Source organism: Agelaius tricolor, unplaced genomic scaffold (assembly GCF_023055355.1).
Source record: "Agelaius tricolor isolate 1412-34295 unplaced genomic scaffold, bAgeTri1.0.p SCAF_19, whole genome shotgun sequence".
Classification (NCBI taxonomy): domain Eukaryota; kingdom Metazoa; phylum Chordata; class Aves; order Passeriformes; family Icteridae; genus Agelaius; species Agelaius tricolor.
Window position 1 is genome coordinate 14,047,300 of NW_027269279.1, and position 415,201 is coordinate 14,462,500.

Consider the following 415,201-nt stretch of genomic DNA (forward strand, 5'->3'; position numbering starts at 1 on the left):
TTGATGGAAACATTGAAATTTCACGGTGAGCAGTGGCATAACTCAAGCTGTTCTGTCAAAAGAGCATTGCCTTTTTTTTTTTTTGGTACTTTTTTCTGCCTGGAGTTGAGCAGGAAAACAAGTGCTCTACTCACTACATTTAGCTTCTCAGGGCTCAGGATCCTCAGTGAGTATCACCTTGGAGTCAGGATAAACAATAATTTCCTCCAAATCATTAGCTAATTGTAGCCAGAGGTTTGCAGGTATAAAATCACCTCAGATGGGGTGGGAGGGTTCATATGCTGGATCTGCATTTTGAATGTGTGATTGAAATTAGGATTTCAGTGTTGAAATCAGAACTTCTTTCTCAATACTCAGTGTGGCTCTGGCAAGAACCAAAATCACTCCTGAGCAGCACTTCCTAAGAGGCCAGGAGGCAGAGGAAAGAGGTTTAGTGGTACACAGAACATGCAGGAGCTTGAAAAGATCAAGGCAGGCACTTCACTAATAACTACAAATCAGTTCTAATGGTGAACAATGTGATGTCTCCTTTACACATAACATTGTCCCATAATTACATCTCACTCCATAATTTGACATCACCAAAAGAAACTGAGGCTGTCATGGCATTGCCTGTTTGGAAACTTTAAGAAAAAAGAATCAACTACAACTTTTAGAATGAAATAAGCTCTTGAGGCACTGTGAGTTTTTACTTCCAGCAAAGCAATTTAATTTTTAACCTGTCCAAACCATTTTAGCTGGAAACCCTTGAATTTTAAGCAAAGAATGGTTATTTTGGCAGAACTGAGGGGTGTATTTTCTGCATTGAATCTCCCCCAGAGGTTCAACATGTCCCTGTCAAAATTGATGAGAAGAAATCCTTTGGTTTGTGTCTTTCAACACTTCTGCTGGTTTATTCCAGTTGTTGCTCAAGTTGCTGCACTGGTGGGAATTGGGAGCCCTCAGAAGAAAATCCTGCAAGGACTTGCAAGTGCCCATTGCACAAACAGACTGAAAATACTCCAGTTCTGAACCAAGACACAGGAGCTACACCAAGGCACAAGAACATCTCCTTGCACAATGCCCTAAAGTGAACTCACAAGCACTCAAAAGCCAAGTGAATTGTGGTATTCCCAGTGAAGTGCATCCAAAAGCACTGGCATTAATGATCCATCCTGGCCCCAAATGGCATCTATTTCACAGCACACTTCAAGGCCATTCCTAAAGGCACCAAGGACGTGGTTCTCTGGTCACAGTTTGTACCCAATATCACCTGGAGGATGCAGCACCAGGGACAGGTGCAGCAAGGAGAAGCAGCCCTCCCAAAATCAGGCTGCTGATCTGACTTGCACTCCCAATTTTTTAATAATTATCTTTTCTTCCCCCCCACCAAGGGAACTGCTCTGTATCAGATAGGGCTCAGGGCTCCAGTGTTTTAGGCTCCAGAATGAAAATTTTGGTTTAATTTAATGTGTACTAACTCTTGAATTACAGCACTTGGGACACACTGAGAGAGGCAGGGGATTTACTGTCACCCTGGGGCTTTGGGTTGTCTCTGCAGAAAACAACCATTATGGGACTTGTGAACACCATTGCTGACATCCAAAGGTTTTCAAAATAACTGCTAGAATTGGCAGTGCAGTGGGATTTATAGTAAATATTGTTATCTACATATCTATGGCACACAAATTACCTATTGCACAGAATGTGCATATTCATCCCCAGTGTGCTGCAGTCAGCATTGCTCAAAATTTCTGCTTCACTTTCTGCTCAGTTTAAGAGCAGATCCCCTGCTTTCTGTTAAGACTTGTAACACTGGTGGCTCTTTGGCATGTTCAGGTAAACTTTTTTAAACTTTTCATACAAATTGATTCAATCCAGGTCAGCAGTGATCACAGAAGCAGCCACCGAGGCCAATTGCAATGAGAAAGTTTTGGGTTTGCATCAATTTATTGTGTAAATCTCCCTTCTGGATGACAGCTCAGTGCAAACTCAGCACAGAGACTTGAAAGGGCCAAACAAAGAAAAATGCAGCATTTTCCTCAAGAGCAGCTTGGTTTGTATTCCTCTCAAGTGTGAATTTTGGGATGGTACAGGCCACTGTATCCATCTCCTGTTGTAACCTGCCAGGAAAACAAGCCTGTTTCCATTCAGTAACTCACATGGCACGAGTTTGAGTGGTATAAACCAAAATCCATCTGGTTCTCCTGGGCAGTGAAATGAATTATCATTTCCAAGAAGAATCACCATCATTCAGCCTGGGCACTGGGCATTAAAGAATCTCTGAACACATTAAAACCACAGTTCCCATCTAAAACCCCTAACCCCTGTCCTTTGATTTCCTGAAGCATGGTGCAAGGTAGCTTTGAACACTTGTTTTATAAAATACCTGCTAAACTACTTGGGGCAGAACAAGTCCAGGGATTGAGGAACAAAACTGTAGCTGAATCTCCCTCTGCCTCCTGCCTCAGCTCTGACTGAGGATTCCTGGGATTCAGAGGATTTAATGTGGCCCAGTTCCATGAAGGACTGGTTTATTGATCTAGTTCTGGACTGGGTTTTAACCCCAGTTATGCCTCTTTTACTTGGGCTGCAGAAGGAGAACGAGCTCTGCTTGGCTCCTCAGACTGGATGAACTGACCCCAAATCCCCTGCAGATCCTGCCATGGCATTTGGAATAACACTGGATGGATGTTTAATGCACAACTCATTACAATCCCTTTTGCTATGTGGATTTGAAATGAAAAGGAAACTACTTCTTTCCCTAATTTTTCATCTTTCCTGCCACTGTAAATAGATTTAACAATGAGACCATCAGGAATCTTTACAAATGTAAGTACTCACTGAAGCTTTTGGTCCCTGTGCTCCTGCCAGCTCTTGCATTTCAGCCAGGACTTAATGGCAGACTTTACTTATTCCCACTTGTTTGCATGTCAAACCAGTTCCAGGAGGGATGAGATGGGAAGGATTTTGTGACTTGCTAGAAGGAGCTCCAGGACCAAGGAACACTGTTTATCCTGGGAGAATGAGGAAATGAGTGTCCAGACAGAGAAAATCCTCCCCTGGGCTGGGCTGCATGGAACCACAGCATCAGCCATGGGAAGATGCAGGTGAAGTGTAAAGAGGGAGGTAACAGAGAAACAAAAGATGAATCTGAGAACAGAGGGAGAACAAATGACCTTTTTTTTCCCTTCCTGCTGATGAAATAAGAGGAAAACCCGTGTTTCACTCACTCCAGAAGCATCAGGAGGTGAGCAGTTCTGAGTAGAGACCAAGACGGATTTTAGCATCCTTTTCTTCCCAAACAATAGGGCAGAAAAGCAGCTGGAAAGGACTTGGTACAGGATAATTGCAATAAGCAGCCAAGCTTCCATAGATTCTCTGAAATCTCAGGAGTTTTTGAACCCAGGAGTTACTGGGAAACAACATGATTTCAATGGGCAGGGTTTGGGCAGACCTAGAACTGCCCTGGAAGAACTTTCAGCTGAGCAGGGTTGGGCAGAGCCCCTTGAAGGTGCTCTAAGTTTGTGCTTACTGCCTCATCCAAATCCATGTTTTTCATGCCTCTGGATCCTGGAGGGGTCTGTTTCACTTAGTGCTGGGATTCTGGAGTCCTGTGCTGTGTCCTTAATGCAGATTGACTGTGTCTCTTAAGGAAATCTATTTAAGCTCCATGCAGACCTTATTTGTACAGTAAGAATAATTCTGACTCAGTTCACAACAAGAGCAGGAGGATTAATTAATAACTGCAGAAGTGCTAAACATTATTAACGGCTCCCAAGTTTTCTTTTGGAAACAGTGGCCATTTCTTCCCATAATGTTTTAAACAGTTGCTGCTCAAGGAGCTTAGAGTGCAGATTCCTGGCTTGTGGTTTGTCCATAAATCACAGACCTGGAGCCTAGCCAAGACACTCTCGATGGTCTCAGCAGGAAGCCTGGACAAGAGAAAACTGTTCTGAGTCTGGCCCCTGATCCTCTTTATGGCCAGTCCACTTTCAACATCCCACACCAGACATGAGAGGGATTCTGTCCAAGTCTGAGAGCACGAGCTCTCTGGAATGTCCTTTCAAACTGCATTTCACTCTCCATAAATATTTTCCATCTTCTGCCCTGGAGAATATAGGTTTGACTTCACAGCTGATGAGTCTGGGAGGGCAGGAGAGGAAGCCACGCTGTTCATCACCAATGGCTTTTCAGCACACAGAGTTTAACTTGTAGTGAAAAATGAAAAACCCCCCACAAAACCCCAGGAACCTACCACAAGATAAAGTCAGGCAGCTGTAAATGAGATCCCAGAAAAAAAAAATTAAATCCAGTAGATCAATTTTCTGCACAAAGCAGCATTGCTTACAGGAAAATATTTACCAAAGAGCCTCTGTTGCCTTGTCAGACACAGAATCATCATCCAGACTCCAGCTGGAGAGCAGCTTCCCCGTGTTCCTATCAGCTCTTCAGTTTGTGCTCATCAACATGATGCCATACATCCACCTTTTCCCACCAGGATCTGCTCTGTTAGCCAGGAATATCATCCTCACACACCAGCACTCACTCCCTGTAGGTATTTGCAAAATAAAAGGAAGAGCTGAGGTGGGGTGAGGATCCAGTGGCTCAGACAAAGCAGTGATAGAACATGTGAGGTTTGGGCCAAAGCACCCTCCTGATCCTGCTGCTGTGGCTCCTTCCAGCATCCCAGCACCATCACCACCTCTCCCCATGTTCAGTGGGCACAGGGACACAGGGTAGGTGTGCACTCCAGTAGCAGACATCTTATTTGACATTTTAGTCACAAATCCTTTGTGGCAAAAAATGAGTACCTGAGGGGCTGCTGGGATTCCTGGAGGATTCAGAGGATGGGGAGGTTAGAGATGTGTCAGGCAGTTCATGGCCAGCTCCAAGCACATTCTGCTTCTCAGTGCAGCAAAGGTCACAAACCAGCATCCAGCCTCAGCTCATTGTATCAACACTCCTATCTTTAGGCACTTTATCAGGTGTGCAGCTTGCAGGATTCCACACTCACCTGCTGTGCTGCTCCCAGCACAAATCACCAGAGGTTTGAATTGCTTCAGTCCATGTTACAATCACAGAATCATTTGGGTTGGAAAAGATCCTCAAGTCCAACCATTAATGCAGCACTAGCCCATGTCCCAAGTGCCACATCCACATGGCTTTTGAATCTCTCCAGGGATGGTGACTCCACCACTGCCCCAGGCAGCTGTGCCAGTGCCTGACCACTGGCACACTTCACTTTCAGTGAAGAATTTTTCCCAATAACTGATCTGACATAACTTGAGGCTGTTCCCTCTCATCCTGTCCGTTGTTCCCTGGGAGCAGAACCTGACTCCCACCTGGCTGTCCCCTCCTGTCAGGAGTTGTGCAGAGCCAAAGGTTCCCCCTGAGCCTCCTTTTCTCCAGGCTGAGCTCCCCCAGCTGCTCCTGGTGCTCCAGTCCCTTCCCCAGTTCTGTTCCCTTCTGTGAACATGCTCCAGCCCCTCAGTGTCTTTCTTGCTGGAGAGGACCACGAGTGCCCCCAGGACTAGAGGAGCCTCAGCGATGCCCATGGGGACAGTCACTGTCCTGGTCCTGCCACAATGTTCCTGACAGGATTTATCACCAGCTGTAGGATGGAAAAGGTGACTCCTTGACTGTCTCAGCACTCTCTAAACTGTCCCTATTCTTTTCCTCTTCCATATCTGAACAAAAATGAAATGTTAGGTGATGTTAATAAAACTTCTCAAATGGTCCCCCAAACAGCAGGAATTTTTCTCTCCTCTGTGCACAGCCAGGCTTCCTGTAGCTTAAAGAGCTGGAGGTTGTCCTGCCCAGCACAGCACCCAAAGAGTTAACCAAACCCAGTCCCAGCATCTTGATCTGGCAATTTAAAGATAAGCTAAACAAATACCAGGGCTGCTCAGAGCCCCACTGAGCAGGAGAAAGGATTCTTATAAACCATTTGCATGGTGTAAAGCAGACACAGAGGGAATCTAGCATGGCATTTCTGTCTGAACAGCCACTGCTCCTTCATTCAAACCAAGGGCTAATCCCATTTTCAGACACAAAACTAACAGGGTTCACAGCTACAGATTCCCCTGCTTTTCCCTCTACACTCTCTTGTTTTCATGGCCACCATGTCCAGTGCTTGATGTCCTGAAGAACCAAACAGCATCCAAAGAGAGACAAACCAACATCACCAGCTGGAAGACATAAAGACCAAAAAAATAAAGAGGAGACTGAAGGTGGGGGATGTCTAGAAAATAAGAACTGTTTATTTATCATAAATACACATCAGCTAGGCATGCAGTTTATCCCACAGACTCTCCAGAAAGCCACACAGTACAAAGCTGCCTCCCAGTTACTTCCCCTTTTCCACAAGACCAGGATGAACTTCCTTAGCCAGCAGCTCAGTGATCTTTTCTGCCATGTTCCACCAACAGATCTGTGTCTGCCAAAGGCAGCAAGCTGTCTCCATGCCAGCAAACTGCTCCTGCCTGGGCAGACCTGGAGGTTTCTTAACTAATTAATTGATTTTTCCAGTGCTTGTTCAGAGCACAAAGGTGAGCAGGGATTTTGTGGATAGGGGGGTGTATTCACAGACCTAACTGGGGATCTTGCTGCCAACATCTGTTTTAAGAAAGGCCATTTTAAGAAACAGTATGAAATGAGGCTCTTCAGGCTCATGTCAGAAATTTGGGCACATTATTTAAGCAGCAACCTCTGGATTTTGTCCCCACTAAGAGCACTGCACTTTGAACAAGCTGATGATGTGGGATCTGATAATTACAGGTGGCTCCTCCCCGTGCAGGGAGGGCTGGATGTCCCCAGCACTGTCCCTGCCCTCTGCCCATGAACCTGTGCTGGACAGTGCCTGCAAGCAGCTGCTGAGAGTGGCTGTGCCTGAGGCACGAGGTCAGCACAGAGTTCATCCCTCAGTCCTTGGGGCTCAGTTCTTCTCCAGGATTCTGGTGAGGAGTTCATTCAGCCGGTTCACCATTGGCCTGGGGTCCTCATTCAGTCCTGCTGCAATCATGGCATTCTCATAAATCTGAAAAAGAGAAGAAAGCACTAAATAAGCACCAAAGCAACCTGCCTGAGGGAGGAAGGGAACGTTACTCCCAGGACCTGCATGCTGAAACCAAGAATGTCTTCTAGGGCACCTGCTAGGAAAACATCGACCACAAGTCCCAGAAATACCCAGGGGCCACAGAAGGCTGTGACTCCTGCCCACTGTAATGGTTCACCCTGTTCCCTGCCATGCCTGGTCTGCAAGCTGGTTCTGGGAAGGATGGTGCTGCTTTTGGAGAAGGTCCAACTCTCACCTGGTCGAGCAACATCTGGGCCAGATCAGGCTGACTGTCCTTCAGCTCGCTGAGCCTCTTAATCAGAGCATGCCTGTAAGAGAGAGATCAACACTGAAACTTGCTGATTTAGGACACAGTGAGAAATTTATTTCCAGAATGAGCAGCTAAGTCACAGTGGATCACCAAAGTCAACTTCCTTGCTCCTGTTCTGGGGGCTTCTCTCTTCTCTCCTATCTGTCCCTACAACCCCCATGGTCCCCAGAGGGCTGCACACTGTGTGTGGGGGGCTCACATTGAAGGTGCCACTCAGTGTCACAGATGAAGGCTCTGTGGCACTGACTGCACATACTGGGGAGGACTCTGCTACTTGGCAGCCTTTACACGGCCTCCTCTCCGCCTCCACTGCTGAGAGGCTGCTGTGCCCCAGGCCTAGTGCTGCTGCTGTCCCCCCTTACCCTGTGTTGATCTCCAGGGTGGGCTGCAGGAGCTGGGCTCGCTCCTCCTGGGTCTTGGCCAGCTGCTGCATGCGCAGGAAGTGGCGGGCAGCGCCCATCTCCAGCACGGTGATCATGGCAGGGTGCGTGTCCAGCCGCGGGGTCACCTGCGGCACAAGCACCGGTCAGGGCTGCCATGGACAGTGCACATCCAGAATGGAAAAGGTCACCCAAGGCTTGCAAATCCCAATCCTGCCTTGGCCCAAATGATAGAGCCTGCAGTAAAATTGGCAGCCCTCAACACATAGCTACCATTCAAGCAAACACTCTGAAAAGCTTTCACAAATCAAGCAGAAGGATGACAAACTTGCAAAAAACCCTTGATGTCCTCAACTCAGCATTTCAGCAGAACAATATCAGACACTGCAAAATAAGACTTCCAAAAGACTCTTATTGATGTGGAAAGCCTGGACATGTGGGGAAAGTCTGAGGGCTTGGAGTCTCCTCAGCACAGGTCTACACCAAGATGATTCATTCCCATCTCACAGGAGCTGCCTAAACCAGCAGGAAAGATGGGGGCTCAAATGGCTCCACAGTCCACAGGCAGTGGCTGCAGCTGGACCCAAAGCATTCCTTGCCAATACACCTTTCCACACCACTTACAGGAGGCACAGAGAAGAATGTCTTCCCACAGTGTCCAAAGAAAACTCTGTGGCAGCAGATCCCCAACCACCTCTCATCTTTTTCCCCTAGATCGTTACCTCCATGGATCTCCTGTACTCAGCTACCCAGACACAGAATACCCACCTTCACCCCAGTGACTCGAGAGCCTAAGGCATTCCTCATCCAGGCCATCAGATCCTCAGCCTCCTTCTCTGTCAGACGTTCTCCAGCTGGCAGGGAAAGAGGGCACATCTGAGTGTGCATCTATAGTGTGCAATGGACAATGAGCTGAGTTTCCACTCTTCCATTTCACACTTTCATTTATCAGTTCTCTTGTGGGAGTGGGAGTGCAGCACCACTCAGCACACACCTACATATCCTCATCCCAGACTGTGCCACACCTGGAGAGGGCAGGCTCATGCCTTGCCAGGGGCTGCCTGCCTCTGCCTGGGCACCAGATATATGCATGGGGTTGAAATAAAATCATGGCAACTCCACACATGACATTCCATTTAACTTTGATCATGTGAGACGAATCCAGTCTGCAAAAACTCTAAGCTACCTCAGACCATGAGAATGGGAGGGTGGAAGGCTCTTGCTCAGGAGCTGCAAGAACAGGGGAGGAAGGTGTCCCCTCACTGCTTGCTCAGGGTAGCAGGGCAGTGTGCAGCAGGAGGGGACGGGGGAGGCTCACGGTACCTGGGCGGCTCTCCTCAAACTTCTCTTCCTTATAGTGATCAACAACAATGTCTGTCTCCACAGAGATCAGCTTCTTCTTGTCAAACTCCCGGAGGTGCAAGAGTGTCAGCTCATCAAACTGCTCATAGCAGAACAGCACCTGTGCCAACAAAGGGACAGCAACGCATTGTTTGGGATGTAACAGCATTCCCTCCTTCCCAAGGCAGCTCTGTACCAAACAGCAGCAATATCACACAGGAAACTCACAGGTTCAACCCCACAGTGACTGTCACTCAGGGCCTGACATGAAAGCAAACCCTTGAGGGATTGGTTACCATGGGTGGCAGGTCTGCAGCTGAACAAGTTCTGCTGCCCAGGGAAAGTGAGAACCAGCACTGACTCCACACCTGAGAGGGCCACCTGCCCACAGAGGACAAATGTAACACAATTCCAGCCCTGCACAGCAGCCCCCAGCCTCCTGCTCTGGGATCCAGCAAAGGTAGGAAACAGATATAAGAACCAAGTGTCTGTACAAGTACTAAATGACAGAATATGCTGAGTTGTAGGGGACCCATCAGGATCATTGTCCCAGCTCTTCCCTGTGCAGCACACCCCAACAATCCCTGTGTCTGAGAGCATTGTCCAAATGCTTCTTGAACTCAGACAGGCTTGGTGCTGTGAGCACTTCCCTGGGGAGCCTGTCACAGTGTCTGACATCTCTGGGTGAAAACTTCTTCCTGATACCCAACCTAAACCTCCCAGCTGAGCTCCAGCCATTCCCTTGGGTCATGAGAGTGAAAAGATCGACCCCTGTCCCTCTGCTGGCCCTTGTAAGGATGTTGAAGACCACAATGAGGTCTCCCCTCAGTCTCCTTTTCTCCAGCTGAATGGACCAAGTGCCCCCACCTGCTCCTCATATGGCTTCTCCTCCATGCCCTTCACCACTCCCATGGCCCTCTTTTGGATACTCCTAACAGCTGCATGGTTTTGTTTAACCTTGTAGTTAAGAGTGTGTGACAGGTTCCTCCTGGCCTCATGTCACAGAGCAGAGGCAGAGGGGGCCAGGCAAAGGCACCATGCTGGCAGGGCTCTATCACAGGCCTCAGTGCCATGCTCAGCCCTGAGAACCAGCCCTGACCATTACTGCAGCAGCTCAGGGTGTTCCCCTGGCTGTGGCTGTTGGAATTAATACCAATAGAGTCAGATGGAACGTGCCTGGGCTCGTCTGGCCCTTGCTGCTTGACCAAAGGCAGCAGCTGTGGTGGTTTCACCTCAGAGACACCTTTGGCCAGCTGCATGTTGCAGCTGGGTGCTTGGGACAAGTCCAGGCATGCAGGAGCTCGGGTTTACCTCTGGTGGAGAAGCTTAAGGTGATGCTGAAGGAAAGGAGTTGGGTTCTTGCTGGAGGGTTTCGATCCAGAGCTTTATTCCTGGCCCATAAGCCTCTGAATGCAGCAACAGCCCTAAGAGAACCTCCCTGAACCGTGTGGTTGCTGTGTCTTTTAACCCCGGGGAAAGGGGCAGGGAAGGGGCAGGGATCCCACCAAGCAGGTAAGGGAGGGGAGTCTCAGGGGACAAATGACACCTGGCTGGCCCAATGTCCCCCAGGGCTGAAAGGCATCTTTTGAGCTCTGCCTTCTGGAATGCCAGATTGACAGACAGCACTCAGCAGGGGAAAGGGAGGGGAAGGGAGTGGTGATTGGCACCTGGGGAAGGACCGGGAAACTGAGGCAAGGTATGACATCACACTGCAACATGTGGCACCACTGCTCACCCACCTCCATGTCCTTCTTCTTCATGGCCTCGAAGTAGGGCGAGTGCTCGGCCAGGTGCCGGTTGGGGGCACACAGGTAGTAGATGTTCCTGCTGCCGGCCTTCATGCGCGAGCCGTAGTCGCTCAGGCTGGTCAGCTGCCCCGCGGGCAGCGCCGACGACTCGTAACGCAGCAGCTTTGCTATGTCCTCCTGCAGGAAATGTGCTCCTGTCAGCTCAGCTGGGTCACTGAGCTGCACCCAACCCCAAGGATTCCTGTGTCTCTTGGCAGCCATACAAAATGGCTCAGGGGATTTTGAATCCCTCCTTTTCCTGCTCCAGATATTAAAGAGGCAGAAAAGTGATCTAGAGAGGATGTAGGTCAAGCTCTTCTGGAAATGGGAATTAGGCAACAGGAGGGGAAGGCCCATCTTTATTGCCCATTGTAGTTGACATTGTCATCAGCCCTTCATGTCACCAGGAAGGGCTGACAACAGTGTGGGCACAGAGACTCTGCAGGGTCTCAAAATAAATGGGAAGCAGCACCAGTCAGAAAGAGTGAAAGATGAGGCACTAGAGAATCCATAGGTCTTGGCAGACCCAGGAACACAAGTTATGGGTGTGCAAGTTCCATGGGAAGTAGCAGTCTCCCTCATGCCAGCTCATGGTGATCTTTCCCATCAGCTGCAGTGTTTCAAGATTCATGGTACCTTGACATCCTGCTCTGCTATCGTGACAATCCCCTCTCTCATGAACACCCCGTACTCCTCAAAGAATTTGGCATATTTCTCAGGGTCCTTCTTGCTCTGGTCAATGAAGAACTTGATCAACCTCTTCTGCAAAACATCACGGAGCTTCCTGCAGGAGGAACAAGCCTTTTTTAAGACAGCTGCTAGAGCCAGACAAGACATTTTAGGTGAACATCTCTCTGTGCAGGGCTGTAGTGAGTCCACTGTCCCCTTTCCCTCATGGCTTTACATCTTTTCCTTGTATCTCAGTCCAGAGATACTCTTGCTTACCTGATCAGGGCACTCTCCTGCAGAAGCTCCCTGCTGAGATTCAGGGGTATATCCTCACTGTCCACAACACCTGGAACACAAAGCAACCCTTGAACAGTGATGCAAACACAAGGGCCAGGCTCAGGAGGGCAGCCCCTGTGGAAGCCATCGTCCATAACCTGCTATTCCTGGTGGCACACCCACCTCTAAGGAAGCGCAGCCACTTGGGCAGGATGTCTGCAGCTTTGGTTTGGATGAGGATTTTGCGGCTGTAGAGGGCAACGCTGGAGCCCATTTCCCTGCTGATGTCAAACATGGATGGCTTCTGCAGGAAAAGAGACAGGAGGTAACACCCACACTGTGCATGGTGCCCCACATCACACCGTGGTCTTCCCTACAATGCTGAACCCAACGAGAGCTGAAGTCTTGGCTCTCTTCCCTAGAGACCCAGTCAAGCCATCCCCCTGCTCCTCTCATGGCTCATTATCCCAACTACCCAGCGACACCAGCCCACTGCAGAGATGCCCCAGTGGATATTCCTCCCTGCAGCCATGTCTGCCTCCCTTCCCTAAGGAGCTCTGCCCTTCTCCCCTTTCAGAGAGGCTGGGCAGAGGTTCCAGGGCAGCGCACGTACTTGCTCGGGCACGTAGAAGATGCTGCGGATGTTGAGGGGAGCGTCGGTCTTGTAGTGCAGGACGTAGCGGGGTTTGTCATAGGCCTGCGCTATGAAGCGGTAAAACTCCTCGTGCTGCCACTCGCCGATGTCCTTGGGCTCCAGCATCCACAGGGCCTGTGCAGGAGCAGGGAGAACAGTTCCCATCAGCTCTCTGGCCTCCAGGATGCCAGAGCAGGGAAACAGAACCTTTCAAACAGACTCTTAGGCACAGCCTGGGAGCAAGATGTGGCTCAGGCACATTATCAATGAACAAGCTACTGCCCCTCATCTGGCCACCCCTCAGAGGTAACTCTTGCCCTGCAACATCTATAGGGCAGCTTTGTCTAGCCCCAAACAAATGGGATTTGGCTAACCTCCTTTGCCTCACACTGTTGGGGCTTCTAGCTGGTCAGAGTGACTCAGAGAAATGTTAGAAAGTCTCTTTTCCCAGCCCGGCGCTTGAAGAAGGAGTCAGGGCTCTTCATTTCTCGGTCTCAAGGTTGTTTATTGTATCTTATCTATAAAATTTTCTCTCCTGCCCAGCCAAGGTCTGCTCAGCACGACAGCCTGAGGCACTCTGCCTGCCCCCAGGGTGGTGTTATATCTTTATACTAAAAACTACATATACAATGTTTACAATTCCTTTCCAATAACTATCACCTATACAGTGAGCTTCTACTCTAATCTAAAAGTGCTAACATCACTGCAGAAGATGGAGGCCAAGAAGAAGAAGGAGAAAGGCAGGACATACCCAGATCTCTCCATCTTGCCCCCCTGAATCCCCATTCTAAAAACCCCAAAATCTACTTTTTCACTTTGTGATAAACTCACTATCATTCTACTTAATTTGTCGTGGCTTGCAGATCTTCATCTAAGGTTGGTAACTTGCTCCAGGAGTCATAATCAAAACCACAGGGGCATTTTGGGCTCTGTGCCAGGGTCTCTGAGACCCCTGGCAGGAGTCTTGGCTGCTCAGGACAGCCAGAGGGATGTCCTGGGTCCTGACATCACACTTGCCAATGGCCATCCTGGGCAGATCCCACAGCTCAACTGACTGGCAATACTGGTCAAGTTCTCAAGGCCTAACCAGCAAGTAAAGGAAAAGCAAAATTTTTAGTGAGCCTTTTGTAACCAACCTGCCTCTCTGAGGGAGGCCACTGTCTCAGCTAAGAGCTTGTGAAGCAGCTCCTGCACTGTTTTCTGCTGATTTGTTCTGCTGATTTGTTCAACAGTGATGCAAACACAAGTGCCAGGCTCAGGAGGGCAGCCCCTGCCTCACCCCTGTGGAGCTGGGAGCTGCTTTGTGAACCACTGCAGGGTCACTGCTCCACCACTGTTTCCCACATGAACACATGCCATGAGCTCCAGGCCCACCTGCTGCTGCTGCTCTAACTCCCCCAGTGCTTTCTGAAGCACTCAGCCCATGCTCACAGCATGTTTCAGTTTCCAGTACCTGAGCTAAAGACTCGCACCCAGCAAAGATGTGGGACTCAATGCAGAACTGTGTGTTTCCAGCTGGGTGAAGCCCCCCTCAGTCACTGCCTCTCTTTGCCACTCAAGCCCAAACAAGCGACAGGAGCGATTTCTGGGGACAACACCAACATCCAGCCCACCTCAGAGCCCAAGAGTTTCAGGTCCCTGGCAGCCCTGAAATCCTTAAGGATTCCTCTGCCTCACAGCCTTGTTCCACAGGTAACTTCCCTTCATTTCCAGCAGACACAAGTGTCCTGGAGGGTTTGCAGGATCACAGGTAGGATTATGGACTCACTGGGAGCTAAGGTGTTTACAGTAGCTGTGTTTTGGAAAGTGCTGCATTCTCAGGGGCTCACTTGTAGCTAACAGTTATCCCAGTTAGAGCAGAGAAACCCCAGCTCCATGCTGTGAGCATTCACAGGCTCATTGAGGAGAAATCCCACCAGGGAACCAACTGTGGCTCTGTTTGCAGTGAACTGATGCTGATGTGTGGAAAAGCACAAAGCCAAGATCCTGGATAAAGAAAAAGCATGAAATGGGAGCATGATGAGAATCAAGCTGTTGCTGTAACCCAAGGGAAAACAGACTTTCTGATAAGAAGATAAAAGTCCATGACTCTATTAAGGGCATTTCACCCCTTGCTCTACTACTGCTCTTCTCCAGGGAGCCTGTTCTATTGATTGTCAGGCAGAGAGAGCAAACAGCTGTCTAAAGCTATTTCTGGTTTTGTAATTTAAGGGGCACAGCTAGAAAGCCTTTGGAACAGAAACACTATCATGCAGGAATCCAAATAAATAATCAGTGACTAATAACACCAATTACAGAACCTTAGATAAATTAACATGGTAAAATGTTTAAATACAGTCTTGAGAGTCTGTGCAGTCGGTGCCACATTCCGGGAAACAAAAAGCCAAACACATGCTCTCTACCTGCTCTCTTAGGTGAGAAAGCTTTAAACAATCAGAAGAGAAGATGCTGGAGGAAAATGATTAATAGATTTCTGTTTTAAAGATAATTAATTTCTCCCAAGTGATGCCTACAATTGGGCCAAGAACATCTGAGTAAAATGGATCTGGCTGCAGTATAATGCCAGTGGTCAGAAAATGCTCAGCTAGGAGCTGGGAATAAATCAGGCTGTGAGCTGCTGAAAAACCCCAACCACTCCCTGGCAGTGGCTATTCCATGTAAAGGACAGAAAGAACTGCAGTGAGAGGTGTCAGCACACCACCAATCCCATCAGCACTAACGTGTCACATAGTTTGAACAGAATAAGCATTATAAAGCACTGAAATAATAATTCAGGACAAGGGAAGAGAACAGATCTTGCTGATCTCCAAGACTTTTCCACAATAAATGCAAAGAAGCTGTTGCAGATATGACTTCAGCTGGATTGTCTCCTTTTGTTCTAATTAACTGATCACTGCAAGATCTGAGATATCCTGGCCAATCCTCCCCTGGTTTCCAGGGACAGCTTTGTGCTGTTTCCTGTCTCCAGGGGAGCATTACAGAGGTTCACCTCCATGAGTGACCTGCCTGTGGCCTCCACCTCACCTGTAAAGTGTTAATTCTTCTCCCATTGAGGTACAGGGGGAAGCTGATGAAGTTGCTGTATTTTGTCACCACCTCTGGAATGGAAAGAAGACACAGAAGGGTCACCTTTGTGGAAACAACACAGCAGGAATTCCCTCAGTAACAGCAGGTGAAAGGAGTTGCAGGAGAGGAGAAAACCTGTAAATTCACCTCCCATCTGTGAGCACCAACAGAATTCCCAGAGCCTAGGGGGAACAGCATTCCCCTCCTCTACTCACCCTTGACTCGGTCTTCATTTGCAAATTCTTTGCAGTCTTCTTTCAGGTGTATAATAATCTTAGTCCCAGCTCTGACCCCAGATGCTTCTGCAATCTCAAACATCCCTGAACTAGGATTAGAAACAAACACTGTGTCAGTTTGTGCCTCAGGTACACTCATGATAGCACAGAGAAATTGTTCAACTGAGAGCAAACACAACACTTCAAGGCTGAGAGGAAAAGGCAAAAAAATGTCAAATACTCCTTATGCTCTGAGAAACCCCAAAAAACATGTGGCTGTTTTCCCCAGAGACCCAGACCCAGGACACACTGCTCTGCAAAAACACTAGCTACTGAAAACCCAAACCAGTCTGGTGTCTCAGTTTTCTCAAGAATTTAAATAATGTAGTAAATTCTTTATTCTCAGGAAATTTTAAGGGGATGCTGAGCTTGTCACCCTCAGAAGCTCCAATTCCAACATGTCCAGCAGCCCACAGCTTTGCCATCACAGATATTTGCAACTTGAAGCAAAAAGCAAAGGATGAGCACACAGCTGTGACCCCCAGGGAGATGTACCTGCAGCTCCCAGTGCTGCACAAGCTCTGCTCTCTGTGGTGCCCCAAGCCAAACCTCAGAGGATGATTAGACCCAGGAGGTTCAGTTTGTCCCTGTGGTGTGGCCCCCTGAGCTGGGATGAACAGCACAGGCAGGCACTCTGTCCACAGCATGTCTGCTCTGAAAAACCAACCCTGCCCTTGCAGTTCCCACACATTTGGCCGGGCTTTGTTACTGTGTATAACTAGAGCAGGACCTAAACCACTCAGCCAGGTCCTGGAAGAACACACAAGCCCTGTCTTTGCAGGGCTTTCAGGCCATGCCTGGTCTGGACACAGCCCCCCACGCTGCCAGCCCTCTTTGCAGCCTCACCCATCAGATGACCAGTGGTAGCCTGGGCTGCCTGGCTCTGCTGACTGTGAGAACACCTCCACTTTATCAGCCACCATGAAGGCTGAATAGAAACCCACTCCAAACTGGCCGATGATTTTACTGCTGGCTTCAGCTTGGCTCTGCAGAGCTTCTAGAAAAGCCTGCAGGAACAAAGGAGACACAAACCAGCACAAAGTGACTTCAGGAATTGCTGGAGGTTGTGATCAATGCCCAGCTGGGCTCCTCAGGCACTGCAGCCTGGCAGTGCAGCACCCTCACCCCATGCTCCTGCATCAATGCTCTGAGGAAGGTTCCCAAGGAAAAGGGTTTCTGCACAGGGACTGCACCTCTGGAAAAGGGGAGCACTGCTTAGAGCAGTAAAAGGAAAACAAGCAAGAGCTTGGTCTCAATCAGGAACAGGAAACCTTAAAATGGTGCCTCCAGAGATGAAAACAAAAATCAGGTACATATGTACAACACCTTGCTGTGGGGACAGAGCTGCTGCTCCCCTGGACAGGGGGCAAATGCCAAGTGGGTGGGTGCCCCTCTGTAGGGATGGCTGGGCTGGAGGGTGTTTGGAGTGAGGGCAGTGGGTGCAGCAGTGCCACACACAGGGCCCAACAGCACTGCCTGGGCTCCCTGGGCCTCCCACAGCACAGCAGGGACCACTGAAAGCCAGGAGGCTCCACAGGCAGGTTTCACCTCCCAAGAGGGGGTGTCATTTCACAGCTGGGCTGAGGGCCAAGGGACAAAACAGAATGAAAAATTACTGGGAGAACAAAAGTGGTTGCAACTGGAGAAGAGTTTTTTAAGGGAGGGAGAAGGATCCTCATCCCAAGTTACCTTTGAGCCTGATCGAGCAATGGTACCAAGGTTAGAAATGAGCTCCTCCTGGGTCATCCCAATACCTGTGTCCTGAAAAGAAACAGCAATTGCAGCTCAAATACCAGCAGGGAACCATTGCTCCAGCAAACAGCACCCAAGCAACTTCTGCCTCCAACTCCCACTGTCTCCTTCCCCTCTGAGTAGTAAATCCAACAGCAGACTTCCAGCTGTGCCTCCATCTGCCCATGGCCAGGAACACAGACTCAGAGGGCACAGAGCCCCAGGGGCAGCCACAGCTCCCTGCAAACCCCAGAAAGCTCAGAGACTCTGGCCATTTCTCAGGGAAAGACAAAACCATGCCAGGACAGGCTTGATTCTACATCCCTCTAAAAAGCACAGGATGGCAGTGCAGGAAAGAGATGTGAAGCCAGGCATGGCCCCACAGTGCCAGATGTCATGCACAGAGACAGCCTCCATTCCTGAACTGCTCTGAGGGGGAGTGAGGAGCAGAGAGAAGCAGCTTGTTTGCAGTCTGCAGATGTGGAACACTGGGAAGCAGCAGCAGAGCAGCAAAGCCCTTAACTCTCAGGTAATCCAGACCCTTCTCTGCAAGCCCTGTGCTCCATGGTGTGACTATGAAGCTGTCAATGTCCAGGAGAGCTGGGTATGGCATTCCCATGGGAACAGCAGCCAAAATCCAATGCACCAGCTACACTTTGTGATGCTCTGCCCAAGCTCCTTGTCACTCCCAGGTTATTCCAGAATTGCACTGCTGCATGCAGATAAACATCTCCCTGCAGCTCACACATCTCAGGCAGCAGAGCCTGCAGCAGCACCACCCTGAAAAGGCTGCAGTAAGGCTCAAACCTGGCTGCAACTTCAATTTGCATGACATCCCAAGCAACAAAGGTAACAGCAAACCCCAGCTAGAGATGGCCACCCTCACACAAAAAAATCTTTCCCCTTCTGTTGTCCAGTGTGTTTTCAGACTTGCTCCACACACATTTTCCACAGGAGCAAAGGGCAGGCTACTGCCCTCCAGGATGCCCCTCCCAAGAACAAAGTGCCATTCCCCCTCCCAAATCCCAGCAGCTTCTCTACCCAACACAAGCATCCCAAGAACCCACTGTTACATGTTCTGAGCCACTCTCTGAGGTGAAAAGTAGCCAAGTGAGATGTGATTCTCATTCCCATGAGGGATTCAGTGCTACCTGAGTACCTGTGAGCATGGTTATCACAGCTGACAGCAGCTGGCACATCCAGAGTGGGCTCACACATCCCCAGTGCCTTACCAGGGGTGGGATTTGGTGTGCAGGGTCAGCAAAATCAGCTGCAACAGAGCTGGCAGCTCTTAGGTGGCTCAGAGGTGAGGAGCCAGAGTGACCTCTGCCACCCATGGGGCATTTACTGGGCTTATTACCAAAGTAAGTTAATGGCACTATGGATTTCTTAATGCAGTGCTTAACTGCACTAAAGGATTGAACTGTTCAGCTTGTGAGGTGCCATGTGGGAAAGACATTTTCCTGCCCCCAAAAGTCAGGGCACAGCAATCCCCTTCTTTTGGTTAAATCCAGTGAGGCCAGTCCTGGCTGAGAACAGGGATGATGCCCAGTACGATCTCAACAGTGAGAGATGAAAAGCCAAGGAAAACAAACAGCGTATGGCAAAATCTCAGGAATCTGACATGGTCCCTCCCCCCAGGGAAGAAAAAGCCAGAAAGAACAGCTTTCAGCATCTGGTTCAGTTTTTCTTCATGCCAGACCCTGAACAGAACTCTGATCCACTTCTATTTATAGCACAGCATGTACTCCCAAATTCCAGTGTGTTAAAAAAAATACATCCTTACCCCATTAATTTATTGGCTATTGAATTCCTAATGCCCTGCCAAACTTACTGCAGAATGCTTAATGACAGTTCCTGGAGACTGCTTTGATGAGGGTGAATCTCATGAACAAAGAAAGCAGGGCTCAAACAGCCAGGATGCTGACAGGGGGAGCAGAAAGTGAAGAGCCTGGCAAAGCAGACATTCCCTCCTGCAGGAAAACACCTGGATGGATTAGGATGAAGACACCATCAAGATTCAAGCCACCCTTGCCATGTCCACATTTCCTGCAGCTCTTCTTTGGCTCCCCTCACCACATGGAGCTGCTCAGGGGAATGGGAATAAAGCAGCAGCAGAGGAGAGATGGGAGCTGAGCTCTGCAGAGCAGGAACTCTGCAGTCATGGGAGGCAACTGAACCTGCCTGTGAGCAGCCCACCTCAGGCTGGGCTCACACAAGTGCTGGCAGCTCCAGCTCCATGAACTCCAAGGAAGCAGCTGGTGGAATTTCTACTGCCCTCCTCACACTGCTCTGTGCTGCAGCAGCTGCTGCTTGGCTGCTGGGCACCAGGGTCCACCATGGCATCACCCAACTCCTGCACACTCCTTCTGCCCACCACCATCAGCACCCACAGCATTACAACTTCTCTTCCCCTGCACACGGTTCTAGCCCTCCCTTCAGCCTGCAAGAAAACCTTTATCAGGCTGACCACAGCCACAGGAGAGCTATTTGTAACAGCACAAAGCAAATTGTACCTGGGGCTTCTCAAATTACAAAATGTGAGGGATATGCTCAGAGTTCCATGTGCCAGGTGTTTCTCTACAGCTTGGAGAGACCAAGACACAGAGTTCAGTGTGCTGACCCTTCATTAGCTGAATGTTAATTACAGAAGACCTGCTGTTACCCAGCAGAATCACCACCTCCTCACCTGGGTGAATTTCTCCTCTGGTACTTCTCAGGGTGCAGAGTAAAAATCCTTCCCAAACCATCCCCAATAAAAGACAACAAAGAGGCTGCAGACCTTCAGAGTATGAAGGGCTGGTGGCCACAAGTGTTGAACTAAACTCAGTAATATTTACCCCAAAAAGACATCAGCTGAACTTTGTTTTTAGCACCTTTTTATGTGTGGAAAGCTCCAAGGTACCAAAGCTGCTGCTAACCTGCACCTTTGTGCCTTGTGAGCCCTTTGTTCTAACCCTGTGGTGGGGGTGCTGGATGTTTGCAGAGACCTGCTGTGTAAGATTAGTTTAGCTTTGCTCATTACCTGAGTCCAATTTAAAGTTTTGCAGAGCTTCCTTACACCTAACAACCTATTAAGCAGCCATTAACTGCTGCCTCTGCCATGACTGCATTGCAAGGAATGCTCCCAGTTAGAGGGACCTGGCTGAACTATTGTGTCTTTCACTTTGCTTTGTTACAAAACAAACATTGAAACATTTATTTCAGTGTAAAACCTCAACGGGGCATCAGAAGAACACTGAGTATATTATAAAGACATGCTGCTTTCACCAGTTGATAAGGTAATAAAATCCCAAAATGTCTGATTAGCAAATGTGCCCACTGTTATTTAAATACCTCGATTAAAGACTTCAGATCCACAAGACCAGGACAGCAGCTGCACTAGAGCAACATTCTGGTTTGGGATCATTAAAGCATCTGCAGCAGCAGCAACCAGCAGATGAAAAGCCAGACTAAAACTGATGCCTGTGAACACGAGGTAATCTTGGCCTAGTACATGGGAGTTGTCCAAAGCAGAGAGCCTGAGCTTTCCTTTGCAAAACCACAGGCTCAGCCTCCACCCATCCAGGTCTAAATACCCACTGTCCAGAAAAGTACTGCCTTTCATCCACTTTGAATTTCCCAGTTTTATACAGGACATGCTCTGATTCTGCCGTGAAGGGAACTAAAGGATTGTGCACTTCCTTCCTTGGGCCACAGGTTATTTGAGATGTGTTTATATTTCTGGGTTCTGGGCTTATTTGTTAAAGATGATGCAACCACTGGAAGCTGTAGCCCATCCCTGCAATCTGTGGAACATTTCTGTAGGTTTACTTGCACCTAAGACTTGCTAAAGTACAGCCAGATTTACCCCTCTATCTCCACCTGCCCATCTCCTGCTTCCCCAAGCCCAAGTGACACAGATGCTACAGTGCAGGTCACCCTCTCTGCTGCAGCCTGGTCCCACAGGGGAGGGGAACCTGCTCCCCCACCCTCCCCAAGCTTTGTGGGACACAAGGGTGCATCTGCACTGACCTGCTACAGCCCAAACATCCCAATCCTTACTGGAGCCCAGCACAGCCCAGTGCCTGTTACAGGCTGTTTGTGAGGCAGGAGAGATCTGCTCAGTGATACAGGGAGCTGTTGCAGGGAGGAGTGGTGTTTGCAGTCATTTTAACTCCTCCCAACACAGCAAACTGGTGATTTTGTGGTTTCACAGACACTGATTTTGGATGACAGCAACAGAAAGATGAAAGCCCAACAAAGGGAACGGAGCAGCCCAAGCTCTGGCTGCTCCCCCATGCTGGAAGAGCAAGCACACTCCCTCCCCCAGCAGAAGCAGCCATCAGCTCTGTAAACATTTCAAACCATTTCCTCTCAACTGTCCTAACCCTAAATTAAGCCTCAGCAAGGAGCAGGGCTGCAGCCCTGAGCTCACACATCCCCACCAGCACAGCAGAACTGCACAGCTCCAACACCACCAAGTGCCTGCCACCTCGTGCAGGTGCTGAAGGTGAGCTCAGTGCTCACAGAGCCTTGGGGTCTGTAAGAGGCCCTCTGGTCCCACCCCAAAGGGTCCAAAATCACATTGGTAAAGCCTCAGCACGCGGAACTGCAGAGCTCTGCAGAGCTGTTCTCACTGGAAACACACCCCTCACATTTTCAAATGGATTTTCTTAACCACTCTGACCTTGCAGGCTGTGGCTGCTACAGATGGAGCTGTCCTAGAAACATGAGGCAGTTTTCAAAGGGATGGAGGAAATGGTGGAATTTGCTAAAACAACAGGATTTTGGTGAAGGAAGTGAGGTGGTGGAATTCAGTCAACACGTCCCTCTTAGCAGCCACTACACTGCAATGCTTAGGTGGAATATTCCTGAATGAGGACATCATCAGAATTCTGAGTCTTGCTGTGCCTATGACTGGAATTCAGTCCTGGCAGAGAACAAGGAGAACTGCAGTCACTGAACAGAGATGAGTGCAGTCCTGTACCAGATCTACACAATCCCCCAGGAATGTGCCTGTAAGGGCCATCACACCTTACAGACCTGCCTTTTCTCAGCTCAATGAGATGCAAAGAGATGCTACAGGGCTTGGAAGAGGAAGGGAGAGATTCAGCAGATGCAGAGGCACAGAGCAGCACGAAGATCTGAGAAGGATCCAGGGGTCAGAGTGAGACAATGGGACCCTTCTAGGAATAAAAAAGGGGTGACCCTTGCCACAGGTCATGTATGAGGGACCTGCTGCCTCTTTTTTGTGGGTCCTAGTGGGTACAGAAACAAAACAGTGGCAAAGGGAAGATCCATCTCTGCCTCAATCACTGCAGCAAGCCTTCTTTCACCTTTGCATTCCTGAAAGTCAGAGAAATGTTCTGAATGATGCTTGTTCACAGTAAGCATTATATGCAGTTTGCTTCTTCAAGAAGTTATTTATAACCCCCTGACTGGAGGTAAGGAGCTTTTGGCACTCTGGAGAAGGCAAAGCTATTAAAGAGATTGGAGCAGCGTTGTTCTCACTGCTCCCCACAGCCCAGGACTGCTGCAGTTAAAAGCTTCCTTGTTAAGACTCATTTAATGGCATTAGAGAGGCACTGGCAGCCAGGCAGGGGGTTATAAAATCCCAACCCTTAACCCATCTAACTGGGATGGCATCAGAGGCACCCTGTGAGGTGGGCAAGCAGCTCTCCAGCCAAACTGCCAAACAAGGGGAGAGCTTCCACAGAGACAGGGCAGGAGAGGTAACAATGTCTTGATGGAGTCAGATGCTTTGTGTCCACTACAATCTCAAAAGGGAAAGATGAATGGCAGGAATGACCCCCTGCCTGGGGCTAAGTGAGGGCTCCTCAAGAATTGGTGTTAACTGGAGTCAGAAAACTGCAACAGAATAGCAAAGCCCCTGCACCATGGTTTGAGAATCTCTGCTTGGTGATTGTGGTGCCCACTGACAAGCACTAACTTCCCCATGGCAACTGCAGCACTTGCTCTGCAGAGGAACAGAAATATAAAATAACTGTGCAGCCTCCAGCAGCCCCCTCTGCTTTTGTCCCACATGAAAAATATCAGCCTGTGTGCTCTGTCTGTGCCACATCTCCCCTGGACCTGCCATGGTCCCTCAGGGCTGCCTGCCTCATCCTCCTCCTCCTCCTCCTCTGCTCTCCTAGGAATGTCCACAGCCACACTCATGGCTGACAGCTCCACAAGGAAAATGACCAGTTGGCCTTCTTAACATTAGGAACTCTGCCAAGAAAACACCAAAACTGAGGCTCAGCCTCCCACCCTGGCCAAGAGCCACAAGCAAGATCAAAGTACAGAGAGAAGGCCCAGCTCCACGTCCCTCCCCACACTGAGGCCCACAGGTGACTGCTCTTACAGACTGTCTCCCTCCCAGTCAGCATTTTGTCACCAGCAGGGACAACAAAACCTGGGCACAGGGGAGTGCTCTGCTACTGCCCAAATCTACAGTGCCAACTGTGCCTGAGGGCAGAAGCTGGACTCAGCCTCTCCTGGAGCAGGAACAGAGAGACAGGCAGCAATGGGAAGGTTTTCTTACCACCCTGGCATTTATTTCCCCTCACCCAGGGGAGAGAGAAGGTCTGCAAAAGCAAGCATGTAACACCTCAGACTTAAAGAGGAAGTGCATGAAAACCTCCCCAAAGGTCAGGAGGAAACCAGATTCACAACTTACCCACTAGTGAGAAACTCACACAACCAGGGAAGTGCACTAGACAGGGATACAGGGAGAAAAGCCACTGGTACTTCCCAATAGGGGAAGAAGGAGCAGCAAATTTTCCTATGGCTACAAATGGGGAGCAGACAGCATTGCTGGTTTCTCATCAAATCCTGAGGTTACAGCCTCATGAACCAGAACTGAGGACAGAATATTTGGGCAGGCTTGGGGACTGTGCTGCTGCTCAGCTGCCAGTGACTCCTCACAGGACAAAGGGCAGTGATGAGAGCAGCAGGGAATAAGACCCTACCTGGATGGTGATGGTTCCCTTTGCACTGTCTGTCTGCAGGTGGATCTCCAGCTCTGGCAGGGCCTTCCCTTCTGTCATCAGGCGGTGCCGCAGCTTCTCCAGCGCGTCGCTGCCGTTGGAGATCAGCTCCCGGATGAACACCTGGGGACAGACACAGCCTGAGCCTGCAGCCTGGCCCTGCCCTGTGACCGTGGTCACAAGGCTTGTCAGGATGAAAAAGAGACGAGAATGTTGACTCCATGATCAGAAGGCTTGATTTATTATTTTATGATATATGTTACATTAAGACTATACTAAAAAGCAATAGAAAGGAAAAGGTTTCTTCAGAAGCTAGCTAAGGTAAGAATAGACAAGAATGAATAACAAAGATCTGTGTCTCAGACAGAGAGCAAGAGTCAGCTCTGCTATGAGTGGTCAGTAAATCCAAACATCCACAGGAGACCAATCACGGGTCTACCTGTTGCATTCCACAGCAGCAGATAACCATTGGTTACCTTTGGTTGCTGAAACTGCAGCTTCTCACAAAGAAAAATCTTAAGAAAGGATTTTTCATGAAAGATGTCTGTGACACTGCCCTGCACAGCCCTCCCAGACACCTGGGAGATCACTGGCCCCCACAAACTAATTCCCAGCTCCCCAACCTGTGCTTCCCCATTATCTGCCAAGAGAACAGTTTGTCCAAACTCAGTGTGAAACTGCAGAGGCTCAAGGCTTGGAGTCACTTGGCTATACCTACAAATTGTTTCAAAAGTACATTTTCAAAGTGTTTTACAAAAACATCATTCAAGAAAGCCTGACATGAAAGCTCAGGACTCACTGGGAACTGAACAGTTCCTCTCCCAGTTCAACCATTTTGGATGTATCCCTTGACAGAGATGGGGCTTTGCCAACAGAAAATCTCCCAGCAAGCTGAGGGTGTGTTACCTCTTTCTCCGAGTACAGGGAACGGGCAACAATGTCCAGCAGTTTCTTTGTCTCAGCCTGGAACTCATGTTTAGAGGCTGCACCTGGAATAAAGGTTAGGGTTGGGGGTGCTCAGCTTGGAGAAAAGAAAGCTCAGGGAGCACTTAGAGCCCCTTCCAGTGCCTAAAGGGGCTCCAGGAGAGCTGGAGAGAGACTTTGGACAAGGGCCTGAAGTGACAGGACAAGGAGGAATGGCTTTACACTGCCAGAGGGAAGGGACAGATGGGATATTGGGAAGGAATTGTTCCCTGTGAAGGTGCTGAGGCCCTGGCACAGGGTGCTCAGAGCAGCTGTGGCTGCCCCTGGATCCCTGGCAGTGTCCAAGGCCAGGCTGGATGAACACATCTGTACAGCCAGCCCTGCAGGCAGGGAGCTGTGCCCAGGAAGAGAAACCTCCTCAGAAAAAACTAAAACTACAAAACAGCTGAAAGACCATCCTTGGCCTTTTAAAAATAGCAAGAGGCATTAGAGAACTCCTTTCTCCTGCAAGAGGCATTAGAGAACTCTGGGAAAACACAGGGAAAAGGCACAAGTCCCACATCACCTGTGCCATGCCTTGCTGGTGAGGATGTACATCCCCCAGGGATGGGGTGAAGCTGGAGCATGGGCAGCACATCAACCCCACCAGGGACTTCAGCCTGGCAGTCTCAAAAGTACCTCCAGGAAAACCACAGAGGCAGAGTTCAGATGTTATTTCTAAGCTGGACTAACTCATTGCTCAGACTGCTTTAGAGCAGCTGTCCCTGAAGCTGTGCAAAGCAATTCATTCTGGCCAAAGGGCTGACACCAGGACTCTCATCACACCTCCAGGGTGCACAGCAATGACCTGGGCAGGTACAGCTTGCTTCTGGGACAGAAAATTCTTTTCAGCCAATTCCAGTGTTTGTGGAGCCTCCACACACACACACACACGACCATCAACGGCCTGACTGTGCCATGGATGCAGTCTTGATGTCCCTTTCTCAGTAAAGGCCATGCTGACCTCCACACCCAGGTTTTGGGAGGTGATGGTGCAACACAGATGGAAAGGATGTGGTGAGCAGCACCTGCACTTCCTCCAGAGGCAGCAGCACTGCTGAGCAGGGCTCACCTTGACCCAGGAGCACCCCAAGAGCATCCCCACATGTGTGCCAGGCCCACCTTTCACGTTCTCTGTGTTGCTGATGATGGTGTGCAGGGGCTCCTCCTCCTTGCTCTCTGCTGTCTGTGTGCTGTACATCCTGACAGCAGCAATGCTGGAGGCAGGAACATTGTGCTGGAGGCTCCAGCGGTGGAGGATTTGTCTTTGCAGACATGCTGCTCCTTTTGCTAAAGACACAAATGAAGACATTTCAATACACATCACAAGTCCAGCACCAACAGGAGCACTCCCCAGAGGTCCCACCTAGATAACCCCATGGGAGTTACACTGTCTGAACAGCTCCCTCACCACCCAACACCCACCATTCCCCTCCAGAACTGCCTTCACTGCATACAAAGGGCAAGTTGCTACTTTGGCTCTTCTGAATTAAAATTTTATCCAGAAGATGACAATTAGCAGCTTTCCTACTGAATTAACCAGAAAGAGGCAGTCTGCAGCTTTCACTGCTGTTTCCTGGCTAAGTTGAAGACAACTCTCACATCACTGCCTGTGAGAATATAAATTGGCAATAGATATTTGGCCTCTGGCTGTCCAAGCACAGGGATTACACCCCCCAACAAAGCTGGGCCCAGGGCAAGCAGCACATGCAGCAGCAGCAAGGCCACCAGTCCCAAAATCAGCGGGGAAAATGAGACCAGTCAGGAAATGGCACCACCCCCTTAAGGTCAGGGATTCCCAATTCTCCTCCTTTTATTATGCCCAGGTGAACCCAACAGTTTTTTCTCTGTTGGGGATGAATCAAGACAAACCTGGTCACAAAAAGACCATTGCAGCACCACAGACCTCTGAGCAAAGCCTGTTCCCTGGAGTGATTTCTGAATTGCTGGGATAATGCCAGAGCAGGATCCCAGAGGGTGAGGACCTGACCCTGCAGCTGCCCTGGGGAAGGCAGCACCTTGGCCTCCCCCATGCTACAATGAACATCAACAGGCTGGATGGTCTGGGAAGCAGAGGAGGGGCCAGGACAGTCTGGACAGAGCCAGGAGAACATGGATAAGCAGCACAAGTGGCTGGAAGCAGTGACAAGCTCAGGTTTTTCCTTACAGCTCACTCTGTGCCTGTTGGCTGTTTCATCCAGCAAGGGAAGGAGCCAAACCCTACACCTGACATTCTCAAGGGGTCCTTTCTTCACATGACTGGGGACAAAAACAGCCAAAGACTGAACCAAACCCCATTAGTACAGTGTGAGTCCCAAAACACATCTGTGACCTCCTTGGAAACAGCTTCCTAGGCCACCTCCTGCCCTCCAGGCCAGCTGACATGCTGAGGGAGCTCAGTCCCTCCTGAACCTTCCTCCACCTTGCCACAGCCCTGGAGTGAACTCTGCATTCCAGCCTTTTCACCAACATCCCTCTCCTCTGGCTCAGGCTCACTTCACAAGTGCTCTGCAAAGCTCCTGCCCCCCACAGCAGGTCCTACAGTCAGTGTGGTCACCAAGAACAGGTCTTGCTGCTCCAGACCATCATGCTGGGCTCTCACTTGCTCCAGAGCAGGAGAACATGAACCCCTGAGCTTTAACAGCACTTCTGTCTCCTGCACCCCATCCTCAAGAGCTGACAGAGGAGGCTCTCAGTCCTCGTTCTTCCTCCTCCTCCTCCTCACAGAAAGCTTTGAATCAAGATCCACTTCTCCAGCCAGAAGCTTGAATGACTCCCCAGTCATTCTGCCCTTAAAGAAAAGAGCCCACAAATAGTTCTAAATGCATCTGAACACCTCCCACACGCATAACTGTGCTCTGCGTCACAAACAGCTCTGCTGCATTACCACAGCACACCTTCTGCAACTTCCATTCCACTGCCTGGATTGCCTAGCAAGGGGCAAACAGCCCTGGCTGAGGTGGAGAGCAGCAGAGCACTCACTGTCCAGTCCCTCATCTCCAGAGGGGAAGGGCCAGCAGATCAGGGTTTATTTTACTGCATTTTATACTCATTTTATGCTGGGTGCTGTAGGATACTGCATTGTACGTAAGCACACACACAGACACACACATATCTCCCAAACAGCAGAAATAAAAGAGAGAATTTTGCTCCCTCTCTGACTCCAGGATCCAAAAAAGACACAGAGCAGCAGCAGCTTAAAACCTTAAGTTCATTTCTATCATCAGATGTCCAGCCCATGAACACCAGCTGACTCTAGAAACTACAGCTACTTATAATTTTATTTCTGGCTATTTATAATTGTTGATGTATTCACATTTTTGCCTCCCTACCTCCAAAGCACAATAATAAATCACCACCCATCAATTCGGAAGTTCCTGTCAGATTTGTGCAATGTTTGGTTTTATCATCCTTAATTAGCAGCCTGTCCCATGCCAGGGAGCCAGAGCTCATTAAATACAAACTGCAGCACCTCCAGCCCATTTGCCTCTTGAGAGTCCTTGCCTGAAGCAAGGGAGCAGAAAAGGCTCCTGGCTATTCTGGGTATAAAAACACAATTATCAGCAGACAAGAGCTATTGAGAAGCACCTGCTGAGGTAACAGGGAATGTGCTACTCATAACGAGCCTCAGAAACAAATTCCTAAGCCCAGGTGACAAAGAAGGAATGGCTCTTGCCCCAGATATGCACTGTGATGTGTTGGGGCAAATCAGGGCTTTTGATAGTGAGTTAATCGAATGTGGAGCTTTAGCACAGCCCACACCCCTTCCTGTTCCCATCACTGCACAATCCCACATTGCACCCCAAATTCCACCTCTCTGTGATCCCAGTGTGCCCACGGCCACAGACCTGCCTCACACACTCACAGCAAAGCCCTCAGGGGCTCCTTTCAATCCAGACACCACAGTGATCCCCCAGGAAACACAGCCCAGGCTCTTCTGGAAAAAGCCCTGCAGTGAGCAGAGCCCAGGCAGAGATTTATGGTGGGAAACCCTGCACAAAGCAGTTTGTGGCTCAAAACAAAAGAGAAGAATTTGGGTCAGCAGGAGCCCGGGGAAGCTGGTGCAGGAAAAGCTCCAGCATTTACCACTCCCAGCTCAGATCTCCTCACACAAAAGGGCTCCTGAGCTGGGAACCAGATCCCCAAAAATGTGGGGAGAAGAGAATTCCCTGCCTGACCCACTCACACCAACACATCTCCCAAAAAGCTCTGCACCAGCTCCAGCCTCTGAAGTGGTGAAGCGAACACTGCAGCTGTGCCCGGTGAGGGGAGGGAGGGCTGTCCCTGCAGCCAGGACACAGCCCAAAGGAGAATCCTGCCCCTCCCTCTTATCCCCACCCCACACGGCTTCTGCTCACTGCTTCTTCCCTGAGGGCCTGAGTGACAGCTTAAGGGATAAAACTCGGGCTCTGCTCCAGTGTCTGACCCACCAGAGGCAGCAGCTTTGTTCCCAGACATGGATGCTAACAAGGCTCTGGGGATTTCTGTGGAGGAAGAGCTGGATTGCCCAGAAACACCCAAGTGGCACTCTGTGACACAATAAACCTGACAATCCGACCCTGAAAGTGACCCTATTTGTCACACAATTTCCCCTGATACATTTTCTCTTCATAACCTGCAGGGAAAGCACAGACCACAGCAACAACATGCAGATCTGTCAGTTAGGGGCCAACAAGAGATAAGGAAACAGCACAGGCTGCTGACAGGCAGGACACTGCTCACCATGCTTCAGTTAATGGCAGCTCACAGGCACATTTCCAGTGCATGAGGGCCTTGATAAGGGAGCACATCCCATAACTGAGGCCTCAGAGTTTTAATTTTCTTAGCACTTACTCCTGTCAGCTGACTGAGGTGAAACTTCAAGTGCACCCCTGGCAAACACAAACCCTTCAGGCTCATCTGTAACGTCCCCTGGTAGTGACTGGCCAGAGAACAGCAACGTTGCTGCTGCCTTCTGCCCTCATGCAGGTACTGGGCTGTGCACCGTGTGTGAGCTGGGACGTGCACCGGGACATGACGTGAATGTGCTGTGCAGCCTGTATGAGCCAGCAGGTACCCCTGGATGTCCTGCACACCTTATAAAGGCCAGGAAATGAACTGGGAGTGCTGTATGAACCAGGACATAAACATGGATATATTACACACCCCTACACGAGCCAGGGCACGAACCTCACCGTGCTACACGATCTGAGGACGCTGTACACCCTGTATGAGGCAGGACACGGCCCTGGAGCCGCTGGTGGCCCTGAGCTCGCTCCCTGCCCCACGCGAGCCCGCGCTATTCCCAGCACAGCGCCAGAAGAACTCGCCCCTCCCCGGGAAGGAGCGCTGGGCGCTCTCGGGTCAGCTCGCCGGCGCTGTGCACGCTGCTCCCGCGCTGCTCCCGCGCCCGTTCCGAGCCTGCCGGCAGCAGCCGAGAGCGATCGGGGGCTGCCAGCGGGACGCGGACCCTTCGCACCTCCAGAGGACGCGCAAGGCCGAGAGCAATTCCGGGCAGGCGCGCCCGTCCGGGCCGAGCCGTGGAGGTCCGGCCGCTCCCTCAGCGCGGGGCCCGCGCCCCTCGCGCCGCCCATCCCCCCTCACCTGCGGACGGGCGCAGCCGGGGCGCGGTCCCGGAGCGCCGCAGGGCCGCGAGCAGACACCGCCCGCCCCGCGCCGCCGCCATGCCCGCGCTGCCCTCCCGCCGCGCAACCTGATGACGTCACGGGGCGGGGGCGCGCCCAGTCCCCCGCGCGCGGGCTGCGCTTGACGCGCTCCCGGTGACGTCAGCCTGCCCCTCAGCCCGCGCGCGCTGCTTCACTCAGGGAGGGCTCCTCACGGGTCCCCTCACGGCCCGACCGAGCTCTTCAGGGGGCACCGTGCCTCGCTCCCCTCACGGCCCCGACCGAGCTCTTCAGGGGGCACCGCGCCTCGCTCCCCTCACGGCTCGGGCTCTGTTCCCTCGCGGCACGGGCTCTGTCCCCTCAGGGCCCCGCCTGGGGCCCCTCACGGGGGAGTTGCCAGGGCTCTGCCTAGAGGTCAGACGCCAAGCCGTTGCCAAACCGCTCCTCTAGTGATTGTTAAAATCCCGTTCGTGTTTCTGAGGACTTGTTAGGAAAGGAGTCAGACACAGGTTACAAAAGCACCCTGCTCTCCCTGTAGGACACCCCTTGGGGTATCTCACAGTGAACGGCTCTCACAGGGAGCCCATTCCACGGGACCGGCCGCGGCAGGAGCCCGGCAGTCACAGCCTGCAGAGCTCGGGTACCGTGGCTCTCCCCGTTCCCTCACAGAAGGGGCTGAGGGTTGAGGAGAGGCTGCGCCGGGCTGGGAGCAGCCCTCAGGAAGCCCCTGTGTGCCACATCTTGGCCGGGCACCCTGCTCGACTCTGGGCCAATTGCTTAACATCCCATTATCCATTTGTCTCAAACTCCTCATCTCCCAGGGCTCTTTTAGTGTACATCATCGAGATCTAAGGGGCCGAGGTACGGGACAAAGGCTTTGGATGAGATGCGGGTGAGCAAGGAAATGAACCACTCTGGCGAGAGCCAAATTTGGAACATGTGTGAGAGCAGAGCCTGGCCTCAACAAACACCACAGCCAAAAATAAAAGATGGAGCAGGTCTCTTTCGGTGAGCACTAACCACTTCCAGACCAAGGAGCTTTCAGGAGGGAACCGTGCCCACTGAACAGAGGCAGCTTTGTAATCCCAGGCCCGGGGCAGCTTGCTGGAAAGCTCCATGTGCAATTCACTCGTGCTTGCAGCTGATCTTTTGGGACTACGCCGAGCCGAGTGTTGTTTTGGAGGTTCATATCTAAGAAACACCCACACAGAGCGGGGTTTGTGGGGCACTCGGCGTTATGGATTAGGTGCAACAAACCCAGCACGAGCCTTTGCATCACTCCAACACCCTTCTGCTGGCTGCACTTCCACCTGGAACCAACTCCAGCCCTTCATCGAGATTCCCTGTGCTGCAGCCAAAACCAAAATGACTTCTGAGCTGGTTGCAAACGCTTCCCTCCTCTCGCTGTGCTCGCTGCTACCTCCCGCCGACCCCACGGCGCTCCCGAGAGTGGCGCTGTCAGAGCCCTTGTACCGGCTGTGAAACACCTGAATCCTCCTCCTGCCTCACCCCGGCTGTGCCTTCACCATCAGCCATGAAATGTGCTCGTGCAGGCATCGCAGGGGATCTCATACACATCCTCCCCTCTGTCCAGCCTCGTTTCAATTATCTGGGGGTTGGCTCCAACTTGCTTCAATCGCTGCCTTGGCATTTGAAATTCCTGCTCTGCATTTTAAATTCCAACTGGGGTGAAGCGCAGGGAAGCACAGATTGCCCTGCACAGCAACCTCTGTGGTGCTCCCCCAGCTCCAGGGTGGCTGCTCCAGCTTCCTTGCCCTGGAAGAACCGTGGGCTGAAATTTGCTTTGGGAGAAGCACCTGATGCACCTCCAGATCTCCCTGTAAGCCATGAACTGCTGTCACTCACTGCTGTCACTCACTGCTGTCACTCACTGCTGTCCACTGCCACCGGCTACAAGGGACAACACCACCTACTGCTGCCTGTTAACAGTGACCGAGGGGGGACCGTCCCAGCCTGCTTGGCCAGAGGGCTCCTCCTCCTCCTCCTCCTCCTCCTCCTCCCCGCTTTGCTCTAACGCATCCGGGCCGCAGACGGCCCCGGGAGCCCTCACACAAATGCTGCGGGCAGATCTGTGTCCCGGTGAGACAGGGATGAGCCATGAGGGGAGGCCGGGCTGTGTGGGCAGCGGCAGGGAGAGCTCCTGCAGGAGCCAGAGCAGAGCAGGGTGGGCAGCCCGGGAAGAGAGCAGGGAACCATCGCTGCAGCTCCACGTGCAGATTTAAGCACCTTCTTCCACTCCAGAATTCAGTGAGGGGAAGGCCTTACCCACCCTCTTCGGTGCTAAAGCTCCTGCACCGAGCTCCAGTCCACTCTGGCCTTATAAATTCCCATTTCTAGGATGCTGTTCCTTACTGATCCTACCTCCCCATCAGACAGACAGGGACTTGGAAAAGCCACGCCCATCCAGGCTTCAGATATGCTGAATTTCATATCAACACTCACAGGAGACTGGAGTGAAGGCCCCCTGGGCTGCAGGGACTGCACCCCCAGCCCCTCCTCAGCTTTGATTTCAGCTCTGCTTTTCCCTTCTTTTCCTGCTGAACCATCTGCTCTTACCTAACACACCTGGGTATCGGATCTACATCGACCCCTTGGTGCTGTGACCTCGCCACACTTCAGGCTGTACTGAAAAATTATTCCAGTATTTGCTTCCCATCCGTTGTTGTTTTCCACTCTTCCCCGGGCCTGGGCACCCAAGGGAGCTGCAGCCTGGCCACAGCAGCTCTGTGCTCCAAAGAGGACTCAGCTTATCCAAATCCGGAATTGGTGCCGCTGCCTTTAAATGGAGGCTACTTAGAGGAATTAGTGAGATTGAGCGCAGCGATCTCAGCCCGGGGCGTCAGGCTCCGCTGATCCTCGCGGCACCAGCCAAGTGGAACCATCCTTCAATCCAAGCAGTTTTACCAGCTTTTATTAGAAACACCAGCACATTTCAAGTTTCCTCTTTTTGATCACAAATATAGTGTTTTTCCTCTTTTTAAGTACACAGCATGAGACACAGCATCAGGGCTTTCCATCTTTTTTTTTTTTTTTTTCTGTTTGGTTTTTTTTTTACAGCAATTTCTTTTGGACAAACTTTGGGTTTAGTGTTCACTAACTCCACCCCAGCCCCAAATTTTGACATCTTGAATTGCTGAAGACAATTGTGTGGGCAGATGAATCCAATGGTCGTGAAAAAGGTACAAGAGTTAAAAGTTTGCAAGTAAAAGTTGAAGCAGAGACCCTCTCCAGTTAAAAAGGATGAAGTGGCGCCGCAGCGCACGATTCTCACAGTACGGGGACAAAAGCTGGGATAAAGATTCGCTCTTTTCCCCCCGTTTTCCCCCACCAGTGTCCCGATAAAAAGGTTAAGGCTGGAGGAAGCGCTAAGGGGCTGTGAACAGCCTGGCGTGGCCGGGGCTCCCTGCACCGCCCTGCCGGGCACACGGAGCCGAGCCCGGGCTCCGAGGGACGGCGCTCCCGGCTCCTCCTGCTTTGAGCTCGCACCTACGCTGGGAAATCTTCCCTGGGCTTTTGAACTCCGAGAAAGCAATTCACTGAGGGGAGGAGGAGTGAGTATCCCAGGGACGTGAGGGCATGGGGACAGGATATTAAAGGGAACATGTACATGATTTGTTATTTTTTATTCCACAGAAAACCCTCAAATCTAGACTCAGAGTTAACAGCAGAAAAATAGTGTTAAAGTCAATAGGTTCATATTTTACTGTAGACTAAATAAATTAGCCTAGAATTAACTCAATACTCTCTATTTTCCTTTCATTGGTGATCCTTCTCTAAATTAATGCAGTTTTTAAAAAGCAACGGCTATTAATAATTTATTCCAGTTAACCCTTATGGATGAACACCTGCGAAGAGTCGATGTCTGGGCACCATTCCCCTGTCCTGCCCCTCCCCTAAGGAAACAATGGCTAAGGGTGCTGTAAAACAGACATGCCAGCTAAATATCCATGGATCTGCCTCTCCTACCGCTGCCTCTGGCTGCTCCGGGTCATGAGTGAATCGTCATAGCTATGTCTTACAAAGAACATGATCGAAAAAAATATATAAATAAATAAAAACCTTAAACATTCTTACATGGATTTTAAAGAACAGAATACATGTTAAAAACTTCAGTAATTTATATCAATTTTAAGCAATACTTTATATACAATGGAAAAAAGACATGCATAGTCCAAATACAATGTTGAAAACAGCATTTTCATAACAAAAAACCCAAACACTAAGTGTTAATACCATGTACATGGATTCAAGAAGGACCACCCTTTTTGTCTGTTGCACACAGTTTATTTAACAATATGATATTATAAGTAAGAAATGAGTTTTTTTTTCTTTTTACCATTCTATACAGTGATTGAATCTTCTTGGATTTTCTTATTTATAGTAATTATAGCGCTTGCATGATTTACACTAGAATTGCTTTCCTCGTTTCAAGTTTCACACAGAAGAAAGAAAGAAAAGAATGTTTCTTCTCTATCCAGATCAGCACGGCCTAAGAGTGATCATCCCTATTTTCATCTAAGACCAGTTTTATCAGAGAAACAAAGCAACAATTTCTACATCTGCAAGACAAGGATTTTGGCGTTGGCCAATGTGTGCAAGAGTCAATTCCTATCTTCCCAGGGGTAATACTTCAAACGCCTGCAGAGTTCACTATAGAAAACAAAAATCTTCCCGCCATGTGTCAAAGTTACCGGGATACGCTATAATGTTGCATTATTTCAGGAAACAGTTTCTGAATATTATTTTTTTTTCTTCTTTTAAACTCAAATGTTTAAAGTCTTGAAAATACAAATAAAAAATATGAATATAATGAACTTGTTTTCCCCGTTAAAAAAAAGGTATGAGTCAACAGCAACAAAAAAATAAAAACCAAAAAAACCCACAAAAGAGACCAGATATTTTAACCGCCTGGCTTTAACAAAAAAATATATTCTTTGTATTGTTTTTTTTTTCTTTTTATTTTTAAACAGCAATTAATTCTTCCATCTGTAGGAAGCAGCAGTTCCATCTAGGATTCAAAACAACCCAGATGTCTGAATTTTTCAGTACAAAATATCCAAGAACACGAAAGGAAAGAAGAAACAAAAGTGATGCTCCCATAATGCTACAAACCCTCCACAAATTTCTCTAATGTGTCCCCGGTGGTGTCACCGACCAGAGACAATTCGTTAGACAACGCGCTGCGGTTGGGGGTGTTTAGTTGGGGAAGCATTGCACTCTGTTCTGGGTTGCCCAAGTGTCCCTGATCCATGGAGCTAGCCATAGTGACTGCGAGTCCTGGGTGGGGGGAACCAGTCTGGGGAGACACGTGGTGCGGTGACGGTTGGGGCTGTATCCTGGGTGACGGGCTGGAATGTGGTGGCTGGGACTGGGGACGGGGAGACTGAACGGGCGCTGGGGACCGCACCTGGTTGCTGAGGGAGGTGGCGATCTGCTGGCCGGGGAGATGAGACGCCTGCGCTTGTCCTGAGAGCATGTGCTGCTGTGGGCTCATGGGGTTGGGCTGCCCGGGGGACCCTATCTGCTGCTTCATCTGCTGCTGCTGCAGGATGCGCTGCTGCAGGGCCTGCTGGATGTTGGGAGCGCCGTCCGCCCCCAGGCCGGGCTGGCCCATCTGGTTCAGCTGTCCCATCTGAGCCATCTGTCCCATGGAACTCCCCTGTATGGATAGGTGCTGCTGCATCCGCTGCTGCTGCATGGCTTGGGGGTAACCTCCCGGGCCTTGGGGCTGCTGGAACTGGTTGTGAGCTGCCATCCCTCCTGCCATGCCGGCCCCTCCCTGCTGCTGCTGCTGCTGCTGTTGCTGCAGTAGCTGCCTCCTCAGGATCTCGCGGTACTGCGGGCTCATGTTGGCCATGCTGGGGTTGTGGCCGGGGTTCATGATGTTGATCGCCTGTCCCTGGGGGTTCATAGCTCCGATCCCTTGCTGCTGCGGGGGCACGCTCGGTCTCTGCACTCCGGCTTGCATCGCGTTCATGTTCTGCAGTCCCGCCTGCGCGTGCATGCCCGGCTGTTGCATGCCGGTCTGCGGCTGCTGCATCCCGGGCTGGGGCTGGATCCCTGCTTGCGGCTGCATCCCGGGCTGGTTCGCCACGTATTTGGCCGTTCTTTGCTTTATAAAAGCTGCCATAAGCTGAGGGTTGGATTTAAGGATATTAAGAACCTGCTGCTGCTGCTGCGGAGAACTCGGCGATTTCAAGGTCCTCAGCAAGTCCTGAAGTGCATTGGGGGTGATGCTGCGCGGCGGCTGCTGCACGCCCGGCATCCTGGGCCCGGCCACGGCTTGCGGCGTCGCCATCGGCATCACCGCTCTGGCCATTCCCGGCTGCATCGGCTGCTGCTGCGGCATCGGCGCCGACTGCCACTGCCCGGGCTGCATGTTGGACATCACGGGGCCGCTCACGGGGTTGGGCCGGGGTACATTCATGCTGACTTGCGGCATCTGGTTCACCGAGCCCACCGCGGGGTTCACGAGCCCCGGGCGGCCGGGCGGCAAACCATTGTTCATGTTGTTGACCCTGTAGAGCTGCTGCTGCTGCTGCTGGGCGGCCTCTCTCTCGATCTGCCGAGCCGCTTCCACGGCGGCCGGCGGCGGCTGGGCCGGGGGCGGCGGCGCGGACACCGGGTTCGCGGGTTTTCCTGTCGAGACGGTGGTGGGGGGCTGGGTTCTGGACACGCTGGGAAAGCTGGCCGGTGACATACTTACAGGGGAGGGCTGGGGCTGGGGCGCGGGCTGCGGCGTCTGCGGCGTGCTTGGCTGCTGCGTAGGGGTACCAGGCGTTGCTGAGGTAGGAGAAGGCAAACTTTGCTGAGGCACGTTTCGGGTGTTCATGGTGGCCATCCTTCTGCGCATGAGCTGAGCCTGCTGCAGGCGGTGCTGGATCTGCTGCTGTCGGAGCTTGTGTTTGATATTGAGACAGAATGGCACGGGGCATTTGTTCTCTTGGCAGTGTTTGGCGTGGTAGCAGCAGAGAGCTATGAGCTGTTTGCACACCGGACAGCCACCGTTGGTCTTGCGCTTGCAGCCCTTGGTGTGCTGCACAACCCGTTTCATCTTCTGGCAGGATGGCAGGGAGCAGTTTGCGTTGCGGCACTGGCAGGCGTGGACCAGGGACTGGATGCAGCGCTGGATGCTCAGCCTGCGGGACTCCTGCGGGCTCTTGGACTGCTGCTCTCCCTGGTTGTTGCTCTCATCATCCAGACCCAGGCCCCATTTAACCATCTTGTGGTCATGGCTCTTAGTGTTGTAGCAGTTGATGCAGAGGTCGTAGTCCTGCAAGAAAAGAGAACCCAGAGCTCAGGGGCTGAAGGGCACGAAGCACAGGGGCAGGGAGCAGCACCAGCCCCCTGTGCAGGCACACGCTGGGTGCTCGTGGGTCCAACCACACAGGGCACAGCAGGATGACAGCCACACACTGCCAACGGCTGCCACTTCACTTCACACCTGCACCCAGCCAGGGAAGGGGCTGCACAGCCTGTCCAGGCAGTGGGAGGGGGCTCTGGGGCAGGGAGGGCAGCAGCCTCAGCAAAGGCAGCCTGCAATCACAGCTCTTCACAGGTAACAATGCAATTGGAGCTATCATTGTGTCATTTTGTTATATGAAAAAGTCTTGCAGAAATTTTTTTTTTCCAATTTTCCCCTTTCAATGACATTAACTGTTTTTTTTTATTGTGGGTGCCAAAACCTCCAACTAGTAAGATAAATCTATGGTCACTCCTAAAAAGTAGGGTCTGGCCCTCCATTTATCTATAGTGTAATTACTGACTAATAATTACTACCCTTAAGAATTTATTTTTAAAAATCTCTAAACAAGAGCAAGTTTCATGCAAAGACAGACACTTACCTGAAAACCCCCACATTTTTGCTGCCCTGTCCCTTTTTTGGCTGGAGGAAGGGCACTCCCTTACCCAGAGGTAGCCTAAAGGCCCTGCCTCCTTCCACCACTTAATTCCCAGCGTGTGTCCTATCCATGTCCTGCAGCCTCGCCTCAAGAAGCTCTGCTCAGTGCTTTCCTCAGAGGGATTAATTAAAACTCTTCCCCCACAAACCTGGCAATAACTTGCAGTGTAAAAACGAGGCTGTACTTATTCAAACTTCTGTTCAGCTACAGCCAGAGGTGAACACAAGTCCTCCAAGAAGCCTCAAGGATGCCAGTACAGCCCCATGGATAACTTCTCTCTAACACAGGTCCTAAAATTTGAGCAGTCTGGAAATGGAAGGTGTCCCTGCCCATGGCAGAGGGGTGGAACAAGATGGTCTTTGAGATCCCTTCCAACCTAAACCATTCCAAAATTCCTAATTCTTTAAAATTAAGTTTAAAACTTGTCTATGCAGAGGAGCAGTAGCAGAATAAACAATGCAGCAGGAGCTGTTCCACAGCACTGGTGTTTTCCATGTCGAGCAACTAAAGTCACTTTTTCTACAAGAAGAGGCACCCACCTCTTCTACCCACCTGGCAGCCACCTCCCCTTAAGGCTTAGCAGCCTTTTACAAGGATGAGCTTAATTTGGAGGAACTTTGGGCAATATCCAAAAAAACCCATCAAACTCAGCTGTAGGACAAGAGAGGGCCGAGTTCTGAGGAGTCCCACCATGTATGTCACAGTCAGTGCAGTGCCACCATCCCTCAGAGAATGCAATGCCACCATCCCTCACAGTCAGTGCAGTGCCACCATCCCTGAGGGACAGTGCAGTGCCACCATCCCTCAGGGACAGTGCAGTGCCCCATGTGCCCACACATACCTCACACACAGTGCAGTGCCCCCATACCTCACACACAGTGCAGTGCCCCCTATGCCCACATACCTCACACACAGTGCAGTGCCCCCATAGCTCACACATACCTCACACACAGTGCAGTGCCCCCATACCTCACACACAGTGCAGTGCCCCCTATGCCCACATACCTCACACACAGTGCAGTGCCCCCATAGCTCACACACAGTGCAGTGCCCACATACCTCACACACAGTGCAGTGCCCCCATAGCTCACACACAGTGCAGTGCCCCCTGTGCCCACATACCTCACACACAGTGCAGTGCCCACATACCTCACACACAGTGCAGTGCCCCCATAGCTCACACACAGTGCAGTGCCCACATACCTCACACACAGTGCAGTGCCCCCTGTGCCCACACATACCTCACACACAGTGCAGTGCCCAATGCCCACACATACCTCACACACAGTGCAGTGCCCACATAGCTCACACACAGTGCAGTGCCCACATAGCTCACACACAGTGCAGTGCCCACATAGCTCACACACAGTGCAGTGCCCACATACCTCACACACAGTGCAGTGCCCACATACCTCACACACAGTGCAGTGCCCACATACCTCACACACAGTGCAGTGCCCCCATGCCCACACATCCCTCACACACAGTGCAGTGCCCACATACCTCACACACAGTGCAGTGCCCACATACCTCACACACAGTGCAGTGCCCACATACCTCACACACAGTGCAGTGCCACCTGGTCTCCACGTGGTGCTTGCACTCGTTGCAGGTGTAGACGAAGCGGTCCTGGCCCTGTGTGTGCAGCTCCACCAGCATGCACAGCGTGGACCACTTGGAGCGGCGCAGGGAGGAGAACTCCCAGTGCTTGTCCCTGGCCAGCGTCAGGAAGGCGTCGCGCCCGTCCATCAGGTCACAGCTCAGCAGAGGGTCGGGGTCCACGATGGGGTGCAGGGTGTTGATCACGGGCCCCGCGTGTAAATGGATCACAAAGAACACCTGGGGGAAAATGGGGAGGAAATAAAAGGCAAAGAGGTCAGGTAATGGTGCTCTCTGCAGTGAGAACCTCAGCTAATTAACTTAGTTTAGGCTAATCTCTTCCAATATGTTGTTATGCAACTGAAACATTCCTAGCCCAAGCACGGGGTTTATTCCTCCTGATTTTTCAGTTCTGAATATCCCTGTGCCTGCATTTACAGGAATAAACCCTTCTCTTTTTACAGCAGATTCCCTCAGTACCTCTTTATGCTTCTCCATGGTGGCATAGAGCTTCTGAGACAGGTCATTGGACACGTTTGGCATGCTGGGCTTCTTCTTGTTAGCTCTGCTGATGCTGCTCTTATTCTTGTTGGTTTTTTTGTTGTTCTTTTTCTTGGCGTTCTTGCTGTCGCCCTGGCTCCCCTGCAATACAGGCACAGGGAAGATGTTACACTTTGGAGAGCTCTCCCCATTCACTGGGCTCACAGTGACACACTTCTGCTGTCAGGAATAGAACTTTGTTCCAATGCCTGTAAATCAGCCCTCCTGTGTTAAATATATCCTATCTTTCAGGAAAAATCAAAAGCCAAACTGGCAGGCAAACAAATCCAAACACTGTTTAAAAATAAACTTTCAAAGTATGTATACATTAAAAAATTCCCATTTTACACTGATTATTTTTCCTTCTCCAACATCATACTTCAGCTTCCACTGCTTTAGATCTTGCAGCTGATGATAAAATGGCACAAACAATATGGACTTAAAATTCCAGGAGTGCAGTACTTTGCTTTACTGTGCATTTGGTGTGTCACATACTTGCGTGACCTCTGATTTTATGCTTTGTTTTTACTGAACAGATTTAGGGTTAGGACATAGATAAGAACATGCAGGATTTGAACTGAAACCAACAAAACACATTATTCTCCATCCTGCAGACTTCCAGCTGCATGTGCAGCTCCCAAAAAAATAATTTCCAAAACCTCCACTTGTGCCCAAGTTACACTACAGACCACAGTGGTCATATAGTGAATGTTAGATGGAAGTAAAGAGAGTGAAAATAGCAGATGATGCTATTTAGATGACCTGGGAAAACAGAAATAACTTTCAGAGTTCTCATGTCCTTAAAAAATCAAACCCCAAGCCCTCAGCAGGGAGGGCTCAGGAAAAACCCCTCTCCAACTTGTAGAATGTTAGTCATAAAATTAAAATAAGCTACTGAAATACTTGGATATATATAAAAATATAAATATATACAGATACACACAAGCAAGTTCCATGAACAGTATGTACAAGCAAACACAGGGTTTGTCCACAGGCATATTTATTCCAGGAAAACAAAAATATTCCAAGTGCAGAAAGCAATTCTATTTATAGACTGCTGCCATCCCTCCACTCCATTAATTGGGCTTGGACAGGAATTCCCTGACCACTCCTGGGCTCTCTCTAACTCATTTTGTGGATTTTTTGACCAAACCTGTTTGGAAATGCAAATGGAACTCTTTTATGGGATACCAGACAGAGCTCTAAGTGACTCTAAGGGATTCAGGAGTGATCTGTTTTATGTTCCCACCTTGACTGCCCCAAGATTCCTCCCACTGATGGAACTGGAGCCTGCCCTCCTTTGCCTCCACATCCTAAAGCCCCAATGAGATCTTAAAATTTAAACACCAAAAGGAAGAACAGACTAAAACTTATCAAACAAGCCAAGTCTAAGTTTTCTTTCCACTCCACCTTTAGCAAGTTTATACTTGGCAAACTGTACAAAGTATTCCAAGCTGTTTTAAGAAGTGGTAGGGTTGTGTTTGTACCATTTCATTCTGACATGCAGCCAGAGCAGCCAGAGATGCTGATGGACAATTCCTGGGAGAGCCTCACCCCTTCAGAACCTTTGCCAAGAACTCTGAATATTTCCCAGCTCTTTGCTCTCCCTTTGACTGATACCTGCAGCACATGTTCACTTGCAGGAAGCTTTGTCTTCACATATACAAAATTGAGGACAAAGAATGCAAGAGAGATTCTCTGCCATTTCAGCCCCAAGATCCATGTGGTGCTTGTACCCATGGAGATGCCCAGTGCTGGGCAGTTTCCTCCATGAAGTGACCCAGTTTAGGTCAGCCCTGCATAGGGGAAGTTCTTTTATTTTTAAATTTGCTCCTTTTCCTGGGTCTAGAGGCAAAGAGCCCAGTGTGCCATGGCTGGGTGGCAGCTCAGCAGCCTGGCTGCAGGTGGTGTCCCCTGCCCCAGGCACTAAGGGGGGCACAGGGATGTTCCCAGCCAAGGCTGCACCATCTCATTTTAGGCCACAACTTGTGTGAGCTCCCAGTGAATTGTTCTGGGCTTTTTCAAACACCTTTGACCCCCTCCTAGATGCAGAGTAAATGCTCACACCTCTGTTTTCCCTGATTTACTGGAATTGATCCTCTTAGCAAGAGAGGGCTGCTGCCTAATTCCAAGCCTTGCCTTCCACTTCTTTTTATACAGCAGTGCTTGCTGAACTATCTCAATATCCAAAGCCACATCCAGAAGGAACAAAGTGAAAGCTGTTAACTGTGTGGTTCCATTAAAACATAGCCACAAACTGTATCAGCTTTGAAAGAGCTGCTAAGGTTTAACAGAAGGAACTTTCTGACATCACAAAATTGATGGATTAAGGTGCATCCCTCCACATCAATCCATGTAACACAGACCAAAGGTAGTCACAGCATCTAAGCTTCAAGGGGGCTTTCCCCAGGTAAAGCTTGTGGTTCTACCTCAATCTATTAGACTTCAGATTCTCCAACAATATTTATTTTCAAAACATCTTGCTGTAAATCTCAAGTGAAAGAGACAATATAAAAGTACTGAGACCATTGGTTGCAGATAAAATCAAGATGGAAATAAAAATGAATGATGACATTCTGGCCAGGGCCCTGAAAAACTTGGTGGTTGTTTTTTTTTTTTTTTTTGTGGGTTGTTTTTATAGACAAAGAGAGGATGTTGCTGAAGGAACAGAACCATCAGGATCAACTTTTCCCACCAACGCAAAGGCTGCAATGAACACTTTCAAATTCCAGCCCTTTGCTGTTGCAAATGACTACAAGTACCTGTGCTTAAATAACAGCCACGTTTCATTCAGCTCTGAAAAATCCAGCACCTTTCAAAATGCAAATGCTGGGGGTGCTTTGCAAAGGTGTGAACCAGAAGCTCAGCCAAATGACTGCAAGCAAATGTAGCGTGGCAAAAGCAGCTTAACACATTTCTCTGAGAAGGGAGATGCTGAACTGCCTGAAGTGACTTCTGAGGCTGTTTAAAAACCCAAACCAAGCCATCAGTAGATTTGTTAACCAAGAAGAAAAACAGGAATGCACTTAAAGGGACCCCTGATTGAATGTCTGCTGTAAATGATCTTCTCTGCTTTCTCTGATGTGACCTCTCTATATTAAAGCATTAATTACCAGCTTTGGGAGCTAAGGGAGAACATGGCACATCCAGCTAACCCACCTCTGTTGTTTCACTAGCTGCAGTGCTCTCTTCCTTCTTCCTCTCCTCCTCCTCCTGCTCCAGCTCTTTAATGCTTTCCTCCAGCACATTAGGCCAGAAATCACCTTCAAAGTAAGGCAGCTCCTTGGCACTGGTCAGCCTGTCCTCAGTTGCTTGCTTGAAGATGTCCTGTTGAGCACATCACACCAGAGCAGGGATAAATAAATGAAGATCACTGAGGACAGAGAGGGGAGAACCAGAGACACAGCCCAGAGCTGGCCCTGCCAGGGCTCCTTTCCTTTCCTGGGGCAGCTCCAGAGCCAGCCTGGCAATCCTGGCACAGCCCCACTCCCTGCTCCACCTGAGGATCAGTGCTGAGGCTTTCCTGACCCCATCATGCCACCAGCTCATGCTCCTGACATGATGGCAGATACCAAGGGACCCCTGGGAAATGCAACTGAGCCCTCCCTGGTTTCAAAACCCCCTTATAGGGAGGCCCAGATTTCCCAGCTCTAACAAGACTTGTTAGAGGCTGTTCCTGCTCCACACATTCAGGAACTGTCACTTGCCATCAAAACATCAATTTTTTCCAGCACTGTCACTACCATTAAGGAATTCTTGTACGTTTTAGCACGAAAGGAGTGGCAAATGCTGCCTTTGCCACCTTCTACTTAATTCCTTGGGTACATGTGTGATATTCTGCAGTTATGAAAATCATTCTTTTATTTCACACTAGTGGGGTCCAGCATTTCACCTGCTCCTCCAGAATCATCAAAGAAACAGCTTCCATAAACCTTGACAAGCTCCATTTTTCCTTGCCTAGAAAATGCAGTGAAAGAAAAATACACAAAGGCAGGTTCTTGCAGATTTCCCTTCATGCAGACACCAAACCTAAGGAATTCTCAGCCTGAAAGCAGAACCTCAAGAAAATCTAAGAAAATGAAGACACTGGTTGAGAATAAACCCCTTGAACAACATTCCTCCATTTTTCAGGTGTTATGAAACAACAGTAGCTCCCTTCAAAGGAGAACACTGTAAGAATTAAAGCAGAAATTAAAAAGTAACAAACCTTGTAGTCATGAATGATTCTCTCAGCAAATGCCTTGTCCAACATCTTCTTATACCATTCTTGCAAACGTTTGGGTTTGGGTATTTTCTGGTCAGGTGGGTGGCAATGGAAGATGTAATCATCTCCTTCACTGGGGGGACAGGCCCAGATGTGCCCTGTCACATACCTGTGTCACACACAACAACATCTGTGACTCCCACCAGAAAGCCAACTCAAACCTTGTTATAAATCCAGACCTCTGGCTTTATTTTTTAAATTTTAAAGATTTTTTTCTTTGGAGCAAAGATGCTGAGGCAATAACCTGTGTTTTGATAAGGGATAAAGTCAGGGCTATAATAATGAAGCTTAAACATCAAGTGAACCTCTGACCAAAGGAGTGATGTGCTGTCAGTTTAGGAATAGTATGGAGGGGCTTGACAGCTGGCCTGCAAACAAAGCTGAGTTAATAGAACAAATAACAATTGATGATTTTCCATTGTATCCATAGGAAGGAAGAAGACAAGGCTGTCAGCATGGAAACAGATTAGAAAAGATACATGAAAACTTTTGTAAGCTAGACTGTGTGCATAAGTAGATGTGTATACATGCTTATTTAATTTCTGTAAAACTTTTGCCAATTATATTGACACTAATTGCTTTGCACCAATGAATATAATAAATTTTTGTGATGTAGTTAATCACTTCAGATCATACTTTGTTAAGAGTATATAAGCTGGAGAATATGCAGAATAAAAACTTTTTTCTTGGACCCTGATCACGTGTGTGTCACATCCAAGCTAACAGTGACATTATCCCAACAACAAAAACCACCTTAGTGACAAAATCCCAATTTCTCTTTCCACTGCACGAGAGGTGTTTGCTGTACACATCTCAGAGAGGTGAGAAGGAAACAGAGACAATCTCAAATACATCTCAAATACATCTCAGAGAGGTGAGAAGGAAACAGAGACCACCCCAGGTGAGAATCCCCTGCAGCCCAGGCTCCCTTCCCTGCCAGCTGTGACTCACCCGAGTTTCTTGACGTACTCCAGGTACCCGATGAGGATCTCGTGGTACACGGCCGTGCGCAGGCAGCGCGGCCGGAAGAAGTGGATGCTGTCCAGGTAGGAGATGTACACACGCCTGCAGGGACAGAGGGACACACTCAGGCCTGCCTCAGCACTGCCTGAACACTACTGACAGCTGCTTTCTGCACTAGATGAACATGCATAAATGCTGATGGGGTTTGAATGCATATTTATTGTCATAATGTGGTGTAAACAGTCCTCAAAAGCAAAGAGGGGCTGTATTTCTTCAGCTCTTCCCACCCTTTGGTGCCTGGCAGCAGCACCTGAACTGCAGCACCATTGGTTCCTACAGGTTATGGGAAGGGCACAGAGGTGACAATCGTGTCACTACAGCTCCAGCCCTACATGGAGACCTGGCTGAATGCAGCCAGTGAAGCACACACAGCAAGAGTATACATCAAGAGGCAAAATTAAAAGCAGAATGCAAAAAATGTAACATTTTTGTTTGTTATAACTGCACATTTTGTAATTTTTTTGGATTTGTTATTTTGGTGGATATAGGAGGTTGTGTGAGTTGATAATTAGGATAAGTATTTATCCTAATAAATTCCATTTTTTGCTATTTGTCTTTCCCTTCAAAGTCATCTGCAGTCCTACAGCAGGATGGGTTTGTGCCCCAGAACTGCAATGCATGTGCCAAGTGTCAGCAGTGGCTGTGCAGGGCTCTGGGAGGAGGCCAGGGGGTACCTGGTGTTGGGAGGGGGGCAGTCCGAGCCGTACTCCTGCACGTGCATCCCAAAGAAACAAACGTCCACACCATCGATCTCCTCAAACGCAAACAGAGCTTTGGTACGGTAAGGGAAGGATTCTGACATCTCCCCAGAGTCCACAAATCTGCAGGACAGGGCAGCAGGAGGAAAAAAACCCAAAGAAAATACCAATTATTAAAGCAGTGTCCTACCAGAAGGAGGGGATTACTGTCAACCTTATTTTTAACTCCTTAGGAACACTGAGGAACGTTTGGAGGAGCTGGGGCTGTTCAGCCTGGAGAAGAGGAGGCTCAGGGGTGACCTCATTGCTCTCTACAATTCCTGAAGGGAGGCTGAGGACAGGTGGGGTTGGTCTCTCCCACCAGGCAGCACTGACAGAACCAGAGGGCACAGTCTCCAGCTACGGCAGGGAAGGTACAGGTTGGATATTTGGAAGAAATTTTTCACCAAAAGAATAATAAAGTACTGGAATGCCCTTCCCAGGGAGGTGGTAGAATCACCATCTCTGGGTGTGTTAATAAAAAGCCTGGACATGGCACTTGGTGCTACAGTCTGGGTGAGGTGTGAGGGCACAGGTTGGACTTGAGGATCTTAGAGGTCTCTGCCAACCTCATCATTCTGTGATTCTGTGATTTTTAGGCAGGACTTAAATGGGGTCAGATCAGAGCTGTAGTAAAACAGGGAGTCCTGTTCCTGTAAATTCATGGAAAGACTGTTTCCATATAGAACACAGGGCTGAACAGGCCAGCATTGAGTACATGAATATCCTCAGAGACCACAAGCCTTTAAATAGGCACAGAGCAGAAAATGTGATGCATTAGTATGAAGTGATGTCACATAAACAGTTTTTATCAATTTAACCCAAAATACTTCACAGCTTTTAAGCTTTTCATTTATAATTAAGCAAATTAAAAATTACTCCTGAAAGCTGAAGTGCTTCTAAAAACACAACAAAATGAAGGAAGAGTAAGGAACAGAACTCAGCAACTGCTCCAAACAAATGAATTCTGAAAGCAAAATGTGGTCACTCTCAAGATGGAGTGACACAAAGTCCCAGTATTATAAGCAAAGATGTTCCCACTGCCCCCAAAACAGTCACTTCCTCTACATTTTTTAACCTTTCATAATCCTAAACGTGCCCAAATTTCAAAAACGTGCAAAGGCATTAAGGTGCAAATTGGCACAATTTTACAACAGCCCCCCAAGGAGACTTCAAAGTAAAAGAAATAAACATTATTGCATTCATTATAATGAACAGGACCAACCTGGATTTCATTCCTGGTTTAACTTCTACTGTCTTATCTGAACTCGCTACCACTCTGACAAAGACCTCTCCAGCCTCAGGATGGTTCTGACGCCGCAGGAATTTGTTCACTCTGTCTTCCAAATGGTTCCCTAAACGTGTGGTCTGCAGCCCTGCAAGGCAAGGGGACAACACAGCAAGGCAATGTTAACCCTGGAGCTGCTCAGGTCAGGCTGCTGCTGTGCTCCAGGGCTCTTGCAGCTTCCTCCCCTGGAAGGAAATAGGGGTTTTTTTTCCCCTTTTGTTTTACCTCCACGTGAAAATCAGATGGTTTGATTTATACAGACAAAATGAAGAGATGCAAACCCATCCCTGCTTTTCCCCAGAAGCAAAGCCCCTCCTGCTTTCCTCAGCCCACTGTTGCAGCTGAACCCACTGGAGTGCCACAATTACCCTGTAAGGGAGCTAACAAAGGCAGCTTTACGTAGCATTTTTCAATTTCAGCCTTATTTTATGAGCCCTGCCAATGTTTTCTCCTCCCAGCCCCACTCTGGCTGGCTGACAGAGATTACATCACTTCACAGATCTGGCTCCCTGCCACACCTTTTCAAGCAAAGCAAAGCAAATCAACAGAAATGAAAAGCCTTTTGACTTCAATGGAGATTTCATTGCTTTTGCTTTTCTTTTCAAGAGAGCTTTTGGACTGCAGTTGCAGCAATCTGCACATCAAGGTGAAATAGGTCCTGCCCAGAGATGGAGGTCTTGGGGAGTTCAAGTCCACAGATTGTCCAGATGCCCTCACTCCATCTTTACATTCACAATTGGCTTTTGTGGGGAGCTGGGTTTGTGGTCTTACATGATGTGGTGGTTTTTAAATAAATCCCCAACAAATTACATAGATCATGATGACTTTGGGTTAAATTAAGAAAGCAGAAGGACCCCACTGTTTTGACTTGAAGATTTATGACTATTTCCCTTATCATCTGTACTTATTTTACCACTCATATTTCTACTTCACTTTATGGTCAAGCTGCTATCTTTTCCAAAGTAATGGTGTAATCCACAGATGTTCATTTTAATAAAACACATTTAATTTTTGCTCTCTGTGACTTGATTTTTCAGTTGATATTTGGCTCCTGACACAAGGCCCTTGGTTCCTCCTTGACTCTGAGCCTGCACACAGAATTCTGCAGTGAAATATCTGTGCTAAAAATTACTTTGGGCTCCAATACTGGGGAAAAAACTCACTTATACTCAAAGGACTATTTCACTTTCTAAGGAATTTATACACTTAAAATTTTATTTTATAGAGCCATGGAATGGTTTGGGTTGGAAGGGGCCTTAAAGCCCATCCAGTGCCACCCCTGCCATGGCAGGGACACCTCCCACTGTCCCAGGCTGCTCCAAGCCCTGCCCAGCCTGGCCTTGGGCACTGCCAGGGATCCAGGGGCAGCCCCAGCTGCTCTGGGCACCCTGTGCCAGGGCCTGCCCACCCTTCCAGGGAACAATTCCTGATTCCCAATATCCCATCCAGCCCTGCCCTCTGGCAGTTTAATTACATCAGTTTACAGAAATTGCCAAAGGCAACAATCTTGATTTACATCTTTTAGCTTGTCCCCTTGTCCAGTGAGATTCTGTGGTCATAATCAGCACAAGACAGTCTAAGCATCATTTACCTGGGAGTAATTAATAATTTGAAGGAAAAAATGCAATTTAAAGGCAGGTTGAAGTAAAACCACCATGTCCTCTACACCAATTCCAACACACTGAGCCTTTCTCAGGTCTCCCACTCCAATACACTGTATTGGCATTTCCATATGTAACAGCAGGGGGATGACTCTAAAGGAAATTCACAAATTCTTTATGAGGGAATTGTTTTGTTCTGTTCATTTCTCTGAAGACAAACAGAAAAAGGAGAAAGGGCTCCATATTTCAGCTGATGAGTGGGAACATTTGCAGAAAGCCACTGGAGTTAACTCTACTGTCTTGTTGTGTTTGCATCTTTTCATCTTCCCAATGCTAAGCAACCAAGGAATATCTCCTTCCTTCCTTCTGCATTAAAGCTTGGAAACCAACAAACCCAAAAAGACCAGATAAGGAGATACAAGAAACAGGCAGCATTAAAATGACATGTGCTGTAAGCAAAGCATCTAAAAGGTGCATATTTTGATCTCTTAGAATGTGAGTGAAAGGTGGTTTAGAAAGCAGTTGGATTTTGGTTCTTGGACAGTTCTCACACATGCACCTCTAACAAAAGCTCAAAGCTCACTGAGAACTGCAGTGAAAACCTGGAAAAGGCATCCAAGGTGCTGAGGAGAAACCTCCAGCACGGGTCTGTGACAGCAGCAATGGCCAGACCTCTGTTAGTGCTGAGTAACTGGACAGGGAGGAAGAAACTCCAACTCCTTCTTGTCAGGAAACTACTTTGGGTGAGTTATTTGTCAGGATATCTTCTGTCTTTGAACCCCTCTGCACTGGCCACTGGTGAGGTAACATTTGTAGATTTTCTTAGCAAAATAAACACTTCAGAAGTTCAGGGATTTCCAGCAGAACCCAGCTGCACACTGGTTATATCTGGCAGGCTATCAGTTAAAATAACCAATTTTACTCACTGTACATTAGGAACATGAATGTCCCACAAGAGCTGAGGGATGTGCTGTCTTGGTTAGCAGCAGTTGTGCCATCAGGCTTGTAAGAGTGGAGAAATATTGATGGCAACTTGGGCAGTAAATGTTTTCTTTTAAAAGAAGGAACATGATAATGTTTCAAACTTTCACTGCTTGAGTTTGTTTTCAGGTCAGCAGCAGGACCAAGGTTTTGATGACAAGAACAGACTTTCCTTTCCCTTCCCCGCTCTTGCATTGCCACCAGAGCTCTGCTGAAGAAAGCTGATCTCCAGAGCTGAGCCCACCAGAGGGTTACAGCTGGACCCAGATCCCCAGGGGAGAAGGACAAACAGCAGGGACAGGAGAGGGACAGGGAGGAAAGGAAAACAGAGATATTATTTCCCTGTCCAGAACAGAGTAGCTACCTTGAGCCACATGGCTGGTTACTCAAACTTTAACCAGAGCCACAGAACAACTGCAGATATCCAGGGAATCACACACTTCTTTTAAGGAAATTTACATCAATACACGTTGTAAAGTCAGCACAGAACAGAACAGAATCCATTTAAAATGGGTGTCTAACACTACAGTTGGATTTCATCATTTTATTAATGTTCTCCTCCAATTTTAATCTGTCTTTAATGAGACTAATTTGTGCCTCTCTTGAGTGCATCAGGTTACTCCAGAGATTGTTCTGATTGCTGGAACCCACCATTCCCCACACAACATCATCATCACCTGCAAATCACCCCCCTCACATCCCCTGTTACACAATCAACCACACATGAAGTTCTCAAGAAGTCACATTTTTAATGCAAAGCCTTGCCTTTATCCCAGCCTGGAAGTTTGCAGGCACAACATCACCCAGTGAAGCCCAGAACTTTGAAGGATCAAGGAAGGGATCAAGGGAGGAATGAAATGTCCCTGCAAGTTCCTCTTGTTCAAGTGCCTGAATCACCCCCTTGGTGTCCACACTCACTTTATTTTCCTGCCCTCTGCACTGGCTCTACATTTCAACACCAGCTCCTTCTCCTGCCCCACCTGCCCTGCATGAATAAAAATGTCCCAGTTGTGTTCCCTGTGAGGATTCTGGAGGCTGAGCCAACCTGAGCTGGCATCTCCTGGGCCTCTCTCCAGTGCCCATTTCCACCAGCCCATGGCAATGGTCCCTGCCAAGAGCACCCAGAGCAAGGAGGGACTCAGTTCTTACCCCACCCCTGCTCTGGAGGCAAGAAAAGCTCTTCCCACACTCTGGTGCTTGGCAGCAGCACCTGCACTGCAGCACAGTTGATCCCTACAGGTTATGGGAAGGGCACAGAGGTGACAATGGTGTCACTGCAGCTCCAGCCCTCCATGGAGACCTGGCTGAATGCAGCAGTGAAGCACACACAGCCCTGTGCTCCTCCTATTTGTCCCTTTCTGCTTTTAACCCTAGGAAATAATGACAAAGATGTCAAACACACCGAGCAGCAACAAGACTGACCACAAACACATGAACAGCAGGGCTTTCAAATGTTGATTAAAATTCCAACAGCCTCAGGCTATGCTGCTCCCCATTTTGCAAATGTTCCTGGGCTGTCTGTCATGACAACACAAAGTCTCAATCAAAAACCCATTAGGGGTGGCAGGGAGAAGATGAAGATAAAAACAGGAATACCAAACTCACTTTTAGCACTGAATTTGTTTTCTTTGCGTGTTCTACCAGTTTTCTTCAGACAATTATCACAGACAAACCTATCGAGGAAAAAAAAAAGCCAAAAATTTAGCATAAACCCATTATTGGTGAGCTTAAACCCAATGTTTGAACATGTAATTTAAATGTCAGAGTACAATATATTTTTTCCTGGCTTTGAACAACTTATTTCACTCCATTTTTGAGGGATTTAAAGCTGGTTTAACTCTGCCAAGCAGTTACACCTGCATTTGTGTTCTGTGCACACAAACTCCCCTCCAGCCAGCTGCCCTTGGTTAAGAGTTAGAAAGAAACCACAGAAATCTGTGTGGATGAATATATCATTTTCATCTGAATATACTGAACTAAGACCCCAACCCACAAAAAAGTATTTTATTCAGAAATGCTTTGTCCCTTTGTACCCAGTTCTTTAAAAGGCTGTGCCCACATATTAAAGAACAAAGGCAGAAAGTCTTTAATTACATAAACTCCATCAGTCTCATTATACAAGGGGTAAAAAACTAACAAACATCTCTTACCCTGAAGGCCAAATAATATCATAATGTAACACACAAATCTGGTGCATCTTCCGACCACATTCTTTGCAGTCAACAAACCTGAAGAGAAAAAACCAGCAGTAAATTACCTTTGGTGTTAGGTAAGGAATTTTCCAGAATTCAGAATGAAAGAAGGAGTTGCCAATCCTCTGCTAAGAGCTGAATCAATTTCATCAGGTCCAACTTACATCTAAGTTTAAAAAAATACTCAGAATAGATTCAGATGTACATCTATCAATCCATGTGCAAGTTATACATATACATCTATACCTATATATAAATTGCAGAATGTGCTGGTTTAAAAATCTGAAAGGGGCTGTCATGCACAACTTTTTCTGGATCTTTTCTATCCTCTTCCAAGCAGAATCCCAGTTTCACAGAATTCTCAACAATACCTCCACAGATTTAATTCTGAATTGCTGCAACAACCACAAGCTGAATAAATGGTTGCTCAACTTACTGTAAATGAACTAGTCATTCATGAGCCACCCTGCCAAAAAACCATGTATTAACTTGTCTTTGCCTGCATGGCTCTGCTGTAGTCTTGTTTTTATCTTTTGTTCTCTGGTCAAAAAGTTGTATGTCTGAATTCTTTTTTTGGATGGGAAAACTGTTAGAGGCTTTCCCAGTGCAGAGTGCAGGGCAGGTTAAGGAGCCAAATGCACTGGGGTTTGTCTCAGTCCAGCCTTCCAGGCTGGGGAGGAGCTCTCTTTAGAATTTGCAAAGATAAGCAAAGGAATCAAATGTGCCTCAAACTGCCAGAGAACATGGAGCAGGCTGATAAAATCCACTGCAGGGAAAGCAGCCCCGTGTTCAGCTGGGCATCCCCAGGCTCACACAGGCTGTGCCTCGGCCTTTGGGTGGGCTCAGCACCCAGGGAAGAGAAAAATGGGGTTTAGAACCACCAGGGGAAAATGCAGAAGTGCCCCAGGATTGCAGAGTGAAAGGCTCTGGAGGAGGCAGGGCCATTCCCAGCCCTGGCAGGGCTCACCCCTGGGTTTACCCCAGTAACAGAACCAGGAACTGTCTGTGGAACAGGCTCCTGTGTTCCTCTGGGGTACAAATCCAACATCAACTTTGGGTGCTGTGCCATGAATTTTAGGGAAGGATTCTGCAGTCTGTTTGGGCAGGGATGGGGAACAGAAGAGTTCTTAAATCCCTGCCCCATTTCTGCCCTGCTGGCTGAAGGACAAGTGGAAGCACAGAGATTTTGGGAAGGAAAACAACAGCCTGGTACTCACGGCTCTGGGTCCAGGGTATCGTTTTTCTTCTTTTCAAACTGATCCTTTGAGATGGTTCTAGAGACAAAGAGTTAATATGAAAACTCAGTAGCACCTTCACATCAGAGGCTCAGACAATATCATGCTTTGCTGAATTGCAGCAAACCTCAAGTCTGAAGAAAGCATCTCAGTATTTATTTTCTGGTCAGAGCAAGCAATTCAGTTAACTGTATTTTAAGCTACAGAAAATATTTTTCCCATTTCACTTTCTGTGTAAATGAAAAGCAGGAGATACCCAAGTCTACACATAAAATTAAAATCATAAAGAACAAGGGAAGCTACTGTCAGTAAAGCAGCCACCTTCCAAACCAGCTCAGAAGCCTCAAATCTGATTTTTCTGGCCAGGTTAGAGGCAAGCCTTTGATTTTAGAAACATAAGCTGTGCTTCAAAAGGTGAGATATCAGAATTAGATGGAAGTTTTCCATTAGAAAAGGTGATGGATTAGTGACATTTATTGACACAGCTTCCACTGCTGCCCTCCAAAGCCATTATCCAGGGTCTGCCACCCCAGGAACGGGCAGCAGTGCTGGGCACAGTAACAGACCCAACAGCTCTTAATCCTGTCCCTATAAATCTCCTGCTAAGAAGGAATCAAGCATTTCCCCCCAGATCCCCCCCACTTGGGTTTTACTCCCAAACCAGGACACCCTCCCCCTGCCCCACTCCAAAATTCAGGCTGCAGAGGAAAGGAAGAGACTTACGTTTGAGGCTGGGAAGGGTCATCACCCAGGGTGACATTCTCCCCCTGGATTTCAGTGAAACACTTCTCACAGAAGTGATACCTGTCAGCAAGAAGGCCATATTTGGGTGAGCTGGTCCAGCACAAACACAGCCACCCAAGCACGGAGCCACCAACCAGGGCAGGGCAGATCACCAGGAGCACGACGGAAGGGGGGACGTTGTTGGTTGATTGATGGGTCAGTGTGGACAATGAGGAGGCACAGAGGGAGGGGAGGGCAGGATTAGAGAACAGGGGAGGGAACAAACAGCACAGACGTAAGAGGTAAGACGCAAACACCAAGACAACACAGAGCAGAAAGCCAAGGCAAAGCACAGATTAGCATTCGGTCTCATTTCACACATTGTAACAAGTGCTGGGCCTCACTGCCCAAAGCTGGGCAGGGTTTGGGCAGTAGCCACCAAGAGCTACCTTTGTACAGGCTTCAGATTTAAGAATTTGGATTTGATTTGCATCGCTCAGGGAAAAAAATTTCTCTTTGATTCCAGGCTTGTGACTGATGGAGTTTTCTTTGGGTAAAAAGGAGCCTGTCAACAAGCTTTAAGGACACATTTATTACAGATTAAAGTAATTAGGAAATATGCTGAAAGCATTTACTGATTGTGAGTCAGAACTGCAAAAGCAGAAACACTTGATATTGAAAAAAAATCTATAAAAACAACAAATTTGAAATTTGACTGTAAGATTAAATGTGACCAATTGCTCAGCTAACATTCTTTCATATAAATGAAACCAAATCCATACTCTAGACAAACATTTAACAGAAATGCAATTATGGGTCAGAGTTTCCAGCCATTTATATAAATAAATACAATATATGTATATATGTGAACAACATGAAATATTGTACATACATACAATATATTTATCAGGTACATTCAGGATGTGGAATTAATTAAGCTTTACAAATTGAACATAAGGCTAGGTACAATTTTTGGTCACCAGACCAAGAGCCAATCCAAGTCATACTCAGCAAAACCAATTCTGCAGTTTACCAAACCAAGCTGAGTAAATTGGAATACAACTCTATGAAAATACAATCTGCATTTGAAAAAATAAAATAACATCAAGGTTACATGGATTTTAGGGGGGGAAGGGGTGTGTGTTTGGTGGGGTTTTTGTTTTGGGTTTTTTTTTGGTTGTTTGTTTCAGATGAACTGGAACCAAAGTTGTCAGGGTCACTAAAATAAAAAAAAAAAATAAAAAAAAAGGAGGCTAAATGTTTGGAAAGGATATGAATTCACACATGAACAAAGGTAACAGAGAGGCCACAGCTGTAAAATGCAGGAAGGCCACAAAGGATCATCAAAATAAAGGAGCTTTATGGAGAGTGAGAGGGTGGAAGCAGCGATGGCAGCACAGAACGAGGCAGGTTTAGTACTCAGACACCAGAGCCGTGGGGTGGGAGTGTCACAGGCACCAAGGGACTCAGGGCCACAATGAACCAACAAGCCCAGGGTGGAGCCTGAGCAATGGGGCAGCTCTGCCCCCTCAGCCACCCCGGACACCTCAATGCAATCCCAGAGAGCTCCTGGCCTGCAGACAGCCCTGATGGCATGGATGGATCAGAATTCCTGCTGGGACACACTGGGGCCATCCTGGCCAGGGCAGATGCTCCACCAGCCGTCCCTGAAGCCTGGAGGCTGCTGCAGGAGCTGCAGGGGCAGGAGGAGCCCTGGGAAGGGCTGGTTCCAGTTCACCCCACCCCAGTGCCACTGCCATGGAGCCCCTGCCAGCCTGACCCCCCTTAAACTGCACCCAGCTCCTCCTAGGGCACTCCCTGGCATTAAACACATCTCCCTGCCAGGGAAAACCAGGCTCTGGGAGCTGAGAATGCAACACAGCAAGGCCAGGAGAAAAACAACTGTGTTCCACTAATTTCTCATTGGGCATGATAAATACATTGTGGTTATTAGAGAGGAGGGTTTCAGGAGTGGGCACAGACACAGAACATCTCATTTCCACTGACTTCCCTTGCCCCTCACAGCCCATCCCTAAACTGAGAACATAGTAGCTAATAATTTTTTAAAATCCAAACATAAGAGGTTCAGAGGTTTATATCCTTTTTACCCTTCACACCATTTCTCTTTTTCCTATAATGTGCTTCTTTAATTTTTTCTCAAATTAAAAACCCCCAGCACTATTTTCCTTACTAACAGAGTTGCTCATCGTTTTAAGAGTCAGATTGGGAAGGACTGAAAATCAGGAGGATCCAAATACAGGAGAGTGAAGCCAGAAAAATCCATGGCCAAGGCTCCTATTAATAATTTGCTACATTTAAACAGTCCCAGAAAATGTTAATTCTGATCCATTTTCAGAATAATTTATGGGCTTTCAAAGCACTCTAAGCTTTAATCCATGATATTAAAATGAGGAAATAAAAACTGAAGTACAGTGAAAATGAATCACCTAAAGATCATGAACATTTGTCCATAAAATAACCAAGGTGAAGCAATAGCTTTAACTTATTATGGATGTGGACCCTCAGAAACAGAGACCTGCCTTTTGCATGTCACCACAAATATTCAGCAAAACCCATAAAAAACACACAATATTGTAGTTACAGCAGCCAGAGAAACCCCAAAGAATGCACTTATTGCAACACATCAAACATGAAAAGCTTTTCAAATGCAGACTGTTCAGGGGACTCCTGTTTATTAAAGAGCAACATTATGGTTCAACACCAAAGTCCAGCAAATGCTCAATCTCACATGAACAGGTGAATTCCCCACTGTAATTAAGTGCAAAGGCAATTCTAAATTCATAACTGGATGGCAGTATTGACCTGAAGCAGCACTTGGTTTTCTCAACTGGATATTCACACATGCAGCACATTTTCTGAACACTTCAACCTGAATTTCTGCCTTATTATGGAATCTGAACAGTTCTATACCAAATAATTAACTTAATGATTGAACTGTAGTGCCTGAGCTCATTTATTCAATGGTGTCTAAATATTCTTAGTTGTAATTTAGTCATGGACTTTATGTGCATGCAATTTTGCTTGCTTGTACATGGAAAATTCAAGAACATTTGACCAATTAAAGGTCTGCTGGAAGTATGGAATTTGTTTTTCACTTGATTACTTGTTTAAGAACATGTAAGATTTGAAGATCAGTGTCCCAGGAAATCTGAGTGGTTTAGAGCTGATGAACAAGGCTTTCTATGTAAAATGGACTATTACTAAACAATATGGTGATTATCTCTAGAAATCCCTTTTTGAAATGCCCAATCATTCATCACTGCATTTAGTGGGCCTGAAAGAGGAAACTTCACACTCCTCCTGAACTCAACCCCACACCAAACCACAAACCCTTACCCCCTTCTCAAGGCAACTGGATGAGCAGAAAAATATGACTTAAATGGACTTTCCTGTTTATAATGGACAGAAAAGTGGAATATTACAGCCCCCAGTGCAGGGAACCCTCTGCTCCACTCACCCTGGACTTCTTGCTAGAGACCAACCTTGCCTTCCATGGAATAATCCAAATGATTTAACACAAACTTAAACTGGGAAGGCACTTTTGAAAGAAGAATGAGCCCTTCTTCAATTCAATCTGAAGTTACTATTCTTTCCAAATGCAGAATGAATAATATGAAAAGGATTTTAAATTTTACCAGCATTTAAGGGTATGGGTTATTTTTCCCCAATGCCAGTACTGAAGTGTCTATTTAAACACATTTTAATTGTTTTATTTCTCTTTAGCCTGACTTTTCAGAGTCCACAGTGGTTGTATAAAACCTTTTATGAGAGCTCATGAATTTTTTCCTGCCTGTCAATACTTTCTGCTTCTCCAAGGCCACCCAAGGCCCCCCACACAAGGTGGGATGACACATTTTCCTCTCCTACATTTTGCTGCTCCAGAGTGGGGATCTACAGGCTGAGAGCTTCCCAAGAGCATGTTTAGAGAGAAGGAATGGCCCAAAAATTAAATACAAGTGCTGGAAGTCTGAATTGGTTCTGAGACTTCACAGCTGGCAAGGCTTAGAGGCTGCCAAGCCTCTGGAAAGCAATTCATAACTTCCTTTTCCCTATTTAAAAAAAAGCTTTTGTCTCAGCCCATTTGTATTGTGTATTTTATTTGGGGGGGAAGACACACATCATCTAAGAAATCAAAATTAAAGCCAAGTTTTGAGTTTGCTTTGTGATTTTAACACTGGTGATTTAAGCATTAAATGGAAAATTAATCTAACAATTGTTTATTAGTAATAATAGAAACAACAAGTCCTAATATTAATTAAAAAATGAGAGAAATTTTAATTTTCACAGCTTCTCATGGAGTCTCTGCGTAGTTTTTAATGCTGTTTCCAAGCTAATTTAAATATAATGAAGCACAGACTAGGAAGGGGAAACATAAATCTTGCAATCAACTGGCACTAACTTGTAGAGAAACCTGCATATTTTCCCAATTCTCCTAGAACAAGGTAACAGGATTTCCCAGTGCCTTTTTGCAGCCCTGCTCCTCATTTTATGGAAAACATGGACAACTTGACCTGCACTGAAGCATTTCATGGGGCAGCCTGGCTAAGAGCAAGCACTGAGGAACAGAGTGCCTCACACTGCAGCACAGAAAAACAAAGAGTCACCTGCAAAAGGACAGCGTGGAAAGACTGAAAAAGAACTTCTCCCTGACTTGGCTGACAAAGGAAAGGAAAAGTTCAAGCTCCTCCTCATCCTCTGTATGTGCAGAGAACTCAAAAGAGATCTGATTTCCTGAAAAAGGGAAATCCTGGATTCAGGGACTCACCTGTTCTGGTAGCTGTAGTAGGCAGCGTCCCGGGGAATGGTACAGAGCTGCTTGCCATAGCAGCACAAGGTCTGGGGAGAGAACTCATACTGCAAAACAAGGGAGAAAAGCAGCTTCACAATGGGGGATTTTGTTCAGCAGGGGGCTACAAAGCAAACCTGATGTTGTGGCTACCAGAGGACACTGCCATGGCCATCACACTTTTGCAGCTATTGTGAATTTACCAGCACAGCCCTCTCAATCTGGTGGCAATCATCAGCTCTAAAAGCAGCTGGCCCTTTGACCTCTGCTTTATGGACATGGGAAACCAGGGAATTATTGTAATATTACTTATAACTAAAGAAGGTGTCCTCTGAGGGAGAAAAACACAACGATAATAACAGAAGGGTAGAGCTGCTATTGACCTTTTGAGCTCTGAACATATTTATAACAAAACCAAACTTTCCACAACCCTTCCATTCACTATTTCTATTTCAAAAACCAAGTGCCCCAGCTGAAGCTTTGTGTGCTAACTGCAGCTGGGCTGTTGGGAAGAACTCCCTGGGACACTGGGCACCCACCTTGCGCCCACAGCAGTAGCCCAGGGACTGCATGACTGGGTCAATCTCCTGCTCAAACACCTCTGCCAGCTTAGTGCAAAACTTGTAGACCCGGGAAGTCTTGCGGTTGTAGAGCCAGGCGTTGTTGAACATCAGCCACACATCATCCACGTACTGCCAGGGCTCCTGGTACTGCCCCGTGTCCAGCTTGCGCTTGATGGTCGACAGATCCATGGGATTCTTCACAATGTCAAAATAATCCTGTAAAAACAGCGAAAAAACCTGTTTTTTTTAAGGTGAAAAACATGAATTTTAAAATTTTATAGGTTTTTCAAGATGTTGAAAAAAGGGAAAATGTTTCTCTGAGCAAAGATAAAATAGAAGAAGACTTAAAAATAAATAAATTAATAAACAAACCAGTAGGGGAATATTTTAATAGGAGTTTTTTAATGCCAACTCACCGGAATCCCGAGAAGCTGGGGATCCACAGGCTGTCTGAAAGGAAGGGACTCTGGGTCCTGCCGGTACAAAGCCTCCAGGGTGGGCATGAGGGCCTGGCGCAGCTCCTCGGGCTTGAAAACTGGAAATGGAAGTCAGAAAGGTTAAAAAATTGCCCTCCTTGTTTCCTAATCTCTTGACTCCCCTAAAAAAACCCCAAAGAAATACATTAAGTAAAACTCTGCAAAGGGTTTTCCTGATCAGAGCAAACCCTCACTTACAAAAGGCAAACACAGCCTTGTATTCACTCAGATCACAGCAGAGATATTCCCAAAATAGGGATATGAGAACAACTCCAGCCCATGATGACACACATTCTGTAGCATTAAAAAAACCCTCAAAACTTACACAGAATCAAATTAAATCAATTGTTTCAACATGAATGAACCTTTTCTCCTCAAAGGAGAGACTGAGCAGAATTTTCCCTCCCTCCCTTCTAACCTTGCCCGCTATTTCCAAGCCAAGATTCCTCCAGCAAAACCCACTGCAGTGGGCAGGGGTGAGGAGCCAGCTCTACAGAGAGTGACCAGATGTCCTGAGAGCTGGCACAGGAATTTTCCTGGCCAGGGTGTGCAAACAGTCCTGCTCTGATGGATCCTTAATTGATTTTCAAAGTGTTAATACTTCCAGATTTCTATGCCACCACTTGGCAACAGTGGCATGGCAACAGCCATGATTCTTTCAGGAGTGGCTGACAAGGACAAAAAAAGGCAATACATTTTCTGAAAAATAATGATAACTTGGAGAGCTCTTTGAACATCTCAGCAGTGTAATTACATTTATTTCCTTAGGAACGGTGTCTTTAAATAGGGAAGAATGCCTATCATTGAGAAAAAAAGACAAGGAAGGAAAGCAGGATGGCATCTCATATTTATCTACCTGGATGAAATGAGAACAATACCAATAAAATGGAGCAATTAATTCTGCTAAAAGTACTTGAATCAACAGGGCTCAGTGACCCCTTTGAGGCTGATCATTGCTTTTCTCACTCAAATGGTATTTTGGTATGATATAAATTGCTTTTTGGGACATCTAGATCAAAATCCATGATTGTAAAGAGTACACACAAAAAAGGGGAAGACAAATTAAGCTGACACTACCCCATTGGTTGTATGATCATTTCAGCTGTTGCCACAATCTCACTCCCAACAAAATGGCAATTCTCTTCCATATTTCTCAATCCCATACATGCAGGCATTTTTCCCCACTATAGATTTCCAAAGTTTCATAAACAACTCTTGCACATCATATTATGGGATCCTCAAGAACAGAAATAAATACTAAATTCCATTAATGAGGAACAGTATTCCCTACTGCTCTGATTCATAATAGTTCATAATCTGAATTATTTCATGTAATGAAAAGTAAAGGTCAAAAAGTACCTTATAATAATCTATTCTGACTACCTGCTTGACACTGCTTTTAGAATTTTCTCCTATAATAACATAGCACTAAGCTACAGTAGCCTTCAAAGTAAATCCAATCTTATTTTAAACTCAAACTACAGAGAACCACTGTGACTTCTGCCAAGCTCCTTACAGCCTAATTATCTTTGCTGATAAAGTTTATAACCCACTTTCATTTTGAAGTTTGAATAGAAATCAAAATGAAAATTCAGTTGTTATTTCAATTTCTTACTTTACCTAAAAACATACAGAAACATTGCCTTCATCTTCAGCTGCTCTGCCTCTAAGGACTATGACTAATACCAGCACATTTGATCATAGCATCTCCCTGTACATGGATTTTACAAGGAAGTTTTGTTTTTCCCACTCTCCTTTTTCCAAAATTAAATGCTCTCAGTTCTCCTCCAGTAGCTTGAAGACCTTTGCAAGGAGCTGGCATCCAGTTATCCCATTTTGTCTTGGGTGTGTGGGTGGTAAAAAGAAAATGGGATCTTTGCCTGACTCACGATGACGTATAACCTACCAAAGAACAGTACAATGCTACCTTTTGAAGTTTTTTGCCTTTTTCAAACAAAGGCAAGTCTGCTTATGATTACTAAGGAGAAAATTCATAAAGGAAGATAAGACATTTTCAAAATTACAAGGACAGCACACACAAATACACCTCAAACCCAAGCTCCTGCAAGTTTTCCATTATGCCTTACAAAGAAGTGAAGAAACCAGTAAAACTCATCTTCAAGGTCAAATTAAAGCTGCCACAAGGAGACAGGAGCTGCCCAAAAGAGTATTATAGTGGGTTTTTGAGACTGCAAGGCAAGGAACCGTGACCTCCCTTTCTTGCTCACATTAGATTTGCAAAAAAAAGGCAAAAAAAAGGCTCTGCTTGCTGAATTATAGCACACAGTCCCCTCAGTGCCTGCTATGCCCCAGCCTGCTGTGGGATGGCCCTCAGGAATCTGCCTGCATGGGAAGGAGGAAGAATTCCCAATACTTCTGCAACCCCTTGCAAAACTCCTGATCAGTCTCTTCAGTAGTTTTAAAATATCACCTATGTCTTCAGCACACTTGGCAGTAATTACTCCCCAATACCTCTTGGTTTATTCAGCATTTTAATACCAAAGCTCAATTAACATTGAACAAACTCCTTGGTGTGAAAATGCCACCCTTTCAACTCGTGTCTGTGGTTGTACCTGCCCACACAGCACGTGCTTTGCAATACACAGTGACAAAGCTTCCAAGATAAAATTGTGTCACCAAAGGAGGAATTGGAATATGTGGTGACCCAGCCTGAACTGACTCTGCAGGAACCTTCCCTGTGCAAGCACATTCCTACCAGGCAGCAGTGACTCCTTCCACAGGGAATATCACTGGCTCAGAAATGCTAATAAGCTTTTTTTTCCACTCCCTGTGTTACATTTGGGTTGGAAAAGGCTCTGCCAGGTGGTTCTGCAGTGGGCTCTCGTTTGGGTGCCCCATTCTGCTGCCAGCTGAAAACATCAATCTGCAGGGAAATGTGTTTTATAGTGATTTATTACAAAAAGATTATGGTTAGTAACCAAATGCAACCCAAAGCACATCAAGGAGATGTAGATTTTTCTGACATTTGCAGCATGTTGAAAGCTTCCCTTTGGTTGAAAACTAAAAACTGACCACAGAAAACATCACCTCAATAAAGCAGATACTAAAAACCAGAGGTCTCAAAACTGCTAAGGTTTTTGAGTCTGAAAACTTCTCTTGCAGCCTGCCACAAAGCCTGCACTGCAAGCAGAGAAATGTATTTCTGCTTTAATAATCTTATTTATTTCTTACTAACAGAAGGCACCCAAACATTTATATAACCTGCAGCACCATGAAGTTCCCTTGAGTACAGATGCAGTCACACCTCAATCTGTGCTGACACTACAGCTTAATTTAAGAGACTGCTGAGCAAATGAACACTACACTGAAAACTTTCAAGTCCTGAAAACACAGGACTCTAAAATAGATGTTAAGCCTCTTGCAGCAGTCCAGCCTAGGAGGAACACAGGTTCAGGAGAGGTCAAGTGCCTGATTCTCAGAAAAGTGACTGGCAAAACTCAGGATAAAGGTGCTGTGTGCAGCCTCTTAACAGGAGAAGAAAAGCACTGGATATCCTTGGTTACTGAAAGCTCTCTTATCTGCACTGAGCTCTCCTCAAAGAGCACCAAGATGTACAGGGAGGGATTTATGTATTTAATTCCTCCAGCAATCACTGCCTTACTGCCTTGGCCCTTCTGGGCAGGCACTGCTGAGATCAAGGGCACAGTGACTTGCTTTTCTCACCTGATTCATGTAACATTAAAGGAATGAGGAATGCTACTTTCAAAATTAAGTTACAGAGTATTGATCTCCCAGAGCTCCACGTGCTGGAAACACAAGTGTAAAACAAACCTCCCAACAGGAGCTGAGACTGTGGAAAACAAATGTTAGTGAAAGCACAGCACACAGGGGAACTCAGTGCTCACACACGTACTTTTCTTGCGGGGCTGAGATGGTGATGTGGATTGTGAAGTGGTTCCATTAGTGCCACTCTCCTCTTCCTCTTTAGCCTCTGTTTTAATTTCAGGCTTCTTTTCTTCAATCTCCATTGGCTCTTGCTTCAGTTCCGTTCCATCTGTTTCTTCTTTTATTTGTGAAGTTCCTTGTAAGTCCTCCTCCACCTTAAGAAAGGATGCAACAAGAGGTACTGTTACATCTACAACCCAAACTTCAGCCATCAAAATATTAGTTTGAGACTGTTGAAGCACTTTCCATCCATGGCTTTCCTCAGGAGTTACTTTGCAGTAACGACCCTCCTCTCGCCCCTTAGCTCACCGAGTCAGACACATCATTAAGTGCTTTTATATCTATCACTGCTTTCAGTTAAGCTGTAGAGAATCTCATTTACCTCAGTCTTAGCTTCCACTTGTGTCTCACTAGTCTCTGGCTCAGTTTCTTCAGTTTTAACTTCTGATTTGCTTTCTAGCATTGGTGCATCTGGTCCTAGTTGCTGGGAATTCGTATCAGCACTAGCAACTGAGGCAGGGGTGGGGACCCTGTTATCAATACTAGCTGCTGCCTGGGATAGCTGTTGTAAAAACAGTACAAAAGAAAGACACTGCATATATAGAAATATTTTCCTTTACTAAAAATGAACAGCACAAAAGAGACATGAGATGATATTCTACAACAGTGCAGAACATGGATACAGGTCACTGTAGCCAAGTTTTGATATTACACATTTAATAACTCTGCTTTACAGAGGAGAAGCCAAGGAAAAATTCTGCCCCAAAGAGGCTTCTTTTACAGAGAAAACACCTGCCCAGTAAAACACTGTACATTCCTTGAAACGTGCATTTGCCCTGGCTGTATCTTAAAAGGAAAAAATCGATGCAAATCTCAGGATCAGAAAAGATTCTGATTATGGCCAAACAGAGCATTAGGCCTGTTACACCTCATCTTTCTGCACACTGCTGCCAATTTAACTTTGAGCAGTCCAGCCATTCAACCCCCCCTCCTTCACACAATGCTGAGAACATCTGAACACACACATTTGACACAGCTCTAACCAACCCCCTGGCCTAAAGCACAAGCTGCTATGGACAGCTATGGGCTCTACACATTCAGGACATGGTGCTACAGACAGGGACACTCATGGCATGTCACGACACAAGGCACGGGGGCCTGGCTGGTACTTACTGGAGTGCCAGGTGGCTGTGCCTGCACAGATGTTGGCTGCTGCTGGGCTGGCTGCGGGGTTGGCACAGACTGGGGCTGGGCAGGGGTCTGTGGCTGCGGTGTCACCTGGGCCTGGGCCGCAGTCTGCCCCGTGGGGGTGCTCTGGGTCTGCGTGGCCGTGGGAACAGAGCCCGGCGTTGGGGTCGGAGTTTGTCCCGAGGACGAGACCGGCGTGGATGGCTGGGTGGGCGCTGCTGGCTGGGGAGGAGTCATTCCCGGGGGGGTTGGGTGCTGCATGGGTGCCATCCCGGCTGCAGAGGACGCGGGAGGCGTGCTCTGGTGCAGGGGGGGCTGGCTCACCGGGGGACACGGCAGCTGCCCGCTCTGCGGCCCCAGCATGTTCATGGAGTTGGGAAGAGCAGCACTGGGAACCTGCCCCTGCTGGGGAGAGACAGAGAGTCTTACAGAGCCTGGAATTACATTTATCCCTTCAATCACAGCCCTGAAGCCTCCTCTGACAGGATGCTGTCAGTGCAAGCAGATCAGCCACAAATGCTGCTGCAAGTGACTGCTCTGATTTCTGTCATCGCTGCCATCAGCTCTCAAGGACCTTGCTCCCAGATCCAGTTGTGCTATGCAGGTCCTGCATTAATTTCACTGCCACAGAGAGGGAATCCTCCCAATGCCAGTAACACAGAAACCCACAGGCAGCCTCTCAATCGTGCCATTAGCTGGGCAAAGGTCAGGCTTTGACACAAAATGGTTTTGAGCAAATACCCATTTTTAGGCCAGGACTCTGATGCAGCTCTGCTTTAGAGGGCAGGTCAACACATTTAATGCTGGTGTTGACAGAGCAAGACTTAAGAAGAATCTTTTTGTTTTCTCTTTAATTCTAATTAAACTGCTCAAGATGCCTCAGAAAACCTGGGATTTGTTTTTCAGAGCAGCAACAATAAAGTACTCTGGATGTGTACTTAAACCTTTAAGTGATACATTTTACTGAAGATTGCATCAGATGACTGGTGATAAAAAAGAATACTCCATCCTCAAATGCAACTGTTACTCTTAGAAATACAAATCAGTTAATTTCCTGCAGATGAGGTTTCAAATTTAAAACACACTTCTATATTGTCTTTACAGAGGCAGTTTTATGGAAGTAAATACATTGGGAAAAAAAATGTTCACCACAAAGGCAGTCAAAGAACTGAGCCAGGGGCCCATGAAACTGTAGATATTGCATCCTGAACATATTCCAAACTTGACTCGACAGAGCCCTTCATAACCTGATCTAAGTAATCTCTCAGAACTCTGGAGGTTTTAACTAGCCTAAATTACTTGGGCTCTGAGTTAAACAACAAGCCTTTCCCTCTGGAAAAGTAGACACTTTGGCATCATAAGCACAGCTGCTACTTCACTGACCACTACTGCAACAGAAAAATGTTACAGGAAAAACCCAACAATTTTTTCTCCAGAAGCAAAGAAGTTAAAACAAATTTTAGAAGATCTTGCCCAAGCACTTTATTATAATCTTAGATTTAAAGTTAGCTACTCTGGTCCACACAGAGACCAAACATATGTTCATAGGCATCCCATAAACTGATTTCTGATATTTCCCCTAAAATCTCCTCAGCATGCATTTTTAAGGGATTTAAATCAGGACTAGCAGGGCGTTGCGCCCCCATTAACAGATGTCGATAAGTTATGTAAGAGCTTCTGAAGAAGGCAGATGGAACCCAGGGTCCCCCAAAATTGGGCTGACTACATCAAAAATGGATAGAGAAATACAAAGAAACAAATAAGTCAAGTAAATAAATCAGAGCAAAACAATAAAGAGCAAATAAATCTTAGAGAATCCATCTCACCTGTGCCACCCCGGCCTGGGCTGTTGACTGACCCATGCCCACATTGTTCACATTCATAGCTCCAGTGGATGCTGGGAACTGGTTTTGGGGCAGGAATTGGTTCTGGGTAGGAGCCTGACCCATCATGTTGTTGGAATGAGCTCCCATCATGTTCTGTGGCTGAGGCATTCGGGAAGGAGACATTGCCATCTGAAAATGAACACCCAGATTAACTAATTACCATTTAGTACTATGGAACAGGACAAAGGAAAAATACACTGAAAACAATCAAAAGATAGGACAAAAAAAAAAAGGAAAATTGGCTTAATTACACTAACTGGAAGTGGGCATATGCCCAAAACTTCAGCATTTGCTCCACAGCATTCACTATTTTTAACAGGTAACATTCAGAGTGCTAACTCTGTTTTGTTCCCTGGGTTGACAGAGAGAATCCAAGGAAACTAAAAATATTTTTGTTTTTCTAAAGAATAAAAACATGTTTTCATGTGGGAACAAAGAAGGTTTATATACTGCAAAGACAGGAGATGCTCTTCCACAGATTGCTGGGGATTACTGCACCTGTGGCACGGGCGGTGTTATTGGAACAAGTAAATATTGCAAACAAACTCCTCGATAAAAGCCTGTCCCACTTGCTGCATTCCCATGAAAGGATCCCACGGTTTGCAGCAGTGCCAGGGGGCTGGGGTGGGCTGGGGTGTCAGGGTGTGGGGTACGAACCGCGGGCACGGCGCCCATGTTGTTCATCTGCACCGGGTGGTTCATCGGAGACGCCGCCCGCGGTCCCAGCGGTGCTTGGGGCATCTGTACATTCCCTATGGACATGGGGTTAAACTGATTCATTCCTGCAAATGCACCCCCAAAACAACTCATTAGGAACAAGTCAGCACAATTGATGGATCTATATTCTACTAAAAAATTAACAGATATTATGACTGCAATTCGACCGCCCTGCGCTTTGTCTTTTGGTTACTTGACTTAACAGACAAATCAGGATGGAAGAAGTGTTTAGAACAATGCTAGTTAGGGTGAAATACAATTTTTGGTGTTTAAAAAAACAATTAAATGCAAGAGATGAAGAGTAGATGCTGGATGATCTGCAGAAACAGGATGCTATTTATAAATAATACCTTAAGATGGTTTCTTAAAATCAGGCATTTGCTTTGAAACAGCAATGTCTTATTCAGACATGAAATAAGGTTGTCTTATTCAACCTGAAATGGTTGAAGTAAATATGATAAAAATACATATGGGATGTATGAAGGCAACTCCAAGCCTCAAATCAGGACAAAAGTTGGCAAAATGCTTTAACAGGGGTTGTGCTTTTCATACAAACCATTGAGTCCCTCCAAAAAACTTGTCTAAAGCTGTAATTATGGAGCTATACTTGTTATCAACTTGTTCTCCTATTCAAATGAATTTTAAAATTATTTTATTTCCCAAGGACATTTCAACACAAATTTTGACTTAGTACTAACTCTGAACCAAGAAAAAATAGCTGAGGACACTTCTTTAAAGGAAGCTGAAGCACCTAAAAGAAATGGGTTTGTTTTTTGGGAAAAATCCACCCATGAGCTCACAGCAGCCTCAGTGAGTAATAACAAGTGTTGTGAACAAGCTCCAAGGCTTTTTTAGATGCACTTTCCAGCAGAAACCAAGAAAGGCTATCATTAGTTACACAGATGTTGGACTAATGTGCTGTGTTTCCAGCTACAGGTGTATTTTTGGCTAATTAACTGATGAAAACATGCCAACATCCTTCTCCCTTTATAGTCTTTTAAATGAGATTATCCACAGTATTCTTGCTTGAGCTGTCCTCTCTTTGGAAGCACTGAATTAATTCCCAATCCCCAGCAAAGTGCTGGATCCATACTGTTAGCACTGCCCTGACACAGAGCAATGCTGAAAAAAAGGCAGCCCCTGTAGTTCCTCCCTCCCAAAACCCAAAAACCCCAACATAAGATCACCTTTCCCACCCCAACAATTATTTTGAAGCCACAAATTGCAATTAGAGAGGAAAACAGATACCTTGAGAAACCTGCATACGACTGATAGGCACGGTTGGCATGGACATAGGCCCATCTGCAACACACAAACACAAGAAAGGTCAGCAAAACCAGTTTGAAACACAAGCTCAGCATTAACTGAAGTCCAGAGAGTCCTGAGAGGCAGCTCCAGCAGCACTTACTGGGTGGCCTGACGGGCTGTGCCTGGCCCATGGCAGCAGCCACCTGGGGAATCCCTGGGGGCTGGGGCCCAGGGGTCTGTAAGGCTGCTTGGTTCCCCAGCATCCCTTGTTTATGGAGACGAGACCTCCTCTTCTCTTCCAGCTCCTTTTGTATCTTATAGATCTTCTCTGCTAATAAATGATAGTATTCATCCTAAAAGGGAAAAACCAAGAGTAATCAGCAGCAGCAAAACTCATTCAGTCTACCTAAATACTATCATCTGGTTTTGAGTTTGTTTTGGTTTTTAATGTATACACCTGCCTAATTGAAAAAGAAATATTTCTTTTCAGAATCCTGTAAATTAAGACAGTCTTTTCTGCTTTAATGCAGAACAGGAAAAAACAAAAGCTTCCAGAAATTACACTTGTTTATGGCTACCCTGCATGCCTACTCTGAGTAAATTAGCAGGCAAAGGAGAAGGCTGGAAGTTCTCTGTTGCTTCAGCAAAACCCAGGAAGCTGTCATTTAGTTTCAAGGTGTTAATGATTTTTAAATGTTATTTTCATAATGAACATTTCCACTAATTCACAGACAAAAGAAGAAGATATTCCCAGCACAGTGTTACAGGACAGATGTTAAGCACAGATCAATTTTTACATAAAGAAAGGAACTGCTCTTTTCCTAAAGAGTCTATCAACAATCATGGCAAGGGATAAACAAAACCAGACAAAACCTCAAAGGAATGGAGAAAATTCAGTGAAAAATAGTTCAGGCAGAGACAAGTAAACACTATATCTGTACAAGATGAAAAATCCATTTTACTCAACCCACACTGACAACAGATCCAATAAGACAGTCACAGTGCACACCACATAGACAATTCTACCTGTCAAGAATTGCTGGACACACATCTGCCATGTGCTTATGCACCTGTTAAAGGCAAAATACCCCCACAAACCCTCAAGGCTACATTTTATTTGTGGGGCCACCATGCTCTTAGAAGCCAGGGTTACACAGAGCACAGAATTTGTTATTACAGCAGGATTTAATTAATTTCTGAAAACTTAATATGAGATATATATTCCTCAGAAGCCTTGTTAAGGAAGTCCAGTCATGCAATATAAAGCTTTGTTTTTCAGGTCACTTCTCAGTTTCTCAAAAATCAGTGCAGACATTTTGTGCTGCCCAGTTTAAAAGTTTTACACCCCTTCTCCTGCTCAAGCCACTTCAGTTGTAAGCTCCTATTTGTAAATTTAATATTGTGCTGCTTCCCCACTGCAAAGACTCCTGCAAAGGCTGTGTTCACAAGGAGCCCACACTGCTAGAACAGCATTAAACTCCTTACAGTGATGCCTCTTACTAATGTGCTTTTCAGTGTCAAAGTAGAATGGGAGCTCCTCAAAAGGAAGGATGCAATTCCTCATGGCATCGTTAACACATTCTGAATTACTGCCTTCTTCCAAGTTTGCTGCTTGCAGCCAAATACATTAGATAAATTCCAATAACAGAAACTTCTGGCCAGGAGGCTCTGACAGCTGCTTTGAGGGGTGAGGAGAAGATATTTCTAGGTGTTTGTCTGTCAGAAGGCATTTCATTTTACAATCAGGAGTTTGCTATGCTCATCCTTACTGAGAAGGCATTTAGACAGCCAGGTGTGACCATGAAATCCTCCTTCTACCTAAAATTGCTCTCCAAAGCTGCCAGGGTAACCACAGCTGAGCACACCCCAGCCCTCCTTGTAAACATTGTCTCCTCCTTGTAGCTACCAGGAGGATACAATGTGGTTACTGACCAGCACTGCAAGAATGGCCCCTGCCTCTCTGCCTCTAGGGAATAAAACCTGCATTTCCATCTCCAGCTCTTCTGGCAGCTGGGCTGAGAGAGGCAGAGGGGTCTGACTGGATCAGCTGATTATCACCAGAAATGCCACTGCTCTCTTTAGAGCTCCTCCCTTGTTTAAGAAAGGATCTCAAGTTTCTGATCAGGTAGGATCTTGCTGGCTGTTACTACTGGCACTACTATTGTTGTCTTTTCCCAATGAAAACTTCCAGGGAGTGGTTCCTTCAGGGTAGAATTACCACCATGTCATATCTTCAGCCTGTCAATCAACAGGGCTTTGCTCCCTTCAAGTAAAAGAGATCTGAGCTGACATCTCTGTGCAGACAGAGCAAAATTTGTGAGCTACAACAGCAATTCTGGGTTTTTTTCCCATCCACAAAGAAGCCAAACTGACTTCTTATGTCTTAGCCCAACTACTCCTGGTGCTGCAGAGTAGAGGAGAATTATTTCCATCAGTACAGGTGGAAGGTAAGCAGTGGAACAGCACTGGGTCCTAGAGAAAACCTCCAGTGGTAAAGAGACATTAAAAAAATTTAAAACTACTGCTTACACAGACTGCCAAAAAGGGAGGAAGTCAGTAAGGGAAACATCAAGAACTGCAAGCTGTGCTCCAAGCTTCTTGCATTTCAGGAGGATGCAAGTAGGGATGGAGGTGGTGTCTCCAGCTGAATTAGCTTGGAGTGACATAAATCACATGGCTTGGGACTACACAAACACTGTCACAGACTGAAAACACGACTTTCCCCATGAAGAGGGAAATGATTCTCTGTGGTTTTCTTTACACTTCTAAGATTTGTGATACTACTGTTCTTTGACATGTTGGACTGAACAACATACCCTACTATTAGCAGATTCATACATATCTCCTTCCACTTTCCTGGCATAAGCCACCAAGTTCTCCATGCGGCGATCCTTCAGTGCTGCTGGATCAGGAGTGGGGAAGATGGCTTGGACACTGCAAGGACACAGCAACAATAATAGAAAAAGATCTTCAGAAAAAAAACCCCAAAATCAGTATACAGCTTTATGATAATCACCCTGGATGTTTCCTTACACACCAGATATATAAAAGCATATAAAAATGGTTAAAAAATTAGTATTTTACTATTTCTCACAAGATTAAAACAAATTTAATGATGAAAATAAAGTGAGGCTTAACAGTCTGGAGTCTAAATAACTGTTCACCACAGCAGAGCAAATTTACTAGCAATAGAAACTAATTCCATGCCCACTCCTTAATGAGCACGAAGAACAAACTGAAGAGGAGAATTAAAAGTAACAACTCATCCTGAGTGGCCCAGCACCTGAGAACCACTACTGATAACTTTCTTTTCAGCTTAATAGCACAAGTACTGTATTGAAATTCTTTAAAAGCATTGAGGAAAAAGGCAGCCTTGGTGAATACTTACAGTTTATGCACTAAATGATTGCGCAGGTCCTGAGTGACATGTTCATGCCATGCTTTCCTTACCCCGGTACTCGAAGGAGGTGCAGCCGTTGGCATTGAGCTGAGGTTTCCAACATTGCCAGAGTTTGTGCCATCATTCATTAGTGGGCTGAAATAAAAAGCAAAGGGACTGTTAAAATACCAGAATGCAGAGTTTTGTTATAGGTTTGATGCCTGAAGTAATTTTTGAGTTGTTACTTTCATCATTTTTAGCTATTGCATCAAAGATTCTCTTAAATGAAATTTTGGCATCAACAAACTGCAACCCCTAAAGCAGCAAAGCTCAGGAGTTTACAAGGCACATTCACGGTGTGAATGGCAAAGAATCACAACTATGAACTTAAAAATAAAAATATTCTTCCTTTGGGACTTCATTTAAAAGCAGTAAATATTGTGGGGCTCTCAGGAGGCACAAAGTGGCAGCTCTGGAACTGAAACAGGACAGAGAGCAGAGCTGTACACGTCCATCTCCATGCCAATACCCTCACTTCTTAAAGCATGCTCTTATTTACTTTCATAAGCATGGAAATAAATGTTTAATTGAGCAAGAATGAAAATGTGTGCATTACTTATTTGTCCCAAGAGATGTTGGAAGAGCAGTTTCAGAAATTAGACCCGGTTGCTGGTCTGTTGTTATTCCTCCTGCGGGAAGGTTCATCTGGTTGGCTCCTTTGGGACAAAATTAAACATCATTGGTACACAGTTCACAATTTTGACAATAATTTGACAAAACTGCAATTTACTGACCCACCTGGCTAACTAAAGAAGCAATTTATCAGGTTAAGTATTTTTATAACAATACCTGCTGTGCTGCACATACATGGCTATTTCTGGAACCAAGTTACTTTGTCTGAACTACAAAAATGAGTCCATTAAAATTTTAAATTCATAAACTCTTAAGATTAGATCAATAAGCTATAAAGAAGGTAATACTAGCAATTAAGAAGCAAAAAATGCAAAAAAAAAAGTATTTGAGACAGAATTATCTGTTAGAACAGGGAGCAATTGTTAAACCAAAATCCTTCAGAAGTTCTGTCTCATCACGTCAGAGAATGAGCTATGGGCTATATTTTAATAGAATGAGCTGTATTTTAACAGAAACTTAAACTCCCACTATTTGTCAAAAGCACTACATTGAAAACTTTCTAATATTCAAATGTAAATGAATGGTAGGGTAAATAAATAGTGTATTTTTAACTTACTAAACAACATGAACAGACAGTCACTACTCTGACCAAACAAAATACCAGACTATCCTAAAAATTCAACATCAGTTATTTTAACTCTTTTTTTTTTTTTCTTGGTCTTTTCTCCACCTACCCAGTGCATTAATGGTCCTCATTTGCTGGTGAGCCTGAGGCTGTGCTGGCTGCTGGCCTTGGACCTGGGGCTGCAGCTGTGTTTGGGGCTGGTTGCCATATGGCAGCCCCAGGGCAGCATAGGCTCGTTGCATGGAGCTGGGGTCAATTGGGTTGGGATTGCTTAGTGCTGGAGTGCTCTGCTGGCCCGTGCCAACAGAACCGATGGAATTCTGGATTCCACCTGCTGGAGACCCTAAAAGGGCTACAGAGGAGAGAAAGGATAAGAAAAAATTAAAACTCAATGAGGAGAAGGAGTAAAACCAGTCATGCCAAGAGTCACCAGAACATGCACATATTCTATGATACAGATATTTTTCTGCCAGAGGACAGAACAACACCCGAGATGCCAAGTGGGAAAACTCAACCTTTGATTCTACAGGACAGAACCCACCCTGGCTATTAATCCATGCAGTCTAAAGAGAAGTGCTGTAAATTTCAGGCAGATAAGCCCATAATTACTTGTAACAGATATATAGTGCAGGCTCCTACATAAGGCTAAATAGGATTTTCATGCTTGGGGACAGTAAACTAAGGGGGAAAAAAATTTAATTCCTCTACTTCCCTCTTTCCCATCAATCCCATTTTAGGTCAAAATATTTGGCTCCAGAACAGAGATCCTGAGTTGAGCAGAAACACTGTGTCCTTGGACACAAAGGTAATACTGAAGATCTGTTGGTAGAAATTTTCATTGCGAGCAGTCACCAGATGAATCCTCTGAAGGCCAAATTACCTTAAACCCCAAGTTCCTCAGAGATATGAAAAACCCTGATGAGTCTCAGATTGTACTGGCTAAATCTAAAATGAGTTGGAGAGTCAGTAAGGGGTTGAACCCTGGTAAATAATTTAGATGATGTTTAGGTATTCATTAACCTATATGGCTACCACAACCAACCAACCTCTCCCACCACAGAGGTGTAGGGAAGAGTCATTTTCCTTAGACAGGAAATGGAAACAACAGGGAGAAGTAGCATTTACTTGATCCAGAAGAGAGCAAAGTTTTGCATTCTGGTTCTCATTTTAGCTGCCATTCTAAGTAATGCCATGTTCCCTGGTGAATGACCCACAGAGTACAACCCTCAGCACAGGGACACTGCCTTTTGATAGTCAGGACTCTGGTAGAAGTAACACTTCCTTCACATTTTCCCCCTCAAGTAATTAAATATATAATGTGCATTACAAATGTGTGAACTAAACTTAGCAACAGTAATGGCTCTTAATATAGGCAACAATAACTGTTTTATTGAAATATTAGTAGGGGCACGTGGTTAGATAAAAAAGTCAGGAAAACAAGCCTTCTGAGACATTAACAGCATTATCCAGGATTTCTTAAATCCTCACCCACTATGGAAACTGAATCACTGAAACAGATACACAGGCTTCCAGCTTCCACCCAAGAGAAAACACTCACATTGTAGAGTCCAGACTTTTCCCTCTCCAGATGAGAAATCAATTTGATCTCATTTGCCAAAGAACTACAAATAAATAAACTCAGATAGCTCCCTCTCCTGAATAAGCAGCCCTACAAAAAACATCCTTTTTTCCCCCAAAGGACAATCCACAGTATTTTAAATGCTGGGATTACCATGGAAATTAAGGCTTATGTATATTTACACTCTGTGGACACACTCACAATAACTTTTGAACTCCCTGATCACTTCCAAGAGAATTTAAAAACAAAGGCAGAAGCTGATTAAGATCCTATCAGCTTAATTAAAAAAAAAAAAAAAAGACCTATTAAAGAGCATCTCTATGAATTCCTCATTGGACTTGCATGTAGTACCCTGGAATCACACAGCCTAGGAGAAAGATGCCTTTACACTACTGCAAGCCAAGGAATTCCAAGGTTAAATAGCACAAAAGTTGTGGCAGCCTGGCATTTAAAAGGCTTCAGAGGTTGTTGTGACAGCACAGATTGATTCAGGAGCCAATAAGAGTTCCAGCTTGTTAGAGGATGATATTCCACCAGAAAAATTAGGACAAACCCCCCCCAGTTTTCTTTCAGTGCTGAAGTGTGGAGATGGCAGAACACCCACAGGTGATGCCAATGTTTGGGAATCTGGAAAAGGCTCAGGTCACCCCTCTGAGGAGACCCCAGCCTTCCACCACCCCTCAGGTTCTGGGGAAAAGCCACTGATTGTGTGAGACTGCAGGCTTGGCTTGGAGCTCACTTGGACAAGTTCAGCCCCTCCAGCCCAGAGCTCTGGGCTGGGCTTTGGCAGCAGCTTCAGTCACTACAAAGCACAAGTTCAGCCTTTGTGTTAGAACAGTGTTAAACTATTTGGCCTCAGCTTTTCTACCAATTCACAACTCAACAGGATCCTGTTCTGAGTATTTCCCAATATCAGGAACCTGGTTTTGAAGGAGTTTTTTTTGTCTGTTTGTTCACTGGTTTTATATGAAGGCTGACTTTATCTGTCAAACAAGAAGATGGAGGCACAGAGTATTAAATTTCTACTCTGGAGAGACCCAAGTGCAAATGCTGTCCCTTCTGTGGCAGGAAATAAAGTCAACTAAAATAAACACAGCCCTGGAACAAACACATTAGGCCACTGCTATGTGAAGCAATGTCTGCTGAAATTTATTTTTCTTAACTGGTGCTTCAGACGTTGAGGAGCCCATGACAGAAGTTACAAGTGTGAAATGAGCTTTGTAATTCACATTCTAAATGCTGTAAAGACAGCTGGCTCTGTGTGCCCCAGTGTCACTTGTGTTTAGGTACCTGAGGAGGGAAGGTTCAAACAAGCACAAGTTAAGCAGCCCCAGAACTTCCTGAGCAGCCCCAGTGACATCCCAATGCCCCAGCAGGCACCAGAACCATCAAGGAGCAGCTCACCTGCAGGATTCCTGTCTCAGGTACTGTTTAATGTCTGTCCCAGGTGCTGTTTAATGACACTGCACTCATGTCTTCTGGAGGGGAACCCCTCCAGCTAGTTAAATTTATTTTAAGCACAGATCCCTAATGCTATTTTAAGTATGAATGCCCAGCACTCCTCTAACCTGACCACTCCAGCGAACATGTTAAACCATTTTGGAGGATTTTAAATTCCTAAACTCTTAAGATTAGATCAATAAGCTAGAAAGAAGGTAATACTAACAATTAAGATGCAAAAAAAGTAGCATTTGAGACACAATTGTCTGTTAGAACAGCTGGCAATTGTTAAACCAAAATCCTTCAGCAACTCTGGCTCAACACCTCAGACAACAAGCTATGAGCTGATTTAAATTTAGCCATGCTGGTTAAAATGTTTGATTTTGCTTCTGAATTCTTTAATTGAGACTTATTCTGTCCTGTTCCTCACTCTGCTCATCTTGCAGTGGCTGGAGCAAAATTTGTGCTGGTGCCCTTGACTCACCTCAGCACAAGCCTGTCCTGCCCTCAGAATTAGGCAGGTACATGAAGATAAATGCACACAATCAGTTAATTAAAGGCTGTATCTTGAATCAAATCATGGGGTAAAGATTTTATGAAGAATTTGAAGCAGGAAGTGTCAGCTTTAAACTTCACCACCAATGCCATTTTAATTTTTATTTAAGTTAAGCATTACATCATAAGCCTTCATAAGCATTGGATCAGTCAATCAGTGGAACTCCTTAATCCAAGGACTATTATCCACCATGTGGCTCCCTGGGATAACTGATGGGTCACCATTATATGATTTCCAGCAATTGAAAAAAACAAGAGACATGTTTTGTTTGTAGATCTTACAGTGACTGACAGTAAGATTGAACAAGCTGGATTTCATTTTGTTTTCACAGGAAAAAGACTCCACTGAAGAAGTTGCTGCCTCCTCCTCCTCCTGGACACATTTCCCTGTGCATGGATGCACTCACTCCTTCCTCCTCTGCAAAGGACTGGCTCCCAAAAGCTCCACATCCAGGTTCTCTTCCATGTCCTGGGCATCAGCCAGCTAGATCATGGTCCCTGCTTCCATTTCCCTCATCAGATTCCTGCTCCTTCATCCCTGACTTCACACACACCACAATTTCTGGTGTTTTCTCTAAAATCACACTTTTAGGTGAAGATGAGTTAGCTCAAGTTTCATCTTTCTTAATCCAGCTTTCTCCTTGCTGCATTTTATTTAAAATTTTCCTACAAGAAAAGCTCCAGAGGAGATCAGCTCCAAGTTCACAACTCCTCTTTCCAGTCTCACTCATCTGAGTGTGGATCCCAGGGGTTTTCCACGGTCTCCTGAACCTGGAATGATGCACACCAAGTGCTGCACATGGGGATGGCCCAGGACATTACAAATGGGAGCAGATCCAGGAGCTGTGGCACAACACACCTGCCCAGGCCAGGAATGGAAGAATTAAGGAGCTCAAGCAAGTGGATGACAAGATGAATTTTCAAAAAAATAACTGACACAGCTACAAAACTAGGAAATATATCAACAACTGTTTGCAAAAGTTTGTGACTCATATGGTGTTGGGCCCAGCAGGGAGCAAGAAGAACTTCCTAACAGAAACAAGCCTTCAACCCCAAAATATTTCAACCAAATTTCAAGCCATTACTTCAAAACACAGGATTCACTTGCTTATTCAAAAGAAAAGCTTAATGTTTTACCATTAGTGCAAAATAATATTTGTTTTCCAGTTTCCCCTGTCTCCTCAGAGGTACATGGGACACACAATAAGAACCATGTGGAACAGAAAGAATTTGAAATTTGTCCCAATATGTCCTATTAACAAGTCAGGTCACTATCAACCATTATAGTAAAATATAGTTCAAGAGTGTTTTAAAAGAAATGAAAAAGGCAATACAAAAGAAACCTAGCACAATGTTCTTTGCAAAAAAAACCCAACACTAAAAGACCTGCACAGAAACAGCTCCAAGGCAATAACCTAAACCCCAGGACTTTCCAGATCCCCAAGGAGTGGGAACAGAAAGCTACAAAAGCACAGGAATGACTGTGCATGGAAGTGAGGCACCACCTGGCATGCTCAGCATGCTCAACTGCACAATGTTCTACAAGGTGGGCACCCTTTGGAACAGCTATGAGAGCCCAGCATGGCCACCCCAGGACTGAAATAACAACAGGGAAACAGGGATGGGCCCAGGAAGGAGGTTCTGGGCTCTCCCTGCAATAGGGGGAGGATCACCACACTCCTCATTCCTTTTCCCCTTTCTGAATATTCTCTCATTCTGCCAAATGCAGACTCCCTCCTTCTCCCAATTCAGTAGAAGCTACTCTGTATTATTCTTAAACAAGACAACATTTTCTTCCAGTCTAAAACTACTCTAGCTCTGGTTAAAATCCACCTGATCAGGCCCAACATTTAAAAATGCACATACCAATGTAAATCATTTCACAAACCCTCCTGAATGCACAAAAAGGGGTACCTTTTATAATACAGCTAAAAAAGTACTTTAAGTGCTCCTCTTTCACTTCCAATAAACCATGAGGTGTTATGTGTATGACTCAGACATAATCCAGGACAAAGAACCCTGCACCACTGGTTTATTGATTAACTGAATAGAAGGAGATTTCATATTTATCTCCCTCCATATGCAACAAGAGAGACAAATGCTACACTTATCCACTATAATTCTGTTGCAGTCAGACAATATCATATTTGATTCCATAGCAAAATTATTTTTAAGGCTTATTTATGTTCCAGTTTTTGTTCTCTTATGATCAGCTGTATGAGCAACCAAACAAATGGTGCACAAACTACTTTTCACCAGCAGCTTGTATTGAAAAATACAATTCTGTTCTGGTAGATGTTGTTAGCACTTTGATAACAACTGTGTAATAAGGATGTTAAACACAAATGGACCATGTCATATTAAAAAGCAAAGCTTTCAACACATTTTTCAAGGGTCAAACAAGTAATCACTTGCAACAAATTACTACCTTCAAAGCACAAGATTTATCTTGTTTACCATGGAGAAGTTTGGTAAAATGAAAACAAAATCCTGACTTCCAAGTAGCTCTACAGTTGTAATTTTTTCAGTTTGGAGGAGGAAAACCCCTACTTAAACCATAAAGAGAACATCCTCAATGGATAATTTTGGTAGTTTTAGCAGCTACTCCCCCCCTGCCTTAATCCCACCTAACCTAGGAGCAATTCTCCATCCTCCAAGGTTTACTGGAGCTCCCCACTTTCAGCTTAGCTGGAAATCAGCAGAATGCTTCCAATCCAATTCCAATGTACAAGCTTTGCAAGTCCTGCAGCTATTTTCCACTTCTTAACCCTTATTTAAATATACTTAGGCATAACATTACTTAAGACTTCTAGAACTTTACATTGATGCTGTAAAATGTTCCACCCTGGCATCTTTTCAAAGGACTTGATGAGAAGCAAACCTATAAGTTGAGAATTTTCTTTTTCAGAGTAAAAGGGAACAAGAAATAAACTACAAATGGACTGGCCCCAAGGATCAGTAACAGCTCAGCTATTATAAAAACCAGACATGATCTGCAGAACTACAGCTAATCTGTACCAGTGTTAAATACAATGATTAAGACACCCAGACCTTTTTACATGAGAGAATGATTTTTTTCAAATATTTTTGATTATTTTAAATCATTAGTATTTCTATTTAAGTTATTTCTAGCAAAAAGAAACACAATCAAGTAGCTGATCTCCTCCCCAGGCCCCCCTACATCCAAAACTGCTTCATAACTGGAATCTATTGAGCTGCCTCACAATGGAACACCAGTTAGGAGTTGCCACACCCTTTAGAAAAGATGCTTGAGCTCAGACTTCCCCAATTATTTGTGTATTTAAGTACACTTATGTATTTAAGTATTACTGTATTTAAGTAATGAATTGCATTCAATGATCAGAAATTGAAATTCACTGGTACATTTATCCTTGTACAAACTGTTAACAGCTACTAAGTCTGTTGGGACACTGCCAAGAGTTTATTCCTCCATTGCCCACATGATCAGCTTTGGTTTAAGAGTTTCAATGGTGACAGCAGGAAGAGAAATACTCACGTTGTTGGTTTCTTTTGTCACTGGCATTTTTCAGAGGAAGGCACACGGGACAGTCGTGCCGAGTACAATTCTTCCAGTGGGAGATGATTTGTCTCGAAGATGCACAATGAGCAACTGCAGCAAAGGAAAGCAAGAGTTAAGAGTCACTCCTTGGTTAATTGGTTTTGAATTATTTCGTTTTTTAGAGCAATTTATTCTTCAAGTGGTTTTGAGCTATTTCATTTTTTAGAGTAACTCTACTCTTTCTCCTTCACAAGCAATACTAAAACCACAAACAAGTAAATTTTTTTGTGATCCACCAGCAAATGAAGGAAACTAGTCCTAAAATTTATGACAAAGACATGGTGGATACTACACCCTCCTTGTACAACAGAGATGAAAAGGATGATTGCAAGGCTACACTGCTACCATCCTACTTCCAAAAGGCAAATATTGCAATACTGCAATACATATAACTAAATACAACTGAAATATCTTGTGATCCAAGTGCAAATGAAGGAAACTAGAACTGAAATTTAAGACAAAGACACAGTGGACATCACACTTAATACAACAGAGGAGATGAAGAAGATGCTTGCAAGGCTATACTCATACCACCCTACTTGATGAGAGCAAATGTTGCATTCTGTTTTCTAAACGGGCAGAGCTGGGAGCAGCTTAACCACAGAGCCAGTGCTGACAGTCCCTTGTGCCAGGCACAGGGGGACCCTTGGGCTGAGTAGAGCAATGTGGTATTTTTGGGGTCCCCTGTCATTGGAAAGAATGATGAATCTGACTCAATGTTCTTAGAAGGCATATTATATTATATTATATTATATTATATTATATTATATTATATTATGGCATTATATTATGGCATTATATTATGGCATTATATTATGGCATTATATTATGGCATTATATTATGGCATTATATTATGGCATTATATTATATTATATTACGGTATTATATTATGGCATTATATTATATTATATTACGGTATTATATTATGGCATTATATTATATTACATTACATTATATTATATCATATTATATTATATTATGGTATTATATTATATTATATTATATTATGGTATATTATATTACATTGTATTCTATTCTATTGAATTATATCATATTATATTGTATCATATTATATTATATTATATCATATATCATATATATTATATCATATCATGCCATATCATATTATATCATATCATATTATATAATACTATACTAAATATACTAAAGAATAGAGGAAGGATACAGACAGAAGGCTTAACAAGACAATAATGAAAAACCCTTGACTCCTTTCAGAGTCCCAACACAGCTGGCTGTGATTGGTCATTAAGTTAAAACAATTCACATTAAACCAATCAAACAATGACCAGTTGGTAAACAATGTCCAACCCACATTCCAAAGCAGCAAAACACAGGAGAAGCAAGCAGATCATTATTGTTCTCATTTTTCTCTGAGGCTTCTCAGGAGAAGAAATCCTGGTGAAGGGATTTTTTAGAAAATAGGGCAGTGCCAGAGCGAGGCTGGGGCCAGGGAGGGCTCACCTTGGCAGGCCTTGCCAGCCTGGCAGTGTGTCATGTGGTTGAGGACGTTCTTCATGGTGCGGCAGTGGGGCAGGGCGCAGGCGCGCACCTCGCCGTTGGCCTGCTCGCGCCGCTGACACTTGTGGGCGTGGAGCAGCAAGACCAGCTGCTGCTGGATCAGCTTGCGCTTCTCGGGGTCTGCCGTGGGCCCGGTGGCCATGGCCTGCGTGGGGACCATTCCCACCTGCTGCACTTGGGTTTGCATCTGGGACTGAGAGAAAAAAGGAGAGTTCAGCCTCGTGCCGGCGCGCCGCGGTTCTGTCTTCGTCTTGTTTCTTATCCCAGAAGTGTTCGCTGAGCTACAAGGGTTATTGCAACAGTCTCAAACATTTCTAATGCTCAAACAACATCAGTGTATTGAGAGTTAAACACTCTGTTAAAACACTTAAACTAGAGTTGAAATAACGAGCCATTCAAAACACTGTTTATTAGAGAGACCATCATTCCAACAGCAATGAGCTCTTATGAGCTCAGAGGTGGAACTCTTTAAGGTCCCTTCCACCCCACACCATTCTATAAATCTATAAATTCAATACTCTATTTTCATACTACAGGTCAGATTTTCATATCATACATTTTATACACATCAATCTCAGTTCCTTGTCCCTAACAAAAAGAAGTCCAATGGGAGAAGACAGTCAAAATTCTATGACTGTCTCCATGTATTACAGCAAAAGGCAGAGCTGATTTTTCAAGCCTAAATTAAACCTTTTTGGCTTCAAGTGATATCCCTTCCACAGAGAAAATTCCCAGGGCAAGCTGTATATAGTTTTCTTCTAGGAGGGGCCACCTAAATCTGGGTTGCATTATGGCTGCTGAGGAGAACTAGAGCTACCACAGGGTGACACTGGGTTCTATCAGCACTAAAATCCAATGTTTTACTTCCAGCACCCATTCTTTATGGACACACTTCTGCACCAAGGCTTGAGCTCTGCCTGACAGCTGCAAACCCACAGAGCTCTTCAGTTTAAGGCACAGCTTGTAACAGTGCAGAAGAGAAACAACCTCTTTAACATGTCAATTATTCAGCACAGATCAGGCAGCTTTTCCACCTTCCTGGACTAATGTAGAAACTTTACTTTCAAAATTAAACATATCCACAGGCTGCAATGAATCCCCTAGCAGGAACAGATATGGGACTGCAAAAGTGCTGCAATCCCTGTGATTTGTAGCCTGAATTAATCTCATGGACAAACAAGCAATTGTCTCAAGAATCAATTTGATTATGCACTGTGAAAACAGGTTACTACAGGAAAACTCACCAAATTCCAAGCTACCTAAGGAAAACCAGCCCTGAAATCCACTTTAAAATAGAATATAGGAACATTAGGATTATGCTGGGGAGGAAATAGAGGAAATGGTTCAGTACTGCCTGCAGAACTACTAACCTACAGCTGACTACAGCCTGTGTACCACATTTAAAGAAAATCAGGTTTAAGTGTCAGCATGCACCAATTCTAGCCCATTCTACTTCTGACCTTTGAGAAGGATTCCCCAGGAAATTCCACAGCCTACAAAATCCTAATTTTCTTAGATTAACAAAAAGTTCCCTGCCCAAGTTTTTCCTAGTCCAGCAGCAAGCTTTGTCCCTGCACATCAGGTTTTGGAGCTTGCTTTTCTTCTGGGGAATGAAGCACACAAGATCAAGTAGAAACCACCATGCCTGGTATTTGATGGAAGAAGTGGAGACTCCACCACTTGGTAGTGATTATAATAAGTCTTAGACAAAGAGGAATTGCTGAATCTGTCTTGAACTCTCAAGAGAAAGAACAATAAAAGGAATAAGGGGGTGAATGAAGGAAACCCATGAACATCTGCTCCCACTGCTTGCAGCTGAAATTCAGTCTTCCATTTCTCCTGTGAGCAAATCCATAGAGCAGAGAGGTTTTGCTGAAACAATTCTTGGGTCACAAATAGGAAACAATTAGTTCAGCTAATCTGCAGAAAAATACAGGGATCATGCCAAAGAAAATCTTGTTGGAAGCGATGCTTTCATCCCAGTCAAAGAATTGTTTCCCAAGCCAAGTCCTCCTTTTGTTACTACCCTTCCAGTTAACAGACACAACTGCAGCTGTATCAGCACAGATGTCCTGACCCAGGAGGGATACTTGAAGACTGAGTAACAGAAAAAGCAGAATTGCAGAGTATCAGTGGTTTGAAGAACAAAGCAGTCTCAGTCCAGATCAGTGTGTTGCTGGTAGGGCAAAACCCCCTCAGAATAGAAAACTTCTTCAGGTTGCTTCACCTGACTGACTGACAATGTTCTTGCTGAAGAAGGAAGTTCAGGCACTTCTGGACCCACAATTTAAAGAAATAATTCAGTAGTCAGATAAGGCAAAAAAGATACTTTTGTTTCTCTTGCCACTTGCTCCACCATTAACAGAGCGAATGGATCAGGGGGGGAAATGGGCTAAAGCCTCTGACGGAAATGGGAACATCAAGAATCAGTTTTCTGGAAACTGAGTTATACATACTTCTATAGGATAAGGCAGCTATTAATACCCTTTAAATTATGGAAACTCATTCAGAGAGGAAGATGGTTCTGCCCTGTCCCTATCCTAAAGGGCAAAACCTTCCTGCACGTCTGGGCAGCACAGATGCACAAGTATCTCATTCTTGTGGACTGAGATGGACTCAATGTTCCCTGGTGGTTTTACTTCACTGAAGTGACCAGTAATTCTCCATGTTTTTATGCATTTATATTCAAAAGCACTCAACACTGCTGAGATGGAACACTATGTACCTTTTCTTAGAAAAGCAGGCAGCAATCTCAGCAGCAGGGGCAATCTTACAGCAGGTAAACAATGCAATACAGAACTCTGCCTCAGCTCCACTCTACAGAGCATTATGGTTTTAAAATACTTTTCTTCTGTAATTTCTGTTTATTTCCATGTTTTTCTCCTTCTCCCTGATATAAGAATGTGACTTTCACTGTATGAGGACAAATCCTGTGTTTAAAAAATGCCTTTTAGTTCTATAAGAGAGGTTTGTAATCAACAGCAGGTTTTAGTGAGGTTATGAAGAATCCACTGCCACAAATCACCCACACAGGTACATTAAGGTGAAACACCCCTAAACTTCTTCAGCTCCCTTCCAACCAAAGGCTTAAAGTGTGATCCTGAAGGTTCCTTCCAGAGAAGGAATAGCAGGCACAAAGTGGATACACACATGAACTGTAAATGTTTCAATTGGTAATATATAAAAATATATTTATATTATATCATATATATATGTAATATATATAAAAATTGAACTTTCAATTAGCAATATTTCTATCTGAATTAAGTCTTCATAGTGTGACCAACTCCAATAATGAGTATCCCAATACTTTTCCAGTAAGATTCAAAAAAGTCTTTCCTGCCCACAGGATTGGCAGGAATGCTCTAGCAAGTGCTGAACCAGCTCTGTAGGGCCCAGGGAGCATCATTCTGTCCCAAAACTGAAGGAGAGCTCAAGCAGCAGCTACTGGGGGGCATCAAGGCCAAAGGTGTTCCCCAGTGCAGCCACCTGATGAGCAGAGCTTTGCTGGGGAAGTGACACAGAAGCTGTTTACACTTCCTGCAGTTCACATGGATGGTGGTTTTACACCAGCATGGAATGAGCAGCCTGGTCCTGTCCAAACAGGAAGGATCCTTGTGACACCAGGAACCCCAGGGTCAGCTTTGGCCCCAGAGGTTGGAGGCTCACAGGTGCACAAATGGGCTGAAACGAGCACTGCATACACAAATATTTCCATGTGTGCCCCAAAACCCTGCAGTGCTGCATTTCCTCACCCAAGGAGCAGGAGGAATCAGAATCTGAGTCTGCATGGTGGGCAGAAGGCCCCAAGGAGAGGAAAAGAGGCTTCCTGAAGTGACATGGCCTTGTCAGCCTGTGACACCAACCTGAGCATTGGCAGTGCTCTAGGAAATGAGGAGAGGTAGGAATAGGAAGATATCCAGCTCCTGAACACAAAGCCTACAGAATCCCAGAATCCCAGAACCATTTCAGGCTGGAAGAGCCCTCTGAGATCATCAAGGCCAACCTGTGCCCAATCCCCAATTTATCACCAGCACTGAGTGCAACCTCCAGGCTTTCCTTGGACACCTCCAGGGATGGGGACTCCAGCACCTCCCTGGGCAGCCAATTCCAGTGCTGACAAACCTCCCTGGGAAGAAATCCTTCCTGATGTCCAACCTGAAGCTCTCCTGGAGCAGCTTGAGGCTGTGGTCTTAATATGAAGAAAGTGTTTAGAGCTCAGGATTTATCCCAAAGCTTTGGCACTGACATGGATAAAGGCAGAGTGTTCATGTCAAGGGTAAACAGGAATATTTTCAACTTTTAACTTCCACCTCTGAGGGTGGCACTGGCAAATGAACCTGCAAGCCCATGAGAACCTCAAAGGTGGGAAGGCTCCTATGGTCAGGCCACAGAAAGAACCTGAATACTTAGTCAGTGAACTTCACTTTTAATTGCTAATGCAATTTTGTTTTAACACCAGCAAAGGTCTCAGTTCTATGCCATTGAGTCTGCTAGACATCAAGGCTGGATAAGCATCTTTCTTAAGGATACACTTGTGGAGTTTTATCTCATCTTTCTGATTTTGCAGGACCAGCAAATGCCAAGAAACATATACCCTGAAGAAGTGTTTCAAAGTAGGAAAAAGGGACAAAATACAGGAAGGTGTAGACAGATTCCAGCTCTCATATATAGGAAACTGCCTGAGCAAAATATTGAGAGGTTATATACCCTACCTAAACCTCATTATTTTAATGGGGGACAAACAGCCTGAGGAATGAGGAACATTAAAAATGTCAGACAGCAAATGCTGAATAGAAAAAAGGATAAAGCACAACTGAGAAGTTTGTAAGGGAAGGAAAGCCATGCTGCTGGAGTGCTGGCTATGGAGCACCTCAGCTGCTGGGATAGGGATAGGTAGGACACAGCAAGGGATACTCTCCACTGTTACATTTGCATATGGGGGAGGGGACAGTGGAACACGGGCCAGAGCATTGGGAAAAGATTAATTCCTCTTTGTCAGCTTTTGCCAGCCTGGCACTGTATTTACAGATGATGCAAAAGCTAAAATATTCCACCATTCAAAGCAATCCACATGCCCAGGATGAACTCCTGCATTAAGGCAAGACAGAGATGCTCTGCTCCCAACAAAACAACTTCCTTTCCCTGGCACTGAACACTATCTGCTGGATTTGTTTCCAGGTTATTAAGATCTTCTCCTTTAGACCTAAGTAGAGCATTTTCCCAGCTGTCCACTGCTGTAAATCAGGTGGGATTTTCTTGAGGAAGGGAAGGAGTGAGCTTGCCTTGAACGAGAATCTGAATTTCAGAGCGGAGGTCAGGGCAGGCACAGGGAAGGTGAGCACAGAGACAGCAAACCCAGCAGAGACTGGGAGGATGCTGAAGAGAGCAGCAAGCAGACACTCAGCATGCTGCCAATGCAAGAGCCACAGACCTTTCCACAGGGATAGAGGAGAGTGGCTGTGCTGCAAGAGAGGAAAAATCACAGAAAGGGTCAGAACACAGGCCTTCCTCCCTGGAAGGGCACTAGAGTTAAGTGATTCTTCATAAAGCCTTTTCTTTCTGGTCTCTAGAATAAAATACCAGTTGTCTATTTTAAGTAGCTACAGTTCTACTTGCTCTAATTAAACCTGGCCTCCCAGTTTAAAAGCTTTCTTCCTCTCCCTCAGAGGTCTGCAGCAAGGCACACCTGAGACATCCTCACCCCCCAGTCATTTCTTCTGTCTTCTGATCAAAATCTGTTATTACAGAAATCCTAGGAGATAAAAAGAAACAAAAAAGAACACAACAGAGAGCTCCTGATGCAGTTTAGCAAGAGATGAGGGGGGAAAAAGCACAGAAGAAGATCTGCTGCTCCAATTCTAAGTCAAGAATTGAAGAAAAATTATTTCCTTCACTCCCAAAAAGCAATATTCTCTCAACTCCATCTGCTGGTCATAGGGATAACTGTGAAACCATGCTGGTGTCTGGAAGCCAAACTTCCCCCATTGTGCTCCTAAGCCATGCAGAAATACCAGATTTACTGGTATGCCCACGAAGGAACCATTCACCAGCACCCTTGGAACGGGCAGCACTGCAGGGAGAGCAGAGCTGCAGCAGCCTTGGTGGAAAAGGCTCACAGGGCTCCCCCCTGCAGCTCCTCCCAGAGCTGCACAATCCTGAACTGGCTGCTAGCTCCCAGACTGGCTGCACACCATGAGAGCAGAGCGTGGCTGCCATCCCCAGCCCGGGGCTGGTGCATGATCTCAGCAGCACAGCCCTGCCAGCCCTGCAGCAGAGCCATTGCAGCAGCCCTGAGCCTCAGCAATGTGCCACCAAAACTTCCAACATCAGGAGCAAGGCTTTTCTTTTGGAAACAAGCATTCACTCCAGTTTTCAAGCTGCCCATTCTGCCCATCACCATTAAAAAACAAAACAAACAAACAAAATCAATCCATCCTGCTGGCACTGAAAATTAATACCTTAATGCTGACCTCTTAATCATTTTAATAGCATAAGGTTTGTTCTTCTTTTCTAATTAAAGAGATTAATCCAAACGTGCTTCTCAGGGTGTAGTGTAAGGTCATGCCTGGAGCATGGCTGCAGTGAGTTAACCCTTCAGAGACCCACTTAACTGGGGGGGATGGACAGTGCTGCTCTCAGCAGAGTGATAACCTGAATTTGGACCAAAAATCCAGATCCACAGCTGCAGCACATTTGTCCTGGCTGCCAGGGTTATGCCTGGCAGTGGGAAAAGTCCTGGTTACTGTTGGGGACAGGGGTGTCACACAGTAATGATTAGAATAACGTGGGTTAAGAAATGTAATCATCTTTTACTTTTGCAGCGCACATATAAGGTGTATGGCTAAAGACCGAAAGGAGTATTTAAAAATATTTTGTTTTTCAGGACTTAGGAGTCCTCAGACAATGACTGCACTTTTCTGCTTCCTCTTCTCTTCTTTAAACACCCCCTGTGGTAACCACAGTGCTCAGTGCCATGCTGCAATCTGGTTTCCTGCCTCACACCACCAAGTGTTCTCATTCACGTGGCTTTGTCTCTCACATGGAATAGTACTTGGGGGGCCCTTTAGATAAGGATAGCACAGAGGGCTGGTTTAGCAAGATATGTGGTTGCACTCATCCCACAAAGGACCCTGTATGGAGTTTTTGGGGTTTTTTTAAATATGCAGTTGTCTTTCACTTGCTGTAGTGGATGGAGCCTGAACTGACCCTGCACAGGTTCACTTTTGATGGATGTTAACATAACACAGTTGCCTTTTCCACAGCACTGCTGCCTCCCTCAGGGAGCAGGACAGGCCGTGTCTCCAGGCCAAGCACATGAAATAAACCATCATCTCCAGGGACCAAAGCATCCCAGGACACAGAAATGGCAATGGGATTGCAGCAAGAACACCCAGCAGGAATTGTGGATTGCAGCTCTGCTCTGGGGACCTGCCTCTGTCACCAGCTGCTTTTCACAAGAGCCACTGGGGTCACATTTTGGTTGCCCAATGTGAGTGACAGATGTCACTTAAATGTGTGTTTCTGTAACTCATGGAACTGCTGTGGATGTTATTTCACCCTAAGGTAATGCCTTAACTTATCAAATAAGGTTTAGCAAGCTAGAGCCTACAAACCTCAAGTTCTGAGTCAGCAGATTCTGCCAGTCTTACTCTCCTTGTGCCTCTGTGCTTAAAACTGGGGCAACACATCTTTATCTCAGAGAGGTGGCTGTGAAAATGAACTAATCCAAAGAATAAACCTGCTCCAGTGCTGACTGCCACAGGAAAGAGCATTTGGAAATGACCAAGTGAGATATATTACAACATTCAGCCAGCAATGCCCACAGCTGCACACTGCGCTGCAAAAATAGAACTAAATGTTGACTGTGTGCTCTTTCCAGGGGCTCTGTTCATATTGTTCACTGAATAAAGCAAAGTCCCTGTGGAAGGAATAACATATGGCCATGGATGTGCTATTACCAAATAATTACACTGCCTTACCCACTGTTGCCAAATAAAGGTTAAATTCTAACAAGTGTGACATTTCTTTTTAAGTTCTTGGCTTTGCAATAAAAATGTTTAGATGGAAATTCAGTTTTTGAAGTTACACCCCTGTCAGGACCGCCATGCCTCTAACCCCCACATGAGCTGAGCCCTTTGGGCTCCACAGTGCCAATGTCTGTTGGCTGAAATGCCCATTGCTCTCTGTGGTGGTGTGAGAGAAAAGAAGATATATTGGACATGCAAAGCTTTTGACACCTGAGAAATAAAGACAAATGGTTCTGATTGTTCTCTCAGTTGGTATTTTTGACATTTTGAAACTGCAATTGATACTACTGGGAAAGTTTCCTTTGCGTTCCTCTTTCTCTTGGACAAGATGGAAGAAAGAAAACAGTTTTTCATTTTATTTCTCTCCCATCACCTGACAAGCCTTGATGGCAAATGCCTTTTTTATTCCACCTGAATATTGACCACTACATCCTATACTGGTAAGGGAGTATATTAAGACTTAGACTTTCCCAAACCTGACTTTTAAATGAGCACAAAATTAGGCCTTAAGATCACCCAGTCCCTGAGATGAATACAGCATTTTGGGGAGACCTGCAGGTTTTCTTTGGCATCAGGATAATAACTCACTTGCTTTACACCTGATCCAAACACCTAACACAATAAGAGTAGTCATGCAGCAAATTGTCTCTTACAAATATTCTTCATGAGTGCAAGTGGTGTTCTGAACATGGTGTTAATCCAGTCACAAGCTCCTTTCCATAATCATAAACAGTAAATGATGATATTAGAGAAAGATTTCACAGCGTAACGAGAGGAAAATTAGGAAGTGATTCTCTAAAATTGAGAAAAGAGGAAGTTTATTGCATCCTCTTACCTCTCATACAGAGCTTATTAGTGACAGGCAGGTAGCAGCCACAGTGATGGAAGAGCAAGCACTGGTTGTGCCAAAAAATAGCTTTTTTGGATTTAAATGAAAAAATAAGCAATTTGCAGGTCTTACAAGTTTCTATAGTAACTGCTATCATGTATAAGAATATAAAATGCAACAAGCTGGAGTTTCCATAGAAACAACACAAGCAGTTTGATTAATACGCAACATCCTGAGACAAACGGGAATATTTAATTTAACTTTATAAAGAGAACTCTGGTAAACATCATACTATAAACTTGTAAGGTATCCTAATAAAAACTGTTCTGGCAAGTTTGTGACATGCAAGTCATGCACAGTATAAAGTGAGAAGCATCTGGGGTGTTTACCACATCAGTTTCTAAGGATATGAGGTCCTATTTAGTTTCATCAGGAAGGTGGTGATGTACCCAGCACATTTTAATTGACCCAACACGTTCTAATTGACACACAGAACCTGAAGAAGACATTTTTATCTGGTTTAAAATGAAATATACCAGCCAAAATGAAAGGATTCAATGCAGTTTTTATACTTATGATCCTTGAGAGACTATAACCACTGCATAAAAATGGACAGAAGTTTCATATACACACTACAGAGTGGAAATGAGAAACCACGGCACCACTCTGATGTTTAAATGACCATGAAGAAGTAATCTGAGAGTGTTGGATCACCCAAAAACTTTGAAAGCACTAGGAAGAGGTAAAGACTGCAGGAAGCAGCAGGTCCAACTCACCATGTTTGGCACACTGGTGACGGGAGTACTCTTGATGTCGGCAGGGAAGGGAGACAGACTGTTGGCCATGCCCGGCTTGCTCGGCAACTGAGGATTCACTCCTGCAGCTCCCATCTGCTGCCCTCCAGTTTGACTGAAAGGTTGCCCAAAGGGAGTAGTGTTACCTGTCATTCCCAGCTGGAAAAGAATGAATGAATGAAGTGATTAGAATTTTTGTGATTCCAAAGGGAGATTAAAAAAAATTTAAACATATGTCAAATATCCGTCTTTGCATTCGCAGAGGCCAAATTCCAGGGTAAATTTCTCAAAATTAAATTCTCAGTATTAGATTCACCATTTCACAACTTTTACCAAGTTAAAACATATCCTAAAAGGATGTTTTACAAATATATACTGCTGTGTGGGGCTGAAATCTTGCAATTCAATTTACAAAATGAAAGGAAAACACGAGCTCATCCTTCTCAATCCACATGAATAGAAATTACTTTTTCCAACACTACAGGAACTTTGGAAGAGCAAACAAACTTCAAATCCTGTGATACTTTGTGCATTCTGAGCACAAAGCATGACTTTGCACACAGACAGATGGGAAGGGAGGGGAATATAGAGAGGCATCGAGCAAATGGTTATCAACTTGTGTTTTGGTACTCGAGGAGAACTGTCTGAGCACAAAGATGTCTAAGACTGACAGCCTTGATAAATGACACCCCAAGAACTTCCCAAGTCTAGAAAACAGAGACACAACTCCCCCTAAATGACATGAGAGAACACTGTACACCCAAAGAGCCACTTGGCCCCCAGGAGTCTCCCCTGTGGTGAAATCTCCTCCTGGAACCACAGAACCACTGAGGTTGGAAAAGACCTCCAAGACCATTGGGTCCAACCTGAGCCCATCACACCTTGTCACCCAGCCCAGAGCCCTGGGTGCTACATCCAGGCTTTCCTTGGACTCCTCCATGCATGGGGATTCACCACCTCCCTGGGCAGCCCCTGACAATGTCTGACCACCCTTTCTGGGAAGAAATTCCTGCTGATGTCCAACCTGAAACTCCCGTGGCAGAGCATGAGGCCTTTCCCTCTCATCCTGTCCCTTGCTCTGTGGGAGCAGAGCCTGACTCCCATCAGCTGTCCCCTCCTGTCAGGGAGTTGTGGAGAGCCAGAAGGTCCCACCTGAGCCTTCTCCTCTCCAGGCTGAGCCCCCTCAGTCCCTCCCACAGGACCCACTCAACAGATCACATTTCTTCACCCTCCTGCTTCACACTGGCAGGATTTCTAACTGACTTTATGACCTGCTCCTAAATATGAACCCAACCACTGAGAAAAGTCTTTATTTGAAATAGTAAATTCTATTTTCCTCTTCCCTTTACCTCTCCAGCCTTTCCTTCCCCAACACAAAGATGAGCAGAATGGTGTTCTGGGGTCCTGGTCTCTTCCCTTCCCCTGCCAGCAGGGACTATGCCCAAAGCTGGGAGGAGGACTGCTCACAGCAGCTTATCACTGCAACAGCCTCATAATGAGGGATTATTCAGGGGTTGCTTTTTATGCTTACAGGAATGGGGCTGAACGAGCTGTTGAGGAAGCAGCAGTTACAAGCAGCAAATTACACCAGGGCAGAGTCCAATAAACACAATTTGACTGGGCCTTGTCCTCTTTGTCCCTGTACTTTGTCCCTTCTGGTTTCAGACAGCTGGCCCTGCCACTCTCCGAGCAGTTTTATGTTAGGAAATGCTCCCTTTCCCTGCATCCTGCCCAGTGACTGTTGCCAGATTTGGGCCTTTCTTCACTGTACAAGACGTTCTATCTTTACACATTAAAAAAATCCCAAAAGCTGTTACTTTGCAATATATGAGGTTATCAAATATGTGCTGTGTCCCAGAGTTAAAGCTGAATAATTCAAATAGCAAGTAAAACCAAAAATTAGCATCTAAAGTTTAGTCCCAAGACTGCCTTTAAAGAGAAGTGGTGTTAGCTGCTATCACATTGCACAAATATCAAGAATTTAATTTTCTGCATTTCCGTGTTTGTTTTGCAGCCTGCATGTTCAGAGAAATTATTTAAATGATTATTTATTACACCACAGATTTTGGCAGCTTTCTCTGAAGAATTAATAGCAAAGCATTTAATAAAATTACCCACTCAACTGACTATTTCAGACAAGGTATGAGAAAGTGTCATCTGATAATGACAGCTGTTCATTAATGCTGTAGGGGTCTATCAGATTAACAGTGAAGAAAATTTCTGAAACTAAAAGTGAGATTCTGAGAAAGCTTAGGAGAACTCCTGAAACCTTTCAGAAGCCAGAAATAGGAACATGAACTCTGGGGCTGTTAGTCAGTCCCCTCATGTCTAATTCCTAACTACAAACTTTGTTGTTGGAAGGACTTTGTCCTTCTTGCTTGAAAGTTTGGAGGAGTTTTTAGAATGGAAAAGCCACTATTACACTTCCTGCTGACCTTTACAGTCACCCCAGTACTGGGGGAGCTGTGGGGAGCCCAAAGTGGGAGACAGAAACGCTGCTCAAACCTGTGCCCATGGCTCCATGGCAAGCAGAGCCCTCCCTGGGCTGGCAGCTCATGGATGGAGCAGCCTCAGACACCAGGGAGGAGATGGAGAAGGCTCAGGGCAGGCAATGAATGCCCAATGGATGTGCTCAGCTTGGAGGACTGGTGTTAAAAGCTTCTGGCAGAATCTTATACAGCTGCATTTTCAAAGAGCAGAAGGGAGATTTTCTTTGGGCAGTGAGAACGCTGAGCAAATTACCTCAAATTTAAGTTCTTGCTCCAAAAAGAAAAGGAGAGGTGTTTTCATCTCATTATCAGGAAATATTAATGCTTTTTAAATAAAGGAAGAGGGTTTAAAAATAGGTTTTTAGGAAAAAAATAGGAACATTTTGGTCTTGAAAAACAGTTTCAAGTTTGTTAGAACTCTAAATCACTAGAAGGTCCCCAAAGCACCGAGGCTCTGCAATCCTACCAAGTACCACCACATGGTTGTTTCATTTTATTTTAACATTTCCTTTCAATAGATCTTGTTATTAGACAGATCACAACAACAAAGCAACCTTTTAAATCTTCCAAGCTGAGTGCTTAATAGGATGAGGATAATTTTTCCTACTCTAGGTGGTCATTAAGTAATAAATACTTGATTGAAATTTTAAGAAATGCTTTGCTGTTCTTTGAAATCCAGCTGGAAGCAGAGTAGCTTCCATTTGAAACTGTATTTTAGTTAACCTGCTCTCTGCCACATTGCATTTCAGTGTCCAAAGCTGTGCTTTCCTAAGGAAAAAGAACCCAAAGGTAAAGCATTACACCAGTCTGTAACTTTCACAAAGTAGCAACATTTGATAACATTGTAAAACACCAGACTTGCCTTTTAACCTACACTTCACTTTTGTAAATTACTGACAATGAAACAAAGCACTAAAGACTCATTTTTTGTTTGAAGTTCATCTTTAAAAAAAAAAAAAAAGGTTTGAATAAGTGGAAAAACCTTTCTTGGGTGGCAATCCCTGAAGTAAATATGGAGACAAAAATAAGGAGGAATCATCCACAAGATGAGTTCATTAAAACTGATAGATGTTTGTGGTTTCAGGGGGGTTTAAACTCAGCTTTTCTTGGGAAGAATTCAAATTAACAGGACTGTGATTTCCAGAGACTAAAAATGCACAACACAATGTGAGACCTGCTTGAACAAACTCTTATCCATTTTTAACAGCTTCCAACCAAGTCTGGGAGCAGCGAGGAGCTCCAGTGGCAGAACAACCTGCTGACAAACAGCACTGAGACCCAGAGCTGGTACTGGTACCCTGAGGAGCAGCTGGAATTGCTTCCAAACACAGCCAGGTAGGGACTCCAGCAAAGCAAAGCACTGCCAGCCCCTCCCTGGTGGGAAGGCAGCAAACAGGAGGGGGAAGGAGAGGGAGAATCAGGCAGATCCCTGAGCATCACACACTGAATGACACAGGCACAAACTGCAGCTCCTGGTTAATTATCTGAATGTGAGCCCAGTGACTTCTGTGGAACTTTAAACCATGGCTGACTGAAATCTCAAAAAACAACTGGTAAATATATGCAGAAGGTTGAGCCTACACATTGTAAAGAGTTTATCCTGCTTGTTTATTCTGCAAATGGAAACTGGCAGCTCCAAGCAAAGGACTCAGAAGGCTCAAACACTCCAACTCCTGCCTCTGCTTCCAGGATTTTTCCAGGCAGGTAAGGGAAGGCAGATACTCAGAAGACCTTTATTTTTATATTTCTGAAACAGAACTCTGATCCCAAAATAGATAGTTCAGGGGAAGATTACCAGGTAATTGAAAGTCACCAAAGAAGAAAAGCCAGCAAGAACACTGGAGTTTACAACCTGGTAAGAATAGACATTTTCATGGAGAACTCTGAGATTTGTATTGGGCTTAAAGTTTGTTAAATTTACTTTTGTAAAAGGAAGGGAAGCAAAGAGCAATGCAGTGTGAGCTGTTTCTTTTTCCACCCGCATGGAGCAGGTATGGATGGGCATCACAGGGCTACTCCACCTTCCCTCCAGAGCATCTCCCTGACCCAAGAGCTGAAAGCTTCTCCCTGACAATTTGGGTTATGTTGTTCACTCCCATTTTGCTCTAAACTCATGGATGTTCCCTACATGCTGCCTTTGCTTCCCTCCATCATTTCATCTCCTTTCTGCCACCGTTTTCAGCCCTCTTCCCTGCACTCCATCCCATGCACTCCTTCCATCCCACCTCATCCTCTGTAATTCATGTCTTTTACTTCTATTTCTGTGCTGCAATTTTGGGAAAATCTTGCTTCTTTTGCCCAGCTCTTTGTGGTCACAGCTGCATGAATTCTGATGGGGTAGAGCAGACTTTCCCAAGAAAGGTGTTGCTCTGTTCCACCAGCTGCAGTGGGGGAGATAAAGGGGTGTATCCCAAGTGCAAGTTAAGACTAGGGGTGCCTCAAGAAGGAACATGATTAATGCAGGACACCACCTTAAACACATTATTTCTGCTCTAAAACAGTTCTCAGAAATATGATAATGACACTCTCCTTTAATGGAAAAGAGGCATTTAATTTAATAATTCTGCTATCCCAGGAAGACAAGTAGATTCTGTTCCCTTTTTTATCACTATGGCAACTCTCTAAGATACTGGAATCTATTACTGAGTGTGGATAGGAAATAGGCTATTTCACTCGACTCTCATAAGCCAAGGAATGTACAAACTTCCAAGCTGAAAACCCCCCCAGCACTTAAAACCTTTGTTCAGCTGCCTTGGACTACAGGAGCCATCACACTGCAGTGCTCTGAGCAGCAGCTGTGGGAGGTGCTTCTCCTGTTTTACTTCTTATTCTCTTCAAAGCAGAACAGCAATTCCATTTCCTCTAGTTCCTGGAGTTTCATAGATTTCCTAGAGGAAGCCTGTGACCAAACCCACAAACCTCACCTGAGGGTGCAGCTCAGAGGTGATGTGACAGGTGAGAAGTTCACCAATCTACTCCTGCAGACACCTTTCAGAGCAGACTGGATCTCCACACTGTGCTGTTCCTTCTGCTTTTAAAGCTTCCTTTTTCCCTCCCTTCTTTAGCAACACTGGCACACCACTTCCTTCCTCCCAGCATCAGGGGATGAATTCTGCTCCCTCTTGTACACCAAGTGTTCAGGCTGTAAAGAAACTCCACCCTTCCCTCCTCCTTTAAGTTTTGCTCAACTGTCCCCTCACCTCCAGCAGCACAGCTCTCCCTCCTGCAGTCAGGGTACTCCAGCACCACATTCCTCCCAGGACATGTAAGCAACACAAACCCCACTCCCTGTTACAAGCACATCATTTCCTACTCCCTTTTTTAGCTTCCTCTCCAAGACACTGTCAGAAACCTCACAACTGCATGCAGCAATGCTCCTTGCAATCCCTTTTCCTTTGGGAAATTCTGCTCTCCTCTGTTGCCCCAGCCCACTTTTCACTCCAGGGTTTCCAAATTTAATAAAAGGTCTGGCAGGACAGACTGAGTTCAGCCTCAATTTTCCTGTGAGAGAGAAAGGACCTGCATTTGCAGGCATGTGCCAAGGAGCAGCACCCACCTCTGATAATGCTCCTGGGTTTGTATCTTATACCACCACTTCCTACCTAAGGTTAATGCCATAATTATCTTTTTTTTAAATTAGCTGGTCCAGACAGATTAGTCAAAAAACCCCAAAAACTACCCAAACCAAACACTCAAAGCAACAAACTTATCTCCAAGTTAAGTGTTGATTGTCATTAAGTTTTGAAGCACTGACTCTGTACAAAAATGGAAGAAGGTTACTCTGGCCAAGTATTTAAAACCAAAACAATACCATGAGATTTGGACTGAGCTGACAACAGAAAAAATACTAAAAGGTTGATATGAGAATCAAAGAACTCAAAGCAGCATGGGCTCAGTGGAAAATAAGCCTGGCTGAAGTAATCTGATTATGATCCAATCCTATAAAATAAAAATAGTTATCATTAATATTCAATTCAGTATCTGCTGGATTTTTTGACTAGAAAACAGCCTGGAAAGAAAGGAAGCAAACGAGACAAGCTTGGCCAGACTTTAAAAGTCATGAATCTGCAAAATGCTTGAAGAAGAACAAATGTGAGCTCTCAATATGCCAGCAGGAGGGATGAAAAGACAATTGGATAAGGGGAAAGTGCCATCATTATGTGTCTGGAGTGATGGGAATGCTGCTGCAACAAGGACCAACACGCTGTAGTAGTTCAGGAATGACAGGTAAAAATGACAGAATCCAGAGAGGCCTCAAGTAGTGTTCAAAGAACTAATGGGCATGGCCAAAGACAGGATAATTGCAATCTAATAGCCTAATTAATTTAGCTTACTATTTAAGCTTATTAATTTGCTTATGTTATTAAGGCAAGGGCTGATGTAATTCTTAAGTACTGATTTTGAGAATAAAAAGGTGATAACACAAATATTTTCTATTTAGCAAAGACAGATCAACAGGTAGGAGCTGAAGCTCTGTAGCTTCAGAGCCAAAATTAGAAAACAATGGAAGTGACTACCACTGAAATTGTTAAGATTGCATTAATGTTTTAATTAAATAGTGTGCACTTCTACTCATCAACAGGAGTTAGTCCACAAAAATCATAAGGCCTCTAATCAGAGATACCCTGTCTTTGTACCACTGTTATTTCCATATGCTCTAGTCCTTATAAAATGGAAAAGATAATTACAAATTCTCTTCTGCTTATCCAGAGACAACACCAAAAGATGAAAAGAAAAAATTATCTCTGGAAGCAAAAATAATCTGAGACTCTGACTAGAATCCATTACCCAAACTCAGGTACCAGAGTCCAGGAAGGCAGAGGTATAGGACAGAAGGCAATAAATGAATCAAACTATTGCACCCTCCTGTGTACCCCAGAACTGTCACTGAGCATGGCTGAGTGCAGCTCCAGGTGATGGCTCCTGTAAAGACATGAGATCACACACAGGATGGACTCCAGCACAGAATTCCATCCACTCACTCAATCCTGCAGCAATTAAGTTGCCTCTTCAGACTGACATTGATTGCAGGATCACAAACCAGTTATACTGTTAGTCAGGCATCCTAGGGAAACTGCACATCCTCCCCCTTCCTGAGATCAATTTTTCTCTAATCACTTTAGAAATCACTGGTCAATTTGACCCATTTTTCTTAATGGCCTCAGAGATAATTAAGTTCCCAAGATTACCGAGCAGAGATGGACAGGTAGATTATGACACAGTCCTGGTTCTGGCCAGGACAGATTTATTTTTTGCAGTAGCTGGAAGGGGGCACCTCCAGGACACAGAGGTTATTTTGTACCACTTCCCATCACAGCTGAGGGCAGGGGAAAGGGAGTTTCTCCCAGGGAGAAGGGGTTTTCTGAGCATTTTGCATGTGAATCATTCACCTCTCTTTGTTTTCTTATCTCACTGCTGTTTCTTGCTCTAATCTGAACCCGTGATCTTTGCCTTTTGTGCCTCTCTCCTCTCCAGCCCACCGCAGGGGGAGGTGGTCAGGGACAGTCTCAGCTGGAGCACAAATTGGGGAATCCCATTCTTAAAGCACAACAGCCTTATCTGGCACCCAGCGAGGCTCGAGGGTTGAGATAACAACAGATCTGCAGAATCGAGCTGGAAACAAATTTATCTGAGCATTTGCTGTATGAGGTATGGAGCCGCTGGTCACAGGGCTGCTTTGTCTGCTCGAATGGGTGTGGTACCTAACCTGCTCCCTTTAGTGCCCATCATGGTGCTCTTTTCAGAGCAGGAGAGGCAGCAGGATGCCTTTGCTGCTGTCCTGTATCAGTTTAAGGCACGATAACATCGAGAGCAATCAGGGCCATTTGGGATGGGTGTTCAGTGCTGCTCTCCTGCCCTCACCTCGGCACTGCCTTTGGGAATCCATTAATAACTGTGCACAGTCCGTGGGGGAACAGGAGAGATTGGTTTTCCCCAGCTTTCTACCCCCATTTCCGCCTTCAGGCCTGTTACAAAAGTTTTTTAGAGTTTTTCATTTCCCTCGGATGTTAAGTACACAATGCATGTGGTGGAAGTTTGCATGGAGGGCACCATGGCCATAGGCCAGCACTGGCAATGAAGTCAGTGAAATGAGAACAGGGCTTCATGGGACTCCTTAACTCTGGCAATATGAAGATCACCTTCTTCCCTCCCTACCAACCTGTGGAAGGACTGACCAAGACTGTGGACACATCAGATGGAGCAAACTAGAAAGTTCAAGTCCCACATGGACACCAGCAGGGACCAGAATCTCTGCTACTGGGAGCAAGCTGCCCCCAGCTTGAGAGGGAACACACCACAAGGTAACCTCTGCTTCTTCCTGCATGGTCACAGAGAGGACATGGAGAAGTGGGATGAAAATCCCACCTCTGCCCTGGCAGCATGAGCATGAGAGTTGAGAGGAAGAACAACCACCACAGGAAGTTCTTCAAGGATAAATGCCCCTCCAGTTTCCTGTGGGCACATCCTCAGACAGAATGAAGGGCTAATGTTATTTCACATCCTCTTAAAGAGGCCTCTGGCTCATATTCGTAACAAACAAGTACCATGATCAGAACTAGAGTGGCCCTGCTCCCCAGCCAGTGGAGAAAAGGGACTGTAGGATCTCTTGTACTGTGTGGATCCATGGCACAGCACATCAGGCACACAAGAATATAAGGCTTTAGTTGACACTGGCACACAATGTCCCCTGATGCCACTGAGGTCCATAGGGGCAGAATCAATCTCTGTGTTTGAGGAGGTGGCAGGGGGATCCCAGCAGCCAATTGTACTGAAAGCTGAAGTGAGCTTGACTGGGAAGAAATGGCAAAACACTCCATTGTGACTGGCTCAGAAGCACCAGGTATCCTTGGCATGGGTCACCTCAGGAGAGGGTATTTCAAGGTCCCAAAAGGGAATCATTGGGCTTCAAGAAGAGCTGCTATGGAGACAGAGAGAATTTGACAGCTGAATTCCTTGTCTGGTCTCTCAGAGGACCCTTCTGCTGTGAAACTGAGGAGGGATGAAGAACAACAAGCACTGATCACTACCACAACAGTGTCCTGGTGGCCACATGGCACCAGCCAGCCCTGCAGAACCCCATCCATGGAGGGGCTGTGGATTGGAGAGCTCAGCCAGACCTGCTCACCCTTCAGTAGCCCTACACAACCAGTGTGTCAGTCCAGTGCAAAGTGCAGACTGACAGAGGACTGGGGTGGCCTGAAGGAAGTCACAGCAGTACTGGGAGCTGGACATGCCCCAGGGGGAGAAACACAGCTCCACTACTTGTCACAGACTGATCCAGACTGCACTGGAAAGGGTGAGGCTCCCGAACATTTACAGCACATTGGTGACATCATAGCATGGGAGAACAGGGCACAGGGGGGTTTTGATAAAGGGGAGAAGATAATCCAAACCCTCCTGAAGGCTGGTTTTGCCATAAAGCAAGGTATGGTTAAAGGGCCTCACTGTAGGTTTTTGGAGGATGCACATCCCAGAGTACAGTCAGATTGTCAGCTCTCTCCATCTTATGATGCAGAAGAAAAATTATTTCAAGTGGAGCAACACTTGAAAGTGAACAACAACAAGCTTTGAACAGATCAAACAAGAGCTTGTTCAAGCAGTAGCCCCTGGGCCAGTCAGGACAGGACAGGATGTAAAAACCTTGCTCTGCAGTCAGGGAGAATGGTCCTTCCTGGCAAGTCTGATAAAAAGTACCTGGGGAGACTTGAGGATGACCCCATGGGTTCTGGAGTCAGGGATACAAAGATCCAAGGCCTGGGACACCCAAACTGAAAAAGATCCTGGCAGCCTATGAACAGGTTTGAGCTTCTTCCAAAGTGACTGATCCTGAAGCACAGCTTCTCCTGGAACCCTGACTACCAGTGCTGGCTTGGATGTTCAAAGGAAAAGTGCCTTTCTCACATCATGCCAAGTGAGCTCCTGATGCAGTTTGCAACTGGCCAACAGCACACCAGTCCTCCTGCCCTGGAAGACATCTAGGACTGATAGAATCCACAGCCATGGACTAAATGAACTCAACAGACATCTTGGAGGGACAGCCACTGACTACAGAAATGATATCTGTGCTTGTGGGAGATGTGTTTATATATACATATAAATACAGATGTATGTAGCTACTTGGAAGGTGTAGGAATTGAACATGAGTACATGGTATGGAATAAGGGGTAATGTCCTGGTTCCAGCCAGGACAGGGTTAATTTTTTGCAGTAGCCAGGACAGGGCAGGGCCAGGATACTGAGGTTACTCTGTAGCACCTCATGCCATTGCCAAAACCCAGGAGTCTCTTCTGGGGAGAAGGGGCTCCTCCTGATAACCCAGTGAGCCAGCAGGAGGGAGGGGGGTAATGCTGTTCTGAGCATTCTGCACGGGAATCACCTGCCTCTCTCATATACTGTTGCACAATTTTTTACAATATACTTTCATTATTAATAGCCCTTGCTGTTCTTGTTTCTTATCTAATTGCTGCTTCCAGTTAATTGTTGTTATCTCAGCCTGTGATCTCTGCCTTTTCTGCCTCCAATTCTCCCCTCCATCCCACTGCAGGGAAAGGGGGACCGAGTGAGTGGCAGCACGGGTTGGAGAATCTCAGTGGGAGCACTAAATTCAGGAATAAACCACGACAGACTTGCAGACTGACATCTCCATGAAGGAAGGCAGAGACCTCTGCCATCACTCTCTGCATTAGCAGCAGACACTCACTACCCAGGGCTCTTGAGGAGCCACCACCATTGCCAGCATTGTCTTGTCAGCACCTCAGAGATTATCTGAGGACACGGGAGGGAGCTGAAAGCTTGACAGGAAACAGTTTAGAAGACCCCCGTGGTGGGGGTGCTGTAAAGAACTGCAGCTTTGACAGTGGCAGTGTGAGGACACACAGCCCCAACCTACTGGGTTGTGCTACTCTGATCTGTTCTGACAATAGAAAAACAGGAAGGTCAGAACCACCTTTTTTTCCTCACCAAACTCTTCCCACGCCTCTGAACCTGACAAAATAACTGTAGGAGGAAGTCACAAAGTCAGCCTTTTAGTGAGCAACCACTATCCCTGTATTATTCTGGACTTAGTCTATGGTATCAAAGCTAAAAACCAATTAAAGTCCCAGATTAATAATTTAAATGATTTCAGAGAACAGAACATGCCTGTCATAGTTAAAGATGAGAGAGAGCAGAGGCATCCTAGATCTGATCTGTTTTGATAAGAGGCCAGATCTTCACAAACTAACAGCAGTGTTGAAGAGTTGCATACGTGAGAGCTTGGCTGTTCAACAGTGTAAATTGCTCTAGTAAAACACATCTGCCACTCACTACTGCTTTCTTCTAAATCCCTGGATTTGCAAGGAAGGACGTTCTCCCCACTTCCTCCTGCTGTATCATTCACACAACCCCGTGTGATACAAAACACTAAGGGCTGAGGAGACAGTAACTATTCCCACCTTCCAGGGCTGCTGTAAAATCAACTCTGATGCCATTTTCTGAATGCCTGAGCTGGAACTTCAAGGTTCCACTTCATCAATAGCCTTAGGCTGAGAGGAGCTGTGCACAAACACCCCAACCTTACACAGCCAGAGCCACTCAGCACCTCATGCTTCACCCAAAATCCCCAATTACATCACTGAGATGTTGGGGACACTTTTCTTTTCTCTCTCTCTCATTTTTATTTTAGAAAACAGATCAAGCTGGCACAAAATGGGAGTTCTGCACTTCCCACTGTGACCTATACATCCAAGCAGTATCCTCTGGGTTCAGCATGAGGAGAACGACTGGGTACAGACCCAGGTACCTGCTCCTGCCTCCAGGCAGTCACTGCCCACTTCACTACAGGACAGGGATGACTCAGAATTTCTGGACATGCCATCCCAAGCACCCTTTACTTTCTTCTTTTATGGGCCTCGCCAAAATCAGCCACTTCATACTCTGTTATTAGATTAAGCCTTTAAATCCCCTGCCATCAAATTACCACACCTACCTCAAATGTGGGCTTTCAACACACGAGTTGGTTACAATGCCCAGCATTTTGTTCCCTTTTTCTCTCTTCTCATCCACTGCAATGTTTTTACAAGCAGCACATCACCTTCCTTGGTTTAAATAGTTTTAACTTTCTTCCTTTGGATGTTTATTCTCTCTCTCAAGACAAGGAAATGGAACAGTTGGGCGTCTCAGCTGCTCAGAAGTTACAAACTGAAGTCTACAAAGTACTGTGAATGAAGGAGTCAATCTTCTCTAGGTAATGGAAGACCTAAGAAATTCAGACTGACAGGCAATTCAGCTGCTTTTAATGCTGTTAGTGACAGTGAAAGAGGACAGGACTGCTTTCAGAATGCTGACTCCTGCTTCCCAGAGAGGTAACACAGAGACAGGGACCTGTGCCCTGCCATCTGCACACTTCAGCAGCAGGTCCCAGGTGAGCAGAACACACAGAGCTCCAGAGCTGGCACCATCCCCTGGAGTTAACCCCTCCTCAGCCCCTGGGTGCTGCTGCCCCAGCTCCCAGCAGTGCTTTGCCCACAAACCCCATACCAAAGAGCAGCTTTCCACCAAGCACAGCCTGAGGACTTTGCTCTTTGGACTCTTATCTCCCTCTGGAATGAGGCCCAAGCCTGCAGCACGAAGCAAGGTCCACCCCAGTGATTAGGGCTCCAGGAGAAGCACAGAAGACAGGTCCATGAGGAATTCATGCTCACTGGGGAAGGGGAAAGACAGCCTTTCTTTACTACACTGGCATCATCTTGCATCTGTTTACTGACAAAAAAAAAGTAAGTCTCTACTAATTGCTATTTCATCCTATAGTAATGTGTTCCAAAGAAAGTCACCATGGCACTTGGAATGTATATGCCAGAGGGACAGATGGAGAGGCAAGGAAAAGATTAATCATTTTATGGCAGAAAGCCAGTGGTGTTACCAAAAAAAAAAAAAAAATTCAGTCCCAGTGCAAGAATCAAGAATGGTGGCAATGATGTTATCAGAGCTGAGGTGAGAGAGCTCACCTAAACCAACCTGCAGGTTTGGCACTTTGACAAAACATGCAGTTCAAAATACTCACTCTGAAGTCAGTAACAAGAAAGCCTTAAAATGTAACATTTCAAGAATTGGATTTGATAATTAAATCATGATCTGGCTACCACTGTCAGAGGAAGCCAAGCTCCAAGTCTCCCATCACTTTAAGCTAATTGCTATAACCAAGGCCTACCACAACAGATTCATGAAGCAATTACTGTCTTGTTCTTCAGCAGTAAATTAACTCAAATTAAAATACTCAAATGTCCAGGAATAACTGTAATTTACTTCATCCTTTATTACTAAAATTTGGTAAAACTAGAAATAAAATTTTAAAAACCCCATTAAAAAAAAGCCAGGTGTTTTATTACCACTTGTAAAAAGATGTGAAATTCTCTTCCAAGCATTTCACAGAGGCCAAAGAAGAACTTCAGTATTCCAAGGCCTTTAAAAAAAATGAACCCATGTTTCCCCACAATTACTGAAATACAAAATACAAAATTTCATGGGAAAACCTTCTTTACAAATGACTGGATATAGAGAGAACAGATTCTTAATACATTTAACTGGAAATGAACTTTTCCCAGGAAAAGAAAACCAAATGATCATATGCTTACACTGAATACATGCCTGAAGAAAGAAAATGGCTCCAAAATTCTGCACAAGCCTGAGTACAAACACAAGGAAATCTACTACAATTCCTGCACTCAGTATCACTCTTGTACTTATGAAGCAAAATAAAGCTGAGGTTTACTTTGTAATGAGTGTCACCTCTGCAAACAACAACTTCAAAGCTCTAATGAATAATTAGCCACAATTGATCAATGCATTCCAATTGCTTCAAGAGCTTTTATAAGTGCCAAGCAGAGCAAGTGGCTTTCTTCAGATAAACAAAAATTATTCTTAGTATACAAGAACAGAAACTTAACCAGAACCACAAAATTAACTGTAGATGTTTCAAAGGTTTGTTTCATCAAGAAAATCTAGTTTGGACATGAAGAATAATTCAACAATACTTGAAAAGAGAATTTTGAAAGGCTGAAATTCAGTGAAGATATGCCTCAACAGATACTCAACTGTATATTCACAGGCCAAAAGTTTTATGAGTTAATTCCAGGAGGAGCTTCAGTGTGCACTAAAACACATTTATGGTCAGACCAAAACACAGTTTTCTAACATAGGTTCCCAACTGAGTATCTCTGTCCTGCACCTCATCACCATCAAGCTGAATCAAAGTTTAGGAACAGAGTGATAGGCAAGGGGCAATGGCTTTAAACTGAAAGAGGGGGAATTTACATTAGATAACTCTGCCCTGGGAGGGTGGGCAGGCCCTGGCACAGGTGCCCAGAGCAGCTGTGGCTGCCCCTGGATCCCTGGCAGTGCCCAAGGCCAGGCTGGGCAGGGCTTGGAGCAGCCTGGGACAGTGGGAGGTGTCCCTGCCATGGCTGGGGTGGCACTGGATGGGCTCTAAGGCCCCTTCCAACCCAAACCATTCCATGATTCTGTGATTCTATAAATGCAGATTTCTGTATCAAATTCACCTCAAAGTCAGCAGACCTTCCTTTCTTTGCTGTACTGTGGATATCAGCCTTGCAGACTGCACCCATCAGAACTGCCAGCTGTGGCTGCAGCACCTCAGCAGGGCCTATAGCTGGCTGGAGACTGCCAAGGAAAGGGAGAGACCTCATGCTCCAAAAATTTGGTATTATAAGGAATAAGCTGTTTTGGTAAGAGAAAACAGTAGCACTATTTAAGAGGTTCTTTCCCCATTTATCTCCCAGAAGCTGGCCAAGGATAGATTATATTATTATACAAGGATACATTATCAGGCAGCCCATGGAATGTTATATTCCACAGAGGGGGCAGAGAAGACAACAGTAGCTCTGAGGAGGAGCAGGAAAAGTAGCTCCAAAATATAAAGAAAAGAGATATTCTGTGTCCTTCCTCTACAATGTATACTCTCCTTGACGTACATGAATCCTAAAGGAAAAGGGGAAACACTGAAGGGGAGAGGCTGTGACTCTAAAAGTAACCACAGTTTTCAATTGCAGACCAAGGAGAAAAATCAAATAGACAAGAAACAAACTCACACTACAGGTTACATTAAATACATTAAAAGAAATAAAAATCAATATTCCTTACTCCAAGCAACTACTTAGCACAAATATCACAACCTGATATTAACTATGGAGAAATGTAACTATAAATAATTCACGCTGTTAAAATAATTTTAAAATAACATTAAGAGCCAAATATGTTTGTTTTGAAACACCACAGTGACTTCAAGAGCTACTGTGACATTTCCAGTCCTATAAAACATGTTCTCCTTGCAGATTTAACAATACCCATGAAGCTCCTGAGACAATTCTGAACAGGCTTTTAAACAAGGCAAGTTCTGATGGTTGTCTTTAAACAGGATTAAAGTTGAACAGTTTAACAAACCAGGCCTGTACACACATTCCTCACTGACAGCAGCTGCACAGAGGATGATCCAGAAATGCTTTTTAACCCAAGATGCCCCATATCAGACTAAGGGGGCCACCACTGTTTGTTCCAAGAGAGAAATCTCATCTTCGACTGGTGGTGTTCCAACACTTGTCCATTAGCAGGGTACAAAGATCCTCCCATCCTAAAGGCAGTTATTTAATTAAGTCAATTTGCCAAAAGCTTCAAAGGGCATTTGTTTTGTTTCCAAAACTCCCCTGACAAGAGGAGCAGCCAGGGCAGCATTGTGCTGCAGTCACTCGGAGAACACAAATCCTCTCCATCCAAACAGCAGCAGAGTGCTAAATAATCTATTTACCACTCTTCAAAAAATCTGTTCCATTTCTTTTGGCAAGGAGGGTCCTATATTTAACATGCTGTATTTTCATTATGATTCACTCTCAAACAAAGGCACTGTTGAACCTCTTTTAGAGCACAGGACACTGTTATTTCCCCAAACCTAAACAGGATTTGTATACAGATACCAAAGAACACGTCCATCACTTTGGAATTTGAGAATTTTCAGAATATGTAAGCACAGACATTTCCAGGTGCTATTTACAGGTAGTTTTTGTAGCACCAGGAGTTCAAAAATCATCTCAAATCTTTATTAATCTAAATCTCAATTCTGCAAAGTATTCCTGGCCTTAGAATTAAAGCCATTGCTCGGATTACACATAAACAGTTAAAACACAAGCAAGCTTAGTGTGCCACTTCACAGTCACAGTAATTTCTGGAGTAAATAAAAATACTCTTTACTGTAATAGCAAGGAGGAGGAGGATGAGGAGGAGAAATGAGCACATACTATTTACAGTCCATGGACATAGTTACAGCAAAGTGATGCCACATACAAATGGACTTCAGCTTCCAAACAAAAACCAACAGGTATTTCCTCCAAACATTCACAAGAAGAAAGGAAAATGCCATTATATTCTGCCATTCCTTATTCTCAGCCCTGCAGAGTAATCTAGCAAATGTGCCAGTAAGAATTCAGAATTATTCTTGCACATATAGAGGAAAAATATGTATTGAAACACCTTTTCTAGTTTAAATCTTAATCAAGGTGAAGAATAATCTGCCCACTACAGAGTAGATTTGGGCATGCTTTGTGCTCTTTTATTGGGCTCTTTTATTTTAACCCCATTGAAATGAGTGAATTTCAAAATTCCAAAGTGCAACTTTCCAACATAATCTTATTTTTTTGTCTGATGGTTAAGTGTCCTGTTTTCCTTCAACAAAATGTTTTTCACTTGTGGAAGCTGCAAAAGGAGAATTGCCTCCTCTCACTGCTTCCACTCCTGATCCATTTCTCAGGAAGGCTGACACACTTTATCAAACTCTATGTAATCTTCCAAGTTTCCTGCACTGCCTTTTTTCTAAAGAAACAGACCACCAGCATTTAGATTCCAGACCATAGCACTGCCTGCTTTAACACATTTCTGTATGTCCTTCCAATTACAGGATTCCAATATAATCACAGCTCACTGTCAAGCACAAATATTATCTTTTAAGTAAGGGCAAGATTTGAGACCTGCTAAAAGGTCTTTTCATCAGAAAGGCTCCTGTGAAATCATATCTACATGCATGATTAGAGTCTATTAAGAAAATTACTGTGACACAGATTTCCTCCTGACTGAAGGAACCAGGCATTTCGTAACTTCTACACACCAACATTGCAGCTGGCAGGTTTTTCTCCCTCCCAACATCTGAGTCATTTTTTACCTGGGTATTAAAAACCCCAAACTACTAACAGCAGCAGGAAGATATGTGAAAGCAGTCTGAAAACTGGAATGATGTCATCTCAGTTACATCTATCAGTATCTGGGAGTTTCTGTCATTTTGACTAACCTGAAACAACACTGGAAATCCTGCTTTTAATCAATGGCTTCCAAAGGAACTGGTGAATCTGCTGGTTTCAGCCCCAAAAGCTTCTTTTAGATAAACTCAGAAATAAACCCCACTCTAACAACAAAAACTGAAGAATGACAAGACTCTCACCAACATAATTGATGGTTAGTGACTAAAAGCTTCATGTTTGTGGTAGAAGATAATGGCACAATTCTGCTCTGAGGAGATCCCATAACATTTAATTTTTGTCAGCTGGCTGATAAGCCAGTGCAAGTGCACAGAGAGGATTTTGGGTGTGAAGCAGGAGGAGAGGAAACTGAGCTGTGGTTTGTCCCCACCAAGGCTGAGTGCTCTGTTTCTTGCAGCCCTGGAGCCAAACTGAACCTTGATACCTGCATGAGCCCCAGCCAAGTGCTTATCACTGCAAAGATCTTCAATTACATTGCACAACTGCAAACAAGACTTAACTCATGTACTAGAAACAGGAAACAAGTGAATTTCGGTTGCCAGGAGTAAGAGCTGTGGGAAGTGAGCTTTTTAAGTCACTAAATCTCTTTGACGTATCAGCAAACTCATCTGTGGAGCAGCAATTTCCACGGTCATGTTTCAAAACAAAACTGCCTCAGAGACTTTCATTTTACTACAAGTCAGTGAGTTTTGCTATTATGTGTTTCTCTGTATTTACAGCTTTCTACTGTTGTATTTTTACAAAAACACATATGTCTCACCTCAGTAAAAACGCTGTTGTGGTGCTTATTATTTATCAGAGGATGGAGCAGCTATGGCTGAGTGTGTAGCATTATTAGGAGTCCCTGGAACTGGGAAGCAGCCCTGTTTGGAATATGATTTGGACTGGCTACTGGTGTTTGCCAGAGGCATGGTCTGCTAGGAGACAGGCAGCTTGGCAGCCGAGCACGGACAGCTCCGTGGATGAGAAGCAAATTAACTGCAAGTCATGTTAAAACAATTCAGGCAGAATTCAGACAGATTGAGAGCCACCACAGAAACAAACAGCACCAGCAGTTTGCTAAAACACACAGAGCTGCAAAGGAATGAGAACATCTTCAGCTGACTTAATTCACAATCAGCAAGCGTATCTAAATCTGGTGCTCAGCAAGAGCAACTGGGGGATCTGTTTAAATAAATAGTTGGCTTCATTTTTTCTCATCACAAATTTTCCCTACCACAGTTTCCTCACAACACCGAGACAAGTAACGTAACCACATACATTGTGTAAATCCTGCTCTTTAACACAGCTCATTATCATATGGAATTTACTCAAGATTAATTTCCAACACCAAAACACCACTCAGTGAACAGCACAGGGAGCAAAACTGTGAATGTGCTTGTTCAAGGCACATGTTTTACACAGACACCCTGCCTGGAAACAAAGACAGAATTCACCTCTTTTATAGCTCAACATTAAAAAGCCCCAAGACAACGGGTTATTCTCTTGGTAGAAATAAAAAATGCTTTTACTGGTTTCTGAAGTTCACTTCTGGTAAGAGTTCCTCCTCCTCTTTAATCTGACCCTGCTCTTACTGAAGCATACACTGCCATGTGGCTATTTTGACTGAAATAAAGTTGAAAACATGCACTGTCCAAACAAATTAGGCCAATACCATTTAGAGGAAAAAACTGTTCTGCACTCATAGGCAAAAATCCAGCAGACCAGATCTAGTTTTGCACAGTTAGTGATTGTTTTGAGCCTGTTCAGGTTTTGATGCCAATCCCATGCTGGTCCCAACTTCCAGTGGGGCTTAAATCCATACACAGAGGTAAGGAAAACTCATCTCTTGCACACAGCACTTGGAACTCTGGATCTAAACTCCTTACTAGCTCCTGGAATACTACACTGGAAGATCTGCCAGCCACATCAGCTTTTCCACCAGTTTCTCCCTGCACACAGGTTCTATTTCATATCAATATTAGTATTTTCCTTCACAGTTTTCAAAATATGTAGACTGACGTTACTCAAAATCTTCAATCTTCAAAAAGGTATCCTAAAAAAACCCCAAACAACCATTAATGTTGTAAACACCGTAACTAGGTATGAAAATAAACAAACATTTTCTTCTTGTCTCTTTATAGATTCAGTCTGACCAAACAATTACATCTTTTCTGAGGCATACAGAGCCCAGCAATGTTTGATTAAACTGTGCCTGCCTTTCAGAAGGAAAGCTGAACTTGGGGTAGGTTTAATGGTTCTGCAAAGAAAAACACTCAGAAAGGAGCCCCCAGCAAGCTGTATCTTCACTGCAGGTTAACAGCAATACCTTCTGCAGACTATCAGCCACACACAACTCCAGATTTTTTCCTTAATTTCTGCTGCTGGGTACCAGAATATCCTTGTTGGAGTGACAGGACTCTGAAGTCACTGAAGAAAAGGGGGTTCCTTTTACAGAATTGTATGAGGAGGTTTTAGAGCTTGGAAACACATGGAAAAGAAAACACTCAAGAGTCCTCTCATCTGAATGGGACTTTACCACTTGAGAGAAAGAGCAGAAGCACCAGGTAAAGGAATCACAGTCCAAAACTCCTAACACAGGGCAAAAAGGAAGCCTGAGAACCATACAAAACAAAAGGGAACTTCCCAACATTTTTTTCTAACTTTCCATGGGCTTTGACAGCTGTACTAGACACAGGGAATGCACCTCAGCAAGAGACTCTCTAATAACTCAATTTCCAGCCCTTGGCAGCCTCAAAGAACAGGAAGGTTTCATCTCCTCCACTTGGGAAAGAAGAGCTCCCACAGCAACAGGAGACACAAGCATGTCTCCAATGAAATGCTCATGACCATCTGCTGAGCTTTGCTACTGCTCATCACATCCAACAACCAACAAGCTTCAAAAAACACCTCTAACAAGATGTTCTAGATGGTTTGAACACGTTTTCTGGACTTAATGGACTCAACAAAAAACATGCTACAACACAAAAGGGCAATTCATTACTGCTGGAGATGACTGTGACAAGATGATCTGTTCCTCTACTCCCATCAAGTAATAATTGTTCAAAGATAAATCCTTTCCTCTTTAAAGCTGATTTCCTAAGGATCTTCAAGCCAGTCCAATAAAAATTCTCCTTGTAGTGTCATCCAAGAAAAAAGGGCCACAATGTCACAATTCCAAGCAAAATTTTTACAGGAAAGGATCTGCCAGTGAGGGGAGCAGAGACAGACACAGTATCATGGAAGAGGTAGCTCCTCAAAGGTTTCCAGGTATCTCAGCAAGAAAAATCACTGATCTTTGGAGTGTCATGTGAAATCTTTGCTCACATCTCTACAGATTGAGGAAATATTTTACTTTAATCTCTCCTTGCTAATGGAAGAATAATTGTCTTGATATCAGCACCTTCTTGCCCTCTGACACTGAGAATTAGTTATTTTCTACTTCTGTTTGAAAAGGTGAGAGGTAAGGTTTATCCCCACCTTTGGCTCATGCAAGCACAGGCACACAAACCTCAGTCACCCTGCTCAGTCCTGCCTTAAAACAGCAAGTCCAGACCAAAATTACCAATCATGGTTGATGATGATTCAGATGAAATGAATCCTTGCAATTTTTGAGATCAGGTGAAGGGACCAGATTCTGGATATTTTTCCTTCTTTTTCTCTTAATAGAAAGAATGCTTATATAAACACACCACAACAAACAAAACCAGAAAAAGGAATGGATTGATTTGTCACACACTAAAAAAGGATTAGAACCAACCACCACAGAAGCAAGGTCTTGCCTAACAAAACTGGTCCCAAACCATGAAGGGTCACAGTGCATATAAACACACTGAATTAAGAAAAATGGGCTGGAGCTGTACTTGAACAAGGTTAGTCAGAGATGCACATCACTTGTTTTTAATGTAATTAGAATAATAAATAGTTCTTTTAGGTGTTTTTTCTGCATTTGGACTTCACAGCTCTTTCTTTCCCATAGGATATTCTCTAGCCATCACCTAGAGAATTTCCTTCCAGCCTTGATACACATACAGCAGGATGGCAGCTACATTTTAAGCTGTTTAGACAAGTTGGACACTGCTCACTATTAGGTAGATCAGCTGCCTCACCACTTTTATTACAGCTCTTTAAATCTTTTAAGCCGTACACATTAAGTGGTAAACAGCAGGGAATCAGGAGGTGAAAAAACAAACTAAGCCAAATTTTCCTTCAGCAGAAATTTCAGTTTCAGAAGAACAGACAAACTCAATGAAGTTTTTCTTTGCTTTTCTTAAAAGCTTTGCTGAAGCATCAATAAGAAAAAGCTAACAAACAATCATGGTTGATAATCCTATTAAGACAATAAACTGGGGGATGGGGAGAGACTGGAAAAGGATAGCAACCCTCAAATGCCAGCTAAGAAAATGGCAAAGAGAGAGAACACTGCTGCTTGGCACAAGAAAATTCAGGGAGCAAGTCTTTGTTCCAAAATGGAAACACAACATTTTTGTGTAAAATACTCAGCTCACCTGCTCTCTTTAATAAGAGAAAAAGAAGATGTATCTAAAGTTAAACTTTTTAAAGAAACACAATGCTTTTAAGCTTAATCTTCTTCAACAAGAGATGGAGCCCTGGAAAACACCAGTTCTCCTGTTTTTCTTGGCCAAGTTTTTAAAATTATTTGAAGTGTACATTCAAAGAAACACCATTTTATCACTTATGCTCTGTCATGAAAAGTCCTTTCATTATTCTCTTCCAGTGTATTCCTTGCTCAAGCCAACTTTACTTTGCTTTTTGCACAGGTGTAAACTGAGGCAGTCTGGGTCCCTTTCCTGAGCTGGTGAATCCATTTGCAGCTGGCAACAGGCTAAGCCTGAAGTCCCTGAAATCTGGAATTTGTCTGAGATCTGGCCTGTTCTTTACCAGAGATGAGTTTGTTTAAAATAAACCAAGACCTCACAGAACCTCCCCCATCAGGCTCACACAGCAAGTCCTTTGCTTTGGGCTAATTCTACTTCAGTTGGTTCACATAAAACACAGTAGAGACTAAGAAAAACCTACTCCCAAGAACTTAGGTATCTGTAAATTCACAGAAATAAGCCAGATAAATAGAATTCCTCAGTCTTCCCACAAATTTCAAAGGAAAACAAAAGAAAGATAAGCTGACTCTCTTTCAGTGCAGACCAATCAGCTTCCACACAACAAAGTTAGCTGTCTCCAAAACAGTCATGTCAACTTTCAGAGTGCTCTGACCTTCACTCATAACACAAGTATCTCTTCCTTAAGCAGAAGCATCTCTTCAATGCAGAGAGAATGCTTTTTATGGGTTTTATTTAAAAAAAACCCCTAAAATTAACTATACAGACTCCAAAGTGATGTGAGCACCTCTTCAGAGTACAGGACACACACTTTCATGTCAGACAATGCAGTTTTTTTCCACAATACTAACACATCAATGAATTAACATTTACATGCTAATAAACTACAGTGATAACAGCTACTGATGTATGAATAGATAAAATATCAGAGATAAAAATTGACCTTTTTTCTACATATCAGAACATGGTAGGTTTGCCATCAAAGTTTCATGACTCAACTATACCAAAACAATCCAAACAAGAGATAAAGCACAGGGCAGGAGGAGCAGCAGTCAAAACACTGCTCTAAGCTCACACCTGGGAAACAAAGAACTAAAAAGCAGTAACTGTATCAAACAGGGAGCCAGAGCAGTGCCCCTTGACAGAAGCAGATACTTCCAGGTATATATTCCCTGCCCTGACCCACAAGGGCCATGAAATTAGGCTCTTGCCCTGCCCTTGCACAGTTTGCATTAGCTTGGCAATCTACATGAAATTTGACGTTTCCAGATCAGTTCCTCCATATTTAAAGACCATTTGCTGCACGGCTGCTGACAGAGGCCTTGACAAAAGGAGCAGTTGCTACACCTCTCCCTTCAATCTCCAAGTGTTCACATTGCTTTAGAAGATGGTGTTGTCTGGCAGCTAAATTGAGATCCTGCAGGATCCTTCCTTTCTGCAGGATTATGCTACTCTTTTCTAATTCACTCTGCTAAGATACTTTCCAACTTTTAGCTTCGAGGATGTCTTTTTCAACAAGTGCTTTCATTTTTGCTTACATGATAAGAACTGCTTCAATTATCTCCTTTTCACAATATCACTGGGGACTGAAATGGGGAACTACAGACTCAAGAAAGCACATCCTTTAGTTCTGTCCCACAAAAGGATCTACTGTGCTTCCTAAACACCTGTATGGAGAAAAACAAGTGCAATAAATAGAATACAGTAAATGGCATGTACATACTTTAGTAATTGCTCCTGTCTGTGCTGTGTTCAGCCCGGTGTGCCCAGCCATCTGTGGAGATACTTGGGTTAAAGTCTCTGCCAGCACACTGCCTGCATTCCCCTGCATGGCAGGGGCAGAATATTGCATTCCTGCTCCCCTTCCTCTTCCAGCTGCCCCAAGAGATCCATTCATTACCTGCCCTTGTCCTTGCTGAGGCTGATTCATTAAACTGTGACCAGAATTACTGTTGAGAAGGCTCTGGTGTGTCTGACTGAAATTAGTATTCATACATATCCCAGGTCCAGTCTGTGATGTCGCAGGGCTGCTCGTCACCATTCCCACTTGTTTTTGTGCTTGAGAGTTCAGAGTTTGGGATGCAGGTGTGGTAGGTCCAGAGGTGCTGGCTGCTTGTTTGGCCAGGCCAGGAGCAGAGGAGTCCCCTGGGTTCAGCGGGCTCTTGCCCATGGCGCCCAGGCTGCCGATGCTGGCGCTGTTTGGCTGCCCCTGCACCTGAGCAGCCACTCCCTGCTGCACGGGGCTGCTCGAGTTCACATTGCCAATTCCTGGGTTCAAGGAAGAGCCGCTGCTGCCCCTCAGGAGTTCAGAAAGTTGTTTGTGTTTGGAAGCCGCGTCTGGAACGAGGTTCCCGCTGCTATTTAAAAGGCCCAACTCGCCATTGGGGATCAGCTCATCGGGAAGATCATTTTCCAAGTCAAACAAGGATCCGAAATCTACAAGTTAAAACAGAAACACGGGTGAGAAAACACGACAAACGAGGAGCTAAAATATTTATCTTTGCTACTTTGTACCAGCACTACAGGGCATTCAGGATGCCTTTACCCAGGACTAAGAAGTGAGGGAGGGTCCCTTTCAGAGCACAGCCATCACACACTGTGCACACACAGCCACACAGGGCACAGCACTGGCCAATAAACAGGTTTTCTGGCAAGAATTTTGACAAAACGAAGCTTAAGAAAACTAAGGTGGCATGAATACAATGATCTAATCTAATGCTTAGATTTCCCTTGTTTGGGCTAAAAGATGAAGGCAGAAATAACAACAGATTTTTTTCCTATTGATTTATGCTCCCAAAAGAGCAATTACATCACCTTTTCCAACCTCCTCTGTAATCCCAAGCCACCGCATTTCACCCAGCAATTCTACCCTGTCATTTATGTGTGCACATGGCCAAAGAACATCTTCCAGCACTGCTTCAGAACTTCACCAAAGAACAACAATGATTTCCTCAGCAGTTTGATCCCAGTCTCACATATGAAGACGTTTCAGATCAGCTTCTAGTCCTTGATTTGTACCATGATCTGCTACCTCAGAAGATCCCAAAAGGGACTCAGCATTTTCTCCTTGTAATGCCTCTTGAATCGAGTCACTGCTCGATTCCTGAACAGCTCAAATAATTCAAATTGCTCTGTAAGTGCCCAGCCATCATTTATCATGCCCAATATTGACAGAGGTAATCCACACACTCTCCAGATGAGCAAAATAAATCAATCAAATCTTCATTAAGCCACTTGAAGGAACAGCTCTGCCTGGCTGCAACATCCAGACTAATAAAAAAGTGGTGGGGCTTCTTTTATTTTCCTTTAAAGGACCAACTCAGGTTCACTCAAATATTTTATTGCACATCATAAGCAGCATCTGTATAACAAGGTTATTTGAGTATGTAATTAAAAAATAGCATGTTAGTTCACTGTATACAGGTACTTCCATGTGCAAATAAAAGTTACATATTTGAAGACATAAGGACAGGCACATATTTATAAGCATCTAAGCAGACCAGCCTCAATACACCAGAGTAGCTGTTCAAACACACAACACATCTTGGAAGAGTTTTCCAATCCAAGGATGTGAACTAAAACAATCACTTCTCACTGTAACATAAATGAGTGAAAACATTATTTTGCCCCCCAAGCCAGCCCTGAGAAACCCCAGTCCTTCACACTGAGAAACAAACCACATTTTTTCCAGGTTAGAGCAAAGAAGAGTTCTTTACTTAAGAAGGATATTCCAAAGGCTTCATTGTTTTAAAGTTTAATTTGCTCTTCAACCACAAAAAAGTTGGTGCAAGATGCAGGCTGCAAAAATTATGTAAGATGGTACATTGAAAAGAAACAACAAACCTCAAGCAACACAAACTATCACAAAGCACAGATACATCACCAAGCCATCTCAGTACATTTTAATAGTGTAGTGACAGCTTTTATCAGCATGTGCATTTCCAATTCAACCTAACTGAAGAAAAATTAATAAAAATGGTCAGACAAGCAATGCCTAGTGAGTTACACAAACAGGCACAGTAAACAAAGACAAAACCATTAAATTCTGGCTGTTTTGAGGTGCTCAAAGCTCCATGTCCTTCAGGGGCCCACACTCTGCCATCATCACCTACTGAAGCTAATCCAGGATTGCATGATGTGGCTTGTGACAAGTACACCCTGCTCAGAACAGAGCCCCTGCTCCCTTCCAAGCAGGCAAGGAACAAACTAACATTCATTTAGCAAGATTCATGAAAGTATTTTTAATTTCTCTTCCCTGCTGCCTTTCATTTCAGGTCTTCAGTTCATCTTTAGTACATCTCTGCGTACCTTTGACTCCACGATCGCTTCATCTCTCCTCCACTTTCCCACACAACCCCTGGACACTGACCAGGCTGCAGTCTGCCACTTCACAGACATTTTAGTTCTACTTTCCCTCTTCCACTCTCCCAAATTTCCCTATTTAAGCTGGGAATGCTGGGAGGGGCTCTGAGAGGCTCTGCCACAGGAGCCCAACCAAATCCATTTGCTTGAGCATCACCAAGGGTGGCACATGGGGCCAGGGCTGAGGCTTTGCCTCTCTTCAACTGCTCTCATCATCCCAGCCCCCCACATTCAAGGTTTCATTCACACAATTTCTGTAAATCCCATATAAAGGTGTTCTTCCAAGCTTCTGCATCAAAATTCTTAATATTTCATGGACCATAGATGTGTGGGTGTGGGGATAGGGGCAGAGAAGAAGAGACAAAATGTCAAGGGGGATGATGTTGCTGTGGCTTAAAGAGTAGTTTTTTCCAGCTGTATTTCAAAATGGGATGCTGGAGTATAAATGCTCAATTTGTTTTTTTGCTTGGCTGGCTGGACTCTCTCAGTCTTGCCAGAGCCAAGAACTGGAAATGTTTTTGCAGTTTACAAAAAAGAGTGAAGAAAGCATTTGGGAATATTGCCACTTAAAACCTGAAATAATCTACCACTCCTAAGCTCCTGTAAGAAGGCTGTACATTTAGGTTAGACATGGAAAATGTACTGCTCTGCCAGCAGGAAAATAAAAAGCAGGTAAACAACTTAACACAATGGTCCTGTAAAAATTCACCAAGAATTCAATTGTTCATGCAATGATTAATCATCTTCTTTTATATTTCATCAGAGTCATGCACATTAAAAACAGCAACACAAGGCACATTTTACAATGGTTATAAAATACAACAGAAAACAAAAATCTACTTGAGCATGTCTGCAACAAATCCATAAAGATAAGAGATTGTCTTGGCAGTTATAAAAAGAATAAGTATATTTACACACATATAAAAATCTGCCATAATAAGAACACGGCCCATTTCTACTGACAGAGAAATGAAAAGCAACTGCAGTGCCTCCATCCTCACAAGAAGAACAGAATTGATCCCATTCTCAATGCTTCAACTGTTTCTCAAAGGCTAAAAACCAAAAAAAACCCAAGGGATGCCTTTGCCTTTCCATGCAGTTACCTGAAGCAATGGTCAGGGAACACCTTTGCTGAGAAGTCTCACCAAGTTTAACCTGCTCCATCCTCAAAGCTGCCACCATGCACCCAGCACTCAGCAGAGCAGGAAAAGTGGTCTGGATTTTAAAGGAGAACAGAATCCCTAATAAAAGGCACATACCTCTAACTCAGGGCTCCTGCAGCAGCAGAGCTGACTGAGGCTGTGCAGATTCACCTCCTTGTGTCTTGTCTCTAACACAGCACCTCTGATCCTCAACCTGATACCTTTCAGTACCTCTGTCACATAAACCCCAATGTCCTCTAAACAGCAGAGCACCAAAAAAGCAGGGATTATGTTCTCTGGAAGGCATGGAAAAGCACTAGGCAAGTACCACACCCCCACTCTTTCCAAAGGGCTCCTTCTCCAATCTGAGCATTCTGCCTTCCTCGAGCAGCTATTTTCACACATCGAAGATAACCACACTTGAGACAGTTTCTCTCCTAATTTCAGTCTTATGAGCTTAAATGTCACAGTTTTCTGCCTTCCTGGACAACACTTTCAGCAACCAGAATTAAAAAAAAAAACATGTTCTGTTTCCTTCTAAGTCTTCTCAGAAGAAAAAAACCCAAAACTCTGCTGCATCCTGAAGGCAGAACATTCTCATCTGTACAACTGCTTGTGACTGTTACTGGGAGACTTTCCTAATATACATATTCAATCAATTAACTTGTTTCAATGTCACCATTTTTTCCCCTTTAGCTCAGCCTGGAGAGGTGACAAACATCCTAAGGTGTTTCATTATGTGTCTTATTATCTCAAATGTATCTCACAGCAAGCAGGAGGAGAACTATCAAATTCAGTTTCATTTTTTTACAGCATAATCTTTGCTTGAGACGTGACTGGGAGTTGTCCTGTCACAAACTGACTGTTCATGGCATGGAGCAGACACTCAAGTCCAGCACACAAGCAGTATTTTCACCAGGCCTTTCTTTCATGCCAACATAGCTGTTACATTTCAGTGAGCCCAATTTTGTTTTGTAAGGCTTCTTTCAATCACGCCAGACCCCAGCAGACAAAGCCTCAACAGTTCAGAGCTCCAGCCATTCCCTAAAATTCACTGTCAGGTAGCTCCCCTCAATAGCCACACTGTGTGGCACAGCCAGCAATTACCATGTCCATTCCAACTTCCTTTCCAGGTTTGAGGATTCTGGAATTTATTGTTTCACAAAAGACAATTATTGCATTTAATGTTTTAGAACAATTAACGTGTTCACGGAAAATCTCAAATTTCCAGCAAGGAAACTTCAGATTTGTGTCTTTCCCTAACAAGACATGGAAAGCTTGGGAACTGACATGCATCTGACCTTGACTTTCAGCAGAGCAGCATCACTTCTTCTGAACACCATGTTTAACAACCAGGTTGAGAATGATGGTGATGAGGGACCTGGCTGGGTTAAGCAGACCCTGATGGCTGGGTGGAGGGTGATGAGAAGGAATAAGAGGATCTGGATGAGTCTCTACAATTTATGGCTTGAATAATAAGAGGTTTGAATATTTAACTAAATTTCAATGTGCCTGATCATTTAAATCACTTGCACTTGGGATGACAAAGGAATACAGTCTGGGTCGCTCATTCCTAAGTTACCAGACTGGTCAAAACTCAAATGTGTTGATATGAACATCACCTTTTGGAATCCTTGGGACTTACCTGTAGAAAACTCACTGGAATCATCATCACAGCTCCCTCTTGTTGACAGGCCCAAAGTCACTCAGGTTGGAAGGGACATCAGGTCTGACTGCAGCCCAGCCCTCCACCTCCTCTCAAAGGGCACAACTCCTGAGCAGCCCTTCCCTGAACTCACTCCAGCTCCTCCATGACCTTCCCAGAGATGGAGAGGAGGCTGAACAATCTGTAATTGACTGTATTGTCTTTTAACCCTTTTTGAAAATGGGTTTAACACTTGCCTTTGCTTGCTTTCCTGTGGCTGGGATTTTAGAGACAGCTCCGAGTATCTTCCCCAGTCCATTTTGGTAAGGCTTCAGCAACTAAGTGACTTTTCAAAACTGAAGCTTGTTACACAAACAAATTATGAAACTATTGAAAAAAATCAGCTCTCTTCTACCCTCTACTGCAGTACTACCTGTATTCCTGACTCAGCTCCTGACACCAGCTCCACCAGCAGACACACGAGCCAGGATGGGGAAAATGCACAAATCCACATCCTCTGTACCACCACCAAGGTGTGAGGACAACTACCAGCTGATACAGGAAAAGCCACCTGCTCTGTCCCTGTCCTCCTCCTCACCTCCATGAAAAGAGAGCAGTATAAACTGAGATCCTTCCTTGGTCACACCAGCTCCAGCCCCCAGCCTCTCTTTCCACTTCCATGTTTTGTATCACCTCAAGGTTCTCTCTGCTCTACTTGTCCAAGTTGTCTCCATCATCTCTCTTTTGCTGGGCTCATAGTGACAACATGACCTGTGTTAAAAATCTAGAAAAACCTGAGATACTGGTTTATTTCAGAAGTAATTGGTGGGTTTAGGGATTATTCTACCCTTTCATAAAAATAAATCACAAATTACTTGAATGTTTCCCTATCAATTACAAAGTAGTATATGAGAGCACATTAAATGGCCCTTGCACCTGGCACTAAGGCTTATATAAAGAAGCAAATATTAAAAATGTCCAGATAAGAAGCTAGTCTCTAATCTCTTCCCAGAGGGGAATAAAACCAAGGTAACCCCAAAATGTGTAGCAGAAACAGCCCAACAAGAGTGCTCACTCTGGTCTGCTCTTGGAAACATCAGGTGGCAAATGATGGATTGCCTTTGCCTTCCTCTGCCCCTCTCCAAAACCACTCTTCCTCTTAATTGCTTCCCAAGGTATCTTCACCATTTTGACACAGGTGCCACGTGTGCTCTTGTGAATTAGACCAAACCCCACCCAGCAGCATCCACAAGAACACATGGCTACTGTCCCAGTGCACATGGCTGCCAGGCTACCCCTCTCACAGACCAGAAGGCTTCAGTACATTCATTTACCATAAGAAGAGAAACCCAGACAGAAGGAAGAGGAGGCAATCTGCCTATGGGCTGGGAGACACCACACTGGGAACATCAGCTTCTCATTCACAAGATCATCCTGATGAAGATTAAATACTTTAAGGTTCTTGCAGCACATTAACATTAACAGAAGTGAGACTGCCTTCTCATCCTATCACAAACACACACATCCTGCCTCTTGCCCAAATTTAACAGCTGACAGAACATTTAAGTTCTGAATGAGCCCTTTAAAAGGAATCATCTGAGATTCTGGTAATTAATAGTGGGCACTTGCTTAAGTCAGCATGGCATGCACAGTCTGTACCAAGTTGGTATCTGCTTGTGCCTGCCTTGAGCTGGCTCCTGTGCCACCCTCACTGCCCACCAGGAAAGGGAATTGGCACATAACACATTAGGACATGAATTATCTTGACAAACAAACTTTAGTTGTGACATTCCCTGGCCAGAGGCTTCTCAGTGACTATATTGCCAACACAGGTGGTTCAGGTTGTGAAGTGTTCAGGCCCTCATGCTCCCCACAATGACTGACAGTGTCAGTGCTGAGAACTGGGCTCAGCTCTGGCTCAGGAGCTCCCTTCAGCTACACAAGTCCTTCTATGACAATTCCCACTTAACACAGCTTCTCCAACAGAACCACAGAACAGGCCTGTTCTGGGAAGAGTGAAATATATAAATATCTACTTGAAGTAATATTATGAAACAAGGAAAAAAAACTAAGCAACATTACTATGAAACAGGCAAGTCTGGGGTCTCCTCTGTGATGTATAAAAGCTGCAAAAAGTACAAATTCCATTTTTTTTAATGTCACTTTCCCCTCCCTATTTCTGATACCAAATTTAAGGGAACTGTCTTCTGCTTAGCAACTCAAATTCAGCTGTGCAAGGACATACAACCCAAACCAAACCAAACATACAGAAGGGAGTAACAGCATACAAGCACTTGAAACTAACGATTTTTGTATATTTACATTTAAAAAAGCTTCCAGCCATAACTGACAATACCAAAAAAACCCAACTCTCTCATGAATCTTTTACTTTAAAGCATTGATTTCAATGGGATGAGGCTGTTTTCAACCATTCTCATTAATACTTTCCTTTAGGGAATTTATGAACTTAGGAAAAAACTTCACAGCAATTCCAAACCAGACTCATACTCAGTACTTAACTCAAGCCACTTGGTAATTTCCCCATCTCTTGTCTCCATGAGATGATGACACTACACAAGAGATGACACACAAGTGATGTCACCAGCAGCACCCACTAACCCAGCCACCCATGGTGGCAAAGCTGGGCAGAGCAAGAGAGCAGCTCGTGCTCTCCTGGTGGCACACACACAGGGGCTGCAATGCAATGCCCTATTTTACCTCTCACTCTGCAGCACAAGGGCTCCAGCTCTGATTTCTGTCTCTGCCACGTCCAACTGCAGCAGGAAAATGACTTGTGCCCAGGAGATTGGGAGAAACAGTCACCCAGGGAAGAACAACTCCTTTTCCCAATGTTGTCTTCCCAAGGAAGCTTCCACAGCACTAAAGGTGACTGGCAGGGAAGCTGGGGATTATTTTACAGCCTTACAGATGTATAAATAAAAATATATCCACACAAACTGCAAACCAAAGATACTGTATTTATCCAGTTATCATAAATAACATCCTTATTTCTCAGTGATGGCAAATAAGAAAGCAGGAAAGGAAGAGTGTGTTAAGAGATTTAGATTAAGAGTTATAATTATCACTGCTAATAGAAGTTGCAGTTTTCTTTTAATTCACACTTATGATTCTGCAAAATACTTAATAGTATTTGTTGAAGCATCTTTATTAAAGAGTTTTCCAAATAAACAATTTAGGTTCTCTCTGTATCTTAGACATCTGAGAAGACAGATGGAAAACATAACATATGTTAAAAGCAAGATTTACAAAGCAAAAATTCTTGAAAGTGTAAACCAAATTAGGGTGGAAGTGTCAGATTTCTAAGTTATCCCTCAATTTTTTTCACTGTGTAAGAACAAACCTCAGAATTTTTCAAATTGTGTTTTTCAACTACCCTCTCCACCCTGGTTTCACATTAACCTGCAATATGTTGTCAATAGGGTGAGGGTTTTTTTTCATGTTCTTCTCTCTTAGCAGATAGCAACAGTAAGTAAAATATAATAAAGATAAACACTAAGAATATGTGGGGGGTTTTAATGTGAAGCTGCAGGTATAATAAAAAAGCACAGCATGTTGCTGTAAAAATAATTAATGGCACTGGACGATGACTCCAAGGAATGTCCAGCCAAAATAGAAAGTGAATAATCTGCAGCAGAAAACTGGGAATCATTTCACAAGCTACCAAGAGATCTCTGGAGTATAGCAAAGACACAGCCTCTATTCCTGCCTGCTGCTGGCAGGGCTTCTCCAGGAGCTCTATGGCACAGCATTTTCTAGTTAACTTTAAGTCACTGGAGGGGGAATAAGTTTGAAGTCCCCAGCACACGTGCAATTAACAAAGTATGAATTTCAAAAAATAAAAGAATGGGCAAAATGGTAAGACTGTGGACTGTCACATATGACCAGGCTAGCAGATCACCTGCTCAACTTTTCATCCCCCACAGACTTGAGTGTCAAACTCCTTGGAAAGACTTGCAAAAGCCCACAAACACTGAGAGAGTACACAATACCCTGCTATCAGCAGCACCCCAGGAACTGGTAAGAATTAGCTGTGCTAGACTCTATAAATGAGCCCATTTGTAATCTAAAAAATCTCCTGTCCCAGATCACAAATGCTGGCATCAAGTTATGCAGGTCAGTCACTTCAGGTGAAAAAAACCTAAGAGTTTGTATCAAACTTCTAGCTCAAAGTAAACACCTTGCTTGGCATCAGCCCTTCCCATCCATCACCCCCATGGTTCCATGACTCTTTAACAATATAACCATGAAGTATTCTACAAGAAACAATATAGCCATGAATATCCCACCTCATTTTCCCATCCCAGATAGTTAGGGCACAAGTACCACAAAACAAAAAAACAAAAAGGACATTCCCATGAATAATTACAACTATGCACATTCCTTCACCTACAGCTTTTCAGAAAATGAATTTCTTCCCTAAATTTTCTGCCTATAAATGAGAGTGTGTTCACTTAATGAAATTATCCTTTTCCTTGTTCCAGGGAGAGAATAAGGAAGTGAGTGTGTAACTGCGATTCTTACTGCCACAGCACACATGTGACACTCGAGTTTTGCAGGTACCACACAAAACAAGAGCAGATGGATTACACAGGCTTCCATGAGGCTTTCCAGCCACGCAGGAATGAACCCTTGAAAACATCCATACTAATGCTTTCACGTGCCCAAACAAAATCTGGGTTTAGATCACCGAGACGTCACTCCATCTGAAGACTCTGCTAAGAATGTGAACACAAGCTTAGAAAACCTTGTTGTCTTTCCTTAAGCTACTTTGCTTTTGTCCACATCTTTTCAAACTAAAACCTAAATCCAGTGCAATACACCTATCTGGTTTTTGGCAGGAGAGCAGGATCAAATCAGGCTGCGCATCGACACGAACTCCCTCCTGTGAAGTTCTGTGGCTGGCTGGGAGTCAGCCAGAGATCTACTTATCTCAGCACGTAGGGAGGCACGTGCAGCAGGGCCAGCCTTTCCCCAGTGTAAAATCCAGGCCCTGGATGCCAACACACGGGCCAGGAAGAGAACAGGAGTTATCAGGGAACTTGGCCCACAGCTTTTGCAGCAGCAGCAGCCACACGGCTTTATCTGTGCAGGATCAGAAGACACGGAGGAGAAAAGAAGTAAAAATCAACAAAAGCCCCTACACAAGGAAGTGTGAGGTGAAAACCTAGCTCTAATGGACTTTGGAAACTGCTCACCTCACCTTCTCCCCAATTTCACCTACTTTAGGAATTTGTTAACTCCTGATGCCGTCAGGGACACCCTCTGCTCTGGCCCAGATTACGCTGTGTTGTTTCTGGAACTGGCGCAGCACCACAGCAGCAGAAGCTGCAGGGAACACAATGAATGCAGACAGAAGCATGACTTTAGTGAAACTCAGGCCCTCACTGAGCCACCTGCAGAAGGGACCACAGTCCAGGGGCCCCTGAACACCTCCAGCTGTGCTGCTGCTCCATTCAGGCACATCTTTCCCAAACAGCCCGAGAGCAGCTCGAGAACGCCGCCAGGTCTGTGTACATTCTGCTGAAGGACCAATGCCAGCAATGTACAAAACAATCACAACGCTCAGCACTGAAATAACACACTGCCATAAGCAAAGTTACTGTAATTCTACTTTTTGTAGGAGTCCCTTGTTTATTCTGCGGCGCTGGATGAGAACATCTCACAACCGCCACAGAGGAGACAAATGTTTAGGTATGAAAACGCCTGTGTATCCAATAAAGCAGTAATTACACAAAAGCACTACTCCTACCTGGCTAGACAAGGAAAAATCTTTCCCACGGACATTTTACCACAGCAGTCAGCTCGTTCAATACAACACAGCAATGGCAAGCCAAGTTAACAGCCAGGAGTCTTAACCTTCCTTATTGATACAAAGAGCAGCAGGGCAACTGCGAAATGAGACTATCATGAAACTTAACGATGGTCACAGCACCCATTTCTGTTATCCTTTCATCTCTGCACCCTTCTGCAAGACCAGACACTGGATTTAGCTGCTTAGGTTTAACAGAAAAGGCCATATTTTCAGAAGGTAAACAGACCAATTTCAACGGCACAAACTTTGCCCCGGTAAGCTAAGGAGCTATTTTTATCAGAAAGATTAAAGGCAGCTAAAACTTACCCTGACAAAAGGAGTTGCTTAACATCACCGCATCAAAGCATCAAGAGAAATATAAACAAGGAGGAGAGCAGTTGCTTTCTGCCCAATGTTCAGGCCTGCCATCAGAGCCTCGGGTGTGAGCATTGGCAGGCTTGAGCCAAACTGCTCAGCCGGGCTGACACGGCGGCTGTGAAAGCACGTCCTGCTCACGGCAGCCACAGCACCCACCGTGTGGGGCCACCACTGCAATTACAATAATTCCGTTCAACTCAGGGCAAAATCCTCAGACCCATCTCCCCAGGCTCCCCCGATCACAAAGGCCACTTTCCAGGTTGCAACAGAACTTTTCCATTTAAGCCCCAGCACCAGGGAGCAGCCTGGTTTAGTTCCAGGAGCAGGCATTTGACAGCAATCACTACTCAAACTATTTGTATCGCCTGCCACAATGCACGGAAACCTTCAGCGATCCTTCAACGAGCAGCATTAACTGCTGGCAACAAACCTAGAAGTGCTTTTCCTAAAAACAACCCTCTCTTTTAAGTGCACAAACATGACCCACACCCTTGGCAGAGAGGTACTTTTGCCTATGGAACAGCAGGAGGATGACAGAACTCCTTGGACACACTTGTCCAGAATAGAACTTGGGGTTTGCCACCCCAGTGCCCCCGGGCCCCCTGAGCCCTGCAGAACTTTCTGCAGATGCTGGAGTTCACACATCCAGCAGCACACAGAGCTCCCCGAGACACACGAGAACTTGCTGAACAGGACGTAATTAAGACTGAAGCATTCCAGAACAGCCCAAGTGAACTTCAAAAAAGAAAGAAGAAAGAAAAAAAAAAAAAAACCAAACCAAGACACTGGCTACCAGGAGAGTCTAAAATGTCTCGCTGAAGAATTAAAGAACTATAAACTGTATTTGTCCTGAGTTACAAAGAGCATTTCGCAGCAACTTGTGTATCAGCCTTCCATATATTCCAGTGCTTCCACACCAGGGATTAACACGGTTCAATCACAAGACCTCACCTAGATATTCCCTGACAATTCTTACTCGATACTGTTTCTTTCTCGCTTGTTTCATTTATTTGCAGGCTGAGAAGAGAAGGTTTCCATAAAAAACCCCTAAAGGACCGAAGCATCTGTAAAGTGTTGCCAAATGCAGATTGAGCAAGACGAAAAAACCCACAGAATTTATCAGCTCAATTATAGTAATATTTTTTTTCAGTCTATGAAAACACAGCAGGCACAGCATGATTAACTTATCACTATCCCTTCCACAAGATTCATTAATCTCTGAAAGCAGAAATTCAAGTGCAACAGACTTAGACTTCGTGTTCTTCTGAAACCACTCTTTCGGGGATTGAAACAGTCGGAACACCGGGAGAGGCCGGTCCAGGCACACATGCTCTTGTGCGCACACGCGTGTATTTACAACGGGCACACACTGGCTGGAAACGAGACATTTTGATGGGTTTTATTATCTACGAACCCATCACAACTGAAGAAAAAGGCAAGCCAGAGACACTACACGACACGGACAAGTCGCAGTGACTGCCAGGCTGCCAGGCATTTCGGCATGCGAGCAACCCCACAACTTCAATTATTATCGGCAACTCGTTTGGGGTTTAAAGGAAAAATGCTTGAAACAGTTTAAGCCAAATACCTTAAAACCTCGGTCACAGATTGGGAGGTAAAAAAAAGCACAAAGTATTAAGTGGAGGGTAGAATTAGATGGTCTTCAAGGTCCTTTCCAACCCAAATCATTCCACGACTAAGAAGCTATTAAGGAGTTTTTATTCCGTAGTGTGTCACACACAGGGGCACAGTGAAAATATAGGGCTATTAGCTGTGGGTAATCTGGGGGGTTTAAGGAGTAGACAGAAACCTCAACTACCCTTCCAAGAAGGCACCTTCAGCTTTAAGCTGAAGGAGGGTAGATTTAGAATCTGTATCGGGGAGAAGAAATTCCTTCCTTTGACGATAGCGAGGCCCTCGCACAGACTGCCGAGAGAAGCTGCGGCTGCCCCATGCCTGGAAGTGTCCAAGGCCAGGCTGGACGGAGCTTGGAGCACCTCGGGATAGTGGAAGGTGTCCCTACCATGGCAGGAGATGGAACAAGACGGGCGTTAAGGTCCCTTCCAAGCCGAACCATTCCATGATTGTACAATAAGCAGGACGGTCGGTGCTTCCCATGCCTGGCCCTTCTCTTTCCCTACCCACACCCCACTCACCTGTCCACCCCCATCACCCAAACCGAGGCACTAAAAACCAGATGATGGAGGAAAAGAAGGGAAATCCAACTCAAAAAACGTCTCTTTCCAACCGCTATTTATAGCCGGGACGGTACTTGGCGTACGGGTCCCGCCCGGTAACTTCGACTGCAGGAGGCCCAACCCACCCCCGCCAGGAACCGCGGCAGGGCGGGCGGGCCCCGGGGCCCCCCCCTCCGGCGGGGCGGTAGGGGCGGGGGGGTGTGGGGGGGAGAACCGCCGTGGAGCCCCACCCGAGCCACCCCCGCGGCCTTACCTGTGCTATCGCTGGCGGAGAAGCCCGGCGAGTTGAGCTTGGCTCGCTTGGGGTTGGGCGGCCCGTCGAGTAAGTTCTCCGCCATGGTGGCCGGAGCGGCGGAGCCGGTGATCGTTGTCGGGGGGTGCTCGGGGGGGGCCGAGCTCGCTGTCCCCGCTCCTCCGCCGCACGGGAACCCAACAGCGCCGCTCAGTGCCCGGCCGGCCGCCCCCGCTCCCCCATGCCGGGCCGCCGCAGGCCGCAGGGAGGAGGGCTCGGGGCGGGGAGCGAAGGGCCCAGCGCCCCCTCCCTGCCGGCCGCGCTCCTCCCGGGCGCTCCCCCCGCCGCGGTGCCCGGATGGCGGCTCAGGCCGTCACTCGGGGCGCATTCCGCCCCCCCACACGCTCCCCTCGCCTCGCCCCGTCCCCTCCCCTCCGCGGCGGCGGCTTCGCCCCGGCCCCCGCCCGCCGCCCGCCCGCGGCCGAGGTAGGGGAGGGAGGAGGGGGGGCGGAGGAGAAGAGAAGGGAGCGGGGGGGGGGGGGGGGGGGGGGGGGGCAAAAATTAAAAAAAAGGAAAAAAAATCACCAAAAAGCGGAAAAACGCGCCGACCCCCCAAAAACGCCCCAAAACAATGAGCGCGGCGCGGCGGCGGCGGCGGCTCCCGGTGGCGGCGGCGGCGGTCGGTTGGCTCCGGGCGGCTGCGCCCCGCTGGCTCGAGCCCCCTGTGCGCGTCGGCGGCGCTCGGCGCGGCTGCCCCGTGCGGCGGCGGGGCGGCCCCGCTGCCCCGGCCCGGCCCGGCCCGGCCCGCTCCGCCCGCGCCGCGCTCCGGCTCCGCGACAAGATGGCGGCTGTTGATTCCTCAATTAAAAAAAAAAGTTTTTTTTTCTCTTCTCTTTTCCAGAGCCCTCGGGGGCGGGGCGGGGGCGGGGCCTGCGCGCTGCGTCACCGCGCTCGCGGTGCGGCCCCGCCCTGCCGGAAAGGCGCGCGCGGCGCCGGAAGCGCTCGGCGCCGTCCTCAGTTGCTCCGCTGAGGGGCTCGGGGACGGCGAGGGGGGGGGGGGGATCAGGCGGCGACCCCGCCACACACACCGTGCCTGGAGTGCCGTGTGCTCGCTCTCCCCCACTGCCTCGGTCTGCCCTGTTTGCTTCAGTCGGGGCTCCCCCCGCAGCACCCCCTCACAGCGTCCCCTCTTCGTCTGCCCTCAGGTGCCTCCTCCCGGTGCCCCCTCGTAGTCTCCCTTCAGTCTCCTCAGAGTACATTTCTCCCCCCCCCCCCCCCCCAAGTCCTCGCCTCGGTCTTTCCTGTTTGCTGCTGTCGGGGCTCCCCCTCAGGACCCTAGAGCTGCCCCCTCACAGTGTTCCGACTCCCCTCAGGTGCATGTTCCCCCCTCACAGCGTCCCCCGCAGTCTCCCCTCAGTCCCAGCAGAGTTGTCTCAGTGCTCTCCCCACAGTCCCTCTTTCTGCTCAGTCCCCTTGTAGTGACCTCCACAATCTCCCCTCGCAGTCCCACCATGGGCGGCTCATTGGCCCTTCAGATTCTCCCCTCAGTCCCTCAGAGCCCTCATTTCAGTCGTTCGCCAGTCTCCCCCCACAGGCCCCTCTCTGACTCCCCTCAGATGTTGCAGTGCCCCTCCACATCTCCCCACAATCTCCCCTTCCCCTCTCAGTCCTTTTAGAGTCATCCCCTTTCAGTCCCACCACGGATGGCTCAATGCCCCCTCACGGTCCTTCCTCCCCTCATACTCCTCAGAGCCCCCACCCCAGTCTCTCCTCTCAATCCCACCATGGATGGATGTCCCGTCTCAGTCTCTCCCTGAGCCATCCTCAGTTTTCCCTCACAGTTACATTTCCAGTCTGCCTTCTCAGTCTCATCATGGATGTCCCCTCTCAGTGCCCCCTTCACAGCCATCCCCCTCACAGTCTCCCTTCTCAGTTCCCCCTCAGTCACCTCTCAACTTCCCCTCTCAGTCGGTCCCACAGAGATGATCTCTCTCAATGTCTCCCTCTCTGTTTTTTTCTCTCAGTCACCCCCTCTCAATCCCACTGTGGACATTCCCTCTCAATGTCCCCCTCACAACATCCCCTCCCAAGCTCCCTCTCAGTGCCCCCATTTTCCCCCATGCCCTCAGAGCAGCCACACATGAAGGCAAGTGTCCCATCAGAGCTGACCCACTCTCAGGCACCAGCATCAAACCCAGTCTCACTTTACAAACACTTTCTGCTCTGTCTAGACAAACTTCCCCAGCCCAAAACAGGTTTAGAAGACTGGAGCTCATGTAGTTCCATGGATTTCCATACTGGTTCCCAACCTGAGAATCAGGTCCTATAAGCCCCAGTGACGTGTGTGGCAGCAGAGCTCCTTGTACCCAAACTGGTTGCTTGGGGCTGTTTTCATCACCTTCATGTTGGAATGTCCTCCAAGGGCAGCCACAACGGGAGGAGAGGCTGAAGAAGATCTGGACACAAGTCTGAGGATGTGTTGATGAGCGCCATAAGCTGAGATGGATTCAACAGCAATAATTTATTGGTTTAAAGGAGATCTATAATGACAGATTCCTTTGCAAAGAGTAAGTCTGCCTTTTGTTTACTGCAAAACTCGAATTCATTACATTTACATGAATTTCATTACATTAACTTGCAAATTCTGTATTTATTTACATGGTGCCTGTCCTTGCTGAGGTCTGGCTGTAATCATGTGGAGGTCTCTGTCAGGCCTCTGCTTCTATCACTGTATTACTGATTAGTTACACAAGTAAGGGCTCTCTGGTTGTGCCTACTTTAATTTCCTTCCAGAGCAGTGAGTTCCCATCTGTTTCAGGATGTCTCAGTGTGGGACAGGTTCTCACAGTGCCTCTAGATGTAAAAGCAGCAGCTCTTAAAAAAAAAAGCATTTTACTGTGATAGAAAGCATTTATCCCAGTTTAGGTTGAAGGAAAATGTGTTGCTGTTGGAGGTGAGGGGTGGGAGTCAGGTCAGACTCTAAAGCACAGCTGAGGACAGCAGTGTCTTTGGCTCCTGCTTGAACTTTTTAAGAAGTTTGGTTGGTGTATTTTGAACTGCATCTTGGATCACAATTTGTGCTTGCTTTGGTCATTACAGCCTGGGCAACCTGAGCTAGTGGAAGGTGTCCCTGCCCAGGGCAGGGAGGTGGAATGAGCTGGTGTTTAAAGTCCCTCAAACCCAAAGGAGTCTGTGCTTCCACAATTACATCACTTTGGATATGGCTGACACCAGGAGTCCTCCATAGCACTTTGCTCCCCTCATGACCCCTTCCCTGGTGCTGCACTAACTCTGCAGCTCTGGGATAAAGTCAGGATGGAGATTTACCACCAGGGACAGATCCTGAGCGGTCCCACAGCTGCTGCCCCTCTCCAGAGGATGTTCATGGTGCCTGGTGCTGGACAACACACCCACGTTACACCAGTAGTGCAGCCCTGAGCACACAGGCACTGAGGCAGGGGCCCTGAGAGCCCCAGTGCTGTGCCAGGAGCTGCTGTGTCAGTGCCTCTGAGGGAAATGCCACGTACCCACAGCTGGGAGAAAAGCAGAGGATGAATGGAGGCCATGATTGGCTGGGACAGCTCCTCTTCTTTACAGCAAGTGCCAGGCTTGCCACAGCAGTGAAGTCAGAGCGGGGCTGCGAGTCCCAGGAGCAGAGTGGGAGGGAAAGGAGGTGCTTTGGAGGGAGGGAATCCTTTACCCCAGGCAGTAGGGCAGAGGAGGAGGAGGATCCTATTGTCACTGTGTCCTGCAGCTTCTCCGTGCTGCAATGTCCCCTTAGGATGGCCCCAGCTGCCCCTCCATGGGATCAGAACAGCACTGGGTTAATGGCAGGAGGGAGAGGAAGACCTTGGCTGTTATCCAGTGCCCCTTGGAAAGAGGGCTAGGATTAAATACCCTGAAGGCCTAGGAGCAGCCTGGGTCCCACAGCCCTTTGGTGTCAGTATTGCAAGACTTGGATGGCCTCACCCAGTAGTAATGCCAAACGTGGAACAAGCTCAAACAGAGTAGGAGGATTTAATCAAGAGAAACCCTTTGAAAGACATTATATATAAAATACACCAATATTCCCAGTCTGGACCCCAGTGCATGGCTCCCTGCTCCCCTGCTGATGGGTAAGCTCTTGAAAGGATTCCTGAGACCTTCGTTTGTGGTGTTTAGGAGGGAGGGTGAAGCAGGTGCTTAATGGATAACTCCTTTATTCAGGGAGAAGTTCCAAGAGAAATTGCATAATAAAATCTGCACTGCTGCAGCCCATTGCCAGACTTCCTGTCTCCAGAACTAAGCTGCTTAAAGACACAGTTCCTGAGATCCTACCTTCCTTCCCCACCCAAAACATGGAAGTATCATTTCTATAGCTTGTGACCTCAAAACCTTACAGCCAAACAATTAGCAGAGTTTGAATAACTTCTGAGGAGCTCTGCCCTGTACCTTGTAGTCACTGTGGCACCATCAGAGGAGTTCTCATTGGGAATGGGAGTCTGTTTTTCCTGGTTGTGTTATGTCCCAGCACCTGGTGGCCTTACCATCCCCATGTGCTGCCAAAGCTGTTCCAGGATAGAAGCAAGGCCCAGAGCCTGTTGTCTCCTCTCCTCCTGGCTGCTGCAGAAGGTGCTGCCTATTCTTTCTCCAGGCACATCTGGTTACACACCCTGCACTCATGGGATTGTGGAGCAATTTTATGTGAAATCGCTGTTGTTTCTGGCTTCTGATTTTCATTGTGTGTGTGAATTCCGTGGTGTTCAGGAAGTGGTGGTAACCCAGGGACCGCAATCACAGCACTGCTCTGTGTTCAGCTGTGTGCCTGTGAACTTCTGCAAACCCTTGGCTCCTGGGGCTGCAGAGATTGACACACATCCTAAAGGGTCTCCTTGCTTCGTTTCATGCAGAAAGAGTATTTGCAGGTGGCTAAACATGTTCTGTGGTGATACCCCACAAGCACCAATCAGGTGTGATTCTGCTCTCCTTTTCATTAAGTATTCATTAATGTAAAGCCATTTCCTACCTACTTGTTGAATAGAGTCTCGTGGGGACTGGATGCACACTTGGACTTTTCAGCAAATTGCTCACAATCCTGCCCATCATCTGTCAGGACCATCTAACTCTGATGTGGAGAAATCCCCCAAGTAATGGGTAAGGCTATCTCACCAGGGCAAGAGTAGCAGTTCAGGAAAAACAGTCTTCTGTCATCAGCATAATTGAATCTGTCACTCTGAGGGGTCCTTCTTTCTTAAGTCCCAAATGTGAAGCCTTTTTGCTGAAGTTGCCTGTAACTTTGCCATGCCTGATAAACTATTAAGAGAAATCTGTATAAACCTTTGTGCTCTCACTCAGGTTTGTTGCTCAGCGAATCTCAGACTTTGTCTGAGAGACAACAGTCCACTTGCTTTATTTTTAAAGTAAACTGCTACCAAAAAATGCCTGTCTTTGGGCTGTGCTACATTATGGTCTCTCATCTCTCTGACACCAGTTTGCAACCTGCCCCACAGTCAGTTTGAAAATAATATTTCTACCCATAAAATAGTAATCTAGTTAATCCAGGCAAATTTTGTGTCTGCCAGCTCCCTTTTAGCAGTGGCAATTAGTGGTTTATGGGTGGTTTCAGCCAACATGGCCAAAAAAAAGACAGAGAACATTTTTCTGCTGCAGATTATGGTGAAGGTCCCTTCCCTGAGCACAGAGAAAAGCAGGATGCTACAGATACACTCTGGCCATTTGAGATGGGAAGATTGGGAAGATTTCAGTGTTTCCCACCTCCCTGCCTTGTGCCCTGGTTAAAGATGTGGCCTTTCCATTGCACCATCAGTAGGAGAGGGCATTCACAAGCTCTTCAGGTGCTGCCACTCCCAGCTTGGCACGAACCAAATCCCAGATGCTCAGTCTGAGCTTGGGTGCTGAGCTGTGAGCTCAGGAGTGAGCACTGCTCACACTCCCTCTGCCAAATGCACTCAGGCTCCACCTCTTGCCTGAACCCATGTCTTGGAGCAAGATCTCATCCTTCCCACCAGGGCTGGTGCTTCCCTCCATTCATTCTTCTCCCTCCACACAGCTCAGAGCAGTGGCCTCTCAGCATCTTCAGACCTGAGGGATTGGGTGATTCCTCATTCCTTGAAAGGTGTCTCCAGATTCCTCCCATGTCATTTCTGTCCTCTGCTCATTCCATGATGGCATCACAGAGACAAGGTCTTCCAGTAGCTACAGGGAACTGGAAGGAAGGATGGGACAAGATTATTTACAAGAGCATGTCGTGACAGGACAAGGGGAATGGGTTCACATTGAGAGTAGGTTTAGCTTAGCTATTAGAACAAAATTCTTCCCTAGGAGGGTGGGGAGGCCTTGATGCTCAGAGAAGCTGTGGCTGCTCCTGAATCCCTGGAGGTGTCCAAGGCCCAGCTGGATGGGGCTTGGAGCAGCCTGGTCTGGTGGAAGGTGTCCCTGCCCATGGCAGAGGGGTAGAACAAAATGAAGTTTAAGGTCCTTTCCAAACAACACTATCCTTGGTGTAATCAAGTGCTCAGCACTTTTGACCACACTAAGCATTGCTCCTTACAATTCAATGCCATCCAAGCATTTATTAACCTACTTGGACACACTGCATATGTCTTTTGTGGAAGTAATTCATTACTATAAATCTCATAGTTCTTTTTTTTTCTGTCTCTACATATAGCTTGCTTTTTTTTTTTCCTAATCAGTAGCAGTGCTCACAGCAATGCAGTGACTTCAGGTTAAGTGTCTGGGATCACATTTGGAAATGCCCTCCTTGTGTTCTGGCTGACAGTCCTGATTTTTTGCTGCAGCAAAATCTGGTGTTCCCAAGAAAACCCTGGCCAAGCTCACAGTCTCACCACCATCCTGTCAGTCACTTGTGTGCAAAACTCTGCTGAGCCACTGTCAAGCCAGGCCATGGGGACACTGGTGGCATTTTTCCCTGCTCTGCCCTTGTCCTGGTTGGTGGAGGCAGCCACAACAGCATGGCTCTGCAATTCCTCCTGCTCCATTCAGCCTTGCCTGTCCCTCTGCCTCTTCTCTTCTTGCTATCAGTCACAGCTTTAGTGCAAGACTTGCTTATTTCAAGGAGCTTCATTCCTGGGAAACTCTCTGTACCTTCTCAGGGTTAATCCTGGCTCCCACACTAGCTTTTAAGCTTTTTGCTGTGGATTCAACTCATCACAACTCTTGAAAAACTTTCTTTTTCATCAGAAACTCTGCTGAACTCCCATAGCCATCCAGAGAGCAACCCCAAGCTCTTCTGCAGCACCAGCCTCTCTCTCTCTGCTGAGTTAAAAGCCAGCTGTGAAATGTTTTGGATTTAGGTGGCAGACAGGTCCCTCACCCCCTGCATGAGGCTCCAAGAGTTAACTGTGCCCAAGTTCTTGGAGAATGGCACAGACTCAGGTGGCTGTCCTGTCCTTGCTCTGGCACTGCCATGTGCAGTCATAGAACCATGGAATGCTTTGGGTGGGAAGGGACCTTAAAGCCCCTTTGTTCCAACCTTGTGCCATGGCAGGGACACCTTCCACCGTCCCAGGCTGCTCCAAACCCCATCCAGCCTGGCCTTGGGCACCTCCAGGGATCCAGGGGCAGCCCCAGCTGCTCTGGGCACCCTGTGCCAGGCCTGCCCACCCTGCCAGGGAGGAATTTCTTCCTGCAGACTCCTGTGCACTCCTCCCATAGAGCAAAGGGCCCCCAGCGGTGACCAGGAAGCCTTTCTGGGCTGGGGCTTGGAAAACTGTCCTGCTGAACCAGTTCCAATTTGGATGAAATTCTTCAATATTCATCAGGGCAGGGAGGGCATTGAGCTGGGCTGACAAGAGGAATACATTACCCACCTGTTTGTGCCTCCAGCCTTGCTCTTCCCCCACCATAAGAGTTTTTTCCTTGTTTTGGGTAAAAAAGGAGCAACTTCTACAGGAGCTTGAAGCTCAGTGCTCACTGGTTTGGGACCAGTGGAAGGTGACAGTGGCCCAGCCCCACATAAGCTGGATAATGATGATGACTCTTTTCACCCTTTTTCTAGCAGATAAGGTGTTTGTGGAAAGCTTCACCTTCTGCAGGTAACTCTGGTGTGTTCAGGACTTCAGTAAGTACTCAGAAAACCCCTCAAAGTTTCAGCTTTCAGAATTTAGAAAGCACTGAAACCTTCTGATTTCTTAATTGGCAGTGAAAACATCTAATTTCCCTGCTGTGTGAGCAAAACTTTAAAAACAGCTTTTATCTCCAAAACTGGGAAAATAAAGGGAGTAAGAAAGGACAAAATGACTAAAACACATCAATCCACTCACCTTCTCCTTCAGCAAAATTTTCACGTTTGATTCAAACCAAATTCTTTATTTTTTCTTGTCATGGCAACAACCAGTTGAAAGGCTCCACTATTTCTCCAGCCCTGTGGTTCTCTCAGGTAGCTCCTTGGGCAGCCTGGCTCCCATGCATCCCAGTTGGATGCATCCTGCATCCCTCCTATCACCTTGTTCTGGCTGCCTGATTCATACCTGGCACTTCTTGGGTGCCCAGCACAGAGCCAAACCCAAACCTTTCCTGGTGACTCAGTCCAGGGTTTCTCCCAAACACAACATGAGGGCTTTAGCTGGAAAAACTTTTTTCAGCATTTATCACCTTTCACTGTAAGTTTGCACGAGCTCCTAAATAATGGGCTCAGGTGAAAGTAGAACTAATTATTGTCATTATGGCTTCTAGCTCAGAGATATGGAACAACAGACTGGTTTGGAAGGGACTTTGAAAACTACCCCATTCCACCCCCTGCCATGGGCAGGGACACTTCCCACTCTCCCAGGCTGCTCCAAGCCTCATCCAACCCAGCCTTGAACACTGCCAGGGCAGGGGCAGCCACAGCTTCTCTGGCACCCTGTTCAGATTAAGGGGATGACTGAGGTGGTGGTGATAATCAGCACAGGATAAAATGGGATGAAAACCTGTGAGAAAAGGATTCCAATGAGGTGCTCTGCTCTGTTGCTTTAAAGGTTATCAAAGAAATGACCACCCCCCATCAATGCCCCCCTCCAGCTGTGGTGTCCCATTCTGTTTCATTAATGACAAGAATCTCTTGGCACAGGATGTAATTTGCCTGGGGAAATTAGTTTCAAAAAGGACCAGAAAGTTAAATGCTATTGCAGAGCTTAAATGAAGGCAAATAATTTTATAGCCAAAATAATATTTTTCTATGATAAATTATGTAAAAGGCTGGAGTAATAAAATGTGATGGCTCCAGGGAATAAAACAATCCCTGTAAAGGTCAGGAAACTCTTAATGTACCTGCACATCAGTCCAGATGCATTTTAATTTGTCTGGGCTTTGTGTCCTTGGTTGGACATGATATTCTTGCCTGAGTTCCTCAAGGCCAAGCACCTCATTGGGTGGGCAGAGAAACCTTCCCCAGCTCTCTCAGGCTATTGCTCCATCCTTTGATGATGAGGCAGATGATTTCTGTTACACTCCTGTCCCATTCCTGCAAGGCTTGACACACTGCAAGGTCTTGGTGGCATCTCACCCTGTGACTCCACAATTTTGCTGTTTCAAGGCTGTCTCTAATTATATCAGGATTAACTTTTCACCCCAAGCTGTCCACCTTGGGCACCATGGTTCATTCCATTAATGGTTCATTCCTGCAGTGTGGAGTTTCATGGCTTGGCTGTTGATGTGCTCTGTGCTCCTGTCTTAGATCAGCTGAGCTTGCTTGTCTTCCTGTCTTAAGCCAGCAGCACATTAGGTGTTAAGATGAGAAATTCCTTTTTTTCCTGCTTTTCTTCCACCCCATATCAGCTTATCCCATCCTTGTGCTGGGAAATGGAGCCAGATCAGCTCTCAATCACCCAGTCTGGAGGTCCCACCATTGGCATCCTGGAGCAGAGCCTGACAAACTCCTGCACCTCATGTCAATCCCCCAGCTCCTCCACAGCTCTGCATGGTCACATCTGCTAAATCAGCCCCTTTGGCCCCTCTGCCAGGTCAGCTCCACTCCCCATGGCCCAAACCCACTTCTTCCTGCTTGTCCAAAGGCTTCTCAGCTGCATTCCAGGCTCCTCTGCCATCCACACAAGGTGACACTTGGTGCTCATTTAGGACAATTTACCAGGCTGGTTGGAATATGAGAGCTCTGAAATTTATTTCACACTTGTGAAACAAACCCAGACCCAACTTTTTCACAACGGCTGTCAGTGATGTTCACAGCATCCTGAAAGGCTCAGGTGGAATTTGCTCATGAGCTTTGGAGAATTATCCTCTGGGAGAGAGCAAATATGGGAGAATTTGAGCTAGGAAAGACAATTGACATTATTGAAGTGTTAAAACATGACAGAGCTGTTACCTCAAATCTGTATTATAAAATTACCCAAAGATTTGATAAAGTACAGGGTTTTCATAGAATCACAGACTGGTTTGGCTTGGAAGGGACCTTAAAGCCCATCCAATTCCACCCCCTGCCATGGGCAGGGACACCTCCCACTATCCCAGGGTGCTCCAAGCCCTGTCCAGCCTGGCCTTGGGCACTGCCAGGGATCCAGGGGCAGCCCCAGCTGCTCTGGGCACCCTGTGCCAGGGCCTGCCCACCCTCACAGGGAACAATTCCTGATTCCCAATATCCCATCCAGCCCTGCCCTCTGGCACTGGGAGCCATTCCCTGTGTCCTGTCCCTCCAGGCCCTGGTCTAAAGTCCCTCTCCAGCTCTCCTGGAGCCCCTTTAGGCACTGGAAGGTGCATAATGCAGATCATAACAAGACTACAGACACCTGAGACATCTCCAAAGAGGTATCCAGTAATTACTGCAGTCATTACATGGTCCTGGTTTGCCCCCAGCCTTTGATCAGAGATGTCTGGAGTGATCTCTGCTGCTTCCAGAGCACAGGCAGCTCCATCTCCTCCTTCCCCAGCTCTCCTGGAGGGAGCAGTGACCCTCTGCACTCCCACCAGTGAGAGTTCTCCCCACAACACTGGCACATCATGGCTTTGGTTATGACTTTGCACCACTGGCTGAGCCCAAACTAACAAAAAACATCCCCAAACTGTCTGGCTTTGTATTTTCCTGGACTTTAAGCCCAGTTAAAGTAATTGGATCATCTTTTCTGCATTTTTGGATGTCACAAGTCACTGCATTTCAGGTGAACATTGAGCCCTGTCACTCAGGCCAGATGAAAACCCAGCAGCCCTGGGGAGAGCAGAGCTGCTGTGGGCTGACATGGGAAGCAACAAGGTGCTAGCATGGGCCTGGCACTGCCAGGGAGGGTTTGACAGTCCACAGCAGCAGCCTGGGGCTCCAGCCTGATGAAAGGGGGATGATCCAGGCATCCTGAGCCCTCTCCCTCCCCAGCTGGCACGGGGCACTGAGCTTTCAGACCGGATGATCTCAAAGCACTTGGACAAGGCAAGAAATCCTCGTGGCTTCACCTCCCAGCTCCCTGCTTGCAGGCTGAGCCCTTCCTCCCAGTCTCTGCATTCCAACCCTGTGGCTGAAATGAGCTCATTTTGCTTGAAAGGCAGCGAGCCCCGGTGCAGGCACCGCTCCCCTCACGGGCTGTCGCGGTCCGCAGCCACCGCTCCTGCGAGAGAGCTGCGGCTCATTTCAAGGCTGAATTTGTCCAGCTTCAGTCCCTGGGATATTTACATCTCTGGAAATGATCTGGGGATGCTGCAGTCACTTAGAGCAGAGCTGCTGCTTCCCTCAGTCAGATCTCTGGGCAAGTGCTTGGATTTTAACACTGCCATGTCCCCACATACACCCTGCTCTGTACCCTGTATTTTTTTTTTAAGATTAAGGAAAACGTATTTTATTTTCAAGCTTTTTTTTGCAATTGCAAGCACCAGATACTCTTTCTAAATGACAAGAGATGAGAATCTCGTGCATTTGCATGACCCCAATGGTTTCAAAAACTCCTTTAACTAAACCATTGCCCAGATTTTACCAAAGACACGTGGGGCTGATGTACGTGAGGGCCACTGACACCCAGCACGGAGCACATGAGCCCTGAAGTACCTAAAATTATCTCATGTTGGCTTTTGAAGATAAGTCTCCACCCTCCATTCAGAATGACAACTTTTGGCAACAACAAGAAAACAGAAATGACAGATGGTAACAAAATCTGGTACACAAACATGACAGTAGGCAATATAATGAACATTTCACCCACTCCTTCATTTATGCTAATCGGTGCTTTTGAGCAACCGGAATTGTTCTGCCAGACAGCCACAGATCTGAAGCACAGCACAGCAAATCTCAGAGGGCCACCAACCTGAAACCAGGGCAAAACCCCACCAGGCAACTCCCTGTGAATGAAATTAAAGTATCACTGAACTCCAACCCTGCCAAAATCCCCCCACTCCTAAAAAGCACATCGACCTCTCCTCCTGCCCTGAAAACACCACATCCACCAAACAGAGGCAGCTTGGTTTTCCTGCTACCCAAAGCTTCACCAAAATTCAGAGGAACCAGCAGAAATGAGAAGTAGCAGCCTCGCAGTCAATGTGAATTGTGCTAAATAAATGTATTTGTTCCAGCAACAAAAATTTCCTTCCAAAAGCGTTTTTGTCTCAGACTCAGCTCTCTGGGATGGACTCTGTCCCTGCAGGAAAATGGTTACTCTTCCCTTTGAAGCCCACTTATCTCACGCTGACATTCTCAGAGGAAGGTGCTATGTCACCCACAAACCTCCTTTTATTTCCTATAAAAATGTAAATCAGCCTATTTTTTCCCCCCAACAACCTTATGTAATGAGCAGTGTCCTCGCTCAATCATCTTGAAGATGTGCTTTAGCCTCTATTTTATGCAGGAATCTGTAAGACTGAAACCATTCCTCCCTCTCCTTCCCTGATATTTCAGTGCTTGCTCCTTTGCCTGCTGATGCAAAGCCCTGTGGCCATGGGCAGGACCTAAAAACAACTCAGAGGGCAACAACAACACCCTTATATTTTCCCAAGGATATAAAATAAGTTTTCCCACAAGTAAATTGCCAGTGCTTTCAAGAAAAGAGGGGCAACCTTGAGCACTTGCCCTCAGAGCCAGCTGGGATGTGTAATTGTACAAATCTGTCTATATTTGTAATTGTAAATGAGGCTTGTTCTCCATGATCAAAATTTGAAGACACCATCCTTTACAGGACCCAATTTTCCTTTGCTTCCAGCACTGTCACACATTACCCACAGCAGGTGAAATGCTCTCTTCTGGGGGCAGAATCACAGTGAAAACACAGGAAAAATAGGGATTTTTGGTCAAAACAATTCAGTTGCTTTTAAGGGCAGAGGTCTTGGTGGGTTTCCAGTAACCAGGTCTGCAAATCCTACACTTGGTCCCAGGAGAAGATAATCTTTGTGTCAGAGATTCATCCCATAGAACCAAAAATCTCCCACTGTCCTCATGAAGATCCCCCCCAGACTTCTCTGACCTGGGGGAAACCTCACTTCTGCCTTCTGTCTTATTCACTTGCCATTTCCTGCCCTGGATGAAGCGTCCCAGCCTGTCTGGTTCTTCACTGGGTGAAAGCTACTCCAGTTCTTTAATTACCCTTGATGTCCATCTCCCCCTCTGGTTTTTCTGTGCAAAGCCACATAGCAATTGTGAGTCAAGGGGATCTCAGCACATGGAGCAGTTGGAGCAAAATCCCACTGTGGATGGAGGCATGGTAGACCAGGGTTTCCTGTTCTCCTCTCTGCTTCAGTCTCAATCATTCCTAAAAATAATTCCCAAATCAACTTCCACACTTGAAATGCTGGAGAAGCACTGACCAGTAGGGCTGGGGTCTTCCAGAGACCTCCACACTGCAGCCCCTAGGAGCCTTCATTGCACTTTTTATGGAATAGTTTGGGTTGGAAGGGACCCTAAAGCTCATCCAGTGCCACCCCTGCCATGGCAGGGACACCTCCCACTGTCCCAGGCTGCTCCCAGCCCTGCCCAGCCTGGCCTTGGGCACTGCCAGGGATCCAGGGGCAGCCCCAGCTGCTCTGGGCACCCTGTGCCAGGGCCTGCCCACCCTCACAGGGAACAATTCCTAATTCCCAAGATCCCATCCAGCCCTGCCCTCTGGCACTGGGAGCCATTCCCTGTGTCCTGTCCCTCCATGCCTTGTCCCCAGTCCCTCTCCAGCTCTTCTGGAGCCCCTTCAGGCCCTGCCAGGGGCTCTGAGGTGTCCCTGGAGCCTTCTCCTCTCCAGGTGAGCACCCCCAGCTCTCCCAGCCTGGCTCCAGCCCTTGGGGCATCTCTGTGACCTCCTCTGGACTCACTTCAGCAGCTCCACATCCTCCTGATGCTGATGCCTCAGAACTGAGGCAGCTCTGCAGGTGGGATCTCACCTGAACCCCAACCTCACCTGCTGCCCATGCTGTGGGATGAGCCCAGGATAACGCTGGGTTTCTGGGCTGCCCCTTCAATGGGGGCACCAAATGCCACCTGCTAAAAGAGAATCAAATCCTCTCCTTTTTTTTGTGTTTTGTTTGTTTTTTAAAATTGTTTTGGCTTTTGTTTCAAGTCTTTTTCCAGTCTTTACACACACAGGCTTCCCATCCCCTACCACCCCGACTCTCCCTTTCCTCTGCCTCATTTCAGAGTAGGGAAGCCACACATGATGTTTTCTCTCCAGGACATGGTGAACTGGCTGGCAGGTTGTCTGATGAGAAGGGATCTGCCCCGGACACCATGAAGAGGTGGGATCTTCTGCCTGTTGTTTGTCATGGAAAAGGGAAGATGGCTGGGTTCAGCTGCTGCTGAAACCAGGGATGCCAGCTCAAAACCGGGAACATCAGCTTGGGACAATGCTGCTGCTGTGCTGCTGGAGGAGGCTCAACCCACGTCCTTGGCCACCAGGTGGGTTCAAAGGGGTCCCGGGGGTCTGTGGGGTGCCTGGCTGTGGGGTGTGTGGGGCACAGGGGGCCGGGATGTGCTGCTGGATGCTCTCGGTTGCTTTGCTGAAGCCTGGGCCAGGACCCCCGGCAGCCTCCGGCTCTGCCGGAGCCGTCCCCATGTCCCCAGCGGGTTTTGCCCGCTCGCTGGACACGCTCAAAGTTCACGGTGCTATAAATACCCGGGCACAGGGCTGCCAGCGCCGGCGGGCGGGGGGGCTGCTAAATCCAACCGGCTTTCCTTGCAATTAACCCTGTGCGTGCACGAGTCCCCTCCGAGCGCTCTGAAAAAGGGGAATCCTCCAATTCGAAACGTGTCTAAAGCCAGAAGAGAGCAGCAAACTCCTTCAGTGGGCTGATTCCTGCTGGGAAGAGCCGGGGATTGGAACCGGGACTGGAAGAGCATAGGGCGCTGGAGGAGGCTGCCGTGGATGGGAGTTTTGTGGCCAGGCACATCCACAGCTGCTGTGGGACCCCCCAGCTTGGGCAGGTCCTTGTGCTGGGGATGCAGTGATGTGGATCCAGCATGGCTGGGGTCCCCCCATAAAGCAGAGGCTGCCTGTGCACCCCATATTCCCCACAGAGCACAGCCCCACAGCCTGCCCTGTATGCCCCCATACACCCAGCCCTGTGTCCCCAGCACCATGTGCAGGACTTTTTAGAAGCGCTAAAACGCATCGGCAAACTTGGAGGGCACCAGAAATGCACTAAATCAGCACAGGCTCCAACCCCAGCCTGGGGACAGCCCCAAACCGCGGAGTGCCCAGCGGTGCCAGGTCACCCGAGGCAGAGCGCAGCACTCACCTGCAGCACGGTGTGCAGCGGCTCCCAGGGGAGCCAAGCCGAGGAGACGCCGGTGACCCCACCCAGCTGTGCAGAGCCCTTTTGTGGTGCCAATCGTTATCTTTTTAACCATTTCCCTCCCACGCCTTACCCTGCCGGGCTGAGGGGAGAGCCAGGCTGTGAGGAAGAGCCTCTTGGCCCTTTTTCCTGCTCAAACCACGGGCGATGGGAAGCTCAGAGAGAACAGAGGAGGAGCCACAGGAGCCGAGCCCCGCGGGCTGCGTGCTACTCGCGGCTGCTGCTGAGCCCAGACACAACTCAGTGCACACATGGCTCATGACAACGCCTCAGCACTGAGCAAGGTCCTGCCGGCCGAAGGTGATCTCCAGTTCCAGGCCAGGCTGCCTCGAGCACGGGGCTGCACATCCCCATGGCCTCACAGGCAGGGGGTGACCCTGTCCCATGCCTTCAGGAATGTCACAGCTCCGAGGGACCCTTGGCTTGCTCAGGTGACAGCGCCACCAGAACAACCTTATTTCAGCCTTGGAAATGTCACCTTTTGGGTCCTTTCAGGCCAAGCAAAGGAACATTGATCACCTCACTCTCCACCATCTCCTCTCCTGCCATCACCACCGCAGCTCCTGCAATGCCAACTCCTCCTTGTTGCAGTTGGGTGTCGTGGCTCTTCCTGACGCTTACTTGAGCAGGATTTTCAGGTCATCACTCCTGTGGCCATCAGGGTCCTGCCCCACAGCTGTGCCCTGCCCCGTTCCCCACAGTCCCGGTGCTGCTCTGGGATGTGGCTGCCCCTGCCCCAGGGCTGGTCCCCTCACGCCCCAGGGCCGCTGTGAGCGGCACTGCCGGATTCTGCTCGGTGCAGCACCGGAGCAAAGGAGCCCGGCGGGTGGCACTAGGGGGAGATAAAGGCCGGGACATGCCGGGCCCTGCACCCTTGCCAGCCCCTCCTGTCCCCTTGTCCCCAAGGCCACCCTAGCCCCAGCTGCTGGCGGGGACAAAGGGGAGAACTGCAGGTTTCTGCCTATCACAATCCCTTTGCTGTGTGGGGTCTTTCCTGGCATCTTCAGTCTTTGGGAAGCATCATTGGCAACGAGGGGCCTTATGGCATTTACACCTTTATGCAGCAGGTATAAAAGCAAGAGACTGCCTTCTCCCACGTGCAGGTAGCACCATGTAGGACACCCCAAAACACCCATCCAAAAGGAGGAGAACAGATATAACTCCCAGAACGGGGGTCAGCAGGGAAGGATGAGTCCTGGTGCATGGCCTGGAAGCAGACAGTGACACATGCTGCAGACCTCAGCTGGAGGCTCAGCCTGTCACATCTGACTCCCCTTTCCCAATGCCCTTAGGTGCACTTGGCATCAGCACAGCTGTGACAGCCTTGACAGGACCCCACCACCAGCAAACTGGGCACCTTCAGGGCTGAAATCCATTTCAGGGGACCTCTGGGTCAAGGTACCATCCTGGTACCACACCAGCTCCTCTGTTCCCGTGGATGTTCCCTTCTCCACAGGCTCCCTGTGAGCCCTCTCAGCAGAGATGAGATGAGTTCAGCAGGCAGAGTTTGGGGGAGCTGAACCAGCAGGACCTGTCCCCAACAGTGTTCATGCCCAGCTGGATCACAGTGGCACCTACAGGTGCAGCTGTGGCTCCTGTGGTGTGAATCAGTGCTGGATGCTGGGGCAGGAACTGTGAACAGCAGCTCTGCAGGCAGGATCCATGTGAGGGGGGCACTTTCCCCTTGTATTTTCTATGGATTAGAAAGAAAAGTTAAATGATTTCCTCTTTTTCCAGGAAGAAGGATCCAGAGCATGGCTGGCACAGTTAACAAAAAAATGCTACTAATACATGTTTGTGCATCACTTGCAATGCTATCAAACCACTGTGCCCTGGGGGCCTGGGCTCCCCCCAAAAAACCCACACAAACTCCACACAAAAAACACCCCAAACCACCAACCTGCTGCAAAGTTATGTTTTCTCTTCAACTTCCCAGTTTGGTCACAACCACAGCACACAGAGACAATACTTGCCCTGCAGCCACATCTCTGGCTTGCTCATATTTACAATTATTTAGAGCTCCAGCTCCACAGTTTCCAACATTCTCTCTCCTAAACTTCAGGACTGCCGGCGCTGGAGGGAATGGGGCTGGTAACGTGATAGGGGGCTTGGCCTGGGCCCAGGAGGCTGGATGCAGAGGGGTGCCCAGGCTGGCATGCCATCCAAGCCCCTGCAGGAACAAGGTGTCTTTGGCTTGGGAGCTGGCACGAGTGAGAGGAGGGAAGGAGATCCTTCATCAGCACTTTGCTATGCACTGTGCTCCCTGCTCCCCACTGCCCAGACACATGGACACCACTGCTGGGCTGGCAGGACAGCTGTACCCAGGGCTGCTCATCCTGGGTCCTTTCTCCCCCTCAGGCCTGCAAAATTCCACGTTCTGCTTCAGCTTGGTTCCAAACACACGCCCAAAAAGCAGAAACAACACAACATCACTGCTGTTCCCATGCCACGAGGTGAGGGAGGCGCATGCAGCAGCACCCGAAGGGTCACCCCGTGTGCCAGGTGTCCACTGACAGAGGTGGCTCCAACACAATTCTGTTGTATAGAAGAGCTGACAGTCTGTGCCCAGACCCTGTCACAGCCCCTAAACCCTCAGGGGGCTCTGGGTAAGTCTGGGGTTTGCATTGTCCCTAACCCAGGCAGATCCATGGGTTTACAAACCAACCTAGAAGTACAGGCTCATTTTTTCTGCTATTTTTCTATAACATTAAATAAGGACAGAAGCATTCCCTGAGACTGCTCAAGGCACCCAGTGCTGTGATTGCAGCACAGTTCCCTCCTGTGAAATGCATCATGTGCCACCACAGAATCCAGTCCATGATCTTGGGCTGCAAACAGGGATTGGGCTTTGTTTCAATTGTTTCCATGCTGGTTCTGCTTTTAACAGATCATTCCCAAGATTGTGCCATTCTGCCACATGTTCTACACATCATTTCCCATCTCCCAGCTTGGACACAGCCTTTGAAAAAAGACATTTCACCTCCAGTGTGCCCCCAGCCCTAACACAGCCCCTCTGCAGGCAGAGCCAGGCCCTTCCCAAAGGTTCCCTCTCTCAGGCACCTCGTGCCAAGCCCAACGTGGTCACTGTGTCATCGAGTGTCAAGTACAAAGCATATGCAGGACAGATGGGTATGAGGTTTATAAGATAATTAAGCATGCAAATGAAGCTCATTTGCATCTAGCTCTTAAATTCCCATAAACTCTGTGAGGCTGGGAAAGGAGAAATGCTGCTTGATGTCACAGAGCAGCAGAAGTTTAGCTACCAAAAGCAAAGTAGTGATTGATGAGTGAGACCCAGTGCTGCTGTGGCCAGGCTGAGCACAGCCCTGCAGGTCCCCCTGGCAGAGCCACCACACACGAGGTCCCCCAGGCCACTGCAGGGGCCACAGCCATCAATACAAACTGCTGTGGGCTTTGCTGGACTGAAATGTCACAGAACCAGAGAGACCAGGGGGAAACCATTGCTCCAAAGAAAGATTTGACCCAGAGATGAAGGAAAAGCTCTTTTGTGTGAAAAGGAAACTCAGAGGCTGGTGTGGGAAGCCCACTGAGAGCACCCTCTCCATGGGCTGCCCCTGAAGCAGGACCAGGGCAGAGTCCTTTGATGAAGTTGTGGTGATGGCACAGCAGGGAGAGGCAGATGGGCATTCCCTGGTGTTGTCATTATATTGCAAAGGTTCCATATTGTTGTCTCCTTAATGCAAGAGTTTCATACCTCCTCCATGTTTCTCTAGGCAGCTCTTCTAAGCACTGACTCTTCCTTCTTCTCACAGCAGCCAACTGACTCCAGTTTCTCCTCAACCAACCAATCCACCCTTTTATAGCACTCTTCTTCTTATTGGCTACAGTTGTGGCCTAGTAAAGTCAGGCCTGCTCCTAATCCTTAATAATTAGCCCAGCTGCAACTCCTTAGGGGTAAGATTACTTTCTATACTACCTTTATTTTCTTATATTCTATCCCCCTACACCTGGGCAGAGATGGAGCCCAGGGCTGTGACCCAGACAGAGCTGGAGCAGCCCCAGGATAACAGGGGAATAGCTTGGATTGGAGATTCCCAAGAAACCCCCAAGAAACCCTCAGGGCAGGAGCCAGATGTGCTCCACACCCACCTGCCACAGTGCTGGAGCTGGGAGGGCACTGGGGTCCTAAAACGTGGCCAAGCCTGGGCCAGAGGTCACCTGCAAGTTCTCACCTCCATGGGAAAGCTGCAATATCACCTCTGGTTAAGCAAGGAGGGCAAAGGCTGGGCACTTTCCAGCCACCCACAGGTCACAGGCTGGGAGATAGCTCCAGGTCTGCAGCACCTCTCCATTACCCACAAGGTGATGGTGGTTCCTCAGAAGTGGAAACCCCGAGAGTGGCACAGCCAGGCAGTGCAGAACCTGGGATAACACCAATAACCTGTGGGGCTGGGTACCCCTCACCTTCCCAGCACCCAGGGCAATCCTGGAGCCTCCTTCTACCAGAGGAGGAAGAAGCCAGTGGATCCCACAGAGATCCCATTCTGCAGCAGGCCTGGGGTGCCAGATCCCCAGCAGCACCTGTAGATGACGGACATGGAACAGCCTTGGGGTGGCCCTGCTGTCCCCTGCTGTCCAGCTGGGCCAAGCACACCATGGCTGCAGGCTGAGCACCCAAGGCTCACTAGGGACAAACACAGCCCAGACTTCCAGGAACTGCTGTGAAACATCTCCCTGAGAGATCTCTGGGCTTTCCTTGTTCCACATCCCCACACAAGCTCACCACACACAGGGTGGGTCTTTCAATGCACCCAACATTGGTGTACAACACGTCCTGACCACGAACCAAAGCACAGAGAGAAAGGAAACTTTAACGTGGGCTTACCCAGGACAAGAAAAACTGAAAACAGCAAGACTGGATTAATTTGAAATACCTTGACCAGATTTATTAAAAAATATCCCTTGGCAGTTGACAATTACCACGATCCACAATCAGAACCTGACTGGACAACATTGGAACAGTTTTCACCTACAACAGAAGGCGAACACCTGGGAACACCCCAGCAAGGCCTGCACACCCCTATTGGCATTAAACACTGGGCTGGCACTGAGGAGCTCAGGGCAAACCCTGGCTGTGGTACAATTACACCACAGGTATTACTGTGTGCTCTGATACTTACCTGCCTGGTGTGTGGGGAAAAAACAAATGTTCAAAAAATGGGGGAAAAGAATCAGTCCAGAGAAGGACCAGAGAAACTGGACACTGCTTTAATTCCAGCAGCTCTTGTGCTGCTGCAGCTGAGGGAGAGCAGGGAAAGGGAAGCTGGGCAGGGTGGCTGGACACATTCAGGTGCTCTGGCTGCCTGGGGATGGGGTTTGGTGCTGCAGGACACAATGGGGGGGGTCACTGGTCATGGACAGGCAGCAGGATCCACAGGAAACCTTAACATCTGCCAGGTCAAACCCTGCCAGGGAACAGAGCCCAGGGCCTCACTAGGGCTTCCATTCCCCAGTGAAACCTGATGAACACACAGTGGGATGCTGACAAGAAACCCCGAGAGGGGTGGGGGTGTGAGACAGACAGACAGACAGACACAGGGTTTGTTCCTTTGGCCAGATTCTGGTTTTGGAACTATCAAGGTTCCTCTTCTTGCCCAGCCAGTGCCACTCAGCCAGTCCTCGCTCTGTGGACACTCACTCTGGAAAAACTGCCTCATTCCCCTTTCCAAGCAAATTAAAGGGATCTGAATAAGGCACTGGAACTCCAGAGTAAACCATCAATGCTCTCTGCCTAACAGAAAAAGAACTATTTAAAGCACATCCCCAGTTTGGGCCAACACAAGCTCCCTGTGGGGAAAAGCTCTGCCCAGCAGTGACCTAAGGTGGCTGCAGAGGTGGTGGCTGCAAGGCCCCTTCCCAATGCTCCAGAGCTGGATTAAAATGAGGAAAAATCAGGAAGGAGTTTTCTTCTCAGCCTGGGCCCTGGGAACAGGAAGGGCAATCACTGCCAACCAACATATCAAAGTGCAGCACATCTATGTGACAAACCCCTTCCGGGTTTAAGATGCCTCCTAAATATGCACCTAATCAAAAATTAACTTGGTGGCTTCATGATTATCAAAGAAACATTGCTAAAAGCCAGATCCAAACCAAAGGGCTGAAAAACCTATTCCAAACTATTCTTCTTCCAGATCATGCGCCAAGGGCTGCGGCTGAAGCAGGGTTGGAGCAAAAATACGAAAGCAAAACCAATTTGGAGTTGACACAGTGTATTGTGAATTACTTCTCAGCTTTTCTACATCTAAGAGAGCATGAAATGATCGGTACAGTGGAGCACTTTAATACACAATTGATTACAGAGCCGCAGATAATACAGGTTGGATCTATTTACACACACAGCTTAATATTTCACACATACAACTGTTTGTTTGCCATCTCGGTTTGTCCACGAAGCATTGGCAGAGTATTTACAGAGAGGCTGCTGCGAGGAAGCCCCGTCCCCCGTGCAGCCCCGGGCGAGGCTGCCCCGGCAGGGGGTGTAAACAGAGCGGTTCTGTCTTTCTGTAAGGGAGGGACAGGGTGGGAACACGGCCTGCGCTGGGCAGGAGGGAAAGGAACCAGAGATACCAGGAAAAAATAATGTCCAGCTAACCTGGAGACTTCAAACCACTTCGATTTGCCTTTTAAAATATTTTAACTGGAAACTGTTCTCAATTAGTTTTCAATTTGTAATTCAACAATGTTTCAATGGCATTTTCAATTAATGCTTTCTATCCATCTGTATTTCTATCCATCCCCACGTGTGCTTGTGCAAGGACAGGGAGTGCTGAAGCCCTGGCTCAGTGCTGAGGGGGCTTCTCAAGGAAGCAGGGGATGCTGGGGGCCTGTGCTGGCCCCCAGGCCCACTCCTTGCCCTTGGCAAACCAAAGCCAACCCTGGTTTCAGCTGATCACTCCAAAAATAACCTCCCTCCAGCTGTTTGTCATCAGCTGCCACCACCTCGATGCCCAGTGATGGCTTTTTCAGGGGGGTCACTGTGTGGGTGCCACTGAGGGTGGGCAGATCCAACCCCAACCCCAACCCCAACCCCAACCCTTACCCCAGCCCCAGCCAGGCACGGTGGGTACAGCACTGGTTCCCAGTGCCAGCTGAAATATGCTCCATGAGAAAATGGAGCCACCAGGCAGGAGGAGAGGTGCATTTACAGGGTGTCCATGGCCTGGCTGCATGCAGCAGGCAGCAGCCCAGGAGCAAAGCTCCCCAGAGCCTGGGGACAGCCCAGCTGCTGGAGCTGCTGCAGCCCAGGCACCGCTATGGGACCCACATGGCAGCTCCTCCCTGGGGCTGCCTCGGGGGCACACCCAGCTCCTTCCTCCCTGTCCCATCATTTCCATCCCTGCCTTGCCCCCTCAGTGCGGGAAGGACCAAAGGGTGAGAAAGGAGGAATCCAGCCTCTGCCACCAGCAAGACAAGGTTTGATGCTAAGTTAAGAACACTGTTCCATGGAAAGAAGGAGCTTTCCTGAGCAGTCCAACACCTAAAGCTCTCCAGCTGGCACTGGGCAGTGAGGTGACTTTCCTGAGAGCACACAGGGGAGCTTGTTTACCTGTTCCTGGGGAACTGGGTGAGGGTGGCCAAGGTCCTTGTCATCCTTGGACACTGCTGCTGCCTCCCAGCAAACCAGAGACACCTGCCATGAAGCAGGAAAAATTCCCAAATACTCAGCACAACCTTGGAACTGTACTTCTTGTCTCAGCAGGTGTTGGAGTTGTTAAGGCTCTTGGCTTTAAAGAGTTTATTACTTTGGAAGTTTAAAGCTGCACTTGCAGCAGGGTGCAGCAGGTCCCTGTCTCAGCACAGCTGTTATGTACCTCTGTATCTCAGCATGGGCTCTGAAACCAGAAGCAATGGAACTGGGGAGAGGCTCCCTGGGACCTGTGGCTCCTGGAGCATCTGCTGCTGCCAGTGGGACCATGTGCAGTGGCCAAACATTGGCTGAGGCTGTGCCACAGAGCAGAGCTGGCAGTGCTGCCACCCCCTCCTTTGACATGATGGAGTGGTACAGCCAGTACTGGAAATAAACCCTAAACACAGCTCTGGGCTCACCTGGAAAAGGCAAAGCTTCAGAGTCACTGCAGAGGCATTTCCCCTTGGGCACACCCACAGATGGACCACATGTTGTGTCCTTCCCTGCCCTGAGCTGCACCTGTCAGCACAAATCCATACAAACCATCTTCAACTCCAAAGGGGGAATGCACCAAGGTAGAAACAAGTGAGACTTGAGTAAGTGAGGGAGGAAAATGAGGACAAACTTGAGAAAGTCACTTTGATTCATCTGAATGAGGATTTGAGAATTGGTGGCCAAATCAGTGACATGCAAATGGTGGCACTGGGTCAGAGCATCACCCATGAGAGTGGGAACTTAAACTTGTACCAACTGCTCCCAACCAGGACCTTCTCTGCAGTTTTTCAATTCAGTGAATGCTGCAACTTCTGGACATTAAAATCCATTACAGGCATGGAGATGCTCCAAGGGCTGGAGCCAGGCTGGGAGAGCTGGGGGTGCTCACCTGGAGAGGAGAAGGCTCCAGGGACACCTCAGAGCCCCTTGCAGGGCCTGAAGGGGCTCCAGGAGAGCTGGAGAGGGACTGGGGACAAGGCATGGAGGGACAGGACACAGGGAATGGCTCCCAGGGCCAGAGGGCAGGGATGGATGGGATCTTGGGAATTAGGAATTGTTCCCTGGGAGGGTGGGCAGGCCCTGGCACAGGGTGCCCAGAGCAGCTGGGGCTGCCCCTGGATCCCTGGCAGTGCCCAAGGCCAGGCTGGGCAGGGCTGGGAGCAGCCTGGGACAGTGGGAGGTGTCCCTGCCATGGCAGGGGTGGCACTGGGTGGGCTTTAAGGTCCCTTCCAACCCAAACCATTCTGGGATTCTGTGCAATTGCTGCAGTGAGCCAGAGAACAGGGAGAGAATGCAGCAAAGCACAGCAAGGCAGGGACAGGAGATGCTGACAGTGGCCTGGGGCCTTTCCAGAAGTGCAGGACACCAAGGGCTGCAGCCTCAGCCACTGAAGTGCAGCGTGGGACAGCTCCTGAGGAGGGGCTGAGCTGCAGCCCTGAGCAGCAGCGTGGGAAGACACTGAGCACCTGCCTCCAAGCTGGCTTAGGGCAGCACATGTTTAGCAGCTACAATAAGGAACCAGGAAAATAAAAAGCTTTAAATATCTCCCACCAATCTTCCAAAGTAATCTTGTTTTGTCCAAAGTAATCTTCTTTCTCCCAAGCCAATATTGACTCCCAAAGGCAAGGAGCAAACAGTTCAGTACGTGCTGTACAGCCCAGCCCCTTATCAGGGCTGAGAACAAGTTCAGTTCACACCACAAAGACTTGGAAGGGATTTTATACAAAATGTTTGTATTTTTTTTCCTACCAGAGCCCTACCCAGCATCTGCAAAGCACCTCAAACCTCCTCCCCATGGCACCCTCAAACTGCACCACTGTCACGACAAGACATTCCACCCATTTTATTTTCTCCTTCAACTTCTACAGAGCCTTTCATTTAATTTTAAACAAACTCTTTAAATAAGACAAAGGCAATAAGATCCTGCTGTCTGACTTTCACCAATAAAGCTCTCTGTACAGAGTTCAGGGGGTGGTGTTAATGCAGATTTTAATAAAACCAGCCCATTTTAAGGCTCTCTGGTTCCCCATCCCCAGAAAACAAGAACAGCTTGAGAAGCCAAGGCTCTGCTTCACACCTGAGACACCTCCCTGAAGAGCACCCTGGACACACAGATCAGCCCTTGAAAGCAGCCAGGAGCTCATCCCCCATTCCCCACTCCTTGTCCCCAGTCCCAGAGCTTGAAGCACATGGAGCCAAAGGACACTGAGTCCCACCTGCAGCTCTGAACTGAGACACCTTCACACCATGGCAGCACTCACACAGCTCCAGGCCTGCAGGAATTGCTCAGAAATGGTCACCAATTCCAAGTCTTTTATAGATTTTGCAGAATCCCACTGCCACTGCCTGCACAGTTCAGTCTCAGCAATGGCAATTCAAGTTTTAGCCCAGGAAACAAACCAAGGACAGCAAGAGCCTGCAGAGAGAACTCAAAAGGAGAAAAGCATTGGAGCAAACGACTTTGCTGCCCAAACTGATGTTCCACAAGCAGCCAGTCAAATCTCAGCAGCACTCAGACTTCAGCTGGCTTTTCACAGCTGCCTGGGCATTGGGATGGCAGTGCCATGGCACTGGGTCAGCCCTGCACCTCCACCTCGACTGTCCCCACATGCAAATCATTCTGTTCTTACAGTCAAACCACCCCTCTGGCATTTCCAGCAACTGGAAAAATCACATCAAAAAACAACATCTGCATTTTTAAATTTAATTCTTAAATTTGACTGCAGGGATGTGCCTCTTCTGTATCTTCTGTGACCACCACGAGGAGGAAGGTGCAGCTGTGACCAGGCAGAATGGACCAAGGCATCAAAGCAAAGACATCTCCCCTTTGCTCAGGACACAGGGAGGCACCAGCAGCAACAGCAACACCTGGAAGGAGCCCTGAGCTCAGCTCAGTGCTGCTGTGCAATGAGAAAGACAAAGGTTCCCAAAGGTGAGGAGCAGAGGGCAACAGCCACCTGTGTGTCCCATGCAGATGGAGAGAATGAGACCACAGCAGGGAAGAAGGGAGAAAACAAATTTTTGAATTTGGCAGAACCTCCCCAAGCCAAGGTTCAGATTTAAACAGCCAAGGGTATTACAGCCAATCTCAGGCACCCTCAGCCTCTTGAGATGTGATGTGAATTAACTGCTCCCTTGCAACACCTTTTGCTTATTCAGACTGAAAGTTTTAGAAACAGGTCGGAGTTAGCAATTTTAAAATGCCAGAAACCCTAAAAACTTGGACTTTTACTCAGGAATAAACTCCTCTTTAGCTAAAAGCTGCTGGGGGTATGGGGTGCTCCCTTCAGTTTTGCTCTGGGCATGTCCTTTCTGTGTTTTAGCCCTAAAAAGAAGTATCCAAATATTTATGTTTTGTGAAAAGCCCTTGGAGCCCTTTCCTCCCCTCATTTTGTCACTCCTGGGACACAGCAGAAGCTGCAGCCAGATCATGGCACTGTCCCACTCTGCTCACATTAACCTCCAGCAAAGGGGAATGGCCCCAAATCCTGGGAAGTAACAGCAAATCCACCCTTCTCCAAATCCTGCTGGCAGAAGTTAATCAATGGGAATGCCTTTTACCTGGTTCTCACTGAGAAATCTCTCACAGGAGCACAGGGAGGAAAAAGCATCTTGGTGTGTGAGCAGCAGATTGAGACCTCACTGCTGCCAGTGCTCTGTGCACTCCTTGTCTCTCTGCACCCTGGAGCAGGGGCTGCAAGTGGCAGAGGGCAACATGGGGCTCCCAAAAACTCAGCAACCTCCCCAGGCCCCTTCTCTGGAGCATTTTAAATCACTGCCATTAAAACTCCCTGAAGATTGGAAGCACATCCACACATGGATTGTCCTTGTGGAATAACCCCTGGGGACCCAGGCAGCCCCCCACACTCCCTGACAGCACTGCTGGCACCAACAGCACACACAGCACAGGCACTGAATGGAGTGAACTCTGCCTGTGGCCTCCCACAGCACTGCTAGAAATGTCTCCAGAGTCATTTCTGTGTCAGGAGAAATCCTCAAAAGCAAAAGGGAGGTGTGAAGGTTCAGATCACACTGGTTTGCAACACAAACAGGCATCTCCTTGTACCTGGAAAACCTCCCCTGCAAACCATCCATGGAGAACTGAGCTTCTTGATTTGGTTACTACCCTGCCTTGAGGAGATTTAACCCCTGGCAGCCCCAGCTGTGGAATTCTTGCTGCTGTCCTGGCAAGGAGCAAAGGGGGCACCAGTGGTCACCCATCAGGAGCCTTTCCCAACCCAGATTAAGGCAGAGTACCATCACTGGCAGCTCCCAGAGCAGACAACAGCCCTTGATTTCTGAGTGCACCACTGCTGCTGTCCTCAGTGCCTTGATTTGCTGAGTGCCAGCAAAGAGAGGCCCTGGTGAGTTTGGAGTTTGTATTTGGATGTTCCCATAAATCCAAAGATCCCACAGACCCTTGGGAGCCTTGTGTACTTTATAGGCTGGAGGAGAAGGATTCTGCATCCTGAACAATGAAGGGGAAGGTGGTTGGGGTTCAGGGTCCCATTCCAGCACCTTCTCCTTTCGGGTTTAACCAGAGGTTGCCAGCCTCTCCTGGAGCAGGGCTGGGGCTGCTGGAGCTTTGGTTATTGTGCAGGTCTCAAGGAGCCAGTGCCTCCTGAGTGAGCTCTGCCCTTGCACACAGCTGAGCAGGGAGACAGCAAGGATGGGCAGGGTCTGTGAAACTGTGAGAAAGAGGGGTCAGGGAGAAAGGCTGGAACGACTCTAAGATGATAACACTGCAAGGCATGTAAACAATTCAGGATCATGTTAGCTCCTTGACTGTAGGAAAAGGAATACTGACACACCTTAACTGCACCAAGAACCCTAACAATGGTTTCAGGAACACATTCTTCAGATGCAAGAGGTATTTGCAGAATTACTACCTGAAAGTTGGAAGTACAACCCACTGTGGGGAGGGGCAAGTTGTAACCTCGGGAGTAGGAAGCTGCTGGAAAACTCTGCCCTCAAAACACTCACATTGCTGCTCATTGGGAACAGCCTCCAAACAGGCAACAGCATCTGTGGCACAGGGATTTGGGGGTGAGGATCCCCTGGTTTGTTGTGTGCTGGCAGATTGAGTGAGGAAGATGAATTCTGAGCAGCTTTGCTATCAAATGGAATACTGACATGGATAAACAGCAGCTTTGCAGGACCTGTGCACAGAGCTCTGTTTAACTGAGATCCAGAAATCCCACAGACTCACATCTCAGCAAGGCTTCATGGAGTGGAGATGGATCTCCACCAGCTGAACAGGAACCCCACAATGGATACATTTATTACTCATACTCCAAAATCACATGGGCATGAGAGGAAGAATCAATACATTCTGACTCGAGTTCAGATGGAAAGAGCCCCCAGCTTCCATCAGCAGCCAGTGCAGCACCACCTTTCCCCAGCTCTTCCCTGGCTGATCAGCTTGTTTTGGAATAAAAATCCTTTCACTTGATTTGGTGTCAGAGGGAGCTGGCTGCACTAGAACAGTTCAATGGTCAATAGGATCCCCAGCAGGGCATCAAATGCCAGAGAGGGAGGTGGTGGAAGCATGCAGGGGGCAGCCTGGCACAGCCCAAGCCCCCAGGCCCAGAGCTCCCTCCTGGCTCCTGCAGGCCTCTGCTCCCAGGGACCTGCACAGAGCTGTCTGCAGGGTGGGAAATGATTGTGCTTCTCAGCTCACTACAAGGACTCTGCTCCCTATTCCTGCTTGCAGCAGCAGGAAGGGAGCATTCTAATTTCCTCCCTGCTGCAAAAACACAGAGGTCTCTGTGTGTGTGTGTGTGTGTGTGTGTGTGTGTGTGTGTGTGTGTAAAAATCCTGAAAAATACTGTGCAGCACCATTGGTTCAGTCCAGAGGGAAGCTGGGATACTCAACTGTGTTTGGTGGCTTCTGAAGTGTCACCAGCTTGGAACCAAATATTGCCTAAGGTAACATCCTCACAGTGGTTGGTAGTTCAAAGAGGCTCAAACACTCACTGTCTTCTCACTCTCATTAAACCCATGAACAATTCATCTCTCCCGGTCCCTTCCATGAAAAGTCCCAAACAAAACCCAAAAAAGCAAACAGGAATAAAATAAATAAATAAATAAAGGCATTCCCAAAACATTTATTTTGCTTCTCTCTTTGTCCCTCTCCAATCAGCTCAGAGACACCGATGGCACCTACCTTCACCCACTGAGCTGCGTGCAGGAGCCCTGAACTGCAGCGCTCCCGTGGTCTCTCCTGCTTCTGGAAATCTGTCCCCAGAGCTGGCACTGTCCCAACCCTCCTTGCATTCCCAGGATCAGTAACTCATTGGCTATATGGAAAAGAAGTGTATCCAAAGCACACGATGGCACATGGAGGCTGCAGAAGCATCGGGAAAAGAGAACAGAAGGGCAGCAGCTGCTCCTCCTGCCCTAACTAAAGGCTGAGCCACGGCACAACTCCCCTCCAGCCCGGCCCAAAGGGTGCCACCCCTCGCCCAGACATTCTTGTGGTGCATTACTGGCACTTTATAGCAGTCTCATATGGTAGATACATGCACATGTCTGTGTGTTACATACAAAAGGTCTGATAACAGTAAAACATTGTTCCGAGAGATATAAAAAACCCAAGGAGTTGCATTAGCCAAAAAAAGTGTTTTGTGAGAAACGACAATAAAAATGATATAACCACAGCTTTTCTTTTCTTTAAAATTAGATAAATACCCAAAGCTATGATTTCACTTGGGGCCTCTGTACCTTGACAGGGAGTCCAATGGAGTATATCTGAAGGCACTTAATATCCTCTACTCAGCTGTAAGATGGTTGCACAGGGAGCTGGGGAGCTTGGGATGTGGTTTGGGGCATGGAGGAGAGAGATGGATGAAAACAAGCCCTGAAGAGCCATGATCCACACAGCCCCAGGTGCCGAAATGAACACAAACGTACAACCCAGGTGTGGAGAAGGTCTCTCTTGGAAAAGAAAACTGCCAATTGCAAAAGTCTGTGTGTTTCTATGGCCAGAGCACTTCATGCAACTCTGACAGTTCATCATACACTCTTAGAGATATTTAGCTTTGTCAGTTCATTGACCTCCTCAGTCCCCGTCTCCTCACAGTCATCCTTTTCCACGGCTTTGCCAAACCTGCACCTCTCCTCGGCCTTGGCCGCGTCTTTCTGGAGCTTCTTGGCGGAAGGAAGGATGTCCTTGGCTTCTGAGCTATCTGTGCCATGGGCAATCTTATCAGAGTTCTGTACAGAAGGCACCAGGTTGGCAATCTCATCCGTCGGAGACCGCCCAATGCTGCCATCCACTTGAACCCGAATGTCTGGAGATATGGACAACTGGTGGTGGGGCACGATGCCGTTGTCCATGCACTTGGGGTAAAGGTAGGTCTTCATCTGCCCCTTGCCCTTCACATTGACCGTCCCCCTGTAGTCAAAGTCATAGCCCATCTTGCTGAGGATGCGGTAGCTCTCCTCACTCACCTGGATGCGGCACTCGACGCCGGTGGTGTCCATCCTGCTGGCGATGTTCACAGTGTCCCCCCAGATGTCATAGAGCAGCTTGGTGGTGCCGATGACCCCGGCCGTGAGGGGGCCGTGGTTGAAGCCGATGCGCAGTTTGAAGTTAAACCACAGCATGTTGTTGTTGAAGTCATCCACCACCCTCATCATTTCTTTGGCAAATTCAAAAAGGGTCTGCAGGTGCCCGTGGGGATGGCTGCTGTCCTGGCACTGCGAGGTGTTCAGCCCCGAGGCCGCCATGTAGGTGGCCCCGATGGTTTTGATCTTCTCGATGCTGCTGTAGTGGGGTTGGCTCAGCAGCTCGTCGAAGTCCCCGATGAGCTCGTTCAGGACCCGGTAGCACTCCTTGCCACCCTCGTAGTTCTCCTCGTAGAACTCGCTGAAGTTGACGATGCTGGCAAAGATCACCCCGCCGCTGTCGTGGTTTTTGGAATAGCTCTGGGACACCTTCAGCTGCTCGGCCACGTGGTAGGGGATGATGTTCCTCAGCAGCCAGTCAGCCTGATCCCTCATGCTCTGGATCTTGGTGCGGTGCAGGTCGGCCTCCACGTCCCCGTGGTAGTGCAGCCGGTAACTGACCTCGAACTCGCGGTTCAGGAACCAGACGAGCAGCAGCAGCAGGAAGGACACCAGAACCACCTCCTGGCCGATCAGCTCCGCCGGCCGCCGCGCGTCGCTCGGCACCGAGCCGTTGCACGGGCTCTTTCTGGAGCTGCACGGGGCGAGAACACACAGGGGCATTTTAACTTAGGGCATGGCCATCCCTGCCCCACAGTTAGGAATGCTGGAAAAGGAAGTGTGGGAAGTACAGTCACATACTGAATTATAAAATATCCATTGAAAACTTCAGCTGCTGTTAAGGAAACGACAAAGAATTAATTTAATTCTTAAAACTCATCAAGTACTTCCATAAACCCACCAAGTATTTCTTTATCATCATGTTCAGTGGCACAGGCCAATCCTGTTTTAAGGACTTCACCAAGGAAACAGTTATTACTATATCTAAATAGATATCAGTTATTATTATATCTAATATATATATTTAGATATCTAAATATCTAAAAGCACTGTATGTAAATTTGTACCTGTGTGTGTGTTTAGGTACCTGAGTGCACTGAATGTCTGTATGTGGGGGTGTCTGTGAGTTTCGTGGAATTTATCTGGTTTTGTATTTTTTATTACCTCCAATATTCAGAACCAGCTGCTTTACACTCCTGTGCCTTTCCCTTGTGTCCTCACCAAGGACCAGGAACCTTTGCCAAGTGCCTTTAATGCTACACATGAAGGGTTTGGGAGAAGATGACCCTGCAAAAGACACATTGTGGAGAACCCCATGGCAGGAGGTTGGAACTTCATGAGCTTTAAGGCCCTTCTGAGCCAGCCCAGTCTGGGGTTCTATGAACTGCATGGAAGTGGGGAACATGGCTGTGCTGACATCTTTTCTATGATAAAACCACTTCAGCTTTTCATGGCGGAGACAGAAAGTTTCTCCAAGTGCCAAGATTACATAAAATAATCAGGAATTCCAGTCTGCCATAGATTGGGAGCAATATTTCAGATCCTCTCGACAGTTCACTGCCTGCCTGTGCAGATTATGAGGCGCTGATGGAGCAGCTGCCAGTGCCAAACCACCCTGAACGAGGAGACATCTGCACTCTCCAATCTCAACTTTCTGCTGAGATGCAAAGGCACAAACTGAATCTGAGCAGGCCCCACCTATGCACTCCCAGAAGCGCAGGCTGAGCGCAGACAGCTTGGCATGCAGTCATTTCTGCAGGGATCCAACTGCATTTTGGGATAAAATTGTGCCAAACTCGAGATCTGATATGAGCAGACACGCACTGAAGTTTTTTGAGTTAAGAGAAGGTTTGAAAAGGGAAAGCATCACATTAACCTTGCTCCTGGAGAGCCAGACAGGAATCCATACTCAGCACCTGCCTGCATTTCTCTGGGAAGGCAGGAAGGGATTAAAACTCAGCACAACTGGAGCAACAGCTCAAGAAGAGAAGGCTGAATTTGTTACTGTAACATATGAAAACATTCCTGAGTTAATTTTGTTGCTTCATGTCCATGGGGGACAGGCTTCCACTTTGGATATATTTCAGAACTGAACTTCATTACAGACACAGTTTTTTTCCTGAGTTTCATTCTCAAATACTTGATTGACAGCAAAGTGTGATGAAACAAAACCACAGCACAGCTGTGAGACAGATGAACATGCCCCACATCCAAAAACATTTCTCTGTGCCATAGTCTTTGTATCTGTTCCCTTTTCTACAGAAATCCTATGGGGAAAAAGTTTCTGGTGAGTGAAATATTTACAATACAGAGAGTGCAGGTTGAATTTCAGATGAAAGATAGGACAGATTACATTGAAAATGACTTCTTTTGTTTTCTACCATAAATACACTTCTCCCAGGAGAAGTGAAGGTGTATTCATTTATTCCCTCCTCACAAGGGGATCATGAAAGGAGGAGATGTCCCAACTCAAACAGAGCCCCACCATGGGGTTCCTGTAATTGCTGTACCAAGACACTCCTCCCTCCCTGATTCTCAACAGAACCTCTGCTATGAACCTGTTTATTTCCTGCCCTGAAAGAAAGTCAGAGACAAAGCCAAAGCCAAAGCCAAGGTTTAGTGGTGGCCTTGGTTGGGTTAATGGTTGAACTCAATGATCCTTGCTGGTCCCTTTTATTCTGTGATTCCTGATCTTGGAGGTCTTTTCCAGCCTAAATGATTCCATAATTAATGACCAGAAGGGAACAATTCCTGAAATACAATCCCTGCTAATCCCCCTATTTTGGAGGTGACAAAATGCCCTCCTGGCTTGATGGGCTAATAAAGTGATGTGGGTTAGAGAAAATATCTTGGAAAATAAGAAGAGGTGGGGGAAAGCGAGGAAGGAATCCGGATTAAGGAGCACAATTCAGGTTCTTCTCTGAATCTGAGTTTATTATTTCACACATCTTGTGGGCAGAGATCTGTTACTGACTCTGTTACTGCTCTGAGAGTTTGATCCAGATAATCCCCTCGAACATCAGACATTCCTGCCACAGGGATTTATTTAAGCCATTAAGGGCTTTTTATTTACAGTTTGCTGTACAAAACACTCCCAAGCACTTTAACTCCTCTGCAGTGAATGAGGTGAGCACCCAAATGTTCTGTGAGGAGCAGTGGAAGGCAGGATCTGCCTCCAGGGAAGGAGCTGCTGCCTCCCCCTCCCCATTCCTGGAGCTCCCCCTGAGCTGCTCAGCACAGCCTGACCTCGTGGGCTCCATCCCTGAGATGTGCATGGGCAGGGAGGGACTCACTGTGCCCTGAGCTCCTCCCATGAATGGGGAATGGGGTGGGATCCCTTCCCCAGAGCAGGACATTTGATCCCATTGTGCATCAGCATGGAAAGCTCTGATTCCAGCCTGAAGGAGAGAGCAACTGCATCAGCCTCATCTGGAATTCCACCCTGAGATGTTGCAGTGACCAGGGTACAGGAGCTGCAGGGCTGGAAAACACCTCAATCACCTCTCCCAGGCAGCAGCCATGACCTGGAGCCACCCTCTGGGATGAAAAGAAGAGAAACTCTCCCAACAGCTCCAACAGACAAAATCAACCCCCTACCCAATCTTTCTCAATTCTCCTTTTTATGAGGTGCTGCAGCAGAAAACTGACTTTAAAAATCATTCCAATTGAGATCTTGAGCTGACAATGTTTCTTTAACTCAAACTGGTGAAATGCTGCCTGGCACAGCCCCCTCACTATTAACTTGGCACCTCCATCCAGGCTGTGAACATGGAACAAGTGAGACTCCAGAGATAGAATCTCCATTGGCTTGATCACAAATCATCAAGATAATGGCTTTCCACTTACAGAACTTTCTGGAAAGCCAGTTTGCTTCTGAGCCAGTAACCCCTGTTTGCATTTGGATATCTTGCTATATTGAAAGAGGATGCCTCTGCCTGCTAAATCTGAGAAGAATGCAAGGGAGGAAAGGTGTGGAAAAGGGGATCAAACTGCTGCTGTCCATGAAAAGCCTGCAGTGGGTGCCTACAAACCCTTCCCTGCTCCCAGGTGATTGCAGTCTCCCCTCAGGGGCCAATTGCTGCTCCCCTTGAGCAGCCACACTGGCAAGTGGCACCTCCCAGCTGCTCTGAGGTGAGGAAGGAATGAAAAGGAGAAATATTTCCTGCTTCAAAGACAAAGCTCATGCTTGTATCCTTTGGGCTGAAGAACTGGGCTGCCTGGAAAACAAGGGAAACTCCACATTTTTATTTACAGACAGTCCAGAGGTGAACTCTGTGCTAAGGCTTCATTACCATCACTACTGTCTCTCTTCCCAGGCAACATTAATATTATCTCTATTCTTGATCAAGGAAAGGAATAACCTCATTACAGACAACACACAACCTTGTCTAGCCCTCTTAGAACATGGGAAAGCTTTAGTGCTGAGTGGGGTAAGCAAGGAACCTGATTGATGCAATTCTGGCAGAAAGGTGCAGCAAAAAATTTTGTTAGGCTAAGAGAGTTTCACCTTTTGTTAGTCCATTACCAGAAAAAAGGGGAAATTCTGTACTCTAGAAATGTGGTATTCAATAATATACAGCATAAGAGCCCTGAAGAAAGAAGCCAAATTCTGTTTAATGGCAGAAACAGAATAGGATTAACTCCCAGTTCTCTCTTTTAACTTCCAATGTTTGTTAATGTCCAGGTTTGGGCAGGGTCAGGCCAGGAGAACTGGACTGAAGGGCAGTGCTGAGCAGAATTAACACAAGGGTCTCTTCCTCAGCTGAAGGAGCACAGATAACATTCTAATAAAAAGTGAAAAATGAAGTTTAGGAATGTTTAACAGGTGACATTTTCTGCTCACTGCCTTACTTGGCCTTTAGGTCACAAGCCAGGCCTTGCAAAGGAGGGAAAGCCTCACTCCACAGCTGCTCACCACAGACACCTCCATGCTCTGCTCCTCAGCAGCTCTCACCTTCCCCTGCCATCAGTCAGAAGTTACATATTTATGGAAGAAAAATATCTGCAGGAAAACAATGCTTGGCAGGTGATGTTTGCAGAGATTTCTGTCACTGAGGGGAACTCCCAGCTGTCCAAGGTTTAAGGCAGGATCAATCATTGATCAGTGATCAGCAGCTGGCCAGGACCCTGCTGGGGAAGAGCTTTGGAATTCTGAGGAGCACAAAAGCTTCACAAACAAAAAACAAGGATCCAAACTAAGGCTGATCCTGAGACACTACTGGAATGATCAGCACACTGATGTTTGCCAAAAGAAAAACCAAAAAACCCAAAACCCAAAAGCCCCCTCTATTCTTTTGGCTTTAAATTTCCATTCTGGGTTCAATGAACTGGAATTCTCTTACAAAAAAGAACTTTCATTAATCAAAACTAGGAAAAGGGAAAATCCATGTAAGAAAAGCCAGAGCCCCCCCAAACCCCAACACTGCAGTAAGAGCTGAGTCCTTGGTGAAGAAATACCCAAAGAAACACTGTTCTCATCCCTCTGTACTAAACCCCATGTGTTTTCTAGAGTACCACAGCATTTGTGGAGATGAGAGTTATTAGAAAGGAATTTTGTTTTGACACATCCTCCCAGGACAAGCAACGTGCTCCTGAAAATCCCATTTACCAAAGTCACAGATCCACAGTTCAGTCAAACCCAGCATGGCCCAAAATTGCCCCCAGATTTGCAATGAGCAAACCCAGACTTGGCTAATACCAAAGGCCAGTAAAAACACTTAAACAGTACTGCAAAAACTTGCAATAAACCCATGAGAAACTCAACACTGAAATCACCAGAGTGAATCTGTAACACACTTCTTTTAAGGGGCCATTAATTACCCAGGGAGGGATTTTTGTTTGCTTTGAAAGGCTCCAGGTTAAATTTCCTTTGCTCTCAGTTTTCTGCCCCCCTGCCCTGCCCAGGGAAGGGGACAGCCAGGCCCAGACTGTCCCATCCCAGCCTGGGGAGGCAGCTGGCTGCACATCCAGCTGTTCCACAGGAAAGCACATCCAGCTGTTCCACAGGAAAGCACATCCAGCTGTTCCACAGGAAGCTCCTCTACCCCAGGGAATTCTCACCTGCCCAGCTGTGAGAGCATCCAGCTCCCACTGCTTCTGAAAGGTGCAAATCAGCCAAGGAAATCAAAGAAACAGCTCGTGGTGGACACATAATGCTCTAAAAACTGCTGCTACTGGAAAAACAGATGCTGTTTTAAATAGTTCCTCCACAGTTCTATTTCCTAGAAATCCAATTTAAGGAGAAAATATCATTACACAACTCTGTGACTGCAGCACCAGCCCTGATGAGTTTTGGTCACACCCAAGTAATCTGTAAAGGAAATTACAGGAGAAGCTTAAACACAACTTGCTGAACCGATTTGTTGAATTCCCAAGTTATTACTGTGGATGCAAAGTTTTGCTCCATGTAATTCACTGAAAATGTTTCTATCCCTAAATATAAAGATGGCAATTTTATAAAAAGCTTACCTAAAGTTCTGTGCCAAATCTAGATGAGGAGCTTCCATGGAGCTGAAATGAGAAAAGCACTGATTCAGAGGGAAAGTTAAAGCAATAAACAAACATCCTGCAGCATTCCAGACAGAATTTTCAGATTCCCTATTGCACAGACCAGGAACTGCACTGCAGAGCTGATAACTGCACACAAACTTTGTCTGAACATGACTTATCTGCCTGGGAGAGGGAACCAGCCAGAACTGCAAATCCCTGGAAAGGGAAACTGGAACTTGGTCATGCCTGGAACAAGTAATTGTTAAACAATCCCATCTTACCTGGAAATAGGGAAAAGCAATCCCAGAACTCTAAAACTCCATTATGCCTTCATCTTATGTGAGAACATAGCACAAATATTTTAAAAATAATACACAAAGAGACAAACCCCAACATCTCCAAACAAAAACCAAAACAAAAAAACCCCAAACCAAAAACAACAAAACAAACAAACCAACCAACCAAACCATCCAAAACCAAAACACCTCCCAAATCCCCAAAACCCTAACACAGAACCTATTTTTTAAGATTCCATTAGAGAAAATAAGTAATTCAAACATTTTGCTTATTTATTTGAATTACAATTTCTATATTGCAATCAAGTAGCAAGAGAGTATCAAACTCTCAGGATTAGTTACAACTGGAAAAGGAAGTCAAAGTGCAGAATGGATCAGCCTGTGGTGCAGACAGGGCTGCAACTGCCACCATGATGAAAAATATTATCAGAATCATGGTAAGAGACAAACAAAAAGATTATTATTAACAAACTGAAGTAATGGGCTTCACTGACTAAACCTGTGTGACTTTTGTTCAGGATTAATTCTATCAACCACCTTTTCAGACCTGCAGCTGAACAGCTCTATTACTTGAAATATTTATTTTTGAGGGATGAAATAACAACATATTCCATAATTTCTGAACCTTGCCCATTAATGGTCACTGCTGTTCGTACCACAGGTGGAAATTAGAGAATTATTAAGAGAATGGGGCTTCTTACCATTCACAGAGCCCATTTAGCACTCAGCAAGAGCTGATGCTGTGACCTGACACAGCAGCAAGGTCTCCACCTCCCACCTTTGGAAGAGCCATTCCCAGTCCCTTAATAAAGCTGAAATGCAGGGAAATTCCCCAGTTCTGGGTCTTTCTCTCTGCACAAAGTCTCAACTCAGAGCTTGTCCAGGAGAGTGCCCATGGCCCCTTTACCAGGCTGTGCCAGGAGCTCCAGGAACTCCTGCTGGGGGAATCAGGGAAGAGCAAGCAGGGAACCAAGAAATGGCATTGAGGGTCTGCTCTCCACTAATTCCCCTGGAAAACCAAACCTGGGTTGAGTTTGGAGCCAGGGGGGTTGGGCTCTGCTCCCCAGGAACAAGAGACACCTCAAGAGGAAACAGCCTCAGGTTGTGCCAGGGGAGGTTTGGATGGGTATCAGGGCAAAAAAAGCCTTAAGCAAAAGCCCTGGCACAGCTGCAGTGCTGGAGTCCCCTCCCCTGGGGGATTTAACAGCCCTGTGCATGTGGCACTTGGGGACATGGGGCAGTGTGGCCTTGGCAGTGCTGGGGAACACTGGACTTGGCAGTCTCAGAGGGTTTTTCCAAACTCAAGGGTTCTGTGATTCCAGGGCTCTCAGTGAATCTGAGCCAGTGCCACAAAGGGAAAAAGCACAGGGAGAGATCTTTGTGACTGGGAGAGGTCACTCAGGGCTGGGGACAGATGGGGGATCCTGAGCCCAATGGGACAAACCCATGAGGAGACCAGGGAGGCTGCAGAACCAAGCACTCCCCTCCTGCACTGCAGCTGGAGAGATGCCCCCTGCCCTCCCTGCCCAAGTCCTCTGCAGACAGACAAGAAAGGGATTTTTCTGTAGTCAGTATGATTTAGGAATCATTTGTCAACTGACTCCAGCTCCAGGATATTTTGGTCCCAGGACTTTCTCCCTTTAACCCTTACAGACACCTCAAATCACAGATGTGAACAGGTGTAAGAGGTGACTTTTATTCTCTCTGTTTTAAAATATAAATTTGATCAAGATTAAAAGAGACCAGTGAAGACACTTAAAACAGGCAATTAAGCTAAATACTCACTAAAATATATATCTGCAAACTCTTTTTGGTTTGTTTGGGGGTTTTTTCATGTTTTTCACCTTTTGATTCAGCAGGTCTCTGAAGGAGAGGAACTGACTGATTGAGGAGAAGACCTTGCTAAGTCCATCCCAAGGGGGGGTCTTAAGCCACTGAGAAGTGCAAGTTGATTATAAAATTTTGCCAATAGGAGTAGAAGGCTGGAAGGACCCCCTTGACTCTCTTGGCAAGAAAACAGGAGGAGAATACTGCAAACAAGTTCTCCTTGTAGAAAATCATTTATGAGAGGAAAACTGGAAAAATTTAAGGTTATTACACAGAAACTGCATTATCTTGATTCCTCTGGTTACAGTTCTGCAGAGTCCTCTGAAAAGGCAGGAAACTGAGAATGGAACTGGCTATTAGATCCCATTAAACCTAAGGACCTGCCTTCCACACTGGAAAATGCATTGAGGAAGGAGGTGGAAGAAGAATATGTGGATCCTAAGGGCAAAAATAAATCCAGAGGGGTGTTGGGGAGCAGTTGGGCTCTCTGGCACCACCAGATACCTGGGAAATTCCTTAATAAAACAGATTTTCAAACTAATGGTGAAAGGCAATTCTGTGGGTCTGTAACTTTGTCCTAGAAACACATCAGGAAGCACAGAGTGTCACACAGAAGAGGCACCCCTGAAATCCTTCAAAAATAAATAAACAACAAAGAAATAAAATCATGAAAGTTGAAATGCTGGAGAAAGTCCTGGCAGACAGAAAATCCTGTGCACCAGCCCCTTGTTTCCCTGGGAGGAGCCCAGCTGAGCTCCCTGCAGCCACGAGTGAGGCTCACCTGGAGGGGCACAAGGAGACGTAGAGCAGGATGAGCAGCACTGCTCCCACCACCGTTGCCAGCAGGGATCTCATCCAGGAGCTGAGCTGGCAGAAGTTACAGTACTGCACAATGGTGATGAGAATGGCACAACACATGAACATGGTGTACTGCAACAGAGAGAGAGAGGGGGTTAACAGCTGCCCAGGGCCCTGCCACACAGGCACCATGGAGAATTCCTGCTGGATGGTGGGCACAGGGAGTGATCCCACGTGCAGATGGAGATCTTCCCTTCCAGCAGCAAGAAAACCTTCAGCACTGGTGCTTTGTCACTGTTTTCCCTGGATGGAGGTTTTATCACACACCCATTATTTCAATGATTTCCAGAGCCTCCAGCTTACCTTGGTCAAAGCTCAGTGCTTCTTCTCATTCACAAAAAGGGAAAAAAAGAAGGTGAAAATTCATGGTAACCTCCTCTCCACTGCTGGGGTTAGATCCTGCCTGCTTTGAACTGAATATTGAAATTCCATTGCATTGGAAATGCAGAGTGCAATTTCACCCACTGCCTGCTTCTAGAAACATTCTCAGAGAAGTTCCCCCAGTGCCCTGTACCAGCTGAGTCCAGGAAGGAAGGATCTGCCTCAGTGACAAAAGGCAGCTTCACTCACTGCCAAAGGACAAGCTCACATTTTCTGTTCCAAATGCCTCATCTCAAAACCCCTTTACCTGTCCATAGCTTGACTGGATAAAGGAAAGAAAATGCAGATGCATTGCCCAGAGCACCTTCATTTCCCCAGCTACAACCTTACAGTGCTCAAAACTCCCAAGTGTGCCAATGATGTGCCAATTTTGGTTTCCCAAGAATATTCATGACCATCCAAGCTAAACTAGAGACTCCACATTTGGACTAAGGAGTTCTGGTCTAGCTTTATGCTGTGTTTTACAGCATGAAGTGATCATTCTCTCCCTCTCACTCTCCCTTAAGGTGTCCTGTGCAGCTGAAGTGCAGCCTCTGCAGCCTGGCAATCCTGTGGCATAACAAACAAGCATGTGATTGAGAGCAGACACAGAGCATGGGAAAAATCCTCACATCATTCACCATTTTTAAACCACAAACAACAATTGTTGGCTTTTAAAATGACTTAGAAAAGGATAAAAGGAATTTCAGAACCCCATAATTTAAACTTACTTTTTCCCCCCATTTCAGGTCTCCTAAAGTGGCAGGGCACTGGTTCTCACTCCAAGTGATGCCCCAGCATGAAGCCAGCCTATAGAGGGTCAGGATGTGCTGGATTTTACTATGGATGCATGGCTTTGGAAAGTTTTTTTTTTTTTATTTTCATGGCTGTTTTTGTTAATTTTCATTTTATAATTATTTTAAATCCAGGGAAGGTATAAAATGCTATGAATAAAAAAAAACTTTGCAAAACCATGTCATAGTAAAGGTGGAGACTTACCTGACCCTCTATAGATTGACTCCATTTCCTAGAGCTCCATCAGTGTGGGAACACTGAGCACAAGCTGAGCTGGGACATCTCTTGGAGAGTGAGCCAACAGCCCCAGGACTCTGGAGCACCTGCAAGAGGAAAGAAAGCAAAGCTCATTCTCAGTTTGGTGATGAAAATCACCATTTTACTGCTGCTGCCTGAAGTGGTTTGACTCAACCTGACCTGTACTGAGAACACACTCATAAAGTGGTTCTGATATTATCTGAAACATCTGGAGAGATGATCAAGGATGGTGAGGAATGGGATGGTATCAAAACCAATGGACAGATTTGAGAGATTTGGAGGTTTTCAGCTCCCTTCCCTTGAGGAAAACATTCCTATGGTTAGTTTACTGATAATCATGGAGGGGAAAGACCATCATTAGACTGAATGAACAAATAAATCAATTTACAGCTTAAAATTTCTTCCCTAAAGCTCCAAAAGGTAGAAGCTGCAGAATGATCTTAAGCATGGGATGGAACAGAATGTCAACCACACCCTGCTGTGACTGTGACAACCACGGGATGTGTGTTTAAATCAGCAAGGACCAGAAAATGTGTGGTCACATGTTCCCATGGAACAAACAGCCCCCAGAACCCAGGAATAAGCTGTGATAGGAAGAGTGAAGAGGATCTGGTCATTACCTACACCCAGGGCCCTGAAATAGCAAAGCTTTGTGAAATAGAATTCCCTGAAGATCCTGCAAAGGAAGGATTGCACACTGTGCTGCCTAAGAGAAACCTGCAGAGCAACCATCTTTCATCTCCAGCTTGAGGCCATTTTGTTCACAGGTTTTAAGCCTTGATTTTATGCTACAGTTGGCTTTTAAATTAAACTGTTCTCCCCCCTCCTCACTGCTGCCGCCCATGGCTGGAACAAGAGGTGCCTTCCAACCCAAACCACTCTGTGATTCTATGAATGTTTAACCCCTTGTTCTCTCCTTCTGAGTGCTTTTAATAACAGGGGCACCAAATTGTCTATGGATCTCCGTGTCTGGGTTAAACATGCCCATTTCTTTCCATTCCTTTTCAGAAGGCAGTTATTGCATTCCTTTAGCCATTCCGCAGCCCCTGCAATGGCCATTCCTGGGTACCAAGTGCTCTCTCCTTTGAGTTCCTTCATCTCACTCTGCAAAGCCAAAACACCCCCCACTAATCCTGTTCCCATTGTTGAGGTTCACTGATACAGCTTCTCTGACTCCAAACTCCAAATCCAGCCCAGGACAATAATTCTGAGATAAACCACTTGCATTATCTCAAAAATATTCCTGCAGAAGTGCTTGGTCTAAGAGAGAAAGTTATGCAGGCAGCAGGAATTTCTATGTATCCTCTCCCCTTTTGTCAGAGAGTTTTCACCATGGCTGTGTTTACATAACAGACAAGGAATTCCATCATCCACAAAGCCCCATCCCTCCAAGGGATCTCTATCAAACAGATGTAAAGCAGGAGGGAGATGGAGGAAGGCAGGAAAGCAACAAGCCTGGGTAGCTGCAAACACTCACTTTAGGGAATGGAGTTCAACAACTTACATGTATATTTGTTTCAAAATCAGAGGTGAAGTGTGAAAAAACTGCAAGAGCTGGGAGAGAAACCAGGATTGCACCGAAGAAGTGTCGAGGCAGCCAGCCAGATATCACCTCCAGGAGACGCTTGGTGCAAGTCATCACCTCCTCCAGGAAGAAAGCCATCCTGGAACACAGGAAAGCAGGGATCCAGGCATTAATGGCAGCACATCTCCCTGTACCCCTCATTTACCTGTAGGAACACACCTTCAAATCCACCACTGAGGTTCTGCGAGCAGCCAAGCCACAGCACCTGCTGGTGATTTCAGGGAATAATCCGGCCTGGCCGCCCGAGTGTTTGCTCCGGTGAGGAGGGAGGCAGAGCCTTGGCATGGTGGCTTTGAGGAAGCAAATTGAAAGCCAAACTTCACTTCCTTGGAAGCTTAAGCAGAGGGAAGACTCCTCTCCATTCATAAATAAAGCAGGCAGGGAGAGGGGAAACTTTCACAAGTTAAAGCTACTGAAAATAACAGCAGGAACGTTTGAGGAGCAGAGCAGCTCCAGTACCCATCACACTGCAACCCAAACCAGTTCTCCCAGTTGCAAGCAGCCGGTCTGCAGGCAGCTCCCTGCCATTAGGGAAGGGGAAGGGGAGCGTGGGCTGCGGGCTGGCAGGAGCCGAGCCCGGCTGGCACCGCCCCGCTGCTCCCGGCAGCCCCGCGGGGAGAAGCCGCTCTCGCCTGGAGCTGCCGAGAAAACCACGGCCCCAACCTGGGCACAGCTGAAGGAGCCAAGTGGAAAAGCTCTGGAGAGCAGCTTACCGGAGATGCTTCTCAAATGAGAGCAGCTCTAATTGCTACAATGAATAAGGGAAGGGAAAAGGATGCTCAATGCTCAAGGGCATCGCATAGAAAACGAGTATTTATCCACAGAAATAAATCTTCGGGATAACTTCATTCTCAAAGCTCAACATTAGTCACTTGAGAAAAACTGCAACTGCTGTTCAAGTGCCTAATTATTTTTAAGAAGCTGTAGAAAGGTGGTGGAGCACAGTTAGCTGCATCCAGAGCCATTAATGGCATGTGTGGAGTTATCAGACTCAGGCTGAGCAGGTGATTCTGGACTACAGAGCCCAAACAATACAGAATCACACCTTTTGTTTGGACAGACATGCTCACAGCTGAAAAAAACACTCAAAAAACACCCACTAAATAAAAAATTCCCAGTCTCCAAAGTCACATAAATTACCCCATATCACCTATATCTCCAAAAAGAGAAACTATATCTACTCATTTTTAACCCTGTTGTCTGAAATACAAGGTTTTATATGGGATAAAAGCCTGACACAAACCAAGCTGAATTTAAATTTCTATATGCCAGTTTGACACTCATTCCACACCTTTAAATATAAATTGTTTGTGAATGAGAATTTAATTCTCCAGTCTGGAATTCTGTGACTTGCAATCACAAGTATTTTGTGAAGCATAAAGAACTCTTCTCTAATTGCATGTGTTGAAATCTGAAAATTATAGTTAAATTCATGGGAAAAGAGGAATTTGGGAGGAGGAAATACACTGTAATTCATTGGGAGCCCACGAGAGGGTGCTCACAGATTTACCAGTTTAATGGACTTCACTCACACCAAAAATTCTAACTGTATTCCATCTGAAAACAGAATTTCCAGCAAAGCACAGAAATTTCAAACCTGGATAGAAAAGATTTTTTAAAAGGCTCTCTCGAGTAAGACTTGGGGTTTCTGAAGGGTTACAGAGTGTCAGAACTGTCCCTGTACCCAGGGGCAGCCCCTGGTCCAGGTCTGAAACCACCACCCAACTTCCCCTCTGAAACCAAGCCCCATTCTCCAGCAGCGATGGGCTGGGATTGGCATTGCCAGGGCTGAGGCCGGGAAGGTGAAGGGATGGCGGCCCAGGGCTCCCTGTGAAGGAAGGCAGCAGTGCCACCTGTGCCCACACTCCCAGCTGCTGGCACAGCCCCTGTGGCACACGCCCAGCTCGTGTCTCTCACCCCAACCCACGCACCAGGGACTCCACGCTTTGCATCTCCTCTGCTGCCAAACCTCCGTGCCAGGAGAAATTCCTGTGGGAACCATAGCAACAACTCCAGGGGTGAAGCTGAGGGGTTAATCCTGCCAGGAGGACACTGCTTTATTCAGGCAGGTGCAAATTGCAGGGCAATGCCACCTTTCTCCTGCTGATCTTTACCTTCTTGCACTGATTTTTACGGGATGGGATTTAGCCTGGGGCTCTGCACTCTGGAATCACACGATGGAATTCTCCTCCTTAGCAGTGAATCCAGCCCAATGCTCCCAGCACAGGAAGTCAGGGGTGCATTAAATCCAGACAGCAGTGAGAGCTGCAGACAGATTTAATGGCTACAGGGCAGTATCAGTAAATAATGCAGTGTCAGTGGGCAGCTCAACAGGGCTTAAATGCTAAAGCATCTGAGCTGTTTACACAAGCTGGAGTTCAAATTAGTAACTTTGACATAAATGATTAATGGCTAATGGAGACTGTTACCATCATTTTTGTATTTACTGGCAGTTTAAAATCAATTCCCAGAGTTCAAATCAAAAGCTTTTGGCATAGCAGCAATTTGGTGGGATATTAAATACCAGATGTTAGAAATAAATAAAGGCAAACAGACTACATTGTTTTCCTCAGCATCAATACTCTGTATCAGTTGTGTTAACAGATCTGCTTCATTAGGCTCGAGGGGCAGAAAGCAATTTCTGCTCCTGGCCATGAGGAATTTAGGAAGATCCAATGCTGGCCACAGGTCCTGGCTGTGGAGAGACAGGGGTGGCACCTCAGCAAGGCTGGGAAGGCAAAGCACCAGGAAAAGGGCAGCTCTTTGGTCAGGTAACAGCACAGCTTCCCTTCTGCTGCTGGACTGCACTTGCTTTCTTCATCCACAGGATTCTTTTCTGCTGTCTAGAAAGGTCCTTTTAAATTCACAAATCAACTGAAAGTGCTCCCACCTCTCACTTTCTTGAACAGGGCTAAACACCCACTCTTCTGCCCTCAACCCTTGCCTGAAGCACACTATCAAAAGCAACACATTTCTTGTAAATAAACTTATAAATAAGCAGTTTTATTTGAGGGCAACATATCAAAATTACCCAGTGAACAAAACTTCTATATTTACACTAAATATTGGGCAGCTGCTGGGCAGAATCTCTAACCCCTATTCCTGCAGAGCCACTCCTCAGACTCCCAAGTGGAATCTCACACATCGTTGTACATTCAATGACAACGGGTTTTTTTTAAATACCAGAACTTTAGCATCTCTTACACTTCAGCTGAGCTCCTCAAAGTAGCTACATTTCAAGTGGGCAGAAGGACATTCTCCAGAGAACATTCACAGAGGAGATGACATCTTCCACGTGCTCACAAATGAAGCACCAATTTTTGCTTGCAGCTTTATACAATTAATTTTCGAGTGGCTCTTGTGCTAACAGTGGGATGCTCATCTATAGGTACTCCAATAATTTATTATCAGACACTTCAGAGGAATCAAAACATCCTTCTCCCTCATGAGCTTTGCTCCATGAGGACTTCTGCTGCTGCAGAACTCAAGTTTTAAGGCCTTTCTCACTGCCCAGGCTGTGACAGTGCTGGGCTCTCCTCTCCCCTCCCACAGCTGGGCTGAGCCAGGGGAGCCCTTGCTAGGCTGAGCCCTGGATTTAATTACAATTTAGCTGATTTAAAGGCAGGGTGTTTAGCATCATGATAATGAAAATACAATGTGAAACTTAGGCAAGAATTTTCTGGTCTTAAAATAATCCCTTTTCCTGAAATTCTGGGATTGTGCCCAGCATTGTAGTCCAGTCTCCTCCCCAAAGATATCTCAGTGGTATTCTGTGATTGTCATTTGGGATGACATTTCTGCACAGGAAGTTCTGCACTGTTTCTGTGCATAATGAGTGGTCAGAGGGAGCAGTTTTCACTTGGAAGAGGATTTGAAGAGGAAAAAGATGATTTTCACCTCCCTGCCCAAAGGAACTGTAGAGTGTGTGCCTCAGGTAATGGAGACTGGGGTGGCCCAGAAGTGTGTTTCAGGTATTCACTATAAAGCAAATACAGAATAAAAATTCAAAACATCCCTGCTGGTTTGAAGGAGAGGACAGGGATAGGCAGTGGTCACCTGCCCCATCCAGCCATTGCTGGTTCCCAAGGTAACCAGGGCAATTTGAAGGGTCTGGAGATCCCAGGTCAGGCTGACAGCACAGAGCTGCAGTGAAGCCAAACCCCTGCACAGCCACTCACACACAAAACCACTCTGCCAACTCTATACAGACTGAAAACAACCATTTGCCTTCTCCTTAAGGAACCCATAAACCACCAATTACAGAGCAGGACTGCAATAAAACCTTATGTATCTACCTATAAATATTTCTAAGGTTATAGCAATAATTTTTTATAAATGTACAAAATAAGGCAAAAGCAATGTCCTGTGAGGAAAACAACAAATTGAAAAACACTAAAATGAAGTAAGAATTCACCTGTAAAGCAAGTGAACACAAGTTTTCTCCAAATACACCTGGACAGCAGAAAGCAGCACTTCTGGAAAGTAGTGGTTGAGCTGCTCCCAGCTGAACAAGTTCATGGCCACCAAACCCAGACCACCTGAAAGAGCTGCCTGAAAACTGCCTGAAACTTCTGCCCCACCCAAACCAAAGTACAGACACTTCTGCAAAGGGGAAAATGCATTTCTGATGCAAGAGAGAGGACACATCAATAATTAACACAGTTTAGAATGACAGCTCTACCAGTTCAACCATCTCCCATACAGCTTTTAACTCCGAATTTCTAGACTTTCTAAGAACTACTCAAATTGCAACAACCAAACACACCTGCTAAGAAATGCTATCTTTACAGCATTTCATAGATGGCTTCTCTCCACTCCACACGCCAGCTTTGATGTAAATCCACTTGCACACATTTATATGTGAAGTACAAATTCCTTCAGTGACTAAAGCATTAATTCAGTATTTTTTACCTCGACCCTGCAAAGCCAAAATGAGAGTGCAAACTGCAATCTTTTGTTTCTTTTGAAACAGCAGCAGAAATTGCTTCCAGCTCATAATTACAAAAGCATTTTGACTGACACATTCCTGACAGATCTGCAGAACTCCAGGAGAGGACACCCACTTGCAGACACCACCCTTATCCTGCTGCTGTGTCAGGGAAGGGCAGGGAACACCAGGACGAGGAGGGCAGAGTGAAGCGGCTCCCACAGGTCCAGACAAACAATCGGCTCATTCACAGGTCGATCCCCCGGGTTAATGACAGGTTACACCCAGGAGAGCAGGAGCTGCACCGAGCAAAGTGCTCTGAGTGTGTGAGTAACCCTGGGCATGGAGGAGTCACCACAGCAGTGCCCTGGAAGCCCAGAGCAGCCCAGCACTGGGGTGAGCGGGCACAAATGGGGAATGAGGAGCTGCTGTTAAAAACCTGGCACCTGCAGCCAAATCTGCTGAGGGCACAGGAGAGGCTGAGGGGCAGGACAAGGGCTCAGGTGTGGGGTTGGCACCTCTGAGCACAGCCTTGCCAAGTGTCACCCCTTCTGCAGAGACTGAACAGTGCCCCTTCCCTTCTGGGGAAACACTGGACTCCTGTTGTATGTCAGACACAGAAAACATGAACTATCTCCATGTTAACCCATGAAACTTAAAAAAAAATAAAATTCTGGGCAGACACAACGTGCCTTCAGCAATTTCTCTTCTTTCCTTCTTTGAGGGCAGCATTGCTCTTTGCAGCTCTGACACATGATGTCAGTTTTAACCCCAGAACTCTGTACTTTTATCTTGGAATTTAAAGGAGCAGTTTTCTGGGTGGGTTTGTTTGCAGGACAGATCAAAGTTTGCTGTTTGAATTCTGACAGTCCTGTGAGGAAAGAAGACATACAGTGGCACGTGGCATCCCAAGAACACTCAGAGGGGCAGGGATGGGGTGAGGATTCCATCTCCCTGTGTGACCTCTATCAGACAGAGTCCCAGTTCTGCAGGCAGAGCTCTCCCTGCACAGGCTGTGCCATGAGCCTTGGCTGCACTGCCTCTGCTCTTACAGCCCGTCCCAGGCAGCTCCTGGGATGCTGTCACAAATGTCCCTGAGCCAGGCACCAGTGCAGCCTCTCTGCAGGCTCTGTCACCCTGTCCTTACCTGATGGAGATGACGAGGGACAGCACCTCCAGCAGGATGGCGATGACGAAGACGGCGACGGCGGCGGGCGGCGGCGGGGCCGGCACCATGCCGTGCCTCAGGAAACACGTGATGGAGAGGATGAGGAAGACTGTGGTGGACAGGAACACGTCCAGGAGAGAGCTGAAGGTTGCACTGGCAAACGTCTTCACTGGAGCATTCCTTATAACCTGTGTGGAGCACAGGGATTGAGGGAGAGGATGGAAAGGAATAAAGGATATTTTGTTGAATTCAACTGGATGATGAACAGCAGCTTCTAACAAATAAAGGAATGAGGGAATTCTGGCCACTTCAATAACCCAGTGCAAGCACAGGTTGGAAACAGGGAGCAGAAGAGGTGGTTTGATGGTGTCACAGCTCTCTGAGCAGACCATGTTGAGAAGTATTGGTGGCACAACCCCCCCACCTGGGGTGGTTTTTACACACTATTATGATATAGAAATAAAACAACACGAAAATTGACTATTCTGTGCAAAGAAACATAAATATAAGTAGAAGATTAGTTATGGGATATTTTCTTCTATTATTTTATTGAAAATAATAACAGATTTTACTATAACCTTTTTGACCTTAAGAAAACCCTCCTAACACCACTCCACAGACACAACTCCTGTGGTAGAATTCACATTTCCCTTTCAGACTAGATTAAAAGCTGTGTAATCCAAATTGACCAGAGCCCAGGACATCCAGTTCTGCTCTTCCATAACCCCTCACCACACATTCCCATCCCACCCTGGCCTGGCCAGTGCTTGTGCAGCTATGCTTTGTGCTGCCATGGCCAGTCCTGCTGAAAACCAGATCATGAGCTCCACGTGCTGGCTTATGAAGGTGAGCCCAGTCCTAGGAGTGTTTGTATCTGCCCAAGTTTAGAAAGCAAGCTCCAAAGAAAACCAGAAATTCTGTTATCAATGGCACCATGAAGGCGCCCAGTTGGAGCACTCTGGTTTAATTTGGAAGTTTCTTTTGTTCCTCAGAACACTTCCTGTGCTCAGCAATACTGGGAAACAGAACTTGTTCCTCATTTGCACCTCTCTGCAACCTAACAAATCCAGCCAGCATCACTTCAGTGCCAAAATGACCTTTTAACTTGAAGAGGTGGCAGAATCCTGTTCATCCACACAAAGTCCCATCAATTGAATTAAGGGAAGCAGCACTGTGTCCCCAGGTGACAGAGTCAGAGATGCTCTAACAGTGCTAAGTAGTGCCTTCATTTCCAAATGAGAACAGATTGAGGCTCTTGGGAAGCAGAGCTGATTCCAGAGAGGGATCACAACCTGAGCCTGCAGCTGGCACTGTATAATCAGAGGTGAATTCAGGGCTGCTGAAGTCACTTTTAGCAGCATTGACTGTCAGGCCATTATAGAACCTGGACTGTGGTCAAGTCTTTTCACTCTCCAAAATATTTCATTGTTGTTTTGAACCAGAACTCTGATAACATTAAAACTTTAACAGGTTTTTGCCCCAGTGCTGCAGAGTTACTATTAGAGAGTGAAAATTCCCACTCTCAAGGAGGTTTATGTATTAATTTTCAAATTATTAGCTTGCCACTAACAAAGTGCACAGGCCACATTTCTGCTCTTTCTAGGAATTTCCTACATAGCTACATTAATAGGTCCATGTGTATATGCTTTACTATCTCTGCTTTGTTTATCTTTCCAATCTTTCCACTGGAAACTACTTCATTTACTATTTTCTTTACAGTTTGTAAATTCTGCAGGCTGCATCCCACAGGAAGTTTCTCCCTGTTGTTGCTACAGGAACTTTATGCAGAGAGACACCACAAAATTACAGTGCTGCAGGATGAGCATGGAGTCTCTCCTCACCAAAGTGAAGAGACTGAACTGCAGCACAACTGGGCTTTCCTTTGCTAAAACACAATAAATTAAGTGAGGTGTCACCTGGGAGTATTGGAAAACAAGCAAATATTGCTAAGAAGAATGTGACAACACTGCCCAGAACTGAAAGCAACAAACAGCAGGAGCAGAAATCCTGCTGCCCTCAGATGCAGGACACACTGGGAAGAAAAGAAACCCACCCCTAATTTCTCCAGATGCAGTTGTGCAGATGCATCACCCACATGAGCAGCTCATGCTGCTGGAAGGGAAGAGGCTCCACTCCCCCTCTGCTGCCGGACGCTTCTCTGCACTGCCTGGGCACTGCCAACCCCTCAGAGCTGCTGCTGCTGCTGCTTCCACCCAGCACAAAACAGCCCCAGATGGAAAGGGAAAGAGCCCCAAACAGAAAATAAAAAGAGCCCCAAACAGAAAACCAAACCATGAATATTTCATGCTAGGCCAGTAAATGAAGTGCTCAGAGCGGGGAAGGCTGAGAAGCACCAGAGCCATTAGGAGGAGCAGGGAGGAGGAGGAGGAGGAGGAGGAGGAGCAAGGGGGGCAGAGCAATTGCCTTTTCTTGGCAGCAATTTTGCAGCTCCTGGTGGAAATGCAGCTCAGTTCTAACTGACACCTAATGTCACTCTAGGTAAATTTAAACTATCTTGCCAGTTCCTATCAGTCAGGCAGGAAAATCCAGTGCTGTGGAAAGCCTGTGATATTATTAGCCCCCAAGGGAATGAAGGAGTTTTTAGACTCAGTGCAGAATCCTGAAGAAAACACCAAGTTCCTTACAATTTACTGCTCCCTACAATTCCAGTGTTTTGAGCTCCACACTTATGGAATTAGGACATTTGAATTCAGGTTTGGATTCCAGAGGGATAACCATGAAACTGTGACTAAACAAGAATCAAATTCCAAGTTGCCATTCTCAAAGTTAGAATATTTGATGAGAAGACAAGCAGCAATTGGTCCTTTACCATCTCAGCATGGTTCTCTGGCCACCCTAAAGACTTGGAACATTAACCTGAACCTGGAGATAATCAGTGTACCTCACATTTCCAGCCCAAACACTGGGCCAGACTCAGGGCATGGCAAAAGATGCTCCAAAGGCTGGAACTCCTCTGCTCTGATGTCAGGCTTGGAATGCTGGGGGTGTTCAGCCTCGAGAGGAGAAGGCTCCAGGGACACCTCAGAGCTCTTCCAGTGCCTAAAGGGACTCCAGGAGAGCTGGAGAGGGACTGGGGACAAGGCATGGAGGGACAGGACACAGGGAATGGCTCCCAGTGCCAGAGGGCAGGGCTGGATGGGATCTTGGGAATTAGGAATTGTTCCCTGGGAGGGTGGGCAGGCCCTGGCACAGGGTGCCCAGAGCAGCTGGGGCTGCCCCTGGATCCCTGGCAGTGCCCAAGGCCAGGCTGGGCAGGGCTTGGAGCAGCCTGGGACAGTGGGAGGTGTCCCTGCCATGGCAGGGGGTTGAAATGGGATGAGTTTTATGGTCCTTTCCAACCCAAACCATTCCACAGTTCTATAATAAACTGAAAGAAGACTCTTTACAGAGGCAGCAATATCAAGCAGCAAATCACATTTGACATTTCATGACCCTTGTCAGGAAACAACTGCAACAAAATGTGTTAAAAACCCCAAGGACAGACAGTGGTTTAGACAGATCACAGACAGAAAGCAATGCCAGCAGAAACACACCTCCTCCTGGTAGCTTGTCCTGTAGGCCATCTCCAAATCCTGATCCAAGAAGTTGAGGCTCAGCTTGTTAATAGGTGGTTTAAAGAAGTAATCTTTCATGAGGCTGAAGAGAGAAGACAAAATCAACATCAGTTTGTTCAGCTGTACCTCCTTCAGCCCCCCCAGACTGTGGCTGCTGTTTCCAGGGATGCTGGCACTGGGCTTTGAAGTTCCTGTGGTTTTTCTTCTTTCTTGATCACCAAAGTATCCTCTTACCCACATCACTTGCTCAGTGAAAGGAAATATTCCACAAAAAAAGCAAACTTTTATATTTCCAGGAAGAGTCTAACAAGTCCTTCCAGAGATTTACCAGATCTAACTGATGAGTACAGATAATTGTAACATAAGCCAGCAAATAGTAAAGGTTAATTGCTGCTGCAGACACACAAGCTCTGGAGACACGTGGCTGTGGGATATTTGTGTCCTGGGTGGAATTCTATGGCTCAAAGCAAGCCAAGGATGACAAAGGTGACAAATTGTTATGGGGAAAAAAAAAACCCATTGCCCATTTTAGAAAACAGCAGTTTCTTGTTATTTCAGACACTAAAATAACTCAGTAACTCAACTGGGAACATTCCCTTAATGATCTGGGCTGCAGAGAAGAGATGGAGAGTTGAGATTTTCTTCTGAGCTGGGAGATTTGGAATGACCAGCACCATCACCAAAGGCACTGCCAACTAATGATATCAGGGCTAAGGAACCCAGAGGCACCATCTCCAGAGGGTGTTTATGCCCTCCTTCACCTTCAGCTTTTCTACAGAAGGTGAGAAAATCCCACAGCAACATAAAAGAGACTTCAATCATTGGAAGTCAGGTTTATTCCCCATCCTCTGGAAGAAGCTGTCTGAGTTTTGCATCAGCAGGATGAGGTTTATGAATGAAGTGTCCTGATGGCACTTGGTGCCAGTCTTTTGTCCCTGAGCAGGTGCCAGGGAGCTGAAGGGACTCCAGAGCAGCGAGTGCTTCGTGCCCAGGGTCACAGAGCAAGGTCACACCTGTGGTGGCACTGGTGTGCCTGTCCCCCTGCTCTGAGCAGCTTCCACACACACTCATCCCTGCCTGGGAACCTCCTCTCATTCCCAACCAGCTGGCTTATTTACATGGGTTATTTCCAGGTTATTCCATGGGTTATTTACAGGGAATTGATTCTAAAATCCCTCTGAACCCACGGCTCCTTTCCCAGGGCTATTCCCACCCTGGGAGCTGCAGCACCAGAGCCACAGGCAGAGTGGGCAATTTCCAAGCTGGTGACTCTGAGCAAAAACCAGAGATGCACATGAGGTCAAATTCCAAGCTGATGAAGAAGCTGAAAGAAAGATCCTACAGAGCTTGTCTGTGCCTGAATTCTTTTTTTAAGGGGGTTTGGTTTCGGGGTTATTTTCTGTTTATTTTTATGGAACTCTTGCCTAAGAGGTTTTCTTGGAAGCTCCCAGCACAAGATGGCATGTGGGAAGCATTTTTTTTTTTAAATGAGATGCAAGATCAACCAAACACACATTCCTAGACTGATGCTAGAGAAGACAAAGGAGTCTAAGCATGAATTTGGCCAATACTTGGTAACCTTTAAACATTCTGGCCTTGGCCAATGCATTAAAAATATCAGGATACTCTCACTTGAGTCACCCCTCTCTCTTTCATCCTTGTCTTCAGTCCTCACCTTTCTTACACATTTCTAAGAGCATCTTATAATAAAAATTTTGAAAGCTTTTGGGTTGTTATTTTTTTAAGTCCTGTTGAATCCCCTTTTTTCCTGCAGGGAAGCTCAGGGGAGGTGGTGATGGTGCTGCTGTGCTGGTGAAGGGTGTAGGAGGATCAGTCCAGCTCCACATGCAGCACGAAACAGAAGGTGGAACACGATGGAGCCAGGGGAAGGCAGCATTCCTGGCCCTTCTCAGCTCCCTGTCAGCTCATTCTGCCTCCAAAAGGAAGATCCCACTTGATGAAACAGTCAAGTACAGAATCTGTTTCCCAGGAGGCCTCTGCCTCCCAGCACAGGGTGTTCCCAGATCAAGCAAGACTGGGAAGTGGGAAATGAAAGAAATGAACGAATTTTAAAATAATAAAAAACGATTTCAACAAGAAACTGCCCCAAGGAGGGGATGAAGGGCTGCACAGAACCCAGTTCTGGGGGAGCTTCAGACATCCCTGAGATTCTGCTCTGGAAGTCTGAAGAGATCATTGTGAGTAGTGCCCTGATCAGGACACCAGTACTTGCTTCTTGTACTTAAGGAGGTTTATAAGCTAAGGAATACCCAATTTTTGTTGGAAACAAAAATCCTCAAAGCAAGAATCCTTTGAGGATATTCCCAGTGAAATGAAATTCAAACATTCTAAACCTTACACTACAGTTTTCTTTTAAAGAGCACAATAATGTGCAGGTTACAATGAACAAAGAACAGGATTTTTACAGAAGTAAAGCCAGATTCGAAGCTGAAAGTATTCCCTGTTTGTCAAATATAGAGAATCAAGTTGTAAGAACTGGTAACTTTCATAAAAGAACTCTTTTGTAATGTACTAATACAAACATGCCACACTAATACTGCCTTTGTTAATATTATTTTTAAAGAACATTGGAATTGTGCCCAGGTATCAGCTCCAAGGTGAAATCTTGGCATGCAAAACCCTCTCAGGCACAGCTGAGCTCAATATCCCCAGTGTCCAGCATTTCCTCCCAGCCAGCCCCAGGCAGGTTCCTAATGCAGTCTCCAGGCTCCTGAACCCCCTCAGGGGATGTTTAACCCTTCCCAGCTCTGCAGGAAGCCTGTGGCATTAATTGATGCACTTTAGCACCATATCTGGGTTAAGTAGTTTCTGTTAACAGGAATTTATATCCAAAGTGCCCTGCAGTGGAAATCACTGCTTAGAGCTCAGGGAAGATCACTTGGCTTGGCAACAGCATCAAACCAACACAGCAGAACCCAGTGAAAATTGGGATTCCTGTAAAAGGACCATGAGGAAATTTGGTCCCCTCTCTGAGACACCTCAAATTCCCCATTCAAAAATCCTCAGAAATACTGGATTCATCAAGACCAACATTATGTTTTACAGAAGGGGACCAAGAATTTCTCATTGAGAAATGTTGAAAAAAATCAGTGTAAACTGGTAGGCTTAAAGCATTTCGCATAGATCTAATTAATCAGAAGATTATTTTTGGAAAGTTATGTTTACATGAACTGAACTCAGCAGAGAAGTTTCCCTGGCAACAAGAAATGGCCCACTTAATATGGTAATGATGATATTTAATTGGGACCAAAAAAAAGCCAGGCTTTGACTGATCTCAAATCATGGTACTCCTTCCAAATCAGAAAAAATTACCCATTTTGGGAGTGGAGGAGGAAAGCACCAGAACACAAGAACTTGAGTGAGGTATCTTCAGCAGACCAACTGCATAAATTAAGCTACTTCTGTATCTTACAGTTTGCAGAGTGCTGGTTACATTTTTTTAAATATTAAAATATTCCTATTTGTTCTGGCCGATTTCTGCCAACACCTGGACATTCCCAATCCATCTATTTTCTGATATTTGGAAATATCAGCTAAACCTCCATTCTCAGCCACTAGTGACAGACCACACACTGAGAAAAACAATAAAGAACCCGAAATTTTGACTCAAGTGGCGACAGGAGAAAGATAAACTGACAAAATCTAGGAAGAGACTGGAGAGGGACTCCTGTCCCTCCTTCTCACTTCTCCCTGCCTAAGTCATGTTTCCATAAAGGTGATGGTGTCCCTGTTCCAAGCAGCTGAGTCCACAGGAGAACACAGTTTCAAGGATATTAGATAAAATACCCTCAATCTGAGTGGAAGCAACGAAATAAAAATAAAAATAGCCATAAATAATAACAAACTCCAGCTATCTGTTTAACTGTTCCAGTCAAGTCCCTGCCATAATGGAGATACGGTTGTGTGTTGATAAAAATCCCACACTACTAAATTTTAAAGAATATTTCCTCTGCCCAAAATAAGCTTTTTTGTTTGAAACAGAGACAGAAACTCACTTTACAATATCTAAGTAGATAGAAAGTCCATGGAAATTCACTCCTATTAGTTCTGCTTCCAAGCCCAGTAGGATTTCATGATTAGCCACACGTTATCAGACATTCTTCTTTTACTATTAAAAAAGTGAGGTTTGTGGTTCAGATTTTATGTTGCACCCTAAACTGCAGAGGAAGGTACACACTACATGCATTAAGAGGACTTTGGATTATAAAATGGAGCTCAGCTTTGTGCCAAGTGATTCAAAGAGCAATTTCCCCTTCAAAGACTCAGCTGAAGGAGGACTGACAGGACTGTTCACCCTGGAAGCAATGAAAAACTGGTTTGACTTATTTTAAACAGAAAGTTTCTGACATAAGTTTCTACTGTAGTTTAAGCAGAATAAAGACTAAAATCAAGAAAGTTATGATATTATATATATTGACAACAATTACTGAAATCAGACAAAAAGCACACAAATACTAAAGATCCGAGACCCCAGTATGTCTTCTTGGGATTTTCCATTATACCTTTACAGGGTTTTCCACTGCACAGCTCCATTCTCCTTACCTGTCTTCTTTAATCACATCCACAAAGTGGGCATCTGTCTTTTCCCTGATGTTTTTGAACCTCAGGGGGAGCAGAGCTGACTGGTCCAGGCTCACGCCGCCCCAGCGCCCCTTCTCCTGCAGCATCTCATACAGAGAGGTTTGGCTGTTGCTCAGCTTCTCCTCCTGGGGAGGACTCAGGAGTCCATTCTGGGTCTTTGGGCTGTGTCCTCCTGGAGCCTGGACAGCAGAGAGCAAAACAGAGCCAGGGAATGTTAGCAAACAGACAGGAGAGGTGAAGGAACAAACACTGAGAGGAGCTTTTCCCTCAGCACCCGGAGCTCTGCCTTGGCCACAGAGACCAGGCTGCCCCTGCCCTGAACCCACTCACATTTCCTGGGCTTGTACCTCCCACACCTCCCAGGTGCCTCTTCAGGTGCCACCTTTGTGCCTTCTGTGAACCAACTCTCCAGGGAGCAGAAAACAAAGCACATTTTCACACATTACTCAATGACAACCAACCGCAAGGCCAAATTTCATTCACTTATCTTATGGAAAAGATTCTTCTAGAAAGCTTTTAAATACACATTTAAATTGTGCTGACTCTCCCTGGGTCATGAGACAGCTCACTCTGCCAGCCCTTGCTGCTTTCCCAAAGGTTCCCCCTCTTCCCCACCTGTGGGACCAGCCCTTTTGTACATCCCATCCTACAACAAAAACTCCTGCATCTCATCCTACAAATTAAACATTCTACAAATTAAACTCCTGCAAATTAAACTACATCTCCTTCTCTAAGACATACTTCTTTTTTTCTGGTTTTCTTTTGCCTTGGTGTTAGTTAAGACAGCTTTAATTTTGACAGCAGCTTGCAACATGGCTTAGGTACACATTATCACCAATCTGCTGTCATTGGAGAGCACAAATTACTTTTAAACAAAAATAATTCTATTTTTGTGGAGCCTGAAGTTCCCTCTTTTACATTTTGTTTGACCTAGACCAATATGTACTGAAGCAATTCCAAAAGAATTAGACAGCTAAGTGTGGTTAGAATGAAAATGAACTGCAGTTAGTCAGGATCATTTTCAAATGCAAACATAGAACAAACTTGGCATATTTGAGTGCTCATCTCCCCCCCTCCATATCTTATCACTTATCATGTAGCATTTATCCTCATCCTGAAGCCCACTCATGACAGAAGTTTCTCCATTCCTGCTTGTACAGAAGTGACAAGCTCCTCCAGAAGACTATTCTTGGATGCCACCACAGTGACCATAAATAAATACCATAAATATCACCACCACCCCAACCACGTGCTGAAATATGTTACTGACATTGTAAAATCAACTAAGTTAAAGTTAAAAAATATCTTCTTTCTGGCTGTCCATGCAAAATCAATTCCATTTCCTTGTGTGATCTGTCCTGTGAAGCAAAGGAGGCACATGAACACAGAGAGGTGAAGGGAAAGGTTCAGACACAGCCAAGAAAGAGGAGATTGATGGGGCAGCAGGAGAATCCTGTACAGGGAAGAGTCAGGAAACCCTTGGGCTTGGCTCCTGTCACAGCCAGGAGCTCCACTGCTAAAGCCATAACAAGGTGTGCTGGAATGGTTCCCTGGAGCTCCAGGAAAAGCAGGAGGGAGGTGGGTTGTGCTTCCCCTTCCTCCTCCCTCCCAGGGGGATGGGGATCCCCACCCTGCGGGCTGCCCTGGCCTGAGTGAGCCCCAGAGCCACGTGCTGGGAGCCAGGAGATGGAAGCAGTCCCAGTCTGGTCCCTTCTAGCCCTCACAGCAGTTGTTTTGGCAGCTTGCAGGTGCTCCCAGCACAGTGACAGCAGCTGAGGAAGGAATAGGAAATGGGGTGGTTTCCTTGGTGTGCTGCCAATGCTTTGCTGCAGACCATAATCACCAGAAGGGAAAGGGGATTGCAGCCACAGATCCCAGCAGGGGCCCACCAGGGGACACAGGGACACTCCTGAAAGGCAGAGGCACAAGAATTTCTCACATCAAATGTCACCAGGTTCTTTTCTAAGAGAAGACATCGAGCAACTCCTGAGCAAGTCCTCCTACACCTCTGCCAGGTTATCCAGCCTGCCCAGAGGGCACGGGGCTATGGAGCATCCTGCAGAGCCAGGGTGCAGCCATGATATTTTCTGAAAAATCCTTTCCTTAAGATTTTTTCTCCTGAGAAGCTGAGAAGCCTCAAGAACAAATGTAACCAATGGTTATCTGCTGCTGTGGAATGTAACAGGTGCATCTGGGATTGGTCTCATGTGGTTGTTTCTAATTAATGGCCAATCACAGCCCAGCTGGCTCAGACTCTCTGTCCGAGCCACAAGCCTTTGTTATTCATTCTTTCTTTTTCTATTCTTAGCCAGCCTTCTGATGAAATCCTTTCTTCTATTCCTTTAGTATAGTTTTAGTATAATATATATCATAAAATAATAAATCAGCCTTCTGAAACATGGAGTCAGATCCTCGTCTCTTCCCTCATCCTCGGGCCCCTGTGAACGCTGTCACACCAGGGCAGACCCCTCTGGTTTTGAGGTGAGGAGGACCAGCAAAGGGAAACCAAATCAACTGACCAAGCAGCTCTTAGTGAAGAGCCTTCATTGTTTGGTGGGTTGGTTTTTCTTAATTTTTGCTAAAGATTGTATTTGCTTAGAGCATCTCCCAGATCAACCTGAGGCCTAAAAAACCCTGAAAGTCACAGCTACCATCTTTTTTTCCTTTCTCTTGTCACCACTCCAGCCACTTGCTACTTGAAAAGCAGAAACCAAGAACTCAGTTTTTGCCATAATCACCTCAAATAAAAGATTTGGACTCCTAGGCACTGTCTGCTCTCCCTGCTGTTCCTCAAGATCATTTGAAAAATGCACTGAAAATTTCTCTCTTTCAAAGAAGGTCAGCGTGGACTTTCTCTTTAGCTTCTTGGCAAAGGCTCAAATCCCCAAGAAAATTCTTCCCTTCAGTCAGCTCAAGGTTTCTCTGTGCTCTGTAAATCTTAACAGGCAGGGATTAGAGTATGAAACTGTTTGTGTAAGAGAAAATCCCTATTTATTAAATGTTGTTAGCTCCAACGTTACTGGGACTTCTGAAGACAACAGGCTGTAGGGTTTCCCTGAGAACTTGGAGGCTTGTGTGGAGTTTCCTCTCATCAAGAGACAAGGAAGCTCCAGAGGCTGTTGGGAGCCCTGCAAGTCCAAGGATATGATTAAACATCATTAACATTCCCTAAAGACAGGGGACTTGAGTGCAGCATGGCTGTGGGAAGGGAACACACATGGGCAGGGAGAGCTTACGTCTCTTCTTCCCAAGAGAGCTGAGGCTGCAAGGAAGTCTTGGGAACCAAATGCCACAGCAACTTTGTGCATGTGGCTGTTCTCTGAGCTTCCAGTTCAACAGGCATCCCAGACTTACTGACAGCCATGACACAGCTCCCAGTTTTGGCTGAGCAAAAACTGAACCAAACCCAAGAGGGACGTGAGGTTTGGGCTCCACTGGAATTCCTCCAATGCAATTACAGACCTCTTCCTCAACTCTGTATACAAATCTACAAGGAAGGTCTGGTGATTTGCTGATTCACACACATGAAGCCCATGCAGGTACAGTAGGAAGCAATTTAAAGCAGGCAGTTGGCACCTAAGGACAATCAATCCCTCTTCAGCTGGTTCTTGGAGATCCCTGCTCGTGGGCAGAGGCCACCTGGGGAAGAAGCATCTCCTGCCTACCATCTTGGCAGCCCAGGCAGATCTCCCACATGTTCTCTGTCTTGGAGATCTCCAGCTGGTTTGAGACAAGTCCCTGCTGACACCTCCCTCAAGGCTCAAGGGATCATGATTTTATTCTTTTCTTAGGCTGTTTCCTGGAACTCTGGCACAGAACTGCTGTGTAACACACCCCTCCATCCCAGTGAGGCAGGCCCTGCTTCTGAGCTTACATTTCAGCATGAGACAACATGTCAAGTACAGAGAGGGACAAACACAGATTAATGCAGTGGCTCAGCACTGGCAAGTTTTTCAATCAGCTTTACTGGTGAAAAGAGCTGTAAGACAGACATGAAGAACAAGCTCACTGTCTCAGAGCATGTCTGCAAGTAATTCTCTCCAGGGAGGGAAAACATTATATTTATTTGAATATATAACAACCAGGTAATGAGCACTGTCCTCAGTCTGCATTTAGCTGAACATTCAGGGAGGAGTGAGGGGTGACAGGCAGAGCAGAGAGGCTGCAAAGGCCACAAGCAGGACGACAAACAGGCAGTGTCTGGCATGGCACAGGAATTAGGTGGCTTCAGTGAGAATATCAAAGCAACAGGCAAGGAAACAAGTGTGGCAGCAGCACAAGGAATATGAGAGAGGCTGTTTCTGTAGGTCAGGAAAGGATGCAAACTGATTTAAAGCTGTGAATTCTGTGTGTGAACAGGAACGGTCTCGTCTTACAGTGGTGATGCAGGAGATGCTGGAGAGACACAGAACTTGTGGTGAGGTGACCCAGCCTGCTGCTGTGAGGATGGAGAGTGTGGAGTGCTCCCTGGACCTTCCTCTTTGGGTACCAGCAGCATAGTTTAAAGAGTCCTAATCTTAGGTCCTTCTCAGAATCAAGCTGAGCTCACAAAATTACTAAAAATTTTGAAAATTGGGGCAGGGAGACTCAACTAAATTTTTGAAGACAAAAAAATAAAAATCAGAATCAGTTCTGCTGCTTAAGAGCTTGGATAAAAGAATAGTGGTGCAAAAATAAGAAAGCTGGGGGAAGCAGAAAAATAAGGGGAAAAGGGAAGTGAGAAATACTTCAATTACCTTGGTACTGTTTTTATGCTCATCCTGACAACCATTTTGGATAGCTCCTTCATCTATGCTGACATCGCAGTGGGGAGCAAGGGTGGTACTACATGAAGGGCAAGGCTGAAATGAGACAAAAGAATTTTAGCCAGGAATGTTCTGGTGTCCTTGTAGTATGATGCAATTGGTAATTCAGTCCACTTGTATACTTGCAGCACGGTTCAAAGATAAACAAAGCTACAGAATGGGAGGCAGGGAGCAAAATTTGCCTGGAACAGAATGCGCCATTTCAAAAATAAATCACAGATTTGCTGTTTGCTGGAGCTCAATCTAATCCAGGAAAGCTTCACTAGTGTAAGATCACAGATAGACTGGAATCACTGTGCACAGGCAAAGGACTTCCCCAAGAGGAATAAAACACTCTTTAGTAGGAGAAGTGCCATTTCCCTGGGTGGAACCTGCCTGTGAAGGGATCTGAATGCCATTAGGAGAGAAGACAGCACAAAATGCAGCAAAATCCAGAAAAAACATGAAACACCATGATGCATTATGAATAGTCCAGGGAAATGGAGAGCAACAAATCTGAAATGAATAAAGGCAAATGCTTTTTCATACAGAGCCCTAAGACAGGGGAGGGGAGCTCAGGCTATTGGAGCCAAACACCCAGCAAATGTCACAGGGAACAAGGAAAGCAAAACCATCAGGATTTGTACCAGTTTCAGGTTGTGTATTTTGGAAGAAACTTAAAATGCTGCATTTGAGCTTTTAAAACAAGCTAATTCCTTCAAGTTAAAATGCAACCTTCTTTAGGAGAATTAAGCCTGGAATTTTATCTTCCACGTTCTTCACTCTCTTCTCCAGTGCAGGCAGTGTTGAGGCAGGACCCTGCTCAGAGGGACCCTGAGTTCAGTTCTTTGGTGACCAGGCTCACCAAAGTCTGCTACTAAACACCACAGCAGGTTTTCCAGCAGGGACTTGAGCCTTTTGTCACAAACTCAACATCCCATTTAATTTTGTCTGTTTGCTCTGGACACGTTCAAGCCTCTCTAGTCCAAGCCCACAACTTCTGCCTCCAGGTTCACTCCCCATTTCAGAGTTAAGTCTTTTCAGAACTAACTCTTCACCTAATGCTCCTTTTCCCCCTCTGATGTCCCACCTGGAAACACCCAGCCTGTTTACTTTTCAGATGTTTCTCCCAGCCCACTCTCCCTGTGACATCTACCCACTCACCAATGCCTCTCAAAGGCTTTCATGTGGACCTGGAGCCTCCTCAGCAGCCAGCAGACGGTGCTGTCTGCTGTTCCTCAGGGACACAGTCCAGCCTGGGCACTGAGATTACTCTGAGTTTCCTAACCTGGCATCAGATAAACAATTTACATCCAGTTCTGAACCTCTGCAGTCTGAACAAATACCAACACAGCTGAAGAAACTATGGAGTTGGTTCTCAAATGGTTTTGTTTAAAAATAATCTCTGACTAACCATCACAAATGTCTTGGCCACTTGGTGGAAGGCTTTGCTAGATGGACTAAAAAATAAATTGCCAGTGGGCTACCAAGCCTTACTAAGTAACCATCTGGGAGTTAGATTTAGATTTATCCATGGCAAAAGTCAGGTAATGGTGACAAAAACAAATACCTCTAACAAAAAATGAAGAAACCACTCCCTGTTTGATCCTGCTAATAAATTAGCAAGACCACCTCCAACACTCAGCTCCCAGGGTGAAGCCAGAAGACAAAGGGCTTGGAAAAGCAGCCTGACCTTTGAGAAGAGGCAGAAGCTCCTCTGACTTTCCCCATGTGTTCAAGTCAACATCATTAACTTCCTTCTCTATGGCAGGCATTCACAGGCTCCCTGTGCTGTGACCTCAGTGCCATGAATAAAACATTAATGCACTTCCAGCAAACACTAAGACAAGCAAAGGACTTTCTGTTTTCATACCAAGCAATCATTAAAACATTTTTACAACAGCTTATGAATCCCTGTCAAGTGAGGCATGTCATAAAGATGATAGGGAAGATAAACTGACACCAAAACCACTTAAGCAGGGTAGAGTGTTTTCATTCAAAAACCCACCTGCTATTATAGATTTACTCAGAGTTCTTACCCTCTGTGTTCACCATTTCAGTAATGTAAACACATCTTATTGACATTCAAACTGCAACAAGGTTTGCAGTTAAATGCACTACAGATACACCAGAGGAGGAAATACAATTCCTTTCATGGATCAATGAGTGTTGCACTCTCCCTCCTGACTTTCCTTCACAGATTTTGTCCTCTAGAACATCCTTTTAAGCCCAAAATGTGAAAGTCATCCTTTGCATCCAATATAGCCACTTATTCCCTTTAAAATAAAAATATTTCAACTCGCTTGTAATTTTGCCTCTCCTGCTTAAGTCTCTTTTGCAGAGCTGGAGTCATCTCCTCCTACACTGACACCATTTACAGCTTTGTATTTAAAACAGTCGGCATGTAAGTCATGATTCTTTTGCAAATGATTATCTCCAGACCCTACCAGCAAGCTGCAGGCTTGAAAAAAAACCCTCACGAAAAACCCAAAAGCTGTAAAAAAGAAACCCACTCCTTTTCAAAAATTGTGCATGATCTCTGCTCAAACTGCAGTCATACCTTGTGGGGGTTTTTTAACATACATATATATTTAAAGCAAAAGAGAGGAAATTTAAATTCAATACAATGAAGAGATTTTTTACAATGGGACTGGTGAAATACTGGCACAGGTTTTCCCAATGAAGGTGGTGGCTGCTCCATCCCTGGAAGTGTCCAAGGCCAGGCTGGAGGAGGCTTGGAGCAACCTGGGATAGTGGAAGGTGGCATGGGGTGGAAGCAGATGGGCTTTAAGGTCCTTCCAACCCAAACCATCCCATGAGTCTGCGATTCTCCCCAGCAGAGAGAAGCTGGTGCACATTCCCCTCAAGAGCATGGTTTAGAGTCAGGAATCCCTGCAGCTGTGCTGGGAGAGGCAGGGATGCTCCCCACTCTCCTGTGGGCAGAGACAGGCTCAGAACAGGTTGTTAAGGCAGTGCTCACACAGTCACAGGGAAACCTGGGCTCATCCAGAATCCCCTCAGCACCAGGGCCCTGGGGCAAGGCAGGCTCAGGAGTCACAGCTGTGAGGCCACTTGGGAAATCCCTGGCCAGAGATGCAGTGCTGAGGGTGGTGAGGAAAAGCAGGCACCTCCAGACACAAAGTCTGCAGCAGCTGGAGCACAGCAGGGCAGCCCAGGCAGCTGAATCTGGGCTGGCACTTGTCTGAGATGCTCTTCTGAGCAGCTTCTTTCAGTTTCTGCTTCTCTCACTCACAGCCATGCTGGTGTTTTTGCACTCTAGAGACTTTCACTCAGCAATGAAACATCTCAAGGGCCAGGAGCTGGACTGCAATGATCCTTGTGAATCCCTTCCACTCAGGATATTCTAAATTAACACCCAGCAGCAGTTCCAGAGCAGAACATCAGGGACAAAGCATGGTGGGGCAGCAGCATGTTCCACATCACATCCCAGCTGCTCAGAAGAGTGGTGCAGCTGTAGCTGCCCTTGTGCAAGGTAAATCACCCCACAGCTCAGAAAACACAACAGAGCTGATCCTTAACACAGCCCTCATTTTGCACCCAGATCACTTTAACAAGCTCCAGCCCAGGTTTGTACACAACAATGTTACCAAGCCCCAGCTGCAGGGGGGTCAGCCCCATCCTCCAGTGCAGTTTCAGTGCTCAGTCACAGCCTCCTCTGCTGTCTGACATTCCCAAGGCATCCTCACTGTCTCTCAGAACAGCAGCCACAGCTTCACTGCTTGGCTTCATCCCTCCTCTCTCCCTTCTGCTCCACACTGGCAGCTCAGCAATCCTGCTCCACTTGGCACATTCTTCTTCCTTCACTGCTTGAAATGAAGGAGTTTCTGTCACTGCCACACCTGGACCTCTGCAGGACCACAGCCTGGGCAGCACTCACAGGTTTATCTGTACAGCTCCCCCCAGCTCTAAGATGTATTTTCCTGCCTTATTTGCCTTTGCCTTCACTGAAAGGCAAGAAGGAGCTGGAAAGCTGGTGCCAGTAGGATGCCAAATATATTCTCTCTTACACAGGAAAAGGAATAGCAACATATCACCAGTAACTTGGATGCTGTCAAACCACACTCAGTGCACATTCTGGGGAGGGATAAAGATGGCTACAGCTCCCTTCTGTGGTTAAACAGCCTGGCCTGCTCCCTAAGGAGCTCACTCCACTTTGGACCATCTCTTTGGGTCAGCCCTCCAGCTGATCTCACCTGTAACCCAGTGTTTTTACTTCAAATCTTAAAACTGGGAGCAGAGGCAGGGTAAAGGTGCCCTACTCATGCTCTTCTAATCCAGAAAAAAATGAGAAGCAGTAAAAACGAAGGAGAATGAAAATTATCCCCACATCAACTCTGTCAGCTGAGTCTCCAACCTGAGTTGAAGAGTTCCAGTCAGGACTGAGCACACTGAAGTGTAAGGACAGGGACCTGCAGATGGCCACCCCTGGCTCTGACATTTGTGCCCACCTCAGGCAGCCCAGGAGAAGGAATTCTTAGCACAAATGAAAAGAGAGAATAGACATCTGTTGTTTGGGAAATCTGTTCTGAGATGGAAGATGGAGAGTAACAGCAAAGCTCTGAAGCAATACACATTGTTTCACAGATTTCCTTGTCAAGAGATCTTGTGAGAGGTGTGAACATAACAAAGTGTCATCATTCCTCCAAGCTGAATCCATACAAATCCTTGCCCTCAGCTCCAGATATAGGTTTCTAGAGCAAGCAGATAAACCAATCTCCCAACCCACCAGAGCATTTTCTCCCATCACAAAAACAATCCAATTATCTTTTGCAGGATGTCTGTTGAATACTCATGGAAAGGCTCACAGGTACATGACCTTCATGACAGAGGAATGGCAGAAGCAGCAAAACCAGAAAATCCCAGAAGTTCCAGTAGCTGCATAAATCATATTCTTTCCCCCCCCACACAATCCAGACCATTTAAAAAGCACCATTGACCTCTCAGTCCTGAAATACAAATAGAAATATTTATGTGAAACCACCTTTGAGAAGTGCTCACCTTATTTTAGGGATTGTTTGCCAAGTGGGAAGCAAGCCATTTAACTTGGTACATTTTTCCTCCCTCAAACTCTGTTTTGTCACTCTATGTACACACACCCATACATATGTAAATATGTAAAGCAGTGCATAAACAAGCCCATAAGGTTTCCCCAGCCCTGCTATGAGATCTGTGCTGCTGGGCTTGGAGGGGACAGCTCACCTTGGGCTTTTCCACCTGTTTGGTTGTCTTGGAGGGGTCGCTGGAGCTGTCGGCTGCCGACGTTCCCGGAGTCCTGGCTCCGTCTGCAGACTCCAAGCCAGGAAGCAAAGCTTGAGAACAGCTGCACTGGGGCTCCTTCACCTTCTGACCCGAGATCAGATAGGTCTTTAAACCTACAGGAAATAGAAAAGACCAGTCAGAACTACAGAAAGGCAGAGAGAACACTCCATTGGGCTTCTCAGGCACGGTGACCACCAAAGCACTGCCATGACTCAGGAATACAGCACACAAAAAAGACAGTGGCTGGGAAAAACAACCAGGAATACAAATGTGATCTGTGCAAAGTGGTGGCAAAAAGGGTTCCCCAAATCTGCTGTTCCACACACAAGAGGTGACTCCAACATACAGCAACGTGCACCCTCTTTATTCCATTTTCACTCATGTACTGCTGAAAAACACAGCTAAGACCTTATGCATTTGCTTCTAAGTCATAATTTGAGCTTTCATTTTAACTCTTTACTTCTGGAAAGGATCTGCAGCCTGGTTCTCACTGATATCTGTATTAATATTCTACTTCTGAAAAAGCAGCATGTACTCCTTCACTTGCCAGAGAGATGTTGTGAACATTACTTAGTGCTGGTAGCACATTGAGAAAGGAAATGGCATTTAAGTGCTAGAAATTCTGATGGGTTTTCATAGTTAGTGCAGACTTCACATTTTTAAAGAACAAAATCAATCTCCCTCTCTCGCACGTACACCCACACACGCCCTCTGCAACTGGTGTATGAATTGAAGCATAATTGGAAAGCAGATCCAATATTAAAGGCCAGGCTGGTAAATAGCAGGTTGTATCAAGCTGAGCTGTATCAAAAACCTGTTCAAAAAATGAAAGATTGGAATTTCATTTAACATAGCACTTCTTTTACATCCTTGAACTTTGTGCTGCGGTGTTCTGGGCTATTTCTAGACACAAAGGCTGAGAAGGAGCTCTTAATCACAGCTTTCTGAATGCACAGGAGTGAATTTGATTGCCACTGGATGGGGCAATGTCCTGCTCAGCATGGAGGGGAACCAATGTCCCCCAAAAGGAGTGTGCACAAGGGCAAAGTGCCCCTTTTTCTGTGGTGCCAGAGCCCACGTTCCCAGGGGATGCTGCCCCAAACCCTCCCTGCCCCAGCCAACCCTGGGATGGCTGCTGGGTCCCATCTGGGTCAGCTCTGCACCCCCTCCCTAACCCTGAGCCTTGGCTCCCAGGGCTGTCCCAGCCACCGACCCATTGAGTCGGCTCCATCCACAGGCTGAGCGCTGGAAATGAATGGGTCAGGCTGCAGCCTGAGGGCAGGCCCCTGCTCCCTGGGATAAGGTCACTCTCTCCTAACCCCCTTCAGACAGAAAATCATATCCCATAAACCTTGCTTTAGGTCTGGAATACACAACACAGACTGTACGTGGCCAAAACCTTTCCAATAAAAATAGCTCAGGCACACTGAGAGCAATTTTGCAGTTTCTCTCTTTATTCCACTCGTGCTTCAGCTCCTGATCATGACAAGCAGCACAGGGAGCCACATCCCTGCCCACCATGTCCCCCTCAGGCTCCCAAGCTGCTGGGAAAGCTCTGCTGCTCTCACCCAGAGCTCCAAAGCCAGGCTCACTTGCTGGCATCTCCAGATGTTACACCATAGCCAATCTTTATTTTTATATCATTTATAGCAGTGCTCAGATTTTATTTGGCAGTGCTGCTTAATAAAATCCTGACTGCTGCTGGCTTCCAGATGTCGAGCTCTCTCCTGCAGACTTCTGCTGATGGGGGCTGTTGTTTAGGAATTCACCACAATCAGCTCACAATTATATGTTTACTGTGGTAAAGGCTGGAGCATTAACTGACTACTCCTATTTTTAAAAGCTACCTTAAAGCAACAGGAGCAATTTCCCTACTCCTATTATTCCTCCAATTTTTTTTTTCCTACACAAACATCTTTTCTTTGTTTATTGTACTTTTGAAAAGGCACTTTTCATGTCTTACTGTGCCGTGCAGGAAAATTATTTTGTCAATCTTGTTGCACGCAGTAAAATTATCTCCAGTTTGAGCTCCACGCCGAGGAAAAGGAGGAAAAGGAGGAAAGGCTACAACACACCAGACACTGCAAATGGATTTGGGAAAGCAGAATCCTGCCTGAAACATCAGCTCCTTGGCCCCACTCCCCACCTTGTCCTCTCTATCCCTGGCAAACCCAGCAGCCCACAGCACATCAACAGCCTCCAGGCTTTAAAGGTGCCTACAATGCCTGGTTGTTGGCACCACAGACTCTAAAAATCTCTTTATTCCCTCCTGGTGCTCCCCAGCCCCACCACACCCCTGCACATGGAGTGTTACTGAAAAGGGGGGAATCTGAATTGGGACAGAAAGAGAAAAACCAATATCCTGCACGTGTTTTGTGTGGAGCCAACAGGAGAGCTAGGAGGAGAAAAAAGATATTTTTGTAAAGTTTTGGAAAATGAAGAGGTGTAAAAACCTTTAATCTTTACAAAACTTTGCTAATACTTGTTTGTTATTAAATCCCTATGATGGGAAAACTCCATTTGCTTCAGTGTTCCTTGGAACTCTGTGACACTGCACAAAGCATCTGCCAGGCTGAGTCTGAAATATTTTGGTATTAAAAAGGGTCATTAGTTGAGTAGAACTGCACTGGTGTAACTAAAATGCATCATTTGAGAACAGTGCTCTTCCTCCTTTGACACTTCCAGGGAACTGGTACAACCAACACTGTCATTCTCCACACAGGCAGTGTAGGGAGTGAAAAACATCCACACCAGCACGTTTAAATCAATTGAGTAACATGACAATAAGCAATGAAGAAATAGAGGAGCTGCTATTTTCTGTGAAAATGCAATTTTTGGGCTGCGTTGCTGTGCAACCAAGTAACTCAAGACATGGCAATGCAGAAAATGATCTGAGGTGCTTGGAGTGCTATTTATAAAGGCCAAGATCAATCTTGTACTCACTTCCTTCCCCGAAATTTATCCAAAATAAATGCTGAAGCACAACCTCCAAGTGCCTGATAGCAAATCTGTCCTCTGGCAAGCTTTAACCTGCAATTCTGCTTTTTCCAGAGGTGGTTCTTGGAAGCAAAGACAGGGAACAGGCTACAACAACCCCAATAAACCAACTGAACACAGGAATATTTTCTGCCCTGGGAAAAAAAAATTCGCTCTCTCGTGTTTCTCTGAGGAACACAAACCATTCCTTTCACTGCTCTTCAAGGTCTGAGATCCTGTAACATCATAAAGAATAACAGCTCCTGCACACCGAGCCAAAACACTCATTGCTTGAAGTCATCTACTCTGAATATTGACATGGCAGTGTTTGCAAAGTGTATTTTTGACAAAATAATAACAGATGAGATCTTCACAGAACGACTGTGGCTTTCTTAGTCCTGCTCCTGTGGAATTTCAGAAGCATTAGTGAGTCTCTGTACTTGGCTCCTTCCTTCAGATTGCCTTGCTTTGATCCCTGGCATTTCTCTGAGCTTAGAAAAACAGCAAACCCACCCCAAGCACTAAAAACCACCCCTAATAACAACAAAAAATCCTGTGCATGTGCTCACACACAGATTCCTTTCCGTCTGCACAAAAATAAACAGCACTTATTATAAATAAGGCTGGGTATAAACATCCCAGGCTTCCCCCAGGTTGTGGTGGCGTGAGAAAAGCCAGGGGCAGTGAGCAGAGGGGATTCAGGAGCACAGGGAGAGCTGCAGCTCCCTCCTGCCCTGAGCTAAGGGGATTCAGGAGCACAGGGAGAGGCTGCACTCCCTCCTGCAGTGAGCAGAGGGGATTCAGGAGCACAGGGAGAGGCTGCAGCTCCCTCCTGCAGTGAGCAGAGGGGATTCAGGAGCACAGGCAGAGGCTGCACTCCCTCCTGCCCTGAGCTAAGGGGATTCAGGAGCACAGGCAGAGGCTGCACTCCCTCCTGCCCTGAGCTAAGGGGATTCAGGAGCACAGGGAGAGGCTGCAGCTCCCTCCTGCAGTGAGCAGAGGGGATTCAGGAGCACAGGGAGAGGCTGCAGCTCCCTCCTGCCCTGAGCTAAGGGGATTCAGGAGCACAGGGAGAGGCTGCACTCCCTCCTGCAGTGAGCTAAGGGGATTCAGGAGCACAGGGAGAGGCTCCACTCCCTCCTGTAGTGGGCAAAGGGGATTCAGGAGCACAGGGAGAGGCTGCAGCTCCCTCCTGCCCTGAGCTAAGGGGATTCAGGAACACAGGGAGAGGCTGCAGCTCCCTCCTGCAGTGAGCTAAGGGGATTCAGGAACACAGGGAGAGGCTGCAGCTCCCTCCTGCCCTGAGCTAAGGGGATTCAGGAGCACAGGCAGAGGCAGCAGCTCCCTCCTGCCCTGAGCTAAGGGGATTCAGGAGCACAGGGAGAGGCTGCACTCCCTCCTGCCCTGAGCTAAGGGGATTCAGGAGCACAGGCAGAGGCTGCACTCCCTCCTGCCATCCCAGGGACACCCAGAGCAGCCCTGGGTGAGTCCCCATCCCCAGCAGTGCCTGCAGAGGAGAAGCAGCCCAGGCAATCCTTGGGAAGTTACTGCAGGAAGGAACAGGAACAGGGAGAGGAAAGATTTCTGATCCTTCAAGCCCTTCATTCAGTCATTTATTCCCCCCTTTCAGCTCATTTATCCTCACTACTTCAGGTCACAAGTTGCTGTTATCCAATCCAATCTGATTTTTACATTAGGAGAGGACATCCCTCCATGCATCTGTTTAGGACAGGATGTCTTTTCCTACAGGAAATGAAGGATTAACACAAATACTGATAAGAAATTCTTGAACAAAATATTCAAGTTTCAATTTTTGATGCTTCACCTGTTTGGAACTGGAATTTTTTACCCCTCTGTTGATAGTACAAAGGAAAATTTCTTACTCTAGCAAAGGTTTTTACACTTCTCATGTCTCTGTGTAAGAAATTCCAACTCTTTTGAAACCCTTCTCAGCACTGATTTGAAGAGACACTAAAAACAGTGACAACATTTCAGTGACAGCCTTATGGATCCATTTAATAAAAATACAGTCCACATACACCCCTGTTCCTCCCTCCCTGGATCACTTCACCTTTTCAGCTGCAGTATGGGCAGTTTAACAGGTGAGCATCTATTTCTGATTAAATGTTTGCCAGTGCACAGCCCTCTGTGCTGGGAGACAGCAATATTCCTTCTATGGATGTCATAAAATCCAAATTGTATTGATTACAACCCCTTTGACCAAACAGCTTTACATTAATGCTGTTCTTTCCCTATTTAACTTTCCAACATTTCCCTTGCAGTCTCCATGCTTTAACCATTTCATCATAGCTCAGGTCTGAGCTCCTTTCTGAACTGATGGAATGCATATATATGTATTATATTTATGTAATCATACATATTACATAAAATATATATATTATATACAATACATATATATGTATTATATTTCTGTAATTATACATATTACATAATATATATATTATATACAATACATATATATGTATTATATTTATGTAATCATACACATTACATAATATATATATTATATACAATACATATATATGTATTATATTTCTGTAATTATACATATTACATAATATATATATTATATACAATACATATATATATGTATTATATTTATGTAATTATTTTATTATATATTTTAGAAATATTCTAAAATATATAACTCATTGCTGGGTTGTGCTTCTCTGCAATCCATCAGCTTTTTGCTTTCTCTTTTTACAAAGACAATAAAATGTTTTCTCCATGCCTTTCAAAGACATCTTTGCACTTTATTGTGAAAATACTGATATTTAGGCACTGCCACTCTAGGGAAAGGAAACACAGACCAATGCTGAGGTTTTCTCACACAATAAAAGGTGCTGCTACACAATTTCATTAGACTGACTTGCTCTGTAAAATAAATTACTAACTGTGATTTCTGGAATGTAACATGACTGGCAAATAGTAACTCAAAAAATCCCACCAATGTATTTACTTCTAATTGCAGGGTTTTTTGGGCATCTCACTTCTCTGTGCTGGTTGGTCTTTTCCCTTATCAAAGCTCAAACGATTTTTCAGGCACTAACCTACTGTCCATGCAAGAAATAATCCAGCACAAACCACCAGCCCAGGAGCTTCAGCATCCTTTGGGTCCAAGCTGCTGCTGAATCTGAAGATGATTTCCAGTAGCAAATATTCTCCCCCATCCTTAAAGTTCAGCAGTTGCCAAATCTGTATTTATGGGGACTGTCTTCTCACTTTATTAGAGCCAGGGAGTTCACACCAGCTTCTTCCTTCCTCCCTGCACAACACTCTCATCTACTGAACTGGGAACTGGGATTTTACACCACAACAAAAACCTGTTGTTCTGTCACTACTCAAGGTTTGGTTTGGGAATTAGGGGAAACCTTTCAGAGAAAGGGCAGTTGGGCATTGCAAGGGCTGCCCAGGGAGGTGGGGCAGTCCCCAGCCCCAGGTATTTCCAAGAATGCCTGGAATGGCACTGGATGTCTGCCCTGGGGGCTGCTCACAGACAGCACCTGGGAGCTTACTCCAACCTAACTCACGGTGTGATTGTGTCAACCCCTCCTCTCCACCCTTGTGCAGCCCCAGAGCCCACCCTGCTCCCTCCCACCTGGGCTGAGGCTCAGAGCCAGCACTGGCCAGGCTGCAGGGCCACCAGGAGCCCTTGTCCTGCCCTGCCCTTCCCCTCGTGCTCCTCACGCTCACAGCAACCTGGGCCCTGCCACCACAGCCAGCAGATTCCTTCCCACACGTTGGATTAAGTTCATTTTAGACATAGAGATGGGGTAACTGAGAGGGGTTTTAAAAATTTTTATTCTGTTTTTAGTCTCATGATTAGGGTGAGACAATACAGAGGTTATAATTCATGCTATTACACTTAGAAGCTATTTCTTAATTACTATATATATATATATATATATATATATATATAGAGTAATTATTTATTATATATTTTATTTATTATATTTCTTAATTACTATATATATTTCTCAATATATATATTAATATATATAAAATATATATTAATATATATAAAATATATTATTACTATATATATTTCTTAATTTCTTAATATATATATTTCTTAATTACTATATATATAGAGAGTAATTATTTATTATATATTTTATTTATTATATTTCTTAATTACTATATATTTCTCAATATATATATAATATATATAAAATATATATTAATATATATAAAATATATTATTACTATATATATTTCTTAATTTCTTAATATATATATATTTCTTAATTACTCTATATATATAGAGTAATTATTTATTATATATTTTATTTATTATATTTATGGAATTATTTTATTATATATTTTAGAAATATTCTAAAATATATAATAAAATAATTCCATAAATATAATACATATAATAATGAAATATTTAGAATATAAATAGAAATATAGAAAGAGATATAATTGATATAAAGATATAAATAGATATAAAGATATAATAGAAATATTCTATTTCTCTAAAGTATTTAGTTTTTTCATAAGGCTAGTTTTTGAAACTTGTTTCTAGTTCTTTTTCTCTCTCAGCAATGTCTGTCTTATTCCATAGCATTTCTCAGTCAACATTTGTCTCAAAGTTTACAGACAAATGTATACTATGTCAGCCTTCTGTCAAGAGTTAAAAATTTTCTACAAATTGTTTTCCCACAGACACATAATTAATGAAGAGTTTTATGTTAATTCTTATAACCCCATAATAACCCCATGTTTGGGGTTGTTATGAATTTATTATTATAAACAATATTATCATAATTTATTATTATTTTATTATTAAGAATGTTAATTCTTATAAGCCCAGCTTACCATTTTCTGCTCCTCCTGTGTGTGTAACATCACACACAGCAGTTCACTGAACACTTCCAGATCCCATACACCCTCAAGACCCCACATCATCAAATCCATTCCTGAAAAACAGCCAGGGAAGCACCAGTAAAGGTAAACACAATGCATCTGACTGCTCTGATGAAGGCTGTGCAAAATGACATGGAAAAAAAATTCATGAGGGTTTTTTTTTCTATTTTAAAGCCCAAAAAAAACCCCTAAGAGAATTGCAGCTTTTTATCTGCAGATATTTCAGTGATAAAGCTGGAAGCCAGAATCACACCATTGCCTTTTGTACAGCAGGCTTTGTGTCACTCCCACTGCAGGACTGCACAAAAGGACACTGGACAACTCTGTAAAAAACTGAATTTATTTTGCCCAACCTGCAAAGTAATGAAGCAAGTCCCACCCTCTAACCCACAGAAACCACTTCCAGCTCAGTGCAAACAAAAGCCTGCAACCCAAACCACTCAGATTCCAAAGAAGCCTACCTGGAAAAGCACTTTGAATGTATGGAGCAACATTTGCTGTGGCTAAAATGAGAAAGAGAATTTCTGAGCCAACTTGCTATCTTAGGTTGTTGGAAAGCAGAAACAATGATAATAAGAAACAGAACTTTATAGACTGGAAAGACAAAAGAAACTCAAAAAAGCCAAAGCCCCAAACCTATCCCCATAATCTCCAAGGCAGAGCTGCAAAGAGCCAGAGAAACCAGAGGCATCTTCTGTATTACGGTAAACTGCTGTTTGCCTTCTGCCTCCTTTGTTTAGCAAAATACTGATTTTTGATCTTTTGATCCTCTAACAGACAACAGTGGGGTTGGAAAATGCTGATCAACAACACATGTGTAATTCTGGTATTCAACATCTGCCAGTTTTAAGTGGGGAACCCTGGACCCAAACCACAATATACATTTATAGCTAAGCTGCAGAAAGGAAGTTGCAGGCTGGTAATCCATCCTCATTCAGTGTCTTTTATCTTCTTCTCACCTGGGTGAGATAAAATAACCCAGCCAAAGGAAAAATACAGCAGAAAAAGCCTTGGAAAACCCAGCACAGACATGCAGCTCAAACACACTGGTCCAGCTGCCACTGATGGCTCAGGAATATATATATAAAAAAAAATAAATATATATATTTTAAAGATATATATTATAGTATTATTAATATATATTATTTATTATTTATTATAGAATTTATTATTTATTATAGAATTAATATTATTAGTATATATTATATTATATATAATATAATATATACATAAATATATAAATATAAATAAGACATATAAAAATATATATAATAAAATATATTTATATTGATAGTTCTTTTAATATATTTTATATATTTATATATAAAATATATATTTATTATATATAATATTTATATATAATATATTATATATATTATAATAATATATAATAATATATATTATATATAAATATAATATTTTTTTAAGTGTGTATATATATATATATATATATATACACACACCTTTTTTTTTTTAAAAACTCTCCTGGGAGATGAAAGAGGCTGAAGAGAGACTGATCCCCACACTGGGTTTTATGACTGCCCTTATTTATGTTCAGCTCTGCTGGTGCCCAAGTGCCTCTGACCACAGCCTGAGAGTGCACAGCAGATGAGCCCATTCTCGGCAGTGACTCTGGGTTTTTAACTCATTTTTTCACCTCAGTACAGCTCACAGCTTGCCACCTTAATAGCAGAGAAAAGCAGCTTTAAAGAAAGGTAAACCTGGGATTTTGCAGTCTTGCCAGGGGCAAGGGAAGCTTGAAGTCCAGCAAATTTACAAACATGCCGCAGAGAAGAGATTGTGTCCTAAGGGTCCCTCACCAAACCTAGGAGATATATCGTGTTCCTCCATTGAAAGCTAAGAAGAGGCCCTAATTCCAGCTCTAGGATGTTGGGGATTAACTGGTAAAAACACTGTCTGGCTTTTAGTGACACTGCTCAGCCATCCTGTAAACTCTCCTGCAGTCTGGGTCACGAAAACAAATTCCATGATGCAATCCCACGCCTGAAAAGGCATCTGCTGTTATTTTATTGACATTATTTTTCACATTTATTGACAATCCCTTTGCCCTCTGTGTTAATTTTAACACCTGGAAAGGAATAAGCACGCTAAGAGAACCAGAAATGTTTGAACAATGCAGGTGCCAAAGCACGAGTCACCCAAGCACACAAGGGCATGGTACTTGCAGGGGGGTCCTGCAAACACTTCAAAAATGATCATATTCCTCCCACAGAATGCCTTTTCTGGAAACAGAAATGATAATGAATTAGAAACTGAACCTAATAAAGATACAGCCCATTTACAGTTCCTCATTTCACTGCTGGACTGGGAATGAGGTGCCAGAGCAGAGGTGGAAGGGCAGAAGGAGCAGCAGGGATGGGGAGCAAGAGCCTCAGCCCCAGAGCAGCCAGGGCCAAGCAGAGCCCACTCCCTCCTCAGCCCCTGCCAGCTGGGGGCTGTGGGATGCAGAGCTCCATCCCGTGGGTGTGCCTGCAGCCATGGGAACCAGGGGAAATGCACTTCAGACACACAAAATGCCACTGCTGGCAGCTCAGGACTCTGCTTCAAGGAAAATTATGAGGTCACAGCACTGTCAGGTCTTTTGAAGACATTACTGAGAATCTTTTTCTTCCAGCTTCTTGTTCAGGATGCAATGTGGGTTTGGAGTTTCTTCTCCCCCCTCATCATTGACAGGAAGGTACCTCAGAGCCCAAGCCCAGAGAGCCAAGGCCATAACCAACCCCAACAGCTCCAAAATGTCAAACCCAGGGCACAGATCAGCCCCTGGAGCTCTTCTGTAACACAAATCCATTAGACACATCCCTGTCCATAGCTGAAATCCCTGCTGCAGCATGGAAGGCAGCAGCATGACAGAGGAAACCTTTGGGAATAGTTTTCTGTGTGGCCTCTGCAATCCAAGCTTTTGGGCAGGATCTGTCCATGTTTCCCTGGTGAATTTGTACACATGGGAAGTTCTGACATTCCACATCACCCAAAGAGTGCAGCAATCCTTTGGGATATGTAGAATAAAAAACTTCCTCTTATTATAAACAAAAAAAGCATTTCCAACTTAGAGCTGCTGTGGGAGGGAAACAAGCAATCTGAACACGGCACAGGAGATATCTCCAAGGCAAGGACTTCAAACAATTTATTTAAACAGCAGTGTTATAAACCAGAGATCTACCAACAGATAAGGATTTCTCAACAAAAATTCCACTGCTCTAGACAAGACAATTATACAAAGCCACAAACATCCAGAAAGACATCATATATATTACATTTTCTTCCCACACAGTAGCTGGCATATCTCAGGAACTATGGATGGCTGCACCAGCCTCTGCTACACACAGGCAGAATTAAAAAGAACTCAAAGAAAGGCTCTAGGTGCAAGTTCTCTTAGCTCCAGGCTCTCAAGAATGGAAAATCATTCATTTTAAACTAAAAAGGCGAGGCCACAGTGAAAGCAGTTAGAAGCTTATTAGAAATCCCACCCAGGAAAATTCCACTTGGGACCAGAGGATGCCACGGATCTTTTTGATTGATATTTTAGAATTAATGAATAACAAACGTGCAGGATGGAGGAGAGGACTGCAATAAAAAACAATAGTCTGATGCAACTGGAGCCTGCTTGGCCCATGGTAACCGAGTGAGCTATTGTGGCTCTCTGGACTAACACTTTTTAATAGAATCCAGATTCAGTTTAAACAAGACTTTAGAAGCCTGTTTTGTTATACTGCTGCAATCTCTTTGTGTTGACAGGGCTACGATCAGGCAAATTCTTTCCCTGTTGCATAATGCAGGTAGCTGGATGCTTAATCAGCATTTTCTAGGGAGCAGGGCAATCCCACAGGCTGGCAGTGCCCTGGTGCTCCAGGCTTCAGAGGGAAGCAAAACCCAAATCAGTAAAATCCATGTGCAAAGCCGGTGGGCTCTGCATGGGGAACACAAGCACCTTCCATGTTGTTACCTTGAACAACAATTCATTAGCTTGATTAGCCTTAAGACATACTCAGAGAACATAAAAGATTTGCCCTTAAGGGATCAAATTAAAAGAAGTAAATCTGCATATCTTAGATAATTCATGCATTAAAAATACGTTTTTTTTTTAAAGTTGTATATGTCTGCATATCAGTGCTCCAAGCAAAGAAAAATGTCACCAGGGGTCCCCAGCCCAGGAAAAGGACATGGGCCATCATTTCCCCACCTGCCATCAGAGCCCACCAACACACTTTGAAGACTTAATATTTATACCAAATACTTGTTCAACACATTTTATTATTACATCAGTTAATAATGGTATTTCTTCCCCCATCCAAGATCTTTGGTCAGAATTGACAAGCTACACAGTGAGCAAGCACAGTTTTGACAGAGCCTGCAAAAAAATGTTGCTCATCACATGGGCTGGAGTTGAGCACTCATATTCCAACACTTGGGAAGCCAGCATTCCCCCCCAGGAGCACTGGCTGAGGGAATCATGTGAGCACCAGGGTATTTATTCAAATTGGCTGCAAGAAGCCAGCCAAACAGAAATAATGTTGCAGTAGTGAATTCAGTCATTTCACAACTCCCCCAGCGCCGAGCCTTGTGCAATCCAAACAGGCAGTTGTAATTCCAGGTAAGTTGTTATTCATAACTTACACACCACTTGTTTACATGTGGTTGACAGTTTTAAATGGTTACTAATTCAGTACTGAAAAATAAAGCTAATGCAAATAAAACTGCTGCAGGAGGCACTTCAGAATAACAATATCTCACAGTGGTATAAACACTGGGGAGGTGGTGAAGAAGAAACTCCCAAGAGCTGCCACCACCTAAGTATGTATCACTATACAGCTGTATTTTAACTGGCAGGCTTCAGCCACTGAGTATTTGCAGTGTTTCTAGCTCAAAATAAGAATAATTTCAGAGGCACTGCTCTTTTCAGAGCAGCTACATGAGTGTTGTGTCTCCCCCAGGCAGAGGATCAGCTTTTCAGTTTATTCCCCTCCTTAGGTAAAATTGTAAACAAATAATCATTTCCCAAAATAAAAACCATCTGAAAGTCCAAAACCAAGGTTTAAAAGGAAGTATTGCCAAAACTGTGTTTATTTACCCAGTCAAAACGTTTCTGAAATTCCTTCCATTTCCTCAGTGTACAACACTGAGGCAACCTCCAGTCCTGACAGGCCACATTTGAATTGTCCCCTCCTCTCTGCACGCCAGGGTGGATCCACAGCATGGATCTCTTCCACCCAGGTGACACTAAACCCATCCTGGAGATGGATCAAGTGTTGCTACACATGGGGCTGCAGTGATGGCTGGCTGCAGGCCAGCGCTGTCACCTGGTGGAAAGGACACCGTGCTCTCGGCTTGGCACTGTGGGGGGAAAGCCATGGCCAGCTCTTCACTGGAAGAGTCTGTCCAACAGCTGATTCAACCCCAGTGAAGGTTCCCACCCTGTGCTCCTCAGGCTGTGGCCTCTAAGTGTGCCAAGGCACCCAAACTCTGAGGAGTCAGGAAAGCACCACCAACTCCAACCAAGAATCAGGAATTGTGGAATAGTTTGGGTTGGAAGGCACCTTAAAAACCATCCAGTTCCAAAATCCTCCTGCCATGAGCAGGGACTTCTTCACTAGACCAGTTCCAACCTGGCCTTGACCTTCTAGGACATCTCCTACTGCTCTCTCTCTTCCACTGGATCAGTGTCCAGTGGATTTCACTGCATCTCTTATTTCAGGAGAACACCACGATGGGCAAAAAGGGTGATGACACCCCCTACCCCCAAAACTGCAAGGACAGAGAACAAACTCTCTGTCCCACAAGCAGCTGTCGAGGGTTTCAGCCCATCCTTCAAAGCTCCCTGGGTGAAGTCATCAGAGCTTCCAGAGAGATCTCATGCCAAGCCTTAAACCCTGTGTGGTGAGCCCAGGTGAACCTGTGCTCCTGTGCACTCACTGCAAATGCTGGATCACTGTAGCAGCACGTACTGCACCAAATAACACAGCATGATAGATATAACGTGATTCATGCCCATGAAGAACATAACACAGGCAATGAATCCTTTCATGTAGCCACAGAACACCCAAGGAAACAGATATGGAGATTTGTCACTTGTTACCCAACAGATTTGCCTGATCATCATTACATCATGGCAGTAAATCTATCCAGTGGGAAGGACATTAAATAACATCCAGTTAAAGAAAAATTCTCTAAATGCACATCCATTGAAACATTCTATTTGTTCTTTTGAAATGAGCCCACCCTCATATTCCCAGCAGCAAATCTCTGCCCAGTGCTGATGCTCAAACCTCTTTTTAAGAGTGGAGGAGATACCAGCACCACCAGACAAACAAGTAAAGTCCTTCAAGTGACATAAACCAGATATGGGTAAAATCAGCACTTCTGTTTCTCCAAGGTTTGAATATTCTATAAATCATCTATTATTATTCTCTGCACTTGGACCAGCCCTGGCAGTCTAGTTCATACCAGAGCAAGCCCCCAACCACCAGCTCCTCCATCAGCTCATGGCCCACATTTGATTTTTTCATCCTTTGCAAAAACATTCTCAGACTTTGTGCTAATAACTAGCTGATTACATTTCAAACCCTCGGGCTAAAAGTTATTACTGGGGAGTGCAGGAATGTGTCTGGAATGCAAAAACAACAGGGGTGAAAAATCAGTGGGCTCTGAGCTGGTATAAATAGATAGTTCCCTGTGGAAACTCATCTCCTCTCAAAAACCAAACCCAAAGACAGTGGCCCATATCTCCTCCAGTTAATCTCACTGGAGAGAACTGAGCCATCTCCCAGCCCTGAGGAAGAGGCATGTCCAATCTCCACAAATACAACATCAATAATGTTTCTGTTGTGCTTGCATGCCAGACCCAGAAGCAGCCTGCGTAATCTGCTGATAAACTCACGTAAGAGACAGTAGTTTCATGATATGCCAAATACTTCACATCTTGGAAAGAAATGGGGAAAAGTTCTTCTTAGGGAAGCTCTCTCTATGGTTGAATGATGGCAGGTTTATTGACACAAAGTTTCTGGTATGCAAACTTACTGTGGTCCAAGCAAATTCCTGCATCAGCCTCCACCTGGAAGTTGAAGCTGATATGAAACCATGAGAGCATCACTGAGGTCTGGTCTCTCTCTGCAGTCTCTGCACTCAGCCAGAGAGCAGCCCTGCTATAATCCTATAAACAGGATTTATGGCACCCATGGAAATCAGGGATCCATCCCTCCAGTTTGATTTTTGGGGCTTTGTGCTGCCCCTGTGTAACTTACATCCCTTCTCTTTTGCTGTGGAGTTATTCTCAGTCACTTTGAGGTATAGAAGACACTGGGGAAACTAAAGATTACAGGTCTCCAGAAGAAGATTGTTGTAAAAACAACCTATTTATTTGCAGCCTTTAGGCAAAAAAAAAAGCTTTAAAAAACAACCTAAAGAATTAAGATCAAATGAAAGCACAGAAACAAAGAAAATATCCCCTTTCCCATCAAACTCAAAAAAAAAAAAGCTCTTGGCTGTGCTTAGAAAAACTGAGAGAAATCCAACAAAGACTAAATATTTCCCTAACCTCTGTATTTGCCTCTCTGATGCTGCTGCCACAACTCTGTTAGAATTGGAAGAGACAACTTCATAGCCCAATTCCTTTGTACTTCCACAGAATCACTTGCCTAATGAAGTCTTTCATGGCTTATTTGAAGATTTAAGCATTCAAAAACAAAATTCCTCAATGAAGAATGAAGTGTTTTGTGGGATTACTCTTTCCCTGAGGTTAGGGATCAAGGTTTCTCAGAAACACCATGAGTCACAGTGGTTTTAGCTTACTCATCTTAAAAAGTGTGGCTTTTTTAATCTGATAACAAGCAATTTTTTTTTTTCAAAAGTATTTGAGACAACTTGTTTGAATGAGAAACAGAATATGCTTTTTGTTACCCTCACACTTGTGTAAACTATTTTATGTAAAGGGAGGGTTTTATAACCAACTTTTGACATTTTCCAGCATGACCCTGAGATAACCAGTATGAGCTCTTGCTGGTTTAGAAGCAACAGCTTATCTAGAGTGCAGCAAGGCAGCTGCACACCTCAGAGGGGCAAAGCAAAAAAGCAGAAAAAGAATACCAGTGCTAAAATCACCATTTGATTTACAATGTCTTCCCTCAAGGAAACTGAAATTCAAGACACTGATATCACAGAATGGTTTTAAACAGAGTGCATGACTTACAGGTGAGCTCACAGCTCAGTCTATCTATCCTTGGCACCAACACCAAAATCCACTCTAAGTTTTCACATCACTGTGTCTACAGAGAGATCTCTGCTCTTTATGGACATTTTGCTTTCCTGAGTGGATTTCTGACTTCATTTCACTTGTCCTGTTGCTCTTGCACACTTTCATTCCTTAATCACCAATAGATAAATCATAGATTAATTTGATGTCAAAACTAAAGGTACCCTCCTAAATGATTAAGTCTAAAAAGCTTTGTTAACAAACTTGTTTAATGTTAATACTTTTCAATAAATGAAGAAAGATGTTGTAAAAGTAGTTTTTAATATAAAGGAAGACTTGGTAGTGCTGCAGGTATCATAAGCAGGAGATTTTTCTCCCTTAAAAAGCATCAGCACAGGGTACCTCAGAAACACCAAGAAAACCAGAAGGGTAAGTATATTATGATATACAGAAACATGGAAATACACATTGCTAATACAAAGGGGTTTGTTCCACCTGGGACACTTCCCTATGCTGGCAACCTCTACTGATGGCTCTTAGGAAAATGAAGCTTCAAAATGCAGAGCATTATCTTCCTGCAGAGCACAAAACCCAACCTATACCATTTTTTTTTGGTGCTAAATCCCTCATTTTATTTTTTTTTCAGTTAGGTTCCTAGTCCAAGAAAGAACATTTCAATTTCTCATTGATCTGTGCCACTGGAATTTCATGCAAGACTTTGCTTGGGAAACTGGAATGGAACTGTATGAACTTAAAAGTGAGAAAGGAAATAATTTTCTAATAGTTCCTGGAGGGCTCTGCTAAGTCCCAGCCATCTCCCCAAGGTACTACACAACAGCTGGGTGTCCTCTTTGCAGAATACAGGGAATATACAGAATATGGAATTCATACAGTATTTCCTAGAAAGAATGCCTCATACCAAGCCTATACAGTAGTTTTAATTTTCTTTTTTTTTATTTATAAAGCTGCCACAGTGTTAAGGAGCAAGGTCTGGTTTTAAAAGGAGGTGTGCTTTTCATCTTTTCTGTCAGAAGCATAGAAGTTGTTTACTTTAGAGGAAAACTGATTATTTGAAGTCTGCTCTCCCATTAGCACCACAGCACAAGCAAAGCATTTATCTTTTCTGCTGGACTTGGATTGTGCATGCATCCAGGGAAGCTGCACTTTCTCTCCCAGGCAAACCAGCAAGCATAGAGGCCTGGGGGGAAAAAGATAATTAAAAATAAAATGTAGCTGTGCTCAGTGAATCCTGAAGCTGTTACTGCAGTGTGAAAGCTGTGCTGGCCCTGGACCCTCTGGATCTCTGGTATCTCCTCAATTTGCACATCCCTGCTGTGCCTGCAGCTGGGGCTGCCACAGGAACCCCTGGCTGGAAATGAAAACAAAAGGTGCTCCTTTCCTCCCTCCCCTGCTCGTGTGTGTGATCAGATGGATCATCTCTGCACCTCCACATTTCTGTGGTTTTATTGCCTCTGTTTCACTCCAATGAGAAGAGATGAAATCCATCTTGCAATTACATTTTGAAATGTTTCTCCTGAAAAAGAGGGGATAAAGCAAAATCTATGCTAAGGAAGAGCACAAGTCTTCCCAAAGCAGCTGAGATCCTCAGTGCAATGTGCAGGAAGGAGGTTGATTTTAGGTTGATTTTCTCTCCCAGCCTGTTCCACTGCATTTGCCTCCGCACAGATGAGCCTCAGTGGCTGTGGGGAAAGGGATCCTCTCTCCTTGTGGCTGTCTCAGCCTGAAAGCAAGATCTGAGAGCAAGGTTTGGCACTTCCCCTCCTCCTTCTGCTGGGATTTACAAAGGTCTGTTTGCTGGAAGCTGGTGAGGTGAAGCACTGGGGTCTCTCAAATGGAGTTTTAGTCACCAGTGCTGCACACAGGTTTATTGTGGCTCCCTGCCACACAGAATGAGAGCTCAGCGTGCAGATCTCAGTCTGAGCAAGATGACAACTTCATGTCACCACTGAGTTCACAGCCAAGACCAAACTGGGGTGGGGAGGGACAGGACACAATGCCAAGATGGGAGCAATCCACAGACCAGGCTGCTCTTCAGAGAGACCTCAGTCAGCCCTGAGAGCATCCAGTGAGCACTCAAAACAGCACCTGGAAACCACCTGCACCTCTGGGCTCCCTGAGATGCAGCTGGTGACACCAGGGAGGTGACACCAGGGAGGGTGACAGCAGGCAGGGCGACACCAGGGAGGGCGACACCAGGGAGGGCGACACCAGGGAGGGCGACACCAGGCAGGGCGACACCAGGCAGGGCGACACCAGGCAGGGTGACACCAGGCAGGGTGACACCAGGGAGGGCGACACCAGGGAGGGTGACACCAGGCAGGGTGACACCAGGCAGGGTGACAGCAGAGAGGTGACACCAGGCAGGGTGACACCAGGGAGGACCCCACAACGATCAGGGACTGAGGCACTTGGTGTGCATGGACAGAGCTGGATTTTGGGAGCTTTGAGAGATGAAAGCTCCTACACCTAACAGAGCAGGTTCTCCACAGAGGAGCACAGCACCAGGACAGATGTGATGAGGACAAGTTACAGTGGGAGAGATCCTAAAACCCAGCTCCAAACCTCTGCTGAGCCCTGGTTTGGGCAAGGCACCTTCAGAGGTCCCTCAAGAGCCTGTGTTATGCTGTTGAACCAAACCAATGGAAATCAAATTTGGCTGCCACGTAGAAATCTACAGGAAAAGTCAGATTTGCCTCCAAGATCTGCTGTGTGCCCCTCTGGTTTACATTGTCACTGATGCAGCAGAACACATAGGCAGGTAGAAGTTTTCCAAGTTTTTGTCATCCTTGACTTTAAAATTCCATTTCATGCTCTAATTTTCCCAGAGAAAGGTCATATTAGGTGAATTTTTTGAATTCAGGTAAATCTGAATTGCTTTCAGTTGAGATTTCAACATTTTCAGCATTTTTCCTTCAACATTCTTACTGCTGTTTCTTCAGAAACAACAAGTAGGTTAGAAATGAGAAATTCACTCTCTGTTCTGAGGAATTTCCACCATAACCTCACATGGCCTTGGAAAACACTGACCACATCACTGGGACTGCATTTATGCACCATCAGTGAGATGCCTGTGTGGGGCAAGACCTCCTGATTCACAGTGGGAAATCCAATTTTCAGCTCCTGTTGTTGAAAGGAGAAAAACTGCAGAGGTGAACTGCTTCACCTGACTCAAAGCATGAAGGTTACAGCTGAAAAGTATCCATGTGAAATGCCAAAGGAGTTATTTTTATCCCTCCCTCTCATTTAAATTTAAAGCAGGACGGCAGTAGTGATACTGTGAGGTGCTAATGTTGTTGAAATGCAAGGGGAATCAATAGTTTTTCCAGGAAGAGAGAGCTTGGAAAAGGGATGAGCAGTTTAAAGTCTGCTTCACCTCTGCCAGCAGCAGCTTCAGCCACCTCCTGGATACTCAAAACCCAAATTATCTCCAACACCTCACTTCTGCCAAACACACTAATTTTTCTCTCATCATCGAACAAGTCCTTAGCTTGCACACTCTCAACAGCTCTTCTGAGTTAACATAATGAATAAAAAATATGCAGCATATTGAATTAAAAGAAAAAAAAAAAAAAAACCTGGGAACAGCTCTGCCAGCTCTGGCTCTGGCAGGCAGATTTGATCCCTCCTGCACAGGAGGCAGAGCACACTCACAGCCACCCACCCACCTCCCTGCTCAGGAGAACACTGAGCTCCCATCAAGTGCTGCACTCCACATTTCCAGGCTGCAGGAGAGGCCAGAGCACAATGTCATGAAAAGTGCCTCCATTCTCACTCTCCATACATGCCTCTGGAAACTTCCCACTAGGGCTATACATCACAGCTTTTGGGGTTTTTTTCTTTTTTTTGGTTGAGCAAATTAATTATTGTGTTTGAATTGGCTTCCTTTAGAAACCTGCAAAATTCTTGTGTGTCGGGGCAGAAAAAAAAAGGAAAAAAAAAAAATAAGGGGAAAATGCAAACAAGTGAAGTCACATAAAGCTTCCACAGCAAAATCCTTTTGAATTCCAATTCAATTGGAATACAGCAGCCCTGGAAATGATGGTTCTAAACCACAAACAAGCAAGGGAATGTTTGGTAACCCCAAGCAAAAATCCCCTGGCCTCTGCAGCAGCCCAGCTCAAGCCTGCAGCTCTCCATCTATTTATAGACCTGGGGCACATATCACTACAATAGCTGATTGTGCTTTGCAGCTGTTTTGTATATCTAGAAGGGCAGGAAAGAACAGACTGCACTTTGATCTTGCCCTTTTTTGGAGCAAAAACAACAACAAAAAAAGGCCATTAGGAAGGACTCAATATTTGGGAATCACAAGGGTCCATGCTCCCAAAGCCACAGCTTACACTTGGCATGGAGGGCTCCCAGCATATGTCCAATTGTTTACTGGGATTAGAAATCCAGTCAATATTTATTCTAGAAGCATGCAAACTATTTCACCTTGCATGAAAACATATGTCAAACCTAATTAGAGGAATCCTTCCTCCCCAGAGCATCTGTTAAGTGATACACACATGAAATTAAGAGTCAACCTGAATGCAACTGCATCATAAATTAGCACTTTGTGTTCCTGGGGAGATAAAAGAAATTAAATATTTGCTCAAGATAACATTGTTTGATAAGAATCAACTATGTACAACCTGTACAACATGTTGGGATTAAAGCTTTATAGATTATACAAATGTATTGGAGCTAATGCTGCTGAAGACAGAAATATGTTTGATTTATAGAAGTGAAATCAGTAATCCCTAGCTCAGGAAGTGAGCTGGTCCTTCCTGAGCTCTGAAATTAGGGAGGAAGCTACTGGAAAACTCTCACCTCCAGCATTCAAATACTTGGATGATGGGCAGTACTATGAGGAGAAAATAAATCGAATTTTTTTAGCACTAAAAAGAGAATAAGCCTAAAACAAGCACCCTAAGTACCTGACTGTACCATATCCAGAATACCTGAAGAATATTTCTAATCAGTTACTGATGAATTTACAAACTGTAATAAAATATGAAATGGGATTTAAACGTGCTGCTTACAGTTACTACCTAAATGAGTTTGAGTACTTTGTTTCCTAACAGCCACATGGACTAAAGTATGTGAATATGCTTAAAACAAACACAGCAAGTGAGTCTGTAGAAGAGATTTTAAAATCACCTTTAGAAAAAAATAGAAGGTAAAAAGTGTAGATAGAAGGAAATAGAAGGGAAAAGGCTTTCACTTCTCTTAGCCCACCACAAGGCTCACCAAGGCTGAGAGAACTGGAATTGCTCAGGCTGGAGAAGAGAAGGCTCCTGAGTGATGGAACTGCCCCTTCCAGCTCCTGAAGGGAACCTGCAGGGAAGGTGACAGAGACTCTGGACAAGGCATGGAGGGACAGGACACAGGGAATGGCTCCCATGCCAGAGGGCAGGGCTGGATGGGATACTGGGAATTGGGAATTGTTCCCTGGCAGGGTGGGCAGGCCCTGGCACAGCTGGGGCTGCCCCTGGATCCCTGGCAGTGCCCAAGGCCAGGCTGGGCAGGGCTTGGAGCACCTGGGACACTGGGAGGGATGGAATGAGCTCTGAGGTCCCTTCCAACCCCACCCTGGCTGATTCTGTGATTCCAGGATGATGAGCCCTGGGTACCTCCCTGCTGCACAGCAGCTGCAGGGCAGCCTTGCTCTTCCACTGTCACACACATCTTCTATGGAAAATCCTTTCCTTGGGACTTTTCCTCCTGAGAAGCTGAGAGGCCTCAGGAACAAAATGTAACCAATGGTTATCTGCTGCTGTGGAATGCAACAGGTGCATCTGTGATTGGGCTCATGTGGTTGTTTCTAATTAATGGCCAATCACAGCCCAGCTGGCTCAGGCTCTCTGTCCGAGCCACAAGCCTTTGTTATCATTCCTTCTTTTTCTATTCTTAGCCAGCCTTCTGATGAAATCCTTTCTTCTATTCCTTTAGTATCGTTTTAATATAATATATATCATAAAATAATAAATCAGCCTTCTGAAACATGGAGTCAGATCCTCGTCTCTTCCCTCATCCTAAGATCCCTGTGAACATCATCACATTCCACAGCTCCCAAATGCTGATTCTGGAATGTCAGGGAGAGCAAATAAATGATGGAATTAGGGAGATGGAGGCTGCAAGAAATGGAGGAGAGAACAAATCTAAGAGAAGAGTTGGCAGGATTGGTCTTTTGTTAAGTGCTAAACAGCCTCTGAATTATCTGTATTGCATCATCAGCACAGCACATTTGATCATTCTGAACAAAGCTTTTAGACTTTTAAGTATGTAAGATGGGACATTAAATAGTATTCTCTAAAAGCTCATTTTGAAAGAAAATATTTAGGTATATTCCTATCCTGAATACCAATTCATTTCTGCAGTGAGCTGTATCTCTCTATCTTGTTTATTGAAATCACAATTCACAGAGATGAAGAGTTTTTTGTTTCATTTTTAGAGTACCTGGGACAATGTTCTTGATTTTGATTAACACTATTGTATAATTATATATTAGATTTGAAACTAATACATAAAGGAATAACTTATTAATTAATTATTTATATTGAGGTAATAACAAAAATGTGACTCACCTGAGAAGGGCTAGGGGAGTGCAAGAGCAACTCTTTATTGCTAAATGTTTAAGCATATTTCACATAAATTACAAAAACCAATAAATTAAATAAAAACCAACAAGAGAAAGCATGAGCTGACAAAGACAGCAGGGGTGTCTATGGGGCTCTGATAATGAGATTTAGAACCACTGACCAAGTTATTAACCTGGCCCAAGCAAACTACATTTCAGAAAAGGAATACTCTGAAAGGTTCCAGTGTCTTCACATCCTACAGGGCAATCCAACAATGAGGTTTTTTCATTTCAGACTCATTATTTTAAGAGCTGGAAAAGCTGAAATTCAGAAGATCACTCACATTATTCTCTTCCAGAAAACTTTTGGTAAAAACCTGTTTTCAGTACAAACTATAAGCAGATTTAGCTACAGTTACCAGCAGGATCACTAATACCTGTTACCACAATAACTTCTCAACAGAGGGATGCCTTCCTACAATATTATTTCTACAGCAAAACACGTTAAACATTAAGTTCAAATGTCAGGTTGGCTCAGCCTGAGCTAAACTTTAGCTCTGAGTAGTTTACAGCTCTTGTGCAATGTCACAGCACTAAAAGCTGCATTTTTGTGCCCATGTGGAAGCCACCCAGCCCTCCTGACACAGAGTGGACAGGAAAATTGTTCCTTGCTGCTGAACAGAACTGAGCTAAAACACCACTGGGCTCTTCCCTAAACCCACAAGAATGGGGATTCTAGAGGAGAGAACTCTCTCCAGAGGAGTGCCTTGACTGGGGCTGTGGGACAAGTACTCCAAGGTAGGAGAAATTCCTTGCTCTTGCAAAACACAAATGCTAAAGATCAAGTTGCAAAGAAAAGAAGAACCAAACTGCACTTGTTGAGGGAGATGTCTGGGATAAGTGAACTCCAGTATCTCTGAGGGGGAGCACACACCTCCCCCAGAGCAGCCCCAGGGAATGCTGCTCCTGCTGGAGCCAGGCAGAAACCCTGGACCTCAAACGCCTCCACACTGGCATGTGACAAAGCCAGCTCCATTACCTGACCATATTCCTCATTTTCTCACTGGACAGCACCAAATCCAGCCTGGAATAGATGGATAAACCTCCAAGAATTGTAAACTTCACTGCCCATCAATTTGTGCTGCTCTGACCTGCACTGGGGCCGAGTGACAAACACGTAAGGGATCCATGTCAGAGACGTATTTGTGACCACTCTGGGATCTACTTTCCAAAACAGAAATGCAGCTTTTGGAAAACATTCCCATTTTAACAAGCAATGGTGCACACTAATAGAGTCCTAGAAATAGTTTTACAATTGAAACATTACACACAGTAACCACTATTTATACTTCAATATGTCAGCCTTAAATATTTACTTTTCCACTCACTTAGTTTACATGTTGTGCCAGCAGAGCACTTTCTTGCATCATTTAAAGAGCTTATAGAAATTTAAAACTATCAGAGCAATGAAGAAAAGTATTATGAAGAAAGAAATCAAATGATGAGGCAAAATATATTTGCTACATTTATGCAAAAATTAATTTCATGCAGAGATGCACGATTTCTACAAGTAATTAGGTACTTCACATTATTTGTTCTGATTAAAAAAAACCAACTTTTTTTGAAAAGCAAACTGTTTTGAACTTTAAAACTCTATCCAGGCTTTCCATTGCTACATGGAGACCAGCATTATGTAATTCCCCTGCCACAAGGGCTCTGAAAAACCAACGAATGAGTTCAGAGCAAGTAAACGTTTCTAGGTAGAGCTGCACATCACACAGCTGTACCAGCAGTTACTGGACATTTTTCCCAGAAAGCAAATGGGCTGGGCAGCTGTATTTTGACAAGAAAAGTTGTTTCCTTTTATGGCCCAGAGTTGGTGGCTGTGGTCTGGGGTGGGAAGGCAGTGGGCAAACACCCCAAGCTTCATCCGACAGCGCTGCCATCCCTGGTCCAGCTGGTCCTCCCAGAGTCACCCTGATGGTTCCCTTCTAGCACTCACTTATTTTCAAGTGCAGAAGAAACACTCCAGATAGGATATTGTATTATTTACTTTCCCTTCTGCTCTATTTTAGGTCCCATAAACCCAGAGTTTAAACAAACGACTCGGACTGAAAACCGTTTATGGGCACTTCCCAGCCCACCGGATTTGGGCTCCTCTCCTGCAAAGAACCAAGGACAGGCTCAGCTGCTCTGCCACTTTTCCATTTGTATATTTAAATTTTTGTGCCATTAAAACCAGCTAAAATGGATTTTGAAGAACAAATGGCCTGGAAATTCACTGCCAATTCACCAAGACTGAGATTGCACAATGTCCCGTGTCGTGGCCGTATAAAATTAAAGGATGACTGTGACCGTTTCCAATCAGGTTTTTGGCTGTTTCCTTGGGAATTCTGAACTGATGGGCACTTAAACTGGAACAACTGCAAGGAAGAAAGCAAGAGAGCAGAGGAAGTGGGAAAGCCCTGGAGCAGATGAGCTGCAGACAGACAAGGAACACCTGTCCAGGAGCAGATCTGCTGAGCAGGATCCCAGCCATCCTCCCTGCCTACACTTACTCCCATTCCTTCATTTACTTCAGCTCTTCACTTGCATCAAACACTGGACCAGCCCTTTCTCATGGCTTTAATCTCAGTGTGGAAACCTGGAAGGAAAGACTGGAAGGAAGAAAAGGGCAATGGGGAAAAGAAAGATGCTGGAGGCATGGAAGAAAAACATTTCTATAAGGAAGATAAAACAAATTTTCCAAAGGGTAATTGGAAATTCAACAGTTCTAATCTACACGGAAAGTGGAAGGCCAAGAAATCAGGGCTGAACAGTGTCTGCATCATATCACAAACAGCAAAGCATGATTACCTCCCCTACTTAAAAATGCTTATCTAACTTCTTATCTTTTCTAAAACAAAGCAAAACTGACATTTTGATGAAGGCAAACTCAAGCAGCATTCACAACCACTGCACAAGCAGAGGGGAACCAGCCTCTTAAACTGAATGAGCTTTCCCATGTGGTTCCTTATTGAATACAAGAGAAGAAAGGGGGAAAACCAGAGTGCAAGTGAGCAGCAGGAGCCTGAGGGGCATTAGTGCTGAGCCTGGAGGCTGAGCTGTAGGGATGGAGCTTTGCTGGTCACTTATTTGCACAAGCTTTACAGGCATGGGAAAACTGCAAAGGTTGTCAGGAAACACAAAACCTCCTGTGATGGAAAATCCTGCAGGGAAACGCATCCTGGCCACTGCCTGAGCCCCAGCCTGGCTGGGCTTCTCTGCTCCTCCTGCAAACAATGTGCAACTCCAGCAATTCTGAAAAAACTGAGCTTGGAAACTGAATGGAGAAATGAAAAAACTCATCTCCTTTCTGTCAGAGGGTGCCCAGAGCAGCTGGGGCTGCCCCTGCATCCCTGGCAGTGCCCAAGGCCAGGCTGGGCAGGGCTGGGAGCAGCCTGGGACAGTGGGAGGTGTCCCTGCCATGGCAGGGGTGGCACTGGATGAGGTTTAAGGTCTCTCCAACCCAAACAAGTCTGGGATTCCATGATTCTGTGAGAAGGAGGGATTTAATTTTGGAGTAAATCTCATTTCTATTCCAATTGATCCCACAGGAGTGGGAGACTGGACAAACAGGCCATCAGTTCTCCCCATTGCTCCTTGGGAATGTGCTTATCATACCAAGGGTTTCTTCAAATGAGTGAAATTATTTATACTTTGCTTTTCTTCCCCAATTCAAATTTAAAACTCAGTTTCCACAACCTGTAGATGGAGAGATCAAAATGAGTTAGGGACACAACTCCCACTAATTCTAAATTGCAAATTTAACGCATGCCATAGCCTGGAGAAACCCGGGTCTTGTGAAAGTTCAGTGTTGTAGAAACTGTTTAAATTGTAAGAAGGTTATAATGCGAAATTTAAATAATTAGATCTGGCACTGTTACATCAGACTTGAACAAAACCAAATAAAAAATTCAAGTTTCAAACTTGGAGAGAGAACAAATGATTGAGGAAACTGGATACAAACACACACTGACAGCCTTTCATAATAAACATGGCCCTGTGCAATTTACCAGGGAAATTAAAGAGGTATAAAAATTAATAAAATAGATGCAAAGAAATCCTTACGTTAAAAGGATTATATTTTAAATATATTTATTATATTATATATTAAATTTATTAAAATTTATATATTAAATATATATTTAAATATACTTATTATATTGTATATTAAATTTATTAAAATTTATATATTAAATATATATTTAAATATATTTATTACATTATATATTTTAAAAAGGATATATTTTGCCTTGATAAAAATCTAAAAAATACAATTCCTTAAAACTTGCTGTGACCCTTAAAAATTAGTACTTCAAGGCAACAATTTTCCCAATTAAGAAAAGAAACAGAATTCATTTGAAAAAATTCCTAAAACAACAAAGAAACAAATAAAACCACCCAAAAAGGCACCACAAAACCCCAAAGTGTATGGGAGGGAGAGGGAAGACAGTCTCAAGTTTTCAGTACCTAAAAACAGCCCTTGAAGTGCTCCTCCCCTAAGGATATTTTGATCTTAGTCACATGGGTTTTTAAGGTATTTTTATTTAGTCTCCCTGTAGATAACTGCAAGGAGGAGCTGCTAACACAATATTAAATTAATGATTTGATGGTTGCCCTCATGGCTGAGAGAGGCTTTAAGTCTGAAATATTCCCAACAAACCATTAGGGCTCAGCAGCCTCAGAGAACACTCACAGACACACACACACTGCTTCCATCACTTGCCAGCTTTGTCTCAATCAAAAAATCAAATTTATTCTCTTATTCTTTGATATTTACCTGCTTGTTGATAAGCCTATATAATTGTACAGGTAGATAAGGAAAAATGAAAATAGAAAGGGAAAATATTTGAGAATGTCTTATGATACAAGTGCTCTTGTTTGCACAAGGAGGAAATGGATCTTTTCCTACTGTGGCTCATATTTTCACCCAAATCACCTATTTTTCATTTTCATCTGACCATTTGCAACATAATTTTGGAAAATCTACAGAAAGAACGACTCACACAAAAACTTTTCTCCAGATAGCTACATCTGGTTTGCTTTTGTAAGTTTAGACAGTGTGAGTGAAGTTTCCAGTTAAATGGACTTGGAAATGCAAGAACTGCAGAGCAGGGCAGAATAAATTCCAACAACAAACACACTTGTAATCACAAAAACTTATCATTCATGTGTACCCACAACAAAAGCACCTTCAGAGCAGGGATCAGCAGCTCTGCAAACCGGGCTCAGTGCACTGGGATTGGACTCAGCTGGCCAAGGATAAACATGAAAGAGAAGACACAACAGGCAGATCTGCCCTGGGCTGGCACACCCACCTGCAGGGACATGGGCTGCTCCTGCAGCTCCAGCACCAAGCATGGACAGAGACATCCAACTTCTGGCTTGGCATTTGGAAAGGCTGCAGCACCCAAAGGTTTTCACATCAAAAGCAAAACAACCCCCAAATGTTCCTTTGCGATGTATTTTTTTCAGTTCTGAACTAACTGAATCAATGGTTTTATTTATATACTTATACATGTGCACATAGAGACAAAAATTAGTGTCATTGGGTGTTGGATTTCTATCAATAGGAAAAACTTGGGTAATGAGAAGCAGAGGCTGATTGAATGCTAAAATAGAAAAGAAGAAAAAAAAGAGATTGTAACCCCCTGAAGCCCCTTGCTCTGCTCAGGGGGCAGAGGCACCTCCCTTCCAGAAATGGGTACACAGTACCAACATGCAGCTGGCACTGGGTGGGCAAACCTGGACCTGTGCAGCCCTGAGCTCCTTGGGCAACAGCCCTGGGATGGGCACCTCTATCCCAGCAGTGAGCAGAGGCACAGCTCCAGCGATGCATTGGCTCCATGTGGCTCTTGAAGATCATCTCCACCTACTTTGAGTGCAGCAATTCTCTTTCATTCCATGGCCTGGACAAGCCAGACAGTTCACAACACACAGACAAATCCCAAAACAACAACCTCAGTAAATCAGCAACAGCTCTATGCCAAATTATTCAAATTATTCAGAAAGAGGATTAAAATTCTTGCAATGCCCTCTTGCTGAAACACCGTGTGGTTATTCCCAGTGGCACAGCAGTGATCCATCCTCTGATCCATGGCTGCTCCAGTGCCTCCTGGCAGGTGCTCAGCCACCTTCTGACCACTCCAGCCCCACCTGCCCCAAGGCCACAGCCCCAAGCTGCTCCCACAGAGCTCCTGAAGCCCTGCTGGAGGTGGTGGTGTTCCCACCAAGGCACTGCTCCTGCAGCATTCCAGCACAGGGCTTCCAGCTCCTTCCCCTCCAGAGGTGACCCCTTCCTTGTCTGGAGAATGTGGCCATCTCTGCCATCTGGAGCTTCTCCCTCCAGACTGCAGGAACTGCAGTTCCTTGCTCTTTTCTAGATCTCCATCCATCATCCATCCATCCCTATCCATCCATCCATCCATCCATCCATCCATCCCTATCCATCCATCATCCATCCATCCCTATCCATCCATCCCTATCCATCCATCCATCCCTCCTCCATCCATCCATCCCTATCCATCCATCATCCATCCCTATCCATCCATCCCTATCCATCCATCCATCCATCCATCCATCCATCCATCCATCCATCCATCCATCCCTATCCATCCATCCATCCCTATCCATCCATCCATCCATCCCTATCCATCCATCCATCCCTATCCATCCATCCATCCATCCATCCCTATCCATCCATCCCTATCCATCCATCCATCCCTATCCATCCATCCATCCCTATCCATCCATCCCTATCCATCCATCCATCCCCATCCATCCATCCATCCATCCCTATCCATCATCCATCCATCCCTATCCATCCATCCATCCCACCCACTTGCTCTCTCCATTTTGTTCACATCTCTAACTGATGTTTCTTCTACTATTGAAACCATTTCTGAGATTTAAGGACTAAACAGAAAAGACCCTTCAGATTTGTTTCCTGCAAATTTCAACTTCTTACAATCTCTTCCCTCACATTGTAACCCACCATGCCTTTGGCTTTCACTTCCAGTTTTTCCAAACACCATCATGAAATTCCTCTCTAATTTACTTCTCAGAAGATACAATCTAATGAGTAATTAAAAATACAAAAGAAAATTTAGGAATAAGTATTTTCCCTTAACAGCTTCCATGCCATTAAAATATTTTGCAGTCATAATGCCTACAGGGATTATCTTCAGTTGCAAGAGAACAATGAAAACAAACACTTAAAAATTATCATAAAAAGCCACAATATTTTGAGAAAAGCTGCCCCAGTGCTATGGGACCTTGGAAACTTGCACCAAAATATGTGAGATACTGCTCAGAGGTCAGTTTTGCTCTTCAGTTCTATGGCTAGAAACAACAATATTGCTAATATCTACAAATCCCACCTTTCCTATTTCATATCAGCAAATTGCATTGGCAACACTATTACAGCTCCCACCATGAAATCCACCACTACTCGTTTATGCTTTTGAATTATTGGCAAACAAATACTGCAGAACATTGAAGTAAATAAAAAGAGGGGAATAAATGAGAGAATTAACATATAACCAACTACATGAAACTTAAAAATATGAAGTACTTTTTATCTGGGGGACAAGGACTGCGAAGTTTGTTTATAAAGGAGCCTGGTTCTCTTCCAAGCTTCATGTTCCAGCCTGAAAATAACTTCTTAAAACAGCTGTCAGGTTTTTTTGGGAGGAGGAAGAATGATCTACCAGCAAATCCGACCTTTCTTTAGAGCACATGAGTTATCATGGCTTGTGCTTCACAGAGAAAATTCAGCTCCTGTGTGGCCCCTAAAATCTGCAATCAAGAACATGGAAGAGCATCCAGAAGGAAAACCCAGCCTTAATGGAGAGCTCACAAAAAAGAGAAGCACAATGGTCTCAGTGCTCAGGAGACCATGGGAATGAATCATCCCCCACTGGGCCAAAAATCAGCTGTTAATCTCCCTTTCACTTAGATTATTTTAAAACTTTTTTTTATCAATTAACAGCTTATTTAAGTAGATTAAAAAAAAAACAAAAAGGGCAATATATTTTTAATTAAGCAATTAAAGCTCCTAATAGTATATTTTCGATTCAAACATGAAGAAATTCAACAACTTAGTGACTGTGTTGTTAATATCACTTTAGTGATGAGCTCTCAGATTTTCATGGTTTATACACATTTGCTCTCTGCTGTCTTGGCTGATAAAAGAGCAGCTAAAAACATGTGAACTTTTTTGTACAATGTACACTGATAGTTCAAAAACTCCCAATTTCTCCCCACATGGAGACACGTTGACAACAGAAGTACTCACATAAACAGTTGTGCTAAGTAGTCCCTGTATCCAAAACAAAATTATTAGCTGGATTTATTTACTCAATCAGCCACTTCCACATCTGGCACAGGTGGAGGCTCCTCCATGTTTTAAAGGTCCTGGAATTTTCTTTGGGGAGCATAAAATAACAAAAATAATCTTGGATATAATCTTGTTGCTGTTGCAGCATGTTCTTTCTATCCCAAATACCCAAAAAGTTAAATTTTGGTTCAGGAAACAGCAGGAATTACCCCAGATGCAAAGCAGCGTTTGAAAACTTTAGACCATTAAAGAATCATTTCCTTCCTCCCAAAAAGTGTCACTTAAAACCTCCCTGTCTTCTAGAGCCAGTGTGACACTGCAAAAGAAAGAGTAGTCATTAAATGCTTTGTTTTTAAACATATAAATAAACAAATTACAAAAAAAAAAAATTTCAAATGTTGCTGTGCTGAACTTGCAATCCTTCATCCCATTTTTGGAATGACAGTGCCTGGTATGCCCACAGTCCCCCATCTCTTTTCATTCTAATATCCAAAAGCAGATTTGACTTTTTATGACCTCCCATTATTTTATGAAGGATTTCTTCTGCCACAAAGTACAATTGTCCCCTTTATTCCCCCTTCAACGTGTGAATAAAAATGCAGTAGGCTGAAAATATGTGAGACTGTGATATGAGAAAATAAAAAGAATGAGACACCCTGTGTCCTATGAAACAGTAATTGTCATTTTAGCTGCTCACAATTCACTATTTAGTCTATTTAACCCTGCTCCAGGAACAAGCACCTGGATTTCTGGACAAACCTCAAATACAGCATCTTGGGAGCCACTGTCACCAAAACATTAGCACAGTTTCTTATGAATAAATGAGTTCATGTCCCTGCCTCAGCACAGAGCAGCACTTTGTGTCTCTCAGGAACCACAGGCACAGTTTAGAGGTGGACACAGGGGTGATTGCTTGGGATTTAAACCTGGCTTTAGGATTCCCACAGCACAATGAACAGGAGAAATCTCAAGCAAGGCAACATCTTCAGGATGTGTCTGGTGTCACATTAAAAATTCCTCACACTGGCAACAATTCCACTTCATGGAACAGGAAACAGCAGGGTTTTCCACAAGTTTGAAGCAGGGTTTTCCAGAAGTTTGTAAGGGCAAGCAGGAGCACCACAAAACAGCTCCTGAGACACCCAACAAGAGCTTCAAGTGGAGTTGGATCAAGGACCCACCTCCTCTGGCAGGTTATTGAACTGGCATGGCCAAAAATGACACACTCAGACAGTCAAATGTCTGGACAAGGGGGTTTTAGGAATGGGCTCCATAGCTACAGATGAGGAGTTTATTCATTAGGAAAATTAAAAGACTTTATATACAGAGTTTTTAAACCAAGCACCTGACCCACCCTCTTTTACTGCAATATCCATGCACAAATAACACACCTTTAATCCACAGCAGTTATTCAAATACCTGGTGATCTTTGCAGTACCTGTACTGTGCTAATGTGGGAGACTTTTATCCCCTGACAAAGGAAAGAGTAAATACTAAAGAGTAAAATGTCATCCTCATTTATCATGGTTCAGCTATATATTAATATGGAAATAACCAAATGTATATAAATCAAAACTTTCTTGAAAGTAAAGCATGATTTCCTTCAATTTAGGAGACAGGGTGAAGTCACACCAGGAGAAGAAGCAGCTCAGAAAATGAGAAGCATTTCTCTGTCCTGCAAGGTTCTAACAGAGCCATGAGCAGCTCCAGCACAGGGCTGGGATCCTTGCTGGATTTCCTGGACTGTGGCCCAGCCCTGAATTCAGGCTGCCTCACCTTCCTTCCTTGACAAAGCACAGCCCCTCAGTCTTGTGGAGCAGGACAGCACACATGGAGTGCCTTGTTGGGGTCCTCTGCTGCCACTGGGGGAACACAAACCTCACTGGGGCTCAGCCCCACCGGACCCTCAGCACCTGGGCAGCCCAGGCTTCATGAGCTCAGTGCTGCTCCTTGATCAGAGGTGCCTCAGTTTGCAAATGCAGTTCCAAGGATGAAGAACTCTTTCAATGATATCCAACACCAGCTACACTTCACAGCCTCACTCTCCATAAGATTATCCTCCAACAGTCATCACAGCAGAGTTGTAATTTTATAAATGCATTGGAAGGGCAATAAAACCTCTCATAAACACTGCAGGCCATCCTTCTTCTGACCCCAAAAATCTGTGCTTATACTGTAACTTTTTGTGTTCGTTGCCCAGAGAAGCTGTGGCTGCCCCTGGATCCCTGCAAGTGTCCAAGGCCAGGCTGGGATGGGGCTTGGAACAACCTGAGGCAGTGGAAAGTGTCTCTGCCCATGGCAGGGGGTGGAACTGGATGAGCTTTAAGGTCCCTTCCAACCCAAGCCCTGCTGTGATTCTCTGATTTTATAGTGAATCACCTAAATACAGCAGCAAAGACTTTTGGAGCAACATTTTGCTTTACTTATATCAGTGAGTCATAGGCTACATTTAAAGCTGTTTTATTTAGACAAGCTATAGGCATGCTCAATGTATATTAGATGCAGTTCCTGAATTGTGTTCTGTATTTCCCTCACGCAGGCTGTTGTGTTACCATAACATCCCAAAGATGACATTTAACACAAACAACCACATTATTTCCACAAATCAATAATTCTGCTATTTAAAACCAATTTAATTCAATAATTTAAAACCGACCAGCTCCTCTTTGAAGTGTCACAATTCAAACTGTAAACTTCAACAAGTGCCATTTGAATTCAGAGGATTTGGTGTTTCAAAAGCTGCCCCAAACACTGGTGGGGCATGGTCCAACTCCTGCACTAATAAGCAGCACAAGAATTAACAAATCCTTTGCTCCAAATGAGGCAGACAAATAATGCCCCGTCAGCACAATCCCACTCCATTACAGCAGCAGCACCACTCACAGTGATTTATGACCCTCTTGGCTGCACACTTGGCTGTGGCTGATATTAGGATCATACAACTCCCATCACAACCTAAATCCCAAAATACATAACTAATACCATTTCTGTAAGTGCTCTGCAAATACACTGCTTCAAAGAAACACTGGTGAGGATGGAAGCCAAGCAGGCAAATCTCCTAACTTGGAAAAACAAAATTTTAATCTGAATTTGAAGACAAATTCCAACTTTGTCACCTCCTGAAATCTTGGAAAGAATGAAATGCATAACAGATGTACTCCATTTTAAATATAGCCACATCACGCACGCGTTTTTTAGAACACACAGAAAACACTGTGCCTGATAAAAATGCCTCCCTTATGCTCTGATTCACTTTCAGTACCCCATTATGGACACAAAATCATTCCTGACTCCTAATCAGCAAACAGCCATGGCCAAACTGGCTCTACCTCCAAGCAGGGATAAGCAATAAAGCAAAAGGATCATCCCAGTGCTTCACCAGGGCTCAGAACCCAGCACCTTCCTGTCAGGATCCTCTGCCTTCCCACTCAAAAATGGCATTCTTGATGTGCTGAACCCACCTTGCACTGCCAACAGGTAAATCCTCTGATGCTCCCTATTAAATAAAGCCAAGGAAAACCTTTAGTCAGAAGTGTCACCCAGTTCATGAACATGCAGCCATTCATGCTACAAGAATTAAACACGTTTTCCAAGCTGACAAACACCATCCAAGCATCTGATTCTGGAGAAATAACAGACTGCAGCAACAACTCGGATCATTTTCATATAAAAAACATTCTAAGGGTGCACATAGTTACAGAAATGCTATCTATACACATATACATGGGGAAAGAGAGAGTAGGGAGTGACAGGAGAAGGGGGAATGGTTTCCCACTGCCAGAGGGCAGGGCTGGATGGGATATTGGGAATTAGGAATTGTTCCCTGGCAGGGTGGGCAGGCCCTGGCACAGGGTGCCCAGAGCAGCTGGGGCTGCCCCTGGATCCCTGGCAGTGCCCAAGGCCAGGCTGGGCAGGGCTGGGAGCAGCCTGGGACAGGGGAGGTGTCCCTGCCCAAGGTAGGGAAGCAGAATGATGATCTGCTTACATGGTCTTAGATGATCTTCAAGGTCCCTTCCAACCCAAACCCTTCCACAATTCTATGAACTCAACAGCTTTATGTAAAATTTTTGGACTTATTTGTGAAAAACTATCATGAAATATCAAATTAAAGCATCCGACACAGGTAAGAAAATATGACTTCAGTGAAGACTAACAGACCTTTTGTTTATTTCTGTATCCACAGAAATTTCCAGCAGCAGCAATGTTTCATAACCAAAGACATATATGTTACTTGAACATTCTCAGCAGAAAAATGCAGTTGCTGATCAAGGATTCCAGAACCTCGGGTGAGGCACGGGGTGTGTATGTTTCTCTTCAACAGTTTATTGGAATTATGAAACAACTTATAATAAATTTTCTCATCCTCACGTGGTATTTTTAAGAACACTCTCTGCTTCTAGATGATGCCACATTGCCAAGCAGCAAGTAGAACATTAAACACTACTCATATTGTCTCATTAGTAACTTACATGTGCATGAGAGAGAATCTCTTTCATAACATGGATCTTACTAGCAAGGTCAGTCCCAAAGAGGGAGTCAGACAGATGCAAACAACTTCCCAAAATCATGGAATGGTTTGGGTTGGAAGGACCTTAAAGCCCATCCAGTGCCACCCCTGCCATGGCAGGGACACCTCCCACTGTCCCAGGTGCCCCAAGCCCTGCCCAGCCTGGCCTTGGGCACTGCCAGGGATCCAGGGGCAGCCCCAGCTGCTCTGGGCACCCTGTGCCAGGGCCTGCCCACCCTCCCAGGGAACAATTCCTAATTCCCAATATCCCATCCAGCCCTGCCCTCCAGCAATCCTTGTCTTGTCCCTCCAGACCCTGGTAAATAACCTCTCTTCATGTTTCCTGTCAGCTCCCTTCAGGTACTGGAAAGCCACAACTAGGTCACCCCAAAGCCTTCTCTTCTCAGGCTGAACATTCCCCACTCCCCCAGCATTTCCTCATAGGAGAGGTGCTCCATCTCTCTAATCAACTTAGTGACCTCCTCTGGACCCTCTCCAAATAAAAGCCAAGTTTTAAAATCTGGAAAGAGATGGGAAAAGCTGGAAAAGCCTTGGATCAAAGCCTGGTTATCTGCTGGTGCACAGTCACAGTGTGTGACACCACAGGGTCCCCATCCCTGCCCTGGAAGCCTGGGGCCACTTCATCTCCAAGCACAGGCTGAGTTCAGACCTGCTGGAAACAGCTCTTCCCAAGCATCATGCTGTCTAAACAAAGGAAATTTGGAGCTGATGTTGTACCTGGTCTCTTTGCAAATAATGCCCTTCTAGAGGAACATTTCCTCATTACATCCTGCCTGTAGCACCACTCCTGTCAGGCCCTGAGCAATTCCAGGAGATTTATCTGCTGCTCGCTCGTCCAAGTCGGTCAGAGGTTAGAGACACTCAGTACCTACAGGACACACTTCAAATGTCCACTAAACACCACTTAAAGAAGCAAAGAATTTGATTCCAAGAACTACTGGAAACACCTACAAAAAAGCTTCCCAGGGAGATCTTCTGAAAACAGCACAACCAAAAATTAACTTCTACTCTATCTCTCAGGCACGTGCATCTGAGTCAAACAGCAAAGCTGCACATTTAAAACTGAAAAGATCCCATTTCTCACTCAAACATCCTCATTTATTTAATGAACTTAAAGAATTAAGCATCCAACATCAGAAGTTGTTTTCATACATTTCCCATGGTCTGTGTCAATGTTTCATAGCATGTTTTATTTCAATTATAGACTCTACCTTTTTTTGAGGTGGGTTTTGCTGAGGATTTTTTTTAGCTTATTGTGCAGTTAAATGCAGTCAAACTACAACCAATTTGTCCCTTCAAACATACAAATAATTGTTAATATCAATGGTATTGTTTATCAGCTAGTTTTGCTTTCCACTTTTCCCCCTTTGTATTGAAGGCCTTCCCACAAGGCCTAAAAATCAGTAACACTGGAAGGAAATTGAATCTTTACAAACAGAGACAGCTGGATTTGGATGCTTTTGGGCTCCTTTCTGCACAGCCCCTTTGTCCCCATTGCAGTGGCAGGACCTCTGCTTTATGGAATCATGGACCCAGCAGGTGCTCTGGGAATTCCAGCCTGTGATGGCATCCACACAAACAGATTTGAGTTAACTTCAGCTGAAGGGGAAAAAAAAACCACCAAAAGGAAGCAAACTGCTCTTTAATGAGCAGATGATCAAGATGTTACTTTTCCTTTGTTTGCATGTTCCCATACACATTAAGCAGGCAGGCAGAAGGAAAGATCCCATCACCAAGCTAGTGGGCTTGATTCAGCCAGTTCTTCTGGACTGTGCCAATTTTGGAGATTTTAGAAGTAATGCTATTTTATGACAGCAACGTGATTTCTAAATTTATCAAGTCAAGTTGAAGACAACAGTTTTATACGTGCAACAAGAGGAACATTAAGTGCTATCAGTGAAATAAAGACTTGCAATATAATCGTTATTTACATGGTTTGCCAAGAATTCCCACAGTAACTTACTGTAGCAAATAAAAACTCAAAAAATTTACAGGCAGTTCAGAGGGAGATTTTGATCCTGAGGGATGTTAGCTGAAGAAATATATCTAGAACATGTTGTTCCTCCACAAAGAAATTTCAGAACCATGAAAAAATACCAATCGCTCAAAGCAGGCTTATTGCTCAAGGTTAAAACATTTGGAGGGGCAAATGAAAGAGAATATTAATTTGGTAGAAACAATTTGGCTTGAAAGGGCAGCAAAGATTTCTGGGGTAGTCCAATACTGACAAATGCCTTCCCAGAACCACCTCAGCAGCCAAATCTGTGCTGCTGCCTAAGACAGAAGCCGTGCCCAAACACGACCTCTGAGGAAAGAACGAGCTGTAATTCCATGGTACACCCCCAATTTCGGCTTCTTTTCCAACTGCCACTTTATATTTTCACAAATTATTACTTGGAAGCAAGCAGCTACACTTTCAAACCCTGCATGGCTCCTCTTTAAATTGAGTTCCAACAATTCCCTCCAAACCTATGAAAGAGCCATCACAATAATGCAAAGTTATATAACAGAACCTGTTAAAATGTGTTAATGAGACTATATTGACTAGCTGGCTTCTCTGCAAAAGCAACTCCCACTGGAAGTTAAAAATTTAAAGGCTAGGAAATTTTTTTTTCTTCCTTTCTTTTCAAAGGACAGAAATGAGATTGAGAATCATCTAAAAATAGCTGAGAATTTTCAAGTGTCAGCTGTAACGGAAAGAGGAATGGCTGTCTCTCCTTACAGAGCCAGGATGGATGGAGGGAGCTTGTGATCCAGGATCAAGACAGAGAGCTTACACACAAACTGGAGATGGTAAGAAATAATTCCAATTTCCTCATTTTAATAATATTCCAGGACAATCTACAGCAAATTGAAATCCAGTGAAATCGTACTTTAAAACTGGTGAATGTAAATTCTTATATTCTTTGCCTACCAGCAGAAGTGAAGTACATATTGTGAAATAACAGCAAAAAGTTTTAAACAACCCATTCAAATAATGCATCCTCCTCATGACAGAAGATGAATATAAATGATATGTCTTTGACTTTGTTTTGTCTTTTCCATCAATCTTTTTCCCCAAAAAGCACCGTGTCAAGGCTCTTATTTAAAGAAGGCGATCTCTCGCATTTCAACAGTTCCCTACCTCTTGAGATTTTCTGATGTAAACAGGAGAAGAAAACTCAGATTTGCAATTGGTAGGGTACCTGTGTACATCATGCACCCAGATTTGGGGTAGCCAAAGACAGAAATACAGGTCAAAGATCTGCAGGTGATCAAGGATGCAGCAGAAGCCACGGTGTCCCTCCAGTATGCCAGGACCTGAGATTTCTGCAATGAAGCTCCACTGTGGCCATGCTCACTTCAGTTCCTGCAGGATGTAAATGTTTTAAGGTCTGTTCAAACTGTTCCTTCACCCCACAGTGTTCAGGGCTAAAGGGCTTAAACAGGCAGAGCTGCAACACCTGACAACCAGACCCTCACTATTGCATTGACTTATTTATTAACCAGTGTCAGGAGATGGGAAATTGAAATCAGAGCCCATGTTGTTAAACCAAGTGGATGGTTAGGCTCCATCCCCTTCAAAGTGAAGAACCTTACATGAGTTCTAACTATGCTTATAAATTATTTTTCACTGTGTCCAGGAAATGAGCCTGTAAATCAGTTATCAAAACTCAAAGCCTCTAATACCAACATTCAAGTTTCCCTTAAATAATAAAAGCAGCTGAAGTGTGAGTATTTTTAATGGAGAGATTTTTCTACTTGGTTTTCCACAAATAAAAGCATGAGCAACTCAAAAAAATCTTCCTCAAAATTTGGAGAAATTGTGACCTTCCTGTCCAGGTCTGGCAGTACCTGCACATAAACTCAGGCTTACTTCAAGAAAAAGTTCTGTCATTTCATCAAGTCATATTTGGAAAGCTCAATAATCACTAGGTTTTCCACTGAGTTCTTTCTTTTGTTTATAGCTGTGAAAGACATCTTCAAAGAGTGAAGACTTGACAAGAACCAGGTTGAGCAACTGCAGTCACTATTTACCTCCTTTTCTTTATGCTATTACATGGTAAAATTACAGATCATGTCAAAATGTTAAATCAATGTAGAATTTGCTTCTCCCTGGCAATATGCCTTTGTGCAAATTACCTCTAATTATTATTCTTTACCTGTCACTGAATACTTTCTATTTTTAAATTACAGGAGTGAAGTCAACCTGTGTATGATATTTTATTTTCACTGTCACACATAAAATCGTCAACCTCACAACCTGAGGTTCACTACCTTATGTCACACATAAAATCATGAACCTCACTACCTCAACAACAGTTTATAGGTCAGATTATGTAAAACTGATAAATTGACTGGTCACTACTATTTTCTGTCATGACCAGCACTCAAAATTCTGTTTGTGGGAAAGTAGAAATATATACAGATGCTTACCTAATTACCACTTTTTTAAAAAATGGACATTTGTTCTGTCTACTTTGGCCTGATCATCAGATCAGTATCAGAACACATGAAATCCAGAAGCAGTGTGTCACAAAGCCAGCTCAATAAATATAAAAATCCTGTATCTAAAGACTTACTTTTATGGAACACAATGAAACCAGAAATTGAACAGAAAGACCTGCACAGCAGCTGGCAAGACACAAGACAAGCACCTAAACCCCCTCATTGACTCCAAAACCCTCACTGGTTAAAGACTAAAGCTGCCCTTAGCCCCAGAGCAAAGCTGAATCTGCAGAGCTCTCTGCAGAGCCATCCTGCTGGCACAAGCACAAGCCTTCTAGATTTACACTGTGCCCAGCAGGCTGGGCTCAAAAAGCCAAGGCAAACTTTCATCTGATCTTTCATCTACCTCTGAACTTCCAGAAGCACATGACAGCTACAGGTTCTCTGTGCACAGAGCTGGTAAAGGACAGGGAGCCAGGGCAGGCAGGGCAGACTCCAGGGCTTGTCAGGGGTGCTCTCCTCTGCAGCTGCAGAGGGCAGGAAGGGAAGAAAAATTCAATTCTTGGTCTCTTCATAACTTCACCCAAGATTTTTGTCTTTCAGGAACACCCATGCTGTGTGTGAAGCAGCAAACATGAAGCAGCAGGGGGGTATCAAGTCACCAAGCAGAGCTGCAGCCCATGTGCCATGGGAAAAGCATCCCCTGGTCACAGGCTGCCACCCTGAAAAGAGCCAGGCTATTCATGGACTAAAGGGTTTCACCATTGAGCAGGCTGGGCTCAAAAAGCCAAGGGAAACTTTCATCTGATCTTTCATCTACCTCTGACCTCCAGAAGCACATGACAGCTACAGGCTCTCTGTGCACAGAGCTGGTAAAGGACAGGGAGCCAGGGCAGGCAGGGCAGACTCCAGGGCTTGTCAGGGGTGCTCTCCCCTGAGCAGCTGCAGAGGCCAGGAAAGGAAGAAAAATTCAATTATTTCTCTTCATAACCTGACCCAAGATTGTTGTCTCTCAGGAACACCCATGTCCTGCTCCCTGCAACCCAAACATGAAGCAGCAGTGGGGTATCAAGTCACCAAGCAGAGATGCAGCCCATGTGGCATGGGAGAAGCATCCCCTGGCTCATGGGCTGCCATCCTGAAAAGAGCCAGGCTATTCATGGACTAAAGGGTTTCACCATTGAGCAAAATGGTGATTTTTATAACCAATTTACTTATTACTACAGAAATATTTCAAATTATTAGTAAATATGAAAAGAAACACAGAGAACAGTGAAAGCAGCACATCAGCTGGAGATCTCTGAAAAGCTTTATCAGGAACTGCTGGCCACAGGTGAACTGGTGGGTGCTCCTGCAGTGAGTGCTGTGTGCCACCAGCCCTGGCTCAGCCAGGTGACAGAGAGCACAAGAATCCCTCAGCATTTTCCCCATGATGAAATAAGGGATAAAATCAGAGAGAAAAGCGTGGCTGTATTATCAAGAGTACAGCAATAAAGCCACTCCTCGAGGCAAACTTAACAAGGAGATGTCTGGCTGCAAAAAGTTTGGGAATTATTTTGGGTATCAGTGCACACAGAGAGGCTCCAAATGAAATCTTGGTTCTGCTGTGCTGTGCCCTATAAACACAGAGAAAGCATTCTTGCCCCAACATGTTTATTTTGAGCACTCAAAAAACAAGATGCTGGTGACCCTGGTATTTCTGGAAGAGTTGCTGGCTGGTAAATAGCAATATTGTGACCTTCCAAGCAACAAGAAAGAGAAATGCAAACAACCAAGAAGAACAGAGCAAAACAAAAATATTTCCATAAGCAGAAGTTTTTCTATCCCAAGAGATCTCTGCCTCCAGAGCTCGAAAGGGACACATTAACCTGTGTTATGTGACTCTCAGTACCTCATAATCCTCAATAAATTTATTTGCTAGGAAGCTCTGCAAGACAACAGAAAAAGTGAACTGTCTCAAATCCTACAGGAAAATTATTATGGAAGATATAACTGAACTGATGACTGGGGTTTATCTGTGGATCTCAAAAATGTCACTGTAAAACTGCTCTCCTGCACTCCCTTCGTATCCAAGGGGATCAGGCACTTGAAAACAGGGGTCTAAGGAATCTTAAAACATAGAGCAGTCAGAAATAGGCAAAATTTTTTTACAAGGCATCAGTGGGAAGCTCTCCTTGTTGGTTTCTCCTGGACACCATCTATTTAATTCCAAAGTCAGAAACTGGAGGGAACACACCAGGGCCTCCCTGCTTGCACTAAGGAGCCAAGGAAGCAAAGGAGGAAGAAAAGATATTCCCATCCTAAGATTCCAGAAAGAATTTAGCTTTGCCTCATCTCCAAAACCAGGAAGAGCAGCACTAGGACAACTTGGGGCACATCAAGCTGAGCATTTCAAAGGGAATGGGGAGCAGGGTTTGGAAGCAGTTTGCCCAAGTGATTGCCCCCAGCCTGGCCTGGTGCACACTGCAGAGCTGTACCTGGACTCCTTCGGGGTGAGCCCAGCCAAAGGAGCACGCCTGCCGTGCTCCAGCCACAGAGGTGCTTTTGTTCCAAGACCTGCTCCAGGAGCAGTGTGAGGTAGAAGTCCTGAAGTGTGCAGAACGTGGACATCGTGTGCTCAGCACCTCCTCCTTTTGCTCTTTGAAGAGTTTACTTGCTCCTGTTGACTCAGCCTCAAAGATAGCTCTGACTGCTGCAGCTCAGACAATTAAGAGATAATACACTAGACATACAGCATAAAAAATAGGATATAATTAAGATATCAAAGGTTGAAAGGAAGCTGAGAATTGAAGTACTGGAAGGGAAATAAAGCTTATGTCTGCTATCTGTACAGCACTTTTATACTTGAAGAGAGTACAGGGTATGAGATAATTAAACAACCACTACAAACTTCCTCTTCTCTATTGCTACTATCAACAGATTCTCAGGGAAAACAGTAAAGCAAAGCTTCCTAATAGCACCTCCATTCACAGAACTGAGCAGGTGCTTGGCAGAGATCAATTAATTAAGAGGTGAAATCGCAGTTCTCCTTATTAAATCTCAGAGCTGCTCCCTAACAAAACCCTCCCCTGCAGCAGATCCTACACACCAGCCCGTGGCACTGCTGTTTGATGGCTTTTATCATTGGCTTTGATGTGTTTTTTTTCCCCTGATGGCATTTACCTGTAAGCTGAGTAATTTGGCTGCAGAACAAAGTTCTGAGGAAACAGGAAAAAACGGGCAGCTCTGAAGCACCCACTAACAACCACATCCCCTGAGGGTCTGGGCATGGGGGGAGCAGAGTTCAGTGTGCTACAAACCTGTGCCTAAGGGCACTCATGGCAAAGGTCTGCACACAGCCTGATTTCTATAACTGCACAAGACATTGGGAAGAAATGGCAGCTGATTACAGTTCTACAAAAAAATACAGAAGGGAAATGGGGAAAAAGCAAAGCCCAACCCATATTCCTTGTTAAAGTAATTCCTACCACATGCTCCAGCTGCTTTCGTAGCTACATTTCAGGGTAAGAAGAGACCATTAAATGTCAGTTCACAAAGCAAATTTCATCTTATCTAGACTGCATGTCAGTTTGTCCATCTGTAGTACCCTGGCTGAAGCAGGAGCTGTGAAAGGCATTCAGAGCTGCAAAATCCAAACCTCTGTACTGAGGAGGCAGAGCAGCCTGTGCCCCCTCAGGATAAATGGCAACCAAGGACAGAACAGAAGTCTGAGAAAGACCATGAAAAACCCACTGCTGGCATGTGGTATAATTGCTCTACACAGTGTTCCTGTGATCTCCTAGAAAATATAAACAAATAAATAAGAATATTTAGGAGCAGTACCATCAGTCTCCACAGCTAAGTTCATGTCAGTTTGGGATTAATACTGAGAACAGTAATAAATGCAGCAAAAATACTGAATTTTATTTGTTGCTACAACACAGCCTTCACACTGCATTTGCCTGTAAAGGTACATGGAAGGGGGAAATATCACAGGGCTGTTTCTCTACAACCTGTTCAATTTACTTCCATTGGAACAGCAAAATTCATCTTAGAGTAACAACGAGGTTACATCTTGTGCTGTTTTCTTGAAAGCACACTCCCACTGAAATCCATCAGTGTCAACACTTTCCAAAGAAATCCACTGAATTTGTATTTTTAGAAGCTAAGCAGAAAGCCCAAGCCCAGGGACACACATCTGCTTCAGCCCCGTGGCTCCCGGGCACCAATGTCACAGCCGATGTCGCTGCTTGCTGGGAGGCTCTGCTGCAGCCCCGCTGCCGTATGCATGCAGACAGCTCGCTCACCAAAAATAAGTTTTTGTGTCACATCAAAACAAGCACCTGCCAGGGGCAAGCAGCTGCCACTGCCACCACTGCTCTGCAGTGCTGTCCCCACGTCCTTACTCACTGACCTTTCTACCACCATCCTGGCCTCCTTTTGTGTTTGTTGCCACAAATGTCTCCTTCCTCCATCACAATGCCAGTTTATGACTCCTTCGGGTTCTTCCACTCAGTTTTCCAGCTTACTTCATCAAAATGGGTACTTTTATAAGCAGAACAAATAAACTCACAGACCATACCAGGGTTCGTTACATATTCCACTCCCATTTAGATCCATCTGCTCCCCACCTTGGACTAGGAGCACTGCAGACAACAATCTCTCTGTGAGACAAAGGCACGGCACTGGAGAGACACAGCTTTGACAAAAGAGACAATTAAATCCTCAGCTCATACAATCCTCCTGCACGCGCCTCTAAGCGCTGCTAGAAAGCAGCCAGGAGTTTCGCTTCAAAATGAACATTGTAAAAAAATGAAAATCAGACTCTGAACCAAGGGGAACTGAAGGATCCTTCATTTTCTTCTCCAAAAGGCAAATTTGCCATTTCATCCCCAGATCCCTTGAGCTGCAGAAATGAGAGCATCTGCCAGCTCACTGAGCCACCTGAGTAACTTTTTCCAGCCTAACTCCAAACTGCAACAACTTGCCATATCAAACTGCCAAATCTACAGTGCTCATTTCTTTCTGTGAATCCAGCTGTCATTTTTCCCAAATGCCTTCTCAGTCCCAACTCTCCTGATGCCAAAAAAACCTTTTCACAGATATACATAATTTTGCAAAACACATATGCTCTCTGTATGGCACATGAAGTCAATTAACAAGTTTACTTACTGAATTAAAGGATGACACACAACAGTAAAACAAAAACCTCTTGCAGACAGCAAACACATGAACCTTCTCCTCCCTACAAAGCAACACTCTCAGAAGGAGCGCTGAGTTTCAAAGCCTATGTTGAGTACCACAGATGATCTTTCACGCTTATCTCCCTGGCATCTTTTATTCTGTAATCCCCCCGGTGTTTGTGATCATCAGCACACTGAGTTAAACGTAAATCACGGTCAGCAAGCACAGAGCAGGCACTGGGGCAACTCTGTTCCCTCACAAAAGAAAAACAAGCGCAAAATAAAAGCACGTACCTTTTAACTGGTCGGCTACCACGCTCTGACCGACGCGCTCAACCACCTTCCCATCCTCCATTTCATAGCGATCATCCAAATATTTGGCAGTAGCTTCCGAAATATGGACCTTCCCAGCCACCCCGAGCTGCTCCATCAGATTGGCCAAATTGACATCGTTGGACCACACATCGAACTTGAACCTCCTCATGCCCAAAATGCCACACAGGACTGTCCCGGTGTGAACGCCGACTCTCATGTTCACCATTTCTTTCTTCTCCTGGCAGAACTGCTCGATGGCTTTGATCATCCCCAAGCCCATCTCGATGCAGCAGTAGGCATGGTCTGCCCGGGGCTCAGGGCAGCCGGCCACGCAGTAGTAACAGTCTCCCAAAGTGCTGATCTTCTCACATTTAGTGTCCTCACACAGACGGTCAAAGCGTCCAAAGAGGTCGTTCAGGAGTCCCACCAGGGCGTGGGCTGATTTGTTGGCGCTCATTTTCGTGAAGCCAACGATATCTGCGAACAAAATGCTCACTTGCTCGATCTGCTGCATTTTAAAAGGACGGAATATTATGGGGGTTTTCTGTATGGAGGGCTTCTTCTTCCTGTTTTTGGGGCTCGAGGTGGAATGACGTTTGATGGAGTTTTCACTTTCATCATCCCCCTGCTTCATTAAGTCATCGGCTATTATTCTTGGCATAACAGAATGAATCATCCTCTCTTTCAGGGCTTTTTCCACTTCCAAGTCTTTTCCATGCATGATGGATTGCCCCACTTTCAGGAATGTGCTTCTTGATCTGACTTCGGACATGATAAATAAATGAATACCGATGGCGTGGATGCAGATGTGCAGGAAGGCTTTACTCAACAGCTCCCAGTAAACCGCACCAGCTCCCAGAGGTGTGAAACAGTTCTCATCACGGAAGTGATAACCAAAGGTCTCGAAGAGGACCGAGTACGACAGTCCCAGGAACAAGCTTAAATACAGGGGTAAGTGCATCACTGTGTAAAGCAACAGGAGCACTTCAATACACATAGAAAAACTGCCCACTTGAGAAAGACAAGTGTCCGTGGGATCTGCCGGGAGAGTCCGGTTGGACATGTCACCACTTCCTGAGACAGGCTTCAGAGCCTGGAACTGCGGAGCGAGGGTCAGAGCAAACACCAGGAGGGTGAGTATCAGCGAAGTCCATACGTAATGGCGGGCATAAGTCTTAGTGAAAGTGAACACAAAAAAAGCTACACATACCAGAAGGAAGCACAGAGCCGGCACCATGAAAACAATCTGTTTCTCTCTCATGTGTATGCCGAAGTAGATGCCCCAGAGCAGACAGGCCACGCCAATGTAGAAGAGGGCATAGCGAAACCTGCGCTGGGTCTGCGGGAAGCATCTCTCCATACAAGCCTCCTCCAGGTTATTGGAGTCGAACTTGGGGTTCCACCACTTGGAAGAGGCCCTCTCGAAGAGCTGCGGCAGCTTCTTCTGCCGGCGGAGGCCGGAGCCAGTGCCGCCCGCTCCGCCGGCTCGGCGGGCGCCCCCCGACTCCCCAGAGCTGCAGCTGGAGGAGATGCTGTACTTGCAGTGCTTGGAAGAGGTGCAGCCCTGGTGCTGCTTGGGGTTGATTTTCACCGTCACGCTGTTGCTGTCCCCGCTGGAGTCGCAGCTCACCTCGGTGCTGTGGTGATGCAGCAGCTGCTGGTGCGGTGGGGAAGCCATGTTGTCAATTCCTCCTCAAGAGCCCGCGCCGGACTTGGGTCTCTGGGGTTGCCGAAGCCACCGGGCTCCTCGCAGAGTCGCCTCTAGTCTCCTCCGGTCCCCGCCGCGTAGGGGCGGCCGGGCAGCGCCGCGGCGATCGGCCGCTCGCCGGGCTCCGCACACTGCGCGCCGGGGCAGCCCCGCATAGTCCCCTCGCCTGGGCCGAGCCGGGCCGGGGCTGCCGCCGCCCGCCGCTGGCCCCGCTCCCCCGCAGCCCTCCCGAGGCGCGGGGCGGGCGGGCCGCTGGCTCAGCCCCGCGGGGGGGACGCCGGGCCCCCGCCGGGAGGGGACCGCTCCTCCATGTCGGCTGCAGTTGCCCGCCGCTTCCTCCCCGCACAGCCGCCGACGAGGGGCCGCCTCCCGCCCTCAGCCGCCCGCCCAGCCGGGACGGCAGCAGCAGCCACTCTCCTCTGCTCCGCCCGCCCGCCCGTCTGAGGGGAGGAAGGGGAGCGCGGGGACGCGCTCAAGCGGCCGCCACCATCTTCCTCACGGCGCGGGGGGGGTCCGGGGGGGCTGCGGGAGCGCGCCCCCGCTGGCCAATTGGGCGCGGCGGCGCGGCGGGAGCGCGCCCCCCCCTACACACAAACACACACTTCCCGCCTCAGTGCGAGGGTCGCGGGCAGGAGCGGGGACGGTCCCCGCAGAGAGGGACGGGCGTGATGTCGATGGCGCTCTGCGTGAGGCAGGGACGGGACAGCGAGGGGTGGCGGGAGCCGGGCGGCACCTTAGCGGGGACAGTCAGCGGGGCCGAGCGCCGGGGCTCCCGGGCTGCCCCCGCCACCGCCCTCCCCACCGGCTGACATTTGCCATGCGCAGACAACACGCACTTCACCAAACAATTCAGCCCGAGCCCCGCTGCAAATTCGCTGGGTTATTTTTCTCCTCGTTCTCCGCTTGTTTATGGCTGACGCTATCTCGCCTGCACCGCTCCCTCGGTTTCATTATCTCTCCTCGCAGATGGACCGTAGCTTTTCTTCTTCACAGGGCTTCTCTCTGCTGGTGCTAGAGCTCCCTCTCCTCTCCCCAGCTCTGCATCCCTCACTCTTGCTCACAGGTGATGTTCCCAATTTGGTCCCACCTCATCCCCCTCAGCTCCAGCCCCAGTCCTTCCTGCCGTGGCTTCTCCTTCCCTGAATCCCATTTACTTTATTCCAGGTGAGCCTTCCCCAGTGAAGCGCTTCACTCCAGCCGTCCTTCCTCCTGCAGCAGTCCTTCCTCCTCCTCTGAAGAGCCCAGCATCCCGTAGAATAAAGCCAATGGCGCTAATGTAATGATAGTGCCATTGTGGCCATGGGAGCAGGGCAGTGACCATCCCCTGTGCTGGGGCACCTCCAATCCCGGGGTAAGATTTCAGCCCCTCAAGATAAGACAGATACTGAGGGGCTGGAGAGTGTTCTGGGAAGGGTCTGAAGCACCAGGAGGGGCTGAGGGAGCTGGGAAGGGGCTCAGCCTGGAGAAAAGGAGGCTCAGGGGGGATCCTCTGGCTCTGCACAGCTCCTGACAGGAGGGGACAGCCGGGTCAGGGTTGGGCTCTGCTCCCAGGGAACAAAGGATGAAGCAGCCTCAAATTGTGCCAAGACCAGTTCAGATCAGATATTGGGGAAAATTCTTCACTGGAAAGGTGGTCAGACACTGGCACAAGGTGCCCACGGCAGTGGTGGAGTCACCATCCCTGGAAGTGTTTAAAAAACAAATGGACATGGTACTTCACAATATAGTTTAGTGGGCACAGTAGTATTGGGCCAAAGGTTGGACTCAATGGCTTTGGAGGTCTTTTCCAGCCATAATGATCTATGACTCTCTATACTCTTTTTCAAAAATAGTAATAGAAAATCTGTGGCCACACAATTACTGAAATTGAAACCTGCCCTATTTTCCATTTCCTTTGTAAAGATGTCCTGTAACCATGCTGTAACATATGTTCTTAGTATTATTATTTAGAAGAAATTTGTATTTCCTGACGTGCTCAAATATCAAAACAATCTCTAAAAATTCCAGTCAATAGCAATAATTGTTCTGGTTTTGCTGTGATATAGTTGTCTCTTGAATTCCAGCTAATGGCTCAGCTGATCAATATTTTATAGGGAGTGCTGCTTACCATGCAGCTCTTACATAAACACTGTTGGGAAGAGAGAAATCCCTGAGCTGACAGAGCAGAAAGGCAGGATGGCCTCCTGGGCTTGGCTATTAATTGATAAATTTACTAAAACTTCTTTCCAGCCTTTTTATTGATTCATCTAAATATACTTTAAGTTACATTCTTAGTTCATACAGGATGATGAATTTATTTAATCTGCAGGATTAAAGAAGTGCAACAGTTTCCAAGGATTCAAAGGCGTGGTGGGAAAAGAAAAAAAGCTTTTTACCTCATTGGCAGAGAATTTAAGGTAAAACTACCAGTGTTTTTATTTTTTTCATGCAAACCTGTAAGATTTATATTGGGTGATTTGAATTTAGAGATTTAAGAGGTACTGAAATTCCAGCATAATTTTTTTGTCTTGGTCCCCTGGGCTCCATAAAGTGGTACTTTGTATGTTCTTAGAATAAACAGAATCACATCAAAGATACTGGCTACATCACAAGTTTTCACTGAGTGACCCACATGATGCCAAATTTTGTCTGGCTACTGGTCAGAGACAGCTTTTGATCTCCACTAATAAAATAATTCCTCTTCCCCAGCTTTTGTTTATGGGTTTGAAGGAGGGAGTTGGGATGGAAGGAGACATCTGACTTGTCAGACCCTCCTTTGGTAAGCTTCACATGGGGGTTTCAAGGTTGTGCAGGATCCTTGCTCCCCCAAGGAGCTCCCATTAGACTTTTAACCTATAGGCTCCCATCCTGCTCCTCCACTTGATCCTTTGGGTGGAACAGTCACCCAGCACTCACCAGCCCAGCCACTCCCCACCTTCCCCTGTTGTTACCAAGTTCCATGGAAACACCCTGCATGTGCAGTCAAGGAACAGTTCTCTTCAACTTCATTAGCTCTGGCTGGGACAGATCTCATGCTGTCTCCTGAAACACAGAATTTTTAATTTCACTTTGCTTTTATTGTGTAAATTTTTCTCTGTTGAATTCAAGTAGCAGATTAAATGCATGAAGCAGAAAACCACAAACACCAGTGATGCTTGGATTTATTTTAAGTGTGACTGAGATTTGTTTTAGAGAACAAGAAGTGGTTTGAGGTTGTATTTGTTATTTCCTCACCACCACCTTCTGATGGGTGTAACAGCCAGCGTGTCCCTAAGGCAGCACCTGAGTGGGCCATGTCTGTGACATCCTTTAAGGAAGATGCTTCCTCTGGATCACTTTCTTAGCCAGCACAATGAGCCATCCTGGCAGAGCTGGGAGCCTCCATCAGGCTGGATCCTGAGCCCTGGGTTCATGCTGGACTTGGTTGTGCTGCTTCCCTGTGGAGAACTCTGACCACCCTTCCAAAATACTCTGGGACTGCTTTCCTTTCTCAGAGACTGAGTTAGAGGAAATATTTCACAGAGCAATAGCTGGGCAAATGCAAATCCTCCTTGCAGAGTTCTTTTAACTTCTAGCCACTAAATACACATTTAGTCTATGGAACTGTATTTACTTCCCCTCTCAGAGGAACAAGCTTTGTCAGCTGTAATGATGAGCTGTTGTTTGACATTCATAATATTGTACTTGACTGCTTATCTGATGGAGGCATGCAAAGCTATTTAGGGGCTTCTGAAATGTGACAGCCCACATGATGCTTTTTTAGACTTCACAAACCGCCTTCAGGAGGCAGGAGAATATGGCTGGCTGGAACAACAGCCTGCCTTAATGCCAGCAGGGCTGCTGGGGCTGGGGAGCAGGAATGGGCTTTGAAAGTTTGCAGCTTTTGTTGTGTGCAGTCAAAGGAAGAACTTGCAGCCTGAAGGAGGAGCCATTGTGGATGCCATGGGTGGGGTCTGTGGGGATTATTGATCCTGCCTGGGAACAGCATAAAGATGGAGGCAAATATGTTCAAACCTGTTTGGACCATCCACAGACAGAAGGGGGCTCAAGGGAGACAGCTCAGATGCCCCATTTCATGCTATCTTGTCTTAATAAACAGAAAGATCTCACTTTCTGACAAACTTGTGTGTCTTCATCCTTACTGACATGCAGAGCAGTCATTTCAAGTTTTGTTTTGAATCCTGGAAGCCTCCAGGTGAAAGAACTCATTTAGGAAAACCCAAACTCAACAAATCTTCTGGCTTCTTTTCACAGATGAACAGGTAAACATTGGCAAATATTGTGAAAGACTGTTACTCCTTCATGGTCTTGAAAAATTATAAAGTATCACAATGTTTATCTCATTTTTCCACAGCAGAAGAGCACAAGGGTTGCCTTTGACATCTGTTCCATATGAACCCACGGAAGCTGAGTAAATGGGTGGGGCATTCTCACCTCCTTGCAGTGCCCAGGTTGGTTTTCTGTTCTCTATTTTCATCCTTCAAATTGCTATTCAATTTATTCATATCACTGAGAGGATTTCATATCCCAGATGACATGCACAGATTAAATAAGCAAGTAAGCAGTAGAAAATCTTTTTATGTGACTCAAGAGAGAGGATAAATCCCAGTCCAGATGAGTGGAAATCTCTGACTCCTCTGGGACCAGGATTTTACTTGCAGGCTTTATGGTTGTCTCATTGGAGTGGTCTTTTTGCCAAAAGCAATGCAGAAAATTCCACTTATCTGACAAAATGTCTGCCACTAGGAGGTGGCTTCACTCAAATATACATTTCTTTGAGATGAAGACAAACTTAAATTTATTGCTCATTTCATTCATAACCAGAAGTTCTCCTCACTTGCCCAACTGCTGAATCAGCTTGGGTACCTCACCCTTGAGTCAGCACAGCCCAAAATAGAAACTTGCTCCATTTCCGAAGAGAGGAAGTACCACTGTTGTCTGCAAATACAGCCACATCTGACATGCTTTTATAGCTACAAACACTCAGTGCAGGCACTTGCAAGGCACTCTGCTGCTTAAAAAAAAAAAAAAAAGGAAGTAAAAAGGCACTTTCTTATTCAAAATAGGAGTGTCAGGGTTGCTATGAGTGGGACTGTGGGGATGTGGGAGTCCCAAGGAATAAAGAGCAAGAGAAGGACTTTACAAGTGGCAGTCATTGATGTCACCTAGCCCAGCCCAGCCTCAAGCTCCCACTCCACCTGCTTGCAGTTTCTCAAGACATACTCAGGAATCAGGCAGACAACAAACAGGCCATAACCAAACTGAAGCAAAGTCTTAAGCCATTAGGAAATAATGGCAAGAAAACATGGTAGAAGCTCTAGAACACTGACTGGAGATCAGCTACGAGCATTCCCACGGTAGAGCTGAGTCAGTCCTGCTGCCATGAGGTAACTCCACTTTATAGCACAGCATAAAACAGCAAAAAACCTGGGGAAATGACCAAGAGCTGCAGTCAAATAGTGGGAAGTGACACTAAAGTCATCACAGGACTTCATGAGTAGGTGGAAGGCAGTGCAAAGGCACATAAAAATAGTCCTATGTGATACAAATGAGGGAGGATTTTCTGTGGCTCCAAGTCAGGACAAGAAGTAGAAGAATGAGGAAAATGTGAATTCCTTCGATCTGCCCTTCTCAAGCTCTGCAGTTTTTTCTCTTGCAAATGAGTATCTGTGGTATTTGGCATCCTACAAAAGGACCCCCCTTGTCCAGCAGCACTGGGGTGCCCCCTTCCCATGGGTGCTCCTGGTTTTCCTTTCCTGCATGCTGCAGGATGATGTTGTGTTCTTCCTGGTCCAAGCAAACTGGTGCTTCCATGAAATGTGTCTGAATTGGCTCTATTTTCCACAAGGAAAGGCCACTCCAGTGGGCAGACAAAAATCAGTAACCACTTTCAAACCATGGGCAGACAAGATGTGATCCTTGGCACAGGATTTTCCTGCAGTACTGTGGAAGAAACTGTAGATACTTGAAAAATTTGTCATTTCAGGTGACTTCACCTTCACAACAGATTGAAGGTTGCAACACACAATTTTACCATTTTGGGATTTTTGCAACAATGCAGTTGCAAATTGAAACATGTTTTATATTTAGTGTTTTGGATTCTTCACTTGAAAGAGGTGGGGATGAGGATTTACAGGTGTAATTACAGGATTGTGCAGTCACCTCATGCACACACTGCAGCTTTGGGAGGAAGACCTACTGCAAATCCACAGAAAACCCCAGCTGAGGAATTGCATGTGCCACAAGCAATTACACACCATAAAACTTTGTGAAACATTTGCTATGTGTGCACTAGGCCCTTTTTAAATTTAGATTTCTGGGAAGAAGAGAATTGCTGGGGCATTTCTGTGACCTGATCCCTCGTCTTGGTTGATCCGCGCTGGAAAGGTGACCCCGGGCTGAGCTGGGAATGGATCTGGTGAGAGCCATTGCTGTCTGATCCAAGCACAGTGTTCCCAACTGTATCCCTGAATAGATTCACTTGCTCTTTCCCTGGCTCTATTTTAGCCACAAATCTCTTATTCTGCCCTGTGGGTGCCAACATTTTTTTAAAACATTACCAAACTCAGTAATATTGGATTTCTGGTGCACTTTTTTTCCCCAAAAGGGTTGAAGTGAATGTTCTTTTCACCTATACCTAGGATTTCACCTGTGTGCCTGCAGCTCTGGTGACATCCAGAAAGATACATGACCTTTACTCCTTCAGTGGAGCAGATAGATCTCAGCAACTTAGCAATGTTGTGACAAGTATGAAGTGGAAGGCACTGAGAAACTATGAAATCGATTTTTAGTTTGTATTTAAGACAATTTCTGCATACTTTTGTGTTCTCAGGCTTGGGAAAAGTTCAGTTTTGTCTACAAACACAGCAACCAGTTGTTCAATTTTTTGTTGTGGTGGTAGGATTGAGACTTAGATGAAACAAGAAAGATTCACACAGGGCACTTTATAGAATCAAACAATCATGGAATGGTTTGGCTTGGAAGGGACTTTAAAGATCATCTCTTTCCAACCCCCTGCTGTGGCAGGGACACCTTCCACTAGAGCAGGTTGAATGTGAAAGCAAACACCTTCCAAAAACTCATGTTCAAAAATGAGCATGAATGCATGTTTGTGCCATGTGCCTTGTTCTGTTTCCAAAGGAAACAAAAGAAGAAAATGTTGCTGAGAACACTAAAACATGGCAGAGGTGGTTATCACATCCTCCAGGCATTTCTACCTGTGGTGCTGCCCTGACAGATGTGTTGTATTGTGGAAATAAAGTGTGAAGTCACTCAGGACAGGGTCCTGCTGGTTGTAGATAAGGCAAGGACATGAATACCTTTTGACAGAGGTAGGAGGGAAGGCTTGCTTCCACAGGGGAAGGGGAATAGTGGTTCTGAGAACTGAAAACACAGCAAATGTCTGTTAGAAGGGGGAGCTGGGGAGCAGGACAAGGTGGCACATGGAGCCCAGGGAAAGGTCACAGAGGGAGAAATGCTACAATCCAGCCTTTATTGCCTAATGGTACCAGGATTTAGGAATGGGCCCTGATCCTTTTATAAACCAGGAATCTCCTTGATTGGTGAATGGGACAACCAACAGCCAACATCAATAAGCAAAAATCACAGCCCTGTGCTTTGTGGCACACATTAAACTCTCAGTGGAACAGTCAGGGAAAATCCCTCTCCAGCAATTTCCCACCAAAGGTTTCCTCCACACTGCAGCTTCCAGAAACTCTGAATGATTTTTACCTGTGAGAACTGCTCAGAGGTTGCTTGGTAGATTTAGTGAGATGAGCTATTCACCAAAGGGAACTTGGTAATGATGGTGCTACTTTGTGTGATCTCATGCCTAAAACTGTCCCACATCTTGTCTATTTATTTGGGAAAATAATTTCTAGAGCACTTGGAAAGCAAAACCAGGAGCTGAAATTGCCTCTCAGTATTTCTTGAGTCCAAACAAAAAACCAAATAAACAAGCTCATTGTGTGTCTTACATAGTCAGTCAAAACATCTGTTACTAATGTTCAGTTCCTGGGTACCTGGAGAACCTGTTCTTGAATAAGCTGCAAAGCTGAAGCCTGGCTGAAAATATTAAAGTAAGGTATCCCACCATCTTCAGCTGAAAGATTTTTCACAATTCTGCAGTGATTTTGGGAGGCAGAGCCATGTGGCCAGAGAAGGAGAAAAGGCTCCAGCCATGCACCAGGGAAGTGGGGACTGAGAAGCAGATTGCTTGTTCTCAGTGGTTTTTTCCTGTCTGTTCATTTATCCTCTTTTACCATCCTTGTTTCCATTCCTTCCTCAGCTTGATCTCTGTTGAAGAGCAGAGAAAATATTCTGTTCCCCTTTCACAGTTGTAACATATTCATTAAGTCTCATTCCATTATAACTCAAATAACTATTGCCATGTTTGATTCTTTATTTGGACCATTTAAGCTCTTAATGAAGAATTTTCCCCTCATCTGCATCTCTTGCTTCCTTTTTTCATTGAGTTCAGTTCACAGTCTAGTCCCATGGACTGCTTTAGACACACTTTGAGTGGAGGTGTTTGGATTTTTACCTGATTTTCCCTCCTGCCCTGTCTCACCCCTCCAGCTGCACTGCTCAGACCAGGAGGCCCCAAGTCCATCACTTTGCTACAGCCTCACACTCCTTCTTCCAAGCCAGAAATGTGGGCAGAGCTCTGGGAGAGATTATCATCTTCCAACCTCAGCCTGAGTGCAAGGCAGCCCACAGCCCACCTCTGTCCCTCGATGAGCAGTTGTGCTTCTCTAACCATGGAAACTTCAGCAACACGGGGTTGCTGCCTTCATTTTCCCCCAGAAAGGCAACACACAGCAGTGACAGTTTAGTGGCAGACTATTTCTTTCTCCAACAGAACAGAGCTTCAGGTGGCCACTGCCTGGAGCCCACCACCTCTGCACTGCTCAGTGTCCTAGGAGAGGATGCAGATGTAGAATTTTTGGGCTGAGGTCTTATTTAAATTATATATTAGGCTGAAAAATGAACACACAGGAATGAAGGATGCTCCCAGTGCCTGTGGGTGCTGCAGCAGCGTGGAGCTGACAGCAAAGATGGTCTGGGCTGCTCCATCCTCCTCCTGCATCTCAAGGCAAAGATGTGGCAAACACTGTGGACTGAAAGAAGTCCCTTTTATAGGCCTCAAATCTTACAGAAAATAAAGAGATACAGGGCTGAAGAAACCTCTTAGGCTGGAAATGTATTCAGTGTTTCTGCAGAATAGGGAGAGCACAGAGCTTCACTCACAAAAGCAGCCAAATCTACAGGACTGTGGGCTTGGAAGACTTTTATGTCTAGCAAGTAATAACTGTCTTTAATTAGCTTTGTTTACATGATAGATGTCAATGTCAAGCTCTCAGTGAAAAGGGCAGAATGTCCTTAGTGGGAAATGTGAGTTTTGAAGCCTGACAGCATAAAACCAGCGGGAAGGTTTGTGCTCAGACTGCTGGGGAGAAAAATCACCTTTGGCTCAACAAAACAGGAAGGATTTCAAGCCCACAGCAGAAGTTTTTCAAGAAACTAATGAAAATGGAGGATTATAGTTTAAACTGTTTTGCAATCGCTGGCCTCAATCCTGCAGACACTTTTCACACACACTCAACTTTATATCTGTGGTTGGTTTTGCTGACCCTCATGGGATTATTGACACCTGGAGATAGAAGTGAAGGCCAGACTGTTTACAGAGCAGAGTTTAAACTATAGCATTTTAATTAAAAAAAAAAAAAAAATATATCAAGGTCTGCATAATCGGCTCATTGGGATCCTTTATGTTTGAAAAAAAAAAAACCTGAGAAATTCAGGAATTAAGATTCATGAGGTGGTCTCAGATCTGCTCCCTTGTGTGAATAGGACCTTTTGTCACAGCACTGGGCCACAAAACTTATTCAGCAAATATTGAAAAAAAAACCCACCTTCATAAAATTTGAATCTATGGCTCACATGCAAATACTGTCTGCATTTCTTTCCTCTCTAAAAAAGTATGTTTGACCACTACCTGAGACTGAAAGGTTTCCCCTCATCAACAGAGAGCAACTAATTGGGAAAAAAACCTGGTTTATAATTTTTTTTTAAATTTTGATTTTTTTCTTTTCTATCTCAGCAGTATATTGTACCTGACGTGAAAGAACTTTTTGAAATCCCTGAAACAGGAATAAATCCCCTCTGCAAGCTCTGGTTCCACCATTTATCAGGCTGTTGGTGCAGGAGCCAAGCTGCCATTGGGCTGACTCACATTTTGGCATTTGGAGTTTATGTACGTGATGACGATGTTTGCAAGCAACAGGGGAAAAACCCTGTGTTCATCAGCACCATGATCCCAGCAAAACCTTCCCTCCTGATGTGCATCAGCAGAGCCCAGGGATGTGGCCAGAGCCACAGGCTGCTGTGGGCACTGTTGTCACCACTCTTTGCCACTCAGCACCACAATCCCCATGTTGCATCCCAGACCTGCAGCTGGCCAGGCCCTGTGGCTGCAGGAGCCCCAGATCTGCCCAAATTTAGGCACACCTGGTGCCCCTTTGCCCTGCCCATCCATCCTGACCCTCTGTGATTCTGCCAGCATCCTTTGTGGCTCTGGAGAGCCAGCTTTGGCACTCAGGACACCTTTCACATGATCTTTATCCCCCCAGGTCCAATATTTTCAAGGTATTATTCCTGGCACTGGTATTGTCCTTGACACCGGGTTTATTTTTATCTCACTGGCCCTTTTTATCTCCAGCTCTGTTGCCCTAAGTCTTATCTTGTTTTTTGCCTTTTCCCAGGCTTTAAGGACCTGATGAGGACTCTGGTCACACAATGACCTGGCAGACTTGGCTGTATGTGGTTGTCACTCCCACCTGCCTCTCCTGGCATTCCCTAAGCTTTAACCACAATTTCTGGCTGCATCACAGTCCTGTTGGTCACTGGGGAGAGGCAGAATAGGTTGTCCCTTCAGGCCCTGCCACCACAGTTCCTCTAGGTGTTCTCAGGCTCAGGCTGACCCATCACCACCTGCCCCACATCCCACCTCTGACATCCTGCCTCATCCTTTTCCAGGTGAAGAACCACAGCTGGAGTAAAATGGGGACACTTCCATGGGAAAACCCTGTCCTGGGATGCAATAACCCCCACAGCCTGTTCAGTTTTGCCATGATTGTGTTTGTGGGCACAGCTCTGCCACAGAGCTTGGGCTGTGCCGGGCCCTGCAGGGTTGGAGGCCAGGCTGGCTCTCCTGGAGCCTTTGGCTGAGTCTGTCACCATTTACCTAAACAGGAGCAGGTCTCAGCTGCTGAAAATCCCATCCCGATCTGCTGCAAAGTGGATATAATTTGTTAAAAGCTTTATTGGGGCAGTAGCACCCCTTCCTCTTGCTGCAGCATTTGGATTTCTGCCCATGGAGAGGACCAAAGAGAGCATCAGGATCCAACTAGGTGAGCAGATACCCAGAGCACAGCCTTGATTTTGGCTGGGGCTGGCGCTGCAGCTGCAGCTGACATGAACTTTCTACCGGTGGCAATGGGTCAGAGGCAGCTGGGGCTCCTTTCCTTCCCTCTCCAGCCCTCGCCTTTGGGAGCTGTGGGCAGGATTAAGGAGAAAAAGCAATGTATGGGTCATGGGAAGAGGGAAAACAGCAGCAGCTCGGCCAGCCGAAGAGGAAACAGGGGACACAGATGTCTGTGGAAAGCTGAAGCCACTTACAGAGGATGCATTTACTTGTATTTCCTTCCAGAAGAGCTTAATTGCAATGTTTTTTAATGACAGGTAGGATGGGAGCTGGGCTTCTGCCTAAGCATTTCTGTGTCCTGCATAAAAGTGCTGAATTTAATATTAACAACAATTAATCACCAGGAAGCAGCCGGCAACATTCCCTGCCCGGGAGTGCTCGGTTTGCATGCTCAGCCCCACCAACCTCCATCCCCAGGCCAATGGCACTGGAAAGTCACAAGGAAGCAAGGGCATTCCCTGTGCTGCTGGATTTTGATCTGGAGCTGAAGTGGTGGTGGCACCAGCATCCTCTTCCCATTCCCACCAACAGAACACAGGTGGTTTTGGGTACCTGTTGTCTCTCCCACGGGTAGGAATTTGCCACTTGCCACCACTCTCACCCACATTTTCCCTCACTCTGCCCCAAAAGGCTACTGGGATAATTCCAGATCAGAGCAGTCCATGTGGGTTAGGGTGGATTGCAGGTTTGCCAGGATGCTGATGGATTTCTCCTGTTGTTGATACAGTGACTCGCTCTCTCATTAGCAGCACTAATTGCTCATTGCAAGTTTTGCACAGGTACATGAGTATTTTGGAACAGCTCATCTTTGCATCCTGTAATTAAATGACCACTAATTAACATGTTAGAGAAGGAGGAGCCAAATGCTCCATTCCATGCTGCCCATCCATAGAATAACTGCTGGGAATTCACCAAGTTGGTGCCTGGGCTGCAGCAGCTCCTGGTGAGGGACAGCAGTGTGTGAGCACCCTGTCATCCCTCTGCCTCTGCTCTGCTTAGAGGTACCCCCAAGCCCTGGCCCACCACCCCCCTATTTTTCAGGGGTAACATTTGCTGGACACCTCATGGAGTGAAAATTCCCATCCCAGGGCTCCAGGCTGCCCTGGCTTCTCTGATGCTTGCCCTGAATATAATATAGGAGTACTAAAGCAAGTGGTGATCCCTTGGGGCCAATATCCAGGCTTTTCCCATCTCCCTCAAGCAGACAGTCCTTTTGGACATTCCTTTTCCCAAGGCAGACAGCTCCAGAAGCAGCCTTGCTCCCCTTCCTTCACCCAGTGTCCTCCAGGAAACACCAACGTCACGTGCAAACCCCAGTTCTGGGTCTAAACCCCTTTGCAGTCTGAAAATCCTTCTCCCATGGAGACGTGTGGATGTGGCACTTGGGGACATGGTTTGGTGGTGGCCTTGAGGACATGGTTTGGTGGTGGCCTTGGCAGTTTGGGATTTGATGATCTTAGATGGCTTCTCCAACCTGTGATTCCATTGGTGTCAGCTGGGGGAAGTGCTCCCAAAGCCCCTGCACAGTCTTCAGGACAGGGCTTTACTTGCCTTCCTGGTTCAATGTCCTGCACATTTTGGGCAAAATGTGTTGATTTTGGGTTTCTCACAGACACAAACTGACGTCGGTGCTCTGCTTTGAGGCAGGAGGTATCTGTCTGACATGTCCTGAACTTCATGTTGAAACTCTTCCAGCTCCAAGCCTGAGCTAGACCATGTCCTGGGAAGGGATGCCAGAGGGCTGGGGTCTGTGGAAGCCAGGGTGCTTTTGGGGCTGCATGGAGTTCCACAGACCCAAAAAGGAGGGACTTACTTACATGGAAGAGGTGTTTTGTTTGCTCCAGGAGCTGTGAATGGCAGCTTGAACCAGTCAGGCATCTGCTGCCAGCAGGGAGAGTGACAGCCCCAGCTCTGCGATGTCCACCTGGACAGAGAGTGAGTGGCTTCATAAACATGTCACAGCCACTGGGATCTTACAATTGCAGCACAGGGAGTTTTGAGAGGAAAGGTTTGGATGGAGTTTGGCCCCAGCATTGGATGCATGGGAACAGCAGAAAACAGACTGGGTGGGGACCTCCACTGTGCAGCAGGCAGAGCACCAGGGCTCCCCCCAGCTCCCAGCAGACCTTTCCAAAAGCTTTTATTCTTTTTCTGATGATTGGATGCGGGATATTTTCATGGCTGCAAGAGATGCCACCGAGGGGCTGACGTGGTGGAGGACAACCAAAAGGGACTGTAAACCCCTTGGCTGGTGTTTGAGGAGCTTGGGGAGACCTCTGGAAAACTTGGTGGGAGCACCCTGGGCACTGGCAGGATCCAGCCGCCGCCAGGCTCTCGGCAGCACCGGCAGCTCTTCCCCAGCAATGTCACTATGATAAATGTTTGTCTTTTCCGTCCAAGAGATACAGCAGAGCCACTGCCAGCACCATGTCTCAGTGGAATTGGGGTTTGCACTGCCAGGAGCGTTACCGGCTCATGATTCACATCTTTACAGCAGCTTTGGAAAGAAAATGTGCTTCTCGCCAGGCAGACCTTCATGCACGTCGAGATGCCACAGTTTTTCCAGACTTTCCAAAGGAAGCCACAGCCAAATGAGACATTCCTTCTCTTTTTCCAGCTTTCTTGGAACAATCTTCTTTGATTAGTAAGTGAGACAGATAGTTGGAAAGAAAGACAGACAGACAGGCTGGGAAGAGGGTTATAATGAGGAGTTTGCATGAGCCCCAGTCGCCGGTGGGAAGGTATCTCCATCCGCCCCTTGCTGGGTGGCTGCTGGGAGCCCCAGCCGTACATTTTAGTCCCACACCCTTTGTTCTCCCCCATGGTACCCAGCCCCTGTCCTCCTCTATGGTACTGCCCTCCTGCCCTCCTCCATGGTCCCCAAATCCCTGTCCTCCTCCATGGTTCCCAAATCCCTGCCCTCCCCCATGGTCCCCAGCCCCTGCCCTCCTCTATGGTACTGCACTCCTGCCCTCCTCTGTGGTCCCCAACCACTTTGTCCTCCTCCATGGAGGAAAAAAGAGGAGCAGGGAGACATCCATGAAGGGGACAAACCTCCCTCTTTCCTCCATGGTCCCTGACCCCCTGCCCTCTGCAGGGATCCCAACCCCCCTGTCCTTCTCCATGCTCCTCCTCCATGCTCCTCAAATCCCTGCCTCCCTCCATGATCCCCAACCCTGCCCTCTGCTGTGATCCCCAGTCCTGAGTTCTCCTCCATGGTCCCTGACCCCTGCCTTCTGTCATGGTGCCCTAACAGCATGTGCTGAGGCAGGTGGGATCTGTCTCACCAGGGAGGATCACACTGCCCTGAGGCACAAAGCAAAGGGGTTGAGGTTTGCTTTGCCTGTATGGCACAAGGAGACAGGTTGGAAAAGCAGCCAAGTGACTCAGGCATGGCTGGCAGGTCCTGTGCGAGGGACAGAGGCCAAAGATGGGGTGTAGGGAAGAAGATGGGAGTTCCTGCCTTGCTCCCTGCAGCTGCACCCCCTCATCCACCCCAGTGCCAGTGCTCTCTCCCACACCAGGAGGAGAAACAAAACAAGCATCTCCAGGGAGTGTGTTTGGAAAATATCAGGTTTTATTAGACAGGCTGATGTTCAAGCTGACAGTTTTATCCCAATGCACATGATCACGGGCATCTACAGGGCCTGTGTCCCAGCTCCCTCCCTCCCATGAAGCTCTTAGGCAAGATGTTAAACTCCCCCAAATTCTGAGGGGGTTTGGGTTTCTCAGCAGAATGAAAATGTCTCCCTGCTCCCCATTTTTCCACTCCCAGATTCCCAGAGGTCTCCTGAGAAAGCTCTGTGAGAACTGGGCTGGGAACTGCAATCCTCTTGGGACTGACAGCCACCTGGATCCATGGGAGAGGAGGCATCTCAGCAATGGCATCTCCCTGAGGCAGCACGGAGCTGGGTCAGGGTGTGTCACAGGGAACAGACCACCAATGCCATGGCTTTGGAAGGAGAACCCAAAAGAGCCATATTGGGGGGGAAAAGGGTTTTGGCTGTCGTGGGGGAGCCCCATCCAGCACACAGGCACCAAGGCTTTGCACAGGGCATGCAGGTGCTGCAGGGAAGAGGAAGGGAGGAGAAGAGGTGATGAGGGCTGGAAAATAAAGCAAGAAAAAAGTAAACCAGAGAAAGGGTGGGGACAACGATGGGAGTGGCCTGAGAGCACTTCAGTGCCTTCAAGGTCAATACTTCTTGTGGGGCAGGGGGCCTTTCCCTGGGTACCCCATGGGCTTTAGGGTGACAGAGGAACTAGGAAAGAGATGGTGCAATACAGTGCTTGCAAACAGAAATGTTTGAAGGCCTTTGCTTTTTGTGACAATGACACACAGTGTGATAGCAGGAACAGTGACAACATCAGCCAGTTTCTGTTGGTGATTCTATTCCATTAGCTCTTAAAAAACCATGCAGACCAGTCCGACAGAGGAGAGTGAACAACAGATGGAGAGGAAAACTGATGAGCAACGGGATCATGGACAAGAAAGAAGGAACGACAGTGGAGGGGCAGCAGCACTGGGGCAGGTTTGAGACCTCACAAGCACGTCCCTTCTCTCCACACTGCTCTGGCTGCTGCTCTCTCTGACACTGCTGGCCTTCCCTTGCACCTCTGCTCCCTCTGCACTGCAGGCAAAATCCCTCTTCCTGAACCACGCCCTGCCCTGTGCTTGGACGTAGATTTCGGTCTCAGCTTCATTAGTTCAAATGTCAAGTCCTACCTTGAAGCAGAGGCCAGGAACATTCAAGTCCCTGCAGCAGCATCCCCTCAAACCCACCTGGACTCAAGGGGACCTCTTCATGGCAGTGCCTGGGGGACATGGAGCTCTCCCAGGCCTCCTGCCATAGCTCACTTCCTGTTGCATGTGTGGAGATGCCCTTTACACCCTCCCCATCACAACACAGCCTTCCATTCCCAGCTTTCTCTTTCCCTCTTTCATTCCTTTTGCCTTTTTCTTGCTTTAGCCAGCATCTCCATGTCCTCTTGCTTCTGTCCTTTTTCTCCAGAGGTTTCCTGGAGAGCAGTGCTTGCTGTGGGTGTTTGGCAGGAGGAAGGACTTTCAGCAGGTTCTTGGTGGGCTTGAAGGTGCCGATTTGCCATCCAGGACGAAACTATCACCTGGTTGGTTTGGGCTCAGCTTGGCAGACAGCGATGCTGTCCATGAGGGCTAAGTTTCAAGGTCAGCTGTCCATGGGGAACTTCACCCTGCTCGGGTGCTTCCAAAGCAATACTCCTTCAGGACTGAGCACCGATGCTCAGAGACGAGCCAACAAATGGCTAAAAAGGGAGGAGTTTGGAAAACAAGCCCCAGAAACCTGCCTGGACTGTCCTGGGGAGGACAGATCACCAGGTAGGCAAAAGGGATGTGACCTTTTTAACTTCACAGCTAATGATGCCCCTTCCTGCCTCCCTCCACAGAGTGCAAAACCACGGAGGGCTGACTGAGAAAAGAGCAACATGGACTTGAACAAAGGCAAACTGCCAAACCCTCACCCTCGGAGCGCTGCTGGTCCAAAGACAAGACTTGCTAGCATGGGTTTTGAGGTTAAGGACACACATAGGCATGAAGTGCCTTCTTCTGTGCTGGTCCAGGGAAGGAAACCCTGCTCACATCTCCTTGTGGGACCATCTGGTTTGGGGTGCTGGCCCTCCTTCTCCAGCACAGCTCAGCCAGTGATAGCTGCTCCTTTCCACCCCATTTCTTCCTTTGCCATGGACTTGCAAATCCCATCACGGCTGCCTGTCTGGAGCTACAAACGTCCCTGCAAATGCTCCTTCGTAAGTCAAACACCCACATGAAGGCTGCAGAAAATCAACTGAGCTGTCAAGTGAAAACAGAACTCACCAGGTGCCCTAGCGGTCTTGGGAATAAAAACAAGATCAATATTTGCTGAGATTTGTAGCAAGTTTGTGCCTGAAAACAACAGGACGTGGCCTCTCTTTCCTTGACCAGTGCTCCCGGTGATGCCTGGGTTAGTGTGTCACTGCTTTCCCCTGTGTTCTCAAGCTGTGCCCTTGTTATCATTCCCTCATGGCTTCAGGGATGCAGAGGTTGAAATTCCTCTTCATGCACTCTCGGCACCAGTGGAAAAGCAGCTGCAGTCCTGCCCATGCATTGCTCATACTTACAGCTTAAACATTGCCTTCTACTCAAAAGAACAAAGATAAAATGTCAGGAATTCACAGTTTTTATTCTCTTCCTTATGCCCACCCATCTTCCCCTGCCATCGATGTCAATGACTCAAAGTCCTCATCGTATGGTAGCCTTTGCCAGCGCGGCACTCAAAGGGTTAACAAACCACGGCTTCTTGGACAGATAAGACATAAGCTCATTCACCAGTAGGAACACGTGGACAGTTGGGTTTTGGATCACCTTAGGGTTTCCTGTAGCGATTCTTTGGGGTTTCGCCACAGCCGGTGACGTCACAGGAGAGGACATTGGGCTTCTTCCCCAAGCCAATGCTTCCCAAGAGATCGGGAAGCTCACGGGTGATGGCCTTCTCGATCTTCTCTAGGAAACACCCTCCCATGTAGGAACACTGCTGAGATAGCAGCTTAAAACTGGTGATGGGATTGATGCCAAAGAAGTCCTTGTAAGCCTCACGGTTGGGGAGGTCAAATTTGCTGACATTGGTCTTTGCCAGAATGGATTTAAAGATATAGAACCTGTCAGGATCTTCCACAATGTCCCTGAACACCAGTTCTCCATCGCTAAAGAAGGTCATTTTGTCCTTGTAGGTCTGTAGATAGCGATCGACCAGCAGGGCGTGGATGCGCACCCGGATGGCGTGCTGGCGGATGAAGGCAATCTTGTTTTCCATCCTGTTCTCAATCACCTGGTTGAGATCTTCCAGGAGCGATATCTCTTCTTTGAGGAACAGGTCTCTGTGGGTTTCTGGATTGTAGTCATGGGGCCAGAAGGAGCTAACGTACACCCTGGGTGGTTCTGTGACGTTGATGAGAGGAGCCAAGCTCCAGAACAAGGCGCCATAGACTCTCATCAGCTCCTGGGTAGCCAGGCTGTCAGCTTTGTTCAGGATGATTCGGATCTGAGACTCGCGGCCCTTCAGCTGACGAAACAGCATCTCCAGCTCCAAGCCCACATCCAGCTTCGTGGGGTCAAAGACAACAAAGATGAGATCGGCTCTGTCAATGAACCACTGGCACACGTCGTTGAATGGGTAACCTTGAGGAGAGGAAACAGGGAAATCCAATGCAGGATGAGTCCCTTAACCAAGGGGATTGATAAATGTGAGCCTGCTGTGCCTCAGTCCCCATTTGGTTGCATGGGTTGTGAGGCACAGTGAACTTCCCCTGTTGCCTAGAATCTCTTTCTCACTTGTTAAAAACACTTTGGAGCTTCTTGGCACAAAACCCCATCCATGGGTGTCTGGGCCTGTGACTGCCCGTCTCTCTCACCCTTATCTCCCGACCCTCCTTCTCCCTGCTCCTGACCACGGGTTCCTGATGTTCCTGTGAGCAGATACTGAATCACAGGATCAGAGAATCATTATGGTTGGGAAAGTCCTCTAAGATCGTTGAGTCCAACCATTCCCCCAGCACTGCCATGGCCACCAGTAAACCATGTCCCTAAGTGCCACATCCACACATCTTTTAAATCCTACCAAGGTATGGTGACTCCACCACTGTCCTGGGCAGCCTGTGCTGTGTCAGGACTCAATTGTGCTTCAGCCACCTTTGCCACCTCAGATCACCATGGCATCTTTTCTGGGTTCCCTTAGATGAACCCAGTGAACCCCTACCTCTTTCTTGCTGCTTGCGGTTTTCAATAATGCCCGGCGTGTCCACGAAGGTGACTCTCTCCAGCAGTTTGTGAGGGACCTCAATGCCTATCAGCTTCTCCAAGAAGTTCTGCCCAAACTTCTCCAGGGGCGAGAAGGAGCGGGCACTGTCAGCAGCCATCACGATGCCCTCGATGGTCTTCAGCTTGGGCCCGTGCATGATGACAGTGAACTCGGAGGTGGTGGGTTCTGCCCCTGTGCAGCAACGAGAGGAGCAGCAGAGGCATGAAATCCATGCCAGGCTATGGACACAACAGGGCTGGCCTGAGACTGGGAGCATTGAGAGCATTGCGTGCTTCTCAAGAGATGCAGGGACAAGACGAACAGCATGAAATTCCTGCCCTGACTTCTCTTGGGAAGATGTCATGGGGTTGTTTTCTGTGGGGACTGGTTTCTCTGGAAATGGCCTGACTGTACAAGGTGTCATGGAGAACCATCTCCTGGGAGCCCTCATTACCACAGCACTGATCTGGCCATGGACATTTGCCCTTAGCTGTGAGATGACGTCTGTGGGAGCAGGGAGGAAGGAAGGGGAATGGCATTTCTCCTGGAAGGTTGAATGAGCTGGCTGCATGTGAGGAGGGATGGGGAGAAGAGAAAGGTGAGCTGCCCTTTTGACATGACTGCTGCTCACGGGTTTGGCACTGGGAGCTGTGAGCCCTGTGCTGCAGGATGAGGATTTTGTGGGAGAGATGCTCTCCTCCACCCTTGGAAGGGTGGACAGGCTGTGATGGGGAACCTCTCCCTCCGTGGCACCACAGCCAGGTGTCATGGAGCAGATCCAACCTCCTGGCTGTATGGAGGGATTGAAGACACACGGCTGGGAATTGCTGACTGCAGGGATGTGGAAATGCAGGTGTTGGCACCCCCTTGGCAAAGCAGTGAGTGTGGTACCTGTGTAGAGCTGGTAGGGAGTGTTGTCCAGCCCCAGGAGGTAGTTTATCATGGAAGATTTGCCGACGCTCCACGGTCCCAGGAATAGCACCATAGGCTTGGAAGTGATCTCCCCATCTGCGGAGAGGGGAAATAACAAGAGGAAGTGAAGGAACAATAGCCGTCGCCGCCGTGCGATTAACTCGCGGCTGTAACGAGCATCCCATGTGAGCGGCGCGGTGCTGCTGCCGGGGAATCAGCCGCCCTGGGGCCACCAGCCATTCGCCAGCCAAGGCAGCGCCGCCGGCTGCGGGAGCGGGACGGCCCCGTGCTCTGCGGCAGAGCCCACCTCGCTGCCTCGCCACCTCCGAGCTTTAGCCCTTCTTAGACTACGGAGGACTGGAAGGTCTTTTAAGCCTTGTCTCGGTTTGTTTCTGGTTTAGGCGGGTGAGTCTGGGGCTGGCTGCGGGCTGGGGGTGTTGTTTGGAGGCAGCCGCCGCAAAGCACGGGCCATGCCGAGGAGGGGCCATGCCGGGCCCCGTGCACAGGGAGCTGCCGTGGGTTCGGGAGCAGCGGCGCAGGGCATGGAAAGCGCGGTGCGAGCCTCGAGCCAGCTGCCTGCAAGCCTTTCCACCATGCCCTCGCAGGGACCCACCCCCGGGCCGTGCCTCCTGACCCTCCGGCAGAGCAGGAGCTCATTGCCTGGGTGTGAGCTGGGTGTGAGGCTCCAGCTGGATTTGGGGAGGTCAAACAACCCCGCTTTGGGCTTGGGGAAAGGCAAAAGGAGAGTGAACTGTAGTCCCCATCCTGTGTTTTTCAAGTCACACAGTTTTCTCCACGAGGATGGTGACCTGTCCCCGTGCCATGCCATCAGTCCAGGAGCACAGAGGTCCCTGGACACACGCAGCCAGCGCCCCCAGGAGCAACCCCTGCTCAAACAGGACTCATGCAATCAGCTTGTGCCCACACTGCTCGACCCCCCAGCCCCCAGGAGCCCAGGTAGGCAGCCAGTGGAGCCAGAGGAGCCCAGGGCCTGTGCCAGCCCTCAAGCTGTGCCCGGGACACATGGGAGCCTGTGAGTCTGAAGCAGGACAAGAATAAACAGGACAAGAATGGAAGTAAAACTGGGTGAGTTCCCGTTGGTGAAAACCAACCCCATCCTATGCTCAGGGTGGGAGAGGGTCCATCCTGTTGTTGCTAGCAGGAGTTCAGCCAGGGGATGGATGACACCAGAAGAGCTGGGAGCTGTTATCTCAGCTGGAGCAGAGCCTTACCCCATGGCCCAAGGCAAGGAGATGCCCTGAGCAAGCTGTGCTGCCCCCAGCACCTTCTCTTCATCCCCATGCCTGAGGCAGAACTATTTTCCATGAGGTAGCTGAGAGCCCCTGATGCTCCATGGCTGCCACCCATGCAGGAGCCAACAGCATTCCAGCAGGCCAGGGATCCATCTCCAAGGTGGGGAAAACCACAAAGCCCCCATGGTGCTGAGCTCCTGCCCCGAGGGTGCTGGAGGGCACTGCATGGCAGCTTCACACTGAACCCATCTGGCTGTGGGAGCAGGCGCTGGGGAGAGTATTCCAACCTGCTCCTGCTGTACCTGCCCTTCACAGGCTCACTGTGTCACCTCTGGGGAAGGGAATGGGCTGGGACATCTCTCCATGAGGCACTGCTGCATCCATACAGCTCAGCCCTCCTCACAAAGCAGGGCAGCACTTCTGAAGCAGGGGATGCATGGCTCTTCCTGTACCCGACTCCCTGCCTGGCAGCTGCAGGAATCCAGCCTTGTCTTCTCACATGGGACCAAAACAAGTGTTGAAACCTTGGCCTCTCATTATTAATCATTCCTCTGCCGCTCTGTCGCCGCTGCTCTGCTCTCTTGCCAGCTTTAATTAGGTTAGGATGGTTGTTATTATTACCATTATCCCTGTGATGTTGTGCCAGAGGTTTGGGGTGGGTCCCCGTGTGCTCTTTCGTAACACATCCCTGGCCAGGTGTGACTGTGCAAATGTGGGCACCTGTGAGCTCTGGCTTTGCTGCACGGAGCCAAGGTGGGCAGCGACGTGGGCAGCCCCCCTGGCTGGTCACCCACAGCCCCTCGAGCACCTCTGTGCCCCCCACGGGCTGTGTGGGCAGTGCCAGGCACTGCAACTCTGCAGGAAGCGCAGGAGCTGCAAGGATGTGAGGCCGGGTATGGATTTCCCTGCTGCTTGCCCAGAGGGTGGGAGAGGGAGAGCATCTCCCCCCCGGGAGGGTGCTGGCCTGGCATCTGTCCGTGCCACGTCCCCGTGCCATGTCTGTCAGCAGCAGCTCGGCTCAGCCTGACGGCCAGGACAGCGGGAAGGAGCCGGGGCTCGCTGCCGGCCGGGCGGGGATGGCGGCAGCTCCATCACAGCGGCTCTCTCCAGCCACCCTGTGGCTGCTCGCTCTCAGCTCAAGCTCAGACGAGCCTCAAGCTCAGCCCTCCGCAGAGCCTGGGTCTGTTTGGGCTACTGAGCTCGGGGCATAGGAGCAGTTCGGCTGTCCAAGTAGTTTTGTTTCCTAGAGCAGTGGCGTTCTGTGAGGTTTTGCCATGTGGCAGTGCCAGGCTGCCCTCGGTTGGAAGCACTGCTGCTCTGGGGTGGAGAAGAGGCAGCTCTGGGGAGAACTTAGAGCCCCTTTCAGTGACTAAAGAAGATCCAAGAGAGCTGGAGAGGGACTTTGGATGAGGGTCTGGAGTGACAAGGCACAGGGAAATGGCCTCACACTGAGAAAGGGCAGGGTTAGATGGGATTTAGGAAGAAATTCTTCCTTGTGAGGGTGGGGAGGCCCTGGCTCAGGTTGCCCAGAGAAGCTGTGGAAATTCTTCCCTGTGAGGGTGCAGAGGCCCTGGCTCAGGTTGCCCAGAGAAGCTGTGGCTGCCCCTGGATCCATTGAATTGTCCAAGGCCAAGTTGGATGGGTTTTGGAGCAGCCTGGGATTAGGGAAAGGTGTTCCTGTCCATGGCAGAGGGTGGAACTGGGTGGGCTTTAAGGTCCTTTGCAACCCAAATCTTTCCATAGTTCTATGATTAATCCTGGGCAAGGCCTTGTCTCCTCTTGTCCTCAAGCCCAGCAGATGTGCCTGGTGTGGCCTCTCCCCCAAGTGCAAGTCTGTCCTGAGGATGCTGAGCAAAGCTGAGTACCTAGCAAAACCTCCTTCCTCTCCTGGTTCCTACTGAGCCATGGGCACCAAGCTTTTCTTTGTCCTCAAGCCACCCAGGAAGGCTGGAACACCTGGGGACACTCCCAGCATCACCCACACTTCTGTCCCACCCCTGTGCCACAAACACCACCGGCCACGTGCCCACAGCACGGATCCAGCAACCCTTGGAGGGGGCACCCCTTGCTCCCAAAGCTTCCAAATCCATGAGTACCCTGACAACACACGTGCCCACAGATGGAGAGACCAGCCCACGTGGCTGAGCCAGCCTGTGCCTCCCCCGTGTGCCCCCAGCCTGTGCCCACCCTGGCAGCACGTGTGCGAGCGCCTGAGCCCGAGATGAGATAAGGCAGCTATCGGAATATGCTATAAATAGCCCCAGCCCTCTGCACTGCTGCCACACTGGCATTGCTGGCACTGCAGGGAGCCAGAGGCTCTCCTGGCACCAGCAGGGCTCGGTGTGGCCGTGCCCAAGGGAGCCTGGCTTGGCAGGGTGTGGCAGCGTGGCCGTGGGGCAGGACAGCAGGGACACAAGATGGGATTTCCCTGCGGGAACATTGTTCTTGTGGCTGAGCACCAGGCCCAGGGGAAGGGCTGGGTGTTGGCTGGCATTTCTTGGACTGTCTCCCATCTCCTGATCCTCCTGGGGGACCTGGCAGCACACCCTGAGCAGGATAGGCAGGGAGAGGAGCCAGCTCGGGCTTCAGCTGGGCAGGGGCCAGCCCGTGTTACTGGGACAGCTGCTGTGGGATCAGGGGTGGACATTCAGGAAAGTTTCTCACGTAGGAGGGTGAAGGGTGGGAAGAGATCCCCTCTATAGGATGAGCTATCATCTGGGCTCCTCCAGTTCATGCCATGGGTGAGAGATCAACCTAAAGGTCCAACACATACAATCATGGAATACTTTAGGTTGGAAAAGCCTTCTAAGATGACCAATTCTAAATGTTCCTGCAGCACTGCCAAGGCCACCATTAACTCACGTCCCCAAGTGCCATATCCAGAGGGTTTTTAAATCCCCCTGGGATTAGGGACTCCACCACTGCCCTGGGCAGCTATGGCAGGGCCTGACAGCCCTTTCTCTGAAGAAATTTTCCCAATATATTCAGGCTTCCTCAGGCAAAACTTGAGGCCATTTCTTCTTGTCATGTCCCTTGTTCCCTGGGACGGTCCCTACCTGGCTCCACCCTCCTGTCAGGGAGTTGAGAGTGAGAAGGTCCCCCGAGGCTCCCTTTCTCCAGACTGAGCCCCCATCTCCCTCTCACAGGACTACCAGAAGCACCTTTGAACCCTGGCCAGAGGAATATTCTGCCTCTCAGTCTTAAACCAAGAGGGAAAGGTGTCAGAGCCTGTGCAAGGTGAGGATTGGAGGGAAGGGCGCTGTCGGGACACACAGAGTCAGGCTGGGACAAGTGCGGGCTCTGGAGGGGCTGGGGACGCTGTCCCGGTGGGTACAGCCCTGCTCGGTGCCTGGGCAGTGCGGCCGCATTCCCCGGGAGCCCGGGGAAGCCGCGGGGCAGCGCAGAGCGCAGGCAGTGCCGGCAGCATGCAGGGAGCAGGCGGCGATACCAACCTGTGGCCGAGGAGCCCAGGGTGCGTCCGGGGTAAGCTGTTAGCGAGGGACACGGGGAGAGAGAAAAGGAACCGTGAGTCCGAGGAGGGATGCGACAGCCCGGGAGTGGTCCACGACAAGGAGGGAACCGATGGCCACATTCCCAGCAGGAGACGAGGAGTTACAGCCTGGGAGCAGCTTGCAGCTCCCAGGACAAGCACTGAACCCCTGTCTGCCCTGCAGGGCGGGGATGTGGCTCGGGGTGCTCTGCATCCCAGCTCCTGCTCTGCGGGGTTGTTGCCTTCCCTGGCATCACCCGCCGAGCACACGGAGCCCAACAAGCCAGGGTTAGACAGCCACCAACCCAGCAAGTGTCCTGACAACCCCGGTGACAGGGTCACCTGGAGCCAGCCCCTGTGGCTGGTGATGGCATCTGGGAAGTCATTCCCTATACAGGGACACTTGCTAATTAGCATACATCAGTAATTAGGGTCACCAGCATGCACCACAACCTGGTGTGACCTCACAGCAAGCTTTCCATGGCTGGACTGGGAGAATCCCTCACCCTCAGCTAGAGATAGCCCCTCCAAGCACAGAGTTGGACCCAGCCAGAGCATGACTGCATCCACGTGGGATGGCAGAGCAGAGAGGCAGGAGGGTGGCAGGCAGGGAGAAGGAAATGGCATCTGCCAGGCTGAAGCAGAGGGTGTGTGGGAGCTTTCTGAGATGCACCCTGACAAGTCAGAATTGATGGTGACAGCCACAGCTCCCACAGGACTCCATGGGAGTTTTCACATGTTGTGGGGAGCAGGGGAGCTCTTTGGATTACACTGCAGTGAGAGGAGCTGATGGGAAGAGAGACAAAATGGAAGGCTGCCACATAATGGAGGGGCCAGGGTGCTTGCCACGGCACCCCTCTATATTGGTTTACACCTCCAAAGGTCACACATATTCCATGACAGGCCAGCCCCAAAGCTCCCCCAGCTGTCCTGCTGCTCCCAGCCAGCTGAGCCGGCAGCTCTGTACCCTCCAGCCTCCCCCCACCACGGACAGGGGGCACAGGGGGGAGCTGGGAGCACCTCCCAGCCTGCAGGGACAGCACTGATGGCATGAACCCGCCTGGGACACGGGCACTGTTCAGGGGAAGTGTTGAGAAGGCTTCCTGAGCTCCACTGTGTCCTCACCTGCCCTCCAAGGTCAAGAGAGTTCCCTGGGCCAACCCTGGAACTAATGTGCAGGTTTCTCTGATTACACTGCTAATGAGGGCTGGGGAAAGCTGGATCTGTGGGTATGAAAGGCAAACTGCTGAGCTGTAGGTTTCCAGATAGGGCTGTGCATGCCAGGGTATGGCTGGGCTGTCAGAGATCATTCAAAAAGTTTGGTGTCTAAATTTTTTGGAGGGGAGCATGGCCAGGGTGTCTCACAGCTGAGACAAGGACTGGAGGCAGTGCAGCATCCCTGTGCCCTTCCCTGGGGGCCAGGAGGGGACAGTGGGTTGCCAGATCCAGGGTCACAACACCGTGAGGATGCCCTGTAGGACACAGCAGGGTGTGCTGGGACCTGACCTGGGGACTGTCAGCCTGAGGGGTGGCTGTTCCTCACAGTGAGGTGGAACAGACCATGGAGTGTTGAGGTGAGGCCGGGAGGAACACCAGGACCTGCTGTCTGAGGTGAGTCCTGCTCAGGAGCTGGGTTTGAGAGAGGCTGGGAAAACACCAGGGTGAATGGTGAACCTCAGGAGCTGAGAAAGCCAGCAGGAGCCTGGGGAACACTTAAACACTTGTTTCCTCCCAAAAAGGGAGCAGGGAGGTGGCTGCTTGGGCATGGGATGGACTAAGGTAGGGCAGGACATCCTAAGGGCTGGAAACTGTAGCTGGGGACTACATGCTCTGGCTGTGAACAGCAAAGGGGGGTTAGAGCCCACCAGCTGCCCTGTAACCCCAAACATCCTCCTGAACTGTGGCCCAGGTTGAACTGACAGAAAACATCAAACACCAGAGCAGCTTGGAGAGGAAGTTGGGGTGTTGCCAGGGGACAGGCCAGCAGACGTGGGGTGACAATTAGGACATGTTGTGAACCTCAATTACCCTCCCACAGGGTAACTTCCCTGTGCTCCACACTGGCTCTACACTGGAGATGGCCTGGCAGGGTAGGGAGATGTCCAAGCCTGCTTAGAGAATGTCTGGCTCAGACTTAGGAGTTGCAGGAGGGATGCCTGGAAAGCAGGAGGGATGCCTGGAAAGCCAGAGTTCTGCTCTACAGGGATGTGCCCCAGCTGAGTGTGGGCCCTGTGTGCTGGTGGAGCAAGGCCAGCTGTAAAAGGAAGATCTGTGGGCAGGGTATATCCCACAGATATACCCTCACCCCAGGGTGCATCCCAGTCCTGCCTCAATAGAAGGGAGGGCATGGCTCCAGGAGGGTGGGCCTGGACACCTGGGGAGGCAGGCAGAGCTGCAGGACAAGGAGGACAACTCCAGAACCTTGGCAGAAGGGGGACATGGGCACGAAGTCCTGGGACACTGGCAGCAGGGACTCCAGCAGCACCTGGATACTCAGGAGACATCTGGCCCTGGCTCCTGTGCTTGAATAGATACTCAGAGGAGAATTACTGCAGTGAACAAGGAAGTCAGACGTGGGTTTGAGCCATCTGTGCTTGGAAAATGAGGCTGCTTGTGTTTCTTGGGTCACAAGAACTTCCTGTAACTTGTGAGCATCTTGGGACAGGGCTGCACTTTCCTCTTCTGGAGGGACATATGTGTGACCTGGCTCAGCCCACACCATGCCAGGGGCCACAGGATGGGGCTCACCCCATCCATTGTGTCTGAGATTGCCAAGGGCTGGAAACTCCAACTCTCAGGATGAGTGAAGGCTGTGGAGCTTGAGGAACACCCTGCCCACATGGCTGTGTCCTGTACCCAGCAGGAAGGATGCCAGCTCCTGCCACCCCCAGGAAGCTCATCCCAGCCTTGAGAGGTCCTGAGCTTCCTTGCCAAGCCTGTTTCATTGGGCCATGATCTGTGCTTGGCAGGGGTACAGGGCATTGATGCTGAGCAGGTGGGAGACCCGAGGCAGGCAGGGCTCAGTGCTCAGCCCACACAGATGGCCCTGACAGCAGATGGGCTGAGGCAGAGGCAGGAATTCCTGCTGCTGGGTTCACTAGGGCATGGCCTCTAAGCCCAGCATGTTCATGGACTCCCTGGGAAGCTGCAAAGGAGGACACACAATCCAAGGCTGCCCATGATCTGCTCTCTGTGCTGTTATCTGCATCCCAAGGACCTGCTGGTGCTGGAGACCCCAGTGCCCATGGCATTACCTGTGATCTCGTGCTGCCTCAGCTCGTTGTATCTGTAGGAGTGTTCCAGGGGCTTGATGGAGGAGTGGTAGATCTTCCTCAGCCGCTGCAATACTCCTGGGGGGCAAAGCATGGGGCAGGTGAGAGGCAAGCCCCACCAGGCTGGGTGAGACCCTCCTGGGGCCATGCAGGTCCCAAAGGTGGCCCAGTCATGGATCAAGAGACTTGGCTTACAGCTGAAATATTGGCCAAACTGATCCCAGCCACATTTTGCCCAGAGTTGTGGCAGCCCCTGAATCCCTGGAAGTGTTCAAGGCCAGGTTGGACAGGGCTTGGAGCAGCCTGGTCTATGGAAAATGTCCTGCTCATGGCAGAGGAGTGGGATGAGATGGTCTTCACCGTCTCTCCCAGTCCAAACTGTTCTAGGATTTTGATGCTTCTCCCCTGCTAATGTTTCCAACTGAGCACTGTCCCCATCTGCTCCCAGCAGCTGATGGGAGGAGCACCTTTCCTAAGTGCTGTTTAGCACTCAACACCCACGATCCCAAAAAGCCCTCCACCCTGGTGCCAGGGCCCCCTGGCATGGCCCCTGAGCTGCTTGCTAGAAGAAAGGAGGAGCTTTTTCCACAGTATCTCTTATCACTGCCTTTCCAGCCCAAACTGCCAACAGGGCCAGCAGAAACAAACCTTAGAGTAGCAAAACCAAATATATAATTGGAATAAAAATCCCAACCCTTTGTCACAAGTTGCTCCAGGTTTCTTTGAGCAAGGATGTGCCTGATTCACTGTCTGCATCTTCCAGCCTCTATACCTTCCTAATTCTTGTATGTCCTTGGTGATATCCTTAAAATACCTAAACTACGTTAACCCGAGACCAGCCAAAGGGCTCTTACTGAAGATCTGGCATTACTAGACCTGCAAGAAGCAAGGTTAAAATCAAAACACAAGAGAAGGAAAGTCCTGTCCATGGTCTTAGTGCAGGGCATGCGTGGCCTCCTCACCTGAGACGTCATCGGCAGGTTTCTCCTCATTGAGCTTCAGGGTGTTCTCCAAGTGGGACCGGTCGCGCTTGGTCGGCTCGCTGGCATCTTCAACCTCTTCTGGAGGAGAAAACAAGGAGACCTGTTACTGCTGGAGGGGGGAACCCACCCAGGAGCTCACACAAGCGACTGCCAGGGAGAGGGCACGGGGAGCACACACACCCCGAGCCTGCGGGCACGCCATGCCCACAGCAGCCGCTGTCACCCTTCGCGTGCCACGTGCTTTCCCTTTAGCACAGGCTCCTGGAGGCTGCCAGGGCTGTGGCTGCTGGGGGAAGCGTCATGGGCAACTGCTTGGCTCCGAGGAGGGGCTGGCTGCTCGTGGGGAATGCAAAGGATGTGCCTGGAAGCGGCTCCCGGGGTTGGGATGTAGCACGAGCACACGGCAGCTGCTGCCCAGTGGGGCCCTGGTGCTTCCCCCGGCAGCTGCGGCTCCGCGGGCCCGGCCTCGGCTGCAGGCTGGGTGCTGCTGTCTCTCTGGCTGCCCGCTCCCCCAGAAACCTGCAGGGTCAGCTGGAGACGTGGGGTCCCAGGCTGGGGCTGCCTCTGGCTCTTGGGGGACAGGCCAGCCTGCCCCACCTTTGCCAGTGGGGTTGTTCCCTCCCAGTTCTCCCACCTCTGTCCCCATGTGCCCCTGCCCTCTGCACAGCACCCTGTCCCTCATGGCTCCATGCCAGGCATGAGGAGCATGAGGCAGCTGCCTCCACTGGGGAAGGTGCCCCACTGTCCCCAAAACAGGGAGACAGGGGTGTCCTTGCCATGGAGGTGCTGGCACACCAGGAGCTTCCAAGAGCTTTTTGATATGGGAAGCTGGGTTGGACTTTAGCGGGGGCCTGGGGACAGCAGGATCAAGCAGGGCACCACTAAGCCCTGAGACTGTGTTGAGCATCTACTGAGTGTTGGGCTGAGGAAGACCTTTTGACTTGCCAAGTGAAAACACAGAGACCAAACTGGGTTTGTCTTTTGGGTAAAATGGGAGGCTTTTTGAGCTGGGACATTACAGATGAAAACAACAAAAATACTAATCTGGGTCCAAAGGTCGCTGCCCAACCTGTGGGCCAAAGTCTACAAATAATTCTAGGAAATCATGGTGGGGGGTGTCCCTTTCCCCTAGTTAGCCTTTCACTGATTGAGCGGGGCTGGTGCCTCAGCAGCTCATTGGCCTGGATTAGCTCTTCACACCTTCCCTATGAGCCAAGAACTGGTGGAGAGGAGCCCCACAATCCTGGGAGCCCCACAATCCCAGGAGCATCCTGCCCCTGCACAAGCCGAGGGCCCGGAGGACTCTGTGGGTGGTGGTTAAAGAGTCTTTAGGAGATCTGCGAGTGCTGAAAGGGGCCTGGAGGTTAAACATTTTATCCATGTCCACATCCCTGAGGAGAAATCATGGACTTGGAGTGGAGAGAGGGGAACATCAGTCAGTGTTGGCACCACTGCGATGAGTGCCCGCGTGTTGGGCATCCTGCTGCAGCCTCGCTGCCCACGCCGGGCGCTGTTAGGGCGGGCAGGGAAGCAGAAGCGTTAGGAGAGGGCCATGCACTAGGTCAGGTTTAATGTGCCAAGCTCAGCTCCGCTGGGTTGATGGGAGGTCACTCCTGCTGCTACAGCACACCCACAAGAAAAGACTCCAACCTATCTGGCTGTGCTGGGTCTCGGTGGTGCTGGGGACCTCTGTTCCTGCCAGTGGGGTCTTGTCTGCAGGGGGGTCTGCTGCTGCTGCTGCTGGGGGGGTTTCTGCCCCTGCAGGGGGGTCTGCTGCTGCTGGAGGGTCTTCCTCTGCTGTTGGTGGGTCTTCTGTTACTGGTGGGTCTTCTTTTGCTGGTGGATCTTCCACCATTGGTGGGTTTTCCACTGCTGCTGGCAGGTCTTCTGCTGGTGGTGGGTCTTCCACTGCTGCTGGTGGGTCTTCTGCTACATCCCCACAGGGTGGGTGATGGCAGCTGCCAGGGCCATCCCTGGCTTCTCCTGTGCCAGCAGCTGCTGGTGTGCTGTGGTTCTTTGTGTTGGAAGTGCCAGCTGCTTCCTTATCATTCTCTCCAGATTCATTCTCTGGCCTGTCACCATCTTCATCAGAGTCTTTCTCCTCCTCAGACTCTCCCTCTTCAGACTCTTCCTTGCCTCCATCTACCTCAGACTCCCCGTGTTCACCTTCCTCAGACTCTCCTTGCTCGTCATCTTCCTCTGAGCTCTGCTCATCCCTTTCCTCCTCTCCCTCAGGAGCAGATGCTGCTCTTGGCTCCTCTGTTTGCTCTTCCCCTGGCTGCCCTTCCTCCTCAGAGCCTCCTTGCTCTGTGCCAGGCTCCTCATCCTCCTGGGCATGGATGTCATCTTGTGTGCCAGGCCCATGGTTCCCTCCACGATGAGCTGCCATGGATTCCTCCCCTGAGCTCTGTTCTTCCTGGCCCTGCTCCTTGCTGCTCTCCTCTGTCTGGCTGTCCCCTGGCCCCCGGCCCCTCCTCAGGCCGCCCGCCGGCTCTTTCTCCCCCTCTCCGTGTCCCTCCTCGGTGACACCAGGCACGGAGGCACTGGCAGTGCCTTGTTCCTCCTCGGGGCTGCCATCGTGTGCCTTCTCCTGCAGCGGGGGCTCCGTGCCGGGCGGGGGGCTCTGGGCAGCGCCGTGCCCATGGCCCGTGCTGGGGGCGCGCGGCTCTAAACGATGAGAACAGCTCAGTCAGTCCCACACCTGCCAGGGCCCTGAGGGGCGAGCTGTGGCTCTACCAAGAGGTTTAAACTCTTCCCTAAGCCTTCTCCAGCTCCAGCTCCATTTTCTGTCCCTGTCGCAAGAAGTTGGGTGCAAAGATGTTTGTGGGGGGAAAGCGGAGCTGGCAGGGGCTCTATGGCTCCACCAGCCCTGGCTGCCTGGCACTGGGGCTGCTGCCCACCCCAAAGCACTGCAGGAAGGTGGCAAAGCTGTCCTAAAGATGGGGAAAGGAGTAAAAATGGCAAATTTTGAGGGGCTGTGGGCACTTGGCAGGTTAAAAGGGTCCTTCCCCAGCCCTGACTCGAGAGAGCATCACACCAGCCAAGGTGGGTGGTGAAGTGAGGGGGAGGAGGAGGAGGAAGGAGCTTCCTGGCATGAGGGGCTGCCCAGCATGGGATCCTGCCTAACCCTGGCCATGGGGCTTGGGAGCTATTTATTGTAAGTGTCCCTTCACTAGGAAAGCATGTGCCACGCCGTGCTGCTGCTGGGGACACAATGAGTGTGTTCTGTGGCCCAGGAGAATCCATCCGTATTTTCCATAGGCTCCAACTGCAATTTAACATCAGTCAGCGGGTGCCAAAAATAAAAGATCACGGCTATACTGTCTCCGTTACAAACAGTTGCTGCTAGTCTAAATAATCCCCCCAAACGTCTCATGCCAGGGGAGCGTTTCAGAGGAAAATAATTCCTTTGTACTCCAGCTGGCAGGCAGAAGCCAAGCAGGAAAAAAGGCCACCTCTATCCAGGCTGCAGGAGGAGAGGGGCACGGCCAGCCCTGTGCTCTGGCTCCTGCTCCATGTCCATGCAGGAGCCACAGGACTGTGTCCTGCAGGACTTTGCCAAAATTGGAGCTCACTGGGTTTGGCCACAGGGCCTGTGGTGGCCGAGCACAGGAGGAGCTGGGCTGGGGTCAGTGTGGGGCCAGCCCCAGACCCCTCAGCCCAGTTTGCCCTGGGGATGCCAGGGGGTGGTTTTAGCTCCATGGCACTGGGGCTGGTGGAGCTGTGGGCTGGGATCAGGTCGCATTGGGAGGCTCATGCCACGCCAGCAGCGGGCAGTGGGGAGGACAGGCTGCCCCCAGCCTGCCCTCATTGCCAGTGGCTCTTGGTTCCCTGGCAGAGCAGAGCTGCAGCCGCTGCCACAGCCCCTCAGCCTGCCCAAATGGGATGCACAGGTCACCCTTGCTCTGGCCTCTCTGACCTCCCTGTCCTCTGCTGGCAGCAGCTCACAGGTGCCTCCAGGCACCCAGCTCAGCTCCCAGATGGAGGCAGATAGCTGTGGGCAGCTCCCACACCCCTCCCTTCCACCCTGGTCCTTCAGGTCGCCTTCCTGAAGACCCCTGGGACCCTGCAGGAGCCTTTTGAATGGAAATATTTATATTTGACCTGCAAAGCCCTGAGTGACTGGGGCCAACATGGCCATACCTGGCCCGGTGGCCTGGGAACCAGCCTGAGTCATTAGAGGGTTCCCTCAGCTGATGGGAGCAGGGACATTCTCAGTTTGGCCCCAAAATAGCTGGTGACCTGGAGAGCTGGGAGAGGAGTGATGGTTAAAGCAGAGGAGGAGGGCAGGACCAGGCAGAGGAGACCCTGAGAGTCCTCAGGGCTTTGTCTGGGGTCTGTGTGCCCCCTCTGACCCATCACCCACCATGGCCTGGCACAACAGCAATGCCAGTGCCCACCACGAGCCATCCCTCGAGGAAAAAGGGAAATATCCCCCAGGCACTCAGATGGGGATGTCCCTGCCCCGTGCTGCTCACGGGCTTCATTTCCTGTGACCTTCAAGGTCCGACAGAAAGTCCCTGTCCCCTCTCCACCTCCTTCTCCCTGTTTCCCCTACATGGTCGCCCGATCCACGGTGAATTGTGCTGACCTGCACAAGGCGGGCCGATGAGTGCAAAATGGGCCGAAGGTTACGGGCTTAACACCCTCCGGAGGCTAAAAATACAGCACGGCAACTGTACGGGGCAGCGGGAGGAGCAGCCCCGCAGCCCAGCCCAGGGTGACGTCCCCACCTGGGGGCCCCCGTGGGTGTAAAGTGACACCGGGGCTCCCCGAGTTCACACCTTGCATTGTGCCAAGCAGATGGGTGGCATCGGAGAGGAGACCTCGCCCTTTTCCCCTCGGGGACTTGACCTCCCTGCGAGTTCCTGGCTTGAATTGCCCCTGCCACCCCTTTCTGGTGCTGGGAGTTTTATGAGCTTCCAGGGGACGCTTTTTCAGGAGGTGACAGCGGGCATGGAGACGCCAGGGCGCGGTGCTGGGTGCCACAGGATGCCGTGGCAGGTTTGCACCCAGAACAGCCTGTGCGGGAAGGAGGGGCAGGGCTGAACATCCCTGCACGGGATCGAACGGAACAGCAGCGACCTGACGGCAAAACGGGTCCTCCAGGAGGACGGTGAGAAGGGACAGATGGGCACAGGTGGCCCTGGAGGGACACTCTCCCCCTCCAGCAGAAACCGGAGCCGTGAGCGTGGGGCCGGCGATGGCAGGGCTGCGGGGATGGCTTTTCACACGCCCCCTTCCCTGCCCAGATCCCCATCCCTGCTTCCCTGGGGGTTTTATCCACTGGCTCCTGCAAGTCCTGTGCTCCCCGTGTCCTCCCGGGGGGGTCTTGGTGGGATCTTGTATCCCAAATACCCAACCCTGCCTTTGTTCTGGCAAAGCCCTTTAAAACCTCATGGAAACTGACTGGACACAAAGGAGCTGTCAGGGAGTTCCTGGGATTTTCCAGCTGGCCCTGATGCTGACCCCACCTCTCCTGTGAGACCCCTTTTGAGGGTGATGTCCCTTCCCTCCCATGGCCTCGCTCAGGGCCATCCCCCCAGGCTCCTCCAGCCCAGCACTTGGAGCAGGGGGAGCCCGGCTCCAGCTCCACTTGGGGCCAACACCTTCAGAGGGAAGTGACCCACGAGGGTTCAAGCAGCCCAGAGGACACAAGCACAAGGATGGGGCTGAGGATGGGGTTGGCTCTCCAGACCTTTGTGCACCCCAAAACCCAGGATGCCCAGACACATCATCACATCCCAGAAGCTTCATGATCCCAAAAAATCCAGCATAAAGCAAATATATTCCTGGTTCTCAATGCAGAGGGAGGTCTGGGAAACAGTTTTGTCAAACTAACTTGACCTCATTTCTACAGAAAATTTTAGGATTAGTTTAAAAAAGTTATGAAGTAATTAGATTTCTGTAAATGGTTGCATAGAACCATACAATATTTTTATTAATATATGGTAAAGAAACATCACCAGGAGCTACCAAATGGGTTAAAACCAGGCTTGGAGCTTTCTGAATAGAGATTAAAATAGGGAATCACTGCTGCAGGGCGTTTCTTCCACTGTCTCCCCACCTCAAGGTCTGTAAGGGACCCTGAACCCTGACTTGCAGAAGACACAAAGATGAGCAAGGTGGGAGATGAAGCACCTGCTTCTTCCTGGCTGAGGAGATCTGGGTCCATCAGTGAGCAGAGGGCCAGGAAACGTCAGGTATTTTGGCACAGGCAGATGTCACTCTGTACATCGAGGAACATCCACCTCTGGTGTCCCTTGCAGCTTGGGGGAGTGCTGGGGGACCCAGGGGACCTGCTGTGGCATGGCTGGGGCTGGAAGAGCTCCTTCTTCCAGAGGAAGGGCATCCAAGAGCTTTCACTGTTCCTGGCCTCCAGCCATGGGAGGCTTCACCAACCCACCCCAGGGATGTCCCCTGAGGGACACCCTCTGTCCATTCAAGGCCAGACTTCTGGCTCCTCATCCCTCCTTGGGTCATCCCAAGCATTCCTGGTCACCCCTTGGACTTGCCAGCCTGGATTCTAATGCCTGATGTCCCACAAGATCCTCAAGCCCATGGGAATGTGGGGGCAGACCCTGCCTGGCCATGCTGAGCAGGGGGGCCCAGCCCTGGGAGTGGCAGCACTGGTGACACCAGCACATGGACAGGGCCACACAGCTCTGAGCCCTTTTCTGCAGTGTACCCAGGGCTGTGTGACCCCAAGGGTGCCCAGCTGGCACCAGGGCCATGCTGCCACTGCCAGCACCCCCTCCTGGCTCGGGGTGCCTGTCCAAGCCTCCCCTGCCCCCCTGCAGCCCCCACCAGCACAGGAGCTCAGGGCTCCCTCCAGCAGGCACTAACAAGGGAAATGTCCCCATGAGCTGGAAATAGCTCAGTGGAGCCCTGCACAGCCCCGGGCTGCTGCTATTCCTGCAGAGCTCAGGGAACAGGCAATTCCAGAAGCAATCTGGTCACCCTGACCCAGTGGCCAGGCTGGGATTTCACCAGCTCGGCGAGTGGGACACAGGGGAACATGGCAAGAGTGTTTGTCCTTGGGCATGGTACAGCCCTCCCAGCCTGGTGCCAGCCCACAGAGACCTGCTGGTACCTCTGTGCCACCAGGGCCATGCACAGCCAAGGTCTCCTGGCCTTCCTGCCTTGCTGGATGTCACCTACACACTGAGATAAGGATGGCAGATGGAGAGGGTGTCACAGCAGAGCCAACCTGGCTGGCATCTGCCTTGCTTTGCTCAGCCAACACCTTGGGAGTAAGATGGGGCACCCACAGGGACCAGGTTCTCCTTGGGGTGAGGCCCCAGGGGTGTGGCAGGGATGTAGGTGGCACAAGCACCCCGCACACCCGAGGCACCCCAAGCCCCTTTCTCACACACACCCAGTGGCAGTGCTGCCCGTGGCTGTGCTGGTGCTGGAGGGTCAAACAAGTCCAGAGGGGTGTCCCTGGGACACAGAGGTCCCCAGCTCTGGGCAGGTTGGTTACTGTGGGGCCACTGGCCTGGGATGGTCAGGGTGGGTGTCCCTATGGCTGCTGTGCCCAGGGCCCTGAGCCCACACAAGGTGTCACAGTCCTGCTCCCAAGATGTTCTGGCCTGGGAGGTGGAGCCCACCCTAAAGTGACACATTCCAAGGTGGTGGAGGACACCCCAGGATGCCATGAGAACGTGGTGATGGAGCTCATCCTGAGGTGACACCTTCCAGGAAGGCAGGACAGGGACTCCCAGAAGCTGAGGCTGGCACAGACCCCTCTGCTGTCACCAGGGGGGTCTGTGCCAGCCCTGCAGTGCCTTGCAGGAGGTCACCACTGTGCCAGGGCTTTCCCCAAGTCCTCTCTCAGCTCAGAGGCGGTGATGGCACAGCCTGGAATTGCCCTCCCACTCAAACCCATGATGGCTGCAGAGCCAAGGGATGCCCAGGGCAAAGTGCCTGGGCACTGCCCTGTAGCCCATTGCTGGTGGCCACAGGGGCCACCCAGCCTGGAAGGGACGGCTGGGCTCTGCCTGAGGTGTGAGTGTGCTCCCCTGGGCAGGAGCAGATGGAGACTGGGTGAGTGCCCTCACCATGAGCCACTGCCCAGCCCCACAGTGGGTGCTGCTCCCTGCCAGGCTCCTGGCAACCCCGGGGAGCTTTGCCAGCCCCAGCCACGAGTGCAATGAGCTGTCTCAGAGGGGGCTGTAAGAGCACAGGCACAGGGCAATTCCCACCCCCAGCCTCTGGGAATGGTGGCAGGGTCCTGGTGGCCCCAGGTGCCACTAAACCCAAGGAACCACACCTTGCTGTGATGTTCAATGAAGCCCCTGGTTCTCCACTGGACTTTCACCCCTTCTCTTCCCATGGGCACCTGCAGCCCCACAGCCCCATGGGATCCCCACAGCCCCACAGGCACCAACAGGGATTGAATGGGAAAAGTTGTCCCAAAAATGGAAAAATCATCCCCTCCAAGCCACTTCCTGCACCCCAAAGGAGCCAGGTCTGAGAGTTCAGCTTGGCACCAAAGGAAAAGCAAAACTCATCCTGCAAATCCCACTGGTATCTGGGGAGCAGAAGCATGGGCAGGAGACATGCCACTGCTTAGAGCTTTTTTGGAAACTCTCAGTACTGGGGTGAAATACGTGACCCTCAATAAACAGGTGACCCTCAATAAACCCTCAATAAACTTGGGGGACCCCTCAGAGATCGTCCTGGGGCTGCCAGACCCCCATGTGCCTCCTGGCCCCAGAGCCTCCTGTGGGATGGGGGATCCCAGTGCTGTGCTGTGCCAGCCCAGCCAAACCAAGACATGGGCTGGTGGTCTCAGACAAGCTCCTGATGTCCCACAAAGCCCCCAGCCCCGCTTGGAGTGGCACCAGCCACCATCCATGCCCGCAGAACACCTTCCCAACCCCTCTCCACAGACTGCACCCGCAGCCCCATGGAGGTCACCCCACCTCTGTCAGGGTGTGTGGCTGGCCCCAAACCCCATTCATTGCCGAGAATGGCCCAAGATGCCCTTAAAAGGCCAAAACTCGGCGGGGCCGGGGGTGCCGGGCGCTGGGAGGCGGCAGCTGCGGTGCCCGCGCGGGGCCGCGGCGGTGGCCGGGGGGGTGCCGGGGCTCAGTGTCCCCTTACACGGCTGTTTCCATTCTTAGCAGCCCCGCTCCCGGCTGCGCGGCCGCCGGAGCCCGGCCAGGCAGAGAACCAGCCCAAATTAACTCAAGGGCAAGCAAGGGTACCAGCGATGCCGCGCCGCCCCGGGGACACCCGGCCGGGCAGCGCGGTGAGGAGCGGGGATGGCACAGCCCGGGGAAGGGGATCCGGGGTCCTCAGAGATCCCAGCGCCCTGGCACCCCCCCCTCACAGTCCCAAATCAAGACACCACGGCAGCCACAGGTGACACTGCCTCAAGGCATGTCAGCGGCAGCGCGGCCCCTGTGCCCAGCGTGGCTCTGTAAGAGGGACCCCAGTCTGCACCTCCCGCCTTCCCCTCCTGTCCACAGCCCCCCAACACGTTTCCCTGCGCACTTTGGGGTGGCTCTGCAGCCTTGGAAAAGCTGCTGGGGAGCCCGGACTGCTGTACCCCTGCCACCCTGTCCTGCTCCAGGGCTGGGCTCGCTTGGCGCCCCAGAGCCTCTCAGTCCCACAGGCACCCACAATTCTGTCTGCAACCCTACAGGACCCCCACAGACCCCCACAGACCCACAGGTACCTGCAGCCCTACAGGCACCCAGAGTCCCAGAGGTGCCCACAGCCCCACAGGCAGCCCCAGCCAACAGGCACCCATGGCCCCACAGGCACCCCCTGTAGGTACCCACAGCCCCATAGGCACCTACTGCCCCCGGACACCCATGGCCCCACGGGCACCTGCAGCCCTACAGGGACCCCACAGCCCTTTGGGGTGCCTACAGCCCTTTAGGAACCCACAGCCCCCAAGAGCCTGCAGCCCCATGGGGACACCCAGCTCTGTGGGGACCCCCAGCCCCATGGGGACCTGCCAGCTCCGTGGGGTTGCCACAGTCCCGAGGGCACCCACAGCCCCATAGAGACCCCATAAGCCCGGGCACCCAGAGGCACCCACAGTCCCGCAGAGTCCCCACAGCCCCAAGGGCACCCCCAGCCCCACAGGGACCCCATAGCCCTGCCAGCCCCCCCAGCCCTCGGGCACCCCCAGCCCCCGGGTGCTCCCAGCCCGGTGTGTGGCCGTACCTGCGGTGCCGAGGAGCAGCAGCGAGGCCACGCAGCAGCAGAGCAGGTTGAGGCCCTTCATGGTGGCTGCCAGGAGCTCCCTGCCGCTCGCTGCCTCTATTTATACGGGCGGCGCGGGGCAGGGCCGGCAGCTGCCCGCACAGATGCTGCTGCCGCCGCCGCTCTTCCGCTCCCAGGGGCCCTGGCCATGGGGACACAGAGGGGACACGGCAGTGGCAATGGCTCCTGCCAGGGATGCGAGGGCACGGGGCACCTGCGGGCGTGGGGGTGGCACTGCTCGTGCGGGTCACGGCCCCGTCCCAGCGAGAGCAGAAATGGGCGCCTCTCCCCTTTATCCGAATAAATTCCTGCAGGGCTCCTCTGGACTGTCCCCATCCAAATCCTGCTCGTGTGGGGTACAGGGCTCCTTGGGCTGCCTCAGCTCCTTCTGGGCTGGAGCAGGGGTTTGTGGACAGGGAGAGCTGTCCACAAACAGTGTCCTCATCTGCAGTGTCCTCCTCTGTCCCCAAGGGTGGCTGTCCCCAGGCACCTCGTCCTGGGCTGATGTCCCCTTTAGCCACCACAGGTCACCAACTCCAGGCAATGCCATAGACCCCAAAGGAAACAGGCCACGTTCCTGCCACCCTGATGGTGTCCCCACTGTCACTGCACTGGCAGTGTGGCACAGGGCACGATGTCACCAGCACCTGGCACCCTTGCTCATACAGAGCAGCCTCTCAGCGCTGTCCCCAAAGCCTGGCCATGGCACAGTGACCCTTGGGCTCCCTCAGTGCAGGAGCCATTCTGGGGGGGCTGTGACCCAGCTTTTCTCAGGGAAGGTGGCAAACAACAGTTCCCCAAGAGTGGGAGCAGGGGGAGCCCCTGAACCTGAGATGGGGGGTGGGAAGGGGGCAGTGGTGTGGAGCAGGGGGTGATGGCTCAGAGCAGGCAGGGGCCAGCCCTTGGGGCCATGGAGTGGAGGGGCAGTGGGAGGGACCCACAGCCACGGGAGGATGCTGGGAGGTGGGTGCTCCATAGGAAAAGAGGGGTGCCTCCCCCCAAAAAAACATGGAGAGAGAGGAGTGCCCCTACACCGAGTCATGAGTCAGCTCTATGGAGAGATGGATACCCCATCCCTGGGGAAGGGGGACACAAAGTCTGACCCCAGTTCCCCTCAGCTGTGTGGCCTCATTAAAAGCAGCCCAGATGTCCCCCACCTGCACCTCAGCACCGAGCTGAACCCCGATGTGCCCATCATGTGTGGGCAGCACTGGCAGGGCTGAGCCTTTAAACACAGCCTGGCTGCAGGAACCACAGCAGGGCCAGCACCAGGGCCAGCACCCTCTGCCTTTGCCTCCTGCCGTGATTCCCAGTGCAGGCAGCACTCCCTGCCCTCCCCACGAGCCCCAGAGGGACCAGGGTCCATCAGGGTGGGATCCATCCCTGTCCCCACAAATGTCAACGCCAGGACGGAGCTTCTAAAAAACCAAGTACAAACTTTATTTTGTTTCTTTACAAAGGCACGAGCCTCTTTTTTTTTTTTCAACTTTCTTAACAAAATAGAATAGCTTCTCAATCAACACAAAGACCTGAAAATTGTAAAAAAAATACAAAAAAAAAAAAAAGAAACAAAAAAACAACCAAAAAAAAAAAACAAAAGGGGAAAGGAACCGAGAAACAGCTGCAGCTGGGGGGAACCTACTGAATACCACCGAGGCTCTACACACGACTGGCCTAAAACCCTACAGCCGGGTGGGGGGCAGTGGGGCGAGGGGGGGACGCACAAAACAGGGACCCCCCACCCGCCACAACAGACCCAAGCGACACAATCACAAAATAGAAAAGCTCTTCGGAGCTGACAGACCCCACAAACCAGGTTAAGTGCTTAAAGGAGGGATGGGAACGGGGTGGGGGGACAGGAATGGGCACAGGGACAGGGATGGGGTGTAAAGATCAGCCCCCAACCTGCCATCCCTGTGCCAAGGAGGTGGGTGTTGGAAATGCCAGGGAGGGATGGCATATGCCAGCCCTCCCACCGTGCTCCAATGGCATCATCCCAGGATTATTTTACTCTCCAAGGGGGTTTTCCCTGCCCCATGTGGGGTGCAGGAGCCATGGTGGTACCCTGAAGTCAGGGATCCCTGTCCTGCCCTTGCTGCCATGTCACTTGGCATCTCCCCCCCTGCTTAAAAACAAACATTTAATTAAAAGAAAAAAAAAAAAAAAACAAGAGAAGGAAAAAAGCAAATTAAGATCCCAACCAAAGGCCCTGTCCCAAGGGAACACCATCAGGAACAGTGGGGCTGCTGCCAGCTTGCCAGGATTCCCTGTGGGTTGGCAGGTGGGGGGTGACAAACCAGGGTGGGGGGCTGTTCCCCCATCCCCATCGCCCCCCACCATGCCCCGAGCTCCCCGTGCCCCACTGTAGCCACCCCCGAGCCCCCGCCCCCCTGGGAGCTGAAGGGTGACCTTTGCCTGCCTCTAACGCTCTGCTTTACAGTATTGGAAAAAGGTCATAAAAGAGACCCAAATCACGTTGTATTTTTTAAAAATTTCAGCATATTCTCTGACGTTTCCCCCCCCTGCCCCGGCTTCCCTCCCCAGCTGCTGGCCGGGGGGTGTCAGGGCAGCTCCCCGTCCCCCGAGGGCTCCTCTTTGCTCTGGTCCATGGAGTCACTGTCGTTGCCCTCGGTGTCGGAGGCGGTGTCGGAGGCGGAGGGCTCGGGGCAGGCGCGCGCGGGCGTTACGATGACGGCGCGTCTCTGCTCCTCTTCCTGCAGCTGCTTCTCCTGCGTGCCCTCGATGTGCTGGATCGCCTGCCCAGGGCACACACCGGCTGTCAGGGCACCTCTGACCCAGCCTGGGGGTAGGGACCCCCCTGAGCCCCCCTCTGCCAAGCCCCCCGCTGCCCCCCAGCTGACCTGAACGATGGTGTCCAGGTTTTGCCGGGACGTGGAGACCGTGTTGATGACCGAGGACGGGCCCATGGTGACCACGGTGACATGATGGGAGGGAGGCGGCGCTGGAACGATCACGGTGGGGTGGTGGGTGGGCGCTGGGGGAGCGTGTGATGGCAGGAGCTGGGGACAGAAGGGAAAGCCCCGGTGAGCAGGGCACGGCACAGCGGTGTGGGGAGAGCATCGCGCTTCTTCACGGAGCCCAAGCTCCATAAAAGCTGAAGCAGCACTCGGCTGCTCCAGTTCTCCATCCCAGCGGATGCAGGAGGATGCCAGCTGAAAGCTGCTGTCAGCTCAGCTTTGCAGAGCGGAACATGAAGGATTCCCCATGTCCCAAAGGGCAATGATTTGGGCTTTAAAGCCAGCAGAGGCAAGTGCCAGCCCCTGAGTGGCCAGGAATTCCCCACACCCCTCGGAGATCCTTGTTGGAGCAGCGGATGGGAAGATCCACCCTAGCAGGAGGCTATGGAGAGTTCACCTAAAAATAGGCTGAACTTCCCTGGGAGGTGGCCGGCGGGGACCCTGCAGGGACGTGGCTCTGCAGGAGCCCCAGGAGCAGGGAAGAAGCTGCTGTTGCTCCCTTTGAAACTTCCAGGGTGGCGTGGCCCCAGGCTGGGCTTGAGGCTGGCAGTGCACAGGAACCGGTGCTGGCACAGCCCTCGCCTCCTGCCCACACCACTGGCAAACCCAGCAGTCCCAGGGGAAAGGCTGAAAGTTCCCACCCTCTCTGCCTGCCAGCTTGATACTCCCCTTTCCCAGCCTGCTGGGTGGCAGGGAGTGGTTTGGGGATCCCTGAAGTTCAGTGGGAGTCATCCAGAGAAAGGTGAAGCCCCTGAGATGAAACTCTCTCTGGCAGAGTGACCTTCCCTGTACAAACCACTCTGTGCCAGGGAACAGAGGCCTGGAAGCCATCACGGGTGCTCCAATCCACAGTCCCTCCCTGAAACTCAGGGTGCCCACAAGCACAGCCCCAAGCACTGTGGGGGCTTTGGGCCACCCCTTTCCCAGATCACTACATGTGAGAGCTTTGCTGGGACACCAGTGCCCACAGGAGGTGCCAAGTCCATCACTGAACTCACCCCCCGTGTTCCAGTACCTGGGGGTGCCTGGGGTGCACTCACCTGGGTTCGGATCTGCTGCTCACGCTCGAGCTTCTCCTGGTGCAGCAACCTCACCTGCTCCTGCTGCTGCTGGAGCTGCACCTGCTGAGCAATCACCTTCAGCTTCTCGGGGTACATGTGGGCCTCCAGGGAGCGAACCTGCGGGTCAGGGAGCCCCAGCATCAGTGGGGAGTCTGGCACAGCCCCACTGAACCCCAGCTGTCCCCTCAGTGGGACCCAGGAAGCCACAGACAAGCACGGAGAAGAGATGCCCAAAGCAGGTATTCGGTGACCCCACAGCACTGCTGGTGTCCCTGGGGTTCCCTGGGGACATGGCAGAGGCTGCAAGAGGGCACCCGGCCTCACCTGCTCCTCCAGCATCAACCTGGCCTCACCTGCTCCTCCAGCATCATGCGGACCGAGCGCTCCTTGTCCAGCTGCTGCCGGAGCTCAATCATCTCCCGGCGCAGATCCTCGGCCTTCTCATCCTCCCAGATGTCGGGCGAGCCGATCCCCTCGTCCTTGTCCTCTGCCCGTCGCCGTTTCGGGGAGGAGCCACTGAATTCCTGCCGTGGGAATGTGGTGTCAGGGAAAGGGGGATGCTCTCTCTCCCTGCCATTCAGACTTCTGGGTGCTGCCACTCCCCACCAGAGCTCCGTGCAGGAAAGGGTCTCCCTGGGGTTGGGTTTGATGCTTGGGGACAGACAGGCTCCTGCCTGTGTCCCCCATCCTGGTCTTCATCCCCAAAACCAATCTGATTCTCACACTGACACCCAGGGCAGTTCAACCAGGACACCCCAGCACCAGAACTGCCACCAGGCCATCCCCAATACCCCAAACGGGTGCAAATAATGGAAAATGGGACCCCAACCCTTCTCCCCCTGCCAGGCAAGAGATGCCAGGTTGAATGGGGCTCGCTGCCCTGCCAGGGGAATGGAAACACCTCCACTCTCCGGCTGAGCAGTGTGGAGGGTCCCACCCTGAGCCCAAGGAACGGCAATGACATCCCCCACCAGCCAGCCAGGACTGTCCCAGCCCCTCCTGTGCCATCCCTGGGGCACTACCTGGATGAACCGCTTGAGCTGGGTGTTCTGCTGCAGTAGCCGAGTCTTTTCCTGCTCCAGGGAGAAGATGTACTCTGCTGTCTGCTGGAGGATGGCTGCCTGTGGGGGAGCCAGGAGGGGCAGGCTGAGGCAGGAGACCCTGGTGTCCCCCAGGCCTCCTCCCGATGAGCTCTGCAAGCAGCACTGCTCCTTGCCTGTCCCTGGTGTGTCCTCCCAGAGTCTGCTTCACCCCAGGTTCCCCCCGCTGAAACCCTCCAATTCACCCACCTTGGGAACTCAGCAGCTGCCTCCTCACCCCCCTCCCCTCTGCACAGCTCCCCTCCTCACCCAGCAATGTGTCACCCTGCTCCTGGGGCACTGGGGGCTGTCACACACTCCCAGCCCACTCCAGGACACCAGGCTGGGGATGCACACCCACTCCTGCTGGGAAACCTCCTCAGGAGAGAGCTCCATCACCGAGTTAACACCCAAATGGCCCCAACTCCACTTTCAGCTCCTCCACGTGCAGGACCAACATGTGCATGCTGCTCACCTTGCTGAGCTTCTCCCCATCCGTGTGTGGGATGAGGGTTTTCAGGGACTGGAAGCCAGCATTGATGCTCTGCATCCGCCGCCTCTCGTTGCTGTTGGCGATTTCCCTGCGTATCCGCCGCTCCTGGTCCCGCTGGGTCTCTGGAGTCAGTGGGATGTTGGCCAAGCTGTGAGAGAGACCCAGGGTTAGGGAAGAGGGGCTGCACCCCTGCTGCCAGCTCACTGCATCCCCCCTTGCTTTGCTGTGATGGTTCTGAGCCACCAAAGGGACGGGTGACACGGAGGGGACGATGGCTGCGGTGCTGGAATCACCAAAGCGGGTGGGTGGGTTTCTCCAGCCCTGTGTCCAAATTTTGGGGGATGCACTGGCCAAACAACGGCACTGCTGCAGCCCCCTGGTTCCACCGGGCTCAGCCACACTGCCCAGCGCCCAGCCTGGGCCAGGGGACGCCCAGGTGGGCGAGGGAGGCTGCGGGCTGGCTGGCTGTGTCCCCGTGGGCCGGCCGGCGTGTGTGGCCCCGGGAAGGCGGCTCCCTCCCTCCCTCCCGCCCCGCTGATGGCTTCCAGATGACAGCTCCCAGCAGAGAAGCCCCCGTCCCACCCCAAGCCGCAGCTCCTGCCTGCTTCCTGCCGCTGCCTCCTCGCCCCTGCCCTGCAGATGGGCCGGGAAATGCCAGCATGGAGGGCGAGGGCTCCGGGCAGCCAACACCCACGGGTCCAGAGCGCCAGAGCCGAGCAAAGCTCGCTGCTGTGGGGTCCAGCTTCACCCAAACCCCACTTCTTCCCCGAGGGAAGCAGGGCAGAGGTTTGGATCACACTATGCCAAGTCTCCCCAGAGTGCAGGCACCCGCTGGCGCCGGGGATGCTGCGAGGCACCAAAGACTAAACACAGGAGCCGGCCGCCAGCATGGGTGAGATAAGACGGGCTCCAGCCGCCCGTCCAGGTGCCCGGCGGCTCCAGCACGGGGAGGTGGGAACATTCCACCCAGAGGCTTGCCAAAGCCAGGCTGGGAAGCAAAGCCCAGCATCCTGCCCTCCTGGTAAGGCCAGGGAGGAAGCACAGAGGCTTGGGAGCACAGGGATCTAAGGGATATCAGCAGCACCACCGTGTGCCCAGGCGGTGACCAGAGACTCTCAGGCCACTCATCACTGCCTGCTGCAACTGGGGAATGCACCACAACTCATCCATGGGGACGGGGAAAGATCCAGCTCACACCAGAGGGATGGCAAAGGATCCTCACTCAGCCTAAGAAGGGGATGGATTCCAGGTCTGTCCAAGGGTACAGGGAAGGATCCCAGCTGTGCCCAGCAAGACAGAGAAGAATCACAGCTCATCCCAAGCAGATAGGGAAGGATCCCAGATTACTCCAGAGGGATGGGGAAGGATCCCAGATTACTCTAGAGGGATGGGGAAGGATCCCAGATTACTCTAGAGGTATAGGAAAGGATCCCAGCGCATGGCAAGGGGATAAGGAAGGACCCCAGCTCAGCCCATGGAGGCCAGGAAGATATTTGTCCCCAACCTCTGGGGCAGTGTCCCAGCACAGGCTGATGCTGGGTGCCAAGCACACACTGTACTGGTTCCCTCACATGCAATCCTGGGGCTGTGGAACTGGGATGGGTGTCCAGGGGTCTGCCCCTCTCCCTGGGAGCAGCCTCTGCCGCATGGACCAAGAGCTGCTCGCGGCAGGATTGTGGCACAGGGCTCCCATCTGGTGGTGGCTGTCACCCACCTCCCTGCTCCTGCTGAAACCAGCCCCAAACTTGTCCCCAGAACACACCAGACCATGCAGGTCCTGGAGACATCGTCCCTGTTGGGGTAAGGAGGTGGCTGGAGCACTGCTCCAGGATGTGGGACCATCAGACACTTAAGGGGAGTGGGATGGAGAGGCCCAGGACTGGGCAGCACGGAAGTGCTTTCTTAAATACTGGGAAAGGAGGAAGAGGCTGCTTCCTCACCGGGAGACCTCCCGCAACCTGCCCCAGCTGCTCTTCCTGGGAAGAGACCTGAGAAGTGACAGCGAAATATGGAAAGGGCAAAAACCCATGGATTCAGACACCCAGCATGGCCAGGGATGGGGCAGGGGGAGCAGGTGGCACCCACTGGAGCCCCTGGGGTGTCTCCAGCCTGGTGCTGGTGCTGTGGGGTTTGTGCCAGGCAAGCAGAATTTGGTCCTTCCCACTCTGGAGAAGATATTTCTCTGGCCTGGACCTTGAGGGAAACAAATCCATGTGGGTGTTTGAGCCAGGCACAAGGCAGATGCCCCACTGTGCACTCATGTCCAACACTGATCACACCTTGTGCTGTGGGTTGTGCTGGAGGGCAAGGGAGGCACGGCCATGGGGGCAGGGTGTCCCCAGGCTCCTTGAGGTCACAGGTAGGGTGTTCTCCAGCCTCCAGGCAGGGCATCCCCAAGTTCACAGGCAGGGTATCTCCATGCTTCCATGAAGGCCACTTCTAAGCTTACAGGGTCAGGGTACACCTGAGTGTACAAGCAGGATACAGCCCCAGTTCACAGGCAGGCTGTCCCCCAGCACCCCGAGCTTGCAGGCAGGGTGTCCCTGAGCTCCCGGAGGTCACAAGCAGGGCAGCCCCGGCAGCCCGAGCTGCACGCAGGGTGTCACCCAGCGGCCTGAGCTCATGCAGGGTCTCCCGGAGCTGGGGGCAGCGGGAAGGCTGCTCCCCGTGCGGGGTCAGTGTGGGGCCGTGCAGCCCCCAGTGCCCGGGCAGGACGGCCGCAACCCTGCCCATGCAGCCACCCCCAGCCCACGGGCCCGCAGCCACCACCGCCAGGGACCCCAGAGGAGCCGCCGCCCCCCGCCCTGGGTCGCTGCACCTCCGGGGGGGCTCAGGTGCGGCCGCTCCCCGGGATGGCCGGGACGAGCCCCCCAGGCCGTGGGGCAGCACCCCGAGGGGCCGGGCCCCCAACACGTGCCCTGGGCCCGGGCCGCCCCTCAGCCCCTCAGCCCCGGCCGTTCGTGCGGCCCCGCGGCGGCCCCGGGCCCGGGGGGCTGAGCGCGCCCGGGGGCGGGAGCTGCAGGCCCGGGGAGCTCGGGGGGGCTCAGGGCCGCCCCGCGTGGCTCCGGGGCCCGCGCCCCCCCCCGCCCGCCGGCCCCCGCGGCCGCAGCCCCGGTCCCCGGCCGCCCCCCCGCCCGCCGGGGCTCCCCGCGTGTCCGCGGGCTTTGTGCCGCCGCTCCCGCACTACATGTCCCGGCAGCCCCGGCCGCGACCCGCCTCCTCCGGGCGGCTGCAGAGTCACGGCCAGGCCCGGCGGTAAACACACACCCCCGCGCCCCCCGGACCCCCGCGCCCCGCGCCCCCCGCCCCGAGCGCACCCCGCCGCACCCGCGGGGCCCGGCCGGGGCTGGGGGCGCGGCGCTCCCCGCCCGGGCCACGCGCGGCCGCCGGTCCCATGTGCGCGGCCGGGACCACGTGCGGGCGGTGGGGCCGCGGCCGCCGCGCCGCTCCCCCCGTTCTCCGCTCCCCCCTTCCCCGCCATCCCCCCGCGGTCCTCCCGAGACCCCCGAGCCCGGGATCTGCCGGCGCTCCCCCACCTGCAGAGCCCACCGATGACCTCCTTCTCGGATTTCCTGAAGTGCTGCAGGGCCGGCACCTTGGGGGCCGGCACCATGAAGTACTCCATAACGGGGGCGGGGGGCCCGGTTCAGCCCAGCCCGGCTCGTCCCGGCCCGGTTCAGCCCCTCCCGGCCCGGCTCCGGCCTCTGCCCGCGGCCCAAGGCGGGAAACAGCTGGAGCGAGCGCGGCTCCCGCCCGCCGCCGCCGCCGCTCCCCCGCCCGCCCCCGCCCGCCCGGCGCCGCCCCCGCCCCGCACCGGCCCCGCGTAAACAAAGGCGGCGGGAGGGGCCGCAGCGCGGCCGGAGCGGCACCGGGACACGGCGGCGGAACACGGCGGGGCGGGGGGCGACTGGAGCGGCCGGGACGGTACCGACCCGTGCTGGCACCGGCCCGTCACACCGCGTCGCGTCCTGACCTGGCTCCATCCTATTCTACTCTATCCTATGCTACTCTATCCTGTCCCGCTCTGTCCCATCCTACCCTCATCCCGCCCTGTCCCCAACGCATCCCACCTCATACCAGCCTGAGCTGTCCCCATGCCACTCCATACTCATCCTATCATTTCATACCAAACCCTACCCTATCCCACCCTGACCTGTCCCCCTCCCACACCACCTCATTCTATCCTGCCCTAGCTCCATCCCATCCTACCCTATCTTATCCTGCCTTATCCTACCCCATCCTTACCTGTGTCCATTCCACCCCATATCATTCCATCCTGCCCTAGCTCCATCCCATCCTACCCTATCATATGCTATCCCATCCCACCCTGGCCTGTTGTGTCTCTACCTCATCCTATCTCAATGTGACCTGTCCCCATCCCATCTTGCCAGAATTCTGTCCTATCCTGCTCTATCCTATCCCTTCTTGACCTGTCTCCACCCCATCCAGCCTTGTCCCCATCCATCCCATCCTATCCTAATCCCATCCTATCCTCATCCCATCCTGCCCTAGTCCTATGCCATCCTGACATGTCCCCATCCCATCCACATCACACCCTGTCCTCATCCCATCCTATCCCATCCTATCCCAGCCCATTCTGACCTGCCTCATCTCCATCCCATCCCATCCTATCTCATGGTATCCTAACCTGTCTTGTTCCAGTCCCATCTAATCCTATTCCATCCTGTCCTGTTCCCATTCTATCCTGCTTTATCCCCATCCCACCTCATCTGCCCTACCTTATCCTACCCTATCCTACCTTATCCTGACCTGTCTTGTCCCTATTCCATTTTATTCTGTCCCCATCCAATCCTCTCCTACACCCAGCTTGTCCCATCCCATTCTACTCTATCCCCATCCCAATCCCACCTAATCCCCTCTCCATCCTATCCTACCCTGGCCTATCCTAGTCCTGTCCCATCCTCTTCTATTCAATTTGATCCCATTCCCATCCCATCCCTCTTTCCAGCAGGGTCTGGCTTTTGGGGGGCTCAGGGGGCTGCCAGTGGCTGGGGAGGAGGGGGGATCACAGCAGCCCTGGGGAGCTGGGGGTGACAGGGATCCCATGGCTGGCAAGGGGCTTTGGGGAGGAGGCTCTGGGGGCTGCCAGAGCCATCCTGAGAGCTGATGGGGGGTTCTGGGGGCTGGTGAGGAGCTTGGGGAGCTGACTGGGGGGGCTGGGAGCTGGCAAGGGGCTGTGGGGCCTAGCTTGGGGGTTGGGGGCTGGCAGGGGCATGGAGCTCACACGAGGCATGGAGAACTCCAGGTTGGGGTTCAGGGTTTGGGGACGATGGGTTCATGTGGGCAGGGGGCTTTTAGGGGGGCTTCTGGGGGGCTGGCAGGGGGATGGGGAGACTTTGGGGGGATGAGAGAGGCTTTGGGGGACTGTGGAGGTGGCAGGAAGGTGTAGGAGGTGGCAGGGGTCACAGGGCTGGCAGGAGCCATGGGGGGCTGGCAGGGGCTGTGTGGGGGTCACAGGGGGGCACAGAGCTGGGAGGGGAGTCTGGGGGACTGGCAGGGGAGCACAGGGCTGGCAGGGGCCATGGGGAGTTGGTAGGGAGGCTTGGGGCTGGCAGGAGCCGTGTGGAACCTGAGGGACCTACCTGTGGCAGGTGACCTCGCCCCAGAGCCCCCCAGCACTGCCTGCGGGGGTCCAGGGCCACGGGAGCGGGAACGCCAGGGGGTGCTGGGGGTGGGTGTCACCCCGGAGGGGCAGGAGCTCCGCAGAGCAGGGTGGGCTCAGCCCTCCCCCTCGCACGGCCCGGCCCCGCTGGGAGCTGCAGGACAGGTTCTGCCGGGTGTCCCCTGGGCCCCCTGCCCGGCCCCCGAAGGGGCCCCTCGGCACGGGGAGCGCCGCGTCCCCCCTGCCTGGCACAGCGGGGACACACTGCGGGGACACCGCGGCTTCTGCCCCTCCCGCAGGAATCCCTCGGTCACCCGCGTGGGACGGTGCTGCCCTCCCGTGTCTCCCCTGCTTGTGGCGGGGATGTTGGGCACGCGGCGGCTCCCCCACAAAAACACCCAAACCGCGGGTAGGATGTGGCTTCGGCCGCCCGTGTGGGTCAGAACTGTGCCTCCATCCGTGTTCCCGCTCTGCTGCGCGGCTGTTGGGGACACAGCAGCTCTGTCCCCGCAAAAGAAAACCCCAAACCGCGGCTGGGATGTGGTTTCAGCTGCCCGCGTGAGAATTGTGCCCCTCACTCCGTCCCACCTTGTGTGGGGCTCGTGGGGACACGGCAGCTCCCTCTCCACCCAAAAGTCCGCATGGAACAGAGCTTCCTGCGTGTGTCCCTCCCTTTCGTAGGGAGGACACCGCATCTCCCCCTGAAAAAAAAAAAAAACAAAAAAAAAACAAACCAAAACAAAAAACAAACGGAAACAAAACATCCACGGGTGTTTTGGTGGGGTGTGACTTCAGCCACCCGCCTTGGACAGTGCTGTCCCCCACGCGTGTGTCCTCCCTTTCACAGCGGCGCTGTTGGGGACACTGCAGCTTTCCCCGCAAAAAAAAAAAAACACAAAAACCCAACCAAACAAAAAACGCGTGGGGCAGTGTCGTGTCCCCCCTCGCTGCCCCCCGTGTCGGGGGGGCGTTGGGGACACGGCAGCTGCATTGCGCCCCCAAATAAAATCACGGGTGGGGTGTGCGCAGCCACCCGCGTGGGCCCCGGGGGAGGGAGGGACCCCCCCGGCGAGGCGAGGCTGCAGCATCCGGGCCGGCCCCGCCACATCCTGCCGCCGGAAGGAGCCGCGGCCCCGGGACAACCCCCCCGCCGGTGACGTCATGCGGGGGCCCCCGCCAGGCGTGACGCCAGCCCCGCTCTGTGACGTCACGCGACGGGCGGGCGGCGCCGCTCCTGCGGGGAGGGGGATCCCCCCCAACCCCCATTTCCCCGGGGTGACCCCCACGCTCCCCCCCCCTTCCCCCCGAGCCGCCCCGGTACGGGGTGGGGGCTCCGGTGGGCGCCGCCCCCCGCCCCGCCACGTCCCCGGGGGGGGGACAGGGACACGCGGAGGGGACACGGACACGCGGGGGAGGGGGGCGGCTCTGCCGCAGCGCCGGGGTGACCTTGCGCGGGGGGGCGGCGGGTTCCCCCCCCCGGGGCGGGGCTCGGTGCCCCCCGGTGCCCCCCGCGGGGGCGGGGAGGGGCCGCCCCCGCCCCCGCCCAGCGCCGCCCGCAGCCGGGGCCGGGCCGCTCGGTGCGGGGCGGCCATAAATCACGGCGGGCAGAGCCCCCGCCCCGCCGCCGCCCCCGGGACCGGGCAGGGGGGGGCCCAGCCCCGCCGCCGCCACCCCCGCCCCCAGCCCCTGCGGATGTGGCGGAGCGGCCCGGCCGCCCCGCACCGGCCCCGGCACCGGCCCCGGGGGGCCCCGCTCCGCCGAGCCCCGCACCCCGCCCCGCTTCCCGCCCGGCGCTGAGCCCCCGCCGCAGGTACGGTCGCGCTCCGGGCTCCGCGGAGGGGAGGAGGACGATGAGGAGGATGCTGCCACCGCCGGGGGGAGGGGGGACCCTCCGGGCAGCCCCTTCCGAGCCACCCTCGGGGGTGCGGGGGGTCCCTTGGCACCTGCAGCCCCCCCCGCCCAGGGAGCGGGGTCGGGGGGGGACGCGGCCCCGCCGCACCCCCGAGGGAAATGAGGAGAGGAGGCTTCCCCGCTGCCCGGTGGGTGCCGGGGGGGGGTGGCCGTCACCCGCCGTCCCCCCGCACCCCGGGCGGGTGTCCTGACCTTGGCCGTGGGGCGGGGGCTGCGGCGGGGACGTGCTGGGTGGCTCTGCCGGGTTGCGGCCACCTCTGGGGACACACCAGTGTCCCCATGGTGCGAGAGGGGAGAAAGGGGGCATTGGGTGGGGGGTGCAGGGCGTCCCCATCCCGGTCTCACGCCGGCGGTGCCACCGCCCGGCAGCCGCCCGTCACCCCGGTCCCCTTGGCGGGGCCCTCCCGATCCCCATCGTGAGAGGTGACAGTCCCCACCGTGGGGGGTGACAATCCCACGGCCTCGTGGGGCTGAGGCGTGGGGTGGCCAAGCCCCGGCTGTGCCATTGTGGGGTGTTTTGGGGACTAGGACGGTGTGACCCCCGCCCTGAGGTGCCAGCAGCGGGGACCACGAATTGTCCCCGGTGTCCCTAGGCACTGCTGCAGGCGCTCGTTCCCTGCCCAGCATGGAGAAGCCCTGCAGCCGGTGGACACCTCCCCTTCCCCATGCCTTTGTCACCCTGCTGTCACCGCCTCCCCCAGCCCGGGTCCCCATGTGCCCCCATCCCCACGATGCTGCCGCACCCAGGGCGCTGCTCCGCTGGGTGCCGGGGACCACCCCGCTGCTGTCCCCGCCTGCTCCAGCTGTGTCCCCAGGCAGGGCTGGCGGGGGCCCTGGCGCTGGCGGCGCTGCCGTGGGGCTGCTCCCGGGGTGCCAGGGGGCTGCTGTCAGCCCTCTGCCAGGATCCCCACGGCTTCCACATGCCCGGCAAGGGGGAACCACGGCACCGGCCTCAGCTCGGGGACCACAGCCGTGTCCACTCCTGGGGACACCTTTGGCAGCTGCCGTCAGCCCGGCTGGCGCGGGGTGACGGGTGCTGGAGGGCCACAGTGACAAGATGGAGCTACCAGCAGGATGTGACCCCCCCTCCCCTCCCCCAAACCCGTCAGGCACCGGTGGGCTCCCGTCAGGAGCGGCTGTGGCAGTGCCAGCACCATCTGCAGTGGGACAAGCAGCGATGGCGGGTCCCACGGGCGCCCGCGTCCTGCCAGCAGCCGTGGGGACAATGACCCGCATCCTGCCAACCCACCCACGCTGCCCTGGCACGGGGGGCTCCGGGGAGTGCCCCCCGTCGCGGCGGTGCCAGCCTGCCGCTGCCAATTGCCACGGCGGCGGAGACCGAGCCCTGCCTGCAGCGCTGGCACCGCTCCCACTCCCCGGGCCCCGGGGTCACCGTCCCCCGGCGATGGCAGTGACATCCCGCCCCGCCGCCATCCCCGAGCCCACCGCGCCGCGGGAGCCGCTGCCCGCGCTCCCTCCGTGCTATTCCTGGCGGGTTTGGGGCTGGAGGGGGGACACACGACACCCCGGCAATGCCAGCAGCCTGGAGAGCTGGCACCCCGCCGGCCGCTCCGGGGTCACCCCGGGTCCCCCGGCCGTGCCGCCGGTCAGGCAGCGCGGGGGGCCCAGGGGATGGAGATGGGGGGGCTCCCCCCGCGCCCGGGCTCCATCCCAGCGGCCCCCACCCGGACTGGGAAGCCCCTGGGCGCAGCCCCGCGATGGACTGGTTTGAACTGGTGTGGCGGGGGGGAAGCTGGGCTGGGGCTGGGCTGGCAGCGCCTGGCGCGGGCAGGAGAGGCCATGGGGGGAGAGCAGGCAGGGGCAGGCAGGAGCGGGCAGGGGCCTCGCGCGGGGGCCGCAGGTGCTGGGGCGTCCGGCCAAGCCACCGCAGGGCTTGTCCCCGTCCCCATCCCCGCGGGGCCCCCGCGGCGCCCCGTTTCCCGAGGCCGCGTGGTTTGGCAGCCTCCTGCTCGCCCGCCCGCGGCCGCGCTGGGAGCCCTGGCGTCAGCGGCTGGAGGCCCCTTTCCCACCCGTCCCGCCCGGGGATGGCTGCGGTCCCCACCCAGCACCGCCCGCACCGGGACCCCCCCAACCTCCCAACCCCGAGGACGTGAGGACGGGACCGTCGTGGTGGGACCAGCAGTGACGCCTTGCCTGGCCCCACTGCGGGACCGCCGTGGCCGGGGCGATGCCAGCCCCTGTCCCACTCCCTGGGCTGGGGGTCCTGCTGTGCCACCCCAGCTGTGGGGTCCTGCCCCTGTGTCTGTCTGTGCCGAGCTGTGCCACCAGGCTGTGGGGCACACGGGGGTGCTGGAGCCCGAGGAGCGTGGTGGGGCTCAGGCTGGGAACAGCCCATGGGCACACCCCGCAGTGGGGCGCAGGGCGAGCCCCCCCCGCCAGAGGGGAAGGGCCCCACTGCGGGCAGGCCGGGAGAGCTCAGCGAGAGTCCCTGTCCCGGGAGATGGGGCCGCCTCCGGAGCGGCGGGAGGAGGTGGATGCTCGGGCGAGGATCCCCCCACTGAAGAGGAGGGACCCGCCTATGGGGCTGACCCCCGGCCGCGGGAGGCTCAGGGGGATGCGATGCTGTGGGGCGGCTCCTCCCACCGCGGGAGCCTGGGACAGGAACCCCCCCTGGGGCCGGCCCCTCGGCCAGCTCGGGGGTGCAGGCGGGGGGTCCCCGCCCCGCCGCCCGGGCCCCATGCCCCCCGCGGCTCCTCCGCATTCCTCAGCGTCTGAGCCGGGCTGGACCCCCGCCAGCGCGGGGGGCCCCTCCGGCGGGGCAGGGCGGGGGCCGGGCCCCCCGGGGCGGGGTGGGGATGGAGGGGCCCCCCCGCTGCCACGTGTGCTGGGTGCGCCGTGCCCCCCGACACGGCCCCTCGGCCGCCCCCAGCCTGCCCCGGGCGATGCGGGTGGCCGCGGGGGCACAGCCGGGGGACGGCATCGCCTCCGGCTCGGGCGCTCACTGCTGCACCGAGCTGCCCGTTCTCAGCTGCCCTGCCCGCCAGATGTGCGGCGGCCGAGCCGCGAGGGTGGCATTGTGTTGTGTGCCGTTCCGTGCCGTTCCGGGCCACGCCGTGCGGCCGGCAGCCCCTGCTCGGCCCCGGCAGCGGCGGCGTTGGCCGGCGGGGAAGGGGCCCCGGCGGGGGAGGAAGCTCTGCCGCCTCCGGGGCTGGGGCCAGCGGGCTCGGCCGCCCGGGTCACCGCCGGGCTGGTGGCCGCCACCGCCCTCCTCTGCCGCTGGGAAAGGCCTCGCTGGGGCAGGCCCGTGGGGACTGACGGACGGAGGGACGGACGGATGGATGGATGAACGGATTGGGGGGGGGGGGGGGGGGAGTGGAATGGGGACACCACGGCTGTAGCTCCGCGGGTGCCCAGGGGATTTGGCAATCCCCGGCAAGGTTTGGTCACGGGCCAAGGGGCTGTGCCGGCGACACGGAGAGGACACACTGGGGACACCGAAGGGCCGGGGTGGGGGGGGGGGGGGCCGGTGCCATGCCCTGCCCTTTGCCCGCTGCGGGAGGGGGCCGCGGCAGGGCGGCCGGAAGGGACGGCACGGTCTCCGTGCCAGCACCGTGTCCTCCGGGCCGGAGCAGAGCGGGCATTGCCATGGGGCCGGGCTGGGGCGATGCTCTGGGTGGCACCGGGTGACCCCTGGGTGTCCCCCGCAGAGCGCACCCCGGCACCATGCATTCCCTGGAGGAGCCCCTGGACCTCAAGCTGAGCATCTCCAAGCTGCGAGCTGCCCGCGAGAAGCGGGGCCCCTCCGGCCCCCGAGCCCGCGCTGCCCAGCGCCCGGACACCCCGCCGGCCGGGGATGGCCGAGGCGGCAGCCGGGGAGGGCGCCGGGCCGTGCCAGCCTCGCCGTCGCCCGGGCTCCTGGGACACTCCAGGCTGGTGGAGCCGCGGGACGGGCGCTTCCCGGTGCCCGTGGTGGATCTCAGCCTCTCGCCCCGCTCCGGGGGGGAGTCTCCGGCTGGCAGCGCCTCGCTGTCCCCTGAGCGCCAGGGCAGCGCCGACCTGCCCGGCCCCCTCACCCCACACGTAAGTACGGCCGTGCCCCCCCGAGGTGTCCCCAGCTGTGGGGACTGTGCCCGGCCAGTGCTCCCAAGCTCGGCAGCGTGCCCGGTGCTGCTGCTGTACACACACAGCCCGGGGTCAATGTCCTGCCTGGCCCCCCCGACCCCAGAGGTATCCCCGGGGCGGCCCCTGGGAGGTCTCTTTGGGGCGTCTCTGGGGGTCTCTGTGGGGTTTTGGGGTCCCTGAGGGGGGGATGGCAGATCTAGGGCGTTTCTGGGGAGCGAGGGGGGATCTCTGGGAGGGTCTCTGTGAGGTTCTGGGGTTTCTGGGGGGCTGGGAAGAATCTCTTGAAGGGCTCGGAGGGCGTCTCTGGGGGTCTCCATCCGGCTTGGCCCTGTCCCACACTGCTCCTCCATCTGGACTCTATTCCAGGATTTCCAGTCCCTGCGCTACATCGATGGCCTCCCCAGCTCCTTCCAGTTCTTCCTGCCTCTGGGGGCTGGGGGGGCCCTGCACCTGCCCCCCACCGCCTTCCTGCCCCCCAGCAAGGAGAAACGGCTCCCCCCCGAGCTGCCCCTGCCCAAGCAGCTCGTCTGCCGCTGGTCCAAGGTCAGCAGGGAGGGCTGGGGGCCATGGGGGGCTATGGTGGGGGTGTGTGGGAGCTTTGAGAGGATGCAGGTGGTGATGGGCCTTGCAAGGATGGGGGGCAAGCAGGGGAATTTTGGGACTGGGGAGAGGACATGGGGCTGGAAGGCCATGGCAGAGCTCTTTGGGGCTGTGGGCAAGTTTTGACTCTGGGAGGCCAACAGTAGGGCTGGGAAGGATAAGTTTTAGGGCTGGGAAGGTGGTGATGGGGAGGTGGGTGCTGTGCAGAGATGCTGGGGGGCGATGCAGGGCTGGGGGTCATGCAAAGGGCCTTTTCCATTTCCCCAAATGCTGCTGCTGCTGCTGCCCACAGGTGGGAGCTGGGATGGGGTGGGGGGCAGGTTCTGGCCGTGATGGGGGGGACTGGCCCCCCCTGTGCCCACCCTGGGCTGGGCTCCCTCACCCCCAGCCTCCTGCCCACAGTGCAACCAGTTCTTTGACCTCCTGCAAGACCTGGTGGACCACGTCAACGACTTCCACGTCAAACCCGAGAAGGACGCGGGGTACTGCTGCCACTGGGAGGGCTGTGCCCGCCATGGCAGGGGCTTCAATGCCAGGTGGGCATGGGGGGCTCTGTGGGGCTGCTGAGGGGAGGCAGGAGCCCAGCACTGGGGATGTGCAGGGGAAGTTTCCATCTGTCTCTCCCTCTCGTGCAGGGTGTGAGGTCCTGGGGGGGCTGGGTGACTGTGCTGGCCTGGATGTCCCTGTTCTCCCACCCCATAGCCAAGGCACGGGGACAACGACTTGCCCTGGAAGGCAGGGCTGACTCCCTCCCTAACATTCCCTCCCTGATGCTTCCACAAGCAGATGGTGATAGGACAAGGATGAACAGTTTTAAACTAAAAGAGGAGAAATTTAGACGGAATATTAGAAGGAAATTGTTCCCTGTGAGGGTGGGCAGGCCCTGGCACAGGGTGCCCAGAGAAGCTGGAAGTGTCCAAGGCCAGGCTGGACAGGGCCTGGGATAGTGGAAAGTGTCCCTGCCCATGGCAGCGGGGGTTTGAATTATACAAGATTTAAGGTCTTCCCAAGCCAGCCCATTCCATGATTCTGTGATTGCCCCAATCCCTCAGGTACAAGATGCTGATCCACATCCGGACGCACACCAACGAGAAGCCGCATCGCTGCCCCACCTGCAACAAGAGCTTCTCCCGCCTGGAGAACCTGAAAATCCACAACCGCTCGCACACAGGTGAGCACAGCAGCCCCCACGCTGAGCTGCTGGGGCGGCGGGGGGCCCCGGGGGGCGCGGGGGACACGGCGGGGCTGCTGCCCCCCGGCAGACGCAGTGCTGCTGTCCCGCAGGTGAGAAGCCCTACATCTGCCCCTACGAAGGCTGCAACAAGCGTTACTCCAACTCCAGCGACCGCTTCAAGCACACCCGCACGCACTACGTGGAGAAGCCCTACTCCTGCAAGATGCCGGGCTGCCACAAGCGCTACACCGACCCCAGCTCCCTCCGCAAGCACATCAAAGCCCACGGCCATTTTGTGTCCCCCGAGCACCCGGAGATGCTCAAGGTCCACCCGCCTCCCAAAACGCCCCTGGGCTCGGCGGAGGTGCCCTACGTTAACGGGGCGCAGCTCGTCATCCCCAACCCCGCCGCCCTCTTCGCTCCGCCGGGGCTGCCGGCGCTGCCCATCCCCTTGGCACCGGCGCCGCTCGACCTGAGCGCCCTGGGCTGCGGGGCTGCGGGCGCGCTGCCCGCTCTGCCCGGCCCCGTCCTGCCCCTCAACGGCGGCCCCTTGAACTTGGCCAAGAGCCCGCTGCTGCCCTCGCCCTTCGCGGCGGGGCTGGGGCTGCCCGTCATGTCGCTGCTGGCCGGCGGGGCCAAGGCCGAGGGGGAGAAGGGCGGCGGGGCTGAGGGGCGGCCGCCCAAGGCAGGCAAGGGGCTGGAGAGCCGCAAGGAGAGGGGCGAAAGGACGGAGCCGGGGCGGCCGCGGGTGCCCCCCGAGAGCCTGGCGCTGCTGCCGGGGGCCGTGCTCGACCTCTCGGCCGGTGTCAGCTCGGGGGGCAGCCCCGAGGCGCTGCCTCCAGGCTGGGTGCTCATCCCCCCCGGCTCCCTGCTGCTCAAACCCGCCGCCGTCAACTGAGGGGCCCGACGATGCCCGGGGTCAGCCGCCGGCCCCGTGGGCAGATCCCGTTCCCGTCTGGGGACGGGGGGCATGGCCCCCTCTCCCCCTGCCGCCCCGGCGGGGCCTCGCTCGTGCTTTTACCCGTCACGAAAGAAGAACGGACTCTTCTGAGAAAAGCAATAATCCCTCGGCGGCCGGAGCCGGCTGCGACCCCGTGCTGGGGGCAGGTGGGGCACAGGGGGGTCCCCCTGCCCCCTCTCCCCTCCCCCGGCCCTGGGCAGCCGGATACGCCGCTATTTATTTCTCGACCAGCCCCCTGCTCCGACAGGGTCCCGCTTGGGCTCTCCTGCTTCCGCTGACTCGGCGTCTCCCTGCCCGAGCCCTCGGTGCTGCTGTGGGGGGCCGCAGCCCCCAGGTTCTGCCGCACGGACAGCGGGGTGACAGCCGGGGGCCCGGCCGCTCCGCAGCCCCGAGCCGTGCCCGGCCGTGCCATCCCAGCCCCGGCAGCCCGTGCCGGGCCCAGCTGGCTGGGCACTCGCCGGCCCGGCGCCCGCCCGCCTCCTCCCCGCTCCGTCCCCGCCGCCTCCCCGGCCCTCCCGTGACAAGGCACACGGCCGGTGTGCCGCTAGCCGGGGCACTGCCCCCCTCTAGCTACGTTCATACCTAACCACGCACCGCGAGCGCATGCGGGCAGCGCGGGCACGGCCGGCAGCGGCCGCCGGGCACTGCTCCTGGGGCTGGATGCTCCCGGGCGAGCCCTGGCCGTGGGGCAGCGTGCCCAGCCTGAGCGCGGGCGCAGCTCGGAGCTCCCCCCGGGGTCACAGCCGCGTCCCGCTGGCTCCGAGCCATGGGGGTGCCCGCAGTCCCGCCCCGTGCCGGGGGTGCCCCGCAGGGAGCCGGTCTCCCTGCCCTCACCGCGGCCGCCCGGCGCTGCCCCAGCCCAGCATGGCTGCGGGCCCTCGACCAGGCCGCCCCGGCCGGTGAAACGTCTCCTCGCTCCTCATCGGTTTGTTGTTGCACATTCCAGGACATCAGTATTTTAACGGTCTCGAAGTGCCTTTCTATCGTAGTTTCTGGGTTGTTTTTATTTTCCTCCTGTTGGGCTCCATCGCTGTTAGCGTAGCGTGTAAGGACTGCACAAGTACGAGATAAGCTAACGACTGTAACACTATATTCGTCCAGGGGAGAGGAAGTTTATTAAGAAAACAATAAAGTGAAGTTGAAGTAAGTTCCTGTTTCAGTCCGTGGTGCCAACGGCAAGGAGCCCGCGCTGGGGACAGAGAGGTGCGGGGGGGGACGGGTGTGACCTTGGGGGCACGGCTGGCCCTGCCTGACCCCCAGCCGTGTCCCCATGCTCCTGCTCAGGCAGCCTTGGCACCAGTGACACCCTGCCAGCATCTGGGGGGTGAGCTGCAGGTGGGGACAGCCACAGGGTGTCCCCTCACAGCCCCTCACCCCAAGCCAGCAGCCATCCACGCTGGGAGGAGGTAACGGCAAAGCACTCCCAGAGTATGGAGCCAGAGGTGCACTCCATGCAAGAGCATCCAACCTCCCCACCAAAAATAGCTCCTGCAGCCTCCCCCAGTGCCATTTGAGCCCTGGCAGCCTCAATGCCCTGGGGACACCCCTTCTTCCCCAGCTGCCTCCTCCTCTTCCCCTGGGCAAGCGCAGCCCCTCGCAGGGGCCGATCCCTGCAGGGCAGCGCTGGGCAGGCAGGTCCCGCTCCCTCCCCGGGTGTGGAGCAGCCAGGCCAGGTGCTGGAGGACACGGTGTTTATTGGCTACCTATAAGTTAAGGGTGAGGGGCACGAGGGGCAGGGGTGGCAGCAGTCACGTCTCAGCTTTCCGCCCCTTCTCCTTGTCACCCTTGGCCTGGATGCGCAGCTCCTCGTCCAGCCGCTCCTTGGCTCGCACCACCTGTGGGACAAGGGACACCCAGGGATGGGGGACACCCAGGGATGGGAGACACCCAGGGATAGGGGGACACCCAGGGATGGGGGGACACCCAGGGATGGGGGACACCCAGGGATGGGGGGACACCCAGGGATAGGGGGACACCCAGGAATGGGGGGACACCCAGGGATGGGGGACACCCAGGGATGGGGGGACACCCAGGGATGGCGGGCCACTCAGGGATGGGGGGACACTCAGGGATGGGGGATACCCAGGGATGGGGGACACCCATGGATGGGGGGACACCCAGGGATGGGGGGACATCCAGGGATAGGGTGCCCCACTCCCCTCCGTGCCTCATCCCTGGGTATATCCAGGCCCTGCCTGTCCCAAAAGCCAGGCAGGGGAAGGAAGGTGCAGCCCCTGCCTGGCTCCTCCTGGCGCTCACCTTGGACTGCAGGTAGAAGGAGCCTCCCACTGATTTGTCGTTCACCTTGAACAAGTGGTCGTAGTTCTGCCGAGAGAAGCTCTGGGTCAGAGGCACCTCCAGCCTTGCCATTCCCACTCCCAAACCCTGGCACCTCCCACTCCCCAGAGCATTGCTGAAGAGTGATCCTGGGGACACGGCTGGCTCTGCCTGACACCCCTTGGGAGCCCCCATGTTCCCAGCAGGGCACCTCCAGAGCTCCCACACCCCTTCCCTGAGCAGCCCTGCTGGGCAGATGCAGAGGTGAAGCCTGGAGGGCTGCTCCAGCTGGGGCAGGGAATCCTCCAAATCCTCAAACTGTGATTAAATGAACCCAAGACAGCATGAGGGACCAGCTGCCACCCCCATGCACAGCAGCACCCTTGGAGAGGCCAGGCCCTGCCAGCACCACCCTTCCCTGGCTCCAAGGAAGCCTCTACCTTCTGGATCTCCTCAGGGTTGAGGCTGGAGACGTTGAGGATCTGCTGGGCTTCCTGGAGGCTGATGCCGATGATCCTGGAGGCAGCAGCAGACTGGGGCCTCTCGGCACGGCCCCGCGCATCGGCCGCGGCCTGGCTCGCTGGGGACACCCGGCCTCAGTCCCCTGCCACCCCGGCCACCCGGCCCTCAGGCAGCAAAGCCTGAGCACTTCCAGGTGCTCAGAGCCCAGTGTCCCCCTCTGTCCCCACCCAGCCACCCCAGGGCCACCCCATGCCGTCCCAGTGCCAGGGAGGTGGCAGGGAGCAGGCAAGGCAGGATGACACCCCAGGGATTATCCCACTCTGCCCTTTGGGGTGCCAGGATCTCTGGGAGCCTGGCAGCAGTGCCGGGGCCAGGATGGAACCCTGTGACAACCTGGCAGTGTCCCCTGCAGGCTCAGCTCGGGGATGGGGGACACTGGGGTGCCCAGGGAAGGGTGGGGATGTGGAGCAGTGCCCAGCAGGGCAGCGTGGGCACACGGAGCTCGTGGAGCAGCATCCCAGCTCCTACCTGCAAACTCCTGGCGCAGCGCCCGCATGAAGGCCCGTCCCACCACCTGGGCCCCCACCAGAATGATCTGTGCCAGGTACTTGGCCTGCGGGGACAGCCTGCTGTCACAGCCACCACGGCTCCTTTGCCCTGTCACCTCTCCCCATCCCCCGGGGGTCTGCTCTGACCCCATCTGCCTTCTGGCATGGCCGTACCTGGCCCTGTCCCCCTTTCTCTGTCCCTGTCCCCCAGCCAGGCCCTGTGATACCTTCCCCAGGCCCCCTCCCCTCTCCCCTGTCTCTGTCCCTTGTCCCCATGCCTTGTCCCCTCTCCGCTGGTCCTGTCACCCCCTCCCTGTCCCTGCTCTCCCTTCCTCTGTCCCTGTCCCCCCTCCCCACGACTTCTTCCCCCTTCCCTGGTCCTGTGACCCCTTCCCCTGTCCCTGTCCCCTCTCCAGTGGCCCTGGCCCTCCCGGAACCAGCTGCTTCGCACACTCCCGATCCCGCTGCCCCTGCCCGGGCCCTGTCCGGCCCCAGCTCTGCCCCCCGGTCCCGCTGTGCCCCCGCCGCGTCCCCCCGTCCCCTCTCACCATGTCCCCGCCGCCGCTTCCGCCCCGCCGGTCACGTGGCCGGGGCTGAGGGTCACGGCGGACACCGAGACGGCGGCGGCGCGGGCGGAGCGTCCCTTCTGCAGCCACAGCGCCCTCTGGCGGTGTCCCCGCGCCGGAGGCCCGCGGCGGGTGGGGCGCGACTTCCCCGGCCCCGGCTCCCCCTGTGCCCCCCATCCGGTCCCCGTGTGCCCCCGGTCCCTGTGCCCCCCATCCCCGATCCCTGTGTTGTCCCTGTGTCCCCCCGGTCCCCGTATTCACCCCCGCCGCGGTCCCTGGCTCTCCCTTAATCCCTGTGTTATCCCTGATTTCCGTGTCCCCCCGGTGACGGTCCCTGTGTCCTTGTGTACCCCCCGCCCCAGTCCTCATGTCCCGCTCGGTTACCGTGTTCCCCTGCTGTTGGTCCCTGTGTCACACCGATGCCTGTATCCCCCTGGAGCCTGTCCCTGTGTCGCCCCCGGTCCACATGCCCCCTCGTTCCCTGTGTCTCCCCCATTCCCGGTCCCGTGTCCAGGATCACAGCAGGACACGGTGCTGGTGCAGCGGCTTTAATAGCGGGTCCTGCCCGCGGCGGGCCCTGCGCCTCCTCCACCTCTTCTTCTTCCTCCTCCTCCTCCTCCTCGTGGTGGCCCCGCCGGGCCCGGCGGGTGCGGGGTCCCGGCTGCTCTGTCCCGGGTCCAGCCTAGTCCTGCGGGAGGCCGGGGGTGAGGGCGCGGCGGGGCCGGGCGGACCCAGCCGGGTTCGTGCGTCCCGTCCCGCACTCACCCACTCGTCCTCGTCCACGCCCTCGAAGGAGTCCTGCGGCAGCGGGTCGTCCCTGTTGCCCAGCCGGGCCACCATGGCACTGAGGAGCTGTGGGGAGAGGCGGGCAGGGCCGTGGGGCGCGGAGCATCACCCCGGGCCCGGCGCAGGGTGCTCGGCCCAGAACCCACCTCCTCCTTCTTCTGCTCGTCAGTCTTCTCCTCCAGGTACACGGACGCAGGGACGAACTTCCGAGCCGGAGCCTCTTTGGGGGCCTCACTCACTGCGAGAGCGGTGTCACCGTGGGGCGGGAGGGCTCTACCCCATTGACCAAAGCCCCCCTGAGGGCCGGGGCTCCTCGCCCAGCCCCGTACCCACCTGGCACCATGTCTGCGGGGCGCAGGCTGGCGCGGCGCTGCTGCCCGTCCTGCCCGTCCAGCCACGCACCCGCACCCAGCGCCGGCTCCCACCACACGCGGGTCGGCGGGTACAGATCGTCCTGGAAGTACTCCTTCTGCGGGGGCAAGGGGCGCTCAGGGGGTGTTGTCCCTCCTGTCCCATCCCCAAACACGGCCAGCCCCCCTGCCACCTACCTTGACGCGTGGCACGTGGAAAGCCACGGGCTCCAGGCTGCTCTGCCCCAGGCGCAGCGCCCGCGCAAACTCCACCTCCCGCACCTCGCACGCCGTTTTGGGCAGGAAGACGAAGCCCTGGTGGGGTGGGGGTGTGAGTGGGGTCTGGCAGCACAGGTAGGGGGTCAGGGACAGGCAGCATACCCCCCCTTTACCTTGTGGGGTTCATTGGAGGTGAAGCTGTTGCACTCGAGGAAATAGGGGGGCTCGGGGGTCACTTCATAGAGGAAGACTCTGGTGTCACCCTGGGGATGGAGCGAGACAGGGACTGTCAGGGGACATGGACACTGTGGGGTGCTGTAGGCAGGGAGCTCCACAGCTTTTTGGAGGGCAAGCCCTCACCTTGCCAGTGAGGAAGACGACGCTGGTGTCCTCATCATAAAAGGGCAGGAGGGTGGAAGGGGCCACGTCCAGACCAAGGACAGACAAGGGTCCTTCAGACAGGGCCTGTGCCCGGTACAGGAGGATCCTCCTCTCACTGCGGCTGTGATGAGGTGACAGTGAGAGCAAGCAGTGTCCTCAGGGACCCCTGCCCTGCTATGTGTCCCCCTCCTTACCTGTCAAAGCCGGAGACCAGGAGGTAGTCACCACCACAAACCCAAACCAGGCGCGCTCCACGTCCCCCCTCGGGACCTGGGCCCTCCTGTGTGGGGTGAAGGTCACCTGCCTGCTCTGAGAGAGCTGGGGGCGCAGTCATGTGCCCATGGGGAGGGTTTACTGCCCACAGCCCCAGCTCTCCAGCCCGTCCCCAGTGCTGGGATTGTACCTGTTGAGGCTGAGAGCTGCGCCGTGGCTCGTAGAGCCGTATCCGTCCGTCTTTGCTCACCGTTGCCAGCTTCTTCCCATCCGGGCTCCAAGCCATGCTGAAAATCTGGAGAGACAGATGTTGTGCAAATGTCCCAAAGTTGCCTCTCGGGTGTCCCTGGATTTGTCATCCCTTACCTGGTCTGTGTGTCCCTGCAGGCACAAGACTTCCCGGCCGGCGCTCAGCTCCCAGATCCGCACGGTCATGTCGTAGGAGGAGGAGACCAGGAGATCGGATGCCGTGGGATGGAAGCGGATGGAGTAAATCTTTTCCGTGTGACCTGGTGAGGTTCAGCAGTGTGTGGCTGTCCCCAGCTGTGGGTGCCACCGGGCTGGTTTGTCCCCACTGTGGGGTGCTCAGTAGTCCCCTCACCTCGGAGAACAGCTTCAGGCTCCTGCAGGGTCTCCTGCAGCCCTCCCTCAGGGATGCGCCACAGCCGGATCTTGGCGTCTTCACCCGCTGTGCCAGAAGGGATGGGCAGTGGTTACTGGGGTGATCTGGAATGCCTGGAGCTCTGGGGGACTCTCTGGGCAGGGCTGGCACACACGTACCCACAGCAAGGTGACACGGGTCGAAGGGGTCCCAGGTGAGGTCGGCCACGGCCGCGCCGTTCTGGATGGTGGGGACGGCCACGTCGGGGAGGCGGCCGGGCTTGGAGAGCTGTGGGCGAGAGCTGGGGTCAGCAGCACAGCACACGGGGCACACAGGGCACACACAGGGCACACAGGGCACACACGGAACCATGCCGACCTCCACACCTCCCTGGGCACCCCAAGCACAGCACACACGCACTGTGCCGGCCTCCACACCTCCCCGGGTACCTCGAGCACGGCGATCTGGCCGCCAGCAGAGAGCAGGGGCAGGGCCACGCGCTGCAGGTTGGCGCAGAAGCCGTCGCTCTCGCCCGGTGTGGTGAGGCTGAGCCCCCGCAGGTTGGTCAGGTGCAGGTCCCGGTGCAGCACCCGGCCCTGCGTGTGCCGGAAGCGGGAGCTGGGCCCTGCAGCGGGCGAGGGCTGAGTGAGCGCCCTGAATCCCCCCAGAGGGGCACCCCGAGCCCACCCCGCTGCCCGCTCACCCAAAATGCTCTGCAGGGACTTCTGGCTGGGGCTGCTGGCAAAGCCACTGGAGGGGCCGGTGCTGGCTGAGAGCGAGGTGGCCGCGCTGCCTGGGGAGGCCAGTGAGGATGGTGAGGAGTAGCCACTGGCTTCCTATGGGAGAGAGAGCCCAGGCAGGGGGTGCTGGTTTGTCTTGTGGGATGAGGGCAGCAGGGACCCCCCCCTTCAGCACTCAGTGCATTTTTCCAGCACCCCATGCTCACACTCTGGTCAGCGTCGGTGTGGTCAGCGTCGGTGTGGCCGGTGTCGGTGTCTGTGTGGCCGGCGTTGGTGGGGACAGTGCCAGCAATGATGGGGGATGTGAAGGTCTCCGTGGGTCTCCGTGCAGGGTGCAGGCTCACCCTCCCCACCTGCACCGAGCACAATGGTGAGCATGGGGCAGTGGCAATGCCACCAGCAAGGACACCCCTCTGGATGACACTGACCTGCTGGCTGTCCCCTGCCCACCAGCCTTGGGCATTGGTGGCTGGCAGCATCCCTGTGCAGTCAGGGAACAGATCCTCGTGGAACTCCTGGACAGACTGGGGGAGAGGGGATGGGGTGAGATGGGTGTTCCCAAAATCCCACAGCCTCTGTCCTGCTGCAGCTGGGGCACCCCTGGGCACACCCAGACACTTCCAGCACCCAAACTTCAGCTGCTTGAAGTGCCCAGCACCCACTGCCCAACAGCACCCAGCAGGTGGCACCCAGCTGTCAGCAGCCACTCTCCAGCACCCCAATCCTGCATGCAGCACCCAAATCCCCAAATCCAGCACCAAGACTCTGCAACCCACCACCAGCATCCAAGTTTGACCTCCTCTCCTGCTCCCCCCAGGCTGGGGACTGGGGTCTCCCTGCACCCAGGTCCTTTTTGTCACCCAGTGCTGGGGAGGTGTCACCAGGCACCCATGAGGCAGTGCCACCCCCAGGGCCCCCTTACCTTGCGTGGTACCAGGTAGCTGACGGGGACGAGGGCGGTGTCCGTGAGCTGCAGGACACGGAGCACCTCGCAGGCCATGACATCCAGGGCCAGGCGTGGCACGGCCCCCAGGCCCCGCGTGCTGCCCTCTGTCCTGCACTGGTTCACTGTGGGACAGGCAGGGTGGCCCTGGGCTGGGTGGCCAGGCAGCAGTGAGCCCCCCTCTGGGGGAGATATGGGTGGGAGGGGACCTGCTTACCCTGGGTGAGTGCTGGCTGCGTGGGGGCCACCTCGAAGCAGTAGAGGAGGTTTTCTCCCTGGAAGAGAGGTGGTGGGGACAGGGAATGAACAGGGCTGTAGGAAACACCCTGCTGCACCACATGCAACCTCCTGTACTCCACTGGTGCACCCACATGTACCAAGCTGCACCTCACTACACCCCCTGCATCCTCCTGTCCCCCCAGTGCCTCCCTGCACCCCCCAGTTATGGCACCTCACCTTCCCTGCCAGCACCAGCAGCCCCGTGTCGGCGTCGTAGAGCGGGATGGTGACCCTGCAAAGGAAGGGGGGTGCTGAGCCAGGGCCCCCCATGGGCACAGCACCCCCATGGGCACAGCTCTTCCATGGATGTGGGGCTGGATCCTGTTCCCCCACTGGTGCACACCCCAAACCCCATCCAGGGGCAGCGTGGGGCAGGATAAGGCTGTGCTGTGATGGCAGAGCAGCGCCGTGCCAGGGGGTACAACCCTCGCTGTCCCAGCCTGTGCTGACAGCTTGGCAGCAGGATGTCACTGCCACCTGCTTCCAGCCCCAGCTGCACAGCCGTGGGGCATCCTGCTCCCTGCCCTGCTCCCCGTGCCCGGCCATGGCACCTGGGGAAGCCTCTGGCACCCGCGGGGTGGCCCCGAGGGCGGCCGGGCCGGCTGGGCCAGTTCGGGGCGGGCGTGTGGCACTCCCGGCTCACCGCCAGCCTCACCCGGCACCGGCAGCCCCGGGAGTGCCCTGCAGGCCGGCTGTGCCAGCTGGAGCGTGTCCCTGCTCCCTGTCCTGCCCCCTGTCCCACACCGCAGCCAGGGTGCTCCATGGCCGGGGGGGGACGCTCGGTGGCAGGAGGGGACCACAGGGAATACTCGGTGGCAGGAGGGGACCATAGGGAATACTCGGTGGCAGGAGGGGACAGCGGTGACAGGAGCACAGGGGCGCTCTGTGCCCTCCCTGGCAGGGATGGAGGAGGGAGCGCCGCGGGCAGAGACCAAAGGGACAATCTATCACTTTCGGTTGATGTTTCTGTGGCTGTGCCAAGGGGAGGGAGCTTCTCCATGCCATCCCATGCCATGAAGGATAGCTGGTATGGCATGCTCCTGCCCCAGGACTGTTGGCACAACCTAGGCAAACACTGCCAGGATGCCTGGGGCAGGCAGCAGGGTCCCCTGCCCTGCTGTCACCCCAGTCACCAGCACTGCCACCACCACAGTGGTGCAGGTCTGGGACAAGGGCACCCTGAGTGCCTGGTTGTCCCAGCCCAACTCATGCCACCCTCACCATGCCAAACAGGGAGCATTGCTCTGCTGTCACAGGGGCATGGGACTGCCCTTCAAGGGCCACCCACTCTCCCCCTGTCCCCTGGCACATGGTGGCAGGAGCTCTGTGGACACCAGGGGCATGGAGGGTTTGGGGACCCCAGGGCATTGGGGCTCATTGGTGCCAGAGTCCCTGGTTACCCTGGGCACACTGGGTATGGGGGTCCCTGGGGATGCCAAGGACACCCAACACAGCCTTTTTTGTTACCAGGGTTGCCAGGGGTCCCATGGGTGCTGTGGATACAAGGGAGATACCTGTACCTGCATCTAGCCCTATACCTGTGTGTGCACACACCAGGGGTGCTGGGGTCCCAGAGACCCCAGCCCCAGGGATGCTGAAGGTACTGGGGGGCCCTGGGGTGTTTGGAAGGTCTGGGAGCTTCCAAAGGTCCTGTGGGTCCTGGGGATCCTTGTGACTCTGGGAAGCCCTGAGGTCACATGGAGTTCCCAAGGGGTCCCAGAGGTCCTTGTGACTCTGGAGGCTCCTGAAATCTCAATGTCCCTGTGAGGTCAGGAGGTCTGGAGGTCCCTGTGGAGGCCTCTGGAATCCTTGTGACTCCCAGGTCCCAGAAGTCCTGGAGATGCTGGGGGCTGCTGTGACTCAAAGGTCCTGGGTACCCCCATGGTCCCTGTCACTCTGAGGTCCCAGATGTCCTGGGTATCCCAGGGGTCCCTGTGAATCAGAGATCCTGGATATCCCCTGGGTCCCTGTGACTCTAAGGTCCGAGAGGTCCTGGGGGTCCAGGGGGTCCCTGTGACTCAGAGGTCCTGAATGTCCTGGGGACATTGTGCCTCTGGGGTCCCGATGATCCCTGTGACTCGAGGGTCCCAGAGGTGCTGGATGTCCCCGCGGTCCCCATGGCTGTAAGGTCCCAGAGGTGCTGGATGTCCCGGGGGTCCCTGTGACTCCAGGGTCCCGGAGGTGCTGGATGTCCCGGGGGTCCCCGCGGTCCTGGATGTCCCCGCGGCTCGGGGCTCCCGGGGCTCCCGGGGGTCCCCGCGGTGCCGCCCCCGTCGGGCCCCAGGTGAGCGGGGGCGGAGCCTCCGTGGAGGCCGTGCCCCGCCCCACCCCCTCCGTGCTCTCAGCCAATGGGCGCCCGGCGGGAGGACAGGCCCCTCCCCCTTGGTTTAAATGCCGCCCCCCCGCGCCCGGCGCCGCCAGAGAGGGAAGCGCTCGCCCGGCCGCCGCTGTGCTGCCGCCATGGACTGACCGCCCGCCCCGCACGGCCCCGCACCGCCCGCCACGGTGAGTCCCGCGGCCGCCGCACCGCCCGAGCCCTCCCCACGGCCACCGGGGCTCTGTGGGGCGGCAGCCCACGGGCGGGAGGGGGCTCTGCCGGGCATCCGCGGGCTCAGGGGGCGGCGGGGCCGGGGGGCCCTGGTGGGCCCGGGCCAGGCCGTGGGACGCCTGGTGTGGCCTCGGCACCCAGAGTGACAGGGTGTCACTGGGGCTCGGCCGAGGGTCGGCATGCCCTGCTCCCTGTGAGGCCTCAGCTGAGCCAGGGGCATCCGGCTGGCCCCTTCCCCGGCTGATGGTAGGGCCTCGGCTGGGCTGGGGCGGTGGCACTGCAGAGGGCTGGGACAGGGGTTCATGGAGGGCTCTCGCTTCCCTGTCCCTGCCTGTGCCTGTTTTGTCACGGGATGTGCTGGGGTCTGGCCCTGGGATCCTGGTCTGGCGCTGCATCCATCGCAGGCAAGGGGAGGGATGTACTCGGGGCTGACATGGAGCACGGCTCCATCCGGCATGGCCGAGTGGCAGTGAAGCGCTCCAAACCCACACAGGACCGGCATGGTCGTGGGTCCATCCCATGCTTGCTCTGTCCCAGCAGATGTGACGGCTGGGCTCTCCTGCTGGGGTCAGGCAGAGGTGGGAGCTGCTGGCAGCAGTGTCCACCACCACCCTCCTCAGTGGAGGGCTTGGCTGGGGTGGGGTTTGGCTGCCCTTGTTCTGCTTGTCCTCAGGGGCCGCTGTCCTGGGTCACTGACCTGCTGCGGGTCCCCATGAAGTGCTGACAAGGGTTTTCCTCTGGCTGGCACAGAGGGATGGGTGCCAGCAGGGCCACTGGCCAGCCTGGCACCGGGAGGCAGGGATACCCCACTGCTTCTCCTGCCACCAGCTCCCCACACACTTCATTGCCACCTGGTGTGAGTTCGGAGGGTGCTGGCGCCTGTCACCCTCTTTGGGTGTCACCTCTTTGTCTTTGGGTGTCACCTCTTTGGGCCACCGTGCGGTAAATGTCCCTTTCCATGCCTGGCTCCCTCCCAGCCTGGCAACGGCCACAGGAGCCAACACATGCCAGCAGAGATGCTCCAGTTCTGAGACTCTTCCCAGCCAAACCCCCAGTAATGTCCCCCCGTACAGCTCCCCTTGCCAGTGTGCCCCACGCCCACGGGTCTCACCCTGCTGGGGCTGGTGCGGCCGGACTGCCCTGACCCAGCTGTGCGGCTGCCCACACGGCCTGGGCAGTGCCGCCATCAGGGATGACACTAATTACTGTTTTCCCCCGCGCCACGCCGAGCCCGGCCGGGTGGCCCTGACGCAAGCGCTGCCTGCCCGGCTGGCTCTGCCGGCGGGACGCGGCACGAGGAAGCGCTCGGGGACAGCCGCGGCCGCCCCAGTCACTGCGGAGGAATCTGCCCGTGCCGCCCGGGCCACGCGTGGCACCATCCCCGACCTCCTCCCACCCTCCGCCGGCGTTCCGGCTCCTCCCGAGGCGCTTTGGCTGACGGCAAAGCGGCTCTGCTGGTTTTTCTCCTTGCCGGCACCTGAGATGGGGAGCGCGGCCGGGTCAAAGGGGCAGGAGCGGGATGGAGGGGCTGGCGAGCGCTCGGGGAATGCAATAACCAGGCCTGCATTCCTGCGGGGCTGCTGCGGAAACTTTAATTAAATAGGGAGGGGAGCGGGAGGAGGTGGGAGCTGCGGCGGCGCACGGTCGGTTGAAGGGGAGGAGGATTAAGGGTTTAATCCTGCACATCCCCCGGCTGGCTCGGGGAGGGGGCACGTGCTGACATCGCCTTGTTTTGAGGGGTGTGAGGCAGGGCAGCGGCGTCTGCATCCCGCCTGGCAGAGGCACCGTGTCACCTCCCTGTCACCGCACACTGCAGGGTCCCCGTCCTTCCTGCTCCGGTGCCACCGTCCAAGGTGGCAGCCCACGGGCCGGCAACAACGCTGGCTTTGTTTGTCTGCGCTTGCCGGTGCGGGAAGGAACATCCCGGCTGTGCCTGCTTCCCTGAGGTCCCCAAGCAGAGGGGAATGGCAGAACTCTGCAGCTCCTCCAGCCTGTCCTGCACAGGTGTCACCCTGCAGCACAAGGACGTGGCCTCGTCCTTAAAAACAGGAGGCGGGTGCAAAGCAGGGCATCCCTGCCGAGTGCCAGCCCTGGGCGGGCAGCGCGGTGGCCCAGCCCGGGGGGCTGCAGGCGGGGAACGGGGGTGACACGGCACTCCCACCCCAGCAGGCTGGCAGGGAAAGGCTGAGCCGGGACTGGGGGAATCTGAGCCCAGATCCTCCCCGCAGCCGGAAAATATGAATAATTCGGCAAATATCTGCGGTGCAGGCGCGGGGGAGCCCAGCCAAGGCAGCAGCAGGCCGCTGGCAGGGCGGCCCCAACACCTCCAGCAGAAACGGGGCCCCCTCTCCGCCCTTGGGGACCCTGCCAGGACCTGGGGAGGCTGTTCCCCTGCCCCCCGTTCCTGGGGCTGTGCCGGGCTGCGGGAACTCCTCTCTGCCTCGGAGCAGCATCGTGCCGGGAGGCGGGGCGCGGACGGGATGTCGGCGTGTGCCGGCGGAGCGGGCGATGCCGAGGGGCGGTGGCGGAGGCTGCGGGGCCCTGCCCGGCGCTCGTGGCCAGGCGCGGATGCGCGGCCGTGGCCGGGCTGGCCGAACCTGCCCGGAGCGGGGAGCCTGGCAGACGGGGAGGAAATGCCAGCGTAATTAAAGGGACGAGAGAGACTTGGAGTCAGCAGCTGGTTGCAGCACGGGACACGTCAGCGAAACCCGACCCTGGCATTGCAAAACCAGCCCCGGCCTCGCCAGCATCCCGCAGGCCTGGCCCCGCTCCGGCGCTGCCCACCCGGGCGGGCTGGCACGGCCGTGGCACCGCCGGCACGCCAGCACCCTGCACCCAGGTTTCTCCCACCAGCCAGCACGCTCTGGATGCTGGAGCCACCTCGAGGTGCGCTGGGTCTGCCCCAAACAGCTCTTCAAAGGGTCTCCATGTTGTGCTTTTAACTCTGCTGGCAGCCTGACTGTGATGTGGCGTGCAGGGGCAGCTGACACTGGTGAGGGGGCTGGGGGCTGAGCTGGGCTTGCTGGGGAGGGGATGCAGTGATGGTGACCCCTGGGTGACAGTGACCTCTGGGATGTGGCACAGCTCCTCCCCAGTGTCAGGGGCTGACGGCACAGGTCGTGTCAGGGCAGGGCCGGCCAGGCCAAGTGACTCAGGCGCTTGTGGTGACCCTGCCCAGCCGTGGGCTCACCCCACCCTAGGGGGGGCGGCTCGGGAAGAGGCGAAGACAGAGCTGGCTGCGTGTTAACCCTGTCCAACCCCCCGGCAGGGCGGCAAGAGGACACAGCACGGCTCCAGCCCCTCCTGGCTCAGGATGTGTTGTCCCTGCACTGCTGACGGGGCCGGGGCAGGCGGCACGTGCTGCTCTGTGACCTGCAGCCCCCCACACACAGCGGGGGCCCCTTGCGAGCCACGGGGGGGGCGTTTGCCTGGAGCTCCGACAGCTCTGAGCACGGGGGAGGTGGCAACAGATGGGGCTGGGGAAGGGTTCGCCTCTTCCTTGCCCAGGGATCCCACTCTGCCACCTCCCCCTGACCCTGAAATGGAGTGGCTGGAGACTGTGAGTCTCTGACCCAGCCCAGTGTCATTAAAGGGGCTGAAAGATGGGGCTGAGGGAGGAGCCCTGTGGGACACAGGCAGCGGCTATGACATTGGCCATGGCATCCATGGGGAGCTGGGGTTGGGGTGGTTACAGCCTTGGTCACCCCAGAGCCTCCTCCCTCCATCCCTGCTGACCCAGCCCTCAAGGGACAGGGACACAGCCCACGGTGCTGAGTCCCTGGAGTTTAACAGAGAGGGGAACAGCAAGGTGACCTGTGGGGACAGGGGCTGGGTGGGGCTGAATGAGCCCCTGGACTCTGTGGGGACACAAATGGCTCCTCCAGCCCCACACTGTGTGCCCCTGTCCCCAAGAGGGGCTGCTGTTGCTGGTGATCCGGGCAGGAGCAGCCCCTGAGGGTGCAGCTGCTGTGATGGCAGCACAAGCAAAGGGTTAAGCTGAGCTCTATGCAGGGGAGGCCGGCCAGGCTCCCACCCCTTCCCGGTGCTCTGATTCTCCACATCCCCTGTGTTTGATTTGCACCCTGCTGAGCAGCTGGGGAGGTTGGGGCCCTCGTGAGTACTGGGAAAGGTCTCGGTGCTCCATGGAAGACAGCCCCAATACCAGTGGGACGTGTCTCGTGGTAGAGCCTGGGGTGTGCAAAGGTACCACATCCCCAAATCCTGGGGGTCTGGGACGGGGGGAGCATGGAGCTGGGGTGGGCAGCCCTGGAGGCTGAGCAGGGTTCAGAGGTGCCCCTGCCAGCCCTGGGTACCCCCCAGCAGGGCCCATCCCCTCACCCTGGCTGCGCTTGTCTCTCCGCAGAGCTGACACCATGAAGCAGCTGATCCTTTGCACCCTGCTCCTCTTGGCCCGTGGGGAGCTGGCCAGGGCATGTCCTGCAGGCTGCCAGTGCCATGACCCCAAGACCATCCTGTGTGCAGCCAGGCGGGGCCAGACGGTGCCCCAGGGGCTGCCCCCCAGCACCCTCTCCCTCTATGTCTTTGAGAACGGCATCACAACGCTCAGTGAGGACAGCTTTGCAGGGCTGCCTGCCCTCCAGCTCCTGGACCTCTCACAAAACAAGATCACCAGCATCCAGAGAAACATCTTCCAGCCCCTGACGGAGCTCGTCAACTTGGACCTGTCCTCCAACCAGCTGCAGGAGATCACCAATGAGACCTTCCATGGGCTGCGGCTGCTGGAACGGCTCTACCTGCAGAGGAACAGGATCCAGCACATCCACGCTGCTGCCTTTGACACGCTGGAGAATCTGCTGGAGCTAAAGCTGCAGAACAACCAGCTCAGGGCTGTGCCCCCCCTTGACCTGCCCAACCTCCTGCTGCTGGACATCAGCTGGAACAAGATCCCTGCCATTGCACCAGGGGCTTTCCATGCCGTCAGCATTGAGTCCCTGAAGATCGCAGGGCTGGGCCTGACGAGCTTAAACGAGGAGCTCTTCCAGGTCCAAAACAACCTCCACGAGCTGGACATCTCTGACAACCTGCTGGAGCGCGTCCCGGCCGTGCTGCGGCGCCTGGGCAGCCTCACCAGGCTCAGCCTGGCCGGCAACGCCCGCATCTCCCAGCTGCCAGCTGAGGACTTCCAGAGCCTCCACAACCTCCAGGAGCTGGACATCAGCAACCTCAACATCAACACCATCCCCCGGGATTTCTCCGGCTTCTTCCCCAGGCTGCGGGCCGTGACGGCTGCCGGCAACCCCTTCAACTGTATCTGCCAGATGAGCTGGCTGGTGCAGTGGGTGAACACCAGTGGCGTGGTGCTGCGGCGCCCCGAGGAGACGCGCTGCCACTTCCCCCCCAAGAACTCTGGCAAGCTCCTCCACCACCTGCAGTACACCGACTTTGGCTGCCCCACCACCACCCCCACGCCCACCACGGCCCGCACCACCACGCTGCCACCGCCCACGCCGCCGCCCAGCACCCACCGCCCGCCGCCGCCCCCCAGCACCGCTGCACCCACCCCGAGGCCCAGAGAGCCCCAGGGCAGCTCCACCCTGATGCCCTTCCGTGGCGCCCCGGCCCCCACCAGCCCCCCAGCACCCATCTGTCCCCCCCGCACGTGTCTGAACGGCGGCACCTGCCACCTGGGTGCCCAGAACCTCCTGGAGTGCCTGTGCCCCGCAGGCTTCGCTGGCGTGTACTGCGAGGTGGAGGCGAGGGGAACGACGGCAGCCCCGGGCACGCCGGCCCTGCCACCTGCACAGCGGGTCAGCATCGCCCAGGTGGGCAGCACCTCCCTCAAAGTGGACCTGCACAGCTACATCCAGTCCAAGGCGCAGCTGAAGGGAATCCGCCTGAGCTACCGGAACCTGTCGGGGCCGGACAAGCGGGCGGTGATGCTGCGCCTGCCGGCCTCGCTCTCCGAGTACACGGTGCGGGCGCTGAAACCCAACTGCACCTACCGCGTCTGCATCGGGGCGCTGGGGGAGGCCCCCAAGGAGGAGCACTGTGCCGAGGCACACACCCTGCCCCTCAGCCTGCAGCAGCACTCCCCTGTCACCCAGAGCCAGGACCCCAACCTCGCCCTGATCCTGGTCCCTGCGCTGGCTGCCATGCTGCTGCTGCTGGTGGTGGTCACGGCCGCCATGTACTACTGCCGGCACCGCCGCGCCAAGGCACCCGCCAGCGCTGGGGTGGACTCCGGCCCGCTGGAGCTGGAAGGGGTGAAAGCCTGCCTGGAAAACGGGGATTTGAGCAGCCACGGCTGCAAGGTGCCAGAGGCAGCCATGCTTTCTGGCGGCTCTGAGTGCGAGGTGCCGCTCATGCAGTCCCACTACCCCAGCAACAACAACACCCCGGGGCTCAAACCCTCCTACTTCTGAACCCACAGGGCTTCCAGAGCCTTGGACACAGGAGGGCTGAGCTCCAGAGGCAGCACCTGGCCATGTTCCTCTGGGATACAGATTGCCAAGGAGCTGACTGAACTGAGGCAGAAACCCCCCCCCATCCCACAACGTGCAATTTCCGAGAGGCTGCCATGCTTCGGGAGGAGACATGAATTTTACTGCTCTGTGCCTTGATTTCTGTGACTCTACCTAGAACGTGCGCAGCGGAAGAGAAGGGGGGGTTAATTTGGGGGTTGGGGGGCTTTTTTGAGCTCCTGCTAAAGAGAAAGCTGCTGTGACTGGGCTGAGGGACGCCCACGTGCTGGTAACAAGGGTCCTTCAGTGGAGCACGGCCCGTGACTCAACTCCCTGGAAGCTGATGTGAGCAATACGGCCCGGCCGAGGTGCTGGGACCCTCGGGACCCCCCGGGCCAAAGGAAGTGCCGAGCAGGCAGACCGGGAATTGAAGCTTTAAGAACTCAGAGAGAATATTTATACATCGTTATTTCCCATTTCTTCTGGGAAAACTTTTTTTAGTACAGCTTTGTGTACATCTCTTTTGTAAGGCAGATCAGAAGGGTGTCTTTTTGTAAAAAAATACAACCTCAAATTAAAATAACAACAACGAAAAGTTCTGTGCAGCCCTGAGTAGCTCGGCAGGCACTGCCCGTCACAGGCAGGGGTGTGGGCAGTGTGGCGTGTCCCCTGCAGAGGAGCGGGAAGGTCAGCCGTGTCCTCCCGTTGTTGTTGGCGAGCACCGGGATGAGTCAGGGCAAGGGAGGGGGGAGTTTTCCCGACTCTGGGCGTTTTTACCCCTAGGGTGCTGCCCCCCACCTCGGGCGCTGAGGAGGTGTTCCCAAAACAGAGGCCACGGGGTTCAAATCAGCCCCTGCCCTGCGCATCATCCAGCCTTACTTCATCCCTCCCCGCCTGCCAGATGGCTGCGGGGCCAGCTGCGGGACAAACAGCCCAGCCCAACCTCCTGACGTCAACCGCGGCGGCACCGGGACCCCCAAATCGCCCGTGACAAGTGTCAGCCTGCGTGGCCCCCCAGGCCGGGGGCCGCCGCCAGAGCCCCCGCTGCCCGGCCCCAGAACAGCCGGTTTTGTGCACGGGGTGGGCTGGGAGCCGACGCTCGGCAGGTCCCCGCTGCCAAGTGGTTTCTGCTCCAACCCTCTGGTTTTAATCGTTTTCCAATCCTTTATCTTTCGGGCTGGAATTTTCCAGGTTGGGGCCCTGCCCGCCGAGGTATGTTTGATTTGGAGAGAATGAGCACAGCGCGGGGCTGCAGCCGAGGGTCACCGCCGTGCGCTCCGGGCCGGCCGCTCCGCCTCAGGGCACGGCCCTGACCCCCGGCCCCTCGGTGCCGCTCGCCCGGGGCAGGGAGCGGCTCTGGATGCAATTAGGGGCGCGGGGCGTCGGCGGGGCCGTCTGGCGCAGCCCCCCGGCTCCCAGGTGGGCTTCCGGCAGGGCTGGCTCCCATTAGGGCCGGCGCAGCGGCAGGAGGGGCCCCTCGCCGGCGCGGGCGGCTCGCTGCGATGGCCACGCTCGCCCGCTCAAAGGGCCCATTGTGGTCCTCTCCCCACAGATTTTTCAAATTAACATCCCAAATTCCTCCCAAAATTGCTGCTGTGTAAATATTTTCACTGCGAGCTTTGTATATTTTCCAGCCTCGCGAGGAGGAGAGAAGAAAAGTCCCTGGCGGAGCCGCGGCCTCGCGCCGGGTGCCCCTGGCCGGCCGCCGCCACAGCCCCTGGCGTGTCCCCGGCCTCGGGAGCCCTCCAGCCCCTCCTGGCCCCTCACTTCCCCCCTCCTTTGCCTCCATGATGTGCCCTTCCCCTAACGAAGCCGATTTCCCCACTTGCAAGTAGCTAGTAGCAAACCTAGTAGCCAAAGGTTTGCAGGGGAGCCCCCCCAATACCAAGCGTGTGCTGGGGACCCCTTGGCTCCTCAGCTGATCCCATTGCTCTGGAGGGGTTTCCAGCAGCTCCAGAGTGAGGGAGCTCCACTGGAGATGCCAGGAGGGCAGAAGCAAAGTTAGGGCTCAGCTTTGGCAGGTGCAGCACCCCTGGGACACCCTGAGACTAAGATTTTGGGGTGCCAGCTGCACAAGGGGGACAGCAGGGCTCGGAGGTGATGGGGACACTGCAGCCAGGACGGGGCTTGGCCCACACCCACGTCTGCACCCGGGCAGCCCTGCGGGAGAGCAGCAGTGCCCAAAGTGGGGCTGTCCAGCCCCTGTGGCTTCCTGAATCCCAGCACAAAATTCCCCTGGCCACTGCCAGCCCCGCCGCGCGCCAAGAGCCGCTCCAAGAGCGGCACATCGTGCGGCGCTGCTAATTCCTGCGAGCTGAATCAGCGCCGACAAGGATTGCAAAACCCCCTGAATTGGACCCAAAAAAAATCTCTCTCTCTGTGCGATCCGGCGGGGCCGGTGAGCAACAGCCCCGGCCAGAGCCACCGGCAGGATGGGGGCTCGGCAGGGAGCCACAACGGGAGGAGCCGCCGGCTTCACCGGGACAGATCCTGCCTGCACCCTGACGTGGCAGGGCTGGAGGGCTCTGGTCTCCCAAAAATCACCCCTAGTCCCAGGCATGGCCCCATGGAAACCAAAGAGAGGTCCCCTGGGTCCCCCAGGTCCCCAGGTCTGGAGCAGAGCCCAGAGGGGTCATGGCTCAGTGCCAGGGGTCTGGATGCCCAATCTCTGGGGGGAGGACAGGCGTGTGCCCATCACACAGAGCCCAGTGCTGCCAGGAAGAGCTTTGGAGCTCATCATCCTCCTGCAGAGCTGGGGAGGCCAGGAGCACCGTGTGGCCACTGAGGCTGTGGCTCATCTGGGAGTGATTTGGGCGCTGCCATCCTGCCCCAGCGCTGGGCTATTTTTACCCAGTGGAATTACGGGACAGGCCACATGGGCTGGGTGGTTGCCCTGCCTTAACCCCTTCATGTGGCTGCCCGTGGGGATGGGTCCCACTGGGGTGACACCTGATGGGGTGGGGTGGCCTCTCCCCTTCCTTGTGTCTGAGGGTGGCAGCCAAGCTAGGGCAGGACAAACCCCTTTCCCAGTGATGGCAAGCACGTGTCAACCCAGGCATCTCTGGGACCTGCAGGGGGATGGGGACAGCAATGGACCTGTCCTGCTCAGGATTCTTCCTGCTGGGGTGGGTTTTTTCACCTACCATGACCCAAAATGGCTTCTAAGCCCCAGGAAAGAGCAGTGCGGAGGGTGTCAGGCAGGACAAGAGCAGGTCCCATGGTATCTGGGGAGAGGTGGCAGCGTGGCAGTGGGAACATGTGCCTCGGTGGGGTTGGGTGCCCTGGTGCTGGGAGATGCCAGGGCTGCAAGCCTGGCCCCAGGAGCTGGCTCAGCCACAGGCTTTGGCAGAGAGTGGGTGTTAGGGACTGAGCTCCCCCTGGACAGTGCCCTCAGGGAACCACCTGGGCCCCTCCATGTCCTCCTCCAGCCCTGGGGAGCCAAACAGCCCCAAATCCCTCCACAAACATCCTGCTGTGCCAACTCCCTGCTGCAGACAGGTCCCGGCTCCGGCACCTCCCAGCTCTGTCAGACTTTGCACCATGAAGTGTGGTGGGGTCCAGCTGTCCCCATCCCTCAGCCCCACCACCATCCTGCCCTGCAGGGACATGCCCACTGCTGGAACACGCCACGGGGACCTCTGCTGACCCCAGATCTCATCCCTACTGATCCAGCCCTAGCCCTGAGCCGGCCGTGGCACCCCAGCCTCCCTGGAGACGTTTTCAGGACATTGAAAGAAGCAGTGATGCGAGGAAGGCGCTGTTCTCCTGTCACCATGGTGGTGACAGCATTGTCCCCAGGCAGTGCTGTGCTGCCTGCTGGGCGTGCGGCAGCAGGGTCTGGTCGGTGACCCCAAGTTGGAGCTGGTAACCCAACCCTGCTGGTGCTGGTTACAATTTAGGGCAACAATAACCTATTGAGAGGCCCCTTCCTGGCTCCTGCCCTGCTGCTCCTTGATCTAATTAAAGGGGGCCAGGCGGGGACAAAACCCGAGCTGAAGGAACAGCAGGTACCCAAGGGTGGCACATTGAGGACCAGAATGTGGAGAGGGGCCATGGCCACCCACACCTCTCACCTCCTGTTCCCTCAGGGTCTGGGAATTGGTGGGGTCAGCTCTTAAGCATGGCCCTGACATGCTTTGAAAATGATATTTGTGTGGTCAGAAATATCTCACCTGCTCAGGATTTGGGAACGAGAACCCCCAAAAGGCACATGCTGATGTGGAGGTCCATGGGGCTGGTGCCTCCCACTCTCTGCCCTCTTTCAGGGATGCTGGATAGGCCACAATCAGCCTGAAGGGTTTGGTGTTGTTGTGGGCACACTGGGGGTGTTGTTGTGGGCACACTGGGGGTGTCCCCCACCTTGGGGCACGCCGTGGCCCTGCTTTGGGGTGCCATGGGGACGCGCGGTGCCGGCTCGGCGGGCGCGGTGGGGATGCGGTGGGGATGCGGACTCCCCTTCCTGCCGGCCTGGCGTCAGTAATGAGTGGTATGAGTTTCCTGCCCGCCCACTGATTGCTTCCTCAAAGAGCTTCAACGAGCTGCTGCTGCTGCTGCTGCAGCTCCCCACGCCCCGCTCCCGGCCCGGCCGGCACCGCTGCACTGCCCAGCAGTGTCCGTGCCCCGCACTGGGCACCACGGAGATCCACAGTGTTATAAATGATCAAACACATATCACAACAGCCAGCCCCGCTGCTGCTCCGCCATCCCCGGGGCTCAGTCCCTGCCCCCCAGTTCCAATTCTGCCCCGAGCACATCTGGTGATCTGGTGACCCCAAGAGCATCCACCCCGTGCCCCTGCCGCGGCTCCGCAGTGTCGCGGCCGTGCTCGGGATGGCTCTGCCGGAGGGGGAGCACGGCCCCCGCTCGGCACCTCCGCCGGGAGCCAGCCCAAATCCCCCTCCGCCATTTGTCATCCCCGCCAGATTTACAGGCGGCAGCGCTTGGGGCTGGAAGCGCGGTGGCCCCGGCGCGGCTGCCTAAAAGCAGCACCTCCCCAGCACCAAGGGGGGGTCTCCGCTCGCCCCCGCCGCCCCCAGCCCCTCTCGGCTGGCCCCGCACGCAGCCGCGGGCCGGAGGGCCCCGGCGTGACGCGCAGGCAGCGCCCGCCAGCCGCATTCCTGAGCCGATAAACCCGGCAGCCAAAATAACTGCAGCCTGTGCTGAGGGGGCCGAGCACAGCAGCGCCTGCATCCCATTTACCCGGCTGGCTCGCCCCGGCCCGGCGAGGATTCGGGGTAATTCCCACTGGATTCTCTGCCAAGAGCAATAATGGATCCCAAGGTGTCCCCCTGCAGCAGCCCCAGCCTCCCCTGAGAGCGTTCACTGGACACTGATGATGATGATGATGATGGCCTTTGCTCACTGAACTGGCAGAGCTGCTGAGCAGGAGAGCTGGGAGCTGCTCCCCCGGCAGCTGGCAGGAGGCTGAGGGATGCTCAGGCAGCCTCTCCACACCAACCTCACCCCACCGTGCCCAGGGCAGGTCCTCTCCTCTCCCCTCCTGTCTGTCCTGGCTGCCCCCAGCAGTGCCCTGGAGCTGACAGCGCTGTGGGAATGCTGGCAGGGCAGCCAAGGGGCTGTCACAGCACACTCAGCCCCTCACAGAGGCCCTGGATTGGCCCTGACCCCCCAGCCTGCCCCAGCATCCCGCCCGTCATGGAGCCAGCAGGGCACACAGAGAGGGTCCCAGGGCTTTGCCTGCAGCCCTGGGAAGAGCTGGTGGCCTCCAGTGCACGCCAACAACTGTGCCCCCAGCCCTGGGAAGAGCTGGTGGCCTCCAGTGCACCCCAACAACTGTGCCCCCAGCCCCATCACCCTGAAGGCACAGCCTCCTCCTCCTCCCATTTCCTTGCCCCATGGTGACGCCAGGCCAGCTCGCTGGGCAGCGTGGGAGAGGCCAGGCCGGCTCTAGCTGGAGGCTTCCCATCCTTGGCAGCTCCCCGTGACAGGGGGCGCTGACCCCTTACACAGCCAAGGCTCCTTCTCCACTTCCCGGGGCTGCCCGGTGAGCGGGGCTGGCCACGGCTGGGCAGGCACCGCGGCACAAAGCACGGCAGGAGCGGGAGGCACCGCGGCACAAAGCACGGCAGGAGCGGGAGGCCAGGGCTGAGCCGCTCCAGCAGCGCCAAAGGGATGCACTCGCCTGCAGCATCTTGTGGTGCTGCCCCAGTGCACAAGCCCACCCGGCCAGCAGCCACCTCAGACACTGTCCCCAGCAGCGCCACCACCCACCACGGCACTACAGAACACCTCTGTGCCCTCGCCAGCCCTGCCTCTGCCTCTCATCTCCCCCAAATGGTGATGAGAATGCGGCTGCACGGTCCCCGGCTTTGTCCACAGCCTTGTGGCTGAGTGCTGCTGGTTCCAAGAGCTCTCTGCCAGCTCCTGCTCCACCACCACACTCCTGATGGGTCCCTGACCAGGACATTTCCACTGCTCACCCTCCCAGCCCATGCTGAGTCCCCATCCCTACCCAGGTGAGGTGTCCAGTGCCATGGTGAGCGTCGCCCCGCTGAGCCTCCGCGTGTCCCACAGCTTCACCTCCCGCTCCCGCATCTGCAGGGACACAGACACAGCATCAGTGGGCACTGGGGCTGCCTGGATGGCTCCATGGAGCCACCACCTTCCCCAGCCACCTTCCACCATCCCAGAGAGGGCCAGGGCACCTGGCGAGGGGACCTCCTGCTCTCACGGGGGACAGGCCACCCAAAAAGCACCTGGGGTGCTTTGGCACAGCAGCCACAGGGAGTAGGGCTGGAACATCCCAGAGGTGCCAGGGCCACCTTCCTGGCAGGGACTGTACCTGGCTGAACCCCACGGAGATGAGGCAATCGCTGGAGCCCATCCAGAGCAGCCGGGAGTCCTTGTTGTTGTCGTGTCCCAGGACACTCTGCAAGGCACAGGAGACAGGGCTGTCAGAACTGCTGCCAGCCTTGCTGGACACGCCGAGGGGACGTGTGCTTCACCAGCCGTGCTTGTGAACTGCCCTGGGGCTGAGCACGTGGAGCAAGTGCTGGCTCTGCTGAGAGCTGCCCTGGGGACAGTGCAGTGGGGACAGCCTGCAAGCAGTGACAGCCCTGACTGCCCCCCATGCCAGCGTGGTTGCCTTGTGGAGCAGCTGGCCCAGCTCCCAGCCAGGAGTGGAGGGTGGGAGCAGGTAAGGTGAGTGTGATGATGGCTCCTGTGTCCCCAGGGCTCTCCCCACACCAGGTCACCCGGGCGAGGGGGACAGAGTGCTGCGAGGAAGCTGCTCCGTGCCACAGACACAAGAGGAGGCTCTGCCATGGCGATGATGACAGAGGGACTTACTTCCCTGGCTTCATCCCCGGGCTCTTTATCCATGCTGAATCCTGGCTCCTGGAGCTGGGTGCCCCGTGTGTGCCCGGATGCTACTGAAACATGGCAAACTGAGCCTGGCCACATTCACCACACACTCTGATCCCCTGCACCCTGATTCACCTGGCTCCCTGTGGGGGTGGGACCCCCAGCCCACATCCTGTCCCCATCCTGGTCCTGCTGAGGATGGGAGGGGCTGTCAGTGGGTGTTTCCCTGCTCCCATGTGGTGCCCAGATGGGCCCTGCGGTTCAGGCACCCCAGTGGGAGCTGCAGGCAGCCCTGGCCCGCGGCACAGGCAGCACTCACAGCCCCTCGCTCTCATTGAGCAGCGCCAAGAACTGGCTGCTAACGAGTTTGGAGCTGGCAGGGAAAGTGCAGGGCTCTGCCAGAGCCAAACCTGGCACAGCGCTTCCGGGACCTCTGCACAGGGCACGGGCACCGGGCGTGGGGGCAGGAGGGGTGGGGAGGAGCCATGAGCTGTGTCCCCCTTGGTGTGAGCACTGTGACCACTGGCTACGACCACACTGTGACCACCAGCGAGGCTCTGCCACCGCAGCAGCCAGAGAGGGGCCATGGAGGGGTCACATCTCACTGGAGAAGCTCTGCTGGAGCAGCCTCCAGCCCCACAGAGATGCCACTCTCTGGAGAGAGCCAGGGTGGGAGCACGCACACGGTGCCAAGCCCGTCGTGCCCTGGCTCCATCACGGCAGCTGCCCTGCCAGCACAAACACGGCTCCCTTGGAAGAGGCAGCGCTGGCCGAGCCCAGCCCGGAGCTCCCAGCCTCAGGGCCAGGATGTGGGGCAGGAGGGGCCTGGCCCCCAGCGCCAGCACGCTGGCAATGGACCCAGCAGGGAAAGGACCTGGAGAAGGGAACGTGTCCCAGGATCGCTGCCAAGAGGGATGGAAACTCCAGGAGCTGGGGCCAGCCCGCGCGTCAGCCAGGAGAGCACTTCTGCACCTGAGCCGTGCGGCTCAACATCTGCAGATCCCATAACCGACTGACGTCGCCGGCTCCGCGGGTCCCGCGGGTGCCCCGGAGCCCCTGGCGGTGGTGGCAGCCCCTGGCGGAGGCAGGGCCGGGGAGGGCAGGGTGCTCCCAGCCCCCCGGCTGCAGGGCCATGTTTTCTGCATTAGTTCCATCCCGGCTGAGCTGTACGTATGGCAGCAAGTATGCGGGAGGCTGGGCTGCTCCGTGCTCAGCCTGTGCAGATGTTGCCAGAGGTGAGCGTGCGGACAGCAGCTCCCCCGGTGCAGAGGGTCTTGGCAGGGACGGGGCGGTGTGACCTGGCACTGAGGGTGGACGCTGGTGTGGCTCAGCCTGGGGGCACCCGTGGGGCTGCTGTGGACCCCTGGGGCTGGCAGAGCTGGGCAGAGACCCTGGCACCGTTCCCAGAGTGATGCTGGAGCCCCTGGAGCAGGGAACAGCCACAGCCCAAGGGACGGGTGTCCCTCCTGTGCCTTGTCCCCCTGGCAGGCTGCAAGGAGCCCACCAGCTCTGGGCCAGTGGGGATCCAAGGTAGCCTCCCAGCTCCCTGCCAGTGCCCAGACTCCTCCCGCTCATTGCACGGATCCAGCCCTGCCGGTTTTGGGCAGCCCAGGCTGGGGTGAGCCTGTGCCCCTTCCTCGGAGCCAGATCGGCTGCATGGGGAGAGTTTCCAGCACCGTCCCTCTCCCAGTCTCAATGATCCCTCCTAGGCAGGCTGGGGTGAGGTTGCTGCTGGTTTCAGTGGGGGTCCCCAGCCCTTCTCCCGGTGCAGTCCCGGTCTGCGGGGGCCCAGGGCCGGCGTGTCGGACGCAGCTGTTGGCAGCGATGCGCGGGGTCGGGGAGCTGGGAACAGCTGCCCGCAGGGAGCGGCCGCTCCGGCTCCGCGGCTGCCTGGGAGAGCCCCACATAAAGCCAAGGCTGCTCCGGCTCCCAGGGGCTCCCTGTTTCCCCGGGAGCCGTCAGCCTGAGCCGGATGCAGGGCAGGGAGAGCCGGAGATGGGAGTCTGGGGCAGAGCCCTGGGGCTGGACGGGCGGGAGGTGGCCGGGGGGGGGGGGGTCAAAGCTCTGCTCTTGGCAGAGCCCCCGTGGCTGGCAGGGCTGGGACAGCTCAGCCCTGCCCGTGGCTAACAGCCCATGAGCATGGCTAACAGCCCACGGACATCTGATCCCCGTGGGAAGCAACCCCAGCAGCGGGATCTGGGACCTGCGTGGGCACAGGAGGCACCAGTGCCAGGCTGAGCTGCCCCTTTGCCAGGGGGTGCCAGGGCAGGAGGGGTCTCCCCTGGCCAGGGCGCTGTGGGGGACTCTGGGGACAGACACCCACCCCGGGTCCATGCACTTGGGGAAGCTGCTGCTCCTTGCACACCCACGAGGCTGTGGGCAGCAGGAGGAATGGCTTTCCGGGAGCTGAAAGGGTTAACCACGCACCGAATCCTCCTCTCCGAACAAGAATGTGAGTGATCTCCTTCCCTTGCCAAATCCCAGTTACTCCAGAGGTAACCAGGAGAACAGAGCAGCCTCTCCCAGGCCAGCCCCACTCCTGGTCCCTGCCCGGAGCTCAAGGAGACCAGGAGCTGTCACCTGCCCCAGGGGAGTGCAGGGATCCCACAGAGCTGTGGGGTTGCTCCAGCAGCCATCACACTGCCAGCACTGGGCCTGCTCTCTGCCAGGTGTGTGCTGTGTGTGTGTCACACTGGGCAGGGACCAGGACAAGTCCCCTGCTGCCCAATCCAACTTCCCCAATCCCACTGGCCAGGGCAGCATTGCTGTGAGGCCCCTGTGCCCTGGGGAACTGGGCACCACCAGGCTCTGCCTCTCCCCCCACCACCAGCTCCATCCTTGGAGAGGCCAAGGCCATGTCCCAGAGGATGCTGTGGGCCCAGCAAGGGCAGGAAGGTGGGTGGGCTCCCAGTGAGCACAGACCCCATGAGGCTGGGATGGGAGCAGAACCTCCCTCCCCAGGCAGGAGAGGGGAACTCGCTGGCCAGGGGGGTGGGCAGGCTGCAGCAGCCAGCAGCCAGCCCTCTTCTGCTGCCTCTCCCCTCTTCCTGCAGCCACCAGCCCCACAAGCTCTGCTATGACGCCATCAAATCCCAAAACACCTCTGCCCTCTGGAGAGCAGCCTCAGCCAGGAGTCCCAGGTCTGAAATACCTTGAGGAGCCCCAGTAATGGAGATGCCAACCTGTGTGGGCCTCAGCTGCCATTCCCAGTGGGAGGGATGGGCACCAAGGCCAGGGCAAGCCAGTGCCACCACACACCCACATCTCCTGAGATGCTTCTGGCTAATTCCAGATCCTCCTCAACTTCCCCATGTCTGCCATACCAAGCAGCATTCCTGGGAAGGACGGCCGAGGGGGAAGCGGAGCAGAGGAAATATAAACAGTCCCGTGCAGCCACGCTGGGGAACAGAAGCATGAGAGCGCCGAGCGTGCGCTGCTATAAATAGGCTGCCCAGAGTCAGGCCAACTTTTTCATAGCTTCCCACGGTCTCCTTGGGAATGTGGGATGCTGTGGACCTTCCCCCAGCCCGGAGGAAGCTGCTGCCGAGGCTGGGAGTCAGGTACCCCCGGGGTGACCCCAGCGTGGGATGCTGTGATGATGGGGCAGTGGGAGGAAGGCTGGAGTCTCTCTACGTCCTGATGCACCTCCCTGATGATGACAAGGGGTCCCCAGCCAGCCCTGGGCTGACAGCTGGATCCTGGGCAGAGGTGACATGTTCTCAGAGTTCTGGCTGTGGGCCAGATCGCCCCAAACCTGGATCTCCGCCCCGCCACAGCATCATCCTGCCACCACGGCCACGCTGCCCCCAGGAACCCTCTCCATGGCGTTATCTCCCACTGGGGCACAGCTGATGCACTCCATGGGATGGTGGCCATGGTCTGGGACAGGGCCTGGAGTCCCTCTTGCCCCCGGAACCTTGAGCAGGGCTGGGACATCCCCGGCTGTGCTTGGGCTGTGATTGGGCTGCTGCCCATCACTGAACTCAGCCCCCGGCACAGCCTGCGAGCCGGGGGGACAAACCCCCGGCGGGGCCAGCCCCCAGGGACACTGTCCCAGCTGTCCCCGGGCGCCCTCAGCCCCGGCCCCGCTCATTAGCGCAGCTCATTCCGAGGCGAGCGGGGCGGCGCTGGCCCGGTGCGCAGCGGGGCCGTTCCCTCGCCCCCGGCCCTGCCCAAACGCCGGCGGAGGAAGTTTCTCGTGAGAACGGAGCCGGCTCCTCTCATCCCACTCAGCGGCTGCCCCGCAGCTCCACACGGACGGCGCCTGTCCCAGGCCTGTCCCAGGTGCTGGCCAGATGCACACACAGCCCCTCGCAGCAGCCTGGGGGCAGCAGGACGTGGCCCATGGGCTCTGTACCCAGGGGAGGGTGTGGGCAAACGGAGATGCTGCCTTAGTAGCCCAGGGCATATCTGAATCATTGCCCTACACTGCTGGAGACCCACCTGAGGCATGAGCTGGGTAGGTATGGGTATGGAGCTTCCCTGCCCAGCCTTGTGTCCCCTGTCCCACCACGGGCAGGACCCGGGGGGACACGGGAGGGACCTTTGGAGGGATTTGCACGGGGATTACAGGAGGGTGAGGGCAGGACCAGCGACACTGAGCCCCGGCAGGGCCACAGGCAAGGGAGAGGACATGACTCGCTTCCGGGGGAGGGTCAGGCGAGGAGGGCGACCACCGCCCTGTGGGAGAGGACAGGGCAGCGTGGCCTTGGGAGGGGATAAGGCAGAGCACAGAACTCACAGAACTCTCTGGAAAGACAGTGGTGCTCGGACCTGGACTCAGCCAGCAGCAGGAGCGTGGCCCCACGGGGTGGCAAGGCAGGACCCAGGGCAGCCCAGGCGTATCCACTGCCAGTTTAGGGCACTGAGAGCAGCAATAGGGTGTGAGCACAGTCCTGACGCTCACAGAGGGGCTGCAGCAAAGGGATGGGGATCCAGCAGGATGAGGCCACTGCTCTCCCAAGGGAAATCATGGCCCTGGGTACATACCAGGCACCCCACGGGGTCAGCCAGACCCCGGCCATGCTGCGTCACACTCGTCTGCCCGCTGCTGGGATATGCTCAAAATAACTGCTATGGGCGTGGCCGGGACTGGGGGGTCAGGACCTGGCGGGGATACGGCCACAGGGTGTGGGCAGCCTGCCAGTCACCCTCCTTGTCACCCACCCTCAGTGGGTGTGCCACATGGTACCTGAGAGAGCATCAGGTATGAGGAGGAGCAACCACTCCTCCCTGATCTTCTTATTTTAGCTCCCTCTCATTCTTCTCCCCTGCTCTAAACAAAGGAATGTTTAATGAGGCAGGCTTGGCAAATTAAGAAATCCAGCCGGAGGAGCAGCCTGAGGCTGGCTCTCGGCTCCACACAGGGCCCAGGGTGAGCCGGGAGCAGGACCCTGTGCTGGCTGTGAGGAAACCCAGCCCACGCTGCTGCAGGGGCCAGCACAGCTGGGAAACCCATCCTACAGCTCACCTCTGCAAGAAAACCAGGCAACTTCAAAGCCAGGAGCCTGCGAGGTGCTGGCACCGCACGGCGGCCCCAGCATCACCCGGGTCTGTAACCAGGGGGAGAAGGAGACTTTCCAACCAACCCAGCCCTCCAGCAATGGGGAAAAAAGAAAAGAACAAAACCCAGGAGCGTTATTCTTCTTGGCTAAGCAAGCCCTGCGCAAACTTCCAGAGGATTTATGGCATTTTAAAGTTTTCCCCTTCAGCAGAGCACTTCTCCAAGACTAAACATCTCCATGCACTGCGAGCTGGCCGGGCAGGGCCGCGGCAGTGAAGGTGCATATTTCTCTTGGCAAACACAGAGTGCTGGCCCCAGGCTGGATCAGACAGCAGTGGAGGGAAGTGAACTGCCTGCTTTGAACAGCCACCATCATTCACACGTTATTTTTAATAGCTCAGCGAGACAGAGTCCACCCTCCCCAGGAGACTTGGCTCGAGCCCATCGCACTCACAGCTCCGCCATCAGACAAGCCGACAGGTCTGGCAGGGGGAGGAGGGGGGCCAGGAGGGGAGGGGAACACTGAGGCCAGCAGTGGATAAATTTTGGAGTAGAGAATGGGATCTTCCAGCCATGCTGAGGCAACTGGAGCGGGACAGGATTGTGGCGGCCGCTGGAGTGCTGGGAGCACTCTGCCCCGGCTCGTCTGCACGTGTCACCGCTGGGTTTGTGTTTATTTTTTGTGGTGGGGTGTTTATAAGGCTGCCTGAAGGGTCAGGGCATCATTTGTACTGCAGGAAGCACCCAGGGGCCTTTGGGGAGCTCAGCACCTGGGTTATGTGCAGGAGCAGGTGGAAAGTCTTGGTGCAGGCCTGGAGCTCTGGCTCCCTTCCATCACTGTGCCTCGGCACTGTCACCAGAGGCCATTGGCTTCACAGGCAGCAGGAGATGCACCAGCAGGAATGACAGAGTCCACTGCAGCCCTCTCACCCTGCTCTCCACTGCATCCCTTCCTTCCCAAGGGCTTCCAGCCCCTTCTGCAGCCAGAGCCCCCAAGCCACAGGAAACCTCTAATAAGAGGCTGTTTGAACTTGACGTCAAGGCTTAAATTCTCTCCTTATTTCCTAATCACTGTTATTTGCTGAGTTGTGCAGATCCAGCTGCCCAGCCCTTGCCCTTGCTGGGTCCTCATGCCCAAGAGCCTTTGGTCCAGCTCCCACAGGGCAGGGCAGAGCCCAGGAGCCCAGAGCCCTCACATGCACAGGGCTCTCCTGGCATGTGCCACTGCACCGGGGGAGCTCCCTGGCCTGGTGGGAGGGCAGGGTTCCCCTGCTGAACCCCACCAGGGTTAAGGGGACAGCCCTATTCCCCCTGCCCTCAGCTCCTGGCATCTCCCAGCCAGGGCTGGGATGGTTTGGGGGACCAAAGCTCACCCCCTTGCAGCCTGGGCAGGGCTGCCTGCAGCACATCCAAGAGGGGACATACCTGGGAGGCAGCTGGGCCTGCTCGGGGGTCAAAGATCCGCAGTTTCTTGTCCTGGTGAGATAAAAGAAAACAGAGGAGGGTTAAGGACCTTGGGGCCAGTGGGATGTCAGGATGCAAAAGGCAGAAGGCTGGAGTGAGCAGCCCTCCCCTTCCTGCCCATCACTCTCCTGCCTGCAATGCCTATCCCTATGGATGGCTTGCACTGTGTCCTCCCACATTGTGGGCAGGGGGCACCCCCAGCACCCCACCAGGATCCTGACACACTCAAATCTGCTCCCAGAAAAGGAGGGAGGCTCCCAAGTAGGGCCAGAACTGGAGCCTGACCCTCAGATGCCATCCTGACAGTGCTGCAGGAGAACGAGTCCCTTCCTGCCTGGCACTCCTCTGCCAAAGGGGGCATGGCTGGCAGGGCACAGAGGCAGCAAGGGGGTGCCCGGGTGCCAGCCCTGCTGCCAGGGTGCTGTTTGGGGAGCACGCATTGTGCCAGCCAGAGCCACAGGGCACGGGGGCAGATCCACACCCCAGCCAGAGCCTCAGGGCACGGGGGCAGATCACACCCCAGCCAGCACGGCTTGGGCTCGTACCCCCGAGCCCGGCTCGCACGCTGGGCACGGGGCTCCATCCATGCGCTGGGACTCCGCCTCATCCCTGCACGCCGGGCCGGGCTCCAGGCTCCCCCCGGGGCTGCCCCCGCGAACCCTTCGCTCTCCCTGGGGCTGGGGCTGTGCGCTCAGAGCTGCCTGCCGGGCCTCCGGCACGGCCTGGGGGGCTCGTGGCTTGCACACTCCTCTCGCACGCTCCCCTTGCACGCTCCTTTGCACGCTCCTTTGCACGCTCCCCTCGCATACTCCTTTGCACACTCCCCTTGCACACTCCCTTGCACACTCCCCTCGCACACTCCCCTCGCACACTCCCTTGCACACTCCCCTCGCACGCTCCCCTCGCACGCTCCCCTTGCACGCTCCCCTCGCACGCTCCCCTCGCACACTCCCCTTGCACACTCCCCTCGCACACTCCCTTCGCACACTCCCCTTGCACGCTCCCCTTGCACGCTCCCCTCACACACTCCTTTGCACACTCCCTTGCACACTCCCCTCGCACGCTCCCCTCGCACGCTCCTTTGCACACTCCCTTGCACGCTCCCCTCGCACGCTCCCTTGCACGCTCCCCTTGCACGCTCCCCTCGCACGCTCCCCTTGCACGCTCCTTTGCACGCTCGCCCCGCCGCGGGGCGCGGCCCCCGCGCGTTCCCGGCGCGTCCCGCAGCGAGCGGCCGGCGCCACCTAGCGCTGCTCCCGTCCCGCCTCCCCGCGGGCTCGCTGACCCCGCTCCTGCCCTTCTCCACCCCAAAACTTCCCGTCCCTCCACGCTCCCCATGCTTGGAAGTGTTCCAGGCCAGACTGGATGGAGCTCTGAGCATCCCGGGCTAAGGTAAGGTGTCCCTGCCCATGGCAGGGGGTGGAACGAAACGAGTTTTAAGGTCCCTCCCAACCCAAACCATTCTGAGATTCTGTGAAACGGGTGCCCTCCAGGATCAGGATGCATCCAGCCCATCCCTGCTGTGCCACCCCGAGGTGCCCCCTGGCACTGCTCACCTTGCAGGAGGTGCCCAGGAGGTGCCCATCTCGCTTCCAGGTCAGGCTCTGCAGCTGGTCCCCGTGGGAATCCAGGACTGTGGGGATAAAGCACAGTCAGGGCCAGGATCAAGCAGGGTCCCTCCTGCAGACAGGGCAGGAGCCATCACTCTCTCACCCAGAATATTTCCCAGGAGAAATGACCTGGCCTTTCCAAAGGGCTGGGGGCAGCAGGATGCACTGGGACACTGCTGTGTCTGTGCAGGGAGAGTTCCTGTGCTGCTGACAGCTGGATACAAAGATCAGGAGCCCTGGGAAAGCCACAGACCCATGCTGCCACCCATCTCCTCTCCTCCTCAGGGTGGCTGAAGCCTGGGCAAGGCTGGTCAGCAAGCACCCACATCCACCCATGCCCTGGGCATGCAGAGAGAGGGACCTGTCACCCAGGGGATCCCCAGCAGAGCTCCTGCAGACACCCAGGGCAGTACCAGAGTGTTTCACACCATTGCATCAGAGTGCAGGGCAGCACAGGCACAAGGGGCTGTGGTGCCCTGCCCAAAAAAGCCACCTGAGCTGCCTGTTTGGTGACACTGAGGTCAGGCCTTGAGCCCAGGCACTGGCACGGTGAGGACACATGGAACAGACACATGGGAAGGACACAGGGGGAGGACACATGGAGGGACACACAGGAGAACACATGTCATGGGCAGCCACAGCTCTGCTTACCTGTCAGGGGGTGCTGCTGGCCCAGGTCCCACACAGTGACTCTCTTCCCTGCCCCACTGGCCAGGACAGCGTCTGCTGTGGGGTGGAACTGCAGAGTGTCCACCGGGGCCCCCCCGGGCCCCAGGGTCAGCCCTGAGCCACCAGGAATGTCCTGGCCACCCTCGGGGAGGCGCCACACCTTCACCTGCAGCCCCAGGAGAGAGGGGATCAGTGCCAGGGCAGGTGAGCAGGACCCTGCTGGCAGTGCCCCACCTGGGCTCGCTGCTTTCCCAGGGTTTGGTCCCTGAGCATTCCCAGGTGATCCCTCACTGCAGCTCGGTGGGATCAGGTCCCACATGGGAGGAGGCTGATCCCTGAGCATGTGTTCTGTCCCCTTGGGGATGTCCCACTCTGCTCTCCCAAAGCTGGTACCCTGCACCCCATGCTCCTCTCACTCCCATCACTCCAGCCCTGCAGGGACTCCCAGAGACGCCCTGGGGGTCACGAGGTGTCCCCTTGGGGGGGACCCCTGTCACTGAGCACTCACCGTCTCATCAGCAGAGCCTGTGGCCAGCAGGAGCTGATCAAAGGGGGAGAAGTCAAAGTCTGTGACCACATCTGGAAGGAGAAGGGCAGAAGTTTGTCCCCACCTTCCCCTGCAGACAGTGTGTCTTCCCCTTGCTCTTCCCAGCCTGATTCCTTCCCTACCCACTCAGCAGTGGGGGGCAGTTTCAGCCCCATCAAGGTGTTTTGGAGCAGCTCAGCTTTGCTGTGAGTGCCTGAGCCCCTCCACTCTGTCCTTCAGGGACTTGCACCCCTTTGGCAGGGATAGGAACCCTGGAGGGGCATCCCCCTGTCTGATCCATGCACCGACACCCCCACAGGGCACAGGGAACAGCAGGGACAGCCCCAGGGTGTCTGTGCCGTGTCCTGCTGGAGCCACGCTGGTGACAAGGCTCCTTTGTAACCCCCGGGCTGGCATGCCAGTGGCAGGGATGCTCCCGGCGGCAGGGCCCGGCGGGAGGAAGGCTGGCACCAGCAGCAGCAGCCCCTCGGATGCATTTGGCACGCTCAGAAAAGTAGGTCACTGTGTACTTTTCTGCTTCCAGGAGACAGGCCCCGGAGGCATGAAGAGCAGGCAGCTCGCTCGGCTGCATCCACCCGGGAGGAGGGAAAATCCATTCCTGCCACGGAGGCGTTGCTCCGGCACAGCCGGCTTCAAAGGACTCCTGCTGATCCCATTAGGGAGCCGTGGGACGGCGCTGGCTCCTGTGCACCCCTCTGGCGCTCCCCAGGGAGCAGAAGAACTCCCTGCCTGCTTTTCCAACCCGAGGAAGCTCCTGGTGCCAGGGGCTGAGGTGGCACAGGCTGGGCACCCTGTGCAGCCCTGCCAGGGCACACACGCAGGGAGGCAGCCCTGGAACCAGACCCCATCTTGCTGCTCTGGTGTAATTTTGGGGAAATGGGTGCTCAGTGCCCCTCAGGCTGCCACTGCTGCTCCAACACCAGGAGAGGGGCACCCTGAGGTGGGCACCACCCCTCCCTGTGCCTGGGCAGAGCCCTGCTTCTCTGCCACAGTGATGCTGCCACTGCCTCTTCCCTGCCACACTCACTGCCCACATCAGAGCTGCTGGTCCAGCCTGTTCCTCCTGCCACTGAAGGCAGTGATGCCTCAGTGATGCCAGCTCCAGCCTGGCACTGGGTGTACTGGGAATTTCAGGGCATGCTATGAGTAATGTGGAGAGGCTGTGCTGGAAGGGTGAGAGGAAGAGCTACCTGCAGCCTGAGAGATGAAGGAGCATGGATTGATTCCAGCCTGGCAGAGCCCCTCCTGGTGTCACCCTGCCCTCAGGTGATGGTCCCTGGCAGGTCCCCATGTCCCTTGCCTGGCAGACAGCCCACCACAGCCTGCCAGGCTTGGACTCAGCCCCCGGGGCCAAACATGTCCTGTGGAGGTGGGAGGTGGCACCTGACACCCACCTGAGTGGCAGCAGAGCTGGGATATGGTCCTCTTGCCCCCATCCTCGCACTCCAGGGGCACAATGCCCAGCACACCTGCAGGAAAGGGCACAGGAGCAGGTCAGGAATCCCCCCAGCCTGGGACACACGAGGGGCACCCAGCTTTGCAATGCAAGCCAAGAGGTGTGGGACTGCCAGCACTTTGGGGGATCTCAGGGAAAGCCTCCTCCACTCACCCTGGTGCCCCTGGGGCTGGGGGGACTCACCCACCACCCAGCCCCACAGGGACCCCTGGGACAAACCCATCCCACCCCCCAAGCAGTGCCTCACCGGTGGCCTCGGCGCTGAAGGCGATCCAGCGGCAGCTGGCCTTGACATGGCTGCCACAGGAGGGGACAGAGCCTGCTCGGATACCACTGATCCAGGCCTGGGAAACAGAGGGAAAAAACTTATCAGGGGCTGTCTTGTTATGGCAGGGCTGCAGGACCATTGGCACAGCATGGCCAGAGCCCCAGCCCCAGAGGAGCTGCCATGCCCATGGAGAGCTGGAGACTGGCGATGCCAGAGGGATTATCCCGACCTCTGGGGTGTCCCAGGGCCATGTGACTGCTCCTGCTCCTGCCACAAAGCACAGCCCCTCACTGGGGCTGGAGGGTGGGACACAGGAGCATCCCAGCTCCCACACTGTGCCATCTCTGGCTGTCTCACTGTGGGAAGTGCTCAGAGGTCTTTGCAATAAACTGGTGCCAGAGAATCTGGATGTGACGAAAGTTCTTGGGCTGTGAAGCACCACAGGGTCAAGCTGTGGCTGACTGAGGCCAATAAACACCTCCAGCAGCACACTTCCCACATGGACACACAGCCAAGGAGCTGCATTGCAGCCCCATAAGCAAACTCCCACTCTGCAGTGTTTCCCAGGGCTGAGCACTGCACTCGTGGGGCCCTGGGACAGCGTCCATCAGCCAGCCCCACTCCAGGCGACACAGACACCCCACCTCAAGGGGCCACCAGGGCCACGAGCTCCCTGACACTCCCAGGGCCAAGTCCAACCCTTGACAGTGGCAATGGCAGGTGTTTTATGGCTGGCACCAGGTCTGTGTGCCCACAGCAGCCCAGAGCTGCAGTGGGTGTCAGGAGCAGTGGATACCCCACAAACTGAGCAGATACCTGGGTAGGGAAGGGAAACCCAGAGCCCCATGTTTTCTCTCCTTGCACAACTTCCGTTTGAGGCCTGACAGGGAGCACGGGTTCCTGCAGCACTTCCTCCCTTCACAGCTGTGCAGAGCTGTTAACCCTTCTCTTGCCAAAGGCAGGTTTCTGTCCCCACACCCAGCACGTGGGCAGGGGGCTGCACTGGGCATGGGGAACAGGCCAGGAGCATGGGTAGGACCCTGGAATAAGAGTCCCACTATCTGCATCCCATCACCCTGCACTGGGCCCCCAGATGTGACACCAGCCACATCCGGCCCCCAGCAGCCAGGGGTGCCAGCAGGATCCCTGCAGTGAGGTTTCACAGAGCTGGTCCATCCTGACCCCACAGTTTCCCCAGACACAGGCAGCAGCCCTCAAGGCAGTGATCCTCCCTGCAGCGTGGCAGCATGGCCAGGAAAGCACATGCAGCCATCCTGGCTACATCCCTAGAACAAACTGTGAGCTCTCAAGGGCCATCTGGCAGCAGAGCCCTGCAGATGCTGCCTGAAGAGCATCATCAGATGTGATCCCTGATGTTTACACTGCGCTTCCTGATCCAGCCAGGTCGGGTGTCTGCTTGTGCCTCCATAAGCAGCTGCTCAGCTGGGGACACAGCAGAGCTTCCCGCTGTGACACCTGAGATGGGCTTGGTGACAAGACTTCCTTCTCCACCTGCTGCCCTACGGGGAGTGCGTGGCCTCACTTCCAAGGATATGTTTCATGCCTGAATGGGAAAAGCCTTTTGGAAGGGCCTTGCACAGCAGATCCTGCACACAGCAAGGGCATGCTGCCCCTCGGAGCTCCCCCACCACGGAACCAGCACCAGGACAGCAGTGATGGGATGTCCCTGCCTGCAGAATGCCATGTCCTGCACAGCCAGGTGTCCCAGCACCCACACTCCCCACTGCCAGTGACTGATCTGGACCCTGGGATTCACGGCCAAACATTCATCCCACAGAGATTTCGGTGACCTGAGCCACGCTGAGGCTGGCACGCCATGGGCATGGGGGCACCGTGTCCTGTCCCACAGCTGAAGCTCAGAGGATGTTTTGGGTGCTTGTTGGATTTGCAGAGGCGTGTGAGCACAGGCCATGGGTGCATGCAAGGACAGCTTGGCTGGGAAGTTACAGAGAAGGAGTGTGTGCACACCCAAGGGCTGGGAGAAGCAGCAGCCTCACTCATGGCCACGGCGCTGAGGAGGTGCTGGGTGCAGGGTACCCAGCTTGGGGAGCCCCCAAAAGGGCTGTGTGTCCTGGCAACACCCCCCATGTGACTCACCCAGTCCTGCCCCTGCATCTCTGCCCCTGCCCTGCCAAATCTGTAGGGACGGGGACCTGGGAGATTGCCCTGGCCCAGCTCTGTGGTTTGGGGCACAGCAGGGCAGGGCTACCCACTGCCAGCACCATGCCAGGATGGATTGTGACACTTGGCATGACTGGGGCTGGTTATTCATGGAGCAGAGGCCAGAGAGGGCACCACATGGCTCTGTGCTGCCCACGAGACTCCCAGAGCTGCCTGGCTCCAGCGGTGCCGAGCTCCACAGCTCATGGCCAGGGTGATGGGGCTTGGGAGCACCCGTGGGGCCCAGCCCTTCCCCCGTGCCTGCGGAAGCGGGGTGGCGGAGCAGGGTGGCAGGAGCAAGGCCCAGCTTTTCACACTCGGTGCGTGGTTCCCTGGCTGGCACAGACCAGGACGGCGAGATACCGAACGGCAGCGGGCAGCAAGGACCGGGGATGCACCGCATGTGCCAGCCGTGCCCAGCGGCAGGAGGGGAGCAGGCACCGCGGGACGGGTACCCCATGCCAGCCAGGGGGGCTGCACCGGCCCAGAGAGGGCTGGGGTTCCCTCGCAGCCCCACCTGCGGAGCGCCCCGGGGCCGGGATCCTCCGCCGACACCGGGATGAGCAGCACCGGGTGCCAAGAAGGGGCCGCCTGGGCAACGCACCCGCACCGCGGCCGGGAGACCCGGGCACGGCTTCGCCGCACCGGCGATGCCGCGGGGCCCGGAGCCGCACCCTGCCGGTGCCGCGGGGCGGGGCCGGCCCTGCCCTGTGCCCGTACCCGTCCCTGTCCCTGCCCGCCGGCAGCCCCGGCCCCGCCGCCCCCGCGATCCCGCGGTACCGGCGGGTCCCGCAGCGCTCACCTCCCTGCGGGGCAGCCGGGCCTCGGTGTGCCGGAACTTGGACGCCTTGAAGCGGTTCATGGTGCTCCGGCTGTACCGCTCCGAGCCGTGCCCAGCCCTGCCCGGCCCGGCCCGGCCCGGCCCGGCCGCTCCGCCCACCCCGAGCCCCGCCCCGGTCCCGCCCCGGCCCTGGCCCGGCCCCGCCGGACCCCCTCACGTGTGTCCCGTGTGTCCCGCGTCCCCGCTGTCACCGCGAGCGGGACACAGACCCCCCAGCCCCGGCTCCTCGGACCCCCGCCAGAGCCTCCAGCCCCAGCACCGGAGCCAGCCCTGGGGTGACTGACCGGCGGTCCCGGGGATCCCGGCCCCTTCCCCCGAGGCTCGTGGTCACCCCGCGCTGTGCCCCCGGCTGGCACCCAGCTGTCCTCCCGCGCAAGGGCAGCGGTTCCGTCGGGCTCTGGCCAGGAGGACGGGGCCAGCGGGAGGTTTGCAGTGCAGTGGGCTCGGCGTGATCGCCTCCTACTCGGCCGGCAGCCGGCGGTGAACAGAGACCTTCGTGTGCCCACGGCTGCGGGGAGGGAGGAGGAGGAGGGGGCGCTGGATCTGAGCCCTCTGGATGCGGTGGAGCCCGGCTGTCACCCACGCCGCTGGAGGCCAGGCCTCCTGCCCTGCTTTCACCCGGGCTGGGACAGCGGCGTGTGCGCAACGGGAGCGGCACGGCCCCGTCCCCGCTCAGCCTGGCGGAGCCTCCCCCGCGCCGCGGGCCCGAGCCTGGCTGCGGAGCGCTCGGAGGCGCCAGCCCCGGTGCCGAGGGCGGGAGAGAGACAAGTTTGGCACGAATCGTCCTCCCCCTCTGCAGAGGAAAGCTGCTGTGCTGCCTGGCCGTGGGTGCCGTGCCAGGCTGCTGTGCCGTGGGAGTGTGGGCGTGTGGCACTGCACCCGCTGCGCTTTCAGAGCCTTTATTCCATCCTGGGAGATATGTCACCCGCTAGGGGAGAGGAAGAGCGGCCCTGAAGGGCTGAGCAGAGGGCAGGGCTCGCACCTTGCCGCACGAGGCTGTCACGGGGGCAGTGCCCGGCTGTCCCAGCCGTGTCCTCGCGCACTCCCTGCCCGGGCCCCGCCACCGCTCAGCTCCCCCCCACCCGCCGCCATCCCCGCGGCCCTGCCGAGCACCGCGCATGCGTAACCATCGCGCAGCCACGGCCGCGGCGCCGTGCGCATGCGCGGCCCGTCCCCGCCGAAGGGTGCGCAGGCGCAGCGCCGCGCGCGGGCCAAGATGGCGGCCGGGAGCGCGTCGCGCTGGGTCGGGGCGGCCGCGGGGCGCGGGGCGGGGAACGCGCGGCCGCCGCTGCTGCTGCTGCTCCGCGGGCTCCGCGCCCCGCCCGCCCGCGCCCCGCGCCGCCTCCTGCTGCTCCGTGCCGGGCTCTGCGCCGCCGGTGAGCGTGCCGGGGCCGGGCGGGCCGGGACGGGACGGTGGGGCGCGAGTCTGTTCCCCCGGCCGTGTCCCTTCCTCCAGCCGGCCCGGCCCGGCCCTCACGGCGGCTCCTTTCCCTCCTCTCCCGCAGGGACGAAACACGCTGCCGCCGTCGCCTCCGCCGCCTTCCACAGCAGCGCGGCCCGCTCCAAGGAGGACTATTACCAGGTGCTGGGGGTGCCCCGCACCGCCACGCAGAAGGAGATCAAGAAGGCCTATTACCAGGTGCGGCGAGACCCGCCCGGCCCCAGCGCTGCCCCTCCGCTGGGGCAGGGAACAAATCCATCCTCGTGTTCGGAACCGCTGCAGACAAGGGGAGGAGGCAGTGGGGAAGCTCAGCACATGGCCTTGGGGATCGCTTCCAAAGCATGGTCTGCCTGTGCTGTCATCGCTTGTCTCCTTCCAGAAGGATCTGGGATTGATGAGAAAATCAGTAGCAGCTCCTGTAGTTCCTGATTTTGGGTTGATAAATGAAAATGAAGGGTTTTAGTTCCCGGGAATGCATCTAGTGAATGTCAGGCTCTGCCTGATGTGTTTTTCCTGGCATGTGAGATATGCTTAAGTAAATAACTCCTGCCTGTCCCTAAGAGTTGGTTTTTGTTTTTTTAGTTGGCAAAGAAATACCACCCTGACACAAACAAGGACGACCCCAAAGCGAAGGAGAAGTTCTCTCAGCTGGCAGAAGCCTACGAGGTAATAGCAGGATTTTGTTGTGATGAGAAGGAGGAAAGACTAGAGGGTAGATGAGGGCAAACATTTCCTGTAAAACCATGGCTGGTTTTTCATGCACTTCAATCTGGGGCACATCTGTCCCAAGAAATTTCTTGGTCCAAGTATCTGATTAAGCTGCTTTGGGCTTTTTCAGTTTTCCCCTTCCTTAGCAGTGACTGGCATGGATATCAGTCCCATGGAATTATTGTCAGTTTAAATAATCAAACAAAAAACCTGTCAGCAGGTTTTTGCACCAGAGGGACTTTCACTGTGCTCCCCCAGCCCTGTTTTTTGATTCCAGCTGATATAACAATGATCAGCTGTTTAATATAAGTTATATCTGCTTTTCATAAATTATCAAGATCTTGTCATTTTTTGGGCGATGAGCCAAGAATCACCAGGGCAGCAGCAGCTTGTCCCTAACTCCCGTGGTGCTGAAAGCTGGGTGAGACCTTGATGGAAGGTGTGAGCCCAGAGCCAGGGATTCTCCTGGCTCCTGCAGTGCCCGTTCTTGCCCCCAGGTGCTGAGTGACGAGGTGAAGAGGAAGCAGTACGATGCCTACGGCACTGCGAGCTTCGAGGCCGGCGCGGCCGGGGCCGGGGCTGGTGCAGGGCGGCAGTACTGGAGCAGCGGCCCCTCCATCGACCCCGAGGAGCTCTTCAGGAAGATCTTTGGGGAGTTCTCAGGATCCTCTTTCGGCGATTTTCAGAGTGTTTTTGACCAGCCACAGGAGGTAGGAGGTGCCTTTATTTAGGAATGAGAAAGTCAAAGCAGTGTCTCTCCCCAGCGTCTGTCACAGAGCGCTGTGGGAGCTTCAGCAAGGAGTTGCTTCTGGGGATGGCAGTGTGTGAGTGTCCCATAGCATGGGCAGAGTCTCATAGTTCTGCTCAGCTGTGCAGGAACACACCCCACACCTCCAGACAGGATATTTTTCTGGGCTTGAGCTACTTCTCTGGTGTTTGCTGACACCACCCAGTACTGCCGAGCAGTTCCATTGCTGGAGAGGCACAGTTTCTGCTGCAGCTTGATTTACCTATGCCTGCTTTGATCTGTAATGCTAAAACCCACAAAACACCTTGTAACTATAAACCAGGCCTTCCAGCAATATGTTTGGCTGCTTAATTGGCTTAATTTTGCAACTTAATTAGCTTCATGTTGCAGTGAGGCCCATAATAAAATCTGTCTTGTTCTTTGTGCTGCAGCTAAATGCTCCTTTAAATGTTGATGGTTCATGTGTTGTCTTCAGAAATGTTTGGTGCTTGGTACTCCTGGTTTTACTAAAAATGACACTTTTCATATAAGGAGAGATTCCTCTTTTGATCAGTCATCTTTACTGAGAATTTCTGTTTTAAGCATTTAAATGTTTGGTATTTAGCCTGGACTGTTCTCAGTCTCCTTAAGACCCTCTCACACCTCAGTCATGGCTCTATATCCATGTTTCCTGTGCAGTATATCATGGATTTGACATTCACCCAAGCTGCAAAAGGTGTCAACAAGGAGATTGTGGTGAACATCCAGGACTCCTGTGTGCGCTGTGATGGCAAAGGACACGAACCTGGCACCAAAGCTCAGCGCTGTCACTACTGCAATGGCACGGGCATGGTAAGTGCTGAGCAGGACATCAGGTCTGTGCTTTCCCTTCCTGGGGAGAATCACTTCATTCCGTGGTGAAAAATTCTCACCACACTCATCAGCTTATCTCAGGCAAAGCTGAGTTAATGTCAGCTTGATGTTAATAAGCACTAGGAAGATTTTCTTTGTGTTAAAGTGCTGTGCCCAGCTGAAAGCATGAGCCTTCAGGCTGGATCCTCTGCTGCTGCACATCCCACAAACCATATGAATATAATGTAACTCTGAATGTAACGTATATGTATGTACTCTGAATGTAATGTATATGAATGAATTTAACATAGCTCTGAAATTCCTCGGGCAATAAATGGGTATCTTTTGACTTGGGGGGTGGAGGAAGGTGGTGAAAACCCAAGGGTAATCATAAAATAAGAAGATGCAGGTGATGATGGAGCTGCAGGCTTTGGGTTTCCATGCACTGGATTCCTTATGTGCTTCAGTGCTTCAGTCCAGGGCTTAGTCACCATAAGGTTTCCTTGGACACTGGCAGTAATCCATGTAAATGGATTGTCCTTGGATTCATCAGAACATAGGCATTTGTAGCACTGTAAGGAGCTTTGTTCCTCCTTGTACATTAAAGCCTAGACTTTGAGGGTGGTGTGTTTCCCTTGCCCTCACCACCTGACACTTGTAGTACTGGTGGTGTTCAGTGGCAATCGGCATGGGATGGCGAGTGGATTTCAGAGCCAGTGTCTGAAGGGAATCTGTGTCCTGACAGGGTGTGTGTGTGATCAGAGCTCCAAGGTGCTGTGTGAGAAGCCCCATGTGAGTACTCATCATTTCCCAAGGTGTGTTTGTTCCCTCCAGGAGACGATGAACACGGGCCCGTTCGTGATGCGCTCCACGTGCCGGCGCTGCGGCGGCCGCGGCTCCATCATCACCACGCCCTGCGTCATGTGCCGGGGCACGGGGCAGACCAAGCAGAAGAAGACAGTGATGGTTCCTGTGCCAGCTGGTCAGTGTTGTACCTGTCTGCTGCTCTCTCTTAAAGAGCTGTAGTTATTTACTGCCACTACTAGGTGCAAATGGGGGAGCAGTGTAAGACCTTTTGCTGCAGAGAAATGGTCTTTAAAACAAAGCAGATTGAGAGTTTGGCAATGGAACAGGATATGTCTGTCCTCTGGCCATGGATATAAGTGTTTGCTCTGCCCTTCCTGAGCTTTGGTTCTTGCCTGGGTAATCCTAGGCAGGTTTTGAAGAGTGAATCTCCAAAAGTTTTGTTGCCTTAGGTCTTTCATTTGTTCTTGACATTTGTCAAGGTCTTTCAGACCCCCTTCTTTCAAGACCCTTGACATTTGCCATGGGTCTTTCATTTGTCCTCCCTCCTGGGGAGGGAGTGGGAATCCTGAAAGCCTTGGCTTGGCTCAGAGGGGTGTGCTGATTGCCTTCCTCACCAGAGGGGAGAATTCAGTGGTGGGAGTAAGACTTGCTTCTTTGAGACCACCCTGGGTGAGCAGCCTGTAATTTTCCTGCAGCTTGTGGAGGCTGCAGTGTTCCTTAATCCAATGCATTTCTGTAAAAAATTCTGTAGATATTGAAGTAAAAAACGTGTTGGGGGCATAGGGATCACCTCAGAGGTATAAACATGTGCTGACCCTTCCTCCTTTGGGCTGTGGTGGCCAGCTCTTGGGATTGGCAAGAGTTGTAGGCACCCATGTCACACGTGGGCTCTAACCCAAGGTCACCTTCCCTCCTGTTCTGATTGCAGGTGTTGAGGACGGGCAGACAGTTCGGATGCCTGTGGGGAAGAAAGAAATTTTCATTACGTTCAGGGTATGTATCCCAAGCTGGTTTATGATATAAGTTGGTTGTTCCCTTCTCAACTGCCTGGGAAAGGACTGCAGAATGGGCAGAGGAGGAAGAGCCAGTGATCCTTTGGAACAGCTGAGGTAACATGATCCCTGTGAACTTTGTGAGACAGCAGGAGATCTGCATTGTAGCAAGGAGGGTAACTTTGAATCTGTTCATGAAGAATTGCTGCTTGTTCCAGGACCAGGCCCTTAGGGTAGTGTGAATCAAAATGCAGAGTAGGCTTTTCATGCCTCCAGTTTTTGACTTGGAAATGTGAGGAAGCTTCCTGCTGGCAGTGGTGGCAGAGCTGAGGAGAGCTGTGGGAGGTGCTGCAGGAGGCTGCCTGGTGAAGTGTCCTTCTGCAGATCCACCTTCAGGGCTGCTGTGCACCTGTGCTGTTGCTGGGTGTCTTCTCCTGCCACACACATCCCTGTCAAGGAGAAAATGTTTTTCAGCATTTCTTTCATGGTGCAGGAGGGTTTAATTTTGTTCCAGCTTGTGAGGCCACTGCAAAGGTGCTTTATTTCCTTCTCACTTTTGGCTTGCCCCTGTTCAGAGTGCTGGACAAGGCTCTGCTGTCTCTGCAGAACCAGAGTGACATGGATGAACTAACAGCAGGAAGAGGGGAGGGAGTTCCTGAGGCAGGAAGCAGGGATCCTTCCAATCCTTTAGCTAATTCAGTTATGTTGATATCTGTGTTTCACTGGGACACCAAATATTAACTCACAGTTCTTAGCCATGCAGTTTGGGGATGGTATATTTTTTCCTGAGACCCTTGGGAGCAGTGTAGCAGGAGAACATGGTGTGCTCACTGCTCTCTGGCACCTTGCTGCCCTGCAGGTTCAGAAGAGCTCTGTGTTCCGACGAAACGGAGCCGATATCCACTCGGATCTCCCCATCTCCATAGCTCAGGCTGTGCTGGGAGGCACTGCCCGCTGTCAAGGCTTGTATGAGACAATCAACATCACGGTGAGTGCCACTGTTCTGGGCATGAATCACTGGGGCACAGCAAAGGCTTCTCCTTAGCTGCAAAGGTGGGCAAAATCTCCCAAGTCTGCCAGTATTCCGTTTCAGACTCCTTCAGGATTGAGCCTTGGGTAGTTTGTGACCTGCCTGGTCACAGCTTCTTTCCTGTTGCTGTGTAAGGACAGGGAAAGAAAGGGATTGCTAGACAAACCCCAAACTACAGGGCTACAGGCTGTGTCAGGTTCTTTACTGATTCCTTCAAAAGCTTTTCCATCCTTACTGGCTTAGCTTTGGGATGTGTCCAATGCATGAGCATACGAGAGCTCTCCCATCCTACTTTAGAGCTTGTTAGAGAAGCAGATAATTTTTATAGCTGTGTAATTATTATCTAAATGTTTAATTAGAGTAATAAATGTGACACCTTTGTGTTTATAGATACCCCCTGGTATTCAGCCAGACCAGAGAATTCGAATGAGTGGGAAAGGCATTCCCAAGGTCAACAGCTATGGCTATGGAGACCACTACATCCACATAAAGATAAAAGTTCCTCAGTAAGTAGAGCTAAAACAAGTTCCTGTGAAATCTTAAGAACTTTTCACAAAAAATGTTGTTTAAAAGTTGTGAAAATTCTATGAGGTGAAATGCAGTGAGTCCTATGTCCCCTCTTCCACTGGAGACCGTTCCTCATAGATGGCTCATTTAAAGAGCACGTGGATTCCTGGTGTATTCCTACACAATGTACTGTGGGTGCTGCTGGGGGAGGTTTGGGAGGCTGTGGGAGCCCAGGCCACCCCTGAGCCCGTGTCCTGGTGCCACAGGAGGCTGACGGATCGCCAGCGAGCCTTAATGATGAGCTACGCCGAGGACGAGACCGACGTGGAGGGCACCGTGAACGGGGTCACCAACACAGCCTCAGGTGAGCAGGGACACTGCTGCCCCTCCCCTGGGCAGCTGCTGTGGGAGTGCAGAGTGTTCCCTGAGCACTCCTGGGGAGCAGGGTGAGCCAGGGGCACCGTCAGGTCTGTGGCAGCACAGCCTGGTTAACAGAAGTAGTTCTACTGTGGTATTATTAACAGGCTGTAGCACTCAGCAGGGAGGCAGCCTCTTCCCAGGAAGCTCTATTGCAGTACTTACTGGCAAATGTGTGAACAGAGAGCAGGCTCTGAGTACTACAGGGTGCAGACAAGCTGTGCTGATGAATGCCTCCTGCTCCCTGCTTCCCCTGTGCCAGGAGTTGCCTTGAGGCAGGAAAGCAGATGTGCTTCAGGCCAATTTCCTGTGTGCTGGATCCCAATCCAGTGTGCTTCTGAGCACAGCAGGGCTGCTCCTCCTGGAATGCTGACAGGGGTTTCTGCTGGGGCTCAGTTCTGGGTGTGTGGGGAAACCTGGGCTAGGAGTGTCCACTGGTGGCAGTGACAGCTCTGGTCAGTGGACAGTGTCCAGCATGGTGGAGGAGTGAAGGCAGCTGGGAGCTTTGTGGAGCTGCTCTCCAGCTCCAGATGGAAAATTGAGATTCAGCAATTGTGTCCTAAGTTTCAGGGATGAGGTGCTTGAAGAGGCAGCAGCTAAAGGCACAACACATGGTAACATAGTAAGGAAGAAGCTCTGTCTCTCACTACTGGAAAGTAGTTTTTTCTTTGCTTAATTGAAACAATGAACTTCTTAAAGCCCATTGGATTTTGGTTTTGGTTTGAAACCAAACAGGGCATTTATGACTAGGCAAAGGTGAGAGCCTTTTGGAGCTGTTGAATGATCCCAGGATCTGCTCTCCTGTGAGGAGTATAGGCTTAAGTGCACGATCTGCCAAATACTTCCCAGTGTTCTGTTTTATAGTAATTATACATACAGAAAATATGTCTTTCCTATATTACAGTCAGCCTTGGGGGAAGAGCTGAGAGCTCTGAGCACTGAATTTGCATTCCAGCTTTTTTAAAGGCATTTGTGTGCCAAAGAGGAAAAATAACCTCTTCAAACTCATTTTTTTAAAAAGCAAACCTGCCAGTTTTTACCATGATGAAGCAGCAAGGTGAGTTAAAACAACGCCAGTAGGTTGCAGTGTAGAGACAGGCTGTGCTGAGGGAGGCGTGTCCTGCCTCGGGATTTCATCCCATTGCATCAGTCCGAGCCCAGACTCAGCCCGGGGAGGCTGGGGAGCACCAGACTCCGAGTTCTCTGTGCACAAAGAAAGCTCAAGGGGGCGTTTGGCATCTTGTTGTTGATGGTTTTGCTGTAGAAAAAAGCAGATTAGCAAACAGGTCTCCTTTGTTCTTGTTATAGCCACTTCAGAGGGACAAATTCTCAGGACCTGTTAATACAGGGCAATTTTAACATTCCTTATCTAGACAGTCAGTCTGAAATACTTGCAGCCTTTTTCATTCTACATGAGTTAATTTTCTGCTTGATACTGTCTGAGCATTGCTTGCAGTGACACAAATCAGGCTCCTGGTGTGATTTTGCACTGCTTTGCAAGGACACAACCTTGAAACAGGCAGAACCTGTTTCAGAGACCACCAGCATAGATCTTTTAACCCTGTAAAGTCCTGGCTGGCTGTGATTGAGTTCACCATTTGTTTTTAGTGGCAGACTCTTAGTTCCAAGTACTTGTTTCCAAAGCCTGTGGGGTGCCTGACTCAATTGTGCAGCACAAGAATTCCCTTGCCAGTTAGAGGGCTGGGGAGAGGGGAAGGGAACAGCTCAGCACCTGAGCTCGTGGTTGGCTTTTCCACTGCTGGGATCCAGGCTCTCCAGTGCTTCCACTGCAAGGGGTCCAGTCCTGTGGCTCGCTGCCAGCTGCAGCCCTGGACACGAGGGAGCAGCACAACCAGCTGCTTTCTCCTGGCCATTCCCTGTCCCAAGCAGCCCTCTGGTCCTGGGGGAGATGTGTCTGACTGCAGCCCTTTGCTGTTTGTGTCCAGGTGGCAGGGCCACGGCTAGCGCTGACGCAGGCGGGGATAGGCCTGAGGCTCAGGAGAACAAGGAGGGATTCCTTTCCAAACTTAAGAAAATGTTTACCTCCTGACACCCCATCCGAGGTAGGAGGTCTCTTGTGTTTCACTGTTGTCTTTCCCCCACACTGAGCACTTCTTGGGAGGTGGAAGCACAATAGCACAGCGTTGCTTCTCACTTAGCCTCAGGCCTTCCAGCCCTAGCTGTCCCCTGGGACCTGGAGCAACAAACCAGGGATTAAAGTGCATTGTTGCTGCAGCAAAGAGCAGCACGGATGCTGGGTGCTCCCTTGGGGAGGTGGCTGGCCTCCTCTGCAGCCCTGCTGCTGGAACTGTGCCCAGTTCCAAGCACTGAGCGTGTTCCCATGAGCTGGTCCCACTGGGACCGGGTTCTGCCACACAAATCCTGGGCTGCAGAGCCACTGGTGCTGGCACACTCGGGCTGGATTCACCCCTGCCATGGGCTTACAGCACCAGGGAGGAGCCAGCCTTTGTCACAGAGCACAGCAAAGCCCACCATGCATCACTGCAGTGCAACTCAGGTGCTTCAGCTGGTGCTGATCTGTCATGAGGGTGCACCAAGATTTGGAATCATCTGTGGCAGACACAGAGTCTGGGATTCCAGGGGCTCAGCTTTGCATCTTTGTAGGCTTCAAATCTGGCTGTGCTGTAGGGGTGACAGTGTGACAGCAGGTCAGGAGGGGAGGTGCTCCCAGAGTGAGCTGTGTGCTGTGTGCTGCTGATACAGCCAGGAAATTGTAACCTTCCTCTCACTCCAACTGCAGGAAAGCGTTCTACTGGGAACTAGGAGCCAGCAGCAGCAGGTCATCCGTGCAGTTGGGGGTGAATCTTTCTGGCAGCCAGGCTCTGGAGAACACAGGATGTCAGTCAGCAGCACAGCAAGAATCCCAGCTGGAGAGGCCAAGGACCACCGAGGCACCAACACCAACCCCACCCACTGTCCTAATAAATGGCAGTGAAGGAAAAAAACAGCTTAGCAGAAGTGTGGCTCTCTGGAGGCTGCTCCACAACCCTACTGCTGCTGGAAGCTTATTTGGTAAAAGCTAAAGTTGAAGTATTATTTAGAATCCAAACCAGAGGAAATGTGAAATAAATAGCCCAGCACAGAGCAGCAGTTTGCTGTATGGAGGCCAAGCCCACCAGCTGCTCACTCAGGTGCCCTTTGGAATGCCAGGTGTGCTTGGTGAACTCTCCAGGAGACTTGGTGGATCAGGAAGGTCTAACCTTGTCTTCATGACAGCCCTGCTGCCCTGCACAGCTCCAGGTGGAATCTCCCTGTGGCTGGGTGTTGTCTGAGCCCAGCTGGCCTGGCTCCCTCACAGCCCTGGGCTTTCTCTATCCTGCTGATTGCCTGCACAGAGCAGTGATGGAATCTGCACTTTGCCTCAAGTTTATCCCCCAAATAACTAAAGTTACCACACAACTGCTGTTGCTTCTGGACTGGTACAAGTCAATCACTGAGCCCTTTGCCAGTTGGGGACAAAAATCTTTTATTACTTTAGTGCAACACCCGTAGCATAAAGGATTGGTCAGAGCATCGTTGTTTTACTTGTGTGAGAGTGCAAGTGAGGTGGATCACTCCTTCCAGATGGAGCTGAGCTCTTGCAGTGAGTATTCCATGGTTACTGTAGCCTGCTGTGTTTGTGATACTGTGCAGGTACCATCAGCCCCCATACTAATCAGTTCAACACCAGTTCAACAGGGACATGCTGTAGTCTTGCCCTTCTTAATTTGCTGAAATAAAGCACGCGTTGCCTCCTGATTAAACTTCTGTAAAGTGATTCTGTACCCATGTAAATAAGATGGACTTCATAAAGATATTTAACACGTGCTGTGCCTTGCTGCCTTGTCTACTCTTCCACCTGCTCTGTCAGCCCCTTTCCCTCCCCTCCTAACAGGAATGATGAAGGTCTCTGGGACAAGGAGGGGACAGGGTTGGATGGCTCAAGCATTGCTAGGGGCTGGGATTGACTTTAAACACAAAGCTGCCCTATCTGAGCAGTACTTTAGGTACATGAGGGGGAAGGGGCTTTTCCACTGAACCTTGGACAGTCTAGAAGAAGTTGAGTTTTATCTCAGCTCCTTGGGACAGTGACTGAAATTAGCCCAGGAGCCCAAGGACTAGGGCCAGAGCTGTATGATGAGGAATCAGGCTCAGCTTTTGTGTTACACTCACAGGAAGTCACTGCAGTCCCTGCTTGCTGGGGTGACACAAAGCCTCCATCTCTCCAGTGGCTCACTTGCAGGGCCCAAACCAGATCCATGGAGAAATCCCTGTGTTCTGTTTGCTTAGGAGCCTGCCACACCCATCCCTGGCCATGGATACCTGCCCTGGCCATGGATACCTGCCCCCGAGGCACTGCCTTTGGAGTACACACCTTCAGCCTCCCACGTGCTGCCATATGCTCAGAGCTGCCTGGGAAAGGAAATGATCCCGGGAAAACAAGGCCCCACCACCCTAAAACACCCACAATGACTAAAGCAACACCTCCCTTAGGACAGAGTGCAAAGGCAGCGCTTCTGCCACCCCTCTGCCTGTACTGTCCAGCCCTTCCTCTTGTTCTAGCTGCCTAAATAGTCCCAACCACGCTGCAGGAGCACACACATGGACCAGCAAGCGGGCTGAGCTCTCCCCAGCTGGGGCAGATCAGCCTCTCCCTGAGGCACTGCTGGGAAGGCAGCACGGCCCAGGGCTTCTCACCTCCTCAGCCAGGTGCCCCTACCTGCTGCAGAAAGCAGGGAGGCAGAGGAGGGAGGGGAGGCTCAGAAGGCGTGCTTGTTGTCCCCCACCCACTGCTGGAAGGTGCGGGCCTTGGGGTTCAGCTTCATGGTCAGGGCCACGTTGCGGTCTGGCTTCAGGGCGTAGAAACGGAACATGGCAGCCAACTCCTGGGCCCCAGGGAACTCCCGCTTCTCGTACTCCTCAGGGGAGATCTGCCAACAGAATTGGGGGAAAAACTCTTTCAGAGCCTGCTGGGCTTCCCCCTCAGCCTCTGAGGGGATGTGATGAGGGCTCTGGTAGAGCAGCCTGTCACAGCATGGCCACTGGTGCGGAGGGCTCTGCAGGGCACTTCTGGGGTTGGGCAAAGGAACAGCCCAGCCAGCCTAGGGCCACCCCCAGCTCTGGCACAGCTGGCCAGGGGCTGGAGCAGCTATGAGGGAGCCCTTCCTCACACCAGAGCTATGGCTGAGGGGTTCTAGAAACTGGGTGGTCCAGGAGGCACCCCAAAACATCCCTGCCTGAATCAAAGGGTTTGGTTCACTGCACTTCTGAGAGGGCAGAACCTGCAGAGAGCAACCCAGGGGCGTTGTTTCTAATGAAATGCACTTTACCATACCCCTCATCCATTGGATTGGCTGCCTGAGGCACAAGTGAACTGCAAACAAAGATTAAAAAGAAGTCACAAAGGGCAGGGAGTGGTCAGGGGTGTTGTTAACAGTGACACTGCACAGAGGCCAGGTCTGCTGTAATGGTGACACAGCAAAGCCCTGGGGGAAGCCCTGCTGAAGGGAAGGGCACCCAGCAGAAACCTGTTGGGTAGGTGCCCATCCCTGGCTCTGCTGGAGACCTCCCAGCTCAGTTATCCCTCAGAGCCAGGCCCAGACCTGCCCAGGTACAACTGTGTGCTCCACAGGCACGAGCTCAGTGACAATACCAACAGGGCAGTGTTGCTGCTGGGCTGAACCAAAAAGAGCTGTGAGTCCCTCAGGAGCATCACCTACACCAAGGGACACTTCCTACCTTGCTGGCTGTCACAGTCTTGCCCGTCTGCTGGGAGAGGATGGCAGCGTACTCTGCCTCGGTGAGCTTGCCCGTGCTGAGTCCTATCACCCGGCCAATGTACTCCCCTGGGGACTTCAGCAGGGAAAGTACAACGGGCCCAAGGTCCTCCACAGCCATCCCATCCATGGGGGTGTCCCCCATGGGCAGCTCTGTATGGAGAGATTGATCCCAGCTGCAGTGCAGCCCAGCTCTGAGCAGGTACAGCAGAGTTTTCAGTCTCTGGGCATGAGGTGAGGGAGGGATGAGAGCACCCATCAGCACGGCAAGGCAGGAGAGCAGGGCTGAGCTGAGAGACCTTGACAGCAGAGCAGCACCGTGAGTCACCTGCAGCCCCACAACCTCCACCATCCCAAAGGCAGGCACTTGGGGCGTCCAGAGCTCCACCATCCCAAATGCAGGCACTTGGGGTGTCCAGAGCTGCTCTGGGATCTGCAGAACAGCCCTCAGCACCACAAACAGGCCCAGCATCCTGGGGATTTCCTGCAGGCCACCAAACAGGCCTGAAGACCATCATGCAGCTTGCTGTGGTCAAGCTGGGAGAGGCCTCTTCACGCTACCAGCCCATAGCCCTGGCAGTCTGTCCCAGGCACAGTGGGACAGTCACAGCACAGTGACCCACAGAGCAGAGCTCCTCCTTACCCAGCACAAAGGCGTCTCCCTGCAGGGCCTTCTGCGGCTTGAAGATGGAGAGGAAGTTCTCAAAGTAGAAGGGCAGGCGGATGATGGTGGTGGGAACCCCGATTTTCTGGAAGTGCTCCTCCACCACGCCTTTGCCATCGAAGTGCAGCACCTCCAGCTGCCCCCCTGTCAGCTGCTGCACGTTCTCCAGGCCGCTGAACACCACATGCTGCAGGCCCTGGCGCTTGGACAGATCAGCCAGGCGCCGTCCCTGAGCCAAGGGGGAAACCAGCCATGAAGAGGGGAATGGGACACCCCCATCATCCCCACAACCCCCCTGCCCTCTGGGGAGGATCCAACCCCCACCAGCTCTCAGCTGGGAGCACAGTGAGTTGTCCAGGTGGAGCTGAATTCTCTCCTTACCCCGTCCTACTTCAGAAAGGCCACACACCCTCCAGCTTTGGAGCTTGCTGCTCCACCAAACATGCAAAAAACCTGCCTGGCTAACATACCTGCCCTGAACTATCTTATTTTTGTTTGCTGCCATCCAGGCATGGCAACTGCCACCTTGCAGTATCTGTACTGGTGTGAGCACCACCCTTGGAATCTCTGATACTGCAGGGTTTTGGCCCCGAAGTTGCAAGCACAGAGAGCTACAGGTCTGCAGGCAGTGACTGTCCCAGCTCTGCCCTGGGAAGGCTCCGAGGAGCCAAGTGTTCCCACTCCTGCTACTCCAGCTCCTGGGAAGGGCTCTCTGTAACAAATTTATCAATTCCTGAAGGCATCAGACCCTGTAGCCATGCCACTATGAGGGAACAGAGAACAAGTCCTGGCTTTGCAAGAACTGGGACCTGGTGTTTGTGAGGCCTTGGGGTCTTCTGGACTAGCTACTCAAACCATCAAGGCTGCCACAGATGCTCCAAGAGCTGTCCCCACTTTGTCCCTACTGCCAGATCATTCTGCACATGGTCCCAGTTAATGTCAGGACAGGTACCTGCTCGATTTCCTTCTCCTTGCTGCAGTGTTCCCAGAAGTTGGTGACAATAAAGGCTCCGTAGGCACCGGCCAAGGCCTGCTCCAGCGATGCCTCATCGTCCTGATCTGCCTTCACCAGCTCGGCTCCCCTGCGCCTCAGCTCCTCCGCCTCCTTCTTCCTGGGGCTCCGGGTCACGGCGCGCACCTTGAAGCTCCCATCGTCCAGCAGCGCCCGGGCCACGGCGCCGCCCTGGGCCCCTGCGGGAGCAGCCGGTCAGGGCGGGCCCCGGGACGCGCTGGGGCCGCGGGACGGAGCGGCCCGACCGCCACAAGCGCCGAGCCCCGCTCGCTGCCCGCACCGCTCACCCTCCTCACCCCCGGCCGCTCGGGCATCACCGAGGCCTCCGCCCCTCGCCGGCCGCAGGCACAGCCCGGGTCTCTCCCCGCGCACTCACCGGTGGCCCCGAACACCACGATCAGCTTCTTCCCGGCCATGCAGCAGCGCGGGCGGTCCCGGGGCTCTGGCAGGGCGAGAAGCAGCGAGGTCGCACCGGTCCCGGGAGGGAGGAGGGCAGGGAGCGGGGCGGCTGCGGGGCCATCGCGGGTCCCTGGGGGCAGCGGGCGGGGAGGGAGCGGAGCGGCTGAGGGGCCATTGCGGGTCCCGGGCCACCGGGCGCGTCTTCCCTCACACGGCTCCTCACCTCGGCTCCAATCGGCTGTGCCCGGCTCGGTTCGGGTGCAGTCGGCTCCTCCCGGCTCCGTTCGGCTCGGTTCGGCTGAGCTGGAGCTGCGCGCGTTCGTCTGTTCGGCGTGACCCGATTGTGTTCGGCTTCACCCGACTACGCTCGGCCACGCCCGTCCGGGAGGGGCTCAGATGTTCATCCATTGCAGGCCCCGCCCACCAGTACCAGGCCACGCCCACAGACCTCATGAGGCTCCGCCCCCATCCCATCCCAAATTCTATCGCGTCCCATCCCCAATTCCATCCCCGATCCCATCCCATCCCTTGGCCCAGCCGCCTGCTCCTTGCTCAGAAAAGCTGTTTAAAACCCAAAAGCCACCACGTAACCCTCTGGGAGGTGGCCGGGGGTTGTGCCCCTTCCTCCCCGGGGACCCCCCAACATCCCAGACTGGTAAGGTTTCCTTGGTGTGGAAGCCAGGCTGTTCCCCAGGCTGGTCCTGCTGCTCCCTCTGGAGCTGGGGCCGTTCGTTATCCCCAGTTTCGCTGTCCCCAGGCAGGTGACTGTGCAGGTGTGAGCTGAGGAGCTGTCCCCGAGCACCCTCCTGCCAAGCAACCGCTCGAGACAACAAACAGAGTCACCCTGGACCTTTTCTCTCCTCTCCTGCCAGCTCTGGAGGGGCTGCGGGCAAACCCACACTGCCAGGAACTCTGTAGGTTGGGTTTAGTAAATAAATACATTGAGAAATTTGGGGTTGAGTCTGGTAAATGACCCAGAAAATCCGTGAAGCATGTGTAATACACAGTGGCAAAGAAATATTTCAGATGTGTTAATTCAGATCAAAGATGAATTGTGAAAGCAGGAGGAGGTACAGCTCTGACCGGGGTTTCTGCACAGTCATTTTGGATGTGAGGGATTTCAGCTACAGATTGGCTGCTGGGAATTCCCAGGTGCCAGCTCCTCTTGAAACCCTCCTCCAGACGGGGAAATTACCAACAGACCAGAGAAAAGGTTTTAACCCCGTACTGGGCACAGCCTGGGGTGGGCAGAGAGCGAGGCTGGGGGAGACATGGCCCAAAGTGGTGGCTGGAGCTCCCAATTCCTGCTTGTCCCCACCTCTCCTCCCCAAACACAGTCCATGGCCACGAGCCCACCGACCCCACCAGCTCCATCAGCCACCACTGGCCTGAATGCTACTGAAATTTTTGTAGGATTTACAAATGGAGGGTTTTGTCAAACAAAACTGGAAAATAATGACCGAGCCCACCTGGAAGGTGGGGAGTGGAGAGTGGGGAAGGGAGATCCCGCCGGTGCTGCTGCTCTGGTAGCTCTGGCTCCTGGCTGGGATGGGATCCAGCTCTGGAGACAAATCCTAATTTAGGAAGCATTTGGCAAGGGCAGGAGAACGGCTTTGGAGGAAAGGGAGGCTCTTCTTACCCTTTTATCCCACTCTTTCCAAACACAAGTTTCATTTACTCCTGGAATTATTTCGAAGGGCAGAGCTGCTGCCAGTCCAGCCTCTCCCATGGGATATTCCCAGCACTCCTGGCCAGGGCTGGGGCTGTGCAGCAAAACCTTCGGCTCTCCCAGGCCGGGCTGAGCTCATGGTTTTGCTCCAAGTGAATTCGCAGCACTCTGGGCGCTGTTGGGGACGGGTTTGTGGCTTTTGGGAGAAAGAGCCCGCGGTGGGGGAAGCGTCCCTGCATGGAGCATCCCAGCGGGGCAGCCCCGGCTGTCGCTGCGGGGCTCGGGCGGGTTTTTGGCGGATCCCTCAGCCCGATTTGCATAGCCAGAACCCCACAGGGTTCTGACAGGAAGGAAGATCTGCGAGACCCAGGGCAGGAAGGGGCGCGGAGAGAACGGAAAGAGACAGAAACCACCGCGCTGGAAGCGGCGGGGGGAAGGCGGACCCACCTTGCCCAGGTGCTGCCCGAGCATCGCCCTGCCCCAGGTGGCATCAGGGGACACCAGCGACAAGGGTGGCTTCTGCTCCAACCGGAGCAGCGCCCAGGAGGAGAAAGCCCTGGGGATACGGAGCTGAGCGGACTCGGAGCGGCTGCATCCGCCCGGGCCATGAGGATGCTCTCGGCACTGCCCTGCTGACACAGCGACCTGGGCAAGGGGCCCGAGGCCAAGGTAGGGGCTTGAGGGGGCTTGGAGGGGTGTGGGGAGAAGGGGAGAAGGGGAGAAGGGGAGAAGGGGAGAAGGGGAGAAGGGGAGAAGGGGAGAAGGGGAGGTGTCCCTTGGCTCTCCCGAGTGGGGACAAACTGCTGCAGAGCTCGTGCTGTGGTGGCCACGTGAAATGGAGTCACTGGACCAAGGCTGTGACTCAAGGCAGGGCCGGGAGCTGACAGGCAGAGGTCCCTGGCACGGCATGGCACGGTATGGCACGGCATGGCACAGCATAGCATGGCATGGCACGGCCATCAGGCTGGCAGGAGGGGGTGGAGCCCAGAGTGATGGAGATGAGCGTGGCACCCCACAGGGCGCCTGGCACATGTCACAAATCCTGTCCCCTTGCCTGCTCTGGGCACAAAGGAGCCTCAGCCAGGCTGTCCTGCCTGCCCAGAGCCTTGTGCAGCAGCTTTCCCCCCTTAATGTCATCTGCTGAACTAATTAACTTCAAAATAATCCAAAATAAACCCCAAGATGTACCTCCAATAGAAAAGGAAGAGATTAGTGACACACTCACCTGTGGCACGCTGCAAAACTGCCCCAGAGAGTGGGGCAGGGCCCTGGGGTGTGCCAGGAGCAGGGTGGGGCTGGAGCTCAGCCCTGCACCCAGGTGGGCACCGAGCACCCTGGGCTGCCTCAGGGCATCAGGCTCCACCCTGGGGTTATTTAGGCACTTGTGGGCACTGTGTAGCCATAAATGTGGGACTGCTGGGGACAGGCTGGCTGCTGTCACCCTCACTCAGGGTTTGGCCACCACATGGAAGAGTTATCCAAAGCTAGACAGGCACCATTGGGAGCCAGGGGACGCCTCCCACCCGCGGGGTTCATGTTGCACAAAAATTTCTTCCTGGAGAACCTGCAGCTGCTCTTTGGGGTGCTCTGCAAGCCCAGGAAGGCTGGGTGGGTACCACATCTGTCAGCATCCCTGGGGCTGTGGGTGGCACAGGGACGGGCTGGCAGCAGCCCCTGCCCAGTTTTCCTGCTGATATCCTGAGGTCCCGTTGGTGGGAAGGGCAGGAGCTGCTTGCTGGGAGGATCTGCTGTTCAATCAGCTGCTTGCTCAGCTGTGGTGAAGCATCCTCAGGCCATGGCCAGCTGAGGAAATGCATCAGCCTTCACTCTGCAGCTTGTGAGGTGCAGCAGTGCCCTGCAAGGGACCTCCTCTCCAAAATTAGCTTCATTTTTAGCTGTTTGGAATCACCCCTAGATCGATTTTTCCTTTTTTTCTGGTGAGATTTGGGATTGGCACTGCTGGCATCCAGCCCAGGGGCCCTCATGTTCCCTCACCTTGTATTTAACCCCTTCTGTGCCTGGGCCCTGTTATAGGGGTTGGGGCTCAAGGAAAAAAAAAAACAAAACTCAAACCTGGAAGAGATTAAATTTGACATAAAACACATTTAATTTGGCAATCAATTTTGCTGGTATTAAACCCAGACCAAAAAATTTAAGTCATATGTAAACTTAGATAACTGAGTTACTTGCCAGTCTGCAAGCCTAATAACTGAGTAATAATGCAGAAGGTATTTTATTGCCTTGTTTAATTAGCAGAAATTAACGATGTTAAGTCTCTTCCATTCTGCCAAAAGGTGGCAGCCTGCATCCTGGCTTCGGGATTTGCTCAGCTCAGGGAACAGCTGGAGCTGCTGGCCTGGGAAATGTTTTCATTCCCATGGTGGCACACGGACATGGAGATGGCCAGGCTGAGGTTTTGGTGTGTTTGGGGCATGGAGTGAGCTGGGCTGGCACCTCCCATCTCCTGCAGGTGCTGTGGGACCATGCAAAGGTCATGTAGGAAGCTTTTCACCTTATCTAAATGCTGTAGCTCATTTTCCATGTTTTCCATCTGTGGGTGCCTGCAGCCATGCAGGAGCTCTTGCCCAGCCCTCTGGTGCCTGTGTAACCTCAGCCCAGCCCTGGCAGCAGGTCGGGTCCCCAGGGCTCTGCTGGGACCTGGGAAATCCCACTGGAGGTGCCAGCCACCCCCTCCCTCCCTCCCTCCCTCCCTCCCTCCATGCTGCTGAATCTGCCCAGGAGCCCTGCAGGGGAACAAACACAGATTCCAGCTGCTGGGCGTGCCCTGATGCAGTCCTGGTGCTGCTGGGACAGCTCCTGGCCTGGGGCTCAGCAGGTTCCTGAGGCACAGCGGGGTGGGTGGGCCTGTCTGGGGCAGCAGGAAGGTCTGGAGGCAGTAAATGCTCCCTGCTGTGGCCACCTCAGGGCTGTCCCTCCATCCCAGATTCCCTGGACGCTGCTCTGGTGGTGTTGGACTGCCAGGGGTGACACTGCACGTACATAATTAGAGGCTGCACATAATTAGAGGCAGAGATGAGCAGGAGCTACATGCAGGCCTGTGTTCTGTGGGCTTGGAGTCAGGAATCCTGGAACAGACACAGTGAAAGCACAGCAGCTGTGGTGGTGGGGACCTGCCAGCACAGCCCTTGTGGCTCCCAGCACCGATGGGTTTTGGCAGGGACACTCAGGTGGGATGTGGGGTGCTGCTTCCAGCTGGATTGGAGCTGCTCAAAGAACACCTCAGTGTTGTCTGAACATCCTTAGAGGAAAGGATTTTCTCCTGGGCTGGACCTTTGGACCGCACTAAGCAAAAAATCAAAGTGTTAATGCCAAATTTTTGCCAAGAAAATCCCCTTTTCTCTCCCTGGGGCTTGCAGGTGCCATTCACAGTTTGGCTGGGCAGCCTCCCACCCTCCTGCCCCTTATTCCCATTTCCCTGGGGACACTGGCAAAGCTGCCTCCCTGCTCCTCTGGCTGCCAGTGGGACATTGTCCCTGCTGGATCCTGGCTGGGCAAAGCTGGGATGTGCAGGATGGACACCTCAGGAGGGCTCATGGCAGCTCTGGAATGAGCTGGGTCCCATCCTGGACACACCTGGGTGTCTGTAGGGGTCATGGAGCTTGGCTTTGGCCAGCTCTTACCCTTCAGACAGCTCCTGTGAGAGCTGGGAACTCCTCCAGCCCCAGGACAGCCTCCAGCAGCCCCCTGTGCTCCTAGAGCTGCCCCTGGAGCTCCTGGAACCTGAAAAAACTCACAGCCCTCCCTGCATTATCCTTCTGCTGCTTTATTCTCCTGCTGAGGTGCCTCTGCACGAGCTGCTGCTTTGTGAAGGAGCAGCAGAGGACAATCAAACCCTCTCTGGTGTTGGAGCAGGTTTCCCCCACCAAAGGGCCCTGTTTCAGAGGCAGGGCTGCAGGGGACACCTACAGCAAAACCCCTTCCATCCCTGCAGGGATCACCTACAGCAAAACCTCTTCCATCCCTTTATTCCTGCAGGGATCACCTGCAGCAAAACCCCTTCCATCCCTGCAGGGAGCAGCTGCAGCAGGAGCCCCTTCCATCCTGGCAGTGCTGCAAGGACCAGAGACACACCCTGGGACTGCAAAGGCTCAATTGAACCTTCCAGGCCAGTTAGAGACCAGAGCACATCAAAGGGTGAACATTTAGCTGTGAATTGCTCACTGAGCTCCTTTAATTGATGGTGGCTTCATTGACCAGGCCACTGCCTGGGGGTGATGAGTAAGAACTGCTGCAGCTCCCAGTGTGGAGGAAAGGGCTTTGGGATCTGTGGGATCACCACCCCTGCCCGGGCTCCTGGAGCTCTGGCACCACTGGCACAGGGGCTCAGCCAGGCTTCCATCCTGAAGGGAAGGGCGGTGGGCTCAGCCCCTGCTCCAGCAGCACCTCCCAGCCCTGCAGGGGCTCCTCAGGAGCCACCTGGGCAGGTGGGGCAGGGCTGGTGCTTTGTCACCTTCTGCCACTTCCCCCTCTCTGTGGGACATGCCCCTTGTCTCTGGGGGAGACCCAGGTGTGGGAGGGACCCAGCCCTGGGGACACTGCCAGGTCCCTCCTGCAGTCTTGTGCTTCTGGTGGGAGACACAAACCCCACATGGAGCCCTGGGAGGGAGCAGGAACAGGAGAAGTTCCAAGCACCTTGGCCTTGCACCATGGACCAGAAACCCTGCCAGGTTTGGCTGGTCCAGCTGCATCTGTGCTTTGTCCCTAGAGGAGTTTTGACCAAGGAAAGGAGTGTTACCTGTTGGTATGGCTGCATCAGAGCCCCCGCAGTGCCCACGTCCCCCTCAGGGGTGGGCTTGGCAAAGGCAAGGCTGTCTGTGGGGAGAGACCCCACTGCAGAGCCTCTGACCAGCATGGAGGTGTTCACATGGATCCAGAACACCCTGCAGGGCACGTGGAGGGGAGGAAAGATGCCAGACACAGGCCTTGCGACACTGTGTGTGCATTGCTCCTGTGATCAGACATCCCCTGGGGCTCAGGAGCTCCCACCTGGCCATGGCTGGAGCCTGGTGGAGAGGCCACAGCACAGTGCCTCCAGCACAGCTGGAGCTGGGAGCATCTCAGGCATGGAGATTGTCCTTCTCTGCCTCTGCTTGAAGAGCAACAGGGCTCCGAGCAGATACACCTCTTAAAAATAACCACCAACCCCTGAGCGTGGAGTGGCAGCAGCTGAGGGGGAGGGAGCGGTAGCTGCTCCTTCTCTGCTGATGATTCAGAGCATCCTCAGAGCTCTGCACAGGATGTGGTGCTGGCCCCGCTCAGCAAGCCCTGACAGAGGCTCTGGATGGGGCCAAGGTGGGTTTGAAACCAAAGCAGGCCCTTCATCACTGCCCCACAACTTCCTTCACAAGACAGAGGAGAAGGTGCAAGCAGCTGCCAGCCCTGGTGGCAGTGGTGACACTCAGGTGACCCACAGAGGGCACAGGGGCACTGCCAGGGCAGTTCCTGCCCCTCTGTGCTTGAGGAAGGTGGTGCTGTAAGTGCTGGTGGTGAAGGCACCACGTGTGTGGCACTGGAGGTCTGGGCCCAGCTGTGCCCCTGCCACTGAAGGGGACCCAGTGCCAGCCAAAAGCTGATGAGTGAACCCCTGGCTCACCCACAGCCAGCTCGGAGCAGGCTCCCTCCCACACTGCTCCTGATCTTCTCCTCTTCCTCCCCCAGGGCCAAGGACAGGGGCTGAGGAGCCCTGGGTGGGGCTGTGAGCTGCCAGGGGCACACGGGGTGGCCCATGGGACACTGCTGCCACCACAGCGCTCCTCGCCCAGGGAACACCCATGTCACAGGAGGCCTCTGATGGAAGGTGAGTGGTGCTGGGCAGATCTGTCACCCTGGGGGAGTGCTGGGCTCAGAAATGGCTGAGGGGGCACCAGGGTGTGGGCAGATCCAAGGCAGTGCTGCACTGGCACTGAGGAACAGCTGTGTTGGAGAGAAATGATCTTGCTCAGATGTTTTTCTGTGCATGGGTTTGGATCCCAGGAGGAAACACCATTTCATGATTGTGCTGTTCAGGCTCTTTGGCTCCAGTTTCAGGAGCTGCTGCCCTCACCCAGCAGCTCCTAACAAAGCCTCCTGCCAGGGCTTTGGGATGGCATCATCACATGGAGGGGTTGGGCAGGGCACTCTGGGGGGCTCCAGCTGGGCCTGATCCTGACCTCTCGATTGAGTTCCCACCTTGATTTCATCCCTGCCTCGTTGCCATGGACTCTCTGATGAACTGGACTCTTGGAGGAACCTGGTGGCCACCTCTGGCCCTGTCCTGCTCACCTGGCTCAGATATCACAGTGAAATTAAACCCCCCAGTAAAGGCTGGACAAGCAGGGGATGATGCTGTGAGAGATTCAGGGCTGAGGCTGGAGCCTTCCAGCCAGGAGAGAAACCAGGGAAAGCTCTCCTGGCAAGGGCTGCAGAGAGAGCCCAAAGCTGGGGCAGCCACCAGTGCATGGGGTCAGGGTCAGCCATCCTTTCCCGTTCCCAGCCTGGAGCTGGGACTGCCTGGTGTGACCTGGACATTGAGGACATTAAAAACTCCTCAGAGGTGTGCAGAGGGCAGTGAGGGGCCTGCAGAAAGGTCCCTCAGACCTGGCAGAGAGCCCTTGTCACCCCTGGCTGTGTCCTTGCAGAGTCAGAGGCAATTCTGCCCTGCTGCCTTTCCTGTCACCCACATTCCCAGGGCTGCCCCAGCACCCACCTGTCCCTCTGTCCTGTCCCACAGCGGCCTGGATCAAGCAGTACAGCAGGCAGCTGGCGAGCTGCATCTCCCCACGGTTCCTGCAGGACATCATCCCCCACCTGCTCAGGCTGGAGCTGCTGAGGGCCCAGGAGGCTGCCCAGGAGCACCTGCCCGAGCAGGTGAGGGCTGTGGGGGCTGTCCTGGCTGGCAGGGGCAGCCACACCTCGCAGTGCCTGCAGAGCCCCATAGGGACCCGCAGCTCCACCCGCTCATCGCTGTCCATGGTGGGCAGCCCAGCCCGGGGGGGCTGCACCCATGGCCTGGTGCTGGCAGCAGCTCCCTGGGGGTGCACAGAGCTGGGGGTGCACAGAGCTGGGGGTGCTGGCAGCTCTGGCACCCCCTGTGACAGTGATGGTGCCATCCTGGGGGCTCTGCTGGGCAAGGACACAGCCAGGGGTGACAAGGGCTCTCTGCCAGGTCTGAGGGACCTTTCTGCAGGCCCCTCACTGCCCTCTGCACACCTCTGAGGAGTTTTTAATGTCCTCAATGTCCAGGTCACACCAGGCAGTCCCAGCTCCAGGCTGGGAACAGGAAAGGATGGCTGACCCTGACCCCATGCACTGGTGGCTGCCCCAGCTTTGGGCTCTCTCTGCAGCCCTTGCCAGGAGAGCTTTCCCTGGTTTCTCTCCTGGCTGGAAGGCTCCAGCCTCAGCCCTGAATCTCTCACAGCATCATCCCCTGCCTGTCCAGGCTTTACTGGGGGGTTTAATTTCACTGTGATATCTGAGCCAGGTGAGCAGGACAGGGCCAGAGGTGGCCACCAGGTTCCTCCAAGAGTCCAGTTCATCAGAGAGTCCATGGCAACGAGGCAGGGATGAAATCAAGGTGGGAACTCAATCGAGAGGTCAGGATCAGGCCCAGCAAGGGCAGCCTGGTTCAGACACAGCCCAGTGGCCACCAGGCAAGGGCAAGCAATGAGGTCCAAGATCCAGCTCCTACAGCACAGCGTTAGCTGAGGCTGAAGGCCAGGGCTGAGCTTAAATGGGCTCCTGGACTGACCGTGAGGCTGACCAGGGCTCTTTAGGCCTGTTGGTGTCCTCTGAGCCCTGCCATCCTTCCCACCAGCATGGCAGGGCTCCGTGAAGTTTCCCTCTGCATGGGCACGGCAGAAAATGAAGCAGCTTCTGTCATTTGCCTTTATGCTTCCTCCTCTTCCTCCTCACCCCTGTTTCATTCCTCTGTGCAGAACTCATGGTGCAGAAGCACCTGGAGAGCCTCCAGAGCTCCTGTGGGAATGGCCTGGAGACGGGAGCCCTGCAGCGCCTCACCAACCTGCTGCTGGTGGAAGGCCTGACCGACATCCAGCAGAAGGAGCACGACATCCTGCAGGTGGAGACCACCAAGGGCCTGCCAAGCACATCCAAGAGCATCCCCCTGGAGAAGCTGTTCCTGCCTCTCTCCAAGGTCAGCATCCCCCCTCGGATCTCCGTCACCGTCGGCGTGGCCGGGATTGGCAAGAGCACTCTGGTGAAGCTGTTTGTGTGCAGCTGGGCAAAGGGGGAGATCAGCAGGGACATCCTGCTCGTGCTGCCCCTCACCTTTAAGGAGCTCAACATGCACGAGAAGCTCTCTGCTGAGCGCCTGCTGTGCTTGGCCTGCCCCCACACCACCGCGCCCGGCTCCGTCCTGGCCGGGGCTGCCCGCACCCTGCTCATCCTCGACGGCCTGGATGAGTTCAAGACCCCCTTGGATTTTTCCAACGCAGTGGTTTGCACCGATCCCAAGAAGGAGATCCAAGTGGACAACCTGATCACCAATATCATAAGGGGGAACCTGCTGCAGGAGGCCTCCGTGTGGGTCACGTCGCGGCCGGCAGCGGCCGGGCAGATTCCCAGCGGGCTGGTGGACCGCATGACGGAAATCCGAGGGCTTGGGGCTGCAGAGATGAAGGACTTCTTGGAGCAGATGTTCCTGGACAACAGAGATCTGTCCAGCCAAGTCCTGCAGCACATCAGGGCTAACAGATCACTCCAAGTCCTGTGCACCATTCCTGGTTTTTGCAGGATTTCTGCCTCCTCAATTGCTTATTTCCTCAAACACAGCAACGATCAATCCCAAGAAGCAACCGTGGTCCCCAGGACCCTGTCAGAAATCTACTCCTATTATTTTAAAATGGCTCTGAGTGGTGACTGGCTGGAAAAGCCGAGAGAAGCCCTCAAGATCGAGCAGGCTGTGAACACCAGCAAGAAGCTGGTGGGCAGCCTGGGCAGGCTGGCCTTCTACGGGCTGCTGCGGAGGAAGCACGTGTTCTACGAGCAGGACATGAAGGCCTATGGCATCGACCTCTCCCTGCTGCACAGCTGCCTCTCCACCCGCCTCCTGCTCAAGGAGGACATGCCGGCCTCCACAGCCTACTACTTCTCCCACTTGACCATCCAGGAGTTCCTGGCAGCTCTCTATTACTACACGGCGGCCAAGCGGGCCATCTTCGACCTCTTTGTGGAGAGCGGCGTGTCCTGGCCCAAGCTGGGCTTCCTCAGCCACTTCAGGAGCGCCGTGCAGAGGGCGCTGCAGGCCGAGGACGGACAGCTGGACATCTTCATGCGCTTCCTCTCGGGGCTGCTGTCCCCGCCGGTGAACCGGCTGCTCTCAGGGTGGCTGCTGCTGAAGGACGAGCACGGCGGGTGGCACAGCCAGGCCGTGGATGCTCTGCAGGGCTGCCTGCAGGCCGAGCACGCCGTGTCCTGGCGCGCCGTCAACGCCATGCGCTGCCTGCACGAGCTGCAGCACACCGACACCGCCCAGGCCGTGGAGGAGGCCATGAGGAGCGGCACCTTGGCCGGCATGCTCACCCCCACCAACTGCTCTGCCCTGGCTTATCTCCTGCAGGTGTCTGACGTCTGCCTGGAGGAGACGAACCTCTCCAACTGCCTCACCTACAATGTGTGTAAGAGGCTGCTCTCCCAGCTCCTCTTCTGCCACAGCCTCAGGTGAGTCCTGCTGGGATTGCACTGGGAGGAGCAGAGCGAGGAGAGACGCCAGGCTGTGACTGTGGAGTCACGGATTGGGTTGGGTTGGAAGAGAACTTAAAGCCCGTCAGTTCCATGGGCAGGGACAGCTTCCACTGTCCCAGGCTGCTCCAAGCCCTGTCCAACCTGGCCTTGGACACTTCCAGGGATCCAGGGGCCCTGTGCCAGGACCTTCACAGGGAACAATTTAATCCTACATTCTAATCTAAATCTCTCCTCTTTTAGTTTAAACCTGTTTCCTGTTGTAAGTCCCCTCTAATATTGGAGGCTGCAATGAGTTCTCTATCCCCTGTGACTCACAATCCCAGGTTTCATTGGAGACTTGGGTCCACCAAATGTTGTCCACCTGCAGAGAGCTGCCCTGGGGGTGGCACTGGGTCAGTTCTGCTTCTGTCCTTGAGCTTCTCCACCTGGGACAGGCAGATGTCATGGGAGGATCATCCTTTCTCCACTTTGTTCTCCAAACCCTTGCTCTGGCTCTTTCCTTGTGTGTCCTGCAGGCTGGACAATAACCAGTTTAAGGACGATGTGATGGAGCTGCTGGGCAGTGTGCTGAGTGGGAAGGACTGCCAGATCCAGAGGCTCAGGTAGGACCTGGCCAGGACATCCTGGGATGTCCTGGGGATGCAGCGTGGAGCTGGGGGCACCGCAAACCAGGGTGAGGGTCCCCCAGGAATGTGTCTGCCCCTGGATCCCCAGGGTGCCCAATGACCAGGACAGCCCCACGTGATCCCCTGAACCCAGGCACAGTAACCTTGCCCCAAGGCTGTCCTGCCCAGTCTTCCTGGAACTGCTGCCTCCTCACTGTTCCTAAAAAGCCAGTAAATCCATGGGTTATCCTAACAAACCACTTCCCAAGGTCACAGCAGATCCCTGGACACTCGAGGCTCTGCATGGAGCACCTGCTGCAGGGAGGGGACAGGCTCCTGACCCCTGTGCAGGGAGGTGCCTCATCCCAGACAGATGGGCTCCCACTTTCCCCACCTCCTCCTCTTCCTCAAGGCCGCACAGAGTCCCCCATGCTGCCATCTGAGCTCCTTCACGGGACACAAATGAATTTTATGTCCAGAAATGGTGTCCTTGCAGTCCCTGCCTGGTGTCCACCCCAGGAGAACATCCATCACTTTGGTTGTACCAAATGCTCCCCATGGCTCTTCCCTGCTCACTCATCCCAGCTGCATCCTGGGACATGCCAGGCTCTGTGCCAGTCTCTTTCTCCTCTGGAAAAACACCCGATTTTCCTTTTTCTGGGCAGCTTGGCAGAAAATCAGATCAGCAACAAGGGAGCCAAAGCTCTGGCCAGGTCACTGCTGGTGAACAGGAGCCTGATGGTGCTGGAGTAAGTGTCCCCCTGCCCAGCTCCTGTGGTGCCCCCATTCCCAGTGGGAACCATTCCCTGCCCATGACTGGCTGGATCCCACCCGGCCTCACCGAGCTGGGGTGGGTCTCCAGCCCCTAAAGCCACCACCACGAGCTGCTGGCCTGATGTGCCACCCCAGCAGTGCCATGTGGAGGCATCTGGCTTAAACTGGGCCTGTGCCAGTCTGGCTTTGCTAACCTTGGCTTTTCTGCTGCCCCACCCCAGCCTGCGGAGCAACTCCATCGGCCCCAGCGGAGCCAAAGCCTTGGCTGATGCCCTGAAAAAAAACCAAATCCTGCTCTCCCTGAAGTAAGTCTCAACCTGTGGAGCATCTCCTGAGCAGATCCCCAGGGCAGGCCCCCTTCCAGGCCTCTTCTGTCCCCCTGGGGTTTTCCCAAGCTCCAAGGGCAGCACATGGGGACAGCCTGGGAAAACACGAGTGCAGCTGGCACAGACCCAGCGACTGGGGCAGCCCTGGGCCAGGAATTTGGGATTCTCCTGCCTCTTGGGGCAGTGAAGGGAGGGGTTGGGGCTGCAGTCCAGGTCGAGGTCCTTTCTGTGCATGGGAGCTCCCAGGTGCTGTTTGGTGGAAGAAGGAAAATCCCATGGGAGAGGAGGGAAGGAGACTCCTGGTCAGGAATGCTCGGGGGCCAGACCCCTTTCTCAAGCCAGGGACAAGGGCAAGCAAACCCCAGAGCAGGTGACCACAGCCCCTGGCTCTGCTGTGGGAGCACCCATGCCTGGCCTCACCGCTGTGTCCCACAGCCTCCAGCACAACTCCATCAAGGAGGACGGCGCCGCCTTCCTGGCCGAGGCCCTGCTGACCAACCAGCGGCTGCTGACCCTGCAGTGAGTGACCCAGACGGGGTGTCCCCCCCTCCAGCCCCCCAGCAGGGTGGCTGCCACCCATGGGGATGTAGCTGTGCCATTCTCAGGTGCCTCCCTGCCTTTGCAGCCTGCAGAAGAACGCCCTGGGAGCCCAGGGCGCCCGGAACGTGGCCGAGGCGCTGAAGCAGAACCGCAGCCTGAGGGAGCTGATGTGAGCAGGGCATGAGGGGCAGGGATGGCACTGCCAGGGCCACATCCCCTGGGACCTGTGGGCAGGAAGGGCAGGAAAGGGGCAGGCCCATGTGCCAGGCAGGAGGGACACTGCTGGCTCTGCCCAGCGGGGCTGGTGTGGATAAAGAGAGCAGCGCCCTGGGAGCGGCCCTGGGGGGATGCTCTCTGCACCTCCAGGCATGCAGGAGCCACATGAAGGAAGGAGAAGCTGTCTCCCCTCTGGCAGAGGGAAGCAGCAGGGCTGCAGGCCCTGAGGAAACGTTAAAAGCTCTTCCAGCTCAAACCAGCCCTGAGAACAGAGGGGTGTGTAGGTGGGGAATGAGGTGGCAGCGAGTTCATGCTGGTTGCTGCAGCAGGAAGGGCCTGGGGGAGGTGAATTCCTGGCTGGCAGCTCCAAGCTCCCTCTTCTGTCTCAGACTCTCAAGCAACTCGGTGGGAGACAACGGCTCCATTGCCCTGGCTGAAGCTCTGAGGGTGAACCACAGCCTGCAAAGCCTGGAGTAAGTTCCCCCTCCATGCGTGGACTCCTTGACAACAGAGCCCAGCCTCCTCCTTCCAGCAAAATCTGCCGCCCCTGAAGCCCTCAGGCCCTCCCCATGTCTGTCCCACTGCACATTCCCTGGATGTGCAGGCTGGACACGATGTGGCAGCTCCAGCAGCAGCCAGGCTGGCCCTGCCTGCACCAAGGGGCACTGACAGAATCAATCCTAAAACCCAGTGATGATTTTTTATTCTGGCTTGGAGGAAATCAGTAGCTTTGGGTGTCCTCTCTCTCAAAAGTGACAGGATTGGCTGGGGCCTGGCAGAGTCAGGCTGGAATGGTGCCACCTTCACTCCCCATGGGAACAGCCCCTGGACAGGAGGGCTGATGGCTCCTGCTGATGAGTGGCTGTGCCTGGTGCTGTCCCTGTGACCAGGATCCCAAACCCATGGGAGCCTCATGCCCAGCTGAGCCAGCAGCCACAGTGACAGACAGGTGGGGACAAGGGTGCCCCAAAGTGCTGCAAGCCCTGTCCCCTCTGCTTGCTGGGGCTGGTGCTGCTGTGGCCAGCAGGAATGGCTGATCCCACCCTGGATGCTGCCAGGGCTGCTCCTTCTGCCTTGGCTGCCCCATTCCCTGTGGCTAGGAGATGCCCTGTTCTTGGTGAAATGGGCACTGTCCACCCCAGACATGGCCCTGCAGCCCAGCTGTGATGCCAGGACTGGCCCATCCTCACACCTCCCCTGTTTGTCTCAGTCTCCAGAGCAACTCCATCAGCAGTGCAGGGGTGACAGCGCTGACAGCAGCTCTCTGCTCCAACAAGGGACTCCTCAGCCTCAAGTGAGTGACAGTCCCTGCAGCCACCCTGGCCAAAGGCTGTGCTGAGACCTGGGAGCTTCTCAGCAGCCTGGGCTTGTGCCTGGTTGTCTCCAGCTCTGAGGTGCTGAAAGCAGCTTTGGTCCCTCCTCCACCTGTGAGGAACTTTCTCTCTATCTTTATCTTTCTCCCTTTGGGACAATATTCATTCAGCCACATCTTGGAATGACAGGATGGCAGCAGGGATGGGAGGCTCCAAAAACCCTGATGGGCCACCAGTGCCCACAGGGAACACAGGGAATGGAGCTGCAGGAGCTGATGGGGGTGGTCTCAGACCAACTGCTCTGCTCAGTCCATGGCCTCAGCCCCAGAGCAGGAGGGGAAGGGGCTCTGGGGCAGCAGCAGCCCCAGCCCTGCCTTGGCTGCCCCTCCCCAGCCCTGTGTCTCTCCCCAGCCTCAGGGAGAACTCCATCAGCAGGGAGGGGGGCCCTGCCATCGCCCGTGCCCTGCGCAGCAACAGCACCCTCAGGAAGCTGGAGTAAGTCCCATGGGGGCCCCAGGAGGGCACCCAGACCACCCCGTGCTGTCCCTGGAGCTGTCCTCAACTTCTCCTGTGTGACCTGAGTCCTGTGTCCCTGCAGCCTGGCGGCCAACCTGCTGCACGACGACGGGGGCCAGGCCATCGCCTGGGCCATCAGAGAGAACCAGGCTCTCACCTCCCTCCAGTGAGTGTCCCTGGGCCCTCAAACCCTGCCATGCACATGGCCAGGGACACTGCTCCTGGCCCTCAGCCCCTCCAGGCTGGGGCATGGCACCCCTGGGAGGTTTGCTGGGACATCCTGGATGGGCCCACGGGGTCCTGCACATCCCTGGATGGCTGTGGAGCCTGGCTGGATCAGGGCACGCTCACAGCCCAAGGCTTCACCTCTCATTTTCTCCTGTTTGCAGCTTGCAATGGAACTTCATCCAGGCCAGAACAGCCACAGCCCTGGCACAAGCACTACAGTCCAACAGCAGCCTGGTCAGCCTCGAGTAAGTGGGGACACAGGTGGATGGGTCCTGGGTCCTATTGATAGCTCATCCAGTGCCACCCCTGCCATGGGCAGGGACACCTTCCACTGTCCCAGGCTGCTCCAAGCCCTGCCCAGCCTGGCCTTGGGCATTGCCAGGGATCCAGGGGCAGCCCCAGCTGCTCTGGGCACCCTGTGCCAGGGCCTCCCCACCTCATTCTTCCCACTATCCCATCTAACCCTGCCCTCTGGCAGTGGGATGCCATTCCCTCTTGTGCTGCAAACCCCTGTCCTTGTGCCTGGTTGTTTCCACAAGTGCTCTGAGATGCTGAAAGCAGCTTTGGTTCCTCCTCCAGCTCTGAGGAGCTTCTCTGTGTCTTTATCTTTCTCCCTTTGGGACAATATTCATTCAGCCACATCTTGGAATGAATCTCTGCAAACCCTTGTCCCAAGTCCATCTCCAGCTCTCCTGGAGTCCCTTTAGGCCCTGTAAATCTGCTGTGTTCCCTGGCTGGGGATGCTCTCAATGCCTTGTGCTCCAGGAGCTCTCCCAAGCCATTTGGGGATGCTGGGCCCTGTGCTGGCCCTGTCCCTGTCCCTGCCCTGGTTCCCAGGCCACGGGCACACCCAGCCCCTCTGTCACAGCCTGCAGGAGAACGCCATTGGAGACGAGGGGATGGCCGCGCTCTCCGCTGCACTGAAGGTCAACACCACCCTGGCTGATCTGCAGTGAGTACCCAGGCTGCAGCAGGGCCCTGGTGTCACAGCCCAGTTACCCTCATTACCACCCCAGGGCCACCTCAGGACAGGTGCTGAAGGGTCCCTGTTCCCTTGCAGCCTGCAGGTGGCTTCAGTTGGCGCGGCCGGTGCCCAAGCCCTGGCAGAAGCCTTGATGGTCAACAAGAGCCTGCAGATCCTGGAGTAAGTGCTGGCTCTGTGGTGCCCAGGGCTGTGCCACGGGTCCCTAGGGTGTCTGAGAGCCTGGCCCTTGGCTCAGCTCTGCTCCTGCCCTCTGTGATCTCCCAGAGCTGTCCCTGGGTGCAGTCACTTCTCCCTCTCCTCCCGTCTGTGCCCCCGGGCTGTCGGGCTGTCCTTCCTCACCTTTCCCTTGTTTGCAGCCTGGGGCTGTCCTTCCTCACCTTTCCCTTGTTCGCAGCCTGGGGCTGTCCTTTCCTCACCTTTCCCTTGTTTGCAGCCTGGGGCTGTCCTTCCTCACTGCTCCCTTGTTTGCAGTTTGTTTCCTCACCGCTCCTTTCCTTGCAGCCTGCGGGGGAACTCCCTGGGCCCGGCGGGGGCCAAGGCCGTGGCCAACGCGCTCAAGGTGAACCGCAGCCTCCGCTGGCTCAAGTGAGTATCGCAGCCCCAGAACAGCCCGGCCCGACATTCCCTTGGGAACAGCGCGGGGATGGCCTCCTCCCGGTGGCCACACGTGCTGGTGCTGTCTGACCCTCCTGCCTCCCACAGCCTGCAGGAAAACTCCCTGGGCATGGACGGAGCCATCTGCATCGCCACGGCCCTCAGGGGCAACCACGGCCTCACCTATGTCAAGTAAGGGCAGCTGCAGGGGGTGGGAAAGGCAGGGATGGGGGAGACCATGGGAACCATGCAGGGACCTTCTCAGTGCCAGCCCTGCCCACTCCTGGCTGCCCCACAGGGCAGGGGCATCCCATGTGAAACCACTGCCCACACAGCTCCAGACCCTCAGCTCCCCTCCAGGGATGCCTCTGGGCCAAAGAACCACCTCAAAAGAGAAATCCTCTCCAAAGCCAGGGGAGAAGTGGCTCAGCCCCTCCTGCTGCCCAGGGCTGTGTCCAGCTCCTCCCTTAGCTGCCCCAGGGCTCTCAAACCCACAGTGCCCTTGAGCAGGGTCCTGCACAGAGGGGTGGGCACAAGGTGATGCCAGATTGTCACCAGAAGACGTGAAACAACACAACGTGCACACACTGCTGTTCTCAAGGTGAACAAGGGAAGTTTCTTTTCTGACTCCAACATTTATAGATTTCCAAAAGTGACAGTGGATTGGAGGGTGACAGTGCCACCTCTCCAATGACACTGGACAAACCAACAATCCATCAAATTTCTCCTCCTCCATAAAAGAATGCAAACCAATCAGTTATTTACAGAAAATGTGTGAGAAAATTCATTACAAGAACGTAAACATCAGAAGGCTTAGAAAAACTTAAAAACTCAGGGTGACAGCAGATGCTGGTGCAAAGCTGGGCAGCATCTGCTGTCTCCCCCAAGGATCCTGCTGTGCCTCGTGCCCCAGGCTGAGCTCTCTCTCTCCCCCCAGCCTGCAGGGGAACCTCATCGGGCACTCGGGAGCCAGGATGATCGCGGACACCATCCGGACCCACGCGCCCGACTGCGTCGTGGACGTGTGAGGGACCCTGGCTGCAGAGAGGGGACTGGGGTCCCCCTGCCCTGGGTGACTGCAGAGTGCCCATCTCAGGGATGAGGAATGGGGCAAGGACAGCTCCTGAGCTGCTGGCACGGCCCAGGAGGACTGAGGGTGTCGGAGCAGGAGCGCAGGAGGGTCAAGACTCGCGTTGAAAGCTGAGGGATGTGTGTGCCCATGTCTGTGTTCATCCAGGCCCTGGGGGAGCTTCAGGGAATGGGGGAAATGCAAAAAAGGAGTGAGGAGGGGCAGATGCCACATGCCAGACCTTGTTTTTGTGGGGGATTTATCTGCTGGTGGCAGCAACTCCTCCTGTGCTTTGTCACCCCTGGCTGGAAACAGCCCAGTCTAGCAGGGTCCCCTGAAATCCCAGCTGGACACAGAGATTTGCTGCTGCCTTGCTCAGATGGGAGTGATGCTGTGGACCTGGCACTTCCAGCAGGTCTTGGCTGGTGCTGGCCAGAGAGACCAGCCAGAAAACACCACCAGCTCTGTTTGGCAGAGCTGTTCTCTTAACAAGAGAAAGGTAACCCAAGGCACGGGAGTGGAACCATCTAGAAAGATCTTGGAAAATAAAGAGTCCTCAGGAAAATGGAGGAGTAAGAAGGGGAATGTAAGAAGAACTGCACTGCCTGAGGGTGGGATGTCTCCAGTACCTCTTGGTGCTACAACAGGACTGCCTCAGCTCCAACTGCTGCCTCTCAGCTTCAGGCTGGAGCTCTTGGATCTCCTGCTGCTCTCACGGTGTTCTGTGACCTTGGGATACGTCCTTCCAATGTCCCAGCTGCAGGGTCTGTCCCTTGCAGGTCACCTTTTGACCAGGAGAGCAGAGGTGGTGCCTTTGTGTGTGTGGCAGGGACCCAGGGACTCCCCAGAGGTGCCAGGATTGCAGGTGACCCATCAGCCAAACTGTGAACCCTCAGAGGCCCCTGAAGCCACTGTCCCCTGTCCCAGCCCAGCCAGGACACTGCCACACTCAGGGCAGCCAGTGGCTGGGTCCCTGGGGGCTGATCCCACAGACACTGGGCTGAGCCCTGGAGATGTAAATGCTTGGGAATAAATTCGTTCCTGGATGAGAAGATGCCTCGTGCAGCCTTGCTCTTGCACTGCAGGACATTTGGGATGGGCTGTGCTCCCCTGCCCTGGCCTGAGCTCAGTTCTCTGGCACAGGGGCTGCTGCTGCTGCCTGGCCCCAGCAGCTGCAATACCAGCAGGGCTCTGCCACCTGCCTGCTGGCTGTGCTGGGGGCTAGGTGGCACTGCTGCCTGGGGAGAGAGGCTCTGGCTCTGCACACCAGGTGTGGAGTCACTTTTCCATCTGGGCCTACAGTGCAGGAAATAGAAAACTGTGACTCAAACTGCAGCCCTGCTCTCAGGGGTCAGATCATCACAGAATGGTTTGGGTTGGAAGGAATCTCAAAGTTCATCAATTCCCAGCCCTGCCATGGCAGGGACACCTCCCACTATTCCTCCTAACCCTGCCCAGCCTGGCCTTGGGCACTGCCAGGGATCCAGGGGCAGCCCCAGCTGCTCTGGGCACCCTGTGCCAGGGCCTGCCCACCCTCCCAGGGAACAATTCCTAATTCCCAATATCCCATCCAGCCCTGCCCTCTGGCAGTGGGAGCCATTCCCTGTGTCCTGTCCCTCCTTCCCTTGTCCCCAGTCCCTCTCCAGCTCTCCTGGAGCCCCTTTAGGCCCTGGAAGGTCTCCCTGGAGACTTCTCCAGTTTTAACTCCACTCCTTCAGTCTCCCTGGTGCTGCTCTTTGTGCAGACAAGCCCTTGATTAAGTAAAGGATATGTTTAGGATAAATAGATTTAAGCCAGATTTAAAACCAATTGAGATGCATTCCCAGAGCAGCTTTTCATCCAGTTTTATTAAGCCAAAGAAATCTATTTGGACATAATAAAATGCAGGGAAATCAGGCACATGATGCTCACTGGAGTGAGGCTTCTGGCACTGCAGTGCACAAGAGCCAGTTTAGTGCAATTATGGAAATAAGTGCACATTACTGTGATTCTCATTATGGATAAACTGCTCATGCTTTGAGATTCACAAACCTGGCAATCCAAGTTTAATTTTCAGGTTTAATGAACATTATTTACCAACTCCTGAGTTCACACTGACACACACTTTTCAGACAGCAGGGTATTAGCTCCTGGCCTCTCCCAAATCTGTGCTTCAAGGGGCCTCCTGCTCCTGAAGGGTCAGAAGTCATTATCACTTTGCTCCAGTGGCTCTGGCTTCCTGGCTCGGAGACTGGATTTGCCTGGGGAGATTTCCATGCTGTCATCTTCCAGATCATCCTCCTCCTCATCATCTTCATCTTCATCCAGGTCAATCTCACTATCCCCTGAGTCATCCTGCAGGACAGGGAACAGGAGTCCATGACCAGCTCAGCTCTGCCCTGGCCTCTCTGCCAGCCCCACATGAGGGATGGCAGTGCTGGCATCCCCTGCACTCCCAATGGATTGCAAACCTCCTTCCCCACCCACGGGGCTGAGGAACACAAATTCCTTGACTCCTGCAGGCTCTGGGCTGTTTAACATTGAGGTGACAGCTGCTGTGAACCCACAGAGTGGAGGGAAATGGAAGAGAATGAAGCCCAGGAGAGGAACCCACCTGAGCCTTGCGCCGGCCTGGCCGTGCCGGGGCTGGGGTCCCCTGGAGAGCCAGAGTGGAGGAACACCAGAGGCAGAGCAGGAAAAAACAAAGTACAAGAACATAAAAGAAAACAGAAAGTACCCAGGCTGGAGCAGGGGAGAAGGCAGCAAAGGCAGGCACAGCTCAGGTATCACACCAGGCTGGGCACACAGCACTGGCTCTTCCTGATTCCATGAGTTCCTGGAGGGGCTCAAAGCAGCCTCACTGGCTTCAATCCCTGAGCTGGGATACACCAGCAGAGGCCTGCAAAGATCCCTGAGAAGCTGCAGGCAGAGGGCAGAGCCATGAGACAACTGCAGAGGCTGCAGCTGAGGGAAGTCACAGACTGAAGGCCTTGGCTTTCCACCCCTGGATGTGCTGGGGCTGTGCCAGCAGGGAGAGAGCTGCCAGCAGGGAGGCTAAAGGAACAGAAATCACAGAGGGTGACCATCCCCATCTGTCACTAACGTGGCCAAGGACAATCAGGCAGCACTGGGACTAAAGTGACAGCATCCTCACCCACAGCACAGCACTCTGCCCTTCCCAGAAATGGGCTGGATGTGCAGGAGGCAACAGCCCACTCTGGCAGGAGCAAAGAGCAGAGCAAGGGCTGCAAGTTCTCTCCAAGACCCAAAAGCTGTGGCTGCCCTATCCCTGAATTGTTAAGTCAGGCTGGATGGGGCTTGGAGCAACCTGGTCTAGTGGAATTGGTCTCTGGGTGGAACAAGATGGGTTTTAAGGTCCCTTCCACCTCAAACTGTTCTGGGATTCCCAGAAATGTCTGAACTCCTCTCCTTGAGGGGTTTCTGCTGGATTGAGACAGAAAGGTTCCACCCACACTGGGAATTAACAGCAGCACAGGCTCAAACACAATCCCACAGTCACCACAGCTGTATTAGTTCCTAGCCCTCCCCAAAACAGTGTTCCAGCATCACCTGGAGAGAACAGCCCCACTGCTCCTGGCAAGGCAGCAGCTTTTTGGGATGGTGGGAGAGCTAACTGCAAATGCCAACCACATCCCAGCAGCTGGCTTCAGCTTCCTGCTGCAGATGTGGCCACTCAGGTGTGCCCAGAGGCACAGACAGGCTGCCCATGGGTGCCAAAGGCTGGGCACAGACAGAGAGCAAGTGCCTCCTGTGCAAAGCTGTGTGTGCCTTTTACACTGCCCACTCACATGGAAACCACACCCAAGGGCAAGGCCAGGAGCCCTGGGGCAGCAGGAATCCCAAGGGCACAGCTCACAGTCCTGCTCTCATCCCTGCCCATCCTCCAGGGCACTGATGCTGCCAGAACAGGGCTCCAAGGAGTGACTCGAGAGCAATGAAGGGGATTTAGGTCCATGTCTTAACTCCAGCTGCACTGTACTGGTCCCTCTTCCCAGAAATCTGCCCCACAGCTCACAAGAGCATTCCTGCAGCCTGTGTGCCACTAGTTCTGCACTGCAGGATGGGTGAAAGCACATGGAGCACACAGACTCCAGGAACAAAGGAAAAATAAGGAAATATGTGTCTATGCCAAGGAGAGGAGTCAGCCATCGGAAAGGAGGGGAAAAGCAGGCCTGGGGTGTGAGGATTCAGCAGGTCAAAAGGGGTCTGTCCAGCTGAGGAGAGGGCTGGCATCTAAAGCCCTGTCAGAGAAGCTCTGCAGACACATGAGATGGTTACTCACATCATCCTCCGTGTCTCCACCTTGCATTGATCCCACGATCCGTGTGCCAACTCTTCCTGCAGGAGCAAAGAGAATCCCATCAAACCTGGCTGGAGTCACAGGAGCAAAGAGAACCCCATCAAACCTGGCTCATGGTCACAGGAGCAAAGAGAATCCCCATCAAACCTGGCTGGAGTCACAGGAGCAAAGAGAACCACATCAAACCTGGCTCATGGTCACAGGAGCAAAGAGAACCCCATCAAACCTGGCTGGTGTGACAGGAGCAAAGAGAACCCCATCAAACCTGGCTCATAGTCACAGGAGCAAAGAGAACCCCATCAAACCTGGCTGGAGTCACAGGAGCAAAGAGAATCCCATCAAACCTGGCTCATGGTCACAGGAGCAAAGAGAACCCCCTCAAACCTGGCTGGTGTCACAGGAGCAAAGAGAACCCCATCAAACCTGGCTGGAGTCACAGGAGCAAAGAGAACCCCATCAAACCTGGCTCATAGTCACAGGAGCAAAGAGAACCCCATCAAACCTGGCTGGAGTCACAGGAGCAAAGAGAACCCCATCAAACCTGGCTGGAGGTACAGGGAGGGAGGAGGAAAGGTAAAGCTCAGGGTTCATCCCTCAGGAGAAGATGAGATCCAATCCATGCATCACCAGGAGAGGGTAGGAGGGGTAAAGCTGACAGTAATTAACACTGGACTCAATGATCTTGGAGTTTTTCTCCAACATGAATGATTCTGTCATTCTAGTTCCAGTCAGGGACTATTTCTGCTATTTCCACAGCTACCTCATTCCAGCAGGATGGTTCTGGCAGGACAAGAGGCAATGGACACATTAAGAATCAGGAAATTCTATCTAACCAAGAAACCTTTTATTATGTGGGGGCAGTCAAACCCTGGAACAAGGCTGCTAAGAGGAGTTTAGGAGTCTCCATCCATGGAGATACTCAAACCCAAACTGGATGTGGTCCTGGACAAGCAGCTCAAACCTCCTGTTAGAGCAGAGAGGCTGCTCTAGATCATCTTGAGAGGCCCTTCCAACCCAAAAAAATCCATGAACTGACACATTTCTTCCTCTGCTTTGGTACACAGAGAACAAAAGCCTGTTTTTCCATGTGCTGAATGAACCCTTTTTCCTTTAGAGAGCTCAGACCCTTTCTGATATTCCAGGATGGATTGAATCTCATAGGAAACCCAGGCAAACCTCAAGAATTTCCTGATGGGAGTTTGATGAGGCTGGAGAGGGAGGTGGGGCTCTGCAGGGAGCTCACAGAGAGAGGAGCACACACTGTGCCTGCTTGGCTGCTTTTAGCTCCCCAGAGGCCATGGGAAATGCTGGCAGGTGTCCTTTGCTGGGGAGGGAAGGCTTGGGAATGGGGAGAGCAGAGCTGGGAGCAGGGAGAAGCTCCTGGGGCTGCCTGGGTGACTCAGCCCTGCTGCTGCAGCCACAGAACCCCCTCAACACTGGATCCTATTTCCAGCCCTGCTGTGTCCATCCCATCTCACCAATTGTTCATTTCCTGACATCACCAGCTTCCTCCATGCCAAATATGGATTGTTCCAATCCAGAACAATCCAATCTGTGCTGTTTTTAGCATGAAAACAAGGCAGCTTTAAAATATACCCTGGCAAACCTCTTTTTTTCTACTTCCCAAAGCACAAAAGATGACAGGTCCCTGTTGTCCCACGCAGTTTGAGCTGAGTTAGTGGTAGGAAAAAGCTGCCTAACTCATCCACACCTCACCAAAACCCCCCTGTTGTATCAAGGCAAATCACTAAAAGGATTTTACATCTTTATATAAAAAGCAGTGGCCTCTATGCAGCAGTTGCTGGTAACACAGGAAGTGGAGATGGAATGAAAAGGTTTCTGGATAGATCTGTCTTCAGGCTTTGGAGACTTTTGCTCTAATTCATGCAACACTAACTGATATAAAATTGGGCTTGATTACACCTGACATCCTTAGATGACAACAGAACCCCATTTTTGCCCAGCCTACAAATGACTCTTGAGTTTAACTGCAATTTTACTCTGTAGAAGGCTCAACAAAAAGTGTAAAATTGGGAATTACTACCTCAAAAAGGAGAAAGCTGCAGGGAGCTGCTAAAAGAAGACAAAACTGAGAGAGATTCTGAATAGAAAAGAGAATCAAGATGTCAGATAAGGAGAGCTGATGGAATAGGACAGTTCAAAATGCCATGGAGAGAATGCTCCCAGGAGGGGTGCAGGATGCTGCTCCTCCCTCAGTGGGAGCAGTGCAGACATCCCATGGACACAAACCTGCTCACACCTGGAGCAACTCCTGCATCTGCTACTGCCTGGACTTGGATCCTGCATTGTCTAAGCCAGGAGCACCTCTGTGAACCAGCAACAGGGTCAGGTCCTGCAGCAAACCCTGGGGCTCTCCCAGGAGAGACCCCAGCATCCAGAGGGGCTGCAGCAAAGCCTGGGACATTCCCAGCATCCAGAGGGGCTGCAGCAAACCCTGGGACATTCCCAGCATCCAGAGGGGCTGCAGCAAACCCTGGGACTCTCCCAGGATGCAGAGGGGCTGCAGCAAACCCTGGGAGACTCCCAAGAGAGACCCCAGCATGCAGTGGGACTGCAGCAAACCCTGGGACTCTCCCAGCATCCAGAGGGGCTGCAGCAAACCCTGTGAGACTCTCAAGAGAGACCCCAGCATGCAGTGGGACTGCAGCAAACCCTGGGACTCTCCCAGCATCCAGAGGGGCTGCAGCAAAGCCTGGGACTCTCCCAGCATCCAGAGGGGCTGCAGCAAACCCTGTGAGACTCTCAAGAGAGACCCCAGCATGCAGAGGGGCTGCAGCAAACCCTGGGACTCTCCCAGGATGCAGAGGGGCTGGGATTTCACCTGAGCACTAAACTGTAAGGAGGAGATGAATCAGATTTTCCATGGAGCATTATTTTCACCCCCAGCCCATAAACCCCACATTTCCCTGTAGGGGAATGGTCCTGGGGTGTTCCTGTGGGTGCTGGGGACAGGCAGGAAGCAGAGGAGTGCCCTGCATGGCACAGGGAGAGCTGGGATGTTGTCATTTGGTTTCCTGGGTTCAGTTCAGCTGGGCTCACACAGCTGCCAAGAGGAGAGGGCCTGTGGTGCCTCCTTCCAGCCAATGTGACTCCAGCTGGGACAGGCTGCACAGAGCAGTAAGTAGGGAAGATGCTGGTAATGAACAGGCTGTGACTCACTGCACCTTTGGAATCAAATCTTCTCCCTCCCTGTGCATGGCCATGGTTTGTAGGCACCTCAGAGAGCAGAAGGCAGTGTGCAGCCCTGCTGTGGAGCTGTGAGCTGTTGCCATTTTCCCCCTGTGTGATGCTCCCCATTTTACCAAGCTGTGCAGCTGCCCAGGATGGAGCCAGAGGGCTGGGATGATTTCCAGCTCCTCAGCCAGCAGTGGGTACAGGTGAACCCTGTGCCTCACAGCAAGGAGTGACACACAAACTGAGAGTCTGGACAGCCTGGGAGGGGGGCAGGTGGGTTTGGACACATTTTGCTCCAGTCTGGAGATCTGCAGTCAGTCTCCAGTGCTGAATGTGAATTCAGAGCATGAGCTTGCAGAAGAACCTCTCTACCCTCTGCATCACATTCCCTTCCACACAGAAAGATGGGATGAACCTTCTGCCTGATCCTCCTGAACTGTGGCCCTTTGGGCACTGAGTTCTCAATCACAGTGATGGAATATCCTGAGTGGGGAGGGACCCTCAGGATCACTCAGTCCCACCCCTGGCCCTGCACAGACCCCCCAACACTCCCACCCTGTGCCTGGGCATTGTCCAAGCTCTCCTGGAGCTCTGGCAGCCTCGGGGCTGTGCCCATTCCCTGGGGAGCCTGGGCAGTGCCAGCACCCTCTGGGGATGAACCTTTCCCAAAATCCAGCCTGACCTGCCCTGGCCCAGCTCCAGCCATTCCCTGTCCCTGTCCCAGAGATCAGAGCTGCCCTGGGGAGGAGCTGCAGCCCCCCCTGAGCTCTGCCCTCAGTCTCCTTGTCCAGCTGAACAATCCAAGTGCCCTCAGCTGCTCCTCAGACCCTTCCCCATGCCCAGGTTCCTCCTCTGGACTCTCCAACAGCTTTAGATCCTTCTGATATTGTGGCACCCACAGCTGCCCCAGATCTGAGGGCAGAGCAGAGCAATCCCCTCCCTTAGTGCAAGACCCTGATCCCAGCAGCATCTTCCAGGCATTGCCAATACCCAGGGACTGATGAAGCACAGCCCAGCTGCTGCATGGGGAGCACACTTCAGTTTATTTCTTACACCTCCATGAAAAGGAAATCTGCCTGGAGGTGAGGGAGCTGTTCCCACATTTCAGACCTACAGCCTCTCCTCCTTCTTCACTAGGTCTGATGTTGGCATGGGGCACACCTGGGGGAGGCTGAGAGAGAAGGAAAGCATTCTAGAAATCCCACAGCAGAAATCTGAACACAGCCACAAGCTGGAGAGAGAAATTCCACAAGCAGAGTGACAGTTCCCACTGAGAACAGCACTTTCCTGTTTTCAGCCTGCCTGTGGTAAGGAAGGATTGGAATCAGGACTGTGGAGGCTCAGCTGAGAAGATTTGCATGACAAAACTCTCCCTCTCCATACAGGACTGAAAAAAAAAAAGAGAGATAATCCAGGCTCTGCAGCCTCCCCCAGCATGCAGGGTGGCACAGGCACTCAGCAGCAAGTGCCCTCTGCCAGCACAGCATTAACCCTGATCCTCTGGGCCAGCTCTGCCCAGGAAAGGGGCTCCAGGAGAGCTGCTCTCACTGTGTGACTCTGGGCTGATTGTCTGCTAAAAAACCCAGGGTTTTATAAAGCTGTCTTCTCACAATAAAGATCAAATGGGGCTGGAGTTGTTCCTGTCTCAGTAGTGAAATGGTTTCTGAGGTCTGGCCAGGACAAAGCCAGCCCTTAACACCAATGTTATAAAAGGAAATGAGCTACAGCACAGGGAGGAATGGTTCACAGGAACTGAAATACCCTGGCAGTGTGGAATAAAAAGTGATTTCCAGGCACAGTTCCACAGGGAGGGACTATTTCAGCTTCATTCAGCAACACTGCCTTGTCTCCAGCACAGTGTGTCCCAGTCTGCCACCTCTGGGAGGGGAAAGGTCCTCATGATGCCACAATGCATTTCAGGACTCTGCTCCAAGTGACTTGAAAAGATGGATCTGCACATGGAATCATAACATCACCTCAAATCTGTCACTTCTGATGGTGTGAGTGACAAGAATCTATTTAGTTCAAGGGGAGACTGGACAGGTTCTTATGAGAAAATAAATGTACTGAGGGTTAGCTTAAATCTGTGCAAGCCACAAGTGATGGGGCTGAAAAGGCCTGAGAGCCCCAGGGAACCTGAGGGAATCTCCCAGGTGCTTCCCCAGACATTTTCTTTCAGCCAGGGCTGGGGCTGGATGCTGTGGCTGACCCAGCACCCCCAGGGTGATTCTGCATTCCCAGGACAAGGCTGTGCATCCTTCACCCCAAAGGCCACCCCAGCTGCACATGAAATGCCTTCCTGCCAAGAACTCATTCAGGCAAGAGAGTTCTCTACACTGCAAATGGTTAAAGAATTTCTTTTCCATTGGCACTCTGACAAAACAAGAATCTTACTGCAAGTGGCACCACGAATTCAGGGAACTCCATTGTATTTGTCACAGCCTCAAAGATCTATTGCCAGACAGAATAAAAATGGATGTGAAATTTTATTCACATTGACAAAGCTAAAATGAAAATGTAGAGACCAGAGTGCCTCCAGCTCTGGCATCCCCAGCACAGGAAGGATGTGGAGCTGTTGGAAAGGGTCCAGAGGAGGCACAGAGATGCCCCAAGGGCTGGAGCCAGGCTGGGAGAGCTGGGGGTGCTCACCTGGAGAGGAGAAGGCTCCAGGGACACCTCAGAGCCCCTTGCAGGGCCTGAAGGGGCTCCAGGAGAGCTGGAGAGGGACTGGGGACAAGGCATGGAGGGACAGGACACAGGGAATGGCTCCCAGTGCCAGAGGGCAGGGCTGGATGGGATCTTGGGAATTAGGAATTGTTCCCTGGCAGGGTGGGCAGGCCCTGGCACAGGGTGCCCAGAGCAGCTGGGGCTGCCCCTGGATCCAGGCTGGGCAGGGCTGGGAGCAGCCTGGGACAGTGGGAGGTGTCCCTGCCATGGCAAGGGTGGGATGGGATGAGCTTTAAGCTCCTTCTCACCCAGAGCAGTGAGTGATTCTGTGATAAATCAGTGGCTTCTCCAATCTACAAAAGCAAGTATCAGTGACACGTGGGTTTATTCCAACAGCCCCCTTAAGGAGGGCATTTTCCTGTCAGTGGGACCCTGTGACAATGAAGCAGCTGCAGTTCCCACAGGCAGCACCTGCAGCCTCCCCCAGCTGCAGCTCTCACCTCCCTGCTCCCTCCTGGCCCAGAGCCCTTCCTGCTGCCCTAATTCAGGTTTTGCCATGTTTGCTGACCCAGCAGCACTGAGGTCACAGCTCCAGAGCTCATTCCTTCTGCAGCTGCTCCTGCCTGCTCCTCTCTGCACCTGGGGAAGGGGTTGATTTTCTCTCTGCACCACACAAATCTCCCCCAGCTCCCTCTTTGCTGCTCCAGGGAAAACCAAATCCTAGAATTCAAGTGTTTTAATTGGCTGAAAGAATAAATCCAGCAGCAATATTGTCAAACCTGCATTTAGTCTGAGTTTTGCTGCATCTAGACAGAGCTGATGAAAGGGCTCTTGAGGGTGAGTGTGCTGATTTTTCTCAATTATACCAAGTGGCCAAAAAGAGGGATTATCTCTCCCTGAGAATCTTGCCTCTATAATGGCAAAACACACAGGAATATCTGCCCACCACAGAGAGAGGGAGGAAGCCTTATCTCCCAGCACTGATAACTTGGGAATTACAGATGTAAAAGATGGAAATTAGAATGTAAAAAAGATAGAAAAGTGCACCCCAGCAGGCACAGGGACTGAGCACAGTGGGCTCTTTCTCCTCAGCTTGAGAGCAGCATGGCTCAGCAGCATCACCATGTAAGAAAACACAAAGCTTCAAAAGAAAGTGATTGAAATATCTTAAATTGAGTCAATTTAAAAAGCAATAATTAATAGAATAATGTTCTTGTTATGCTGCCTTGATCATTAAATGCATCTTAAATGCAAATTGCTGAAGAATACCAGCAGATCTGTGGTGTGTTTAATAGCAAACATTCAGCCCTGGTTTTCTAAAGAAGCTGCTGCTTCTGACATTTATCTCAGGTCTTAAAATCTGATGAACTGAGTTTCCATTAAGGGTAATTAATGATAACAAAGCTCTTCCTAGAAAAAAAAAATCTACTGGCAGCAAAATCTATAACTTTTAGAGTAAAACTCTAAAACTGCTATTAAGAGCAGCAGGAACTCAGGTTATGGTGTTCTCTGAGATGAAGCACCACAGACAGCTACAGGGTCCCTTCCAAAGCTCTAAAACCTGTGTACAAACCTTTCCTTGAGAAATGCCAATGTAAAATATTCCTTAGAGAATATCAGTGTTCCTAGAACTTAACAGGACTTCTCAATTTTCAAGAAAAGCAAAGGAGGGGAGGATAAAAATGCTTAAATTACACTGAGTTGAGAATGTCAGCTTCTTTCCCTGGTGTCAGTCAGAGAGGGGAAAGCAGAATTGCACTCACAAAACCCCAGATGTTTGCAGTTTATCTAAGGAACAGCTTCCAGAGGAGTGGTGGCACATGAAACCCCACACAGGCACCTCCTCCAGAGCCCAGAGAGGTTTGTGCTCACAATCCCTCACTGCTAACAAACAGAACTGCCCTGATTTCCTGGCTGGGTTTTACTCCACTCCAGACTGAGCAGAACATTTCTTTTCCCACCTGGGTGAACCACAGAGCCTCACCAGCAATTCCTCTGAGCAGTGGGAGCAGAGGCTGCAGTTGCACTCCCCAGGAAGCAGGACAGAAGGACAGAAGGACAGAAGGCTGACATCCCTCCCTGGGAGCAGCAGCTCAGGTGTGCTCCACCTGTGCCAAGGCACTGCAGGTGGCTTTACTGACTCACTGGAGGTTTCCCAGCTGAAACAGGTGCAAGAGCTACAGAGAAATAAATGTTTTGCAAAGAGAAATGGGATTGCCTCCCTAAGGCTTTGTACAGAACTGCTTCAGGAATGTGGAAGGCAATACCAAGGCAGGATTTTCCCCACACAGTCATTGTTTTTCCCAGTAAATAATCCTGCATTTGCTGCCCTGCAAGCACTGTTGTTCCCACAGGGCTTTAATCCTCCTGCAGCTCCTGAGAGCTGAGCAGTGCCAAGATCCTGAAGGGTGACAGGGGCTGCTCACATTTGCAGCCACTCAGCTAATTCCAGCCCATCCCTGTGGCTCAGGGAGCTCAGGAGGGGTGAGGATACCTGGCAGGAGAGTTTCTGTGCTGATGGGGTGCCTCGTGATCTGCAAATCCCCCTCGCTGTCAGAGCCTTCATCCTCCTGGATTTCTATGTCAGAGTCATCATTACCTGGTGAAAAACAAAGGCAGCTGGTTAAAACCACCCAAAGCAACCCCAGCCCAGAGCAGCAGTGGATACAGGAGACAGCAGCAGTTCTACCTTTGCTCAAGGCCAAGAGGAATGGAGAATTCCTGCAGAGAGCACAGGGAAATGGCCAAACTCCACATCCCCAGGAGAAATCCTTCGGCAAGGGAGAGCCAAGGCAGCACTCACTGCAAACAAGAGCCTTGGGACAATCCCAGGCTGTAGCACAAAGGTGCTGTTTAAACATCCCCTCTGGGCATGAGGAGCAGCTGCTACTTCAGCAAGTGATTTAAAGATAAAACTCTTTGAAAAGCATTTGGGAAGCGTGTGTTTATTATCCAGGTTTTACCCTGACGCCAGCAATGTCAAAACCCATCTGCTGGGACTATTTGCCTTTCATTTAATTCTAGATAAGCACAGTTCCACATCCCCAGATAAAGGAATGCAGCTCCAGCCGATCCCAAGATGCTGGAGAGACAGGGAAGCTTCCAAAGACCAGGAGCTTCTTCAGAAATTTTCATCATCTGCCTTTGTTTCCTTCTCCCCGTGCAAAGCAGAGTTCCCAGTCCAGTGCCAGGACAACCCAACAGGACCCCATGGGAGGACCCAGCACAGCAACATTTGCTGCTGATTATTTAGAGAAAATAGGCAATTCTTTCCCAGGTACATTTAATTACACACATGTCCAAGCTGAAAATGGAAATAACTACTTTAATTAGGATTAGTAATGAGCTGACACATCTTTGCAGTATTTAATTATCAGACAATATACAAATATTTGACATTTTCCCATCCTCTTTTTCACTGCAATATTAAGTTAATGAGAAAATAATAATGGCAAGGGAAGTATCTGTCAGCCTGGTAAGATTACTAGGCTCCAGCAGAGTTAGCTACAATTTCTATTTGCACTTTCTTCTTTGGCAATAAGGGAATCACTCACTGCTGTGTGACCTGGATGCTGCTTCTCTTTGCCTGGCATTTAGGAAACTGAGGTTTTGTTCAGCCTTGCATGGGCAAACTCCTTGGGAGGAACCATGTGGAGCTTCCAGAAAGGATTCAAGTTTGTGCTCAATTTATTAAAGAATGAATTTATCATATCTGTGATGGCTATTACTGCTACTAAAATACCCTAATTCTTATTCTGTGGGGTTTTTTTTCCTTCCTTTTTGGTTATTTATTTTATTTTTAGCTGCAATTTCTCCCTTTCAGGCTGTGTCATTCCTGTCAGGCAGCAGCACTGCCCAGAGCTGAGGATGCTGCAGGATTTCTTGGCCAAAGCTTTCCCATCCATGCCCAGCTGTGCTTCCTGCTCCTGTCTGGGATGTGCTGAGCAGGAGGTGCCAGCTGAGCAGGGAGCTGCAGCTTCCCCCTGCCAGGGAGCAGGGTGGGATGGCACAGGGGGAACAAATCTTCCCTGTGCCTTTCAAAAGCCTGGATTGCCTTTCCAGCCAAATGAAAATACAAATTTATCACCTGAACTCCCAGCATGCCACGGAATGGCCTGGCTTGGAGGAGACCTCAAAGCCCACCCAGTGTCACCCCTGCCATGGCAGGGACACCTCCCACTGTCCCAGGCTGCTCCCAGCCCTGCCCAGCCTGGCCTTGGGCACTGCCAGGGATGCAGGGGCAGCCCCAGCTGCTCTGGGCACCCTGTGCCAGGGCCTGCCCACCCTCACAGGGCAGAGTTTCTTCCCAATAACCACAGTGCAGCAGTTGTGACTTTGAAATAAATCCTGTTATGGATCCATGGCAGGAGTTTGGGTTTTCCTGGAGCAGCCTGGCTGCAATGCTGGAGCACAGAGCTCAGAGCATCACTGCACTGAACTCCTGCCAGAGGCTCAGAGGAGTGACAGCTGCAAGTTCAGCAGTACCCAAATTCCTGCCTCCAAGCCCCCTGCTCCCTCTTGAAATGACATCAAGCACCTTTTCCACTCCCCAAAACCAAATCTACTGCTCCAGCCCAGCCCAAGGCTGCTATCACCAAGCCCAGCTCTGCCCATGTACAATCTGAATTAGCAGCTGAGCTGAATTGTGCTGAGCTTAAATCCCAAGGACACAGAACCAGAGCACAGTGCTAAGAAAAGTTTTCAAATATACAAGACAAAGAGAAGCTGAGAACAGGCTTTTTATCAGGATTAAATTAAACAGCAGCCCAGTGTAACCTGTCCTAGGCAGTATTCCACACCAGCCCCTCACTCTACACCCAGTGTGCCCAGCTCCCACCAAAAAACTCTAAAATTCTGAAAATGTATTCATAAAAAGCTCAGAAAGTTTCATTTAACAACATGCAAAAAGACTTATTGCCCTAGAAGAAGCCACAATCTCATTTGTGTACCACTGCACAGAAAACTACAATCAATTTTGAAGAGACAAGGAGCATTCCTTGTGAAAAAAACCCATTTTTTTCCTCAGGATCAGCATAAAGCAATGAAGATAATCAACCACAAATTGCCACGTGCTTGTACATGGAGTACAGAACCCACTGAATGGAGCTGGCTTATGAGATTTATATGGGTTTACATGAGGATTATTGGAATTCTCACAACAGACTTATTTATTATTATTCAGCAATCCATGTGCCCCAATGGAGGCCAAGCTGGCAGCTTGCAGAAGCTCCAAACTGAGGTTTTAAGCAGCTCTTGTATTTTTATTATGAAAAGGTAATCAGCAGAACAAGTCTGTAAATTGTGCTGGGCCCATCTCCCCACTGCTGTGATTGCCTCTGCTGCACAGAAAACACTCCAAATATCAGCCTGAGAGGGGATATGTTGGGATTTTAAACCCCACTTGCCTTTCATTTCAACATTTCTATTTCATAAAGATGGGTTTCAGGCAACTAAATTAGTTTCATTTAAAGCTGTGCAGCCACAAAAAATACATCCTGGTTCCACTGATCTCCAAAGGTGGGATTTTTGTTCCTGCTCCCACTGCTCCCAGGAAAAAAAAACAGAGCTGATACCTGGACAGATAATATTACATTGAAATGATTTAATTTCTGGTAATTTGCAATGCTTGAAGGAAAAGCAGCATGATTTAATAACTTAGCAGTGATTTCAGTGCAGATTTGGTAGTTTGCATCAATATTCAAGTAAAGGTATCCAGCTCTAAAATAAGAAGTTACTGTGGTGAGGATAATGAGCACAGTGGCCATTGTTTATTGATATGCTCTGGAATTAGCTGTAAGTGCTGTGCAGTGTGTCCAATTTCAGAAAATCACTGCCTTGCAAACACAGGCACTGCTCCAGAGCCATTACTGCAGGCAGCAGGATGCTGCTTTGGGTGAGAAAACATCATGAGAACAATCAAAGGGGCAACTGACAGCCACTTGATCCCAAATGAAATAAATAGCATGAAACAAGGAACAGCAAAAAGCAAAGGGGGTGGGATTGGGGTTTTTGATGTGTTTGGAAGGAGAGTGAAGCCCAGTGCCCACTGAAAGCCTCAGCTCTGCCAAACCCACCCTGTTGTCACACCAAACTCACAGCACCAGGCTCTGCATCAGCCACCACACTCCCAAACCCACAGCTCTGCAGGCTGAAGGGAGAGAAAGGCTTGGACAGAAAAGCTTGGATAGAAAAATATCTGGAGGGAAGGTCCTTTGTCCTTAGCACAAAACTGAGATCCCTCACCCATCTCTAAGAAGAATTCAGCCAGGTACTGAGATTAACTGCTAGGAATTCCATGGAAAACTTGGGATGTTCAGAGCTGGGCAGCCAAAAACTGGGCAGGAACAGCAACAGCAAGGTTGGAGAGGTAGCTCTAAGTGCACTTCTTTACCTTGCATGGTCATTTTAAGATCACAGAATTATGGAATAGTTTGGGTTGCAAGGGACTTTACTGACACCTCCCTCTAACCCAGGCTGCTCCAAGTCCATCCAGCCTGCTCCATCCACAGAATCCAAACTCCCAGTTTATCAGTGAGGATGATTAATCACTGCCTGGGCAACCAATAGGTGTCAGCCACTTGAAATAATTAAAATTAACTCAGGATGACAAGCTCCACTTAAACTGGAATTTGGAGTTTTAGCAGGAGTGAGCAGTCAGGTTATTTTTGAGCCCATTTGAGCAAGAGGTCATATTTGGTGACCAGAACTATTTCTAACAATCTTACAAGCCAAAAATCCATCCAAGCACTATTAAATTAGGTCATGAATTTGCAATTACCCACCAAGCACCACACAAAGCTGCTGTGGACCAGTTCCAAGTGTCTCTCACAAGAAGATGGATGGCCCAGGCACCAGCAATAGCATCCAGGAATCATCCAGGAGCCACCCTCCAACCCCACAGCTGCTGCATGGGGCTTTTTCCTGGTCTGCTGGCAGATTTTAAAGCATCAATTCTGGAGCAGAAAGGGTGCATGCACCCAGGAGCATCAGTTACATCCTGTGCTTATTGCTGAACAAGATTCCAGTAGTGCAGATTTCCAAATGCTGGGGAAAATCAATGTTTGTTCATTCCACAGACCAAGCAAGAGGATGCAGGGTGGGCTGGCTGAAAGTGGCAGAGTCACTGAAAATTTCAGTTTTACAGCAAATACTTCCCCATATTTAAATTAATCCTGGGCACAGCACTGGCCAAAGGAAATAAAGGAAATATCTTGAAAAATTCAAAGCGTTTCTGTTTTTATACTTTCAAAACAAAATATTGAACTTTTTAAAAAATATAGTTCATATATATTCCTACAAGTAAGGTGGAGAGAGACTTTGGACAAGGCCTGGAGGGACAGGACACAGGGAATGGCTCCCACTGCCAGAGGGCAGGGCTGGATGGGATATTGGGAATTAGGAATTGTTCCCTGGGAGGGTGGGCAGGCCCTGGCACAGGGTGCCCAGAGCAGCTGGGGCTGCCCCTGGATCCCTGGCAGTGCCCAAGGCCAGGCTGGGCAGGGCTTGGAGCAGCCTGGGACAGTGGGAGGTGTCCCTGCCATGGCAGGGGTGGCACTGGATGGGCCTTAAGGTCCCTCCCAGCCCAAACCATTCTGGGATTCTGGGATTCTGTATTGTCTTGTTTTAAATTGATAAAAAGCTCTTGAAGAATGTGGGAAAATGCATTGGAAAAAGTGTGTAAAGAAGAGAAAAAGAAAGATCTGTAAATGCAGTAAGCTGTAGAGTCTGAAAAATTATTTCAGTCTAGAAACATTCCAAGTTGTTCCTTTTTGCTCAACAAAGTTTTTGCAATTTTGGATAAACCTGAGGAAATAAATTGAATTTCTGCTGTGGTCAGGGACCTCTCCCACAATTCAGCACCAGAGCATCCAATACCCACACCTGACAGCAGAGCCACCTCCAGCCTTCCCCAAGCAGTGTCTGATACACTTGGACACTAACAAGGAAACCAAGCCCTGAGTTTCAGAGTTTCAGGCAATTGGATTTGTTACATGGCAACAGTCCTGATGTGGCACAGGGGCAGCAGATGTGAGAGACATCCCTGCCTGAATCAGCCTCTGCCAAGCAGAGATTAGAAAAATAACAACAACTTCCTCCCTGCTCAGCACAAAAGACATTTTTATACTGCTGCAAATACTTAATTATGTGTAATTTCATCAGGCAGATAATTCTCAGAGTCTGATCTGTAGCAGGAGTTCAAAATCTTTATGTTGTTTAAGAACAGTATTTCAGACCATTTAGTGTTGGTTTTTTGGGTTTTTTTTGGTGCAGTGGTTTTATGGAGCTGCTCTGTAGGAGACAAAGCTGATTTGACACGTGTGGAAGCAAAAAAAAAAACAAAAAACCCAACCAAACAAAACCAACCAACCAACCAACCCCCAAAAAAACCCAAAAACCAAAAAAACCCCCACAAAATCCCCCCCAAAAGACCCAAAACATCTCCCCCCCCAAAAAACACCAAAAAAAAAAGAAAAAAGAAAAAAAACAACAACAAAAACCCCAACAACTCACAAAAAAACAAAACAAAACAAAACAAAACAAACCAACCAAAACCCACCAGACTTTTGACCAATAACAGCAAACAATTTTACCATTTTGATGTAACCACCATATCCATGGAGTTTTTTTATTCTTTACACAGACCTGCACAACTCAACCTCCATCCCACAGCTCTCCTTTATGAGAAACAGAATTTAGGCTTCTCAGCCTGAAACTGAACTGAGAGCTGTCCAAAACTCCTGCAGCTTCATTGCAGAGAGAACTGAGGTATTAATTTGGAACCCTTCTTACCAAATTAGCAGGAGATAAGGTCAGGGGGCCCAGACAATGAAGAGCTGCTGGATGCTGTGGGTAGGTGAGAGTAACAGAGCTCACAGGGCAGAGAGGATGCTGACTTTTATCAATTTATGGCAACACATTTATCACACCCACAGCCCACACTGCTGGGAAAGCTTCATTAGGTGTTGTCCAGCTCCCAGGGGCAAAGTGTTATCAGAGGGAGAGTGTTGGGAAGGATGAAAGTTTGACAAGAAAGTCTCACAGATATGTGTGTGCTTAGCAGAAAGATTTTTAAATGTGGAGTCTGATGAAGGAATAGAGATGGAAGCAAGTTTTGATAGAGAAGAAAAGAATTGCTGAGCCAGCCTCACTGGATAACCAAGGAGGCAAAGGGTGTGTGAGTTAGAAGGGGTTTTATGACTGAGAAGATAAACCCACCCCAAACAAGAAGATGTTTTTAACAAGCAGAAAGAGAGCACAGGCAAACAAGGCAGCAAAGTTGCAAGTAAAAAAAAAGTCTTAGAATTTTCTACTGTAAGAAAACTGAAAAACAACTTCTAGCTTAAACTGTAATGTACTAACTGTTAGTGATTGGAGAACAGTGACATGAATATAGTAATTATAGTAGTTATGATAGGCTAGAGATAATAGTTAATGTATGGATTGGTTCTGCTGTATTAAGATGCTCAGCAAAGAAAAGTCTATAATGCAATGTAACTAAAACAAAAGTATATAATGCATTTGTAACCAAAAGTCTATAATGCATTGTAACCAAAAGAAAAGTCTATAATGCATTGTAACCAAAACAAAAGTATCTAATGCATTTGTAACCAAAAGAAAAGTCCATAATGCATTGTAACCAAAACCAAAGGGTCTCCAGGCCTGCCTGCAGCTGGAGCTGACAGCTGTGGGCACAGCTCTGTCACCCATGACCCTGGACTGCTGTAACCTCTTGGATACAATAAACTGCATTTTGGATACAATAAACTGCATTTTGGATACAATAAACTGCATTTTGCAGAGCTGCCTGGAGTCCTGCATCTCTCATGTAAGCCCTTAGGAGAGAAGCTGCCCTGCAGCCCCTCTGAGGAGGCAGCAGTGAACGTGTTCCAGGGCAGCTCACTGCCCCACCCCACCATTGCAGGAGCAGCAGGGAGCCCTGCAGAGCCAGGCCAGCCTGCTCACCCTGCACTGGGCACAGAAGGACTCATCCCTCCACCTCCAGACCCTGCTGTGTGAGCAAAACCAAGACAGAGCAGGGCCCACTTCAACCATCCTGGTGTCTGCTGGGTGGAAAGCCCAGACAACAAAATCCTAAGTTTCCAAACAAACTGGAGATGGAATAAAACTGTGGATAAAACCACCTTGCTTTGTGTGGGGGCACTACTCAAGAATGTTAAGTGGGATAATCAAGGGTTCAGCAGGGTCAGTGGTGACAGCACAAGCAGTGACAGAGCCTGTGCCTGCAGCTGTCAGCTCCAAAACCTTTGGTTTTGGTTACAATGCATTATTTACTTTTCTTTGCTGAGCATCTTAATACAGTAGAACCAATCTATACCTTAACTTTTACCTATAGCCTATCATAACTACTATAATTACCATATTCATGTCACTATTCTTTAATAACTAAAAGCTAGTACATTACAGTTTAAGCTAGAAGATGTTTTAAACTGAAGGAAGGTCAATTTAGACAAGAAATTGGGAATTAGGAATTGTTCCCTGGGAGGGTGGGCAGGCCCTGGCACAGGGTGCCCAGAGCAGCTGGGGCTGCCCCTGGATCCCTGGCAGTGCCCAAGGCCAGGCTGGGCAGGGCTGGGAGCAGCCTGGGACAGTGGGAGGTGTCCCTGCCATGGCAGGGGTGGGATGGGATGAGCTTTAAGCCCCCTTCCCACCCAAACCACTCTGGGATTCTATGAAATATTCTTCCCTCCAAAAGTCTGCTTCAGAAAGATGTTTCTGATGGTGAAATCCTTCTCTACTCTTCCCTTCCTGGCTCCTTCCAGGGCACATCCTCTCAGGAGCTGAAAGGCTGAAGTGCTCAGGCTGCAGCAGCTCTCACCATTTCCTCACCAGGCCTGATAAAATCACTGCCAGATGCAGCTGCAGGTCCCTGGGAGTGCTCCCATCCCTCAGGTGATGCCAGTTCCTGGTGTGAGCTGCAGGATTAACCCTGGGCAGAGCTGCTCAGAGGTGCTGAGCCCATCCTGCTGCTCTGGCTTTGCTTCCTCTTGTGCCAAATGTGCATTTTCCCTGGGTGAGGATTAACAGAGCTGCTCTGCAAACAAACTGTGCCATGTCAGACACCAACTCCTGCACTCTCTCAGCACAGCAAATCTCTGGGGTTTGAATTGTTTAAAGGGCAGCTTTTAATTAATTACAAGAGGAGGGGGGGGGGTCTGCACTCAGGGGAGAGCCCAAGTTGTTAAGTGTGAGCTGACTGAGGTCTTGGGGAGCTTTAAACATTCCATTAATTAACTTCTGTGCTCCTGACTGGAAAACAGCCCCAGAGAGGCAAATTTGCTGTCAGCTCCACCCCTGCAGAGTTTCACAGACAAAGGCAGGCTGGAGCTGACAGAGATGAGATGATTTGCCAAGGTGATGGGACAGGCAATAAATGAGGCAGCTCTGGAAAGCAGGATCCTGGTGCTCTTCTCACTAGAATAAATGCTAATTCTGACAATTTGGTACTTGAATTAAGATGTATTATGGTAATATTTGAGGTCATTAAAAGTAATAATCACATTCTTAGGTGGCAGTTAAATCAGTCACTAAAAGGTAAAGTTCCTTTTATTCCAGAGATGGAAAGTGACAGAAGAGTTTTCCAGCTGAAAATCCACAGACAAGCACAAAGCAGGGCAGCAAATTTTCTGTTATACATCACTCTGCCAGTTACTGGTGACTGATGTCCACCTCCTGTTGAACTTTTTTACCCCAAAAATTCTCAAGACAGCAGGACTTGGACTTTTTTATGGAAATATATCCTTGAAATAATTCCACATTCTTGTAATTTACGTTACAAATCCTATATTTCAGCTGAAACTTCTTCACTCTTTACCTCATTGATATGAGATCAAAGATGGGCAGAAATCAGTGAATTTCCTCTTTCACGAGTTTGCTCTGAAAATCTCAGCCACCAAACAAACTGTGAAGTGCAACTTTTATGTCATTACTCAATTTCAGCTTTCATGAACTCTCCCTCTGATCTTGAGAATTAACTTTCCTCCTAGTTTCTCCAAGTATCAAATAAAAATGCTCAGACTGCAATATTAAATTCCCAGGGGTAGTTCATGATCAAGTTCTGGCTCAAAAAGAGCAGTATCTGGTTTGTGAGCTTTCTATAGTCTCAAGAGGTCATTAATTCCCTTCTGATCCTAATTAAGAAGTAGTTCAGAAAAAAAACCCCAAATTTTAATTGCATTCCAATTTTGCAGGTACATTAAAATCAAACAAATGCAGGGAGGCAAATGGGGATCCTGTTGAGAAGACTGATGACAGTAGAGAGGATTTTAAGCTGGGAGTTTTCATCTGGGAAAGTTGTGATGTGTCAAAAAGAATCATTCTGAACACAGAACCAAAGTGGGGCCAGAAAGGACACTCTGGCTTGGCAGGACACCCAGCATGTGTGTGATGGGGCACAGCCAGCAGGACCCCTCACCTCCATGAAGCAGCTGGCTGAGAAGAATCCTCTGGCCAAGCCTGCTCTCAGTGCCCTGGTGCTGGGACCGTGTGCCCAGGCAGGGCTGGGAGCAGGAAAATGAAGCTTCAAACTGCCCTGGGATTGCCCAGCACTCAGTGGGTGACTGGGGTCATTCCACAGAGGAATGTCCCACAGGAACGGTCCCAGAGGAACATTCCCCAGAGGAACATCCCACAGGAATGTTCTCATAGGAACATTCCCACAGAGAAACATTTCCCAGAAGAACATCCCACAGGGGAACATTCCATGGGGAACATTTCACAGAGGAGCACTCCACAAAGGAACATTCCACAGAACATTCCTATATGAACATTCCCAGAGGAACAGTCCACAGAGAAACACTTGCCAGGGGAACATTCCCAGAGGAACACCTCACAGAGGAACATTTCTGTGAGGAACATTCCACAGAGGAACGTTCCCCAGAGAAACATTTCCCACAGGAACATTCCCAGAAGAACATTTCCCCAAGAAACATTCCCCAGAGGAAGAGTTCCCAGGAGAACATTCCACAGAGGAATACCCGCAAAGGAATGTCCCCAGAGGAACATTCCCACAGAGGAACATTTCCCAGAGGGACATCTCACAGAGGAACATTTCACAGAACATTTCCCAGAGGAACATTTCCCAGAGGAACATTTCCCAGAGGAACACTCCCACAAGAACGTTCCCAGAGGAACATTATACAGAGGAACATTATACAGAGGAACATTTCCCCAGAGGAACACTTCATAGAGGAGCACTCCACAAAGGAACATTCCACAGAACATTCCTATATGAACATTCCACAGAAGAACATTCCCAGAAGAATACTCCCACAGGAACGTTCCCCAGGGGAACATCTCACAGAGGAACATTTCCCAGAGGAACATTTCACTGCTGTCCTTTAACACTGTCATGATTGCACTGGTTCTGCCCCTGCCTGCTGACTCTGTCATCACCCCACATGCCCTTGGAAGTGGACACTTCCACCTGGAGTAGCCAGCACTTAGCAACTCCTCTGCCACTGTAAGAGGTGAAGGAAATGCCACTCACCTCCACTCTTGAGCAGGTGCTGCTCCTCCTCCTTCAGCCTGTTCTGGATCAGACGTAGCATGTTGGCTGCTTCCTGCAAGAGGAGGAAAGAGCTGCCTTGGCAAAGCTGCCACAGGGAGAATGGGACTAGAAAATGTCAGAAAATTTCATGTTTTATGGAAAACCAGGTCTGATTTGAAACATGGAGCTCCTGCTCACTTTGTGAGGGTCAGGATATAAAGGCCAGGTCAAACAGTGCACTCAAATTCAACCTTACATCCCCACTGGGTAAAACATCTCTTATCCCATGGAAAATTAGTTTGTTTGTCTACATCCCTGCTGTTGCTTTGAAAAGCAGACTTTGGTGGTTGTTTTCAGCCAACAGTCCATTAAACACCAGGATGATCTGTGAAATGACTGCACTGCCTGACACACATCCAAACCAGAAAGAATCCACACCTTCCCAAGCTCCAAACCAAACTGGAGCAAACAGCCCTATCAATGAGCTGGGAAAGTACAGCCATTATTTATGAAACCATTCTGGTGCAAAGAGAACCAGCCAAATGAAGGTCAGTGACACTAAAAAGTCACAGAATGGCACCTTTCTAGCCCATTTTAATGACATTTAGCATAAATTTGGGTAATGCTAATGGTGAAGAGCAAATTAAACATGATAGAGTAGGTAAGATATGAATGCACAGATTCAGGCACAGCCAGAACCCACAACAAGAACAGGTGGCAACAGCTGATAGAAGATTTAGCCACAAATTTTGCTAATTTTAGTCTCTTCAATTCTAGTCAAGCAGAGGAAAGTTAATTAATTGTAGACTGAAATGAGAATTTTCTGAGCCTTTGATTTTTCTATGCAAAATATGATTCTAATTAAAAGTTGCTCTGATGTGATCAGACCTCCACACTTCCAGTGCACTTGTGGGAAGGAAACGTGGACCCAGCTGGAATATCCATGGGACAGAGGGAAGAAAGCAAGAAGAGCATGAAATGTAGAATGGAGCACAAGTTCTTCACACTTTCATGTGGAAATCTGTTTCCATAAGTATGGAGGCTGAGAAAGGAACCTCCAAGGTCTGTCACTGTCATATTTTCTGAAAAATCTCTTGGCCAGGATTTCTTCTCCTGGGAAGCTGAGAAGCCTTAGAGAATAATGTAAACTACAATTATCTGATTGCTGCTCCTGTGTTTTGCTGCTTTGGAATGTGGTTTGACATTGTTTACCAACTGGCCATTGTTTCATTGGTTTCATGTGAATTGTTTTAACTTAATGACCAATCACAGTCAGGCTGTGTCAGGATCTGGAAGGAGTCACAGGTTTTTCATTAGTATCTTGAAAGCCTTCTGTTTGTATCCTTTCTTTATTCTTTAGTATAGTATAGCATTAATGTAATGTAATGTAATGTAATGTAATGTAATGTAATGTAATGTAATATAATATAATATAATATAATATAATATAATATAAACATAACAGTAAATTAGCCTTCTAAGAACATGGAGTCAGATTCATCATTCCTCCCTGCTGGAACCCAGGACATTCCTCTGGCTGCCCTGGATGAGTCAAGACCCTGGCAAGGGGCTCAGAGACCTTGGCACGGAGTCAGAAACACCAAAAACACCTTTGGCTTTGATTTTAGCCCATGAAAACAACTCCCAACTTTATGTGAAGATTTACAAGCCACAAGAGTCTGAGTAGAATGATAGTGAATTTGTCACAGGGTGAAAAAGTAGAATTTTGGGGATTTAGAATGGGGGTTCAAGAGGCAAGATGGAGGAATCTGGGTGTGTCCTGTCCTTCTTCTTCTTGTCCTCCATCTTCTGCTGGGATGGTGCCACTTCTGGATTGGTTTAGAGTAGAGACAGACTGTCTAACATAGGTGATAGGTACTGGAAAATTGTTGTAAATAAAGTAGAGGTAGTTTTTGGTATAAAAAGCCAACACCACCCAAGGGTGGTCAGGGTGCCACAACCCGACCTGCAGGACAGATCTCAGCAGGTCAGAGAAAGAATGGAACAGATAAGAGAAAATAAACAACCTTGGAAAGCAGAACTGAGGAATCTCAACTTCTTCTTCAGTTGTGGGGCTGGGAAAAAGAGACTTTCCAACACCTTGGGGTCATCTCAATCACAGAAACACGAGACCTCCCCACAATGGGGGACCCCAAAAATGCCACAAAGGCCCCCCCAGCACAGGAGGAAGTTGCTGGAAATAGAGGCCTGGGACAGACTGGAATGGTCCAACCCAACTTGGCAGAAATATCTGTCCTGGGAATTGGAATTCATGCTGGAAAAGCTTGCAGAAAGATGTTCCCAAATGGAAGTGATGTGTCACCTGTAGCTGGTGAGAAACACAGCTCAATGCCTCTCTCAAGGAAATAAATCCAAAAATGTGCTTTGGACAATGACACAAACTGTCTGCTCTACAAACTCAGTGCCAGCAGAGACAGGAATGTTGCCAATGGATCCTTGGGACCAAAGGAAGAACCCTGAGAAACTGAAGCAGGTGTGACAGTGTCCAGGGGGATAAAGCACAAAAGTCAGGATGGCAAATCCCATGGAGCAGCAAGTGGCATCAACAGGGCTGCTGCAACCTCCAGACTGATGGGTTCTGCAGGGAGAAGCTAATTCCTGCAGAAACAAGCCAGGGAAAGACACAAGCATGTAACTCATCTCATGTAGACTCAGAACATTTGAAATGCTCTGTGGAGGAAACTGCTTTTCTTTAGGATTTCCTTCTTCATGATTAACACTCTCCACCCCCTCAGTGCCAGCAAAGCCTCTTCAAAAATGATGAAAATTCAAATGTGTGTGGACCTGAGGCAAAATTTGCAGAGTTCTCTAGCCAACAGTGTTTCCTTTGGTCATTGCAAGGCCTCCCTCTGCATCAGAAAGCCCCAATATTTCCTCACTGAGCCTGACAATTGCTATTTTTTTTCCTTACCTCTTCCTCCCAGCCAGCCCTAAGGTTTAAATATGGTCAGAGATTTAAATAATCCCCATTTCCAAGGCAGCCTCCCCCCTGCTCTGTCCCTAGGACAAATGGATACCTGAGGGATCATCCCCCACCTGGATCCCAACCCCACTGGCTGCTGCAGCCCTCAGAAAGGAAAAACCAGCATAAAAAGGACATTTCCCAAATGTCATGGGGACAGATTCATAAGGCAGGAAGCACATTTAGAATGTTCACAGAGCAGTGGAATAATCAGCACAGACATAATCACTGCCTGGCACTGCAATTCCAGGCACACACCACGACAGCTGAAGCTGGCAATTCCAATTTAGACAAATGAGAGCTCCCCTGCCCTGCTCCTTCCCTTCTCCCACTCTCCAGCTCTGAGAAAAGCACTTGTGCAGTGACACAAAAGGAACCTGCTGCAAACTAACCCAGCAGAACAAAATTAAGGCAGGCAAATTCTGCAGTGCAGCTCAGCACGTGCCCACCCAAGGTCCTGACTGGAGGATGGGATGCTGCACCCGTGGGGGAAACAGCAGGGTGAGGAAAATGGGGTTTATGAACTTAAACTGTGAGAGAAATGAAGGCTAAAGGCATGTTTACCCATACCAATGAGCCACTTCTCCCCTTCCTCCAGCCTTTCCTGCTGCCAGCAGCTCAGCTGATCTCATTGCAAGGCAGCCCAGACACTTAACTGGCAGGAAAAATGTTGTTTTTGTGCTGGTTTAGGTTTCTGAATAACTTGATGCACAGCTGGTCAAATGCCACTGTCAGCCCAAGGGACCTGCTGACCTGTGCATCCTCCCTTCAAAGCAGCCCCTGGCTCCATCCCTGCCACCTCCTGCAGGAGCTCATCAAAAACTGCAGCAACAGAAAATGTGTCCAAAGGGCAGCTCCAAACCATCAGTGAGCTGCTGGTCACTGTCCTTAGCAAGTGACATCTTCAAAGAGGGGGCAGAAGGGATGGCAATTCAAAAATCTAGAGAGGAACCAGAATTTATCACTTGATGTTTTAAAGGTTTTGAGTGCCTGCAATCATCAAAGCTGCATTTTTGGGCCTGAGCAGCTCCCACCTCCCATGGTGACAGCACCTTAGCAGCTGTGATCCATGGCAGCTCAGCCATAAATCAGAGTTGTTTCTGTTTGAGCTGGGCACCTGTGTGTGCTCCTGAGCTGTGGCAGGCACAGGAGCTGGGGCTGAGGGACTGGAACACTGCAGGTGCTCCTGGAACACACAGGGCTGTACCAGGGCTGCTCAAGTGGCACATCTCCCTGCAGTGACAGGGTGACAGCTCCATGAAAACACAGATGTGTCCCTGTGCTCCTGCAGGGGCAGCCTGAGTGCCCTGGGATGCTGGATAGGAAGGAGACACTGTTTAACCCCCTGTTCAGGCTCTGCAGTAACCAAAGAGCAGGAGCTGCAGCAGGAAACCCCCTCTGGATCATCCTCTGCAAATTCTGAATTCTGTCAAATGAAGTGGCAGCTCCCACTGGGGAATCACAGGGTCAGCTCAACACAATTTGAGTACCAATTAACACAAAATCCAAACAAACCTGTCCCTTCAGAGACTCCCAGGGCTTTCAGGGTACCAGAGATCACTGGGGCTGAAAATCCTGATTTAGGGGCAGACAGATGGAAATTCTCCTTCTCTGCCTCCATGCATTAAGCAGTTTCTCCTGGGTGTAAATCTGCCCAAAGGAGTCCTTTTTGCCAATTTTTGCAGCAAGGCAGGGCTGACACTGAGACCCCCTGAATAACCCTGGCTCCAAGGGACCTTCCAAAGCCCCAGCCCAACCTCCTGCTCCAAGCAGGACCAGCAATGAGATCAGATCCCAGCACTCAGGGCTGGAGTTTATTGGCTCCTAAAGATCTCCAAGGGAGAGACTGATCAACCTGCCTGGGCAACCTCTTCCACTGGCTGAGAGGCCAAAAGGTGCAGAAATTTCCTCCCAGCAGCTCAGAAGGACTTTTCAGTGCTAATGACCTGTCCCTGCTCTCAGCACAAGGGTGTCCTTAGTCACCAGTGATGTCCCCACCCTCCCTTGGTGACACAGAGCCCACACAGACAAGAGCAGCAGGAAATGCAGAGCCCTTCTGTGACACAAAAAGAATCTAAATCAAATAAGTTTCACCTATGTATACAATCAACTAGGCTTTTTTCATGCCCATTTTCTGTTGTTATGGAAATGTTACCTGCCCAGAAAACAAGAGAAATGTTTTTTGTAGACTGGAGTTGGAATGAGACAATTCAGATACTCTGCATCTACAACTGGCAAAGCAGGTGATTTTCCATCTGACTATGAAAGTCTCTGCAATAAATTGTGTCAGAATGTTTTAATATGCTCTGATCTATTGCTCTCTGCACAAGTAAAAGAGTTTTGGGTGCCAGTGTGCAGGCTCTGGGCTGGGAGGGCTGTCTGGGGTGATTTTGTTTTTAAACAGAGGCCATGGAGAACATCCCCAGCAGGAGACCCACAGACAACTTGCTCTGCCACTGCCTCAAGGCCAGTGAGGCAGGATTAAGATAAGCCATAAGGATTTAGATAATATGACTGCCAGCCCCTCATCCTTGTCCTTTATGGTGTTCCTGATGTTCCTGAGTTTTGGGTTAAACCATAACATCAAGCTGGAATTCATGAGAAATCATGAAGAATGGAATTCTTCATGGAATCATGGAATTCATGAGACTGAAGACAACTCTGCCCCTGCAGATTGCAAAGCAGCAAGTCTGACAGCTCAAAAGCAGGAAGAATAAAAATGATGCAGAATTTGACCATTTAAAACAGCTCAGCTTTCTCTTTTTCCTTTTTTTTTTTTTTTTTTAGATTTTAGCTAACCTCAAAGTTTTGGTTGTCTTTTTTAAAAACACCAGCAGGATTTTTAATATAAAGAATTTGTGCCCTGCAGCCAGCTGGCTGACACAATTACCACTAAACAGAGAGGAAAGGGAAAGGAGTGGGTGAAATAGGAAAGGAATAAGTACAAAAGCACAGGACAACAACTGGAGCTCACTGACTTTCTGCATTTGGATCAAGCATTTCAATTTCTGCCTTAGCTATTCCTTTTGTTCTCAGACACTCTCCCAGCCCCAGAAATCTCTCACTGTCTAACGTTTTCATCTTAGCAAGGGAAAACAATGTTTCCTTCTGTTTTTTTCTGGAGTGATTTACATTGCTCTGGAGTACCCTTGGAGGAAGGAAACCAATTTGCTGCTGGATTGAAGGGCTCAGCTCACCCTGACTTCATCTGGGCAGCTGCTCCCTGCTTTGTGACTCAACAAAGCACCTGAGATCAGCTCCTGCCACACTGAGGCAGCTGCCTTTGGAAAGAGAGTGGCCACTCTTTGAGCAGGAGGGAGATAAAGGATGAGGAGAAATCATGAGCAGCCTGATGAGAATGTGGCAACTCTCAGTGACAGGAAATCTGCCAAGGCCAACGGGAAAGGGACTGAAGTTCCTGGGAACAGGAGGTACCAACCCACCTGGAGCTGCTCTCTGACAGCAGAGATGATGTTTCCTGGATGCTGCACTATTGTTAAATACCTCCCCCAGAATTCCTGCTCTGAATGGGAGCAGAGCTCTCATTGTTTGACCAGATCTGGCTGCAGTGCTGCAGGGTTTGTTCCTTTTTATTCTGTTGAGGAATAATGGGAGAGAGACAAGATCCACCTGAAACAGTGGGGCAGGAGAACCTTCACCATCAGGCTTGCTCAGCTGTGAGCAGGGCTTTGAATGAGGCAGGGAATGATGGTGATGATGATGATGATGATGATGGTGGTGATGATGATGATGATGATGACAAGAAACAGGGCACTGTGAACAGGCTCTGGAATGTTCCTTGTGAAGGCAAAACAAATGGGATCCCATCTCATGTGCCCAAGTGCATCCATTGTAGGAACACACAAGGAAGAATCAGAGTGTGCACAGCTGTGATCCTACAGGGGTTACAGAAATATGGGCTCTCCTAATAAATTGTGGCACACTAGCTCCAGCACTCACATTTATCAAAATAATCAATTAGACCTGTTAGATCACTGCTAAAGGGCACTTTCATCAAGAGGAGTCATCAAAACACCTCAGAAGTTCCTTGAAAGGTTCCTTTTTTCAAGGACAAATGTGTTAATTAATGGAGCATCTTTGATGCTATCAAGAAAATTAGGGGGAAAGCACAAATGCTTTCTGATGTGAGGCCAATGTTTCATCAAGGAAAGGTACCAGAGTGAAAAAAACCCAGCATGGATTTTCATAGAATCACAAAATCATTAAGGCTGGAAAATACTTCTGAGATCAAGGGGGTTTTTTTTGTCAACCAGGTGCCACATTCACTTGTGTTTTGAATGCTTCCAAGGATGGTGACCCCACCACTGCATGTCCCCATGCCTCTCTGTGAAGAGATTTTCCCTGATATCCAACCTGAGCCTCCCCTGGCACAGCTTGAGGCCATTTCCCTTTGTCCTATTGCCAGCTATGATGACTTTGTTTTGGGGGAAAGTCTTTAGGAAGGAAAACTTCCATCAGGGATGTGTGGGAAAGGTGTCCAGAAGAGCCTTCACATGGGGTGACACTTGTAGCAGAAGGCAGAGCCAGGAAAAAATGGGGTTTTTTGGCTGATTTACACCAATGCAGCTCTCAGAGACACCAGCTCAGGCTGCACAGAGCCAGACAGAGAAGTGCATTCAAAACCAGCCCACAGCAACTGTTGTAAAATCAGTTCATCAGATTGGTTTAACATTTCTTACACACTTCCTAAAGCTCCCAGAATTACTTGGCAATGTTTGTCCTGACTCCATCCAGCTCCAGCCCTGCAATAGCCATGGATGAAGTGGAGCTGAAGGGAACAGCACACTCCATAACCAGGACATCAACAGCTTCCCTCTGGGAACACAACAGGAGATCACTCAGGGTGAGCAATGGCAGCTTCTCCTTGTTTGTTCTCACCCTGTGGGATGTGTTTGCTGACCTGGGCCAGCTCATGCTCTGTGTGAACTCTCTTTGCCTCTCTCTAAGCTCTCCCCTTGTATCCTCACACAGTAAATGAGTAATTTACTCATTTAATCCAGTAGTTCTCCTCCTGGCACGATCCTGGAGTGACTTTTGATGCAATATAAAACCTTTCTGCCCATTTTACAGTGCACAGTGCATGCTTTTTATTGGAAGGCTCAAACAGTGCACAGCTGGCCCCAAGAGGCTGCAGTCCATCCTTGGAGGCTCTGGGGACTGGACTGGATAAAATCTGATGCCACAGCTGACCTTGCTTGGGACAGAATGAATGAGTCAGTCAGTGACTAAGAAAGCAGGTTTAAAAGTGATTTAGTTGACTGGTTTTCTATTAAAAAAGCCCCAAAAGAGAACAAACAAAGCCCAGCTCAAAAGTTCCCACCTGAAATCCTTCTCTGCACTGCTGTGCTGGTTTCAAGGCCAGGTTGGAGCACCCTGGGCTGGTGAAGGTGTCCTTGCCCAAGGCCCTGGCTGAGCTCTAAGGTCCCTCCCAACCCAAACCATTCTGTGGTGTCAGAAATCCTCCTGACCCATCCAGGAGCCACAGGTCAGAGCCAAGGGAGCAGAACATCCAAGGAAACAGCACTGAGCTCCCTGCTGAGGATTTGTGTGAGTGCTATGGCAGGGCACAGCTCAGCAGGACTGTGCACACACAGGAGGCAGATTGGGAAGGCACTGGGAGAGGCTGCATGAGACCAGGGCAGGGCAAGGCCTTTCAATCATCTGCCAGCACTGAGAGAAATCTAAACAGAACTAAGGAAAGAAGTTAAAAAAGAGATCCAGACTAACATTTTCTGCCCAGAATTTTCCACTCAAAATCCTTTCACACAAGAAGCTTCAAGCCAGGAATAACACAGCAATTCAGTCAGCAATTACTACCTAAAATAACATGGCAGAAGCTGGACTTTATCCTGTGCATCATATGTGTTCTGTATTCAGCATTACATGCAATGCAAATTTCCACTATTGCCAACTCTCCATTTCTCCTGTTTGCTTTTGTGGAAGGGATGAATTCTAATGGCTCAATAACAGCTCATTGAACATTCCCTTCATGGATTACATCTTTATTATAGTGAGCTTACAAGGGATCTTGTCTGGATGTGTCATTTATTTGAATTCATGTACAATTCTGGGGTCAGTTTGCAGTGCCTGAAGAAATCATCACCCAAATTAACACTGATTGGAAGTTGGGAGGCACAGCAGTGTCTTGTTCAGCAGCACAGAGCAGTCACTGCCTGATCCCTGCCACACTCCAACTCTGAATTATCTCTGCCTGTAGCACAAAGCTCAAGTGTTCAAGGGGCTCAGGATGGCTCTGGCTTTTCAAGGAGAGTGTTTAGCACATTAAAGAGCAGCTGCTGTTGGTGAATTGAGGGTTCCAGGAACTGATAATGGACTCTGCTGCCTTCTATCTAGAGAGAATTAGCTCAGTACAGCCCCCATTCCCCACAGCAAGAGCATCTTCAAGAGGGGCACACTTCAGTTTATTCCTGATCTCCCACCCAAATGAAGAGGCAGCACCATCCAGCCTCTCTCTAACTCCTGTCAGAGAGGAATTACAGACCTGTTTTTGTCATTTCTCCAGCTTGAAAACATTTGCACTCCTACTTCCTGCTCCCCAGGACAATGCTCTACCCACTCCTAAAATGACTGGAATAAAACTATTTTCAAACATCTCCTTGGGGTGGGCAGGAGAAGGAAGGAAGGTGAGTAATGATGCAGACAAACCTCTTCAGCAAGGAGGTGACAAACATTTCTTCTAGGACTGTTCATCCATCAGTTCTTTAACACAAAAGAGCAGGTAAATAAATCATTTCTGAGCAATGGACAACACCAGCAGCTTTCACCTCCCATCTCCTGCTTCTCTGGTTTCCATAGCTCTGCTCCCCTCCATGGAATAGCAGGAGAGCTCCACTCCAGGTTACTCCAGGGATTAAGAAACTGGAGCTGTTGGTTTAAACACCCTGGTGCTGAGCAGGAACTCAGATGCAGGATGCACGCTGGAGTTTCCCAGGAGGAGGTGGCCACCAGCAGGGATTTCCAGGGAATGTGGCACTGCCAGGGGCACTCAGAGCCTGCTTTAAGGGCAGGTTCCTCCTCAGTCCTCTCACAGATGGAAAAAAAACAGCCTGAGGAGGAGACTCAGACTCACAGGTCAGCAAATTAAAAAAACCAGGAGAGTCTCACAATGTAGTGTCCTACAATAGAGGTTTCCATTGATTTTGGAACTACATCATGCTCAAGGGAAGTCCAGATGGGAATGGAACTGGATTTCCAGCAGAATGAATATGATCCCAGCCCCCAGGCAGAAGGGGGTGCAGTTTGTCCTGGGATTTCTTATTTTTCCTTGGTGCTGATGTGTGACCCTGCTGCAATGCAGAGCTGGGCCCGTGGGTTATCCCAACATCTGAATCCTCTCCAAAGGACCCCAGAGCTCTGGGAGGAGAGGGCAGGGACTACACAGGGCACTGCCAGCCCCTGCCAGGACATTTATCTCAGAGGGGCACCTTCCACATGTGCACAGTGCTCCACATCTCACTGAACTCAATGAGGAATTGCTCTCACACAGGCAGAAAACTGAGAATTATTTTCCTGTTTAAAGACTCAGACCTCACTGTTTTGCAGCTGATCAGATTATGCATGTTTATGCAAATCCAAATGCCACTCTCACAGCTCCTTTTCCCCACTAAATACCTGCAGCAGAGCATAAACCTCCTCAATTTCCTGTACATCATTTTAACACTACCTACTTATGTCATTTGGTGCAAAGCACCAAACATCAGTCCTAAATTAAGAGTTATTTTAGCTTTTTTTCTTTCAAGCTGTTTAAATGTTTCTCAGTGATTTAAATGTTGATCTCTGGGGAAAAATATAAATTGATCTTTTTGATCAGTGTTGTTTCAAGTAATCTGATTGTCTCCTATTCTGAGTGAATTTCAAGTGATTTCTGTTACATAATTCAGACATCTAAAATCTTTGTGACTATTCAAAAGGATAATGCAGGGAAAGAAGGAAGACCACAAATATGAGCCACACACTTATTCATCTTCTTCTCAAATGAAGCTGGATAAAGAGAAGATTTAAAACCCACAAAGCAGCACTTTGGAATGCACTGGAGACTGTTCTCATGCATTGCTTCTTCTCCACTGGAGTCACTGCACAAGAAATCCAGTGAGACAAGTTAAGAACTGAATTTATCAGAGATCAGAAAGTTCTGATTTCTCTTTGTGACAGTCATCCATGGATTTCCAGCTGTCAGTGAGAGCTGTTACATCTCACCCTTCACAGAAACAGCTGCTGTCATGACAAACTCACGCTGCAAAACTCAGCACATCCTCTCTGTGTTCCTTCCCCAGGTGCAGAGGATTTAATTTATAAAAGAATTAGCACAGATTTATAACAGCAGCAAGAAAGAGCCAGACTGAGAAACCTTTACAGAGGGCTCATATCCAACCACAGCACCAAGCCCTGAGGCACAAGGAACCTCTTTACCCTTCAGGGCCGGCTGGAGGCAGAATATGAATTTTTCCATTGCTCAGAAAAGCCTGTAAGTGATTTAGGATTCAATAATCTCTTGTTTGATCTCTAGCTCTGTGATAAAATGAGCTCTGGAGTGTGTCAGACATGAAGAGCTTGATGCTATGAGTCAAATAGCTCCAAATCTGGGGTCCTAAGGCAAGTTTGTCACCCACCTGGCACATCAGATATCCAGATAATCCCTATGAAAACAGGGATTTTGAGCACTGAGTCGATCTGACTGAGATAATTGAACTGATCTCAATTGTTTGCACTTCCCAAAAAGTTCTCCCACAGCTTTAATAGGAGAAAAGTATCAACAGAGCCCCAGGAGCAGGCAGGCATGACCTGCCTCAGGGCAGTTGCCATGGTATTGGCAGGGGACTGCAGAATTTTATTTCAGTGGAATAAATACACACAGAACCTTTTCATCTTCCCTAATGCACTCTCCACACACCCTCCCACCTTCTACCTCCACTTCTCCTTCCTGTGATCATCATTTCTCAGGCAATAATTTCTGTTGTCCTTTTCTCCTCCGCTCCACTGCCCCTTCTCGTTCTGTGCATTCCCTTACCCCTGCTCTAATTTTTCCCACATTTCCCCACTGGTTTCTGTGTCTCAGTGCACCAATACTGAACTGAAGGCCACAATAGAAGCAACCAACAATTCAGCAGCCTGTGCTTCCTTTTCCATCTGATATTCCACAGAGCCCAGCAATGCTGCACCAGGAGTGCTCTCCTGGCACCTGTAAAATGTTTAAAGCAGTCATAATTCAAATGCACATTAGTTAGAAGATTAAAGACTGTAACCAGCTGCTTGTCATGTTAACCTTGTGCTGGCTATTGCAGCCAACAGGCTGTCACAGTGGGAATGGTGAATTTAGTTCAGTGCAAAAAGCACAGACTCAGAGTGGAGCAGAACTGATATCCCTATTTATTATTATCTGCATATTTAAAAGCTCTGCTAAAAAGAGTTTAATGAAAAGGGGATTTTATGTGGGGAGGGCAGGTTGCAAAGGGTGAGTCCCAACATAGTTTGTTTATTTAGAATGTCATGATTAATCATGAAGGGCTGTTTACTGATAATTCATAGAATCAATCATGGAATGGTTTGGCTTGGAAGGGATCTCAAAGCTCATCCCATCCCACCCCTGCCATGTCCAGGAACACCTCCCACTGTCCCAGGCTGCTCCAAGCCCTGTCCAGCCTGGCCTTGGGCACTGCCAGGGATCCAGGGGCAGCCCCAGCTGCTCTGGGCACCCTGTGCCAGGGCCTGCCCACCCTGCCAGGGAACAATTCCTCATTCCCAATTGTCACAGACATGTTTTATGAAAAATCCTTTCCTTAAGATTTTTTCTCCTGAGAAGCTGAGAGGCCTCAGGAACAAAATGTAACCAATGGTTATCTGCTGCTGTGGAATGCAACAGGTGCATCTGGGATTGGGCTCATGTGGTTGTTTCTAATTAATGGCCAATCACAGTCCAGCTGTCTGGACAAGCCTTTGTTATCATTCCTTTTCTATTCTTAGCCAGCCTTCTGATGAAATTCTTTCTTCTATTCTTTTAGTAAAGTTTTAATATAATATATATCACAAAATAATAAATCAAGCCTTCTGAAACATGGAGTCAACATTCTCATCTCTTCCCTCATCCTAAGACTCCTGTGAACACCACCACACCCAATATCCCATCTAAACCTCTCCTCCTTCACTTTGAACCCATTCCCCCTTGTTCTCTCTCTGCATGCTCTTTAGAACT

The 415,201-nt window shown here is 50.6% G+C and overlaps 12 protein-coding genes and 2 long non-coding RNA genes across 31 annotated transcripts in view; 5 read left to right on the top strand and 9 right to left on the bottom strand.

The window, feature by feature from the left end:
* Nucleotides 1-6,213: 6,213 nt before the first annotated feature.
* Nucleotides 6,214-31,200, bottom strand: TRAP1 (TNF receptor associated protein 1). The gene is made up of 18 exons (XM_071444435.1): nt 31,044-31,200; nt 26,583-26,750; nt 25,404-25,486; nt 24,480-24,620; nt 17,485-17,556; nt 16,642-16,802; nt 15,736-15,845; nt 15,479-15,552; nt 12,434-12,589; nt 12,004-12,124; nt 11,821-11,890; nt 11,512-11,659; nt 10,828-11,013; nt 9,071-9,209; nt 8,516-8,601; nt 7,730-7,875; nt 7,293-7,365; nt 6,214-7,018 (listed from the first exon to the last, which is right to left on the bottom strand). Exons 1-18 carry the CDS (start codon nt 31,123-31,125, stop codon nt 6,917-6,919), a joined length of 2,118 nt encoding a protein of 705 aa, XP_071300536.1. The 5' UTR covers nt 31,126-31,200; the 3' UTR covers nt 6,214-6,916.
* Nucleotides 31,201-33,979: 2,779 nt separating this feature from the next.
* Nucleotides 33,980-131,905, bottom strand: CREBBP (CREB binding protein). 7 transcript variants are annotated; one of them, XM_071444441.1, is made up of 32 exons: nt 131,074-131,904; nt 117,184-117,719; nt 117,007-117,057; nt 92,926-93,102; nt 83,234-83,483; nt 81,688-81,801; nt 74,706-74,948; nt 73,955-74,054; nt 73,348-73,494; nt 72,776-72,893; nt 70,120-70,312; nt 69,960-70,013; nt 68,652-68,776; nt 67,935-68,123; nt 66,094-66,513; nt 65,303-65,482; nt 64,889-65,075; nt 60,955-61,073; nt 60,515-60,754; nt 59,955-60,043; nt 55,169-55,279; nt 54,428-54,484; nt 53,169-53,246; nt 52,624-52,691; nt 48,374-48,524; nt 47,086-47,232; nt 46,340-46,453; nt 45,332-45,497; nt 44,284-44,451; nt 41,065-41,226; nt 40,543-40,824; nt 33,980-38,357 (listed from the first exon to the last, which is right to left on the bottom strand). In XM_071444441.1, exons 1-32 carry the CDS (start codon nt 131,156-131,158, stop codon nt 36,189-36,191), a joined length of 7,290 nt encoding a protein of 2,429 aa, XP_071300542.1. In that variant the 5' UTR covers nt 131,159-131,904; the 3' UTR covers nt 33,980-36,188. The 7 variants fall into 7 exon arrangements, with proteins under 7 accessions (XP_071300542.1, XP_071300540.1, XP_071300538.1 ...); XM_071444439.1 differs by having other exon boundaries at nt 68,652-68,746; nt 117,007-117,719; nt 131,074-131,905; XM_071444437.1 differs by having other exon boundaries at nt 66,094-66,510; nt 117,007-117,719; nt 131,074-131,905.
* A 1,649-nt stretch (nt 131,906-133,554) lies between these two features.
* On the bottom strand, nt 133,555-145,099 carry LOC139598262 (uncharacterized). Its single transcript, XR_011681843.1, has 2 exons — nt 140,323-145,099; nt 133,555-137,257 (listed from the first exon to the last, which is right to left on the bottom strand). It is a non-coding gene; the product is annotated as an uncharacterized lncRNA (long non-coding RNA).
* A 7,865-nt stretch (nt 145,100-152,964) lies between these two features.
* On the bottom strand, nt 152,965-246,375 carry ADCY9 (adenylate cyclase 9). 2 transcript variants are annotated; one of them, XM_071444443.1, is made up of 10 exons: nt 244,157-246,375; nt 198,647-198,819; nt 193,379-193,483; nt 188,604-188,821; nt 184,020-184,122; nt 180,445-180,653; nt 174,290-174,449; nt 171,296-171,444; nt 168,371-168,412; nt 152,965-162,596 (listed from the first exon to the last, which is right to left on the bottom strand). In XM_071444443.1, the coding sequence occupies exons 1-10, from the start codon at nt 245,853-245,855 to the stop codon at nt 161,408-161,410; spliced, it is 4,047 nt and encodes a 1,348-aa protein (XP_071300544.1). In that variant the 5' UTR covers nt 245,856-246,375; the 3' UTR covers nt 152,965-161,407. The 2 variants fall into 2 exon arrangements, with proteins under 2 accessions (XP_071300544.1, XP_071300545.1); XM_071444444.1 differs by lacking the exon at nt 193,379-193,483.
* A 44-nt stretch (nt 246,376-246,419) lies between these two features.
* LOC139598265 (uncharacterized) lies at nt 246,420-262,900 on the top strand. Its single transcript, XR_011681844.1, has 7 exons — nt 246,420-246,948; nt 247,050-247,236; nt 248,194-248,281; nt 250,017-250,126; nt 250,219-250,315; nt 261,749-261,878; nt 262,771-262,900. It is a non-coding gene; the product is annotated as an uncharacterized lncRNA (long non-coding RNA).
* Nucleotides 262,901-263,305: 405 nt separating this feature from the next.
* Nucleotides 263,306-285,341, bottom strand: SRL (sarcalumenin). Of its 2 annotated transcripts, XM_071444445.1 has the most exons (7): nt 285,250-285,341; nt 275,047-275,145; nt 274,067-274,162; nt 270,775-270,810; nt 266,049-266,165; nt 265,116-265,349; nt 263,306-264,538 (listed from the first exon to the last, which is right to left on the bottom strand). In XM_071444445.1, the coding sequence occupies exons 1-7, from the start codon at nt 285,308-285,310 to the stop codon at nt 263,727-263,729; spliced, it is 1,455 nt and encodes a 484-aa protein (XP_071300546.1). In that variant the 5' UTR covers nt 285,311-285,341; the 3' UTR covers nt 263,306-263,726. The 2 variants fall into 2 exon arrangements, with proteins under 2 accessions (XP_071300546.1, XP_071300548.1); XM_071444447.1 differs by lacking the exon at nt 270,775-270,810.
* A 1,359-nt stretch (nt 285,342-286,700) lies between these two features.
* On the bottom strand, nt 286,701-297,613 carry TFAP4 (transcription factor AP-4). Of its 2 annotated transcripts, none has more exons than XM_071444456.1 (7): nt 297,111-297,613; nt 290,882-291,047; nt 290,350-290,448; nt 289,681-289,851; nt 289,307-289,444; nt 288,150-288,308; nt 286,701-288,044 (listed from the first exon to the last, which is right to left on the bottom strand). In XM_071444456.1, exons 1-7 carry the CDS (start codon nt 297,284-297,286, stop codon nt 287,850-287,852), a joined length of 1,104 nt encoding a protein of 367 aa, XP_071300557.1. In that variant the 5' UTR covers nt 297,287-297,613; the 3' UTR covers nt 286,701-287,849. The 2 variants fall into 2 exon arrangements, with proteins under 2 accessions (XP_071300557.1, XP_071300558.1); XM_071444457.1 differs by lacking the exon at nt 297,111-297,613 and adding an exon at nt 294,436-294,692.
* A 153-nt stretch (nt 297,614-297,766) lies between these two features.
* GLIS2 (GLIS family zinc finger 2) lies at nt 297,767-306,398 on the top strand. Its single transcript, XM_071444451.1, has 6 exons — nt 297,767-298,332; nt 302,102-302,474; nt 302,883-303,059; nt 303,519-303,652; nt 304,169-304,287; nt 304,401-306,398. Exons 2-6 carry the CDS (start codon nt 302,118-302,120, stop codon nt 305,186-305,188), a joined length of 1,575 nt encoding a protein of 524 aa, XP_071300552.1. The 5' UTR covers nt 297,767-298,332; nt 302,102-302,117; the 3' UTR covers nt 305,189-306,398.
* LOC139598266 (mitochondrial import inner membrane translocase subunit TIM16-like) lies at nt 306,344-344,569 on the bottom strand. 3 transcript variants are annotated; one of them, XM_071444450.1, is made up of 31 exons: nt 344,410-344,569; nt 341,406-341,502; nt 341,097-341,171; nt 339,664-339,734; nt 339,138-339,321; nt 338,433-338,509; nt 336,838-336,888; nt 329,389-329,475; nt 329,059-329,141; nt 313,794-313,848; nt 313,555-313,612; nt 313,317-313,462; nt 312,823-312,918; nt 312,601-312,747; nt 312,358-312,490; nt 312,104-312,279; nt 311,834-311,942; nt 311,655-311,741; nt 311,420-311,562; nt 311,244-311,348; nt 311,035-311,120; nt 310,820-310,961; nt 310,633-310,722; nt 310,439-310,555; nt 310,224-310,359; nt 310,037-310,128; nt 309,870-309,956; nt 308,519-308,603; nt 307,969-308,108; nt 307,511-307,576; nt 306,344-307,086 (listed from the first exon to the last, which is right to left on the bottom strand). In XM_071444450.1, the coding sequence occupies exons 1-31, from the start codon at nt 344,467-344,469 to the stop codon at nt 307,000-307,002; spliced, it is 3,168 nt and encodes a 1,055-aa protein (XP_071300551.1). In that variant the 5' UTR covers nt 344,470-344,569; the 3' UTR covers nt 306,344-306,999. The 3 variants fall into 3 exon arrangements, with proteins under 3 accessions (XP_071300551.1, XP_071300550.1, XP_071300549.1); XM_071444448.1 differs by lacking the exons at nt 306,344-307,086; nt 307,511-307,576; nt 307,969-308,108; nt 308,519-308,603 and adding an exon at nt 309,637-309,792; XM_071444449.1 differs by lacking the exons at nt 309,870-309,956; nt 310,037-310,128; nt 310,224-310,359; ... (22 more) ...; nt 341,406-341,502; nt 344,410-344,569 and adding an exon at nt 309,087-309,296.
* Nucleotides 316,021-323,181, top strand: VASN (vasorin). The gene is made up of 2 exons (XM_071444452.1): nt 316,021-316,121; nt 320,528-323,181. Exon 2 carries the CDS (start codon nt 320,538-320,540, stop codon nt 322,545-322,547), a length of 2,010 nt encoding a protein of 669 aa, XP_071300553.1. The 5' UTR covers nt 316,021-316,121; nt 320,528-320,537; the 3' UTR covers nt 322,548-323,181.
* Nucleotides 344,570-345,592: 1,023 nt separating the features above from the next.
* On the top strand, nt 345,593-355,756 carry DNAJA3 (DnaJ heat shock protein family (Hsp40) member A3). Of its 3 annotated transcripts, XM_071444455.1 has the most exons (13): nt 345,593-345,683; nt 345,783-345,824; nt 345,954-346,087; nt 346,472-346,555; nt 347,095-347,307; nt 348,024-348,176; nt 349,011-349,158; nt 349,912-349,976; nt 350,835-350,963; nt 351,396-351,511; nt 351,779-351,876; nt 353,876-353,992; nt 354,691-355,756. In XM_071444455.1, exons 1-12 carry the CDS (start codon nt 345,608-345,610, stop codon nt 353,977-353,979), a joined length of 1,362 nt encoding a protein of 453 aa, XP_071300556.1. In that variant the 5' UTR covers nt 345,593-345,607; the 3' UTR covers nt 353,980-353,992; nt 354,691-355,756. The 3 variants fall into 3 exon arrangements, with proteins under 3 accessions (XP_071300556.1, XP_071300554.1, XP_071300555.1); XM_071444453.1 differs by having other exon boundaries at nt 345,593-345,824; XM_071444454.1 differs by lacking the exon at nt 353,876-353,992 and having other exon boundaries at nt 345,593-345,824.
* On the bottom strand, nt 355,400-360,202 carry NMRAL1 (NmrA like redox sensor 1). Of its 2 annotated transcripts, XM_071444458.1 has the most exons (6): nt 360,005-360,202; nt 359,759-359,824; nt 359,323-359,561; nt 358,350-358,599; nt 357,669-357,859; nt 355,400-356,860 (listed from the first exon to the last, which is right to left on the bottom strand). In XM_071444458.1, the coding sequence occupies exons 2-6, from the start codon at nt 359,796-359,798 to the stop codon at nt 356,690-356,692; spliced, it is 891 nt and encodes a 296-aa protein (XP_071300559.1). In that variant the 5' UTR covers nt 359,799-359,824; nt 360,005-360,202; the 3' UTR covers nt 355,400-356,689. The 2 variants fall into 2 exon arrangements, with proteins under 2 accessions (XP_071300559.1, XP_071300560.1); XM_071444459.1 differs by lacking the exon at nt 357,669-357,859 and having other exon boundaries at nt 356,718-356,860; nt 360,005-360,201.
* Nucleotides 360,203-361,665: 1,463 nt separating this feature from the next.
* Nucleotides 361,666-379,363, top strand: NLRC3 (NLR family CARD domain containing 3). The gene is made up of 18 exons (XM_071444460.1): nt 361,666-362,119; nt 367,130-367,268; nt 369,385-371,128; nt 371,668-371,754; nt 372,423-372,506; nt 372,753-372,836; nt 373,293-373,376; nt 373,483-373,566; nt 374,003-374,086; nt 374,824-374,907; nt 375,338-375,421; nt 375,525-375,608; nt 375,832-375,915; nt 376,539-376,622; nt 376,731-376,814; nt 377,157-377,240; nt 377,358-377,441; nt 378,187-379,363. The coding sequence occupies exons 2-18, from the start codon at nt 367,262-367,264 to the stop codon at nt 378,275-378,277; spliced, it is 3,021 nt and encodes a 1,006-aa protein (XP_071300561.1). The 5' UTR covers nt 361,666-362,119; nt 367,130-367,261; the 3' UTR covers nt 378,278-379,363.
* A 784-nt stretch (nt 379,364-380,147) lies between these two features.
* Nucleotides 380,148-415,201, bottom strand: part of CLUAP1 (clusterin associated protein 1) — a 63,090-nt gene continuing 28,036 nt past the window's right edge. For 2 of the 4 annotated variants that reach the window (XM_071444463.1, XM_071444461.1), the window contains 5 exons: nt 401,988-402,060; nt 390,975-391,079; nt 382,601-382,656; nt 380,912-380,953; nt 380,148-380,652 (listed from right to left, as the gene is read on the bottom strand). In XM_071444463.1, coding sequence (XP_071300564.1) covers nt 380,497-380,652; nt 380,912-380,953; nt 382,601-382,656; nt 390,975-391,079; nt 401,988-402,060 — 432 coding nt within the window. In that variant the 3' untranslated portion in view covers nt 380,148-380,496. The remainder of the gene's footprint in view (nt 380,653-380,911; nt 380,954-382,600; nt 382,657-390,974; nt 391,080-401,987; nt 402,061-415,201) is intronic. The other 2 variants (XM_071444464.1, XM_071444462.1) reach the window with 1 other exon arrangement.

Excerpts from the sequence above, each read along its gene's own strand:
- TRAP1 (XM_071444435.1), bottom strand. The coding sequence starts at position 31,125 with ATGGCGGCGGCGCGGGGCGGGCGGTGTCTGCTCGCGGCCCTGCGGCGC. Across the intron at positions 25,487-26,582 it reads CAACACAGAGAACGTGAAAG|GTGCAGCCTCTAAACATGAG; the intron begins GTGGGCCTGGCA and ends CCTTTATTCCAG. Across the intron at positions 11,014-11,511 it reads TAGCAGAGCAGGATGTCAAG|GAGGACATAGCAAAGCTGCT; the intron begins GTACCATGAATC and ends CATTTCCTGCAG.
- CREBBP (XM_071444436.1), bottom strand. The coding sequence starts at position 131,158 with ATGGCGGAGAACTTACTCGACGGGCCGCCCAACCCCAAGCGAGCCAAG. Across the intron at positions 60,044-60,514 it reads GCTACTGCTGTGGGCGCAAG|TATGAGTTCTCTCCCCAGAC; the intron begins GTGGGTGCCCAG and ends CTTGTTTTGCAG. Across the intron at positions 48,525-52,623 it reads AAACAAATTCAGTGCTAAAA|GGCTGCAGACCACACGTTTA; the intron begins GTGAGTTTGGTA and ends CTTGCCTTGCAG.
- ADCY9 (XM_071444443.1), bottom strand. The coding sequence starts at position 245,855 with ATGGCTTCCCCACCGCACCAGCAGCTGCTGCATCACCACAGCACCGAG. Across the intron at positions 188,822-193,378 it reads AGCATAAAAACAGTACCAAG|GCTCCAGGAGGACACAGCCC; the intron begins GTAATTGAAGTA and ends TCTGCTGTCCAG. Across the intron at positions 180,654-184,019 it reads GGACAAGCTACCAGGAGGAG|GTTATAAGGAATGCTCCAGT; the intron begins GTGTGTTTCTGC and ends TGCTCCACACAG.
- SRL (XM_071444445.1), bottom strand. The coding sequence starts at position 285,310 with ATGAAGGGCCTCAACCTGCTCTGCTGCTGCGTGGCCTCGCTGCTGCTC. Across the intron at positions 270,811-274,066 it reads GAGGCAGCACGAGATCACAG|CTTACCCCGGACGCACCCTG; the intron begins GTAATGCCATGG and ends CCTCGCTAACAG. Across the intron at positions 265,350-266,048 it reads TCCCTACCAGCTCTACACAG|GGGCAGAACCCACCACCTCC; the intron begins GTACCACACTCA and ends GTTGCTGCACAG.
- TFAP4 (XM_071444456.1), bottom strand. The coding sequence starts at position 297,286 with ATGTTTTGTTTCCGTTTGTTTTTTGTTTTGGTTTGTTTTTTTTTTGTT. Across the intron at positions 291,048-297,110 it reads CCCCACGAGCCCCACACAAG|CTTGGCCAACATCCCACTGA; the intron begins GTGGGACGGAGT and ends TCTCTCTCACAG. Across the intron at positions 288,045-288,149 it reads ACCTGGACACCATCGTTCAG|GCGATCCAGCACATCGAGGG; the intron begins GTCAGCTGGGGG and ends TGCCCTGGGCAG.
- GLIS2 (XM_071444451.1), top strand. The coding sequence starts at position 302,118 with ATGCATTCCCTGGAGGAGCCCCTGGACCTCAAGCTGAGCATCTCCAAG. Across the intron at positions 302,475-302,882 it reads CCGGCCCCCTCACCCCACAC|GATTTCCAGTCCCTGCGCTA; the intron begins GTAAGTACGGCC and ends ACTCTATTCCAG. Across the intron at positions 304,288-304,400 it reads CCACAACCGCTCGCACACAG|GTGAGAAGCCCTACATCTGC; the intron begins GTGAGCACAGCA and ends GCTGTCCCGCAG.
- VASN (XM_071444452.1), top strand. The coding sequence starts at position 320,538 with ATGAAGCAGCTGATCCTTTGCACCCTGCTCCTCTTGGCCCGTGGGGAG.
- LOC139598266 (XM_071444450.1), bottom strand. The coding sequence starts at position 344,469 with ATGAACCGCTTCAAGGCGTCCAAGTTCCGGCACACCGAGGCCCGGCTG. Across the intron at positions 308,109-308,518 it reads GCTGCGCCAGGAGTTTGCAG|CGAGCCAGGCCGCGGCCGAT; the intron begins GTAGGAGCTGGG and ends GGGTGTCCCCAG. Across the intron at positions 307,577-307,968 it reads ACCCTGAGGAGATCCAGAAG|AACTACGACCACTTGTTCAA; the intron begins GTAGAGGCTTCC and ends TTCTCTCGGCAG.
- DNAJA3 (XM_071444453.1), top strand. The coding sequence starts at position 345,608 with ATGCGCGGCCCGTCCCCGCCGAAGGGTGCGCAGGCGCAGCGCCGCGCG. Across the intron at positions 346,088-346,471 it reads TCAAGAAGGCCTATTACCAG|TTGGCAAAGAAATACCACCC; the intron begins GTGCGGCGAGAC and ends TTGTTTTTTTAG. Across the intron at positions 351,512-351,778 it reads ATAAAGATAAAAGTTCCTCA|GAGGCTGACGGATCGCCAGC; the intron begins GTAAGTAGAGCT and ends CTGGTGCCACAG.
- NMRAL1 (XM_071444458.1), bottom strand. The coding sequence starts at position 359,798 with ATGGCCGGGAAGAAGCTGATCGTGGTGTTCGGGGCCACCG. Across the intron at positions 359,562-359,758 it reads CGTGGTGTTCGGGGCCACCG|GGGCCCAGGGCGGCGCCGTG; the intron begins GTGAGTGCGCGG and ends CTGCTCCCGCAG. Across the intron at positions 356,861-357,668 it reads AGACTGTGACAGCCAGCAAG|ATCTCCCCTGAGGAGTACGA; the intron begins GTAGGAAGTGTC and ends TTCTGTTGGCAG.
- NLRC3 (XM_071444460.1), top strand. Across the intron at positions 371,755-372,422 it reads TGCCAGATCCAGAGGCTCAG|CTTGGCAGAAAATCAGATCA; the intron begins GTAGGACCTGGC and ends TTTTCTGGGCAG. Across the intron at positions 376,623-376,730 it reads ACCACCCTGGCTGATCTGCA|CCTGCAGGTGGCTTCAGTTG; the intron begins GTGAGTACCCAG and ends GTTCCCTTGCAG.